Source organism: Electrona antarctica (assembly GCF_951216825.1).
Source record: "Electrona antarctica genome assembly, chromosome: 5".
In the NCBI taxonomy this organism is placed as follows: Eukaryota; Metazoa; Chordata; class Actinopteri; order Myctophiformes; family Myctophidae; genus Electrona; species Electrona antarctica.
In genome coordinates, this window is record NC_136810.1 from 48,939,498 (window position 1) to 49,356,997 (window position 417,500).

General features: G+C 42.1%; 9 protein-coding genes across 20 annotated transcripts in view; 5 read left to right on the forward strand and 4 right to left on the reverse strand.

Moving 5' to 3' along the window:
- The window catches only part of tead1a (TEA domain family member 1a), a 46,141-nt gene extending 28,431 nt beyond the window's left edge, over window positions 1-17,710 (forward strand). The window contains exons 5-13 of the mRNA XM_079500564.1: window positions 1,595-1,657; window positions 6,333-6,464; window positions 6,865-6,914; window positions 7,453-7,514; window positions 8,365-8,492; window positions 10,453-10,626; window positions 16,034-16,174; window positions 16,695-16,847; window positions 17,310-17,710. Coding sequence (XP_079356690.1) covers window positions 1,595-1,657; window positions 6,333-6,464; window positions 6,865-6,914; window positions 7,453-7,514; window positions 8,365-8,492; window positions 10,453-10,626; window positions 16,034-16,174; window positions 16,695-16,847; window positions 17,310-17,423 — 1,017 coding nt within the window. The 3' untranslated portion in view covers window positions 17,424-17,710. The remainder of the gene's footprint in view (window positions 1-1,594; window positions 1,658-6,332; window positions 6,465-6,864; window positions 6,915-7,452; window positions 7,515-8,364; window positions 8,493-10,452; window positions 10,627-16,033; window positions 16,175-16,694; window positions 16,848-17,309) is intronic.
- A 5,843-nt stretch (window positions 17,711-23,553) lies between these two features.
- LOC306923632 (ras association domain-containing protein 10-like) lies at window positions 23,554-27,900 on the forward strand. Of its 2 annotated transcripts, none has more exons than XM_079501834.1 (2): window positions 23,554-24,491; window positions 25,074-27,900. In XM_079501834.1, exons 1-2 carry the CDS (start codon window positions 23,953-23,955, stop codon window positions 26,107-26,109), a joined length of 1,575 nt encoding a protein of 524 aa, XP_079357960.1. In that variant the 5' UTR covers window positions 23,554-23,952; the 3' UTR covers window positions 26,110-27,900. The 2 variants fall into 2 exon arrangements, with proteins under 2 accessions (XP_079357960.1, XP_079357961.1); XM_079501835.1 differs by having other exon boundaries at window positions 23,556-24,491; window positions 25,086-27,900.
- Window positions 27,901-110,989: 83,089 nt separating this feature from the next.
- On the reverse strand, window positions 110,990-192,529 carry LOC306923363 (uncharacterized protein). Its single transcript, XM_079501423.1, has 15 exons — window positions 192,177-192,529; window positions 190,741-190,828; window positions 190,072-190,179; window positions 189,346-189,538; window positions 187,209-187,334; window positions 185,812-185,935; window positions 184,551-184,614; window positions 181,790-181,904; window positions 181,135-181,252; window positions 174,142-174,254; window positions 142,482-142,589; window positions 139,286-139,467; window positions 135,136-135,257; window positions 128,971-129,333; window positions 110,990-111,865 (listed from the first exon to the last, which is right to left on the reverse strand). Exons 1-15 carry the CDS (start codon window positions 192,314-192,316, stop codon window positions 111,799-111,801), a joined length of 2,031 nt encoding a protein of 676 aa, XP_079357549.1. The 5' UTR covers window positions 192,317-192,529; the 3' UTR covers window positions 110,990-111,798.
- A 761-nt stretch (window positions 192,530-193,290) lies between these two features.
- On the reverse strand, window positions 193,291-307,210 carry olfml1 (olfactomedin-like 1). Of its 10 annotated transcripts, XM_079500995.1 has the most exons (11): window positions 307,086-307,210; window positions 243,459-243,557; window positions 239,650-239,700; window positions 212,649-212,904; window positions 211,303-211,406; window positions 210,712-210,902; window positions 208,448-208,551; window positions 207,568-207,753; window positions 206,440-206,620; window positions 194,206-194,365; window positions 193,294-193,740 (listed from the first exon to the last, which is right to left on the reverse strand). In XM_079500995.1, exons 4-11 carry the CDS (start codon window positions 212,775-212,777, stop codon window positions 193,578-193,580), a joined length of 1,218 nt encoding a protein of 405 aa, XP_079357121.1. In that variant the 5' UTR covers window positions 212,778-212,904; window positions 239,650-239,700; window positions 243,459-243,557; window positions 307,086-307,210; the 3' UTR covers window positions 193,294-193,577. The 10 variants fall into 10 exon arrangements, with proteins under 10 accessions (XP_079357119.1, XP_079357126.1, XP_079357121.1 ...); XM_079500993.1 differs by lacking the exons at window positions 212,649-212,904; window positions 307,086-307,210 and adding an exon at window positions 270,407-270,688 and having other exon boundaries at window positions 193,291-193,740; XM_079500999.1 differs by lacking the exon at window positions 212,649-212,904.
- On the forward strand, window positions 198,443-201,426 carry LOC306923031 (zinc finger protein RFP-like). Its single transcript, XM_079500991.1, has 2 exons — window positions 198,443-198,513; window positions 199,705-201,426. Exon 2 carries the CDS (start codon window positions 199,714-199,716, stop codon window positions 201,355-201,357), a length of 1,644 nt encoding a protein of 547 aa, XP_079357117.1. The 5' UTR covers window positions 198,443-198,513; window positions 199,705-199,713; the 3' UTR covers window positions 201,358-201,426.
- syt9b (synaptotagmin IXb) lies at window positions 248,124-296,441 on the forward strand (the record flags this gene model as incomplete). The annotated part of the gene is made up of 8 exons (XM_079500992.1): window positions 248,124-248,271; window positions 271,901-272,076; window positions 272,963-273,183; window positions 274,664-275,204; window positions 291,143-291,263; window positions 292,343-292,514; window positions 292,860-292,989; window positions 296,364-296,441. The coding sequence occupies 8 exons, from the start codon at window positions 248,124-248,126 to the stop codon at window positions 296,439-296,441; spliced, it is 1,587 nt and encodes a 528-aa protein (XP_079357118.1).
- Window positions 259,896-261,206, forward strand: LOC306923209 (thiosulfate sulfurtransferase/rhodanese-like domain-containing protein 2; the record flags this gene model as incomplete). The annotated part of the gene is made up of 1 exon (XM_079501235.1): window positions 259,896-261,206. One exon carries the CDS (start codon window positions 259,896-259,898, stop codon window positions 261,204-261,206), a length of 1,311 nt encoding a protein of 436 aa, XP_079357361.1.
- spon1b (spondin 1b) lies at window positions 271,659-396,978 on the reverse strand. 2 transcript variants are annotated; one of them, XM_079500990.1, is made up of 17 exons: window positions 396,097-396,978; window positions 393,040-393,146; window positions 377,893-378,026; window positions 371,617-371,690; window positions 368,337-368,456; window positions 368,001-368,149; window positions 334,678-334,742; window positions 329,449-329,650; window positions 323,693-323,833; window positions 322,889-322,964; window positions 320,871-321,056; window positions 320,063-320,233; window positions 319,346-319,513; window positions 316,885-317,043; window positions 315,813-316,085; window positions 314,597-314,731; window positions 271,659-272,067 (listed from the first exon to the last, which is right to left on the reverse strand). In XM_079500990.1, coding segments are annotated over exons 1-17 (2,391 nt in total). In that variant the 5' UTR covers window positions 396,326-396,978; the 3' UTR covers window positions 271,659-272,065. The 2 variants fall into 2 exon arrangements, with proteins under 2 accessions (XP_079357116.1, XP_079357115.1); XM_079500989.1 differs by lacking the exon at window positions 271,659-272,067 and having other exon boundaries at window positions 311,461-314,731.
- LOC306923034 (phosphatidylinositol 3-kinase catalytic subunit type 3-like) lies at window positions 345,478-348,161 on the reverse strand. The gene is given in 3 exon segments (XM_079501003.1): window positions 345,478-347,355; window positions 347,358-347,556; window positions 347,558-348,161. Coding segments are annotated over 3 exon segments (2,451 nt in total). The 5' UTR covers window positions 348,131-348,161; the 3' UTR covers window positions 345,478-345,676.
- Window positions 396,979-417,500: the final 20,522 nt, after the last annotated feature.

Here is a 417,500-nt window from a genome sequence, read left to right on the forward strand (position 1 = left end):
TTTTTAATATAGTGAAAACGTGTGCAAATCTTTGAATATATATTCTTTCACAGCAAACGTTATTTAACTCATATCTTTGCTTCTGGGGAGTCCCTGGAACAACATATTTTCTGATGGGGGTCAGCAGCCATTTACATTCAATGTTTTGGGTCCTTGACATGAAATAGTTTGAGCACCACTGATATAGAAACATAGGCTTTACAGAAAACTGTCATGATTTAGAAGACATTCGTAGAATGTGGTCTCAGGTCTCAATGGGTAAAGACCCCGGGGGCCGATTCAACCAATGCATAGTTCTCAAACTTTTCTGTTCCAACTTAAAAAAAACCAAATTGATATATATATTTGGCCGCGGAGGTGCGGACCCCCATCAGATAATGTTTGGTGCTAGGGGGACCCCCATCAGATAATGTTTTGTGCTAGGGGGACCCCCAGGAGAGATGTGTGTAAGAAAAATATTCAAAAATGTACAAGCTCTGAATCTGTCTTGAGAGATTACTGTATGTTTAACCTGCGGTGGAAAAGCAATAAGAAATATAAGTATTGGCATCAAAATGTACTTAAAATACCAAAGGTACTCATTGTGCATAAAGTGCCGTTTCAAGTTTTCAAATGTATAAAAATCTTTTGAAGATCTACAAGTTCAGGCTGTGGAGCGATGCGATCGGTTTTCATATCAATAAACTTCGTCTTTTGGATAAAACTTCGTCCTGGGTGTTACTTATAGAAAGGACGGTGAACTTCGTCCTGGGCGATTGGGGTGTTAAGTACAGTACTTGTACTTAGTTACTTTCCACCACTGCGTGTAACCTGACCATAACTGCTAAACAAACTTTAGCCTGAGCTTAAAGTCAAGCAAAGAAATAGAAATGACCAGGTGATTTTGTTCAAGGCTGATGAAGTTATATTATGCCACGTCTAGCGTGCCATTTGCAGCACCTGTGTCAGCAGTATGGCTCCACTACACGGTCTCAATGTTCACCCAGTCTGTCTCCCACTGCTTACCACTATGACACTTGATGCTTGAGTATCATAGTGATGACACTGATGCTTACTTACTATACTCCCACTAGCATCCCTATGACCAGAACATGTAGCACTGTAAGAAGGCTTCAATGCATTTCAAAAGAATATTTGGGCCTTGTTTTCACCAATGATTTGCTTTGGACAGTAAAACCAAATGAAAAAGATTAAAACAATGTAACATATACGGTATCATTCTCCTTTCCAATAGGGTTATTTTATTTTTTACTGGGTGTATGTTTCCAGGTGCCTGTTCCGTTTCACTAGCTTTAGAAAGATGTGTGTGTAGATGGGCCTATTCACTGTTGTCAGGGGGCTGATGTGTATGTATGCCTTCCCAGTGTAGCAACCGTCCTTTCATAACCATGGCAACTGACCGTTTGGTCCCCCACACACCCCCACACCCCCTTCTTCCTTCTCTCCTACTCATGAGCCCCCCCCCCCCCCCCCCCCCCGACCCTCTCCTCTGTGCCCAAATTTCTCCCTCTTCACTTTTCCCCCCTCTTCATCGGTTTGTTTTCTCTCCGTCCCTTTTTGGTTCCTGACTGTCCTCGTCTTCCCGCCCCACCAGGTGTCCAGTCATATCCAGGTCCTCGCCAGAAGGAAGTCCAGGGAGTTTCACTCAAAAATAAAGGTAAGAATCGTCGTGTGAAACGAACGCGCGGCGGAGGTCGTTTTAGGCAGAGAGGAGGTTATAGGTGACATGTGGCCTTCACCTATTTAACACTTTAATTGCCCGGGGTTATTTAATCCATTACATTATAGCGCCCATTCGATTTATAAACACGGACCCCTTTTCCGGACGGACCGGAGGAAGTTGTTGATTTGTGTGTAGCAGCTAACAATAGCCACACCACTCTAGAGTCGATTGACAACAACGGGAGACAAGAATAATTCTATCACGACTAGCGACTGGACCGCGGAGCGCCGTCTAACACAGGATCTTTTTTCATAATTAGACGGGATGATTTAGATCGCGAGTTATGCACGTTTTAAGATTTTCGTTTTCATCAGCTAAACAGGGGAGGGAGTTTTTCGATGACGTCTCACTCTTGCTCACCGAGGATTGCCCAGCAGGCGCGCCTGGGCTATAGAGCCATGCGATTCGTTCTCATATCAATAAACTTCGTCTTTTGGACAATACTTCGTCCTGGGCGTCGGGCGTTACTAATAGAAAGGACAAAGAACTTCATCCTGGGCGATGGGAGTGTTAATGCAGGTCCTTGCTGCTGGTGATAACCGTTAACACCCCGAACGCCCGGAGGTAGTTAGGACCATTAAATCAGGGCCCCCAGCAATTTGCAGCTACGGAGCGCATTTCAAGGTGCACCAGGCGCCATCTTGAATGTAGCTGAAGTAGCTAGATGTAGCCAAAACACTCCCGAGGCGATCGACAACAATGGGAGGTATGATTACTTCTAACGCGACTAGCGACGGGACCGCGATGGTCTGTCAAAAACATAATCTTTGGTTAGAATTGGAAGGATTGATTGATCCCCCCCCCCCTCCTACTAGTACGGGATAAAGTACAGCTTTAGAACGTGACGATGGGCGCCGTCTCAAGCGAACTTGAGCCACGAAAGACACCACCGAGTGTGCTAAAAGCAGGGGTTCCCAACCTTTCCATTACCACGGACAAATGTTTCATCAAATGTTCGCGGACCGGCGAGGGTGGAGGGGCGGGGATGGGTCGCGTTCGCACATCATCGTACCAAAACACGGAAGACAGTTGACTGGCCTCAATTAAGAATGTTATATCATTGTCATTGACCATATCACTGATGCTGGTGATGCACAGTCATAGATTCGCGGTCGGGAAAACTTGGGACATGTCCTGCGTACCAGTGGGACATGTCCTGCGTACCAGTGGGACATGTCCTGCATACCAGTGGGACATGTCCTGCGTACATGTCCTGCGTACCAGTGGGACATGTCCTGCGTACCAGCACAGGCACACGTACGAGTGGTTGGGAACCTCTGCGGTAAAAGCACATCCATGTCGAACGTTGCGAAGTTCGCTTAGCCAACTTAGCCCCGTTCGAGTTGTGACCCGATATGGACAGAATTGTATTCAATCATATTCTGGCGAGGGCGTTTGCTCCGACTGGCACTCATTCAACCTTTATTTAAATTCTCGGAGAGACCATTGAGGGAACCCCTCATTTACAATGATGCCGAGATTACATACAAAAAAACAGTAATACAACAACAATATTAGTTACAACAAACGGTTAATACAATTATATATTCAGCAATCAGTTAAAACAGCAACATACAGGTGATGGACGGTTATTGAGTCAATTCCTAAAATGACCAATTGATGCCAGCCTTGCCAGGGTATTAAGTTTAAGTTCCTGTTGCAAGAGATTCCAAGAATCAGGTGCACCGATGCTGAAAGCAGCCTTTCCAAGTTCAGAGTTGGCATAAGGGACCAGAAGGCCTAGCCAATCACTGGAGCGAGTTACAATGCGACTAGGTTTCTGATGTAACATGGATGAAATATATGATGGTAATTTCCCGACCACTCAAAGCGGCTACCGGCCAATCACAGCGCGTCCTTGCACAAGCGCACTGGCCAATCGCAGCGTGTCCTTACGCAAACCCGGGACCATTTCCATGCTCGCGAAACGCAACTTGTGCTAGGTTATAATGACACAAGCTGGGTTGTGTCTCACTTCCTGGTTGAGTCGCCTATCTGTCTTCTCTTTCCCCTCAGTCTGTCCTCTTCCGGTCTATCACTCTCTTCACGCCTTCATATTCGCCCCTTTCCTCCCTTTCCTGTTTCTTTTCCCTCTGTTTTTCTTTTCTTATTTTTTTTCTTTCTCGCCTCTGTTCCTGTTCCTGCTTTGTGTAAAGCAGGGGTTCTCAACCCGTGGGTCGCGACCCCTCGGGGGGGGGTCGCCAGATTATTTTAGGGGGTCCCCAAATTATTTTCAAAAAAAAAAGAAAAAAAAAAAAAGATTCTTTTTTAAATTTTATTTTCACGATTTTTCAAAAATAGCAGACCTACAAGCTCGTAGCGCGCCATGAGCTTGTAGATCTGCTATTTTTCAATAGCTAAATTATAACAATGCTTAAAACACAAAGGGGTTCCCGCCCAAAATGGTTTAAGGTTATTGTAGCAGTCAATTTATATTGGGGGTCGGGAGGGGGCGGGGCGGGGGTCCCGAGACATTGCCAAAGCATTTCCGGGGGTCCCCGGCCAAAAACGTTGAGAACCCCTGGTGTAAAGGATACTTGTTATGTGAGAGGAGCTGTCATAACTCATAATCAGCAGCATACAGTAGAAATGGATAAAAAAGCATTTTTTTGTGACAAAGAAATTGCCAGATGGATAATGTGATTTATATGCAAAGACATTAACAGCTGAGTAATGTCACCCTGTGTTCCATGAGATCTGAACATGTTTTTAATTCTGCCTGAGACTAAACCTAAAACAAAAATGTCTGCCATTGAAGAATACACACGTTACCAATATAACATGACTGTGTATCTGTGTATAGTTATTTTTCAGTATTTTTGTATTAATTGGCAAATGTCCTGATTATGACAAAATAGCTGTCAGCCTGTCAGCAAGACCCCACTAGATAGCTGCGGAAAACGGATAAAATCGGGCCCGGTCCGAAAAAACTTAATACGGTCGTAATATTCGGCGGCAGTGTGCACCATAACCCTTGAAAAAACTAAATAATGGGCAACTATGTGCAAAACCTCACAAAATAGAACCACTGTAAATTCACCGAATTCCCACTGAATTTCCATTTGGCCAAAAGGAGACATACATCTTCACCACGTCAGTCGTCGTGCCCAAGCAGCCAGCCTCTATGGTGCAGCTTTGCCGCTGAATAGCACATTGTCATCTGGGGCTCAGGGGTAGAGTGGCCGGTAGAACGGCTGGATGGCAACCGCGAGGTTCCCAGTTCGATTCCGGGCTCCCACACAGAGTTAAGTGTCCTTCAGCAAGACGCTGAACCCCTAATTGCTCCCGATGTGCAGGTTGGTGCCTTGCATGGTTTCCTCTGCCATCGGTGTGTGAATGGGTGAATGTAATGCACAATCTATGTCATGTCAAGCGCTTTGGATAAAAGCGCTATATAAATGCACCATTTATCTGTGTGGGTTCGCTCACAAACCGAACAGATAGTAGGGAGTTCTTTAGGTTTTTCTTTTATTTCTTCATGAAATGTATTAGAAAAATCATTATAATATATATTTTTTAAATGTTCAATGTTTTGTTTTATTTAAAAATAATATTAATATTTATTAAAAAAAAATGTAGGGGCCTGGGCCGTGGCTCAGTGGTCCGGGCGCCTTGGCTGGTAATCCAGTCTGGCAGTGTGCCGCGGGTTCGACTCCCGATCCCGACAGCCTTTGCTGCATGTCTTCCTCCCATCTCTCTCCCCATTTCCTGTCAGCCTACTGTCTGTCCCTCCATAAAAAATAAAAAAAAATAAAGGTGAAAGCCACAAAAAAAAAACATTAAAAAAAAGGGGAAAAAATGTAGAAAACAAAAAGTTAAGGGACCCATACATTATTTTTCCCCCGACTCCCGACCCAGTTAAAGAAAGAAAGGCAGGTGCGCTTCCTCTGGATGCTGCCCTTAGTTTAAGCAGCTATAAATAAACACAACTTAAATCAAATACCACCCATGTGGAAAAAGCAGCACCCCAAAATACAAGATGCAAGACTGGCTCATGCAGATGCAATTTCTATCTTTATTGAGACCGCTGTCCCGACCCAGTGTTTGGGAAACGCTGTTCTAGGTGGAACATTCGCCGAAAATAGCAGACCTGCAAACTCACAACACGTTTACGCTTTAATGATTAGACAACAATGACGCAATTTAGACTCTGCATTGTTGTATCCTGCTCGAAGGTCAATGTTGATTAGTTTTGCAAATGTGAGAGTGTGTGTGTGTTGTTTTTTTTTAACTCATTCTGGATGGGAACCCCTTTTGGTGTTTTAAGCATTATTATTATACTTTAGTTAATGAAAAATAGCAGATCTACAAGCTCTCTGCGCCACGCTACAAGCTTGTAGATCTGCTATTTTTGAAAAATTGTGAAAATGTCGCGCAAATCTTTGAATATATATTATTTCAGAGCGAACGTTTTTAACTCACATCTTTGCTTCTGGGGGGGACGGACAACATATTTTGAGATTGGAGTCCGGGGCCAATTACATATAGCGTAATTCTGGGGGTCCTTGACATGGATAATGTTTGAGAACTGTCGTGATTTAGACAAAAAGACATTTTGTAGAATCGTCCTGGGGTCTAAATGGGTCAATGTTGCTGCTCTCCTCTGTAGGACCAGAGTGCCAAAGAGAAGGCTCTGCAGAGCATCTCCAACATGTCGGCTGCTCAGATCGTCTCTGCCTCGGCCATACACAGCAAGCTGCTGCCAGGCATTGTACGGGCCAGCTTCCCTGCTAACGCACAGGTAACACACACACACACACACACACACACACATGCACACACACTTTAGTGCAGGCATTGCTGTTTTTGTTTCATAAATATGAAATATATATCAAAAGTCCTAAGAAATCCCAGTGGTGGAACATATTGAGAAATGCTAAAATAGGTGATGGTATATGCTTTGCACGAAGAACACTCCTTGGGCTAAAAACCTCCATTTTAGCTGGCTGTTTTTAGCAGCAAGTGGCTGCCACAACCTGCACTACTTACACTTATTGGCATCACAATTTCTCTCATGTCGATAAAGTTCCTTTGAATAGAATTTTGTATCTAGAAAACAAGAAACAAATACTGTAAAAGCTTTAATGTGGTAAACTTCTGTCAAATCATTTGACATAAACGCTTGTGTGTGTGTGATTCAGCTATGGCAGGGCATGATTCCTGGTGGCCAGTCCAGCTCTACCACAGAAGAGTAAGTTGCACTCATTTTCATTTTTATCTTTTGTCTTCTGTATTGACATAGATGGCTGTTGCACAAGTTACAACGGGGTGTGATTGTGAAGATGTTAATTCTTAAAGGGGCATTCCACTCATTTTCAACATTTTACTATGTCATCAATAGACCTTAGAGCTGTTGTGTGGAAATAATAAAAAAGTCACCCCATTCTGTGTTTCCTAGAACTGCAATTATGAAAAAAATCATTAACATGGTGAATCACATCTTGATGATGTCATCAAGATGTGTTTCACCATGTTAATGATTTCTTTCAGACCTCTAGTTCTAGGAAACACAGAATGGGGGGACTTTTATATTATTTCCACACAACAGTTCTAAGGTATATTAATGACATAGTAAAATGTTGAAAATGAGTGGAATGCCCCTTTAAACGTAATGGCATTATTCCACATCAAGGATTTTGAGCATTGCTTTTCTAGCTGTTGTTTCACTACCGTCTTCATGGTTTCATTGATTTTTCTTATGATGATAGTCTTCTGTCCTTTTCTCGCAGCATCAAGCCCTTCTCCCAGCAAGCGTATTCTGTGCAGACAGCGGGGACCACCACTATCACAGGTGAGGGGGACCAGGGTACATACAGTTCTCTGTCAATTTTGCATAGTCAGAGTCATTAGTCATATTATAGTCTTTTGTGGAAAGTAACTAAGTAGATTTACTTCTAGGCGGGAACCCACTTTTGGTGTTATAACCCTTCTGCATGGGAACCCCTCTTGGGGTTCTGTACAGTATGTCCAGTATTCAAAAATGTAAAATATTTGATGCTGGGTTAGGGTTAAGTTTTTCAGAAAACCTTAGGTCAGGTTTTCAAGGCATTTTTAGAATCTGCCTCAGTCCAAAAAGTACAATTTTTAGGTATTTGTACTTTACTTGAGTATTTCCAAGCTTTTACTTCTACTCCACTACTCCGACGTTTAAGGTCAAGTGTAGTCGCAAAATGCCACCATAGACGACCATAACCGTAAGCCCTTACTTTGAAGAGCCACCAGCTGATTTGGTGAACCGGAAGTTACAATCAATACCTTTCTTTTTTTATTGAGCTCCTAAAACATCGATGTTCTGTATGATCACCTCAATCTGAGCTTCAATTCCACCGCTAAAGATCATCGCTAAGATTAGTGTGACCGGAGGGAAAATATTGAATGATGTCAAAATGTGGAAGCAAATCGTTGCCAGGCGACGGAGACGCCAAGAACCGGTGAAAATGATACTAGCGATGCTGGATACATTATAACACTAATAGCTGGTTCAATGTCGTCCTAGGGCGATCTGTGACTTTTAATAAAAGGCATTTTGTCAAATGTCATTTTTAGCACGGCTAATGAGTTAAGTACCATGCCAATACTTTTGTATTTTTACTCAAGTACATTTGTAATGAAGTATAACATTTGAGTACTTTTTTCCTTAGCCTATGAGGCACCCACTCCAGTCCAGACACACAGAGAGCCGGCCTGGCATGGTCGTTCTATCGGCACCACTAAACTACGGTTGGTGGAGTTCTCCTCTTACCTGGAGACTCAGAGGGACCAGGAGGCTGTGAGTAGTGTACACTGAATGCACGCACGCACACACACTAACACACACACACACACGCATACACTCTAACACACACACAAAATGGCAGGCATGCACGAGCACATAGATACAAAAGAAACCCAACTAACGAATACCGAGCGGTTTTACACCGGGTATTCTGTGCACGTAAGCCTGACCGCACGCACACAAACAAATACGGAATGAGCCTGCCATCAGCGCTCCCTATTGTCTCGTAAGCAATGGTGACAGATAAACCCCCGAAAGCATAGAACACCTTTTAGAAGCCATGTTTCTCCTAGTCTGAATAACCTTTATAACACGCTGTCTCTATCTCTCTCAGCGATCTGTCACTCTTGACAGAGTAGACCTCGCTGTCGTGTTTCTATCGTGGCCTTGCAGACAGAGGACATTCATCTTTTGTTTTGGTTTCTGGTTGGACAGTTCAGAGCCTTGTGCTGTTCAAAGATGACTTTGAAACAGTAAATGGCTGTTGGCAAACGTCATCATCTTTCTAGACATATCAAAGCTGTTCATTTTACCTTCTGTGTTCCTCTCTCTGTCTTTCGCTTCCCTTCCCTTCTTTCTGTTGTGTCTCATTATCATCCACTGTTCAAGCTCCATTATCCCCTTTTGGTGTTTTAAACATTATGTTATAATTTAGCTATTGAAAAATAGCAGATCTACAAGCTCATAGCGCGCCACCGAGTGGCGCGCTACGAGCTTGTAGGTCTGCTATTTTTGAAAAATCGTGAAAATATTTATTTCAGAAAATTGGAGGATTTAGAAGATTTTTTTTTAAATTTCGAGGTCAGGCCTAAATGGGTTATACTTTGCTGTATGTAGCTTGTAAGATGTACTGCCCGATATAATTAGTTGCACGTGATTAGGCATGTACCGGTATGAGAGTTTACGGTACGGTATCAAACAAACTACCCTATACCGCAGTATTTCACAGTATGCATTTTTTGGGGGGGATTTATTTTTTTGGTACTAGGGCCCATAAAATAAACTATATAAATTAGGCATGTCCAATGTTATCGGCCTCCCGATATTCTCGGACGATATTTGCAAAAAAAAAGTAATATCGGAAAATATCATTATAGGTTTTAATTTGTCAGGTTTAATTAATTTAAATTTCTCCCGAATTTATGATAATGATTATTTTTTATTTGGAACACCTTACATTCATGAATGCATCCAGCGGAGAATCACAATAAAATTAGGCATACTGCATTAATTCCACGACCGCATATATCGGTATTTGGATAATAGTTGGACAATATCGGGATATCGGATATTGGCAAAAAAAGTCAATATCGGACATCCGTAATATAAATACATTGTAGAGACCTTCTGTGAAGATCTAAAGTATGTTTGTGTACTGCCTCTGCTATAAGAGATTCTACAATATGAATGTAATAGTCAAATTTGGGTTGTGCTTTGAAAAAAGCTCACAACACGTTGCAGTTGCTGTAGAGCAGCTATGTGCACATGTGTGCAACTAAGTATCACTCAGGTTTAGGCCTTTCACAATTATTACATAATCGCCCAATCGCAATTATTTGAGATAATCACAATTATTTTTGTGTAATCGTCATCATCGTTTTCCATGTTTCAAAAAAAATGCTGAAATAGCAGCAATAGCTTTTTCCGCTATTTTACTTTTTCGGGGGAAAGTATAAAATTATTCTTATTATGTGTCAGTGATTTATTTGTATATTTAAGTTCTTGGTCATATCTGTCCTGTGAAATGTGCGATTATGAAGCCTAAAAACCAAACAGAAATTAAATGTGTCTTCTGTTCCAACGTTCAATGCCAAAAAACACAATAAAATCATCAATCGTGTGAGACACGTTATCGTCAACTTAAAATTGTAAACGCGACAGCCCTGCACAGGCCCTCCTCTCCCTCCTCCTGTATGTAATCTCCCCCCACTCTCTTTCGTCTCTCCCCATGCAGTACAACAAGCACCTGTTTGTGCACATCGCCCAGTCCACCCCCAGCTACAGTGACCCCCTGCTGGAGTGTGTGGACATCAGGCAGATCTACGACAAGTTCCCCGAGAAGAAGGGAGGCTTGAAGGAGCTGTTCGCAAAGGGGCCACAAAACGCTTTCTACCTGATCAAGTTCTGGGTGAGCCAAATGGACCAGTGTGTGGTTGGATGCTTGGTTGTCTTAACCCATTCCGGGCGGGAACCCCTTTTGGTGTTAGCATTATGTTATGCTTTAGCTATTGAAAAATAGCAGATCTACAAGCTCATAGCGCGCCACCGAGTGGCGCGCTACGAGCTTGTAGGTCTGCTATTTTTGAAACATCGAAGAACGACTGACATAGAAACATAGCTTTTTCAGAAAACTGTCAGGATGTAGAAGACATTTTTATAATCTGATCTCAGGTCAAAATGGGTTAAAGTCCCTGAGTCCATCTGTCCCATGCTGTGGTTTAAATCCTCAGATAAATAATCTCATGTCAATTATTTTTTCTCCCCCCCCAAACGTCCCTAAAAGACCATTACTGTACTGTTTTCTTTGCTCTATCTTTCCTTATTTAATATTCCATATCCTATGAATTATTTGCATATGTTTAATCCTCCAGAATTTGTGTGAACATGGCCAAAGCATTTTCTGGGGTCCCCACCAATCAAAAACGTTGAGAACCCCTGGCCACCTGGCTTAGATAAATTATCAAAGGCAATGTTGGCTTCATTAGAGAGGAGAGCGTAGGGACACGAAACCTAGGGCAGAGAGAAGAGAGAGAGAAGAGACGTCTCATGGGAGTCGGATTTGTACTTTATTTTTGACTCACAAGGAGCATGTGGTCCATGCATCTGGCTGAGACAACCAGCCACCTTGTTACTAGAATTTAAATGTATGTACAAGTAGGTGGAGGCAGTAAGTCTACTCTTCAGTTCATTTAGGTAGGTAGGATACTTTTATTGCCAAGCAATTAATTACGTTTTTCCAGCTATACAGGCCCTCACAGTAATCTCTGTACCACTAACATGCATTCCAACATATGTCACCATTGCTTTTTGTTAAATCTAACAGTGGTACAGTTTACAGTGGTACGACACAACAAAACAAACTATTAATGTAGAGTATGTGCCCGTCATGCAAAATGGATGTTTTCGATTTCGATCAACAAATGTTTTAAATGTCAGATCATCTGGATGGTATGAATGTACGAATGCGTCTACCACCCCTCCCCATTAGTAATTGTCCCCGGTATTTTTCCACTCAGTTCTCTGTGTGTGTGTGTGTGTGTGTGTGTGTGTGTGTGTGTGTGTGTGTGTGTGTGTGTGTGTGTGTGTGTGTGTGTGTGTGTGTGTGTGTGTGTGTGTGTCGCGTGCGTGCGTGCGTGCGTGCGCGTGTTTCTGTTCACCTGGGATCATGTTGAGGTGTGTGGGGGGCTGATGACAGCAGCACACAGCTTTATTTGAACACCTGCTTGCCTTTCTGAGTCGCAGGTGAGAGAGGGCAGAGGACTCTCCGTCTCTGTGACTCCTCTCTCTCTCTCTGACTCGTGAGCGTGAGCCTCTTCTCTTCTTTCTCTCGGTCAAACATCAAAGTAATTGTTCTAACTGAAATTAGAATTTGTACATGTAATTGCTTGGTGTTCACCGTCCAGACAGACATGGTGGTGTGCAGGTGCCTGGTCACTGTGGTCAGAATACAAAGCGGGTCATGATGCACGTATGTAATCATGTGTTTCAGAGTGGGTTCTTCAGAGGACTGCACGTCCTGATATTAACCACAGCTCGGACGGAGTGTTGACGATATTTGTTTTATTGGTAACTTGTGTGTGTGCACGCTCATACGTGCATGAGTGTGCATGAAAGCCTTTGGGTGTTTGTGGGTGAGTGAGAGAGAGAGAGAGAGAGAGAGAGAGAGAGAGAGAGAGAGAGAGAGAGAGAGAGAGATAATTCACACACACACACACACACACACACACACACACACACACACACACACACACACACACACACACACACACACACACACACACACACACACACACACACACAAGCCTCTGTGTCCTCAGCTCCAGACGGACAGTTCTCCTTAGAGAACTCATTACATTTTGTACAGAGCCTTCTGTACCTCCTCCAGTCTGTGAACCAGGTGCACAACATTATGTACCTCAAGTCCAATGACAAGATAAACATTTGGCAGGTAAATCTGCAAATATTCCCCCCAGTATAGGGTTGCTAGGTTTATTTCATTAGGAAACGTTCATTTTTGAGGACCTGGACAAAATGGCCTTGTCGGTTTATTGGCGTTTCTTCTTCAACTGTGAAGATGGTGTGAAAACTGATTGATTATTTTCCATACTCTTTACATCAGTGATTGTTTGACTACTTTGGAAAAAGGGGAATATCCGCACTCTCTTAATAAAGTTTGAGTTTCTTTATTTCATGAAATCACATGCAGCAGCAGTCCACCTAGAGAAAGGAACGCAGGCCTTCCTCAGCGTTTCAAACGTTCTACTTTCTACTTTCTCATACAGTCTTACTAGTGTCGGCCTTACACCAAACGACCTTAATTCTTTCTGCGCCATCTGTGAACATATTCACACCCCCTAGGCTAGGGTACGGCAGGTGCCAGCTACGTACATGTCCGTAGACAACCGTATACTCCATATATGAAAGCGGCGACCGTCAATTTACCTTTTAGCATTGCTCCGGTTGCTATGCAACGCCTCCGTCCCCACCAGCTATGGGTTTTTTCCATCCAGCTCCATTGAGCCTCCCATTATAACATGATTTTCAAAGCCCTGTATCTCTAAAGCTTCGAGCACTGTCCATGGTGGGCCGTCCCGCATCCCGATGATCGTATTTCATTTGTGACTTTGTCTCGCATCGCTCCGGACATGTAACCTTTTCTGACGAGAGGTCAGGGGTATGAGCTAATGCTAACGATCACTGCGCTCACAACAATAGCCCCCACCTCACTGATAACCCGGAAATTAAACCGAGGCTCATAGACTGAGAGTGAACGGCTGGCACAGGTGTGCTTATGCTACCACCTAGCGGGCAAAACAAGTGTTGCTTCTGTCATCTCGATCGTTTGCTTTTAGGTGGTAGTTTGAGTCTTATTTCAGACTGCTAGATGGTAGTCTGAGTCTTCAGTCAGTCTTTTTAAAATCTTGACAGTTCCGATCATCAAATCAAAAATGTTCAATAAGAATTTCAATGTCATGAACCGTGTCAACAACCAATGGGTGCGCTCTCTTTATTGTGTGCAGTACCTCTGCTTTATCACAAGATGGGGCACTTTCCTAACTTTCTGTGTGGTTCGATACCACATGAATAGTATGTCTGAAATTAAACTCAAACGTACACGACACTAAGGGTTGCCCAACTGCCCCTAGCAGGTAAATAAAACTTTCGGACAGGTGGAGTTTAGGCAACAAAGTCTTATGCACACCTGATAGGCTCAGAGATGGGTGCGTAGGCAGGGCTCAAAGTATTCCAAAAAAATCACAAAGTGGAGTGCACAAAGACACACCGTGTCACACACCGTCTGCACTTGCAATATGACCTTCTTCAGGCATCTGCTGAACAATAGGTAGCCACACAGCTACATATACATAGATCCAAAGCATCCAATCACAATCGCCCTCGTTGATAGGGATGAGACCCAGCAGGTGAACTCAGGGGTGGATTGGCCACAGGACCAATCCACCCCTCTGGTGGGCCGGTCTGGGCCAAATGTTAAAGTAGTTGTCTGTTGGTTGTGTATCATTTATTTCAAGTATTTGTATGGGCCTCGACCCGAAAAGTCAGTAGAGTATCTGCACGCTGGTTGTAGTGGGCCAGTCTGGGCGAAATTCTGCGGGCCGAATTTTTGTCTCAGTCAGGTGATCTCATTTGAAGTGATCTGGTCCTCACCTATAGTCTATAGGCCTATACAGCAGTTAACACACATCTTCAGTTTACTTTACAGATTAAAAAAGGAAAGACAATGGATCTAATATTATGGACAATTCATCTAATATTACAATACACCTCAATATATACAAAATAAGAAAAAGCTGAGATTTTTTTACAAATGTCGAGCATAATAATAAAAGAATAAAAATACAATTAGGTGGAGTTTGCCTTCAGGTTACCCGACTGGGCAAGTGCTTGTTTTTAGAGGGGGCACTGTCTATAAACACAACACAAGATTTCTGTCTAAACACCTGAACATGGCCAGAGCGCTCTGTCTTCTGGACTGTGGAATGTACAATAATAATAATAGCACTGATGTATGACATGTTGTTATCGCACAGCCCCAGAAAGTACAAAAAATACATGTTCAATTGAACGGTAATTTCAGATTTTACCTATCATTTTATAATGGACGCTTTCCTTTTCGGGGAAGTGGGCATGACCTTTGGGCCATTAGAACATGACCTGTACCTGCTTGCCCAACAGGCAAGTGCCTCAGAGACCTTAGTGTCAGCCCCTGTATGGTAGGCATAAACTTCAAATATCGTCTATTGCCTCTGACATCAAATATTGCAGTGTATGTAGGAGATCTATTTCAACCTAAACTAGACATTTTATTTTATGGCCGTGATCAAAATGTTCAAAGTGCATTATTACAGGTCATATCACCCACTAATGTGTTGCCTGTCTGTGACATTTTGCTGTCAGCAGAGGGCAGTGTAGTCACAAGACATACTTGGAGATATCAGGCAGTGCTGCATCTCCTATGTACACTACAATTATTTGTTACTTCTGTTATATGCGATATGGTAAAACAACTTCATTAAGGTTCCTTTGTTTATAGTGTCCTGGGGATTTATATACCCTTCCCCCACTACCTTTTCATTCACTTTCATTTTGTCCTGTGCTGATCTGGTCCTCTGTTGCTGATGACATTGATGTCATCAGTCAGGTCAGGTTTTAGAGGTTGTAAATAAGCTTAAATAACTGGGTCACATAATTTGTGATGATCTCTGTGATGATGATGATGATGATTTGCAGTGCCAGTGCTGTAAGCTATATGGGAAAGCCAACATGAAAAATGTAAAAAAAAAAAAAAAAAAAAATGTCACGTGTACAGACCATGTTAAAATATCACTTTTTAAAACCTATATTGCACTCTGTGAGCTATATACAGCTCACTTGAGGTGCCATAGCAGTGCAAAAATGAAAAAACAGGTGGCATATAATGATGCTTTTCGAATGTTCCTGTAACTCCCAAGATGGACCAGTGAAGGTGAAATGTTTGTGACTAGTAATGTACCCACCTTTCATGCTGTATTGATGAATTATATGTTTAGATTCATGTGTAGACTGAAGGAGTCAAAGAATGTATTAATTATGGCCTCAACAGGGAGTGATACAAAGTTTTCCTCTTGCTTCTGGAAACACTGGAGGCAATGTTTGTTTTTAGAAAAAAAGAAAATAGTCTGTTACATAGGCTATCTCTGTGTTTTTATTGTCTGTCTTGTTTATTGTTTTGTATATGGGCCTATCGTGACTGAAATAAAGTGTATCATCGTTGTCACACAGTGTCGGTAATGATGAATGTGTCGCTTGTTTGCCAGGCGGACCTAAACTCCAGCGTGCAGGAGGACCCCGCGGCCTTCTACGGCGTGACGAGCCAATACGAGAGCTCTGAGAACATGACCATCACCTGCTCCACCAAGGTGTGCTCCTTCGGGAAGCAGGTCGTCGAGAAGGTGGAGGTGAGGGCACTTCAATAAAACACACACACACACACACACACACACACACACACACACACACAAAGGTGGAGGTGAGGCGGGCATGCAGTAGACTCCAAGGGCTGTATTTTGCATGTCTTAAGTACCAGGTCTTATTACTTAACTTAAGACCTGGAGGCGTGATCAATGCCATTTGGCTATTCTGAGTGGCCAAAGAGCATTGACCAAAGAGCATTGACTCCAGGTCTTAAGTTAAGTAATAAGACCTGGTACTTAAGACACGCAAAATACAGCCCCAAGTGTCTCTGTGAGATGCGCTGTGGACGACGCGAGAGCAAACGAGAGGGAAGCATTTTTTAATGTGATTGGTCGAGTTCAAGGCGCCTGATACGACGTACAGAAAAGACTGCATAGTGCATAGCTTTACTTAAATTCTACCTTTTCATTGGTCTAATAGTCTTAACGTTGTGATCTAAAACACCTTCGATTGATGCAGTATGACTTGAATGTTTCTTCCTTTCCTTTCCTTTGTCTTGCTCAGACGGAGTATGCAAGGTTTGAGAACGGCCGTTTCGTCTACAGGATCAGTCGTTCTCCTATGTGTGAATACATGATCAACTTTATCCATAAACTCAAACATCTGCCTGAGAAGTACATGATGAACAGTGTGCTGGAGAATTTCACTATACTGCTGGTAAGAAGAACACTATGGCGTGTGCGTGTGCGTGTGCGTGTGTGTGTGTGTGTGTGTGTGTGTGTGTGTGTGTGTGTGTGTGTGTGTGTGTGTGCGTGTACGTTAGGGCATTAAGCAACTAGTCTAGTTTACTAGTCGACTAGTAAATCCACTAGTCGACCTTGTTGGTACTAGTTGACTAGTTGATAAGAAGAAAAAAAAAGTTTATTTTTTTATTTATTTTTTTCCCCCCGATTTTGTAGGCCTCAAGATCAGGTAGATTATAGTTATAGTCACGAATGTACAAATATGTATTTCCAAAAAAAAACATAATAGGTGGTTAAACAACTAGTCGACTAGTAAACTAGGCAACTAGTCAACTAGTAAAAATGACGAGAAGTGAATGCCCTAGTGTACGTACATAAATGTGTTTGTACATTATTATTAGTATTTACCGGTATGTGCATGCTTGCTTCTCTTCAGGTGGTGAGCAACAGAGAAACTCAGGAGACCCTGCTGTGTATGGCGTGTGTGTTTGAGGTTTCCAACAATGAACATGGAGCACAGCACCACATCTACAGGCTTGTCAAGGAATAACATACACACATACACACATACAAGGCTTTTGTTAGTTCAGTAATATAAAATATTCAGTGTGTTTGATGAAAAATCAAAATTTGTGTCTTAGAGCCAAAAAAATGAAAAAATAAAAAAGACTTACTGGGGAGAAATAAAACAATGGCTGCATTTTCACTGCTGCTATTTTACAGCAACAACCGTGGGATCCTTTTTTAAATTTGAACAACAAAGATACAATAATTTACTGCATAACCTTCCTCGACACGAGCACAGTACTCTGAAACTGTTTGATACAGTGTAAGTATTTCTCTTAACTCCATTTAGACCTGAGGACGCATCTGTGTCATATTATAGCTTTTAACCCATTTTGGGCGGGAACCCCTTTTGGTGTTTTAACTAAGCATTATGTTATACTTTAGCTATTGAAAAATAGCAGATCTACAAGCTCATAGCGCGCCACCGAGTGGCGCGCTATGAGCTTGCAGGTCTGCTATTTTTGGAAAATCGTAAAAATGCGGCACACATCTTTGAATTTATATTCTTTCAGAGCGAACGTTTTTTTTATTTCGACGTCAGGCCTGAATGGGTTAACTCCATAACCAGTTGATGAAATCAGTTGCATCATGTGACGGTGACAATGCAGCCATTAAAAATAAACACACTGCACATCAAAAACTCCACGCGGGGCTGGATTTCCCAAAAGCATCTTTTAGCACTAATATTATCCGATCACACCGTTGCTTTAATGGAGGAAGTTGTTTATTTTTTCCAGTGGGGGTCCTTCTCTATCAGACTCTACGGCTCACTGGTTTCTTATTTCATTGTCTTTTCTTCTGTTCTGATGATTATGTTAGATTAAAACGAACTTTAAGATATTACTGTTGTGTGCTTTGGAGGAAACTCAACCCAAGTTTTTGGGGCCGAAGAATGAGAAGACAGCAAAAGATCACAGTATTTCTCCCCTGTGCTGCAAACGTTTATCTGCAATGATGTTGAAAGACATTGATGGTCAGACCCTGTATACTACCAATGAATATACATGGCAATTATTGTTGATTTGGAGTGGTTGTTGGTTGTAGGAGGAAGTAAACAACACTGTGTCGCTTGTTGTGGTGATTACCAATGGCCATAAATAACAATGAGAGCTACAATATTGAGCTGTTTTTGTACAGATAGCGATTGCATACTCATATTGTGTGGGCTGCACTCACACAAAGAGAGGTTTATCCAAAGACAACAAATGTAATTTTTACCTTTTTGTAATGTTTCTGTTAACTTTTTATCTTAAAAACTATAATGAGGATGAATATTGCTATTGATTGATATAGATAGTTAGGGATGGGCGATATGGAAAAATATAATATCACGATTGTTTTTCAAGCAGTATCACGATATTATCAGAATTATTTTTCATGTTGGTTTTTATGGTTATTTTCCAAGTTACAACCACCTACAAAGGAAAAAGCAGTAACAAACCGCTTTAGACCAAAATATGTATTATTTTTGGCGAACGATTCTACATTCTACAGAAGTATAAATTAAGGTATAGATAGAACTGGAAATCATAGAATGTGCATTCATTGTATCACGATACGATATCTCTGGAAGCGCATATCGTGCAGACATTGTATCGTCTCGACGATATTTATCACCATATCGCCCACTCTTAATAGTAGTGCATATATTCTCATGCCAGGGACACTATGGGCTATATCTTGCGCCACCCCATTAACCCTTATCCCTAAACTAATTTGCCATTTTTACTATTTTAAAAAACCTTTTAAAATAGTTCAAATAGCCGATCTACAAGCTCACAATGTCTCGAGGGTAGATCGGCTAGTTGAACTATTTTAAAATGTTTCTCAAAATAGTAAAAAATACGTTTAGGGATAAGGGTGGCGTAAGATGGAGCCCTAAATCTAAACACAATGTTAAGAAAAAATATATAATAAAGATTGTTTCAGGTACATTTGTAGGCAACGGATAAATCCTCATTTCTGTTGTCGCAAAGCAGAAATGTTAATAAACATTAATAAATCAATTAAAATACATCATATCATACACACAGACATACTAATGGAAAGCACTGTGATGAATTTTTAAAATAATATATGTTTTCATCATCTGTAGTATACACACTGTAAGGTCAAATTACACAAATGTGATGCTTTCGGCTAAACTCGTGGCACGGTAGTTCAAGTCAGAATTCCTTAGACTCGCACTGAACTGAATTACCCTTCGTACTAGGTCTTTGAAGAGTAATGTCATTCAACCTCGATCATCTGCCTGAATACATTCTCCAACTGATTCTACTAGTTCATTTGAACATCCTTGTGTCTATACTGTAGCCTGAAATGCCGTTTTATTCGATGGCAGTGCCTTTTAAACGATTATGAAGATTTGGGATGCGATGCGATTGTGTCTATGTCTACAACTATGTCATTTCCCTGTTACTGTATCTCACAAACTTCAGAATCTATACATTTTGTGCTTTAGATATTATGAAACCCAGACTCACTATTTATCTCGACATTAAAATGGTTTGCTTAATTATTAGTGATTAAGCACAGATATCTGACTAAAAACAAATGTCATTACTGCATTTGTCCTGCTTTTCAAAAGCCAAAAATAAACTCTGTTAGTTGATAAGGATTATCAGGTGTTGTTTGGTCGTAGGTCCACGCCATGCACTGTAGCATTAAGTGCCTTTGGTTGGTTATCTTCAAGCTTTCTAAGGTGATAACAAACCTCAAAATTATAAATTGAGATATATTTTTTTCTTAATATATAAATTATGATGCTAGTAAATTGAGTCTGAGATGTTTGGGAGAATTTATTTAATAATTTGGTAGTGTGCGTTCTACATCAATTTTAACTAAATTGAAGGGGTGATTATCCAAATCCTGAAATTCCTAGCTATTTTACATATTTTCAAAAACATTTCCTAAATTAAATGTATAGCCATTCGGGGGCATGTCATTCCAAAGCATCTTAGACATGTTTTCTTATTTTATTTTATTTTTCTTCAAGAAAGTGTGTCTGTGGAAAAGCCATTAATTAAATCTGGTATTGGCTGCATTTTTCTTGTAGGTGTGAACCTACATATGTGATGGTCCAAAAACGAACATGCTTACTCAGTGTAACGCTGTAATGCTGGCTGATTTACACACGAGGTTGAGGTTGACAGTGGTGTGGTGAACTATTATGTGTACAGTGCGTCTGTGTAAATCATCTGGTGCGTGACATCCTCACAATGACTGAAAAGTACCTGTGGCCTGTGTAGGAATGTCACCTGATACTGAGATATCCATGCAATGTATAGCTCTGTCTCCAAGACTTAACAAAGATTTATTATAGCGTTCTATTGGTAATTTATATAGAGATCATAGTACCCATTATAGGCTAATCTATTGGACAATATGCTCTTGTTTATAAAGTAGAGTGTTCTCACGTTCTCATTACACAAAACGTCTACCGACGTGAAGTAATGCGCACACAATGTCTAAAGTTGTTGAAGGGGATTCAGCAGTATATTTATGTGAGTTCGTCATGAATCCTCTCTAGTTTTCTGAGTTATTTGTTATCGTCTTGTACATGCAAAGTTGGGCGTAAATGTGTCCTTTTTTCCTTCCCCAAAACAACACTTGTGGCACATTATATAAATGTTGTCTGTAATCAGTTCCAAAATGGCCTTGAATATTTTTGCTCTAGTGCATTCACAGAATATCTGTCAGTTCACAAGGGATTTTTGATAAGGTGCTTTGTATAAAGGTGACAATAATGTTTGGTACAGATGTTCTGTATATCTTTGATATTCTAATGTTTATCCTATTTTGTGAAGAGAATTTAGGAAAATACGAAACTTTGGCTATGTGTGTCTGTTGGTACTGCACAGGGTCTGATCTTTTGCTTTGTAAGTTTTTCCCCTCATGGCTAAAAGTATGTTAGGTATTTTATAGCTTTGTAGAAACTTTGTACGCATATGCTATTCAGTTTAAATAAATGTTCTGTTCTAACTTGTCCTTTTCATGTCTTTGTCCGCAGTCATCCATGTGAGTGAAAACTCATTAGTACTCGATTATTTTTTTTATACGATTAATGATTATTTTGGGGCGGCAGTGGCTCAGTGGTAGAGTGGCCAGTAGAGCGGCTGGATGGGTTTCCAGTTCGATCCTGGGCTCCTCCAGAGTTAGTGTCGACTGTCGAAGTGCCCCATTGGTGTATTATACATTATGAACACCAGAGGGCAACATGGTCGTAAGAACTGAATTCAAAGCTCTCATGACCTCCAGGGACACAGCAGTCATGTCAACTTTACTCTCATTTTGGCCCAGTATCCTGGAGCTTTAATTATACTGACTTTATCTGACAGATTCACTTATTTCTAGCCTAGATACAGTACTAGTACACTAGGATAGACAAGGGACATGGGCTCAATGCCCTGCCAGATGTATCATAATGCCCAAAAGCACTAAGCCCTAGACAACTAGTAATAAGCCCATAGACCAGACAGATTTGATGACCTCAGATGAAATGGGAAGACAATTGTATTTTCTACTGCAGCTCAACGCGGAGATACCTGCAGGCTAACTGGCAAATTCTTTATCTTTTGTGTGTATGCATGTTTGTAGAATATGTTTGTGTGTCTGTGTGCATATGCGTGAATGTAAATAATATGGATGGATATGCATGTGTTTAATGTGTGTGTGTGTGTGTGTGTGTGTGTGTGTGTGTGTGTGTGTGTGTCTGGAATGCAACGTGTGAATTATGCATAAAATGCACTTACCGGTGTGTGTGCGTGTGCGCGCGTGCGTGTGCGTGCGCAGCCTGCCCTCTTATCAACAAACTTGACCTGATGGCATTGACCAAAGGCTAAAGTGAAATGGATCAGGGCAGGCCTACATGCAATATAATAAACACACACACACACACGAAGAAGAGCACTAAAATGCCCTTTCACCCCCACGCTTATCGCATACACACATCAACTATAGCCTACATAATACTCTTATTATTTGACGTGTGACAGCCAGGGCTGAAAGGGCTGATTATGTCACTATACACAGACCACTGGGAAACGTCCACTGCAGCATAATAATAATAGTCCAATGATGGGAGGATTTTCTTATGTTGATGGTCAGTTCAGCTAAGCTTTATTATCCCCAAACATTCAGCACAGTGCAGGGGATTTAGATCTATGAGTAACAACAACTCATCGGTGGACACAGGGGTAACGTTTTTCAGCTGTGCACACACTGACTGCACAGTATCTTGGTTTCGGTGTATCATAAATCATAAACAATTGACTTTATACTTCCATAGGCGTCCTTATTTGACTGTGACTTGACGTGAATTTAGCTCTTATTAGTTTGTCATGCATCACCTTGACTGTAGTAGCCTACTACTATACAGCATAAACATGGGAGCCTGACAATATCATTAGAAATACAATAAATATAGGTCTGATTTAAAGAGCTTTAGTACAAACCGTGTTACAAACACCTCTTTTTATAGGTCATCATCATAGGACTAATTTAATGGAACCTCAATGAATGATACAAGGCGGTGACTGTGAGATCAGGATGCTCCCATGATGCACCACAGATGCTACAGTACATGTACTGACTATCAGCACAAAACCCCCGACATAAAATCTCTAAAGTCAACCACAGACATCACCACCACCAATCTTTCATGTTCTGTCCTGCAGTGCCTATTAGCTAGCCATTGGTCTCTCTGGGTCAAAAGTCGAAAACCTCAGTAGTTACTTTGTAGATTTTGATTACAAAACATACATTAATGAACCACTTCAGCCCTACACAATTCGAAGATAGCCGATCTATGCATTGGGAGCATGTAGATCTGCTATTTTCAAAAGATGTTTATATATTATTATATTATATTATATATTTGAAATTGAAAACTTGAAATTGGACATTCTGTTAAATGAGTCGGATACTTTTACTTTTGGTACTTTTAAGTACCACGGCGAGAGAGAGAGAGAGAGAGAGAGAGAGAATGAGATAGAGAGAGAGAGGGGGGGGGGGGGGGTGCGTAGGGACTCGTCTCGGAGGCGTGTCCCGTCCCGTGGTTTAGGGATAGCACCTTGTAGTTTGTTGTATCACACACTAGTGTGCGCCTGCCGAGGGGGAAGGTCGCGCCTCCTCTCTCCTCTTCAGTGCACCTAACCGTGCGAGAGAAAGAGGCACGATGATTGAGGTCCCGGACAGAATAGTTGGTCTGTTTAGACACCTACTACTACCGCTGGGAATAACGCTGGATGGATAATGGTTTTTTTTGTACCGATATATTTGACATCCCATACTAACGTCGCCAATCCGGACTAGGCTAGACTGCGCTACCGCTACGTTACGCGGACAAAATAAGTTTTTGGTTGGGCTTTTAAAGCTGTGTGTGGAGTTATACGGACTCCTGAAAGCGGAGATTTCACACTTTTCCTTATGTGCCCACGGCTGCAATCAATCTACAAGACGAGAGGATTATTTGACTAAAATAGCCTTCAGTCGGGACTCTGGGAGGAGGAAGGATGGAGTTGGAGGAGGGCCCGGGGAAGATCTCGGTATGGGTCTGCCGGGAGGAGAAGCTCGTCTCCGGCCTGTCCAAGCGGACCACCTGCGCCGACGTGGTCAAAGTCCTGCTGGAGGACCAGAACCTGCAGCAGGGCGCCTCGGCGGCGATGCTGTCCGGCTCGCCGCAGTCCTACTGCGTCGTGGAGAAGTGGCGAGGCTTCGAGAGGACGCTGCCCAACAAGACCAAGATCCTGCGCCTTTGGGGCGCGTGGGGCGACGAGCAGGAGAACGTGCGCTTCGTCCTCGTGAAGACCGACGCGTCGCTGCCGAACAACGGGCCGCGGAGCGCCGAGGCGCGGGTGGTCCAGAGCAAGGACAGCGGCGTGGTGAGCTGCCCCGTGCCGGGCGGCGGCGCCCCGGGAGGCGGCGGCGCGCTCAAGGGGAGCGCAAGAGCCTGCTGGAGCGCCAGTACTGCCGCTGCGGCCGCGGCCGCCGCTGCGGGGGTCACCAACCTCTCGCAGGAGAAGCAGAAGCGCGTCGTCAGGAAGGCCTTCAGGTATTGTCCGATTGATTTGACTAAATACTTTATTATTATCATCAGTTTGCAGAAGAAAAATCACAGTAAATTACAGTTCAATAAATACAAGGTTTGCTTAAGAGGATTTATAACCCAAGAAAGCACTATAGCCTGGCGGAATATCCTTCATTCAATAGCCTATTCAGTGCTGTCACGATTAAAGTTGACAATTATTTGTCGCACACATAATTGCGATTAACGATTTAATAGTGTTTTGTGGCATTGAACACTGGAACGTTATGAATAAAGAATACTGTTGCTGCTGATAAATACCTAAAATATACAAAGAAACTAGCCTACTGATGTCCTATTCATTATTACACTTTAAAAAGTAAGTAGGCTTAGCAATAGGCATATTCAGTAGGCCTATCTTTATACTTTTCTTGTATATTTAAGGTATTTATCCAAAAATAGCGTAAATAACTGATCTACCAAATTGCAGCTGTTTTTTAATCTATGAACATTTTTCAACACGATTCGACAACGATTCTGACAAAAAATAATTGTGATTTATCTCAAAATAATTGCGATAAGACATCGATCACGTAATAACTGTGACAGGCCTCCCCTCAGGAAACTGGACAAGATGAACAGGAAGAGAGAGGAGGCCGTCGTCTCCAAGGACAAGTTCTCCGTGGAGAAGATGGAGACGCTGGTGCACCTGGTGATCTCCCAGGACCACACCATCCGCCAGCAGGTCCAGCGCATCAAGGAGCTCGACAGGGAGATCGAGCGCTGCGAGGCCAAGGTGCACTTTGACCGCATCAAGAGACACGGCGTCAACTACGTGCAGGACACGTACATGGTGGACTCCTCCTCCTCCTCCGCGGCGGACACTCAGGCCTCTTCTTCGGACTGTAAGCGCAAGGCGGAGCGCCAGGACGGCCCGACGGGCACGACGGGCGAGTCCCTCGCGCAGTTCGAGGAGTACGCGCGGCGCTGCGAGGAGGTGGTGCGGCTGCAGGAGGAGCTGACGGAGCGCGAGGCGCTCGTGGACAGCATCACCGGCGAGATCCAGGAGGAGCTCAACCAGCGGTGGATGAAGCGGCGGCGCGAGGACCTGTCCGCGGGGAAGGACACGGACAGCCTGGCCGAGTCCGTGGACGCAGCCATGACCGGCCCTCCTCCGCCTCACAGTCACAGCGGCGCGCGATGCGCAAAGCCAGACGTGGTGGAGGCTCCGTCGGAGAACGAGCAGACACTGGACGAGGAGAGGATCAGGACTCAGCTGGACACTAGTCTGTACATCGGTCTGCGGCTGAACACGGATCTAGAGGCGATGAGGGGGGACTTGGGCCTGAGTCTGGCACTCTGGGAGACCAAGGAAAGGGAACTGTTGGATTTATTGGCCAAAGTTGAAACGATGGAGATAGAACAGGTGAACAGTACATTGCTACCTGCCGAGGTGAAGGGAGCCTCCGGTACGGTGGCTGAGGTCGAGTCTGTTTCTGTGGAAAGGACCGGCGGCTGCTGGGTGGAGCAGGCCAGAGGTCTGTCAAAGACCTGCAACACAAATGACGAGGACTCGGACACGGGCCTGAGCTCCATGCACAGCCAAGACTCTGACAACCCACCTGTTTGCGAGTCGTTGGTATAACGCAATAACTGGAATTATAACAGACAATTTTATGCAAAGCAAAGCCACAAACTCAGGGGCAGTGAAATCAAGGTCGGCAATATACTGTAGGCTAAGCATGGACACTAATTCTATAGCAATAAACAATAATAAATTAGGCAATAAGTAGCCTAACGAACGCACAGAGCGCTAATAGGTTAGTATGAGGAATAGTCCTGGGGATTATAAGTCACTCATGATGATGCAGCATAGTATGGAGAATGAAAATGTTAACAAATAATTTAGTCTGAAATGTAGACTAGAGCAATAAAAAGCAGAGAAGCCTTTAATTCATTAGCTTTCTAAAATGTCACTATCATCCTTCAGTAATCTGCTAACAATCCCTATATAGCAAGTCACTTATACACATATAGCCTATGATAGCCTAACTATGACTATTTAAACCATTAAACCGGAATTTATTAGCAGTTTGATTGGTTCGCCAAATTCACCCCAGTCTGGTGAGACTTGTGACTATCAGATTGAAAGATTGGTATTCTTTAGCCTAAGTTACCATCTAACATTCAGTATTCTAGTGAGTCAGTCATTTTTGGTTGTTGAGTTGTATTCAGAATAATAAAAACTGAATACATACATATACTGGAATAGAGCAACCGACTCCAATCTCGCATGTTAAGCAGGATTGACAGAACACTTATTATGTCATCATTATAAATGCTTCATATCTGTCTCAAACACAAAAGGACACTATTTATTGCATCTAGAAATCGAGAGACATCGAACACTGTATTTTCATCCCATCTGTGTCACTCACAGTCTTGTTACATGCAGGCACCAACACCTGATTCTGAGCTTCTGGAGAGTTACAGATCTGATCAGGAGGAGAACATAAATACATTTCCAATAGCTTCCTGTGTGGAATGAAATAAACACATGGGATCTGTGCCTGTGTCATGAAGGATTGCCATTAGCTTGTTTTGCACTCATTTAAATTCAGCCGTGGAGTTGCTGTAGGTCTCTGTGAAGATATCCTATGTGTTTCCCTCAATCGCATTTAGTTAGACTCAATTTTGACCCCCCCCCCCACCCAATAGCACATTGAAGTAATGGATTATTATTTGAATCAGAGTCGGTTAAACAAATCACGTGTGAAAAGAACTAAAATGGATAGAAGTGACCCAATTAGTTACATAAACCCATTAGATAACATAGTTCATATGGCTACATTCCAATAATGCCTAATAAAAAATATATAGGCCCTACCTATTTTTTAATTAACTGACTTCAACATCTCAAACACACTTGACATAACAAGACTGTGCCTTGTGTTGTACTGTAACATAACAGGCCTATAAACATTTAACTGAAAGTCCTTTCCGTGTTTTTGACCTCTGACCAGTTAAGCATTTGATCATTTCACATGTCCAACAGTGTTAAAGAAGTCAGTTAAAGTTTGTAGAAATACAATCCTGCACTTAACTGAAGAGCACTTATTGTATATATTTGCTCAAGCAAGAAGCTGCAGGCAGATAACTTGTAGGTTTGAGGCTGTAAAAGATGCTAACTCATCTCATATGCTTGATTTACACTCCGTCCATATGACAGAGTCAAACAGCAAAGTATAAATCAGGAAGCTTTGGAATGGGCTAATTAGTCTGTCAGTGTGAACACCTGTGAAGTTTTAAGATGCTTTTGGAAACCTGGCCTAACTCCCTAAATCCCATTGTCTTCCAGCTGTCAGACATGCAAAATTGAAGGTAAACAATATTAAGCTCTAACAATAATTATTCAGTTTGTACTTCCAGTTAACATGCAATTTAAGTGGGAAGTGTGTTCCTGGATGGAATTACACATGAACACAGACAGAAAGGCATTTTTGAATAACCTTTTTGGCTGTTTTGGCTACTCCAAAAACAAGAAAAAAACCCGCTGGCAAGGTTACCACTTGTTGTAATCCATTACCAGATTACCATCAGAAGCAAATAATTGACATAATCTTTGAACTAAATCTGAAAACCTATTTTGGATTCAATCCTCTGGACAACCATATGAACTTTTACAAGATCACCGGAGCGTTAGTTGGGGCCCCTGCAAGTACCATTATATCCTGTGTAGCATATTTGCATACTGCCAGATGAGCTTATTAAACAAACTGCAAAAAAAACAAATTCTTAGAGTCCTAATAGTCTCAGATTTAAGTTAACGGCGCAAAAGTGTATGTGTGTGTGTGTGCGTGCGTGCGTGCTTGCGTGAAGCACTAGGGACAGATCTTTATCTTTCTAGAATGGATGGCTATGAATGATCATGGCTCAGCTTTCCTGACTATGAGGCCTGATATTCTGTATGAGGGCTACCAGGTGACATCTTGCAGTCTACAGCACAATGGCAGCATATGTACACCAGTCAGCGTATTATCAAATACGACAGTTATTGTTGAAATAAACAGTAAAACTTATTTGGTTTGTAGTGTGGTTTCATTTGAATATTTATGTTTGTATATATCTTTGTTTGCAACTTGCCTCCTCACCTAAAACGTTTTTTTGACGGGTTTCGATTACTTAAGAAACATATAATTAACATACCTCTGAGTCCTTAAATTCACAGTGGAAGGTGTGCATGTTCCTTGTCATGTAAAAGTGTGTGTCGTTCGTGAATTCCTTTGTAATTGTGTGTTTATTGCCTCTGAAGACATACTTGTCATGTTTGGTTGAGCTTAATTGCAGTCTCCTGCTTGCTCTGGCAACGCCTGCATTAATTATGACACGGTGAAATGCATACCCAACAAGCTCAAGCAATTGCTTTACATGTAACACCAATACCTGCACAAGTAGACTCTCATTTACTAATGCACAGATGCACACAGTTCACTGAAAGCAGTGTCTATCTCCATGTGTCGTATCTCCAAGTAACATGAATCCTGTGATTATTACTATTATTCTTTTCAAAGATTTTCTTTTAGCTACTCTCAGTTAATAAAGCATTCTCATAACAGACTGCATGGTTGACAAAGCAACACTGCAGCCAAAGTTGTATGCTAGAACTGTTCTCTGTACAGGAACCATTGGGATTACATACATATCTCCATTGGAGGATATGATTAGCAAAGCTTGAAGTATCAAGCGTCAATATTCCATGTTGTCTTTGGTGATCCCTTCAAACCCTGCACTTCTCCGCTCCATTTAATATGCAGTATAGCGCTATCTACGGAGCCAGTGTCTCTACAGTGTAATCAGTAGTCTACATCTACAGTGTAACCATCTATCGAGGAAATTACTGTTATGTGTAGCGAGTTTAAAAAAAAAAAAGGCCCAAAATGAAGCTATTGTTTACCCAGCTGTATCTGAATAGACTTTCATTGTATTTGTAACATATGCCTGTAACATACTACTACTAAGTATTCTTATACATGTATTAAAACACATTAATAGTTCAAAACAAGATAGAAAACTGATAAGAGAAAGCAAAGCCTTATGTTAAGTTTTAAGTTTTCATAAGACATTTATCTCGTCCCAGAGAGAGGTTGACTATCATCCGACTCCGAGTGACTTCTATCTCATGTAAATGTAGATGCCTGCAGTAAATTGATACAAGCTATTTACTGTATCACTGTACCGGAATGGTTGTTCAATTAATCAAGATACTCTTTAAGTGATTGTTTTATTAATCAGTGTGCTTATCCACTTGCTCGCCGATTCACTGCTTGTGCTCAGACCTAGCAGTTGCAGATGATGCCTAGTTCTTCCTTCATCTTTGAGGGTAAATCTGCTGTGCAGGTGTTGCCTAGTTTCTCCTTCATCTTTGAAGGTAAATCTGGCTTGGTTATTTGGCCAGCTGTCCCCTCAATCCCTTCAGCCGCTCTTTGATTAACAAATCAATTAATTCAGTAAACATATTCTCTTCCAGATTCTCCTCCTAACCCCCTTCTGCTCTTTTCTTCTCATCACACGTCTCAGTTGACAGCTGTGATCCTATCCTATAGAACGTATCGTAATGAACAAGTCTTGAAGCCATTTTGTTCAACATGATCCGAGAGTGAAAGCTGTAGACAGAGAATGCTCTCTCTGCTCTCCTGCCAACAGGCAACCACAGTTTGAAGTTAAGTGTGGTACTGTCCAAAGTGTCAATGTGATTATGGTTTACTTTGGGTTGTTATTTATTTGAACATATAAAAATGGAAGATGGGAAAAACATATAGAGGAATTGTTTGGAACACCCTGGAATAATAATGCAGGATGGATACTCTATGAGAACTGTCTGTGGACACACTGACTTCTCAACAAAAAACAAAATAAGATGCAGAAGCTAATGTATTTCTTAGTTGGTTACAGACCTCATAGATAGAATGTTTGTATGACCTGGCGTGAAGTGCGTGCGTGTGTGTGGAAGAGAGTTATAGTCATGTTATGCAACACACGTTTATTGCATACATACGTATGCATACTGTGTGCGCAGTGTCACAGTTGGGATCTGTCGTGAGTTTACATGACCAGAAATGGAAATGCAGTTTGCATGGGATGTGTGTGTTTGCATGTGTATATAAGCATTAACATGTCCTCAATGTGCAGCTGTATGAATGTATGTGTGAGTGCATTAACATGTACTGAGCCAGCATGCAATGTAATGTGTGTGCTTGCAGAGGTGAGCATTGTGTTTCGCATGCATGCATCTTGTATTTTGTCATGTAGTGTTTGGCTTGTGGCTAAATAAGCTGAACTCAGGCAGAGCTAGCTGCCATTCATTTATTTATATTAATTCACAGGGTGACAGTTCAAAATAATAAACATAATTGCTCCTGGCTGTGAGTTTCGCTTACGTAAAAAAAGGGGTAAAAATAAGCAAAAATCACATGGTATAGCATTTTGGCCACAGTTGGCCTTCATCAGGTGACATCATTCGTGACCCAGAGGGTCACAACTCACACCACGTGACCACGGTGACTTATAGGGCAGAAGTAGGTTACTTCTAACACCAATCTGTGAATGAATAATATTGACCATTATGTTACCACATTTTGTGCTTACTATCCACGTGTAGCCTATATGATTGAAAAGTTTCTTATAATGGGATGAATAAGAATGTCCTCCATATGACATCATTTTCAGATTCAACAATAATATACATTATTATATATTCTGCAAACATACGTCCTGGTAGAATGTCCCCTTTAGTCTGAGGTTTGAACTCCCAAACTCTGCTATGAGAGGCTATGTATGAGTTTGCTAGACACTACAGACGAATAAACACATCAGTTCACCTTGGTAGAGAGGAGATAGCAAATAGGAACAGCTGTTAAGCTTTGTGTATATCTGTCTGCAAGTGTGTGTGTGCATGTGTGGTATTAATCCCTGTACAGAGCCAATAGACAGACTGTGTGTGTGCTTGCGTGCGTGCGTGCGTGCGTGCGTGTGATTCCAAGAGAGGCGGTCACCTGACGGTCACATGGGCATCTGTGACATCCAGACCACAGCTGGCCGCGGTGGCTCTGAATCTAATTCTTTCTGACAAAATTTTAAATGCAATATCATTGGTAGATAATCAGACTAAATGGCTCAAAGTATGTGATATTATAGTCTGGTGTTTTCATTCATATGAAGAGATTCATTACGATACAGATATTATTCAATATTCAGTTAGGAAACTTCACCTGGGTTACACAATTATTGACAAAATTACTAAATTAAATTGGATTATTAGGTATGGTACATTTTCTAGGACAGTTTCTATGACACTATTCTACTAAAACGTCTGGGTTTCCGAGGCTACTATTCTACTAATTAGAATAGAAAAAAATAGGTCGAGTCTAGTTCTTGAATAAATCGTAATAAATGTAATTACTAATTCCTTTGATGACAGAAAGTTATACACATGAAGGTCTTGACAATCATGCTTGTGTCTTTATGTTATTTGTTGTCTAAATCTGAATCACTACTACTAATATTAAAGGTATATTCAGTGATTTCACTTAATTCAAATATCACTTATTTTTTTGTTTTGTTGTGATAATCCTCCCTACTATAGAGTGTGCTGAAGAGTTCCTCCCTGTCCCCAGTTAACCCCTGGGGGTAAAAAAAAACCCTTTTGGTTTTTGGCTAGGTGGCAAAGCCTTCATCCAATCAGGATAGAGAGGGGCCTTCCGCCAATCATAATCGAGCGGGGGCGGGTCTTGGTGTGTGTGCTGTTGGCCTGTCGTGTGTCACCCCAATGAATTCATACAGTATAATAACAGCATTCTGTTAATTTGGGCTTGTACAACATAGACATAGAAAGGTAGATGCCTCCACCAGCTCTGGGGCATGTGGGGAGAGTCTTTTTTGCTGAGCCTGTGAAGTGAGTCGATGGTCGCTGAGGGGGCGCTTGTTTTACAGGTTAGGTTAGGGTTAGGCATAATATAGTTTTACTGAGGTTAGGGTTAGTGTTAGGTTTAGGCATAGTTTTTGTTTTACTGAGGTTAGGGCTAGGGCTCAGCAAAAAAGTCCCGGATCATGTGTACCGTATGGCGGCTGCCATTTTTGTTTACAATATGGTGGATCGAGGCACAGCACACTGCCACTCAAAGTGACTACTGGCCAATCACAGCGCATCTTTTCTGGGACTTGTCAGAATCATGTTTTTTTGGCCGATAAAGTGTAGTTCCTGAACGTGACTGAGGCCCGCCGTCTCAAGCAAACTTGAGCCACGCGAGGCGCCACCGAGCGAGCGAGTTGCCGTGCCGAACGTTACGAAGCTTACTTAGCCGATTCAGCACCGCGACCCGATAGGCAGAGAATAGAGTGTCGCAAGTCCCGCCCACTTTGAGAACGATGAGGGCACCAGAAGACAATTTCCCATTAATCTTTCCATAGACGTTTCAGAAAGTATTTATTTAAAGACCTTTAATTAGTACGCTAAATCATATTCTGGCGAGAGCGTTTGCCCTGACTGCCACTCAAAGTGGCTACTGGCCATTCACAGCGCGTCCTTGCACAAGTGTGTGTGTGTGTGTGTGTGTGTGTGTGTGTGTGTGTGTGTCCGTCCGCATGTGTGCGCGCACGGCTGTGCCTGCGTAAAAGCGTTTTTCCATCAGCTCCAGAGATAAGGGTGAAACCCACACCTCACCTTGCTGCTTTGTCCTTAAGTGACCTCACTCAGCTGAAGATTGGACAGATAATTCTCTTATACTTGCCAGCCCGTAGAACCCATTGTGAAACCGGACATTTTGAGTTTAAAGTTTTATGCTAGAAATGTCGAGTATGGCTCCCCAGCATTTAGAAACTGCCGGATGCTAACTTGCATATGTTGGGCAATTTTCATAATTAGCATAATATGTGATAGGGTTTTTTGATTCTGAATCCATTCCAAGAATCAGTTTTGCACAAAAAACACTCCTTGGTCTAAAAACGGGCATAGCCACTTGCCCAAATATGTGCTGACCTCATCACATTTGTGATGACGGCTATGGACATTTTTTAGCCCAACGAAAAAACAGACAGTATCTGACTGTCTGTCTGTCTCCCACTTTTTAATGATTTTGGAGGATTCAGATCAGAGAAGAATTGTTTTTAGAAATTCAATATTATTCAAACTTTTCCAAACATTTTTCGACATTTTTCAAAACATTTCAAACCAAGTATAACATTTGGATGAAGTGGTTTCATAATTTGTGACGCTGTATTCAATCATTTTACTGGGGACCCCCTGGAACCTCCCCAGGGACCCCCTGGAACCTCCCCAAGGACCCCCTGGAACCTCCTCAAGGACCCCCTGGAACCTCTCCAAGGACCCCCTGGAACCTCCCCAAGGATCCCTGGTGTGACCCTGGACGATCAACTGACGTTCTCGGCAAACATCGCATCAGTGACAAGGTCCTGCAGATTCCTCCTCTACAACATCAGGAGGATTCGCCCCTTCCTCACGGAGAAGGCAGCCCAGGTGCTCATCCAGGCTCTCGTCATCTCCCGCCTGGACTACTGCAACTCCCTCCTTGCTGGTGCTCCGGCATCTGCCATCAGACCTCTGGAGCTTGTTCAGAAAGCTGCGGCTCGTCTGGTGTTCAACCGCCCCAAGTTCTCCCACACAACCATCCTTCTCCGTTCTCTACACTGGCTCCCCGTAGCGGCCCGCATCCAGTTCAAAACCCTGGTGTTAGCCTATAGGGCAGTGAAAGGAACAGCTCCTTCCTATCTCCGGGCTATGGTCGATGCCTACACCCCTGCCCGACCACTTCGGTCTGCCACCTCGGGGCGACTGATTGCCTCGTCACTCAAGGGTCCTTCTGGCCGATCCACACGGTCACGACTCTTTTCTGTTCTGGCCCCACAGTGGTGGAATGAACTCCCCACTGATGTTAGGACAGCAGAGTCACTGCCCATATTTCGCCGCAGGTTGAAAACCCACCTCTTCAGGAAACACTACCCTTCCTCTCTGCCTGACCTACTTGTTGTTAACTAGTTGTACGAACGTTTGTTTTCTATTGTTGTATTGTTTATTGGATCTTGTTTAGTCGATACACTTAATTGTTTTAGCTCATGCTCATTTGATTTAGCTATTTTGTCTCATCCGGTTAAGGAAATAGGTAGCTGATATATTGCACTTTTACCTTAGCGCTAGGTATACTCTTGGTTGCTTGTTTTTGCAGAAAATGCACTAAAGACTTCTGGTGATTAGTAGTTTTTGTTCCCTACCTATGTTGAATACACTTATTGTAAGTCGCTTTGGATAAAAGCGTCTGCTAAATGACTGTAATGTAAATGTAATGTAACCTCCCCAAGGCCCCAAGGATCCCCTGGAACCTCCCCAAGGATCCCCTGGAACCTCCCCAAGGATCCCTGGAACCTCCCCAAGGCCCCAAGGATCCCCTGGAACCTCCCCAAGGATCCCCTGGAACCTCCCCAAGGATCCCTGGAACGTCCCCAAGGCCCCAAGGATCCCCTGGAACCTCCCCATGGATCCCCTGGAACTTCCCCAAGGACCCCCTGGAACCTCCCCAAGGATCCCTGGCCTGCTGGGGACCCCCTGGAACCTCCTCAAGGACCCCCTGGAGCCTCCCCAAGGATCCCCTGGAACCTCCCCAAGGACCCCCTGGAACCTCCCCAAGGACCCCCTGGAACCTCCTCAAGGACCCCCTGGAACCTCCTCAAGGACCCCCTGGAACCTCTCCAAGGACCCCCTGGAACCTCCCCAAGGATCCCTGGAACCTCCCCAAGGCCCCAAGGATCCCCTGGAACCTCCCCAAGGATCCCCTGGAACCTCCCCAAGGATCCCTGGAACCTCCCCAAGGCCCCAAGGATCCCCTGGAACCTCCCCAAGGATCCCCTGGAACCTCCCCAAGGATCCCTGGAACGTCCCCAAGGCCCCAAGGATCCCCTGGAACCTCCCCATGGATCCCCTGGAACTTCCCCAAGGACCCCCTGGAACCTCCCCAAGGATCCCTGGCCTGCTGGGGACCCCCTGGAACCTCCTCAAGGACCCCCTGGAGCCTCCCCAAGGATCCCCTGGAACCTCCCCAAGGACCCCCTGGAACCTCCCCAAGGATCCCTGGCCTGCTGGGGACCCCCTGGAGCCTCCCCAAGGATCCCTGGCCTGCTGGGGACCCCCTGGAACCTCCCCAAGGACCCCCTGGAACCTCCCAAGGACCCCATGCTTCTTGACTACATCATGTGTCAATTGATACTGGTTTTATCTATCTATCTATCTATCTATCTATCTATCTATCTATCTATCTATCTATCTATCTATCTATCTATCTATCTATCTATCTATGCAGCTCAAAGTGCTTTACAGAGCAATGGAGAAAAATAGAAAAGCAAGACATAAAACATTAAAATAATATAAAATCAAGAGTTTAGAAGTATGTCTTGAGCTGTGCTTTAAAAATGTCTACAGAGGATATGTCTATATATCTCTTTTAGGGTTTCTTTAATCAATAAAACGTTTATCATTCATTAATGATAATTTGCAGGCTATTAGTGCAGGCTATTCCAAGTTCCACCAGTTCCGTGTGTGTGTGTGTGTGTGTGTGTGTGTGTGTGTGTGTGTGTGTGTGTGTGTGTGTGTGTGTGTGTGTGTGTGTGTGTGTGTGTGTGTGTGTGTGTGTGTGTGTGTGTGTGTGTGTGTGTGTGTGTGTGTGTGTGTGTGTGTGTGTGTGTGTGTGTGTGTGTGCGTGTGCATGCGTGTAACTCCACCCAGGTGCAGCGGGTGTCCGTGAGCCAATCACTCTGACCATTGACCAATGACGGACGGACTTTCATGTGACGTAGTTAAACCACCGGATCCAGTGGGCGGGGCATTAGATTTAAATAGGAAAGGAAATGCGCACAGCCCTTAGGCACAGCCGCACACAGAAAAGTTTGGGGCTAAGCTGCTGGAAGGTAGGCCTATGTTTGTTTGAAATATACATGGTTTTATCCTCCATTAACACTGCTATTGTTTACACATTAGTGGTTTTATAGGACTGTTTGTTTATTGTGGCAGAAAATGGACAACAATGTGTGGAATGTTTGTCCTTTTGGCCTCACTCACACTGTTGCAACATGCATACAACATTTGTCTTGTGTCTTGTCCACGAGCCCTTCCACGAGCCCTTCCAGCCAGCTGCCTCCATTGGTAACCTGCATGCGCCCTCTGCACCCTCACCGGCTGTATCAGCCAATGACCTGCCAGAACCCTTGCCAGTCATCTCCAGTGATAACCTATGTCAGCGCAAGGTCTTGGAAGCTCGGGTCCTGGGCATTCTGTTCAGCTGCTTCCTTCAACTGCTAGGTGCACCGGGCATTGGCCCCTCGTCTCCTGGGTGTGCAGCTTCCTCCGGGGTCCCGTCCCCAGAATCTGCAGCATCGTCCTTGTCTCCTGGGTGTGCAGCATCCTCTGGGGTTCTGTCTCCTCCTCTCCTAAGACTGCAGCCCCGCCTCCTGAGACTGCAGACCCGCCTCTTGCGTCTGCAGCATCCCTGGCCTCGGCTCCGTCTGCAGCATCCCTGGCCTCGGCTCCGACTGCAGTTCCCCCTGCAGACCCGCCTCCTGTGACTGCAGTTCCGCCTGCAGACCTGCCTGCTGTACTTGCGTCCCCCCCGGCGCCGCCTCTACCTGCAGCTCTCCTGGTGCCGCCTTTGACTGCGGCCCCCCTGGTGCCACCCATGGCTGCAGCTTCCCTAGCACACCCTACGGCTCCCCTGCCTCTGCCTGCGGCTTTCCTGGCGTCGCCTTCGGTGTCTTCTGCTTCGTCTCGGCCTCCGGGCCGACCACCAGACGACACCTCCGCCTCGTCTCAGCCCCCTGGTCGTCCACCGGACGTCGCCTCATCTCCGTCGTCTCGGCCTCCCAGACGTCCACCCGACAACGTCTTGACCGCCTCGTCTCGGCCTCCCGGCCGTCCACCCGAAGACAACTTGTCCGTCTCGTCTCTGCCTCCAGGCCGTCCGCCAGATGACGCCTCATCTGTCTCGTCCAAGCCCCCAGGCCGTCCGCCTGACACCTCGTCCCAGCATCCTGGCCGCCCACCTGACGTCACCTGCTCAGCATCGGTTCCCCTCCCCCAGACCCCCTCCACCCACACTGCTCTGTGTTCCGGGCCAGCGTGGTGGGACGTCTGGAAGCCGTCCCTTAAGAGGGAGGTACTGTCATGGTCTGTCGCTCTACAGACAATGTCTCCACGTCAGCCACTCCCACTCTCCATTCCCTCTCTCAGTCATTGTCACACACCTGTTTCCACCCCCTCTTCAGCCCAACAGTGCCATGCCCATTCCACACCTGAGAACACTTCTGCAATCACCCTGCTCCCTATAAGACTGGACTCATTCCACTAACACACTGTGTCTGTCAGAACATACACTGTTGTCCCTGAGCTCTTGTTGTTCCTAGCGTTGCACTCCGAATGGTTTGGCAGTTTTGGACTTTGCTACGTGGTGCCTTTTGAAAGGTTTGAATTTTGGACTTTCTGTTGAAGGCTTTATGCTTTTGAAGAGTTTTGCATTTTTGGGCGTTCCTGTTTTTTCTGAATGCAGCTATACTGCTAACTTTTGTTGTAAGCCTCACCTTGTTTAATTTAATAAATCAGTTAATTTAACTTGCATTTGGGTCCTACCCTTTATCTCACCATGACAACTGGTGTTCTGTTCAGGATTGTAGGGATCGCTGCGTTCTTTGAGATATTGTGGTGCCTGACCATTGTGAACTCTATTCTGTATTTACCCGGGAGCCAGTGATGGTTCTGATCACATGGTTCTCGGACCCCTAGTATAGGGGTTCCTCAGTGTTACTACAGAGGAGTTCCAAATCTTTGTGATTGCAACTTTTTTCATTTAGTATTCATTAATTTGTTCATATCGTTAATGTAATCCATCCTTCCATTTTCATTTGTATTTATTTATTACATTAACGACATGAATCACTATTCTGAGGGGAACATTAGCAAAACAAATCGGATCTACAAGCTCACAAGCTCATACATTTGGAGGATTTGAAAAAAGCTGAAAATCATGAAAAAACGACATACTATAGAGGGTATGCGCATGCTTAAAGTGAATGGCACATCGAGTGGCAAATCGAGTGGCAAAGCAACATGCAAAGTGAGTTTAACATTGTTTAACGTTGTTTAATGCAATCAGATAGGACTTTTCTGTTTGGATGCAGGGGTTGTCAAGGCCAGAAAGTAGTTTTTTGCCACTCAGTAGGCATTCCTGCGTAACTTCCGGGTTTGATGATGTCACACGCATACCCTCTATAGTATGCCGTTTTTCATGATTTTGTAGGATTTGAGAAAAAGATGAAAATAATGGACCTGTAAATCACAACAAAACAAACTAAGGCTAAGGCACTGGTGTGGTACTCCTGGTTTACCAGAACGGGGTTCAAGTCCCTGCAGTGCTCTGCTCAATTTGTTGTATTTACATGGTTTATTTTAATTTTCTGCTCATTGTGTTGCCTTTTCATAGATGATAACCCCCAGGTTCTCTACTGTGTTTGTACTCCCTACAGTTAGGTTGCCAAATTTATTACTTACAATTTCTGTTCACTAGACCCAGAACAAAGTATGAGAACGTCTGTCTTTTTGTTTGAGAAAGTTCTCACACGTATATTTCTTCTGCAAAAATGAGTGATGAAGTGAGCAACACAACTGATGGAAATAAAATCCATACTTATATGAATATTGTAATAGTTTTTAAAGGACTGTATCTATATACCTTCAATAACCCAGCAGGGAGACCCAAATGCCGTGCTGTCTTTACCTTAAAAATGAGTGAGTAGCCCTTTAAATCTTGAATGAAAACCAAGTACCATAAAAAACAAAGATCTTAAAAAATAATTTGGAGGCAGAAATAAACTTCGGAGAGGAAAGATTTCAGGTTTTAACAATAGTTTTAGTAGGTATAAAGTCAATTTACAGAGAAATGTAATGGAATTCAGCTAATAATTACATCATAATTTAGAATAAATAGTCCAATTGTCAGAGTGCTGAAACTCCTCTTCACAGTCTTGTTCCAGGCTAAGTACTGCAATCTGACGTCAGATTTGTTCATTGGCTTGAGATAGTTCATATCCGCAATATCCCACGGTGGTGCTGGTTGTCGAGCACTCATTGGACCAGCACATGGATGGTATCATGACGTAGAATTCATCTTCCTTGGTTCAGTCATTGAGGGCCATAGACCGGGAAAGCACAGAGGCTGGCGTTGCTATGGCAACCTGAAGATAACATTCTTTCCCTGCTAGCTGTGAACTCTTAACAGAGAAATGCCCGGCTATCTACTTTCTCACTGGGCATCAAGGTCAAATACATGTAGTCTCATATCAAAATAGGCCTCTCAGTATGCGAGTTAACTTGACTGGAGACAGACAGTATGGAGACCGAATAAGGAGTCAACAAGATATAAGATATTAAATCTGAATGTGGCGTCAGGAAATCCATAATATAAATATGATAAAAAAATATAAAGGATAAGATGAACAACCCTGTGTAAACAGACAGTAGGCTATGAGTGAAATGATGATAAAAGGGCAAGATGACCAAATATGACCTATATGGAACACAGTCTGGGCCAAAGTGTTGACCAACAGAATATGATGGCGTGGCCAACTTGACATGACGTGTAAACAACATATCAGAATTTATCTAACAACAACACTGACTAATACAAGTTTAGGTTTTAGGTTTGGGGACTTTATACATTGTGAGATATGTGTCCTTATATTATCATCACTTTACCCAAATACAGCTCAATGTGTTCTTATATTATCACCACTTTACCCAAATACAGCTCAATGTGTTCTTATATTATCACCACTTTACCCAAATACAGCTCAATGTGTTCTTATATTATCACCACTTTAACCAAATACAGCTCAATGTGTTCTTATATTATCACCATTTTATCCAAATACAGCTCAATGTGTTATTATCACCATCGCCCATGGTCAAAAATGATGAAAAATTAGGATTTGAGAAAAAGACGAAAATCACCCGGGGACCATGGAACGACATACTATAGAATGCCTCCGAGACCATAGCGTTTCGCTTTTCCGTGATTTCCCATAGTGCCCCCCAGTGCCTCCCCAGTGCCTCCCCAGTGCCTCCCCAGTGCCTTCCCAGTGTCCCCCCAGTGCCTCCCCAGTGCCTTCCCAGTGTCCCCCCAGTGCCCCCCCAGTGCCTCCCCAGTGCAGTGTCCCCCCAGTGCCTCTCCAGTGTCCCCCCAGTGCCCCCCTAGTGCCCCCCCCAGTTCCCCTCCAGTGTCCCCCCAGTGCTTTGAAATTTGAGACATTTATAATGGGGCTCAATGGCAGCTCTATGGCACGTCAAAAAGTCACTTTCACCTAGACACTCCACTCACACTTTTTATAATTCAGCTTACTGTGGGCACACATGCTGGAACATTTTACTTTGAAAGGTTTTGTAGTTTCTGAGTTATTTAAGTTAAACGCCCAATGCATTCCCAATGGCAATAGCACAAACTTTGGCATGCTACTAGTCCTACATACTTACACCTAGAAACCCCATTCAAACCTATTTAGGTTCATCTTACGGTGGACATGTTTGCCTGAAAAGGAATCTTTGAAATGTTTCATCGTTTTAGAAATATAGTGCTTTTAAATTTGAGAAAATTGGCAAGTAATGATTTGAGTGGGGTTTGAACCCACAATCTCCAGATCATGCAGCCAGTATGCTAAGTCACTGATCTACTCGCTACCTGCCACAACACAGTCTGCTGTTCCCTTTGAGTACAACATTGATACAAAAATAAAATACAAAAAATAAAAGTATCTGGCTCTTCTGTCATTATCTAATCGGCCTTTTAAGAACCGCATGCCCAGTGGCTCACTGGGTACAGAGCCTGCCTGGGGATCAGGAGGCTGCAGGTTCAAGTCCTGGCTCCCACATAGTGTCCCAAAATCATGAAAATATGACAAAATATATTATGCCGTCCCAAACCATGGACTATAGTATGTCGTTTTTTCATGATTTTCATCTTTTTTTCAAATCCTCCAAAATCATGAAAAACGACATGCTATAGTATGCCGTACGAAGCCATGAACTATAGTATGTCGTTTTTTCATGATTTTCATCTTTTTTTCAAATAGTCCTAAATCACGAAAAACGACATGCTATAGTAAGCCGTCCGAAAAAAATTATAACTTTGGCATGCTACTAGTCCTACATACTTACACCTAGAATCCCCATTCAAACCTATTTAGGTTCATCTTACGGTGGACATGTTTGCCTGAAAAGGAATCTTTGAAATGTTTCATAGTTTTAGAAATATAGTGCTTTAAATTTGAGAAATTTCTAATGGCAGATAGTGGGACGTCAAAGATTCATTCACCTAGAAACTCCATTCACACTTTTTTTAATTCAGCTTTCTGTGTAGACACATGCTGGAACTTTTTACTTTGAAATGTTTTGTAGTTTCTGAGTTATTTAAGTTAAACGCCCAATGCATTCCCAATGGCAATAGCACAAACTTTGGCATGCTACTAGACCTACATACTTACACCTAGAAACCCCATTCAAACCTATTTAGGTTCATCTTACGGTGGACATGTTTGCCTGAAAAGGAATCTTTGAAATGTTTCATCGTTTTAGAAATATAGTGCTTTTAAATTTGAGAAATTCAGAATGGGGGTCAATGGCAGATTTTGGCAAGTAAAGATTTGAGTGGGGTTTGAACCCACAATCTCCAGATCATGCAGCCAGTGTGCTAAGTCACTGATCTACTTGCTAGCTGCCACAACACAGTCTGCTGTTCCCTTTGAGTACAACATTGATACCAATATAAAATACAAAAAATAAAAACAGGAGATTTGTCTATTGTTTCTTTTGCAGTTGTTTATCTCTAGACGTTCGAATGTTTATGAACCACAATGGAAACAAGTCTCTGGCTCTTCTGTCATTATCTATTCGGCCTTTTAAGAACAGCATGCACAGTGGCTCACTGGGTACAGAGCCTGCCTGGGAATCAGGAGGCTGCAGGTTCAAGTCCTTGCTCCGACATAGTGTCCCAAAATCATGAAAATATGACAAAATATATTATGCCGTCCCAAACCATAGACTATAGTATGTAGTTTTTTCATGATTTTCATCTTTTTTTCAAATCCTCCAAAATCATGAAAAACGACATGCTATAGTATGCCGTCCGAAGCCATGAACTATAGTATGTCGTTTTTTCATGATTTTCATCTTTTTTTCAAATAGTCCTAAATCACGAAAAACGACATGCTATAGTAAGCCGTCCGAAAAAAATTATAACTTTGGCATGCTACTAGTCCTACATACTTACACCTAGAATCCCCATTCAAACCTATTTAGGTTCATCTTACGGTGGACATGTTTGCCTGAAAAGGAATCTTTGAAATGTTTCATAGTTTTAGAAATATAGTGCTTTCAATTTGAGAAATTTCTAATGGCAGATAGTGGGACGTCAAAAATTAATTCACCTAGAAACTCCATTCACACTTTTTATACTTCAGCTTTCTGTGGAGACACATGCTGGAACTTTTTACTTTGAAATGTTTTGTAGTTTCTGAGTTATTTAAGTTAAACGCCCAATGCATTCTCAATGGCAATAGCACAAACTTTGGCATGCTACTAGTCCTACATACTTACACCTAGAAACCCCATTCAAGCCTACTTAGGTTCATCTTACGGTGGACATGTTTGCCTGAAAAGGAATCTTTGAAATGTTTCATAGTTTTAGAAATATAGTGCTTTCAAATTTGAGAATTTTACAATGGGGCTCAATGGCAGATATTGGCACGTCAAAAAAGCACTTTCACCTAGAAACTCCATTCACACTTTTTATAATTCAGCTTACTGTGGAGACACATGCTGGAACTTTTTACTTCGAAATGTTTTGTAGTTTCTGAGTTATTTAACTTTAACGCCCAATGCATTCTCAATGGCATTAACACAAAAGTTGGCATGCTACTAGTCCTACATACTTACACCTAGAAACCCCATTCAAGCCTACTTAGGTTCATCTTACGGTGGACATGTTTGCCTGAAAAGGAATCTTTGAAATGTTTCATAGTTTTACAAAAATAGTGCTTTCAAATTTGAGAATTTTACAATGGGGCTCAATGGCAGATATTGGCACGTCAAAAAAGCACTTTCACCTAGAAACTCCATTCACACTTTTTATAATTCAGCTTACTGTGGAGACACATGCTGGAACTTTTTACTTTGAAATGTTTTGTAGTTTCTGAGTTATTTAACTTTAACGCCCAATGCATTCTCAATGACAATAGCACAAACTTTGGCATGCTACTAGTCCTACATACTTACACCTAGAAACCCCATTCAAGCCTACTTAGGTTCATCTTACGGTGGACATGTTTGCCTGAAAAGGAATCTTTGAAATGTTTCATAGTTTTAGAAATATAGTGCTTTCAAATTTGAGAATTTTACAATGGGGCTCAATGGCAGATATTGGCACGTCAAAAAAGCACTTTCACCTAGAAACTCCATTCACACTTTTTATAATTCAGCTTACTGTGGAGACACATGCTGGAACTTTTTACTTTGAAATGTTTTGTAGTTTCTGAGTTATTTAACTTTAACGCCCAATGCATTCTCAATGGCAATAGCACAAACTTTGGCATGCTACTAGTCCTACATACTTACACCTAGAAACCTCATTCAAGCCTACTTAGGTTCATCTTACGGTGGACATGTTTGCCTGAAAAGGAATCTTTGAAATGTTTCATAGTTTTAGAAATATAGTGTTTTCAAATTTGAGAATTTTACAATGGGGCTCAATGGCAGATATTGGCACGTCAAAAAAGCACTTTCACCTAGAAACTCCATTCACACTTTTTATAATTCAGCTTACTGTGGAGACACATGCTGGAACTTTTTACTTTTAAATGTTTTGTAGTTTCTGAGTTATTTAACTTTAACGCCCAATGCATTCTCAATGGCAATAGCACAAACTTTGGCATGCTACTAGTCCTACATACTTACACCTAGAAACCCCATTCAAGCCTACTTAGGTTCATCTTACGGTGGACATGTTTGCCTGAAAAGGAATCTTTGAAATGTTTCATAGTTTTAGAAATATAGTGCTTTCAAATTTGAGAATTTTACAATGGGGCTCAATGGCAGATATTGGCACGTCAAAAAAGCACTTTCACCTAGAAACTCCATTCACACTTTTTATAATTCAGCTTACTGTGGAGACACATGCTGGAACTTTTTACTTCGAAATGTTTTGTAGTTTCTGAGTTTTTTAACTTTAACGCCCAATGCATTCTCAATGGCATTAACACAAAATTTGGCATGCTACTAGTCCTACATACTTACACCTAGAAACCCCATTCAAGCCTACTTAGGTTCATCTTACGGTGGACATGTTTGCCTGAAAAGGAATCTTTGAAATGTTTCATAGTTTTACAAATATAGTGCTTTCAAATTTGAGAATTTTACAATGGGGCTCAATGGCAGATATTGGCACGTCAAAAAAGCACTTTCACCTAGAAACTCCATTCACACTTTTTATAATTCAGCTTACTGTGGAGACACATGCTGGAACTTTTTACTTTGAAATGTTTTGTAGTTTCTGAGTTATTTAACTTTAACGCCCAATGCATTCTCAATGACAATAGCACAAACTTTGGCATGCTACTAGTCCTACATACTTACACCTAGAAACCCCATTCAAGCCTACTTAGGTTCATCTTACGGTGGACATGTTTGCCTGAAAAGGAATCTTTGAAATGTTTCATAGTTATAGAAATATAGTGCTTTCAAATTTGAGAATTTTACAATGGGGCTCAATGGCAGATATTGGCACGTCAAAAAAGCACTTTCACCTAGAAACTCCATTCACACTTTTTATAATTCAGCTTACTGTGGAGACACATGCTGGAACTTTTTACTTTGAAATGTTTTGTAGTTTCTGAGTTATTTAACTTTAACGCCCAATGCATTCTCAATGGCAATAGCACAAACTTTGGCATGCTACTAGTCCTACATACTTACACCTAGAAACCTCATTCAAGCCTACTTAGGTTCATCTTACGGTGGACATGTTTGCCTGAAAAGGAATCTTTGAAATGTTTCATAGTTTTAGAAATATAGTGCTTTCAAATTTGAGAATTTTACAATGGGGCTCAATGGCAGATATTGGCACGTCAAAAAAGCACTTTCACCTAGAAACTCCATTCACACTTTTTATAATTCAGCTTACTGTGGAGACACATGCTGGAACTTTTTACTTTGAAATGTTTTGTAGTTTCTGAGTTATTTAACTTTAACGCCCAATGCATTCTCAATGGCAATAGCACAAACTTTGGCATGCTACTAGTCCTACATACTTACACCTAGAAACCCCATTCAAGCCTACTTAGGTTCATCTTACGGTGGACATGTTTGCCTGAAAAGGAATCTTTGAAATGTTTCATAGTTTTAGAAATATAGTGCTTTCAAATTTGAGAATTTTACAATGGGGCTCAATGGCAGATATTGGCACGTCAAAAAAGCACTTTCACCTAGAAACTCCATTCACACTTTTTATAATTCAGCTTACTGTGGAGACACATGCTGGAACTTTTTACTTTGAAATGTTTTGTAGTTTCTGAGTTATTTAACTTTAACGCCCAATGCATTCTCAATGGCAATAGCACAAACTTTGGCATGCTACTAGTCCTACATACTTACACCTAGAAACCTCATTCAAGCCTACTTAGGTTCATCTTACGGTGGACATGTTTGCCTGAAAAGGAATCTTTGAAATGTTTCATAGTTTTAGAAATATAGTGTTTTCAAATTTGAGAATTTTACAATGGGGCTCAATGGCAGATATTGGCACGTCAAAAAAGCACTTTCACCTAGAAACTCCATTCACACTTTTTATAATTCAGCTTACTGTGGAGACACATGCTGGAACTTTTTACTTTGAAATGTTTTGTAGTTTCTGAGTTATTTAACTTTAACGCCCAATGCATTCTCAATGGCAATAGCACAAACTTTGGCATGCTACTAGTCCTACATACTTACACCTAGAAACCCCATTCAAGCCTACTTAGGTTCATCTTACGGTGGACATGTTTGCCTGAAAAGGAATCTTTGAAATGTTTCATAGTTTTAGAAATATAGTGCTTTCAAATTTGAGAATTTTACAATGGGGCTCAATGGCAGATATTGGCACGTCAAAAAAGCACTTTCACCTAGAAACTCCATTCACACTTTTTATAATTCAGCTTACTGTGGAGACACATGCTGGAACTTTTTACTTCGAAATGTTTTGTAGTTTCTGAGTTTTTTAACTTTAACGCCCAATGCATTCTCAATGGCATTAACACAAAATTTGGCATGCTACTAGTCCTACATACTTACACCTAGAAACCCCATTCAAGCCTACTTAGGTTCATCTTACGGTGGACATGTTTGCCTGAAAAGGAATCTTTGAAATGTTTCATAGTTTTACAAATATAGTGCTTTCAAATTTGAGAATTTTACAATGGGGCTCAATGGCAGATATTGGCACGTCAAAAAAGCACTTTCACCTAGAAACTCCATTCACACTTTTTATAATTCAGCTTACTGTGGAGACACATGCTGGAACTTTTTACTTTGAAATGTTTTGTAGTTTCTGAGTTATTTAACTTTAACGCCCAATGCATTCTCAATGACAATAGCACAAACTTTGGCATGCTACTAGTCCTACATACTTACACCTAGAAACCCCATTCAAGCCTACTTAGGTTCATCTTACGGTGGACATGTTTGCCTGAAAAGGAATCTTTGAAATGTTTCATAGTTATAGAAATATAGTGCTTTCAAATTTGAGAATTTTACAATGGGGCTCAATGGCAGATATTGGCACGTCAAAAAAGCACTTTCACCTAGAAACTCCATTCACACTTTTTATAATTCAGCTTACTGTGGAGACACATGCTGGAACTTTTTACTTTGAAATGTTTTGTAGTTTCTGAGTTATTTAACTTTAACGCCCAATGCATTCTCAATGGCAATAGCACAAACTTTGGCATGCTACTAGTCCTACATACTTACACCTAGAAACCTCATTCAAGCCTACTTAGGTTCATCTTACGGTGGACATGTTTGCCTGAAAAGGAATCTTTGAAATGTTTCATAGTTTTAGAAATATAGTGCTTTCAAATTTGAGAATTTTACAATGGGGCTCAATGGCAGATATTGGCACGTCAAAAAAGCACTTTCACCTAGAAACTCCATTCACACTTTTTATAATTCAGCTTACTGTGGAGACACATGCTGGAACTTTTTACTTTGAAATGTTTTGTAGTTTCTGAGTTATTTAACTTTAACGCCCAATGCATTCTCAATGGCAATAGCACAAACTTTGGCATGCTACTAGTCCTACATACTTACACCTAGAAACCCCATTCAAGCCTACTTAGGTTCATCTTACGGTGGACATGTTTGCCTGCAAAGGAATCTTTGAAATGTTTCATAGTTTTAGAAATATAGTGCTTTCAAATTTGAGAACTTTACAATGGGGCTCAATGGCAGATATTGGCACGTCAAAAAAGCACTTTCACCTAGAAACTCCATTCACACTTTTTATAATTCAGCTTACTGTGGAGACACATGCTGGAACTTTTTACTTTGAAATGTTTTGTAGTTTCTGAGTTATTTAACTTTAACGCCCAATGCATTCTCAATGGCAATAGCACAAACTTTGGCATGCTACTAGTCCTACATACTTACACCTAGAAACCCCATTCAAGCCTACTTAGGTTCATCTTACGGTGGACATGTTTGCCTGAAAAGGAATCTTTGAAATGTTTCATAGTTTTAGAAATACAGTGCTTTCAAATTTGAGAATTTTACAATGGGGCTCAATGGCAGATATTGGCACGTCAAAAAAGCACTTTCACCTAGAAACTCCATTCACACTTTTTATAATTCAGCTTACTGTGGAGACACATGCAGGAACTTTTTACTTTGAAATGTTTTGTAGTTTCTGAGTTATTTAACTTTAACGCCCAATGCATTCTCAATGGCAATAGCACAAACTTTGGCATGCTACTAGTCCTACATACTTACACCTAGAAACCCCATTCAAGCCTACTTAGGTTCATCTTACGGTGGACATGTTTGCCTGAAAAGGAATCTTTGAAATGTTTCATAGTTTTAGAAATATAGTGCTTTTAAATTTGAGAAATTCAGAATGGGGGTCAATGGCAGATGTTGGCAAGTAAAGATTTGAGTGGGGTTTGAACCCACTATCTCCAGATCATGCAGCCAGTGTGCTAAGTCACTGATCTACTTGCTACCTGCCACAATGCAGTCTACTGTTCCCTTTGAGTACAACATTGATACAAAAAAAAGAATGCAACAAATAAAATAAAAGGAGATTTGTCTATTGTTTCTTTTGCTGTTGTTTATCTCTAGACGCTCGAATGTGTATGGACCACAATGGAAACAAGTCTCTGGCTCTTCTGTCATTATCTTTTCTGCCTTTTAAGAACAGCATGTACAGTGGCTCACTGGGTACAGAGCCTGCCTGGTAATCAGGAGGCTGCTGGTTCAAGTCCTGGCTCTGACATAGTGTCCCAAAATCATGAAAATATGACATAATATATTCTGCCGTCCCAAAAAATGGACTATAGTAAGTCGTTTTTTCATGATTTTCATCTTTTTTTCAAATCCTCCAAAATCATGAAAAACGACATGCTATAGTACGCCGTCCGAAGCCATGAACTATAGTATGTCGTTTTTTCATGATTTTCATCTTTTTTTCAAATAGTCCAAAATCACGAAAAACGACCTGCTATAGTATGCCGTCCGAAAAAAATTATAACTTTGGCATGCTACTAGTCCTACATACTTACACCTAGAATCCCCATTCAAACCTATTTAGGTTCATCTTACGGTGGACATGTTTGCCTGAAAAGGAATCTTTGAAATGTTTCATAGTTTTAGAAATATAGTGCTTTAAATGTGAGAAATTTATAATGTTAGATAGTGGCACGTCAAAATCACTTTCACCTAGAAACTCCATTCACACTTTTTATAATTCAGCTTACTGTGGAGACACATGCTGGAACTTTTTACTTTGAAATGTTTTGTAGTTTCTAAGTTATTTAACTTTAACGCCCAATGCATTCTCAATGGCAATAGCACAAACTTTGGCACGCTACTAGTCCTACATACTTACACCTAGAAACCCCATTCAAGCCTACTTAGGTTCATCTTACGGTGGACATGTTTGCCTGAAAAGGAATATTTGAAATGTTTCATAGTTTTAGAAATATAGTGCTTTCAAATTTGAGAATTTTACAATGGGGCTCAATGGCAGATATTGGCACGTCAAAAAAGCACTTTCACCTAGAAACTCCATTCACACTTTTTATAATTCAGCTTACTGTGGAGACACATGCTGGAACTTTTTACTTTGAAATGTTTTGTAGTTTCTGAGTTATTTAACTTTAACGCCCAATGCATTCTCAATGGCAATAGCACAAACTTTGGCATGCTACTAGTCCTACATACTTACACCTAGAAACCCCATTCAAGCCTACTTAGGTTCATCTTACGGTGGACATGTTTGCCTGAAAAGGAATCTTTGAAATGTTTCATAGTTTTAGAAATATAGTGCTTTCAAATTTGAGAATTTTACAATGGGGCTCAATGGCAGATATTGGCACGTCAAAAAAGCACTTTCACCTAGAAACTCCATTCACACTTTTTATAATTCAGCTTACTGTGGAGACACATGCTGGAACTTTTTACTTTGAAATGTTTTGTCGTTTCTGAGTTATTTAACTTTAACGCCCAATGCATTCTCAATGGCAATAGCACAAACTTTGGCATGCTACTAGTCCTACATACTTACACCTAGAAACCCCATTCAAGCCTACTTAGGTTCATCTTACGGTGGACATGTTTGCCTGAAAAGGAATCTTTGAAATGTTTCATAGTTTTAGAAATATAGTGCTTTCAAATTTGAGAATTCTACAATGGGGCTCAATGGCAGATATTGGCACGTCAAAAAAGCACTTTCACCTAGAAACTCCATTCACACTTTTTATAATTCAGCTTACTGTGGAGACACATGCTGGAACTTTTTACTTTGAAATGTTTTGTAGTTTCTGAGTTATTTAACTTTAACGCCCAATGCATTCTCAATGGCAATAGCACAAACTTTGGCATTCTACTAGTCCTACATACTTACACCTAGAAACCCCATTCAAGCCTACTTAGGTTCATCTTACGGTGGACATGTTTGCCTGAAAAGGAATCTTTGAAATGTTTCATAGTTTTAGAAATATAGTGCTTTCAAATTTGAGAATTTTACAATGGGGCTCAATGGCAGATATTGGCACGTCAAAAAAGCACTTTCACCTAGAAACTCCATTCACACTTTTTATAATTCAGCTTACTGTGGAGACACATGCTGGAACTTTTTACTTTGAAATGTTTTGTAGTTTCTGAGTTATTTAACTTTAACGCCCAATGCATTCTCAATGACAATAGCACAAACTTTGGCATGCTACTAGTCCTACATACTTACACCTAGAAACCCCATTCAAGCCTACTTAGGTTCATCTTACGGTGGACATGTTTGCCTGAAAAGGAATATTTGAAATGTTTCATAGTTTTAGAAATATAGTGCTTTCAAATTTGAGAATTTTACAATGGGGCTCAATGGCAGATATTGGCACGTCAAAAAAGCACTTTCACCTAGAAACTCCATTCACACTTTTTATAATTCAGCTTACTGTGGAGACACATGCTGGAACTTTTTACTTTGAAATGTTTTGTAGTTTCTGAGTTATTTAACTTTAACGCCCAATGCATTCTCAATGGCAATAGCACAAACTTTGGCACGCTACTAGTCCTACATACTTACACCTAGAAACCCCATTCAAGCCTACTTAGGTTCATCTTACGGTGGACATGTTTGCCTGAAAAGGAATATTTGAAATGTTTCATAGTTTTAGAAATATAGTGCTTTCAAATTTGAGAATTTTACAATGGGGCTCAATGGCAGATATTGGCAGGTCAAAAAAGCACTTTCACCTAGAAACTCCATTCACACTTTTTATAATTCAGCTTACTGTGGAGACACATGCTGGAACTTTTTACTTTGAAATGTTTTGTAGTTTCTGAGTTATTTAACTTTAACGCCCAATGCATTCTCAATGGCAATAGCACAAACTTTGGCATGCTACTAGTCCTACATACTTACACCTAGAAACCCCATTCAAGCCTACTTAGGTTCATCTTACGGTGGACATGTTTGCCTGAAAAGGAATCTTTGAAATGTTTCATAGTTTTAGAAATATAGTGCTTTCAAATTTGAGAATTTTACAATGGGGCTCAATGGCAGATATTGGCACGTCAAAAAAGCACTTTCACCTAGAAACTCCATTCACACTTTTTATAATTCAGCTTACTGTGGAGACACATGCTGGAACTTTTTACTTTGAAATGTTTTGTCGTTTCTGAGTTATTTAACTTTAACGCCCAATGCATTCTCAATGGCAATAGCACAAACTTTGGCATGCTACTAGTCCTACATACTTACACCTAGAAACCCCATTCAAGCCTACTTAGGTTCATCTTACGGTGGACATGTTTGCCTGAAAAGGAATCTTTGAAATGTTTCATAGTTTTAGAAATATAGTGCTTTCAAATTTGAGAATTCTACAATGGGGCTCAATGGCAGATATTGGCACGTCAAAAAAGCACTTTCACCTAGAAACTCCATTCACACTTTTTATAATTCAGCTTACTGTGGAGACACATGCTGGAACTTTTTACTTTGAAATGTTTTGTAGTTTCTGAGTTATTTAACTTTAACGCCCAATGCATTCTCAATGGCAATAGCACAAACTTTGGCATTCTACTAGTCCTACATACTTACACCTAGAAACCCCATTCAAGCCTACTTAGGTTCATCTTACGGTGGACATGTTTGCCTGAAAAGGAATCTTTGAAATGTTTCATAGTTTTAGAAATATAGTGCTTTCAAATTTGAGAATTTTACAATGGGGCTCAATGGCAGATATTGGCACGTCAAAAAAGCACTTTCACCTAGAAACTCCATTCACACTTTTTATAATTCAGCTTACTGTGGAGACACATGCTGGAACTTTTTACTTTGAAATGTTTTGTAGTTTCTGAGTTATTTAACTTTAACGCCCAATGCATTCTCAATGACAATAGCACAAACTTTGGCATGCTACTAGTCCTACATACTTACACCTAGAAACCCCATTCAAGCCTACTTAGGTTCATCTTACGGTGGACATGTTTGCCTGAAAAGGAATCTTTGAAATGTTTCATAGTTATAGAAATATAGTGCTTTCAAATTTGAGAATTTTACAATGGGGCTCAATGGCAGATATTGGCACGTCAAAAAAGCACTTTCACCTAGAAACTCCATTCACACTTTTTATAATTCAGCTTACTGTGGAGACACATGCTGGAACTTTTTACTTTGAAATGTTTTGTAGTTTCTGAGTTATTTAACTTTAACGCCCAATGCATTCTCAATGGCAATAGCACAAACTTTGGCATGCTACTAGTCCTACATACTTACACCTAGAAACCCCATTCAAGCCTACTTAGGTTCATCTTACGGTGGACATGTTTGCCTGAAAAGGAATCTTTGAAATGTTTCATAGTTTTAGAAATATAGTGCTTTCAAATTTGAGAATTTTACAATGGGGCTCAATGGCAGATATTGGCACGTCAAAAAAGCACTTTCACCTAGAAACTCCATTCACACTTTTTATAATTCAGCTTACTGTGGAGACACATGCTGGAACTTTTTACTTTGAAATGTTTTGTCGTTTCTGAGTTATTTAACTTTAACGCCCAATGCATTCTCAATGGCAATAGCACAAACTTTGGCATGCTACTAGTCCTACATACTTACACCTAGAAACCCCATTCAAGCCTACTTAGGTTCATCTTACGGTGGACATGTTTGCCTGAAAAGGAATCTTTGAAATGTTTCATAGTTTTAGAAATATAGTGCTTTCAAATTTGAGAATTCTACAATGGGGCTCAATGGCAGATATTGGCACGTCAAAAAAGCACTTTCACCTAGAAACTCCATTCACACTTTTTATAATTCAGCTTACTGTGGAGACACATGCTGTAACTTTTTACTTTGAAATGTTTTGTAGTTTCTGAGTTATTTAACTTTAACGCCCAATGCATTCTCAATGGCAATAGCACAAACTTTGGCATTCTACTAGTCCTACATACTTACACCTAGAAACCCCATTCAAGCCTACTTAGGTTCATCTTACGGTGGACATGTTTGCCTGAAAAGGAATCTTTGAAATGTTTCATAGTTTTAGAAATATAGTGCTTTCAAATTTGAGAATTTTACAATGGGGCTCAATGGCAGATATTGGCACGTCAAAAAAGCACTTTCACCTAGAAACTCCATTCACACTTTTTATAATTCAGCTTACTGTGGAGACACATGCTGGAACTTTTTACTTTGAAATGTTTTGTAGTTTCTGAGTTATTTAACTTTAACGCCCAATGCATTCTCAATGACAATAGCACAAACTTTGGCATGCTACTAGTCCTACATACTTACACCTAGAAACCCCATTCAAGCCTACTTAGGTTCATCTTACGGTGGACATGTTTGCCTGAAAAGGAATCTTTGAAATGTTTCATAGTTATAGAAATATAGTGCTTTCAAATTTGAGAATTTTACAATGGGGCTCAATGGCAGATATTGGCACGTCAAAAAAGCACTTTCACCTAGAAACTCCATTCACACTTTTTATAATTCAGCTTACTGTGGAGACACATGCTGGAACTTTTTACTTTGAAATGTTTTGTCGTTTCTGAGTTATTTAACTTTAACGCCCAATGCATTCTCAATGGCAATAGCACAAACTTTGGCATGCTACTAGTCCTACATACTTACACCTAGAAACCCCATTCAAGCCTACTTAGGTTCATCTTACGGTGGACATGTTTGCCTGAAAAGGAATCTTTGAAATGTTTCATAGTTTTAGAAATATAGTGCTTTCAAATTTGAGAATTCTACAATGGGGCTCAATGGCAGATATTGGCACGTCAAAAAAGCACTTTCACCTAGAAACTCCATTCACACTTTTTATAATTCAGCTTACTGTGGAGACACATGCTGTAACTTTTTACTTTGAAATGTTTTGTAGTTTCTGAGTTATTTAACTTTAACGCCCAATGCATTCTCAATGGCAATAGCACAAACTTTGGCATTCTACTAGTCCTACATACTTACACCTAGAAACCCCATTCAAGCCTACTTAGGTTCATCTTACGGTGGACATGTTTGCCTGAAAAGGAATCTTTGAAATGTTTCATAGTTTTAGAAATATAGTGCTTTCAAATTTGAGAATTTTACAATGGGGCTCAATGGCAGATATTGGCACGTCAAAAAAGCACTTTCACCTAGAAACTCCATTCACACTTTTTATAATTCAGCTTACTGTGGAGACACATGCTGGAACTTTTTACTTTGAAATGTTTTGTAGTTTCTGAGTTATTTAACTTTAACGCCCAATGCATTCTCAATGACAATAGCACAAACTTTGGCATGCTACTAGTCCTACATACTTACACCTAGAAACCCCATTCAAGCCTACTTAGGTTCATCTTACGGTGGACATGTTTGCCTGAAAAGGAATCTTTGAAATGTTTCATAGTTATAGAAATATAGTGCTTTCAAATTTGAGAATTTTACAATGGGGCTCAATGGCAGATATTGGCACGTCAAAAAAGCACTTTCACCTAGAAACTCCATTCACACTTTTTATAATTCAGCTTACTGTGGAGACACATGCTGGAACTTTTTACTTTGAAATGTTTTGTAGTTTCTGAGTTATTTAACTTTAACGCCCAATGCATTCTCAATGGCAATAGCACAAACTTTGGCATGCTACTAGTCCTACATACTTACACCTAGAAACCCCATTCAAGCCTACTTAGGTTCATCTTACGGTGGACATGTTTGCCTGAAAAGGAATCTTTGAAATGTTTCATAGTTTTAGAAATATAGTGCTTTCAAATTTGAGAATTTTACAATGGGGCTCAATGGCAGATATTGGCACGTCAAAAAAGCACTTTCACCTAGAAACTCCATTCACACTTTTTATAATTCAGCTTACTGTGGATACACATGCTGGAACTTTTTACTTTGAAATGTTTTGTAGTTTCTGAGTTATTTAACTTTAACGCCCAATGCATTCTCAATGGCAATAGCACAAACTTTGGCATGCTACTAGTCCTACATACTTACACCTAGAAACCCCATTCAAGCCTACTTAGGTTCATCTTACGGTGGACATGTTTGCCTGAAAAGGAATCTTTGAAATGTTTCATAGTTTTAGAAATATAGTGCTTTCAAATTTGAGAATTTTACAATGGGGCTCAATGGCAGATATTGGCACGTCAAAAAAGCACTTTCACCTAGAAACTCCATTCACACTTTTTATAATTCAGCTTACTGTGGAGACACATGCTGGAACTTTTTACTTTGAAATGTTTTGTCGTTTCTGAGTTATTTAACTTTAACGCCCAATGCATTCTCAATGGCAATAGCACAAACTTTGGCATGCTACTAGTCCTACATACTTACACCTAGAAACCCCATTCAAGCCTACTTAGGTTCATCTTACGGTGGACATGTTTGCCTGAAAAGGAATCTTTGAAATGTTTCATAGTTTTAGAAATATAGTGCTTTCAAATTTGAGAATTTTACAATGGGGCTCAATGGCAGATATTGGCACGTCAAAAAAGCACTTTCACCTAGAAACTCCATTCACACTTTTTATAATTCAGCTTACTGTGGAGACACATGCTGGAACTTTTTACTTTGAAATGTTTTGTAGTTTCTGAGTTATTTAACTTTAACGCCCAATGCATTCTCAATGGCAATAGCACAAACTTTGGCATGCTACTAGTCCCACATACTTACACCTAGAAACCCCATTCAAGCCTACTCAGGTTTATCTTACGGTGGACATGTTTGCCTGAAAAGGAATCTTTGAAATGTTTCATCGTTTTAGAAATATAGTGCTTTTAAATTTGAGAAATTCAGAATGGGGGTCAATGGCAGATTTTGGCAAGTAATGATTTGAGTGGGGTTTGAACCCACAATCTCCAGATCATGCAGCCAGTGTGCTAAGTCACTGATCTACTTGCTACCTGCCACAACACAGTCTGCTGTTCCCTTTGAGTACAACATTGATACAAAAATAAAATACAAAAAATAAAACAACAGGAGATTTGTCTATTGTTTCTTTTGCTGTTGTTTATCTCTAGACGTTCGAATGTTTATGAACCACAATGGAAACAAGTCTCTGGCTCTTCTGTCATAATCTATTCGGCCTTTTAAGAACGGCATGCCCAGTGGCTCACTGGGTACAGAGACTGCCTGGGGATCAGGAGGCTGCAGGTTCAAGTCCTGGCTCCGACATAGTGTCCCAAAATCATGAAAATATGACAAAATATATTATGCCGTCCCAAACCATGGACTATAGTATGTCGTTTTTTCATGATTTTCATCTTTTTTTCAAATCCTCCAAAATCATGAAAAACGACATGCTATAGTATGCCGTCCGAAGCCATGAACTATAGTATGTCGTTTTTTCATGATTTTCATCTTTTTTTCAAATAGTCCTAAATCACGAAAAACGACATGCTATAGTAAGCCGTCCGAAAAAAATTATAACTTTGGCATGCTACTAGTCCTACATACTTACACCTAGAATCCCCATTCAAACCTATTTAGGTTCATCTTACGGTGGACATGTTTGCCTGAAAAGGAATCTTTGAAATGTTTCATAGTTTTAGAAATATAGTGCTTTAAATTTGAGAAATTTCTAATGGCAGATAGTGGGACGTCAAAAATTCATTCACCTAGAAACTCCCTTCACACTTTTTATAATTCAGCTTTCTGTGGAGACACATGCTGGAACTTTTTACTTTGAAATGTTTTGTAGTTTCTGAGTTATTTAAGTTAAACGCCCAATGCATTCCCAATGGCAATAGCACAAACTTTGGCATGCTACTAGTCCTACATACTTACACCTAGAAACCCCATTCAAACCTATTTAGGTTCATCTTACGGTGGACATGTTTGCCTGAAAAGGAATCTTTGAAATGTTTCATAGTTTTAGAAATATAGTGCTTTCAAATTTGAGAATTTTACAATGGGGCTCAATGGCAGATATTGGCACGTCAAAAAAGAACTTTCACCTAGAAACTCCATTCACACTTTTTATAATTCAGCTTACTGTGGAGACACATGCTGGAACTTTTTACTTTGAAATGTTTTGTAGTTTCTGAGTTATTTAACTTTAACGCCCAATGCATTCTCAATGGCAATAGCACAAACTTTGGCATGCTACTAGTCCTACATACTTACACCTAGAAAACCCATTCAAGCCTACTCAGGTTTATCTTACGGTGGACATGTTTGCCTGAAAAGGAATCTTTGAAATGTTTCATCGTTTTAGAAATATAGTGCTTTTAAATTTGAGAAATTCAGAATGGGGGTCAATGGCAGATTTTGGCAAGTAATGATTTGAGTGGGGTTTGAACCCACAATCTCCAGATCATGCAGCCAGTGTGCTAAGTCACTGATCTACTTGCTACCTGCCACAACACAGTCTGCTGTTCCCTTTGAGTACAACATTGATACAAAAATAAAATACAAAAAATAAAACAACAGGAGATTTGTCTATTGTTTCTTTTGCTGTTGTTTATCTCTAGACGTTCGAATGTTTATGAACCACAATGGAAACAAGTCTCTGGCTCTTCTGTCATAATCTATTCGGCCTTTTAAGAACGGCATGCCCAGTGGCTCACTGGGTACAGAGACTGCCTGGGGATCAGGAGGCTGCAGGTTCAAGTCCTGGCTCCGACATAGTGTCCCAAAATCATGAAAATATGACAAAATATATTATGCCGTCCCAAACCATGGACTATAGTATGTCGTTTTTTCATGATTTTCATCTTTTTTTCAAATCCTCCAAAATCATGAAAAACGACATGCTATAGTATGCCGTCCGAAGCCATGAACTATAGTATGTCGTTTTTTCATGATTTTCATCTTTTTTTCAAATAGTCCAAAATCACGAAAAACGACCTGCTATAGTATGCCGTCCGAAAAAAATTATAACTTTGGCATGCTACTAGTCCTACATACTTACACCTAGAATCCCCATTCAAACCTATTTAGGTTCATCTTACGGTGGACATGTTTGCCTGAAAAGGAATCTTTGAAATGTTTCATAGTTTTAGAAATATAGTGCTTTAAATGTGAGAAATTTATAATGTTAGATAGTGGCACGTCAAAATCACTTTCACCTAGAAACTCCATTCACACTTTTTATAATTCAGCTTACTGTGGAGACACATGCTGGAACTTTTTACTTTGAAATGTTTTGTAGTTTCTAAGTTATTTAACTTTAACGCCCAATGCATTCTCAATGGCAATAGCACAAACTTTGGCACGCTACTAGTCCTACATACTTACACCTAGAAACCCCATTCAAGCCTACTTAGGTTCATCTTACGGTGGACATGTTTGCCTGAAAAGGAATATTTGAAATGTTTCATAGTTTTAGAAATATAGTGCTTTCAAATTTGAGAATTTTACAATGGGGCTCAATGGCAGATATTGGCACGTCAAAAAAGCACTTTCACCTAGAAACTCCATTCACACTTTTTTATAATTCAGCTTACTGTGGAGACACATGCTGGAACTTTTTACTTTGAAATGTTTTGTAGTTTCTGAGTTATTTAACTTTAACGCCCAATGCATTCTCAATGGCAATAGCACAAACTTTGGCATGCTACTAGTCCTACATACTTACACCTAGAAACCCCATTCAAGCCTACTTAGGTTCATCTTACGGTGGACATGTTTGCCTGAAAAGGAATCTTTGAAATGTTTCATAGTTTTAGAAATATAGTGCTTTCAAATTTGAGAATTTTACAATGAGGCTCAATGGCAGATATTGGCACGTCAAAAAAGCACTTTCACCTAGAAACTCCATTCACACTTTTTATAATTCAGCTTACTGTGGAGACACATGCTGGAACTTTTTACTTTGAAATGTTTTGTCGTTTCTGAGTTATTTAACTTTAACGCCCAATGCATTCTCAATGGCAATAGCACAAACTTTGGCATGCTACTAGTCCTACATACTTACACCTAGAAACCCCATTCAAGCCTACTTAGGTTCATCTTACGGTGGACATGTTTGCCTGAAAAGGAATCTTTGAAATGTTTCATAGTTTTAGAAATATAGTGCTTTCAAATTTGAGAATTCTACAATGGGGCTCAATGGCAGATATTGGCACGTCAAAAAAGCACTTTCACCTAGAAACTCCATTCACACTTTTTATAATTCAGCTTACTGTGGAGACACATGCTGGAACTTTTTACTTTGAAATGTTTTGTAGTTTCTGAGTTATTTAACTTTAACGCCCAATGCATTCTCAATGGCAATAGCACAAACTTTGGCATTCTACTAGTCCTACATACTTACACCTAGAAACCCCATTCAAGCCTACTTAGGTTCATCTTACGGTGGACATGTTTGCCTGAAAAGGAATCTTTGAAATGTTTCATAGTTTTAGAAATATAGTGCTTTCAAATTTGAGAATTTTACAATGGGGCTCAATGGCAGATATTGGCACGTCAAAAAAGCACTTTCACCTAGAAACTCCATTCACACTTTTTATAATTCAGCTTACTGTGGAGACACATGCTGGAACTTTTTACTTTGAAATGTTTTGTAGTTTCTGAGTTATTTAACTTTAACGCCCAATGCATTCTCAATGACAATAGCACAAACTTTGGCATGCTACTAGTCCTACATACTTACACCTAGAAACCCCATTCAAGCCTACTTAGGTTCATCTTACGGTGGACATGTTTGCCTGAAAAGGAATCTTTGAAATGTTTCATAGTTATAGAAATATAGTGCTTTCAAATTTGAGAATTTTACAATGGGGCTCAATGGCAGATATTGGCACGTCAAAAAAGCACTTTCACCTAGAAACTCCATTCACACTTTTTATAATTCAGCTTACTGTGGAGACACATGCTGGAACTTTTTACTTTGAAATGTTTTGTAGTTTCTGAGTTATTTAACTTTAACGCCCAATGCATTCTCAATGGCAATAGCACAAACTTTGGCATGCTACTAGTCCTACATACTTACACCTAGAAACCCCATTCAAGCCTACTTAGGTTCATCTTACGGTGGACATGTTTGCCTGAAAAGGAATCTTTGAAATGTTTCATAGTTTTAGAAATATAGTGCTTTCAAATTTGAGAATTTTACAATGGGGCTCAATGGCAGATATTGGCACGTCAAAAAAGCACTTTCACCTAGAAACTCCATTCACACTTTTTATAATTCAGCTTACTGTGGAGACACATGCTGGAACTTTTTACTTTGAAATGTTTTGTAGTTTCTGAGTTATTTAACTTTAACGCCCAATGCATTCTCAATGGCAATAGCACAAACTTTGGCATGCTACTAGTCCTACATACTTACACCTAGAAACCCCATTCAAGCCTACTTAGGTTCATCTTACGGTGGACATGTTTGCCTGAAAAGGAATCTTTGAAATGTTTCATAGTTTTAGAAATATAGTGCTTTCAAATTTGAGAATTTTACAATGGGGCTCAATGGCAGATATTGGCACGTCAAAAAAGCACTTTCACCTAGAAACTCCATTCACACTTTTTATAATTCAGCTTACTGTGGAGACACATGCTGGAACTTTTTACTTTGAAATGTTTTGTCGTTTCTGAGTTATTTAACTTTAACGCCCAATGCATTCTCAATGGCAATAGCACAAACTTTGGCATGCTACTAGTCCTACATACTTACACCTAGAAACCCCATTCAAGCCTACTTAGGTTCATCTTACGGTGGACATGTTTGCCTGAAAAGGAATCTTTGAAATGTTTCATAGTTTTAGAAATATAGTGCTTTCAAATTTGAGAATTTTACAATGGGGCTCAATGGCAGATATTGGCACGTCAAAAAAGCACTTTCACCTAGAAACTCCATTCACACTTTTTATAATTCAGCTTACTGTGGAGACACATGCTGGAACTTTTTACTTTGAAATGTTTTGTAGTTTCTGAGTTATTTAACTTTAACGCCCAATGCATTCTCAATGGCAATAGCACAAACTTTGGCATGCTACTAGTCCCACATACTTACACCTAGAAACCCCATTCAAGCCTACTCAGGTTTATCTTACGGTGGACATGTTTGCCTGAAAAGGAATCTTTGAAATGTTTCATCGTTTTAGAAATATAGTGCTTTTAAATTTGAGAAATTCAGAATGGGGGTCAATGGCAGATTTTGGCAAGTAATGATTTGAGTGGGGTTTGAACCCACAATCTCCAGATCATGCAGCCAGTGTGCTAAGTCACTGATCTACTTGCTACCTGCCACAACACAGTCTGCTGTTCCCTTTGAGTACAACATTGATACAAAAATAAAATACAAAAAATAAAACAACAGGAGATTTGTCTATTGTTTCTTTTGCTGTTGTTTATCTCTAGACGTTCGAATGTTTATGAACCACAATGGAAACAAGTCTCTGGCTCTTCTGTCATAATCTATTCGGCCTTTTAAGAACGGCATGCCCAGTGGCTCACTGGGTACAGAGACTGCCTGGGGATCAGGAGGCTGCAGGTTCAAGTCCTGGCTCCGACATAGTGTCCCAAAATCATGAAAATATGACAAAATATATTATGCCGTCCCAAACCATGGACTATAGTATGTCGTTTTTTCATGATTTTCATCTTTTTTTCAAATCCTCCAAAATCATGAAAAACGACATGCTATAGTATGCCGTCCGAAGCCATGAACTATAGTATGTCGTTTTTTCATGATTTTCATCTTTTTTTCAAATAGTCCTAAATCACGAAAAACGACATGCTATATATAGTAAGCCGTCCGAAAAAAATTATAACTTTGGCATGCTACTAGTCCTACATACTTACACCTAGAATCCCCATTCAAACCTATTTAGGTTCATCTTACGGTGGACATGTTTGCCTGAAAAGGAATCTTTGAAATGTTTCATAGTTTTAGAAATATAGTGCTTTAAATTTGAGAAATTTCTAATGGCAGATAGTGGGACGTCAAAAATTCATTCACCTAGAAACTCCCTTCACACTTTTTATAATTCAGCTTTCTGTGGAGACACATGCTGGAACTTTTTACTTTGAAATGTTTTGTAGTTTCTGAGTTATTTAAGTTAAACGCCCAATGCATTCCCAATGGCAATAGCACAAACTTTGGCATGCTACTAGTCCTACATACTTACACCTAGAAACCCCATTCAAACCTATTTAGGTTCATCTTACGGTGGACATGTTTGCCTGAAAAGGAATCTTTGAAATGTTTCATAGTTTTAGAAATATAGTGCTTTCAAATTTGAGAATTTTACAATGGGGCTCAATGGCAGATATTGGCACGTCAAAAAAGAACTTTCACCTAGAAACTCCATTCACACTTTTTATAATTCAGCTTACTGTGGAGACACATGCTGGAACTTTTTACTTTGAAATGTTTTGTAGTTTCTGAGTTATTTAACTTTAACGCCCAATGCATTCTCAATGGCAATAGCACAAACTTTGGCATGCTACTAGTCCTACATACTTACACCTAGAAAACCCATTCAAGCCTACTCAGGTTTATCTTACGGTGGACATGTTTGCCTGAAAAGGAATCTTTGAAATGTTTCATCGTTTTAGAAATATAGTGCTTTTAAATTTGAGAAATTCAGAATGGGGGTCAATGGCAGATTTTGGCAAGTAATGATTTGAGTGGGGTTTGAACCCACAATCTCCAGATCATGCAGCCAGTGTGCTAAGTCACTGATCTACTTGCTACCTGCCACAACACAGTCTGCTGTTCCCTTTGAGTACAACATTGATACAAAAATAAAATACAAAAAATAAAACAACAGGAGATTTGTCTATTGTTTCTTTTGCTGTTGTTTATCTCTAGACGTTCGAATGTTTATGAACCACAATGGAAACAAGTCTCTGGCTCTTCTGTCATAATCTATTCGGCCTTTTAAGAACGGCATGCCCAGTGGCTCACTGGGTACAGAGACTTCCTGGGGATCAGGAGGCTGCAGGTTCAAGTCCTGGCTCCGACATAGTGTCCCAAAATCATGAAAATATGACAAAATATATTATGCCGTCCCAAACCATGGACTATAGTATGTCGTTTTTTCATGATTTTCATCTTTTTTTCAAATCCTCCAAAATCATGAAAAACGACATGCTATAGTATGCCGTCCGAAGCCATGAACTATAGTATGTCGTTTTTTCATGATTTTCATCTTTTTTTCAAATAGTCCTAAATCACGAAAAACGACATGCTATAGTAAGCCGTCCGAAAAAAATTATAACTTTGGCATGCTACTAGTCCTACATACTTACACCTAGAATCCCCATTCAAACCTATTTAGGTTCATCTTACGGTGGACATGTTTGCCTGAAAAGGAATCTTTGAAATGTTTCATAGTTTTAGAAATATAGTGCTTTAAATTTGAGAAATTTCTAATGGCAGATAGTGGGACGTCAAAAATTCATTCACCTAGAAACTCCCTTCACACTTTTTATAATTCAGCTTTCTGTGGAGACACATGCTGGAACTTTTTACTTTGAAATGTTTTGTAGTTTCTGAGTTATTTAAGTTAAACGCCCAATGCATTCCCAATGGCAATAGCACAAACTTTGGCATGCTACTAGTCCTACATACTTACACCTAGAAACCCCATTCAAACCTATTTAGGTTCATCTTACGGTGGACATGTTTGCCTGAAAAGGAATCTTTGAAATGTTTCATCGTTTTAAAAATATAGTGCTTTTAAATTTGAGAAATTCAGAATGGGGCTCAATGGCAGATATTGGCACGTCAAAAAAGCACTTTCACCTAGAAACTCCATTCACACTTTTTATAATTCAGCTTACTGTGGAGACACATGCTGGAACTTTTTACTTTGAAATGTTTTGTAGTTTCTAAGTTATTTAACTTTAACGCCCAATGCATTCTCAATGGCAATAGCACAAACTTTGGCATGCTACTAGTCCTACATACTTACACCTAGAAACCCCATTCAAGCCTACTTAGGTTCATCTTACGGTGGACATGTTTGCCTGAAAAGGAGTCTTTGAAATGTTTCATAGTTTTAGAAATATAGTGCTTTCAAATTTGAGAATTTTACAATGGGGCTCAATGGCAGATATTGGCACGTCAAAAAAGCACTTTCACCTAGAAACTTCATTCACACTTTTTATAATTCAGCTTACTGTGGAGACACATGCTGGAACTTTTTACTTTGAAATGTTTTGTAGTTTCTGAGTTATTTAACTTTAACGCCCAATGCATTCTCAATGGCAATAGCACAAACTTTGGCATGCTACTAGTCCTACATACTTACACCTAGAAACCCCATTCAAGCCTACTTAGGTTCATCTTACGGTGGACATGTTTGCCTGAAAAGGAATCTTTGAAATGTTTCATAGTTTTAGAAATATAGTGCTTTCAAATTTGAGAATTTTACAATGGGGCTCAATGGCAGATATTGGCACGTCAAAAAAGCACTTTCACCTAGAAACTCCATTCACACTTTTTATAATTCAGCTTACTGTGGAGACACATGCTGGAACTTTTTACTTTGAAATGTTTTGTAGTTTCTAAGTTATTTAACTTTAACGCCCAATGCATTCTCAATGGCAATAGCACAAACTTTGGCATGCTACTAGTCCTACATACTTACACCTAGAAACCCCATTCAAGCCTACTTAGGTTCATCTTACGGTGGACATGTTTGCCTGAAAAGGAGTCTTTGAAATGTTTCATAGTTTTAGAAATATAGTGCTTTCAAATTTGAGAATTTTACAATGGGGCTCAATGGCAGATATTGGCACGTCAAAAAAGCACTTTCACCTAGAAACTTCATTCACACTTTTTATAATTCAGCTTACTGTGGAGACACATGCTGGAACTTTTTACTTTGAAATGTTTTGTAGTTTCTGAGTTATTTAACTTTAACGCCCAATGCATTCTCAATGGCAATAGCACAAACTTTGGCATGCTACTAGTCCTACATACTTACACCTAGAAACCCCATTCAAGCCTACTTAGGTTCATCTTACGGTGGACATGTTTGCCTGAAAAGGAATCTTTGAAATGTTTCATAGTTTTAGAAATATAGTGCTTTCAAATTTGAGAATTTTACAATGGGGCTCAATGGCAGATATTGGCACGTCAAAAAAGCACTTTCACCTAGAAACTCCATTCACACTTTTTATAATTCAGCTTACTGTGGAGACACATGCTGGAACTTTTTACTTCGAAATGTTTTGTAGTTTCTGAGTTTTTTAACTTTAACGCCCAATGCATTCTCAATGGCATTAACACAAAATTTGGCATGCTACTAGTCCTACATACTTACACCTAGAAACCCCATTCAAGCCTACTTAGGTTCATCTTACGGTGGACATGTTTGCCTGAAAAGGAATCTTTGAAATGTTTCATAGTTTTACAAATATAGTGCTTTCAAATTTGAGAATTTTACAATGGGGCTCAATGGCAGATATTGGCACGTCAAAAAAGCACTTTCACCTAGAAACTCCATTCACACTTTTTATAATTCAGCTTACTGTGGAGACACATGCTGGAACTTTTTACTTTGAAATGTTTTGTAGTTTCTGAGTTATTTAACTTTAACGCCCAATGCATTCTCAATGACAATAGCACAAACTTTGGCATGCTACTAGTCCTACATACTTACACCTAGAAACCCCATTCAAGCCTACTTAGGTTCATCTTACGGTGGACATGTTTGCCTGAAAAGGAATCTTTGAAATGTTTCATAGTTATAGAAATATAGTGCTTTCAAATTTGAGAATTTTACAATGGGGCTCAATGGCAGATATTGGCACGTCAAAAAAGCACTTTCACCTAGAAACTCCATTCACACTTTTTATAATTCAGCTTACTGTGGAGACACATGCTGGAACTTTTTACTTTGAAATGTTTTGTAGTTTCTGAGTTATTTAACTTTAACGCCCAATGCATTCTCAATGGCAATAGCACAAACTTTGGCATGCTACTAGTCCTACATACTTACACCTAGAAACCTCATTCAAGCCTACTTAGGTTCATCTTACGGTGGACATGTTTGCCTGAAAAGGAATCTTTGAAATGTTTCATAGTTTTAGAAATATAGTGCTTTCAAATTTGAGAATTTTACAATGGGGCTCAATGGCAGATATTGGCACGTCAAAAAAGCACTTTCACCTAGAAACTCCATTCACACTTTTTATAATTCAGCTTACTGTGGAGACACATGCTGGAACTTTTTACTTTGAAATGTTTTGTAGTTTCTGAGTTATTTAACTTTAACGCCCAATGCATTCTCAATGGCAATAGCACAAACTTTGGCATGCTACTAGTCCTACATACTTACACCTAGAAACCCCATTCAAGCCTACTTAGGTTCATCTTACGGTGGACATGTTTGCCTGCAAAGGAATCTTTGAAATGTTTCATAGTTTTAGAAATATAGTGCTTTCAAATTTGAGAACTTTACAATGGGGCTCAATGGCAGATATTGGCACGTCAAAAAAGCACTTTCACCTAGAAACTCCATTCACACTTTTTATAATTCAGCTTACTGTGGAGACACATGCTGGAACTTTTTACTTTGAAATGTTTTGTAGTTTCTGAGTTATTTAACTTTAACGCCCAATGCATTCTCAATGGCAATAGCACAAACTTTGGCATGCTACTAGTCCTACATACTTACACCTAGAAACCCCATTCAAGCCTACTTAGGTTCATCTTACGGTGGACATGTTTGCCTGAAAAGGAATCTTTGAAATGTTTCATAGTTTTAGAAATACAGTGCTTTCAAATTTGAGAATTTTACAATGGGGCTCAATGGCAGATATTGGCACGTCAAAAAAGCACTTTCACCTAGAAACTCCATTCACACTTTTTATAATTCAGCTTACTGTGGAGACACATGCAGGAACTTTTTACTTTGAAATGTTTTGTAGTTTCTGAGTTATTTAACTTTAACGCCCAATGCATTCTCAATGGCAATAGCACAAACTTTGGCATGCTACTAGTCCTACATACTTACACCTAGAAACCCCATTCAAGCCTACTTAGGTTCATCTTACGGTGGACATGTTTGCCTGAAAAGGAATCTTTGAAATGTTTCATAGTTTTAGAAATATAGTGCTTTTAAATTTGAGAAATTCAGAATGGGGGTCAATGGCAGATGTTGGCAAGTAAAGATTTGAGTGGGGTTTGAACCCACTATCTCCAGATCATGCAGCCAGTGTGCTAAGTCACTGATCTACTTGCTACCTGCCACAATGCAGTCTACTGTTCCCTTTGAGTACAACATTGATACAAAAAAAAGAATGCAACAAATAAAATAAAAGGAGATTTGTCTATTGTTTCTTTTGCTGTTGTTTATCTCTAGACGCTCGAATGTGTATGGACCACAATGGAAACAAGTCTCTGGCTCTTCTGTCATTATCTTTTCTGCCTTTTAAGAACAGCATGTACAGTGGCTCACTGGGTACAGAGCCTGCCTGGTAATCAGGAGGCTGCTGGTTCAAGTCCTGGCTCTGACATAGTGTCCCAAAATCATGAAAATATGACATAATATATTCTGCCGTCCCAAAAAATGGACTATAGTAAGTCGTTTTTTCATGATTTTCATCTTTTTTTCAAATCCTCCAAAATCATGAAAAACGACATGCTATAGTACGCCGTCCGAAGCCATGAACTATAGTATGTCGTTTTTTCATGATTTTCATCTTTTTTTCAAATAGTCCAAAATCACGAAAAACGACCTGCTATAGTATGCCGTCCGAAAAAAATTATAACTTTGGCATGCTACTAGTCCTACATACTTACACCTAGAATCCCCATTCAAACCTATTTAGGTTCATCTTACGGTGGACATGTTTGCCTGAAAAGGAATCTTTGAAATGTTTCATAGTTTTAGAAATATAGTGCTTTAAATGTGAGAAATTTATAATGTTAGATAGTGGCACGTCAAAATCACTTTCACCTAGAAACTCCATTCACACTTTTTATAATTCAGCTTACTGTGGAGACACATGCTGGAACTTTTTACTTTGAAATGTTTTGTAGTTTCTAAGTTATTTAACTTTAACGCCCAATGCATTCTCAATGGCAATAGCACAAACTTTGGCACGCTACTAGTCCTACATACTTACACCTAGAAACCCCATTCAAGCCTACTTAGGTTCATCTTACGGTGGACATGTTTGCCTGAAAAGGAATATTTGAAATGTTTCATAGTTTTAGAAATATAGTGCTTTCAAATTTGAGAATTTTACAATGGGGCTCAATGGCAGATATTGGCACGTCAAAAAAGCACTTTCACCTAGAAACTCCATTCACACTTTTTATAATTCAGCTTACTGTGGAGACACATGCTGGAACTTTTTACTTTGAAATGTTTTGTAGTTTCTGAGTTATTTAACTTTAACGCCCAATGCATTCTCAATGGCAATAGCACAAACTTTGGCATGCTACTAGTCCTACATACTTACACCTAGAAACCCCATTCAAGCCTACTTAGGTTCATCTTACGGTGGACATGTTTGCCTGAAAAGGAATCTTTGAAATGTTTCATAGTTTTAGAAATATAGTGCTTTCAAATTTGAGAATTTTACAATGGGGCTCAATGGCAGATATTGGCACGTCAAAAAAGCACTTTCACCTAGAAACTCCATTCACACTTTTTATAATTCAGCTTACTGTGGAGACACATGCTGGAACTTTTTACTTTGAAATGTTTTGTCGTTTCTGAGTTATTTAACTTTAACGCCCAATGCATTCTCAATGGCAATAGCACAAACTTTGGCATGCTACTAGTCCTACATACTTACACCTAGAAACCCCATTCAAGCCTACTTAGGTTCATCTTACGGTGGACATGTTTGCCTGAAAAGGAATCTTTGAAATGTTTCATAGTTTTAGAAATATAGTGCTTTCAAATTTGAGAATTCTACAATGGGGCTCAATGGCAGATATTGGCACGTCAAAAAAGCACTTTCACCTAGAAACTCCATTCACACTTTTTATAATTCAGCTTACTGTGGAGACACATGCTGGAACTTTTTACTTTGAAATGTTTTGTAGTTTCTGAGTTATTTAACTTTAACGCCCAATGCATTCTCAATGGCAATAGCACAAACTTTGGCATTCTACTAGTCCTACATACTTACACCTAGAAACCCCATTCAAGCCTACTTAGGTTCATCTTACGGTGGACATGTTTGCCTGAAAAGGAATCTTTGAAATGTTTCATAGTTTTAGAAATATAGTGCTTTCAAATTTGAGAATTTTACAATGGGGCTCAATGGCAGATATTGGCACGTCAAAAAAGCACTTTCACCTAGAAACTCCATTCACACTTTTTATAATTCAGCTTACTGTGGAGACACATGCTGGAACTTTTTACTTTGAAATGTTTTGTAGTTTCTGAGTTATTTAACTTTAACGCCCAATGCATTCTCAATGACAATAGCACAAACTTTGGCATGCTACTAGTCCTACATACTTACACCTAGAAACCCCATTCAAGCCTACTTAGGTTCATCTTACGGTGGACATGTTTGCCTGAAAAGGAATATTTGAAATGTTTCATAGTTTTAGAAATATAGTGCTTTCAAATTTGAGAATTTTACAATGGGGCTCAATGGCAGATATTGGCACGTCAAAAAAGCACTTTCACCTAGAAACTCCATTCACACTTTTTATAATTCAGCTTACTGTGGAGACACATGCTGGAACTTTTTACTTTGAAATGTTTTGTAGTTTCTGAGTTATTTAACTTTAACGCCCAATGCATTCTCAATGGCAATAGCACAAACTTTGGCACGCTACTAGTCCTACATACTTACACCTAGAAACCCCATTCAAGCCTACTTAGGTTCATCTTACGGTGGACATGTTTGCCTGAAAAGGAATATTTGAAATGTTTCATAGTTTTAGAAATATAGTGCTTTCAAATTTGAGAATTTTACAATGGGGCTCAATGGCAGATATTGGCACGTCAAAAAAGCACTTTCACCTAGAAACTCCATTCACACTTTTTATAATTCAGCTTACTGTGGAGACACATGCTGGAACTTTTTACTTTGAAATGTTTTGTAGTTTCTGAGTTATTTAACTTTAACGCCCAATGCATTCTCAATGGCAATAGCACAAACTTTGGCATGCTACTAGTCCTACATACTTACACCTAGAAACCCCATTCAAGCCTACTTAGGTTCATCTTACGGTGGACATGTTTGCCTGAAAAGGAATCTTTGAAATGTTTCATAGTTTTAGAAATATAGTGCTTTCAAATTTGAGAATTTTACAATGGGGCTCAATGGCAGATATTGGCACGTCAAAAAAGCACTTTCACCTAGAAACTCCATTCACACTTTTTATAATTCAGCTTACTGTGGAGACACATGCTGGAACTTTTTACTTTGAAATGTTTTGTCGTTTCTGAGTTATTTAACTTTAACGCCCAATGCATTCTCAATGGCAATAGCACAAACTTTGGCATGCTACTAGTCCTACATACTTACACCTAGAAACCCCATTCAAGCCTACTTAGGTTCATCTTACGGTGGACATGTTTGCCTGAAAAGGAATCTTTGAAATGTTTCATAGTTTTAGAAATATAGTGCTTTCAAATTTGAGAATTCTACAATGGGGCTCAATGGCAGATATTGGCACGTCAAAAAAGCACTTTCACCTAGAAACTCCATTCACACTTTTTATAATTCAGCTTACTGTGGAGACACATGCTGGAACTTTTTACTTTGAAATGTTTTGTAGTTTCTGAGTTATTTAACTTTAACGCCCAATGCATTCTCAATGGCAATAGCACAAACTTTGGCATTCTACTAGTCCTACATACTTACACCTAGAAACCCCATTCAAGCCTACTTAGGTTCATCTTACGGTGGACATGTTTGCCTGAAAAGGAATCTTTGAAATGTTTCATAGTTTTAGAAATATAGTGCTTTCAAATTTGAGAATTTTACAATGGGGCTCAATGGCAGATATTGGCACGTCAAAAAAGCACTTTCACCTAGAAACTCCATTCACACTTTTTATAATTCAGCTTACTGTGGAGACACATGCTGGAACTTTTTACTTTGAAATGTTTTGTAGTTTCTGAGTTATTTAACTTTAACGCCCAATGCATTCTCAATGACAATAGCACAAACTTTGGCATGCTACTAGTCCTACATACTTACACCTAGAAACCCCATTCAAGCCTACTTAGGTTCATCTTACGGTGGACATGTTTGCCTGAAAAGGAATCTTTGAAATGTTTCATAGTTATAGAAATATAGTGCTTTCAAATTTGAGAATTTTACAATGGGGCTCAATGGCAGATATTGGCACGTCAAAAAAGCACTTTCACCTAGAAACTCCATTCACACTTTTTATAATTCAGCTTACTGTGGAGACACATGCTGGAACTTTTTACTTTGAAATGTTTTGTAGTTTCTGAGTTATTTAACTTTAACGCCCAATGCATTCTCAATGGCAATAGCACAAACTTTGGCATGCTACTAGTCCTACATACTTACACCTAGAAACCCCATTCAAGCCTACTTAGGTTCATCTTACGGTGGACATGTTTGCCTGAAAAGGAATCTTTGAAATGTTTCATAGTTTTAGAAATATAGTGCTTTCAAATTTGAGAATTTTACAATGGGGCTCAATGGCAGATATTGGCACGTCAAAAAAGCACTTTCACCTAGAAACTCCATTCACACTTTTTATAATTCAGCTTACTGTGGAGACACATGCTGGAACTTTTTACTTTGAAATGTTTTGTCGTTTCTGAGTTATTTAACTTTAACGCCCAATGCATTCTCAATGGCAATAGCACAAACTTTGGCATGCTACTAGTCCTACATACTTACACCTAGAAACCCCATTCAAGCCTACTTAGGTTCATCTTACGGTGGACATGTTTGCCTGAAAAGGAATCTTTGAAATGTTTCATAGTTTTAGAAATATAGTGCTTTCAAATTTGAGAATTTTACAATGGGGCTCAATGGCAGATATTGGCACGTCAAAAAAGCACTTTCACCTAGAAACTCCATTCACACTTTTTATAATTCAGCTTACTGTGGAGACACATGCTGGAACTTTTTACTTTGAAATGTTTTGTAGTTTCTGAGTTATTTAACTTTAACGCCCAATGCATTCTCAATGGCAATAGCACAAACTTTGGCATGCTACTAGTCCCACATACTTACACCTAGAAACCCCATTCAAGCCTACTCAGGTTTATCTTACGGTGGACATGTTTGCCTGAAAAGGAATCTTTGAAATGTTTCATCGTTTTAGAAATATAGTGCTTTTAAATTTGAGAAATTCAGAATGGGGGTCAATGGCAGATTTTGGCAAGTAATGATTTGAGTGGGGTTTGAACCCACAATCTCCAGATCATGCAGCCAGTGTGCTAAGTCACTGATCTACTTGCTACCTGGCTGCCACAACACAGTCTGCTGTTCCCTTTGAGTACAACATTGATACAAAAATAAAATACAAAAAATAAAACAACAGGAGATTTGTCTATTGTTTCTTTTGCTGTTGTTTATCTCTAGACGTTCGAATGTTTATGAACCACAATGGAAACAAGTCTCTGGCTCTTCTGTCATAATCTATTCGGCCTTTTAAGAACGGCATGCCCAGTGGCTCACTGGGTACAGAGACTGCCTGGGGATCAGGAGGCTGCAGGTTCAAGTCCTGGCTCCGACATAGTGTCCCAAAATCATGAAAATATGACAAAATATATTATGCCGTCCCAAACCATGGACTATAGTATGTCGTTTTTTCATGATTTTCATCTTTTTTTCAAATCCTCCAAAATCATGAAAAACGACATGCTATAGTATGCCGTCCGAAGCCATGAACTATAGTATGTCGTTTTTTCATGATTTTCATCTTTTTTTCAAATAGTCCTAAATCACGAAAAACGACATGCTATAGTAAGCCGTCCGAAAAAAATTATAACTTTGGCATGCTACTAGTCCTACATACTTACACCTAGAATCCCCATTCAAACCTATTTAGGTTCATCTTACGGTGGACATGTTTGCCTGAAAAGGAATCTTTGAAATGTTTCATAGTTTTAGAAATATAGTGCTTTAAATTTGAGAAATTTCTAATGGCAGATAGTGGGACGTCAAAAATTCATTCACCTAGAAACTCCCTTCACACTTTTTATAATTCAGCTTTCTGTGGAGACACATGCTGGAACTTTTTACTTTGAAATGTTTTGTAGTTTCTGAGTTATTTAAGTTAAACGCCCAATGCATTCCCAATGGCAATAGCACAAACTTTGGCATGCTACTAGTCCTACATACTTACACCTAGAAACCCCATTCAAACCTATTTAGGTTCATCTTACGGTGGACATGTTTGCCTGAAAAGGAATCTTTGAAATGTTTCATAGTTTTAGAAATATAGTGCTTTCAAATTTGAGAATTTTACAATGGGGCTCAATGGCAGATATTGGCACGTCAAAAAAGAACTTTCACCTAGAAACTCCATTCACACTTTTTATAATTCAGCTTACTGTGGAGACACATGCTGGAACTTTTTACTTTGAAATGTTTTGTAGTTTCTGAGTTATTTAACTTTAACGCCCAATGCATTCTCAATGGCAATAGCACAAACTTTGGCATGCTACTAGTCCTACATACTTACACCTAGAAAACCCATTCAAGCCTACTCAGGTTTATCTTACGGTGGACATGTTTGCCTGAAAAGGAATCTTTGAAATGTTTCATCGTTTTAGAAATATAGTGCTTTTAAATTTGAGAAATTCAGAATGGGGGTCAATGGCAGATTTTGGCAAGTAATGATTTGAGTGGGGTTTGAACCCACAATCTCCAGATCATGCAGCCAGTGTGCTAAGTCACTGATCTACTTGCTACCTGCCACAACACAGTCTGCTGTTCCCTTTGAGTACAACATTGATACAAAAATAAAATACAAAAAATAAAACAACAGGAGATTTGTCTATTGTTTCTTTTGCTGTTGTTTATCTCTAGACGTTCGAATGTTTATGAACCACAATGGAAACAAGTCTCTGGCTCTTCTGTCATAATCTATTCGGCCTTTTAAGAACGGCATGCCCAGTGGCTCACTGGGTACAGAGACTGCCTGGGGATCAGGAGGCTGCAGGTTCAAGTCCTGGCTCCGACATAGTGTCCCAAAATCATGAAAATATGACAAAATATATTATGCCGTCCCAAACCATGGACTATAGTATGTCGTTTTTTCATGATTTTCATCTTTTTTTCAAATCCTCCAAAATCATGAAAAACGACATGCTATAGTATGCCGTCCGAAGCCATGAACTATAGTATGTCGTTTTTTCATGATTTTCATCTTTTTTTCAAATAGTCCAAAATCACGAAAAACGACCTGCTATAGTATGCCGTCCGAAAAAAATTATAACTTTGGCATGCTACTAGTCCTACATACTTACACCTAGAATCCCCATTCAAACCTATTTAGGTTCATCTTACGGTGGACATGTTTGCCTGAAAAGGAATCTTTGAAATGTTTCATAGTTTTAGAAATATAGTGCTTTAAATGTGAGAAATTTATAATGTTAGATAGTGGCACGTCAAAATCACTTTCACCTAGAAACTCCATTCACACTTTTTATAATTCAGCTTACTGTGGAGACACATGCTGGAACTTTTTACTTTGAAATGTTTTGTAGTTTCTAAGTTATTTAACTTTAACGCCCAATGCATTCTCAATGGCAATAGCACAAACTTTGGCACGCTACTAGTCCTACATACTTACACCTAGAAACCCCATTCAAGCCTACTTAGGTTCATCTTACGGTGGACATGTTTGCCTGAAAAGGAATATTTGAAATGTTTCATAGTTTTAGAAATATAGTGCTTTCAAATTTGAGAATTTTACAATGGGGCTCAATGGCAGATATTGGCACGTCAAAAAAGCACTTTCACCTAGAAACTCCATTCACACTTTTTTATAATTCAGCTTACTGTGGAGACACATGCTGGAACTTTTTACTTTGAAATGTTTTGTAGTTTCTGAGTTATTTAACTTTAACGCCCAATGCATTCTCAATGGCAATAGCACAAACTTTGGCATGCTACTAGTCCTACATACTTACACCTAGAAACCCCATTCAAGCCTACTTAGGTTCATCTTACGGTGGACATGTTTGCCTGAAAAGGAATCTTTGAAATGTTTCATAGTTTTAGAAATATAGTGCTTTCAAATTTGAGAATTTTACAATGAGGCTCAATGGCAGATATTGGCACGTCAAAAAAGCACTTTCACCTAGAAACTCCATTCACACTTTTTATAATTCAGCTTACTGTGGAGACACATGCTGGAACTTTTTACTTTGAAATGTTTTGTCGTTTCTGAGTTATTTAACTTTAACGCCCAATGCATTCTCAATGGCAATAGCACAAACTTTGGCATGCTACTAGTCCTACATACTTACACCTAGAAACCCCATTCAAGCCTACTTAGGTTCATCTTACGGTGGACATGTTTGCCTGAAAAGGAATCTTTGAAATGTTTCATAGTTTTAGAAATATAGTGCTTTCAAATTTGAGAATTCTACAATGGGGCTCAATGGCAGATATTGGCACGTCAAAAAAGCACTTTCACCTAGAAACTCCATTCACACTTTTTATAATTCAGCTTACTGTGGAGACACATGCTGGAACTTTTTACTTTGAAATGTTTTGTAGTTTCTGAGTTATTTAACTTTAACGCCCAATGCATTCTCAATGGCAATAGCACAAACTTTGGCATTCTACTAGTCCTACATACTTACACCTAGAAACCCCATTCAAGCCTACTTAGGTTCATCTTACGGTGGACATGTTTGCCTGAAAAGGAATCTTTGAAATGTTTCATAGTTTTAGAAATATAGTGCTTTCAAATTTGAGAATTTTACAATGGGGCTCAATGGCAGATATTGGCACGTCAAAAAAGCACTTTCACCTAGAAACTCCATTCACACTTTTTATAATTCAGCTTACTGTGGAGACACATGCTGGAACTTTTTACTTTGAAATGTTTTGTAGTTTCTGAGTTATTTAACTTTAACGCCCAATGCATTCTCAATGACAATAGCACAAACTTTGGCATGCTACTAGTCCTACATACTTACACCTAGAAACCCCATTCAAGCCTACTTAGGTTCATCTTACGGTGGACATGTTTGCCTGAAAAGGAATCTTTGAAATGTTTCATAGTTATAGAAATATAGTGCTTTCAAATTTGAGAATTTTACAATGGGGCTCAATGGCAGATATTGGCACGTCAAAAAAGCACTTTCACCTAGAAACTCCATTCACACTTTTTATAATTCAGCTTACTGTGGAGACACATGCTGGAACTTTTTACTTTGAAATGTTTTGTAGTTTCTGAGTTATTTAACTTTAACGCCCAATGCATTCTCAATGGCAATAGCACAAACTTTGGCATGCTACTAGTCCTACATACTTACACCTAGAAACCCCATTCAAGCCTACTTAGGTTCATCTTACGGTGGACATGTTTGCCTGAAAAGGAATCTTTGAAATGTTTCATAGTTTTAGAAATATAGTGCTTTCAAATTTGAGAATTTTACAATGGGGCTCAATGGCAGATATTGGCACGTCAAAAAAGCACTTTCACCTAGAAACTCCATTCACACTTTTTATAATTCAGCTTACTGTGGAGACACATGCTGGAACTTTTTACTTTGAAATGTTTTGTAGTTTCTGAGTTATTTAACTTTAACGCCCAATGCATTCTCAATGGCAATAGCACAAACTTTGGCATGCTACTAGTCCTACATACTTACACCTAGAAACCCCATTCAAGCCTACTTAGGTTCATCTTACGGTGGACATGTTTGCCTGAAAAGGAATCTTTGAAATGTTTCATAGTTTTAGAAATATAGTGCTTTCAAATTTGAGAATTTTACAATGGGGCTCAATGGCAGATATTGGCACGTCAAAAAAGCACTTTCACCTAGAAACTCCATTCACACTTTTTATAATTCAGCTTACTGTGGAGACACATGCTGGAACTTTTTACTTTGAAATGTTTTGTAGTTTCTGAGTTATTTAACTTTAACGCCCAATGCATTCTCAATGGCAATAGCACAAACTTTGGCATGCTACTAGTCCCACATACTTACACCTAGAAACCCCATTCAAGCCTACTCAGGTTTATCTTACGGTGGACATGTTTGCCTGAAAAGGAATCTTTGAAATGTTTCATCGTTTTAGAAATATAGTGCTTTTAAATTTGAGAAATTCAGAATGGGGGTCAATGGCAGATTTTGGCAAGTAATGATTTGAGTGGGGTTTGAACCCACAATCTCCAGATCATGCAGCCAGTGTGCTAAGTCACTGATCTACTTGCTACCTGCCACAACACAGTCTGCTGTTCCCTTTGAGTACAACATTGATACAAAAATAAAATACAAAAAATAAAACAACAGGAGATTTGTCTATTGTTTCTTTTGCTGTTGTTTATCTCTAGACGTTCGAATGTTTATGAACCACAATGGAAACAAGTCTCTGGCTCTTCTGTCATAATCTATTCGGCCTTTTAAGAACAGCATGCCCAGTGGCTCACTGGGTACAGAGACTGCCTGGGGATCAGGAGGCTGCAGGTTCAAGTCCTGGCTCCGACATAGTGTCCCAAAATCATGAAAATATGACAAAATATATTATGCCGTCCCAAACCATGGACTATAGTATGTCGTTTTTTCATGATTTTCATCTTTTTTTCAAATCCTCCAAAATCATGAAAAACGACATGCTATAGTATGCCGTCCGAAGCCATGAACTATAGTATGTCGTTTTTTCATGATTTTCATCTTTTTTTCAAATAGTCCTAAATCACGAAAAACGACATGCTATAGTAAGCCGTCCGAAAAAAATTATAACTTTGGCATGCTACTAGTCCTACATACTTACACCTAGAATCCCCATTCAAACCTATTTAGGTTCATCTTACGGTGGACATGTTTGCCTGAAAAGGAATCTTTGAAATGTTTCATAGTTTTAGAAATATAGTGCTTTAAATTTGAGAAATTTCTAATGGCAGATAGTGGGACGTCAAAAATTCATTCACCTAGAAACTCCCTTCACACTTTTTATAATTCAGCTTTCTGTGGAGACACATGCTGGAACTTTTTACTTTGAAATGTTTTGTAGTTTCTGAGTTATTTAAGTTAAACGCCCAATGCATTCCCAATGGCAATAGCACAAACTTTGGCATGCTACTAGTCCTACATACTTACACCTAGAAACCCCATTCAAACCTATTTAGGTTCATCTTACGGTGGACATGTTTGCCTGAAAAGGAATCTTTGAAATGTTTCATAGTTTTAGAAATATAGTGCTTTCAAATTTGAGAATTTTACAATGGGGCTCAATGGCAGATATTGGCACGTCAAAAAAGAACTTTCACCTAGAAACTCCATTCACACTTTTTATAATTCAGCTTACTGTGGAGACACATGCTGGAACTTTTTACTTTGAAATGTTTTGTAGTTTCTGAGTTATTTAACTTTAACGCCCAATGCATTCTCAATGGCAATAGCACAAACTTTGGCATGCTACTAGTCCTACATACTTACACCTAGAAAACCCATTCAAGCCTACTCAGGTTTATCTTACGGTGGACATGTTTGCCTGAAAAGGAATCTTTGAAATGTTTCATCGTTTTAGAAATATAGTGCTTTTAAATTTGAGAAATTCAGAATGGGGGTCAATGGCAGATTTTGGCAAGTAATGATTTGAGTGGGGTTTGAACCCACAATCTCCAGATCATGCAGCCAGTGTGCTAAGTCACTGATCTACTTGCTACCTGCCACAACACAGTCTGCTGTTCCCTTTGAGTACAACATTGATACAAAAATAAAATACAAAAAATAAAACAACAGGAGATTTGTCTATTGTTTCTTTTGCTGTTGTTTATCTCTAGACGTTCGAATGTTTATGAACCACAATGGAAACAAGTCTCTGGCTCTTCTGTCATAATCTATTCGGCCTTTTAAGAACGGCATGCCCAGTGGCTCACTGGGTACAGAGACTGCCTGGGGATCAGGAGGCTGCAGGTTCAAGTCCTGGCTCCGACATAGTGTCCCAAAATCATGAAAATATGACAAAATATATTATGCCGTCCCAAACCATGGACTATAGTATGTCGTTTTTTCATGATTTTCATCTTTTTTTCAAATCCTCCAAAATCATGAAAAACGACATGCTATAGTATGCCGTCCGAAGCCATGAACTATAGTATGTCGTTTTTTCATGATTTTCATCTTTTTTTCAAATAGTCCTAAATCACGAAAAACGACATGCTATAGTAAGCCGTCCGAAAAAAATTATAACTTTGGCATGCTACTAGTCCTACATACTTACACCTAGAATCCCCATTCAAACCTATTTAGGTTCATCTTACGGTGGACATGTTTGCCTGAAAAGGAATCTTTGAAATGTTTCATAGTTTTAGAAATATAGTGCTTTAAATTTGAGAAATTTCTAATGGCAGATAGTGGGACGTCAAAAATTCATTCACCTAGAAACTCCCTTCACACTTTTTATAATTCAGCTTTCTGTGGAGACACATGCTGGAACTTTTTACTTTGAAATGTTTTGTAGTTTCTGAGTTATTTAAGTTAAACGCCCAATGCATTCCCAATGGCAATAGCACAAACTTTGGCATGCTACTAGTCCTACATACTTACACCTAGAAACCCCATTCAAACCTATTTAGGTTCATCTTACGGTGGACATGTTTGCCTGAAAAGGAATCTTTGAAATGTTTCATCGTTTTAAAAATATAGTGCTTTTAAATTTGAGAAATTCAGAATGGGGCTCAATGGCAGATATTGGCACGTCAAAAAAGCACTTTCACCTAGAAACTCCATTCACACTTTTTATAATTCAGCTTACTGTGGAGACACATGCTGGAACTTTTTACTTTGAAATGTTTTGTAGTTTCTAAGTTATTTAACTTTAACGCCCAATGCATTCTCAATGGCAATAGCACAAACTTTGGCATGCTACTAGTCCTACATACTTACACCTAGAAACCCCATTCAAGCCTACTTAGGTTCATCTTACGGTGGACATGTTTGCCTGAAAAGGAGTCTTTGAAATGTTTCATAGTTTTAGAAATATAGTGCTTTCAAATTTGAGAATTTTACAATGGGGCTCAATGGCAGATATTGGCACGTCAAAAAAGCACTTTCACCTAGAAACTTCATTCACACTTTTTATAATTCAGCTTACTGTGGAGACACATGCTGGAACTTTTTACTTTGAAATGTTTTGTAGTTTCTGAGTTATTTAACTTTAACGCCCAATGCATTCTCAATGGCAATAGCACAAACTTTGGCATGCTACTAGTCCTACATACTTACACCTAGAAACCCCATTCAAGCCTACTTAGGTTCATCTTACGGTGGACATGTTTGCCTGAAAAGGAATCTTTGAAATGTTTCATAGTTTTAGAAATATAGTGCTTTCAAATTTGAGAATTTTACAATGGGGCTCAATGGCAGATATTGGCACGTCAAAAAAGCACTTTCACCTAGAAACTCCATTCACACTTTTTATAATTCAGCTTACTGTGGAGACACATGCTGGAACTTTTTACTTTGAAATGTTTTGTAGTTTCTGAGTTATTTAACTTTAACGCCCAATGCATTCTCAATGGCAATAGCACAAACTTTGGCATGCTACTAGTCCTACATACTTACACCTAGAAACCCCATTCAAGCCTACTTAGGTTCATCTTACGGTGGACATGTTTGCCTGAAAAGGAATCTTTGAAATGTTTCATAGTTTTAGAAATATAGTGCTTTCAAATTTGAGAATTTTACAATGGGGCTCAATGGCAGATATTGGCACGTCAAAAAAGCACTTTCACCTAGAAACTCCATTCACACTTTTTATAATTCAGCTTACTGTGGAGACACATGCTGGAACTTTTTACTTTGAAATGTTTTGTAGTTTCTGAGTTATTTAACTTTAACGCCCAATGCATTCTCAATGGCAATAGCACAAACTTTGGCATGCTACTAGTCCTACATACTTACACCTAGAAACCCCATTCAAGCCTACTTAGGTTCATCTTACGGTGGACATGTTTGCCTGAAAAGGAATCTTTGAAATGTTTCATAGTTTTAGAAATATAGTGCTTTCAAATTTGAGAATTTTACAATGGGGCTCAATGGCAGATATTGGCACGTCAAAAAAGCACTTTCACCTAGAAACTCCATTCACACTTTTTATAATTCAGCTTACTGTGGAGACACATGCTGGAACTTTTTACTTTGAAATGTTTTGTAGTTTCTGAGTTATTTAACTTTAACGCCCAATGCATTCTCAATGGCAATAGCACAAACTTTGGCATGCTACTAGTCCTACATACTTACACCTAGAAACCCCATTCAAGCCTACTTAGGTTCATCTTACGGTGGACATGTTTGCCTGAAAAGGAATCTTTGAAATGTTTCATAGTTTTAGAAATATAGTGCTTTCAAATTTGAGAATTTTACAATGGGGCTCAATGGCAGATATTGGCACGTCAAAAAAGCACTTTCACCTAGAAACTCCATTCACACTTTTTATAATTCAGCTTACTGTGGAGACACATGCTGGAACTTTTTACTTTGAAATGTTTTGTAGTTTCTGAGTTATTTAACTTTAACGCCCAATGCATTCTCAATGGCAATAGCACAAACTTTGGCATGCTACTAGTCCTACATACTTACACCTAGAAACCCCATTCAAGCCTACTTAGGTTCATCTTACGGTGGACATGTTTGCCTGAAAAGGAATCTTTGAAATGTTTCATAGTTTTAGAAATATAGTGCTTTCAAATTTGAGAATTTTACAATGGGGCTCAATGGCAGATATTGGCACGTCAAAAAAGCACTTTCACCTAGAAACTCCATTCACACTTTTTATAATTCAGCTTACTGTGGAGACACATGCTGGAACCTTTTACTTTGAAATGTTTTGTCGTTTCTGAGTTATTTAACTTTAACGCCCAATGCATTCTCAATGGCAATAGCACAAACTTTGGCATGCTACTAGTCCTACATACTTACACCTAGAAACCCCATTCAAGCCTACTTAGGTTCATCTTACGGTGGACATGTTTGCCTGAAAAGGAATCTTTGAAATGTTTCATAGTTTTAGAAATATAGTGCTTTCAAATTTGAGAATTCTACAATGGGGCTCAATGGCAGATATTGGCACGTCAAAAAAGCACTTTCACCTAGAAACTCCATTCACACTTTTTATAATTCAGCTTACTGTGGAGACACATGCTGGAACTTTTTACTTTGAAATGTTTTGTAGTTTCTGAGTTATTTAACTTTAACGCCCAATGCATTCTCAATGGCAATAGCACAAACTTTGGCATGCTACTAGTCCTACATACTTACACCTAGAAACCCCATTCAAGCCTACTTAGGTTCATCTTACGGTGGACATGTTTGCCTGAAAAGGAATCTTTGAAATGTTTCATAGTTTTAGAAATATAGTGCTTTCAAATTTGAGAATTTTACAATGGGGCTCAATGGCAGATTTTGGCACGTCAAAAAAGCACTTTCACCTAGAAACTCCATTCACACTTTTTATAATTCAGCTTACTGTGGAGACACATGCTGGAACTTTTTACTTTGAAATGTTTTGTAGTTTCTGAGTTATTTAACTTTAACGCCCAATGCATTCTCAATGGCAATAGCACAAACTTTGGCATGCTACTAGTCCTACATACTTACACCTAGAAACCCCATTCAAGCCTACTTAGGTTCATCTTACGGTGGACATGTTTGCCTGAAAAGGAATCTTTGAAATGTTTCATAGTTTTAGAAATATAGTGCTTTCAAATTTGAGAATTTTACAATGGGGCTCAATGGCAGATATTGGCACGTCAAAAAAGCACTTTCACCTAGAAACTCCATTCACACTTTTTATAATTCAGCTTACTGTGGAGACACATGCTGGAACTTTTTACTTTGAAATGTTTTGTAGTTTCTGAGTTATTTAACTTTAACGCCCAATGCATTCTCAATGGCAATAGCACAAACTTTGGCATGCTACTAGTCCTACATACTTACACCTAGAAACCCCATTCAAGCCTACTTAGGTTCATCTTACGGTGGACATGTTTGCCTGAAAAGGAATCTTTGAAATGTTTCATAGTTTTAGAAATATAGTGCTTTCAAATTTGAGAATTTTACAATGGGGCTCAATGGCAGATATTGGCACGTCAAAAAAGCACTTTCACCTAGAAACTCCATTCACACTTTTTATAATTCAGCTTACTGTGGAGACACATGCTGGAACTTTTTACTTTGAAATGTTTTGTAGTTTCTGAGTTATTTAACTTTAACGCCCAATGCATTCTCAATGGCAATAGCACAAACTTTGGCATGCTACTAGTCCTACATACTTACACCTAGAAACCCCATTCAAGCCTACTTAGGTTCATCTTACGGTGGACATGTTTGCCTGAAAAGGAATCTTTGAAATGTTTCATAGTTTTAGAAATATAGTGCTTTCAAATTTGAGAATTTTACAATGGGGCTCAATGGCAGATATTGGCACGTCAAAAAAGCACTTTCACCTAGAAACTCCATTCACACTTTTTATAATTCAGCTTACTGTGGAGACACATGCTGGAACTTTTTACTTTGAAATGTTTTGTAGTTTCTGAGTTATTTAACTTTAACGCCCAATGCATTCTCAATGGCAATAGCACAAACTTTGGCATGCTACTGTCCTACATACTTACACCTAGAAACCCCATTCAAGCCTACTTAGGTTCATCTTACGGTGGACATGTTTGCCTGAAAAGGAATCTTTGAAATGTTTCATAGTTTTAGAAATATAGTGCTTTCAAATTTGAGAATTTTACAATGGGGCTCAATGGCAGATATTGGCACGTCAAAAAAGCACTTTCACCTAGAAACTCCATTCACACTTTTTATAATTCAGCTTACTGTGGAGACACATGCTGGAACTTTTTACTTTGAAATGTTTTGTAGTTTCTGAGTTATTAACTTTAACGCCCAATGCATTCTCAATGGCAATAGCACAAACTTTGGCATGCTACTAGTCCTATACATACTTACACCTAGAAACCCCATTCAAGCCTACTTAGGTTCATCTTACGGTGGACATGTTTGCCTGAAAAGGAATCTTTGAAATGTTTCATAGTTTTAGAAATATAGTGCTTTTAAATTTGAGAAATTCAGAATGGGGCTCAATGGCAGATGTTGGCAGGTAAAGATTTGAGTGGGGTTTGAACCCACTATCTCCAGATCATGCAGCCAGTGTGCTAAGTCACTGATCTACTTGCTACCTGCCACAATGCAGTCTGCTGTTCCCTTTGAGTACAACATTGATACAAAAAAAAGAATACAACAAATAAAATAAAAGGAGATTTGTCTATTGTTTCTTTTGCTGTTGTTTACCTCTAGACGCTCGAATGTGTACGGACCACAATGGAAACAAGTCTCTGGCTCTTCTGTCATTATCTTTTCTGCCTTTTAAGAACAGCATGCACAGTGGCTCACTTGGTACAGAGCCTGCCTGGTAATCAGGAGGCTGCTGGTTCAAGTCCTGGCTCTGACATAGTGTCCCAAAATCATGAAAATATGACATAATATATTCTGCCGTCCCAAAAAATGGACTATAGTAAGTCGTTTTTTCATGATTTTCATCTTTTTTTCAAATCCTCCAAAATCATGAAAAACTACATGCTATAGTATGCCGTCCGAAGCCATGAACTATAGTATGTCGTTTTTTCATGATTTTCATCTTTTTTTCAAATAGTCCTAAATCACGAAAAACTACATGCTATAGTAAGCCGTCCGAAAAAAAATTATAACTTTGGCATACTAGTCCTACATACTTACACCTAGAATCCCCATTCAAACCTATTTAGGTTCATCTTACGGTGGACATGTTTGCCTGAAAAGGAATCTTTGAAATGTTTCATAGTTTTAGAAATATAGTGCTTTAAATTTGAGAAATTTCTAATGGCAGATAGTGGGACATCAAAAATTCATTCACCTAGAAACTCCATTCACACTTTTTATCTCTTTTTTTTTTTATCTCTAGACGTTCGAATGTTTATGAACCACAATGGAAACAAGTCTCTGGCTCTTCTGTCATTATCTTTTCGGCCTTTTAAGAACAGCATGCACAGTGGCTCACTGGGTACAGAGCCTGCCTGGGAATCAGGAGGCTGCAGGTTCAAGTCCTGGCTCTGACATAGTGTCCCAAAATCATTAAAGTCCTATTCTAGGTGTAAGTATATATGTAGGACTAGTAGCATGCCAAAGTTTGTGCTATTGCCATTGAGAATGCATTGGGCGTTTAAGTTAAATAACTCAGAAACTGCAAAACCTTTCAAAGTAAAACGTTCCAGCATGTGTGCCCACAGTAACCTGAATTATAAAAAGTGTGAATGGAGTTTCTAGGTGAAAGTGACTTTTTGACGTGCCACAGAGCTGCCATTGAGCCCCATTATAAATGTCTCCAATTTGAAAGCACTGGGGGGACACTGGGGGGACACTGGAGGGGAACTGGGGGGGCACTGGGGGGGACACTGGGGAGGCACTGGGGGGACACTGGGGGGGCACTGGGAAGGCACTGGGGAGGCACTGGGTTTGCACTGGGGGGGGCACTGGGGAGGCACTGGGGGGGCACTGGGGGGACACTGGGGAGGCACTGGGGAGGCACTGCATGGGGGACGCTGGGAAGGCACTGGGGAGGCACTATGGGGACTTTTTTACTTTGTGACTTCTTGTGACTTTGTGACTTTTTGTGACTTTTTGAGACTTTGTGACTTTTTGTGACATTGTAGTCCATGGTCTTGAAGGGCATACTATAGTATGTCGTTTCACGATTTGAAAAAAAAAAGAGGTGAAAATCACGGAAAAGCGAAACGCTATAGTCCATGGTCTCGGAGGCATACTATAGTATGTCGTTTTTCACTATTTCGGAGGATTTGAAAAAAAGGTGAAAATCACAGAAAAGCGAAAAGCTGTAGTCCATGGTCCCAGAGTGATTTTCGTCTTTTTCTCAACTTTCCGAAACAAAAAGACAGACGTTCTCATACTTCTGGGTCTAGTGAACAGAAATCATAAGTAACTAGAAAAAGTGCCCTTCTGGCAGGATAGGAGTGTGTGTGATGTTTGGCAAAATGTTTAGGAGTAATATAAACATGTTTTTTGTTTGTTTGTTTCTTGCAACAAGTCTTCATTTTGTTGAGGAAATGCAGAGCCAGATCACTCATATCATCTCTGAGGATTTGGATGAAATCTGTGCGACTAACATAAACAATGTGTTTTGCAGAAATCGGCCTCATGGTGGCGCTATAACCGGCAGATGTGGAGGGATGCAGGGAAAATGTTTTTCCATGGCCTCTAGGGAGTGCATAAGTTGTCGATGCAGTTATAGGTAAAAACAAGAATTGGCCTGTTATAGCGCCACCGTGAGGCTGATTTGGGAACGGTGTTTGTGATTTGTGGCATTTTGTTCGAAATGGACAAATCATGTGAGCTTTGGAAGCCAATCTTAGCCAATCAGGATGGAAGATGGGAAATTGTGCAGATCTGTGTTGATCACATGACTATGGAGATAGTGTATACTGAATTGTGTGATGTATGGATAAAATGTGTACGAGTTATCTACAGAAATGTGTTTTGCCTAAATCGGCCTCCTGGTGGCGCTATAACAGGCCGTTGAGGAATATTTTGGGCAGAGGTTAGTCGTTCCAGGGAGTGTGTGTGCAAAGTTTGGCATGGATCGGGCCAACGGTGCCGGAGATTAGCTGATAACAAACACACACACACACACACACACACACACACACACACACACACACACACACACACACACACACACACACACACACACACACACACACACACACACACACACACACACACACACACACACACCATGTAAATACAACAAATTGAGCAGAGCACTGCAGGGACTTGAACCCCGTTCTGGTAAACCAGGAGTACCACACCAGTGCCTTAGTTTGTTTTGTTGTGATTTACAGGTCCATTATTTTCAATCATGAAAAAGTGGGAGATAGATAGATAGACAGACAGACCAGTCGAGTGCTCCAGTATATTTTATTTGTGTAGTCTCTCCTGAAGTGTCAGCTCCCCTTCCTCCTTCCCCACAGCTTCCCCCCCCCCCCCCCCCCCCCCCCCCCCCCCCCCCCCAACCCAGGCAAGTGTTTTATTCCCCAGCTTTAGCGGAGTAGGTAGAGCTCTCACCTTTGGAACTCAAAGTCATGGGTTCAAACCCGGGCACTGCCAACTCAGTCTTCAAGAACCCTGCCCCCCCCACAATTAAAACCGAACCTGTCACAATTACACAGGTTATTTTTTATGGCTTATTGGGTAACACTTGCAGATACGGTTCATGAAGTAATGATTAACTCATGATTAACTAATACATTAGTTAAGCATTAGTTAATCATTATTTCATCACAATTCATCATGAATTAATGATGACTTCATCATGAATTAACTGTAGTTAGTTAATCATGATTCATGGCATTCATGATTTCATTTATAGATCAGATTTTTTCGCCCAAATCTATGCCCACGATGAGTGCTCAAAGGCGGGTAGGTTTAGTCAGCAGACTGTCTCTCTGGAGGTCCTTCCTGGTTGTCCCCAAGGGTATTTTTTCTCAATTCTATGCCCACGATGAGTGCTCAAAGGTGGGTAGGGGTCCCTGCTGTTTTATGGATCATTTTTGGACTCACCCATTTTGCCCAAATCTATACCCAGGATGAGTGCTCATAGACGGGTAGGGTTAGTGAGCAGACTCGGCCTCTCTGGAGGTAATTTTTCTCAATTCTATGCCCACGATGAGTGCTCAAAAGTGGGTAGGGGTCTGTCCGAAGCTCTCCCTGCATGGTGCTTTATGGATCATTTTTGGACTCCCCCATGTTGCCCAAATCTATACCCAGGATGAGTGCTCATAGACGGGTAGGGTTAGTGAGCAGACTCGGTCTCTCTCTAGAGGTAATCTTTCTCAATTATATGCCCACGATGAGTGCTCAAAGGTGGATAGGGGTCCCTGGTGTTTTATGGATCATTTTTGGACTGCCAAATCTATACCCAGGATGAGTGCTCATAGACGGGTAGGGTTAGTGAGCAGACTCGGCCTCTCTGGAGGTAATTTTTCTCAATTCTATGCCCACGATGAGTGCTCAAAGGTGGGTAGGGGTCCCTGGTGTTTTATGGATCATTTTTGGACTCACCCATTTTGCCCAAATCTGGATGAGTGCTCATAGGCGGGAAGGGGTCTCTCCAGAGGTCTCCCTTGTAGTTTATGGGTAACTTCTGGACATTATAATCATGAACTACCATTAGTCCAGAGTCGGACTATATTAATGATCAACTATCATTAGTTAATAGTTAGTTAATTGATATTTGCACCCCAAAGTAAAGTGGCAACATCATCATCATGAACTACCATTACATTGTACTTACTTACTAGAGAGTTGGACTCTATTAATGATTAACTATCATTAGTTAATAGTTAGTTAATTGATATTTGCACCCCAAAGTAAAGTGGCAACATTCTCATCATGAATTATCTGTAGTTAACAGTTAGTAATGGTTATTTGCACCCCAAAGAAAAGTGGCAACATTCTCATCATGAATTATCTGTAGTTAACAGTTAGTAATGGTTATTTGCACCCCAAAGTAAAGTGGCAACATTCTCATCATGAATTATCTGTAGTTAACAGTTAGTAATGGTTATTTGCACCCCAAAGTAAAGTGACAACATTTTCATCATTAACTAATCATGAACTAGCTGTAGTTAAGGTTATTTGCACCCCAAAGTAAAGTGACAACATTTTCATCATTAACTAATCATGAACTAGCTGTAGTTAAGGTTATTTGTACCCCAAAGTAAAGTGACAACATTTTCATCATGAACTAATCATGAACTAGCTGTAGTTAATGGATATTTGCACCCCAAAGTAAAGTGACAACATTTTCATCATGAACTAGCTGTAGTTAATAGTTAGTTAATGGATATTTGTACCCCAAAGTAAAGTGACAACATTTTCATCATGAACTCTTGATTAACTAATCATGAAGTAATCATGAACTGGAAATTTGGACACAAAGTCACATCAATATAAATAATAGTGAAATGCAATACTAACAATACAATACAATCTGAATCCAAAATTACAATTACAAGCCACCTTCATATTGCCATTTTTTATTTACAGCCACACCCTCCCCCCACACAGAAAACTAAAAACAAAAACACATAAGAACACTTAAACATAAAAGATATACCAAAAAAGGCCAACCAGAGGTGTTTTCAAATACAGTGCTTTTCACATCAGTGACACTAACTATTATTCTCCAATTATGTAACAAACTAGGGCATTACAAAATAAACACAATAAAACAAAAAACAATTACTTCTTGTATATAACAAGAAGCCTATTGGTCTTTTTTATATCCGCTATAGTGCTGATGTAACTAGTGCTGATGTAACCCTAATACGGACTAGTAATAGAGAATACAGGTAGTAGTAATCAATAGTGTGTATGTCAATAAATGGACTAGTATCAAAAGCACAGCTAGTGTTTTTAAGAGCCAGTGATGTATATCAATAACAAAGTGTTAAATGGCCACTTATTACCAAATAGACAGCAGTAATATGAAAAATAACAAACAAAAAGAAAAGCCGGCAAAAATATGAAAACCCTTAGTTCCCAAAGTTTTTGTTGTCGTTGGGGCTCTTTCATCTGAATTGTGACATTGTTCGATTGGTCTTTTTCCTACCACACAAACCGTGAGGGAGGGGAATCAATGTTGCACCATCAGTGCCCAGACTTGGATCCGTTAGCTTGCCATCCAATATGCACTGGGAATTTATCTGGGGAATTGTTGGGTATGGAGACTGTGGAGCCTCACATGGACCTGGGCTCCTCAGTGGATGGGAAGGGAAGCGCTGTCCTCTCTCCATGTGCTCCAGGGGATGAAGATGGGGATCACCCAATCTAAAAAGAAAACTGACCTATGGTAGATCGGACAAGATCCAATAGCATGTTATTCACACACTCTGTGTAAAATGTTTTTAAATCCCCATGAATTAGTAAAAATTAACACCTTTTTAACTTGCATTAATTAGCTTAATCATTTTCTTTTTATAGTAATCATTTCAAATACATTGAAAACCATTCCAAATAATTCAAAGTACTTATTTTCTTTTACAATGTTTCAAATATTCACTATATTCAATGAACTGTTCCTTTTCCACAAAAATACTATGAAATGCTCTTTTAAGTATCACAATGCAATGAGTTAAATTGCATAAAGTGCACATTCAATCGCTTTACAGGGTGTTTTGTGCAGTAACTGAGGTATTCATGACTCAAATGTGCTTAGTATCTCTCCCTGGCTAGCATCAGGTGAGAGATGCACTAAAAATGTACATTCAATCACCATAACCCAAAATACTCATGTACAGGAATAAGTGTTTCAAAATGTAAAACACCATTTAAGATAACCATCTTTGTTCTACATTGTCTCACTCACCACTGATCAATGAATGAATGGGCTCAGACTGCAATGTCACCTGTACTACTGGCTGCTCAGTGATTTGCAATACTCGCTCTCACACTGCTCTGCAAAGTTCAAAATGACACAATATACAAATCAGGAGTTGTCTAACAACATTAAGAATGTGGATGATTTGAATTGGAAGATTATTTTTTAGTCTTACCAAGTGGATTGCAAAGATTGTTCCTCTGTGTGTCTTTACAACAACACATGAAGAACCAGCCATGTGTTCAAGTGAACAGGAAAGGGGAGTTTTCCTGCTTAAATACTGACAGGAAGTGGAATCCCTGGTAGGCTGGACATAAACGCTTACAGGCTCACTGATTGGCCACTTAGGTTAGCAATCACAGAGCCAGGTAATTTTAACCCTTTGCATAAAACCTGTTAGACATCCTGTTTGTTTGTTTGTTTGTTTGTTTTCCCTTTCATGTATATAGCTTCTTGGCATTTTAATCAGACTTGCAGAGCAACATTTTAGATATATTGTATATAACTTAAATGCATTCATTCACTGTAAAAAAAAAAAAAATCACTGAAATGAACGTATGTATCCTATTAACTATTTTTTAATTCAGCCTACCCAGGCTTGAAAGCAGGCAGACAATTTACAAGTGTTAAAAACGATCTAAAATGCTTTTGAAATAACACACATTTAAGTTCTAAAATGTTGCTCCACAAGTCTGTTTAAAATACAAAACAAGCTATTTACATGAAAGAGAAAAAATGCAAAACAAACAGGGTGTCTAACAGGTTTTAAAGGATTAAAATGACCTGGCTCTGTGATTGCCAGTGGCCAATCAGTGAGCCTGTAAGCATTTGTGTCCAGCCTACCAGTGATTCTACTTCCTGTTAGTATTTAAGCAGGAATACATCCTTTTCCTGTTCAATTGAACACATGGCTGGTTCTTCATGTGCTCTTGTAAACAAACACAGAGAGACAATCTTTTGCAATCTGCCTGGTAAGACTAAAACATAATCTTCCAATTCAAATCATTCACATTCTTAATGTTGTTAGACAACTCCTGATTTGTATATTGTGTCATTTTGAACTTTGCAGAGCAGTGTGAGAGTGAGTATTGCAAATCACTGAGCAGCCAGTAGTACAGGTGACATTGCAGTCTGAGCCCATTCATTCATTGATCAGTGGTGAGTGAGACAATGTAGAACAAAGATGGTTATCTTAAATGGTGTTTTACATTTTGAAACACTTATTCCTGTACATGAGTATTTTGGGTTATGGTGACTGAATGTACATTTTTAGTGCATCTCTCACCTGATGCTAGCCAGGGAGAGATACTAAGCACATTTGAGTCATGAATACCTCAGTTACTGCACAAAACACCCTGTAAAGCGATTGAATGTGCACTTTATGCAATTTAACTCATTGCATTGTGATACTTAAAGGAGCATTTCATAGTATTTTTGTGGAAAATAAACAGTTCATTGAATATAGTGAATATTTGAAACATTGTAAAAGAAAATAAGTACTTTGAATTATTTTGAATGGTTTTCAATGTATTTGAAATGATTACTATAAAAAGAAAATGATTAAGCTAATTAATGCAAGTTAAAAAGGTGTTAATTTTTTTTTTACTAATTCATGGGGATTTAAAAACATTTTACACAGAGTGTGTGAATAACATGCTATTGGATCTTGTCCGATCTACCATAGGTCAGTTTTCTTTTTAGATTGGGTGATCCCCATCTTCATCCCCTGGAGCACATGGAGAAGAGGACAGCGCTTCCCTTCCCATCCACTGAGGAGCCCAGGTCCATGTGAGGCTCCACAGTCTCAATACCCAACAATTCCCCAGATAAATTCCCAGGGCATATTGGATGGCAAGCTAACGGATCCAAGTCTGGACACTGATGGTGCAACATTGATTCCCCTCCCTCACGGTTTGTGTGGTAGGAAAAAGACCAATCGAACAATGTCACAATTCAGATGAAAGAGCCCCAACGACAACAAAAACTTTGGGAACTAAGGGTTTTCATATTTTTGCCGGCTTTTCTTTTTGTTTGTTATTTTTCATATTACTGCTGTCTATTTGGTAATAAGTGGCCATTTAACACTTTGTTATTGATATACATCACTGGCTCTTAAAAACACTAGCTGTGCTTTTGATACTTGTCCATTTATTGACATACACACTATTGATTACTACTACCTGTATTCTCTATTACTAGCCCGTAACTAGGGTTACATCAGCACTATAGCGGATATAAAAAAGACCAATAGGCTTCTTGTTATATACAAGAAGTAATTGTTTTTTTGTTTACTTGTCGCTTTTACACAGCCTCTCCTCGCCAAGCCCTCTCTCTACTGCCTTCTCCATGTCGTGTCGTCTCTCTCTTTCCTCTTGACCCCCCCCACGGGCCGGGCCGGGCCGGGCCGGGCCGGGTACACAGCAGCCGGGGGACGAGGTCGTGGCACTTACAGAGCTTGTTGAAGGCCTGGCTCTCTCGGCAGTTACAGCCCATCTAATGTCAACCTGCTCACGGCTACCACTGGCCCCCAGCTGGAGTGTCCCGACCCCCCCCGTCTGGCCCCCAGCTGGAGTGTCCCGACCCCCCCGTCTGGCCCCAGCCCGTGGGAGCTATATGGTCGAGTCGCCTCAGTTCAAACACAGCTCCAACCTCTCTCTCCTCCAAACACTCTCCTCTGTCTTATATGGCTCCCATGGTGGACCACACCCAACCCAGGTGCAGGTCATTGAAGTTGCAGGTCATTGATTAGCCAGGGTAGCTTGTGCCAGTCAGTGGAAAAATAAAGGCTATATAAAACATCATGCTCAAACTCACACAAAAGCAAAACAATAAAGCAAAATCACTGGACAATAAGCTCACTCTAATCAAACTCACAGCAACTTAAAGAAAAACATTTCAAACAAACATGCAAAGTATAACACAGCAAAAGAACAAAAATTACAATAAACCAACACATCTACATTTCCACCGGCTCACACATACGCATCAAACGAGGCATATGCAAAGTAACCACATTATACCGCTAATCAACTTACAAATTACATATACATATACATAGAGGCAATATTTCAAACGTTCTTTCACAGAGAAGCTGAGATTTGACAGTTTGTAGCAGTCAACAGTACTTGCGCGCTCTGCTTGCGCACTAGTAGGCCATTTATGGCCTACAATTGTGTGCAACAAGCAAGTAGGCACTCGACAGAGTGCAGTTATTATTATTATGTCCTACGTTAATCCTAACCATACTTTACCGTTTTGTTATATAATACTTACCGTTTTGTTATATAATTTATGATTTACTTTTACTTATTATTGTTTTGCTGTGAAACCTATTATATTTACGTTTTGTTGTGACCTTTATTTATACCAGCATGTTATGTTGTTCTGAGTTGTGTTGTTTGATTTGTGTTGTGTTGTGTTTACTAATGTTCTTCCACTGCGCCCACCAGTTACACACAAAACCACACAATAGTAATTAGAAATGCCTACAGCTGAGCATGAGACTGTGACACAAGAGAGATATTCACCAACCAACGTGCACGTGGCAGCGGTGGCCGAACGGATAGCGGAAGATACCGGAAGGTTCCCAGTTCGAATCAGCCGTCCGACACGTTAAAATTACCACCGCTGAAATGCCCTTGAACAAGGCATCAACCACTACGATGAAATGTGTTCTATGAGCAGGGCCTGGCTGGAAACAAGTTCTTGAGCTTAGCCCAGATACCCTGGGTAAATATAGATTTCATTTCATTTCATTTCATTTCACGCACCCAAGGGACAGAGCCAATCAACACGCAAGGGCGTGTACGAACAAACAGAGGGAACATTAAAAAACTGGCCTGTGCCGTGGCTCAGCGGTCCAGGCACCTTGGCTGGTAATCCAGTCTGGCAGTGTGCCGTGGGTTTGACTCCTGATCCCGACGGCCTTTACTGCATGTCACCCCCCCCCCCCCCCATCTCTCTCCCCATGTCCTGTCAGCCTACTGTCTATCCCTCTAAAAAAATATAAAATAAAGGCGAAAGCAAAAAATAAATAAAAAATTGAACCAAACTGAAAATTTGTACCCCGGCAAAGCCATTGAAACAGTAATCTGAGTTATTACGTACCTCGATTCGAGTGATCTGCCAAGTCCTCTCCAACCTTTCCAGGAGCGCTTGTAAAGAGAGTCGGGGTCGAGCGGTGTGACGTAAGGAGACCAGACCATATACCAGAGTACCATATATAATACATTTAAAAAATGTCCCGCACTTTTGACAGCGCCCTTGAACCGCACTGTTGAAAAACTCCTTATTTGCTTTGCCATACTACTAGAAAAACTGAGTTATTATATATCTCGATACGAGTGATCTCCCAGTCCTTCTCTTCTGCCCATAGGCACTGCAGGCCTAGCCTGGCTAATAAGCCAGACTCAAATCTCACTGTCGTGTGGTATTTGAGTCTGGAGATGCTGTGTATGGATCTTGTTTCCCGGGGGGCGGGTTCAAACATTTTCTCTTTGACGCAATTGGTCAGAGCTACTGTCAGTCAAAGGTCTCAAGCATTGAACGTCAATGTACCAAAGCCCGCCCATATTGCATACCTTGTCCCGATTGGCCACACCAGTTCTCTGGTGTAGGAAATGGGCGTACAATTGAGCCTCTCCAGACCGTAATCCGCCGGCAGGCAATTTATTTTTGCCAACGGCTGATTCGGTCTGGCTTATTAGCCAGGCTACTGCAGGCCAGCCTGCTGAAGTCTCCCCCCCTCCGACTGCACATCCACTTACTTTGTCCCCCTCCATTCCATATTTATGGTCATGTGTTTTATTATTCCAGTGATGCTTTGACGATTAATGATTGATGATTTTAGAAACATTGCAAAGGGATATTAAATTAAAAAGGTACCGACCTTTTAAATTGTTAGCAAGCCCTGCTTTGCTTCATATAAATTCTTTGCCACGCTCCTTTTACCTTTTCAAAAAGATGGCGTAGTCGGACATTAGGCCTACATTGTTTTAGTATCTATATTCATATTCCATGCACCCACTGCCCGAGGTGAGGCAAGCTCCGAAACTCTGGAGTTCAACAAAGTTCTCTCCTTAATCTAATGGCTAAATTAATTATAGTATAGTATAGTATAGTATAGTATAGTATAGTATAGTATAGTATAGTATAGTATAGTATAGTAGTTTATTAATTTACACTGAATAGAAGAACACAAGTCGGTTACAGATGCAAGATCAATTCAATCAATTCTTGATTGGATTGACCACTGATTATTGCTGTTGACTGTAAGCTTCTTAGTCGCGTCTTCCAGAGTCGAGGAGCCTACGGTCACACTTTCTTTGTCTTCAGCCTACAGGAACAAACAGAAAGTTCTTGCCGGAGGGAACAAAAGTAAAATCTTGAAATAGTACTGTTCTTCTTCCATATATGGATTACACAGTCAAATTGTCTCTGGCTTGAGAAGTCCAGCATTATTATTATTTTCTTTTGTCAATATCCAAATGAATGATTGTAGGCTATATGTGTAAAGAGAGTGGTGTTTGAGCAGTGACTGAGGCTGGGGGCTTCAATGGCTGTAGCTGTGGTGATGTTGTGTTCCGCCCAGGGCAGTAACATAACCTTTGGTTTAAACATCTACCAGGAGTCAGAACACACTGCCTGACGCTGCCTCGACCTCACGTTCCTCACTCATGTCAAAGGCAAACAGACCTGTGTGTGTGACTGTGTGTGTGTGTGTGTGTGTGTGTGTGTGTGTGTGTGTGTGTGTGTGTGTTTCCGTGTCGGTATTTAAACAGTCAAGGACACAACGTTTACCACGCTTGTGTGACTACAGTAAGTGTGTGCAGTGGCGTGCACAGACATTTAGAGGGGCAGGTGCTCAAGTGAAAAAAAGGGCACCTTGTGCAGCGCGTGGAACCGGCCGGTTGCCCTAATAGTGTGAGATTTATAGATTTTGGGGCATAAATAATATATTACATAATACATACTGTAGGCTATGGTGTATACTGTAGCAAAGGACAGGTGCTCTAGCACCACCTAGTGTCTATCTGTGCACGCCACTGAGTGTGTGAGAGAGAAACAGAGAGGAAAACATTGATTTACAAACACTAGACGGGAGATTACCTGTAGCTGTACCTGTAGGGTATAGATGCTGTTTGAACAAACTTTGGAAACATTACCAGCAGCAATAAGAGCACTGACAGATTGCAGCAGGGTGTGTGTGCGTGTGCGCGCGTGCATGTGTGTGTGTGTGTGTGTGTGTGTGTGTGTGTGTGTGTGTGTGTGTGTGTGTTTGGAGAACAACTCTTGGCACTTAAACAAGTTCTCACAGGTGGGAGTCACAGCTTTTAGACCACATACGGAACCAGAGCCTGGCAACAAACACTTATCAAGCACTAGGGCCTTGTAAGGTAATGATACCTTTAACTCACATGCAAACACAGAGGCACGATTCACCATTGTGTCACCTCACAAGAATCACCACACGCACAAGAATAGCCCAGTGAAGTTTTGCGTTACGTAAAAAAAAAAAAACACACTGAAACGGTCATTTCAATCATCACTCAGAGTGACAAAATAAGTCTGTTTTTTTATTTCTCCATATGCCTTACTAGAGTGGTTTCAGTGTTTGATGGATTGCCACAGCTGTTGCAACATTGCAGGCAGCTAAATTATTGATTGTAGATAGATTTAAGAAAATAATAATGTTACAATAAGAAGTCAGACAGAATAAAATGTAAGATAGTCATTGAATTATTATGTAAGCCTACATGCAGTGGCTGCCGTTTATATCCTCTTTTCAAAGAACACAATTAATTAATGTATTAATGGAAAGACATGATCTTACGGATATGAAAGTAACCCCCACTAGCTTTTCCTGATATGATATAGTTCCTACTGTAGTTGCTATAAATAAATATGGTTCCTACTGTAGTTGCTATAAATTCATATGGTTCCTACTGTAGTTGCTATAAATTCATGGTTCCTACTGTAGTTGCTATAAATTCATATGGTTCTTAGTTACTGTAGTTGCTATAAATTCATATGGTTCCTACTGTAGTTGCTATAAATTCCAATAAACTCCTTTGACATTTGAGATGTCACGCAGAGCTAAATGAATAATGTAACTGTCAACACTGACTATTGGACCACTGCCCCTCTCAAGAAATTGATGAACACCAGTTAATTTCAAACATTATTGTATTCTGACTATTTTTGTCTACAATTCCCTCTTATTGTTTGCATTTGGCTCATTGCCAGCTTTCACTGCAACAAAGCCACAAGGAGAAAAGCTATGTGTAGTTTAGAATTGTTGCCAAAACACCTCTTCATGCCAGCAAACAAAAAAAAGGTGCGGAGTGAAGAAGAGGGACTATTTATTTATTTTAGAGAAGAGTTACTATAGTAGCACTTTAGCACTCAATGTATTTGGAGAAAAACAGACGTGTTTATTGTCTCCACCAGCCAAAGGCATGGGGAGAGTATGTTTTGCACTCCGTCCGTGTGTCCGTCCGTCTGTCTGTGGACAGCTAATCTCTGGCACTTGATCGCAGCCAAACTCTGCACACACATTCCCTGGATGCCAGAGCTGAATTAACCTCTGATATATTTGCAAAACACATTTTTTGACATTACACCTACAGATTTTGTCATCATGCAAATTGGTACACAGTCTCTCTATAGCCATTCAACAAAACTGGTCTTTCAGAAGAACACTGGAAAGAGATGGAAAGCTGAGGAGGTTCTCAGAGAGCATGGTGGCTCTCTAGCTGTGATAAGCTGCTGTCTATGTGAGCCACAGGTCATGGGTTCAAGTCGCTTTGTTAAACATACGAACATAGTGCTGCTATGAATAGATCTAATTATTACAATTAGGAAGGTGGTGCATTTCATTATTAGTCCTTCAGATTTTATCAAAATATCACAAAAGTGATCTTTATAGTCATGTAATCACACCGGAACCGTCATGTAATGTATGCCAGCCATTTATTGAAAATACAACATGCATTCATCTTTATAACATTACTACTATACTGTCTGTTACAGTACAGAACAAACAATCACGTCCTAGAAACCTGTGCCCCGAGGGGCACTTTTTCTAGTTATAATTCATTTTTGGCACTTCATCAACTTGGACAAACAAAACGAGTCATGCCATCAAAACAAGCCCACCCATTTACCACCTGACCTAGCAGGGTGAAGTCCTGAAGAGGAGTGTCAGGGTGGGGTTGTGTACCATTTTACAGTCTTTACTGCGCAGTTACGTTTACATAATGACACATAATGACATAGTTAATCATGTAGACAGGGAACAAATGAATGACAGTGTGTGTGGGGGGGCCTGGGGGGTATCACACTTGCACTAGCAGCATGGTTTGGGACATAAAAGGTCCCTAAGATAGACCCTAGGGCCTGACTCACACCTTTCGATCTAGCATACAACATTGATGCATGCTAGATGTAAAGAAAGGGTTTGTTTACATCTTGCCCCAATGCATTTCCAATGGAAGTCACATGGTTTGACACAACATTTGTGTTGTACGGCTTTCGGCTGTGTTTCGACTGCCCCCTCCCCCTCATACAACACAAATGTTGTGTCAAACCATGTGACTCCCATTGGAAGCATTGCGAGCTTGCATCAGTCAATAAGTCTCAGGCTTCGTACACACCTTTCGGACACATTGATCTGTCCGACCGACCACTGATTACATTTTTATGATTTGATGCCTCCATGTCCCACAATGCTTTGCGCGATTTGGGCGGTGCTACGATACGCGGAAATAGATGCACATATGTTCAGTGTAGTTTTCTTGACTGCAGCAGCAGCTAGCGGTAGTTTGTCGAGGCCGTTTTTCACACTCAAAGTTCACTTAGAAGGTCCGGATCAAGGACCAAGGACCAAATATTTGCATTTTGATTTTGGTCCGTTTGGTGTTCACACTGGACTTTGTAAAGCGTACCAAATATGTAAACAAATGACACGTGGACATGTTAAGCGAACCAAATAGTAAAAAAAAGAAAAGAGGTAATTTTGCGACGGAGGGAAAAATAACATGAGGGGGTGCGGGAAATCACTGTCTACAATTTTTGGGCGCAACCTTCAGTCACACAGAGAGAAGAGAACAGCAACATGAATCATGATTGCAGCAACAACTTGAAATTGCATTAATTCTTAATAATTATTTTATTAGCCAAATAAGACAACAGATGAACAGAGGAGCATGTTTGAACAATAATGTGCTTGCTGCTGGTGCATACAATTCACCGGAGACGTATATACTACAACAAAGTATCCCCGAATCCCGATAAAAAGGACTTTTCTTCCATGTGTGCACCTTAACCTGATTCTGCGCATCAAATCGACGGGCATTTCCATGTCATCTTATGGTTTAAACTTGAAGCCGTGCTGGTCAGTTAAGCTTCAAGTCAGAACAGCTCCGCTGCAGTTGAGTTGACCTATATCACATCTTTTGCTATAGTGATGTAATCAATTAATCATTTAGGACCACCTGTGTAGCTTATTTAACATTTGCTCCATTGGCTCTTTATGCGTGCGGCTGTGCGCTAGAGCGAGACAGGATGATTTTAAATATTTCTCTGTCTGCGTCTCTCCCATAGAGCTATAAAATATATCGGGTCTCTCCCCCCACATGTGCGCGCGTCATAACTTTGCGTGGTGGCGGTGGCGCATGCTTAAAATAAACAGATCTACAAGCTTACATCGTGTACCATACCGTAAGTACCATTCGTGTCGATAACTTGTACATCTGTTATATTTGCGCATGTGAACCTCGTACGCTGCCATTACATTTCTACTCTAGGCTACTCATAGACATATATGCGTCTACTATTAAAATCAATAGTGATCCCTGTAAAAAAGACATGCTTTTTTACAACTTGGACTCTCCAAGTTACGCACGGAACTTGGACTCTCCAAGTTACGCACGGCCGTAGCCAAAAGAAGACATACAAACAAGCGATATAATAGTCTGTGTCACGTAACTCAGAAGACTACAGCCTAAACCCCACCCAGTGCTGTCAAGAACGGAAGTTCTCTCCTATTAGTTGGCGGTTAAAAACCACCCTTCTGTCCGATCTGAAGTCCCACCCTGTTCGTTGGCTGTTTTGACTACAAGGTGTCCGATGTGTTTGTTGTGCCCTCCGCCCCCACATCGGACAGGTTTGTCCGATCAAACGACGTGACTCCCATTGAAAATGAATTGGAGCAGCAATCAAATAGCAATCAGGCATCACACACGGACCAAACATTTGTTCTTTAGGTGTGTACGCAGCCTCAGGCCTCATTCACACGTACACAACAAATGTTCGGTCCGTGTGTGATGCTTGATTGCTTTTTGATTGCTGCTCCAATTCATTTTCAATGGGAGTCACATGGTTTGACCAAACATTTTCGTATGATGAGGGGGGAGCAATCAGCAATCAGCGATCAAACACAAATGTTTGATCAAACCATGTGACTCCCATTGGAAAAGCATTGTGGTGGCCCAAAAAAACAAAAAAACTACCAAACATTGCTTGATTGGTGTTTGGTACGTGTGAATGAGGCCTCAGGCTGCGTACACACTACACACCTAAAGAACAAATGTTCGGTCCGTGTGCGATGCCTGATTGCTATTTGATTGCTGCTCCAATTCATTTTCAATGGGAGTCACGTCGTTTGATCGGACAAACCTGTCCGATGTGGGGGCGGAGGGCACAACAAACACATCGGACACCTTGTAGTCAAAACAGCCAACGAACAGGGTGGGACTTCAGATCGGACAGAAGGGTGGTTTTTAACCGCCAACTAATAGGAGAGAACTTCCGTTCTTGACAGCACTGGGTGGGGTTTAGGCTGTAGTCTTCTGAGTTACGTGACACAGACTATTATATCGCTTGTTTGTATGTCTTCTTTTGGCTACGGCCGTGCGTAACTTGGAGAGTCCAAGTTGCGCACGGCTGTCTCCAGTGAGTCCAGTCTGGTACTAAGTTCTATTCTATATACAGAAATACAGGACGATAGCCAAAATAGCCGTCGGGCCTCGGCAGTTGTGAGGCTGCATTAATAATTAGTTCTAAAAGCTCTTTTTTTACGGGGATCACTATTGATTTTAATAGTGAACGCATATATGTCTATGAGTAGCCTAGAGTAGAAATGTAATGGCAGCGTACGAGGTTCACATGCGCAAATATAACAGATGTACAAGTTATCGACACGAATGGTACTTAAAGTATGGTACACGGTGTAAGCTTGTAGATCTGTTTATTTTAAGCATGCGCCACCGCCACCACGCAAAGTTATGACGCGCGCACATGTGGGGGGGAGACCCGATATATTTTATAGCTCTATGGGAGAGACGCAGACAGAGAAATATTTAAAATCATCCTGTCTCGCTCTAGCGCACGGCCGCACGCATAAAGAGCCAATGGAGCAAATGTTAAATAAGCTACACAGGTGGTCCTAAATGATTAATTGATTACATCACTATAGCAAAAGACGTGATATAGGTCAACTGCAGCGGAGCTGTTCTGACTTGAAGCTTAACTGACCAGTACGGCTTCAAGTTTAAACCATAAGATGACATGGAAATGCCCGTCGATTTGATGCGCAGAAATAACATAGGCCTATATCGAATCAGGTTAAGGTGCACACATGGAAGAAAAGTCCTTTTTATCGGGATTCGGGGATACTTTGTTGTAGGCTATACGTCTCCGGTGAATTGTATGCACCAGCAGCAAGCACATTATTGTTCAAACACCTGCTCCTCTGTTCATCTGTTGTCTTATTTGGCTAATAAAATAATTATTAAGAATTAATGCAATTTCAAGTTGTTGCTGCAATCATGATTCATGTTGCTGTTCTCTTCTCTCTGTGTGACTGAAGGTTGCGCCCAAAAATTGTAGACAGTGATTTCCCGCACCCCTCATGTTATTTTTCCCTCCGTCGTAAAATTACCTCTTTTTTCACTATTTGGTTCGCTTAACATGTCCACGTGTCATTTGTTTACATATTTGGTACGCTTTACAAAGTCCAGTGTGAACACCAAACGGACCAAAATCAAAATGCAAATATTTGGTCCTTGGTCCTTGATCCGGACCTTCTAAGTGAACTTTGAGTGTGAAAAACGGCCTCGACAAACTACCGCTAGCTGCTGCTGCAGTCAAGAAAACTACACTGAACATATGTGCATCTATTTCCGCGTATAGTAGCACCGCCCAAATCGCGCAAAGCATTGTGGGACATGGAGGCATCAAATCATAAAAATGTAATCAGTGGTCGGTCGGACAGATCAATGTGTCCGACAGGTGTGTACGAAGCCTCATGCATCAGCTATACATCAATCTGTTGTGAAGGTGTGAGTCAGGCCTCAGTCTGCTGTAAACAACAACAACAACATGTTGCATGGAGCTACAGCACTTTGTACTCTCAAACCAAACATGATAGAGTGACATATCTTTGCATTGGACTTGTTGAGCCTGAGGAAATCAAAACCTTTGTCATGCATCGTAATCTTACTAGAATAGTGCGCGACTGCGGTGCACCACAGACAGTCCGTGAATATCGTCCGTGTTGATCCGGGTTGTTGATCTTTCTCAGTGAATGAGAGAGAGAGAGAGAGAGAGAGAGAGAGAGGGAGAGAGAGAGAGAGAGAGAGAGAGAGAGAGTGAGAGAGAGAGAGAGAGAGAGAGAGATGAAGTAGAGCAGACAGCGATGTGTCTTTGGCCACTGACCGTGTTGTATCTGTGTTGTATCGAAGTTTCATTGCTGTCAGTCAAACGGTTCATGAGCTGTGCCTGTTCAAAGTTTCCACTTTCAGTTGAGTGCTATAGTGCCACCCTTTGGCCAATGGTCGTGGGCTTCGTATCCTCACCGTTTGGCATGGCCCAGTTCTGGGTTTTGCGAAAACCGACTGCACGGTTCAGCCAGAACTTCTATTTTTGGCAGAAGGAGAAGGTGAAGAAAAAAACAGACAAAAACAATAAGGGACCCTTAAAAACCAATGAATGTATGACGCTCTGGTCCAGATGTGATGTTTCCAAACAAAATGCATGGGTTTGTTCCACCCCAACTCCCTGAATGTGTGGCATTACATTGTGCTTTGATACAAAATAATCACACACACACACACACACACACACACACACACACACACACACACACACACACACACACACACACACACACACACACACACACACACACACACACACACACACACACACACACACACACACACACACACACACACACACACACACACACAGCAAGTCTGCACATAAGGTACTGAGACACTGAGTGTGATATGAGGTGAGAGAGAATGATGGCCCTTATGTTGGACAATAAGTCGACCAGGCGATTATCACCATCATAGACAACCGATGAATAGTAGGAAACAGATGCTACATCTCTCCATCCTGTCGGCCACTTCCCATTACCTCTGCAGAATGTACTGTATTTGCATTTGTCGGTGGTCTGCACAGGGAAATTCTGAGTACTAATTTAAGCACATGAATCCCTCCCTATTCTGGGGCAAAATGGCAGAGCTCACGACTGTGATGCATTGTGAGCTTGTAGATCAGCTATTTTTCTGTGAGGAGATTTAACCCATTCAGGACGGGAACCCGTTTTGGTGTTTTAAGCATTATGTTATACTTTAGCTATTGAAAAATAGCAGATCTACAAGCTCTACAAGATCTACGAGCATGTTTTTTGAAAAATCGTGAAAATGTGGCGCAAATCTTTGAATAGATTCTTTCACAGCGAACATTTTTAACTCAAATCTTTGCTTCTGGGGGGTCCCTGGAACAACATATTTTCAGATGCGGGTCGGCGGCCAATATACCATAGACTATATATGAAAAACTTTGAGAACCACTGACATAGAAACATGTCAGTGAAAACATTTTCTGAAGGTCATGATTTAGAAGACATTTTGTAGAAACTGGTCTCAGGTCTAAATGGGTAAATGTAGAGGGGAAAAAGAGAAGAACTAGGGACTCTTAGGACTTTACAGTGTACTGTATATGAGAGACGGCCTCTTCCTCCCCCCACCTCCCAGTTCGTCAGCACAGCTGGTAATGTGTGTTTGTACGCGACGTTTGTGTATGAAAATAGAAATAATGTATCATCTTCCCATTTCCATTTCTGCTCTATAATGCATATCACTACAGCTAAGAGAGAGCGTTCGTTAGTTCATGTGTGAATATTTAGATTTGGCTGGCGAAATGCTCTCATCTTTTTTTTCAAAAAAAATAGCAGATCTACAAGCTCGTAGCGCGCCACTCGGTGGCGCGCTACGAGCTTGTAGATCTGCAATTTTTTTTTAAACTAGGTCACCCATGATGTGCCACACTTTCACACACAAACAGCAGCACTATTTCTACATGGCTACCTTTTTACAAAACCACAATGATATTTACGGTTGCTGACCTTAGGCTACTCTAAAAATGACTATAAAACCCAGACTGACTCATCTGTCAGACATGCGGAATGATGTGGTTTAATGGGCAGGCAACCATTTAGGCATACCGTAATCTGAATAGCCTCTGTGCAGTACATTTGAAAATATATTTAAATATATATATATTTTAAGATTTTATCTTTTTCTTTCTGTCTGTTTCTTTGTCTGTCCATTTAATGGGGAGAGAGAGAGGGGAGTGACACAGCAAGCAAAGGTCGTCGGGATCGGGAGTCGAACCCACGACACGCTGTCAGGGTGCATCAGGAGCTTACGTAAGTGCCTAAGTGACCACCACACCCACCGGCCGTCCGGGCCTCGAAAACACATTTTAAAATACATATTCGTGAACACCGCGCCATGATTCTGTATAGAAGATGACAGCTTCCTGTGTTTGACTTTTACGAGGCGTAGATTTAGTTATGAACCAGCATTCAAAGATTGTGGAAGAGTCAGGCTTTAGAGACTACACACAAACCAGACAGACCCCTCATCACACTCAGTACTGGGAGGTCAGGTTCAGAGACACATGCCCCGCCAGGTTCTGTTGTGGAATGAAGGAATGTGATTATAGATTAGCTAAACAGGGAGTATGTTGGGAAAGAAGAGACAATCATTAACCTCGAGTTGCACTTCTGTTCCTTTCTCCATCCATCCCTCTCTAATATTTTATTTTCCTCATCGCCATCTGTCTGTTTTTTTTACATTTTTTGACACCATCTGTTACTTTTCTCTCAAATTTCTAATGAGAACTACATGTTTACTCATAGTCTTGCTTTGCCTGGCATTGCTGTCACTCTCTCTCTCTCACAAAAGAGCAATGAATTTAATTTATCTTTCTTTCCCTTTTTTAAGTTCCTTATTACTTTTGTTATCTCTCAGGACAGGCCCAAACTACTGTATATGAAAATGGCCTGGCATTGATTTATCTCGCTGCCTCCCACACATGAGCTGAGGCAAGGGCAAGTAGAACATGACCTGCACTTGCCCGACGTTCAAGTGCCTCTGAGACCTTAGTGTCAACCCCTGAGCCCTCCCCTCCATGAGTCATTCCTAGTGCTAGTTAGGGCAATCATTTTGATGTTAAGTTGTGACTCACAGATACATGCTCCTGTGAAAGAGACTCAACAGGTGAATCCAAGTGAAAGCTGTTGATGTTTTCCACTTCATGCCTGGCAGACACATATGAAGGGGAGGAGGAAGGCAAGGATGAGTCTTTCTAAACCTTGGGATATCTGATACATTTATTGTGTGAAAATATTAGTATGGTGGTGGTCTACTTGTTTTGTACACTCAGTGTACAGTGGAAATGATATGTTACATGGCTTCTCTTCTTGTGCAACTAGGACATCCAAAACAACAATTTTCTTCATCCCATATGTGGAAAAAAGAAAAGTATAAGAATGAAAGAAGGGGGAAAAAAGAGTGACATAGCTTATGTAAGCGTAAGGTATGCCTGTCCTCTTTAAAAATAATTATAACATATAGTATAATATAATATAATATAAAATACTATATTTTTTAAACTTGTAGCCTGTTATCATAATGTAGCAACATTTCCTTAAAATCCAAGTTACAAATTACATAATAGTATAACTACAAAAAAGACATGTTCTAAGACCACCCCAAGTAAATACAAAGGCATTCAATATTTAAGAGATTGAGAGAATTTAAAGGGTAAGTGAATATATAATTTAAACACTGGACCTATTCACTTGCTTCTTTGTTTTGAATTGCAGGTTCTGTGTAGTATAACATATGTATATCTCTCCTTTGGGGATCAATAAAGTAGGCCTATATCCTATATTAATGTTTGGTTAAAAATACTTAAGTTTAGACTAAACCTTGAGGTAAAACAAATTAATTTAACGTAATTCAACTTCTCTGACAAAATGGACTTTGCAACATTATGCAACAGCTTTAAGTTACTTTGTTAGAAGAATGTAATGTCACGTTTGTTTCTCAGATGCTTAACATTGTGAGGGGATTTCAAATTAAAGCTCCTATACTGACTCCAAGCACAGTAAGTAAACAGGAGGGGATAATTTGTCGAGTAACATTAACACACACTAACATCCCACTGCCCACTCACTTGCTCGTGTGTGAATGTGCGCGCGCGCACACACACACACACACACACACACACACACACACACACACACACACACACACACACACACACACACACACACACACACACACACACACACACACACACACACACACACACACACACACACACACACACACACACCTACCGGGTCAAAGAATTACAAGGTCAGAGGGGCCGCTTTGCAAATTCCATTGCTTTTAATAGGTCACTACCTTAATAGATCACCAAGAAAGAAACAGAGAGACAGAGAGAAAGAGGGAGTGCGAAAAGAAGTAGATAAGGGGAAGATGGACGTGTATTAGGGCAGGGGTTCTCAACGTTTTTGCCCGGGGACCCCCGGAAATGCTTTGGCAATGTCTCGGGACCCCCGCCCCGCCCCCTCCCGACCCCCAATATAAATTGACTGCTACAATAACCTTAAACCATTTTGGGCGGGAACCCCTTTTGGTGTTTTAAGCATTGTTATAATTTAGCTAGTGAAAAATAGCAGATCTACAAGCTCATAGCGCGCCACCGAGTGGCGCGCTACGAGCTTGTAGGTCTGCTATTTTTGAAAAAAAGTGAAAATAAAATTTAAAAATAAATCTTTATTTTTTTTTGAAAATAATTTGGGGACCCACTAAAATAATTTGGCGACCCCCCGAGTGGTCGCGACCCACGGGTTGAGAACCCCTGTATTAGGGCAGCAGTCGAATGCAACTTAATTGGACGGGGAAAGAGGGATTGGAGAAAACAGATGGAGGGATAAGGGATGTGCTGGAGGAAGGCTGAAACGCATCAGTCGGTGGCAGACAGTAGTAATAAATCTCGGTACACAGGGAGTCATCTACCAGTTACTAATTAATACTGTAGCTTTGGAGGGATATGGGATGTTGGTAAGGAGCACGAGCAGGAAGAGAGACAAGTATATATTATGACTCCATCCTGAAGTCAGTCTGTCTCAGTTATGTTGTTTCACTCTCACTCTCTTGTCATCTGGCCAGCTGATTGTGCAACTCTCCCCTCTTCTGTTTTCCTGTGTTTTATATGATCACTCCTGAGGGATTTGTGTGTGCGCCATAGCCGCTAAGCCAAGTATCTGTGTCGAATCAAAACAGTTGCTTCAGCCCACCCTCATAACCACTTAAGCCTGACGCCACCAAAAGTAGACGATCTACAAGCGTATGGCTTGTAAGCCATACGCTTGTATGGCTTACAAGCCATACAGTGACTTTGGTCACTTATTGTTTTTGTGTTTTTTTTTCTTCTGCTTCCGCCAAAAAGTAGCTGTTCTGTCGGTTTTCACGAAACGCGGTAATCTGGTAGAGGGCCATGCCAAACGGTGACTATGCGAAGCCCATGACGATTGGCCAAATGGTGGCGCTATAGCACTCAATTGAAAATGCAAACTTTGAACGTGCATATCTCATGAACCGTTTGACCGTTGGCAATGACACTTTGATACACATATGTGTCTCCTCATGCCGAACAACTTTCGTGTTCTGACTTTTGACCTCTGACCTTTAGATCACCCGCAGTTAAAATGTATCTCCTCCGAGGATCTTTGATCAAAATGCACGGAAACTTCTACATGTGAACTTTGGACCTATACGGACAAAATAAATCGTAGTAAATTTGTATTAATATGTATACATGCAGTGTCATATGCTTATGACAATTTACAGCATGGTAGAGGTAGAGATTCATGCCAAATAGCACTGAAACCAGTCTTACTCCAATTGGCCAAAGGGGGGCGCTACAGCAATTTTTTGAAAAGGAAACCTTTGAACAGGCATAACTCATGCTTTGTTTGGCTAAAATTCATGGCATTTGTTTCCACATGTTCCTTGACTCGTGGGGAACACATCTGTCACTTTGACAACTAAGCACCGCCCTCAGATTTTCCGCCATTTTGAGCAGTTTGAAAAATGCTTATACCTGATTTTCTGCCTGTTTTTTGGAGCAAGTTGCGTGAAACGTTCTACACACAATGTATGGACCATTATCTGAAATTCCAGTTGAAGAGAATTTTGTACGTGAAAACATGAACAGCGAACACACTGTAGTAATGGATAATGACATGCCCAAAACGAAGACACACACGATTGTTATCAAACACACTGAATGCTTTTTATGTTTACATTGTAGTCACTGATTGTCTCTGTGTAGCTCAGTCAGTAGAGCTTTCGCCCTTCGACCACAAGGTTGTGTGTTCAAATCCGGGTACTGACAACTCAGCCCATGATTCTTATTTGTGCATATTGTTCTTATTGCGTATTGTCTTCTTTATTGGTCCCGCCTTATCACTGCTTACAGCTATATTTATTGTTATTTCATTATGACAAATGGATGGGTTTTAACAAAGTGACGTGCTGAGAAGGATCTCAGTGCCAATAAGTTAGACTACTATTTATTACACAATGGTGCTGGCCTGCTGGAAAAAATTGGGTTAAGCTGAAAGGAAGCACTGTCACTAAATATTTCTGCAATTCATGTCAAAGTATCACAACATCAGCATAAAAACATGCCTGAGCTGACATAAGCATAACATTGAAAATTCAACGCTGCAAGATAAATATTATTTTAAACAGTTATGAGATCGTGAGAACTGAACAAAATAAGTGGGCCAGGAAATGTTATTCAACAGAATTATGATAACAAGCTGTACTATTAAGTAACTTTCTTTAGTGAATAAAATGCTATTTTATCCAATCTGTATGGAGTATACAGTTTTTGGGGTGAACCTGAAGGTCAGAATTCAGGTTCTTGACCCAGCAGGCAGGCTATTAGTTGAGTGGTAAAAATGTCAGCACTTGCACAGGATACCCGGGTTAAAAAAAATCTGGGGTAGCCTACAACAGGAAAGTCACATAGTGCAGCTTTGACACAGTATTTGCAATTCTTTACTTTGCAAGTGTTGATGCAATAAAGCTACAGCTCAGGAGAACATGTTCTCCAAGACGATAATTACAAGATGAAAATTGTGGGTTTGGGAGGAGACATGATGACAGATGCACTAATAGGTACACACACACATTCACATATAGTCCCAATTTAAGCACAGCAGTGTTCCCAGTATGTGCGCGCACACACACACAAAGTGTCCCCAGTGTGTTGAGCAGACGTGACTCATAAATAAATAAATAAGTCACCATTAGAGAGCATTGTCAATATTTTATTAGTTCAAACTATATAAAAACACACAATAAAAAGACAGATATCGTACAGTAGTTGTCCTCAAGGACTGCTGAGAAAACAAACTGTAATATTGGAGCAACGTCAGCAAAAAACAGAGGAAAGTAGTGTTAAAATTGACACACACACACACACACACACACACACACACACACACACACACACACACACACACACACACACACACACACACACACACACACACACACACACACACACACACACACACACACACACACACACACACACACACACACACACACACACACACACACACACACACACACACACACACACACACACACACACACACACCTCCCCCACTAGGCACACAAACACATGCTCACATGAAATATTAATGACACAGTATTCATATAAAAAAAAAACTATGCTTTGTCATACAATGAAAATTGTTACAGCTTTGCATTGAGCCACACCCTCTGCGGTGAAGCATACCAAATCCTCGTCAAGCCGTTTACTGCCTGGTGTCATCATAAAGTATGCGTTGGGAGTTGGGACCCTGAATGGATCATGGCGCAATTGCCCACAGGAAACTCCTCTGTGCTCATTTAACTAGCAAAGTGTACAAATAGAACTCTTGAGTTCACAAATGGGAAAAATCAACACTAAAAATGTAACGGTGTATGTATGGTATGGTCCCCACTTTAGCTGTCAGAGTAAAGAACATGTTGGCACGACATCAAATGTTTCAGTCCGGTCCCAGAATGACATGTGATTTACAGTATCGGTATGAAAACGTGGGTTCTTCAACCTCAGATGAGCTTAGACTCTCTGGGATTCCTGAAGATCACACCACTCTGATGTCTGGATGACAACTCCCTAAAAAGAAGGGAGTGGAGGGGGGGAGAGAGAGAGCGATCTGACATTAACAGAAGAACAAACCTAACATTTGTCAGCAGTAAAGAATAGAACATTTCAGCAGTAATAGAGCACCGAAGTCTATCGTCCATATCGGTAGGGGGCACCAAGTCCACGGGTTCATGTAATTTTTATTTGCATTATAATCCCCATAGGGGGGATTTTAGATCGCCTCATATAACAACTGAGATTGAAAAATAAGCAAATCATCCCGGCTGTTTCACTCATATGGATATGAAGAATCAACTGATATGAGACGATTTTAATGTTATTCTCCATAGAGAAAAACTTCCATGAACCAGGGGATGAGCGAGTGACGTCAGGACTTCGGCGCTCTATGGTGATTGGTGACAGTAACAACACGTATTTCTTTTGATGGCATGGGTCTGCACGAGGTCACTGCTCAATGAGAGGGTCTGTCTGTGTGTGTCCCTAATCTCTCAGGACAGATTCAGCAAATGGCAGAATCTGTGACATCACTGCCTTAAAAATGTAATGTCAGTAGGAATAAACACAATGCACCCGGGAGGAAGTGGATTTCAGTGCCACCTGGTGGACACCAGTTTTGGCCCACGTTGCCACCAAAGCCAATTATAATAAAAAGAAAGAAAATTAAATTATATTGTGCACGTCATGTGCATGTCGTCACCTGCACACCGGATTAGAGCAATTTTCAAAATATGGAAGGATGGAAAAAAGTAAGAAAGGGGAGGAGTCAAACATGTGTTCGTTCCTTTTATACACAAAAAAGGAGGTTGTGCACCCAGAGGCAAAAACTAAGAAAACATATTTTTTCTTTTTTTTTTAACCAAATGGGTTCCCAGGCTGGTGTGTCCGGAGCTAATCTAGTTGAAATTCATTTGACAGGAAATGGGGAGAGAGATGGGGGGGGAAGACACGCGGCACGCCGTCAGCCTAGGTGCAAAGACGGTTGAGCTAACTGTATTCTGATCAGACTAAAACCTTGCCCAAACTTTGAGTTATACAGTACATCATAGACATAGACGACCGATGTCGTAGATCACTGATGTCACAGGCTGGCCTCATGAAGTATGTGACTCCGAGGTCTGCATTGGAGCCACGCTTCTATGTGATTACAGTTTTGAGGGTTGCTATCCCCTCCAACGTCTGGCTTTCACAAATGACATCATGTGGCAGCGAAGTCTATGTACTTTTAAACAAAAATAAAAAATAAAACGGCACCAGAGAAAAATGAAATAATAAATAAATAAACAGGACCCCATTCGTCATGTCATGTGGCAGCCTAGTGGGCGCCCCTCACTTCACACAGATACCGGTACCAACTGCACCGGGCGTACAGCCAGTGGAACTGCTCAGCCTGGTATATCTAAAGTAACCTAAGTAAATTATGCTTAAAACGGTTAAACCTAACCTTATTCATAACCTTAACCTCAGTAAAACGGTGTCAAAATAAACCTAACCCTATTCCTAAACTTAACCCCAGTAAAATTATGCCTAACCCTACATTTATTTCTAACCTTATTCTCGGTAAAACAAAATAAAGAATACAAGAAGCGCCGCACCGAGCGGTCGGCGTGAGGTCGGTGGAAAAAAAAGAGACAGTTTAGACACTATAGTCAACATTCCTAACAGCAGTTTGTTGAATATGTCCACTTTAAACGTTGTTATTATTTACTACTTATTTGCTGCTTACTTGTAGAAACCAATACAAAAAGATGAGATGTGTGCTTGTTAAGATGCCAGTTGTTTCTAAAGGCCTTACAAACCTCCCCGTGGAGAGCGAGAATGGGGGAGAGGCAGCACCCAAAACTCAAGAGAAAAGACCTCAGTGAAGACTGCATTCTTTTGCTCCATGTTGCCTCTCATTCAATCTCCTCCTCCATGGGCTCTTTAGTCATTTGTGACTCAAAAAACACTTCATAGCTGAATAGTGTTGATGCCTGGATACTGGCCCTCCGAGCCGTCTCCAAAACAATTCACATTCTGACAGACGGGGAAGACAAACACCACATCTTCCAGACCAAACGCAAATATCGCACTTTACGTCTAAAACCTGCATTGATAAGGAATGTGTGCAAATCCTTGTGTGCACATATACGCGTATGTGCACGGCGCCCCCTCGTCCTGGCCTGCTCGCTCGCCTTGGAAATCTGCTCAGATTCTATACTATAGTGGAGAAATGACACTTATATGACAGCTCTACTGACCACATCTTCAGGATTACCTCTTTAGTGCCAAATCCGTTTCACTATGCTCTGTCAAGCACCCACAGTGCAGACGGCATTGTATCCTTTTAGTTCCCTGGATTAAAATGTCTGGACTTGTACTAAATGTGTGTAAAGAGTGCATAAGTGCAAGGGCAAATGTATGCAACAGAGTGTATACGTGTGTTGTATGTGTGCGAGTGAGCTGTTATAGTTAAGTCCCTTTCCACATCCATGGCATGCACGCGCGCACATGCGTGCGTGTGTGTGGCGGGCTGTGTGTGAGTAGCGATTACCCTGAGCAGGTTAGCTATGGTGGATTTAGCCGTGTGTGGTTGGAGACGGACCCAACATGATGCTAAACAGCCATTCAATCTGTCTGGCTCTCAGTCTGCTCTTTGCACAATACAAGTCTATAGAGGTAATTCAATGGAAGAATTAACAATATGGTAATGGTGGTCTGGTCCTCATACAATACAAGCCTATATGGCCGAGTCACTGAGTCCAACGATTTCACCTTATCTGGGCCATATATAAAGCTAGCATATGGAGGAAAATGAATGAGCAGGGCCCCACTAATTTCAACAAATCTCAAACTTCATACCCTGAGGAAGGCTTTTTTTTTTGTCAAAACGTTGGTAATCTTAAAATAAAGTATTTGCATTGTGACTACGAGTGTTGCAACCTCTTTTCCTTTTCCGTTCAAGTCTATCTCCCGTGGTCATCACCTCCCCATGACGGCAAGGAATTTAGAAACACATTTTTATTTCAAAATGTTAAATATCTTTATATTTCATTTCAGAAATAGCTGATCTACTAAGTCCACAAAGCTTTTACTCTCTCATACACAGTATGACAATCTGTCAAAACGTTTACCTGTAGTAATCTGGCCTGTGAAAATTCCCCAGATAAAAAAAAATGGAGTTCCCTGCATCCTGTGCAGAGAAAGCAGGAATACAGACAAAATACTGCTTTGACTGTAGATTCTGGGCCACTATGACACAACATGATAACAATCGTACACTAGAGATATGGTTCAGCTTTACAATACACCTACTGAGCTCAGATTCACATTTCATATCTAGTCCACATCTAGTGAAAACATCCTCCATATCTGATACCTTACACTGAGGACAATGCTGCATATTGTTCATAGATATACAATATACCAGTTATCTAGATTTTCTTTCTCTCAAAATTGTTATCCCACGATTTTTGTAACCCATTTTCTTTGCCTAAACTGCAATCCTGTGCATTACTCTTCCTCTGCCGACCTGGGGAGAGCCCCGAACTGCACTCATGCTTCCTTCAATGCATGAGTGAGGTGAGCATGTTGCTTCTTATCACTTGACGGGAGGAGTTTCCCCGGTAGGACGTAGCGCGTGGAAGGAACTCGTTATTCCGACCAGTTCCTTTCCCGTCCATCATCCCGCCCTCCAGCGCCTACAGCGCCCCTGGTGGGAATCGAGCCCGGGACCTTCTAGCGCTACCGACTGCACCACCATGCCCTGGTTATCTAGATATTTATCCCAATATGATCCAGAGCACAGCCCGGGGTCCTCTGCCAAGGTCCCTCTTGGCTGTTAGTGCCAACAGAATGGGATCAGGCTTTTGCTAGAGCTCCTATGCTCTGCAAGACCGTGTGTGTCGAATTTGAAGTCGGTGGGGCAAACGGTTCTCGAGTTACGTGCATTACAACCGTAACACACGCACGCAGAGACATGGCGCATTTATAGTAGGATAAAGAAAACCATTAGTACCTCTATAGTCCATACTCATGTATGGATATTAGGTATGGAGGTGGTTCTGTGTCCTACTGGCAGTGTTCACAAGATTTGCGAGATTAGCTCTGGACACGCACGGCTAGACTCCTGCAGAGCTGAGATACACTGTAATATGAACCCATCCCATAACTCATTTTGGGCCTGGCTGTAAAACTCTCTCATTTGTATATTCCACTGTAGTGCAGCTTACTGTAGTTCAGGCAGCAGATATAGTTTCCATTCAGATTTCAGAGTCACAAAGGAATTGCTGAAACATTTACACATTGGTGTTATGCATGTTGGAAACATGCTGCATAAACTACTGTAACACTCTGAGAATAATTAGTATTAGTACAGTAATATTGTCACTGTCAGACGGAAGCCTTGTATGTCCAATACAGTTACTTTTCAGGGTATGGGGGAAAAAAGAGCACCTTTTGAACCAAATCAAAACAAAATTATAATTATTAAGTGACAAGCTCTTGACTTTTCATTGGTTAAATATTCATTAAAGCACACAGACTTCATTAAAGCGCACTTCACTTCCACTTTCAAAATAGCAAAACTAAGCAATCTGCAAGCTCACAATGCACCCTGGCCTGACATGTGAGCTTGTAAGTACATCGGCAATTCTTGCACGACACTATTGTATGACGAGGCGGGGCATCAGTTTACAGGGGGAAACAAGTTGAAATATGGAGAGGTACAAGGTTTCTGCCCAACAGCGACAAATTTGCTCGCAAGGGTAACATCAGTCAGGTGAGCTGATCTCAGGTTGCTACTGTTTCCCAAGGCTATGTGAGAACCAACGCCCACCCACCGACCCACGCATACACACAAGGTTACAAAGAATGTACACAAGCACAACCCAAGCTCCAATTTGCACAATGCACGCTAAACCCACACACAAAAACACACCGCTAGACAAAAGGAGAGATTATTACCTCTCTGCCTCAGCAGACATATAGCATGCATAATTTAAATTCAATTACACACAGTAAGGACAAGAATGAAACTGGAGAGAGAGAGAGACGAGTTGAGAGGAGCAGCCGGGGGTGGACGACACCAGTAAAACCATGTCCTTGCCAGGGAACTCAGCAAGTCCCACAAACTGGATTCAATTTCCAAGAACCATATTAAAAGCCAAGATGCACATAAATGACTCCATTAGCGTAGATCATAGTGCTAAGATGTTTAGAGAAAACTGTAACGATCTGTCTCAGGCCAATTGACACAGCTAGGAGTAGACACAATACATATGTAATTGCTTTATTTATAGAGATAGTTTACAGTATATTGGAGCCATTTTTGTCTCTGCCAGGCCGAAGGCGTGGCTGAGAGCATGTTTTCACCCCTGTATGTCCGTCTGTGTGCGAGTGTCTGTCCATGTCCGTCCGCCAATGTGTACAACACATCTCCGGCACCGATTTACGTGAAACTGTGCACACACACACTCGCAGAACCTTTGCCCCAAATCTTTCACATCGGCTGATCTTTGCATACCAAAATGTACACATAATCTCTATTGTCATGTGATCAAGAAGGATCTGTTCGATTATTCATATTTCATCCTGATTGGCTAAGATTGGCGTCCAAAGTTTGCAGGAGTGGTCCGTTTTGCAAACAAAATGCCTGAAATCATGAACACAGTGTTAGATTATAATTCTGATTGACTACGCCTGCCTTCAAAAGTTTGTGGGGATGGCCACTTTGCACAAAATGCCACACATGAATACAGCGCCTAATTGCTGGGAAACTTTGCACGCACAGTCCCACTAAGCCAAGGAAGAACCTCCATTCCACATTTTTTAAATCTCCACAACAACCAACTTCACGCTTTCGCCTATAACACTTGTACCGTAGGTCTCACAATAAACATCTTTTCACCCCTGTGATTCCTTGGATCAATCACTTCTTCGCAACTACTTCTACAGATTTTGTCCAAAACTCACACAAATCGGCACACATTATCTCTGGGGTCATGTGATTAAGATGTATAGTTCGATTTTTCAGATCCCATTCCAAGTGGCTATGTATGACCAAAGTTTTTCGGCCTGGCAAGGCAACCCTGCCTGGTGGAGATCTGTGCTCCAAGGAGCACACTATTCAAATTCTCTCAGTTTAATATGAAATGCATTAATTGTTCAAAAGTAAATGCTTTAATGAAAATGGTAGACAGTGTTTGGCAGCTAAGCAAGAATTTTAAAGCGGGTTCAGATTTGCAAAATATGCAATCTTATTCACATGACAATAGAGCGACAGATTCAGCCTTTTACAACATCAGTCTACAGGTGGATGTGTGATTTACTGCCTTGTGACTTGAACAGCCGTCCTCCCTCATCAACCCTCAGCAGAGCAGGTGAGGGGCCAGGTGTTCTGCACTGAAGCCAGAACAGAGATATTAGACAGGATCTTAAGATAAGATCTTTGTTGAGTGCTGGGGAAGTTAGTTAGCCCCGTACAGTACGCTTCACTTGCTACAAAGGTAAACTAGTGTAAAAATCCCCTTTTCAACCATGTGCTCCAAAACCTCTGCATGCTTTTCCCCTATTCCACTGCAAAGACTGTTTACTTCTGCAATGCTCTCAGGACACAAAAGCCCTTTTATCATGTTGTTAATTGCAAGGTGTGGAAATCAGAAGTCAATGTAAGTTATCCTTTAGCGCTGTTACATCTGACAACCATAGGGAAAAAGGCTTTCATCAAAGTCTAAGAAAGAAAATGAAGATAAATAAGGTGACGTCACATGGGTATCCGTTTGCATTCATACTAACATAGGAGGCATAGGAGAGACCTGTGATTTTGTTCCTGGATAATCAATGGGGAGAATTCAACCACCCTGTTATTGGTCGACGAGGCTTCATGCCACTTACTCTGAACATAAAAAGGGACTCTCACCAGTTCTGTAAAGTTCACAGTCAATCAGAATTTGAGAGCATAAACAACTGTCTCATTCCAAATTAAAGTTGTGGTCATATGACAATTGTATGTTGTTTGCGAGGGGAATGCATTAAGTTTCACAAACAATGTCCACATTTATGGTCTAGATTTAGTATTTTAACGCTGTAATCAACTCTCTCATAGCAGCACATCAACTGTTAAATGTGCAATTCCATCAGTGTCAAGCACTTGGCAGGGCTAGAAGAGGAAGCTATAATTCGGTTTCAGCTTCACCCAGCCTATGGCTGCTCAGAGACACTCGTGGGGTAACACTTCCGACTCATATTCACGACAGGCCGGTGACCTTCTGATTACAAGACACTTTCGACCCAATTAGCTCCACTAAATTGTGTGGGCTAGTAGCTACGGTATGCTAGCTCACAAGACCAATACTTTACTGCAACTTGCAGCATTTCTTTTTGACAGCTTACCTTGACCATTATTTATTTTGCTACTCAGTCTGAGTTCCAGTTGTACTTTTGACCTGGCTATAAACAAAGGTACAATGCATAGTTAACCTTGAAAGCTTTGCGCCTGACAGATATTAACTTTGACCTTGACCATGATGCAAACAGTCAAGGCATCAAATACTTTGATCACGTTCTTAGACAAACAACACTTACTTAGGCCATTTCCTATTCAAACTCTCACCATGTTTATCTTTGAATCAGAACCATTTAACCCATTCAGGCCTGACGTTGAAATTAAAAAAAAAGTGTTCTAAATCATGACAATTTTCTGAAAGATTTGAGGCACATTTTAACGATTTAAAAAAAATAGCAGATCTACAAGCTCATAGCGCGGCACTGAGTGCCGCGCTATGAGCTTGTAGATCTGCTATTTTTCAATAGCTAAATTATAACATAATGTATGTAACACCAAAAGGGGTTCCCGCTCAAAATGGGTTTTAAAGACACAAGTTATGATGGGCCTCTTGAGAATAATTCACCTAAAAAAGAGCCATTCACATCATACATTTTCCAATCAGTCATAGCTAATCTCTGGGGCCAAGCTTCTTAGGAAAACAAAGCGTGTCATGGAACTGTTACGGTCGTTTTGTATTTATAGTTTCCTGTGCCGCGTCTCTCTCCAGCGTGGGTGATTCCCACTCCGTTTGGTCCTTGGGAAAACAACGAGGTGTGGTCCATTCATGGTTCACCACTTTTAAATGTGTAACCCCGCGTTCACCTTCTTGCATAAACAGTAAGGTGTGGACCATTTTACATAGCAAAAAGGGTACATTTGTACACCAATGCACTGAATTAAATTAACGCTGCTGATATTACTATGCAGTCTAGAGGCTTGAGGCTGTCCCTCGTCACATGCAGGGGGGGAAAGTACATTTACTTAAGTACAATTTTGAGGTATTTGTACTTTGTACAACTAGCTTTAGTTACTTTGTAGATTTTGATTATTATTACAAAACATACATTAACCACTTCAGCCCTATGCATTTCGGCCAAGCGAGCTTGTAGATCGGCTGTATTCAAAATATTTTTTTTATACATTTTGAACTTGGAAATGGGGCATTCTGCACAATGAGTACTTTTACTTTTGGCACTTCAAGTACATTTTGATACCAATTAAATGTTTAATTCCAGACTTTTACTTGTAACAGAGTATTTCTATATTGCAGTATTGATACTTTTACTTAAGTAAAACATGCGAGTACTTTTTCCACCACTGTGTGTACTGTGCTGTACTGTAGGTATGATGTATGGCCAGGCTTTGTTCACACAACAAGTAAACTGTGAATGATAAGTCAACATGGTATCAAGAGGCTTAAGAGAACACATTTTTAAATGACGACGTGGCGGTATTGTGCTCTTACAGGACTGCTGGTTGACAGTAGTCTTAGTTTTGAATTTGTCATAAAATATAGACGTGCTACAGCTCAAACAAATACGTTTTTTAAGACCCATGTGCGGCTGCATGAGGCGAAGCGTAGGGTGAATTAAGTTCAGGCAGAGTATGAATGGTTAATACGCAGCTACTATTTCACCCTCACATCTCGTGGCATAGGGGTGACACTTCCCTCCAGAGACGAGGCAAGGTGTGTGCATGTGCTGTATGCGTAGTACGCGCCTCAGAAACCATTCACTTTCGCCAGTTCGCCTTTCTGAGAGGCCTGAGGCTGAGAGCCCTTTGATCAGCAGAGCGCCGGGGTGTGGGATATCTGTATCAGTCCACGCATGGCTTGTTTTCTCCACTCACGTGTGACCCGAACAATGCTATTCTTCACATGGGCAGAGTGTGCTACTATTGCCATTGACTTTCTCACACACACACCCCAACAGCCGGACATTGTTGGGAAATTTGCTGTGATGTCATTAATGATTGAGGTTAGCGTGGTGTATTATATCAGGGGAACAACGCTAGCTACATCAATAGCTCGCAAAAGCATACTTAGCGCGCGCACGCACGCACGCACGCACGCACGCACGCACGCACGCACGCACGCACGCACGCACGCACACACACACACACACACACACACACACACACACACACACACACACACACACACACACACACACACACACACACACACACACACACACACACACACACACACACACACACACACACACACACACACACACACACACACACACACACACACACACACACACACACACACACACACACACACACACACACACACACACACACACACACACACACACACACACACACACACACACACACACACACACACACACACACACACACACACACACACACACACACACACACACACACACACACACACACACACACACACACACACACACACACACACACACACACACAAAACAATAGAAGTGTGGCCAAAATTCTTCTGCTCGAGTGCTCTTGCCCTCGGGCTGTCACTGCCAGTGAGTGAACTCTGAAATAGTTGAAAGCTTTTTGATCCTTGGAATCCGTCCTGAACCCTTGGGTAAGGTATGATGTTCTCCGTCCTTTGATATTTAGTCTCCTGATGAGTTCTGTTGGCCTGTTGTGCCAGTGTGATGGTTTGAGTCTGGGTCATCTGTGTGACAGTGGCGTTTATTGCAATGTAATGTCTATTGTTAATATTTTTGGTCTATATTTGACTAGGGGTGGGAGATATGGTGATAAATATTGTACCGTGATAAAATGTCTCCATGATATGCCTTTTCAGAGATATCGTATATATACATATCGTGATACAGTAAATCAGCATTCTATATTTGCAGTTCTATACCTTCATTTATACTATCGTAGAATGACGGTTTCGTTAATTAATTATGAATTAATTAAAATAAAAAATGTATTTAAAAAGTATTTTGGTCTAAATGTTCTGTTACTCCTTTTTCTTGTAGTTGTTGTAGGTGGTTGTACTGTTAAGTAACTTGAACAACCCTAAAAGCCGCATGAAAAACTATCATGATAATATCATGTATCGTGATACTGCTTTAAAAAATAGTGATATTACATTTTTCCATATCGCCCACCGCTATATTTGACCCCCCTCCATATACACCACATCTCTTTGCAGAAACATGTGAGCTTGTAGAAAAAAAATAAAAAAATAAAAAAAGATTCCGTTGGCGTTTCTGATCAATTGAAAATGGAGAACCCCAATATAAACTAGCCATTGTGCTTAATTTCTGGGTATTTCAATTTAAGTTTCAACAAACACCAATTCAAACTCAAACAGCGTCACTGTTGGGAACCAACACACGGGCATCGATCGAGAGGACGTCCCACACCTATACCTACGTGGACGTACTAAAGAAAGATGCTGGTGCAGAAAGCACAAATGAGCTGGCCAGATGCATGGAGAACCGAGATGACTGGAGACGCCGCTGGAGGGCTCGTCTGAGGACGACGTGGAGAGACTGTTCCTCTGTTGCTCTAAATAGGATGAGCTACAGCTATGATCACTGACCTGTGTCCTTACAACCCTGTTACACAACATCACTACACCTGCATCTTCATTCCTTTAACAACTACACATTATGTGCTTGCGTGCGTGTGCGTGTGTGCATGTGTGTGTGTGTGATTGACCCCACAATTTTCCTACATGTGCATATGGATTTATACATTTTTTTGCCTTTTGTGTTCTATTACACCTGGCACGCACAACTCAAACACACACGTGCACACACACACAATCAGGTTACACCATGCTCAAAATGTCATCACATACCTACTGTTGCTAAACCTAATCTGGTCCCAGTGGATGGACGTGCGCGCACACACGCACACACACGTGAGATGATAGGTGAGTACAAGACAGGAGAGTGGCTCCCACACCGCTGAACATACAGCATACAACACTAGAGTATCAGGTGACAAGCTTCAGCCCTGTCCCCCAACCCATTACCATTATCAAACATGGGCGCGGGCACACACACACACACACACACACACACACGCACACACACGCACACACACGCACAAACACACAGCAGAGCACAGACTGAAAGAACTGTCCTATAGCCAAGTCAGATCTTCCTTACACACACACGCGCACGCACGTGATCAGTATGTCACCAGTCCCTGTAGCTAACAGGAAGAACTACATGTCAGATCATCCTACAACACACTTTGTATTGTAAAAAGCAAAGAGGTTTTGAGCTTGTCATGCATAACCACAAACACTCTACAAACGATACACCGCTGGCAGAGGTGCACACAGTCACAGACACAGGAATGCACGCACACACACACACGCACACCAAAAGACAAAAGGCAAAACATCTATATAAATAACTGACGTAGTCGCAGTGAAAAACTAAACAACCTCTTTTGCCACGTAAAACAGGCCAAAAAGAAGGTGGTTTTGGAACCAATGCCAAGCGTTCTTTGAAGCGGTATTGAAACCTGTCCAACGATACACAAGCCCTAGATTCTTTCGCCAGGTGCTTTTCAGCCACAGAATTCTCAAAGCCAACAACTCAAACTATGAAGTCTCTCGGGTATCCCTGACGTGTCATTGTGCAACACAAAGGCTTATAACAACAACAACACACCTTGCAGTACACAGCAAAACCCCTTATGGGTCACTTTCTTGCACTTTCAGAGTTAACTTAGCACTCAGGATTTTACTGTGTAACTGCTTGTGAAAGGAGGGACACCCGCACACTGCCACTTGCTGGGTTCAGAGATATTTATTAAAGCAAAGCAACGTTTCGGTCTTGCGACCTTCCTCAGGCTTAATTCAAGAATGGGCTGACATTGTCACTAAATACATTTCAGACAGTCTAGACAACCAATCAAAATGCATGTAATTATCTCAACAGTTAACAGCTGTGAAAAACCTTGTCATGTGACTTAAGGTGCAGTGTTTCTATGAACATTCCTCATATATCATTGTAAATAGCAGAAAACAATAATACAGGGAAAAAGAATTATACATAAATGTCATGCCAAATAACAAGGAAGACATAGTTAGATAAGCATGCTGCAATGACTCACACTAGGTTTAAAATCAAGGAAACACCTGCACCCCATTGTGACCTGAACTTTACAGGTATCAGTGACAGACTGACACTGTGTGTGTGTGTGTGTGTGTGTGTGTGTGTGTGTGTGTGTGTGTGTGTGTGTGTGTGTGTGTGTGTGTGTGGCATTGGGCAAGTGTTATTATGTAAGACAGAGCAACTCAGGTGTATAAGTGGAAGTGTTTTTTTGGAAAGTACAAGACGAAGTACATGGTGTGTGAAGTGTCTCCGTGAAGACAGGTTGAGCTGGTTAGCAGCACGCAACCCTTCCATGTAGACAGCGTGTCTCTGGCACCCTGTGTAATTATTACTGCCATCGTCATCATATGGAAAACATGTTTACCCGAGTCTATCAGAAACAGACGACGGGTTACGCATGGAAGGCAAGGCCATTAAAAGCTTTTCACAGAGATATGGCAGAAACAACATTGCTGCAATGCATGTCATAATAGAGCTACGTGCTCTGATGTGAGGAGATCAAAAACAATAGTGTGGCAAAACAAATCCCGTAGACCTGATGTTGTGGATGACTGTATGACACCCGTGACGTCACGTTTCACGTCATTTTGTGGAGAGAAACACAGAAGGTATTCGGGTATTCTTTTGTCACACAATGTTAAAGCATAAAATGGAACCCAAACCAAAAAAACAAAACCAAATGGACCCGCATTGTACGTCCTCAAGAGTTAAACTATTGTTAAACACCTGCATCGCATTCTTAGTTAGGGGTCTGAGAAGCTAAATCTCATCAAAAACGCTGAAATGCCAAAAAAAAGAAGGGACTTCGACATGAAAACGGGTTGAAAACCACTGGATTAAAGCCAAAGGCGAGCTGAGGATTTTACTGTGTCGAATCTTTTGAATGAGTGCAAAAGGAAAGGTTGTAGGAAAAGCACAGCCAGGCCACTGACACTGTCATAAATCCATCTACAATACAGTATAGAGTCTGTTAGTCTCTGACTAAAAGACGTTTCCTTCCCCTCATAGATGGAGGTCACATAGGAAGAAAGCTGCAGGGTTGGCAGGGCTTAGTGTTCAGACAGGGACAACACCACCACCTAATATTGAACCAGTTCAGTGTTTCCACTGTAAATGGATTGGTTCAGAACCCTAAAAGTTGGTTCGGAACTGGAACCAAAACAAAATGGCCACCGGTTCCGTGAAAGCACCAAGGTTGCGAAAATCTAGAAAGGAACCAGTTCTAGAACCAAAGTTCTTTTGGTGGAAAAGGGTACTGAAAGACAGTCAGGAGGACAGCAGAGCTTAGCTCATCTTCCTGTACACGTCAACTGCACTTCCTTTCTAAAGCAGTTCGCACGCGCGCACACACACACACACACACACACGGATGAGTACGTAAAAGGAAAGGATTCTCTAGGTGAGGTGTCCCGCCTCCTGCGGATTCATGGGAAGGACAGAGAAGGTGCACAACATGCAGAACAGGAAGCTACGGCTCTATTTTAGGTCTAATGAGGGTCCCCACCCAGCCCTGCTGCACAATGGCATGGAAACAAAGAGGAGGAGCTGATACACACACACACACACACACACACTCGCACAAACACACACACACAGTCACATGCGCACACACACACAGTAAACCCATTAGTTGAACCATAAACACGTCAGTGTGATATTCACCACCCATTCATACACACAGATGTTTACACCCGGGCATCAATCACGCACAGAGGACAGTAATCATGTCGCTCTAAAGGATCCACGCTGTGGGAAGGGCAGAGCATGCACCGGCTTACACACTAACCCCCAGCTGGAGCAGCACGTTTAACATTGACCCAGTATTTGCAACTATGAGAGTTTAGAGAAGTGGAACCTTAAACTCTCATCGTTCCAAATACATTAATACATTAATTTTACTGCACAGGGAGAAGGCAAGACACGGGTACAAGAATATAGTACAGTCAGTCCTAACGGTTCAAGCGTGACATTATTACCGTCAGCATAAATCTGGTAGGATTATTACAGGATGATAAAACTGATAGCCGTCGTCTTGTCCCCTTATTTCACGTCAACCTCTGATGAAAAATGTCTTCCTGCACTTTAAGCAGTTTGGGCACAATTAAGCCTAATTCATACCGTGTGAGCCACAGTGGTGGAAAAAGTAGTATCAATACTGCAATATAGAGAAAGAAAAGTCTCAAAAGAATTCAACATTTAATGTCTGATTTATAGTTTTCAATGTATATTAACCCATTTTGGTGTCAGCATTATGTTATGCTTTAGCTATTGAAAAATAGCAGATCTACAAGCTCATAGCGCGCCACCGAGTGGCGCGCTACGAGCTTGTAGGTCTGCTATTTTTGAAAAATCGAAGAACGACTGACATAGAAACATAGCTTTTTCAGAAAACTGTCAGGATGTAGAAGACATTTTTAGAATCTGATCTCAGGTCAAAATGGATTAATCTTTTGAAATTAGCCAATCTACAAGCTCGCATCGCGACACATTGTGAGCAAATAAAAAATGGAAAGATAATTGCGAAATAAGTTTAGGGATAAGGGGTAAGGGATGATATAGCACTAAGTACACACACAGAATAGGGTTTCAAAAATGCATAATTTTGAGATATGGTTTTCATCCAGCATCCACTGGTTTACAGTACTTCATAAAATGGAACTGAACTGAACTCCAGTTGTCGAAACTTCCCTGCAATATGAATCACGCGTCAATCATCGGTCTGTTCATTCCAGACGACGATATAATAATTATAGCACGCTAAGCTGTCATGTTAGCAACACGCTATAAACTGCAAGCCAGCAACAGACGAGCCAAAACGGCGGCCAAGACAAACACACACGGGCTCGGGTTACAGACGCCGGCATATGAGGTGTGATACAGACGTCTGATGTGGTCTCACAGGTCTGTTTAATATTCCACCCTGAGCTTTGCTTCACAAATTGCTACATGATATTTCTGCGATATTATATTATTTATGTGATGAACATGTATCTCGCTGAGATTTGATATTCCACAGCGACGATAACTGGATTTAAAAGTTTGTGGGAAGGGCTTCAATTTACATAAATGGCAATAATCATGATGATCGACCCCACATTTGAATCAGATATTGAGGGCCCTTTATAGGATGCAGAGCCATCATGTGATTTGACTTAGACCCATATAGGGGGTGCCACGAATTGTTGCAAAAACGTGTTTTTTGTTTGTTTTTTTCCTTTTTTCCAGCTCTTTGATAATCCATACTGATTGCCTGTAAAGGGGTTCCAAAATGTGTGAGGGGCCTGCGATGCGAGAGTGCAGACTAGGCAACACCAACTCTGGACTCCTGACCTGAACCGCTGCCTATTTTTTACAATAAATGCCATATATCATGAGCACAAATTGCATTCACGTTCAATTCAACATTGTTGAGAGGCCTCTCTAGAGTACACCCCAAAAAAAACACTTCAGCTGATAAGTGATGCCAGAAATGCAAAACGTTCCACTGTACGTCATTCCCCCCCACCGTGGCTTCCACGAGTCCCGACAGCTGCAACCCACAACAACATACACAGGTCTAGGAAGGAAGCCCTACCCTGAAGAAGGCAGTTGTACTGCCGAAACGTTGGTTTTGACTCTGCATCCTAATAAATAATCGCCTCTTTGGCCATCAGTGTGTGCAGCCACTCTTTTGTCTTTTTAAGACTTAACTCTTTAGATGTTTCTGCCGTGAGCTAGCACCACTACTAAGACTGGTGTGCGTTTAGCATCCTCCTGCACAGTACTAGGAAGGAAGTCCACCTGGTCTGGCGGAGATATGCGCTCCGTGGAGCATCCCTTTCTAGAGTCTATTATGAAGCATTTAGCGGTGTTAGTTAGTTACTAGACAGACTTTCAGCAACCAAAGCAGCAGAGCTTAGAGGCAGAGGAACTATTATTTGTGCACTAGTATAGATGTCACTCTCAGTGGTGGGAAAAGTACTCAAATGTTAAGTAAAAGTATCAATACTGCAATGTAGAAATACTCGGTTACAAGTGAAAGTCCAGAATTCAAGATGTACTTGAGTAAAAGCACAAAAGTAAAAGTACTATTATGCCGAATGTCCCGTTTCAAGTTTTCAAATGTATAAAGAATCCTTTGAACATAGCAGATCTACAAGCTCACAATGCATCACATCATGACGCATTGTGAGCTTGTAGATCGGCTATATTCAAATGGCCGAAATGTAAATAGGGCAGACGTGGTTAATGTACGTTTTCTAATAAAAATCTAAATATATAAAGTAACTAAAGTTTTCATATAATTGTACTGTAGAGTAAAAGCACAATATTTTCCTCTGAGATGTACTGTACTGGAGTTGAAGTACAAGTACTGGAAATTGCAAATACTCCAGTAAAGTAAAAGTACCTTAAAATTGTACTTAAGTACAGTACTTAGTAAATGTACTTTTCACAACTGCATACTGTAAGGAGACATGCAACTTCAAACATTTGCCAGTGTCACATAAATCCCATTCATTGGAGACTAAAAAACAGATTAGATTCCGTTTCAAAATATGTTAATCCTACTGTACAGTATATCCCTGGACAGTAGTTTGCTCTGCATTAGTGACTGAATCTCACCACAATGGCCAGAAGCAACACCACTTAGAGATCACTTAATCCGCAACGTGACCTCAGTGCACGGCGAAGTGTTTGATAATAATGAAAGTAGTTTCAAATGCAAGCGAGTGCTTTTATGGGCTTACTTGATGAGAGCTGCCCGGCAGGCTGAGTCCTCCTGCTGCGTTGGCTGGGCCACGCTGAGGGCAGCAAAGGATTCATCACTGAGGGCAGCAAAGGATTCATCGTCCTGGGACGGTGGCAGCGTGGAGGAATCATGGACAGAGGAGGGAGGAGGAAGGGATGAGGGGAGGGTGGGTGAAGTGGACGAGGGAGGAAGGGATGAGGGGAGGGTGGGTGAAGTGGACGGGGAACTCTGGGACGATGGCTTCCTGCTTTTCCATAGCAGGCGAAGGGACTTGACTGGCTGGAACTGGCTGGTGTTGCTACGACGGCGGGCCACCTTGCCAACAGGTCCTGTGCCTTTCCTCCTGAAGGCTGGATGTGGTCTGGGAAGACAACAATTGAAACATGTAAAAAAAAAAAAAAAAAAAAAAGTATAGATCTCACCTCTCGCCTACTTGGTTGGAAGCGATGAATGATGGAAACAAAAAAATATATTTCACAATCACTGTAAGAACTATATAAGTAAACAACATGTGGTATAATGACAGAAGTACTTTAAAATACATCTTCGCCTGTAATAAGCAAATTAAGGGTGCAGGACATTGTTTTGATAGATTGAATGCTTTATTAGTCAGAAATGTAAACAGCACAAGGTACAGTCAGACATTTAGGCTAAAACGAGAACACCGGGGCTTGTTTCCATTGTGGTCCTAACATGACATATTGCATCGTTGTTACCCAGAGGTCAAAATGTCACCATGACGTCACCTCAGTGAAAGGTTACGAAGAGGACAGTTTGGTAAGTGCATGTCTGCTCCAAGCCACAATCTCCTCACTCCGTTTCCCGAAAGCAAACAAACAAAATATAACACATAGAAGGTTCTCCTCTATTCTTTCGTCTTGTCCTTTTCGCTCTCTTTCAGCTGTGATAACAACTCCATTGCCACTGTATTTTGACATGCCCTTCATCCGCAGATGGAGGCCTATCAATCTGTCCACACAGGAAACACCTGCGTTGTGAGCTAAGGGGAGGGTGAGGGATGAAGCCGGGGAGGAGGCGTAGTGGCATGTTGGGAGGTTTTGCTGCAGGAAATACGGGACGATCTATTTTCTTTTGTGTACCAGTCTGTTTACCAAGCACACCACACCATACGGCCTCAGGGGATGGCACACATCCAGCGATACAACCACACCATCTCATAGAGTCATTAACACACCCATGCACACATGCAGCTCCAACACGTGCATGGTGACACGCTACTCATTACCCAGTCAACTTCAAAACCAAAGTGCTTTAGAGTTAAATGAGTCACAACGTTGTGCTGTATTAGCTGCCAAATGGTAATAAAACCATGGCACACTGGAAGCTATCGCAGATTAAAAACGCAGGAAGGAAAGCACAGGATCTGTTTACAAACACAGCAACCGAGAGGAATCCTTTAATTATAGAGTTGACTGTATAAGCACTACAAATTAGTAGGCTAGTAGAAGTCAAAATGAGGAAGCTTGGAATTACATCTTCTTTCCTTTCTTTCACTTTTCAGATTTCTCTTGCTACTATTAATATATATAAATCCACGGTCTGATTTCTGTTGGGATTATACCACTTGAACCTTCTATAGCCTACTTAGTAAATGCAATGCTTAGAGTAGTTGATTGACGGCTCTGTACTTGGTCCGCTCTTTTTTCCCCCTCTATACCAAATCTCATTCAAATTTAGGCATTTAGCAGACGCTCTTAATCCAGAGCGATTTACATTAAGCAAGAACAAAAAACATGGCAATACATCATATACATAAAAAAGTAGTTATCATGAATCATACGTAAGCTAAGAACGTAACAGTGGAATATCTATATAATGAAACTATGCATATATACTTTATAGTGCTATATCTACATAAAATGCTATCCAAGTCTACATAAAATGCTATCTAAGTTACATAAGTTGAGCCTTTGCATACGCCTGTAAGGTCGTCGGGCCGATCTTGACTACAACGCACCAGTTTGAGGGATCGGATATTTTCAGAAAATGTTCCCCCGAGAATAGGAATACTGGGGTGCAAGAGGTAAACATTCAGGTATAAATGGCAGCAATCAGTTGAGAAAGTAATTGAGTTCCTTGGAACCAAAATGGAGATGAGCCTGAGGTACATGAACACTCCTTATGATCCCTGACCCCCACAGTTCAACGAATACAGATTGAATGTATCAACTCGAGTCTAAACGGTGTTGACAAAACCTGCTGGGGCGGGCGTTGCATTGCAGCATGACATACCTTCACATGAGGCTGCGTATTTGTGCAAGGAGGGGGGAGCCCTGAGAGAGACAAATGCCACGACTTGAACAGAGCATTCCTGCTATTGTTTGAATGCTCCGCGCCGGTACCGCTTCCTCAGTTCTCTACTCCTGGAATCCTCCCAAATTCAATATTCCTGTGAGGATTCCTCGGAGGAAGAGATAAACATGGGCCATGTACAGTAACCGACATGTCACATGGTCATGGCATAATGTGAAGTGTCTGTGGCATGCTAATGGGATGACCCTTTGGGCTCCAGAATGGCACCCAACTCTGAACTTTGACCCCTCTACAATAGAACATAGAAGTCAGGACTTCTGACCTTTGGACAAGCAGTCCTGACCACAACAGTACGTTAGATTGACAGTCGTTGGCCGCCACAGTTTTCAGTGGCAGCCACAAATGTGACGTGACCAAAATACATGAAATTACACAAAGCCTTATGTGCATGACGAAAGGGCAATATGGAACTCATTCAACAGCTGGCCAAATCATTTGTCTCGTCTGTCTCATGTGTTGCTCAGAGCCAAGCGTCATCTTCTTATGCAGAAGAATTATTACAGTGGCATTTACAGCTTGTTCAAATCCTCTTGGACGAGAAAAGCAAACCTAACTGTAGTTTCCGTTAACCACGTGAAGCCCTATCCCTATTATGGTGAGAAACATCTGACAAACATAGCCAATCTACAAGCTCACAATGATGTGTCGTGAGCTTGTAGATTGGCTATATTCCGCGGAGATATTTGATGTTGAGGGGATGTCCTCGGAGGACCCTGGTCAACCAAGTCTATACTTGGGTTTACGTGGTTAAGGTTGAAGAAAGATGACTTCTTTCATTGAGGATTCTTTCTCTCATCTCTCTCGAGATCATCGCTACTTCTGTTTGTCAGTGTTTCGATAACACCCTTCAAAGACAAAGATAACAGAGAAACAGAGATCTTCTAACTTTGGTGCTGAGCCAAACTGCGAAGGCAGCAAAAAAAAAATAGGCGAAAAAAGGTGATGACATGTACGATTGTACGCCTGCCGTGTTTTAGTCATGTCAGCCAGACGTGAGTTTTCAACACCTAGCAGAGAGCATCGGGCCAATCCTTACTCCTTTACTGCTAATCCGCCGTCCAATTCCAATAATCCTTTCATTGACCCCGGACGACACCTTGCGACCTGCACCTCTACCCGTGCAACTTCAGCCACTTGACACAAAGACAAGAGCCGGGCGGAATGACAAGCATGCTTGAATTATATGTGCATGCATGCGCACGCACGTTCACACACAAGCATATAACACAAGTGTGACAGCCCTTTGTTATCAGCATGGTGACGGTCTGTAGAACAAACAACATGAGGATTAGAACACTATTGAGTTTTAAATGCCGCTGGAAGTAAGACCAACTTGTTTAGAAAGGGATGAATTGAAACAGATTGAAGGGAAATAGTACCTGAGGGCATAGGGCTATGGAATATCTTCTATGGATTTAAAACATTATTCAAATACAAAACTACTGATATATAAAGCACAGTAAATAAAGCGGTCCAGGGATTACGCGTTTTTGTTGGTGGAAAGAGTACGTTAGCACCTTTCTTGTGGCCTATGAGACTTTGGAAATAGGATTTAGATTATTGATCAAAACAAGCTCTGTGGCAAATTAAGTTCATGATAGTTGCATGTTTTATTTAGCAATATAAAATCTTTACAAATCAACACCACTTTCATAATTTCTGGAGTGTAAAGTGCCAACTAAGTGGCAAAAGTAAAAAGCTTTAAAAAGATCTACACCACGGGTGGATGGCCTCAACATCACCACCACGAAAGCTTTGGGCTTGATGATGTGTATTATTGTCCCCAAACACCTCTGTGTCGATTTTATTTTATTTGACACATAGAAGCTTAAAAATGTACAGTAATTGCTGGTGAATGTGATCATATTATGATAGAATAAAACATGACAAAATGTGTAAGCTTGTGTTATTAACCACATAACCTGTTCCAGACGTCGAGATGAGGGCACCATAAATGTACAACTTGTTCCTATAGGTTTTATGACTACAAACTTTGGCACTATATAACACATATTAAGTATTCATAGCGCACACGTGCGCACACACACAGTCACACACACACAGTCACACACACAGTCACACCCTAAAGGGCGAGGTCGCAAGCACGCATCCGCCTGGGTGACGGAAGACTGCTGGGCGAGCGCTGGCGCTTTGGCATGGGGGGTCAGATCAACATATGGAATGAATTCTGTACTGGCCATATATGGAGCGTGTCAGGGTTTGACGAGGTCGGATCAACATATGGAATGTCAGAACAGGAAGGACGGGTGGGGAAGGATCAACATATGGAATGTCAGAACAGGTCAGCTCCATATATGGAGATCTAAGGGTTTGAGGTCAGATGTAGAGTTGCTGGCTGGCTCCATATATGCAGATCTAGGTGATGATCCAGTCTTCTCCATGTATGGTTATCCAGGGTTAGATGAGGTCAGTGTCGTGATCTTCATATATGGAGATGGCCATACTGTATATGGTGGCGTGACGTGTTACGAGGCACCATATATGGAGATCTAAGACTTCATGTCACGTAATGTCACGAGGCGTGACCATATATGGAGACGTGATGTCACGAAGCATGACCATATATGGAGGCATAGGTGAAGGACGGGAGATGCCGGTTTTCATAGTAAATGCGACCTACGGTCGCAACAATAGTCCACATTGATGGTGGATGACACAAACGTAACATGCGCTGCTGTGAGACACAATATAAACTGCTGCCAAACACAGATGTGCGCATGTGTCCGGGGCTGTTGACGAGGCACACTGTGCCAATATAACAAAAGTTATATTACAGATTATACAACAACAAAAGTTATATGTGATAAAGGGCAGGTTTTTATGAGCTGGTCTTTCCAGAAGTATCTCTTCAAAAGCACATGTGCACACATGTGAATGTGTGTGTATTTGAGTATGCGAGTGCAAACCCAGATACTCTAGGTATGGGAAAACCCTGCAGTTGCCAAAAGAGCGAAAAGAAGAACACTAAAAACTGTGTTTATGATCGTATTGGCACGTGAGTGGATCCAACCAGAAAATCCTCTCAAGCTGTGAGCAGAGGTGATGTTCTGCAGAGTGTTAAGTGACAAAAGGCCCCAAGGACACAACAATAACCTCAGCTTGCAATTTGTTATCAAATAACAGTAACTGACTCTTCCCGAGTCGCTTTCGGGGCAAATGTTGTGGAATCGGATGACTCTGGGAATCAGAGTCATAAAAGAATTGAGTGCTTTTTAAGCCAGTACAAACGCGAGATGTGGACGATATGGAGAGAAGAGAGGGCAACAGATAGAGGGGAGGGGGGTAAACCACAAGCATACACCCAACCCACAGACACATTGAATACCATACTTCAGCTTTATGGGCAGAAAAACTAAATAAAATAAAAAGCCCCCAAAAGATATCTTAAAATAAAAAAGAGACCCCCTATAGGCTCTATCAAGAATACATGTGAGGGTGAGTAGGGATGTTTCAGTTTAGTGATTAACCTTTGAATCTCTCCCTGGCACGGCCAGAGAGTCTACAAAGAATCGTGAAAAGCGTTACATCAGTAGGCACTTTGTTGCTACCTTTTCATCCTTGGTCCAAAGGACTCTGGGATCCCAATCTACAAAGTAACATCCTCAGTGTACATTTAAAATGGACCATTATGGGTCCATTTCATTCCGTTTGTAAACTCTTGGGAGTTACAGACCTTTCAGGGTCCATTTGGTTCCTATCCATCATTTAGCCGGGGAGTCCCTGGAACCCCCACAAGGAACCCACGACACGTGGTCCCATCCAGTGTTTTAGTTAGTCAGGTGATGCCGTGTTTAACCTTCGACCTCACCTCTCGTCATCCTTGCCCCCGCCGCCGGATGTGTCCGCCGCGGCACAGACATCGCCGCTGGCTCCTCCCACAGCGGGTTGGCAGGGAAGGCCTCTCTGCTGGCTCCGCCTCCTGGATCTGATCTGGAAGAGGAACGGTTGGGTTGATGGATGGATGGAGGAGGACAGAGCAGGGTTGAGTGACAGCAGGGTGTTAGAAGTTAGAACAGGCAGGGGTGCCCACCACACTTTAACGACTTGAGTTTTACTTTCAAAATGACCAGCTCAACAAGATCTACTACCCACCCCAAAACATATTATACCAATGCTGGCAATGGTTAAACTTTTACCTGAGGCGGTGTTGGGCTTATGCAACGCTGGCGTTACATATAAGACAAACCCTCTTGGAATGGGAGGGGTGGAAATGGAATTGGTAGGGTTTTAATATACAACTTTGTAATGCTGCTAGTGTTTGTGAGCAACACTCTTGAAAACAAAGTATTGCATTGTGGGTTTGAGCTGACAGGTCCTTTCAAGTGGCAGATGAGAACAAATATTTTAAACATATTTTAGGGGCATGTGATGTGGTCTACCTGCACAGCCTTTGTGATCTTTGGACACCCCTGGGTTAGAATGTTGGGTGAGATGGGGAGGAAAGTCACCATGTACATGTGCATAGTGAAATTAGTGTTAATTCAACTAGGGCTGGGTAATATTCAGTATGGATATTATATCGATAGTGTTATTGTGTTGTCTTTTCCTTTATTTAATCTATTTTTGTTCTTCAAAAATAGCAATTATTTCTTAATCTTTCAAAACTTCAAAAGAATATTTAAAATATGATATTGTCACTATGATATATTATTGTCTCAATTTTGATAGAGGTATTTGGCCAAAAATAGTGATATTCAATTTTGTCCAAACTGTATTTTGTACCCTCTCATACGTAGATTGGATAAATTAACAATGAGTAGCTGGAGGTTAAGAGGATTAATAATAAAGACAATTGAAGATAACATGGTAAACTGGGACAAACAGATGAAAAGGAGTTAGAGCTTCACATAATCTAAACCTAATGTATGTTTCTTGAGATTCAAGATATCCAGCAAAAATGAATGGAAATATAGAGGTGAAAAGGGCAGAGGAGTCAAGTGCACAGGAAGAAGTGAATATATATATATATATATATGATTTTTACACGAGAACCAATCATTGAGGGCTATCAAATATTGAATACTTTAGTCTTCCAGATAAGATGGAAAGCTATGCCACTCTAACCCAAGGGGAAAATATACACTCAGTCCAGCCGTTTCTAATGGATACCTCTGGGAGCTGTACATTAAAATAAAACAAATTAACCCATTTTGGGCGGGAACCCCTTTTGGTGTTAGCATTATGTTATGCTTTAGCTATTGAAAAATAGCAGATCTACAAGCTCATAGCGCGCCACCGAGTGGCGCGCTACGAGCTTGTAGGTCTGCTATTTTTGAAAAATCAAAGAACGACTGACATGGAAACATAGCTTTTTCAGAAAACGGGTCAAAATGGGTTAAAAAGATGAGATAATTAAGGATTTCCGACCATGATGACTGTTTTCCAATACAACCTTTAGAATTCTAGGCGACACGATGACAGAGCAAAGAGTTATATAGATATTGCAGTTCTGCAGCATTCTCCAAATGAACTCTTGGGAAAGAAAGGGAAACTCTTAATGTAATACTTCCGAGACTAATAATAGGCTACAGTGTGTCTGTCTGTCTGTCTTTCTGCTCTACACTTACTAGCTGTAATGTTCCCGTATTATTGGTTCATGTGGGAAATCAGTCATGCCCGTGAGAAAAACAAAGGTCACATTAAAGCTGTAATCCCCTAGATTAATATTATATTATAGTGCCTCTGTGTACACTGGGTTACAGTATCACAATGTGCTTTTACAGCAAAAACAAAAACCCAGCTCATCCACACATAATTAGAATTAACATGAACTAATTTACATTAAACATCAACATTCTTGAACGTTACTTTCTCTGGTGTACCTCTGCCCCTCCCGTCCAACTGTACTGTACTGTAAATACATGTACATGTGCAGCGCCAATGGATACATTAACATAGATGATCTTTGCCATATGTACAACAAAAGACATTTGTACAAATTATAATTAATGATAATGACATATCACAAGTTTCCTCTGGTAAATTCTTAGGAGTTTTAGTAGATGAGAAACTTAGCTGGAAAGAACACATCAAAACAAGGTTTCTAGGTCACTCGGTGTCATCAGGAAAATTAGTAGTCTGGTAAACCAGAAATGTCTGCTTACATTATACTATAGCTTGATTTATCCACATCTAACATGATGCAATATTGTCTGGGCCAGTACACATGTTTCAAACCTCCACAGTATATATCTGCTACAGAAGAGATTTGTTAGAACAGTTACCTTTCAAAACGCTCCACTCTTCAAAAAGCTACATTTACTTACTGTCTTCCAGATCAACAGTTCAAATATGCATCTTTATTTATAAACTCAAACATACTCCAGACTCTATTCCCAAACCTTTTAACAATTTCTTTCAAACAAATTCTCAAATACACAAACACAACACTAGACAGGTTACTCATCTCCATCCTCCCCTTTATCGTACCAGTCATAGTTAGTTTTCCATCAAATACAGATGTACTACACTATACGAAAAATACTTGAATTTATTATTATTATTACATAATAATATAGAAGCATGTTGCATCTATTTTCAATATTCATGTTGCAGATAATCAAGTCTCGTGTTTTGTTCTAGACTTCTTCTGTATACTATGCAATCGTGTTATCTGTTAATAATATGTAATGCATTCAAATCATGTTTTTAAATGTTTGGTTCTTGTACAAAGGTTGCCATTAAATGGGGGTCCGTAGACTAATGCATGTCAAACTGGGGGTCCTTGAAATTAAACCGGATGAGAAACTCTGATAGAGCCGTGAAAATGGAAGGATTCATAATGCTGCAGCCAACTTAAGTAAACAGGACACTGCAGAACTGGACTGCATGAGCAGGTGACCGTTTACAAACTCTATAGGTACAGACGCTACCGATAGATCTACTCTTAAAGGAGGCTGTTACTGACCATTCAGCAGTGAATTATTATTCTACTGCATGTGACAGTTTGGACCCACGTTATGCTTAAGGCCTCTAGGTATGCTGTCCCTACTTGTTATCCCCAATGAAATGGAAAACAAACAGAACTGGATTAACAATGTACTTCCCGTCAATTTAAATAAACCTTGTGACAAACTAATATTAACAATCAACAAACTACAAATAAGCTTAGTCAAAGGTGCTTTACGTCAACATCAGATGCCAGCTTAGAGTCTTGTTAGCCACGTTGGTCCAAACAGAAGGATTTGGAATCTAAATGTTGTCAAGACTGAGGCTGTTGATACTTGGCTTGTTGGACACTTGACCCTTTGTTAGGGGCTTTCAAACCCTTGGCTCTCTGTGAATTCTACTTACGGTACTCTAATTGCTAAAGAAATCCCTGAATTGTTGAAGATAGAGATAGAGAGAGAGTTGCCAGATGGTTGTATCAGATTGACAAATCACTTTACTGCATTACATAAGGTACAATCTCTTAGAGTCTGAGTCAGCCGGGACACACAATTGATTGTGGGGCTCGCTCTGTTGGGCTCCCATGGACAGTAACAAGAATATAAGCATGTTTCTATTACAGACAACTGAGACTAGCATCAAATCTTTTTTACCCATTCACTCGTTTACCTGAGCCATGACCCCACTGTTGTAGTTTTCATCTTACTGCAAATGTATCTTACAAAAACAAATCACACCTATGTGAAGTGAGGGGCACTCTTTTAACATGCATCATCATCTCATTCCGGCCAATGAGAATTTGCGTCCTCAGCTGTTTGTGTTTACACAAACACTCAAAACTGGCCATTCATTGTCAATGGCATTCAATGTTTGTGTTTACACAAACCCTCAAAGCTGGACAACCCTCGAAAACAACACCACAGCAGTGTAATCATAGTCATCATTATTGAGTTGTGTGTTAACAATTCATAAGGAATGTATGTGTCTTGCTAAAGATGGTAGGCTGTAGTACAGATGCACAGTGTGGGATCATACATCGTTATCACTAAAACAACGCAGTACAACAGTACCTGAGCTTGGCTGAGTGAAGCAGAGGCATGGCTCTTAGAGAATCTTCCAGGTGCAGAGCCGTTCTGTCTGGGACTGGCCGGTGTCCGCAAACCCTTCTCGTCCCCTCTCTGAACCATTGGGTTCAACAGATATTGTTGTACCAAGTTAATCACACGGACCAGCACACTTTTAGCACCCGTATCTGAGAGGAAAGAAACACTGTGCTCAATCTCAAATTGTATGAAATATCTGTTATTAAGGACCACTTTTTCAACATGTCTTCATATAAATATAAATTCACAATTATAGGACATCTCATTTCTGTCTACTCACTCTGTGTCTCAGAGGAGGGCTAGCACTCACTGCAGAAACCTGCTAACCAGTGATCGGTAGACAGGTTTGGTTATTTCAAACAATTATTTTTTGTTAATGCAAGACAAGAGCAATGTATTCTATATGCTCTTGTCCTAAAGGCGCTAGCAGTGTTAGCACCCCTCAGAAAATTACACATCTGTATTTTCACCACAGATGGTTGAAATAGCCAATAACCATCCCTGAAACGGTTTTAAAATAGTGGTACAGAAACAGTGTAGTTACTAGTTTCTCTTTAAAAAGCTAAGTAAGCAAAAACATATTATTTTACTTTCACTATAAGGTCCATGCAGACGCTATTTCCATAAAAAAATGGAAAAATAATATCTTTAATATGCTTTTTTAACGTTATATTTTTTTCTCCCTGCTCCCTTCCATTTTCTTTTACTTTTACTAATTCCACTCACATATTTTCACCTTTAAACCAGCGATGTGAGAATAAAGTGGAATAAAGTGTTTCACCTGAAATGGAGGACCTTGAACTAAAGGCTCACAATAACACTGCCATACAGGTACTGCATGCACCAGCCTGGTTCGTTTATCATATCATGATGATGGTGCGTTAGTGTAACACAAATAAGCAGTCATTCCACTATCCCTAGTGAATTGTGTGACTCTATGTGGGAGAGTTAGAGAGAGAGAAAGGGGAGAGAGAGTGTGTCCTTGTACCACACATGTGAATGTTATCAGTAGCTCGCCATATTTACTCAGGGGGCCAAAATCGGCCTGCTTAGGCAGGCTGAGAACACAAAGAACCGCTAATACACTGCACTGTCCACATGTTTGAGCAGCAAGCATACACATGCATAGAGAGAGACACACACACGTGCACAAACGCACACAAACACACACGTGCACAAACATGTACGCCCGAGCACAAAGATAGAAGACAGCAAGTTTATTTACTTGTGATGTGTATCGAGAGAGATACGGCGATTATCTCACATCTCATTTATCAAAGAAATTAGCTGGTATCACCTGATGTTTATAATGCATTTCTTTTCTAGAGATAACTGGATTGTTATCCACATTTAGAAATGTGATTCAGTTCCTTAATTTTAGTTCCATAATTGTATCCATTAGTACAGTTGCTTATTTGGCACTATATTTCATCTTTTGGCCCATTTACTTTGATGAATAAAAATGTAAAGTATGATTGTTACCATAGAACATGCAACAAGTTATATGCCAGCAAATGGGGGTTGCTCATAAAACATACAGTACATACATTATAGACAGGAAAGGTGTTCAGATCAGTGGTTCCAAATGTGGGGTCCGGGGACCCCTAGGGGTCCTTGAGGGAGTTCCAGGGGTCACCAGCTAAATGAGAGTTTGGAACCAAATAGACCCTTATGGGTCTGTAACTCAGTGTACAAATGGAACCTAATCCATTTGTACTCTCTCAGAGACTTTGATTTTACAATATACATTGGGGTCCCAGAGATAGAAATGCCATTAAATGGGGGTCCGTAGACTAATGCATGTCAAACTGGGGGTCCTTGAAATTAAACCGGTTGAGAAACTCTGCTAGAGCCGTGAAAATCTTCTTATGGGGGTCCCTGGCATGTCTTTTCAAATGTGGGTTTGGGAACCACTGGTTCAGATACTCCTTGTTTTAGTCAGACTACTATTTGTGTAATACACAAGCACACCGATATTCATTGCAAAATCTGTTCATGAATAAACCATATGTTATGCTTAAGTAGCTTGGAAAAGACTAACCTATATTTGCTATTTAATTTCGATTTGATGGTTAAATAAATAGATAAATAATAAACAAATCAACATTATTTTATTCTGGCAAAAAGTGCCTTGGTTTTGAATTAGCTGCAATATTGTTGAAGGTACAGGTCTAGTGGGGGAGGAGAGCAGCAAGTGGCAGTTGTAACCCGGTGGGCTTTTACTATTACCATACTGCAAAAAGGATTTCCTATGCATCTTCAAGGTCAGCAGTGACAAGCACATGCATTCAACTATACACCGTCAGGTATTCCACTTGTCACACAAATAATTTAGTTGCGATTTAATAACACTATTAGGCAGGCTTTGTCTTGTCACAGAGTCAGCCTTCAGCATACATTAATAACAACCTGCTCCAGTGTTCCACTCTGTCCTTTTGAATTCGGGAGTGATTTAGTACTATTGACATCCTCCTCTTCTCTCCATATAGCAGAGCTCAGCAGTCACTCTGTGACGGGCTCAGATATATGGAAGGAAGGAATGTCTAGACCTGTTCATTATAAAGGCCCTCACAGACCTGTCTTGTGCTGACATCTCCCAACAATATATTGGGAGACGTCAGGTTTAATGTTGCTCCAAACACACAGCACAGACTATGCAGCTGACAATGGCACAGTTCTGCGCCTGCGCGAGAGGAAATAAACCTACCGTAGGTGTATTGGCAAATAAACAAATGAATTAATGTAATAATGTGTGTTATGCTCTAGACTACCCCACACAAAAAGGCAACTGAAGCTATAAGGAATACAGCGCTTTGAGTTGTTGAAATTAGTCATTGAATACACTCCTGCTGTGGGTGGTTGGGGTTTTACAAGTGTGTTTGTCATGTTTGCAAACCTGGCTGTGTGCCCTCTTTTGTATCATCAACATCACTTTTAGCAATTTTTAAATATTACATAAAGCCAATAGATTGGGAGGTTGGTGAGAAATCAGACACAAAATTAGAATATTAAATAACAAATACAAATACAAAAAAAACACTACTAAAACATTATGTTTTCAGACCCCTTTAATTTGCAAAGGGCAATGCGAGTGAAAAGAGAAAGGATGATAAATAGAAACAAATGCATACCTACTGTACTAATGGACAATACATCCACTCACCCTTTTCAGGCTTATTGTCCTCCTGCAAAGGTGTTGAAACATCTCGTTCTGTGTCCTTCTCCTCGCTGGCTTGGCTGGACTGCAGAACCTTCTGCCCTTCAAGTTGCTCTGCAAACAATGTGCAAGTTAAAGTGGTCACACATTGCACAAATCCATCTATTCACCTGCTTTCTGCCACAATGATTATTGTATTTTTGAGGGTCGGTGTCCAGTCCTAACACAAACATTAAATGCCATTGACAATGAATGGAAAGTGTTGACCACAAGGTCGCCAGTTCGAACCCGGGCTAGCCCAGAGTTGGTGTCGAAGTGTCCTTGAGCAAGACACTGAACCCCTAATTGCTCCTGATGTGCTGGTTGGTGCCTTGCATGGTTTCTGCCGCCATCGGTGTATGAATGTGTGTGTGAATGGGTGAATGTAATGCACAATCTCTGTAAAGCGCCTTGGATAAAGGCGCCATATAAATGCACCATTTACAGTAGATGACACAAACATTGAAGACGAAGATGAGGATGCAAATTCTGATTGGCCGGAATGAGATGTATGATGATGTACGATGATAAGAGCGCCCCTCACTTCACACGAGTGTGATTTTTTTGAAATATACAGTATACAAGGATAGACGAATACTGTGTGTGTGTGAGTGTGTGTGTGTGTGGGGGGGGGGGGGGGGTAGGAGAGTAGGTGTGATGTAGAGTCTTTAATTTGTATTGATGTATCAGTGCTTTAGCCCAAGTTTCAAGGATAAGGCTTCTGCCAAACAGGAAGAAACGATGATATAGTAGAGTATTCCCCTGGACTAATGTGAGGTCTTGGCAGCATGCAGTGTACGCCTATCTTTGAAGTGAGAACAACTCCATTTCCCAGACACACCCTCTTCCCCTCCTATAGCCCATGGCTCTCTCTCCCCCTCATGTCGTTTCTCTCTCCCTGCCCAACCATCCATCTCAATCACTGCCAGACGTATGGGTTAGGACTGGAGAGGTTCCCGCTCTCCAACCAACAGCCAACATGAAAACACCGGCGTGTAGCGGCATGCCTCCCGTTAGCCACCCCAAGCCAAAGTGGATGAGAACTTACCATTAGCATGTCAGCTTTTTACTTTTTAATATACCGTGCTGCAATCAACTGGGGGAATCCTTCCGTTTACTTTGTACAGGTCAAAAGTCAAAACTCATTGAGCTTAATGACATTCTATTCTGAGGTGAAGAGATTTAGTGTAGAGGGGGGGGGAAGGGAGGGGGCTATGGGGGACTCCAGTCAATGAAGTACAGTAGGGTTTAAACGCCGATTCTAGATCATTATTGTCTTCGCCAGTTGACAGGCCGGGAAGCAAAGACCATTCTTTCGCCCCTGTCCGTGTGTGTGTGTACAGTAGCCTATGCATGTATGTGTGTACTGTAGATTGAAAGAGTCACTTTAGTCACCGTTCCTCCTAATTGGGCAGTTTTTGTGACTGAATTCCAGAAAATAAGTTTCATAGACACGGATCATAGATCTTTTTTCTCTTGCTAAACGGAAAAAAAAACAGAGCCAACTGCCAATATCTAAAGAACGGAGCATCGCAGTGACACACTTTCCCCCCTCCTCGACTCTCGTCTTTAAAATGTATTTGCTGTGTACATCATCATATTCTGTGGGTCTTGAAAGAATCAAACGCTAAAAAACACTGTCAAGGCCAAGGGCTGCAATGTAAAGACTCTTGCAACAGAAATCTATAGAAAGTAGCAATGAAAATAGTAGTAATTCACACACACACACACACACACACACACACACACACACACACACACACACACACACACACACACACACACACACACACACACACACACACACACACACACACACACACACACACACACACACACACACACACACACACACACACACACACACACACACACACACACACACACACACACACACACACACACACACACACACACACAATTGGTGAGCTCAACTGCAGGGTTTCTGTGTGACTCAGGGTTGTAATGAGTAGGTCCGGATGACAGCATGTGTGTGTTTTATTGCTGGTACACACACAGCAACAGCACTTTACACTTCGGACCACCCCACTTAACCTGGACAATGCACGCTTGACCACTCGATTCTCAACCTGTGGGAAACTCTCCTAACCCACTGGTGGGACGTGAGGATATTGCAACTTGGTCCTCAAATAACTAAAAAAAAAAACCTGATCAATGCAACATAAAGTATAGGCAACGTAGTGCGTTCAGCAGCAGATCCCATCTTGCATACATACTATGAATGTGTATACAGTATACCCTGTATAGTGTATACTGCTATAATTTATATTTCAAAACCTTTGAAAAAACAGCTGTCAATCAGGCTCAACCTAAACCTTCAATTATGTAAATTGTCTCAAAATTCCTCCTAAGCTTACTGTAATCCTTTTAGCCAGCATTAATTTGCACAAGATAGCTAAGGCTACTAATACTATATTTAAATGTGCAACAGATTTATAACCAATTCAAATTGTAATTGAAGAATAAGCAACATATTTTCTGGTTGAAGTGAGAAACACACAGCGCTGTTGCTGTCTCCCAGATCAGCTAGTTAAGTTAGCAGGATGCTCAAGATATTACTTAATGTTATTGCGACCGCAGGTCACATATACTATGAAATGTTAGATTTTTGTCCGTCACTCGAAATCCCCATACATGGGAATTTTTGTCCGTCACTCAAAATCCCCATACATGGGACAGCCCCCATATAATGGTGCCCAGGTCTCGTGACATCATGTGACATCATCAGGGATGGAGATGTCATAGTAAATGTGACCTGCTGTCACAATAAGATACGGTAGCAGTAGTGGTTCAGAGTGCCTCCCGCATTTCTTTCTCACGTTGTGCTCAGGCGCGTTCCTCTCTGCCTGCTGCAGAGATCTGCCTGCTGCAGCATCTGCATCTGCCGTGTCACCGGACTATAGGAGGTTGCGGAGCTCCTCCAGCGTCATGTCGGCCTGCCCGTTTGCATGGTTGACAAAGACCTCTCCGGTCAATTCCATATGTTGATCCTTCCCCATCCATCCTTCCTCTTCGATGTCTCCCTTTTAACTTATACCTATCCAAAGTTATTAGTGCAGCCGTGTCCGGCAGCCGGCGAAAACTAGAGTTCTCAACAGGCCCAAAAATTAAGGCCCGGCCCTATCTGGGCCCTCATCAAACCCTGTACATTCAAGAGAATGATGGCACACCCTTAGATCTCCATATATGTAGCTGACATGTTCTGACATTCCATATGTTGATCTGACCTCATCAAACCCGGCTGTACACTCAAGACATGCTCCTTATATAGCCAATGCAGAATTCATTCCATGTTGATCTGACCCCCCCATGCCAAAGCACCAGCGCTCACCCAGAAGTCTGCCGTCAACGAGGTGGATGCGTGGACACTACCTCGCCCGTTTTACTGGTATATAAGCCTATGATTGTTTAAATAAAATAATCTTAAGCCTTAAGCTGTGTATTGTAAGAATTACTGTAACTGCTAGTAGTGCTTGAGCCATAGCACTTAGTTTATTATTAAAATCATCAAGAGGATCAACTCCCAGTTCTCAGCCAATCAACTAAGTCAGCCAAAGGGTCCGAACCAATCATTCCGTAAAAAAAGAAGAAGAAAAAAAAACTATGCCAAACCGGAGGTTTCTCAGGCCTCATACACACACATCAAACACATGTTCTGTGTTCTGGCTGTGTTTGATGGCCGCCTCAATGCTTTTCCAATGGGAGTCACATGGTTTGACCAAACATTTGTGTTTGATGGGGGGGGGGGGGGCAGCAATCAGCAATCAAACACAAATGTTTGGTCAAACCATGTAACTCCCATTGGAAAAGCATTGAGGCGGCAATCAAACACAGAACATGCATTCTGTATGTGTGTATGAGGCCTCAGGCACATCATGTTTGTTTGATGGACAGAACACAGCCATCGAACATGCGTTCTGTATACGTGTGTATGGGGGCTCAGCCTACTGCTATGATGGCACACAATTTTTTGTGTGCAAACACAAATTGCTTGCCCGAGAGAGTGCGCGCACAGCCGCGCGCACACACACACACACAAAATAAATATGCAAACACCAGCACAGTTTCATACCCACAAACGCATGTACTTACATGTGTAATTGTGTATTCATTCTCACATGTGTACAAAGACTCATTAACATGCACACACACTGCAAGGTTGATTGATGTGCAGTGTGAGGGTCTGAGTCTGGTTGGTGTCAGACAGTTATACTTCACTCTGTCATTATAGGGAGACCTCCTGTTGCACCCCCTACGTCACACACACACACACACACACACACACACACACACACACACACACACACACACACACACACACACACACACACACACACACACACACACACACACACACACACACACACACACACACACACACACACACACACACACACACACACACACACACACACACACACACACACACACTAAGTACATTTTAATACAGATACTTCTGTACTTCTACTGAAGTCATTTTGGAATTCCAGACTCTTACTTGTAACAGAGTACTTCTACATTGCAGTATTGATGCTTTTACTTAAGTAAACATTTTTGAGTACTTTTTCCAGCACCGATAAGGAATTGCGTAGACACAAAGTAAACTGCACTGTCGAGTGCCTACTTGCTTGTTGCACACAAGTAGGCCATAAATGGCCTACTAGTGCGCAAGCAGAGCGCGCAAGTACTGTCGACCACTACAAACTGTCAAATCTTAGCTTCTCTGTGAAATAACGTTTGAAATATTGAATTATTAGGTTTAGCTATTTGCTACATACCTATAGTTTTTGGAGGTAAAAAAGTAGTATTGTGAAGTATGGTAAAAGTTTCTACCTATCTATCCATCCATCCATCTATAAAATAAATACAGTTCTATCGATTTAGAAGTGTCCTGGAACCTTTTTTAGTTTCTCAAAGAAAAATAAATCATCGATATCTGAGGAAAAGAAATGTAATTAATACGGATGAGTGGCGGCTTTCGATGGTGACGTATATGTTGATCAGTGTCGGGTTGATTAAAGGAAATGCCTCTATGTATATGTATTTTGTAAGTTGATTAGCGGTATACTGTGGTTACTTTGCGCCCCGTTTGATGCATATGTATCGTGCCAGCGTATGACGTCAGGGTATAACTGGCATAACTAGCTCTCAATGATGACGTAATAAAGATGTGGATTAAAGGACCCAATGCTAGGGTGGAATTGGTTTCCGATGGTGACGTAAGGATGATATGTTTAGTGTCGGGAGGATTAAAGGTAATGCCCCTATGTATACATGTATGTAATCTGACACCACTGCCATATCAAGCACAAGTAGTCATTACATCATACGCATGAGTGACGGCTTTCGATGGTGACGTATATGTCGATCAGTGTCGGGTGGATTAAAGGAAATGCCTCTATGTATATGTAATTTGTAAATTGATTAGTGGTATACTGTGGTTACTTTGCGTATGCCCCGTTTGATGCATATGTATCGTGCCAGCATATGACGTCAGGGTATAACTGGTATAACTAGCTCTCAATTATGACGTAATAAAGATGTGGATTAAAGGACCCAATGCGAGGGTGTAATTGGTTTTCGATGGTGACGTAATGACGATATGTTTTAGTGTCGGGAGGATTAAAGGTAATGCCCCTATGTATACATGTATGTAATCTGACATCACTGCCATATCTAGCGCAAGTAGTCATTACGTCATACGCAATTAATGACACAGCACTCGCACACTGTAAATGTCAAATTATTAAACAGAAAGGAACCGCTTACAGAGACAATTGTTGGATGTGTCATTATGGGTGAGCTCAGCTCCGGGGGCTTCTCTCTCTATGACTAAGGGATATAATGAGAAGGTCTGAATGACAAACGTGTGTGTTTTACTGCCAGGGTGAGAGCACACACACACAGTTTCTCTCTCAGATGACAGTGCTCTGCTGATTCCTCAGTGTCCAGGAATTAGCCCTGATGACACAGACACTTTTGAAGGTTGTGTTTTGGTGTGTCTGAAACGCCTGCCCCCGTCCTGTGTGGGGTCGGGCAGGGCCAGCACACCTGTAGCCAGGTGTCCAATAAGCTCTAGAGACATCTGGACTCAGCACATCTCACAGCACTGGGATCTCACTGACACCACCCAATGGCAATGTTTTAAACGCTGATCGATTGTTTAAAAAAAAAAAAGCGAAATGCGATGAAAATGCAGACGGCATTGCTGACTGAAGGACAATTTTATTGGGGGTAGGTGTGTGTGTGCGGGGGGGGAGGGTTAAAGTGAGAGTCAGTGAGAGAGAGAGAGAGAGAGAGAGAGAGAGAGAGATCAGAGATGCATGTAAGCATATGTGAGCCGGACGGTGGAAATGTACATGTGTTTGGTTTATTGTGATATTTGTGCTTTTGCTGTGTTATCCTTTTGCATGTTTGAAATGATTTTCTTTAATTTGCTATGAGTTTGATAGAGTGAGATTATTGTCCAGTGATGTTGCTTTATTGTTTTATGTGTTTGAGTTGCTCAGTTGCATGATTTTATATAACCTTTATGTTTCCACTGACTGCCACTAACCCACGGACTAATCAAGGACCTGCAGCTTTAAGGACCTGCACCTGGGTTGGGTGTGGTCAACCAGGAGTCCTATATAAGAGAAGACAGAGTGTTTGGGGCAGAGAGTAACAGAGGAAGGAGAAGGCCGTGTTGGGAGAAGGAAGAGTGACGGATCGAGGGGACCGAGAGAGAGACGACCCAGACGGACGAGGCTGGAGAGAGGGAGCGAGTGCTGCTTACGTGTCAGCGTAGGTGGCCGGTTCTGATGCCGGCCGCTGCTGTAAGCAACCTTCTGATGCAGTACTCGCTCACATACCTGTCTACCAGAGCCGTTTGAGTAATAGAAGATGTTGGAACCGTTGTACTGGCCTACCCGTGTATGTGATTGCAGGAGCTGTTTGTGAACAGGACCAGGATATTCCAGACTACTCTTCCAGAGAACCTCCCCTGCACCAATCCCTACCTCTGAGCTAATGTTGCACATGTTTAAGGACTAGTTTTTAAGAGTTTTTAGCATTTGTCTTGTCTTTAATTGGTGTTTTAGTTGCCCATGTAATTAGGCTTAATTTATAATAAATATTGTAATTTTGTCTCTTCCTTATAGCTGGTTTCCGTTTCAGTCCTTCCCTGTGTTTTTAGCTATTTTATTCTCTTTTACCTGGTTTTAATCTCGAACCTGTGTTGACCTGGAATGACAAGTGTTTAATCAAAGGGTGGCGTAGTTGGCTACAAACAGACATTGAGTATCACATATGCACCCGCACTTTTAAACAGTGCACTTTATTTAATAGTTTCTTGTGACTGAGTCGGCCACACGTCACACATATACAATCAATAACACAGGAACAGAGATCTCCTCAGGTGTTCATATACATAACTGACTCTTAACTGACCTGCCCTTGGACCCATTCTAGCCCCGTGTTTGTATCTGACGTGACGTCACTGCCGTGGCATCACACCGTTATCCGTTGTCGTGGCAACAACTGTTATCTGTGTAAGCACATACTGACACGCTGGACACACCCCGTGGCCATCAACTACTTCCCATGCACAATGATACGACAAGCATTATTGTTTTCCTACCCGTTCTGTACTTTTCCATATTTTCTGGTCAGGACAGCACAGCGTCCAGTAGAGAATTCTCTACTGAATATATTCAGTAGAGAATATATTCTCTACTGGACTGGAAAGTTTAATAAACTTTAGAACTCGTCGTGTGATAGACTGGTGTCTTCTAATCTTGTTCTCGTTGCTCAACTGAACCATCACTCGGTCACCACCCTTAAGGACCACATGGAGGGTTAACTAAATTCTCAACACACCTCGTCTAATAATTCAAAATATAACCAGTAACCAAGTATGCTTTGCTGCAATTTTGTGAGAAACGTTCTCTGATAACGCATTTGCATCGAAACAGACACATACGAATCTCCTGGCCGATTCACGTCACAATTTACAATTACAATTTACAATTACAATTGTCACAGAACAATGGCCGATAGTGAGAGGCCGGCTCTGTTCTTGTTATTCTAGCTTATACTGGACATGATCCTGGTGTTTTGTCCTTGTTATTTTAGCCTGCTGGACATGGACCAGATGACCCCTGAGCCTCAGGCCTTATCCTCTGTCTCCTTATTGGCTCTAGCCATGAAACAACAAAGCCTTTCACTGCCGGCTGCGGTCAGACACACAAAGGGCACCGGGAGGAAGAGGAGAGAGCTACTGTAGGAAGGCAGGAGAACGCTGAAAGGAAAGGAAATGAGAGGGAGAAGAAACAGGGGGGAGAGGGAGAGATCAGTGGTGGTGGGTGTATGTGTACGACGTGCATGTCCGTGCACGTGTACACATCAGGCAGTGTGTGTGCAGTGTTTGAGCGATTGGCTGACATAAAAAAAAGAAAGGAACGGAGAAGATTAGCGGGACCGGGATAATAATATATATAGGATAAACACATATACACAGATAAACACAAATTAATTAAAGCTACCATCCATCAATAGTGAAATAAAAATGTCAATTAAGGATATAAAACTGCAAAACAAAACACCAGCAATATCTGTAATTTAAAAAAAAAAGTTAATGAGTTAAGCTTAACCTAATTTGTCCCCAAAAAGCGATGTTGTAATGTCAAGCTACAAAGTTCTGAAAGCCTTACTTTCGATGCATCGCACGTGAATGGAAAAATGCATGTGGTCGAAGAAATTCTGGTGGACCGTAAACACAGCTGAGAGTCTTTAAAGGCTGAGCATTGTACTTCAATTACAAGGGGAGAGGATAACGTTGTGTATTTGTTCCTTGTCAGTGGGTCTTAGTTTACACACATACTGTACACACACACACACAGGATGTGGACATGCAGTGGACTTATCAGCTGAGCTCATCACAACATCAAAGATGCTTCTAAGTTCAAAGCCTGGTGAAACCCTCCTCTGATTCCTCCTGTGTCGTAGAGAGGACAAGTTAATGAAGGGGTATTGTTCATGTGAGTGAACCTGCATGCAGTATAGAGCAGCTTTTTGTCTCCACCAGGCCGAAGGCATGGGGAGAGAGTATGTTTTGCACTCCATCCGTGTCCGTCCTTCTGTGTACAGCAAATCTCCGGCACCGTTAAGGTGAGCCACCACAACACCACTGGCTTTTATTGCATTATACATACTGTAATGTGCACCCTATTGGAAGCGGGACATACTGCAGTACGTTTGCGTCTTGGATATGTCTGTCATTATTCAAACTTCTCAATTTCATAGATATTATTAACACATTTTGTGCCCAAGACGTCTGTGGACGTCTGTGGACATCTGTGTGGACGTCTGTGGACGCCCAAGACGTCTGTGGACGTCTTGGGTATTACCGCACGTGCATAGCCCAAGACGTCTGTGGACGTCTTTGAAAATATATATATATATATATATATATATATATATATATATATATATATATATATAGTTTTTTTTATTTTGTTTTTATTAAAAAAAATCAAAAACAAATATATATATATATTTTTTTTAATACGTGGTGCCAAAGTTTGTGTTTTCACCATTGAGAATGCATTTGGCGTTTAAATTAAATAACTCAGAAACTATAAAACATTTCAAAGTAAAAAGTTCCAGCATGTGTCTCCACAGTCAGCTGAATTATAAAAAATGTGAATGGATTGTCTAGGTGAAAGTGATTTTTGGCAGTTTTGCGTGGGCTCTCAATGTGTTAAAGGGGCATTCCACTCAATTGTGGAAAAAATCATTAACATGGTTAAACACATCTTGATGACATCAAGATGTGATTCACCATGTTGATGATTTTTCAGACCTAGAGTTCTAGGAAACACAGAATGGGGGGACTTTTATATTATTATTATTTATATTAACAGTTCTAAGGTATATTAATGACATAGTAAAATGTTGAAAATGAGTGGAATGCCACTTTAACGTCTACGTGAAAGTCAGATAAAATACCGTACTGGATAGTTAATGCCGAGTAAGCATAGTTTACTGCCCACAAATTAGAGGCGATAGTGTTGCAATTCTGCCGAATAAAGGATGGGAACTGGCATCGTTAAGTTAATTCCGAAATAACTCTTGTAAAGACGGGAAGGATGTACTTCATGTTAAATCAACAATGGAAAGTCTTGTGGTGTGTGCACACACACACACACACACGCGGCACGAGAAGACAATGAGAGAGACAGACAGTGAGAAAGAATTGTATTTCTTATTCTCTGTGGGTCACTAAGAGAGGAGTGTGTGCAAACTGTGCATGTATACTCAATAGTCGAAGGTTAGTGTTCAAAAAGGGGTGAAAGGTCAGCAGAGGGAGGAAAACAGATAAAGGTTAGCGCGCACGCACGCACACAGTGGCACACACACACACACACACACACACACACACACACACACACACACACACACACACACACACACACACACAGGAACCTGCTGGGTCAACTGTAGATAGGGAGAGAACAATGCTCAGCAGTTACCTGGCAACTGTTGCTTGCCCAGCAGTACACTTGTTTTCTTTAGCTTCTGTCCCATGCAGGGGTGCCAACGGTAGCCTACATACAACATTTGGTTCACTACGTATTTCTGTTATGAAGCCACGGTTCATATTTTCTTCCGGTATGGTGAAAACATTTTATAAATACAATACCGCTGCAAAACAAGCGTTCCTCTTCCTCTTCCCCAACAATCCCCTGAACATGGGAGTGTGTTTTTGTGAATGGGTATGGTGCATAATATATGTCGGTTAGGAAACTGTATTTCTGTTACGCACCCCCCCGTCCCAAAATAAATAAATAATTGGGGCACTCATTTGGTACAACAAACAAGTGCCCAGCAACAAAGTTGTCTTTAAGTTACGCCTGTGTAGGCGTAATTTAAAGTTTTATTCAATTTCTTATAATTGCCAGTTGAACATATCACAGTTGTCAAATATCATCTTCCACAACATTGCTCTATTGTAACTATTGCTTAAGTTGAAATGCCTCCTTGAGCTTGGTCCTTGGTCCAGCTCCAGTCACTGGGTGATTAACACATTTTGAGCGGGAACCCCTTTTGGTGTTACATACATTATGTTATAATTTAGCTATTGAAAAATAGCAGATCTAGAAGCTCATAGCGCGGCACCGAGTGCCGCGCTATGTACTGCTATTTTTGAAAAATCGTTAAAATGTGCCTCAAATCTTTCCGAAAATTGTCAGGCCTGAATGGGTTAAGAGTAGGGAATTATAGGGAATCCAAAGCACTCCAAGTTCAACCATCCTAAACCCATGTATCACTGTTTACCAGTCTTTGGGGATAATTCTCAACCCACTGCTAACAAAGAGTCATCAACTCCGGAAAAAAGCACTTCTGTGGCTTACTGTACATGGCAAGATTGTTCTTGTGTGGCTATCACTACACAATGCTGATGGAGCATAAAGATCAAATCATGTGCATCTTGGGTGGGATCCACATGAGTATGGCATGGCTCCAATGTGGCTCTCTGACTTCATGTAGCAAACCTGATCAGAGCTCCCCTGACTTCATTTACAAAATATTAAAGTAGGCCCATGCCTGTTGTGAACGATGCCCGATGGGGAACGCATGCCCCTCTGTCTGGTTATGCAATACCCACTGCACCCCTTGTCGGAATATCCATTAACATAGAACACGGATGCCAGGCTATGATGTCATATTGATGCCATCAGGGATATCCATGGGTATAAAAGTGACTCAGACACACGCGCGCGCGCACGCGTGCAGATCTGATCGACTTCCAGTTCCAACTCAGCACAACACACCCTCCTCTGTGATACACACGGCAAGTTTGATGTAGATGGGTTACATATGTGGGGGACAGACAGACAGGCACACCCAGAGACAGACAGATATTCCATGCAGTTATAGATACATTGTATATACTGTATCTACGGTGTGCGTCTGTCTGTCCGTTTGACCCGGTGTTGCCGGTGTGTGTACGTCCAGCTACCCCGACATATAAAGCTCAGCTTCTTCTCTGCGACCAGTGTCTGTTTGCCTATAATTATGATGCCTGCCCAACAGTAGTCCCTGGATGGGTGGTACTACACCAGAACACTACATGCAGTACGAGTACATCAACCAGGATGAACACGTTACCATCAAGCCTTTGTGTACTGGTATTTTATTCCACGTATATAATGCATGGTTTAAGTCATGTTTTTATTTTATTGTATACAGCACCCTCTAGTGGTGAGTTTGTCAGTTATATAAGCGCAGATCACAGTGTGTTTTTCAGTAGTAGCCAAGCTGAGCTAGAGTACACATCACCTCCATTCATCGTGTGAATCTCTGTGAAACATATGCTTGTAAGTTTCAAGTACTATACTTTTTGTTGTCATAATGTAATGTTGCATTGATACATGTTAGCATTTTTGACATTCATGTGGGTATTTTGTATTTTGCACACACTAGTTTGGTTAATTGCCAATAAGCACCATGTGCTCTGTGAGTTTGTGTGTTTGTAGGCAGTGCATTTGTTTACATAAATGTATGTACTGTAGCTGTTTCATTTCATGTTTTGAGTGATACTTTTTTGTGTTTATGTTACAGTTTTACCAACTAAAAGACTTTAAAGAGAAGAGGAGTTTCAAGCGTCAATTCTTTCTTCATTTAATGTCAAGTGTGTTAGCTATCTGTCTAGTTGGCACCTCTGCAAACGAGGACAGAATAGTAAAAAAGCATTAAGACAACTCAAGAGACTTTACATACTGAAAGTGCTTGACAAATGCATACAACATGTCTTCTAAATCAGTTGGCAAAACGCAAGATAAGCAGCGCCATGACGATACAGAAGAATGTGAGTCACTTAAGACACGGTCAAGATGTGATGACTCTAAATCCTCACGTACAAATACAAGATCATCAAGACATTCTGGTCGGTCAGCAGCCAGTGACGCGGCTGTCCGAGCGCGTGCAAAAGCAGAGGCTGCACGAGTAGCAGTGTCTTATGCTGAAAAGGAAGCGAATGTGATGAAAGAGAAGGCACGCATCGCTGCAGAATCAGCATATAAGGAAGCACATTTAGAGGCACAATTACATGTTTTGAAGGGAGAGAAAGAGGCAGCTGCTGCCACAGCAGAAGCGGAGGTCTTGGAGGCTGCTGAGGGGTTTGAAGAAGGCGGATCCCGATCCTACCGGACAGCTGATATTAAAGTACCCACGTCCAATCCTGCTCAGCGGACCAATGAGTATGTTCAGAAACACTCACGCTCTATTGGCAGTGAAAATGCAGTGAAAACGGAGCACCTAGAGCCCACAGTTCATGTGCTCAGATCCGCAACACCACCAAGACGGCAGCTTTCTGATCCTCTAACCCCACCACAAAATACACCACAAGAGCAGATGAATACAAAATCAGCTAGACACCATGTTAAACGTGAGATGGAAAATTCTGCGGACTTATTCCCAAATGAAGAGCCGAGCTTCCACACTGTGCAACCAAACCAGCAGTTTGCAGCACACCATCTACAATCAAACATATCAGCTGATCTTAAAGGGCCAATCTTGAAGCAATATGAACACACAAATGCCACTTCAAATGAGACGTCTACTATGTCAGATATGGTCAAATTTCTAATCAGAAGAGAAATGGTAGCCTCAGGTCTACAGCAATTTAATGACTGCCCACAGACCTACAGGGGATGGAAATCTTCTTTCACCAGCCTCACCAAAGACCTGAATTTGTCAGCTAAAGAAGAACTAGATCTTCTGGTCAAATGGCTGGGGCCTCAGTCGTCTGAACAGGCAAAGAGGATTAGTTCTGTACACGTCAATAAGCCAGCAGCAGGCCTCTATATGCTGTGGACACGGCTTGAGGAAACCTACGGAGCCCCTGAAGTGATAGAAGATGCGCTATTCAGACAAATTGAAGCTTTTCCAAAGATCTCAAACAAGGACAATGTGAAACTTCGAGAACTTGGAGACCTACTTCTGGAGCTCGAGCTTGCTAAGGAGGATGGTTATCTACAAGGGCTCAGATATCTAGACACAGCTCGAGGTATCAATCCAATCGTGGAAAAGCTGCCATATGGATTGCAAGAAAAGTGGATGGCTATCGGTTCACAATACAAAGACACACACAATGTTTCCTTTCCACCGTTTGCAGTTTTCGCACAATTCATTCGCAAACAAGCAAGGACAAGAAATGATCCAAGCTTCGCTTTCTCATCAAGTGGTCCTACAAACGTCTCAAGGATGGAACAACCTGTGAAGAACCAAACCCAAGTGGCCGTGAGAAAGACAGAGGTGGAAAGTGAATCTGCTGCTAATAATGCCAGCTCGTCCGAGAGGAAACAAGAGGATCCAGATAAATATTGCCCTCTTCACAAAAAAACTCACCCTCTCAGCAAGTGCCGTACCTTCAGAAACATGCCACTCAGTGAGCGTATAGCTTACTTAAAGGAGAATAGGTACTGCTTCAAATGTTGTGCTTCGACTAAACACGTCGCTAGGGACTGCCAAGTGACACCGAAATGTTGGGAGTGTAAGAGTGACAGGCACATTACTGCTCTACACCCCAGCCCTGCTTCTGTAAATACAGAATCCTCTGCCATGTTGGAACAGCATGGCGGGGAGCAAGAAGAAGATACTACTTCAGTGACATCAAAATGTACGGAGATCTGTGGAAGAAAAAGCAGCCCAAGATCTTGCTCAAAAATATGTCTTGCTAAAGTGTATCCTGCCGAACATCCTGAAAAAGCAGTCAGAATGTACGTGGTCATGGATGACCAGAGCAATCGTTCTTTAGCACGATCCAACTTCTTTGATGTTTTTGGCATAACAGGAAGCTCTGAGACCTACACGCTAAAGACATGCTCGGGTGTGATGGAGACCTCAGGGAGAAGAGCACACAACTACATGATTGAGTCTCTCGATGGGTGCACCAAAGTACTTCTTCCCACTCTGTTGGAGTGTGATCTAATCCCTGACGACAGGTCAGAAATCCCTTGCCCAGAAGTGGCACGACATTACTCCCATCTGAAACCTGTGGCTGACAGGATTCCACCACTGGATCCCAACGCACAGATCCTCCTGCTCTTAGGGAGAGATACATTGAGACTCCACAAAGTGCGGGAACAGCATAATGGACCACATGACGCTCCATACGCACAACGCCTCGACCTGGGATGGGTTGTAATAGGAGATGTGTGTCTGAAAGGAGCTCACAAGCCTACTAGTCTGACAGTCTACAAGACTAACTTGCTGCTAAATGGAAGGTCATCATTCCTCAATCCTTGTCCAAACACAATCCATGTCAAGGAGAACATGTCTGGCTCTGCACAACAGTCAAGTCATTCTCGTCAACACTGTGATTACAGCCTAGGCCAGGAAGAGGCTACAGACAGTCTCGGCGCTACAGTTTTCAACAGGACGAAAAATGATGAGCGGCTCGCTCTCTCTGTTGATGATGAGGCTTTTCTTGACATCATGGATAGAGAGGTTTTCAGGGCTAGCTCAAATAACTGGGTTGCTCCCTTGCCTTTTCACACACCACGCCGGAGACTTCCAAACAACAGAGGCCAAGCTCTCAAACGTCACTATACTCTCAGGCGCACTCTGGACAAGAAGCCAGAAATGAAGGAGCACTTCATAAAGTTTATGCAGAAGATCTTTGAGAGTCAACATGCTGAACTAGCGCCACCTTTGCAGAGTGAAGAGGAATGTTGGTACCTACCAATATTTGGGGTGTACCATCCTAAAAAACCAGGACAAATCAGGGTTGTGTTTGACTCAAGTGCAAAGCATGAAGGTGTCTCCTTGAATGATGTCCTGTTAAGTGGTCCTGACCTCAACAACACCCTGTTGGGAGTTCTCATGCGCTACCGCAAAGAGCCTGTGGCCATAACTGCCGATATTCAACAGATGTTTTACTCCTTCATCGTTCGAGAAGACCATCGAGACTACCTGAGATTCCTTTGGTATCAGGACAATGATCTTGAGAAAGACATTGTTGAATACAGAATGAAAGTCCATGTTTTCGGAAACAGCCCCTCGCCAGCTGTAGCAATATATGGAATGAGGAGGGCTGCCCAGGCTGGGGAAAACAAACATGGCAAGGATGCAAAGCAGTACGTCAATAGAAGCTTCTACGTCGATGATGGGTTGACCTCGCTTCCCACAGAAAAAGAGGCAGTTGATCTCTTGAAGAGAACAAAAGCAATGTTGGCTGAGTCTAACATACATCTCCATAAGATAGCTTCGAACAGTCACATTGTCATGGAATCGTTTCCTGCAGAAGACCTAGCAAAGGATCTTAAGGATTTGGATCTTGGAGCAGATCCTTTACCTATCCAGAGGAGTCTTGGCTTGAGCTGGGACCTGGAGTCTGATAGTTTCACCTTCAAAGTGTCTTCGGAAGAGAGGCCATTTACCAAGAGAGGTATTCTGTCAACAGTTAACAGTCTCTACGACCCTCTTGGGTTTGTGGCTCCCATTACCGTGCAAGGGAAGGCCCTAATGCGAGAACTTGCCTCCGAGCAGTATGAGTGGGATGATCCTCTCCCACCCGAAAAGGAGCAATTCTGGAGAGCCTGGAAAGAGTCTTTGAAGGATCTGGAGCAGCTCTGCATTCCAAGGCCCTATGTTCCTGTGTCCTTATCTTCAACACAGCAAAGAGAAATCTGTGTTTTCTGCGATGCTTCCACAATGGCCATAGGAGCAGTGGCCTACTTACGAGTTGTGGATTCTGCAGGACAGTCTCACCTTGGATTTGTGATGGGAAAGGCCAAATTAGCGCCACGACCAGCACACACCATCCCACGGCTGGAATTGTGTGCTGCTGTCCTTGCCGTGGAAATGGCAGAGCTGATTTCAGACGAGCTGGACCTTGACATCCAAGCTGTGAGGTTCTTTACAGACAGCAAAATTGTCCTCGGTTACATCCATAACACCTCCCGGCGGTTTTATGTCTATGTAGCCAACCGCGTCAACAGGATCCGAAAGTCTACACATCCTGACCAGTGGTCTCATGTAACGACAGATCGCAACCCAGCAGACCATGCTACTAGGTCTGTTCCAGCAGGTCTTCTAGGACAAACCACTTGGTTTCATGGCCCTGCATTCCTAAAACAAGCCAATACAGGAGATTCTGCACTTGAGACAGTGAGCGAATTTGAGCTTGTGGAGCCTGAAGCGGATACAGAGATCCGGCCACAAATCATCACCTTTTCAACAAAGGTTTCTGGAGAACATCTCAGCGCACATCGCTTTGAGCACTTTTCATCTTGGAGATTAATGATACGAGGCATAGCACGACTCATTCACCTTGCCAGGGCCTACTCCAAAACCCCTAATATGAATGCCAGACCGCTGGTTCCTCTGTTGTCTGATCCGGATTCACCTATCATCCTGACACCAGCAATGCTCCTGACAAGGAAGATGGATCCAACATCAGCTCCACATGGAGATTTAAATCTCACAGACCTCTACAAGCAACAATGGAAGCATGTCCAATGCCTTGCTGACGCTTTCTGGAAGCGCTGGAGGCAAGAATACCTGTCCACCCTTCAACCTTGCAGAAAGTGGACTGAAGAGAAGCGCAATATCCAAGTGGGAGATGTTGTGCTGCTAAAAGACAGCCAAGTCAAACGAAATTAATGGTCCACTGGACTGATCGTGAAGACCATTCCCAGTAGTGATGGCAAAGTCAGGAAAGTGGAAGTCAAGTTGGTGAAGAACGGGACTGATAAGACCTACTCACGACCAGTTTCAGAACTTTCCTAAAGAAATCTGAGAAGAAAAAGAAATAAATACTTACTTTGAGTAATGTAGATACAGTATTTGTGGTATACAGTTATTATACCAGACGGGGAGTGTACTGGTATTTTATTCCACGTATATAATGCATGGTTTAAGTCATGTTTTTATTTTATTGTATACAGCACCCTCTAGTGGTGAGTTTGTCAGTTATATAAGCGCAGATCACAGTGTGTTTTTCAGTAGTAGCCAAGCTGAGCTAGAGTACACATCACCTCCATTCATCGTGTGAATCTCTGTGAAACATATGCTTGTAAGTTTCAAGTACTATACTTTTTGTTGTCATAATGTAATGTTGCATTGATACATGTTAGCATTTTTGACATTCATGTGGGTATTTTGTATTTTGCACACACTAGTTTGGTTAATTGCCAATAAGCACCATGTGCTCTGTGAGTTTGTGTGTTTGTAGGCAGTGCATTTGTTTACATAAATGTATGTACTGTAGCTGTTTCATTTCATGTTTTGAGTGATACTTTTTTGTGTTTATGTTACAGTTTTACCAACTAAAAGACTTTAAAGAGAAGAGGAGTTTCAAGCGTCAATTCTTTCTTCATTTAATGTCAAGTGTGTTAGCTATCTGTCTAGTTGGCACCTCTGCAAACGAGGACAGAATACTTTGTATGGGGAGCACCAGAGGCGAGGGAGAAGATAGATAGCAGCCAGGAAAATGAGGCTGACCAGCCACCGCCAATAGACACCAGGAGCTCCCAGCCAGCGGACTTGTGCTGTTGGAGCCAACAAACGGGCATCGATCACAAGGGCATTCCACAACCACAACAGAAAGATGCAAGGGTGGAAATATGCAAGGCAAGCTAGCAAATTTGAATGTGAAGATGCCCCAAGTGACACATGGTTGATTGTGCATTCCCCGAGTTATACAACACAGTTCTGGACTAGAGATACAGGATATAGTTTGCCTCTTGTAAGCACATGTGCATGCTGGTTACCATACAGTACATTGGCAATGCTGGTGCAAACAATAAATACAATACAACAATAGATCGACACGGTTTCCTTACTGTATTTAAAGTAATGTGATTATTGCGATTGGCTCTGGTCTGACTGCACCTTTAGTTGGGATCACACAGGTATTCTGAAGAGGTAACAAATTTGGTTGCATGAGTCAGACACTGAGAACTTTGAATAAATGCATGATAGGATGCGTGCACGTGTGTGTGTGTGTGTGTGTGTGTGTGTGTGTGTGTGTGTGTGTGTGTGTGTGTGTGTGCCCGTGGGCTATGCAACAGGTGTGAACACTAAAGTGTAGATCTGAATTCACACTCCAATCAATAATTACCCCATCCTTCTGCAAGTCTCCACCCAGGTATTAGAAATGACTGTACCTGTAATTGTAGACCTGGCCTTTAGCTGAACTGCAGCTGGGGAAAGCCATGCGCACATGCACGCACACACACACTCTTTAAAGCAATCAAAAACGTTGCCACTTGCCAACTAATTCCAGCTTGAGAACTTAATGAGAGAACCATAACATAAGTACTTGGTGAATGAGAGACATCCTTCATTTAGTACTCAAAACAAATACCTAAAACAGTGCCTGCCATGTGTTCTCTTTTCACCACTAGATACAAATGTAATAAAAGATAAATCTTTAAATCTGGGTCACACACAGAATCCTAAATCGAGCCTGAGCCTAAGGCTGTTCAAGATGTAGCCTCAAAACGTTGGTGCTTTAAATATCCTTACAATAACTAATCTGTGCCTAAGGGTATCTGAAAGCAGCCTGTCACCCTTCATTCTCATGTTACACTATTCAAAACACGTCTCGTTCAATCCTCGAGTAAATATCTAAAGATATGTCCTTAGGTAAGCTGTCCTTCATAGAAGATACGGTAGTACACAAACAGAGACACTTGCAATAACAAGACAAAAGAAAAGATGTGCATTCACCCGTGCACACACCGAAATATTGCATACACAAGCATGCATGAAACGGACACACATTTTATTAAGACGCACGCACGCACGCACGCACGCACGCACACACCATGCGGTTCTTCTACTTCAATACCCAGGGGGATCAACATCTTATCTCATGGATCAACTGTCTGCTCATTAATCAGATAGCTGGCAGCAACTACAGTGGGATTTTTCTACTGCATGTGTGTGTGTCAGTCACAATCTGTGATGGGCAGGAAAAACTCCCACAAGAGCATGCTGGGAAAAAAACATGAACCAGTTAACAAGGGTCTGATGACAATTAAAAAATTAAAAAGAGACACCATAAAGAGGCATGTAGTAAACAGTACAGCATGTACATGCCTGGCAAAGGGGCCTTTCTGTGTGGAGTTTGCATGTTCTCCCTGTGTCCCATAGTGTAGGTACCCTCACAAAAAGCATGCAGTAATCCTTTCTATTAGGGATAGACCGATTATCGACGCCGATATCACAGATATCAAAAATCGATATTTTGGCCGATTTCTCCTCTTTAAGCAAGAAGGCATAAATTAGGCGTATGTGCTCCTCTCTGCAAGTGGTGCTGTTGAATGGGAGTAGTCCACATATACTGTTATTGGTACCCGTTCATAATATTTATTATTAGTCCGAAGATAGATCTGCATAGTATTATGCTATACAGCACCATGTCTCCCCCTGTTGACCGTTTATGGTACCCATTGGTAATTACGCTGCATTAGCCTCGGTCCCGTCGACTCGTTGCCCCCCCCCACACACACACACACACACACACACACACGTACAACAGCATAGATATTTAAAAAAAATAGATGCCTCATTGGCCCCTGCAGTTCGCGATGTGTGTTGGAGGGGCGGAAGAATTTACACGGGGAGAGAAAGTACGCCGGAAGTGTGGAAGGCACATTACGTCACGCTGCCACTCAAGTGATTACTGGCCAACCACAGCACATCTTTTCCGGGACTTACAGACCCGAACATGCGCTCTGTGACGCACGCTCATGCTTCCGCGGTGCTTCGCAAGGAATCCTCTGGAAAGTTTTGCCCTCCCTTGAGCACATACCGTATGCTCCAGAGCCGGAAAGGGCGTCTATGTTTATATGTCTATATGTTCAACAGCGTCACTTCTTCCCAACACGCATTTCACTGCGTGACTCGCGTGTCCAATCGGAACCACTTACTCGCATGTCTAAAATGGCGACCACACATGCACAGTAATGGTGAAGCTGTGGCATCCATGGATGCGCATGCAAATCAACAGTGTTCAGTTTGTTAATTTGGAAAAAGGGCTTTGTGATGCCCTGCATATTTGCATAACATGATGGTCGATGTGTCTGTATGCAAAATGCAACCGTTATTGGTGCCATGGGTTGGTCATTTTTGCTTTACAACCTGGTGTTCCTCAATTGAAGAAACCAGCTTGATTAACTGTTAACTGTTCAGTATCGGCCATGAAAAACCCATATCGGTCGATCCCTAGCCTCTATACTGGGATGCTTGGAATAACGTGAAGCAACCTGCACTCGTCATGCATTTTAGGAAGCGTGTTCGGGGCTCTCCCCAGGTTGGCAGAGGGAGAGTAGTGCCCAGGATTACAGCTTTGGCAAATGGCACCGGGTCAAAAAATGGGTTCCAAAATCGTGGGATAAAAAATAAAATAAAATGTACATATGATTGCGCGCACACGCACACACACACACGCACACAGCAGAGAAGTGAAAAGTCTCTTTAGTGTTGGCATGTTTTAGAGGTCACTACAGGGCATTGCAGGGACAATGGAGGAGGGAGTCAGGGAGGGACGAGCAAGGAGGGGGTGGTTGAAGTGAGGGAGGGAGAAGCAATGAGGTTACCAACCCAGAATATGGATAAAAAGATAGAGTGACAAAAGCAGAAAAGGAAAGACAGCAACAGGCGGCACAAGGAACAAGAGAGAGAGAGAGAGAGAGAGAGAGGGGGGGGGGGGTAGATAGATCTTTACTGAACCCTGTGGGTAAATTCAGATGTCATAGCGGCATCAAGCATTTCCGGTGCATGCATCATTTTGGGTGCGAGAGTGTCAGGGGTAGACACTCGCAAATAAAGTGTTTAGAGAAGTTGTCAAAACTCACATTTGTGTGGAATGGTTATTGTAAAAATTACAACATAATGTAGGGATAATTGTGTATAATTACTGTATAACTGTTCGTTTCTGTCCAATGAAACATATTTCCAATTTAGAGCACATTATTTCTAATTGCGCCTCATTACATCTCGTACCGTAAATTAGGCTACGACCGCTTTAAAGTCTAGAAAACCACTCGTGCTTTGACTGTCTGAGTTATAATGGATAAACAATTAAAAACTTAAAGGCTGAAATACTTTTATCGACTCCAATTCTGGTTTTGGTTCCATAATGTTAAAGAGGGGGGGGGGGGGGGGGGGAAGGTTTAAATCAAAATGTATACATTACATTTATAATCAACTAAACACAATTGTCCCTGTAAACTAGCTTGTTGCACGCTTTAGGAACTACTGGGCCCTTAAATGATTAAGATTTCGTCAATTCTGGTTCCTACTTGGAGCCTAATTTCAATGCCCATCCTTAGATACATGGATGTACGGTATGAATACGGTATATTCCAATTAATTGAATATTAACGACCCCAATTTGAAACAAACCATAGTGCTTTCTTGGGGTTTAAATCCTCTTAGCAGACTGTATTGAACTGTACATTCCTGTGCTTTTTCTGCAAACTGTTAATAAGGTATCAATCGGCATATGTACGCATCATCAAGAAAGATATAAGCATAGGAGTTAAGATAAGGCGAAAGAGACAACCAGTGATGAGGAGGGGATAGTGGGAGGGAGTCTAACGGATCACCCCTGATCCCCGGTGACCTTTGGGTTTTGACCCTCACCACACCCTGTCATTCAGAGCCGGTCTCCTAATGGGCCTTAAGGCCTACTGCAAGGCTAAAGTTCAACCTCTGGGGGGGGCAAAGGTCAAACAAGAGGACTCAGGGTCCGGGGAGGGTATTAAGGAGTACTACGTACTCACTTGAGGAGGAAACGCACAAAGATACAGGGACTGCAGAGATGGGGGGGGGGGGGGGGGCATAGCGCAGGAGGAGAGAGAGAGAGAGAGAGAGAGATAGAGAGAGAGAGAGAGAGAGAGAGAGAGGGGGAATGGGAGGAGAGGAGAGCAGCTAAAGGAGCCATTCCTCCGCTCTCTCCATACTGTAATTATGGCTGTCAAAACTAGAATGATGAGCAATCTAAACAGGGAGTCAGGCAGGGGCCTCTAATTTAAACTCTTTACCATTTTAATATTTATTTCCGTGTCATTATATGGTGATGGCAAAACATGGGAGAATGAAACGGGCTCTTTGCTTCTATGATCTCCCCATCTCCCCAGAAAGCCCTCCAATTACTCTTGTGTGTGCGTGCACGTGAGCATGCACGTACGTGTGTGTGTGTGTGTGTGTGTGTGTGTGTGTGTGTGTGTGTGTGTGTGTGTGTGTGTGTGTGTGTGTGTGTGTGTGTGTCCATGCGTGTTTTGTGAAATGGTGTCTATACAAACATGTGGGTGATTTGTATTGTTGTCTAACTGCTGTTTGAGTGTCTGTGTGTGTACATACTATGCATGTGTTGTGTGAGTGAACAGCACTAAGCTGTCTGCCAGTGTGTGTATGTACTGTATTTTACATTGTGTTGCCAGTGCTTGCTACAGTTACAGGCCTTACAGTATAATAATAATAATAAGAGCAGCCCGTAATGGTTCATGTCATCCTCCCAATGTCAGATAAGGAGGATCGCTATCGCGTATTCTTTCCGACATATCATACGCGAGCCATCACCAACAGCTTCCAACCATCCACCTCTGGATTTTATTTGACTTTCCCTTTCTCTCCATGTACAGTTGGAGGCCATTGATATTGTCTTTTTCTTTTTGCTGAGGTTTGCGTGATCTGCGCAAAAGGACAGTTAACCAGAGTATTGGACTCGAGACTCGATGACTCGACTCGAGTCCGACTCGAGTCATTGATTTGACGACTTGCAACTCGACTTGGACTTGAGGGTAAAAACTTGAGACTCGACTTGACTTGGAAGACAATGACTCCAGACTCGACTTGAGACAAGCTGACTCGGACAACTTAAGTAACCGGCCTGTCCGGCAGAGTATTGGACTCGAGACTCGATGACTCGACTCGAGTCCGACTCGAGTCATTGATTTGACGACTTGCAACTCGACTTGGACTTGAGGGTAAAAACTTGAGACTCGACTTGACTTGACTTGCCCACAACAGAAAAACTTGAGACTTGCTTGAGACTTGGACCAAATGACTTGCTACTCGACTCGGACTCGGATCGGAGAGACTCGTGCAATTGTCTGCAGTTAACCCATTTTGGGCGGGAACCCCTTTTGGTGTTTTAAACATTATGTTATAATTTAGCTATTGAAAAATAGCAGATCTACAAGCTCATAGCGCGCCACCGAGTGGCGCGCTACGAGCTTGTAGGTCTCCTATTTTTGAAAAATCGTGAAAATATTTATTTCAGAAAACTGGAGGATTTAGAAGGATTTTTTTAAATTTTGAGGTCAGGCCTAAATGGGTCAAATGATAAGGGACAATATCGGTGGCACCCAACTGTACTATCTTCCACCCCTCCAAGGCTTAAGCTCACTCTACTAAATACACAATTTATGTCTTGCCTCAGATTTCCAAATACTCCCCTTGGACTATTCTATCAGCTTTAGAGACATGACAATCCATGCCAACATATTATTTTCAGTGTTTACACTAACTAAACACAAACTTAATAATAATAATGAATCTGAATTATTAACGTTTTTGGTAGGCACTAGTTAGCTGCTAAAGAACTGGTTTTCTTACACGTTTTCCATATAACCACATGCACCCACACGCCACACCACGGTTACTTACTATACAGAAGGTTCAGAAAAGCAGTTTTACAGTTTACAGCCTGATACGATCTGATCTAATATTAGCGGACCATGTACTGTATGTCATTGTAGATTTATAGCCTCACTTTTCTAGAATATCTCACATCTAAGTGAACAAGTGATAAATGGCACAGAATAAATTATGGAAACCTATTTTCAATTCAAAAGACAAAAGACAAATACTTATTCAATTCATAATATTGAATTTAAGTATTTAGTGTTATTTAAGATTTAAATACGACAAAAACAGAGCCGATGTAGATATATTTTTCAGGAAGGAAAGCTCCGTCTTTTCTACAGGAAGGAGAAGACCAAAAACTTAAATGTATGCACATCAACTTAACCTCTTTCACAAATGATGCCCCAGATTTCAACAGAATACATCGTTATTAGGAGAATGTATTAATTATTAACATTCTCCACCCTCTTGTTTGAGATAATATCTAATTCAGAACACACACAAAGTTGTAGATAACCCAGAGAAGTCTATGGGGGTAGATACAACTACCACACACACACAAACCTGGAGGGTTTCAGCAGCAAGCAGGAAGTACTGGGGGGCTTGGGGAGATCTGAACTACTTCTCTCAGTTCCTCTGAAAATATTTGTTTTTTTTAGGGTTCTTATTACACTCTAATCTCCTCTCCTTTGCACCTGCAGCATTTCATCCCATCTTCCACAGATCTTTCCATAACTAATTCATTGTTTTTGAGAATTTGATTGAACTATTCAAGGGCCACGTGAGTCGAGAACACCATCTCTAGTGGCTGCCATGTTCTAATTCATTGAGGTGTTTGAGACAACTGTTCTCATTCGAGATTGAGACCCACCCAAACCCTAAATCATCATCACACAACATTGTCGCTCGCGGAAATTATCCAACTTCTAGCTTTTTGGCAAGCAACACTGGTGCTTAGAGATGGATCGATAAGATTGATATGCGTGTGTATAAATTACAAAATAATTAGCGCTGCACAATTCTTGCTCAAATATGAATCTCGATTTTCCTCCACAAGAACTGAGATCACAATCCTCACATAATTCAATTTTTTTCCATGAAAAAATGTATTAAAAAAAAAGATTGCCGAGTGTCTGAATCTAGACCTCGATCTTTTTTTGATTATTTGTGCAGCACTAAAACGTTTTTTTTTTTTTTTTTTTTAATTAATGGTGTGTGACGCAGTTTACTTTAGGCTCAAGGCTGAGGGAAAGTTCTTCCATACAGATGTTATAGAGAACAACAAAGTGAGGTCAACATCAAGCATCCTGCTCCGAAAGGAGTGTCTCATAAGTGAGCCTATAGGGCTGATTTAGCACACTTATCCCTGGTTAGACAGGTGAGGTGGTCTCTAGTGGACCAGCGCTGAGCCCCTCTGGAGACCATGCAGGGCCTACTAGAAAGTAGAGGGGTCATTCTTGGGCTAAAGTGCCCTGGGCTATGAAGCCTTATCCACGTTACAAAGGTAGCATTCTTGTGGTACTAATTGGTGGAATCCAACACTCTTTGCCCTCCACTGTCTACAATAACGGTGGCCCAGATCTCTCTACCGCCTGCATACCACTTCACCGAATTCCTGAAACACCAGAGTCAAAGAGCAACACTTTCTTTAACTGTCAAGAGGTCAAGAAAGATAAGTTATATTAATAAATGCTGTGAAGTCAGTATAATCCCAAAATAGCGAGATGCTGCCTTGCCCATTGAGTATACAACAAAAGAACAGCCCAGATGCAAACACTGCAGGCTCAATTTACGAGCGGATATGAAATATATCTGCGGTCAACATAATATCGTCTAAGGTGACTCCCGCTGTCAGTCAGATCAATTATGCATGCGTATGGTCATTCAAGGTTGACTGATCCTTCCAATCTAGACATAAATTTAAGAATGCATCTATATTGTTCAAATTGAACAATACACAATATTTTATAAGAAAGACTAACAGAAGGTAGGGAGGACATAAAGTATGTTCGGCTAATATAGAGCCCGCAGTTACATAACATTTTCTTTTACTTGTACTTTAGAAAAGGTAATATGATGAGAAGCTGTGAAATTCAACCGAGGTCATACAGGCACCTGTGACCTGTGTTTGTGTTCATGACCCCTAAGACCCGCCCTGAGGGTGTTGACATCATGTCTGGACAATGACAAGTCAGACAAAAAACCTCTACACGGTAACATTCTTAGTGTTCATTTAACTTCAAAGAGTCAGAGTCACACAATGCATCAATACAAATGGAATCAAGAGAATAAGGGATAGGCGTCATAAGGCGTCATGTAGCATGGAGTGAGTTAAGTGTGCAAGTTTACTTATTTTCCTGTGGTACGTGTTCACCTAGTTTCGGTAGAGATTTGGTGTAGAGGGGGGGAAAAGGAGTGGGCCAAGGATAAAGCTCTGGGGTACTCCGTTATACTATATTCTTTGTTGAATAAAAGAACTGCAGCGGAACTTGTGGAGCAGGGGAGCAGACGGACAGAGGTCAGGTATGGCCAGAAATAGAACAAGGAATTAAAGTAACTGAGGAAGAGACAGAGTCAGGGAGGTCAGTCATAAAACAAGTCAAGTCTACTCTGGACTTGACCTGGCAAGGCTGAAAGCCAAGTTTGAAGAAGAAGCACTTTAGTACCTCCCCCCTTTTAATTTTAAAGAGGCACATAAAAGGGAAATGATTTTCTTTGTATACTATAAATTATATGATACTGTTCCACAATCTCCAAATGCTATATAGTCTGGAACTACATCTCCCGAAATCCGGGTACTCAATATATAAATATATTTTAAATGATCTTTAGAGCTTATTTTTGTAATTCCTTTTCTGCTAAGCAGTAAGCTATATATGCTTAGATGATTTATATTTATATCAGGATAAATTTGTGAGACTGTAAAGATGAAACAGAAGTGGGGAGAAGGCTCCACTTCCACTTTAATATTTACTCATGATAGCTCTTCCGTTGCTCCAGACTGTATGATGGAAGCATTTGAAAATTGCGAGAGGCAACTGTCTGGCAACGCGAGGCTACTGTCTTAACTAACAAACAATTAACTAGGAAAGTATGTGGACCTCCGATTGGGTTCGACAGTGATTTAAAGTATGTCTCTGGGGATTCATGGAATATGGTTTTGGGACATCCCCAAATGTACTGGAGATAAATCAATGAACAAAAACAACAACTTTGGGGGGTCTGGCAGCTGAAAACATTTTGAAAACCGCGAAATGACTACTTTCCCTCCGTTTAATTATTCTGCAATGCAGAAATTGAAAAGAAAAATATTATAAACAGCATGTGTAAGCAGAACTGCGAGCTGGAGGTTGTTGAGGGGCGGAGAGAGCAAAGTGATTGCTGAGTCACTGCATCGGGGCTCTAACAGCAAGCAGACGGGAAGACTTTAGACAAGAGCGCCTGTGCCACGGGACCCCGCTGAGGAGGACAGGACAGGACAGGAACACTGGCATCTGCTACGCTACCGGAGGCAAGCGGGTGGAGGCACGGTAGACAAGACACAAGGCCGGGGCCGCGGTTGGTGGGCAAAGATAACTAAAAGCGGAGTTATATACTCTGTTGCTCGCGGGTGTCGTGCAAATAGCTGAACTACAAGGTAACGATGTGACGTGCCGCGACACGTTGTGAGCTTGTAGGTCTGCCGTTTATTGTACACGACAACGACGGCACCATTGCGCACAACTAAATCAGGCTTAAGGAGAGGGGCGAAAAGGAGAGTGGAGGAGAATAGATGAGAGGAGGCGAGAAAATAAATTACACGGAAAAGGTAGAGAGAGGGAAGACATACGGAAGGTCTGCGTGGAATGTGAGAGCGGCAAGGTGAGAGAAATAAATTGAATATGGCCGAGGAGAGTCGAGAGTGGTGGGGTGGATGCGAGGGGAAGGGTATATAGGAGACCATAACGAGTTGGTAGAGTGCAATAGCTACAACATTTTGGGGCGGGAACCCCGTTATAATTTAGCTATTGAAAAATAGCAGATCTACAAGCTCATAGCGCGCCACCGAGTGGCGCGCTACGAGCTTGTAGGTCTGCTATTTTTTGAAAAATCGTTAAAATGTGCTTCAAATCTTTCAGAAAATTGTCATGATTTAGAAAACTTTTTTTTTTTAATTTCGACGTCAGGCCTGAATGGGTTAAAATTAAAAGGGCGGGAGGTACTAAAGTGCTTCTTTTTCAAACTTGGCTTTCAGCCTTGGCAGGTCAAGTCCAGAGTAGACTTGACTTGTTTTATCTTCCTCAGTTACTTTAATTCCTTGTTCTATTTCTGCAGAGTTTGAATAAGTGGAACCTGCTGAGAGGAGAGAAGAGGAGAGGGACACGAGAACAGAGGAGGGAAGACTGAGCCGCTGAAAACCACCACAGACTCTCAGCCTGACTCTGCATAAACAGCAACGTGTGAATATGTACCGCTGACTCATCTCAACTGGGCCACGCACGCGCTCCCGGTCAGACCCCAGGGACCATGATGTCACAGCTGCAACCTATTAATGTGACAGCATCATCAACAACTTTCCTACTACTGTAGAGAATAAAATACAGTGCGATTAGTAGCTGTTGTAGAGCAAGGTGAGCAAAAAAGGAAGGATGTCAGGATCAATTCTGACTCAAGGACCTGAGCTATATCAGCCCTATACTCAAACCTATGTTCCTCTTTCCTGCCTCACTTCACTTTCTGCTGACAATTTAAGAAAAAACCTCAACATAATGTAGAGCCTAATAAGAACATAGACATCCCTGTCCAAACTTTAACTATCGATAGTAAATTACTGTGTGCAGCTTGTGAAGCCCCACAAATCACAATGTAATATTCAGTGGTGCAGCTGCACTATACAGGAAAAATTCCCATTGGCATCGTTCCCACTCTGATGAACTGACTACATTTACATTTAGATAAGCAGCTAGCGGCATCACTTTACATAAAGGTTCAGGTCTATAATGCATTATAATCCCATTTATTATGCATTGAAATGAGCTGATAAGGCTTCATAACTTATGTTATAAATGTTCAGTGTTGGTTATAATGCATTATATGCTCAGTGATACAGCACATTATAACTACCATAACTTGGTCAGTTAAAAGCATTATAAGTTATAAGAATTGGAAATGGCACCCACTTTGTGGGTACCACAAAGTGCCAAGGCACCCACTTCCCACAGAAGTGGGTCCCGTGGCACCCTAGGCTGCCTTTACGCAAGTCCAGGGGTGCCTCAGAAGAATACTTTGATAATACCTGTATATTGTTGTAGTGGCGTAGTGATACCACTAATTAAATAAGTCCTGTCACTCTACTGCAATAGTGTAGAGTACATAACAGACACATTGACATAAATATTCTAGAGTGACAGCCAGGACTTGTACTATAGTTATTTAGTAGTTAAAGATCACATTAGAACATTGAAGTTTAAGATCACATTACAACATTGACGTTATAAGATTTAAACCGTATATTCTGTTACATTGAAGAATTATAGTATAGAAACCTAATAGAACATCAATATTGTAAAGGCCTCCTGGATGGTAGGGAGAGGAAGTGCAGTGAGTCACCTCCTGTCTCACAGGTGCCCCCCGCCCCGCCCCCCCAGGGCTAGACTGTCAGACAGACCTGCAAATACTGGAGTGACTCATCCTGACTCTCTACCGCTCTGACACAAACAAGATGAGCGCTGTACACGCATATACAAACACACGGCTGTTAGTGTTAGCTTTAAAAGTCCCACTGCTGTATCGTAGGCATCTGTGGTTTCCAATTAACTCCAGTTACCCCGGGACGGGCCGGGAGGAAGACCTGGTGGGGCTCACATTCTTCTCCCCTTTTAACACACACACACACACACACACACACACACACACACACACACACACACACGTCTCGGCTCCCTTTCTCTCTCTCGACACAAACAGCCCTGAGGCCACCGACCTGTGATTCATCCCGACACACACACACACACACTCACCCAATCCTCAGTGTTAACTCCGAGAGTGTAGAATGGACACGCCTGGGTGCGTATTCTACACCGCCCGAGTTAAATGAATACCGAGGACTTCACTGTGTTTGCATTCCTATCCGACTGTCCTGTGATGATGAGACCCCGGTGGTGTGGTAAGGGGGTTTCACACACCTCATAGGGCTGACTACGACTGAAGGACTTTCACAAGATAAATTCTCCTTTGATCAGTCACACACACCCCCCCCCCCCCCCCCCCCAGGGTGGGATAGACGGTCATGTAATGGGTCCTTTCAACTCCCTTTGGGAGATTGTCAACTGATGCCATCCATCCACAGTAAGAGGTTGCTTCTTAAAAGCTCATTGTGGTGCGAGCCAGAATGATAATGACAAACTCAGCTTCATACAGTATAAACCAGCACTCCCGAAGGCCAGTGTGTTTACCTGCACCCCAATATTGACTGCGAAGTTGCAACATATGAATGTTCACTAGTACATTATCCTGGTGATTTATCCTTTTCGTAAGCCGATTATTTAAAAGAAAAGTAAATCATAACGAGGAGCTCTGTAAACATGCTGAAGAGAGCGGACTGAAACGGTAGAAGCAACAGGCCCTTTTAGGACTGTCGAGGAGAATCAAGGAAAGAATGAGAGCGTCTGTTCCTCCATTTTGTGACAGGGTATGGTTTGACAATACATGGTCAGGACGACTGGATGTGCGTGTGTGTGTGTGTGTGTGTGTGTGTGTGTGTGTGTGAGAGAGCGAGAGAGTGAGAGTGTGTGTGAGAGAGAGAGAGGAGAGGTTAAGTGGAGTAGGTCTGACTAACAGTTACCTGAGATACAGCCTACTGTCTGCTGAGTGGTCCTGCAGTGTCATTTTACCCACCCCTCTATAACATCTATTTTACTGTCTGTGCGTGCGTGCGTGCATGCGTGCGTGCGTGCGTGCGTGCGCGCGTGCGTCTCACCGTTGTGCGCTTCATCATTCGTCTCGTCCAGCACCAGGCTGTTCATACACTTAATCTCCCAGTCCTGAACCTCAGTATCCCACAGAGCTGGCACCAACACAGTGTACTGGGCCCTGCAGGAGAGATGGAGGGGAAAGAGAAAGGAAGGGATAGAGCATAATGAGATGTAAATAATTATGCACGTCCTGAACCTACAAACTGCACCACTGAGTGAGTAACCAAGTACACTTGGCCCTGCGGGAGAGCGAGAGATGGGGGGGAAAGGGAGGAGAGTGCCGGAGGGAGGCCAGAAGACGGAAGAAAAGATGTAAGACGAATGAGAGAGGTGTAGAGGCATGTTTAAGGAGAGTCTGTGGAAGAAAAGGATGAGCGATTGAGTTCGACGTCAGAGTTAAATCGATTTGAACGATGGCTATCCACAGAAAGAGAGGAATGATGGAGAAAATAAAGAAGGTAATAGAGACATTTGGGGATGAGGCAGAATGAATAATGGCTAAATAATGGCCCAAAATACAACCTTGCTGTCATTGTACTCCATTCAGCTACATGTGAGGGAAGAAGAACAAAAAGTAGTCCCCAACTCCCTATGTGATTACTGATTATGGGAGTCAGGTGTACAGAAATCTACAAGATTTCAGGGTAAAACATATTATGCAGTATAATTTCCCTCATTTAGTCTCGGAGAAGAACAACCAACCTACCTAAATTACATAATTTGTTGCTGGATAAATAGGGGATTTAATTTATTCTCAAACCGTTTCAGTTAGATTTTGGTTTCTTAAATCACATCACGAAGACGTTAAAGGACAATTCACCAATGTATCATAAATTGGCAGGCAAAGAGACACTGTGTAAATACAAGCCCTTTCTTCCTGATTGTAAAAAAAAAAAGACGAGGGAAGAAAAAAGTAGAAACTTCCCTCTAAATAAGACATTGGGTGGTTATAAAAGTGCAATGGCCCGATGGTAATTTGAGAAACAAAATTGGAGACATTATTGAAGCCAGACTTGTCAGTGACAAGTAAACAAATGATGTGTTGAGCCCTCTAGCAGAATGAGTGTGTCAGTGGGGATAAATGAATGAATGGATGGCCGACAGCGGAGGGGGCAGAAAAGAGACAGAGCGAGAGAGAAAGAGGGAGGAAGAGAGAGGCATGGCATCACAGTCTAGTGAGTTGTATGCGAATTGAGTATTGAGGAGGAGTGGGCATTGAAGAGTGAGAGAGAAAGATTGACAGAGGAGTGATAGAGGGTTACTGAGGGCATACATTGATGTATACAATGAGGAGGAGGAGGAGGAGGAAGGACAGAGGTCTACGCAATAGAAGGGCAGGGGGTATAGGGACGCTAAAGCCAAGACGATAGAAACGGCACAGAAAAGGCTTCCCAAAAAGAACAAACATACAATGGGAATATTGTTCAGTCTAAAGCTAATACAATTCTATTCATGTCATCTGTCTTTAAGTTATTCTTTACACTGTTGGCTGCTAGATTGTTAAACATGTATAAAAACAGTATTTCTTGACTGTCGTCTCTCTGGCACACAGGGTCCGAAGTGATTTTTTTTGTATTGGGTAATCAGTCGATCGACATCCAGAAAAACGCAGACCCGAACTTGATTCGATTGCAAACATGACCCACAGTCACAAGCAAATGGTGGATGGACATTTTGGAGTAGACATGCAAGAAATAACAGAAGCATGCTAGTTATAAAAGTTCATCATCCCAGTTATTCATGCGTATCAAACAGACAGTGTTCAAAGGCCGTACTGTTCGATCCAGATGGTATAGCAAGCTGATAAACAGTGACCTTTTTAGATGCTATAGCAAGCAGATAGTAACTCATGCTGAATAAAACCCATGCTGAATATACATAGTACAAATGTATATTAACTGGGCTAGCTTGTCAAGCTCATTTCATCTGGGAATGATTCCAACTTCCAAGCTTATTTACACAATAAGAACTGTGTGGATTCGTGGGGCTGCCTATCAAACTCACTATGAACCTCTTGTAACTTGTAATAAAGATAAGATTCATACTAGGGAGATTCGAGGAAACCCAATTATCTATACGTCTATCAGAGTATGGCGACAGATAACCACCTATGTACGTAGGTGGAGGAGACCTAAGGTCACTGCTGCTAACACCCATTTTTAGTAATCATGAATTAGGCCCAGGGTCCAGCTCGGCTATCTTTAAGACCTGGCATTCTCAAGGGCTTAGATTGCTGGGTGATTTATTTAGAGGTGTTTGGATATCGTTCCAGCAGCTACAATACACAATTTAATCTCCTAAAGGAACATTTCTTTGGTTTCCTGCAAGTACTGTACGTCACTTTATTAATTCACTTAATTTGCCACTTGGCTCCCTTTATAGTAATGTGACACATTTAAAGATGGAGTGCCGTGATTTTTTCACCCCCTAAAACATAATCAAGTACTAGGATTATACTAGGAAGATTTTTCAAAAAGTGTACAGAAACTGTTAAAATTATGTTTTTATGTGGCCACACCCACCAGTTCATTAAGTATACCTGGTTTTCACCTTAGCACCACCCACCTGAACTTAAGCCTCGCCCACAGCTGTTGTTGTTTGATAATATGACCCCTCCCACATATGATAATGTGGGAGGGGTTAGAGTTATGATGTATGACGTTGTTTCAGCGCGACCTTCTCGCCCTCTGGGCGTCTTACTGGTGTGCTGTATGGAGTCATTGGAGTGTTGTGGCATACTGTGTTTTATGTTATTGTTAACATAATATACTGATGGTGTTCTATATTATTTGTTCAGGATATTCTTTATGTAACTTCCAATTAATTACTGATGGGAAACTATACAGTTTTACTTACTTTATGTAATACTCGCTGTTTGATGTGTAAGATGGGATGAGCAAAGATGGGAATGACACGAGGGTGCAGACAGTGTATGAGACACAGCATAATACAGTAGGGGTACAGTAATGAAGGTGAACAATGAGAAACGATACAAGCATACTGAAGAGGATGCAAAAAACGAAATGGAGACAGAGGGATACAGCATCGGTCCCAAATGTTCCGTTCTATTCTTGTCAGTGCTATTGCTGCTTAGATGAGTAGGAGAGACGGGGGTGGGGGGGAGCGGGCAGATCAGGAGATTGATTCTTAGAGCTCAAGGTTGTGATGTTGGGGTGTTGTGCAGTGTGTTGTGTGGGGTCATTGTTGTGGGCCTGGGCTGAGTCTGGTGGCCACCGATTGACAGCTTTGTGTAGACGTGGGACAGAGTCGGGCTAGATGGATGAGCCTCTCAACCAATCATTAATCAGAATGGCCTATACAGGGGCATGACAAGTCCCATTTACGTCAGTCACAGTGAGTACGAGAGCACAGAGGCTACAGAGAGAAAGTAAGAGAGACTGAGAATGTTCCTCAACTCAATTCCCTCTGCTCTCTTCCTTCCTTCATAATTATACTGTACACTACAGTACACTATGTTGCTATTCCTCACTGCATTTACCACATTAAGCCTGGCATCCCCATTTGTCATTATAGAGAGAAATCTTGCTGCGGTGTAAGTCGAATTATTAAATAGTGGTTAAAAATCACACCCGTGTGAAGTGAGTGGTGCAACTTCGTGTGGGGGTCCCCGGTAGCCAGGCTAGGTCCCCGGAACATCCAGACCCCCATGAAGGCACCCAGGGGGCCGGACCGGTTCCGGTGAGCCCTCTACTGTACTGTCACTGTACTGTACTGTTACACACGAAATCAACATATAAACAGTTAATAATAGGTGTGTTTGTGTTAGGCTGCACAATAGTGACACAAACAGATTCTGTGTGATTCTGATTTGGTGATTCTGATTCTGTCAATTTAGGCATTTTGCAGACGCTCTTAAACCAGAGCGATTTACAGTAAGCAAGGTAAAAGACATACAAGATATTATATTTACACTGTTGGCTAGTCTCAGAGGAAGGAGATTGATCAGGAGTCGACATTGTTAACCTGTCCTAGAGCAAGGAACTGTCCCCTTAGTCATGAAACATTAAGAGTAAAGACAATCCCTCTTTTTAAGAAGGGAAATAGGTCTGACCCTGGAAATTACAGACCCATCTCCATACTCAGTGTCTCTTCCAAGGTACTGGAGAAAGTAATTCATGAACAACTTTATGGGTACATGTTTCAGGAAGTCCCACTCAACTGACTCATGTCTTCTCTGCTAGCTTACTGATTGTATCAGATCTGAAATGGAAGCTGGCAAGCTAAATGGAAGGATCCGAATTGATCTCCAAAAAGCTTTTGACACAGTACACCACAGCTTACTTTTTAACAAACTTTTAGCCTTAGGCCTAAACTCTTCCAGCTTAAATTGGTTCATGTTGTTTCTTTCAGACAGGGACCAAATCACAGACTTTCAAGGCCATCTCTCAAGGGCTCTGCCTGTGACTTGCGGCGTGCCACAAGAGAGTCGTGTCTTAGGCCCCCTGTTGTTTCAATCTTTTATAAACAACCCCCAAGGTGCTTGCTCTGTTAAAGTGCTTGACAGAGTCGAACGTAATCGACGCAAGAATACATAAGCAGGCCTGGGCCATGGCTCAGTGGTCCAGGCACCTTGGCTGGTAATCCAGTCTGGCAGTGTGCCGCGGGTTCGACTCCCGATCCCGACGGCCTTTATTGCATGTCTTCCCCCCATCTCTCTCCCCATTTCCTGTCAGCCTACTGTCTGTCCCTCCATAATAATATAAAATAAGGCGAAAGCCACAAAAAAAAACATTTAAAAAAAAAAGAATACATTAGCAACGCTGGGTGAGAGAAATTCCTCCCTTGCGTTGCGTCGGTTACGTCTTGTGTCTCGCTCCGTCGGGTTGAGATCTGATCCCAAGCCAACTTGTTCTTGTACGCAGACGATGGCTGACAAAAGATTACATCACAACGGCCCTAAACAAACATTAAAGTCCATAGACTTGGCTGGCAAAGAAAATACATCATAACAGCCATTGAAAGTCCATAGACTTGGCTGGCCTATGACTACATAGGCCAGCGCCCCTCAAAAATATATGGTTGTTACAGTAACTGAAACTTTTTAAAACAAAGAAAGAAATGACTGTCTCCCGTTTGTTCAGGTGAACCTGCAGATCAGTTTTAAAAATATTATCCATTTACTCAGCCACGTGTAACAAGCTTGAAGATTCGTATAGTATATCACTTTAACAAACGGGAGCAATTACGTCTCTCAAGTCATTTAAATAACATTTACAGAAACAACTGGTTACTGGATATCATTTCTTGGCTGCTGATGCACAAAATTAAATGGCACATAATTCACCCAACCTCACTCACGTATTCCCCTTCTCTCTGACCCCCTCAATTAACTTTCCTCCTCTCTCTTCCCAAGCTCTTTCTTTGTTTCTCTTTCTCTCCTTCATCAGTATCTTCCCAGTGTAAGAGGATCTATCCCTGAGAGAAAGAGAGACCACTTAGTGTTGACTCCATGACCAGACTGTCAGAGTAATGCCAAGTGGGCAACAAGGACCTCTTAATGTGGCACGATGGCACGTCGCCCACTGGAAACCACAGATGGAACACAATGTGATTGTCAATGCTGAACTGTAAGGCCTTCGATGTTTGAGTATGTAAATGGAAACAAATCTAATTGCATTGTCTTTACTGAGAAACCAAAGAGTAGATTTCCATTTTCAAATCAAGAGGAGGGGTTGCTAGGGGTATAAATTACATATTGTGCAGTTATTTTGTTCCATTTCTACAACCTCTATAAATCTGCATTCTGACAGGTCAGCAAAGTATCCACATCGATTTCGGTTGTCCTTACCATGTCCTTCTTAATCCACTTTTAAATCAGTTACAACTACAGCTCAATTCTTTCTGGCCTTTGGCTCACGATAAAGTGCTTTATCACTGACAAGACCCGACCATGTCAATAGAAACTAGTAAAACCTCCCTTTTATCCAGAGTCTATTTTACAGAACTCTGTCCAAAGTCAACAAGCTGAGGTCCAACAGTGGGACCTTTTCTACAAAGGAGCGTAGCGCATGAGTGTGAAATTAAAGTACTCGGACGGAGTTTAGCTATTAAAACAAATATGATAAACTGGATTTTAATAAGCGCCGTGCACCGGCCTGTCACGGACACACTGGGTGTATAAACAAACGCAGTGACCCTGCTGAGTTGCTATAACGACAGCTCCGCGTCAACCAAACATCTCCGGCGGCATGTGATGTTCATATTCAACAGAGTGGGAGAGACCAAGGGATCCGACTGAAATGAATGCCGCATGGGCTGCCATTGAAGCAAGCTCATTTACCATAAACCATGTTTAATCCAAACATGTCTAAGAACAACTATAAAACAAACAAAACAAAGAAACTTAAGGCCAACTGTCAAAACACGTCCAGTTTGCACAGGCTGATGAGCCGATTGATATTCATGAGTGGCCTGGGGTGCTATTATATTGAAGGCACCCGGTCTGAAATGCTGAGCTCCGCTCTTGAAGCAGTCTGCTGTTGCACTTCCCTCAAAAAGGATCAGTCGCTTTCAACAAATCCATGACGACATGTCTTCTGTTACTTTTCAATATGGATTATAAGCTGCACGTGTCTTTTAAAATAAACTTCCATTGTTTGTTTTTTTGCTTTTATAACAGTACTTAATGAATCAAAGACAGTTTATTTGAGATGAATGAAAGCCCTTGTGTGTCATTTTTATGTTGGTGACTTGTTTGTTTTTCCAGTACTGTGGTGTGTGGAGACCCCATATTGTGAACATTAATGGTATTTTTGAGGGTTACTAGCCCCTCCAACGTCTGACTTTAAGTCATATGACGTCATGTGACAGCCAGCTGTATGCATGGACTATGTATTGTTTGTCTTATTCATCCAGTGTCCAATGTCTGACTTTCAGACATGACGTCAATCAAGTGTATGGACTTTTAATGTAATTATGTTTGTCTTATTCATGATCCCCCAAAAATCATCAAGATTTCTTCATACCAGACTACTTACAAATCAACAGGTACCCTCAGTAGCAGCGGTAACACTGATCCCTCATCAGTCAGGTTCATCAGACGGCATTCCAAGAGTTGAACAATGGTCAGACCAGCACGAAACACTGCCGACAGGCCTACAGAGAGAGATAGATGGTCTGATTTTCTCACATCTTAATGATTTGGTCATGTCCATAGAGTCCAGACAGAGTCTGTCAGTGATGTGTGGCTCTCATAAGGGGGCGGGGCATCGTGCATGCACGTTCACTTTAGTGTCCCGGTGCAGGACGAACAGAAAATCGACATAAAAATGTGATCAAATCCGCACACTAGTCATATGCTCCCACTTGCTTATTTCAGATTCAATGAATCAAGAAGCCATTATTTGTCAGTGTAACCCACTTAAGTGCTAACATTCCACATACATCGTATTTATCTTCTTTAGGAACACTTTTTTTGTTATCCCTGAGGAAAGTCCAGGTGACTGAATCTGCAATATACGTGGGAGCATATTACCAGAGTGCAAGGTTTACGTGTGGCTCCGATCCTTGTTTTGCTTACTATTATTATTGGTCGTTTTGTCATCTTGGAATACGGAATATCCAATTCCTCAGACTAATTTTGCTTTTACTGGTGTGTGTGTGTGTGTGTGTGCGTGTGTGTGTGTAGTGTACCATGCAGTATGATCAAGTCCCAGATAGCTAGAACCGAGTCCCAGCATGGCAGAGAGGTGAAGAGGGTAAGGAACCATGGCATCACAAAGTGAACTGATGACACTCCCACTGACTCCTAGAGAGAGGCAGAACACAAACAAATGCATTTGGAAAGATTGTCCAGCCAACTTATTCCACTAAAACATACCAAATACCTTGCACACTATACATGCACCTTAAGTGTTATAACCTTAACCAACAGACAAAACTTATTTTACTAATTTCCTTAATACTGCTGCCATCCTTTTTTTCCTTGTTTTATATACCTTTATTAATAATACATATTTGTGATGCAGCTGCAACATCTGAGGAAACGGAACAAAAATGTAGATGAAACAAGGAAACCTTGAACATAGCTTTGAAAATGGACTGGGCTTTTTTAGTTACAGCGAAGTAAATAAATGTTTCCAGCATGCCTAGAGAAGCATTTACACCGTTCCACTTAACAGCTCAATTACAAATAGCTTATCATTAGGGAAAATGCTAACCTCTGATCTTCACAAATAGGCTTTTTCGGCATGGGTGGAAAATTAAGCAGCATGCACCCCAGTGCATTCAATAAGCGTGTGTGTGTGTGTGTGTGTGTGTGTGTGTGTGTGTGCATGCATTTTGGATCTAAAAGGGCAGCTTTTCTCACAGGACTGCTGAGTCGACGTGAAGTACCACAATCCCTTCAAAGACACTCAAGCAGCACAATTGCAAGAGATGTGTGTTTGAGTGTGCACCGTGCACAGTCACACGCACGTTTGTGTGGGGTTTAGTGTGCAGGGAGCTGAGGCTGGCTGATGAGAAAGGATGATTGTGTGTGTGTGTGTGTGTGTGTGTGTGTGTGTGTGTGTGTGTGTGTGTGTGTAAAAGAGACTGAATGACAGCAGAATGGGGCCTAGCTGGTGATGGATGCTCTGCTGTGGCCTCTCATGAGCAGATCAACTTCTCATCACTTGGCCATAACTGGCCTGACACACATATTCATCATTCTGGACTCTACGGGTGACCTTTAATCTGATGCAATCCAAATAATTCCACACAAAAACTTCAAAATTGTTTATTTTAATTTTTGCATAAATGTGAAAAGATTCATTGGTTTTCTTTCCAATTGCAATTCCTGTGAGCATAATTTCTGACCCGGTCCAAGAACATGTCAAAGAATTCCAGTTCCATAGAGACAAAACGTTGAACAAAGTTTGCAAAACATTTAGAGCACCTATACAGTATACAGTACTCCCAGTTCTATCCAAACCTTCTCTAAACCACACACTAGCCCATTCAGAGTTCAGACATGGAACACATCGTTTTATACCTTTCAAGCCAGGAACACCAGTCTGGGAACAGAGTGTTTCAGAAAACTTAGGTCAGGATTTAGATGCCATTTTTAGAATCGGCCTCGTGTCTAAATGGGATAGGTAAACATTCTAAAAATAGTAGATCTGATCTACAGGCTCATAGATAGAAAAAATAGATGCCTCATTGGCCACTGCAGTTCGTTGGAGCAATGTGTGTGCAAAAGGGGGCAGAAGTGCGCAGGAAGTGCTGAAGGCACGCTGCGTCGCTGCCCAAGGACTGTCTAAAGAGGACGAGACGCGAAGACCGTACGGGCGACGCCATGTTGCTCCATGGTGCTCCATGGAAGGAAAGAAACATGCGCAGTTGAGACCAAGGAAGCTGAACGCGGAAGTGTTGGCTGCATATAGCCCATTGCGCATGTTTCTTTCCTTCCATGGAGCAACATGGCGTCGCCCGTACGGTCTACGGTGGCCTTCGCGTCTCGTCCTCTTTAGACAGTCCTTGTCGCTGCCCAGGACGTCTCTCATAAGATCCATGTCTCTCGCTGCCACTCAAGTGACTACTGGCCAATCACAGCGCGTCTTTTCCGGGACTTCTGTTACACACACGTGGAAGCTTGGCAAGCTTCCGCTATGCTTCGCAAGGAACGTCGGGAAAATGTTGCCCCCTCTCGAGAAAACACGCACCAGAGCCGGAAGAGGCGTCTATACCTTTATACGTCTATGGCATAGCCTACAGAAGCATTGTGACGTGTTGCGAGTTCGATGTAGAGGGAAACATGTATGGGGCCAAGGATTTACCCCTGGGGCACCCTGGTCAACAGGATTTACTCCTGGGGCACCCTGGTCAACAGGATTTACCCCTGGGGCACCCTGGTCAACAGGATTTACCCCTGGGGCACCCTGGTCAACAGGATTTACCCCTGGGGCACCCTGGTCAACAGGATTTACCCCTGGGGCACCCTGGTCAACAGGATTTACCCCTGGGGCACCCTGGTCAACAGGATTTACCCCTGGGGCACCCTGGTCAACAGGATTTACCCCTGGAGCACCCTGGTCAACAGGATTTACCCCTGGGGCACCCTGGTCAACAGGATTTACCCCTGGAGCACCCTGGTCAACAGGATTTACCCCTGGGGCACCCTGGTCAACAGGATTTACCCCTGGGGCACCCTGGTCAACAGGATTTACCCCTGGGGCACCCTGGTCAACAGGATTTACCCCTGGGGCACCCTGGTCAACAGGATTTACCCCTGGGGCACCGTGGTCAACAGGATTTACCCCTAGGGCACCCTGGTCAACAGGATTTACCCCTGGGGCACCCTGGTCAACAGGATTTACCCCTGGGGCACCCTGGTCAACAGGATTTACCCCTGGGGCAAGCTTGAAAAAAGTAAATGGGTTAAGTGGTTGAGTAACGACACCTTGGTACTACTTACCATGTGCTGAGAGAGCTCTGGCTTCCGGTGTCTCAAGAACTGATCAAACACCTTATGCTGGACCCTGAATGGAAAGAATACAGAAGAGCCCTCTTGGAGTTAGGAATGGGCAATATATCGATATTATATTGCGGGCCTATTTTGTTGTCTTTTCCTGGTTTTAATAACTTCAGCCTTATTTTATACTTTGAAAGAAACTGTCTAACAATTACAATAGCCGATCTACGCGCCACACATTGTGAGCTTGTAGATTGGCTATTTTTTTAAACGTTTGAAAAAAAAAACTATATTATCGTCACAGTATAATATCATGCAGTGGCGTGCACAGACATTTAGAGGGGCAGGTGCTCAAGTTAAAAAAGGGCACCTTGTGCAGTGCGTGGAACCGGCCGGTTGCCTTAACCCATTTTGGGCGGGAACCCCTTTTGGTGTCAGCATTATGTTATGCTTTAGCTATTTTTGAAAAATCAAAAAAAAAAAGAAACTTTTTTTTTTCTTTCAAAAGGGCACATTGCCAAAAGGGCAGGGGGTGCTCTAGCACCCCCTAGTGTCTATCTGTGCACGCCACTGATATCATGGTCACAGTAATGATAGAGTATTTGGTCAATGTGACTGTGGTGATATGGCCCAGCTTTACTAGATGTGATGTGAGTGTGTCATATCACCGGCACCTACCCATCAAGTCACTGTTAGACACTTTGAACTTTGGTTTTGCATTACGTATAGCTACAACCCACTGTCATCGTATGCATGTAGAAAAATAACAACCAAATGCTAACAACAAAGTGGATTCTGCCAATATAGACAAAAGGTTTGTCGTGATAGACGTTTTGGGGGAAATGAAATTGCTGTATTAATGTTATATTAGCTTTGATGGAAGTTCTCTTGCAAAACAACGATCAATATCAATGTAATACAAGCAATGCTGATGATGGCAGAGTAAAAGAAAGGCTGAAAAAAAACTGTCAGGACTTGTTTAATTATATTGGCATTATCTGCTTTGCATTCATTTATGTACTAAAGGCGCAATTTTTAGAGCCGTCTCTTCAATGATGTCTGTATGATGACTCACGATACAGTGAGAAGGAAAGGAGCACAGTAGCAACAGGTAAAGTTGACAGACAATAGTTGGTCTCGCATACATCAAGGCCACATAACTACCAAAGTTAAACTTTCAACAGCACATTCATTTTTTAGCATAAATGTTTTTATATATTATTGTATACTGGCTTAGTGCGTTGAGTCCAATGTGCATACTTACTTTGTGAGTTTCAGGTCAAATAGTTGTGCCAGATATTTGGCTTTGTCCAACAAGGCCACCAGAGCCCAAAAGGCCTCTTCTTCTCCCAACTGCATCAGCAGCACTGCAGCTATGTATGACATCCCTACAACAGACACAGCTATGTATGACATCCCTACAAAACAGACACAGCTATGTATGACATCCCTACAACACAGACAGCTATGTATGACATCCCTACAACACAGACAGCTATGTATGACATCCCTACAACACAGACGCACATGATCAGCTATGTATGACATCCCTACAACACAGACGCACATGATCAGCTATGTATGACATCCCTACAACACAGACGCACATGATCGAAAATGATAATTAATCATTTGCGTGCACTCCAAGGACAACACCATGTAGTTGGTTTTCATGTTGCCAATGTAAAGGATCTGTGTTTGGGATGGTCAGGGTGAACGCTGTTGTGATTATTAACGGGCCTATGCTTCCCCCAAGTGGTCAATGTTTGTACAGTACATTTAATGTCACCTAGCTGTGCGCTTGTAGATGTGCTAAAATAGGGGTTCCCAAACTCTTTCATGTCAAGGACCCCCAAATTGACACTAATCAGCCCACGGACCCCCATTTTAAGAGATAATGACAGGGACCCCCATAAGAGAATCCCCTATGTAATGGCATTTCTATCTCTGGGACCCCCCAATTAATATTGTAAATTCAATGTTAATTTAACTGAAAGTGTACACAGAGTTACAGTCCCTATAAGGGTCCATTTTGTTCCTAACTATCATTTAGCTGGGGGTCCCCGGACCCCACTTTGGGAACCACTGTGCTAAAATACATGTGCAAAAATACAGTCACCGCTTCAGAACTCTTTTTTTTGGTTTGTTTTTAAATGTATAAAAGGACTCTTGCAATTCTATATAGCATTCAGAGATTGTGGAATAGCTGTCTGGCTATCGCGAGTCGTGACCCATAGAAATTGGTCTGTGACCCACAAATGGATCCCGACCCACTGTTTGGGAAGCAGTGCTGTACACAATAGGAAATCAACTTTATTGTTGTCACATCACAGTTTTAAAAATGGATGAAATTTGTTTTTGTACACAGTTCCCATTGGGCATTTTTTCACAGGAAGGGAAGAAGTGAGGAGGGGGGGGGGGGGGGGGGGTAAGGAGATCAAGGGGCAGGAAAGAAGAAAGTTTGAGCGCTTTTACCACAAAAAGTACAAGTAAAGGGTTTCAGATAAGGGTTTATAACAACATCAAAACGCATCAGAGAGGAATAGGATGCCAACATGAAAAAGAGGCTGTCTCTCCATAAACGAGGCATGGCATCAGTCTGCTTAAACTGTATTAAGACAGAAATCGTGATAGATACAAACAGTTAATAAACCACTCTACCTTGGCTATATCCCACGTCAGGGTTGTATTTGGCGTAGGCGATCAACACCCTGAAGAGTTTGGCCTGACCCTCAATGGCCTCCGGGGTGTCCCCCATCAGTGAGCGGTGTGTTGGGAAGGATCGTCCTGTGGCACAGCAACATTGAAATTAGTGATATGCTAGAGAGGCGCATGCATAAAGTGAGTGGCAAATCGAGTGGCAAAGTGTGTAACGTTGTTTAATGCAATCAGATAGGACTTTTCTGTTTGGATGTATGGGCTGTCAAGGCCAGAAAGTAGTTTTTTGCCACTCAGTAGGCGTTCCCGAATAACTTTCGGGTGTGATGATGATGTCATGTGCATAACCTCTATTAATTTGTCCTGGGCCAAACAAACAATACACATTAAGATCGTCGAGTTCATTTAAGTCTCAGAATGTAAAGATTTAACCAAATTCCAGTCCATTTGGTTATATTTGTTAGGTGTGCATTGGCAATGCCCTCACCGGGCCGGGCAAGGAGCTCAGTGCCTTATTTTAAAGTCATGTATGGTGATTTGGTGTCAAACTCTGCACATTTAAATATCGACTGGACTGAAATGACAAGTAAATGTATATATGGTAAGATATGTGATGATTTATATGGTGGCATTTTTCCCTACAAATATCTTGATGAAAATCAAAAGTGGGTTTGTATTAAAAATATTAGTAGTAAAAATATCTCAGAAAAAAAAAAGAGATGTCATGTGGCTGGTCTCTGTAAGGAGACTAGCAGTAAGAGCAGTAGTAAAATGGAGCTGCTTCGTTAGAACTGTTAAATGCCCAATTCTAAATTGTGGTGCAGATGAGACAATTGAGCACCTGCTAGTAAGGTAAGGTCATATTTATTTATAAAGCGCCTTTCAAAACAGTTGTTACAAGGTGCTGTACAATAAAAAATAATAGGAATAAAACAAGAACATCACAATCAAAGATAAACCAACAATGAAATAAGAAACAGAGCAGCAAAGACAGTACCTAGAAATAGATAAAAACAGAACAGTACATAGAAATCAACAAAAGATTGAAACAATCACTGGAGCAAACCAAAATGTTTGCGGTACAAATTAGTTTTAAGTAGCTTCTTAAAAATCTCAACAGACACTGCATTTCTCAAGTAGAGTGGTAAGTCATTCCACAGCGTAGGTGCAACAAATGAGTAAGCTCGATCTCCTTTGGTTCGCAGCTTAGTGGCAGGGATAATGAGAAGACCTTTGTCTGAAGACCTACAGTAAGGTGTCTCATATTTACCTTAGGGTGCACCTTAGACTGCCAGAGGTCTAGCTTTGTGTGGGGGAAAATGCCACAAATTGGTTTTAAAATTAACGTAAATTACAATGCTGCCATGTATGGGGTTTTTGAAGAAAAACTGTCTGCCGTAGAACAAGAGTTTTACTGGACCGTTGTTTGCACAGTTGTGAACAAATTGTGGAAAACCAGGTGTGCCATGGTGATTCACCAGGAGGCCATCTCAGGAGAGGTGGTCTTTAAACAAATACAAACTGAACTTAAAAAACAAAGAACTCTTGACTCAAGAAAAAAGAAACTGACACCATGGCACTTATTAACATTGTAAAAAAAAAAACAATTTTGTATTGAAATGCCTCGATATATTTTTGTATTGTATCTTATGTTATATGTAACTTAATGTAATATTTGCATAAATTGTAAAACCCTGAATAATTTTCAATAAAGTATATATAAAAAGCAATGCCCTCACGATTCAATTGATTCGATTACAATTCACCAGGTAACGATTAGATTCTACGATGCATCGCGATGCATCACAGTTCACAGTTTCACACTTTTCTATATTAGTGCACAACTTGGAACATTTTTCATTAGTCAATACAATGATCCAGATATAGCATACTGAACATATTTTATTTATAATTAAATATTATTATATACAGTATGATATTATAATTATTTATAATTATATTTAGGCTATAATCAATTATGTCACGTTGCTGCATCGATGCAGAATCGTGCACAGCCAAATTGCGATGCCGTGCTGAATCGATTAAATGGTATTTTTGACACCACTAACATTTGTACACTCTCAGTGGTACAAACTTATTAACAGAGGATTTTACACTAAATGCTCCCTGTAAAACTCACGTAGGTCCAGGGCAATCTGGCGGAAGAGCGTGACATCATCTCTGGAGTAGGCGGGGTCAGAGCAGCTGGATGACTGCTGATTGGTCGAACCCAGGTCGTTCTGCGTGTCACTCAGGGTCGTTATGGCGGAGAGGATTCCATACTCGCTGACCCCCAAATCCACCAGAGGGCCCCGCACCTCCGAGAGACAATTCTGTTGGCGAACACAGCGGTACACTCATTGTATGTCCTTTTATCAAAAGGACATACAATGAGTGCTGGCATTTTCTTTATTTCAACTTGTATATTCGAGCCTTGCACCGTAAGAACTTTATTCTAACCTGGAGTGTTGCGGGTTGTCTGCTTCGGCAGTACTTTCTTACATAATACTAAAGTAAAACTCTTGTGGCGGTGTGTGTCCAGGTTGCTAATGATGCCACATTCATAGTTAGAATCGGTCATAGAGAAAAGTGAATTAAGAAAAGAAAAATGTACTTCTTGAGAAAGAAAGAAATAATGATCATTCTAAAATATATCTCAAATATATGACTGGCAACAAACACCCAGACGTGATCTGTAAATGGATAATTTGATTACAGTCTAAACACGTAGGATGTACGTTAGGTTAAATGCCAAGTATAGAAAGCATGATACTGTATTCACAACATACACATCAGAACAAATGTTGCTTTTGTTATTATAAGGTGAATTCGTTCAAGTAGGCTACAGTAGGCTCTGTCCGTTTACCTGGTAGTTGAAGTCACTCGTGTCTCTCATATTGTCAACGTTGAGTAGACACTTCCATACTCTGCCTCGCAAGGTTGGAGGAATGCCCATTCTTATGAACCGCTCAATCTGGAAACAAGACACAGCAAGAAAAATACGAGTGTTAAATTTGTCAATTGACAAAATAAACATCATATGGTACACTACCACTGAGCCACGTAATAACAAAAACAAAATTATTTTGAAAAGCCAGTCTACAACGCATCGTAGTGTGATGGGTTGTTGGATCGCAGATCTTCTAGATCGAGTGTTTTATTTAGTTATTTTTGAGTGGTGCAATGTCCGTGTTCAACCGTGTTTGTGTGTGACTATGTTTGTGTGTGACTATGTGACTATGAGCACCAGTACCAAAAGTGGCGCTGTTGTGCCAGAAACAGAGAGAGAGAGATAGTGCTGCACTGTTGCCTGCTAATGAGAGAGAGAGGGGGGGGGATTTGCACCACTCAGTTCACACGGGTGTGATTTTTCACCTACATCTACCAAAAGTGGGATGCCAGGGTTAAAGTGGTTTGAATAAAGAGCTTATATAGAATTCAACCCATTATATTTCATAATGAAACAGAACACAACAATGGAACAGAACACAATTAGAATGAAACAGACTTGTAACAAAGAGTTTAAAAGCACAACCTGACTCCTGCAGATGAAGCTGGCTCCATTCCAGTAGCTGAGCAGCTCACAAAGCTCCTTGACCCTCGCTGAACTCATCTGGGGGTAACTGACAGAGAAGAGACGACCCAAACACATCAGACTCGCTACATCACAGAGAAACATGGACATTTACTCAGGTATGCATTTAAACTAGTTGTAGTCACAGTGATTGGTGACTGGTCAGTATAGGTTGCCAATCAATCAACCATCCCTTGAAATACAGAATAGTCTCTTTTTGGAAACTAAAAGACAGAAGCATATTATAAGGAACAACAAAAATAAGGAACAAAGTGAGTGTGTCCCTTATCAGTTCAATAAGGCACACTCACGTTGTTCCTTATATTTGGGAAACAATGACACATCTAACACGTTCAAACAACCTAATATTATAAACCTAATATAATATACAGACTTTTCTGGGCTTCCCTCATTTTTGAGGGGTGCTATCCAGCTTTTAGTGTCCGTCCACAAACTTCGTCCTACACAAACATTATATTCCCATTGACAATGAATGGAGAATGTTACGTCATAGTGTCTGAGCAAATAGACATAGTGTCTATTTTTCGTCATGATATCAAATTCCCTAACACAAACATTGATATGTTTAGGCTTTCAATTCTCAACTCTCAGTAGCAAGTTGGCGATACACCGGGAAGATACATTTTCATAATCATAATTATTTTATTTTAGTCCCAAATTGTGATTTGCCGGAATGAGATGATGTATGATGATGTACGATGATAAGAGCGCCCCTCACTTCACATGGGTGTGATTCTTGTTCTTGGAAATAATTTAATTTATTAAAGGTAGTTGGCAACCCTATACTGCCTGGTCAGTGATACAGTATATCTACAAATACAACACACAGACTGAGGGTGGGAAAATCAACTCACCAACCAGGCAATATCATTGCCAGTGCTGATGATTAGATATCACATTATCTTGCACTCTGGGTTTAAATGTAGGTCTATAAGGCATTCAAATGGAAGCCTACTAGCCCTAGGCTACATGATGAGCAAGAAGCTCAGAGGATGACGAATAACTGACTAATCCATACGTTATATGGAAGTTAAAGTAGCTCTACCCTAGCCCGTCTCCGGACCCCCCGGGTTGAGCTCCTTTGGACCTACGGTAGGTCCAAAGGAGCTCAACCCGGGGGGTCCGGAGACGGGCTAGCTATACCCTTGAGTCTCATGCTAAAACAATGCATATTTCAACTATATTGGCTTATCAAAAGGGGGCTTTAAAGGCACACTTTTCTGTTTGTTTGTAGTAGCCTATGGTCAGTATAGTAGTCAGTCAGACAATGATGCATTCATGATACTTTGAATTTTAAAAAGCCATGCTTTGTTTGTTTTCATTTACCCACAGTTTTGACACATGACACCCAAATAAAACTAAACTAAATGTCGCACCTGTAATCGTGACATCGGTGATGAAGTTTTTGCTCCTTCCTTCCAATCAGAGCAAAGCCGAATTCGTCAAAGCGAAAATTCTCACTTCGTCTTTTTGAACTTCGCCTACTGGAACTGCCAGCACTGCTCCGTCTTCTCATTGTCAACTGATATATTACAAGAACAAACTTTAACAACAGTGTGTGTGGCTACTGGCTACTGCTAGTGGCTATACTTGTCGTCAGTTACTTTGTTTGTTCGGCTGTTGACCGCTGCATGTGTGCAGTGCCAGCTGCTATACTTTGTTGCGATATTCAAACATACCGCGCCCCTTTCTGTAGCGTCATTGTGTCAACTGAAAATAGGTGGAGTTTGTCACAGTTGGTCATGTCAATCTTGGTCACAGTCCGGACTCCGGAAGTGATTGTCGCGATGTGATTGGCTAGTTGGCTGTCAGGCTTTCAAGTGAGTAATCGGGATCGGATGAGAACATGCAGCACCCAATGAATTGATTATGAAGGACCGCAATGTTAACGAGACAATAATACAATAAGACATTTCGTGGGTTTAAATCCTCTTAAGACCTTGAATTAAACTGTATGTATTTTCTGTGCTTTTTTTCTGAAAACTGTTAATAAAGTATTCAATCAATCAATCAATCAATCAATGGGGGTCCCTAAATGGAAACAATTAAGGCAACCAGTGCTTTCTTGGTTCTTTTTAATCCTGTTAGCAGACCTTGTATTGTACTTTCCTGTGCTTATTCTACAAACTAACTATAACGTTTTTAAATCAAAAAGCACCCTGAGGTTCAGTCAAGCAAGTAGCCTATGTGGGACAAGAAGACCGTTTACTGTAAATAGTGTGGTAGTGACTGTGTGTTACTTGAGTTGACTATGACAGGATGATGAGATCACTTTATTTCCCTAGTGGAAATTGGAATAGCCAGCCAGGTAGCCTAAATAACAAACCCTATGTTTTTTTCCAGTACAGTTTTTTCCAGTACAGTCTGTTCAAGTTCAAACACATTTAAATATGTTTATTTTTGTTTAACAGCCAGTAAAACTTTACATACAAATTTAATTTAATTTGGAAAACAATGAGTCATCATTCTCTGGAATGTATTCTGGTGACATCTAGTGGGCATTTTGAGTATAACATGTCAATACACAACACAAAGACATTTTAATTGTCTTTATTGTGCCGTTGTCTTTATTGTGCCGTTAAATTTCTTTGGGATATATCATAATTTTGTACCTTTTGGTCTTGTGTGATTCATTCCTCCTATCATAACAGCCACAAAGGCAGTAACTAGAACCAAAAATGGACAACACCATTTGACAATAGATGAACTGTATTTTTCTTTTGTCAAAGTATTTTACAGAATATTGCATAGGCCTACATTAATTTCCAGAGTTGCATTTAACCAGATGCAGCAGTGACTGGGTCCTTGGCATGCGTTTCTAGTTTGTATATGGTCTGGTATCCATCGTCCCAGGCATACAGCTGCTTGTCTTTGGGATGGTAGTGGAGGCTGCTGTGGCTGGTGTAGCGCTTAGGGAAGAACAGCACTGGGCTCTCTTCACTGCAGGCAGATAGGTGTGTTATGTTGAAAGAAAGAAAGAAAGAAAGAAAGAAAGAAAGAAAGAAAGAAAGAAAGAAAGAAAGAAAGAAAGAAAGAAAGAATTAATTGTCAAATGGTTTTGTTACAAAAAAGTATTTGGCAGAGAACTTTTAACTTCATTTAACTTATTTGTATTGCTCTACAAAAACAATGATTCAGGTCAATGACCCCTATGCATGCCACAGACCCCCATTTGACACAATTTGGTTTTAATTGCTGTTACCCCCGGTCTACACCGGTACACCCCATTGTTAGTAAAACAAAAAAGTGAGAGAGTGGGGGAAAAAAAGTGAGTGGAAAAATATAAAATATAAAAGTATGGTGTCGTGGATGCCATATAGACAGTGCACAGTGGAGCGTCCTCCATAGTGAGACTTTTAGACCACGTAGAGGCCAGGGTCCCTATATATAAGATAGATAGCCCACCTGTGTATGGAGTCGTGGATGTCATACAGACACTGCACAGTGGAACGTCCTCCGTAGTGAGAGTTGTAGACCACGTAGAGGGTCCCACACATCAGGAAGGCTCCTTCAGCGTCACGGCTCCTGCACAGCGTGTCCCAGGTGTACTCCACTGCCAAGCTGTCTGAGGAGTACGTTTTGAATATTTGAATTTCATGTGACTTTGTGTGGTAAATGGTGCATTTATATAGCGCCTTTATCCAAGGCGCTTTACAGATTGTGCATTCACCCATTAATACACATTCAAACATCACCGATGCCGGAGGAAACCATGCAAATCACCAACCTGCCACGGTGCCACCAATCGGGAGCAATTTGGGGTTTAGAGTCTTGCTCAAGGACACTTCGACACTAACTCTGGGGGAGCCCGGGATCAAACTGGCAACCTTGCGGTTCCCATCCGGTCACTCTACCCCTAAGCCACTCTCAGGGTAAATTTCAGCATCAGGCACTTTTGCTTCAGATCCAGGTAGGCTACATCGAATGCCCAAATCGGAATGGTATTCTGCAATTGAAATGTTTTAGTTCAGGTTCGGTTAACGGGTGATTGGATCTGAAGCCAAAGCCTAAACCTGAAATTTGAGGCATTTCAGATTCAGTGAAGGCCTTTTCAACTTCAGGGAACTCCGGCTGTACAGCTAGGGGCACTCACGTCACATGCCCCGCTTCCCCTTCGGGCACCGAAGGGCGTGGACCTTCTAGCCCCTAAGATGGTCGAGGCCCACCACTTAAAAAACACATGCTACGGTGCCCAAATCTGAATTTAGGTGCTCAAATGAACTCAAACTGAAGCAATTCAGAAAGGTCAACACTTCCTCCTGGGGTCATTTTAGGGGCTGGGACCTCCAGTAAAAGGCCTAAATACTCTCCAAGAGTTGGGGAACAACATATCAAGAGAGTGGAGTGGTAGGCCCTTGGATTGACCCAGGACCAGTGATTCAATGTACCCCACTGAAAAATAGCAGATCTACAAGCTCGTAGCGTGGCACTCGGTGCCGCACTACGAGCTTGTAGATCTGCCCAAAGTTGAAGCGCTTCAACCTTGGGTACTGGGTAGCTGAAGTTGAAGCTCTGCCCTTCAACTTTGGGCACTTTTACATGTAGGCTGACCCAAAGTTGAAACAGTTGCCAGGGGGACATCTTTGGGCCTGGGGTCCTCATCGTTGGATATGTTGTTCCCACAACCAAGAAAAGTATTTTACCCTTTACTGGAGGTCCTATATGTAGTCCTATTAGTTTGACACATGTAGTTCACTTTACATGACACTATCGTCAGTTCTTTGTTGATGCGATACCCGCTTTTGAGCAGCAGGGGTCAGCATATACACCATTACACACAAATAAACGAAACGTCTCACATTTAACAAAATAAAACAAATATTTGTTTATCTAACCTGGTTAGTGCCCAATCTACCTTTGGGTGCCCAAAAGGTAGAAAGCGATCTACCAGTAGATAACAAAGACTGTGCAAGTAGATCACATGACATGCCCTTAAAGAATATTTAATTAAAAAAGAAGAAAATAAAATATATATTTTTGGCATAAGCCACTTAAATTAAGGTGGCTTGATTTATTTACATCAAAAGGGCATGTGAGCTTAAACCCACAATTCAACATTTTGGTTTTAAGATGTTGATATTGATTTTGTATTAATCTTTAGGGTCCCAAATCACACCTTAGAAAGTGTATTTCAAACACAAAGTGTTTTTTTTACTGTGTTTTTTGACAGCAGCAACTGCCTGTCATATTTTGACAGCGGAAACTGCCTGTCATATTTTCCCTATCTAAGTATTGGACAGTATTAGGATGTTGATATTAATTTTGTATTCATATTTAGGGCCCCAAATCATGCCCTAGAAAGCACCAGTGTCTATTTCAAACACAAAGTGTTTTTTGCCTGGGGGGGGGGGGGCTATATTCCAAAGCCCCCTCAGATACATTACATATTTAAACTATTTTCAGCAATGGCGTAATTATTTTTTCCGGTGGGTAGTTGTTAAGCTGGTCATTTTGAAAGTAGCTCTCACGTCAAAAATGTATGGGCAGCCCTGGTCTACAGGGTATCTGCACCCCTGGTCTACAGGGTATCTGCACATTTATAAAGTTAATTACTTTTTAATACCAAATTCTAAAATAGTATGTAAGAAGGAGGCAAGCATTGGGAAAATGGCTGTAGGCCTACTACAAGCTCACATAGATCACATATTTTTACAATATTTATCTGCGGGACCAAATCAAACTGTAAAAGTGCTCGTCAGGGTTGGGGGTCCCCTCAGAGTTCAAATATGATTATTTTGGGGGGTCCCCTCCCAGTTCAAATATGATTATTTTGGGGGGTCCCCTCCCAGTTCAAATATGATTATTAGTCCTAGGCTATAGAGCAGGGGTTCCCAACCTTTATATTGTCACGGACCGGCTGACAGTTCATAAAATGTTCACAGACCGGCGTGGGGCTGGGGGGGGTCATCGTACCAAAACCTAACGTTCTCATGGAAGACAGTTGACTGGCCCTTAAATAGGCTACCCGCTGCTATAAGCCTATTATTGTTATATATCATTGACCTAAATGGCGTTATATCATTATCAACAATGATAGATTTTTTTTTAAAAAGGGTTAGGCTCATGACCTTTTCAGTAGAGCGTCGCAGTCCCGCCCCCTCGAGAGACCCGGAAAAGACTTCCCCAAACGTTTACGCTGCGGACAAAGCCAACTCGAGTTGTGACAAATCATGACAATAGACACAATGTTTTGTGCCAAACAAAGAATTAGAAAGAAAACAAAAACGGCAGGTTACAAGTTACAACACTTTTGTTGTTGTTTTAATTATTTGTTTGGTCCAAAACATTGTGTTTGTTGTCATGATTTGTCACAACTCGAGTTGGCTTGGCTTTGTACGACGCTTAAACGGTCTTTAAATAAATACTTTTTGAAATGTCTATGGGGAAAAATGCATTGGGAATTATTTCCTGGGCCTGGCGTCGTCATGAAAGGGGGCGGGGCTGGCGTCGTCATGAAAGGGGGCGGGGCTAAATACCCTCCCACAGAATCGTGAGTCTCAGGTGTGCGCACGAAACGAGCACGGGCACGGCAATTTCACAGGATCGCGCTCCACGTAAGTCAGCTAAGTGAGGTCAGCCTAGTGTGAGGTCAGTTTAGTGTGAGGTCAGCTTAGAGTGAGGACAGGTTTAGTTATAATAGGAATGTCATGCCACAAACTAAGCAATATGTGCAACAGACCTGCACGATTAATCCAAAAAAGAATCGATATCTATAGATTCAGACAGTGACACCTTTGCGATCTCATAATTTCTAAATTTGAGCAAGAAAAACGGCTTTCTGGCCTCGACAGCCCAACAGAAAAGTCCTATCTGATTGACAGCCCATTCATCCAAACAGAAAAGTCTGATTGCATTAAACAACATTAAATGACGTTAAACTCACTTTGCCACTCGATTTGCCATTGACTTTATGCATACGCATACCCTCTATCAGGGACGAAATGTTCTTATAATCGTCGTGGGGGCACGCCACGCCACGCACCCCCCCCCCCCCCCCCCCCCCCCCCCGCATGCCCCCCAGACCTGCCCCCCCAAGGCCCCGTTTTCGCTGGGTCATTTATTTACAGTTTGGTAATAAACACAGCGTGATCTGAGGGAGGACCGGCAACCCCCCGCCCCCAGAGCGGCCGAGCATGCCCAGGGGCGGGGGGAGGTGTTAGGAATGTAGAAAAACTAGAAATCCCCTAAAATCATCAAGGGGGCTCGAGCCCCGCAGCCCCCACGTAGTCGTCGTCACTGCCCTCTATAGTTGTACTGCTACTTTAGTTCTGAGTATACTGTAGGCCTATTCTTCCTTCCAGGTGGCAGGAAAGGGTTAACAGCTACATCACAAGGAGGAGTTCCTGACAGTGAGGAAATTCTACTGAAACGAAAGCTACAGTGAAAGGTTTCGGAGGTGTCGGAGACTCACTGTAGTCTATAGAACCTTCTGTTAACACCACGTTTTACACAGAGACTCACTGTAGTCTACAGAACCACCACGTTTTACACAGAGACTCACTGTAGTCTACAGAACCTTCTGTCAACACCACGTTTTACACAGAGACTCACTGTAGTCTACAGAACCTTCTGTTAACACCAAGTTTTACACAGAGACTCACTGTAGTCTACAGAACCTTCTGTTAACACCAAGTTTTACACAGAGACTCACTGTAGTCTACAGAACCTTCTGTCAACAACACGTTTTACACAACTCTGACAACTTAAACACAGGTGAGTAATAAACAATGATTTATTATTATTCATTAAGAGAGAATATTTACATAAAAAATGTTTCCAGGCAAGATCAGCTTCCCTAATTTTCATTCAGTTCTCCAGTCCAATCTTTGGTAAAACTAGGGGCGAGTTACCAGGAAGTACAGAAGTATAGAATTGTGTTACAAACTTGTTAGTTCCTTGTACTGTTTTAATTATTATCTTTTATTCGTTTTTCCCCCTAATAAAGTTGTCCTTTTCCATGTTCTCCCCCCTGGCCCCTAAGGGTCTTTGAGGACTATAAATCTCAGATATTATTGTCTCCACCAGGCCGAAGGCATGGGGAGAGATTATGTTTTTCACTCTGTCTGTCTGTCCGTCCGTCCGTCCGTCCGTCCAATTTACTAAGTATTTAACAAACTTTCCTACTAGGCTGATGAATATATCCCACCCTTTTCACATTGGCCTGTTATAGCGCCACCAACAGGTGGATTTTTGCAAAACACAATATTGGAACAAAATGCCTCAAATCATGAACGCAGCGTGCAATTTACATGAAATTTTTCACAGACTTTCCTACTAGGCTGAAGAATATATCCCACCCTTTTCACATTGGCCTGTTATAGCGCCACCAAAAGGTGGATTTTTGTAAAACACATTTTTCAAATCATCCAATTGCCATCCAAGGCGTAAGAATAAATGGCACCCTTTTCACATTGGCCTATTATAGCGCCACCCGGAGGCCACAACCTGACCTGCCCTGGTGGAGACGTGTGTCCCTCGAGGGGCACTTTATCTAGTTACTATTACTATTATTATTATTACTAGAGAAGTGTGCTCCTCTGAGCGCAGATCTCTGCCAGGCCTGGTTGAATATCCAGGACCTGCAGATCATAGCCAATCAATCTGAAAGTAATTAGACAAATATGACAGATCCATCTCAGTCACATGACTTCAGAGACAATGTGTATAGTGTACCAGTTTAGCATAAAGGGTGTTTTGAAGAAAACACAATATCAACCAAGTGGCCTATAGTGCCACCATGAGGCCAATTTGAAACCTTTTGGGTGGAAGTTCTTTATTGGCCTTCTGGAGTGGGTGAGCAAAGTGTCAGAAACTTGGTGCCAGAGAGTAACTGATCACAGACACAGATGGGCTAAAGTGTAATAACTGAACTAAACTAAACATTTATTTCACTTGTATTTTCAGTGTGAAGAAATGGCGTCTGCCAGCTGTCTCCTGTCTGAAGAGCAGTTCCTGTGTTCTATCTGTCTGGATGTGTTCACTGATCCAATCAGCACTCCATGTGGACACAACTACTGCAACACCTGCATCACACATTACTGGGACACTAGTGATGTGTGTCAGTGTCCACTGTGTAACAAAACATTCTGTAATGGACCAGATTTCTCTGTTAACAAAGTTCTCTCAGAGATGGCTGATCAGTTCAGGAAGTCAATGCAGCAGAGACAAACTTCCAGCACAAACCCAGAACCTGCTGAACCAGATGAAGTCTCCTGTGACGTCTGTACTGAGACCAAACTCAAAGCCCTGAAGTCCTGCTTGGTGTGTCTGACCTCCTACTGTGACACTCACCTGAAGCCTCATCACAGAGTCTTAGGGTTAAAACGACACAAACTAATCGACCCTGTGAAGAACCTGGAAGACATTCTGTGTAAGAAACATGACAGACCTCTGGAGCTGTTCTGTAAGACTGACCTCATGTGTGTTTGTCAGTTCTGCACTGAGTCAGACCACAAGTTACATCAGATTGTATCTCTGGAAGAGGCATATGAAGGAAAGAAGGCTGAGCTGGGAAAGACAGAAGCTGAAGTTCAGCAGATGATACAGGAGAGACAACAGAAGATTCAGGAGGTCCAACACTCAGTAGAGCTCAGTAAGAAAGATGCAGACAGAGTGATAGCAGACAGTGTGCAGGTCTTCGCTGCTCTGATCAGCTGTATTGAGAGAAGCCAGACTGAGCTCAATGGTGTGATCGAAGAGAAGCAGAAAACAACAGAGAAACAGGCTGAAGGCTTCATCAAAGATCTGCAACAGGAAATCACTGAGTTAGAGAAGAGAAGCTCTGAGCTGAAGCAGCTCTCACACACTGAAGACCACCTCCACCTCCTCCAGAACCTCTCATCCATCAACACCCCTCCACCCACCAAGGACTGGACAAAGGTCAATGTCCCTCAGTCTTCATATGTGGGGACTGTGAGGACAGCTATGTCTCAGCTGGAGAAGACACTCAGTCAAGAGATGGAGAAGAAGCTGTGTGATGCTGAGCTGAGGAGGATCCAGACATATGCCGTGGATGTAACTCTGGACCCTGATACAGCAGAACCCTACCTCATCCTGTCTGAGGATGGAAAACAAGTGTGCTGTGGAAAAGTAAAGAAGAATCTCCCAGACAACCCAGAGAGATTCACTACATATTGCGATGTCTTAGGAAAACAAAGCTTCTCCTCAGGAAGGTTTTTCTTTGAGGTTCAGGTTGGAGGGAAGACTGCCTGGGATGTAGGAGTGGCCAGAGAGTCCATCAAAAGGAAGGGAAACGTCAAAGTGAGTCCCAGCGATGGTTACTGGTCGATAGGCTTGCGTGATGGAAATGAGTACTGTGCTCGTTCTGACCCCAAAGGCCTCCTCCCTGTAAGAGAGGAGCTCCAGAAAGTGGGAGTGTTTGTGGATTATGAGGAGGGTCTGGTCTCCTTTTATGATGTGGAGACCAGAGTTCACCTCTACTCCTTCACTGACTGCTCCTTCACTGAGAAACTATATCCATACTTCTGTCCAGGTGATGATGATGATGGTGAAAACTCTACTCCTCTGATCATCTCTCCTGTCAATCACACAGATTAGACTAATCCTCAGATTGACATGAAAAGGTTAGTTTTCATTTAACCCATTTAGACCAGGAACGCTATACACAACTATACCTTTAAATACAGGAATCCCTTTGAGGTTGTTGCTATCTATGTACAGCATATAGCAACATACATGTTTTTGCATTTTGTTTAATAAATATAAACTTGTTGTTTTTTAGTAGATCAGGATTTAGAAAGCGTTTAGAATCGCCCTCAGGTCTAAATGGGTTAAGAAACAAATGTGTGTTTATATAGAAGGGTTCATTAACAGGTTTATTGTCCTAATGAGGAGATTGATGTGAACTCTATTATCAGTCAACCTATTGAACTCTACACCTGTATTCTATTGAAACACAAATTACAGTCAAATATGCTGATGTTAAATTGAGTGTTTCATTTGAGTATTTATCTGAAATCCCTGTCTGTGAGACTTCAGCATTCAGGTTTCAGTTCAACTTTACATCTTTGTTAATTAATGTGCAGGATTAATATCGTCAGTGTTGTAATAATATTACTATTGAACATTTAATTAAATAGGATGTAATAATATTACTATTGAACATTTAATTAAATAGGATGTAATAATATTACTATCGAACATTTAATTAAATAGGATGTAATAATATTACTATAGAACATTTAATTAAATAGGATGTAATAATATTACTATAGAACATTTAATTAAATAGGATGTAATAATATTAATATAGAAAATTTAATTAAATAGGATGTAATAATATTACTATAGAACATTTAATGAAATAGGATGTAATAATATTACTATAGAACATTTAATTAAATAGGATGTAATAATATTACTATAGAACATTTAATTAAATAGGATGTAATAATATGACTAAAGAACATTTAATTAAATAGGATGTAATAATATTACTATAGAACATTTAATTAAATAGGATGTAATAATATGACTATAGAACATTTAATTAAATAGGATGTAATAATATGACTATAGAACATTTAATTAAATAGGATGTAATAATATTACTATAGAACATTTAATTAAATAGGATGTAATAATATGACTATAGAACATTTAATTAAATAGGATGTAATAATATGACTATAGAACATTTAATTAAATAGGATGTAATAATATTACTATAGAACATTTAATTAAATAGGATGTAATAATATGACTAAAGAACATTTAATTAAATAGGATGTAATAATATTACTATAGAACATTTAATTAAATAGGATGTAATAATATTACTATAGAACATTTAATTAAAAAGGGTGTAATAATATTACTATATAACATTTAATTAAATAGTAAAGCTAATATTCTTCAAGGTAGCATCATTCCCAAGTAGGCCGGATGTCCCACGGACACAGGTCTAGCGTTATTATAGACGATGGAAATTATTGTTCTTCAAAATAAATCGACTGTTGTAATTAATTATGTGCACATTCTTTTCTCAGTGCAGAGTTACTGATTAAGTTTAGGTGATTGTTGGTGTTTGGGTTTAATGGGTTATGTCACATTGATCAATGTATATTATGGAGTTCATCTAACGAGGAATTGTGCCACATTGTTTTTGCATGTCTTTGATTTGCTACAGAAGAGTTCTGTGTTTGAAACAATAACTATTATCTGGTGGTTTTACAATAAATATTCATGATAGCATTATCCAGTGTGCAGACTCTATTCATGTTAGATACAACATGATAGATATAACTAGATGCCCGAACCACGTCCTTAACTGGCTCATTTCAACAATAGTGATCCTGCTTTAATAGACTTGAATAAACTGTAAATCATGTCACTTGACACATCTATCTATAAATGACACATCCAGACACCAATTAGCCCATAAGACATTGAGCGCACCTGTGTTGCCTTAGCTTTTGTTTTAACCACTTTTACCATCAGGGCCACCTATTATAAACTTTAGTGTCACTGTGTCAAGTTTTAGAACAGTTCACTTTGCAGAGGCAGACTTTCTGTCTTGTTGGCATCTCAGCTCTGTGCAGTTAACACATCACCTTTAAATCACAGTAATACATTAAATTATCTACCAAATCACAGTAATATCACCAGAAATACATATTGCACACATCAATAACCAGGTCCAGACAGTCATAATGAATGAGTAATCAGTTAGTTGTCACTGTTAGGTTTTAATGTAATAACTGGACTGAAGAGATACTTTCAACCTAGACTGCATGTGTCAGTCTGCTACTGCTCACACATGTGGACTGCACTGCCCTCTAGCGACCACTGGCAGTATGAACTAGTCTAGCATGAAGTTCAATCCATTGGTTTATTCAGCATAGATTCAGACACCTGTGAGATCTCATTTATACATTTGATCCAGAATGGTGCAGCTCTAGTTGGCTGTCCAGTTCATTTTAGTTACTCTTATGTTTTTGCTACAAGAGAGACTTTAGGAGAGGTTTAAGTCTTTAAGCAATTTGATGTTGTCTGTTTAAAGCCACAGTAGTTATGGCTCCAGGTGACACATTGTGAATGTAGTACGTAGGCTAATGTTCAGCAACTACAGACTAAAGACAATACATATTTATATATAATTATAATGTTCAGCAACTACAGACTAAAGACAATACATGTATATTTTCCTGGGGAAAAAAAGAGAATCGTGATCTCAATTCATGTGAAGGAAAATGGAGATTCACATTTGAGCATTTAGTGCAACACTAGGCCCTAAAATGACCCCATGAGGAAGCGTTGACCTTTACTGAATTGCTTCAGTTTCAGTTCATTTGACCACCTAACTTCAGATTTTGGCACAATTACACCATTGCTTCAGTTTCAGTTCATTTGACAACTTTCTTTCAACTTTGGGCACTTTTACATGTAGGCTGACCCAAAGTTGAAACAGTTGCCAGGGGGACATCCTTGGGCCTGGGGTCCTCATCGTTGGATATGTTGTTCCCACAACCGAGAAGAGTATTTCTCGCCTACCACTCCACTCTCTTGATATGTTCTTTCCCAACTCTTGGAGAGTATGTAGGGCTTTCCCTGGACCTTCTAGCCCCTAGGATGACCCGAGGCCCACCACTTAAAAACCACATGCTACGGTGCCCAAATCTGAATTTAGGTGCTCAAATGAACTCAAACTGAAGCAATTCAGTAAAGGTCAACACTTCCTCCTGGGGTCATTTTAGGGGCTGGGACCTCCAGTAAAAGGCCTAAATACTCTCCAAGAGTTGGGGAACAACATATCAAGAGAGTGGAGTTGTAGGCCCTTGGATTGACCCAGGACCAGTGATTCAATGTACCCCACTGAAAAATAGCAGATCTACAAGCTCGTGGCGTGGCACTCGTTGCCGCACTACGAGCTTGTAGATCTGCCCAAAATTGAAGGGCTTCAACCTTGGGTACTGGGTAGCTGAAGTTGAAGCTCTGCCCTTCAACTTTGGGCACTTTTACATGTAGGCTGACCCAAAGTTGAAACAGTTGCCAGGGGGACATCTTTGGGCCTGGGCTGGGGTCCTCATCGTTGGATATGTTGTTCCCACAACCAAGAAGAGTATTTTACCCTTTACTGGAGATCCTAGACCCTAAAATGACCCCATGAGGAAGCGTTGACCTTTACTGAATTGCTTCAGTTTCAGTTCATTTGACCACCTAACTTCAGATTTGGGCACAATTACACCATTGCTTCAGTTTCAGTTCATTTGACAACCTTATTTCAACTTTGGGCACTTGGGGACATCTTTGGGCCTGGGGTCCTCATCGTTGGATATGTTGTTCCCACAACCGAGAAGAGTATTTTACCCTTTACTGGAGGTCCTAGGCCCTAAAATGACCCCATGAGGAAGCGTTGACCTTTACTGAATTGCTTCAGTTTCAGGTCATTTGACCACCTAACTTCAGATTTGGGCTCCCTAACATGTGGTGGGCCTGGGGTCATCTTAGTGGCTAGGAGGTCCAGTGAAAGTTCCACATACTCTCCCAAGATGGAGGAACAACATTTTACAATCTGGGAACCCTAGGCCTTTGTATGGCTACAGGGCGACTGGTTCAATCCTACCCTAAATCTAGGCCTAAGATGTGACACCTCAAAGTGGGGTACATTGCATCCACTGATCAATCCAAGGGCCTACCACTCCACTCTCTTGATATGTTCTTTCCCAACTCTTGGAGAGTATGTAGGCCTTTCCCTGGACCTTCTAGCCCCTAGGATGACCCGAGGCCCACCACTTAAAAACCACATGCTACGGTGCCCAAATCTGAATTCAGTAAAGGTCAACACTTCCTCCTGGGGTCATTTTAGGGGCTGGGACCTCCAGTACAAGGCCTAAATACTCTCCAAGAGGAACAACATATCAAGAGAGTGGGGTGGTAGGCCCTCTTATTGACCCAGGACCATTGATGCAATGTACCCCATATTGAGGGCTCAAATCTTAGGCCTAGATTTTGGGTGAAATTGAACCAGTCACCCTGCAGGCATACAAAGGCCTATAGGGTTCCCAGATTGCAATATGTCGTTCCTCCATCTTGGGAGAGTATGTAGGCCTTTCCCTGGACCTTCTAGCCCCTAGGATGACCCCAGGCCCACCACTTAAAGACCACATGTTACGGTGCCCAAATCTGAATTTAGGTGCTCAAATTAACTCAAACTGAAGCAATTCAGTAAAGGTCAACACTTCCTCCTGGGGTCATTTTAGGGGCTAGGAGGTCTATACTATGCTATACTATGCTATACATAGTATAGCATATATGTATAGTTTATATGTATAGTGTCATTATATAGATATGTTCTAGTTACGTTCTTAGCTTATGCATGTTTCATGATAAATGCATTTTTATATATGTGATGTATTCCCATGCTTTTTTGTTCTTGCTTAATGTAAATCGCTCTGGAATAAGAGTGTCTGCTAAATGCCTAAATTGTAATTGTAAATTGTAAATTGTAAATGGGAGTTGCCCTAATCAGTCCTTGACTCCTCGTCAGTTTTATAATTAATTAAAACTAACAAAATAATAAACTGAAATGTATATCTTTAACGTCTCTCTCTCTCTCTCTCTCTCTCTCTCTCTCTCTCTCTCTCTCTCTCTCATTACACCTTTTCACACTTTCTCTACCTTTATCCAGTTTAGTGATGACCAGGTTCCCTCCATATTCAGCATCAGCATGGATGACCCAGAGGCCCAGTTCATCCACAGCCAGGTCCAGGTAGGTGTTGGGGTTGAGGCTGTAGGATGGTAGACGGCCAGCCCCTGGAATCAGCATGGAGTCCGTCACTGTGCCGTTTGAGAGATGCACCTGTACGCAGTGGTGGAAAAAGTACTCGCATATTTTACTCAAGTAAATGTATCAATACTGCAATATAGAAATACTCTGATGCCTCACTCACACGGTCGCAACAGATTGCTGTATGCTTGTTGTATACAAAGGGTGTGACACAGCTTGCCCCAATGCATTTCCAATGGGAGTCACATGGTTTGACACAACATTTGTGTTGTATGAGGGGGAGGGGCGCAGTCGAAACACAGCCGAAAGCCATACAACAGCTTGTAGTCCAAAATGTGGACTACAAACCATGTGACTTCCATTGGAAATGCATTGGGGCGGCCATGACACTCACAACATTCATACAACAAGCATGCATCAATGTTTTAAAGGTCTGAGTGAGGCCAAAGTCTGGAATTCAAAAAGTATTGTTATCGAAGTCTAATTAAAGTACAAAAGTAGAAATGCAGAATGTCCCATTTAAATGTATAAAATATGCCGGTATAAAGAAAATCTTTTGAAAATGGCAGATCTGGCCCAGGCGGTGGCGTAACCGTCTGGGCACCCGACGGTTCGCAGTGTGCCGCGGGTTCGACTCCCGAGCCCGACACGGCCTTTACTGCATGTCTTCCCCCATCTCTCTCCCGTTTCCTGTCAGCCTACTGTCTGTCCCTTCAAAAACCAATAAAAGGCATAAGCCGCAAAAAAAAAAGAAAAAAAAAAAAGAAAATGGCAGATCTACAAGTTCACAATGCGTTGCATCGCATCGCAGCGCATATTTTCAAATGTCCAACATGTATAGTAACTAGTAACTATAGTAACTAAAGTTAGTAGAGTAGAAGTAACAGTATTGGAAATACACAAGTAAAGTACAGATACCTCAAAATTGTACTTTAGTACAGTATTTGAGTAAATGTACTTAGTTACTTTCCACCACGGTATATGTTCTGCAAGATGTATTGCCACATGCATAACCCAACCTTGAGTATCTGGTTAGGAGTGTCCGCCTTGTGATAGTAGAGGAAGCCATTGTAGACAATGTGACCAGTTCCCTGCCAATAGAAGGGCAGCTGAAACACCTTGGCCAGCTGAGACCCCTGTGTGAAGCTTTTCACAGAGACGTATTCCAGCAGGGTATTGTTTCTGAACCCACTGAGAAAGTAGACCTGCAAGAAAACAGATTCAACAGTTGATTTGAACCCCTATAGAGCGTCGCAGTCCCGCCCCCTTTCATGACGACGCCAGGCCCAGGAAATGAATCCCAATGCATTTTTCCCATAGACATTTCAAAAAGTATTTATTTAAAGACGGTTACGCCGCGGACAAAGCCAACTCGAGTCGTGACAACTCATGACATCAAACACAATATTTTGGACCAAACAAATAATTACAAAGAAGAAAAACAACAAAAAAAGTGTTGTAACCTGCCGTTTTTTTCTTCTTTCTAATAATGAGTACCACAGACGAATAACAGTCTAAGTCCACACTATTGATCCATAATATATAAATGATAGATAAGGGTTCAGGACAACGAGGCCTTTTCGTGGAGGGGTCAGTCTGAAATTTGGACTTAGACTGTTTTTCGTCTGTGGTACTTATTTGTTCGGCCCAAAAGAATGTGTTTGTTGTCATGATTTGTCACGACAAGAGTTGGCTTTGTCCGCGGCGTAAACGTCTTTAAATAAATACTTTTTGAAATGTCTATGAGGAAAATGAACGGAGAATAATTTCCTGGGCCCTGGTAGGGGCGGGACTGCGACGCTCTATAGCTTCCACGGTAGTGAACAGGAACTTCACCCCTGCACCACCCAGATGCCATTCTGTTTATATTGTAGAAAAGTTTTAAGATCGTATTTGAACCTTAGCTGATCCTTTCGAGGGGTCCCTGAACCAGGAACCACTGGAGTCTCCCGCCTTCTTTACAATCTTCAGAGACTTGACTGCACTCAGGGCTGTGTTACAGTCTGCCGATTGGAGACGTGAATGGGTTAATTATAGAGGTATTGAGATTGAATATCACTCTCCCCCTTGTCTCTTTTATTCATCTCTAGATCTTTTTTCTCTGTGTTCTTTTCCCGTTAGTTCTTTATCCGTCTTTCTTTTTCTCATACTCTTTAATTGGCACCATGCATCACCAACTCTAGTGTCAACCAGAGCCATATAATAGAAGAGTTGCGTTATTGAGGGGGCACGGAACAGCCCGGTCACGTGATCCCGGAAGCGCTCGGGCGCCCAGCTGCGCTCTCATGGAGAGCCTGATTAGGGACAGTTTGTGCGCCGGATGTTGACAGACTGCATGGCTCCGTCTTTTTAGCAAATCTAGAACTTCCTGTTTGAGAGCGAGCAAATTTAAGACATCCGGTTGCTTTCAGAATAAAGCGTCGTAAATTAAATAATTATTACATTACATTATTAGTATTATTATTACATTACAGTTATGGTGAAGACACACATTATGTTTCTGTGTAAAAATAAGTAATTAAATAACGTAAAAAAGTTGTTAAATTTGCTAGCTCTCAAACAGGAAGTTCTAGATTTGCCAAAAAGACGGAGCCATGCAGTCTGTCAACATCCGGCGCACAAACTGTCCCTAATCAGGCTCTCCATGAGAGCGCAGCCGTCCCCAGTAGCGCTACATGCCGCCATAGGCCTATCTCACAGCCCGTTTTTCACGCCCACTTCCGGTAAATAGTGGTGACTTTAACATGGGCATTTACACGTTTTTTTCTCTGGAGAATCTAAGTACATTTTCTAATGTAAAAATGTGACAGACCAATATTATTATGAAGCAAACAAGATGGTAAATCAGGTCGAGCAGATAGAACAAACCTTACCTTGAGAAAACAAAAGTTGTAGACTTCTTAAATAACCTCTGTTAACATGTAGCGTCTATGGAGTGACGTCACGCTATCACCACTAACCCCGAAAGGGGGCGTATTTAGGGGGGCGGGGAAATTCTGTGAGATAGGCTTATTACGCAGGCCCCATGAAGTCAACGGAGTTTGCAGAACTCTGTTTTTTCTAAGGCTCTGGTGTCAACATCAGTAGCATCATTTTCGAAAGGAGGAAGCACGCACAACTCCAGCTATCTCAGTCTTTTGGAACATTTTACCGGGTGCACGGTCAGGAAACACTTTAGAAGAAGGAGAATATCACAGAGTAGTCCTTTAAGGCACTTTATTGTTTCATCTTTACATGGGAAGGTATGCTGCACGGAGCCTCTCCGACTTTTAATTATATGAATCCTATTAATGATGCCCTTTATGAGCAAATTATGTAGGCTACTGTTGCCCCCTTATGGGTAGATTAAATGCCCTCCTTTGAGAGAGGGGTGGACTTTAATTGAGTTTTTGAGACGAGAGGCCCTAAGACACGCCCTCTATTAAAACCTTAAAATGTTTTTGCTAGTGGGTTTTGTTGCTCTACCTTTCTTTTCTACTAAGAATAAGCCTGTCTGTAGCCTCTTTGGCACCTCATGTGTGTATACTAGTTGTAAGGTGTAGTTTTTCTGAGTACTTAACCCCCTCCTCTTTAAGGACTCAGCCAGTGATGCCCTGTGAGCCTATTTAATAATGTTGGATATATATTATGTATTTGTAACATGGACCAAAAAAACTGATACCAGCAGTTGGTGCCTTATGAATTACCGAAGTCTTATGGACAAACTGACTTTTTTGTTAATCATTTATTTTCTGAATATGTAAATTAATTGTGTTTGCACTTTCGTTGTGTTGCTGCTTGCAGCATATATACTTAATACTGAAGGGGTTTAGCTGGTTGTGGTGTGTATCTACCCGGACAGGATGTCGCACCGTCTGACAGTATAAATGTGACACGCCGCTTTGTTTACAGCATTTACAACGCTGACGAAGGCCCCTGGCCGAAACGCGTTTGTTGTGTTGCTGCTTGCAGCATACCTTCCCATGTAAAGATGAAACAATAAAGTGCCTTAAAGGACTACTCTGTGAGTGCTGGTATTCTCCTTCTTCTAAAACATCAGTAGCATCAACATCATACTGTATGACACACACGCACGTCGCACGCACGCACGTACACACGCACGCACGTGCACCGACTGTATATATGTACTATGCATGCATGCATGCATAGTATAGAGTACGCACCATTCTCCAGTCTGAGCTTGGCTTTCTTCTTCAGCTGCTCTACTCGTGCATCATTCACCTGTTGTTCCAGCAGGGCTTCCTCTATCTCAATGTTAGACTGAGCAGGGATCTTATTTTCTAGATACTCCAACTCTCTCTCCACCCGGTCTACACGCGTGGACACGCTGTCCATCTGCACCTTCACCTCTGATCTATATACCAATGGGAAGACAAACAAGACAGCATTTTGACCTGAGATCAGATTCTAAAAATGTCTTCTAAATCCTGACAGTTTTCTGAAAAAGCTATGTTTCTATGTCAGTCGTTCTTTGATTTTTCAAAAATAGCAGATCTACAAGATCATAGCGCGGCACCGAGTGCCGTGCTATGAGCTTGTAGATCTGCTATTTTTCAATAGCTAAAGCATAACATAATGATAACACCAAAAGGGGTTCCCGCCCAAAATGGGTTAAACGTAACTGTCATTATCCAGTGCAAACTGCAACTGCTTAGCACTATGATACATTTGAATTGATGATTTCTTTCAGTCATTTATTTTGTTCATTAATTTAACCCAAAGGTTGCCTCGGAGACCACAGGGCGTTAAGGTACCTTAGAACATCGACAGTGGACAGTTGACCCCTGACCTCAGAGGAGATGTCATACATCCTCTGAGTGACTGACGCTGTGTTCTGCTCGCACTGAATCACGCGTTCCTGGTGAGAACATAACAATACGTTCAAAAAGGTTAGACCTCTTGCTGTTACACACATGCTGATAGACACCAAATACAGGCTGGGATCTTCCAGGTGACATACAGCATCATTGTAGTAAAAATGCACTTGAGTATCAAGTATCAAGGAATCAATGTTTTTGTTTGTTGATTGTCCATGTATTCTCAATCCACAACATTGTATGGATGTTCTAACAGTCATAAGACATAATAAAAGGGCACAATATCAAGCCATCTTTGTTGATTTAATTCACCTGGTTCACTGTGAGTGTTACGCTAACAATGTCACAAATAGTGTACTGCAGTTAGTTGACATACAGTATGTGGTTCCCAAGCGTTTTAGCTCAAGAGCCAAAAATAAATTAGACGTTTGTCCGGGACCCAAACTAGTGAAAATAGCTGATCTACGAGCTCAATTGGCTATTACTACTTCTTAAACATTTGTTTTCTAATTTATGGAATTTAATTGATTTCCCTTGATGTCTTCATGAACTTACTGAAAAACAATCATTGTATTTGTTTTGAATTAATGAAACAAAAATTGCTTTTGGGGGGGGGAAATAATAATAATTAAAAATAAAAGGTAGAAAAACAAAAAATATAGTGACCAAAAATAAAATAAATAAAAGTTCCGCAACCCACAAATGGTCACATTTGACACCACAGGTGGTCCGTGGACCACTGGTGGTCCGTGGAGGTATTGCATGTGGTCCCTGACCATTCATTTAGTAATGTAGGATTTGTTGATTTGTTTTAAATGTTCTTTCCACTAGTTGAGAAACCGTGAACTGAATGACCTGGTGACCTATGATGAGTCCATCCATGTAGTCATTTACTGACAAGTTGGAGTTCAAGAAATGCAATAGAAAAAGGGAGTTAGAATCTCAAGAAGGGGGAAGTGCACCGGATTGTCTGGTTGAGTCATTATTATTAGGACATTTTACCAGTAGTAGTCAACGGTTGAGAAACAGTGGGATGTATACACATAGGATGCATAGCAAGTGTTAACTTACAAAAGCATTAATCTTAGCCCATATCCCCACCCAACACAATAGTGGTCCCCAGGTTGATTCTAAGTCAGGGTGGTGGTCCCTGGTTCACAATCGGTTGAAAACCCCTGCTCTACAGTAATACTGACTGTATGTATACAGAGTAGCCTATATTAGGATTAGAAGTATTGGTACAGTAATACTGTATACAATGCATATTAGGAATGGCCACGTACCTCCATCTGTGCTAGTCTTCTCTCGAAGTATTGGACCATGAAGGCATCCTGTGTGGATCCCTGGCTCCGTACTGAGACCAGGACCAGGGCCAAAGATAAGAGAGCGGGGATCACCCTGCCCGACATCATTAGCACCACAGCAGATGACACAGTGCTGCCACAGACAGTACCAATTGCCCTGCTGCCTGCAGCTGCTATTTCTGTGTTTGAGACGCCTAACCTGGCTTTAATAACTAACCAGGCCTTTTCCTTTAGGCTGTATAAGAACAAACAAAACAAAAAAAATAACTTTCCGATGATGCTGTTTAAGACTGTTCCCACAGAAATGGAATCCACACTCAAGTATAGCCAACAAAACTACAGCACTGTGTGACTTGGATCAGACTTTGTAAAGGCTCATGCAGCTCTCTGGGAAGGTATGTCCTCAATGTCTGTCTCCTCTTGAATTCTGCAAATGTGGGGTTGCAGCGACCCAGCCACTGCCCCACCTCTAGTACCAGAACGTTCTACTGCTTTGTTGTTCTAAACAGTTTCTGTTCCAATAGGTCTGGCTGAACCCCCTCAAGTACCTCCCAGTCCCCCTGCTTCTCTCTCTGTCAGTGTTTCTCTATGTGCATGAGAAATGAGAGATAAAAAGAGATAAGTGCGAAGGAATGAGAGAGAGAGAGACAGAGAGAGAGAGAGACAGAAACAGAGAGACAGAGAGACAGAGAGACAGAGAGAGAGAGAGAGATAGAGAGAGGTTTATAAACAACAAAGAAAGTTCAGAGACCATGTGGCTGCAGTGCAATAGTGCATTTCATTCTAATACTATCCAGATGGTATACAGTACACTGACACGTCTTCAGTTCTGACACAGGCCAGCAGCCGTGCAATACAAGGCATTGAGTTACTGTAGCTGTTAGTCAGTACAACACTTACAGTAGGCCTACACCAGAGACACCTTCACTGTCAAACTAATGGCATTTAAGTCATGCAACTCTCTCTCCCCTCTTGTACAGCACACAAATGCACTCAAAGGCATACGTATACTAGTAGGACAGGGGTCTTCAACGTTTTTTAGGCCAAGGAGGACACCTAGCTGAGAGATAGACGAAGCAAGGACCCACACTGAAGATTAAACAAACAAACAAGCAAGCAAGCAAACAACCAAACAAACAAGCATGAACAACAACAAACAACAACACAAGCTATAGTGGAATTTACGTTTGTAGCTTTTCATGCTGTAATTTCTGCTCAACACAACATAACAGACAATCAGACATGAAGGCATTGTTAGTTACGTTTGTAGCTTTCATGTTGTAATTTCTGCTCAACACAACATAACAGCCATGAAGGTCCCATTTACCCAGGGGGCAAAGGGGGTTGACCTGCATTTGTCATAACATACAAAGTTGTCCACCAGAAATAATATCTATGACCCCATAGGATCACAACCTATATGGACAACTCGGTCAATTTTGTTGCGAAAGTCCAATATGGCCGCCCCCAATATTAGCCCCTATTAGTTATAATGGGTGGTGAATAGGGCAAAAATTTAAACTGAGAGATATTTCCACGAAACTTCTCAGGTTGATCAATGATATGAATACGAACATTTTTTGTATTGCAAGTTTCCATGAAATCCAATATGGCCGCCACAATATGGCCGCCACAATATTAGCACCAAGAAAATAGGTTTTGGCTCTAACTTCTGAACCAGATGAGCTATAAATGCAAACCTGGTGTCTATTTCATGGTTTCTGACCATGAGAGACTCAATGGAATACCTATTTTTATTATTGGGTGTGTCTGGACCCTTATTGTGCATATTTACAAGATGGTGGCTACCCGAAATAGTGCTTTACCATGATTTATACCATGATTGTTGACTGTTTTGGCAAACACAAGCAATATTAATCCATTGGCTAAGATTCATGGCACAGAAGGAACATATTTACTTGAGCTTGCATATTGTCAAAATGGCTGCAAACATGAAAAAGAAAATATCCTGTCAGATCCTATTACCCAGGGGGGCAAACCACCCCTTTTTGGATACCTGCATTTGCCATAACATCAAAGGTTGTCCACCAGAAATATCTATGACCCAATAGAATCACAACCTATATGGACACACCGGTCAATTTCTTTGCTAGAAATCCAATATGGCCACCACAATATTAGCCCCCATTAGCCTATAATGCGGGTGAATAGGGCAACATTTTTAACTGAGGGATATTTCCACGAAACTTCACAGGTTGATCAATGATACGAATACCATAATGGTTTGTATTGGAAGTTTCCATGATATCCAATATGGCCACCACAATACTAGCACCCAGAAAATAGGTTTGGCTCTAAATTCTGAACCAGATGAGCTATAAATACAAACTCATGGTTTCTAACCACGAGAGATATATAAATATTTTAGCCATAATTTCCCTCTATTAAGTATTATTGTTCTGGGGTGTTTCTTTGCAGAAAGACATCCCTCTGGCTGTATTTTGGTTTTGTTCTACTGTTTCTGTTGGCATTTCCTCTGTTTATGTTGACAATCATCCCTGGCAGGGACGTGCATCGCCAAGCCGGACATCCCTTCACTGAGTATGGATGGTCTCTCAGTGATGGTCCCCTGTCCATCTAGAGCCAGCCTGGCCTATGCCAGAAAATCTGTTCATGTGCCAGGGACTGGAGACAAGATGCAGCAGGAGCTTCACTCCATTCCTGACTGGGGATGCATCACCATTATTTTGGACTCTGGCTGGCATCCTGTCATGAAAGGACGCGATGAGAGAGATCAATGTCCCTGGACAGCCAAACTTGCCCGGGATCTGCCACAGGCTCTCACGATTGACTGTGTGAAAGGCCTTGGTGAGGTCGACAAACACCATATAGAGACCCTTCTGCTCTCTGCACTTTTCTTGCAGCTGGCAAATGGAAAAGATCATGTTACAGGTACCTCTGCCTCCGTGGAAACCACATTGGGATCCAGGGACAACATTCTCAGCATGGCTGATTAGCCGGTTGAGGATGATTCTTGCTAAGATCTTTCCTGTGATGTTCAGGACTCAGGAGGGCTATACCATGATGGTTATCGCAGTATGCCCTGTCCCCTTTCCTCTTGTAAACATGCACTATGGATGCGTCCTTGAAGTCTTGAGGGACTTCCCCCAATCCAGATTACCTGGTACAGGTGCCATGCCTCCATTCTTGTAGATGTCTGCGGGCAACCCATCACCTCCTGGTGCCTTTCCAGAAGTGGTTTGTTGGAGTGCTTTCACTGTCTCTGCACTGGTGGGGGGGGGTCAGCCAGATCAGCTTTGATTGGCAGCTGGGGTATCGTGGCAATATCCTCTTCGGAAATTGAGGACTCTCTGTTTAAGACCTCACTGAAGTGCTCTTCCCAGTGTGCTAGGATGTCACTCTTGTCAGTGAGCAGGACACTTGTCAGAGGAGCGGACTGGAGTTGAGCCAGTGGTTTTGGGCCCATAAAGAGCACACAGAATGATGCATGCATCTGAGACATTCCCAGTCAGGAATGGAGTGAAGCTCCTGCTGCATCTTGTCTCCAGTCCCTGGCACATGAACAGATTTTCTGGCAGCCTTTGATACAGCTACATGATATTGTCTTGTTCATTGACATAGGCCAGGCTGTCTCTGTAGATGGACAGGGGACTGCATTCCCGTCACTGAGAGACCATCCAGACTCAGTGAAGGAAGGGATGTCCGGCTTGGCGATGCACGTCCCTGCCAGGGATGATTGTCAACATAAACAGAGGAAATGCCAACAAACAGTAGAACAAAACCAAAATACAGCCAGAGGGATGTCTTTCTGCAAAGAAACACCCCAGAACAATAATATCTGTCGTGGTTACAATTTAGGCATTTAGCAGACGCTCTTAATTGGTTAGAAACCATGAGTTTGTATTTCTAGCTCATCTGGTTCAGAATTTAGAGCCAAACCTATTTGCTGGGTGCTAGTATTGTGGTGGCCATATTAGATATCATGGAAACTTCCAATACAAAAAATTATGGTATTCATATCATTGATCAACCTGTGAAGTTTTGTGGAAATATCCCTCAGTTAAAAATGTTGCCCTATTTACCCGCATTATAGGCTAATGGGGGCTAATATTGTGGTGGCCATATTGGATTTCCAGCAAAGAAATTGACTGGTGTGTCCACATAGGTTGTGATTCTATTGGGTCATAGATATTTCTGATATTTTGACAAAATGCAAGCTCAAGTAAATATGTTCCTTCTGTGCCATGAATCTTAGCCAATGGATTAATATTGCTTGTGTTTGCCAAAACAGTCAACAATCATGGTAGAAATCATGGTAAAGCACTATTTCGGGTAGCCACCATCTTGTAAATATGCACAATAAGGGTCCAGACACACCCAATAATGAAAATAGGTATTCCATTGAGTCTCTCATGGTCAGAAACCATGAAATAGACACCAAGTTTGCATTTCTAGCTTATCTGGTTCAGAAGTTAGAGAGCTAATAATGTGGCGGCCATATTGTGGCGGCCATATTGGATTTCATGGAAACTTGCAATACAAAAAATGTTCGTATTCATATCATTGATCAACCTGATAAGTTTCGTGGAAATATCTCTCAGTTTAAAATGTTGCCCTATTCACCCCCCATTATAACTAATAGGGGCTAATATTGGGGGCGGCCATATTGGACTTTCGCAACAAAATTGACCGAGTTGTCCATATAGGTTGTGATCCTATGGGGTCATAGATATTATTTCTGGTGGACAACTTTGTATGTTATGACAAATGCAGGTTTCCTAAAAAAAGGGTGGTTTGCCCCCTGGGTAATTTCCATGTGCTGATTGGGTCTATCTTTCTGCAGCAGTAACAATGTTCTGCCAGCAGATGGGGCCATAACAGAAATGTACTATCCAGAATAAAGGAGGTTGTAGCCTATTTGTCACTAGCCAAACTGACAGCTCCCTCTTTTCCTTTGAATTGACTGAATTGAGTCAACAGTCTGTCTCGAGAGGAGAGACAGACTGGGACTTGTTCCATTGACACATTTACGATTACCATGACATTTCCTACAATTGTGTGTATGAAAGTCTGTAAAAACACTTTTTTAAACATTTTTAAATGTAGAGGTATTACAAGTATTTCAATTTGGAATACATGTAATCTCCCACGCATGCATGCACACACAAGCACACATGCATGCGTGCACAGACTGGGTGTGCACATGCGCACGCGCACACACACACACACACACACACACACACACACACACACACACACACACACACACACACGCAGAAAGAGAGAGTGGTCTCCTGGGGCTCGGTCAGATGGCTTGCTGAGACTCTATGGATATTTAATAGGTCTCCTCCACGAATCTTAGTGAATTTTTCATGAGATTACACCACTGTGTGTGTGTGCGTGTGTGTGCGTGCGTGCGTGCGTGCGTGCGTGCGTGCGCACATGGTGCGTATGTATCCTGCCACCACATGGTCTCTTGACCTTAGCTGTCTATCTTTCTGTTTGGCAGGTGCATGATGTTTTAATACCAGGGAGCACAGACACTTTTATACAATGTGAGGTATTTGTAGACGACTTTATTTGCAGTATTTCCAATTTTCAATACTTTTACTTCTACTCCACTACATCTCAGATCCAAATATTGTACTTTTACTCCACCACATTTATTGGAAAACGAATTACTAATGTATTTGAAAACGAGTTATGTACTATACTATACTATGTATATTTGTATTATTATTATTTATTATTATTATTATTTAATTATTATTATCCCTACAGTATATACATTTCGGCCATATGAAAATAGCCAATCTACAAGCTCACAATGTGTCAGAATGCAATGCATTGTGAGCTTGTAGATCTGCTATTTTCAAAAGATTGTTATACATTTGAAAACTTATAATGGGACATTCTGCATAATGAGTACTTTTACTTTTGGTAAAAGTAAATTTTGAAGCCAACATGGGGGCGGCCATGACACTTACATCTTGCTTACATCTAGCATGCATCAATGTTGTATGCTAGATCGAAAGGTGTGAGTGAGGCCCTAGGCTGAGCTCACACCTTTAATGCAATTCTCGTGCTCGTTGGATCAATGCTGTGTAGTATCATGGCCGCCCAATGCATTTCCAATGGCGGTCACATGGTTTGACACAACATAGGGGGAGGGGTCTGTTGTATGGCTTTCAACTGTGTTTCGACTGCGCCCCTCCCCCTCATACAACACAGTGTTGTGTCAAACCATGTGACCTCCATTGGAAATGCATTGGGCGGCCATGACACAACACAGCATTGATCCAACGAGCACAGAGAATTGCATTAACCGTGTGAGTGCACCCCTAGGCTGCGTACACACCTAAAGAACAAATGTTTGGTCCGTGTGCGATGCCTGATTGCTATTTGATTGCTGCTCCAATTCATTTTCAATGGGAGTCACGTCGTTTGATCGGACAAACCTGTCCGATGTGGGGGCGGAGGGCACAACAAACACATCGGACACCTTGTAGTCAAAACAGCCAACGAACAGGGTGGGACTTCAGATCGGACAGAAAGGTGTTTTTTAACCGCCAACTAATAGGAGAGAACTTCCGTTCTTGACAGCACTGGGTGGGGTTTAGGCTGTAGTCTTCTGAGTTACCACAGACTATTATATCGCTAGTTTGTATGTCTTCTTTTGGCTACGGCCGTGCGTAACTTGGAGAGTCCAAGTTGCGCACGGCTGTCTCCAGTGAGTGAGTCCAGTTCTATTCTATATACAGAAATACAGGACGATAGCCAAAATAGCCGTCGGGCCTCGGCAGTTGTGAGGCTGCATTAATAATTAGTTCTAAAAGCATGTCTTTTTTTACGGGGATCACTATTGATTTTAATAGTAGACGCATATATGTCTATGAGTAGCCTAGAGTAGAAATGTAATGGCAGCGTACGAGGTTCACATGCGCAAATATAACAGATGTACAAGTTATCGACACGAATGGTACTTACGGTATGGTACACGATGTAAGCTTGTAGATCTGTTTATTTTAAGCATGCGCCACCGCCACCACGCAAAGTTATGACGCGCGCACATGTGGGGGGAGAGACCCGATATATTTTATAGCTCTATGGGAGAGACGCAGACAGAGAAATATTTAAAATCATCCTGTCTCGCTCTAGCGCACGGCCGCACGCATAAAGAGCCAATGGAGCAAATGTTAAATAAGCTACACAGGTGGTCCTAAATGATTAATTGATTACATCACTATAGCAAAAGACGTGATATAGGTCAACTGCAGCGGAGCTGTTCTGACTTGAAGCTTAACTGACCAGCACGGCTTCAAGTTTAAACCATAAGATGACATGGAAATGCCCGTCGATTTGATGCGCAGAAATAACATAGGCCTATATCGAATGAGGTTAAGGTGCACACATGGAAGAAAAGTCCTTTTTATCGGGATTCGGGGATACTTTGTTGTATATGCTATACGTCTCCGGTGAATTGTATGCACCAGCAGCAAGCACATTATTGTTCAAACACCTGCTCCTCTGTTCATCTGTTGTCTTATTTGGCTAATAAAATAATTATTAAGAATGAATGCAATTTCAAGTTGTTGCTGCAATCATGATTCATGTTGCTGTTCTCTTCTCTCTGTGTGACTGAAGGTTGCGCCCTGTAGACAGTGATTTCCCGCACCCCCTCATGTTATTTTTCCCTCCGTCATAAATGACCTCTTTTCTTTTTTTCACTATTTGGTTCGCTTGTCATTTGTTTACATATTTGGTACGCTTTACAAAGTCCAGTGTGAACACCAAACGGACCAAAATCAAAATGCAAATATTTGGTCCTTGGTCCTTGATCCGGACCTTCCAAGTGAACTTTGAGTGTGAAAAACGGCCTCGACAAACTACCGCTAGCTGCTGCTGCAGTCAAGAAAACTACACTGAACATATGTGCATCTATTTCCGCGTATGGTAGCACCGCCCAAATCGCGCAAAGCATTGTGGGACATGGAGGCATCAAATCATAAAAATGTAATCAGTGGTCGGTCGGACAGATCTGTGTGTCCGAAAGGTGTGTACGAAGCCCTAGGCTGAGCTCACACCTTTAATGCAATTATCGTGCTCGTTGGATGCTTGTTGTGTTGTGTCATGGCCACCCAATGTATTTCCAATGGAGGTCACATGGTTTGACACAACATTGTGTTGTGTGAGGGGGAGGGGACCGAGGGGTGCATTCGACTGCGCCCCTCCCCCTCATACAACACAATGTTGTGTCAAACCATGTGACCTCCATTGGAAATACATTGGGCGGCCATGACACAACACAGCATTGATCCAACGAGCACAGAGAATTGCATTAACCGTGTGAGTGCACCCCTAGAGTAGACAGACAGGTATGATGTAGACAGACAGGTGATGGTAATTTAATGCCGTAGTATACAGACAGACAGGTATGATGTTTTTAGATAGACAGGTGGTGGTAATTTAATGCTGCAGTGCACAGACAGACAGGTATGATGTTTTTTAGATAGACAGGTGGTGGTAATTTAATTAATGCTGCAGTGCAAAGACAGACAGGTATGATGTTTTTAGATAGACAGGTGATGGTAATTTAATGCTGCAGTGCAAAGACAGACAGGTATGATGTTTTTAGATAGACAGGTGGTGGTAATTTAATGTTGTGGTGCACAGACAGACAGGTATGATGTAGATAGACAGGTGATGGTAATTTAATGCTGCAGTGCAAAGACAGACAGGTATGATGTTTTTAGATAGACATGGTGGTAATTTAATGTTGTGGTGCACAGACAGACAGGTATGATGTTTTTAGATAGACAGGTGGTGGTAATTTAATGTTGTGGTGCACAGACAGACAGGTATGATGTTTTTAGATAGACATGGTGGTAATTTAATGTTGTGGTGCACAGACAGACAGGTATGATGTTTTTAGATAGACATGGTGGTAATTTAATGTTGTGGTGCACAGACAGACAGGTATGATGTTTTTAGATAGACATGGTGGTAATTTAATGTTGTGGTGCAAAGACAGACAGGTATGATGTAAATAGACAGGTGGTGGTAATTTAATGCTGCAGTGCACAGACAGACAGGTATGATGTAGATAGACAGGTGGTGGTAATTTAATGCTGCAGTGCACAGACAGACAGGTACCATGATGTAAAAGGTAAATGGTGCATTTATAAAGCGCTTTCATCCAACGCGCTTTACATAGATTGTGCATTATATTCACCCATTCACACACATTGATTGATTGATTGATTGATTGATTGATTGATTGATTGATTGATTGATAAAGCATTACACTTGTTTACAATAGGGTCCACCCTTTTCAATTCATACACCGATGGTGGAGGAAACCATGCAACGCACCAATAACCTGCACATACACAATAACCTATTTTTCAAAAGAATTTCATGAATAAATAAATAAATTAATAAATCTAAGAGATTTCATAAATTAGAAAACAAGCGTTTAAGAAGTAGCTCACAACACGGCACGAAGCATCGCATTGTGAGCTTGTAGATCTGCTATTTTCACTAGTTTGGGTCCCAGTCTCTTTTGGGGCTTGAGCTATAATCATACAGCTTGTAGCCCATAAACTATTTTTTAATTCAGGGGTTCTCAACCCGTGGGTCGCGACCCCTCGGGGGGTCGCCAAATTAGTTTAGGGGGTCCCCAAATAAAAAAAATAAAAAAAACATTTAATTTTTTTTTCGCGATTTTTCAAAAATAGCAGACCTACAAGCTCGTAGCGCGCCACTCGGTGGCGCGCTATGAGCTTGTAGATCTGCTATTTTTAAATAGCTAAATTATAACAATGGTTAAAACACCAAAAGAGGTTCCCGCCCAAAATGGTTTAAGGTTATTGTAGCAGTCAATTTATATTGGGGGTCGGGAGGGGGCGGGGCGGGGGTCCCGAGACGTTGCCAAAGCATTTTCGGGGGTCCCCGGCCAAAAACGTTGAGAACCCCTGTTAATTGACTGATAATCTGATTGTTGTGGGTGTTGCTTTTGTTATTGAATTATAAATCATGCTTTGGAAAATAAATTACATCCTATTTACTGTTTGTCGTTTCCCTCCAGCCACTTGACCAGAGTCCAGCGGAAGCAAAACCTTGTCATCAATAAAACATGCCGACTTGAATTTGATTATGGAGGTAGACTAGACAGGACCTCATGGATTTGACAGCTGACATTTTAATTAAATCCCAGTGCAGACAAGTAAAAGTCCGGAATTGAGTAAAAGCAGTGGCATCAAAATGTATTAAGTACCAAAAGTAAAAGTAGGCTACGTCATTATACAGAAGGTCCCATTTCAAGTTTTCAAATCTATCTTTTGAAAATATATCAGATCTACAAGCTCACTGTGAGCTTGTAGACCGGCTATTTTCAAATGCCCAAAATGTATATAGTGCTGAAGTGAGTTAATGTATGTTTTGTAATAATAATCCGAATCTACAAAGTAACTATAGTTACTAAAGTTTTCAAATATAGTGAGGAAAAGTACAACATTTGCATCTGTAAATGTACTATACTTTCCACCTCTGATAGAGGTAGACAGGACCCTGTGGTATTTGAAAGCTGACATTTGAATTAATCCATTTTGGGGCGGGAACCCCTTTTGGTGTTAGCATTATGTTATGCTTTAGCTATTGAAAAATAGCAGATCTACAAGCTCGTAGCGCGCCACCGAGTGGCGCGCTACGAGCTTGTAGGTCTGCTATTTTTGAAAAATCGAAGAACGACTGACATACTGTAGAAACATAGCTTTTTCAGAAAACTGTCAGGATGTAGAAGACATTTTTAGAATCTGATCTCAGGTCAAAATGGGTTAAATTCCCATGCAGACAGAGTATAGACAACCCTGGGTAGACCCTCAGATTGATGGTCGGTAAACAATGGTAACAATGAACAATGGTAACTGTACCGTATTTATTATTGTTTTATTGAGAAAATAAAATGATTCATAACTGGTGCCTTGGACATGTTTACTGTATGTAAATACAGTACACTGCAGATGTACCCTGACAAGCAAACATATTGTTTAATAACCCAATGCCTTTGTTAGATTTTTTTTTCTTTTCTTATTTTAATATTCACAGCACTGTTGTCCCAGGTAGTGGGAAATGAAGGCATGGATCATAGATTTAATTCATTTGTGCCTTGTTAATGGCATGATGCCGACAGGATCGTTTGTCAAAGCGGGCAATTATTTTCACAAAATCATCGGTTATGTCTGACTTGTGGCTATACTGTAGCACAGCAAGGAGAAAGTTACAGCACAAAGGCTTTCATGGGCACCATAGGTCATGTAATGCATGCAAATCAGTTCCCAAACATTTAGATGCCATTGGAACTTGGAATTTGTATTCCAATTTGTCACAACGTGCTGACACAGATGCTAAACTTAGAATAGACGTAGACCTATTTGATAGTACAGAAACATAATTGCCTTCCTTGATGCATCGACAAGCGTCAACGATCTGCTAGTCACAGTCACAGACACTCAGCCTCTGCAGTGAAAGTGGCTGGGATCTATCTCCCACCCCCCCCCCCCCCCCCCCTTCATTTTTATTTATCTTTTTGTATTTTTTGTATTTTTTTTGTGTTTTATTTCAGTTAGTTGATTTCATTAATGTACAATTTGTGGTTTTTTTTACATTGTATTTCAGACTTTTTTATTTTATACATGAATGTTGAGTACTGGTGTTGTTGTTTTGTCCTGTATCTGTTTTGTAATTGTTATGTATCTGTTGTTTGTCCTGTCTCAAACTTCAATAAAAAAGTGGCTGGGATCGGTTTCATTTGAATCATTTCTATCCAAAAGCCGCTGAATGATGCAAGTACAAAGCAGCCAAAGTACAAAGCAGCAAAATAAATATAATAAATAAATACATGAAAAAAAAAAAACAGGTAGAATTGCTTAACTTTTTGATCGGGCAGATGAAAATGAGCACTGGCTTGTCAAGGCGTAACAAAATCCAGGGAGCAGGGTCAGTCGAAGCTAGCAGCTTGTCTCTCAGAATAGAGTCTGAATATAAAATGATGTCTAGAAGTATTTGCTGAGATGTGGCAAGGCATGAAGGCAAGTGGATGTCTTGTGTAGCATTGATTCAAGAGTTACTGGTTTTGATGTGTTTCTAATTATGGGTGTCTATGTAAGTATTGTCTATGTATTTTAGTGGGATCTTTCTTGAACAAGTGTAAACGGAGGTTAAATCTCTCTCTCTCTCTCTCTCTCTCTGGAGGGCATTGGATGCTGAGCTTTCTATACCAATGCTCTCTCAGTCCATTTGTCTAGGTAATCTGTAAGACGGCCTGAAGCAGCACCACGTTCCAGGGATCTACAAAGAGGACTCTTCCGAAGTAGAAGACATCAGACACACATTAAGAGTGACTACACGATTATGTAGTGTGTGATGTGTGTGTCACTCTTAATGTGTGATGTGTGTGTGTGTGCGTGCGTGCGTGCGTGCGTGCGTGCGTGCGTGCGTCTCTGTCCCTGTAGTGTAAAAAGGACATTAGTTGCTATAGAAACAAACCGTGAGTGTGCAGTTCATACGTGTGTACAGTAGGTGCCGGAGCACAGTGTGGCAAGCGCACGCACACACACACACACACACGAAAGCATGAACGCGTGCACATACGCACGCACACACACACACACAGTGACCTTTTAATTAAGTTGTATATATGCTGCAAATATCTCACATGGGTCATTATCCCCTGCTTCCATAGACAGGACAGCATGAGCCGACCTCTAACAAGGAACAGGGAAAGTTGCTCGCTGCCACCTGCCGCTCGCTGCAGCAGAGCACTGGCGTACATTCATTATGCAATTTAAAAGATTAACTTCTTTCATCCTTACATTGGTCTGAGGACAGGCAGTCCCCTAACGGTTCAAAAGAAACAGACAGAAGAATCTACACAGCGACGTACAATGTGATAAATTACCACAGTGGTTCTCAAACCTTTTCATGCATAGGGATACAAAATTTGCGTTGTTAAAATGTTTAAAACATGTTTTTTTTGGATATAATGGTCTACACGAGCCACAAGCAATCCATTAATTAATTCATTCATTCATTCCCATCAGTTCCATTATCCTCATCCTGTATGAGTTCTATGTGATTACCTTTCAGATGACAAGGACATCTATAGAGGGTATGCGTGTGACATCATACCCGGAAGTTATGCGGGAACACCTATAGACAAATTCACAGAGGGGTGCCCTGGGCCCGCGCCCAGGGCACCCCTCTGTGAATTCTGAGGTGTAATCCATGGAGCAGGTGCTCCGTAGGCCAGGTGTAGCTAATCAGTGCTGCTGCACTTAATGGTACACCTCAGTAATGGCCGCACCCAGGCATGCCTCTGTGAATTTGTCTATTAAGTGGCAAAAAACGACTTTCTGGCATTGAAAGCCCATACATCCAAGCAGAAAGGTCCAATGTGATTGCATTAAACAAAGTTAATTAAACAATGTTTAACTCACTTTGCCACTCGATTTGTCATTCACTTTATGCAAGTGCATACTCTCTATGAACAGCGGCGGAAGCTGTATGACCAAGCAAACATGCTGTGTCGCAAATTTAGCATGTGCTCAGTACCAAGTTATCGCTCTTTAGATCCTTCTGTACACCGCTGTATACTGCGCACCTTTGGTGTCGCCACAGACAAAGCAGCATCAGACGACTCACAGTGGCCAGCTACAATGACTGGCTGCTGCTGAGAGTTTTTAAAGCAAGAACGCCCGCACGACTCCAATGTCTTAGTTTCGCTTAACAGTGCGCGGTCGAGGAAAGTTAACTTTACAAGAAATTCTCTAAGTAGAGAATACCAGCACTCACGGACATGTCATTTGGTTTAAGGCACATGCATGAGAGTTCCAAGAAGCTCCAGTGCAAGTCAGATGTTTGTTAGTGTCGGGGTACCTACCTGCTCTGCTGTGCTACGTAATGTTATGTATACAGGTTCATGTGTAGGGCATCTGAGTCAATAAATGACATCATCGCTGTCATAACGGACTCTACACACAGTTCAGTTAGGTTCTCATCTAGATTGTGGAACCATTGGCGCAGAAACTGAACAGTGTGGGATATGTGCATTTAATTTTTTAATGTTTTATTTCCTGTTATATTGTATTGTTTAATTGTGATATGGATCTCCCTGGGTCTGAAATAAAGATTGATTGGTTGATTATCTCCTAATAGAAATTGGTATCCTGAGAGACACTTCTGCTACTCGACAGCAATGATTGCCATCAGAACATATACCTATTTAACACATATTTTATTTTTGAGTGGTGCAACCACTTAGTCCAGAGGCTTAGTGCACTTTTTTAGGAGAATAGTGCACTTGCGGATAAAAGCGCCAAATTTTGTATGAGGCTTCTTTACGTCATGCTAAATGATTTTAGCCTAGGAGCCCTTGTCAAATATCTATTTTAAATATCAAATTGCAAGACTATCAATATCAATTAAATATGTGAAATATGTGAAAATCCGCCTAGTATTTTTCAGACTATATACATCATAAAATGATCAGATTACTTCCAAATGTGATAAAGTTGACTTATTTTGACATTATTAAAGTCACAGAACATGAAATATCATCAATAACACCTTTATTGCAATGAAGAATACAAATGAATATGCATCATAGTGCGAAACATGTTATAGAGCTGTGCGCATTCTGCCTAGCTGTCACAATTGCATTTGCAAAGTGGGGAACAGTCCAAATTGGCATTGCTGCATTTGCAGGTATACATCACCTTTACAGGTGCATCTGATCAGCTCTCTGCAAGCTCTGGAAACCTTTGGAATGGTCAGTCAAACTAGCACCCATGACCTTTCTTCCTTGGCTCACCCATAGTTTTGTGGAGAAGGAATCATTTGATGGCTTTGTGTGCTGGTGGCCCAGATGCCTGCTTGGTAGACTGCCCGTTTCACATGTGAGTGCACCCTGGGTGGGAGGTAATTTCTCTATCGTTCGATTTTGTTCACATAAGAGTTATTTTCTTTTTTCGTTGATGGAGCTCAAAGGACTGGATTTGTCGTACAAAATTACTGTCAGTCTTTCAAGCTCCCGGAAGTGCTGGCAGTCAACATCTAGTTGCTGGAAGGGATGCTTTGCCAGATTGACGAATGTTTCTGTCGCAGCATCATAGGCTTGCCAGGTCCGCCAATTTTGGGTGACTGGCTCCCCGGCTATTAAGGCATATGTTGTGTCACAACCGGAATATGCATGAAGCATAGGCAGGGCTCGAGATTTGGGTTCCCCTAGGCTTTTGCAGTCTACCAAGCGGGCATCTGGGCCACCAGCACACGAAGCCTGCACCAAGTGATTCCTTCTCCACAGAACTATGTGTGGGTTAAGGAAGAAGGGTCATGGGTGCCAGTTTGGCTGACCATTACAGGTTTACATGCACCTGTAAAGGTGACTGTAGTGTAGTACCTGAAAATGCAGTAATGCAAATTTGGACTGTTCCCCACTTTGCAAATGCAATTGTGACAGCTAGGCAGAAAGCACAGCTCTATAACATGTTTCACACTATGATGCATATCCTTGTACTATAATGGAAAGGGGGAGCTCAGTGTTGAGAAGACTGTAGCAACAATGTTCCACCTCTACAAAAGGGAAGCAACTCGCCAAATCAACATCATGGTCGACGGTGCCCGGCTACAGTCCCAGTCCTCACCGACATACCTTGGAGTGAAGCTCGACAGAACACTGTCCTTTAAACAACACCTGGACAGTGTTAAGGGAAAGACCACCGCCCGTGCCGCACTGATACGGTATCTAGCTGGCACCACGTGGGGAGTCACCACAAAGACATTGCGCATCTCCACCGAGGCCCTAGTTTTCCCTGCCACTGAATACTGTGCCTCAGCCTGGAGCCGTAGCCCCCATATCCAAAAGCTGGACATGGTCTCTGGATGCCTACGAGCCACGCCAACCAACCAACTGCCAGTCCTTGCTGGAATCGCCCCAGCAGAGGTCAGGCGAGAAGCAGCCACACTGGCCCTCACTCGGAAGGCACAGTTGAGCAAATCTCACCTCCTCCACAAGGTCGTCACGGAGACACCACAGCGTACGTGTCTCAAGTCCCGGCGGCCCTTTGCCACACAGGCCCAGGAACTGCTCGGCACAACACCAGCCGACACCTCCAAGGCTTCCTGGGTGAAGGCAAGATGGAGAGACTAGTGGAAGGCAGCAGATCCTTCCAGGCTTCACTACTACATCGAGGATCTCACAGATGCTCCTGGCCAGCACCTCCCCCGCAGGGAGTGGACAACCCTCAACCACCTGAGGACGGGTGTGGGACGCTTTGGTGCATCCATGCAGAAGTGGGATGTCACAGAAAGTGCCCACTGCGAATGTGGGGATCCATTACAGACTGTGGAACACGTGCTAACCAGCTGCCCCACATACCGGCCACCAAATGGTGATCAAGGCTTAATTGACCTAGACAATGACACACTGGACTGGTTTGCTGCAATGGAGCTGAAGGTCTAAGGACATATACGACAGAAGAAGCACAAAATAATTCTACATGCCACAGGAATCCATCTGCACTACATTGCCTCCGCTCACCTGTCATATGTATTGTACAAATATTGCTTTTGTGTGCCATACTGTTATTGTGCAACATTTTGCTGTGACGCAAATTATATCACAATTTCCACATTCACCGACCCCTCCCTTTTTCACACACACACACACACACACACACACACACACATGCACACGCACACACACGCACACAGCAGCACGGTATGGTACATTACAGTATGGTACGGTACGGTAACGTACAGTCTGGTACAGTACAGTACAGTACAGTACAGTACGGTACAGTGCGGTACAGTCTGGTACAGTACAGTGCAGTATGGTACAGTACAGTGCAGTATTGTACAGTACGGTACAGTATGGTACAGTACAGTACGCTACAGTATGGTTCAGTATCGCACCCAAAATGTAGTCTGACTGAACAAGTGGGCACCCTGCACAAGTGGCCACCCGGACAACTGGCCACCTGGATGGTGTGGCGCGAGACCGTCCGATGGCCGGTCGAGTTCTAGTTCATTTGTATGTATTCGTCATTGCAATAAAGGTGTTATTGATGATATTTCATGTTCTGTGACTTTAATAATGTCAAAATAAGTCAACTTTATCACATTTGGAAATAATCTGATCATTTTATGATGTATATAGTCTGAAAAATACTAGGCGGATTTTCACATATTTCACATATTTCATTGATAATAATAGTCTTGCAATTTGATATTTAAAATAGATATTTGACAAGGGCTCCTAGGCTAAAATTCAATAACTGACCCTAACGAAACATCATGCAAAAAATTACGCTTTTATCCGCAATTGCACTATCCTTTCACTAAGACTCCGGACTAACTCCCTTACGGAGCTATGTGTGTGGGTGGCTGGGTGGGTCTGAGCACGAAAACAGCATGGTTGTTTTTCACCACCTGTGCGCAACCTAACACACATATTAACTGTATATATGATGATTTTGAGTGTGCCAGTACAGTACAGTACAGTACAGTACAGTAGAGGGACCCCCACACGGTAACTCTGTCATTTCTCAACCGTTTCGGACACGGGGCGCCTCGCCGGAACCGGCCCGGCCCCCTGGACGCATTCCTGTGGGTCTGGAACTCAGGCTCTGTCTCAGGCTCTGTCTCAGGCTCTGTCTCAGGCTCTGTCTCAGGCTCTGTCTCAGGCCCTGTCTCAGGCCCTGTCTCAGGCCCTGTCTCAGGCCCTGTCTCAGGCTCTGTCTCAGGCCCTGTCTCAGGCTCTGTCTCAGGCTCTGTCTCAGGCTCTGTCTGAGCCCTGTGTCAGGCTCTGTCTCAGGCTCTGTCTCAGGCTCTGTCTCAGGCTCTGTCTCAGGCTCAGGCTCTGTCTCAGGCTCTGTCTGAGCCCTGTCTCAGGCTCTGTCTCAGGCTCTGTCTCAGGTCTGTCTCAGGCTCTGTCTCAGGCCCTGTCTCAGGCTCTGTCTCAGGCCCTGTCTCAGGCCCTGTCTCAGGCTCTGTCTCAGGCTCTGTCTCAGGCTCTGTCTCAGGCTCTGTCTCAGGCTCTGTCTGAGCCCTGTGTCAGGCTCTGTCTCAGGCTCTGTCTCAGGCTCTGTCTCAGGCTCTGTCTCAGGCTCAGGCTCTGTCTCAGGCTCTGTCTGAGCCCTGTCTCAGGCTCTGTCTCAGGCTCTGTCTCAGGCTCTGTCTCAGGCTCCGTCACAGGCTCCGTCTCAGGCCCTGTCTCAGGCTCTGTCTCAGGCCTGTCTCAGGCTCTGTCTCAGGCCCTGTCTCAGGCTCTGTCTCAGGCCCTGTCTCAGGCCCTGTCTCAGGCCCTGTCTCAGGCTCTGTCTCAGGCCCTGTCTCAGGCTCTGTCTCAGGCTCTGTTTTCGTATTATTTTAGAATGTTGCCTGTGGCTTTGTTTGTCTTTGTTGGACGGCTTCTCTTAAATCTCTCCCATCCAAAACTCTTGTACCTCCTATGTTATTCATTACATTTATTGAATTGCACCTTCTCCGCCTCCGGTTGCGTCCTTCCCCTGTGGTTCTGACTGGCTGCTACCGTGTTAGCATTCCCCCTTGACACGCCGTGACAAATACATTATATAACTTCACCAACTCCACTCTCATCTTAGGCAAAATGATGCAGTCTGCTGGCTTAATTGGCTGAGTATAAGATACACTCGCATGCACGCACGCGCATGCACGCATGCACGCACGCACGCACGCACGCACGCACACACTCTCAGAGTACAGAGCAATATTATAAAGTATACAGTAGTATGTGCTATCTCTGCCATCGTAGCACTCCCAGTTAAGTGCTAGCAGTGTAAAGAGTTCTTTCCCACAGTGGATTAGAAGCATATGCAGGAAACCCCACCCTGCTAATGAGCTAATGCTCTAGCTCTGCCATTTAAAGATGAACAACAAAACATAACAAACAAACAGCAGACAATGTAACCTGCACAGCAGTGTAAGTGGGTGTCTTGTCTAAATTAAGCTATGCATTTTGATAATTTTTATAGGCGATGTTCTCACACAAAGCATATCTTACAGTGAAGGCAAGATAGAAGCTTACATTCAAAGAAGTTCTACATTAGGTTATATAACCAGCAACCATGTGCAGAGCACACAGATCCAACTGCTTTGCAGTAGTTACAACTTACAAATAAAAAGTGAATTTGTAACGGCCCATTTTTAAACAAGCCGTTTAATGAACACTTTTTATTATTCGTGTGACCCCCACGTGTGAGATGCAGATATTCTTGGCAATACACTTTTGTAACTCATATTTGAGTTTACTCCACAACCTGGAACATAATAGTGTAAAGACGAGCATTATTATGGGAGAGTAGGGTGTGACTCAGGGATGGAATATTGTACATTTCTTGGTGGGTAAAGGTGGTCCCTTTTGGACAGGTTGAAACGTAATGGTATGACATTCTGGCATTTTGATGAGGGGTGCTAGCCCCTTATACAGGTTTAATGTTTGTTTTTAGTTCAATGTTTGTTTTAAAAACGCCATTGATAATGAAGGGAAAACTTACGTCATCTTGTCCCCAACACAAACATTAAATGCCATTAACAATAAATAGAATTTCATGTTTGTGTTGGCACCGTTTGTTTTACATCACCATTACATCACCTAATCAACATGAGTTAGACTTTAATATAATTAGCGCCCCTTCACTTCCAACTCCAATCCAACTTTATTTATAGAGCACATTTAAAACAACAAAGTTGACCAAAGTGCTGTGCAATTAGGCAAAGCAGTAATAAAACATAATACAATACAGTAATAAAAACATATACGATAAAATCAAACACTCAGGAGTACACATTAATCACGGTTTAAAAGTCAGGGAATAGAAATGAGTTTTAACACATTGAGAGCCGACGCAAAACTGCCCAAAAATCACTTTCACCTAGAAAATCCATTCACATTTTTGAGTGGTGTAAACCACTCCTACAACTGGCTTTGTTAGTCTGTCTGTCTGTCTGTCTGTGCTCAAAAAATGAGCATGGTTGCTACGGTCACCCAGTTCACCCGGGTGTGATTTCATTACCTCAGACATTACGTCAGACCACAGCTGATCAGGCTATATAAGACCTTACACCACTCAGTTCACACGGGTGTGATTTTTTACAATTCAGCTGACTGTGGAGACACATGCTGGAACTTTTTACTTTGAAATGTTTTATAGTTTCTGAGTTATTTAATTTAAACGCCAAATGCATTCTCAATGGCGAAAACACAAACTTTGGCACCACGTATAAAAAAAAAATCATTGTCTAGATTTTTTTATTTAAAAAATAATAATAAAAAAAATATATATATATATATATATTTTTCAAAGACGTCCACAGACGTCTTGGGCTCTGCCCGTGCGGTAATACCAAAGACGTCCACAGACGTCTTGGGCACAAAATGTTAAAAACAGGTAGTGTTGGAGCCAGCCTGACACAGCTAGGTAGCTGGTTCCACAGTGAAGCAATGACTGAAAAGGCTCTTCTCTCACACCTTGCCTTATAGAGCACCGAAGTCCTGACGTCACTGTCAGTAGAGGGCGGCAGTCCACAGGTTCATGTACTTTTTATTTGCATTGTAATCTCCATAGGGGGATTTTAGATCGCCTCATATAAGAACTGTGTTTGAAAAATAAACCGATCACCCCAGCCTTTTCAATCATATGGATATGAAGCATCGACTGAAGGTGGAAATGTACAAATATACCCAAAGAGTAACAAAATAAGAGTTAGAAACGAGTCAAACAACCCAGAGACTACATTTCCGGGTAGGCGGGTGGCTGCATCTGCCCGTCGCAGAATGAATGTCAATTACGTTTATTTTTATTTTTATTTTATTGATATTTAATGTTTCGTGGTTAGTCACCAGCTGAGCTTACGTCAACGAGGAATCTCAGAAACGCAAGGTGTCGACAGCTGGGCGTGACGTATATTAGCAGCAACATTGCCTTCATATGTAGTTTCAAGGCTTTTGCGGCCACATTAATTCCATTTTCTCCAGAAACTGGCTGTATCAAATATGAATGGACATCATTAACGACGCACAGCCACTCCCCTGACAGAAAGGCCGGGGTGGTCGGTTTATTTTTCAAACACAGTTCTTATATGAAGCGACCTAAAATCGCCCTATGGAGATTTCAATGCAAATAAAAAAATACATGAACCTGTGTGTTGGTGCCCTCTACTGAAAGTCAGACTTCGGTGCTCTATAGGGATGACAAGGTGCATTTGATTGGCTGGCCTCAGTGATCTAGATGGAACATAGGGAAACACTTCACACGTGTGTGATTTTTTCATTTCATATGACGAATGAATGGGGTTCATTCCCCGGTTAAACATATATAATTTAGCAGAGTTATAGCGTATAGGGAATTAACTACACAGTACAATGTGCAGGCAGCCGTAGCTTAGTGAGTAGAAGGCAAACCGGTGACATTCTGGTAATCAGAAGGTCATCGTTTTGCCTTCCGCACCGAACTACGCGTCGAAGTGTCCCTGAGCAAGAATCGATCAATCAACCACATTTTTTTGTGAAATCACATAAAAAAGTGAGGTGAAATTCTTATAGATGCAGCCCTAAACTTGAACAGTAGAACAAGTTATAGGACCGACCTACTGCGACAACAAATGTCTGAACTCCCACAAAGTCATTATTTCAGTTAATTGACAAAGGTTTCTCACAGAGAACTTACTGTACCTTGAGAAACACCTATGTTACCTATGAAACGGAACTTAGGGTAAATAGTGGTAAATGGTAAATGGTGCATTTACATAGAGCTTTACAATGATTGTGCATTACATTCACATGCACATTCACGGTGGAGGAAACCATTCAAACCATGCAAGGCACCAACCTGCACATCGGGAGCAATTAGGGGTTCAGCGTCTTGTTCAAGGACACTCTGGGGGAGCCCCGGATCGAACTGGGAATGTTGTGTTCCCATCCGGCCTCTCTACAGGCCACTCTACAGCTGAGCCATGCTAGCCTGGCTAATAAGCCAGACCGAATAAGCCGTAGGCAAAAAAAAAAATTGCCTACGACAGTGTGATTTGAGTCTGGCTTATTAGCCAGGCTAGAGCCATGCCACCCCTGACTCGAGATCTCCTGCTTGGGAGTCGGGACAGTATTATAAATGACTGTATTATAACAAGCTGCTTGTCTGTATTCTTTTCCACATCATGGTAAGCTGAGCCTCTTGTTACATTAGAGCTGTAATTAAATACAGTTATAATAAGTTATAATAAGCAGATTATAATGCATTACAAATATGTTATTAATGCATAATAGACTTCTCTTAAATTAGGGCAATATTTTTTATGAATCAATAAATCAATACTGATTAATATTGGGGTAGGATTGGCTTAATTTAACTTTTCCCCATAGCCATCATTTTAGACAAAATCCAGCATAATACTTCAGGCTAATCTTTAGCTAAATGATTCACATGTGTTGCATGTGAATCACCAACAAGTATGATATATTCAGATCATGGAAAGTGGTTTGATATCAAGTTTAACAGTCATCATTATTATGAAGGAGGGATCAGCCGTAAAAATGCACGGCCAAAGTTTTTGGACTTTTGGACCAGAGTATAAAGATACGAGTGGGTCAGTGGGATGATACAGCGAGACACAAAATGAACAGACCAACATAATTCTATTATTGTATAAGATGTGATTCTGAGGAGCAGATGTCTTGGCATGGTCAGAGGGGATAGTAGTCAAATTGAATTCAAATTCCCCCTAATTGCATTATCAATTTACTCAAGCCATAAACCTCCCCTTCAATTTGATGGATGTGTTCAGAGTTCAGACAACAGAAATGGCATTACGGCTGGCCTGAGCTTTTCTATATATTAAAGTCCATGATGAAGCAAGCATTCATAATTTTGTGTGTGGAATTAATTTCACAGTGAATGATATTGTACATAATACAGTATATACTGCATGTGCATATTCATATATGTATAATTACTTTTACCTTTTGTATGTAATGTACAGCAATGAAATATTGATTTGACTTTACAAAGGGACCATAGCAGGCGGCTGACAAATTCACAGATTATTTTTGTCGACACACTCAGACTATGATCTTTCAGCTCAAACAGTTCTTTACATGCCGTCTCTCAGGGGGTACCTATAGCTGGCAACAGCCCCATACACACAATTATAGCTAGCTGTCCTTAACACATTTTGGGCGGGAACCCATTTTGGTGTTTTAAATATTATGTTATAATTTAGCTATTGAAAAATAGCAGATCTACAAGCTCATAGCGCGCCACCGAGTGGCGCGCTACGAGCTTGTAGGTCTGCTATTTTTGAAAAATCGTGAAAATATTTATTTCAGAAAACTGGAGGATTTAGAAGAATTTTTCGGGCCTAAATGGGTTAAATATACACTTGAATGAGCTATAGGCTGTCATTTCGGACACGTTAATCACACCTGACTGACTGACACGGTGTGGCATGTCACAGAGTTTATGGTCTATTCCCGTTTCTCTCTTCAAAGGTGGAATGAGAGGCAGAGTGCATGAGACAAAGGGAGAAAAGATGACTACGTTGTTTTCCTTTATTTCTTTACGCTGTATAGTATAGTATTAGTATAGCTCTGCGGTTATGTACTATACTGTAAAACCTTTGGGGCCACAGTTGCCATAGACAACCAGTGGCTACTTTCAAACACAGCATGGGAGAGAAGATCTTTCTTTATCACTCTCCGCTGTGTCACTTTGTGAGAAGCAACCTTTTTCCTACACAGTGCGCACAGCACTACATGTCCATCTGCAGACAAAGTCTGTCTGTTTGCAGACAAAGTCTGTCTTTTTGCAAACAAAGTCTGTCTGTTTTAAAGTCTGTCTGTTCACAGACAACGTCTGTCTTTTTGCAAACAAAGTCTGTCTGTTTGCAGAGAAAGTCTGTCTGTTTGCAGAGAAAGTCTGTCTGTTTGCAGAGAAAGTCTGTCTGTTTGCAGAGAAAGTCTGTCTGTTTGCAGACAAAGTCTGTTTGTTTGCAGACAGCCTGTCTGTTTGCAGACAGCCTGTCTGTTTGCAGACAACGTCTGTCTTTTCGCAGACAATGTCTGTCTGTTTGCAGAGAAAGTCTGTCTGTTTGCAGAGAAAGTCTTTCTGTATGCATCCATCTGCATCCATTTACCATTTACTAAAAAAGTCACTCATGATGTGGAAAAACTTTTTCAGGATGGGACCAGAAGACAACAGAAATTCAATGTGACAAGAGAGGAGAACGGAGCAATCTTGGAACTTCAGAACAACAACAACTTGGTGGTTAAGATGGCTGACAAGGGAGGCGCCACTGTGATATGGGGTAAGGACCAGTATATCCAAGAGGCTTTACGCCAACTAAATAACCCTGTGTATTACCGCCCTATGAAGAACTTCTTGACACTGCTAGAGAGGAACAATGGATAACTGACAAGGAACACGACTTCTTACTACCACCAAGCCCTCGACTAGCCTCATTTTACATGTTACCCAAAATCCATAAGGATTTAGTCAATCCACCAGGCAGACCCTTTATTAGTGGTAATGAAACCCTTTCTGAAATCTACTTTACCACTCAATACAGCTCATTTGCTCACGACATAAAACGCATAATAAAAAACAACTGGGGTATTTTACAGAGCGACCCTGACCTAAAACCTGTGTTTCCCGACTCCCCCTGTTTCTCTTTCAGACGGGCTCCAACCCTGAAGGATAAGCTTGTAAGGAGCTATCTACCTCCCCCCTCCAAAGAGACCTGGCTTCAACGACCAGTGGGAAATTTCATGTGTGGAAATTGCAATCACTGCTCCAACATAAAACGAAAAGCTTTATTGATCCTTCCACTCAAAAGACGTACCACTTCAGAGACTATGCCAATTGTAATTCTACTTATGTTGTGTACAGACTGCATTGTGAATGCGGCTGCTTCTACATTGGGCGCACCAGGCGCAGATTAAGAGACAGATTGGCTGAGCATAAGTATGCTGTACGGGTGGGAAACCCAAACTACCCAATGGCAGAACACTATAAGGTAGCCGGACACACAAATCCAAACAACCTAAAAATTATGGTAATAGAGACCATCCCCAAATCAGTAAGAGGGGGTGACAGACTAAAACAACTCCTCCAAAGAGAGACATTTTGGATAGTCACTCTGAAAGCTACAGTACTCCCCGGCCTAAATGATGACGTTGATTTCTCTCCCTTCTTGTAAAAGTTCCGTTCTTACTACAGTGACTTCTCTCTATTCCTCTCCTCCATCCTCATACATAGTACTACATACCAACATTTATACTTTTATTTTTCCTTTTTAGTTTTCTCCATTTATATACTGTATTTACATTTGATTATTCTCTGGTTTTTGTACGTAAATTTCAGTTTGCTAATGAGCTGTAATAGTTAGGTGTGCACACCCAGGTGTTTGTCGTTTCTGCATTATTCTGATGATGATGTATAGTCATGTGATCTAATGAGATGCTGATTACTGGCACTACTTAATGGCGTGTCAAACAGTCATCTTTAGTTGACCCTGATGAAGGCCCATGCAGGCCGAAACGCGTTGGTCGTGTTTTTAACCCTTGTTTTTAACATTTAACTAATCAATGGAATAAAGGATTTTTCTACTTCTACTGGACAGAGCTGCCTTGGACCCTCTTTTAAGTTGGCCACCTTATATCTCCTTCCACAGTGACATTGACTCAAGGTATAGAACTTTTTAAGAACTCTTGTGCTTTGCATCCATCTGCACATTCTGCAGTCTGTCCTTCTGTTGGCATACACAATCTGGACACACAGGCAATCTCTGACAGCAGAGGAACAAAATGTCACCGATGCTTTTGTGAGGACCCTATGGCTTCATTTTTATACAGTACTTAAACCGCACACACGCACGCACGCACGCGCGCGCGCACGCACGCGCGCGCGCACGCACACACAGCTCAGAGAATCTTTAACAACCCACGACTGACAGTTGATGTAGAAAAGGGCAAGAGTCCATGGTCACGGACCTCTCAGTCCACTCCATCTCTTGATGAATTCTGTTCTTTTCTCCAGATGGCAAGGCTGTCAAAGACATACAGTACTGTACATGTACCTTGTTTTGTCCACCACTCCCATTTCAAGTCATCTCTGATCAAATACTTGCCTGTCCTCCATTCTAGAGAGTCATAGTGAGTGTGTATAGCCTACTGCAGTGGTTCATAAACTAAACCCATGAAAAGACCCAAAAAAGAAATTACGTTTGCTCAAGACCCAAACTAGTGAAATCTCACAATGTGTTAATTGCATCGCGACACATTGTGAGCTTGTAGATCGGCTATTTTCAAATGGTCGAAATGTATTGGGCAGAAGTGGTTAATGTAGAAATCACAATCTACAAAGTAACTATAGTAACTAAACTCCACCAAAGTGGAACACAAGTGGAACACACCAAAATAAAAGATGCAAGACTGGCTCAGATTGAATTTCTCATATTTTATTTTGGAGTGCCGTTTTTTCCACTTTGGTGGTTTATGAGTTAAGTTATATTTAAAACCCACTGCCTTAACCAAGGGCAGTTTCCAGAGTGAGCGCACCTGCTTTCCTTTCTTTAACTAGTAACTCAAGTTTTCAAATAATTGTAGCGGAGTTAAAGTAATCTGAGATGTAGTGGAGTAAATTAAGTAAGGTAAAGATTCCTCAAAATTGTACTTAACCCATTTTGGGCGGGAACCCCTTTTGGTGTTAGCATTATGTTATGCTTTAGCTATTGAAAAATAGCAGATCTACAAGCTCATAGCGCGCCACCGAGTGGCGCACTACAAGCTTGTAGGTCTGCTACGACTGACATAGAAACATAGCTTTTTCAGAAAACTGTCATTTTCAAACAGACATTTTTAGAATCTGATCTCAGGTCAAAATGGGTTAAGTACAGTACAGTACAGTACTTGAGTAAATGTACTTACTTTACACCACTGATCAGTAGAGGCCTTCATAAAACACACCTGCCTGGGTCTCTGTGGAAGGAGAACAGATCAGTGTGTGTTCTACCAGGCAGCTGTGCTGGCAAAGTCACAATGGAATCCTCATGGATAAATGCTAATCCAAATTCACCCACACTGGAAAGACTCCACACAGGCCTCCTGCGAGACAAACACACACACAGACACGCACGCATGTTGTGGAACCTGAAAGCTCACTCTAGGCTATAGGATGTTTTTATTTTCTAGTCAGTGTGCAATGTCAACATTAATTTTAATGACACCACATAAGTGCAGCACTGCATGGCAGTAGACAGACAGCATTGGCGTTCATTGGTGAAGACCGTATGTGCTATCTAGCACGAAGAGGATTAAGTAAGTAAGTAAGTAATGTACATACAAATGTGAGTGACTACATATTTTGAAATAGTTTATTTTAAACGAAAAATCATGGGTTCCATTTTTGTCACCGCTAAACCCCTTATACCTAAACTTCTTTGCCTTTTTTTACTATTTTGAAAAACATTTTTGAATAGTTCAACTAGCCAATCTACATTGACACGTTGTGAGCTTGTAGACTGGCCATTTTAACTTTAAAAAATGTTTTGCAAAATAGTAAAAAAGGCAAAGAAGTTTAGGGATAAGGGGTTTAGCGGTCACGAAAATGGAGCCCCATGTCTCTCACACTTATGCCAGTTTGCCAGTGATCACCCTTCTTTGTGCCAATGTTGGCACCGCTGCCAAAGGTTGCCTAACCCTGTATGCACCCTAACCACTTTCATGTCTATCAAGTCTCCCACACACTTCTTTTTTAAGATAGTTGTCATGGTTACCGGGCGTAAAAGGGTTCCATCTGTCTAACTATTGACAGTCCTATGATCTCATGTCTATAGCATTATGTCATTGAAAGGACACAGACACAATAGCAATTATTCTTTGATTTAATGCTGTCACTTCTTGACAACAGTTATTACAGTACATCAGCAGCTGAAGGACAGAAACTGAACCTGAACTCTGAAAGTGCTAAATCAGATCTATTCAATACAAACTGCCAGAGAAATGTCTGTCACAGGAAGGTTAAAAGTATTAGATTCACAATCAACTTTAGTCACATCACACAATTACAGTTGTTAGAGTGGGAGAATAGAGAGCAAAGGAACATTAAATATATCACAGTGCTGAGACAGTGTTGTTTTTTGAAGGAAAATAGAATGAGAAATGTATGCGTGTCAACAGCTGGAAGTGTTTTGTTTGTCCTCCATTTCGTTCAGTTAACTTCAGATCAAGTCCCTGAGGTGCAATTAAAATTTGAGCAGGGTTTTTTAAGAAAACATTTCAGGATTCACTCCTGGTTTTCTGTTATTGGGACAAACACAGCATGGTCTTATGAAGTAAATGCACCAGAGATGTGTTTTCCCTTTTTACTAGTCTGACATCTAAATCATTTTCATTTTCATTATTCTCTCCACAGCTATCAAAGAAGTCTTCAGAGTCACTGAATCGTGACAGACAGACTTAATACTGACTGCATGTATTTGCTCATTTAACAGGGCTTATACCTTCCCGCGGAGTGCTGGCATTTATCTGTTGTTTTTCATTCCATCATTAAAGGTCAAAGGCAGCCACATGGGCACTCTGTCTACCCACTGGTGTTGAACCGGGTCAAAGGGCTTTCAAAATAAACTATTTAACAAACAAATCAATACATATTTATTAGGTAGGGAGGAAATCAGGCAGGGACTGACATTTCAGCACAATAACACCTGACGACACATGTTGGTACTCAATTTCCAAAAGGTCCAAATCTGGGAGTTTGAGGTCACACCAGTGACGTATTCTCCGTGGGGGCGGCGGGGCTCGAGCCCCCATGAGGAAATAGACCTGTATAGTATATTCGCCTAGTCGGTTCGTCCCGTTTGTACCGCGCCCATCCAAGTCTGGCACCTTAACACCTCTTGTCCTCACTGTCCGGGGCGGGGGGTGGTGGGGGGTGGACCGCGTTGCCTCTTGCCTGTCCCCTTGTACACATGCAGATCAGGCATTCAAATGCTAATCTTGTTTTCACCTGCCAGGTGGGTATGCATACAGTACTGTACTCTGCTTAGGCTACTTGTTCACAATGAAAAGGAGTAGCCTACCAGATGACGACGTGGGGGGGGGGGGGGGGGGGGGGGCAGTGTGGGCGGGCCCCCATGACGATTATAAAAACATTTCGTCTCTGGGTCACACAATCTTTTCGGCTAACCACCGGGCTACCTACCCTCCCAGATGCTTGCCCTGACCTACTGTAGAGTGATGGAAATAGAGAGTGGTGACAATTCCCTTCACTCAAATGGACAGTGCAGTACAATTGCAGTACAGAATAGTCTGTTTGTGCCTCTGCCCTGACCTAGTCTCGCATATAGCCCAATCTGGGAACACATCGAAGCTAAGAGCTAAAAATATCTGTACAGTAAAGGACTCCACACACCGGGCGCGAATTCGGATTTTTAAGCGGCGTTTCTCCATCGGTTTTCCGAAAAACGCGGCCGGTGTGCAACCACCTTAAAGCTACGAGCGTACACTATAGAGTGCTATGTCTATACATAAAATGCTATCTAAATTACATAGATTTAGCAGAAGGGAGTTCCAACCGCGCCTCCAGTCTGGTGCATCTCAGAGGCAGGACAGGTTGCAGGAGAAAGGAAGGCACTGGAGCAACTCAGACAGTTTCAGCCCTTATTTTATAATCAGGGTGCAAGTTTATTCCTACATAAATTTAGCCTTTGCTACAGTACGTCAAGTGCTACGGGCTAAGATGGAGCCTGAAGAGGTGGGTTTTCAGACTACGGCGGAAGATTGGGAGTGAATTTGCAGTCTGTGAGATGGAGGTAAAACTGCAAAGTGGGAACGAGGTTATCTTTAACCACACCAACCAAACCTTGCCTAGACATAACCATCTCTAACCTACTATACAGTATATACTGTATATGCTATAATGAATAGCAGTCCATAATATAATCAAAAGATTCAGAGAATCTGGAGAACCTTCTACGCTGCAAGGCAGAAAACCAACATTGAATGCCCGTGACCTTTGATCCCTCAGGCGGCACTGCATTAAAAACCAACATCATTGTGTAGGATATTACCGCGTGGGCTCAGGAACACTTCAGAAAACCAGTGTCAGTTAACACGGCTCGTCGCTACATCCACAAGTTAAAACTCTACCGTGCAAAGCGAAAGCCATACATCAACAACATCCAGAAACGCTGCCGCCTTCTCTGGGCCCGAGCTCATTTGAAATGGACAGACGCAAAGTGGGAAAGTGTGCTGTGGTCTGATGAGTCCACATTTCAAATTGTTTTTGGAAATCAAAATTTGTTCAAAAGTTCAAAAGCCAGCATCTGTGATGGTATGGGGGTGTGTTAGTGCCCATTGCATGGGCAACTTACACATCTGTGACGGCACCATCAATGCTGAAAGGTAGCCTACATCCATGTTTTGGAGCAACACATGCTGCCATCCAAGCAACGTCTTTTTCAGGGACGCCCCTGCTTATTTCAGCAAGACAATGCCAGGCCACATTCTGCACGTGTTACAACAGCATGGCTTCGTTGTAAAAGAGTGCGGGTACTAGACTGGCCTGCCTGCAGTCCAGACCTGTCGCGCATTATGAAGCGCAAAATACGGACTGTTGAACGACTGAAGTAGTAAATCAAGCAAGAATGGGAAAGAATTCCACCTACAAAGGTGTTGGAGTGTGAAGGGAAATACGCAACACCGTAACAAACCAAATAGAAAACATGCCTGCTTACTGCTGGGGAGCAAAGCAGAGAGTGGGATGGTATATCTTCTTTCTCAAGTCTGACACACATACAGGTAAAATGCTCTGCCTGCAGGAGTCTTGCAATTACCTGCAAAAAAGACACAGAACAAGCAGGCCAATTAAGATAACAGGTCTGCTCTACTTACTGTATGTGTTACATGAGTTCGTCATATGGGGTCAGTGGCTCTGTCAGAGTATACCTGTTGAACACATCCCTTCTGTGCCCATAATGGAGATCTCTGTATCTGTCTACTGCAGTGTTCCTTTTAAGCCCATTATCAAGATAGTATATTAGTTAGTATACTAAGGCGCCCCTCACTTCACACTAGTGTGATTTTCTTGAGGGGCGCTAGGCCCTCCTATATTCAGCAATTAGTGTAGATTTTGGTTTCGAATTGCAGCCGTCCGTAGGTGCCCTTTGAGAGCGGTTTTGAAGAAGTCAAGGGATTCACATGTCTTAATGACTGTTGGTAAGGCGTTCCACAATTTGGTGGCATAGGAGCGAAATTAATTTAGTCCCTTGTTTGTGCCACATGGTTTGTTGAACTCCCTCTGGTGGTGTGGGTGTGGACATCGTTGACATTAAGGAAGTATTTAGACAGGTACATGCGGGTATCTTGGTGGTGTAGCGAATCTTGTGGCCCAGTCCCATTGCAAGATGCTGTACTCTGTCGTCAACCCTAAGCCATTCCAGCCTGTCAAAATGGGCAGGGGTGAGGTGGGTTCGGGAAGTGAGGCCAAGTAGTAGCCTGGCCAGTTTGTTTTGGGAAGTCTGGAGCCTTGTTATAAGGGCCTTTGAGGTGCTGTGGATTGATTGATTGATTGATTGATTGATTGATTGATTGAAGTATATATTAAAGGTATATTCAGTGATTTCACTTAATTCAAATATCACATTTTTGTTGTTTTGTTGTGATAATCCTCCCTATTATAGAGTGTGCTGACCATATAAGGAGTTCCTCCCTGTCCCCAGTTAACCCCTGGGGGTCAAAAAACCTTAGGTTTCGTTTTTGGCTAGGTGGCCCAGCCTTCATCCAATCAGGATAGAGAGGGGCCTTCCGCCAATCAGGGCGACTGTGGCTCAGGAGGTAGAGCAGGTCGTCCAATGATCCATGGGTCGTGAACAGGGGGGTTTTCCAAATCACCCAAATCACTGAATGCTCCTTTAACAGTTTGCAGAATCTCAGTACATTTCAAGCACAACTCAATACAAAAACTATTAACTGTGAGTGGACGACACCATAAGGCATTGCACTTACAAGAGGGTCGACTGTTTTCAATTCATCATAACCAGGTACCAAGATAGTTGCTGTCAAAACCAATTGATTTTAGCTTTTTAACCAGTATGGAGTGGATCACGGTGCGTCAAAAGCCTTTTGGAGGTCCAGCTTGACCATGCCGCAGTATTTGCAGCATCCTCCTCGTGTTTAATGTGGTCGCTCAAATAGAGGAGGCATGTGTCAGTAGAGTGGGATGTTCTGAAGCCAGATTTGAATTCGTGTTATTTTTTTGTGGCAAGATACTATTCAACCTGTTCATAGACTATTTTTTCCCATCACTTTCGAGATGGAGCTAAACCGGGTGGTAGTTGCCGGGGTCTAATTTGCTTCCTTTTTGTGCAGGGGGGTTACTTTGGAAAGTTTGAAATCATGAGGGACCTGTCCCTGTTTGATGGAGAGGTTAACACGGAGCCCGCCAGAACCGTAGTAACCGTAGGATTAAATTAATCGTGAAGCCCGCCAGAACCATAGACTACGTTTCTATATTCTGTAATCCATGTTTTGATCAGATCGAATCGTTAGCTGCCGCTCGTTAGCATAACAGTCAAAGTGGGACAGTGGCCACGGCCATTTTGAAGATGCGCCCATCCACTTGCAGTCTATGTGATGCTTTCAATGGCCTGTATCTCCAAATCGGCGCAATGAATGTCGTTTCTGGTGAAAACAAGGTTTTTTAACGGCCGACAGAAGGCTCTGTGATAATCGCGGTCGGGTTTTTTCACCACCGACCGAGAGAACAACAACCGGTGAAGACACCACACACAGCATTTTGCCATTGTAACATCCGGTTACGGATATTTGGCTCTTAAAAATAAGGGTTGCGCGCGACAAAACATTGGCAATGCGCGATAGATAGATTAATTAATCCTGGCGGTCAAACGGTTTTAATTGGGTGATGATTGGAGCTATGGATGTGTAGGATCTTGATGTGATATTGCAGAATGGGAAACAGGGAGACTCAGGTCGTAACGTTACAAGTAGGGATGTCCCGATACACCTTTTTCACTTCCGATACGATCCCGATACCTCAATTTCTGTGTTAGCCGATACCGATACCGAATACCGATACCAGTGTCGTGATCTCATGTTGTGTTTATAGCTATATATCTCGTGTTGTGTTTATAGCAGACTCCTCACTCAAATGTGCAAATGGGCAACTCCAAAGCAAACTCCAACATTTTATTTACCTGCCATAGTGTCAACCCCTTACCCCTGTGTCGTATCGGTGGCTAGACTGGCATATTCACCGATACCGATATTACCCGATATGACAAATAAGGGCCGATCCGATTTCTGGCTGACTTTCTGGCTGTCCGGTGCGAGGGACAGGCCATCTGAGTCCGCTGCCAGTCCGCGAGTTCAGTTGCTGTACATCTCCATGTCCGAGGCTGAGTCTATATCTACCTCCACCAGTCTGAGTCTATGGTCCATCTCTGTCACCTTTGTTCAACCATACTACTTATATGGAGAATTACCATGAGTGTCTATGTACGAGCAATGTATATATTAATGTGTGTTGGACCCCACTGGTGTGTGCGTTCAAGCATGCTACCTTCCAATCACCAGACTGCGTTGGCTCAGAATTGTACATAATTAGGGAAATTCTAGAGTGGTCTTCGCGTGCTTGTGACGTGCGTGTGAAACGTGCGTGTGATATGCGGGGGGGAACTGTATATGGTCAGTGAAGGATGATTCCCTTCAAATTATGTGTCTGTGCTTAACTATGCTATCAGTGTGTGGCTGGGAGTGTGTGGGTGCCGTGCGTGCATGTGACCCTATGAGTCTGTGTGTGGGTGCCGTGCGTGCATGTGACCCTATGAGTCTGTGTGTGTGTGTGTGTGTGTGTGTGTGTGTGTGTGTGTGTGTGTGTGTGTGTGTGTGTGTGTGTGTATGTGTGTGTGTGTGTGTGTGTGTGTGTGTGTGTGTGTGTGGTGCTGTTGATTGATTGTTCCCCTCCTTGATGCATGTGAGTTAATCTAATCCATCTGTGGGGACCTATTGTGTGTGTGTGTGTGTGCGTGCTTGTCTGACTCTCTCTATGGCCAGTGAGCTAGTGTACTTTACCTAAATATGTGTAATATTGTATCCAGATACTTAATGTCAATACACGACAGATGAATGGAGAATGTACATCATATCATTATGTGGACGAGCAAATCGTTTATTTGTCCCATTGACAATGAATGGAAAAAGTATGTCAGATGTGGATGAGCAAATCGACATGTTACTTCATGTTGATGTACGATGATTAAGCCCCTCACTTGCACGGGTGTGATTTTATAATTCATTGTTGGCACCTCAAGGGGGAGGCCAGCACTATAATTTTATGACCCAAGGAGACGGGTTAATTGGAACATAATGGGCAGGCAATCAGAAAAGTACGGAAGGTGCTAAACAATCAAGTGCCAATTAAAGGGATTTTAAAATCAATCCTTAAAGAATAAGGATGGTATACAAAACTAACTGGAGACTGGAGTGATATTCTCTCATCTTGTTTTTTGTTAAAAATCTGAGTCTCGTCTGATACTTATATTTGTATTTGCTAGAAATAGGATAAAGTGGACAAATCAAGAGACACAGGGGGAAAGAGAGTTGATATGAAATCCTATATGTCTGTATAAAGACTCGTTATACTAAAATGCTAAATGAATAACTCAACACAATAAAAATCCTCAGTGTTACTGTATCCATTTGTAACTCCGAGACTGTAGGGTAGTAGCCTATATTAAAGCTCAAACCTCTGTTTCTTTTGTTGACGTGCCTTCAAGTGAATTGGGACAGAGCGCGTCAGCGGAGTGGTTGAACGGCTGCATGGGGAGCAGGGGGCGGGGGGAGGAGAACACTGAACTTCCTGCGCTCAGAAATAATTGAGCAGCGCGCTGAGCGCCAACTATTCATTGAAGACACACACCACTGTCCTTGTTGTAGCCTATAGCCGGGAGGAGCGCACTACACTGGCTCAGTGCTTCAGCACCACGGCGCAATGGACAGCGCTCGGGAGTAAAGACGGGAGAAAGAGTGAAAGAGAAAACAAAACAAAAAAGGTTTGATAACCCTAGTGTCCCTAGCTGGCCAGCTGTGGGATAAAACGTCGCAATTTCGGATTTGTGGAAACTTGTCACAACTAAAATCTTCCAAGAGAAAGACTAATAGCGGTCAACAACATTTCTCTGTTCTCTGTTCTGCATTAAGTTCCACCGAAGTCAAGTGATTGGAGCGCAGGGGCTGTTTAGTTTGATTCTGCCCGCGTGTGCCACTGCCTTTCTGTGCGTTAGGCTATGGTGATAGAGAGGGTGTGAGCGCGTGAAAGACGTCGGCGCGTGGAAGAGGGATCAGCCGGCGTGCCCGACCAGTCAGGAGGATGCTGGAGGGCAATGCCTGCAGAAAGAGAGGATGAGATTTGTCGAAAGGCACTGGAGCTGCTCTCGGACCTGTGCTCCAGGGGAGAGGTGCAGAGCGACAACTGTCTGGACTTCATCTATTACTTCAGAGACCTGGCAAGACCACGTTACACAGACTCAGGTGAGCCTGCATGTGCTTCTTGTTGTATACGGTTGTACCTGACAAAAGTCAAGTGTATACCCTCTCTCAACATGTTTTGTTTACACTTATTAGAGAATTTATATGCAGGCCACATTAGCCTATATTGTAAATTTCCTCTGGGTGACGACTAGGGTCTACTTTACTATACATGCTATACATGCTACTTTAATGATTTCATAGGATCTTTCCCTGCGAGATCCTATAAAATGTAATCATGTATAGTATAAGTATAAGTATAGTAAGTATAATATGTAATGTTAGAGTTTTATTAGGATCCCCATTAGCTGGAGCATAGCAGCAGCTAATCTTCCTGGGGTCCACACAGAACATAAAAACATGGCATTCGACATGAATTACATTACAGGACAAACATAATACATAATATGTAATCATTAAAGTTATGCTGGTGGGCACACACACACACACACACACACACACACACACACACACACACACACACACACACACACACACACACACACACACACACACACACACACACACACACACACACACACAGTGATGTAATTACTAAATAGGTTTTCAATGTAATGGGTCCCGGGACCCAGGGGTGGTCTTTTAGATGGGTCCCAGGGACATTTGATGAGTCCTACTTCAACGACGTTAGAGTACAGTATTGAGTACAGTATTTCATCGCAGGATCCCCGGAGGGTGACATGATTGCATCCTTTCTCAATTTAGTGAGTCTAAGAATGCAGGATGCAGGTTATTTGCATCACTGTATATAAGTTTTGAAGTGTTGTTCACTGTCCCCCTCTGAGGTATAACAATAACGTGTTGCTATCATACACCCACTGTAAGGCTTACAGTCAGTAACAGAAACCACAAGCCGTTTCAGTGTGTATTTTGCAGCAGCCTATACAAACAACACAAAACCAAGCAATATAGGCAGTATGTTCAAGCTACTCTTTGATGCCACAAAAACCAACAGCCTGTGACCATGGTGTGCAGGCTCCATCTGTAAACAAACACCAACAGCCCCACCCAGCATTCTCTGTTACACCCAACACTTCGAAGATGATCATGAAAAGAGCACGGCTTTATTTATTTTGAGTTGTTAAAATGAGTTTAATTCGTCTTTTGCCATTGGACGTGACTTTATTGGACTTATAGTAAGTTTTAAGGAAAAAATCACACCTGTGTGAACTGAGTGGTGCAACTCCCCCCTCCCCTCTCTCTCTCTGTCTCTCATTAGCAGGCAACAGTGCAGCACTATCTCTCTCTCTCTGTTTCTGGCACAACAGCGCCACTTTTGGTACTCATTGGTACTCATTGGTACTGGTGATCATAGTCACATAGGTAGGTGAACGGACACATGAACACATAGGTAGGTTAACACGGACATTGCTGTTCCTTGGAGTGGTTGCACCACTCAAAAATTACACTGGACTCTCGAGCTGAGTAATGGAACAGCTGCTTTTGGTAGAGAGAGTGTGTGTGTGTGTGTGTGTGTGTGTGTGTGTGTGTGTGTGTGTGTGTGTGTGTGTGTGTGTGTGTGTGTGTGTGTGTGTGTGTGTGTGTGTGTGTGTGTGTGTGTGTGTGTGTGTGTGTGCATGTGTCGCACGTGTACGCAGGCACGCACATGCATGCAGCTGTTGACTGTTGTCAGACTGTCCCATTTTAGGGCACACCAGCACAAATACATATTTACAGTGCAGTGCATGTCTGTGAATGTTACAAATCTGTGTTTGCATGTTTGTTTTGGATATAATAGCAACGCGGGGCCTGGCTGATATATATCCGTAGAAACATTTTACTACAATGCATTATGTATGACAAAGAGAGGAAGTTCAAGCAGATTGGTTCCCTGGAGGAGCCTTGACCCATTTCCTGTTGTATTAGACTGCTGCTCTATATACCGTAGCCCTTCTATCCACAACAAACAACCATCCATCCCCACAGAGGAGAGGAGAGCAGAGGAGAGGAGCAGGGGACACATGTACCAGATCAATAGCATGCTTAGACTGGCGAAGAGCATCTCCTCTGACCCCTTACATGTTTTAAATGATGAATATCAACTGTTGCCCTCCATGAGGCGGTTTAGAGTCCCAAAATATAAGAAAAACAGGCTAAAGAACTCTTTTGTACACCAGTCTATTCTGCGTTTAAACCAAAATCGGTAAACCAAGAGGATATGTTCTATTGTTCTTGTTCCTGTCTGCTTCTGTGAGTTGTGTCCTGTAATGTACCTTGTGTAATGTATTGTGTATGTCCTGTCTGTATCTTGAACAGTGACGTCATGGACGCAAAGCAAATTTCAGTAAAAGCTGACAATAAAGTTGTATCGTATCGTATGTAGTCCTCACAGTTCTAACAGCCATCCATCCCCAGAGGAGAGGAGCAGGGGAAGCTCTATATCAGGGGTTCTCAACCTGGACGTCGTGCAGGTCCCCAGATTATTATTCTTTTTTAAAAGGGAAAAAAAACGGATTGGCTGGAAAATGGAAATTAAGAGTTTACATAGTACATGCATAAACTTTCCTTAATGATTATATCTGGTTTCAGTATTTATTTATGATGTATTTTCTCTATTATTAACGTTATTGTAGCGGTCAATTTGTATTGGTGGTGGGGAGGCGGGCGGGGCAGGGGTCGCGAGACATGGCCAAAGCATTTCCGGGGGTCCCGTTGAGAACCCCTGATCTATATACTGTAGTATATCACATATCATATGATAAAATACATGCAGCTCAATCCACCACAAACAGACATCCTTCCCCACAGAGCAGAGCAGAGGAGAGGAGAAGGGGGAGCTCTCCTTCCCCACAGAGCAGAGGAACAGGGGAGGGGAGAGGAGCAAGGGGAGCTCTGTTACACCTCACAGTTGTATCCACAACAATCAGCCATGCATTCCAGGGGGTCGCAGATAAATCATTGATAGTGAAGAACCAAATGGACAGTAGACACTTATCACTCTGTAACTCTGAGAGTCATGGGGGTCTGTGGCCGAAGGCATACCGAACTGGGGGAGGGGGGGTCCTTCAAATGTGAAAGTTTGAGAGCCACACATACACAAGTCACAGATGACTGACGTCATAGTCTGGACTCATGAAGTCCCAGATCCACACGGAAGCCACGCTGTTATTAACCCCAGTCTTGTTACACTCAGAGTTACATTGACATTCAATATTTCGCTGGGGCGGCAGGGCCTCAGGGGTAGAGTGGCTGGTAGGGCGGCCAGATGGGAACCGCGAGATTCCCAGTCCGATCCCGGGCTCCCCCAGAGTTAGGGCCGATTCGTACAATGTGAAGTCATTTGAGGTTCGGGGGGGGGGGGGGGGGGGGGTTGGGCGGGTACCGTCCTAAAGTCGGCTCTTCGGTGCTACTGAAAATTTCTGACGAGCCGAAATCATTTCGGCACTACAGCGCCGAAACAGTAGTAAAATAGGAGTATGAATCGGCCCTTAGTGTCAAAGTCTCCTTGAGCAAGACTCTGAACCCTAATTGCTCCCGATGAGCAGGCTGGTGCCTTGCATGGTTTCCTCCGTCATTGGTGTATGAATGTCTGCGTGAATGGGTGAATGTAATATCCTAATAATTAGCAATGGCTTGTTTCTATACATAATCAAATCTAAATCTCAAAGAGTGATTCAGTCAATAATGCTCAATGTGGAAACAGCGTGCAGGAAGCATTTTCATCGCTTGGTTTCAGAGTCCTTGGATTCATTAAAAGTTGATGAGAAATGGCTAGGTGTCAAACACATTCCATTAGGTATTGTTGTTGCCAGGCAACGTGGACATTATTGGATATTTGGTTTGGAATATTTGAGCCACCAGCGATTTTATGAATGAGCTCATGCTGTCTTCTCTCCTTCCTCCTGAGTGTTAATTGAACTCTGAGAGTGCACAAATGGAAGCATATGGAAACGTACTCATCTGGAACTCAGAAGGCACCAATAAGATGCTTATGGGTCCAATGTGGTTCAATATGTAGTACACTCTCAGAGTTAAAGGTTAAGTGCTATATTTTTCTGTTAATATAAGTGTAAAAATAGCTCCATATTCTGATAGTACTCATTGATATAGAATGAGTCTCCCGGTCTCTCCAGCTCTTTGGTAAGCAGAAAATGCTATTCTTTTCTTTTCTTTTTTTCTCTATCTCTCTTAAGGTATACAGGGATACCCATTTTATCCAATCAGGAGAGAGAACCCGCACAGGATACAGAATAAACAAGTGTAATTGAAATTGGAAGTGATGACACTAAGATATGAGCAGACAACATCGGAACTGGAACGCTATAAAATTTAAGCTGATAAATGGGTACTCTTTCTTGATTGGCTGATGACTGGTAAGTGGCAACCCACCTGAACATGTATTTTCTGTTCATTAATGAGGTGGAGAGACGGGGAGACTCCTGATACTGAACAAACGCTATAGTGCTTAAACCTTTTAACAAACAAACAAACAAACAAATAAACGTTTTGTTTATGTTTTAACCAAAAAATATCACTTACACTTTTGATTTAACACCCAGGATTTTACTGTGTGTCTCTTTGGCTTCTACAAAAGGCATCATTTTAAAGTTGGTTGGGGCGCCGTTGTGCACCAACCAAATAATATCCGATCTACAAGCTCATACTGTAACGCGTTGCACCTTAGAGAGCATTCTTAACCCATTGAGACCTGGAACGCATCCATGTCACGTTAGCGTTTAACCACATTAACCATTAACCCATTTTGGGCGGGAACCCCTTTTGGTGTTTTAAACATTGTTATAATTTAGCTATTGAAAAATAGCAGATCTACAAGCTCATAGCGCGCCACTCGGTGGCGCGCTATGAACTTGTAGGTCTGCTATTTTTGAAAAATCGTTAAAATGTGCCTCAAATCTTTCCGAAATTGTCACGATTTAGAAAACTTTTTTTTAAAAATTTCGACGTCAGGCCTGAATGGGTTAACTTGTAGAATGTCTATGGGTGCACGGCGTGATGCGCAACCACATATAAATCAGTCATAAGCCTTCACTCAAACCCCCCCCCCCCCCACTCCCTCCATCCCCCTGCAGTGCACTGTATACATCACTGTGTATTCACACATTCCCCTCGCTTCCATCTGTCAGAATGGCAGATACTGTATTCATAAGCAGGCCTGGAGGCATTACATCACATAACCGCATCCGCTCTTCCTTCAAAGCACCAGATAGAAGGGGTTTCCAGGGCACATTGTCCCTGCACATTTGGGGCCATTTATACACTGCACTCTTGGAGTACGTGAGCGAGTGAGCACTGAAGGATTTGACTGTGCGCCGCTGGCCCTTAGCTCCACATCCGCCTGGCCCCTCACCTCCCGTTATTGTCCCGTATTGACCCACTGCTGACATGGCCGTTGTAGCTTTATTGAGCTGTACACAACACCCGCCTCCCCCGAGGCAAGAGGACATATAGTTTAATGAGACAGCCCCGGCCTGCCTTGGGGGCCTCTTCCCTGTCTGTCTCAAGCAGGCATTATATGCCCTGCAAAGGAGAATAAATCGTCCATAAGGATCGCCATCTTCCGCCTAATATCCTCTTCATGATAATGCGGACAGACAATGACCCGCAGACTAATACCTCATGGCTCAAAATATTGGTTTGGTAGAAAGACTTGTTAAGCACTTTGAACCTGGCATCCCTACTTTGGGCATTAGAGACAAAAATTGCAAAAAAAAAGAAAAAAAGCAGATCTACTGTAGAAGCTCACAACGCGTTTATTTTTGCTTTCTTCATTTGTTTATATTTATATTCTTGTTACTATGATTTATAATATTGCTTTGTTTTAACTGCCTGTAACTTGATTGTTGACTCCACCGTTTTGAGGGGTGCTAGCCCCTCCTATATGGTAAATGGTGCATTTATATAGCGCCTTTATCTAAAGCGCTTTACATAGATTGTGCATTACATTCACCCATTCATACACCGATTGCGGCGGAAGCCATGCAAGGTACCAACCAGCACATCGGGAGCAATTTGGGGTTCAGTGTCTTGCCCAAGGACACTTCGACATGTAGACAGGAGGAGCCGGGATTTGAACCGCTGACCCATGGATCATTGGACGACCTGCTCTACCTCCTGAGCTACAGCCGCCCCCACAACATTGAAGACAAAAGTGTGTAAACACAAACATTGAAGACGAGAGTGAGGACACAAATTGTGATTGGCCGAAATGAGATGATGTATGATGATCTATAATGATAAGAGCGCCCCTCACTTCACACGGGTGTGTTGTTTTTAACCATACCCCCCCTCTCCCTCTAGAGGCAATTGTCTTTTTATCTGGCATTGTAAATACGAATTTGTTCTTATTTTCGCAATGCTCCATCGTCGTACGACAACATATAAAAGACGTATATTGGTATTGTAAACTGTACTATCTGTGATTCTGTGGTTTGACTCTACCCTCTATTCTTGGTCTATGATGGGTATAGTGTTAGTGTGCCAGAAACGAACAATCCCCTGGGAGACATACTGAAAGGGCCTTGATCAGCACCAGAAATACATTTGTTTCAGTGTAAACAACAACACAATATCATGCAGCAATACTGAACAATGAACTAGGCCAAACGAGCACATCCTGGAGTCAGCTGTGATAGAATGTAGTACCATTTTCAGAATGTATCGGGATTCTAATGAGGAGTGGAACGAGGGGTGGGGTGTTATGTGATACGAATGGGAATGTGTGCTCAGTGTGTTAGTCAAACTTAATTGGATCACAGAATTGTAATTCTCCAACATAGAAATGTACAGTGGTGGGAAAAGCCCAATATAGGGCTGAAGGGGTTAATTAATGGTAACTAAAGTTTTCAAATAAATGTAGTGGAGTAAAAGTACAATATTTTGATCTGAAATGTAGTGGAGTAGAAGTAAAAGTATAGAAAATTGGAAATAGTAAAGTAAAGTACAAATACCTCAAAATTACGTAATTGTAGCAAATAGGCTTTATAGGAGAAATGTAGTTTATATTTATATCGTTGCTGTCGGGCAGAATGCTTTTATCTTCATCTTTTCATGTTTTCTCAGGGATGAGTGGCCTATTTTACACTGTGTTGAATGACTGTGTCACACAGACACACACACGCATTGTGAACTGACTGACTGAATGACTGACTGAATGAACTAACTGACTGACTGACTGAATGACTGTGTCACACACGCATTGTGAACTTGCAGATTGGCTCGCTCTTGCTGAACATTTTAGCCTATTGGGACGACAGGTTGAAAACGGTATATATTTATATATTTTGTACACTATCTGCACTGTCTTCGACGAGCGACATCAAATGAATCGACTTCATACAGGTGCATGGTCAGAGCGTCAGATGGAATGGTCACTGGTCAGGCACAAATTTGTGCGTGGACGTGTATGCCTGTGTGTGTGTGTGTGTGTGTGTGTGCTTGCGTGCGTGCGTGCGTGCGTGCGTGCGTGCGTGCGTGTTTGTGACTGTTCAACCAAGAAGTAAAGCTTATCTCCAGTGAGAATGAGAGATATTCATAGCCTTCATAGCCTTCACACTGGGCGCAGTGGACCGATGATATAGCCTGCATGCACATGCATGCACGCACACACGCATGCGCACACATGCACGCACACTACTTGCTTTATTTAAAGGAGAATTTCGGGCTACAAGGCTTTCTTACCTTTATTTGTAGTTGTTACGTCCCCAAAAACGCATTATTGGCTATTTCCCCTACCTTTTTCAACAAGTTCTTCTAAATCTTTATTTAATCGATGAACTATTATTTTTAAGTATTTTATAATCTACATTCATTAACGTAACGTATGTCTCCAATTATCTAAATTATAAGATGACCCTTTTTTATATATAAGCGATATAACACCATGGTAAAAGGATGAATGCATTTTGCCTTCCTTGATTCCATCATTGTATACAGAGGTTAGCAGGTCAACTAATTCGTTTGCGCAAGAGAGATGAAACTCATTAGGCAGGCCCTCAGGGCCTGGAGATTTACCCTTAATCAACTGGACAATTGCATCTCTCACCCATACCATAAGCCCTCAATGGGGCGTTGGGTTTTAGTGTTCACCATCAGTAAATTGTGCATGCCACTTGGGATACTATTTACATTATGAAGAGAGGATATATACAAATAAAAAATGATTTTCGAGCGATGGAAATAAGCCTATAGTGATTCCCAAACTTTTTAGCTTGCGACACAAATTAGTGAAAACAACAAACAACAGCTCAACCCGTCGCTTCACGCCACATTGTGAGCTTGTAGATCGGCTGTTTTCACTACTTCTTAAACATTAGTTTTAAAATGTATGGAATTTCTTAGATTTTTTTATTGATTTCTTCGTGAAATTACTGGAAAAACATAATTGAATTGGGGGGGGGGGGGGGGGGGGGGGGTGTTTTTAGAAAATATTTTGAAATAGTAATGATTAAAAACAAAATGTAGGAAACCAAAAATTAAGGGACCTATACAAATTGGTTCGCGACCCAACCTTGGGTCCCGACCCAGTGTTTGGGAACCAGTGATTGTTGGATGTGTTTAATCCATTCAGGACGGGAACCCCTTTTGATGTTTTAAGCATTATTTTAAACTTTAGCTATTGTAGGAAAAAGCTTTCGCACACGTAGAAATCAGGCGTATGCACAGGTGCATAGGTCATCAATGAAAGGAATGAAAATACACCCGCACACTGTGTCTGCTCGGTACATGAGTATTTTCTTGTAATGATGCATTATTAAAAGAAATATGTTGTTCCAGGGTCCCTGGAACAACATATTTTCAGATGGGGGTCGGCAGCCAATTACATAATTGTTGGTATCCTTGACATGCAATAGTTTGAAAACCACTGACATAGAATAAAGCAATAAGCCGCGAAGAGGTCTCAGGTTACCGGGTATTTCATAATGGCTGAGAGGCGTAGTGACAACATGTAGCAGAGTGTCTCCGACCCTTTCAGCCATTATAAAATACCCAGTAAGATGGGACCTCGAGTGGCTTATTGCTTTTCTAAAACGGTTACAAACATATAGCAATATTAACCTCAAAACTATTCCTAATTCACAAAAGTAGCTACTGTACACTTTGTGCCGCTTTGCTCCCACCAGAGCGAGCCACAATACTTGTTTTACTCAGACGGGGGAATAGGAGGCGCTTGATGTTTATACGAGGCCGCTCGGAGCCACACATTCACAGTCATATGAGTGCGGGCGGTGCTTAGACGCACGCACGGCCAGTGTTTGTAAGGCAATCAAGTGCTCCCCTTCCCCAGTTCAGCTACAGAGCTGCGGGATCAATGTAACGCAGCTGGGAATGATTATAAAGTGATTGAAGGTGTGGATTATCGTGAGATTTACCATGGCAACCAGCCAATCAGAATCAAGTATTGTTTTTTTTCAGAAAATGATTTAGAACTTAAGACATTTTTTTAGAATCTGGTCTCAGTCCTAAATGAGCATTTGTGCCTGTCGTAGACATGCGCAGAGCAAGTTCAGTCAGGGAACCTCAGTGCAGTTGCTGCCGGCCGTTAATTGAGCCGCCTCAGCATCACGCTCTCATTCACATAATTCACTCAGCCAATCACACACTCACTCCATCTTCATACCGGCTACTTTAACCGGAGGTTTGCATTCCTCCTCTGCTTCCCTGCTTGCTTGCTGCTGCTGTATCAGCACGCTGCTGTATACAAACCTGCTGCTTTTTGGATCTACGTACTGTTTAGGTACGGGGGATTCGGAGTCCCTATGGACGGGACTGATGCGCTTGATCTGCGTACCTAAAAAGCAGATCCAATACATCGCCAAACCATAATAAATATATTGCTCATCTTATATTCAATAAATATATATTACATCCATTCTTGAGTTGTCCTGACTGAAATGGGTTAATGGGTATGTCCCTAGTTTGAACTTCCAATCTCAGTCTTTTTCACAGCCTCTTAAGCAACAGCCACATCTTGCCACACTAATTAAAGCCGTGCACCCCCATTTATACATGCACCTTTGTTCATCTTCTCCTACCAAACCTCACCGTTTGCACACATCTCACCATGCACAACACCTACAGCATGTTTCACCCATGCAACTGTCATAACTACTGTACAGTTTACATTTGCATGAAATACCATGTTTTTGCACAACATTTCACAGTGATACACACACACAAACACACAAACACACACACGGCGCAGTACAGAACAGTATTGTACAGTACAGTCTGGTACAGTACAATACGGCACGGCACGGTACGGCACAGTACAGTACAGTACAGTACAGTACAGTACAGTACAGTACAGTACAGTACAGTACAGTACAGTACAGTACAGTACTTCATTTTCACTTCACTTCACTTGTTTTGTCAATGTTTTATTTTGGTCTTCAGTTCATGTACAGAATGAAACAGTATATAAATAAAGATACATTTCTATGACCAAAAAAGGTGTAGGCTGAAGCTAATTTAGCTTATTTTGCCTACCCTTACCAACTACAAATAATATGACAAACAAAGAAAACAAAAACAAAGTAATAAGTCTCTGTAAGAATACAGGAAAAAACAAAAAAGAGAAAAAACTAAACAATTTCAAGACAACAAGTACAGTACAGTACAGTACAGTACAGTACAGTACAGTACAGTACAGTACAGTACAGTATGGCAGGGGTTCTCAACGGTTTTGGCTGGGGACCCCCGGAAATGCTTTGGCCATGTCTCGCGAGCCCCACCCCGATCTACACATTAATTTGTTTTTGTCACACGCCTGCTGTCCTGTGGTTACTTCTATTTTTAATTTATTACCAGTAAGACGCCTGGGGGCGAGAAGTGACGTCGCCCTAAGGGCGATGTCAGGAGACTTGGGCACCATATATGGGGCTTTCCCCATGTATGAGGATTTTGAATGATACACTGATTGACTGATCATATATTGGCATTCCCATATATGGGCTGAATATTGATCACAGTCAAGGATCTCCATATATGGGCATAACAGGGATTGCTAGTCTCTGACGGCAGCGCCTCTGGCGTTCGCTAGCCACTCTCTTTATATTTATATTGATCACAGTCAGGGTCCAGGGATCTCCATATATGGGCATAACAGGGATTGTATCAGCTGGGAATGCCCATGTATGGAACTTTTTCACGTGATGTCACGATGATGTCGTGATGACCTGGGCACCTGGGAGATAATTGCGACCGAAGGTCACAGATAACTATGAAACCTTGTGTTTTTGACACCTAACCCACTTTTCCCGTCACCCTCTCCCCGTCACTCTCCCCGTGCACACGCCGATCTTCCCCAGCAGTACGACCTAGTGCTGGTTGCCTAGTGTTCTAAGCATACCCTTGAGCAGACCACGATCTTCGGTCGCAATAATTCCTTTGTTAGTACAGTGTAGTAAAATGTGATGTAACTATATATATTATTGTTCGTTATTCTTCACAATATTGTGTTTCTGGTTGCCAGAAAGAAGTAGTTTGTTGTGAAAAGGTTCTTGAAACAATACGTGTATTTATTTATTCTTTGCCAACCAACCATGGAGATTGAGAACAAGCTTTCTGCAGAGGTCACAGGCCTTGATCAGGACACATTCATCACAACGCATGGGTCCAAAAGAGAAAAACCTCCCCTTTCTGCCACAATGAAAAAGTACCATGCATTCTGTAGGAGGAGGGCGTTCGCAACATATGTGGCATCCAAGACGGATGGATGCTGCAAGGAAGGAAACCCCACGCTAGCTTATTGGTGCTGCTGTGGTCAGACGTTCAGAGAATCCTCTTCCATTCACAAGCATGTGGCCAAGACTCATGCATCTGAAATTCTCACCACGTTTAAACGTTTGTTGAGCCAACTTGAAGAAGAAGAAGTTGTCAAGCATCAACGACCAAGTGTGCCACAGGCAGAGCCAGTGAACATTGCACAGTGGATACCAGCCACCGGTTACATCACAGAGGATCAGCTTCAAAAGGGTCCAGGCAAGGTGCTTCTGTATTACTGCTACCGTCCGGTCGAAGACCCCCATGTCATCTCGGCTTGGCAGAAAGATTTATGTGAGAATCTCCATTTAACTGGCAAGGTGAGGGTGGCCACTGAAGGAATCAACGGGACTGTTGGGGGCACTGAAGCTGCTGCTGACATGTACATCAAGGCAATGCGTTCACATCCACTCTTCAACATAATAGAGGAAGACGATTTTAAGATGAGTGATGGTGGTGCACAGTGTTTCTCTGATCTGAGGGTTGGTGTCTACAAGGAGATAGTCCCCATGGGAGTCAGCCCTGATGTCATATCCTATAAGTTGGCAGGAATTCACTTGCAACCTGAAGAATTTCACAAAGAAGTGGAGGTACTTTTATCTAATGGGGATTTGTTTAACGATACCATCCTACTGGACTGCAGAAACTTTTACGAGAGTAAAATTGGACAATTCCGTCATTGTCTGGCCCCCAACATTCGGAAGTTCAGCTACTTTCCAGACTATGTGGACCAGAATCTCGAGCTGTTCAAAGACAAGAAGGTTCTCATGTACTGCACTGGGGGAATCCGCTGTGAGCGTGCCTCAGCTTACCTCCGCTCCAAAGATGTGTGTAAGGAGGTGTACCAGCTGAAGGGTGGGATACACAAGTACCTGGAGCATTTCCCAGAGGGCTTCTATCGCGGGAAAATGTTTGTGTTTGATAAGCGCTATGCTATCTCTTCCAACAGTGATGTCATCTCAGAGTGCAGGTACTACAGCTCACCCTGGGACCAGTACCAGCTGTGTACCACACAGTTCTGCTGTCAGCTGGTGCTCTCGTGTCCCGCCTGCCGTCTGGAAGGGCATACCGCCTGTTGCCTCGCCTGCCAAACCAAACAGGGACGGGCACAACGTGACGGGTCCTCCTCCACTCCACAGCAGAAAGAGGAGTGTGAGTGCACAGATGGGCGACTCCGGGTTCCCCAGGAGGTGTGACGTGTTGCAATGTCATCTCTGAGAACATTTGTAGAACGTTTTCAGCCCCCCCCCCCCGGCTTCCAATAAAGCATCGGTGAAGAGGTTTGCCGATGACCGAAAGGATTCTTCTTTATACAGTTTGTACAAGTTTACATACCAGCTCAGTGGCCTTGTGGTTAGAGTGTCCGCCCTGAGACTGGGAGATCCCCGGCCGGGTCATACCAAAGACTCTAAAAATGGGACCCAGTGCCTCCCTGCTTGACACTCAGCATCAAGGGTTGGATTGGGGGTAAGTCCCTGCGACATACTAGCGTCATGTCCAGGGGGTGTACTTGTACATCAAGCTGCCTCACGCTACATAAACAGGAGATAGGCTCCTGCCCTATGGGCCTCATGTCTCGGAAAGGCTACTTACTTACTTTACAAGTTTACATACCAATGGTGAAAAGTACAGTAGAAGCGTGCACACTGCACAGCTCAAGATCATGACTGTGAAAAGACTCACGAAGGAATTGAGTCCTGACGTCATATCAACCAGTGCTGCTCTCCACACACACATGGCTGTTTGAGAGAGAGGATTTAACCTGCAGCCAACGCCCTATACAGTACCTTCTGGTTCAGATACCTCCTCAGCGTTCTACCTGTAGCCTCCTCACTTTCCATGCACCTCCCGACATCTAAACCACCATTCTCCATTCCTCCATTTGTGTGCGTCTGCAATTAAACAACGTAAGTCCGGAAAGTCAATTTGATCGCATTCCCTTTGATGTGCACTTTGCCGTGCAGCGGAACTCGGACAATCAATTGTTTGCTTGTTCATGCTAATCACCAATTCAACGACAACGATGGTCTATCATGGACTGCTTGGCTCATTGTTGAATGTTTGCTACAGTATTTGTGTATAGCCAGCAGTTCCCTTTCGAGTTGTTTATTTCCTTTGGTTTATAGAACATGTAATGTGGACTAATCAGACCTATAGTGTTTGGCCTGCCTATAACTGTGCATCATCTTTATATATATATATATATATATATATATATATATATGACATATTTATATGAATGTATATATTTGATATATATGTGTATTATATTTATGCATACTATTATTTGATATATATATATGGACTTTATATGCTTTAATTCTATCCATTCGGCCTATACATTATTATTGATTGATTACTTATTTAGATATTGATTTAACAGAAAACATTGCATGGATGCACCTGGGACATATCCTCAGTGATGTATCCCAAGGTCATCAGGGTTTCGGGACTCTCGAACATCATACCCCTCACTCAGGTGACCCAGCCGGGGTGATCAAGTCCCGACTTACGTCCCAGTAGCTACCCTCGATCAGTCCCATTAGGGAAAAACCAGGGCCACACAATCCGTTGGAACTACTCCAGAAGTACTCTGCCTGGGCTGGGAGGTACGCTTCTGGCACATGGAAGGACTAGGCTCTGTGGGTTGACTCCTGTCAACTAGGCTCTGTGGGTTGGCCCCGAGCTGTGCATTGCACCAGAGTCCCAGCACTAGACACTTCATTCAGGAGTGGTGGATTCCTAAGCTGCAATGGTTCCGCAGACTCCACCCGAATTATTCCATGATCTGAAGATGGTTTATTATCGTTTATTGTCTGTTTGTTTATTGTCTCCTCATGTGTCTCCTTCGTGTACAGCAAACACCACAAGTAAACTGCCACATTGTGGCCAAACCAAGTCCTCTGCCTCTCTGCCTTCATTTCCTTATATGGTCAGCCTGGCTGGTCGCCTTGCCTGCTCACCTCTTGTCAATCACTATACCTGAACTATTTCCGAGAGACACTCTTTCAATGGTCCTTCGAGCCGGAATGTGATTGAACCGCTGGCAGGTAGAGAGGTAGGCAGAAGGCAGGAGGATGAAGAGGAGAAAGTGGAGGTTCAAGTGGAGCCAGAAAGAAAGGCCATGAAGCCGCTCAAGGGAGCCCACATTCGAACCATGGCCCATGCGACGAGGCATCAGATCAGGCAACAACCTGCCTTGTTGGTTGAACAACTATAACTATAAATTAAACAATACCAGCAGTCACAGGTCAATAGTCAATGAACACTTTAGTTCTGAAAGAGATCTTCGGCGTAATCAAAACCAGCAGAATAGAAAATATGATGTCCAAACCCCAATTGGCAAAGAGAATGCATCATTACAGAATAGGGTCCATCAATCAACATCAGTCAGATGTGTGTGCTCTTCTTTGTAATACATGAATTAATCACAATGAGAAGAATATATGGGACCATAGATATTAAAAAAATAGATGCCTCATTGGCCGCTGCAGTTCGTTGGAGCCATGTGTGTTGAAGGAGGGGCGGAAGAATTTACACTGGGAGAGGAAGTACGCCGGAAGTGTGGAAGGAACGTTATGTCACGCTGCCACTCAAGTGATTCCGCGGGGCTTCGCAAGGAATCTCGGGAAAGTTTTGCCCTCCCTTGAGCACATACGCTCCAGAGCCGAAAGGGCGTCTACGTTTATGTCTATGTATGGGACAGGGATTACATTATTTCTGTTTATATATAATGCAATATTATGACTGACTGTAAATGTCTATTCTGACATCTGGAAAACAGCCTTTGATGTATTTGTATTACCTTGTGTTTACCTTGTTTACTGTAAATCGCTATGGATTAAGAGAGAGAGAACACAAAGTATAAAACGGCCTTAACCCTAGAAACACGGATAATTTTCACCCGGACAGTTATATTTTTTCAATTTTCATCATGTTGCTGATGTCTGAGGTGGGTGGGTCTTTCAGTACCTGCATGATGCTCAGTGACATCATAGAAGGTAGGTTTGTTTCCCTGCCCACATCCCTGTTTTGTTTTCTACAGGCAGGTGTTCCTGGTGTTTGGGTGAATTTCACCCGTGTTTAGTGATAGTGTGATAGAGAAAAGTCCCATGGACTATGTTTTTTCTTCACTGGACCATTCTCACATGTCCCAGGAATGGGTGGACCAAAGGAGAAGTTCCCAAGTTCCCAGCCCCATTTCTTATTTTTTAGGAATATTTTTTTAAATAATATGCACGTTTTTCACCGATTTTACCCCCCTATGATAGGACCCCCCCCAAAAGAAGCTAAAAGTTGCCATGTATTGCTGTAGTTAAATATATTTTGATGATTAATATCTTTTTATGGAATATTGGGTAAAATATACCCGTGTTTAGTGATGGTGTAACAAAAACACATTTTAGTGTCCTGCTTGGCACTCAGCATCAAGGGTTTGATTGGGGGTAACTTGGGTATGTCCCTGCAACATACAGGCGTCATGTCCAGGGGATGTACTTGTACATCACGTTGCCTCACGCTACAGAAACAGGAGATATAGGCTCCTGCCCTATGGGCCTCATGGCTCGGCAATGCTTACTTACATTTACAGAGCAAACGTGTACATAAACGGTCAGATTTGAAATATAAAGTGCTCACCCAAGGTTCCACGGATGTTAGAACTAATAAAAAGCATTTTTATCCGACCGTCCGGCTATTTTTCCTAAAAAAAAAAGGTGTCTATTAGTTTGTATTGGAAGTGCGGTCAGTGTGCTTACAGTATATTGAACGCACCCAGTGTATCAGAGTGCAATACACCTCCCAACCGATAGGGGAACGTAGTTGAAAGCTGATAAAAAAAATCACACCTGTGTGAACTGAGTGGTGCAACTGTTCACACACTACGTCACACACTAACCATAGCAACCATGCTCATCTGTACGTGGCCCCACGTACAGGTAAACACATACACAGACACATACAGACAAAGCTGGTTGTTGGAGTGGTTTGCACCACTCAAAAACTGATAAACTGGCGTTCGGATAAAAATGCTTAACACACGGGTGCTAATAGCTGACCCAGGACAATTCTAACATCCATGGCACCTTGAGTGAGCACTTTATATTAGAAATCTGAACATTTATGTACACGTTTGCTCTGAAAAGGTGAACCATGACGCTCGTGATGTACTAGCGTCATGTGAACCATGGCGAACCTATAGAACCAGAATCTACCATTTTATGAAATCTTTTACTTTCAGGGTTAAGTTTAATCTCATAAATTTGTATAACTGAGTTGTCGGTTGTCACTTGGAGGTTTTAAGTAACTCTGACAGTTAGTCCTACATTTGTACACTCCGCTTCCTTTGTTTTCTTTCTCCACCTACGTATGTCATTATTGATTATTCTATCTGCAGCTGCGTTATGTTTTATTCTGTTTAGTTTTTTTTGTCCCGTTTCCTACGCGTTTGATTTGAATTGACCTCAAATCTTCCAGCTACGAGCATCTGGCAGCTGATGGGGTGACATTGATGCCTGAATAGAAAAGTAATTCATCTTATTCTGCAACGGAGCAAGAGACAGAGAGACACATAGATGCACGCACACATACACACACAGATACAGAGAAAAGAAAAACATGACGAAAATACTAATTCTGAAATGCACGTGTGCGCGTGTATATTGTGAAAGACGATAGCATTCACACATAGACAATAGCATACCGGATATTGTACATGCATGCTCGCGCACACGGCACTGACATAAATAAGTCATGCTTAGATCCTTGTAAAATCTCCCAGGGCCTGACAGGAGACAACGACTTGATGAAAGCTGATGCATGTACGAGTGTGTCGTGTACACAGAATACTACACAGCAATCAGCTTGTTATAGAAGATGGAGACGTGCACATAATGGAGAGGAAGGTATAAGACAGGAAAACCAGAGGGGCAGCTTAAATAGCACCGGAAGTCGTTTTTCCTCATTCTCCTATACCTAAACCCATCCTCTTAAAAGGTTCAATACCAATCAGCCTCTTTCCAGAACAGCTTGTAAATAATCAGGGAGCCCTGTGAGGGCCGTGTTGTCTTTTACACGCTGCCCCATCAAAGGGAGATTCAGACCAAATCGATAAAAGGAGATATGAAAAAACTTCTGTCAAGACTTCCATCAGGAAAGAACATTTACATTGTTGGAAAGAAAGGGAACACATAACAACAGTCCCTAAGGTTTTAACGTGCCAGATTACATAATATTCTCTGTCTTTCCCAGTGATGCAAGTCTGCATGCACTACATACTGTAGCTTCACAATTTGTCATAATAAGCGGTTGAGACGAGACAAATAACAGTCTAAGTCCACACTAATTATCCACAATGTATAAATTATAGATAAGGGTTCAGGACACATAGACCTTTTCGAGGAGGGGTCAGAATAAATTATGGACTTAGACTGTTATTGGTCTCAACTGCATGGTGATTGCGGTTACATTCTTCATTCATAGATGGTGTTTTAAAGTGTATTTCATTGTTCGGGTGTGAATTTGTTTGACTTTCAGTCAAAAGGGGATGATCATGCTCCGAGATTCCATTCTCACATTCTTGTTTATTTATTGTATTTTACAAAAGGTTTCCAAAGCCGTTTGCAAACATTCAACAAATGTCATCGTCAGCGTGGAATAAAAAATGGATCCTTGAGGCAATTATTTCAATTATATTTAAAACTGTGCCGTCAGAATCTGTTCTCAAAGGCTTAAGCAGCATATCTGATGAATTATTCAGGAATTGTTCACACTGCTTCTTCGACTGTGTTAAAGGTCTCAGTTTGAAAGCCTGTAGAAAAACGGATAATATGAGGGAGATAATGAGAGAGACAGACATCTGGTGGTACCATTTCCTTCCATATGCACACATAGAGACACACGGGGACTACAAATTTCACGCCCCCAAATGAGACAGCGGCCCCACTTCTGGTCGGTTTCAAAGGTGTACTGCAGCTGCCAATGCAATCCCTATGAGAGGCATAGCCTAATTTCACTGGTTCATTACTGAGGCTGTAGCGATTTCTTTTTTTGTGTTCCAATAAAGTGTCCCATATGTTTGATTTGGCCTTTTCAATGTCACATACCTGCCATCTCAATATACATCCCACAATGTACTATAATATACTCCATCAGTTTGTGAAAAGTGCTAGCATTGAAAATCTCAAGTCAAAGTGGTCGCACGGTATATACGTCACGGTTGCATCCCTTGAGGTTTTCAATACCCATATATTTGTTGTATTTCGTTTTATATGCTATGTATTTGTTGAAAATGATCTAAACAGCATCTTGCAAGACTAATTATTAATCATTATAACTCAACTGGAGAATTCACTAGGTAGTTGAAAATGTCAGGATATGTCACTCCTCCATTTACAGTTGGGTGCCACCGATATTGTCCCTTATCATTTGACCCATTTAGGCCTGACCTCAAAATTTTAAAAAATCCTTCTAAATCCTCCAGTTTTCTGAAATAAATATTTTCACGATTTTTCAAAAATAGCAGACCTACAAGCTCGTAGCGCGCCACTCGGTGGCGCGCTATGAGCTTGTAGATCTGCTATTTTTCAATAGCTAAATTATAACATAATGTTTAAAACACCAAAAGGGGTTCCCGCCCAAAATGCGCAGATCACGCAAACCTCAGCAAAAAGAAAAGGACAATATCGATGGCCTCCAACTGTAGCTGGGTTATTTTCCCATGCAACTATTCAGCCAAGTTATACAACAAGTTGACAACGATAAAACACACCGTCTGAGCTCCACGGTAGGTAGAACATAATTAGTAAGCCTGTGACATGTTCAAAATATAGACATGATAGAATAACAAAGTCAGTCGGGATCGGGATTTATTATTGAGAATTCCACTCTTCAAAGTCGGCGCTCGTAGCCTCGTAAAGGCAGTGACGTCCCTTAAAAGCGACAGGTTCTCTGTCTGCCGTCTCCCCTCTGCTCTGTTAACATTATGGGTAACTCATTCAAGTGGTAAATGAAATGTGAAATACATCCTCTATTGAGAAAACAACAATATATGTTGACAAAGACACTTCATACATTTGGAAACATATTTGTATTCAAATCAATATAGTCTTCAGTTAATTTCATATTATTTTAAAAGTAGGCTAACTACAGTTGAATTTCAATGGACTTCTATGGGCTGGCCTGCAGTACACCGTTCTAACGGACCAGAAGTGGGGACGCTGTCTCATTTGGGGGCGTGCAATTTGTAGTCCCTGTGTGTCTCTATTGCACAGATAAGAGTCAGACCATTGTGTAACGACAACCAACTGCACCACAGACAATTAAAATAATCACATAATCACAGCCTTTTCTAATAAGAATGTCTGACTTCCTTTGGGAAGGTGTGAAACTGCTTATCATCAAAACTCTTGGGTCCAATGAATCACCAATAAGTTAGGATCTGCTACCTTGATTGCACCCAGCAAGAAAACATAGCCAAGGAACCAATTAACGTAGCTTTATAGAAGAAGTTTGTAGCTAAAGCAATGAAAGAATCCACAGGGTTGCCTCGTCTGGACCTTTTGGTGATCTGGATTCTTCTTTAACTACATGAACAGCATCCTAATTCTGGGGGCGAACATTCAGCAAAGACATTTGGTGTAGAGCAGTGGCGTATCCAGGAATTACGTTTTGGGCAGGCAAGATCATGTGTTAATTGTCGTCTCCCCGCGCACAATCGTAGCACTAAAGGTTTTCAAAGAGATATACCTGCCAGACGAGTAGGATACAAAGGCTGAAAGGCATGCATTTGCATTCCAATTGGTGATTGAGGGTCACGCTCTCCATTAATAGTTTTCAGGTCTTGTGTTTGTCTTCTTTTTTTCTCATTGTATGGATTTTGGCCAGGCCAGAAATGGATTTGGACAGGCGGACGCCTGCCCTCGCCTTATTGTAGATACGCCTCTGGTGTAGAGGGAAATAAATGAGGGGCAATGAAGTATAGTATTTAAGTGGTGAATTTTAAAAAGTTTGAGTAAATCCAACAACGTACAATGAAGCTCATGAATATTCAACTCCCAACATTCATTTATTTTATGGTGACCCAGGACTTCCCCATGCAGGACTTCCCCCTGCATGTGGATCACTGGGTGTGAAGTAATTCTATTTGAATGCCACAGACGAAAAACAGTCTTAAGTCCACACTATTTATCCATAATGTATAAATGATATAAGAGGTCAGGACAACGAGGCCTTTTCGTGGAGGGGTCAGAATGAAATTTGGACTTAGACTGTGGTACTCGGTATGGCCCAAAGTACACAGCAACTACAGCTGAATTCCCCAACTGTGCCAACTGTAAATAGGCATACATACACATATATCATCTCTGCAAAGTTTTCAGTTCATCCCAGCTGGTCCCCAGTACATTACTGGAGGTGGCCGTCCAACTGTATGTGGTTCATTTGTCAAATCGGGTAGTTGGCTAGTTGGCTACTCCAATTAAAATAAGCACACATTGATGGATTGCCTGGAATATCATTGCAGAACAGCTCTAGTACTGTATATCAACAGCTCATCCAGAAGGCAGGCCTGGTCTTAAACCTATCCATTGCCAATGTCTTCCCTCTTCTGTGCTCACTGGCTCACTGTGCTCACTGAATTGACTGCATGCAGTCAATTCAAAACATTGATGATGAAAGGGCATAGCAACCACTCCCTCCCTGCCCATTTCAATCAGCAAGTACCTAACAGGATGTCTCTCTCCCTTAACCTACGACAACCAGGCCAACACTCCAAGAAGCAGATCCTACTGTAGCCATTTCTTCCTCCTGACTCCCAATCTGTGGGGGTGCATATATTTGGTCTGACGTCCCAACAGTCAAAATCTTTTTTTTTTTTTTTTTGTGTTTGGGTTGGTATATGCTTTCAATAGCTTCCATCCATATGCTGAAAAAGGCAAGCTCTGCATACACCAGGCTTCAGGGGCAGATTTAGCAATTACGGGGCTCCAAGCAAAGCTCAACTTTGTGGCTCCTGCAGTCCCTTCACTTGCTATACCCTATGAGTAATAAGGGAATATGCTGCACGGATGGATGGATGATTAACATGACCACGGGCCAGCTGGCCACTAATCTCTCAAGACAGATTCAGAGCTCAGCAGCAGAAACTCACCATGATGGACCAGAGCTACCAGCCACCCCAAATACCACCACTCACAGCAGCACACAGGACCCCAGACCCCCTAAATACCACCTCTCACAGCAGCACAGTACAGGCACACAGGACCCCAGACCACCTAAATACCACCTCTCACAGAAGCACACAGTACATGTAGTGTAGCCCTATATGTCTGTGATGTGATGTTACATATATTTCATATATTCCACAATACACAGCCATAGATTTGTTCTATAGACTTACGGTTAGCAGTGGCAGAACGGCGGCATACATGTGGTTGGTGCTCCGTGTGTACTCACTCAATAGATAATTCCAAAGACTTGTGAGTCAAATATAGTCCTCTAGTTTCATATCCATGTGAAAGTTCTGGCAGAAAACGTGTGTTTAGTCAAATATCTCCACTTTTACATGAGCTTCACCCAGACAACATTCTCTCCGGGAGAGGGGCCTGGAATGCTGGACTGAATTCAGCAAAACTTCCTCTGAACACAAATCGACCAGGGAATCACAAATGTTTGGGTCACACAATTGACAGGTGGTGTGATTAATTACCCAGCACCATTCAAAATGCACCTGAAAATTGTCAATTGTCACAATTGTCAAGATGGCGTCAATAGAAATCAGATTTCCTCTTACAACTGTGCACATTTCAAAATAAGAGTCTATTATTTGTAATATGATTAGTCAACATCATTTTGAAATCGACCTACTGGAAATAGAAGTAGGCCTAGCTTAGGTGAAATTACTTCATGCTATTGGAAAGAAATCAATGGGCACTTGAATCATTGATTTTCAGGGGTCAGCCAGGGGCCCCCTATGTCTTCGGGCTCCACGCAATGGTGTGGTTTGACCCTTATTGTGAAGGGGTCCAGTGGCCCTGTTGTGCCGGCATGAGGACATTTTCCTGGCAAATAGCCAATCTACAAGCTCATAAGCGAAGCGACGCGCTGTGATCCTGAAGATCTGCTATTTTCACTAGTTTGGGCCCCGGCAAACATTTAAAGGAGCATTCAGTGATTTGGGTGATTTGGAAAACCACCCAGTCCGCCCTGGTAACAAAATGTGCACATGCACGCTCTACAGTGGGGGGAAGTGCAACAGGCCAACAGCATGTGCAACAAGGCCCGCCCCCACTCGATCATGATTGGAGGAAGGCCCCACTCATCCTGATTGGATGAAGGTTTTGCCACCCACCACCAAAACTGAAACTAGGTTTTTTTGACCCCAGGGGCTCACTGGGGACAGGGAGGAACTCCTTATATGGTCAGAACACTCTATAGTAGGGAGGATTATCCAGAAAAAAAGAAAAAATAAGTGATATTTGAATTAAGTCAAATCACTGAATATACCTTTAATGTCTCTTTTGGGTCACGGGCTAAAAAGTTTGCTAACCACTGAACTAGAGAGAGAGAGAGTTAGACAGCACTCTCCACAAGCATCAAAACACCGAATGAGACATTTATCCTTTGTTACCATGACGTTCCACTTGCGCAATCTATGCCATGTCCCTGCACACCCCCACTCTCTTTATCTCTCTTTCTAGCTGTCGCTCAGGTTGTCAAACAAATAAGCAAGCAAACAAACATACACACACTAAAGTGACGGACATAATCAAAAGAGTGAATGAATAATGCATATTGCATCAAATACATGACACAGATTAGAGACACATCTGTCTCCTCTCCGACTTGAATTCACTCGTTTCTCTCTGATCTCTCTCTCTCTGTCTTTCTCCAGATGTCTCGGTGAGCCTGTTGTCCCTCCTGGTGACCACGTGTGGTCTCGCTCTGTTCAGTGTGTCCCTGTTCGTCTCGTGGAAGCTGTGCTGGGTGCCATGGAGCCTCCGCTTCCTCCCCGACGGCTTCAAGGGGCCTCACTTCCTGGGCGGAGACCAGCAGCCCGTCCTAACAGAGGTAATAATGAAGAACATGGCTGGAATTCTCAACCTTTAGTACTGAATATAATTCTAAAATGAATCCAGACGTCTTTATACGATTATCAAATAAATCTTTGTCGAGTGACACATTTCTAGAGGGTCATGCAGTAAAGTAAATTTGCATGCAAGGATTTGCATGTTGACTAGACTAGATTCATTTTCCAAAGCAAGTATGTAAAGAAATAAATATATAATGTTTTGAGAACAAATCAAGGCGACATGAACTTCAGTGTAATGGATTACTACAGTATCTCCAGTGACAGATCAACCCCTCCCAGGGCCGAGGCGCTACACCGAATCAAAGGGCCCCATGCACGTGCTTGTGATTCATGCGCGCATACTGTACGTATGTAACACTTTTTTTGAGTTTGCGCGCCCAGTGAATGAACCCGGGGTGCATACTTAGTTTAGACTAGTCATTGGTTAGACATGGGTTAAGGTTAGGTTTAGGCCACGTGCGTTCAACTTCAGTGCACCGTGGCCACCGCCAGCACGATCGCCGCTGCTCCCCGATTGGATCTGTTATTTTCAAGTCTCCTCCCACCGAGTGGTTAAGAAACTGTTGGACGTATAGAAAAACACTAGCGGGGGTTCCTGTGTTGCGATACATTGAAATCGGTGACCTATGAATACGGTTTTAACGGAAGCTACAGCTGTACCGAAATAGTCTCTGCAGGCTATATGGGCCACTAAGTTCCATTGTTAATCCGGGCCTGAGTATCCCAAGCACGTTTCAAGTCAAGTTGATTTTCATACCGTACTGAAACAATTGTGAAGTACAGTAGTAGACACATGACTTGTGGTCAATGGGCTAATGATTCAAAAACATTGGTTAAATAGCTCTATGTGTGTCGTGCGTGCAGGTAGATGGCGACGAGAGGGAGTACAGCGAGGACGGCTGCGTTAAAGAGACCACCGTGCTCCCGCCTTCTGCCGTGGCTGTCCTAGAATCAGCCATGAAGATCAGCCACACCTCGCCCGACATTCCCCTGGAGGCGCAGAGCAAGGTGGAGAAAAACCACGTCCACACTCTAGCCAGAGAGAGGGTTCAGAGACAGACCACAGAGCCCACATCGTCTGTACGGTGAGTAAACATTGACCGCTGTGGAAATATCCATGATATTGGTAATGTCAATAATGAAGGTACTATCCCAGAGTTGACTCAAGTTAACAGGAAGGTGTGAAATGTGACACCTCCGCCTCCCAAGGGAAGAGAGAGGAAGTCAGTGCCAAAACCACTAGTAAGTTCCACCAGCAAACTGCTTCTAAACAGCCAGACCTCATGGCTACAGTAAACCTCACAGCAGGGTGCTCCGGCCATGTGCTAGCACATGGCAGGTAATACTTCCTGGTTTTAAACCAATAGTAAGGTTGGCTATAAACCAACCACAGGAAGGAGCACCAGCAGCCAATTGAATGTTAGCTGATGTGAACCTGCCCACAGGGCAGGTCTAAGGGGGTTTAAATGGCCTTGCGCCAGTTTCAATAAGTCAGATTCCGAACCAACTACGAAGAATCCAACCTCATGTAACCACATGGACATGATGAAAAACAACTCACATTAGACCAATGGTAATTATTGATACATAATGCAAACTATTAATAATCAATGAATAATGTGTTATCCATGTATTGTAACCTGCCTGTAATTGACAAATGCTATGTGTATCTCTGTCTTATCTGTAACAGGTTTTTTACCTAAACGTAACTAAACCTAACTAAACCTAACTAAACGTAACTAAACGTCTAACCTAAACTGGGTTAAAACTAACCCTTAAACCAACCCTAGATAAATAGTTCATGTGTTTAAATGTATGTTTGTTAAACGACAATAAAAGTATAAAAGACACCTGAGTTATATTATTTAGACAGTTTGAGTAAAGACATACTCTATGTGCAGTTGTGGCCTTTCAGTAGGCGTAGCTATGGACCATGATGCTATCATCTTAGCAAGTTAAATCGTGGATAGCTATAAATCTGAACAACCGCGCTTACACACATTGCACATGAAGCAGATGTGATGACGGCTGCGGTATCTGTTTACTGATGTGGAAGACCCAGGTTTGTACACCAGACATGATGTCACATTCAAACATGCAATAGTGTGTAGACAGATGCTGTACACAGCATCACACACACACACACACACACACACACACACACACACACACACACACACACACACACACACACACACACACACACACACACACACACACACACACACACACACACACACACACACACACACACAGACAGACAGACAGGTTGGTCTGTAATTGTTCAACAATGTTCATGTAGTGCCACACTACAACAACATTGATGGATATCCCTGTGTCCTGGTGGGCGGAGAGGGCAAGCATCAAGTATTGTAATGTAAACATGGATATAAATGTATTAAAAGACATGGCTTTGTAACTTTTACCGATGATTTATATTTATTAATTGTAAGGTTGCATCGTCAGTATAATTACATCCTCGCACATACAGCCTCTCTAGGCAAACTGGTCAACACGCTCGCAGCGTGTCACAAATGACTCGAGGCGCTTGTTCTTTTGTTACAGCCACAACTCCATCCGCCGCCAGATGAACCTGTCCAACCCGGACTTCAACCCCGCCCAGTTCCAGCGCCAGGAGTCCCTGTCCGGCCTGGGCCGCATCAAGCCGGAGCTCTACAAGCAGCGCTCGGTGGACGGCGAAGACGGCCGCCGGGACAACGGCTGCGGGCGCCTCCTCTTCATCCTGAAGTTTGACTGCGACATGGAACAGCTGATCGTGAAGATCCACAAGGCCCTGGATCTGCCCGCCAAGGACTTCTCGGGCACCTCCGACCCTTACGTCAAGATCTACCTGCTGCCCGACCGCAAGACCAAGCACCAGACCAAGGTGCACCGCAAGACCCTCAACCCCGTGTTCGACGAGGTGTTCCTCTTCCCCGTGGCGTACGGCGACCTGCCGAGTCGCAAGCTGCACTTCAGCGTGTACGACTTTGACAGGTTCTCCCGCCACGATCTGATTGGCCAGGTGGTCGTCGACAGCTTCCTGGATCTCGCCGACTTCCCACGGGAGACAAAACTGTGCCGGGAAATTCAATATGTAACCTCGGTAAGATGCTCCGCTTTGTCTATTTCTTTAACCATTAATCAATCACGCACGCACACACACACACTCACACTCACACTCACACACACACACACACACACACACACACACACACACACACACACACACACACACACACACACACACACACAGACGATGATGCTTGATCATCCACAGGCAGTAAGTAAGCCTCCTAAATTTCAATAGATCAGTAGCACATCAGTAGTTTGACCCATTTAAGAGGCAGATAACTTAACTGTACCTGGCCTGCCTGGATCCCATGTCACAACAGCAGGTGGTTAAGGAGACATATCAATGCATTAGTATCTCATTTTCCCAGCCAGCAAGGGAAGTCCTCTGTGGTTCTGAGAGGCAGAAACATCGAAATATACTTAGATTATGTTAATGTTTAATGAAAGCGCTAGGAAACACTGGGGGGTTACTAGTGTGACCCAAATCTAGGCTGACATTAGAGTGAGTTTGCTTTGACATGTAGATATACAGTATTACATTATTCACCGAGATAAAACAGCCTCTAAGTCAGTGAGGAAGAAGTCTTTCTGCGAGTGAATGGAACTGTGAAACAACAATGCAGTGCGAGGTCAGAAAACGATGTTTTGGTGTAACTCACAACGGGGTGCTGCTACCATATTATTTGGTCTACTGGAGTATTTTCTTTTAATATACGGTATATAAAGAAGACATGGCATCTACAGTAATAACAGCATGGCGTCCCTGTCTAACTTTTAACTTTTAACTTTTAACAAAGCAGTGCCGTGTTCAGTCGGTGGTGAAGCTGCACTAAACAGGCTGGCTACTCGTGTGCCTGTATTTCAACTCAAATGATTTCAGATACAGTACATTTTGGTGTACTGTTGAAGTAGCAGACCAGCAGAACTAACAGTGTCTCTATAATTAGAAAGACCTGCATTGGAGGAACATGAGCAGTGGTGTCATGCTCGTAGAATGTAGAACATGGTACCAGTCATTTTTTGACGTGCACGCGCAGGGACGGAACGGTGCATGTGCGTGCACGCTAGAACACGCCCCCCTAGATTCAAGAGAAGACGCACCTAATCAACCTCGCGTCTCCAGACTTTCCAAGACGCACAAAGTACCCAGTGGTCTAGGTTTACTGGCGCCCCCATTTGCGCCAGCAAATGCTTTTGCAGGGAGGATGTCTCCCTGCAAATGCATTCCACAGGAATGTTAAAACTTTATTTAAGTCTGTACAATCTCTACAATAAAGTATCTTTCCATTGCATGGTAATGCATTCAGAAGGAAATACCAGGTGACTCAGCTGTTCAAGATCACCTTTATTGTGTCCATGCATGAGAAGTACTTTGGAAATGTAATTATACATTTATGTGTCTTGTGTATAGGCCAATGGACAAGAGATGAATGGGCTAAAACTCTAGAGGGAATGACTCACATCCAGATCTCTATTAGACACGTTCATAATGACAGGAAAAACACAAGGGCTTTGTGAAGCAATTAAACTTCAATATGTCTCCAAAGTAATGAATAATGATAAAAGCTTAGTTGCATAGACCCCCCCCCCCCCCCCCCCCAACGCACACACGCACTCACTCACGCATTCACACACACACACACACACTCACACACTCACGCACTCACGCTGTTGATTCATAAATGCCATCTTAACACCTCCCACAATCTATTAGCAACACCCACCAAATAAGGTCAATATAAATAGCAAGAACCTCCCCTGAGGCAACCAACCAGCAAGCTATCACAGACCCTGTCCCCTATCTCTTGGGGAGGACACTTTGAAAATAAAATAATCTATATGAAAACATAAATTGTGTGTGTGTGTGCGTGTGTGTGTGTGTGTGTGTGTGTGTGCGTGTGTGTGTGTGTGTGTGTGTGTGTGTGTGTCTCTGTGCGTGCGTGCGTGCGTGTGTCACGTGCGTGCATCACAACTCAGAAATGAGGCTAAAGCATTTGGTGGTTTGGTTTCTGATCCAATTTGCATACTGCAATTAAAATACCACTATCTCTTCATCATGTTCTACAGCCATGACTTCTTGTTTGATTGCAGCGCTCACACATGTTTCTAAGTAGTAAGAAATGTGACAGGTGATCTCTTATTTGATCAAAATTAGTTTTTTGAGTAGTTAATACCATTCCATACATGCTTTATTTATAGCCCAATAGCTGACTATAGCTGTTGTACTGCTAAAGAAGGGCACGCACACACACACACACACACACACACACACACACACACACACACACACACACACACACACACACACACACACACACACACACACACACACACACACACACACACACACACACACACACACACACACACACACACACAGGGGCGCCGATCCTGCATGTTCCTCCTCGCACCCTGGATAAATGACGAGCAGGGCCAGATTTACATGACATTCATTCGATAGCCCGCCCAATGACGTTAAAATAGCTCGCCCATTGGCTTTAAACAATCCACTGTGTCTACACCTATAGCCTACTAGCACGTCACACAATGGACCGTTCATATTATATATATTTTAATTTTTAGAGGGCGGCCATAGCTGAATGGTTATAGTGAGGCCGCCTGGGGAGCCAGAGCCCCTGGTAACATCCCAGGCCAGGTCAGCAATGTGTCCCCTAATTGCTCCACTGCCTATATAGCTTTGATCGGCTGGGTTGAGCTGATAACTGAATTTCCCTTACGGCAGGGGTTCTCAACCCGTGGGTCGCGACCCCTCGGGGGGGTCGCCAAATTATTTTAGGGGGTCCCCAAATTATTTTCAAAAAAAAAAAAGATTAAAAAAAAAAAAAAAAAAATCACGATTTTTCAAAAAATTATTTTAGGGGGTCCCCAAATTATTTTCAAAAAAAAAAAGATAAAAAAAAAAAATAGCAGACCTGCAAGCTCGTAGCGCGCCACTCGGTGGCGCGCTATGAGCTTGTAGATCTGCTGTTTTTAAATAGCTAAATTATAACAATGCTTAAAACACCAAAAGGGGTTCCCGCCCAAAATGGTTTAAGGTTATTGTAGCAGTCAATTTATATTGGGGGTCGGGAGGGGGCGGGGCGGGGGTCCCGAGACGTTGCCAAAGCATTTTCGGGGGTCCCCGGCCAAAAACGTTGAGAACCCCTGCCTTACGGGACAAGTAGGCTCACATTATTATTATTGTTCACATTATTATTATACTGTATGCATATATGCTATTGACACTCGTCAGCTTTTGTGAAGTGAAGGTGTGAAGTGGTCTGTGTACGCACAGTATGGATTGCCAATCCATGACGCACTGATAGCAGCACCAACTTGAGGGAGTGGAGAGAGCGACAGTCAACGAGTGACACAGAGAGAGGGACGCAAGCGAGGGACGAAAAAAAAGTTTTAATTAATATCTGTTTGGCGTCAAATCCTTCCTCAGCGTGTTAAGAACGTGGTCACTGATGTTGTGTGAAAAAGACATGACAAGGACGTCAGCTGCTGTCACGCATGCCGTGCGCGTGCGACCCCCCTGCTAACGCACCCGCCTACTAGCGCATTTGTGTGTGCATGTGTGTGCATGTGTGTGCACACACAATTTTTTTTACATTCCTATGTAAGAGCAGAAATTAGGTTCTTCTTTTATCTTTTAAGTTTGTGTGCCGCGATGACATCATCTCTCTGTTTCGTTCCACCTCCAGGCATAACTGGGTTAGCACCCTTGGGACCTCACAGTATGTAGGAGGCACCCTGTTCTGGTCCAACCTCTGGTTTATGAAGATGAATCATGGCTACAGTCATACAATTTACAATTTACAATTTAGGCATTTAGCAGACGCTCTTAATCCAGAGCGACTTACATTAAGCAATAACAAAAGCATGGCATGCATCACATATATAAAAAGCAGTTATCATGAATCATAAACTAAGAACGTAACAGTGGAGTATCTATGTAAACTATACATACTATACTATATAATATATTATACATGTGTACTATAAAGTGCTATGACTACATAAAGTGCAATTCTAGAGCTGTCTACGTAACAAGCTATAGGTCTGTTTAAAATACTATCTAAGTCTACATAATGTGCTATCTAAGGGGATAGGCTAGGGCAAGTGCTACGGGCCATGGTGGAGTCTGAAGAGGTGGGTTTTCAGACTACGGCGGAAGATTGGGAGTGAGGCTGCAGTTCTGACTGTGATGGGAAGTGCATTCCATAGTTTTGGAGCCAGAAGGGAGAAGAGTTTGGGACGTGTGGAGCGTTGTCCCGGCGTTTTTAGTGAAGGTACCTCCAGCTTCCCTGCGTTGGCTGATCTGAGTGCGCGGGAGGGTTTGTAGGGTACGATCATACTTGTGAGATATGGGGGGGTCATGCCTTTGGTTGCTTTGAATGCCAGCATCAGAGTTTTGTATTCTGTGCGGGCAGCGACCGGGAGCCAATGGTCATGCATACATGCATATACATGTATGGTATACATACAAAGTACATTGTATGGACTGGGATACGATAATATATGCTGCCTGGCTATTGTTGACAAATGAGTTACACAGACATACCGTATCAAGACATGCACAAGCTCCTCGTATACAGGTAAAAAGCAGTGAGCTTCCTTTGGATGCTGCCCTTAGTTTAACCCATTTTGACCTGAGATCAGAATGTCTTCTAAATCCTGACAGTTTTCTGAAAAAGCTATGTTTCTATGTCAGTCGTTCTTTGATTTTTCAAAAATAGCAGACCTACAAGCTCATAGCGCGGCACTCGGTGCCGCGCTATGAGCTTGTAGATCTGCTATTTTTCAATAGATAAAGCATAACATAATGCTAACACCAAAAGGGGTTCCCGGGTTAGTGCGTGCTCAGCTATAAATAAATACAACTTAAATCAAATACCACAAAAAGTGGCACTCCAGATAAATGATGAAAGACTGGCTCAGATGCAATTTCGCATTTATTGTATGCACTTTGTTGTTGATCACAGCACTGTATGCACAGTATGTTGAAACGTGCTGAGCTTGTACCTGCTGTGGCAAGAAGAATAAATAATAAATAAATGTCTTGCTTGTTTTGATTGAGCTACAGTATATGAACATAGGTCATAAGTAGGTTATAGAGCCTATAGAGACATAGACATTTCAAAAAGTACGCCGCGGACAAAGCCAACTCGAGTCGTGACAAATCATGACAACACACACAATATTTTGGACCAAACAAATAATTACAAAGAAGAAAAACAACAAAAAAAGTGTTGTAACCTGCCGTTCTTTTCTTCTTTCGAATTATTTGTTCGGCCCAAAAAATTGTGTTTGTTGTCATGATTTGTCACGACTCGAGTTGGCTTTGTCCGCGGCGTAAACGTCTTTACATAAATACTTTCTGAAATGTCTATGAGGAAAATGAACGGAGAATCATTTCCTGGGCCATGGTAGGGGGCGGGACTGCGACGCTCTATAGAATCATTGAATACCCGGCCCCTCCTCTGGAGAAACCTCTGCCTAATATATGAGCCTGTAACTATCTCCCCAGTGCATATCCCTCTATCTTTCAACCGTCCCAATAAAGGAAGAATACATAGGGGAGTACACTACCCACTCATTTGTTTTTTTATGGACAGGATACATGTCTCTGGAGGACCGATGATTGCTTGTCTATTGGGGGAAGGGGGAGACGGGACATAGAAGATGTGCAGGAGAGAAACACCTCAGTATTCCTTACTCTTCTTTGTTGTATTGTTATGGACCCTGGTCTAACCAACCAACTGGAAAAAACACATTAACTGACCAATTATTTTGCAATTACGTACCGGTAATTATTGCCCTGTCGTTTCCTCATGTATTGAGTTGTTTGACCCATGTAGCCTACCCATTTATTCCTGAGAGTTAGCGCGCAAACGTAGGTCATGGTAAACTTTCAATTACTTTGAGGCTATAATTGAGGGACGCCTGGGTTCTTGGGGGTCAATAGATTTATTTTGTAAGAACATATTCATTGTTGTTAAGCCAAAAGTCATGCTCCATTGTTAATCAGTGAAAGATTAACGGAGGCCAACACAATCAAGAGTTCAGAGGCACTGTAATCTGTAGCTCTTCTAAGGGTCAGTCAATAAGATCGACCACAGTCTGGTTGGAATGTAATTAGGACCTTTGATGAATGGGGTCAACTTGTGCATGGCATGCATGTGCATGTGCGTGTGTGTGTGTGTGTGTGTGTGTGTGTGTGTGTGTGTGTGTGTGTGTGTGTGTGTGCGCACGCGCACAGCGTGTGCACGTGCATGTGTGTGTGTGTGTGTGTCTTTAATTCAATAAAGGAGGTTCCTTTATTGAATTTATTGGGAGGTTCGCCTCCTTTGTCTTATTGACTAAGTGAGACATTTGAGTCAGTGTAGAGCCAGTGGGCGGCTCAGATGATATATGTGTGTAACTGATACTGAAATTTGTTTTTGCATCATAATGTAACTAACATATTCTAACCGTGGCCTACAGCCTATACAAGAGTAACTCTGACATTGTATATGACTGATCTTTTGGCACAAACTGCAGTTACATGTGCAGTTAGTGAATGAAGCATGCCATTGATGTGATAACGTGAGATTTGTGTGATAATGCTGATCACGTGCTATGGAACTTTGCTTTATGGTTCGCTTTATGCACATAGCAGCGTGAGGTGAGCTGTGATTAGTGTGGCAGCGTCAGCTGAGCTGTGTGGTTCGCTTTGAATGGTATTCTTTTGTGGAGACAGAGATACAAATATCGGTAGACAGGCGGAGATATGGACAAACAACCCTGTTCTAAATGACTAGAAGGCTCTCGAGAATGTACGAGATTTCTTTCAGACTTTTCAAACCATTTTGCGTATTAAATCTACAATACATACTACAGTATTAATACCAGTAAGACGCCCTGAGGGCGAGAAGCGACCTGCGCTGAAACAACAGAGCTTCTTAATACGGCACAGTTGAGAAGCAGCTAGTTAAACTATTCATCTGGTGTCAGTGAGGTCAGATGTAGAGTTGCTGGCCGGCTCCATATATGGAGATCTAGTATGTCAAACCATGCTATCAAGGGTTCGATGACGTCAGTGTCGTGATGATAGTTAGGTCCACATATGGAGATCCATGTGTTGTACTGTACCAACTTGGTTCATTTGCAAGTGTGACTCACGTCACGGAAACCACATGATCTCACATGAGACTATGTCACAATATGGCCATATACCTGTATCAACATTCCCATATATTTCTCCTGTTTTTCATTGACCAAAAAAAAAAGATCTTCATATATGGACTCGGAGACGACCACAATATACTTTGGAAAAAGATGGTTAGCAACAATGTTGTCAGGTAGTGAGTCATGAGTGAGTCAGTATTTATCAATTATTTCCTTCATTTGAACTTGCCAGAACAACACTTCACCGAATGCACCGAATGAATACTTCATCATGCAGTTTCATTCCGTGCGTGCTATTGTGGCGGCCTAATCTAGTTTAGCCTAATTCTGCCAGTGTGTATTTATTTACACAGCGACAGTTCATCCCAGACTAGGCTACACATTATTTACTTCCACCATGTCCAGTCATGCAGATTGCAGACAGTCAGACACCATGACTGTGGCTCTTCTATGATGTGTTGTAAAAGGATGTCCAGTGGTTAGGTGAGCCGAATGCATTCTCCACTCCAGTCATCTCTCATCGGTACAGCCCCATTCATACTTAGTCACACGACAGTGTTTAGTATCATGGTCAGTATCATATCAATATCATGGTCAGTATCAAGTCAGTATTGTGAGACTGATTGATTGAATACTTCAACATTTTGCAAAAAAAAGGCACAGTGGCACAGATTTATACAAAATAATGCTTAAAGGATAATCCAAATAAGTCCTCATGTGTTGTTTCCATCATGGTCCTTTGTATTCAGGACCTTAAACAAGCATTATAAATTAGCAACCCTCAGAACACATTCCAAGGCATATAATCTCTGCTATGAGCTAGGCTTAACTCTCCCTTATAAATTCAATGAATGTCAGTTCTGATTGACTCTTTTCTATATTATTCCATTCAAAGCATTTAAAATACTTTTGCCAAAACCTCAGAAGAAGAGTTACTTCTTCTACAAGCCTTGTAGATCGGTTATTAACGAAAAAAAACCATTAAATCATTGTTCCCAAATGCCCGACAAAGCCGGACGCACCACGGTGGATTGGAACGTGCATGGTGGTGGGCAGGGACTTTACCACTGTGCCACCCGAGCGCGACAGTCACAGGTGTGACTGACAGGTGTGTGACTGGCACCTGAGAACACCTGTCGCTCGTTTTGAGCAGATCGCTCAAAACGAGAGCGATTACCAACAGAAGCATAGTGGGGGATTTGGGCAAACGGAAGCATACTGGGGATTTTGTTCGGGGGCACTACAACCCACACGTGTAGCTGTGTTGCTCATTCCACGATTGCTCCTTACAAGTTAAACCTCATTTTAAAGGTGACTAATCAACGATAAAAAATATATAAAATACAGTACCAATTCACCCTTGGTCAAGTCCCGCCCGTGCATGTGCCCCTCTTCGCACCCATTGGTTGCCGTTTTGTGGTTGGACAACAATCCTCTCCATCCACTACCATTGAAATAACGTGTTTTTTCAGTTCCTTCTTATTGATATTCTGTGTATTCAATTCTTATTTTAAACTTTGTGTCAGTGCAGCATGGTGACTGCAGGTCATATGTTTGTTTTTAGTTTTTTCTAAAAATGATGTTTTAGCAAAAAGAGCCTGCTGGTTAGTCAGTCAGGGATCAGTCAGAAGGCTGACAAATGGGGAATTGGTAGCTCTGATCCATAGCTCTAATGCGTTGCATTTAGAGCTATGTTACTCTCGACTTCCGCCGTTCGCATGAATGCAGACCAGCCTCTCGTCTTTATCGTAAATAAAAATAACGTTTTTGCTACTCACCAAAACAAAGGCGGGTTGTGTCATTAGAAAGCCTACTTTCCTTAGTGGGAGCACCCCCACCACACGTATAAACGGTACTTTTTGGCCAAAAGGGGATTTTGTTTCCACCGGAAAAAAAATACTTTTAGTTACAGCGCCTTCTACCGATATTGCCCATAGAATTGCCTCATATAGAATATTTTTCCTCCGGTGAAATAAAATCCCTTTCTGGCCAAAAAGTACCGTTCATACGTGTGGTGGGGGGCTCAGAGTGCTTCCACTAAGGAAAGTAGGCTTTCTAATGACACAACCCGCCTTTGTTTTGGTGAGTAGCAAAAACGTTCTCGCATTCATGCGAGCGGTGGAAGTCGAGAGTAACATAGCTCTAAATGAAACGCATTAGAGCTATGGACCAGAGCTAGGGAATTGGTAATATTGAAGGGGAGAAATAATGAACTGAAGTTAAGTTTCCGAACTTTTTGTGGGCAGTTTATTTCATCCGAGTAAATCTTTCACCGTGCACTGGAGGAGACGGACAGGGATCATTAGAGGTACAGATGGTGCAGCAAGGCTCCCAGAAAGGTTGCGCTGGGAGCGAAGGTGCTAGTATTCTAATTGAAGAAGATGGACTGTCCACACTCCCTCTGCAATATATGGGGCCCTTTAGAGCACCAGTCTAATTTCATTGGCTGAGTACAAGTGACCATAGTCTCCAGCCACAGACTTGATTTGAGTGCTTATAAGAGTGGGGAATGGTATTTCATAGTCTGAAAACCAAAGTAAGTGTGTGTGCGTGTGCGTGTGTGTGTGTGTGTGTGTACACACTGTGATGGAAGAGGACTATTAGATTATCTATGGCCTGGAGACCGGGTTTCTTGGCCCTTACTAGTAATCAACCATCTGTGTGTGTGTGTGTGTGTGTGTGTGTGTGTGTGTGTGTGCGCGCGTGCGCGCTGTGTGATTCCTTGGAGAATGGAACAGGGGTTGTACGGGGTCTTGAGATTCTAGGCTAAGCATAACATGACCGTGAGTTTGATGGGGATGCTTTTGCCCTTGTCAAGACATGATGGATTAACTCATTTTGCTATTAACATTCTCATTGATAATGGAGTGGACAAAGCCTTTGCTCATGGTGTTTGTGTCTGTATTTGTGTGCGCGCGCACGTGCATGCGTGCGTGCGTGAGTGCGTGTGGGGGGGGGAGTGTATGCGTGTTGACAACTGTGATGAATCAACTCATTTCTTTAATTTGATTCCCAGTGATTTTGGGAAGAGGCAAGAGTCTCACAGAAGCATCGGTGTGTGTGTGTGTGTGTGTGTGTGTGTGTGTGTGTGTGTGTGTGTGTGTGTGTGTGTGTGTGTGTGTGTGTGACATTCACCTGCTGGGTCCCTCAGCAGACGGCTACCAATTTATCATTCTCAGCGTGGCGCCAGAGAGAGAGCACTCATTGCTGCTTAAGTGGGCACACTTATTTTCCAGTGTTACAATTACAGCTGACCTTTAACTACATATCCTGGGTGATATTAGCGTTGACAGGGACTAACTGCCGAACACAGAATCATTAACGTCCTGTGTATTACTCATTTTATGGACACAGTCCAGATCTCTCAGTCTGTCACATCGATACCACCGGCCACTGCATCCATCGCAACCAGAAGCCAGAGTAGCGAGGAACAGTGGTGTAAATTAAAGATGGAGTGCCACAATTTTTGTATTTTTCATGTGTCTATGAGGTGACAGTACTTCATTAGACACCCTGGAGTCGTTTTTATGTGCAATGGTGTAATAACTTTGTATTTAGGGTTTCTTCCTGGAGGCTGAACCCTTGACAGTCAAACGGGCCAATGATATAAACACTGATAGTGTGACGTATTACTATTGCACACGCACCTCCCCCTCATATATATTTTTTTAAATACGACAACCTCTGTGGGCGGAGCTGCCTGCCACATACACACGTGTGAACTGAACAGCGCAGTTTGCTGCTCTGTGCCCAACTGTGTGACAGATTTTCAAACAGTCATTTCACACATTACCACACATTACCAGTTCACAGCAGAGCAGACTGTTTTTGGTTAGATTGGAAGCAAGTAAATGTTCACGTCGGGTCCTCAGGATTAATCAAGGAAACCACAACAAACCAACCTGCTCTGCTGTCCAGTTGCTCTTGCTGTTCTCAAGGAGTTCAGGTTGTTTCTTTGATAATCACAGTGGTCAGGCTTTGATACAGAGTGTAGTGTCACAGTGTGCATTCTTGTTGGCCGTTGTAGTCAATATGTAGGTCCTAATACTTATACAAGGCTGTAAAATCAAGAATTAGAAGTATCTGTTGTGTCGCGCTGGAAGTCATGTTGCCATGTCTGGCTATTACAAGCGACTTGGGCTTGTTTTCATATAAGTATATAAGATTAATATGTTGTTAAAAGGATTGGTGTTGTTGAAACGTTTGACTTGTTTTCGTGGACCTGGCCGCTTGTTTCTTTAAATCTGGCAACGCAACTTTTGCTGAAACTCAATGCAGTCAGAAGGAATGGCATATTCATGTTGTAAATTGAGTTTGATCAGAGCAATAGAAGAGTGGAGAGAGAGTCATCTGTCCAGAGCATCATGTGCCTAAGTGTTTTGTGTCAATAAAGGACAGTTTCAATGCCAGGTTGCTTAGCTGGAGGAAATCAATAGCCTACAGTATATTGGCAAATTATTCATGCTAAATGATCTATCAAACTAATTGTTTCTGCTGTTAAACTATGATTTAATTGGATGATGAGATGAGCTGATTGTGACAATAGGGTCAATATAATTGGAGGAAATAAAGAAATGATTAAAAAAAATGCTTATCCGATATCTCAGAAATATGGGAAGTGTTCACTTCTAACATTCACAAAAACAAGTTTTTGTTACATTACAGACACCAATTTGTCATTTTGTAAACAAAAGGGCAGAGCCATGGGCTGTCCTTTTATAAGGAGGGGGAGGGACTAGGACAAGTGGGTGGTCTTAAAGGAGGAGGCGGAGGGACTGGATTAGGTGGGTGGTGCTATAAGGTTAAACTCACGCATACCTAATGAACTGGTGGGTGTGTGCACATAAAACCATAATTTTAACAAATACTGTACAGTTTTTTGAAAAAAATATACCTCCTTATATAACTAACACCTGATGATCATGTTTAAGGGTGGAAAAAAATCACGGCACTCCATCTTTAACTAAGTACATTTACTCAAGTACTTCCAAAATTCTGTACTTTTCTACTCCACTACATCTCAGAGGCAAATATTGTCTTCTTTTCTTTTGCCACAGATATATAAAATGAGTGGAAAATAATATTACCAGAAACACAAAGAGCTAACCATGAATGACCATATAGCTACAGGTCTGTAACTCTGAGAGTGTTCTCTGGGTTTTGGAGGTCCTTGCAAAGAGAACCACTAGTAGTAGTTGGACTGTGGACAGACAGACAGACAGACAGACAGACAGACAGACAGACAGACAGACAGACAGACAGACAGACAGACGCCCAAAGGCGGCACAGCAGTTAAGATTACAACTTACATTTAAGTATAAGTAAAATAACTGTACTGTAGAAAGTACTCTAATCAGTATACAGTAAAATAAATACTACTGATATCCTAAAATATTCTGAAGAAAACCTGGAGACTGGCATTCAGTAATTGGGTCTGATCAAAATAAGATCATACTGTAATGGTGTAAAACAGAAAATCAAAGATTTGCCCAGGACACGGACAAGTCTTTGCCACGGACACATGTGTCCGTGTATGGACATATTGATGACCCCTGCTTGGTAAAGCTGTGGGCTACATTATGCACCGGCCCGGGTTTAACGCAACAATACAATAGAATCCATCTTCACAAATTGTTCGTCATTGATTCCAAATGTCTGACACTATGCTGTCAGCATGAACTAGAGGAGGAAACCACAGAGCAGACCTTTCCCTGTTGGAAACCTTCTGTGCCAGTTAGTGTTTTCTAAAGACCCCAATTATAGATTCTCACCCTAACTTATTTTCAGAGGTGTTGATTATGGAAGGAACTCAGTGTGTGAGCTGTTCTGGATGCACTGCAAAGGAGAGAGATCCTCTCAGGGAAAACCAGGGTGATGTGAGGTAACTCGATCATGACACCAGACTGCCTGCTGTTAATTAAACTGCAGTATAGTTACTATAGTGATGTCCTATTCAATAAAGCTTGATGTCTGCCAACATAGAGTCTAGATCCAATACGTGCTTTTTCCTAGAAATTTCAGTTATACAGTGCACAATTCAAGCAAATAAAAATCATGTTCACAATTAAAAAAAAAAAAATGCATTCATTGCCTGCATCCAGGAAGTAAAAGCCAATGGTAGCTAATAGCAGTCACATCTGATAAAATGCCTATTGCAGGTGAAAGCTGCTATGCTACTACTTTCTTGCAAAATCCAAAAGTGGCTGTTCTGACTTATTTAGTTTTCCAATTTAAAATATTTCCATACTGCAGACATTGTGCGCTGCCGATTACTGCGCTCTCCGTTTATGACACCTGTTTGAAGGCTAATGGATAGTAGCTGATACCGGTATTACCGATCAGTTGAAAAAAAATGCCTTATTTCACATTTCAGTAACATTTACACTAACTGATACAGAGTTGAAACGAGAAGCTGAAACGGGGTCAAAGCTTCCAGAGAGTCGTCGCAACACATTTAAAATGCTCATGATATACACATGCCAACCCTGTCTTGATGGTGATGATGAGTGATGCAAATTCAGCATGTTGATTAGACTGGTTTCTACACTGTGGGAGATGTTGAAGTAACACAGTGTTGTCCGAGGTGCAGTGATTTTTAAGTGGTACTAGCCCCTCCTATGCCCAGCTTTGAGTGTAAACACAAACATTGGAGACAAATGTGTGTAAACACAAACATGCAAATTCTGATTGGCCGGAATGAGATGATGTATGATGATGTACGATGATAAGAGCGCCCCTCACTTCACACTGGTGTGATTTTTACTGAATAAAACTGAAGTAAAATGTCCTAAGTTCAAGGCTCATATCAGTAGTTGCGACTGAATTCAAGTGGTGTGTAACTCTCCATGATCAGGCCTATATGCACAGTATGGATTGTCACTTTACAAGCAGCTAATGTACTAGAAATGAAAACAAATCACACAATATCCTACTTTAGATTTCAACCCCATGAACAGAGAAATGACTGATCCCCATGGCTGACCCTTCCACATACTGTAGATGTACCAATGATAAAACATGCAACACTTATGGTACTGAACCTCCTCACGTACAACAGTCACAGTCACGTCCAAGCCTGCGTGCAATGTCCTTGATGTCTACAGGGCCTGTGACAGATATTCAACCGCTCATGACACACATTTAAAGTGCAACATGGTCAACAAAGATTTGCTGCACAAACAGCCACGAGTTGCTTCTTATTTAACTTACATTCAATCATCTGTCCATGGTCTTTCTTGGCTCTTACACAGCCATAGTCCTTATGTTTCTGGATGCAAAGTGCCTTGACGTCTTCAAGTTTATCTGTTTAGCCAGATAAATCAATCGAATTAAATAAATCGAAGTTTATCTGTTTAGCCAGATTACTCAATAGAAAGTAATAACAGCTTATTGAGTCTCTTCTGGCTCATTATGGGCCAGATGTTATCTCTCTTCCTTGATGCAAATGTCACCATAAATGATCTCCAACCTCAAGTCCTACATTCTGTAGAGTAATGTAATGGATGTTAATGATCCTGAGAACGTAGCAGCGGTGGCCGAACGGATTGCGGAGCGGTCTTGATACCGGAAGGTCGCCAGTTCGAATCAGCGGTCCGACACGTTAAAATTACCACCGCTGAAGTGCCCTTGAGCAAGGCATTGAACCACTACCATGAAATGTTCTATGAGCAGGGCCTGGCTGGAAACAACTTATTGAGCTTAGCCCAGATACCCTGGGTAAATATAGTAACTTTGCTTTGCTTTGCTGCACTGTAGCTCATTCCGGTGGAGCAGTTATTTTTTCCAAATATTCAGATAGATCTTTGGGATATATACATTACATTTATACAAGATGAACTTATATCTTAACTTAAAATCACATGCATTAATGTCCACAAATGACTAAAATCTGGAATTGTTCTGTGCAAGCTGGTCTGGTCCTCTGTCTGCTATATGTGTAGCAGGGCTATATTATGAAATGACTGTGCCACCATCACAAATAGGAGTGAGGGATTGTACAAACACATTAACCATACAGTATACTGTATAATGCTGTATAACTGAACAAGGTAAGGTTCCCCAATTTGGTACGGGTTCAGAATGGGAACAGATTCAGAACCAGAGGGTGATGTAACAAAAGTTCATTCAACATATATAAATATATTCTAGTTAAAATACAGATGGGAAGAAGAGTTATTTTAGCTGGGAAATCATGATCCTAAAAGTAGGACAGGGTCCATAAATATGCAAAACCTAAAGCAAATAATGTAATCACAGGTCACAGCAAACAAAATCCAAACCATGCAATATTAATGAATAGCCAGTATACGCAACACCACTATGGCACAACAAACAATCTGTAGTTTTATTTAGGTTAGGTATAGGTTAGTTGTCCTCCTAGCTCTGGTCCATAGCTCTAATGCCTAATGCCTTCATTAGAGCTATGCTACTCCAATACAAAGGCGGCTTGTGTTATTAGAAAGCCTACTTTCTGCGGTATACAATTGGCCAGAAAGGGATTTATTTTCACTGGAAGGAAAAATCTTGTCTATGGGCTTTTCTCTTGGCAAGAGGGTAGCGGGTAGGGCACAGTGGAGTAACTAAAAGTATTTTTCTATGGACTCATCATCATCATCTGGCTGATATAAATGCCCTCGCTGTGCCTTGTTTGTTCAGAGTGTGTGTGTGTGTGTGTGTGTGTGTGTGTGTGTGTGACATGTGAGACTTTCTGTTATATGCTAAATACGGAATTAGCTGGAATTGTAGTTTTTAACATGCCGTTAAATGGTGAAAACTATTCTTGCCCTTGTTTTCCAGGACAATGTGGACTTGGGGGAGCTGATGTTCTCACTGTGCTACCTCCCCACTGCCGGTAGACTCACCATTACCATGATCAAAGCTAGAAACCTCAAAGCCATGGATATCACCGGCGCTTCTGGTCTGTACCTCACATTGCTGTATTGTTGTGGTCTTTTGTGTGATTGATGTCACATGGCAGGAACAATGGAACATGTCTTTTTTCCCTGTACATCTTCTTTTGTTATATACTATAATATTATAGATAGGATCCGACAGGAAGCACGCACATCTCAAGACATTCTGCAGGTGCTGGTCAAAAATATACGTACAATGAAAAAGGAAGGGATGTCCGCACACTGAGTCCGACTCATACCTGACGAAGACCCACAGAGGTCGAAACGTTGTAACAAATAAATAAATCTTCCTGGGAGCTACAACTCAGTGTGCGGACATCCCTTCCTTTTTCATACTATAATATTATGTCATATATTGTTATATGAACGATGGAAATTTGCATTCTTGCAAACCTTTAGGTATATACACTGCACCCTCAACTCGTATGTTTAAGTAGACACCAACACACAATGTATATCAAGTGCAACAGCGTCACATCTGATCATGAAGATCCAGTCTTAAATCCATCTCAGGGCCATTTCTACTTCGTTGCGTGCATGACCCTTTCGTTCAGCTTCAATGTTGTGGAGCAACCAATGCTGAAAGGCTGTGTAATTAAGTACGTATTCATACTGTGCGTTATCAAGATTGCAGTTGTCCTGCCTCACCAATCACCATTCATCTTGTTGGTCAACATCCATTCAGTCCATCCGGATTTTGTTTCATCTAGTACTCCATGTCAATAAAGAAACTTTCATTATGTGAATAATTGTTTTAAGAATACTATGTCGTAAAGAAAAATCAATAAACATATGACCCAATCTGTGCCAGGAACGTTATGTTTTAAGCAGCATACCCCACCTGTGCCAAGACATAAAGTTATGTTATTTATTTATTTTAATTTATTTTTTAAATATATATTTTTTTTTAATCTGACGTGCACGCGATGTGCACATGGATGCGCCCACGGTTATGTATTCTTTCATTTGTCCCATATCTCTGGCACCTGCACAGCGTTTCTATTGTAACAGGTGGCATGGATTGTGTTAAAAAAAAAAAAACCTGTACAGTGGATAATAATCATATTACTGTACCTTTCTACAGATCCATACGTTAAGGTGTCCCTGATGTGTGAGGGGCGGAGACTGAAGAAAAGAAAGACTTCGACCAAGCGGAACACCCTGAACCCTGTGTATAATGAAGCCATCGTGTTTGATGTCCCCCCGGAGAATATCGACCAAATCAGCCTCCTCATAGCGGTCATGGATTATGATCGGTTAGTGCAGTTGATCTGCCTTCCTGTGTCATTGTGTAACTTAAATATAATATGTAGTGTTATTAATTAATTTAACCCATTCTGAACGGGAACCCCTTTTGGTGTTTTAACTAAGCATTATGTTATACTTTAGCTATTGAAAAATAGCAGATCTACAAGCTCATAGCGCGCCACCGAGTGGCGCGCTATGAGCTTGTAGGTCTGCTATTTTTGAAAAATCGTAAAAATGCGCCACAAATCTTTGAATATATATTCTTTCAGAGCAAACGTTTTTTACTAAGTTACTGAATGTACTATATGTACCAATTAGACAGATCCCGTGGTGATTTCTGTCTCGTCTCACAGGGTTGGCCACAATGAAGTGATCGGAGTGTGCAGAGTGGGCAACGACGCAGAGGGTTTGGGTCGGGAACACTGGGGCGAGATGCTGTCATACCCTCGCAAGCCCATCGCACACTGGCACCCCCTCATAGAGGTACTGTGTGTGTGCGCGCGTGTGTGTGTGTGTGTGTGTGTGTGTGTGTGTGTGTGTGTGTGTTTGTGTGGTAACGTTACATTTGTAGACAAATGTATAACTCAAAACAGGAATGATTAAAGTTTAATCTGGTTTCATGTTGCCATGTTAGCAATGTATTTTACGGAGTCAGGCGCAGGCAGGCAGGCAGGCAGGCAGGCAGACAGACAGACAGACAGACAGACAGACAGACAGACAGACAGACAGACAGACAGACAGACAGACAGACAGACAGACAGACAGACAGACAGACAGACAGACAGACAGACAGACAGACAGACAGACCGACCAAGACAAAAGTGGCTTCCTTCACAGTCCTGTTTCTATTTCTGAATTCCCAGACCACACTCATTAGTACAAAAATACTGTAGTATACTGACACAGAAGTTGTGGACTGAATCATGCAAATTCATGTTGAGTTGTTAAAATTAAATCAATTGATATTCAGCTTGGATGGAATTAAATGCTTAAAATTCAGTCACTCAAGAGTCAATAATATTCTGTCTATTTGCAATAATTATATGAATTATTTGCATGCATGCCAGCTGAAATGTCTTAACAACAGGTGTGATCAACTTATTAAGCTCTGCTGTGTAGTCAATTCTCTTATTTTTATGCTTAATCGGCTGGGTTCGGAAATGCGTTTTTAGCATTCCTCACTGCAGGTGCCGATAGCCACAAGCGAGCTCATTAATCACCCACACTGTGCATTTTCTGAACAACATGCAAGGTTACTGCAGTTGCTGCATGATTGGTTGCTTGGGTTTTCTTGGAGGTGGCTAAAACTTAGCATCCCACCATAGATAGATTCCATAGATGGATTCACTCACCCACCCAATCACTCAAAGTAAATTCCTTTATTCATTTTCCCCATCTACATATTATAGTAATGCTGAGCGTGTACAAATGGAACCAAAATTAACCCTTACTTTGGTTCCATTTGTACACTGCCAGTGCTAAAGGACATTGTACAGATACGTGCCGCTGACCACCACGTGTTTTCTCTTTGTTATCAGACGCCATAGAGTGGCGTACTGAACACAGTATCTTTAGTGACCTAGTAGCAGCATCCTTCCACCAGCAAGCTAATGGATTATTATTATTGTACAGCTCAACACATCTGCAGATGGCTCCTCCTTAGGGGACACATGTTAAACACATTATGCATACACTGTATATACTCACACATATTTACTGTACTTGAACTGTACCATGAATGAAGCAAAATGAGAGGTAGGTAGAGAGAGAGAGAGAGAGAGAGAGAGGTAGAGAGAGAGAGAGAGAGAGAGAGAGAGAGAGAGAGGTAGAGAGAGATAGAGAGAGAGAGAGCGAGAGCGCGAGAGAGAGAGTGTTGAATTGAGTACATCAATGCTTTCTTGGATTCATCCTAGCAGACCATGTATTGTACTGTACTTCCCTGTGCTTGTCCATGCAAACTGTTAGTAAAGTATTCAATCAAATCACAAAATACACAACATAAAACAAATAGTGGTTCTCAAAGTGGGGTCCAGGGACCCTCAGGGGTCCTTGAGGGTGTTCCAGGGGCCGTCCCCCACCAAAATGAGTTAATATAGCATCAAAACGCTTTAACCACTTTTTTTTTAAAAGATTTGTTTTTGACTTTTCTGCCTTTATTGATAGTTTCAAGTGGAGATTGACAGGAAAGAGGGAGAGAGAGAGGAGGACACGCTGTCAGGACAGAGCCTGCATATGGCGTGCGCCTGGACCACTAGGCCAGCGGGGGCCCCGCTTTAACCCATTTTGACCTGAGATCAGATTCTAAAAATGTCTTCTACATCTTGACAGTTTTCTGAAAAAGCTATGTTTCTATGTCAGTGGTTCTTTGATTTTTCAAAAATAGCAGACCTACAAGCTCATAGCGCGCCACTCGGTGGCGCGCTATGAGCTTGTAGATCTGCTATTTTTCAATAGCTAAAGCATAACATAATGCTAACACCAAAAGGGGTTCCCGCCCAAAATGCACCACTTTTAACCCTACATACATTGGATATTTGAAAATAGCTGATCTACAAGCTCACAATCGTGACACGTTTTGAGGAAGCACAAGCCCTGGATGCAGCCTGATGTGTTGTATTTTTTTTTTTTTCGCCAGGCCTGGCTGGGACTACAGTGTTGAAAGCCGAGCTGTACAAACAACACGTGTTGTGTAGCCTACATGCACTTGGCCATCAGCTTCTACTCATACGAGAGAACGATGTGAAGAGCCATGGTGATTGCATCATGTGTGGTTGTCGAGGGGACTGCCCATAATTCCGACATCCCGTTAGTCCGACCTACGTGGCCGGTTAAGACTGAGGTTAGGGTTAGCTACCTACGTGGCCGGTTAAGACTGAGGTTAGGGTTAGCTACCTATGTGGCCGGTTAAGACTGAGGTTAGGGTTACCTACAGTATGTGGCCGGTTAAGACTGAGGTTAGGGTTAGCTACCTATGTGGCCGGTTAATAATAATAATAATGGACTGCATTTTTATAGCGCTTTTCCAAGTGCTCAAAGCACTTTACAATGGTCCATTCATTCATTGGGAGGTGAAGCGGCGAACAGTCAACGCCAGCGTCCTGCTTCCCACATTCACACACCAATGGTGGCAAGCTCACACCCACTGACTCATTGGAGGCAACGTGGGATTCAGTGTCTTGCCCAAGGACACTTCGACATGTGGACACTAACAGGAGTACGCACGCACGCAAGCACACACGCACACACACAGTTATCACTGCTAACTCTCACAAACACTACAACACCTCAGTCACAGTGGCATTTCATTAGAATATTGCAGAATGCTTAGCTTTTAACACCATAACAGAATGGAAATGCAATGAACATTCCGCATGTGTCAGATTAAATCTGAATTGTGTGTCACCAACTGTATACACTTTGTACATACTTTAAAATGACAGCATCACCTTATTAGCTTATCAGTTATGTTCAACATCACCTACTGTATAGCAGAGGTGGTTCTCAAACTAACCTTTCGGTGTCAAGGACATGCTATTGCTGGAGACCCTATGGAACTCCCCCCAAGGACCCCGGGGGGTACCCACCCAGACCCCATTTCGAGAACCACTGACCTACAGTCTGGCATGTACACTTGTACAGTAGTGTGTCTATAAAGTCCTTTGAAGGTAAAGGTAATACCATATGTACTGTTTGTGTAATTACAGTGACAGTCAGCTTGCTAGCAAGGAGCAGTCATATTCACTGTGGCTTTAATAACCTACATTATGACGTGCAACTTTTTACAGTTCTGTTTTGTAATTGCAGTGACAGCAATCACTTTCTCTCCATCTCTGTCTGTCTGTCTGTCTGTGGTCCAGTGGGTCGGACAGGGGCCTGCAGTGGGTGGAAGTCAAGGAGGATCCACCAACTCTTTGAAGACACCGCCTTCACCATGATATTGCGCACACACACACACACACACACACACACACACACACACACACACACACACACACACACACACACACACACACACACACACACACACACACACACAGGCAGGATTTTAACATGTGCCTCACTATCACTTTCAAATCCAGTGTACGGTGGACCTGCTGGACATTACCATTTTTTATAGCCTGGCTGAAGTTATTACTACAGTATAATGACCACATGAACCCTAGCATCCCTAATATGGGCATGCCACAATGGCCAAATATTCAACAAAAATCTACAAGCAAACAACACATTGCGTTGCGACTCGTTGTGAGCTTGTAGATTCAGTGTAGGCAAGTACAGACCACTGGGCTAGATGGTTTGAACGTTACTCGTGTCAGTAAAGTACAGTTGGGTGCCACCGATATTGTCCCTTATCATTTGACCCATTTAGGCCTGACCTCAAAATTTTAAAAAATCCTTCTAAATCCTCCAGTTTTCTGAAATAAATATTTTCACGATTTTTCAAAAATAGCAGACCTACAAGCTCGTAGCGCGCCACTCGGTGGCGCGCTATGAGCTTGTAGATCTGCTATTTTTCAATAGCTAAATTATAACATAATGTTTAAAACACCAAAAGGGGTTCCCGCCCAAAATGGGTTAACTGTCCTTTTGCGCAGATCACGCAAACCTCAGCAAAAAGAAAAGGACAATATCGATGGCCTCCAACTGTAACTCGTTAGATTGAACAGGATTTACTGTGCTATGAAGCTGGAAAGACACATTTATATTCCTTATTCCTATTTTGTCATGAAAACCAAAAAGAAAAAAAATCAAAAAAACAATTGACCACATTCTAAAGTACATTCACGCCTAACCTTTTTAACAGCATAGCCAAGATGTTTGAAATAGATTAAACTAACAGTTGAGTTGTCTTTGTCCAACTGCAGTACGCAGACCAAAATGTTGACTTTGTAGAGAGTGTGTGAAGCTTCAGCTACTGTAACAGTCGACTCTGTGTGAATATGTAGATAGATCAGCCTATTAGACTAACTAACAGATTTTATAGACAGGTATAGAATTGTGACGGACAGAATTGGACATTCCTGTTCAAATCAACATTGTTGAAATAGTTCTTCGTCTGGTGCACTTCAGAATTCAGATCAGTGTTGATTTTGACGACTAAAAGTAGACGAAAAATGTCCATCGACTATCTTTTTCACTAAGGAAAACTAAACTAAAACTAAAACCTAAGCTATGATGACTAAAACTAAATTTATTGAGAAATTTGTCAACAATTAAATAAAATATTAGGAAGGTATTAGTGGAGAAGAGATCCAGTAGAACTAAAAGTAATTTTATTATATAGGTTGTATGCAGAAAATAGCTCAATACGCAATGTGAGCTTTTAGATCGGATATTTTCAGCATGCAACTAAGCCTTAAATCATCCATTACGACGCCATCAAGGCCTGCCAAAAATACATTCTAGTCGACTAAATCAACTGTATATTTAGTCGACTAAAACTAGACTAACTAAAACATTTCAGATGATTAAAATGGGACTAAAACAGAAAGAAAATGTATTCAAAAGACTATGACTAAAACTAAATCAAAATTTGCTGTCAAAATCAACACAACAGATGGCTGACACAGAACCCCAGCTAGCAACGTCATGGAAATGTACGATTCCAAATCATCGCTGTCAGGCAGAAATCTCGTATCTCCATATTTCATCTTTGTTTTCATAGTGAATAAATGCCATACTTTTGTCATACAAGAGTGTCGTACAAAAAAAGTTTAAAAAGTAGCAGATCCGCAAGCTCAAAACACATCGTGACATGCTGCGAGATCTGCTATTGTATTGATTAATTTGGTCTGTAGATTTCATTAATACTTTTCAATTGTAAAAAAGAGAGAAGGATCCGGGCACACAAAGTTAAAAAATGAGGAACGCCTTTATTGATTAAAAGGCAACTGCCTTGCCTTTTAATCAATAAAGGCGTTCCTCATTTTTTAACCTTGTGTCCCCGGATCCTTCTCTCTTTATCATGTATTGATCCCGTTTTTTGATCCGTGTGAGCACGTTTTTATCATTATCACATCCTGCTACCTCCATTGAGCACCTGGTTAGTTTCTCGTGTTTCTCTAATACTTTTCATTGGTTCAATATTTACAACGCAGGTTACTTTTTTTCCATTTCCTGAGAAGTAACAAATGAGGCTTCTGCCCGACAGCGAAGCCCCCAGAGCGGCTGGCCAACGCTGAAGCTGCCAAATTCTACTGGAACTGCAAGCGGACGTTTTTTGCCCGTGCATGTATAGCACGAGCTGGGGTTTAACACGGAGAGCTCGTTAGCACTTCCGCATTTTGGCCACCAAATGGTCATTTTATTTTGGTCTCCAAATTAAAGAGAAAAACCGGGTCCTTCAGTCGCCACTGAGCAACTTCCATTGAAATGAATTGTGGGGGTGGGGCTGTCCACTCTCTAGCTTTTATATATGACTCTCTGGGCGAAACGTTTCGATGCGCGACCCTCAGGACGGCGTGTTGCCATAGTAGCAAGGTCACCATTTCACTGAACATTCCAGTGGCAGTCGTGTTGGAAGAATCCTCCAAGCTCTCCAGAGTCACACAAGTACATGTACTGTACAGTACGTGTGACCCCATAGCGACGTGCTGTCATAAATCAAATGTATGGCAGCATTATTAAGTGTACCAAAGGAGCACACTGCTATATCTGTCAGAGACGGACCGTTTCTGTGCATTTTTCTAGTCTTTGTGTGCGAGGCTCTTCTCACTGAGCCGTCCCCCAAGGACACGGAGTGAGGGGGAGTGTGAAAAGCTGCTGTTGTTGGGATGGGAAAATGGACAACATGTTTTATGTGTTGCATGTCGTCTTTGGTAATTAAAGGGTATGGACAAAATAAGACAAAACACTGCAGTAGCTTATACCGATTGTCTTTTGCTCGTTTGGCGCGTTGCTTTTCCTGAAAGTGTCATTCTTCTAACTGCGGAGGGCATTGCCGCATCATTAGTATAGTCTTATGACATTTCGACAAGCAAGCAGTGCTTTTGAATGATTTGGTGTTATGAACCACATTATGTCCCTAGCATCCCTATTCGGGCACGTCACAGACATGATAATAGGCAAACATTTGGCGAGAAATCGGCAAAGGGTACAAGCTCACAATGCATTGTGAGCTTGTAGAGCTGGTATATGTTTCCCAAATGTTCGCCGACTTGTAGTGAGCTCGTAGATTGGATACTGTATTTTCAGCAAAAAGGGAGAAAAGTACATTTTGAAGCAGATACTTTTATATATATAGTATATAGTATATATATATATATAGTATATATATATATATATATACTATATATATAGTATATATATATATATATAGTAAATGTTCAATTCCGGACTTTTACTTGTTACAGAATATTTCTATATTGCAGTATTGGTACTTTTACTTAAGTAAACATTGTGAGTACTTTTTCCACCACTGATGATCATTATGCTCCACACAGAGCACCTAATGAAGACTCATGCCCTGTTGACTGATGTGTTAATGTTCTAGAACCCAAATGATGTTCAGATTAATCCCATTAGAAGTCATTTCCATTCGTGTAGGGTGCAATTGATTTGACTGGAATGGATCCTTGCTGATAACCCGGGCCAGATCGCCACCAGTTCACTGAAATGTATTTAAACCAGTGGTTCTCAAACGTTTTCATGTCAAGGAGCCCCAAATTAATATGTAAATTTGGCCGCAGACCCCCACCGGAAACCATTTTGTGCCAGGGACCCCCACAAGAAAAGATTAACATTAAGAGAAATTCAATTAGGCCTATTCAAAAAATATTATTTTGGGGGGAAAATAATTACATTTTGAGAATCACTGCATTAAACCATACCTGGTTATTTATTTTGAGGACAGAGGAATAGCGGAAGGAATTTTAGTATTATTTGAATTTCAAGATAACACCAGATTGTTTTGACTTTGTATTGCAAATTATGATTTGTCCTGTGTTCCTCTTTACAATGCATGCGTCATTTTTGTGAGATGTTGCCATTTTTAAAGCTTTTCTTTGTTGTGAGATACTGTACTAATCCTATTGTAAACACAAAATGTATTGAAATGAAACCATGGCAGACTGTGTACATTGTCTATTCAGATGTTATTAATAAATATTTCTATATATAGTACTGACTCATTTTATATTAAAAGTGTGCGCGTGCATGCATGTGTGTGTGTGTGTGTGTGTGTGTGTGTGTGTGTGTGTGTGTGCAACTGCGCATCGCGCATGTCTGTTTGGTAGTGAGAGTGAGAGAGAAAAACACATTTCACAAGAAGGAAGGTAAAAAAAAAAGGGGGAGATCCTGCACACTGTATTGGCCGGACGGCTGGCCTAGCGGCCCGGGCACCTATAGGCTGCTTTTGATTGATTGATTGAAATATTTATTAACAGTTTGCAGAATTACAGTACATTTCAAGCACAAACTCAATACAAAGACTGTTAACTGTGAGTGGACGACCCAATTAAGCATTACACTTGTTTACAAGAGGGTCCACCTTGTTCAATTCATCAAAACATTTAGAGACGTACAAATATAGACACTTCTATATAGTCAAAGAACAGAAAAGGAATTCATCATAAAGGAGGTAAAAAGGGAAAAGAAACATACAGTGAGGGGAAAAAGGGGTGGGGGGTGGGGGGGGGGGGGGGGTGCTAATCCCGCTTTGCTGCGTGTCACTCCCCATCTCTCTCTCCCCATTTCCTGTCAATCTACTGTCCAATCAAAGGCATAAAAAGGCCCAAAAATATCAATAAATAAATGTTATAAAAACGGTTCAAGTGACCATCATCAGGTATCTCAGTACAAGAAGTAAGGTGAAATATACAGTAAGTGTACTTGCATATACTGTAGGCTTACTAGGCTACTAACAGCAGAGCATAGAATAATTTGAATTGTATGTTTTTTCCAGTTTAAATGTTAGTTTAATTGTTTAAAACATGCACACGTGCAGGCACACACACAGTCACACACACATACACGCACACACGGATTCCCGCATGGGCAACCAAACATCTACCTGCACTCAGCCAAAGAGCCTGATCGAGTTATCAGTTCCTGATAACTGTTTTTTTGATGACTCATTGTACTCCAACACAACACAACAGCTGTTGTGGACAGCTATTGTCCACAAGTTTCAAACAGATTCATTTAACTCAGACAAACAGAACCAATGTGAACAAATTACAAAATATATTTTCATAATTGTATGATCCACATGACATTGGCCATAGCCACTTACCCAAATGTCCCCAAAATGTGCTGACCTCATCACATTTGTGATGACGGCTATGGCTGTTTTTAGCTCAAGGAGTGTTTTTTGTGCAAAACTAATGCTTGGAATGGATTCAGAATCATGAAAACCCCTATACTTCGACATGTCACATGCTACTTAACGCATAATGAAATTTAGAAAATATTGCCTTATAATAGGTTGTCAATGGAGGCATCTTGGATTAAGGAAAATGTAGGGTATTTGCAGTGAGCAGATATAGATGTTTTTATCCTGGCTAATGTCCTGTCAGAATCAGGTGAGAAACAAAATAATCCAATTTTGTCCAACCTCTGTCATTTAACTATTGGACTACAGAGCCCAGTTCCCCGCCAATAGTCTGGGGGAAATAGTGGAGTGCCCAGTTTTCTGGAGAACATGTGCATACCAAAAGTAAAAATAAAATTATGCGAATGTGTCGGAGTAACGCAAGAGAGTAATTAATCCTGAGGTTGACGTACTGTAAGGGTTGAAAGAAAACAGTTCAAGCCATCAGTTTGCAAGTTAAGGAAAGAGAGGAAAGAATCAGAGAAACACAAAAGATAAAGTTATACATTGTCATCTCTTCTGAGTATTATGCATGTCATGAAATAGGCTAATATAATACTTCACTGTATTAGTTTATGTTGTTATATTGCTATAATAACATGACAATATTCAATTTTCTGTCCAACTAGCTTGTTTGTATATGCTACCAGACCAGATCAATACTCTGGTGGCCAAAAACTGTAAATAGTCACGTATTAATTCAACTACAAAGAGGAATACAAAATGCACTCTAAGGCTATTTAAAAAAATATATATTTGACATGTTGGTGTGATGATGAATGTGAGGCAAAATGGAAAGCTTTGGAAATTAAATCAATCAACATCCCTATTCAGACTTTAATTGGGAATAAAGAACAGGCTAAGTCCTACTATGATATTTTAGACACATTCACAATATTTACTTTAAATATCTGGTTCAAAGTCGCGAAACAGTTCAGAATGGAGAGGACAATCAGGGTGTTGAGGTACGTGGACCGCTTACGATCCAGATTTTAAGCCTGGTGTGTATGATCAAACTTTCAGGCGATGGGCTCGGTATGGTTTTTCCTCTTACTGTACTGCCATGGATGGCAATGTGTTTTTGAGTTTTGAACAACTGAAAAGTATAGATAACAAGGACTTTTTTTTTTAGATACCTTCAAGTATGATAGTACTTCATGGGGGAGGTGAAAGCTTCTGAGCCGGTGGCCTCAAACGATCTCATACAGGTTTTTATACAGGCATATAAACATGAGTCCAAAAGAGCAGTGTCTAGTGTATACAATGAGAAAAGTACTGCCGTAGCAGAAAACCTGCAACACTCCAGGTTCAAACAAAATCCTTCTAGGTGCAAGGCTCGAAGATATAAGTTGAAAATGCCAGCACTCATTGTATGTCCTTTTACATTCTCAGAGGTAAATAAAATCATGTAAAAGGACATACAATGAATGCTGGCATTTTCTTCACCTCAACCTCTAGTGTATACAATGCCTTGGTTTCAGCTAGGACTAACTCCACAGAGTACATTAAAAAGAGTAAATATGTGCAAAACTCAAATTACGTCTACCAACTCAAGAATGTGGAGATAATTCTGTTGGAAGAACCTAATGAGATTTTTTACAACACCTAAAATTAAGTCAAGACAATTGAAAACAGAACAACCATGCTGGAGACAATGTGGCCACAAGGAGGCGGGCCACGCTCATATATTCTGGACTTGTCCCAAAATTCAGAAATACTGGCAGGATATCCACATTCTGTGTTTTAAGATACATCAGACTTGTTCCTTTTTATTGCTGGGAAATATCCCTGAAGAGTTTCTAATACATGATAAATATCTAATCATGATCCTCTTAGCAACAAGTAAGAAAGCGATCACACAACGCTGGTACCAACAGGACCCACCAACGAAAGAACATTGGATGGACATTACTGAGGAACTGTATGTTATGGAAAAACTAACATTCATACTTAGACTACAAGAGGATAAGTTCTATAAAAAGTGGGAAAAGTGGGATCTCTTCTTTCAGCCTAGCGAGGATTTCAATGAATGTACACTGTAATATGAAAAATGCAACCTTGTTTTTGTTTTTTCCTTTTCTTTTTTGTATTGTCTTTTTTTTGTTGTCCTTGTCTTTTCATCAATAAAAAATAAGTGAAAAATATATATATATATATATTTGACAGACGGTGTCGCTCGCAGAATATAGCCGATCTCACAATGCATCACCTACAAATGAGTGAAAGAGTTGAAGCTCAGTATACGGAGAGCGCATGGCAATAACTGAAAAGGCTGATTCAGCATTGTGTCATTACAAATCAGCTTGTAGATAACTATAACTATGGTGATTCTGAATAGACAGACAGGGAATGGAGTGCATGCATAATTAATTAAATCAAATCCACTTCTGCTTGTCATACCTTGTTGTGAACTTTAATGATTTTTTCACTGCCAGTTAGCTGCTCTTTTCATAGCCTCTGACCTGGACATGCATGGGCCTCTGAGAGAACTTCTGGGAGACCCTTTTCTTTTTTTTTTATACACCCTTGTGTCAATTATATAATGTGATCCTGGGCTCTACACACCCTCCGCCAACCTGGGGAGAGCAACGGACTTGAACTCATGCTTCCTTCATGTATGAGTGTCCAATTTGCTCCTTTACACCTGACAGGGGGTAGTTTCCCTGGTTGGACGTAGTGCGTGGAAGGAACACGTTATTCCAACCAGTTCCTTCCCCCTCCATCAGGCGCCCCGGCTGGCCAGGGGGAGGCAGTTTAGAGACTAAGATTACTGCATGTTTTTTGTGAGGGTACCTACCTATCCTGGGGGACACGGGGAGAACATGCAAACTCCACACAGAAAGGCCCTTTCGCCAACCCCGCCTCGGGTATGGGCACTGATGACGCGGAGGAGAGAACATGCCGCCAGCACCCACAGCGGGAATCGAACCCAGTACCTTCTAGCTGTGAGGCGACAGCACTGTGCCACCGTGCCCCCTGTTCGTTTTAAAAACAATGAAGGGAAAATGTACGTCATCTTGTCCATAACACAAACATTAAATCCCATTAACAATAAAGATAATTTAATATTTGTTTCGACACCGTTTGTTTGACATCATCATTACATCACCTAATCATAGCATGATGAGAGCGTCCCTCACGTCACACAGGTGTGATTTTTTTTACCATCTTGAAAAACATTTTAAAATTGTTCAAATCACTGCCAAAAATAGGGCCATTGGTGTATTGAGAACAACTACACTCAACATTTTACATTTGCAGCAAATACATTTTTGCCCTATTCAGCACTTCCAGAGACCCACTGCAACAACATAGTTACATATCACTTTGATATAGGCACTCATCTGAAGATCTGCTCTATGAAATACAACAACTGAATGTGTGTCAGTATATCAGTTAAAATAATACAGCACTGTTTCCAGTCCAAATTGAGTAACTCTCTTGCAAGAGGCAGCCAACATCAGAGCCTTAAAACTGTGTTGTCTTGTGCCAGTTTAGTTGGATATAATGATGGCATTGGAAATCCAAAAGAAACAAGACTAGGCAAGCCTGGTCCAGCCAGACCCTAAACACTATAAGGAGTAAAGTAAACAAATTGCATAATAGTATCAAAAATGTACCGTTTAACATTCTTCTCTTTTCTCTGATCACTTTAATATTTGAATTCGCCCAGTTGACGAAATAGGTCTGCATAACTCTGGCGGTGAATTAACTGACGTACGTGTGCTGCGTGCATCGCTATGGATACTTTTCACACTTAATTGTTCCGATAGCGGCTTGCTGGCTGGGTGCTAGAGAGATCCCACGATGTGTTGCGCGTTGCCATGAGACACATTCATTCAATGGAAGTAGCAGCTGCTCTTCGTACTTCACCACAATGAGGAACCATTTCACAAATGAAATGTATTCACATATTATCACCTAAGCAACCATAAGGTGCATACTGTAAGACTGGTGTGAATGAGCTATTTGAGACACATACAGTAAGTCTGGTCTAGCCCATTGATGCCTGATGCAACGTATACGTTGTTCTACCCTTGATGCCGGCGCGCTCTCTGCGTCTCATCAGCTATTGCTATACATGTAGCAACATAACTATTTTAAAAAGAATTAATCGGAATTTGAAGGTTTTTAGAAACCTTAGGTCAGGCCCTAGAAGGCGTTCCCAGATTCGGCCTCAGGCATCAATGGGCTAGACACCTTTTCAGTTTTGCTTTGACATGCTGAAGAAAAGAAAATATAGCTGCCAGTGTAGCTCTAACAATGCAGGAGAGGACAGACATGCAGACAGTGGTCCAGCACAAAAGGCCGTTACAATGGCCGTCCAGGTAGATGGAATCATCATAGTGCATTTAAGGATTCATTTGTGGTTCAGTACGTGCGTTGGCTACGCAGTGTGCACATTGTGTGTGAAACTGGAAAGCTGTACTGTACCTAGGAAGTCCAGGTCAGGAGTCATTTAGGCCAGGTTATAACGAGGAGGGCCCGGGGATGTTAAAGGAGAATCTACTGTGTATGGTCATCAGCTGCTGCTTATTATGCGGGGCATGTGAAGAGTGTGCGTGAGAGACAGACAGAAAAGACAGAGATGTATTCTATTGTATGGAGAGAGAGAGAGAGAGAGAGAGAGAGAGAGAGCACAACCGAAAAGACAGAGATGAATATGAGTATTATTTTGAATGGCATGATCATAATAAAATGTTAATCAGGGTGGATAGAGTACCACAATATTCCAGTCAAGTCGAAGTACTTGACTTAGTTATTACTCAGTCAAGTAGAGTACAAGTACGTTTTACTACTGTTGACTTCTACACAGGTACTACCTATGAGCTGGCACTTAATTGGAACACAAATGGGAAACAAGACAGAGGTCTAATAATGGATGCCATTAACTGATCAACCAATGAACATGGAGTGTGAAAGTGGTTATTTTCAGTAGTGCGAGATGTGGGTGAGTGAGAGGTGTGTGTCAAGTGTGGCAGTGGCACAATTACTAAAACAACAACAGCCAGGGACGTGGGAAGGCATTTCCCAAGAGGAGTTATTTAGCATGTAGCGCAACACACACACACACACACACACACACACACACACACACACACACACACACACACACACACACACACACACACACACACACACACACACACACACACACACACACACACACACACACACACACACACACACACACACACACACACACACTTAACACCCATTTTTGCACGGCGGCAGAAGCAGCAGCAATAAACAATAATTGATATCTTACCTATATTTGGGAGAAAGTGACTTAATTCCCTTTCCCCATGAATTGATCCAACCGGTCAATAGTTTATTAAATGAGTTAACAACACACTCTCCAGCTCAAATGTGGTGCAACCATTAACATGTTCCTGTGTCACACAGTGCCTGTTACAAAGGTTCCTACTACCTAAGCAGTGTAATACATGTGTGTGTATACACTTAATACACTTGTTTAATACTAAACAGAAAACAAAACAAAAACAAAAAATCTATACTGGCCACTGACACTACTGCCACGGCTGCCGCCCTAACTCAAATCCTCCTAAAAATCCTCCTTATACAGTACAACTCTTGATCAAAACAGGGTGGAAGTAGAATTACATAATCATAATCATCATCATCATCATCATCATCATCATCATCATCATCATCATACTATTATCATCATCATCATCATCATACTATAATTCAGTCAATGTCTGAATGTCTGTCTGTCAGAAACACCGGCGTATCTCCTCACCGCCTGCACCAATTTTCACACAGGCATTGACCATAATAATATGGAGGTCTTAACGAAGCCCTTTTTCCAATTTAACAAATTATAAATTAATAATGAATTTATTAGTGAATTAAAAATGTGAAAACGCACCCAGGGCGCAGTACCCCCAGCGGCCACAATGGGGGGGGGGCAATATCTCACAACGGGGTAAGGGCTAGTTCATACAGTAATATACAAAAAATATAAGGGTCGTCCGGCAGTAGCATTGAGCTGGTGGAGCAGAAGTATACTGTACTTGGCCTTGAGCAACACACTTAACCCCTACCGATGATGTTCGTGCCTTTACATGCACCGTCATGCAGGTTTCCTTCACAATCAGTGTATGAATGTGAGTGGGTGACTGGGTGTGTGAATGTAATTCACATTCTAAAAGGTGCGATATTTATGCATTTCATTGTTTTGCTGTTAACTTGTTAACTCCCTGTTAACAAAGAGTTAATATCCGGCTTTGTTTCTACAAAGCCTACATTAATATTCGGCTTTGTTTGTTCTTTCCACTCGTGCTGATGTGTAGGTGGGTGGCAGTGTGAGCTAATTTAAATAACACTCCCACACACTGTTGCTTTTTATATCTCCCTATTCCCGTTACCCAGAGAGCACTGAGGACACCACGTTGTGTCTGTAGGTGAAATCATGTTGCTGTTACACAAGCAGAATGAAACGTTTGGGTGAAGCCATGTTCTCCTCATTGAAATCAACCTACAGTTCAACCAATTTAAACCAACAGAGCTATAAGTCTAAGGCCTCATTCACACGTACCAAACACCAATCGAGCAATGTTTGGTCGTTTTTTTGGGCCACCACAATGCTTTTCCAATGGGAGTCACATGGTTTGATCAAACATTTGTGTTTGATTGCTGATTGCTGGTGGTGTTCTGCCCCTCCCCCCTCATCAAACAAAAATGTTTGGTCAAACCATGTGACTCCCATGGAAAAGCATTGTGGTGGCCCAAAAAAAATAAAAACAAAAAAACGACCAAACATTTGCTTGATTGGTGTTTGGTACGTGTGAATGAGGCCTAAGAAGGACAGAGACTGCTGGTCAAAGGGACATGTGTCCTCCTTGCCCAGAATGTTTGCCCTGTAATCCAGGCTATAAACTGTAATTAACGGGAAGACACCTTTCATCCATCCATCCATTCATTCTTAGTTCACTTTGTCTGAGAACTCATTAACAAAGAATGCAGTGCTCCATGCTGCTCCACTTTCAGTCTCATCTTAATGGAGTCCAGTGTTGCCAGACGCCGGGAGAGAAATAAGCAACCTGGTCTATGAAAACAAGTTCAACGGAAGAGACTGGTTCACACACACCTTAAACCTATACATACATTGGCCATTTGAAAATAGCCGACCTTCAAGCTCACAACGCGTCGCAACGCGTTAAAAGGTGCTGAAAAAACAAAAAAAACTAACAAAAAAAGCCGAAAGTTGCTTATAATAAGCAGACATGGCAACAGTGGTCTATTCCCTATGTGTGTTTGATCTGTCTCTGATTTACAGCCAGGCAGAATGAGATGGGGGGTGAGGGGTATTGAGTTCACTCCTCTAGCGAGAAGCAGCACTTAGTTCAAAGAGCGGCAAACAGGGTCACTTAGTCTCCAACCACAACACCGCCAGGGGATTCCACCACGCATCGCACAAACACACACGCACAAACAGGAGCATGCGTGCGCACACGCACGCTAGTTGCTCTAGCTGTTGCATGCTAATGGTATCACCATCTAGCTCTATCCTCTTCCTGTCACTGTTCAGTGAGTTATGAACTTGTTTGTGATCTGCAAATGCCCCACACACACACTATTACGTCTCCCCATCTGAAAGCCCAGGCGATTCTTTACAGTATTGTCTAGCTCTGGTCCATAGCTCTAATGCGTTGCATTTACGCATTAGAGCTATGGACCAGAGGTACAGTAGGGTCTAATGCCAAGGGTCATCTTCTCTCATGTCGTCCCTTTATAGTTTCAGCAATACAGACACAGTGGCATGGCAGCGATAGATGTAGGGACCAGGCCCCGGGCGGCAGTAACCATGTAATGATGTGAGGGAATTATGGAAAGAGAGGACAGATCGAGACCTCTGGGTACAGCAGAACTAGGACTGAGACAGTGATGGGTGCAGAGTAGCCTATAGGGGCGGCAGTGGCTCAGGGGTAGAGTGGCCGGCAGAACAGCCGGATGGGAACCCAGTTCGATCCCGGGCTCCCCCAGAGTTGGTGTCGAAGTGTCCTTGAGCAAGATGCCCAACCCCTAATTGCTCCCAAGGTTGCAGGTTCCTTGCATGGTTTCCTCTGCCGTCGGTGACATGTACGAATGTGTGTGTGAATGGGTGAATGTGATGCACGATCTATGTAAACTATCTATGTATAGCGCTTTGGATAAAAGCGCTATATAGATGCACCATTTACCATTTATAGCTGTGGACCTGTGGTATATTGTATGAGCATAATAATGACCCCATTTGCCATTCGCTTATTCTGTTGGACTCGGAGCATAATAGTCACCTGCAGGTTGCAGTGCACCATTCCTTATAGAGCGCCGAAGTCCTGAGGTCACTCGCTCATCCCCTGGTTCACGGAAGTAATTTCTCTATGGAGAATAACACAGGGTCATCTTAAAATCACCAAAAATAAACAAAGTGTCTCTGCGAAATTGTCGGGGAGGTGGCTCTGTGTCGTTTATGACCGTCGTATTTGATACCGTCTGTTTCTAGCTAAAATGTAAGTTCTAATTCAGTGAAACGGCCGGGATGACATGTTAATTTTTCAAACACAGTTCTTATATGAGGCGATCTAAAATCCTCCCATGGGGATTACAATGCAAATAAAAAGTACATGAACCCGACATGACTTGTGCCCTCTACCGATATTGACGTCAGACTTCGGTGCTCTATAGCATCAAAGTAGAAGCGAAGGAGCGACATGGAGATAGCGAGGCACAGTATAGGTCAGTACATGGACAGAGAGAACAGCTGAGAGAAAGATCAGAGAGACTGAAGTGATGAGACACAGTGACACTGGACAGACAGAAAACAGATGGGTAAGCAGGCAAAGAGAGCAAGAGAGACACACAATCAAATCAATATCTCTAAAAAAAACATTACTTCATTACTTCATAATGTCACTGTCTAGCTTAGACACAGAGGTAAACCTCTGTGTCTTATAGGTCTCGGTGAAACAGAAGTCCCAGAGAGCTGCTTGTGCCCGAAGCCGTTTGTTGGAGAAATCAATGTCTAATTGTGTGACTATTGTATCATGGTGACATTATGCGCTGATAGTTCAATCCACTACTCAGCGTGCTGCACAGCATCATTCATAATTGATCGTTAGTAGATAAAAAAGCTATTCCCCTTTGCTCTGCATTCATTATTCATGATCACACTGTACACATATACGGTCTTTTGAAAAGTATCCCCTGGCTGGCTGTCCATGCTACACGGCACGTTATGGCCTCTTCTGACACACAGCTGATTATTTAAAAACTAAGAACACGACGTACCCCGAAACGAACAAGCACACCAAAACTGTTTCGTTCTTGAAACACAGCTATTGTGTTTTGAATCTGTTGCCAACAGCAACACAGCCAGGAGGAGTGCCCACCCGACCATGCAAAGGATATCTCACTCTTTTGTCTCCATCTAGTGGGAGCAACATGTAATCACAACAGAAGCACTGTCATGAGAACATGTGGCCAAGTCCTACAAAAGCATTTGGACAGCCAAGGTGTTTTATTTTTTGTGTGATGATGTACAGTGGAGTGGTATTTGAGGTCTGATGATGTAATAGACCATTACAACTACATGTACAGTAATGCTAGAACATAGCACAATGTATTGTCCAAAGACATTATGATTCTCACATTTACCTGTTTATTGTAAAGACTTTTTGTTGAATACAAAAAAAACATGGTCAACATGGTACAGTATGGAGGCTAAGAAAGGTAAGAAAGGAATAGGCCTGGGAACATAAAAAGGGAAAAAAGTCAAATGTACTAAACAAACAAAGTGAAATTCTTATCAAAATACATACATAGATATTACAGTATAATATGCAACCTAGTATTTGAAGGGAAAAAAAATCGTCTCGTCTGCAAAGCACTGACGACAGCTGAAGAGAAACAAGTCACTTTGTCTCCAACAGTAACAAAGCTCAGAAACATCAAATGGTACGTAATGTTTTTCTTTTTTTTTACCCAACCAAGTCAGCATAAAACCGTCTACTCTATTGTCAACTTGATGAATTCAATTCACAACATGTTTCATTACAGTCAGCCTCACTTCAGAGGCTCAGACATTACTGTATGTACAGTTCAGTTAGCCTGGAGGATGTGGGAAAGTGTTTATACATTATGACACATTCAGGCCCATTTTCCACCAGGGTTGAACCATTTTGGTTATTTTCTTCCGCCTAATATTGAACCAGTTCAGAGTGTTTCCACTGAAACAGTTGGTTCGGAACTGGAACCCCAAAAAATGGCCGCCGCCGGTTCCCTGAAAGCACCAAGGTTCCAAGAATCTAGAATGGTTTAGTGGAAAAGGGACCTCAGTGTTGGAAAGTAAACCAAGTACATTTACTCAAGTACAGCACAAGTACAAATTTTAGGTACTTTTATTTTACTTGAGAATGTCCATTTCTCAATACGCTACATCTCAGGAGGAAAAATATGGTACTTTGTACTCCAAGTATTTGAAAACTTTGAGTTACTTTGTAGATTTAGGTTAATAATACAATAACATAACCTATTCAGAAATAACAGCTATTACGGAAAAGGTTGCAAAAATGTGTACATAGGACTTTTACTTGTAAAAGAGCATTTCTACATTGTGGTTGTCGCTACTTTTACTTCAGTAAGAAATCTGTACTTTTTCCACACTGACAAAGCCACATTAAAAAAGGGTCTATTGGTTGCTGTTCCATTGTAGCAAGTGCACTAGCACTTGCCTAGTTACCTTGAAAGGCATCATAAACAGGCTCAGGGCCTTGCAGAGAGCACTTGAGCACTTGTTTATGGGTTTGGATTTTTGGGTTTGATCTTTTTGTGGGGTCCGTCCCTTGTGCCATTTCACACCAGAAATGTAGTGGGCCTACATTGGATGTGTAATACTAATGGAGCAAGAGCCATTAGCACAAGACACAATAACTTGGCCCATGTCACTAAAAAAGCAATATGTTCTCATTACAATGTATTTAGCAAACATTAAAATATATAATATTGATATTTCTTTTACAGCCTACCATTTGTTTTTTGGGGGAAAAGGGGGCACTTTGAGGCAAAAGTGGCTTCCGTACATTATCTATCTTTCAGCAGTCGGCCGTTGTGTAAGACAAATATGTCTATCTGATTGATGTGCCGAGTGAGACGGCTATCCTAAGATTAGTGCTACAGTACATGAGCTGAAACAACAGGGAAACAGTAGTACAGCATATATAGTATTAAGAAATGTATAAAACATATGTATTTATATAGTATGTCTGAGTATTTGTGTGATAGTGTTTTAGTAATTACACAGAAGTGCCATTTAAAAGTGTTGGTTAGAATAGATAGTAGTTATACAAACTTCAGTCTTTTGAGACTGCTAACTTATGCCTGGTAATATTATACAACTTTACGCCAGAGCATAGTGTTTAAAGCTGAAATCTGGAATTTATTTGAATGAGTAAAACACTGTGACCAATTTGTATTGTATATTAATATAATATCACTAGCACATATGCAGTGGTCTCCCTACTCCTTTGTTTATACCCTGGTGTCGGGTAGGCCACCTGCCTGGTGGACAAGTAGTGTTGTCTTTAAGCTCATGAACCCAATATCTTCAAAAGTTCAAAATTATGTTTCCAAAATTATGGATCACGGCTTTACGAGGTGCGACTTCTGAATCTCACTGCTCTTTCTGACCTAAAGGGTGTGTCTAGCTAGGCAACTATACAAATCTCAGGGAGGGACTAATCATTTCAGGACTCCCTCGCAACCTTTCACGATTCCAACATCTCCGACTGATGAGTGTACCATGAGGTCCCTCGTTTTGGTAGCCAATCAATCTGTAGCACACTGAAATAAGTGTGCTGGAGGGCTGGCTCTGGCACGAGTCTCAAGTCTGCCTTGTTGAGGTACCAAAAACAAGCGCTTGTCTCCCCCAGCCATAGTAGGGAAAAAAATACTGGAGCCTCAGAGCTCTTTGAGGGGGTTCCAGGGGGTCCCTAAATTATTGATAGTTATGAACCAAATGGACCTTACAGGTCTGTAACTCAGAGTTATGGGGGTCCGTGGCCAAAAGCACACCAAACTGGGGGTCCTTGAAATTGTAAAAGGTTGACAACAACTGATATAGCCTATAGTCAATGGGTGGTGATTTTCTTAAATTATGTGAATGGGGGCAGAGGAAGAGTTGTAGTCGTGATATTACTCTAGTCTAGTAAATTATCTGTGACAATAATCTCTGTATGTCCTCTGTTGTCCCTTTTCCATAACCCATTGTAGAAACTAATTTAATCTCATGAAAATATGACATGTCATTATGTGGGCCATTGCTTGGGCACCGAAATGTACTTTCCTGAAAAGGTGCCAGGATTTTTTTGCAGGTCACTATTTCTGGGCTATTTCTGCTCAGGACTGTAATTTCTATAATAGTTTGAGTAGACAACATCTAACCCTCTTCAATCGCATTAACTTCCTCCCCTTCCTCATTACCTTCCATCTTTAATCATCTCCTCCGCGGTCTTCTCACTCCTCTCGTTTCTCCTCCATGTTCCAACGCTCAGCAGAGTCACTGCAAATCCCCCATTAACCTGGTGTCAGGTTCATTGCTCCCCACCGTTTACCTGGCCTTAACTGCATTATCTTCATCACTCTCATCGTCGTCGTCGTGAAACCACATTATTTTGATAACTCATAATCATATACAGTAATATAAGAACCCCCCCCCCCCCCCCCCACCCCCACACACACAACTGAGTGGCTCTTCCTAGCAGGGATGTACATTACAGGCACGGATCTCCTTCCTGTCCTTGCAGACAGCCGTCTTAGCTCTTTTCTTCACCAACATGAAGCGCTCCTGGATCCCCCCGGCACAGGGCTTGGTACAGTCCGTCCAGCTGGTCCAAGGCTGCATCCTGCAACCTGAGGGCATACCAATAACTCTGCTGAGTTAGGGGCGACTCACACGGTCGCAACAGATTGATGTATGCTTGTTGTATGAGATGTATAGCTGATGCAAGCTCGCAATGCATTTCCAATGGGAGTCACATGGTTTGACACAACATTTGTGTTGTATGAGGGGGAGGGGGGCAGTCGAAACACAGCCGAAAGCCAACAGCTTGTAGTCCAAAATGTTGTATCAAACCATGTGACTTCCATTGGAAATGCATTGGGGCGGCCATGACACTTACATCTTGCTTACATCTAGCATGCATCAATGTTGTATGCTAGATTGAAAGGTGTGAGTGAGGCCTTAGTAGCAGTGGTCGAAAGCAACTAAGTACATTTACTCAAGTACTGTACTTACGGTAAGTACAATTTTGAGGTATTTGTAATTTATATTATACTATTATACAAATATTATACTTTTACTCCACTACATTTATTTGCACAGCTTTAGTTACTTGTTATTTTGTAGATTTGGATTATTATTACAAAACCTACATCAGCCACTTCAGCCCGATGTACAATTCGGGCCATTTGAAAATAGCCGATCTACAAGCTCACAATGCGTCGCATCATTGTGAGCTTGTAGATTGGCTACTTTCAAAGATTTTATACATTTGAAAACTTGCGAAATGGGACCGTCTGCGTAATGAGTACTTTCTACTTTTTGTAGTTTAAGTACATTTTGATACCAATACTTTTGTACATTTACTCAAGTACATTTTGATACCAATACTTTTGTACATTTACTCAAGTACATTTTGAAATCCTGACTTTTAATTGTAGTATTTCTACATTGCAGTATTGATACTTTCACTTAAATAAAAAAATGTGAGTACTTTTTCCACTACTGTGAGTTAGTAGGGACACAAAATTGAATGACAGCAACGTATCACTACAAACAATGTCTTCTATTTATTATCGTCAATCGATCTCTATCAAAGTCTAGAGTGGCCGCTACAAAGTTTATCACGAAGACAGGAGATCAATATAAAAAGCCATCAAATCGCTAGTAAAAAATATTTCTTATAACATTATTCATCAGCAACACACTGACCTGGCTGCGCCTCCACAGCAGCATCTCTCCCCTGCTGTTTACCCCTTCTTCTCCTCTTCCCGCCTCCTCCTCCCCCTCCCCCTCCTCTCTCCTCTTTGGTTTTTGTGCGGCACTTCCTGAGCTTGCACTTCTTCCTCTGGACCCCCTCGGGACAGGGGCTGCCCCCAAACTGGGGCTCCAGTTTGACCATGCGGCTCCGGATGGCGTGGCCCTTTCCACACGACTTGTTGCACTCGGACCACTCGGACCACTCGGACACCATGCAGTCGACGGCTGTTCGGGGGGCAAAAGAAAGTAAAAAGGCCTGATTTATGTTTTGTTTTTGCACACTGGTCACATGCATCCGGAAATAGGTTATCTGTTTTCTTTTAACCGTGCAAAACTGTTGCACATTATAATTAAGCACATTGAGTGTCGCCTGGTGGACAAAAGTGGTGGTGCTTGGGTGCCGGGTGATTTTAGGCTATTCCACTATGACGCACGTCCGCTTTGGGCTTCCATCTTGGATGCTAAAGCATAGCATCAATGCTACCGAGCTAAAATGACATCCACCCTTGCTCTAGAAAACGCCAATGTTCCCATCGCGCTCACCGGATAATCAGAAAAGACCTCCGAACATCGCCGATCTGTTCAACAGCGCATTAGTTTCTGAGAAAAGCGTGCAAAGGCATGGCCTAAAACAGAAGCTAACGGCTATTGAGAAAAAAGCAGTGCGGGCGGGGCCCTGGCAACCGTGTATAGCAACCGGAGCGGTTCCAAAAATGAAACACAGCGAGGCAATGCTATAGTGATATCAAACACCTTAAGACGAGCCTGCTCGTCATCTGTACCCAGCGTCATTAATTTATAGGACAGGTAACATATACTCCTTTGTCCATTCTATTGTTTCATTGATCCGTACGTGATTTGGAAAATATTAATAAGGAAACTTTGAACAAAAAAAAAATAATAACTTAAGGATATAAGTGGTAGCCATGGAGGACGATGAGAAAGAGGTCTTAAACTGGTCAACTTCAAGTAAAATCAACCCCTGTCTTTTACCGAGTACGAGAGCTCATTTGGAGTCACTTACGACACTCGGGCAGCATGCATTTCTCGGTCTGCTCCAGATCCTCCGTGCAGTCCGACGACTCCGACTTCAGCATCCTCTGCCGCGTGCGCATGCCCACGGCGCACGTCACGCTGCACTCGCTCCAGTCAGACCACGGCGAGAGCATGCACGGAAGGGCATCTGCAACACCAGCGCATGACATGTGGGCTATTGTATGCATGAAAACTAAGGCTGTCAAAGTTAACGCGTTAATCGTGCGTTAACTCAAAGTCCTTTTAACGGCGTTAATTTAATTAACGCGCGATTAACGCACGGTGAAGTTTGACAGAATGGTTGAGAGACGCATTCATGTGAATGCAGGCAGTCAGTGAGCCCCGCCTCTCTCCCCACTCTCTCTCCCAGTGACTCGTCCGTCAGCCTGTGCAGGACCGTTGCGCAGAGTGTAGCCTACCAGTGTGGGCTGGGCAGTTGAGCTGTGAGCACTCGAGTCGTCGCGTTCGTTGGGCTCGTTATTAATTAATTGCTCCACAATGTGTTAGATCCATAGGTTAGATCAGAAGCTCTTTGAATTGGGCAAAAGCAAAACTCTGGCAGTTTTGGTTGACAAACATAGCAGTTGTGATAGCTTGATGCTACACAGACCATGCTAATGCTAAAGCTAATGTTGACAGCCTGACTGTGCGTGGTGCTTACAGGAGAGAGAGCTCTCGCCTGGGTGTGTGTGTGTGTGTGTGTGTGAGACTGTGTGTTGAGTTGAGTTTATGATTTTGTTTCCCTCTTCCATGGCATTTGCAATAAAGCAAGCATTCTCCCATGTTGATAGGGTGGTTGATAAGAGTATTTAAAACTTGAAAAGCAGTGGTTCTGATTGAACCAGTGGTCCCTGAGGGGGTTCCAGGTGGTCCCCAGCTAAATGATGGAGAGTTGGTAACCAAATGAACCCTTATAAATCTTTAACTCTTGAGAGTGTAAAATGAAACCAAGTGTGTCCATCTGGTTCAATTTTACACTCAAGAGTTGAATAATTGTTAAACAGCTGCATTACTTAAGTTAATTTAAGTCTACACAATTAGAGAACTTAGAAAACATGTTATTTTGATCAACATGGCCTGTTATCTCTCCTAATGGTAGGCCTAACAACATCAATACAGTTCTTTAGTTTGGGTCTGGAAGGCTAAATGTCATCAAATGGTGGTCTGTGGCTCAAATGCAGAATACATAATGGACCTTGATATGAAAAATCTTGAAAACCACTGATTTAAGGTATATTTAGAATGGATAAAAAATATGCGATTAATTTGCGATTAATCGGCGATTAACTATGGGCAATCATGCGATTAATCGCGATTAAATATTTTAATCGACTGACAGGCCTAATGAAAACATATTTTTTAACCCATTCAGGGCGGGAATGTTTTAAGCATTATGGTAAACTTGAGCTATTGAAAAATAGCAAATCTACAAGCTCATAGCGTGGCACTGAGTGTGGAGGTTATCTTTGAATATATATTCTTTCCGAGCGAACGTTTTTAACTCAAATCTTTGCTTCTGGGGGGTCCCTGGAACAACATATTTTCAGATGGGGGTCGGCGGCTGATTACATATATTTTTGGGGGTCCTTGACATGAAAATGTTTGAGAACGACTGTCATAGAAACATGGGTTTTTCAGAAAACTGTCAGGATTTAGAAGGCATTTGTAGAATCGTCCTCAGGTCTAAAAAGGCTTTGCCTGTATGTCATTCCCAAAATAGGGAGTGTACACAAAGTACACACTAATGTTTCTAGTACTGTCATGGGGGGGGGCTCAGGGGTAGTGTGGCTGGATGGTAACGGCAAGGTTGCCAGCTCGAACCCAGGCTCCCCCAGAGATAGTGTAGAGGTGTCCTTGAGCAAGACACTGAACCCCTAATTGCTCCCGATGTGCAGGTTGGTACCTTGCATGGTTTCCCCCGGCATCGGTGTATGAATGTGTGTGTGAATGGGTGAATGTAATGCACAATCTATGTAAAGCGCCTTGAATAAAGGTGCTATATAAATGCACCATTTATATATATATGCACCATTTATCATTGTAGCACCATGCATTACTCCTTGAACGGTCACATCAGGGTTAGTTTAACCCATTCTGGGCAGGAACCCCTTTTGGTGTTTTAAGCATTATGTTATACTTTAGCTATTGAAAAAAAGCAGATCTACAAGCTCATAGCGCGCCACCGAGTGGCGCGCTACGAGCTTGTAGGTCTGCTATTTTTGAAAAATCGTAAAAATGTAACTCAAATCTTTGCTTCTGGGGAGGTCTCTGGAACAACATATTTTCAGATGGGGGGTTGGCGGCCAATTACATATCATTTTTGGGGTCCTTGACATGAAATATTGAGCACCACTGATACAGAAACTGTATTTTCAGGCCTAAATGGGTTAATACGTTGGTTCCCTGGCAATGGCGTAGTAGTGAGTGATATCCAATCAATGTCTACTCACGACAGTCCGGCATCATGCATTTCTCCACTTCAGTCACCTCAGCTTTACACATAGATCCGTCTAAAGGAGGCATCTTCACCATGCGCTCACGCCTTCTCATGCCCAGGTCACAGGTGACGCTGCAGGGGTCCCACTCGTTCCACTCTGTCACCACACAGGTACTGGGTGCTGTCGGAAGGGCGCGCACACACGCACGCACGCATGCACACACACACACACACACACACACACACACACACACACACACACACACACACACACACACACACACACACACACACACACACACACACACACACACACACACACACACACACACACACACACACACACAGGGGAGGAAGGTCCTAGTCAACTCGACATATTGAGCAACAGAGGGAGAAGGAGAGTGAGAGGAGGAGAGAGGGAGGTTGTGTTACCAGAACTCATTCATCGAGAGAGAGAGAGAGAGAGAGAGAGATGGATAGATCATAGATAGATGCAGTGGTTTCACAGCAGTGGTTATAATAATAATAATAATCATATTTTAGCTGACAAGCACTTGGAATTGTAGGAGTTGAGGCAATACATTGAGTTTGACTCAATATTGCGAAAATAGTTTTCAACTTTCTTATATTATTTGAAAATTTGGCCAGTGTGTGTGTGTGTGTGTGTGTGTGTGCGTGCAAAGAAGCATGACACTCGCACAACAATGACACCGTGTATATCCTAACTCACAGCATTCATCGTTGACCACACACTTCTCCGTCTCCTCCGTGTGGAGCTGGCAGAGGGAGCCGTCCTCCGGGTACTGCTTGATGTAGCGCTCCCTGGACCTCATCCCCATCCCACAGGAGACGCTGCACGCAGACCAGCTGATCCACTCCGACATCATGCAGGTGGATGGCTCTGACCCACCGGGGAGAAAAGAACATTGGACATTTTAAGAAAAGAAAATCCATTTTGACTTTCAAATTGGCTTCTTGTTGTTGACATTCTCCACTCAAACCTGCTGTGACCAAAAAAAACACAAAAAAAAAAAACACAAAAGGGTGAATAAACTTTGCGCAATTTCACTTGGATTTTTATTCAACATCAGTGGGTCACCCCAACGCCCCCCCCCCCCCCCCCACACACACTCTCTCTCTCTCTAGACTGAAATCACCAATGCTTACGAATGGTGGCATACTAAAGCAGAACTGAGTGAATGATTAATAAGAGTTTAATACAGTTAACACTGCCCCAAATTAATATTAATTGACCATTCTATTCTCATGATGATCAATCTCCCAGTGCAAGCTATGAGAGCAAAGGACTGTCTCCGTTGTGCATATTCTCCCCCCTTTTTCTTGTCTCCACCAGGCCGAAGGCATGGGGAGAGAGTATGTTTTGCACTCCGTCCGTGTGTGTGTGTGTGTGTGTGTGTGTGTGTGTGTGTGTGTGTGTGTGTGTGTGTGTGTGTGTGTGTCTGAGAGTGTCCTTGAGCAAGAATAAATAGTAAAGAAGAGTCAACATGGACCCAGCCAGGCCCCAATTGGATGCTTACCGTCCTCTCCGCTGCACCCGGGGCCCATGCATGGCTGGAAGTCCTGCGTGTGGGGGCAGGGCACGGTGAGGTCCAGCTGGGCTTTCAGCATCCTCTGCCTCATCCTCCGGCCTTTATCACACGTAGCACTGCTGCACGCAGACCAGGGAGACCAGCTGGAGTAGATGCACGTCTCTGGCGTGTCATCTGGGGGGGAATTGTTTCATTTTCTTCAATTAAACGAAGACAAAACTGAAGTATGTTTTTGGAGCCATGGAAGACTAAATTAAAAGTCAGCACTCGGCTTCAATCGGACATGTTACATGTTTGTTTTTCTTTTTTGTGTTAGCTTCTGAAAAACTGTTTCTGTTAAAACATTGGTCATCACTGAGAACTGAAAATAAAATGTTTGATGAATGAATACATGAACAAGAGCAAATATATATATTACCGGACTTACCGGTACACACGCACGCACGCACGCGCGTGTGTGTGTGTGTGTGTACCGGTAAGTCCGTTATATGTATCTGAAGGTGAAGGTTTATACTTTTTAAAATAGCCAACGCTAAATTGTTGCGACAAATGAGGAATCCTATAAACTTTATAGGATTCCTCATTTGTCGCAACAATTGAGCGTTGGCTATTTGGCTATTTAGCGTTGGCTATTTTAAATAGCAGATCTACAAGTTCACTGCGAGCTTGTACATCTGCTTAAAATGGATTTAGAAGGCATTTGTAGTATCGGCCTCAGGTCTAAATGGCACAGATGTCCAAAGAGAATTTAGAAAAAAGTACATTCGTCATGTTCAGTAGACTTAACTACCGTAGCAGACCAGCGGTGTCTTTATAAGTCTCTCTACAAAAAATCGATCAGACGACTGCAGTTGATTCAGAGCACTGAGGTGGATCTTTACACTGGCTCCCTGTGTATATCAAAGGATCGACTACTACTGTTGGTCTATAAAGCGTTCAATGGTTTAGGGCCAAAATACATCTCTGATCTTGTGAACCCATTTAGGCCTGACCTCAAAATTAAAAAAAAATCTTCTAAATCAGTTTTCTGAAATAAATATTTTCGCGATTTTTCAAAAATAGCAGACCTACAAGCTCGTAGTATGAGCTTGTAGATCTTCTATTTTTCAATAGCTAAATTATAACAATGTTTAAAACACCAAAAGGGGTTCCCGCCCAAAATGGGTTAATCTGGGAAAGGTCTGCTTTCTGTCCCTGATAGAATCAAAACTAAGGGTGTTCAGTTTTTATGCACCATCACATATCGGGAACAAACTCCCAGAAAATTGCAGGTATGCTGCAAAATTGTTCTTTTAAATCACAGATGTTTTCTGCTGCCTTTCATTGAGAAAGTTTTTTGTTGTTGTAATTCTTCAACACAGTTTTTTCTTTATTTTATACTTTTTTCATATTGGTTCTGTGTCCTGAATAGACCAGAGACAGTGACAGGGGGAGGTGGAGGGACGAGAGCTGAAGTGATGTGACCTAGGTCCAAAATCGTTCATCAGTGAAGAGGACATTTTTATGAGACTAGGGACCCAGGGAAAGAATTCTGCAAAAAAAAAAAACCAATTTCTTGCACCGCAGCCCAGGCTTCATAATAATAGTAGACACAAACCACAAAGGTACAAAGAAAGACTGCTCCATCACAATTAAGGCCACGGACTCAATCCCTGCAACCAATAATTACATGTCAATCAATGGTGTACTATTATAGTGCCCGAGAAAGACCCAGACTCCATTAGTGTTGAAGGCTGGGATAAGAGACCCTCCACTCTAAATACCTATGATGTAATTATGGATGCTTACAGCATTAAACAGAATACGGTAACAAACAGTAAAGTATAAACACAGACGCACACACACGCACGTAATTGCAGGATGTGGTTGGTTAGTCAGACAGACAGACAAACATCTTATACAATAATCTAGGTGTGTGTGTGTGTGTGTGTGTGTGTGTGTGTGTGTGTGTGTGTGTGTGTGTGTGTGTTTGTGTGTGTGCGCGTGCGTGCGTGTGTGTATTGTACCGTCCTCCTTCTGCTCCTGTCCAATGTCGGCTACAATGTCGTCCACTGTGTCTGGCACCATATTACACTGCTCTCCCTGGGAACGAACACGCACGCACGCACGCACGCACGCACGCACGCACGCACGCACGCACGCACGCACGCACGCACGCACGCACGCACGCACGCACGCACGCACGCACGCACGCACGCACGCACGCACGCACGCACGCACGCACGCACGCACGCACGCACGCACGCACGCACGCACGCACAGACAGACAGACAGACAGACAGACAGACAGACAGACAGACAGACAGACAGACACATTTTTATTAGGCACGCCTGTCCAACTGCATGTTAACACTTTCCCCCCATTCATGAGTTACACGAGTTAATTGATTGGAGAACAGCTTCCCTCCCAATAACACAAGTTACATTTTCATTGTTTAATTCGCGTTTTTAATACGTTTTAAGACATACAGGGTTCCCATCGCTTATTCCAGGCAGTTAACGTGGCATTGCGATGTAATTAATTCCGCAGTCAAACTGTTAGCGTACATTTCTACTCAGCCAGTTGCATGGCAGCAACTCAATGCATTTAGGCATTCACGCATATTCAAGACGATCTGCTCCTGCAGTTCAAACCGAGGATCAGATTTGGGAAGCAAGCTGATTTAAGTGACTTTGAACGAACGTGGGATGGCTGTTGTTGGTGCCAAATGGGCTGGCACAACCATCCCTACAGCAGCAGACTCCTATAGTGGGGTTGGCAATGTACACAATATGCACGCACCCACCCACACACACAAACACACACTTACCTTCCTTGCAATCCGTTCCACCAGCACCCTGGCTAGAGGAGTGATGGGCCCTCCTTCGGGGTCATAGAAAGGGCTCTGTAGATGATCCAGACTCGTCAGCGGTCTGATCTTCGCCTGAGGATTGGTGGGACTGTTGGGGGCCTGAAAGAGACATGCAGGAGTTGTTAACGGTAGGGCATTTTGCTTCACAGTTCAAAGCTGCAGGGATGCACTATACCTGTTGTTCCCAAACGTTTTAGCCCGTGACCCAAAAGAGATTTATTTTTCATCCCCAGGACCCAAACTAGTGAAAATAGCAGATCTACAAGCTCACAATGTGTCGCTTTGCGCTGCATTGTGAGCTTGTAGATCGGTATTTGCACACTAGGCTACTACTTAAACATTTGTTTTCTAATTTGTGAATTTTCGTTTATTTCTTCGAAAAGAAAATGGGATCCCGCACACTGTCTTCACTTACAGCATTTTATTGAGCAACGTTTCGGTCGTTCAGACCTTCATCAGGCCTGATGAAGGTCTGAACGACCTTGAAATCTTGAAATGAAAAATGTTGCTTTTTTAGGAATGTTTTTTTGTAATGTTTTGAAATAATAATAACTAAAAATAAATTAAAAAGAATGTCCGCGAGTCACAAATGGGTCCCGACCCAATGTTTGGGAAACAGTGATATAGAGACTATACTGAGTGCAACTGTGTGTCCAATACACTGACACCACGCTAGACAGGAATGCCCAAAAACGTCACATACGGGGTAAGAATTTACCCCGGAATTTTCTATGGCTGCCAAGCCAATGCAACTTGGTCCAATCCTTAATCATATACGGACAAACATCTATGCCGATGCTATCTAACTTGTCCACGGGCAACATATCTTTCAACGTATGGCATTGCAAATACGTTTGATAATCGCTACTCTGCTCAATATTGTTTTGAAAATGCTGCAAATTGCATTGCAGTGAACGAGCGAAAATCACAACTTCCCCCGTTTGTGGGCGGAGTCACAGTTTGAGGCGCTGTTTACGCGCCGTGGTGTCAGTGTATCAGCCATCTGGTCAGGGACCTCTCATCTCTTTGATGTCACTATGCATAATGTATCCGACACGAACTATCTCTTTAATAAGAGATTGATGCCATTGTTTCCTAGCCTCGTTGCGATACTAATATACCACTGCGCTGGGCTACGTGGGGCATATGCATATGCAATAGGGGCGGGTGAAGTCTGGCTGCGCCAGGCTAATTGTTTCCTGCATGATGTGTGAATGTGCATACCCTGCTTTCAAACAAACTCTACGGGAGGGAAAAAACAAATACACTACTATATTAGCCATTCTCTTTAAAGTTTTTTTTAAAGCCCATTCAACTTTGTTGTTGCAAGTTTTAGATCCAACTTTCTGTTTAATATATTCAGCAGCACCAAACTATGAGAATCTGTAATTTTACCCAACCATGTAAAGTGTAAACTATACTCAGGGGTGTAGCACCAGATTCTGGGCCCTGCAGGGACAAGGATTCACTGTGGGGTTGGATCGGAGGTTCTGGACAACTGGATAGCCAAACCACTCGCCCGGCAGTCCCTCGAGTTTGAAGTCAGTCGGTCCCAGATATGCACATGCCATATATGAGCATAGTGGTCAGATCTGTGGTTCTGGACAATCGGATCTCTGTCTCTATCAGCCCTTGTCCCTATCTCTCAATTTATAGACGCCTTAACAGACGACGTCACACTGATAAGCACCAGCATGCGCGTGCAGGCCGGCAGCACAAGAACACCACCTCTCATAAGATGCAATGGAAAAGTTCTAGCTGCACTCTTTTATTGTATTCTCTCACTCTTGAAATATATAATCCATTGGTTTCTGTTGTGTGTGAACAATAATAGCAATTCAAAGCAGTTGTCCTCAAAACCACACCTCCAGTCGCTGTCATAAGAACGGGAGGTGCGCTTATGATCACGGCAGCAGAGGCTATTTGTGCACGGCTGCACGCGCACCTGCAGTCCATCAAGTATAATTTATGCTTCGTCCCGCGATGGTGTCACGCACGCAGACCTCTACGCTCACAACAGTGGCATCCGCGACGAGATGTGAGCTTGTATATCAGCTGTTATCTGCATGCAATACTGTTGGGCTTTGAAGTATAAATGTCTCCTAGGGTGCACCTCACTAACAACACACAAGAGGAGGTTGACTGAACTGAAACCAGCGCTCCCCAAAACAGGTTTGGAGATCTGTTGGGAATTGATTACATGAAACAGTCACCCGTGCGACCAGTCTCAATGTTTGTAAACGAATAATTGGTCTATAATACAATTGAATAGGAACGCCACTCTACATCTACACCAGTAGATGGCAGTCATTCAATGTCTTGCACACTGTGTGCAGTCTACACTAACATACATCTATGTCGCTTGCACAGCCACAACAGGCATAAAGAAGTGGCAACAAATGATGGATCTGTAATAACTGTAATCTATTAGAAAAAAATCCACTTTTAGAAATACATGAAAGGTTCAGGTGCATGAGGAGTGGGAAAATTACAGTTTGCATGAGGAGTGGAGAATTACTAGCCTGACACTCAGCCTGAATTTTCATTTCGTTTCACAACATATTTTCTTAATGGGCTAGCGATTCAGGGCTGGAGCCAGGCTAGAGAATTACAGTTCTAAAATGTCCCATTATGTTGTGAAATTAGGTTGGATTGACATTTGACAAGTTAAAAGCTTTCTTAAAATGTAGTATATGACGGTCTCAGAGAAAGAGACAAGAGAAAATGATAAAGTAATGGATTCATGTGGGAATTCTGCATCTATCTTCTATCTATAAATGCACCAAGTCTCTGTCTATCTGTCTGTGTGTGTGTGTGTGTGTGTGTGTGTGTGTGTGTGTGTGTAATCCACATAACTCGATTTAGCCTCACCGGCTTCAAATTCGACACGCGTGTTCCACACCACAGCAGGGTGTGCAGTGCCCGGTATCGAGTTGGTCGGACCCACGATTGTCCAGAACCAGCGTCCATATATGGAGCTGGCCTGTTCTGACCTCACAACACTCCATATTTGGGCATGCCTGACACAGAACTCCATAAACTGGCTGCATATACTCCAGTGTGTGTGTGTGTGTGTGTGTGTGTAATCCACGTAACTCGAGAACCGTTCGCCCCACCAACTTCAAATTCAACACGCGTTCCACACCACAGCAGGGGGTGCAGTGCCCGGTGTAGAGTCGGTCGGACCCACGGTTGTCCAGAACCGCCCCAAAAAGGCCTCTGCCCGGGCTCTGGACAGCGCCCCTGCCCAGCGTCCATATATGGAGCTGGCCTGTTCTGACCTCACAACACTCCATATTTGGGCATGCCTGACAAAGAACTCCAAATATGGGCATCAAAGGGACACAGACATAATATCTGGGTGGGGCATGCATTTCCAACCTGCATCGTTCCAAGTAGGCCAGTGCGGCAGTGCCCAACGGGCACCGCTGTAGAGGCCCCACCACGGGCACCGCTCTCTTTTGAATCAATTCCACAACATTTTCCATTGTTATCATGTAATGCAAATGCCTCTTTAGAAACCTCAATTTATTGTACTGACGATAATAATTCTCTTTCCATCTGGCATTATTTACCGGTCCAAATGTAGAAGGCAGAATACCCTCTCCTCCCCTATCTGTTCTCTAGTCCCTGCTGTCCATGTCTTTCTGTCTGACAGTCAGCTCTCTCTCTCTCTTTCTCTCCAACATTCCTTTAGTGGTGGTGCAACAATGCTGCACTGCACTGCACTGTATAAAAGTGGACATTTTGTACACATTTTTGAGTTGAACAAGAGCAGAAAAGAATTACAAACTGTCCCTTTAATATAATCTACTGTACAACTAATATTAAGGATTATTTCAATGAGCTAGCATAAGTAAGTACCATAATGTAAATATTGCAACTTGAGACTCCAGGGAGAGACGGTGTCCTGCATAGAACAGGGCAGTGGTTGTTGTTGTTGTTTTACATTCCAAAATATATTCCAAAAATAACTCATGCATATTTACTGAAAAAGTAAGGTGCGATCTGATCCATGACTACTCACTCTGAATTCCAAAGGGAGCACAGTGCACTAACCTAGGTTGCCTTCAGTATAGAGTACAGAGCACACAAGGCTAGTCATTGAGGTGTAAACAAACACATCCATCTTCATAAAATGACAACTGACACATTGAAAGAGGGCCTTTTATTTTCCCAATGCCTGAAAAGTATTTACTCTCTCCTCAAGAAAAGCTGTGTAGTGTAGCTATTTATTAATGGCAGTAATCTCAAAACAATTGGCAAATATGGAAGACCGTCTTCCACTCCAAGGACCAGACAAATAAAGATAGATTGTGTGACAACAGGTAGAATAGTGCTTGCTTGGAAATCAGGGCAGGCAGAAAAAGATCTTTGAAGTTTAAGAGTATAGTGGCCTAGAACACTAAACCCAGATTCACCCGGACAATTATATTTTTGTCATTTTCATAATGTTGCTGATGTCTGATCTGTGGATGGGTCCGATACAGTGACATCATAGAAGGTATGTTTGTTTCCCTGCCCACATCCCTGTTTTTGAGTGGTGTAAACCACTCCTACAACTGGCTTTGTTAGTCTGTCTGTCTGTCTGTCTGTGCTCAAAAAATGAGCATGGTTGCTACGGTCACCCAGTTCACCCGGGTGTGATTTCATTACGTCAGACATTACGTCAGACCACAGCTGATCAGGCTATATAAGACCTTACACCACTCAGTTCACACGGGTGTGATTTTTTTTCTACAGGCAGGTGTTCGGGTCAATTTCACCTGCTTTTAGTGATGGAGTAAAATCCCATACACCAGTCATGATGAAATATTAAAGAAGAGTACCTCAAGTTGCCATGTATATATTTTAATGAGAAATGTTATCAGGGAATATATTACATTGGGTAAAATATACCCCGGGGTATATTTTACCCAATGTAATATATTCCCTGATAACAATGTAATGCGATTCCTTTAGTGATGGTTTGACAAAAGTTAGGTTTAGTGTTCTAGGGTTAAAGGGAAATATGCAGCTAATATTGTGTATACAGATGCCCTTGGCACCATCATTGTGAGCCAGGCACTCAAACCCAACAAACATAATATGATTTACATGTAATATAATATGGCATGTGTGCCTATTTACCAGAGTACAGTATGTGGTTTAACGCTTACCATTAGTGATGCACCGATTGCAATATTCTTAGCAGATTCCATTTTTTGTTTTGTTTTACAAAGATTCCTGTAACTTTTCTTTAATACAAAATCAAAATTAAATTCTATGTTTAATTGTTCATAATTAAACACTGACTTATCTTCATATAATTGGTCCTTACTAATGTTCACGATAAAATTCCACCATTGTTTTCTACTCTGTCTCTACTCTGTCTCTTTCTAGTCTGTGTCTCATGGCATTTTATCATGAACATTAGTGAGGACCAATTATATGAAGGTAGGTTGAAAAGTGGTGAAGTGGTCCTTTTACTTAACTAAAAATATTGCAACAATACATTCTTAACAGAACTGTATTGCTTACTTTTTACCATCACCATTATCTGGGTTATAACCTATAATTAGCATGTCCAAGTCCAAGTTTTCAGAATTGTTTTACTGCCGAGACCAGCTCTTCGGCATCAAGAGTAACACACTGATTTTAGGGGGCAGTTCTTACCGCTAGAGAGCGACAGTCTGATCTCTGAGCTCACAGCAGGTAAAATGGAAATACAGTACCTCATATGTGACGCCACTGTCTGTCCCTGCGTCCCAGGGTATGAGTTCTGTCTCCAGACGCTGGACCCAGCCACATTCCTTGGTACAAAGATCCTCTCCGGACAGCCCCACGTTCCAGTCAGGGCTGGGCCCCAGCATGGTGAGGAAGGACATCAAGTGACGGCTACGGTCCACAGAGAACTCTGCAGAGGGAGCCGCCCGTCTGGTGACGGTAGCGGTGGGGGTTGGGGGTACAGAACAAATGGTGATGGTAGCGGGTTGGGGGTACAGAAGAAATGGTGACGGTAGAGGTTGTCACAGAAACGGTTGACGGCGTGATGTTCGGCCACAACGTCACGTCACCCTATAAATTATGGCACACAGATGATTAACAGTTTAAGGGCCCCAGCCGGAGATCACCGTCAAGTTCAAGTTCACGGTCAGTTGCCCAAGTCGGAGATTGATAAATAGGACGGAGATTAATGATATCATATGTGTTGTGTTGTGTTGTGTTGTGTTGTGTTGTGTTGTGTTGTGTTGTGTTGTGTGTGGTATATGCAAGAGAGGGAAAGAAAACATGATGAATCAGTAATTGATTCATATCTACAGTACTTCATAGTTGGGGTTATAGGGTCCTTTTCACACCGTATATGAATATTCAAACAATGTCCCGCATTATAGAATTACAAAGAGGAAGGTGTTGCACAAGTTAATCCTAAAGTTATAATTAATTCACTGTTTGATTAGAATGCAAATTATTGTACAAGAGAATACAAATATCGTTGAGAGTTAAGGCTCATACATACTCCAGTTTTTGGTGATAGGTTATCACCGTTTTAGGTGATAGCTTATCACCAAAAACTAGAGTATGTATGAGCCTTTAAAAGGGTGTAACATCATCATAATTGAGAATTCAACACCACTGATTTACACTTACAGATCTCACATAATCGCAATTATGTTTGTGTAATATATCGTTTTCAAAAAAAGAAAAAGCTGGAATAGCAGATCTACAAGCAGATCAGCTATTTCCGCTATTTTCTAATCTTTGGGAAAGTATAGAATTATTAAATGTGTCAGTGATTTCTTTGTATGTTCAAGTTATTGGTCATATCTGCCCAGTGCAAATTATGAAGCCTAAAAAAAACTAACAGAAATTACATTTGTATTCTGTTCCCATGTTCAAGGCCAAAAACACAATTAAACTACACAATTAATCGTCAACTTAAGTTTGTAATGGTGACAGCCCTGCTGTTAGTCCAACTGTCACAGAAGCTTCGGGGTCTGGTCTGATTGGCCAGATCTCAACAACCTCTGAGTCCAGCTAAAATGGGCAAAAAACTACGAAAATGTGCCCATCTCTTTTTATAATTATTTCTTTTTTTTATAGTTTTTTATTGTTCATACCAGCAGCAGATGGTCACAAAATACAGTATCTCGCCTATATAAGGGAGAAGAAAAATATTTTTTCCTCCTGCCATGAATTAAGTACTGTATGAATGGATTCCATTTTTAGAACAAATTTACTGTTGGAGCCCCTGAGTGAATATTTAATTTTCTCGAGTTGGAGGAAGTGCATTAAGTCATTTAGCCATTGGGAAAAGAAAGGTGGCTGGGCAGCCTTCCAGTGCAGGAGAATCCTGCGTCTGGCTAGTAAGGATGTGAAAGCCACGATGTCTGTTTTCATGAGGTCCAGAGTCCAGATGCAGAGACTCAGCAGGAGTGCCGAAGATGGCCAGTAGGGGACATGGCTGTATATCCACTCCGAGCACCTCGGAGAGGGATTTAAAAATTGAATCCCAGTATAAGCGTAGTTTGGGGCAGTAAAAAAAACATGTGACTAAGGTTGCATGGGGAAACATGGCATCTGTCAAACTCATCTGTAATGTTTGGGTATATAGAGCGTCGCAGTCCCCCCTTCATGACGATGCCAGGCCCAGGAAATGATACCCAATGCATTTTTCCCATAGACATTTCAAAAAGTATTTATTTAAAGACGGTTACGCCGCGGACAAAGCCAACTGGAGTCGTGACAACTCATGACAACAAACACAATATTTTGTACCAAACAAATAATTACAAAGAAGAAAAACAACAAAAGAAGTGTTGTAACCTGCCGTTTTTTTCTTCTTTCTAATTATTTGTTCGGCCCAATTTTTTTTGTTTATTGTCATGATTTGTCACGACAAGAGTTGGCTTTGTCCGCGGCGTAAACGTCTTTAAATAAATACTTTTTGAAATGTCTATGAGGAAAATTAACGGAGAATAATTTCCTGGGCTCTGGTAGGGGGCGGGACTGCAACGCTCTATAGTGGACAGTCTCGCTTTAGAGTAATGGACTCTTAAATTGGATTAAACCGAGACGAGCACAAGAGGTGGTGGAGCTAACCTTGTCTTGCCCCATCCCACCATTTCTGAGTTAGTGCAATAACCAGTTCCTGTTCCCAAGCTGTTTTAGTTTTATTGGTGGAGTGTTTATCAAGTGACATGATGTTAGAGTATAACTCATGGGAAATAACTGCCTTCTGTTGAGATATCAGAATTAGTAAATCATCCCAGGGCTGAGTGGTGGGTAGCACAGGGAAACCAGTAAACTTGGAGGAGATGTAGTGTCTAATTTGGAAATATCTGAAGGTGTGAGATTGAGGTATGGAGTATCTGGAGCTCAGGGAGGTGAAACTGGAAAAGGTGCCCTCAGAGTATAAATCCCAGAAGGTCTTAATGCCCTTACGCTTCCATATAGAGAATGCCTCGTCTAATAAAGAAGGGGGAAATCCATGATTGTTCTGCATAGGGCACTGTATGGAAGCGGAGGTGAATTTAAAGTGATGATGGAACTGGAAATGTGCCCATCTCTGATGGATTAATTACAGACTCCAGTGTGGTAGTGGAGGCTACCCTCACCCACCATGGAGGGGACACTAGACTACAGGAAGAAACGGCAAGAAGGGTTCTGCTTAGTACAAAACAGACTGAAGTCAAACAACATTGGCGTGGACTTCGACTGCAGGGAAAGCTGGCCTGTGTTGATTCAGCTGATCACATTCGATGTACAAAAATGCTGCTATTGGGCAGGATGTTTTAAAATTCACCATCAAAGCAAGACTGCAAGTATTACCAACCAAGTACAATCTGTCAATCTGGTATCCCGACACCCACACTCCACTCTGTATAAACCATCATGATTCTGAACAACACCTAGAATCCATCGCACACATAACAAATGGATGTAGTGCATACAAAAATCTGTATATTGCTCGCCACTACTAAATTGTTGAACTAGTGTCTGATGCAGTTCGAAAATATGTGCATCAATGTATAAACATACAAAAGTGTTACCAGATTAGTTTAGTTGTGCATGCGATGTCTTCCAAATACACCTGATGTTGTTTTTGTTGACACCAGTCACAAGGAGGTCCTGATTCTGGAGGTGGGCTGTGTCTTTGACTTGTACATGGACCAGGCATTCCAAGATAAACATTCTAAGTATCAACCATTACTTGGAATTATAACAAACCTGGGGTATCGATGTAGATTTGCCATACTGATATTCGATCTGGGCCATGTGCATAAACTGACCATGAGTGGCCTAAGAATAGCTGGCATGACAAAGAGCAAAGCCAAACAACTTGCCAAATACTGTTCTGTTTCGGCTGTTATAGGAAGTTTGTCTGTGTGGAGGAGGAGGTGCCATGTGTATCCTTGAGTGAACATTAGTTGTCGACCCCGTCATATTTGTTTCCTTGTCAAATTTATTGTAATTTGTGGATTCAATAAAGAACTAAAATGTGTGTGTGTGTGTGTGTGTGTGTGTGTGTGTGTGTGTGTGTGTGTGTGTGTGTGTGTGTGTGTGTGTTTGTGTGTGTGTGGTATATGCAAGAGAGGGAAAGAAAACATGATGAATCAGTAATTTATTCATATCTACAGAACTTCATAGTTGGGGTTATAGGGTCCTTTTCACACCGTATATGAATATTCAAACAACGTCCCGCATTATAGAATTACAAAGAGGAAGGTGTTGCACAAGTTAATCCTAAAGTTATAATTTATTCACTGTTTGATTAGAATGCAAATGATTGTTCACAACTATTGTACAAGAGAATACAAATATAGGTGAGAGTTAACACCCCGAACGCCCAGGGTTATTTAATCCATTAAATCAGAGCGCCCAGCGATTTATAGCAGCGGAGCACATTTAGCGACGGACCAGGTTCTATACCGGATGTAGCTGAAGTAGCTTGATGTAGCCAAAACACTCCCGATGCGATCGACAACAACGGGAGGTATGATTAATTCTAACGCGACTAGCGACGGGACCGCGATGGGCTGTCTAACACATGATCTTTGCTTAGATTTGGACGGAATGATTTAGATCAAGAGTTATTCACGCTTTAAGATTTTCGGTCTCGTCGGCAAAAATGGGGGGGAACATTTTCGATGACGTCCCACCGGGACCGATGCGATCGGTTTTGATATCAATAATCTCCGTTAGGGATGTCCCGATCACGTGTTTTTGCTCCCGATCCGATTCCGATCATTTGATTTTAAGACATAACGATACCGATCTTTATATTTTATAACACTTATGCCATATCACAATAGCAAATATCCTAATGTATGTCACTCTAGTCTAGTCTGGTGTGTTGCCTTTCAATTATTGAAAGGCAAAATGTGACTATACTTTTATTAGAATGACAGTCATTGTGGGTTTTTTTCTTTGAAAGCATGGAATCATATGTATTGGTTAATTGGTTACAGTTCTACAGCTTATAGAACTGAAGTTGTCGTTAAAACTCTTAAAGAGTATTTATCTCATTCACAGAGAGTTCTACAGACACCTATCCCATCATGCATAGCGGGGGGTTGCATTTCCTTTGTTTTCATCATAGGTGTCTTTCACGCCTCTGAGTGTGACTATTCTTTGTTTGATGATCTCTGACTGGGACCAGAAGGAAAACAACTAGCATAAACACATCAGATTTTACAAAATCTCATTGCTTATACATCTTGCTTTGAGATTTACATTAGACAACGACACATTAAATGTGTCGTTGTCAAGTTATTCAAGTTGACATTCAAGTTATTGGTCATATCTGCCCAGTGCAAATTATGAAGCCTAAAAAAACCTAAAAGAAATTACATTTGTATTCTGTTCCCATGTTCAAGGCCAAAAAAACAATTAAACTATTTGTGTGACAATTAATCGTCCACTTAAGTTTGTAAGTCCAAGTGTCACTGAACGATACTCACAGGTTGAGTGGCTGCCACGCTGGCCACTGGGCCTTGGTTTTAATGACCGTCAGCACTTCCTCTCCCTGCAGAGAGAGAGAGAGAGAGAGAGAGAGAGAGAGAGAGAGAGAGAGAGAGAGAGAGAGAGAGAGAGAGAGAGAGAGAGAGAGAGAGAGAGAGAGAGAGAGAGAGAGAGAGAGAGAGACAGAGAGATAGTTATAGTGTGAGAGAAAAAAGAAGAGAAGAAAATCAAGAAATGTACATCAATGCGATAAAGAAGACAGGGGTAATTAAAGGGCCCAAAATGAGCCATTGCCATGACACAGGGTGATCACTGTAATTACAGGACACCAAAGTGTTACTACTTTTCAAAAGCCAGAGAGCGCATGCAGGGAAATTATATCCATTATCAAGATATACAGTTTCTGTGTCATAATGGCCGTGTGTCTCTCCAAAAGAGAACCCAGCTCTCAAACCGCACACACACGTAAGCCACTCCATTGTATCTGCCTCATGTTAACACTTAGACTGCGTTGATTAAACTGCAGTGTTTCAAGCCTCCCTGCTATTTTTAAGTTACCTTTGAACAGCCACTGCACCGATCGCTGAGTTGCTTGTCATGAAAATCCACTTTAAAACGGTGTAATCGCTTGTTGTAGTGTAGAAAAGTATTCCATAGAGGTCACAACAACAGACGGGACAGCGCATGGCTTCCTGCAACGGCATTATAAACAATAGGGACTCAATTTCCCATAAGCCTTTGCACGACGGACCTTTTTGCGATGAAAAACACGTCTCATATCCCATTCTGTCCGGTGGATTGCCCGTATGACTTAAAACTGATTATAAACGTGTATTAAACAATTAAAACATAACTCGGGCAACTCGTGAATCGCAGTGAAGCTATTCTACAATTAATTAACTCAGGCAAGTCGTGTTTAGAAGTCAAAGTGTTAATGTACAGGCACACAAGACTTTATATAAGAATGCCGTGGAAGTACAGTAATTATTTGCTCCAATAGCAGGGTGGTAAAATGATGAATTCCGCAAAAGATCTGATTAGAATTGATTCTATTGAACAGTCTGAATATAGCCCTTTTCTAAATAAATGAAGCCCCCACACACACAGTCACACACACACAAAACTGGCAGATAAGAGACTGAAAAACAACATACAACAAAGACAAAACATTTGATGGTCGCACGCACGCACGCACGCACGCACGCACGCACGCACGCACGCACGCACGCACGCACGCACGCACGCACGCACGCACGCACGCACGCACACACACACTTTTGCTTGATTTGCATCAATACATTTTCCTGAATGCTTCAGGACATAATCTGTTGTTCCATCAAGAAGAGATGGAAGAGGAAGGCAAGGGAGCAGATAGAGTGAGAGGAGAGAGAGCGAGGGACGACATAACAACAAGAGATGGAGATGAAACAAAGGTTAGGAACGAGGAAGAAAAATGATAGGCACACGTCCGCATCAAAAAGGGAGTGAAAGAAAGGGATGAGGGGAGGACAAATTGAAGAATGGGCACACGCTGAAAAAGCAAGGGAGAGATATGGACGGAGGCAGAACAGACAAAACGAAAAGATTTAATGAAGATCACGGAGACGGCAGGACGGGGGACGGGGCGCGCTGGGGGGAGGCGCAGCGGGGGAGAGGAACGCGGATGCGGAAAGTTGATGAGAACGAGAAAAGAGTAGGGGAGGACATAACTTCGGAGGAACCGCACGCACGGAGCGGGGCGGGCAGGTTGGGACAGAGAAGACAGGAGCATGCTGTGCTGCGGGAGTGATGTGTTGTAGATGATAAGAGTGAGAATCTGAAAAGGTTAGAAGAGAGGAGCGATGGGAAGCTGAAAAGGTTAGGAGGGAGGAGAGGAACAATCTAGTTCGAGCATAGTAACATGTCCAACGTACAGCGTGGCTCGCGTGCACGCGCGCACGCACGCACGCACGCACGCACGCACGCACGCACGCACGCACGCACGCACGCACGCACGCACACGCGCACACACCCCTCAGTGTTCCTGGTACAGTAATTGGATTCCACTGTGGCAATACTCCTTCATACTAGAGAGAATATTTGGTCGTTAGTGTGTTTTTCTCTCATTCTCTGCGGGGTGTAAAACATCCGCAGCAGCCGACAATGGAATACTACAGCAAACTACGTACACTCCTGCGTGGAAAGAGAGGCAAACAACAATTAAGTACCAATCAACAGTACGTTGATGATACTGTATGTGGTTTAAGATCCTAGAGTCAGTGAAATGAAGTCACCTGTTAAGGTGGCCTTACACTAGCCGATAATCGGGCATTTTTGACGGTCGGGGGGTGCATGACCGCTCAAAGCGCGATCGGGATCGGCCCGATCAACATGAAGAATGTTTGATATTTGCTCTGCCCCGCTCCAATTATCCTGTAGTGCGTGGTGCTATCAGATTTCAGATTGAAAAAAAATCGGCTAGTGTAAGGCCACCTTTACTGCATCTGCCAGTGAGATACAGAGAGAGAGAGAGAGATGTAGTTGCTAACAAACCTATGCCGTCGGTCGACTGCTTCAAATCCTATCACCGTGCCATCATGAAGGACCGCCCTAAAGTCTTATTGGTTCTGCATTCAGTTATCTTTTAAATCTCCCCAAATTGTTTCCGCACAGTTTCAGCAATAACACCGGCGGATATCTCAGATTGTCTGGAGCGTGAGACACAAGTGAGATACGAGAAGATTGAGAGGCAGACAGACCAAGTCAGAAAGACACGCACAGTTAAATCGAGAGAGAGAGAGAGAGACATATATAGAGACAGACAGAGAGAGAGAGGTGTCCAAATCCCTCACTGATCTCAGCTCTACCCTCGTTTCACTCCATCACTTTGGAATAAAGTTGTGCCTGGAGGGACGTGGCCCACACATCATTGTCTTTCTACACCCATCCTAATGAAGGCTAATGAGCCTGTAGACTTTGGGGGAAAGAGTTTCTAATGTCTAAATGCGATTACAATTACACATACGCAGATGGATGGATGAGCTACACCACTGTAACTTGGGGAGATATAGATAAAATATAATAGGTATAGAATATATATAATATATATGGATCAAAGACGAATGGCACGCACGCACGCACGCGCACACACGCACGGACACACACACACACACACACACACACACACACGCACACGCACACGCACACGCACACGCACACACACACACACACACACGCCAATTGTAGTCTACTAGAATTTCGCCGCCCTTTGGGCGGCTCATCCTAGAGTTACGTTGCAGCTCAATATGGGAAGGAAATTGCGGAATTTGACAGCTGTTGACTTTGGGTCCCTTTTCCTGGGTTGGGTACAACTTCTCAAATGTATAATAGATGACATGGTTATGAAGCAAAAACCCTTCAGTATAATGTGCTCAATTATACACTCCCCTCAGGCTGATTGTTGTAACTGTGATGAGCAAAATATCAGTTTATGTCATTCTATAACAACATCATACGCATCCTATCCCCACTGCAGAGCAACACATTGGAGTGTGATATTTTAATTTGTTTTGATTTCAACCGGTTAATTGGCTGTGCTGTCTAAATGTTCTATTATTATAATATATGTTTTTTCATACCATAGCTCAGCAGCTCAATAAATCCAACACTTTGTGCATTAGTATGCTTAATTTACACTAAATTACACAAATTTACAGCCTGTATATGCGCTATTTTCGGAGCGCGACAATGTTGTATACGTAGGATGAAATTGAATCAGCCACTACAACATCATAGTCGATGTATTCAAAAACAATATGCCCAATAAAACAAACCTTTCTATTAATAGTGTGCAGTGCGCAAATCACTTGAATTTGACAGTGACAGCTTTCAAGACATTTCTCACACCAGGTAAGTGAAAATCACACTGCCTCCACAGCAACGTGTCACCGACGCACACGCAGTGCTGCCCGTAGCGCTAACAGGAAGTGTAGCTCTACTGGCGCAGTGCTGCCCGTAGCGCTAACAGGAAGTGTTGCTCTGCTGGGCGCAGTGCTGCCCGTAGCGCTAACAGGAAGTGTTGCTCTGCTGGGCGCAGTGCTGCCCGTAGCGCTAACAGGAAGTGTTGCTCTGCTGGGCGCAGTGCCGCCCTTAGCGCTAACAGGAAGTGTTGCTCTGCTGGGCGCAGTGCTGCCCGTAGCGCTAACAGGAAGTGTTGCTCTGCTGGGCGCAGTGCTGCCCGTAGCGCTAACAGGAAGTGTTGCTCTGCTGGGCACAGTGCTGCCCGTAGCGCTAACAGGAAGTGTTGCTCTGCTGGGCGCAGTGCTGCCCGTAGCGCTAACAGGAAGTGTTGCTCTGCTGGGCACAGTGCTGCCCGTAGCGCTAACAGGAAGTGTTGCTCTGCTGGGCGCAGTGCTGCCCGTAGCGCTAACAGGAAGTGTTGCTCTGCTGGGCGCAGTGCTGCCCGTAGCGCTAACAGGAAGTGTTGCTCTGCTGGGCGCAGTGCTGCCCGTAGCGCTAACAGGAAGTGTTGCTCTGCTGGGCACAGTGCTGCCCGTAGCGCTAACAGGAAGAGTTGCTCTGCTGGGCGCAGTGCTGCCCGTAGTGCTAACAGGAAGTGTTGCTCTGCTGGGCGCAGTGCTGCCCGTAGCGCTAACAGGAAGTGTTGCTCTGCTGGGCGCAGTGCTGCCCGTAGCGCTAACAGGAAGAGTAGGAGAGTATAGCGACACGCTTTGATCTCGCCGCAAAGCGGGTGCCTATGGGCTATAGTTCCAAACATTGCTCCTATGGCTGGAACTATCCCATTGAGATAGAATGAGCACTTCCGCATTCCATTGTTACAATGGGAGTCAACGTTAGTGTCGCCACTCTCTTACTAAATTACCCGTAGCACTAACAGGAAGTGTTGCTCTGCTGGGCCCAGTGCTGCCCGTATAGTGGAACACCATTGAGAACCCATACATCGGGACATTTGTTGTGTCCGAGTATTAATTCCAGGCAACTGGATTCCTCACCAGACATCGTCATTTTTGGGAAGGTGCAATGACTAGAAGGTGGGCCACTACGCAGACCGTACACATCTACAGTACCAAACACCAATTTAAGACCTCTTTAATTAGAAGGTACTGATTTTAAAATGTTGCTTTCTAAGGCTTTTTGTGCTCATCTTGTTTTCCACTCTTTACTGCCAATTATTTTCTTTTTGCTCCCTGAGATGCAAAGGTGGAAGCCTGCGTAAACAAGAGTTTCACCTCACTGTAACCTGTAATTGTGTTGTGACAATAAAGTTGATTGATTGATTGATTTGCCCATATACTGTACTGTGTGTGATAATAATACATGGTTTGTGTTGTGTCTGTGACCCTGTACTGGCTACCTGTGTCCCTTTTATGCATAATGGAGACCTCTGTATCGTTAGTCCTTGTCCCTTTTATGGCCGTTTATTATATATATATATATATATATATATATATATATATATATAGTGAGTGAGTGCCAGTGCGCCAGTGTAGGGGTACAGTACATAATGTAGACAATAATGGTGACGGGTGTTCTGTTTAGCCTATAGTATGCATGTTAAATTAGATTACATTGCGTTGTCGTAATGTGCGTGCGTGTGCGTGCGTGCGTGCGTGTGTGTGTGTGTGCATGCGCACATTAACCCGAGGCTCAGGTAATCCATCACACCAGTGTCAGATGTAATGTGTGACATATTCACCTGGGGAAACACTGTCACATTAGTCAGCAGCATGGATCACTGACTGCTGTGCTTTGTCTTGTCAGAATTCTCTTCATGAATGGAAATTCATGAAGATTATCATGGAATAATGTGTGTCTTAATTAACTGTTATTAACTGTTCACTTTGTCCGTGCAGAACATTATGTCACATACATTCTTTTTATCCATGCTGTATATATGCATACAGTATGTGTATGCTTGGCACATCTTCTCCTATGTGCAACCATACGCACGTATGCACACTGTAGGTATCGATAATCACTTGTATTTGTTTGTCAGGGAGTACACAGGAGCCTGCCTCCTTGTGTGTGTGTGTGTGTGTGTGTGTGTGTGTGTGTGTGTGTGTGTGTGTGTGTGTGTGTGTGTGTGTGTGTTTGCGCACATTAACCTGAGGCTCAGGTAATCCATCACACCAGTGTCAGATGTAATGTGTCACATTAGTCAGCATGGATCGCTGACTGCTGTGCTTTGTCTCGTCAGAATTCTCTTGCAGAAATATAAAAAAACTGCAATTAACTAATTTACTGCCAGGTTTCCAGAAGGAGCGAGGTGAATTTACCGGCCGTTTGGCCCATGGGTCGGCCGCATGGGTCGGCCGGTGGCTCATGGGTCGGCCAGTCGGCCCATGGGTCGGCCCATGGGCCTCCTGGTGGCGCTATAATAGGCCAATGTGAAAAGGGTGACATTTCCTAAACGCCTTGGATGGCAATTGGATGATTTGAGGCATTTTGTTCCAAAAATGTGTTTTGCAAAAATCCACCTGTTGGTGGCGCTATAACAGGCCAATGTGAAAAGGGTGCGATATATTCCTCAGCCTAGTAGGAAAGTCCGTCAAAGATTTCACGTAAATTGCACACTCCGTTCATGATTTGAGGCTTTTTGTTCAAAACTGGCCAATCCTGCAAACTTGTTAGTCAATTAGGATGGAATCTGAAATATCGGACAGATCCGTCTTGAACACATGACTATAGAGATAGTCATGTGTTCTTCTAACGTCGGCCTCCTGGTGGCGCTATAACAGGCCGTTCTGGAAATTTTGGGGCAGAGGTTCATGTGTGTACAAAATTTGGCATCGACCGGGTTAACGGTGCCAGAGATTAGCTGGTAACAGACGGACGGACGGACGGGCGGACAGACGGACACAGACGGATGGAGTGCAAAACATCCTCTCTCCCCATGCCTTCGGCCTGGTGGAGGAGAAGAGAAGAGAAGAGAAGAGAAGAGAAGAGAAGAGAAGAGAAGAGAAGAGAAGAGAAGAGAAGAGAAGAGAAGAGAAGAGAAGAGAAGAGAAGAGAAGAGAAGAGAAGAGAAGAGAAGAGAAGATTTGGGTGTAACAGTGAGAAATAATAGCTGGAGCAGCGAGATGGAGGGGGTGGCGTGACAGGGAGTATAGCAGTAGAGTGGAATGGAGAGGGTAGAAAAGGAGGTGGGGGGGTCAGAGTGTGAGTGAAAGTCCAGTAATTGCTTTGCCCTCGGGCCGAGCTGGGCGGTCGCTCAGTCAAAGCTAGTGATGAATTCCATGCCCCTGGTTCTGCCCTGGGAATAAAGTTACTCTTCACAGGGATTTGTGTTTATGGCCGCTGGAACGAACGAAGAAAGAGTCTGCAAGGACTGTTTAGAGGATGGAGGGCGAGGAGGCGAGAGAGAGAAAGAAAAAGAAAGAAAGGGAGAAAACCAAGTGCTAAGCGCCTCCCAGAGCTCCTGTTAAATGGATGAGATGAGCCGGAGGGGATGTTTGGACAGAGAAAGAGGGAAAGACGGGCGAAGTGGGAGGGGTGGCGGGTAATACAGCCAGGGCAGATGAGTTCCATCAAGACCTCTGACCTGTCAGTAACACATTGCTGACAGCAGTGGATAGTTTAGCTGGCCCCAGGGGCCCGCCGAGGGCCACGCAGTGACACTGGTGAAGTCTGAGGGAACTGATATTACAGTGTAAAATAATTAATTTAAGTTACAAATGGATAAATTAAAGCAACAGATCATTTTAAATGACGAAATCAACTAACGTAAAAAGAAAAAAAGAAAAAAAAGGCACATTTGAGAAATGTCGGCAAATACAGTAGCTCCAAGCAGCTCCAAGGTAATACATCTATTTCTTATTAAAAACCCAGGAAACAATAGACACCCAGAGGTGTCCAGAGGTAACATGAATGAGTCAGAATGACCAATGTATTAGGAGAGAACATAATCACAAGGCAATGTACAAACAAAAGTTCCTTTCTCTCTCACAAACAACCAACAAGCTTTTTTTTTAAAAATGGCATAATTATGCAGATCAGGCGTGGAGCGAATCCATATAAGACACAGTGACACACATCCTCTGGCCAGGTAGCTTATTCTTGCATTCTCATGAATAATGTTATACATTTTGGAAATTTTGTTTCCACTTTCCACCATTTCCCATACTCAAAAGTTGTTACTAAGACATTGACTGCATGCCACGATTGTTTCAGTCTCTGTCCATTCATTTATGCCATGGGTATTTTAAAGTGAGGTGTCTTATTCAAGGGGCATAAATTACCCTGGGCCTTAACTGGAAGTTAGCTCACAGATAAGCAATCCTATCACAGACCGCGACCAGCGACGCAATCAGAATCGGACGTAAATAAAGCTTGTTTTGATTAGAATCCGAGATAAAAGGGTGTTACGTAAGATTTCAGCTATCGATCAAGTTAACGAGGGGGGAACCCTGACGGACCAACCATTTCTGGTTTATTCCCTAGACGCAAGCATGGAATCCTCTTCGCGCTCTCCCTCCATGGCAGTCGGTGTGTAAAGGACCAAACATAAACCTCACCAATCATGGTCCTTCACAGCAAATTGTACGTATCCTTGCATTACAAGCTTTAAAGGGGCTTCATAATAGCCATACAGTACTGTACCGTATACATTTCTGATATTGATTATGTGCTAGCCAAGCATTCTCTGTACAAAGCCAGCCCACAGACAACAGAGTTTATCAAAGCATACATGTAGCCTTGGAAAATATTCATTACAATGATGAAACAGCATGTACAGTATGGTATGTAACTCTAGAATACAAGCTCCTGTGGACTTCTTTGGTTCGTTCCTGGGTATCTGGACTATAATTATCTTGTCACAAGACATGATTGGTTATGTTGATATAGTAATTGTTTACAGTGACATTGTACTGCCCTGAAATATAACTGCATCCAAGCTCTGTAATGAAGAGGGACAGTACTCGCATTGAGCCGCAGCCAGCGATGTGGTGTAAACACACCACTCACATATCAATAATGAGCAAGGTGAAGGTCCAGGTCTCATCCTCCACAGACTGTTGATCAAAGGAGAAGTACGTGGAAGATAAGGAGAGGTTGTCACGATGGAAGGCGTTAAGGTTAAAGTGGTATGAAGAAAGAAGGCAGGTAGGAGAAAGAAATGGATCCATCGAGTGCGATTCATAAGAGTGTAACTAACAGCTTAGATTTGTCAGGGTAGTCGTAGTCTACTCATTTGTTCGCAGTGTAGAACATCAAGAGGTTTGCGTTTGCTCCTCATGAAATTAACCACCTCATTACAAAGACACCAATGTCAAGTCACCTGATGGCAGTGATGGAAAGTAACTAAGTACATTTACTTCCATACTGTATGTTCTCAATTCATTGTGTATAAAGTGAATTATTTAAAACCTTTTGTTTTAATCTTGATGATTATGCCATACAGCTCATGAAAATAAAAAAATCCTGTCTCAAAATATTAGAATATTTTACAAGACCACTAAAACAATGTTTTTTTAAACGAGAAATGTCGACCATCTGAAAAGTATATTGATGTTGCAGTCAATACTTGGTCTGGGCTACTTTTGAAGAAATTATTTGTGCTTAACTGACCAGCCAACTGGCCTGACATAAGACAATACGGCTGCAAATCTGGGCTTCCATAACACCTCAACAGTGCCACAGGCTTATCACCTCCATGCCACACGCCATTGATGAAATAATTTGTTCAAAAGTAGCCCAGACCAAGAATTGACTGCATACATTAATATACTTTCTCGATTAAAACAAATATTTTTTAGTCGTCTCTAATATTTTCAGATCGGATTTTTTGATTTTCATGAGCTGTATGCCATAATCAAGATTATTATTATTTTTTTTAATACTTAACTTTATGCACAATTGGAGAGCCATGATGTACAGTAAATTGGTCATTATTAATGGAAAGACATGGCTAAATATAACTACCAGCTGTCAACAAAAACAGCAGGTGTGGACACACGTCTTAGCAATTATTGAGCACAGTTAATGAATACAAATTCACAATTCTTGCCTTTGCAACACAGCCTGTGGGTGATGTCTATTTTATCTAAATATAGCCTACCTATTTGCACCAACTTTCATAAGTAGGTGAGCGCACGCACGCCCGCAAGCACGCACGCACGCACGCACGCACGCACGCACGCACGCACGCACACCTCCCCATATAGGCCCTGCCCATTTGTGCCTAGAGATTTGAGATCTGCCAATTTGCGTATTCTTTTAAAAACACATTTACTATACTACTCTTACAAATCCTCTCATCTCATATCTCAAGTCACACACACTTTTGGGTCTATATGATCAAGATAAATCAGTGTTAATAAAAAAATTCATATTCCATTCCGATTGACTGACTTCCAAAGTGTGCAGGGTTTTGTAAAACAAATGCCTACAATTATGAACTGGACCTTTCTAGTTTGTTATTTTTTTTGAATATCCAAGAGTCCATTTTGAAAAGAACAAATCCTAACAAAACACAAAGAGTGTTTTTCATTATGATGGAAAACACTGGATGTGTTGGCAGGCAGAGACAGCTTAAACAACATATGCATAATAAGTGAAATTAGATTAATAGTATTCTCTCTTCTGTTTGTTTTCTCCACAAGCATAAATGTTTAACAAGGCATGTAACGAACCATTTAAGCACTATCTTGAGTATGAAGTGTTGTTTTCCATAAGTGACCCTACAGATACTCTTCCTGGCCAGAGGAGGGCGCTGTTGCCTTTGGGGACAGTCTAGCCTTTGGACCCTCAAAGTTACACTGGACTCTTTTAATAAAGAATTTAATAATTAATATACAATATATTTACAGGAGCAAACCAAGGCGGTCCAAGTCCTTGTTTATCTGTATTGCAGTAGAGAGGTTGGCAGTGCATTCTTGGCGTCATGGTGGCTTCTACCTCTCACACACCTGGCATGTGCAGGAACAGCGGAGAGCCATATGACTCGTTTGTACGGTAACCGTACTGAAATCCATCTTTCCAGTCCAGACTCTGTCCTACTCATCTGCGCCAGTACTGGGCAAACTTGTGGATCTGCTCGACGACAGCAGCAAACAGAGCGCCCACGCTCTCATCGATCAGACTCTGCATGTAGTGTACCGCCTCCTCGTCTGACAGGTCCAGACGAAACTTGTCCAGCACCTTCTTAACAGTCTTGTCAGGCTCAAGGGCAATGTCAGGAATATTGGCATCCACCATGAGAGAGAACAGATTCAGGATCAAGTTGGAGTACCTCCTGAGGTGCAGGAAGGCAGTATAGCATTGCTTCCTGAACTCCTGGTACTGTTCACTCTGCATGCCTCCCATTCCCTCCACCATCTCCTTGCTCAGCTTCATGGGCGGAGGCAGGGGCTTGGGGTCGCAGCCCAGGATGTAGCCAAAGTCGATGTGGAACAGCTTCCCAGTCTTAGTGAGTAGTAGATTGTCCAAGTGTCTATCTCCAACTCCCAGGATGTATGTGATGACACAGTAACCAGCACAACTCTTGACGTATGTATCCATCACCTCAGAACTGATGCCATAGGGACCTTTGTCACTGGGCGCGTGTTTCCTGAAGAAGCTCTGAATATTGCCCTCTGTTGCCAGAACCTCGGCTACAGGAACAGACTGGACAAACTGCATAAATCCATGCTTGGTGCTGGTGGCTAGGACTTTGTATGGAGTTAGCTTCAGGTCAAGGTTTTCTTTCCTCAGCAGCTTATCCATGAGGGAGATGATCTGGAGAATGAGCTGGTCCTGTCTACGGTCATCTCCATGTTTAAAGATGACTGGATACATCGCTCCATCCTCTGCCTTGAAGATCAGCTTAGCTGGCATCAGAGCACTCTTGAAAAGGGTGGCCGTTTCTGGGATGATGCCTCTGATCCGGACCTGTGGTTCCAGAGGCAGAGGGATGGGCTCGATCTCAGACAGGTTCACCTTCTCATTGTCTGCTAGCAACGCCTGGAGGCGCTCAGTCTTCTTCTTGCGGTTGCCACTCTCTCTCTGCACAGCCTTCATCAGCTGCACCAGTCTGTCCACAAAGGTCTGCTGGGAGGCCAGCAGAGAATGCATCACCCTCACACACTTATCACCCTTCAGCAGCGCCTGGCTGAATCTTCTCATGACGTTGATGTACATCTCATGAGTCTTTGGATCTCTCTGCTGTGTGTCCTGGTCCTCGCACTCCACTATTACATACCAATACAGGTAGTTGGCTAGAGTGGAGTTCTTGCAAGCACGAGAGATAAGGAAGGTGCATAGGTCTTGCTCTAGGTTTTCACCATCTGATGCTTCTTTGCCTTTCTGGGAAGCAGGGGAGGACACAGACGGCCCTGACAGGATCTGGGAGCTGTCCAGGTCCCCCAGTGTGGAGCTCTCTCCGAGGCCTTGGCTGTCTCTCTTACTGCCTGGCTCCAGGGCCCCCTGGATGTCACTGAAGTTCTCATATTTAAGGGCCTGAACCAGCTGCAGAAGGTACATCAGTAGGTCCTCATCGTCAGCCTGCTCCAGGCGTGCCACAGCATAGCGTCTGACGGTGGTGTTAGTGAACTGAGAGGAGAGCAGTTCCAGGGAGTCCTCCACGTCCATGGGTCTCCACTTCCCCAGCAGCTCTAAGGCCCGCTTGGCCTCCTGGGGCATGCCCCAGTTCACACACTTCAAGAACTTTGTCAGGGCCTTCTCCTGTGTAGTGAGGTAAACTTCCACACCAGGTCCTGTTCCTCAGAGCTCAGCTGCTTGGTTGGAGGATAATTCACAATGATATTGAGCTGGTCTCGAGTGGCAGCGTTGGGCTTCAGGTCGTGGTCTGAGGGGCCACTACGTAGGCTACGAGCCAGCTTGTGATGCTTACTCTCCACAAGGTTCTCCACATATCTCTCATCACACATCTGTGGATCAGGTCCAGTCCACCATCACCATGTGTCCCTGGCGATGGGCCTTTGTCAGCTTGGCCAGTCTGCCCATCTGGTCCTCTGACAGGCTGCTGCTTGTGCGTCCTGGCGTGGTGGTGGGTTCACCTCCGTCCCCCTCCACTCCTGGCCACACTTTCAGGTCATGCATTCCTTGACGGAACATTCCATATTTTCCAAAGAGTGTGACAGTAGTCCCTCCGACAGGGACCGCTCGTCCTGGTCCATAGACGTCCCACACGGTGAGGGCACCCTGGGTGCTCTGAGGCAGGTCTGGGTACTTCACAGGCAACCTCAGCCACTCATTCCAGTTCCAACGTGTGCTGAATGCCTTGTAGGAGGTGCGTACAGGCAGTGCGAGGGGCTTGCCCTCGGCAAACACCTGACAGGTAACGTAAAGGTCTGAGCAGTTCTCCTGGTAGAGGCCTGAGAACCGTAGCATTGGGTCGTCAAGCAGCGCCTTGTAGCTCTTTTGCTCTCTCTTGCCCTCTAGACTGCCAATTTTCAGTTGAACATTAATGTCCAGGTCACAACTGTAGACATAGTTGAACTTGTCCGTGTCCATCTTCAGACGGTAAACAACACTGACTCTAGACAAGAAAACAACTTGGCCTTTACTGTCTAATGACAGTAAGAGCTTCCCAAACATTGCAGTTCAGCAGGCAATGGCAGCAGCTGAATTGGCACAAAAGGAGTGGGAGCTGGAAATAATAGAGGCACGTCAGGAGCAGAAACTGAAAAGTCTAAATACACAGAATGATAGAATATTAACCGCAGTGCGACATAAGCTGGAAATACTTAGGCCAAAGTTCTCCTATCAGCAAGTCAATAAAAAAGAATGAAACTGCAGTGAGACTGTTTGATAGGCTATCTGGCAGTGTGTGGGGTTTGTTCTGTCCTTGTCTTTGTTTTGTCTGGTTGTTTTACTTTGTCTTAGATTTTCCCTGCAGAGTGGAGCCATCTTGTGTTCCAGGAGTGGTTCCCAAACGTTTTAGCCCGTGACTCATTTTGATGTCTCCCCGGGATCCAAACTAGTGAAAATAGCAGATCTAGATCGGCTAATTTCACTACTTATACTGATTTCTCTTTTATATCTTCATGAAATGACTGAAAATAAATCATAGAATCATGAAAATTGTTTGCAGTTTTTAGAATGTTTTTAGAAAATGTTTCAGGTTTGATGAGGGCCCAGGTAGGGCCGGGCCTTAATTTTCGGGCCTGTTGAGAACTCTAGTTTTCGCCGGCTGCCGGGCGCGGCTGCACTAATAACTTTGGGGCTTTGGAAAGTTTTTAATGGACAGGTATAAGTCAAAAGGGAGATATCGAAGAGGAAGGATGGAATGGGAAGGATCAACATATGGATTGTCAGAACAGGTTCTGAAATATATCCATATATGGAGATCTAAGGGTTTGAGGTCAGATGTAGAGTTGCTGGCCAATAGTGATGACATCAGGGATCTACATATATGGGATTAACTGCGGCAGCAGGTCGCATTTACTATGACATCAGGGTCTCCACATCTCCATCCCTGATGATGTCACATGATGTCACGAGACCTGGGCACCACAGCTCGATTCCATAGTTAACTGACCTTTGGTCACAATTAAAATAAAAAAATGTAGGAAACAAAAAATATAACCTGTAGAATTTCCGCGAACCACAAATGGGCCCCGACCCATGCACGGACCCAGTGTTTGGGATCAGTGTTCTAGAAGATGGAAAAGGGGACAAAACTTTTGATATTCATTGCAGATGGCAAGTAAAACACCAATGTTTATCAATTAAGGACATTGAGGATAGGAAAAGAAAAGGAGCAGGTGTGTTTGAACCGTCATCAAAAAAAAAGGGGAAAAAAAGAAAAGAGCAGAAATGTGCATTGAAGGTCAGCAGCCAGTCCTTGGGTCAGGTGCTGCATGTCACTCTTGACCCAATCAGCAGCCAGTCCTTGGGTCAGGTGCTGCATGTCACTCTTGACCCAAAGCGAAATCCAACTACAAAGTAAAGCCTTTCATCATCAGATGAAAGAATGAGAGGGAGAGGTACCTGGAGAATGATAGCCATGGATGCACTGAGACATGTGTCTGCATCAGGGGCGGCGGTGGCTCAGGGGTAGAGTGGATGCACTGAGACATGTGTCTGCATCAGGGGCAGCGGTGGCTCAGGGGTAGAGTGTCTGGATGGTAACCGCAAGGTAGCCAGTTCGAACCCGGGCTCCCCCAGAGTTAGGGTCGAAGTGTCCTTGAGCAAGACACTGAACCCCTAATTGCTCCTGATGTGCTGGTTGGTGAAAAGTGCGGGGACATTATTTATTTATTTATTTGGGGACTCACATTGTTGTGTATTAGCCCTTGATTGAGTTGAATAACGTGCAGTTACTGCACGTATGCAGCCAATACACGACTATTGCGCAGAAAAAATGGAAACGGTGCTAGCATGCACCAGCGCCGGGCGGGAAAAATAAATAAATATACAAGGCATCCCCCAATAGTGCGGGGGCATTCAGACCCAAATGACCCCCCCTCCGGCGCCTATGGCCGGAAGTACATTCGGCTAGGCTATGTTAGCTGCAATCTGTTTATAAGTCACCCGAAACGTACATTTTTGTAACCACAACCAGCGACGCATTCATTTTGAGCCATGAACATCGCTGTTTTGATCAGAAACTCAATCTGGTAAAAAATCAGGGAAAAAAGGGTTTACATTTTTCAGTTAACATTGAAAGTGGATGGAGGGGAACCTTTTCCCTGACGGACCATTCCCTGTTTATCGATTGCCTAGGAATAGAGACGCTGCCAGATGGTGGTCTGGTCTGGACAGCGACCTCACTGCATCAATACAAAACCCCACAAGTCATTAAAGTCATCCTTGGCAGTTGGCAAGGACGACATTGGCATTCATGAAAATAAATGACCAGAGGGGAGGATAATAGAAAAAAATAGAGGGTTAAAGGGTTTTCATTCTTCAAAAACATTGAGTGACTACAGTATAGTTCTAATACACACAATGCTGCCCACCTTATGAATATCATTAGTTTGGATGGATCCGATCAAGTGTAATTCACACTTGGAATCCTTTTCAGCTTTCAGTCTTCTCATAATGTCAGCTTCACGTCAACATTTCAACTTTAGACGGAGCCCCCAGAAAGGCTGGCCAGAGGAGGTTATTAGCGCTACGAAAACTACGCAACTGCGTAGCGCCCCGACTGCTAGAGGCCCAGAGAGCTCTGTATATTGCAGCCCGTGTATTTTTTGTACTTGCTTAACCCATTTTGACCTGAGATCAGATTCAAAAAATGTCTTCTACATCCTGACAGTTTTCTGAAAAAGCTATGTTTCTATGTCAGTCGTTCTTCGATTTTTCAAAAATAGCAGACCTACAGTACAAATGTTCTCTGGCACGTTCTAAGCTTGTAGTATTGTAGCTTTATGAAAATGTCAAAACATTTCAGGTCCTCAATAGCTCATACTGTAACGACACTGAGCAGGTGGATGTTATTGCAATGTTAGGTATTCTAAGAACAAGCTTGTGAATGAGATTTAACAGAAACCTTGAAGGAGAGGAAAACTAACTCTAGAGTAGCCTATGTGATATGTCTGACGTTCAGCCAGCTTACGTAGCCCACGTAAAACAACAGCAATGGAAACATTTACTGTTTTTATGTGGCTGGTTGTAAAACTGGCATTTATGCATGCAACTGTTTTTTACATTGTATTTCAGACTTTTTTATTTTATACATGAATGTTGAGTACTGGTGTTGTTGTTTTGTCCTGTGTCTGTTTTGTAATTGTTATGTATCTGTTGTTTGTCCTCAAACTTCAATAAAAATACTTGAATAATAATAATTTATGCATGCAACTGCATTTGGACGGCAACTAGAAAACCCATTTTACCACTGACTCAAACCATTATACCAGTCAGTTTCACCACTGACTCAAACCATTATACCAGTCCGTTATACCACTGACTCAAACCATTATACCAGTCAGTTTACCACTGACTCAAACCATTATACCAGTCAGTTTCGGGGCTCAAACTTTGCAAGCGTATCCATTTGTAGCGGTAATAAAACCCATTTCACTGGATGTGCCTTGTTATACGGAAATAATGGCTGCAACCCCCAGCCAATGTGATTTGAGCATTCAACCCATTATATAAACTGTTATGACTCCATTTTGAGTCATTATAGTTGACAACCGTGCACCGTCTCAGTTCAACAGCATGGAACAGAGCCAAGCGGAGCGGAGCAGAACAGAACAGACATAAAGTGTGGATCTGTGCTAGTGGCATCCTCCTGACTTTACAGCAGTAGTGGAAAGTAACCAAGTAGATTTACTTAAGTACTGTAGTATTTGTACTTTACTTGAGTATTTCCAATTCCCAATACTTTTACTTCTACTCCACTACACTTCTGATATTGTACTCCGCTCAGGGCCGGATCTACCATAAGGGCACTTTGGGATCGGGCTCTGGGCACCAGGGGGGCCTAAAACAATTTTTTTTAGCTCCACAGAAATGTTCCCCACTAATAGCCATGAATAGGCTAATATTACAGCATAAAACCGCCCAAAAATGGCCAAAATGGTTCGCACATGCATGTGAAGGGGGGCCCTTCGAGCTTCAGTGCCCAGGGGTACCCTCAGAGGTGTTAATCCGGCCCACAATTATTTGAAAACTTTAGTTACTAGTTACTTTACACAACATATTTTAAGCACATCAGTGCATATATATATACTGTATATTTCAGCCATTTGAAAATAGGCCATGTAATTATCCCATGATTTCTGTAACCCATTTTTTTCACCCATGTGTCAATTCTCTAGTGTAATCCTGGGTGTTACACTCCCTCTGCCAACCTGGGGAGAGCAACAGACTGAACTCATGCTTCCTTCAATGCAGGAGGAGCCAAGACGTTTCTCTTCACCTGACAGGGCGAAAACTTGAAATGGGACATTCTGCATAATGAGTATACTTTTACTTTTGGTACTTTAAGTACATTTTGATGCCATTTCTTTTGAACTTTTACATTTTGAATTCCATAATGTTACTTAGTATTCCTACTTTGCCGTATTGACACATTTGCGCATTTTGGGCGGGAACCCCTTTTGGTGTTAGCATTATGTTATGCTTTAACTATTGAAAAATAGCAGATCTACAAGCTCATAGCTACGAGCTACGAGCTACGAGCTTGTACGTCTGCTATTTTTGAAAAATCGAAGAACCACTGACATAGAAACATAGCTTTTTCAGAAAACTGTCAGGATGTAGAAGACATTTTTAGAAACTGATCTCAGGTCAAAATGGGTTAAGTAAAACATTCGAGTACTTTTTCCACCACTGCTTCAGTCAGAGTGAGGCAGTGCGGCATGTACTCACACCATGTGTTCTCTTCTGACCTCTGACCCCTCCTGTGTTTGTAAGCATTCTTCCATCCTCCCCATCTCCCTCCCTCTGTTCTGTTCAGTACCTTGCCCGATGAAAAAGTTCTGTTCGGTACCCTGTCTGATGAAAAGGCGGCACACATCATACAAATAGAAAAAAAAACAAGAAATGTCTCGGCTGCCACTACTCTCATCTCCAGCTCTGTGGCCAGCTTCCTCCCTCCGTTTGGCCTGTATGAACCTTTCAGCCAATTAGAGTTGGCTGTGAGGGTCTGTCCATCTGTCATCCGCCTAAAGCTTTCTGAAGTGTGTGTGTGTGTGCGCGTGCGTGCGTGCGTGCGTGCGTGCGTGCGTGCGTGCGTGCGTGCGTGCGTGCGTGCGTGCGTGCGTGCGTGCGGTATGTTGCCCTTTGGAACTTCCAAATCATCAGTTTCTTACAAGCACAACTCTTGATGGATAGCACTACACTATAACTCCCCAACGTACAAAAGTCTCAAAGATACAGGCTCCCATCACAAAATTATGTGCACGCACAGAAACACGTGTGCATGCACACACAACGCATATAAATATATATATATCAATATATATCATATATCAATATATCTAAATCTACACTAAATCTACACTAAAGGTGGCCTTACACTAGCCGATTTTTTTCAATCTGAAATCTGATCAGTGCCACAGACTACAGGATAATCGGAGCGGGGCAGAGCAAATATAAAACATTCTTGATGTTGATCGGGCCGATCCCGATCGCGCTTTGAGCGGTCGGGCACCCCCCGAGCGTCATAAATGCCCGATTATCGGCTAGTGTAAGGCCACCTTAAATTGACCGAACGCTGTCTGTCTGTCATTCTTTCTGTACACTTCCTTAGCACAGAGCAAGACTGCTGCTCGCTTAGGACACCTTCTCAAAATGCCACGACGCACGGACAGCCTCAAGGAACCTAGCGCCGCACAGCTCTGTCCTCCAGCCTCAATGTGCCCTGCTTTAATTACAAACACCAAAGCCAACCTCCCAGTTTAATAGATTATATGCATCTCTATGGGCAGCAGACGGTTAGCTGAGCGGTTAGGGACCGTCTACAAAGTGCAACACAGAACGTGAAAATATTCAATAACTTCATTTAGAATCAGAATTATTCCTCCCCTATCAGTAATGTCATCTATTACATCGCATTACCCACACTGAACCCACTCATTTGCTGTTCATATATTCAGAACGGGTAAGGACTATATATATCGGATCTTTTTCCTATTTTCCATCTACAGTGAAATCCTGAGTGATAATGTAACCTACAAATAGATACATTTTATACAGGATTTTACTGTGTATGAGACCAGTATAATAGTACAGGAAATCTATGGAAAATACAGGATCAACCTCTAACTAATTGCAAAGAAACCGAACTCAGCTGATTTTGCATCTTCAATATATCCATCATCACATTTTGGCAAGTTGCTATGGCCAAATTTAGCCCAATGAGTGTTTTTATGCAAAACTAATGCTTGGAATGGATTCAGCATCATGAAAACCCCCTAGTTTCATATGTCACATGCTACTTAAAGCATAAGGAAATTTAGAAAATATTGCCTTATAATAGGATGTCAATGGTGGCCAGACTGTACAGGCCATTTTCAACACTTTCCCCTCAGACAATTCCAGGCAACTTTTTTTCTGTTATTCAGGATATATTGAAGATGCAAAATCAGTTGAGTTTGGTTTTTTTGCAATTAGTTAGAGGTCAAATTACATTATTACTGGACTATAAGGCCATTATACTGTAGTCCAGCTGATCCAGGGTCAGCAGCACTGACCATCATCATGCATAAATAAAACGTAGTTCAGCAAAGTGAGAGAGAGTGGGCGAGTGAACACATCTTTGTGCGTGCATTAAAAGACGTGCGTCTCATGTGAGTGAAACACCAGTACAAACCACAACGGACAAGAAAACAAAAGGTTTTAAGGCCAATATATTCCATAATATTTGGAAGATTATTGGTATAAGAATATGATTAACCCATTTTGACCTGAGATCAGATTCTAAAAATGTCGTCTACATCCTGACAGTTTTCTGAAAAAGCTGTGTTTCTATGTCAGTCGTTCTTCGATTTTTCAAAAATAGCAGACCTACAAGCTCGTAGCGCGCCACTCGGTGGCGCGCTATGAGCTTGTAGATCTGCTATTTTTCAATAGCTAAAGCATAACATAATGCTAACACCAAAAGGGTAACTTCCCGCCCAAAATGGCTTAAAAAGACGCCTTCTAGCAGAGAGAAACGCAATGGGGCATCAGCTTCATGTACAAAGACGCTTTAAATCCACCCAGACATTGGCAGCTAATAGATATGGAGAGAGGAGTTGGTGTGAAACCCCTCATCGTTTCCTGTACGATAGTCTATCACACAAAAGCGCAGCGAGCAAGTCATTACAAAATGATACCACCGGTAGCTAGTTTCCAAATAGATGAATAAATACAAAAGGATCATTCAAATGTTAATGCTCCCCTCTAGCCTCTTTCTTCTTCCTTCGGTCCTCTTCTAAAAGTGAGATATAGGCAGAGAGTTGCTATAACCCATTTTGACCTGAGATCAGATTCTAAAAATGTCTTCTACATCCTGACAGTTTTCTGAAAAAGCTGTTTCTATGTCAGTCGTTCTTCGATTTTTCAAAAATAGCAGACCTACAAGCTCGTAGCGCGCCACTCGCTGGCGCGCTATGAGCTTGTAGATCTGCTATTTTTCAATAGCTAAAGCATAACATAATGCTAACACCAAAAGGGGTTCCCGCCCCAAAATGGGATAAACTATAAAATGTGTATGTGTGAATTCAATAACCTGCAGGTGACCCGATGAAGATGTAATCTGACATTGAAACGTTGTCGTTTGTTTATGTGTTTAGTTATTAGTTACACCTGTTATTAAAATAAAAAGGCTCCAATGCTCCAGCGCCTTCCTTATTCAGTAGGGGTGTACATTTTAACAACGATACATACGATACGAGTCAATGATTTAAATTCGATACAGTAACTATTAAAGGACCACTTCACCACTTTTCAACATCTCTTCATATAATTGGTCCTCACTAATGTTCATGATAAAACACCATAATTTTTTCCTACTCAGTCTGTGTCTCATAGGAGGGCTTTGGGCAGTTCGGACACCCGTCCACCAGTGACATCATCATTAGGCAGATTTTTTTTTAAACAAGATTTGTTTTAAAATATATTTAGATTTGTATTATCGTGAGAACAATGGCTTCAACTTTTGCATTGCAAAAAAAAGCCTGCAGTTTCTATTAGCTTGGATTCACCATCGATGATGTCACTGGTGGACGGGTTTCTGAACTGCCCACAGCCTTCCTATGAGACACAGACTGAGTAGGAAAAAATGGTGGTATTTTATCATGAACATTAGTTAGGACCAATTAAAGGAAGAGAAGTTGAAAAGTGGTGAAGTGGTCCTTTAAGCAAAGACATGAACAAGTGCTTAGTACTGATACAGTTCATTATTTGCATTGCAAAACGATTCAATACCGATTATTTTCATTTCAAATCGATACGATACGATACAAAGTCAAACGATACGATATGTTGAGTTTCCATTTCAATATACTTAAATTAAAATAGATTTTTTGATGCAGTTACTATTATATACACCCCTATTATTCAGCTGTGTGTATTCGCTCCTGAGACGCACGGGATCAGCCTGATTTTGGCTCGAGGCGCGTGGAATATCCCTTTAATCCTGCATCCGTGGAGGTGCAGGTGATGTTAAAGCCAGCACAATAATAATGTGAAGTTATGTGCATGGTGTGGTATGCGTTGATGTGTCCCTGAATGCAAATGAAACACAAAACACAGATAATAATATTGCAAAGTATCTGCTATCTGCCAAAGCAAATGGAGTAGTATTGTTCCGACAAAGAACAATGCTACTGTTGACAACTGCAGCAGGTAAAAAAAAGACAAGGATGTTGGATGTTGGCTCTGTGATAGCTTGACAAAATGGTTCTAAGCAAGCACAGATGCTTGAAGAGCAACGCACAGAGAGAGAGAGAGAGAGAGAGAGAGAGAGAGAGAGAGAGAGAGAGAGAGAGAGAGAGAGAGTTTCTCTTAGCACTACTTCCTTCCCTCTTAATCTGACAGGTGGTGTCAGGAATGAGACTAGATGGTGCGTGCATGTGTTGGTGTGTGTGTTGGTGTGTGCGTGTGCGCGCGTGCGTGCGTGTGTGTGTTCGCGCATGCATGCGTGCGTACATATTTGTCAAGCCAGTGTGTGGGCGATTGTCTGCCCGTCTGAGGGAGGTCTGCGGCATTTTCCTGTGAAATGTTTTGAGCACAAACATGAATGATAGTTCCATTGACCACCCCCCCCCTCCCCACCCCCCCTCCCTCCCCGAAATGAGGTCTTCAAAACAGATAGAGAATAAACAATGAGATAAAGGCTGTCAATGTATGAGAGGAGTCAGTCACTCACGCAGCTGTAAAGATGTAAATGAGGGATGAAGGGGGAGGAAATGGACAAAGAGGGGAAAAAAAGAGGAAGATATGGAAATAGTATATAAGAGCTCCATGCGAAGGTCATATAGCGACATATTTTACATTTCCAACACTGCCGCATAGCAACGTGGCTCCAACAAAAAGCTCTGACCTTAAAGTACAGCACATACAATTAAACCTATAGGACTCCCCGGAGAAGCATGATGGGTACTAGCCCGGGGGCAATATGGCTATAGGCTCAGACCTAATGCATGTACCCGATGACCACAGCAAGAAGCTGGGGTTGTACACCCTGAAACATCAAGCACGCTTGTCCTCTCCGAGCAGGATATGAGGGGGGTGCTGTGAAGGGTGTACACCTAGGAAAGTAGCCGGGCCAAAACGAGATGACCAGAGGGTCAAAAAGACCTGCATCGATTGACCTCCTGGCGCCCGTGTTCAATCATAGACTGTCTCGAGAGCAACCCGGTCTCACCCAGACACGGTGAAATAGCATGGATTGGCAATTCCGTACATACACACCTATAGAAACCCCCAAAATCGGTACATATTACACTGAGGGGCACCACGGGTCGCCGCGAGTTCGGTAGAGCCGACTCAGCCCCATCCGAGTTGTCACCCAATAGCACAGAATCATAAATACAGTAATGTCAAACCCGATCTCAGCCAAACACGGTGAAATAGCACCGATTGTCAATTCCTTACATACAATACTAGTGAAAGCTACGCCTCCGTCGTGGTGAAAACAGTAGTAAGGTAATACTGTATACGGATTTGGGGGTTTTCTAGGTGTGTATGTACGGAATTGCCAATCTGTGCAATTTTACCGTGTTTGGGTGAGATCGGGATCGAGAGACGATTTACTCTACATCAATGCAGCATATTTTATCACTTGGCACACGTTTCTCATTTTAAACTCTTGGGACGATAATCGTTGATATCGCGGAGATTTTAATGTATCGTGAAATTCATGCACTGGTTTTGCTTTTGTTTAGCTGCAAACTCAGCACCACTTAAACCCTCCATTTGATAAAGCGGACATGTAAAGAACACATTTGGTACGCCTATATTTCACTTTACACACATCGATTCACCAAAAATAGCAACAGTAAAACGGCGCTTTTTCCAGCGCTTTTTCCCGTCTACTCTACACCAAAGTAGCTGATCTACGAGCTCACAATGTGAGATATTTTAGTCAAATGTTCCCCACAGAGTAGGCAATAGGCATGCTGAGGCTCAAGTGGATAAATACAAAGAAGAGAGAGAGGAAGGGCCTTTTGCTCCAAAGGGTTTTTTTTCCAAAAGGTCAAGTCACAATAGATATTTCCCAGAGGAATCTTTACCCGAGTGACGCTTTTGAAAAAGTAGGTGTTGGATGCATGACGAAAGGTTAGTTATGGCATGTGAGTGGTGGCTGCTGGTGGTTCAAAGTACACCGTGGAACTTGTTCTAATGCACCTTTGAGGTTTTATGTTGTGAGCCGTCACGTCCGACTACACTCATTACAAGTTAATTGAATCAACCCAGGCATCAACACACTTTTCCGCTTCAAATGCAATGCGCCGTGCTCTCCGGCCAGCCGCGCTCTTGACATTTTGCTATCTCTGATCATGTAAGATCACACGTGGCTGTGTGGTATGTGACATTTCAGAGCACGTTATAATTAGGTGTACCATGGATGGATTTTCTTTTGTCCCTGCTCTCCGTCAGTGTGCCATGGTATTATAAAAGGTTGAGATTTTACTCCTTGAACACACATTTCACTACCTTGACTTTTACGATATTCTGGTCTGTGTGACATTTCACAGTAATTAGACATGCCATGTAACCGAGTGTGCCATGTAATTTAGTGTCCCTCCCGTGTACAATAAGCGGGTTGTGACATTAACCCATTTTGGGCGGGAACCCGTTTGTGTTTTAAGCATTACGTTATACTTTAGCTATTGAAAAATAGCAGATCTACAAGCTCATAGCGCGCCACTCGCTGCTATTTTTGAAAAATCGTGAAAATGCGGCACAAATCTTTGAAAATTGAACATATATTCTTTCAGAAGACTGTTTTTGATTTCGACGTCAGGCCTAAATTAGTTAAAAAGGTGGAATTTCACTGTGCTGGGTGGTTCTTGGGCGTTTCCCCCTAAATCAGTCAGCTGTACTGGCTGAGAACAGTGCACTTTTAATCTTTACTTGCCAATACTGTGCACTCTATGTTCCTAAGTGATATTACAAAAATAGCATTACTGGCACAAAACTAAAACTCAAATTGTATTTATCTTTACAACGTCAAGTAATACGTAATCAGTCTGTGCACTTCTATTTTATTTATTGTTGTAGGCACACTTTACTTTGGCAGTCGTAGTCGAGCTGACTAAATGACTCAAGCACTTTGGCATGTCAAAACCTGTGAGTGCCGCTTAGTGCCAGGACTTAAGAGAGAGAGAGAGACCATGACTTCGAATTAAGGCAGAACTGTGGTTATCAACTGCTGGGGTGGGAGTGGAGTAAGTTCAGCTGTGCCTGGAGGATTTGCTCAAATGAACTTCATCTCACATACTTCTCCCACAGGTTTTTGCATGTTGAGCCTTGTCCAGTTGCTCTTTGTACTTCCATTTGCTTTACCCTCTTACAGAAATGATGCGTAGCCTGCGGGATAGGTTGGGCATATACACTCGAGAGGTTTACACGCACGTGCAGCTCTATGTGGGCGATGTACAGTGTGTGACGTGTCAAGCAACTGATCAAATTGGCCATCTATACTTAAGGTCAGCTGAATCTTTAGATTTCCTCTTGCTGCCACTGAATGTTGCATGCACCTTGTTTGCTCCTATACCACCACCCTAGGGATACCGGAGAACTCGCCAGTTTACCAAGTCGCCGGGGCGAAAATGCTTCATCAATGTCTTCATCGTTATGCTAACATGCTGTCTTCATCAGTGTAGTACGTCAAACCCACAGATGTTATAGTTAATTTCCAAAGTGATTTTGTGCAATTAAATGGTCAGCTAGATAATGATAAAAAGGTGAGTATGTGAATAGCAATGATAAGTAGGCCTACCATTTCAGGATATTGTTTACTAATGAATTACATTGTTTCGGTACTTTGGTGTTTAAACTTTAGCATTCCTACTTTCCCTAGTGTTAACTGAAGTTAAATGAAGGTGAATTAAAGCTAAAATACACTGAACTGGTAAACTGGCGAGTTCTCCGGATACCCACCCCAGCACCACCAGTAAGCTCTGCTTTCCGTAAGGGTTCAGTTTATTCTACTAGCCTTCTACTATATTACGGTACATACATTACAGTGCAGTTACACAATACACAGTACACGATACACAATACACACATACAGATAGCTTGCTCAGCTCCCACCCACAACCCCAGCCCTCAACACATTTTGGACAAATAAATGGACAATACAGTACAATAACCAGGTGAGAAATAAGCAGTAGTAATGCTAGTAGCATGAACAGGTTGTTTCGAGGTGTGAATACAAGGAAATCCTGAAGCGGCCAAGAGAGGTAGCAGATCTGAGAGAAAGAGGAAGATTGGGATAATGTATGACGTGGTAAGTAAGTAAGTAAGTAAGCAACAGGATGTTTAAACACTGAAACGAAGTTGAGGTGTCTAATCATCCTGAAGGGCATTATTTCTAAACAACTGCTGTCGCGTCATACATTATCCCACTTATTACACGGCTACTTTATTCATAACCAACTAGGTATTTCCTTGCCTACAGTAATTCAAGTATTCCATAAGTATTGCTGTCCGTCTGCCCACTGTGTCCAGCTGATCAAAGTGTTGATCAAATAGTGTTGATCAAATAGAATCCATTTTCGCTTACTGCATCATCTATTTCTCGCTTCAAATGTTTTTAAAAACATTCTTGAGAGCAATGTTTAGAAGAAATAACACACCGCTGACGGCGCTGAATTCAGCGATTGATCTCCCTGCTCTTAAATGGCTAAACTACTTATCAGACTAAACTACTGATTATATGATGTTTCTGACGGAACAACAAGTAAATAATGGATTTCGGATTCTTATCACAGACAGTATAGTACAGACAGGGCGGCTGTGGCTCAGGAGGTAGAGCAGGTCGTCCAATGATCCATGGGTCGGCGGTTCAAATCCCGGCTCCTCCTGTCTACATGTCGAAGTGTCCTTGGGCAAGACACTGAACCCCAAATTGCTCCCGATGTGCTGGTTGGTACCTTGCATGGCTTCCGCCGCAATCGGTGTATGAATGTGTGTGTGAATGGGTGAATGTAATGCACAATCTATGTAAAGCGCCTTGGATAAAGGCGCTATATAAATGCACCATTTACCATTTTTAGTATGGTTAGGTGACTGCCAAGTCAGAAAGTCCCGGCTGCGGTCGCCCACTGCATGATTGTGTAACTGCCTGCATGGCTGTCTGTCTTTCTGTCCTGTGTCAGGGCTTAGTATTTAGGAAAGCAAAGGTTCAAGCTTGTAATTACAGAGGTATCTCTTAAGGCTTTGTCCTCACATCACCACAGCTGATCGCTGCCCCGGATGGTTGAGATTCTCAGCTAAAACGGGGATTATTGACCCGTGTCAACTTTCTCTGCTCCAGCTTTACAGCAGCCTCTTGCAATTAAGTGCACGCTGACTGAAGCTAGAGTAAATTGCCGGAACATACAATAGTGTGTTTCTTGGGCAGTGCTTACACAGAAAACATGTTGTGTTCTTCTGTATCACCTTTTATGCACTGTACATGTGTGAGATATCAGTTGCTCTGGTATTATTCCAGTAGAAAGTGGAGATCATCATGTACCACAATGTCACCCACTACTGTAAGATTACTATTCCCTACTGTATATATTTAACCAGTTGAATAACTTTTTTCCGAGTAGGCCTAGTCATTCAGTGATCATGCCTATTATGAAATCCCCCCCCCAAAAAAATAAATAATAACAAGACAAGATAACAAGACTATCTTCAATATTACTATTATTATTCATAATTATGGCCTAGTCTAAACTTGGTGGACTGTCCATCTAATTAAAGAAAGTGTGTTTTCTCTTTGACCGTCATCTACCCCCCCCACACACACACACACACACACACACACACACACACACACACACACACACACACACACACACACACACACACACACACACACACACACACACACACACACACACACACACACACACACACACACTTTATTTTCTTTTTAATAGCCAACATTCCATAGTAGAAGGCCTACATGCCAGTGGGTCTACGGCACAATGGCTTTACATTCCAGGCTGCAGAGTACACTCGCAAGCCCTCTCATTCCACACAACGTTTCCTTTTGTGTCAGGGTAGTGTTTTAGTGGCAGTAGCTGTATGCACCACCACCCCAGCACCACCAGCAAGCTCTCCGCAGAAGTCCATTCTACTAGACCAGGGGTTCTCAACCCGTGGGTCGCGACCCCTCGGGGGGTCGCCAAATTATTTTAGGGGGTCCCCAAATTATTTTCAAAAAATATATATATATATTTTCACGATTTTTCTAAAATAGCAGACCTACAAGCTCGTAGCGCGCCACTGGGTGGCGCGCTACGAGCTTGTAGATCTGCTATTTTTCAATAGCTAAATTATAACATAATGCTTAAAACACCAAAAGGGGTTCCCGCCCAAAATGGGTTAAGGTTATTGTTATTGTTATTGTTATTGCCAAAGCATTTCCGGGGGTCCCCGGCCAAAAACGTTGAGAACCCCTGCCGTAGAAGTCCATTCTACTAGACTTCTACTATTCCATAGTAGAAGGCCCACTCAAGTCATGTCAGTGAGTCTACGGCACAATGGCTCGCATTCCAGGCTGCAGAGTACACTCGCAAAACCCTCTCATTCCACATAACATTTCCTTTGTGTCAGGGTAGTGTTTAGTGCCAGAGACAAGACAAGGCCGGCCAAGAGAGGAGTTAGGCCTGTCCTTCAGCCTCCAATGTCTCCATATAACAGCCCAAACTCAAACTGACAGGCAAACACCCAACTGTCAGACCTCTAAGAACACACTATTGTTCAACTATAAACTGCTATGATGCACCTTTCAGCACTATCTAGGAGAGAGGGTGCCGCAGACGCAGAGCTAGCACGCTGAGCACAGGCTCAGCGCTCCCTGCAGCACAAGGACATGTACAACTTTCATATGAGCCAAAAGTTAATATAAGGATTAAGGAAACTGTCGCATATTAATACTGTACATGAAAGTTGAAACAGTGGCTCTCAACAGCCTGTGGACGGTGGATGGAACAATGTGGTGGATGCATCCTGCTGTAGGTAAGATATCAAGATCCATAAAAAGATATCACACACCTACAGTAACACCGGAGGTGTTACCCTAACACCCCACACTGACAACTTTGACCCGCAAGTGAGAAGATCACAGTGGGCAAGTTGAGGCTGTGCATTGACCTACGTATGTGTCTGAGCCTGAGGTTCTGACGCACGCCAGTGAAAAACTGAGTTTTCAGTGTCACACATGCAGACGTGTGCATCCGAAAGCTTTTACCTAAAATTACCTAAAATATTCTGTATTGTGACTATTTTACTAAAATAGTATCTTAGAAAACATGGATGTATATTTTTATTCAGAGTTTCATTACTTTGCACATATTCAGAAATGCAACTGGCGACCCCTCCAAAATTTTACCCATCTGGGTAAATGCCATCTAAAGAAGGCATTTACTTCAAGGATTGATGCATTTATCAAGGATTATTATGATACCTATTATGATTCCTTGCCACTTTCAAAAGCAATGCTGGAAGTCTTTAAATAACTGTTATATGTTCTGCCCTCACATTGGTGAATGGTTAGAATGACTTATAAAAATAAATAAATGGGACTGTATACATTCATTATGTATTTTGGGACGATTCCGGGACGTTGGTGAAAAATGCCGGTCCGGCCCCTGGGCGCGTTCCTGTGGGTCTGGAACTCCCCAAAACAATTGATCAGCTAGAGACAAACCATGCGTTACTGTCCTCGTTAACCAGGGTTTTTAAACATGTCACATCTACCTTTAGCTAAGGACTAGCGGTCAAGTAGAGGTTTCCATATTTTCGTGAACATTTCTTCATTGCCTTTAGTTTAGACCTAGCACTCAGTCTCTCCATAAGGTAGAATTTTGTGTATATCTCGGTACCACTGTGTAACTGTTGGTGGTTTATCCATAATCCAATTGAAAAGGATAATACATTTTCTGGCCAGAACTAATAATTTTTGAAGAAGCATAACATTAGATGGGTTCAGGGACATGGTCCGGTCTGGATATGGGCTGAGCATTGGTTTCATTTCAATGTTACATTTAAAAATTATTATCTCTTTGGAAATAAAGAACCAGAATTTGGAGATTGTCGAACAGTCCCAAAAGCAGTGCATATAAGTACCAGTTTTGTCTTTACATTTTGAGCATAATGGAGATCTTGAGGGATCAAACATATTCAAAAGGTATGGTGTCCTGTCCAGCTCAGTGGCCTTGTGGTTAGAGTGTCCGCCCTGAGACTGGGAGGTCGGGGTTCGATCCGTTCGGCCGTGTCATACCAAAGACTCTAAAAATGGGACCCAGTGCCTCCCTGCTTGACACTCAGCATTGGGGGTTGGATTGGGGGTAAGTCCCTACGACATAAAGCGTCATGTCCAGGGGGTGTACTTGTACAGCAAGCTGCCTCACGCTACAGAAACAGGAGATAGGCTCCTGCCATATGGGCCTCATGGCTCGGCAAGGCTACTTATGGTGTCCTGTGCCGTCTATGCAGAATGTTGTACTGTACACAGCTGTATACACACACACGTACTGACACACAGAGTATAGCATATACTGTACAGTAGGCCACACGCAATGTTACATGTGTAAGATAAGTTAGTACACACACGCATGCTGTGCAGTGTGCACACATGCGCACACACAGATATGCAAGAATGCGTGTGCAGACATGCACACACTCACAGGCATTTCATTATACACTTATTAGCAGAGTCTTATCACGGACACTTCCTCTCCCAAATGTCTTAACACAACCACACACACACACACACACACACACACACACACACACACACACACACACACACACACACACACACACACACACACACACACACACACACACACACACACACACACACACACACACACACACACACACACACACACACACACACACACACACACACACACACACACACACACACACACACACACAATGAAACCTATAATGAGGGAAAGGTACAAGAAAGCCACTAGCTTTCTTCACAAATGTGTTCATAAAGGTGTCTACTATCACAGAAAATACATTTCCAACCCAACTCCCTTGGGAAACTTTGTGACAGCTGCTGAAAGTTGGGGTACCATTAACATCCAATATAAGGCAGAAATGTCCAAATTTCATTATACTTTAAGTAGCATGTGACATGTCAAACTAGGGGGTTTTCATGATGCTGAATCCATTCCAAGCATTAGTTTTGCACAAAAGTCACTCCTTCGCCTAAATATGGCCATAGCAATCATCACAAATGTGATGAGGTCAGCACATTGGGCACATTTGGGCAAGTGTCTATGGCCGAATTTAGCCCAAGGAGTGTTTTTGTGCAAAACTAATGCTTGGAATGGATTCAGCGTCATGAAAACGCCCTAGTTTGACATGTCACATGCTACTTACAGCATAATGACATTTTGGGAAATTTGCCTTATATTGGATGTTTATGGTACCCCAACTTTCAGCAGCTGTCACAAAGTTTCCCAAGGGAGTTGGGTTGGAACAAATTTTTATGTGATTGTAGACACCTTTATGAACACATTTGTGAAGAAAGCTTGTGTTATACATTTCTTTTGCAGATTTGCCACACATTTTGCTAATTTTCTCTAACTGTACTGTTTGTGGAAATGGGAACTTTCACACTACTGCGAATCCATCCATTAAACCACCATTGTGACAAGGGGAAAAACAGAGCGTGCGAGAAGAACGGATATGTACAGTACATGCAGATGCACGTCTGGCACAATTTGCATTCCTCATTTCATCAGAACCCCTCATTAACTTCAAGCTGTGATGTAATGGCTTCTGACAACACACATTAACCCATTTTTGGCGGGAACCCCTTTTGGTGTTAGCATTATGTTATGCTTTAGCTATTGAAAAATAGCAGATCTACAAGCTCATAGCGCGCCACCGAGTGGCGCGCTACGAGCTTGTAGGTCTGCTATTTTTGAAAAATTGTGAAAATATTTATTTCAGAAAACTGGAGGATTTAGAAGCAATTTTTTTTAAATTTCGAGGTCAGGCCTAAACGGGTTAACAGTAGGTGGAGGACCCAGCAAGCAATAACAATCATCATACCTCAACTCTCTACGCACTGACAAGGAGGAGAAGCGCAATGCAGATACCGTGCTCTCTGACTTTATCCGAAGACATTTTGCTGATCTTCTCTTGGCTCAGCATATTGTTATTTTGAACACTGCGCTTATTTTGTATTTTATTTTGTATAGTGCAGGGATTCTCACCACAGTTGAACTCATTTATTACAGACCGAAATCCATCTAATCCCAACCTTTCAGAGATGGAAATGATGCATTTACATGATACTGACATTTACAATAGCCCCGCCCCCGTGGTTGTAAAAGGTTGAATTTTTCAATGTGACAGGAATCAATTTGTTCTTGTGAGTCGGTTAGAGTTGAAGGTGAATCAATGGCTTTGTTGAGTCAGAGAAGATATTATACATGTAATGCTTCCATAGTGAAAATCTGCAGACATATCTCATGTCCCACGTTTATTATTATTACGTTCATTTTACATCTGTGTGGGTGCACTCACTGCAAACCAACTATTATTAAACCGACAATAATCTGTTTTATATCTCATCTACAAGCTCACGGGCTGCAGATATTTCCGGAGAAGAGATTTATAGACATTATGTGCAAATATAAAATAGCTGTGATACTTATGTAAGTGGTTATGGTGAAATAAACCATTAGCACTTCATGAACGAATGCACAAACAATATTAAAGGCTTCCCTTTACACTACAGGTCAAACCACACCATTCATTCACATGCAATATACACATATTAAATAATACATAACCATTAAGCAATTAATACCAGTGAGCTGGCGGTTATGAAAGGCTCGTCATAAACCTGCATCATTCCAAGTAAAAAAGAACGTATCATGTTGCTGTATAAAAAGCTCATGGACGCAGCCATCAGTTGTTTTGGAGGTGGAAAGCCTGGCGACGTGAGGTTAGTTTGAAGGGGGCGAGGGGACTATGGTGTCACCGTTTCAGCAAATAGGCGGCATTCGCTGTACACACGGAGATGACAAAGTAGCGCCCCCGAAGTTTGTCACTCTGGGAGCCGGTTTCAAAAAGAGCCGGTTCCCCAAAACGCTGTCTCTCTCCGTGTGGCAGAAAGGGCAGATCGGCTAAGTACTTGTGCGGGTAACGCAAAATACGTCCTCGTCTGAACAACACCTTAGTCAGGATGGTGGTCAAAATTGAAAACCCCTGATCTAGCTTAAGTAAGGTCTTGTGTGTTACTGACCTTCTGTCGAATCTCTTCTTCCATCTTGACTGGAGAACCTAGCTCAGCAACCTGGCGGACTCCTTCGCTGGCATAACCACCGTATTCCCACAGGACGTAGCTTCTGGAATGGGACCCTCCAATCAGAGCGGACCAGTGGTTAGCTCGTCCTATAGGACACAAGGAAGGACAACAGGCCTGTGTATAACTTAGAATCTTCTCAGTATGCTCCCTGCAAACACCACTTACTGCTGTTTCTCTATCTTCTGTGATACATAGTTGCGCGCACACGCGCACACACACACACACACACACACACACACACACACACACACACACACACACACTTGAACTCACTGGGGTAATCTCTAGGATGAACTTTCTCAGACCAGTTGCCAAAGAAGGTGAGCCTGTACTTCGCGGTTCCACAGGCACAGCAACCCAGAGGACTCTCTGTGGCCGCGCCGAACACAGGCTCTATAGAGAGACAAGACAACACATGCAGCACACATGAACACACAATACTTATAGGCACTGGAGCCTACTGGACATTTCCTACATATTGACGTTGTTGTCAGCCACTGTCCGGCGTCGCGTTTGGCACGTTGTCCTACTAGTAACCCTATTACTAACCCTAACCTTAACCCTAACCTCAGTCTAAAGCCCGAACCACACCAAAGGGTCGGGTCGGGACAAAACATTTTTAAGGTCAACCACACCAATGGAACTCCTTGCAACTCAAAAAGTTGCATTGGTGTGGTTTACCTTAAAAAACGTTTTGTCCCCGACCCGAACCTTTGGTGTGGTTTGGGCTTTAACCGGCCACCGTAAGTAAACATAAAAGCAAAGTTGTTGTATAGCGCAGTTTCATGATGTTTTCGTTTCGGCAGCAGCAATTTCACTCGTGTTTCCTAGTCGCCTACTCGCAGTAGGAAATGTCCAGTAGGCTCCATTGCATGGTCTAGAGATGTAACCTACTGATGATTATGGGTTGATAACATTCGATGCGGGTGTTCAGCCATACCATTGACACTCACACATTAGGAAGTGCGCTTAAACAAAATGCGGTACCTAAATGTCACTAAATAGTCCACCTAGAATAAACGGGTACATGAACCCCAGTGTCCCTTCTGGGGTGAACATTCGGAAGAAATAGCAGATCTACAAGATCATATTGCAATAATTCATAGAGCCTGGGATTGTTAATGAGGGCAAATAGACAATGTTCAAGGTGCTATAAAAAACATTTATGGACTATTTGGGTGAAATAAATACTTGACATGGGCATTGACTTGACATTGATTAAAAAATATATATATTTCTGACCAAGTTTGGATGGGTAAACAGGACCTTTAAGATTTTAAGCCTGAGAAAGACAGAGTCCCTCTGTTAACTATAATATTTGGTGTCATAGTGTATTAAAAAAATCACACCCGTGTGAAGTAATTTACAATTTAGGCATTTAGCAGACGCTCTTAATCCAGAGCGACTTACATTAAGCAATAACAAAAAGCATGGCATACATCACATATATAAAAAGTAGTTATCATGAAACATGCGTAAGCTAAGAACGTAACAGTGGAGTATCTATGTAAACTATACATACTATACTATATTATATATTATACATTTGTATATAAAGTGCTATGACTACATAAAATGCAATTCTAGTGCTACATGCTATAAGTCTGTTTAAAATACTATCTAAGTCTACATAAAGTGCTATATTTAAAATACTATCTAAGTCTACATAAAGTGCTATCTAAGGGGCTAGTGCTATGGGCCATGGTGGAGTCTGAAGAGGTGGGTTTTCAGACTACGGCGGAAGATTGGGAGTGAGGCTGCAGTTCTGATTGTGATGGGGAGTGCATTCCATAGTTTTGGAGCCAGAAGGGATTTTGGTTTGGGACGTGTGGAGCGTTGTCCCGGCGTTTTTAGTGAAGGTACTTCCAGCTTCCCTGCGTTGGCTGATCTGAGTGCACGGGAGGGTTTGTAAAGTACGATCATACTTGTAAGATAATGGGGGAGCCATGCCTTTGGTTGCTTTGAATGCCAGTATCAGAGTTTTGTATTCTGTGCGGGCAGCGACCGGGAGCCAATGGAGGGAGCGGAGAAGGGGGGAGACGTGTGAGAATTTTGGCTGGTTGAAGACCAAGCGAGCTGCGGCATTTTGGATCAGTTGGAGGGGCTTAAGTGCACATGCCGGTAGGCCAGTAAAGAGGGAGTTACAATAGTCAAGTTTTGACAAGACTGTTGTCTGGATTAGGAGCTGGGCTGACTCCTTGGTGAGGAAAGTAAGTGGTGCAACTCCGTGTGGGCATCCCCGGGGATCCCCGACACTTCCAGACCCGCAGGAACGTGCCCAGGGTGCCGGCCTGGTTCCGGCGAGCCGCCCCATGTCCTAAACGGTTGAGAAATGAAGTTACTGTGTGGGGATCCCCAGGGGGTCCCTCTACTGTACTGTACTGTACTGTACTGTACTGTACTGTACTGTACTGTACTGTACTGTACTGTACTGTACTGTACTGTACTGTACTGTACTGTACTGTACTGTACTGTACTGTCACTGTCACACCCGAAATAATCATATATTCCGTTAATATGTGTGTGTGTGTGTGTGTGTGTGTGTGTTAGGCTGCGCAACAGTGACACTTGGTTGTGAAAACCAAACAAACGCTATTTCCGTGCTCGGACAGACCCAGCCAGCCACTCACAGACACACAAAGCTCCGTAATGAAGTGGTTGCACCACTTAAAAATGCACCGTTAAATTGATCTGAGAATAGAATGCCACCCTTTCTTAAACCATGCGTAATGAGATCAGATGGACTGGGGTAAAGTTGGCCGGAACTCTAAAACGGGGTCAGCTTCGCTGATAGCTTCCACAAAACCGCAAAACTATGTTGGATCGGTTGGAGAAGGTTCCTTGAAATAAAAGGGTCCCTCAAGGTACAGTGCTTGAAAACCGGCGGTGCAAGAACATCGCAATGCCTCAGTGATTGTGAGCAATCAGTGTGGGTAGCTGGAAGTGTTCTGCTGCCACTCTTTTGTGTTTATCCGAGGAGCATGCACATCTCCCATGCTGACGTGGTGTTTCTCTCCGCTATGAAATCACAGGGAACATAAAAGCATTACTGCCGCACCATGCGCTAGAGTCATTGTGGTGTTTTAACCCATTTTGACCTGAGATCAGATTCTAAAAATGGCTTCTAAATCCTGACAGTTTTCTGAAAAAGCTATGTTTCTATGTCAGTCCTTCTTCGATTTAAAAAAAATAGCAGACCTACAAGCTCGTAGCGCGCCACTCGGTGGCGCGCTATGAGCTTGTAGATCTGCTATTTTTCAATAGCTAAATTATAACATAATGTTTAAAACACCAAAAGGGGTCCCGCCCAAAATGGGTTAAATTCCACAGACCGCGCCAAGAGATCTTATAGCCCTCGCTGCATTTTGTTGTTGACTATGTAATTCTTTCTTTGTTGCTTCCTTTGGAGACATTTGACACTTCCTTTTGAAAACCTATGTGACATGGTATTAAAGAAGGGATGACAGGGGGATAATGGACAGATGACAAGCAGACAAGCATAACACTGAGGATAGGCGACGGTGGCAGGTGGATGACGGACGGCTGTCATTACCTTTCTCACACAGTGGAATGGTGAGGGAGCCCTCATCCTGGAAATAGATAATTCTCTTCTGGACAATGCTGGCCCTGGAGACATGGACAGACAGACGGACAGCATGAGACACGGATGCATTGACAGGAGAGGGGTGAGGAGGGTAGGAAAAGACAGCAGAGGCGAACATGGGAGGAATTAGAGGACTAATACCATAGTTGTTGTTTCACCACCACCACCACCCCCCTCCCCCCATTCCAAAAGCATGTTTTTTTCCGCAGACTGCCAAGGGTAATGGGTTCCTTGGGGTATCCTAATGGAGTTGGAGTGCACATCTTTTCACAGATGCTGTGTGGTATTCGCTGCCCCCTCGTGACACGCCATCACGCAGCTGGGACATAAAACGTAACCGATGTCCGTGCAGAGCTAGGGAACGGAGTGAGGGGAATGTAGGCCTTACCTAGGAGGTAGGTGTTATATGTTTGGCATATACGGTAACATCTTTTCACATCAGACTCCAAATAGAACTAAATACGTTTTAGTTCTATTTGGAGTTCTATTTGGAGTCTCAACATGGCTATTCTTCAAATAGAAACTGGTTAAAACAATTAAGGGATTTCATTCCGTGTCATCCAGGGTGATTTTCTCGCCTTACAACTCAAATAAAATTCCTGTAAAGAGGGAGTAAATGTAGGATCCTCCTCAGTGACTCTGAATGGTGCACAACAGCAGTGGTGGAAAGTAAATAAGTACATTTAATTATCAAGTACTGTACTTAAGTACAATTTTGAGGTATTTGTACTTTACTTGAGTTACAATTTCCAATACTTTTACTTCTACCCCACTACATCTCAGAGGCAAACTCCACTACAATTATTTCAAAACTTGAGTTACTAGTTACTACTACTTACTTTGTAGATTTTGATTATTATTACAAAACATACATTAACCACTTAATTCCGGCCATTTGAAAACAGCCGATGTGCGTGCGTGTGTCCGTGGGTGCGCGCGTGCGTGCGTGCGTGCGTGCGTGCGTGCGTGCGTGCGTGCGTGCGTGCGTGTCCAGTGCTGTCAGTGCTGTCAGTAGTCCAAGGAAGTACCTACTGTAAGTTGGGAGAAAAGCATACAAAAAGAAGAGAAAAAGAAGAAAAAACTGAACTATCTTACTAGGAGAAAGTAATGCCTAATTTATGCAACGCATTGTTTGTTTGTAGATCTGTTATTTTGGCAAGCAACACCATATGTGCGATGGATTATAAATTAAGCCTAAACCTCCTTCCAGACAGTATGAGGCGTGTTCTTGTTGCTGCCATTGTTCGTGCTTTTTAATGCAACAGCGTCTCACAATTCGGCTGCTCAAATGAAATGAGGCTTCCAAAAATGAAAGAAGTTCTGGAAATGTACTGTCAAAGAGCATATCAAAGTGACTAGCTGTTCCTGTCACAATGGAAATAGAATAAGTGCTGAGCCTGTGGTGGAAATGTTTTGTAGAGATTCCAGCAAAATACCTACAGTAATGTTCAAATCCAGTCTACAGGATTTATGCAAATCCACAGAATGATGTGAAAAATGATAAATTAACTCTTTGCTTATTTGATGGTTTTGTTGAATACTTGAGTTCTGAATGTTCAATCAAGACATATTATATGTTATACTTATAACAGACCATTGTCCTCCTGTCTCAGAAGCTTGTAAGGAAGCTTCTAGGCCAATAGTCATTGTTTAATGAATTATAGATTAATTTGTATAGTAGCCGTGTAATAATCAGAATAATGTACTGTAAGGTGGACATTATTGGAAAATAAATCCTTCAGGGTAAAGCAGGACCTCTGCTCCTTCACGCATGTCTTGCTTCACCTAGTGATTTATTATGTTTAATAATGAGTCTGACCACAACACTACACATTGTCCCAAACTAATTAAGCTCAGAGATAATAAGGTAATGAAAAAAGGTGTAAAAAAAATAAAAAATAAAAATAAAACCTGTTCAGGTGAAACAACAGAAAACATTTTGAGTTATTATGTTTCAGTTATGTTTTCTCACTTTAGATGGTCAGCATTTGATATCAATAAATACAATAAAATGCAACAGAGATGCAAAAGCAACTCGAACTGTGGATTAAAAGAGTGCGAGAGAGAAGAGAGAATAACTAAGACGCAATTGACAAAGAGCACACAGAGGCTGACAGGTAAACCAACATGATGGCTGCCGGATCCGGAGAGGTTCGGAAGGAATTAAAGTATAAAGAGATGGATAGATCTGATGCACAACAACACTGAGATTGGACTGTGTGTGTGTGTGTGTGCACGCTCACGTGTGTGCATATGTGCGTGCGTGCGTGCATGCACATGCGCGCTCGTGTGTCGCTCTGGGGAAACATTCCTAGACCTAGACAGAGGCTTTTCCGGAGATCAAAGATCAGATTTGGCCTGAGCTCATCAGACCTAACACAGAATGGATTACGCACACACAAAGTGCGCAAAAACTGTCAATCACCTGTGTATGCACACAAGTACATTTGGGGATCATGTTGGACACAAGAGTTCTGTTCAGATCAAGATTTCTGTTCAAAATAAAGCAAATATGTTTTTAATGAAGCGATTATCACACTTTTTTCTTTCAAAGAAAACTTGGTCTTTCACTTACTGATCTTTTTACAAATGTACGATACTAACATTAATTTGGGGTATGTTGAATTTATATGTTTGCATGTGCCAACAAGATGGTAACATGAAACACACCCACAACTACTGCCATTACCTTCAGCTTATGTGTTTACGGTTTATCCAGTCAAAATGTCTGCTCTGAAAAAGGTCTGATGAAGTATGCATAGCCGAAACGCGTAAGCGTTCCTTTTTGGTGTGTGCCAATAAAGAAATGGAAATGTGAGTACTTTGTCCACCGTTTGTTAAATTTTTTGATGTGCTACCTTTTTGGATTTTTTTAAATTCCTATTTTTTTATGTATACTGGATTTGGGTTTGGCACTCCACTGAAAACCATTGCTGATGCGCAACCTCTTTTTCTCATTCTGAAAAAGGTGTATTTACAACCTGAAGGATTCCTGTGATAAACCATCATGTTAAATATATAAATAACCCAAAATGACAAAGTAACTGGAGTCAGACATTGACGTGTCTGGGACTACGCTGATAAACGCTGTATGCTTTACGATGCGAGAGACAAGTCTGTCTGTTAACCCATTCAGGCCTGACGTCGAAATTTAAAAAAAAAAGTTTTCTAAATCATGACAATTTTCGGAAAGATTTGAGGCACATTTTAACGATTTTTCAAAAATAGCAGACCTACAAGCTCATAGCGCGCCACTCGGTGGCGCGCTATGAGCTTGTAGATCTGCTATTTTTCAATAGCTAAATTATAACAATGTTTAAAACACCAAAACGGGTTCCCGCCCCAAAATGGGTTAATGGTTAATGTGGTTAAACGCTAACGTGACATGGATGCGTTCCAGGTCTCAATGGGTTAAAGAGTGCAGGCGAGGAAGTGAGAACAACAGGGAAGGCGGTTGACCTGAGAGACAGAGAGAATGAGAGTGATGGATCGAGGGAGCTCGAGAGGGAGAGAAAACGATAGAGTGAGGGATTGAGGTAGCCGGAGAGAGACCGAACATGAGTCCAAGAGAGAAGAAGAGGGTAGAGACGTACTGCTCACGAACATGACAGCAATATGAGCCGAATTTGCATAGCAGATGTTCGCCCGCGCAAGTCTAGATTTATTTGAAAAACAAACTGCGGAATATGGCTGTACGCCATCTGCGAGACAGCCAAATCTTATAAATAACAGCTGTCAGTATGTGTCGTCAAAGAGCGGAGGTATACGGGAGAGTCAGGAAGAGTTACCGTGTCTAACGAACGATGAGGTTATTCCCCCGAGGTGTGAAATGAGAAGAGAGGTGTGAGATAGACCGAGGAGTGAGATAGACCCATAGATATTTATTGTATACAGGGAAGGAGAAAGATAAGAGTTTTCAGAAGGTCTTTCACTGATGTACTGTACAGTATTTCATGTTCACATCTTGTATTCGAGGCTATACAGCCTGCGGTGAAAGTATAAGGGAGAGCCTTGCAGCAAGCTTTGTTTGTACCTAGTGCCGAGGTGGCCTGAATTACACTTACACATGCCAAAATATTAATAAAAGCAAGGCAATCGTAGCACAGCATCTAATTGCTGTCGGTGTTATGGTTTTACAATCATAAATCATTGTCATCGTGAATAAAATCAATTATTTACAAGTACCAGTGTCAGTATATAATTTAATCTGCTGTGTGCGCGCGCTCTCTCTCTCTCTCTCTGTCTCTCTCTCTCCCTCTCCCTCTCTCTCTCGATTTTCTTTTTTAATTCCACAACAACCCGAGGCGTTCTTTGTAAGAACAACATTAAGAATGAATGTGTCCATCATGGCATGGCTGTCAAGGTATTACGGGGCCAGGGGCTAAACACACTAGCTCACTCTGTTCCACCGTTTTGTTTCCAATTCAAAGTAGAAAAGGGCCGGTGCTCCCCTGAGCGCAGGTCTTCACCAGGTTGGGTGGCCAACCAAGGGCTACTGTATGTCGGTCACGGGTTGCAGCTGGCAGGACTCGAGGGATTTCTACAATATGGTTCAAGTCTTCACATCGGGGCAGGAGACCAGAGAAGGCACTTTTGGAGGTGTGCTCCATAGAGAACCCTCAACATGCAATTCCAATTTGGGGTTGATCAAATATTGCGTTCTTGCTATACAGTATGGCGTTTTTAGAAACAGCTACACATTTCTGAAGACAATTTTGGTATTTAAGTGAGACAAAAAAGATCAGAGACAGTGGTGAACAGACAGAGAGATGGTGGAGGTTAGGTTAAAATAAGATTAGGTTAAGATAAAAAGATCAGAGACAGTGGTGAACAGACAGAGAGATGGTGGAGGTTAGGTTAAGATAAGACAGCAGTGTTGATTTCCTAGACTAAAACAATGATAAAAATTGTTCCATCGACTAGCTTTTTTCACTGACAAAAACTAAATAAGAACTAAGCTACGATGACTATCAACAATCAACAAATAAAAACCAGACTCAAATGTTAGGGAGGTACTAGTGGAGAAGACATCCAAAAGACAAGTTATTTTATAAAGTGTAGGTAAAGAGTGTAAGTATCTCGGGGTCTTGTTCACGAGTGAGGGGAGGACGGAGAAGGAAATCGGCAGTGTACAATCGCAGTGTATGCATCGCTCTTTCCAGTCCTTTAACTCAGTATACCAGAGGTTCTGGAGAAACACCTGGTATTAGTTTCCTTAACTCCTTGCCCACCACCACTAGATGGTGCTGTTGGCTCAGAGCGCCATGGTTTTCAGGCCGGCCCCTATTTGAACTTAAGCGACACCACCGGAAACACACAGCAGATACTTCCGTTTTCATCATAAGCGCTGAAACGGACCCGCGAGGTCGCAATGATTTTTTATTGACCTCCAAAAACATGGATGTTTTGCATGATCACCTCAATCTGAGCTCAATTCCAATACAAAAGGTTTTTTGGATCGCCGCAAGCCCAATGACGTCGCCAACGCAGAAGCGAAGCGTTGCCTGTCGACGATGACGTCAAGAGCCGGTACACATCAGTTAACAGTTTAAGGGCCCCAGACGGAGATCACCGTCAAGTTCAAGTTCACGGTCAAGTTGCCCGAGGCGGAGATTGATAAATAGGACGGAGATTAATGATATCAAAACCGGCCGCATCGCTCCACAGCCTAGGAGCGCTTGTTGCCCGATCCTCGGTGTTGCACAACAGTGACACGTCATCGAAAATGTTCCCTGCCTGTTTAGCGGACGACAACAAAAATCTTAAAACGTTCATAACTCGCGATCTAAATCATCCCGTCTAATTATGAAAAAATATCCTGTGTTAGACGGCGCTCCGCGGTCCAGTCGCTAGTCGCGATAGATTTATTCTTACCTCCCGTTGTTGTCGATCGACTCTAGAGTGGTGTGGCTATTGTTAGCTGCTACACAGACATTCACAACAACTTCCGGTCCCCCGGTAAAAGTGGACCGGGCGCTATAAATGATGGGCACATTTTATTAATGGATTAAATAGGTCCGGGCCCTCAAGGTGTTAATGTCTTGACTATAACCAATAAATAAGGTACAATAAATAAAAATAAAAATACAATAAAATAAAATAAAATAAAAATAACTGGTGTACTGGAGAGAGATATACATTACATACATACTGACAAATAAAAAACATTTGAAATTAGACTTTAGTTGCTATCCAAATTGAGAAGAAATAAAAAAAGATGCCCACTTTAGTATGACACAACCGGTCCCAGTGGGCGGGGCTGTCCAGAACACCTGTATCCTGGTGCGCCTGCGGGGCGTGCTTTCTGTCACAGCAGGGGGGCAGTTGGTCATGAACTGGGTGTCATCTTCATCAATGATCTGGGGACAGAGAAGGAGGGACAGGTTACATTAATTGATTATTATAGGCTCAAGAGTGCATTAATAGCGGTCAAATGAACACAATCAAATATTATGATCAATAGTGTCAAGTCAAGTTCAACAAAACAAGCATGGAAGTTACCTGCCGTGTCAGAATTCATTCAAATCTAGTTTGTGTTTGTACATGTGCATTGATTTGTTTTCCTTCTTTCTTTCTTTCTCTCTTTCTTTCTTTCTTTCTAGAAGAGGCTGAACACAGTCAATCTTAAAATAATTAGGAATGATATTAGGAAGGACATATTAAAATGGAGAAACAATTAAGAGGCAAGTTGGCAACTACCTATAGAACTCATCTTGAAGAAATGAGTAGGCAGTTTTCCAGTATATGGCCTATTGTGGAGAGGAGGCAGACCCTTCTATCTTTTCCACGGTTTGCCTGGTCTCCTTTGGAGAAAACAGTAATGATCATGGCATCACTGAACTCAGATTAAATGTCCTCCTCACCTCATAAATGTCTCAAACAAGGTCATGAATATGGTGAAAGAGCCCTATATAAATGACATCTCTTCAGGCCCAGTGGATTTGTCATTGCTTAGTTTCTTGGTAACCATAATGTGCTCCATAGTGCGTTACTATGGGATTCATATCAACAGTTGTGTTATGGGGTAATTGAATGCCACATTTGTCCTTCAGTGGCAAGCAGAGGAATCCATCCACACTGACAATGTCTCCATACCATAGTCTGAGATTATTTGAAGCACAACAATAGAGCTACAGTATAAGGACAACATGTACGGCTTAGGTAGTCACAAAAAGTAATTTGTTGACATCATTGTAGTATTATTTACACTTCCTGACTAGAGATGGAGCTTGTTAATTTGTATTGATAATGAGCACCTTATCAATCCTGGGTTTTGATCCGGGCTTTTATCGAGCCCACTACTGAGCGTTTTCTAATATTTAAATGAAGTATTTTTTTTTATATATTTTTGCGTATCATTAATTATTGTACTGCTAAGTACAAACATATTCGTACTTTCCATCGACAGACTTAGCCACAGAAGACACGTTGCCGCCGCTACAGTCTTGTACAAAATGCACACCTCCCACTGCCCTAGGGACCTCCAGGACATGCTCCCTCCACCTTACACCAGACGGCGAAACACCCGCCGATGCACAGCCACACCAGAACATGCTCTCGACCCCCCAGGCTCCAAAACACGCACATTGGACAGAACCTTTCTCCACACTGCTGTCCAGGTGTGGAACAGCCTACCAGAGGCTAGAGCATGTAGTTGACTCCATCACAGACAATGGCCTTCAAGCCTTTAAACGCAGATTCATAGACATCTCCTGACCTCCCCTCACACTGACTGTTGAGCTGCAGTGAACCATTTGATTGGCCAATTATCTTACTTGGCTATTGTTCACAATTGCATCGAAATAAATAAAAATAAAAATAAAAGCATGATGCAGCGTGCATAATGTGTAATGCCATTGGTTTAAGGAGCAGAATTATGTTAACTTTATAATCAAGCCCGGATTGGACAGTCTGCCAATTCTGGCAAATGCCAAAAAGGGCTGGGCAGTCAAGGGCCAAAACGAGAAAAAGAGAGAAAAGAGCCAAAACAAAATGAAAAAGTAATAAAAAAAAGACATAGTAGCGTCTTTGAGCAGTCTTTGGGCTGGTGAAGACCACAAATGTCAGGGTTGATTTTCTGTGCCAGTCCGTGCCTGTGTATAAAAGGCACCCGGCGGCCCATGGCAGAGCAGCAGTGATGGCAGCACTTTGATACACACAACATTGGGCACACAACATTGTTGCAGTGCTGACGAAGACTAAGATTATGATGTTGAATTTAGTCGACTAAGACTAGACTAAACAATTTCAGATGACTAATTATTAGGACTAAAACTAAATGATGTGTTATTGAAATGACTAAGACTAAATCAGAATTTTGCTGTCAAAATTAACACGGCAAAGGACTGAAAGGAAAGTAATCACTCTACAGTGTTGTGCTCAGCCCCTATATGTGTGACTTTGGATATAATAATGTAACAGCCTGGTACATTTAAAACGTATCAAACCCATCTCTGCATCAGAGCCTTGTCAGACAAATAGTCACACACACCCCTCCCTTCCACTCAATATGCTCCAGCTGCAGTCTGACAGGATATAAAGACAGAGACAACAGCTCTCTCTCTCCTGTCTCTAGACACTTTTTATGTGACTCACAAAAAGATCCCTCACTTCACACATTCCCCTGACACACACACACACACACACACACACACACACACACACACACACACACACACACACACACACACACACACACACACACACACACACACACACACACACACACACACACACACACACACACACACACACACACACACACACACACACACACACACACACACACCCCATCTACTTCCTCCAAACTTCATTATTCACTTCACGGTTTATTCCTGTTTTGCCAAGACTACGTACGATTCTGACAGCTAAGTCTAGATGCAAACACAATGATGAGAGATGACTTAATGAGCAGAGAGGCAGGCAGGCAGGGAGGGGGAGAGAGAGAGAGAGAGAGAGAGAGAGAGAGAGAGAGAGAGAGAGATGTGAAAGACGCACGCAGAAATAGAATTAGATTAGAGTCAAGATATGACAAATTGATAGGAAACCAGCCCAGGGAGTGTAAAGAGCTGCTGTCTACTGTCTAGACATACGAAAAATACTTCTCTGGATGATGTCCAGAGTGTATAATGGCTCTGGATGCACTATTTGCATTTACTCAACTACATTAAGCTTACAGGGTATATTAAATATAAATATGAGTGCGCTGCTGTGTAAATGTTAAATAATTGTTCCATCATCCATGGAGCATTTGTAGAGCACCTGTACCAGGGGTGTCCAAACTTTTTTCAAAGGGGGCCATATTAGAAAATATGAAAACACCCAAGGGCCAACTACTGTACATAATGTACCTTCGGATTTAAAAGATTCTATTTAACTATCAATATTTAATTTCAATGGTCTTTTGTAAGGTGTGTGCTGTGAACAAAAAGTGTATTTCAGCCTTTTTTCAGCCTTATGTCACATTAGGGCAAGCAAGCAAGGTACTGTAAAAAAGAAAGAACAAGGGCCACTGAAAAATTATACTCTGTGAAATGCCCAGGTTAAAAAACGTTAATGTAAAAATGTTCCATACTGTTGGGCGGGCTGCTCATAATGCAATTTAGGTATGAAGCTGCGGGCTGTATAAAATTCGCCCCCGGGCCGCATTTGGCCCGCGGGCCGCACTTTGGACACAGCTGACCTATACACTTTGCATTATACACGCACCCATTCATGCAGTGACATTTTTCAACATTGTCGAAGAACCTCCATGTTAGGCTCAAATGAAAGCTCTGCTCAAGCTGATGCCAGTACAACTAAGTACACAGAGGTAATCTCAGAGGTCAAAAGGTCACCGCACTTTGGACACAGCTGACCTATACACTTTGCATTATACACGCACCCATTCATGCAGTGACGGCGGATAAAACCATGCATGATTCAAGATTTCTTTGTCATTTCACGATTTGACATACAACAAAGTAATAAAGTATATACAACATTAAATGGTTAAGTTTCAGTCCCTATAAAGTTTGGTCTCTGACCATCTGGCAAGACAGCGAGTGAGGGTTGAAGAGAAGGCAGTGAACGAGACAGCATGGTTAATGAGCCTTTGTTTTAATTGCGACTGCTGGAATGTCTGTGCACGTGCGTGCACGTGGGCGCTTGTGGCCAGAGTTCATCCCACCGTCTTTGTCAGCGGAGATGGTAAACACAGATGTCTGCTAAAGCAAATGCAAAAGCACACACGACGACAGAAAGAGGGAGTGGGAGATTGACAGAGTAAAGATCTCTGGAGAAAACCAACAATTAGAATAATATTAACTTGGTGTGTGTGTGTGTGTGTGTGTGTGTGTGTGTGTGTGTGTGTGTGTGCGTGCGTGCGTGCGTGCGTGCGTGCGTGCGTGCGTGCGTGCGTGCTGTGTGGCAGCAGTGCAGCACATACATTACATATGCGATGCCGTTTAGTTGGGTCGTTTATGGCCGTTCCGTGACCACGTAGAGCAAAGGTCCGTTTCTCAATGGATTTGTCATCTAGGAGGGTTATTAAACAAATTTGGCCGGGGTGTATTTAAAAAAAAAGGCGGGGACATTTATTTTGAGCCCCAAATCCAAAATGGCTACCACCAGCTATATGACGAAAATGAACTTTTCAATGGTTTGGCCTCCAGTGATGTGTAGAACTTGTTTTCTGTGACTTCTTGGGCTGAGGAATAATTGATGTTAATTTAATGATTTAACCTGTTTTTGCATTTCTTATCCAAGATGGCCACCAATTATTAGCTTTGAAAGGTCCATTTTTCAACATTGTCGAAGAACCTTCATGTTAGGCTCAAATGAAAGCTCTGCTCAAGCTGATGCCAGTACAACTAAGTACACAGAGGTAATCTCAGAGGTCAAAAGGTCAACATATGTGACCAGATTTGACTGAGAGATTTTACGAGTTAATAGCACAGGCAGACTCTTCACATACTAGAGCATGTCTAAAATAAGTGTCAGAGCTGAAATCGACATTTAAATATGAAATAAATGCTTAAACATTAGCTAGGTGTAATGTGCTGTTTCTCTGCAAGACATTACTCTATAAGCCATATCTCCAAAACTGGTGGGTCAAACTGAACAACCAATGTCAATTTGAAGCTATGATTCCCTGCTTTCACATGAAAAAACAAGTTCAAAGTTCAAAAAAATCTAATGGCAGTCCTGCGTCCTGCGCTGCGTCCTGCTCTGTAGAGCAGGGTTCCCCAATTAATTTTCCTCGAGGGCCATATTTTGACTAGGGTACCAGGCTGGGGGCCGAGTCCGCACGCGTGAGGTCGAGGTCTTGCCCTGAAAATTCATTTTCAGGGCAGGACCCCATTTGAAAAGGATGCCCAGTTTGACATGCATAGGCTACTGACCCCCATTTAATGCCATTTAATTCTTCCGCGGGCCGCCAGGGGGCGCTCCGCGGGCCGCAAATGGCCCGCGGGCCGCCTATTGGGGGACCCTGCTGTAGAGGCTCTTATCCACCAACGACAACGATTCTTGATGAACTTACAGAGGACATCAAAAATAACCTCAATACTCCAAGTACACAGAGGTCATCTCACCCGTCAAAAAGGTCAACTTTACTCTTAAACAATGACAATTTATTAAACAAATAGACCGCTACTACTCTTCATCGGAATCTGTTGATTCTCCAAACTGGCTCCACTCATCATCAGTACTACTGTCATCTGAAGAGCCACAAGGTGGGAGCTGCTGGGGAAAGGGGGGGGAAGGGTATGACGCACTGGTCGGCGCTTCCGATTCAAAAGTTCCCAGCCATAACCAAGGGGTAAGGGATGCTCTAGCAGGTCGTAATGGAGCTGGCAATATGTAAGGTAGTTTGTCCTTTCAAGATGAAGATTCAGTGAGTCGTCATCAGGTAAAAGACGGAGTGTAAATTTTTTCTCAAGTTTGTGCCACTTTGAAGCTCTGTCCTTCCCACAGGTAATATCTGCACTCTTGCGGCATAGACGACGGAGAGGCCCGATTACTTCATGTCTGCTCTGACATCATCTTCTACCTCCAGACTCTCTCCCACTCGTCTCAGGAGCTCTCTGGCCTCAGGATCAGACATCACCTTCACCAACACTTTCTTCTTTCTGTGCCCATATAACCCTGAGGTGTGGTCACTGCCAGTGATTACATGGAGAGGTGTAATGTCTGCAGCCTCTCCTGAGAGCATGGCACGGCAGTTGATCAATACATGCTTGCGTTTAATCAGGAGATCACCTCTGAGTTTTTGGGAGACAAAAGCTTGGACATATACGTCCGTGTCCTCGCAATCTAGTACAACTGCCCCAGTGTAGTCCCCATTCCTCAGCTTAGCATAAGCAGAGAGCAGCATTGTATCTGCCTCTGGATGCTTGAAGACAGTCTCTGCTTGCAATGCCAGTTGTCAGGTTGGTTGACATTTCTCCCTCACAGTATAGTCGCGAGACACGGCCAAAGCATTTCCGGGGGTCCTCAGACCAAAACGTAGAGAACCCCGGCTCTAGAGTGGGGGTCGCTAGCCTCCAGATCAGCCCCATGTCCACAAGGGTGACGTGATCTTTTGATTTATCTGTAACTGGGTCTAGGTTGAACAACTCTAACAACTTGCTCTTAACAGTCTTGCGCATTGACCGATCTACAATGTAGAGTGAAAGGCACTCATCAGTCACTCTCCCCTCAAGGGCTGACTCAATCCTGATCCCTCAGCAATGTCCACCATGGCCCCCAGTCCTGATCTCTCCCTCTGGGCCACCTTCCCAATTGCACCAGAGGGTGTACAGATAATTTCGCTATTGAAATTCCGTCTTTTATTCCTGTGGATAGTTGCAGTGAGAGGGTTAATCTTGATGAACACTTGGTCTTGAATGAATGTTTCAACCTGATTTTAGCCAACTAAAAGTGCAGTCTTGAAGTCATGCACTACCTCTGGTGAGGCGACCAAGCCAGACCTCAGTGTAGGTAAAGACATGTCAAAGGGCTCAGCATTGAAATCTTTCATGCACGCCAGAAGGTCCTGAACTGCCTGCTCATCCCTTTTCATCTTTTCTGGCTGGAATTCAACATGCTTCCTGTGGCGATGAACCATGGCAGTTGAGGTTGCCCAATAATCTGGCAACCACCCTCCTAGTCATGGTTGTCATATGCCAGCCAGCATGTTGTATGTTGAGGCATTTGTACTTTGGGGCATTTCTTGCATGACATGCATCAATATTTCAGACAAGAGGGTCAGACATTTCTAAAAATGAGAACCAGAAGCCCCCCATGTCTGTGCCAGGTTCCTCATACATTCTGCTGATTATAACCTTCATATCACCATCATCCTCAAGATTGGTTTGAGCTTCTGGTAGAGCCTCCTGTGTGTCGCTGAGAGTATTGAGGTTCTTTTTGATGTCCTCTGTAAGTTCATCAAGAATCTTTGTCAGTTGTTGGTGGATAAGAGCCTCTCCCTTAAGGTTCTACGACAATGTTGAAAAATTGACTTTTCAGTGCTGATAATTGGCGGCCATCTTGGATAAGAAATGCAAAAACATCAATTATGGATTAATCAGCCCAAGAAGTCACAGAAAACAAGTTCTACACATCAGTTAATTTTCGTCATAACTTGTGGTAGCAAAATACACCCCGGCCAAATTGAGAAACAGACCTTTGCTCTCCGCGGTCACGGAACTGCCATAAACGACCCAACTAGTTACGCAGCAGTGAATCAAACCTCTGGGACCCAAGTGCGGATTGAAACTTTTTCTGACGAACGCACGTATACAGACAGACAGACAGATTGAAATGTCACGTCAACATTTGAAGATGCACGTATAACTCATGAAGTCAGAGAAATCTCTTAAGCCTCCGAGTATGAGGCAAAAACTATTTTCCTTGAGCAATCTATCAATTTTATCAATCAAAGCTATAGATCATCACTTTAGATCACTGCTGAGATCTTGGGGCCACCTTATTACATCATAGGCCAGAATCAGCGCTCAGCCATCAAAGCTGCACCGGAGGCAGACCGAAACCGAAAGAAGCTCAGACTTGACTCAGGATAAAGGACGCCCTTGCATAGACCCCTGGGATGCCCTTCAACATCAAGGCGACTCTCATGACTAATTGGGCATGGGACGCAAGCTCAGGTCTGATCACCCTGTAGCTGGCCGCCTTAGGGGAGGGTGTAGTGTTAAAGGCTGAAACAGCCCCCAAGAACCAAGGGAACACTACTGATGTTAGTTTTTATTTGTTGACGGAATTGTCAATACATTAAGTCTATGTACTTAGTTTTAGTCAGCATAGCTTAGTTTTTATTTCGTTTTCGTGAGTGAAAAAAGGTAGTCAACAAAAGATATTTTGTCAGTTTTAATAGATGAAAAGACTGCTTTGTATCCACTTATCACCATGACGACACCGTCATCATGAGTCATGTATGTGCTTGCACAAAGGAAATCTACATCTTATCCTGTGTTTCATGAATGCGGCCAATTTAAATAAAAATAAACTTGAAAATTATCATTATTAGTACCGTAGACATTTTGAATGTAATTATATGAATTGAAATAGTTCATTATGTGTTGCTGACTGTGTGTGTGTGTGTGTGTGTGTGTGTGTGTGTGTGCGTGCGTGCGTGCGTGCGTGCGTGCGTGCGTGCGTGCGTGCGTGCGTGCGTGCGTGCGTGCGTGAATGCCTGCGTTCGCTCGTGCACATGCAAATCTTCAGTTCCAGACCGTCTTTTTTGTTTAGGCTATTGTCAGAGAGAACAGCATGAAAAGTGTTGACGACTTGCTCAGACTTTGCAATCCTAAATGATAAAAGCGCTGTGACCTCCAGACAGACGAGAACAAATGACATAACTGTAAGAACAAAACTATTGTATTCTTCGGCCCTTTAAATCCAGTTCACTTAAGTGCCACGTAATTATTTCATCACACACACAAACATTCATCCCAGATTCCCAACAATAAAATGCGTCTACCATGCAAGTTACACATTGAAAGCAGCATGCTGATCTAGTCATACAACTAGATTGCTGATCCTCTTGTCTTTTTCACCACAAGGACACTGCAAATAGCTACTAAAAGTAGAGTACACCACCATTGCTTGTCTGAATATAAACGTGTCCATGAAGGACAAGGAGCAGTAAATGAGCATTGGATGGTGATGTCCTTTTTTTGTGTTTGATTGGTGCTAAATCTTGGTGTTTATCTCGGAGCTGGAAGCTGGGGAATTGGGCTGCGTATTGTTTGAGAGCTATTGTTGGCACACAAGGTCACGGTCATTCAGCTCTGCACACAGTGCATTCAGTCTTTTTCCTTAAAGATCCTCTCCGCAGCAGTATATATATCATTGCTGGGCTTATGCAATAGTCTGAATCTCTGAAAAAGTACGGAACGACTTAGCTTAGGCACTTCAAACTGATTGTGTTTGTTTATCCGCAACTAAACTCAGAACCCTATAGAGCCTTAAAAAAAGAAGATGATATCTGATGTGTGCTCATCACTCCACTTAACCAAACAAGCTCCGTTTTGTCTCCCTGGGCAATAACATGTCACTAAGCCTAGATAAATATGACCCATGTTCCACTCAGTCTGAAGTAGCAAGACGATGGCCTGGGAAAAACACACATCTACTCCACTAAGTATGCACGAATGCACACATACAAGTGCACACACACAGGCCTATAAGGCATTAAACAAGTCTTATAATGGCTGAGTGAAATAGAGGGTGAACATAGAATGAAGCAGGAACTCTCAATGGCTGTTAGAATTATTGTGTGAAAAGCTGTCTTCTATTTTTTCTTTCTTTTTTTTGCACCTCAGTGAGACAGCAGGCGGGAACATTCCAGAAGAGATGCCAGAAACAACTGAAAAACAGAAACCAAAACGAAGGGAGAGCAGGACTTGGAGCTTACCAACCTGCAAGCTGCTCTGCACAGTATAGATCTATAGCAGGGGTTCTCAACCCGTGGGTCGCGACCCCTCGGGGGGTCACCAAATTATTTTAGGGGGTCCCCAAATTATTAAAAAAACAACAAAAAAAAGATTTTTTTTTTAATTTTATTTTCACGATTTTTCAAAAATAGCAGACCTACAAGCTCGTAGCGCGCCACTCGGTGGCGCGCTATGAGCTTGTAGATCTGCTATTTTTCAATAGCAAAATTATAACAATGCTTAAAACACCAAAAGGGGTTCCCGCCCAAAATGGGTTAAGGTTATTGTAGCAGTCAATTTATATTGGGGGTCGGGAGGGGGCGGGGCGGGGGTCCCGAGACATTGCCAAAGCATTTCCGGGGGTCCCCGGCCAAAAACGTTGAGAACCCCTGATCTACAGTATCATGACACTGCAAAACCAGACGAAGATTCTTCAATACAACCTTGAATTTTGCGTTAATATCATTACGCAATCCTCTCCGATAATGCATGTTGAGTTTGATGGATTGAGGTCATTTAGGTAAAATCCCTGCAGTCACTCATATCATGCACATAGCAACGCTTATTGTTGATCCACTATCAATCACTGGCAAACAAAATCACTGCATTATTTTTTATACAAGAAACTAAGAGTTCGTTCCAAACCTCAAACCCATATGGGTGCAGAGTAATATTATATTATTATTAATAATAATTCTAAAGAAAAACAGAAGAATTCAACGACGTAATATAGCTGACAATGGCAAAATATCAGGAATTTGAACAACTTACTACTGTAGTCATTCCCACAGTTCTTAACACTCGCGTGACAAGTCCACCTATCACACAGACAGAATTTCAGTCAAATGTACCTTTTTTTCCTACTCTAGTTAGTAACAACTATGTATACACTCCTTTCCCTCTGTTTGACAGAACACCTCATCAGTGTTGAGTGCAGTTTTGAGTTTCTCCCTGTAGATAACTTATTGTATAAACATTTACTGTGTCCACCCGAGTCACAAAAGTTAATCTCTAGGCATTTGAAAAATGCCTAGAGTTTTTTTTATTTGTTTATGCTCTCACTATTTTAATTCCTTTGTCCGTCTACAACTGCTGTAGTCATTCCAACAGTTCTTAAAGGACCACTTCACCACTTTTCAACCTATCTTCATATAATAGGTCCTCACTAATAATCATGATAAAATGGCACGATTTTTTTCTACTCAGTCTGTGTCTCATAGGAGGGCTGTGGGCAGTTTAGAAACCGTCTTCCAGTGACATCATCATTAGGCAGATTATTTTTTAAACAAGATTTTTTTACAAAAATGTTTAGATTTTCATTATCGTGAGAACGATGGCTTCCATTTTCGCATTGCAACTTTTCAGGACTAGAAAGCCTGCAGTTTTTATTAGCTTGTATTCCCCATCGATGATGTCACTGGAAGACGGTTTCTGAACTGACCACAGCCCTCTTATGAAACACAGACTGAGTAGGAAAAAAATTGCGCCATTTTTTCATGATTATTAGTGAGGACCTATTATATGAAGATAGGTTGAAAAGTGGTGAAGGGGTCCTTTAAGACTCGCGTGACGGCATGAAGTCCACCTATCACACAGACAGACTTTCGGTCAAATTGCCCTTTTTTTCCTACTCCAGTTAATAACACAACACCTTTCCCTCTGTTTGACAGAACACCTCATCAGTGTTATGCGGGAGATCAGGAGATGGGATACATAACACTAACAGTGTTCTACAGTCTTTCATGAGATGGAGTACCGAACACCTCAGTTAGAGTCTTTTGGGAGATGGGATACAAGTACAAGTACGTAATTAATAGTACACAAAGAAGTATAAAAGATACTCATTAAAACCCACGCTAGTCAAGTGTCTGCCTGCTTGTGACTCATTCTCAAAGGAGGCCCGCTGAGATATACAGGGACTGGAAATCCATTGGAGACGAGTGGGCGGACATGTTTGTTATGGATTGAATTTGTTAAATCAAACCAGGGGGTTTGCGTTCCTGATGTGACAAAGTGGATGTTCTAAAAATGTCCTTCAACTGCATTCATACAAAACAGACATGCTTGTTGTTGATCAACACCAGCTGTGTAGCAGCAGGGATGTAGCACCAAATTCTGCATGGGCCCTGGGACAAGGATTCACTGTGGGGGCCACTATCAATATTCTTTGATGGGGGGGTAAGACTAAGAACCCGTCTTTTCTTTATTGCCATTTTGTCATTCCTGAAGATTTTTAAAACTTGTTTACCCCTTACAAATGGATAAATGAACTCTGAGGGTGTTACTGTGTTCAGTCAAACACAAGGAGTATACACTGCAGTAAAGAGATCAGAAAGTAGAGTAGCAGGATAAAATATTCTGTTTTAATAATAAGATATAATATTATAATATAATTTACTATGAAATCATGCATTTCCGGCCAGTCAGTCAGTTGTTTGGTTGGTCACCCCAGGCATGACCATATATGGCCATGCCTCGTGACAACATGTGACATCATCAGGGATGGAGATCCCTGATGTCATCAATATTAAGCCCATATATGGGAATGCCCATATATGGAGTTCCCTGGTGTCATCAATATTGGCCAGCAACTGTACATCTGACCTCAAACCTCAAACCTGTTCTGACATTCCATTATGTTGATACACTGAGCAAGTGCAGCTCAAAGGTTGAGCTTCAAGATGAATGGGTTGAATAATTACTCTAGCATGTGATGTCCATTCTGTATTAGGTGCATGTTCCGTAAAGCCATTACTTCTCCAATCGAATCAAACTAATACTCCAATCCATCGCCCTCTTGAAGTTGTTGGCTACATAAGAGGATTGCACAGTCTCTCCTTGGTAAGGATCTGGTTAGTGTCAGGGAGCGGAAACAGCTAGAGATGTGAGAGATGTGTGATTCTGTTTACACTGCAGGAGGTAATTGAGGAAGTCTGTCTCTCTCCTCAGGAGCTCTCCAGCTCAGTAGGAGCTTAGCTACTACTAGTCAACAAAATACATCACATCCCCTCTCTCTCTCTCTCCCCCCTCTCTCCTCCCTTTCCATATCGCTCGCTCTCGTTTCTCATGCCTTTCCACAACTCTCCCCCTACCTACGAGCCCACTCACCCACCCTTGCTCGCTCGCTCCTCCGCTTTCCCTTCCCTTCACTGGAGGGAATATGCGCTTATCCGTTGGAAACATGTCATGTTTGTGTCAGCCCAGAAGAACTCAACAAATGAGAGAACTAGTTTCTATTCTCTTCAACACCCCCCCCCCCCCACCCCACCCCACCCCCTTTGCAACAGGAGAACTCTGTAGTCTATCTATGGGAAGCTTCTTCCTCCTGCAGAGCTGTAACTCCTTTACCCCCTGTATGACTACAGGAAGCAGCAGAGTAGAGTCCCGTGTGTATTAAAACATGTCAGATAAACGACTCTGCTGCATATCAGGTGGGTAAACACTACAATGGGTTTATTTCTTTTCTCGAAGCACAGCCTGTCCCTTCTGCGTTATGGTTCTCTCTAGATGGTAGGAGGGTTGCGAGGGTTGTGGAGCTTTTCCCCATTAATAACCTCCATGAACACACCGGAGAAAACGGACGCGCCTAGCCTATACTGGATTTTACTTTGTGTACAGTCTGCTTAAAATAACTTTAAACCCGTTGTCAAGAAGTAGCCGCACTCCACACGCCTGGCGTTCTTGTACACAGACAGTATATCCACTCGGAGCATTGGATATATGTTATTGATGATATATATATATGTTATTGATTGAACATGAATGTGTTCATCATTGCACTGATGAAGGCCAATTAGGCCAAAACGTTAGCATTTGTTGTAATGTTTGTGAGTGCTATTGTACCATGCATCTTTACATGTCTGGTATTTTTGTCAGGTGAAACCTGACTAATGAAAGCTCATGAAATGTACAGTTGGGTGCCACCGATATTGTCCCTTATCATTTGACCCATTTAGGCCTGACCTCAAAATTTTAAAAAATCCTTCTAAATCCTCCAGTTTTCTGAAATAAATATTTTCACGATTTTTCAAAAATAGCAGACCTACAAGCTCGTAGCGCGAGCTTGTAGATCTGCTATTTTTCAATAGCTAAATTATAACAATGTTTAAAACACCAAAAGGGGTTCCCGCCCAAAATGGGTTAACTGTCCTTTTGTGCAGATCACGCAAACCTCAGTTAGTTTTAGTATGGGTTTAGCACTGCAGAACAGTCTCATTCAGAGAAGGCACCTCCAATCCCTCCACTGCGATATCGATAACATGCTTTAGTATGTTACGAACATGGGTACCTGCCACACAAACATGTAATGAAGGCGTTGTCTTTATTAGAAAAAGGTCAAGTAACATACATAATTGGTGTATCCCTGGCACACAATATACAGTAAGCTACACCAGTAACTGTGACCGTAGGTCGCATTTACTATGACAATCTCCCGTGCGTCCGTCCATCCGTTAGTTAGTTAGTCACCCACGACATCATGGAGACCCTTAGATCTCCATATATGGAGCCGGCCAGCAACTCTACATCTGACCTCAAACGATGTTCTGACATTCCACTGTATGTTGATCCCTCCCCACCCGTCCTTCCTGTTATGACATTACATATGTTGATCTGACCTCATCAAATCCTGTACACTCAAGACAGCGAGAGCGGACAGCCCCGCCCCACCATTCATTTCAATGGAAGTTGCTCAGTGGCGATGAAGGACCGGAAGAGCGCTCTACTTGCACATTTTTTAGATTTGACCACCAACATTTGGTGGTTAAAAATGCCGAAGTGCTAACGAGCGCTCCGTGTTTCGTGTTACTCCGTGTTTCGGCAAAAAACGTCCGTCTGCAGTTCCAGCTTTGGTCAGTAGACTTTGGCGGCTTCAACGTTGGCCAGCCGCTCTGGGGGGCTTTAACTCCCTGGAAAAGATGGAGGTCCCGCTGGAACACCGTACCCAGATCTTTACCCGAACCATACCAAACTCATGCCCAACATCATCCCTCTTTTATAGAGCGTCGCAGTCCCGCCCCCTTTCATGACGACGCCAGGCCCAGGAAATGATTCCCAATGCATTTTTCCCATAGACATTACAAAAAGTATTTATTTAAAGACGGTTATGCCGCGGACAAAGCCAACTCGAGTCGTGACAACTCATGACAACAAACACAATATTTTGGACCAAACAAATAATTACAAAGAAGAAAAACAACAACAAAAAGTGTTGTAACCTGCCGTTTTTGTCTTCTTTCTAATTATTTGTTCGGCCCAAAAAATTGTGTTTGTTGTCATGATTTGTCACGACAAGAGTTGGCTTTGTACGAGGCTTAAAAGGTCTTTAAATAAATACTTTTTGAAATGTCTATGAGGAAAATGAACGGAGAATCATTTCCTGGGCCCTGGTAGGGGGCGGGACTGCGGCGCTCTATTGGGTGACCATATTAGTAACAACCATTGTGTTATTATTCCCTACCTGGAACTGGCCGGCGTAGTGGTCGTCTGTGGTTCCCTCCTTTCCCTCCCTAATAGAGATGAGTGTGAAACCTCTGAAGTAGGAAGGACTGGAGGCCAGCAGTGTCACTGTGTGGAGAAGACATATACGGTAATGTTACTGTAAACATTAATGTAAACCTCTGAAGTAGGAAGGACTGGAGGCCAGCAGTGTCACTGTGTGGAGAAGACAGATACGGTAATGTTACTGTAAACATTAATGTAAACCTCTGAAGTAGGAAGGACTGGAGGCCAGCAGTGTCACTGTGTGGAGAAGACATATACGGTAATGTTACTGTAAACATTAATGTAAACCTCTGAAGTAGGAAGGACTGGAGGCCAGCAGTGTCACTGTGTGGAGAAGACATATACGGTAATGTTACTGTAAACATTAATGTAAACCTCTGAAGTAGGAAGGACTGGAGGCCAGCAGTGTCACTGTGTGGAGAAGACATATACGCTAATGTTACTGTAAACATTAATGTAAACCTCTGAAGTAGGAAGGACTGGAGGCCAGCAGTGTCACTGTGTGGAGAAGACATATACGCTAATGTTACTGTAAACATTAATGTAAACCTCTGAAGTAGGAAGGACTGGAGGCCAGCAGTGTCACTGTGTGGAGAAGACATATACGGTAATGTTACTACAGTATATTAATGGCACTGCATTATTCAGCACGCGCACTGTAGCATGGATTAAAGGGATTCCCAATAAAAGGTTAGTCTAGTCTAGTGGATCCAGGGCCTGCTGTGTGTGTGTGTGTGTGTGTGTGTGTGTGTGTGTGTGTGTGTGTGTGTGTGTGTGTGTGTGTGTTTGATTGACATTTTTATTCACAGTATGTAGAATGGGTACATTTCAAACGAAAGCATAAGTCAAACAAAACTGTTGCGAGGATAAAACCATAAAAAGCACTAATAAGACTTGTTTACACCAGGGTCCTCCATTTTCAATTCATCAGAACATTTAAAGACGTACAAATATACACTTCTATGAAAAAAAGGAAATCATTGTATATAGTTACCGTATATACAGTTTAAGAAAGTAAAAAAGGGGAAATGTGTGTGTGTGTGTGTGGGGGGAGGCTGTGTGTGTACGCCGTGTGTGCGTGCATGTGTGTGATACAGGGTCACTTTGTTGGATGCAGGGTGACACCATAGATAAGATAGATAAATAGATCGATCTTTATCCCACAAGGGAAATTCCATTGTCATTGCAGTAGCGCAGGTATGAAACGCAGGAGAGATACAGAAAACAGAATCTCTCTTTTCTCTATCTGTCCTGCGTTGCATTTATTTTATTATTACAGTTTTGTTGTATCTCTCCGACGACATTCACATGCATGCGTCACAACATTCACACCATTTGATTACTTTCTTATAACAGGCACTCAGAACCTCAGACATAAGGGTGACAAGAAATATCAGTCTGTTGCTATATCTAGAGCTGTAAATTGTGTTGTGTTGTGAGTGTTGATTTCACTCAGAGAGTATAAAAAATGAATTTAATGAAGTGAACAACACTGACTGTGTTGATATGCCACACCCCGAGAGCTGCTCATGTAGTGAAAAAATAAAAACAAAGTATTTTATAATTTTACTAAATAGTATTACATTCTGACTAAAGACTTGTGGAGTAAAGGGTATAGGTAGGTATCTATTTCACAGATATTCAATGTCAATTGTAAATTGTGTTGAATAGATTTAGCCACAAAGATTGACGCACACTGTCGCATGTTCATAATCTGGACACCCCAATGCAGAAATATTATTTTCTGTGTGGAGTTTGCATGTTCTCCCCGTGTCCCCTAGGGTAGGTACCCTCACAAAAAACATGCAGTAATCCTGGTCTCTAAACTGCCTCCCCCTGGCCAGCCAGGGCGCCTGATGGAGGGGAAAGGAACTGGTTGGAATAACGTGTTCCTTCCACGCGCTACGTCCAACCAGGGAAACTACCCCCTGTCAGGTGTAAAGGAGCAACTTGGACACTCAGGCATGAAGGAAGCATGAGTTCAAGTCCGTTGCTCTCCCCATGTCCCCCATATATGGGGACTAGGCTGGCGGAGGGTGTGTAGAGCCCAGGATAGATAATTAACACAGGGGGGAAAAAGGATACAAAATCGTGAAATAAAAATTATATAAAAAAAATATATATATTACTTTAATAATTTCCTTGAAGCTCATCGCTCCAGCACCAACTCACTGGATTTAAGAAATGTTACACTGTCACTGAGTTTTTAAAACAAGACTTGACCACAGGAAGGGTGTGAACACGTACAGTATGTGTGTTGTTCAAGTTGAAAAAGTTTTCAAGCTCAAATCCAACTTCTTCACCCACTGACTTAAGGAGGAGAGGATTAAATTAAGAAGAAATATAGGTCAGAAAATGATATCACAAAGTGGCTCCTATCAAGGCCAAACCCCTCCCTCCCTGTAGGGATCATGAGGAGGAAACCCAAACAAACTGTGAGAGAGAGAAAGATAAAGACAGGGTGACAGATAACATCCTTCAGCTGCTGTTACAGTTATCAACATTTTTGCATACATTATAGGCTACATGCACACATTAAAATGAAAAGCAAACACATTTCATAAATGAATGTGTATAATCAGCAGCTCAGCACTCTAGTGCAAATATAGCCTACAAATCAAGTAATAATGTTATACTACCAAATGGACGGGTGATGATATTTAATGTAGACCCTTAGCTATAGGCTGGAAGTACAGCCTACACTGTCGGTGTTAAATGAACTGATTGGTTGGTTGGTTCTGGTTGGTTGTTTGATTGATTGAATACTTAATTAACAGTTTGCAGGATAAAGCACAGGAAAGTACAGTTCAATACAAGGTCTGATTGCCCAGAGGATTTAGAAATACCCAAGAAAGCACTATATGGCTTGTTTCCATTGGGATCCTAATCATATGCCATTAATGAGGTTGTGCATTGTGCAGTGCATTTTACAAAGTCCCCATGCCATTTTTTTATTTTTTATTTTATTTGCAATTTATGTATATTTATGAGTATAAAATTAACTTTAGCCTACCCCTGTAGGTGCTCCCGGGCTGGTAGGTCTCCGGGTCCCCCTCCACTCGGAGCCTGAACTCGTGGTAGCCGTCCCTCCGGGTCCCCTGTGTCTGCGCCCGCAGGATACGACCGCAGTACCCGTCCGATGATCTGCCGGCCGGCGGGTCCTCAACGAAAGCGACCGCGTTGCACACCACAAAACTCGAGACAAAACACTGCAAAAGCAGTAAATACCTGTATATTCCCATTTTGTAGAACCTCGAGTCGAGAGGAGTCTGTATCAATTCAAATAGAACTCCCCCCGCCGGAGAAGAAAGAATGAACGCTCGAGCAAATCTACGCCAAACAGATATTCATTGAGACATGAATCGCACCAAACTAGGCTTCTAATGTTACTTGACAGTTCGGGATAAAGAGCAGTGGAACCATTCTGATGAGATGAAGCAACCGCGGAGCGGAGTTGCAGCGCGTCTCAAGTTCAGCGGCACAGCACGGCACACGCGGTACAAAGAACTTGAAGCATACCGTAAATAATATATCGTACACAATGAAATGCTGTTCGGTTAATCTGTCACTCACTCAGCGTGTCCCGTAATCTGTCAATTGCTCCATAAATTGTTCCGTAATCTATCAATTATGTTTGGATATGCATAGTGTCTGTCAGCGCAGGCGTTCAGGAAATAACGAAGTTCGACTTTTTCGGGCACTGGTGTTTCCTCTCCGTTGGACAAGGGAAGGTCTAAATTGGAGTCACGAAAAAAAGAGGCAGCTCATCTGTGGACTTTTAACAAAAAACAGACATTTCCCCCCTCTCCCCTGTTCCTGTGAGCGCAGAAGCAGCTCTTGGGGAAGCTTCTGTCTGTCTGTCTGTCTGTCTGTCTGTCAGACCAGCAGCAGGGGACCATCATTCTCACAAATCGCGCCCAGTATTTTACTTCTCCACACGATCACACCACACACGCACACCACCACACGCACTGTGCGCGCTTTACGCACGTTGGTGTCAGTATTCTTTATAGTGTGGTTAACAAATTAATAATGGGAACTAGAAAACATTTAATTGCTTACAGGAACGACTAATTGGCATTATGTATAAATAATGTATGTTCTCTCAAGAATAGAGTGCTTTTCAGGTTTCAATAAAATATGCAACCAGTTTTCTGACTAATCAGATTGCCCAGATGTTCCCAGCCCCCAGAAATTAAAGCTGGAGGATACATTTACATTAGCCATAACTATTGTATAGCCTAGTTTGCCTACTTTATGGTTGCCTATACTGTAGGCTATCTATAAGCATATAACCAAACCCAGACGTGGTTCTCAAAGTGGGATCTGGGGACCCCAGGGGTCCATGAGGGGGTTCCGGATCCGCAGCAAAATTGGTTAATAGCATCAGTTTAACCTCTGATTTAACCTCTGTTTAACCTATGAACATTGACTATTTGAAAATAGCCGATCTACAAGCTGAGGGGCGCATACGTCACATTCGGTGCTCAGCCAATCAAATCATAACAAATGTCATTCCGGCCAATCACTTGACGTCTTCACTTTTCTGCCCTCACTTTTTACCCTCAATATCCAATCAAATCATCGCTATGGGGTGGTAAGCCAATCAAATCATCGTGTTTGTGTTCACAAACAGACAAAGCTGGTCATAGGAATCGTGATTTGGGGGCGTCCGCTGGCCAAATGGTCCAGGCGCATGCCACATATCGGCCTTGGCCTGACAGCGCGCCACGTGTTCGAGTCCCGTTCATGGCGACCTTTGCTGCATGTCTCTCCCCTTCTCTCTCTCCCTCTTTCCTGTCTATCTTCACTTGAAAGGCAGAAAAGCCAAAAACAAATCTTTAAAAAAAAATCGTGATTTGAATATATTTTTGAGCCCCTCCTATGTCCAGCTTTGAGGGTTTGTGTAAATACAAACATTGTTTTGCTACCGTTTCCTATGACTATAGTTTTGAGTGTTTGTGTATAACACAAACCAACATTGCAGACAAAAGTGAGGACGCAAATTGTGATTGGATTTGGCCGGAATGGGATGATAAGAGCGCCCCTCACTTCACACAGGTGTGATTTTTTCAGGTGTAGTGGGGGTCCACGTCCGCAGATAAATACATATTAATTTCGGGGTCAAAGGTTTGAGAACCACTGCCGTATACAGTTGAACACTTGAACATTAAAACATGTGTCTTCAACAGGAGGATGTGACCCGTAGAGGATCTCAGAGTTATACAGTTGGGTGCCACCGATATTGTCCCTTATCATTTGACCCATTTAGGCCTGACCTCAAAATTAAAAAAAATCCTTCTAAATCCTCCAGTTTTCTGAAATAAATATTTTCACGATTTTTCAAAAATAGCAGATCTACAAGCTCGTAGCGCGCCACTCGGTGGCGCGCTATGAGCTTGTAGATCTGCTATTTTTCAATAGCTAAATTATAACATAATGTTTAAAACACCAAAAGGGGTTCCCGCCCAAAATGGGTTAACTGTCCTTTTGCGCAGATCACGCAAACCTCAGCAAAAAGAAAAGGACAATATCGATGGCCTCCAACTGTACTAATACAGGGGGGCCGGCAAATGTAATAAGAACTTTTTCATAACATTGAAGAAGAGGATCCAAGGCACTCTGTTCCAGTGAGGTGAAAAAAAGCCTTTTTTATTTAAGAGTTAAGGCAAGGCAAAGAGCATTACAAAAAGAAGGACCAACGCGTCGAAGGCTGAGTGCAGAAACGCGTTGGTCCTTCTAGTTTGAGGATATTACAATGTTTGTTTAGAGCCCCTTGATGTAAATCATTTGTCAGCCAAGGAAATGAAAGAAAAATCACACATGAGGGAAGTTTAAGTATTTTTCCTCTCTTAATATACACATCAGGTGATGTATCTTTTTTGGCATCAAGCCTAGTTCTGCCTGGAGATATCCATCAGCTATGTCATCATGTCTGTGGAGGACATTAACCAGCTGTCCTCGTGCACACAGGGTTACACACACACACACACACACACACACACACACACGCACACGCACACGCACAAACACACACACGCACACACACACAGGTGCCTATCAATTTTTGAGTGGTGTAAACCACTCCTACAACTGGCTTTGTTAGTGCAGAAAAAATGAGCATGGTTGCTTATGTTGTTTTTGCCCTACTTGATCATATTATAAAGCGTCACACAAAAGTATCAAAAGTAGCAGATAGCCCTAGCTAGGCTCAATGTAGCCTGACAGTGTGTTTCCAAAATAAAATAAAAAAGGTGGTTTTGAACTTGCTTGCTCACTCACACACACACACACACACACACACATACACAGTTTAAAGTTTCTCTACTGTTGACTGATGTTCTTACTGGGGCATGACACGTGCGGTATAAACTTTACGGAATTGACAACACTAAAATGCATCGGCATCCTCCAGCAGAGAGACTAGGTAACAAATAATGAGGAATCTGGACTGAACATTTATTTCAAAGCATTCATCATGCATGCATCATCCATCCCTGCATTATGATCCCTGAAATATTTAAAAGGTTCTTGAGCCATCAATCACAAGTATAAAGCAAAATGTGATTTGTACTGGCATGTCCTAAATTTGTCATTCCTGACAAGGCTGCGGCTCACCGCTCCAAGAGATGGGTCAAATGCGGAGAACAAATTTCGCATACAGCAATGTATGTGACAAATAGTAGGACTTTAACCTTTTAACCTTTACATGAGCCATAGTCCAACAGCCTTTGGCGAGCTGAAAGCTAATTTATTGATATTACTTTCATGCAATCCCCATGCAACGGAGATCCCTGTTCCATTTCCAAGCCACAGTGCCCCCACTGCCCTCTCAGTCAGTCACCATGTGTATCTGGTTCTGTCAATCAAATTTAACAAGCTAGCTGGTGGTGCTGGTGGTGGGGACTCTGTCATGGCAGGCTCTGTGTTCAGTCAGAAAATCAGGAATTCCTGATGAGGAGAGGGTCAAAGAAGAGAGAATGTGAAGGTTTCAAACCATGTCTCGAGCTGATTCTCTGGGCATTGTCCAGAGTTAGCACTGTATGTGGAAGAGGCAGAGTGGAAGAGCTCAGTTCATGAACCCTTAAAAAATAATAAATAAGCGTATGTTGATTATATTGTGTTGATGCGACAAAAGCTTTCACTATTTCCTGGTTCATCTCTGTCCCCAGTGCGCTACCAATGTCAGATGTCGTGTTGGAAAACTCGACCAAAGAAATGGTGTAATGGTGAGTATATTTCTTTAGACTTTGATAAGTGTCAGATTTATGGTTAGCGATGACTCATGACACATGCAGAAGACACTTATTTATTTGGAAAAACATGCAGCCTTAATGTGTTTAGAAGTCAGTGGACCTGGATGCTTTATCAACCACTATGACAGTCAGCATATGGTACAGTAGATATTAACGTTCATTTTCATGGCAAAACAAAAAACGGTTGGAAGGCATTTCACTTGGACGTTTTGTGTCAAGTGTGAAATCATGGCATTTCTGTCAAGTGACATATGACACTCATGGCCACTGAACCACAAATAAGCCTTAGCTAAGCTGACATTGGGAAGAGCATATCTTATTCTCAAATCATTCTCGATTTAAGATACGTTGTGTAGTTTTCATAAAAATACTTTGTCCATGCCTCTCTTCTTCAATCTCCAGACCAAGGAGCTCCTCATAACCCCCCGGAGGAGGGATGACCTCGACCCTCGAACCCGTAGGGGATCTCAGAGTTATACAGTTGGGTGCCACCGATATTGTCCCTTATCATTTGACCCATTTAGGCCTGACCTCAAAATTTAAAAAAATCCTTCTAAATCCTCCAGTTTTCTGAAATAAATATTTTCAAGATTTTTCAAAAATAGCAGACCTACAAGCTCGTAGCGTGCCACTCGGTGGCGCGCTATGAGCTTGTAGATCTGCTATTTTTCAATAGCTAAATTATAACATAATGTTTAAAACACCAAAAGGGGTTCCCGCCCAAAATGGGTTAACTGTCCTTTTGCGCAGATCACGCAAACCTCAGCAAAAAGAAAAGGACAATATCGATGGCCTCCAACTGTACTAATACAGGGGGGCCGGCAAATGTAATAAGAACTTTTTCATAACATTGAAGAAGAGGATCCAAGGCACTCTGTTCCAGTGAGGTGAAAAAAAGCCTTTTTTATAACCCCCCGGAGGAGGGATGACCTCGAACCTAGTCCACAGCTGACACTCGGTGGGGAGGTGGTGGAGAGGGTCGGCAGCTACAAATATCTCGGGACCACTATTGACAGTGGGTTGACCTTTAATGACAACACACAGGCCATCTTCGCAAAGTGCCAGCAGCGGACCTATACCTCCTACGGAGGCTGAGATACATGGATGTTGCCCCCCCCCCATCCTCCGCAGCTTTTACATCAGCCATATAGAGAGCCTCCGTATACCTTTTCTTTCCTGGCTTGGTATGGAGGGCTCCCAGAGTCCAACAAGGCTAAGCTGCGGAGGGTAACCCACGTGGGGTCTAAACTCTGTGGGATGCAGTGCTCTGCCCTTCAGCATCTCTACGACCAGAGGACAGTGAAGAAAGCAGGAAAGAGACCCAACTCATAACCTCAGCACCTGCTTCAAGGTCCTGCCCTCGGGTAGGAGATACACTGCATCGAGATTCAAGAAGGCAAAGGGCAGTGCCAGTTTCATCCCCTCTGCCATTAGGCTCCTTAAACACAAACCCCCAATACCTGATTCACCTCAACTGGACCTGCTTGCCAGTGCCCCCGGTGCGCACACGCACACACACACACACACACACACACACACACACACACACACACACACACACACACACAAAGGCAGATGAACTGGACTGAGCGCTGATAATGGACATGCACGCACGCGCGCACACACACACACACACACACACACACACACACACACACACACACACACACACACACACACACACACACACACACACACACACACACACACACACACACACACACACACACACACACACACACACACACACACACATTATGAGTGTTTCATGGTGTGGAGAGAGACTTTGCTTTCTTTTAAATAGCTTTAAAAAATGTAGAATTATTTTACTAGTACTTTGCTGGGTGTTATTGTATATGTATAATTATTTATTGTCCTGTATGTATTGTCCTGAATGTATGCATTGACCTGAGCAAAACAATTTTCCCTTGTGGATAATAAAGACATCTAATCTAATCTAATCAATTATGCTTGCTCCTGTCTATTGAACTCTTATTGCATTTCATCTTCTTCCCTGCTATCTCATCACCTTCAACCTTTTGTGTGATTCTCATGTCTGGCTTGGATTCAGACTCAGAGCTAAAACTCTTAGGACAAAGGCTGCTCACTTTGCAAATGTGTGGAAATTAGTTTTGGGTGCATTAGTTAATGGGTGCATACCACATAATGATGGACATTATGGAGAAGGTGTTGCAGGCACTTATGCCCTATTAACACCTGGAACTCTGTTCCGCACAGGGCCACTCCACGCCTTTTTGAGCTCACCTTTTGCCTGGAGGCAACCAGCTGTTTGTTTGTGTGTGCGCGTGCGCGTGTGCGTGCGCACCTGGTTGACCTTCTGCAAATGTCAGTCATCATCTCTTCGAAGGTTCACATCAGCAGCCTGTTGCCTGCTCAAGTCTGAATAACAATTGAAGGAACTGTGCACAGCACAGTGCCACGCCTCTCTCTCAAGTCAAAGCTTGTATTTCGAGTGAAATTGCCTCTGCATATAATACCTACTACTGTACGTTCACTTGTGGTGTTTACAGCATCATGATTTATTATTCAATTATTCTAATTGTACTTAACACTTTTTATGCCCCGGAATCTTTCAAAATAAAGGCGCTAGAGTGCCCAGCAGATGAGGCAGATTTTACTCTGAAAAGCCCCGCCTTCCATTTACACCCAAAACCGGGAGGTATAATGTTCCATATACCTCGCACTAATAAGTCTGACCTCTCTTTAGAAGTGTTAATATTCCAAATGTGATGCTTTGTTAAGTCAGACATTAGGACAGAACATCAGCATTCTGATCAAAACCATGGAGAGCGCCGTAGATTCAGAGATAATAGCTCGTTTTGTCGCCCCGTAAACAAGGATGTGAATGGCTGTGTGCATACACAAAACATGTCCGGGAGTTCTGAGCAAGGCGTTGCCTAGCGACGGCCGCTGTCAAAAAAAATATTTTAGCAATCCGGTTTTATACCATTAAAGGAACTACAATCATACATTTTAAAACTGTTTTTAATATTTAATTGCGACCATAGGTCACAGATTACTATGAAAACCTACAAAACCTGTCAGTCAGTCCGTCCGTCCATCACACCTCGTGACACGCTCTATATATGGCTGGAGCTGACATTCCATATGTTGATCCTCCCCACGCATCCTTCCTCTTCATTGTCTCCCTTTTGACCCCGGCAGCCGGCGAAAACTAGAGTTCTCAACAGGCCCGGCCCTACATGGGCCCTAACTGGGCTGGCCCGAGGCCCCGCCTGGCCTTACTAATTAGCACACGCGGCTCGAAAACGCCCATTTAAAAAAAATGTCCATATATGGGCATTCCCAGGTTTCAGGTATCATATTGTTTGTTATGTCCCTCAAATGTATTTCTAATGGTTTGAGCCTAATTCACCACTCTGTTATAACCAGTTTATGTCATTTCTGTTTGGCTTCTAAAGTAGTTTTAGCTGCAGTACCACAATGTCCTGGTGTGGTGGGGGCACTGATATGTAACTCTTCATGTGACTTAAGGTGCGTTACCCGTTCAAATCATATCATATAAATAACGGTAATGGGTCGCACACACCAAGACTGCATTTCAGTAATTTATTCTTGCATTTTGGACAGGAGACAAACGTTTCGGCTATCCAGCCTTCATCAGTGTCAGCGGGGGCGCTGATATGCAAATTATTTAATCTTTGAGTCATTATAATACTGATGCTAGATAAACCCAGGCTTGTTTCCAATTCCATTCAATGCCAGCTTGGAAAATCAACAATGGCAGACATTGTAAACAAAGTGGAAATTCAAATTTGGAACTGAAGACAGAAGAGGTGGAGGAATTATACAAAGTAGGGCGTACAGATGACATCACGCATATGACCAAATTGAGCTGTTCCTGAGAGCAATTTCCATAAAAGTGGCATATTATGAGAACGCCTGATTGTTCAAAATTGAGAACACATTTTGTTTTTGGAATAGTTGAATTTCATGTTGTAGGACCTTTAAAAAGGACCTAAGACGTCTCTGGACGTCTTGGGCCTCCTACGTGTGTAAATATAGACGTGTGGGGACGTCCTGGGCACAATAAGTGTTAATTATTGACAGTCAATTGGCTAGTAATAATCGCTACTTCCTTCACAGATGTTACCGATGATAAGTATAGCTCTGTTCCATTTAGTGTGCTGCGTGCAGTGGTTCTCAAACCTTTTTAATTTCAAGGACCCCCATGACTCTGGGAGTGTACAAATGGTTCCATTTGTACACCCCCCGGGGCCATTTGGAACCCACTCAGGGACACTTTGAGACCCACTGGTGTAGCAATGAGCAACACAATAGCAGCACCCTGACTCTGTTTTACCAGAATGGAACTCATCCTTCATTAGTATTCATTAGTAACACCTGTTTCCAAAATTCTTCTTTCCAAAATGCTGTGTGCATAGCCCATTGCTCTCCGTGGACTCTTATTCATGAGGTTACGCTAGTTAGTTTAGGAATTAAGACCTCCCTTTACTTCTCACACAGACTCACTCTCGTTCACAATCACAACCGTATCTACTGCACCTGCTTCGCCATAATCACAGCCAATCCTTGTTACAATCACCTTATAGACTATAGAGTGTAACCACACAGTCACGTCAAGCAGCGTCAAGTCCCATCCACTCCTATTATAAGGGGAAAACCGTAAACGCTTTGCCCACAACAAGTTGAAGCCGCCCACACGCGTAAAAATGCATCAATCACCAGTTTTAAACCCCAAAAGTGATGCCCGGGACTTGCGTTTTCTTGGCGCCTCTTGACGCGAAAGTACACCCATGGAGGGTATGCGCATGACATCATCATACCCGGACGTTATGCAGGAAGTGGGAACGCCTACTGAGTGCCAAAAAATAACTACTTTCTGGAGTTGACAGCCCATACATCCAAACTGAAGTCCTATCTGATTGCATTAAATTACGTTAAACTCACTTTGCCACTCACTTTATGCATGTGCATACCCTCTATTAATAGACCAGCAATTGAGGATTATTGAAGACCCGGCCCACCCCCACAAAAGACTTTTCTCACCCAACAGGTCAAAAAGGGTGAAGGGGTAGAAGATCCTCCCAGCATGCACAAGCAGGCTGAGGAACTGTGTTTTCCCCCAGGCTGTCAGGATATTAAATGAAAAGTGACTGTGAATGTGCAATAATAACCTTCCATATTCTGCAATATGCACTTGTCTGTCAAAATACGGGAGGTTCACCTGACATCAAACTGCTCTCTGTGAATCTGAGACCCATATATCTCCCCCGTGAATTTGGCCAGCTGAACATTGTTCTGGTTTACATCCCCCCCTCTGGCAATGACACCCGCGCAGCGGAGGCTATCGCTGCGTGCGTTCACCGTATAGAGCGTCGCAGTCCCGCCTCCTACCCTGGACCAGGAAATGAAACCCAATGCATTATTCTCATAGACATTTCTTAAAGTATTTATTTAAAGACGGTTACGCCGCGGACAAAGCCAACTCGAGTCGTGACAACTCATGACAACACAAACAATATTTTGGACCAAACAAATAATTACAAAGAAGAAAAACAACAAAAAAAGTTTTGTAACCTGCCGTTTTTTTCTTCTTTCTAATTATTTGGTTGGTCCAAAATATTGTTTGTGTTGTCATGAGTTGTCACGACTCGAGTTGGCTTTGTCCGCGGCGTAACCGTCTTTAAATAAATACTTTAAGAAATGTCTATGAGAATAATGCATTGGGTTTCATTTCCTGGTCCAGGGTAGGAGGCGGGACTGCGACGCTCTATAGAGAATGATGCTCCAGACTCTCCGGTGCTCGTTCTGGGCGACTTTAATCATTGTCGGCTCAAAAATACTCTTCCTACATGTCAGCAATATGTAAAATGTGCCACCAGAGGAAACAACTCTTGACCTCTGTTATGGTAACGTGAAGAATGCATATAGGGCATATAAGAAACCCCCGTTAAAAACAGCTGATCATTCACTTAGTCCCCGCCTACCACACTACACTACAGAGAGAGGGAGCTGTCAAAAGGCAGGTGCAGCAGTGGAATGAGGAGGAATAGTGCAGAGAACCTGAACAGCTTCTACTGCAGGTTTGATACACACACCTTCACTCAGGAGATGGAGGAACTGACCACCAAACTCCTGTGTAACGCAGCGACTGACACCAACCTATAGAGCTTCACCCAAGGGAGGTGGAAAAGGTGTTCAAGAGAACAAACCCTCATAAGGCCCCGGGCCCTGACAACATCAGTGGGCGCCTGCTGAAGGTCTGTCATGAGCAGCTGGCTGACTTCTGCAATCTTTTTAACCGATTCCTGTCTGAACACTCCATACCAACCATATGGAAGTCCTCCATCATCTGCCCAGTCCCTAAGAAAAGTAACCCCACCTGCAATAATGGCTACCGCCACGTAGCCTTAACATATCTGGTGATGAAAAGCTTTGAGAGGCTCATTCTATACCCCAGCTTCAGAGGGAGGTTAGTGGGTTCACAGACCCACTCCAGTTTCCATACTGTATAAGCATCAGAGAGGTACGGATGATGCAGTGATAACCCTGCTGCATCACACCTACGCACAGCTGGAGAAGCCCAAGTCCTTTGTCAGGATGGTATTTGTGGACTTCTCGAGTGCATTTAACACGGTGCAGCCTCACCTGATGGGACATGAATGTCAACCCATACCTGCTCATTCTGTCTTTCCTCACAGACAGACGCCAGACCGTTCGATTCAATGGCAACTACAGCTCCAACAGGACTGTGTCCACCGGGGCACCACAAGGATCTGTCATCTCACCAGTCCTGTTCACCCTGTACACAGATGAGCCCTGACATGCTATTCATCAAATACTCCGATTTCACGGTTATTGTCGACACCACCAACTCCAATAGCCGCATCATTGGGGTAATGGACGGATTTGCTGAGTGGTGCAATAACAACTTCCTGGACCTAAACCCCAACAAAACTAAGGAGCTGCTGGTGGACTTTAGGCAGGCCTCGCCCACTCCACCTCTAGAGGTGGAGTGGGCGAGAGGCCCTAGAGATAAATGGCCAGGCAATAGAACGCGTCAAAGAGTATAATACCTCGGCACCACCATCAACCATAAACTCACATTCAAGACCAACGTCTTGAACTCAGCATCATCCATAAAAAACGGACAATAAAGAATAGTTGAGGACAACAACACACACACACCCTCCATACCCACTACGAACGAATGCCCTCAGGCATGCGATACAGATAGCATCAAAACTCACAAATGGGGCTCAGCTAGCTTTGTGCCCACCTCCATCAGACTTTTGAACGCCTAGGCTGAATCCTACAAGTCTATTCCAAATAATAACTGTTGTTTTTGTAAATGCATAACCTCAGACCCACAATCCATATGGCATACTTAATGTCCATAACAGTATGGAGTGGGAATAGACAATCATGCATGCTATGCCAATTCGCTGTGATGCATGTGCACATGTACAGTTGGAGGCCATCGATATTGTCCTTTTCTTTTTGCTGAGGTTTGCGTGATCTGCGCAAAATGACAGTTAACCCATTTTGGGCGGGAACCCCTTTTGGTGTTTTAAACTATGTTATAATTTAGCTATTGAAAAATAGCAGATCTACAAGCTCATAGCGCGCCACCGAGTGGCGCGCTACGAGCTTGTAGGTCTGCTATTTTTGAAAAATCGTGAAAATATTTATTTCAGAAAACTGGAGGATTTAGAAGGATTTTTTTTTAATTTTGAGGTCAGGCCTAAATGGGTCAAATAATAAGGGACAATATTGGTGGCACCCAACTGTACATGGGAGAGAGATATGGCATTAAGTTAAAGCCCACGTCGGATTAACACCAACATACTAAACGTGTCAACGTACCCCTTGCCGCTACAATGCACACATGCACCCAAACCATACACAGAGAAAGAAGGACATAGACATACATATAGATACCTCACACATACATGTACTGTATGATGAATGGTCAAGTGCATGTGTGCAGGAGAGATACACCGCACGCACGCACGCACACACGCACGCACGCACGCACGCACGCACGCACGCGCACGCACGCACGCAGTCACGCACGCACGCAGTCACGCACGGACGCAGTCACGCACGCACGCACGCACGCACGCATGCACGCACACACACTTTAGTAAGAAAAGAGACACTTCACAACAGGTTCAGTGTCAAACGTTATACATGATTTAAATCACAGCAACTACACTGCAACAAATAGAATTGATTCTCCAAAGTAATTCAGCAAGAGGTAAGACACACTTATAATACTTAGAATTGTATTTTACTAACTCAATGCAGTGAAGAAGAGCAGCATATTGAAATATAATAATGTTTTTTCCACGACTTGGATTATCCTTTTACCATTTTCCATCTGGACTACAGACGTGTGGATCATGGTATACCAGCTGCGCACAAACAAGCTGCAATATGCCGTTGGAAAAAAAGAAAAAAGGTAGGCGGTGACAAAGTAAATGCTGTATTTTTATGAGCTTTGGAATGTTTACACAGAAATAAAAATATATATATATATCACTAATATACTTTAGCACGCACGCACGCACGCACGCACACGCACACGATATATTGTGCAGTATACATTTAAAAATGTCTTACTGTTGCTTTACCTCCAAAACAGAGTGCCAAGTAAATTATCATTTTTGCTAAGTTATGATTTTTATAATATATATTTTCCACAAAATATAATATAAACTGATTTTGCTATGCACAGCATATCATTCGTTTATTTGAACTGACATAATCGTGCTGCGTTGCAGCCGAGGGGTTCACTATTCATTGTTGCAGTAACAGAAACCTTCAACCTGGCTGGTGTCATTGGAAAAACGTTTTTATTAAAAAGAGGCAGAAAAGCTTGGTGGTCAAATGCACCTGGGGAATTAACTGACATTCTAGAAACCTTTTCTCATTTGTGAGCAAACATATCTTGTGCTCAATTATTGGTCAATGTTATTCCTTTCGGGTTGCCATGGTCCAATTAGTTTAGCCCATAGTGGCAGGACTCTAAGGCTGGCACTGTCAGAATTTCCACTTGCACACAGCCACAATACATCTCAAAATCGAATGGCCAAATTGCCACCAAATATTGTGAACACATCCTACCCACTCATGACCTTTCTACCGTCAGGCCAAAATGTCATAGCACACAATATTATATCCCGTAGGAGGCAAATGGCGGGATGAGCTCTACAGATTTTGGTGACCCCATGGGGTTTCCTCTATCGCCTATAGCCTCCTCCTGTTGATTATACTATACAAATTATGCGTGTGTGTGTGTGTGTGTGTGTGTGTGTGTGTGTGTGTGTGTGTGTGTGTGTGTGTTGAGGTAATCACAATCAAGGAATCTGTGAAGGGCCTAAGCCTTTGATATGCAGCCCTAAATTGCCCTGTGTTATCCCTGTGCAAACTCATCTGTTTTGCTGCATTTATTATCATATTTCTAAATCCATCTGTCTCAGAAGTAATTGACCACTCTGTAGTGCAAATGAAACATCAAGGATGAACAAGGATTCCCATATTGAAATTCTGTCCACCATGGTCCAACCCAACACCACACGCACGCACGCACGCACGCACGCGCATGCGCACGCGCACACGCACACGCACGCACACGCACACGCACACACACACACACACACACACGCTCATTACGACCTGAATTATAGAGTTTTAAACGCGACAATTCTGAAGTCTCAGGTGTACAGACTTTCTCATATGTATGTTAATGAATTGCTGCCTCAGCGAATGTGCGCCATGGCACCATGCGAGTTTAAAGTCCAGGGGCTCTGAATGAACCTCAGTGTCCCAACAGGCTCTCTTTCAAGACAACTTTCTCCTCTCTGCACCCTGCTGACATTTTTGGAGACAGGCTTAGCCCACTAGTTATTTCCCATGTCAGCATTTGCAACAACAAACTTTACTCATGCTTCGCTCAGCCCAAGTCAGTGTGAGGCGCTGTGCGTGCATGCACGCGTGCGTGTGTGTGTGCGTGCATAGTCCCCAGCATGATTGGAATCTGACATTGTGATATTCTGTATAATGCCGGCTAAGCACGTTGTCATAAAGCACCTTAGCATCTGTCAGTGTGAAAAGATTTGGTTAATACTGTTACTAACTGGCCCAGACGGTTAGCTCAACCGTCTGGGCACCTAGGCTGCCAAGCCAGCCTGGCGGCGTGCCGCGGGTTCCACTCCCGATCCCGACGGGCGACGGCCTTTGCCGCGTGTCTTCCCCATCTCACTCCTCATTTCCTGTCAGTCTACTTGTTTCAACCTATCAATAAAGGCAGAAAAAGCAAAAAAGAAAAGCTTGGATACACAATATAAATGATAAAAGTGTCTTTAATGTTGTTTGTTTTTTATCAATATTTGGGCAAATGTAACTACCATAATTGTTAAAAAACAAAAAGTTTAAGCTCTAGTATAAAGTGTTTGCTACAGCTGAGAAATATATATATTTTTGTCTCCACCAGGCCGAAGGTATGGTTGAGTATGTTTTGCACTCCGTCCGTCCGTCCGTCCGTCCGTCCGTCCGTCCGTTCGTCCGTCCGTCCATTCATCCATCTTCAACCGCCTGGTAAAAGTCCGTCTGGTAAATGGTGCATTTACAGTATCTCACAAAAGTGAGTACACCCCTCGCATTTCTGCAAATATTTCATTATATCTCTTCATGAGACAACACTGAAGAAATTACACATTGTTACAATGTAAAGTAGTCAGCGTACAGCTTGGATATCAGTGTAGATTTTATTTCCCCCTCAAAATAACAAAAAACACAGTCATTAATTCCAAACTGCTGGCAATAAAAGTGAGTACACCATAAAATGTCCAAATTGGGCCTATATTTGTGTCAATATTTTGTGTGGCCACCATTACTTTCCAGCACTGCCTTCACACTCCTGGGCATGGAGTTTCACAGGTTGCCACTGGAATCATCTCCCACTCCTCCATGATGACATCACAGAGCTGGTAGACCTTACACGCCCCAGAGATGCTCAATATAGGGTTTATGTCTGGAGACATGCTTGGCCAGTCCATCACCTTTACTCTCAGCTTCTTTAGCAAGGCAGTGGTCATCTTGGAGGAGTGTTTGGGGTCATTATCATGTTGGAATACTGCCCTGCAGCCCAGTTTCTGAAGGGAGGTGATCACGTTCTGCTTCAGTATGTCACAGTACATGTTGGCATTGATGGTTCCCTCCCTTGCTAAAGAAGCACGCACGCACGCACGCGCGCACGCACACGCGCACACGCGCACACACGCACACACACACACACACACACACACACACACACACACACACACACACACACACACACACACACACACACACACACACACACACACACACACACACACACACACACACACACAGCCTCCTACACCAAAATAAAGTAAAAGACTCAGACAGGTATTGAGCCAGTGAAAGATGGAGAGGCAGAGAGGGCAGGTTGCAGGGTGAACGCCATTATGTGGCAGGTAAACCTGGCCACCATGTCAATAATAGAGACCCCTTCATGTCACTGAGGTGAAAGTGATGGATATTAGCTGTGAAGTGAGGATGAACTCCAACTCTCTACTCTGTCTTGGGAGTGTGGGTGTGGAAAATGGAATCCTCCATCTGTTAACAAAAGCCATTACACACTTTGTTAATCATGGATCTGTGGGGAAAGGCAAAACACCACGTCATCAGTCTTCAGCAGTGTAGTAGTACTCAACCCCAGTACTTGAGTCAAAATACTGGTCAAATATTACTCCACTATACAAGTAAGTTGCTCAGTCAAATTTGTACTTTCGTTACTACTGAGTACTGGAGCATACATGCTTTTAAAAGTACTTTTGTATGCTATTTCCACTTTTTCAAATAGTTTAAGTGGTTATTTCACAATATACTTTTTCCAAGTTTTATGGAGTGAAAGTCAAAAGTATCCAAAAATACAAATACTCCATTTATGTAGCCTACTTAAAGTCGGACATACAAAATGATTGGATAATAATGTCGCCAGAAGCATATAAAAAAACTAGATCCCTGAACGACTATAACGTCTTTAACTCAGCGAGATCCTTCGGCGACCGCGATCTTTCGTCGGGGTTAGCTGCGACGACCGTTCGGCCGTCGAAGCGCATCGCTCATTTGGCGACCGGTTGCAATGGCTTATATGTCGTCGCGACGAAAATAGCACTGGTCGCAACGAGCCTCGGCTAAATATTTTCTTCTCATAGTCCGTGAGCCAGGGGGGTTGGTCTGTACCATCTGGCCGAATAAGGCTCATAGTGATTTTTGTGAAGGTATACATGTTTAGAGTTAGAAAATATGTGATAGCATTGCACCCGTGGTAGCTTTATGAGTGCTATCATGCATTTTATTTTATAACACTAGGCGAATATGGATCAATATGAAAAAAAAATAGTAATACACCCCCCAAAAATGATAGAAAAGGTTTTTCCAATTGGTTCTGGTACCTCTAGGCATGCTTAAGAATATACTGAAAATATAGGAAAATATATGTTCTGGAAAGGCGTCATTTTCAAGATGGCGTCCAATATGGCTGCCAGGAGCTTAAAATGGCTATAACTAATACTAATTCATCATTATTTGGGGGTTTAGGACTAAAGGAATGTGGCTGAATCAGTGAAAGTGATCAGTTAATTATAGGGATGTGCCGATGAGACATTTTGGCCGATATCGATATCCGATATAATGAATTGCTGTTATGGCCGATAACCAATATTACCAATGTCGATCTCATTCTGTATTGAAAGATTATAATTTTGTCTATTCTGAAAAATACATGTAACAGGGTGTCTGCACTGCAGGCTTAGGCAAGTCACATCTAACTTAAATACCTTTATAATATTGTGAGCTTGTAGATCTGTTCAAACTGTTACTTTGGGCTTCTTTATCTGTAAAGACAGACCGATTAATTAATTTCATTTCATTTTTTAAAATATAAATGAGAAAAGACAAAGGAAATAAACGTCCAAAAATAATAATAATAATGATCTTTCATAATCATTAACTTATGTTTATGTTCGAAAGTCGGGCAGATACTGGCACTGAGGAGGATATTGGAAGGGGTATGGGAGCGCAACCTGTCAGCGGTGATCACATTCATTGACTTCCAAAAGGCTTTCGACACCATCCACCGGGGGAAACTCATGAGTATTCTACGTGCCTACGGAGTTCCAGAAAAGTTGGTCCAGATGATAGAGTCAAGCTACAGCCAGACTCGAGCCAAGGTCCAAGTTCGGCCTCAAGCTCAATACCAAGAAAACAAAGGTAATGACAGTCAACACAGAGGACAAAACCATTGCCACTGCAGACGGGACGGTGCTCGAGCGAGTCGAGGACTTCAAGTACCTCGGGGCCTGGACTGCCTCAACTGAAAAGGATCTGAAGGTTCGGAGAGCACTTGCCTGGAAAGCCTTGCACGGGATGAGGAGAGTGTGAAAATCAGACATGGGAGAAGACCTTAAGAGGCGGCTGTTCATATAGCTACTGTCGAGACATGGACCATCACAGTACAACAGGAAAAAGCCCTGGATGGAGTCTACACAAGAATGCTACGAATGGCACTAGGTGTCACATCAGAAATGTGGACCTCTATGGGGACCTACCATGGGTCAGATCACGGACAAAGTCAGAGAGAGAAGGATGAGGCTGGCAGGGCACTGCGTCAGGTACCCAGAACTTGAGGCAAGTAAATTGACTATGGGAGCCAAACCCAGGGCAAAGCCAAGGGGGGGAAAGAAGCGTACCACCTATGTAGACGTGCTGCGGCGCGACAGCTTGGCTAACAACACTGCAGAGCTCAATAACCTGATGTTGGATAGGACATTGTGGAGGGCAGCGATCCAGGAATCCCGAGTTGGTGTTGGCTAGACCTCACTCTCGCAGTTACTATGTTCGAAAATGGAGTAGGGAAAAGTTTATTGAAAAACGTAATCGGTCTGATTAATCAAACCGATGCCGAATCTAAAAACAACTCAAATCGTCCGATACCGATGTGTTTGCCGATTAATCTCCCATCACTAGTTAATTATGTATTGCCAAATCCAAAATGGTGTCCATACCACACCCAAAGTGATGTTCTATTGTACTGCATTATGTAAAAACAATACAATTACAAAATGAACAGAATAACTGTCACATAAAATCAATTTCTTATAAGTAGGTCAATCTTATGTGCTAAAGGTCAGGTCAATGTCTGTCTCATAAGCAGGTGTGTCCAAGCATGCAGCAGATACAGTATGGTCACTGGTTGACATGCACAGTATTCACCTTACCATTGATATGCAGCTGTTTGTTGTTGTAACCTACAGCAGGTATTCAACTAGATTGAACTGTAGAATGATGGTGTGTGGGGGCCGCACAGCGTGCACGCTTTACTGAAAATGTGGGGGTTCTCAAAATGCATTTGTGCTCAAACACAAAGATGTATACATTTGTGCACATTAACGACCTTCAATGGGACAGTCCTGTGCAACCTCATATCCATGTGCAAAGGCAAGATCAGAGCACAAAATACTTTGCTGGCAGGGAACTTCCCAGACTACCCTGATGTGCTGGGTGAGTTGGGTGTCACAATGTAACAATCTGTTGCTGCTGTTGTACCACGACAGTTGTACTCATATACAAGTGGAATGTGGCAGACCACCAAGCTCAATTTGAAAGTTCAGGTGATGTCACACAATTTGGATGGGAGATCCACATTTTGCTAAGGGTGACCTGACACCTGATGAGATGTTGAAGCTACAAATGAGAAGTGATGTTGATAATAAAGAGGATATACTTTTGACGATGAGGTAGATCAGGATTTGGGTAAGATATTGCTGCCAATCAGGAGGGCTAGGGGGATGTGGTGGGTTGATTTTATGATCCTGATTATGAGTTGAAGCTTACAGATATTGAATGTAGTTGCAAAAGATAAATATTATCATATTTTCTTATGCTATTATTACAAATGTATAAGTATAAGTTGTTATAGAAATAGAAATAGTTGTTTCTGTTTCATTGACCAGACCTTTAACATGTGAGATTGACCTGATATAAAGGCCTTTTTGATTATGCCAATTACCAAAGTTTGGGCAACCAAGCTAAAATTGTCCCCAAATACAAATCAACAACAAAAACGTAATATGAAACAGCATTATTAGGTTTGGTATTGAACAGATAGATGTGTCAAATGGACTAAAAGGTGATGTAATGGTGAACGGAAAGTTATCTTATGCATTACTTACACTGTACACTTACACTATATTTAGTTTATTGAATTTCATAAAACATTTCATTAGAATTTATGTTCTAAGATGGTTTTAAATATTTACAGTTATTTACAGAGGGAACCTTTGTGCTGCATCTTTCATGAAAACAGAAGTACGTCTCGTGTAATATATAGTCCCTATATGTTGTCTCTCCTGTAATAGATAACATTTCTAGATGTGCTAATTTTAACAACTTTTCAGAGAAATATATAGTCTGAGCTGTATCCCAACCATTCTTCAAAGATATATGATCAATAATAGGAGAGAACCATCAGTTTGAAGTAGAATGCTCCATTCGGATTTTGAAAATTGTGTTTTGGCATGTGGTCATAAATGGAGTGATAACACACAGAAAGCTACCACAGATGCAATGCTATCACATATTTCCTAGCACTAGGGATGTATACCTTCCCAAAAATCATTATGAGACTTATTCACCCCATCGGTACAGATGACCCCAGATTTGGGGTCCTGGCTCACGGCCTATCAGTGGGCGGGCGTCGCGGCGAACGGTCTGCTCGTTGCAGCTAGCCCCGACGAAAAGCCCAATGTCATGTAATTTCGTCGGGTGGAGAAAGGATCCTGCCCCTGCTCCTGGACTTGACATTCAGTAAGCTAATTGGGTCTTATGATCAATATAAGAACATTATAACGTGTAAAAATCTAAATCTAGATCGAGAGACAAAGAGACACGTGTGACAAGAGGTTTCAGGAGGTTGCAAGATTGCAGAAATAACACAAGGCAGGATGATATAATGTACAGCCTCATCGTGTCATATTCCCTTTCTCCTTTAAATTGCCTGACAAGGAATGTTTTTAATTAATGCAGAAGTCATCCAGTAAGTGAATAATGGCATATGGTGTTGTTAGCTACCTGTCTGGGAGTCAAAGAAGGTCACTCCAATTAGCTTAATGCAGAAGAAGAAAACCTTCTGCTATGACAAGGTGTTCCTGCGACTTCGACACATGGCGTTAGAGGTTAAAGTGTGCCAAAGTCTGTGCGTGTGTGTTTGTGTGTGTGTGTGTGTGTGTGTGTGTGTGTGTGTGTGTGTGTGTGTGTGTGTGTGTGTGTGTGTGTGTGTTCATGGTTGTGTGCATGACAGAAGTGTTGTGCACGCAGGCAATTTGACGTTTGAAGTCGGTTAGTCCCATATATTCGCATGATTGACCATATATGGCCGGCATAGCGGTCTAATCTGTGGCTCTGAACAACCAGATCGGCTTTGTTTATGGTTATGTCTGAGTGAGTCATTGTGACTTAGCTGTGGTCTGCCAGCCGGGCCCGCCCTCCCATTGGCCAATTATAATTGCGACCGTAGAATTATAATTGCGACCGCATTTACTATGAAAACCTGCGACAAACCTGTTACATCACGTGACATCATGAAGACCCTTAGATCTCCATATATGGTCGTCAGTCCATCACGCCTCGTGACACAGTCCATATGTCAATCTGATTATCAAACCCTCTACTGGATAACCATACATGGAGAAGACTATATCACCAGATCTGCATGGAGCCGGCCAGCAACTCTACATCTGACCTCAAAGCTCAAACCCTGTAATTATCATGGACTTTCCTCAGAGCTCCATGCACCGTAAGTGGGGCTCAACAAATTATCAACACTGGTGGCATTTTATTTTGTACCATAAGCCAATAACAAAGATAGGTGTCAATGAATAATAATTATGTCAATTATATTTCTTGAATTACACCATGCCCCCAGTGACCCCACATTTCTGGGAAAGAAAACCAAATTAAAAACCAATTTACAATTGCAATAATTGTTTATGTAGCCTATCGTGCACGCACGCACACACGCACGCACGCACGCACGCACGCACGCACGCACACGCACACACAC

Excerpts from the sequence above, each read along its gene's own strand:
- LOC306923632 (XM_079501834.1), top strand. The coding sequence starts at position 23,953 with ATGGAGTTGGAGGAGGGCCCGGGGAAGATCTCGGTATGGGTCTGCCGG. Across the intron at positions 24,492-25,073 it reads GTCGTCAGGAAGGCCTTCAG|GCCTCCCCTCAGGAAACTGG; the intron begins GTATTGTCCGAT and ends TAACTGTGACAG.
- LOC306923363 (XM_079501423.1), bottom strand. The coding sequence starts at position 192,316 with ATGAGAAGACGGAGCAGTGCTGGCAGTTCCAGTAGGCGAAGTTCAAAA. Across the intron at positions 187,335-189,345 it reads CCAGATTGCCCTGGACCTAC|GACGATCCTTCCCAACACAC; the intron begins GTGAGTTTTACA and ends GCTGTGCCACAG. Across the intron at positions 139,468-142,481 it reads GGACAATAAGCCTGAAAAGG|ATACGGGTGCTAAAAGTGTG; the intron begins GTGAGTGGATGT and ends CTTTCCTCTCAG.
- LOC306923031 (XM_079500991.1), top strand. The coding sequence starts at position 199,714 with ATGGCGTCTGCCAGCTGTCTCCTGTCTGAAGAGCAGTTCCTGTGTTCT.
- olfml1 (XM_079500993.1), bottom strand. The coding sequence starts at position 270,436 with ATGTATGCCGCCGTTCTGCCACTGCTAACC. Across the intron at positions 210,903-211,302 it reads TCCACTGTCGATGTTCTAAG|ATCAGAGGTGAAGGTGCAGA; the intron begins GTACCTTAACGC and ends ATTGGTATATAG. Across the intron at positions 194,366-206,439 it reads CATCACTAAACTGGATAAAG|ACAGCTTGGCAGTGGAGTAC; the intron begins GTAGAGAAAGTG and ends CGTACTCCTCAG.
- spon1b (XM_079500989.1), bottom strand. The coding sequence starts at position 396,325 with ATGGGAATATACAGGTATTTACTGCTTTTGCAGTGTTTTGTCTCGAGT. Across the intron at positions 371,691-377,892 it reads ACCGGTTGTGTCATACTAAA|GGCCAGCATTGTCCAGAAGA; the intron begins GTGGGCATCTTT and ends CCATGTCTCCAG. Across the intron at positions 368,457-371,616 it reads CATTCCACTGTGTGAGAAAG|AGCCTGTGTTCGGCGCGGCC; the intron begins GTAATGACAGCC and ends GTCTCTCTATAG.